Genomic DNA, 576,716 nt, shown 5'->3' on the forward strand with positions numbered 1-576,716 from the left:
TAGGTTGAACAGAAGGCTTTTAAACCATTATTTTCTTCAATCAAGAAGTTCTTTTGGACATGCCATTCACCCAGATGAGCTTTCTAATAAAACATCATTTCCTGTAACTTTTTTATACTTACTTCTGGCAATGCTAACCCTTATCCTCCTTATTTTGGGTAAAAAAAAAATGTCAATGAAAACATCTACACTATTCTTCAATTTGAACTTCATCATTTATTAAAATAGTGTGGTGTCAAAGCATATTTTTATAACTGCTGGTCAAGTGAGAAGCATAATATAATATCATAGGTTTCATAACACTCATTTTAAACATGTAGCAATGAATAAACTGAACATTTGCTTTTTTACCTATTTTTATTTATTTATTTTAACATATCTTTATTGATTTCAGAGAGGAAGGGAGAGGGAAAGAGAGATAGAAACATCAATGATGAGAGAGAATCATTGATTGGCTGCCTCCTGCACATCCCCCACTGGGGATAAAGCCTGCAACCCAGGCATGTGCCCTTGGCTGGAATCGAACCTGGGACCCTTCAGTCCGCAGGCTGATGCTCTATCCACTGAGCCAAACCAGCTAGGGCTTATTTTATTTATTTTTAAATATTATTTTTATTAATTTTTAGAGAGAGAGAGAGAGAGAGAGAGAGACAGAGAGAGAGAGAGAAACATTGATGTGAGAGTGAAACAATGATCAGCTGCCTCCTGCACATCCCCTACCAGGGATCAAGCCTGAAACTCAAGCATGTGCCCTGAGTGGGAATCAAACAGGCAACCTTTCAGTGAATGGGACGATGCCCAACCAACTGAGCCACACCAGCCAGGGCACATTTGCTATTATTTCACATGATGGTATTCCTACTTTCCAAAATCCTTGGCCTTTCCCTTCTCTGCACACCTCACCATCTATTTTATATGCATTCTCTCCAACTATGTTTTTCAGAAACAGGAAGAGATTAAGTCAAATCAAGAAAGAAAACACAGAGCTAATATTAAAAGAATAAACACACTGAGTTATTGGGCATTCAAAACTAGAAACCAATGTACCATTATATCTAACTGGGACCATGACAAGAAAGTTAAGGATTAAGATGACTCTCTTTTTCGCAGGTCATAGGGTTACCAAACATATATATCGAGTAACCTCTATGTGCCAGGCGCTGTCTAAGTGGCAGAAAAAAAAGAAAATGGCTCTGCCTTCTTGGCACTTAAAGTTTAGTGGGGACCACAGACATTAACCAATTATTTAAAATACTTTAAAAATAGTAAAATTTGCTTTTTTACCTTTTATTTTATTTATTTTTTATTTATTTTAGCAAAGTAGAAACATTAGATGCAGAATCCAACTGATTTTGAGAGACCAGTAAATGCTTCTTTAAAGTTGAGGTTGAAATCTTAAAAATAAACAGAAAGTAACCAGACAAGTAGTGCTATGAACTTTCAATTAGTACAATTATGTATTTAAACTTCTTCTTCAGCCTCACCTGTTTATGTTTTACATAGACCCAAACATAGATGACTTAAATCTGGAAATTACACAATCATTATGCTATTATGGGTAGATTATGGTCTCTGTTGTTAAAATGGAGAAGCTGATTGACTTAACCTGGTCAGTGGGAGGCTTCTGCTAATATTAGGTGCTGCCACTGGTTCATTCACCCTCTGGAGGTAGAGTGAAGCAGGGAGAGTCTTGAAGTAAATGGCTGTGGTTGTGGTCAGGAAGGATATGCAAGTAGGATGGCAGCAGGTGCAACAGGTGAATGACATGTTTAGAATACAGATGTGTCTGTGCACACACACGTATATGCAATGACTCATGGGCAGTACTCTATGCTGTTTATCACTGGTGGTGAACAGTTGTGCACACCCTAATCTAGCTCCCTGTGTGATTGCTGCATACCTTGTGGCAGGAGCTGAGGGGTGGCCAGAGGAACCAACAAGATTGTGACTTTGAAATAAGTCTGACTTCCTTGGGAAAGGTATTCATGACCTTGACTTGACTAGCTAAGGTCTCCACACCTGTATGAATTGCTATTGCTGCTTTGAAGAGAATTATGTTTAATGCTACATGATTTGAGTATTCATAATAAAATTACTCTATTAGTATGAATTTAGTAGTAAATTGTTGAGTTCTAGAGTCAGACAGATGCTAGTTGGTATCCAAATACTATAAAAGTTACTTAACATGGTTAAGCTGCAAGGTTCTTTATCCATGAAGTTGAGATAATAGCAATTATGTTGTGGGATAGCATAGAATAACAGCGGTTTAAACAAAATAACAGCGGTTTAAACACATATGGTTTAACTCTCTCATAAGAGAAGTACAGACAGAAGCGGTCCAAAGCTAGTGGGATGTCTCCAGGAGGTCATCAAAGACCCAGGACCCTTTTGTCTTTCTGCTCCCCCGTGCTCAGCACTGAGTGGCTTCCATCCTCAGCTACCACCGCCCATGTGGCTGCTAAGTCATTAGGCATCATGTCTGCATTCCATAGAGTAAGAAAGAGAAAGTGGGGTAGAAGGTGGGTTCAAACAAAAGCATCTATCAACAGCCTAAGTGCCACACAACAGTGCTATGCACATCTCACTGACCAGTGCTCAGTCACATGTCTGCATGAAACTACAAAGTAGGCTTGGAAATGGAGTCTTTAGCAGGCACTTTGTCACTTTAGATAAAATTTGGGTACAAAGGAGAAAAGAAAAATTAGGGTTGTAGGCAACTAGCAGTCTCTGCCACAATGTTCTTCACAGTATTATTGTGCAAATTAAGTGAGTGAATACATGTTAAACTCTTAGCACAGTGCCTGATGCATTGTCAGCCCTCAAAAGCTGCCATTATTACTGTCAGCCTACTGCCAGGGACATAACATTCTATTATTTAAAACTCATTATAAAGGAAATTATCTATAATTCAAGATGTAAAATCCTTTATCCTATTTGGTACTGATTACATTTTAAGGGAAATGATTTAATAAAGCCATAGACAAAATATGTAGGAAGAGCAGTTTAAGCCAGTAGTTAAAAATACACTTTAGAGAGTTTATAAATCAATGAAAATTTTAAATAAAAGATCCAAAGCTAGAAAACTACATATATTGGGGAGGAAAATGGTTTCCTTAACTTCTAGAATAATTCTCAACAAATAACTTAGAAGAGATGATAACAGATTTCCACAGTTCAGCGCAGTCCTTCGTGGGTGGAGAGCGAAGGGGAAGCAGCAGTGCTCCTGTCTAGAGTCTCTGCTTGCTGACTTTTCACTTTCTATTTCCTCCAGCATTTCCTTTTTTCTCTAAGTTTCCATCTTCTTTCTCCTTCCATTGCATTTTCCTCTGGGACTGTTCTGCCATGTTACTTTGCAATGTTTTTGAGGGTCGATGCAAATTATAATCAATGTCTTCTATTCTTTGTTAGAGTATACATTACCCTGAATCGCTGTTTTCAGGCAAGAGATGGTGCCAGGTACTTTTCATTCTAATTCTCGCTTTTAATGCTCTCTCAAAACTAACATGAAAATATACTGCTGGGAACATAGTAGCAGAATGTATTTCAGCATCACGCAGAACTAGTTATGTGCTACCTCAAAGGAAGTGAATTCATTATTTTCAGCCTCAGTTTGTCTTTCCCTCAAACTGGTATAATAATAACATATGTTACACAGGACTTTTATTAAAGATTAAACATGGTAATGAAGGTGATTTCAGAGCACAGTAAGAAAAATGGGGCAAGTAAATGTTAGCTCTGATAATAACGATGATAGTAATAAAATTTAATACAAAAAAAAATCCAAAGCCAAACTTTCAGTATCTATAAAATATTGTTGAGTAATTATTATTTTACTATGTTATTAGATCAATAAGAATTTTCCACATTGAACTAAATAAATAAACAAAAACTATGCTATGTTGGATTCATCTGTTCAGAAAATCCTATTATCTAGTAGGATACTACAAATTATCTGGTTTTTGTGACTATAGTCCAATAGCCAGCACACTTATGCATTATCCTATCTAATAAAAGGATAATATGCAAATTGACTGTATCTCTGCCACACCCACAAGCCACACCCACCAGCCAATCTGAAGTGAGTATGCAAATTAACCCAACCAAGATGGCTGTGGCCACGGAGTGAGCAGGAGGCTTGGGTTTCCCCGGCAATAGAGAAAACCAAGCTTCCTGCCCACTCTGGCCAGACCTGGCCTCCACAAAGTTTCAATTATAGAAGATAAATAAATCCCATATACCAGGGCCTCCACTTGGGTCGCCGGGTGGCGTGGCCAGCCTGCAAACCACCACAGGCCCCTTGCGCAGGCCACCCAATGCCCCAAGGGAATCCCCACCCTGATCCAGGACACCCTTCAGGGCAAACCAGCCGGCCTCTACCCGTGCACCAGGCCTCTATCCTATCTAACAAAAGAGTAATATGCAAATTGACCATCACTCCAACATACAAGATGGCTGCCCCATGTGATCAAAGTTGGCTGCCCCCATCTGGACAGAAGATGGCCACCACAAGATGGCCAGCAGGGGAGGGCAGTTGGGAGGGATCAGGTCTGCAAGGGAGGGCAGTTGTAGGTGATCAGGCCAGCAGGGGAGGGCAGTTTGGAGGGACCAGGTCTGCAAGGGAGGGCAGTTGGGGGTGATCAAGCCTGCAGGGGAGGGCAGTTAGGGGTGACCAGGTCGGCAGAGGAGGGAAGTTGGAGGCAACTGGGCCTGCAGGGAAGGGCAGTTGCGGGGGGGGACCCAGGCCTGCAGGGGAGAGCAGTTTGGGGGGACCAGGCCTGCAGGGGAGGGCAATTAGGGGTGACCAGGCCTGAAGGGGAGGGCAGTTAGGGGCAAACAGGCTGGCAGGGGAGTGGTTAGGGGGTGATCAGGCTGGCAGGCAGAAGCGGTTAGAGGCAATCAGGAAGGCAGGCAGGCGAGCAGTTGGGAGCTAGCACTCCTGGATTGTGAGAGGGATGTCCAACGGGCAGTCGGACATCCCTCGAGGGGTCCCAGATTGGAGAGGGTGCAGGCTGGGCTGAGGGACACCCCCCCACCCGTGCACAAATTTCGTGTACTGGGCCTCTAGTCTGTATGATAAAATATGATGCCTTATTCAGGCTTCCATCATTTGGTCAGAAATATATCAATTCTTGGTTTTTTTTCTTGTACCCTGGAATTATTTCCTCATTGTTAATCATTTTCCAGACTGAAAAGTTCAGACTTTCTCAAATAATTCATACCAAATCAGTCCTCACTGATATACCTTTAGTCAAATTAGTGTGGATATGTTTATCCCTTGCCTGGCCAAATGCTCCTACTCATTCACTTCCTTCCAAAACACATATGGTGCTTTTCTGTCTAATAATCCTTTTCCCACTGACATGTATTGACAGACTTTTGGTACCTCTATCAAAAACAAAGATTCTTAAAGTGTTTTTGAAAACCTGACAAAAAGGATAGGTACATTCTCTGGGGTGTGTGGTGGGGGAGAACATACATGTTGCTGTAGAGTGAATATTTGTGCCCTTCCAAAATTCATATGTTGAAATCTTAACTCCCAAGATGATGATGGCATTAGAAGGTAGGGAATTTGGGAAGTGATTAGTACCCTGATGAGACAGACCTCAGAAAGCCCCCAGCCCCTTCCACCATGTGAGGATTACAATCAGTCTGCAACTTGGAAGAGGGACTTCACTGACCAACCTGGCATCCTGATCTTGGACTTTAGCCTTCAGAACTATGAGAAATAAATGTTTGTTGCTTATAAGCAACCAGTTTATTATATTTTGTTATAGCATCCCAAACAGAAGCATCACTAAATCACCAAGTGCTGCTTTTCCCTTCCCCTTTTCCATTATTTTTCCTCCCCAAAATCATTGCTTTTCAAAATCTGCCCCTTCAAATTCCACATACTTTCAAACTCCTACTTATGATCCATGCTTTAATCTACCAGGCATACTTTTAGTATTTCCATACCTCCTAGGATGGCTTCGTCTAGGTTTGGATCAACTCTACTGCAATTCTAGGCTCCATCTTCTCTCTCCCATGATTCCAGCCCTCCTCTGATTACTGCAAGGCCTTGATGTAGGAGGTGTTGAACTGTAGTGTGAGAGACACCAGGCTGAATTTTGCTGTTTCTGCTGTTAATCTTATAACTAGAGGCCTGGTGCACAAAATTTGTGCATGGGTAGGGTTCCTAGGCTTGGTTGGCCTGGGGCCTGCAGGCTGGGGGCAGCTCCTGCATTGAGTGTCTGCCCCCTGGTAGTCAGTGAGTGTCATAGCGTCTGGTCGTTCCACTGGTTATTCTGCTGTTTGGTCAAATTGCATATTAGGCTTTTTTTATATAGGATTCATATAAAGTTTGGCAATCTCAGTCTCTAAATTATGCAGAATCCATTGTTTTGCTATAGTTTGTTTATTTTTCTTTCTTGTTTATCTCTATTGTTTTTGGAAGAAATGTTAGGAAATAGGGTCAAAGACAGCCACCATTGTCATGAACTATCTGGAATTCCTCAGAGATAATTCTTCGACCAGTGTGGAGGATACATTGGAAGAAATGCTAACAAATGGAAAGGTAAATAGAAGGCTATTTTAATAGTGTAAGTAAATATAATGAGGGCCATGCTTTATAGATGAAGAGGATATGGTGGGTTCAGATAATATTAAAAATTTGGTAAGTGTCAAAAAGCATAGGGAGGGGAGGGTAACACTTAGGTTTCTGGTTTAGCCATTGAATATCATTACCATAGAACCATTCTGACATAAAGAAAAGAGAATGAGGTCTGATTTGGACAGATGGGAAGTGTATGTAGAAGGAATTTAATGAATTCAATTTCAGAACCAAGAGTTTAGGATGCCTAAGAAATATCTAGGAGGATTTAGAAATAGCACAAAAAAATGTTGGAACTAAAATAGAAATCTGGGAGCCTACAGCATTAAGCTGAGAGGAGAAGCTGTGTTCATGTGTGAGGTTTTTCAAGAAAATGGGGTAGAAAAGAGAATAGAGGAAAGGATGTCAGGAAATAAACTCAGGAGACACTTTCATCAACGGTATAGGCAGCGGAAGAGGAGCCAGTGGAGAGACCTAGAAAAGAGAAAGACGCAGAGAGGCAGGGAGGAAAAGTAGCAGAAGCCCATCTTGGAAATTGAAGGTAAAATCAGTTTCTTGGTGGGAATGTTGATCCATCTTATAAGTATTGAACAGAAAATAAAGGAGGAAATTAAGGTATCGACATCAAATTGCTTAAAGACTGAAGATCTTTTGAATTTTTTAGCATTAGGAAGCCATTGGTGATGTTTGCCAAGAACATTTCTTATAGGATGGTGAGGGTGAAAGCAGATTACAGAGGGTCAAAGAATGGGTAAGAGGTGACGAAATATAGGCAGGAAATACAGACCTCTTATCTATAGTGCCTTACCCACTGTAGTCCTTAAAGAATGAAACAAGGACAGTAGTTAAAGTAATACACCTAATAATATTCTCAGAACATTGAAAACTCCTGTTCTGTGGCACTTTTGACTATATGTGTATACACCTTCTTTCCCATTTTATATGGAAAGTTCCTTTATGTAAGCATGTGCATCTAAATCATGCTTGAATCATGTAGTAGTGTGCACCTATGATGAATTTAAGAATTTGTTGGCCAAATGGATGAACCAATGAAAGTCTCAAAGAGCCAAGACCCAATTCTGTTCAAATTCCCTGTTTCCAGGTGCTACTGCCTGTGGTAATGTTTAGCCTCCGATCTGAAACACCGAAGAGATGCCGACTCTTAGCTTATTTTATGAGATGTGAATGATAGCCCCTGGCAGCCAGAGCAGGGGAGCTGTTAGGATGCACAGAAGATTCTGGTCACCAGCTGAGATATGTAAATGGCCACTCCGACAGCCCTTCTCCAAAAGGGGCTTTCAAACCATAATGTGCTTCACCCTTTCTCTGTCATTGCACCAGTAAAGAAACACTATTTCATGCGTTTCTATCCACAGGCACTTGTTTAGTTTATTACTGTACTTTGCAGTGCTGCCAGGAAAATATCCTTTGAGCCTATTTTGATTAATAACATGGTTTGCATTTATTGTTTAATTTCTAAGCTCATGTCAAAGCGAAAGTCCACTGTGGGCCTCCAGATCTTCTCCACATCAGCTCTGTTTTGAAAGGAATGCTTAGATTGCTATAGATTTCAGGGAATACACTGCTGAGCATGAATACAAAAGCAACAGCATGTACACAGAGCCACAGAAAGGAAGAGAAAACAACCCAGAGCAAATGTGCCAGAGCTTAGTTTCTAAGAGGAAAGAACCAAAGGATAAATGTGGACCAAAATATCTAATGTAAGATTTCATAATCTATTTCATTTTCACCCCAGGTCTGGCTTTCTATATAGGCCAATGGCTTTTTTGAAAGCCAAATAAAGAAGCACAATGGGGACTTTTCTGTTAGACTTGTAATCCAAATATCTAGCCGTGCTTAATTTCTCCAGATAACTGCTGGCCATATCCTCACATGGATATGGCTTGAATTCCTCAAATACTCTATGACGATTTAGGAAAAGATATGGTGGGCAAGTTCACGTTTCTCCATTCATTTCAGCTTCATTCTCAATCTCCATTCCAATTTGTGCTTCCTGTGTATGGGAGGAATCCTTTGTTCTACACTCCACTGCCCCACTGAGTCACACCCAAATATCTATTCTCCCAATTCCTCTAACCCAGGTAATATGTAATTCAGACTTAAGAATTTAGAGACAATAGAGGAAGAAGTAGGTTTACTTAGCTGCATAGCAGGACAAACAACTGGACATTGACAACGGACATCCATGGATTTAAAAGTCCTTGAACTTATCTAGGGAATTTATGGTGGCCTTTTTTTTTTTCTACTAGGATTTTAGCCTTGCACCATATTGCTTTCCACCCGTCCCTTCTTCTCAGACCAAACTCACTCACCCATAGCTCCCACCCAAGGTTTCAGATAATTTCTGCTGCAGAACAGTTTAGCTAGCCCTCTGTTTTATCGCAAACCATCTGCTCATGCCCAAAGGGTTTTATTCTCATATTTATGACCAAACATGACTCTTCTCACCCTAGGAGTTTTGTGCCAGCCCTTAAAGTAATACAATTTTACCTCCCTCTGCTACTTTAAAATAAAGCGTGTATGCTTGGGCTCTTTGTTATGCAAATTCTGTACTTCTAACATTCTCACAAAAATAAATGTATAAAAAGTTAAGAATTTATTTTACTTATTTTGCTTTTGCACCCAAAGGATTTATCCTAATCCCCTCTTCTTAAACTAATCTATCTTTCAGAAATCCCCCAAAAATGGCTTCAAAAGGAAAAGTGGAAACCTTTAGTTTTAAGTACCTTCCCTTGCCTCCAGTCCTCAACCCCCAACTTGGTTCACTATTTCCGGAGTGTTTATTATATCCTTGATGATTAATTTTATGTGTCAACTTGCCAAGGTCACAGGGTACCCAAACCTTATTCTGTGTGTGTCTGTGAGGGTATTTTTGAATGAGATTAACATTTGAGTCAGTGGATTGGGCAAAGCAGACTGCAGTAGTACATAGCATAGTTGTATCATATTAGTCAGATGTGTGACCTTATGTTGTCTTAAATAAGTATTGGTTGAGGAGATGTATATGGGCACCGATTTGAAAAGGGATGGACTTGTGATGACTAATTTTATATGTCAACATTTTTAAAGATGTTTACTAACATTTAATTTCATCCATTTTAATGTAAGCAAATTTTTTTATCAACCCAACATAAAAAATACTCAAGTGTATTTTTGCATTGGGTTTAAAAAAACACATTATTTCTTAAACAAAGGTTTTTCTGAAACTCCTTTTAAACCTACCATATGTTATACACCACATAAACTGGATTAAAATCTTTAGTATTTCTTAGTATTGGAAAAATCATGGTCTCTCCTCTCAATCCCCACAAAATCCACACTGTATATAATGCATAATTTAAAAATTTGCATTGCCCAGTGCATTCTGTTTTTGAGCATTTGACTTACAATGATCCGGAATGATTGAAAGGGGGAGTGGGATAGGCAGTCCACATGAGACCATTCAAATAGATGTCAGCAAAGTCTCGGAGCTCAGGCATCACATGGACAAGTTCAGGCAGTGTTTGATGGAACACTCATCCAGCATTGACAAGAACTGCTAATGAGGCTCCCCTGCACCAGGAACAAATTGAACTTGCTCAAGTGGCACCAATGGCCTGTAAGCCTTGGCTTGTCTCCCACGCTGCCTCCTGGAACAGGAGACTGAGCGTGTTCAGCAGTCTCCTGGTGCTGACTATTATTTCTGAGGTAGCCGGCCAATTTGGAAGTCAAAAACTGAACCTGTCTCTTTCTCTTTGCATTCCTGCCACAACAGTCTGATTCTCCAGGCAATATGCCTGCTTCTGACAGAGTGGGGAAATGATCACGTACAGGAAGTTCATGGTCAATGTTTTAATGTAATATCTCACCTCACAGAGCAGCTACATTCCTCATTGCATACATTCCCCAGTAAGCAGTGGACAAGGACATGATCAAACAAGTGAGAAGGAGCATATCTGAAGACTGGAGAGTTGCCCCTTAGGTCTGAATACTTAATGAGGTCTTTTAAAATTCAGAGAGGAGTAGAAAAATCTGAAACATTTTTTGGTTATTTCTGTCTCCTCTTCCCCAAACATGTTTTCTGCCCCTTTTCATACTCTTTGGAAGTATAGATAACTCCACAGATCATCTTAGATGACTTTTGCTACAGGGTCTAAATCTTTAGAAAAAAATTGTTAGGATCTCTAGTAAATATTCAAAACAACCCATGTGAGCAAATCCAAAACCACTTATCTTATTATTGATCTTAGTCTTATCCCCAAGTGTCCAACAGAGCTTTGGTCATCATCTAGCAGGGAGGGATGCATCTGTGGGGACAGATAGGATAGAACTGAATAAAAGTGAAAAGAATCATGTGTGGGGAGAATAGGGAGGCTTGGAAGTGGTTTGCTGGTCAACACAGACATCAACCATAACAAGAGCTAGCAATCTGCAGTCTGACCTAGCTCTTTTTTTTTTTTTTTTTTTTTTTTTTTTTTAATTTCTTTATTGATTAAGGTGTCACATATTTGTCCTCATCCCCCCATTCCCATCCCACCCCTCTCCCCACGCATGCCCCAATCCCCTGTTGAACTTAACCGTTGGATAGGCTTATATGCATGCATACAGGTCCTTTGGTTGAACTCTCCCCCTCCCCCCACCCTCCCCCTACCCTCCCCTATCCTCCCTCTGAGGCCCGATAGTCCGATCGATGCCTCCTTGCTTCTGGTTCTGTTCTTGTTCCTCAGTCTATGTTGTTCATCATTTCCCCTAGATGAGCGAGATCATATGTCACTAGATATATACTAATAAGAACTCAATGTGAGACGAGCAATAATAGTTATGCTGACAGGCAAATGAATCAATCTGTAGCGAGCTTCCCCCTGGACCAACAGTTCTTTTGAGACCCAATTTCAATGTCCAGTAGTTCCTTATGTGTACATGTCAGCACTGACCCCTCAGCTCTGGATGGTGGACAAATGGTGGTAATGGAGGTCCGACTCCCTCTGGTTTGGTCTCGGCCGAACCCAGGGGCACGGCGTCACCCAGACTAAGGGGCACGTGGCCTCACCCTTACCCAAGGGGCGCGTGGTCACATCCGGGCCTGGGACCCAGCCTCACCCGGATGGATCCAGGGGCGCACGGCCTCACCCGGACCCAGGATCTAGCTTCACCCGTACCCAGGGACGCTTGGCCTCTCCCAGACCCAGGGGCACGTGGCCTCACCCGGGCCTAGGTGCACGAGGCCTCATCAAGATCCAGGGACACATGGTCGCACCCGGACCCAGGGACGCTTGGCCTCTCCCAGACCCAGGGCCACTTGGGCTCACCCGGGCCTAGGTGTACGAGGCCTCACCCGGATCCAGGGACACATGGTCTCACCCGGACCCAGGGACGCTTGGCCTCTCCCAGACCCAGGGCCACTTGGGCTCACCCGGGCCTAGGTGCACGAGGCCTCATCTGGATCCAGGGACACATGGTCGCACCCGGACCCAGGGACGCTTGGCCTCTCCCAGACCCAGGGCCACTTGGGCTCACCCGGGCCTAGGTGCATGCGGCCTCACCCGGATCCAGGGACACATGGTCTCACCCGGACCCAGGGATGCTTGGCCTCTCCCAGACCCAGGGCCACTTGGGCTCACCCAGGCCTAGGTGCACGAGGCCTCACCCGGATCCAGGGACACATGGTCTCACCCGGACCCAGGGACGCTTGGCCTCTCCCAGACCCAGGGCCACTTGGGCTCACCCGGGCCTAGGTGCACGAGGCCTCATCCGGATCCAGGGACACATGGTCGCACCCGGACCCAGGGACGCTTGGCCTCTCCCAGACCCAGGGCCACTTGGGCTCACCCGGGCCTAGGTGCACGCGGCCTCACCCGGATCCAGGGACACATGGTCTCACCCGGACCCAGGGACGCTTGGCCTCTCCCAGACCCAGGGCCACTTGGGCTCACCCGGGCCTAGGTGCACGAGGCCTCACCCGGATCCAGGGACACATGGTCGCACCCGGACCCAGGGACGCTTGGCCTCTCCCAGACCCAGGGCCACTTGGGCTCACCCGGGCCTAGGTGCACGCGGCCTCACCCGGATCCAGGGACACATGGTCTCACCCGGACCCAGGGATGCTTGGCCTCTCCCAGACCCAGGGCCACTTGGGCTCACCCGGGCCTAGGTGCACGAGGCCTCACCCGGATCCAGGGACACATGGTCTCACCCGGACTGAGGGACGCTTGGCCTCTCCCAGACCCAGGGCCACTTGGGCTCACCCGGGCCTAGGTGCACGAGGCCTCATCCGGATCCAGGGACACATGGTCGCACCCGGACCCAGGGACGCTTGGCCTCTCCCAGACCCAGGGCCACTTGGGCTCACCCGGGCCTAGGTGCACGCGGCCTCACCCGGATCCAGGGACACATGGTCTCACCCGGACCCAGGGACGCTTGGCCTCTCCCAGACCCAGGGCCACTTGGGCTCACCCGGGCCTAGGTGCACGAGGCCTCACCCGGATCCAGGGACACATGGTCGCACCCGGACCCAGGGACGCTTGGCCTCTCCCAGACCCAGGGCCACTTGGGCTCACCCGGGCCTAGGTGCACGAGGCCTCATCCGGATCCAGGGACACATGGTCGCACCCGGACCCAGGGACGCTTGGCCTCTTGACCTAGCTCTTTGGTATCCTGAAGATTGGGTGTTTTGGAGTTTTAATGTGCACATGACTCATTCTGTATTAACTCAGCAACATCTCTCAGCAATTACTACAATGCCAGCCTCTGCTCTAGACATTGCAATACACATTCTAGTGTTTGTGCACACATACAACAATGACTCTACTATGCTAATACCTCTGTTCTATACTAACATGGAGCATGGCATCTTGTTGTATGAGGAAAATTGCTCTCTAGGACTCAGCAATCCTGGGTTTTATTTCATAAACTTCCCTTTAAGCAGGTCTGTAGTCTATTCAGTGCTAAAGTCTCAGTTTCTTTATGTAGTTATGTGGATACTAGAGGCCCGGTGCATGAAAATTCATGCACTGGAGGGGGGGTTCCTCAGCCCGGCCTTCCCTCTCTCACAGTCCGGGAGCCCTCAGGGGCAGAAGGCGACCCAGCGATCAGAGGAAGGCAATGCCCCCATCACACCTCTGCTGCTGCCACTGCCAGCAGTGCAAGCCTTGGCTGGCCCTGGTTACCTGAGCCTCAGGCAGCCCTGGGTGGCTGGGCAGCTGCCATCTGAGGCTTGCCTGCACCTCAGGCCAGCCCTGGGTGGCTGGGGGACTGAGGGAACTGGGGGACTTCGGAGGCAGGCCCATGGTGGGGGGGCCCAGCCTTGCCATGTACCTGCCACCTCGGCAGGGCTGAGGGGACTGGGCGCTGCCATCTTGTGGCTATGGGCACCACCATCTTTAAGGGTGTGGCAGTCAATTAGTATATTCCCTCCTTATTAGCTGTGGGTGCCACCATCTTTGAAGGCATGGCAGTCAATTAGCATATTCCCTCCTTATTGGTTGTGGGCACTGCCATCTTTGCGACAGAGTGAAGGTCAATTAGTATATTCCCTCTTTATTAGATAAGATTAGTTCAGTAGCCTTACACTTGTAAAGAGTAAACCACAATGCATTAAAATTCTAAAGGGAGAACAGACTCAAAAAAAAATTTAATAAAGCATCAAGTGCCCATCAATAGATGAATGAATAAAAAAGAAGTGGTACATTTATACAACATAATAGTCCTCAGCCATTTAAAAAAAGAATGAAATTTTGCCATTTGCAATAGCATGGATAGACCCAGAGGGAATTACGGTAAGTGAAATAAGTCAGACAGAAAAAGATAAATACCATATGATTTCACTTATATGTGGAATAAATAACTAAATAAATAAACAAACAAAACAGAAACAAACTCATAGATACAGAGAACATTTTGATAGTTGCTAGATGCATTGGGGTATGGGTGAAAAGGCAAAAGGGGTTAAGATTTACAAATTGCCAGTTATAAAATTAGTCACTGGGATATAAAGTACAGTATAGGAAATGTAGTCAATAATATTGTAAGTGTCAGATGGGTACAGAAGTAATCAGTTTATAAATTATATAAATGTCTAATCACTATGTTGTACACCTGAAAATAATAAATATTGTATGTCAACTGTAATTGAAAAATAAAAAATACTTTTAAAAGAAAGATTAATAAGGTACATTCCAGAAAGGCAGGAAAATAACTAAGAGAATAAATGTGACATAAAGAAAAAAATAAAAGAAGATCAAAAGAAAAGCAATGGAATGGAAAACAGGCAAAGACAAAATAACCGGCATATTATCATAAGTCACTGAAAAATAAAAACAAACAATGGAACAGAGTTAATATTTAAAATAATAACCTCATGGTAAGTATAGTAATTAATGTGATCATATCTCATTAAAAAAAACACCAAAAAAACACACAATACCACAGAAAACTTTAGAAATATATTTGAAAAAAAAGTCTACACATTGAAAGAACTCAAAAAATTAACTCACAGCAATCAATTCTGAGACATATCTTAGCTAAAATGATTAGATTTCAAAGATTAAGGTAAAATTTTCAAGACATACAGGTAAAATGCACAAATAATTTATAAAGTACCTGACTTTTCAAAACATAACCAGCAAGGCAATGATGGGATTTCATTTTTTAAAATTTCAATAAAAGAAAGTATGAATTAAGTATTTGGTATCCAGCCAAGTTGCCCTTCAAATAGCAAGAATGCAAAACAAAGCAAATAAACAGTTTTCAATATAAAAGAACTTAGAGAATTATGTACCCATCAACCCTTTTGAGAAATCTATCAGAACATTGTTCGGCAAGGGATGGCCAAGATCCTGTTTTAATGGGTATGCAGTCACACTCATTCCTTTATATAGTACCCATGGCTGCTTTCAAAGGCAAGTGGGGGAGGAGGCAGAGAAGAGATCAAGCAAAGAACTTATATGCATATATGCATAACCCATGCACACAGACAACAGTGGGGTGAAGGCCTGGGAAGGGGGATGTGGGGGAGGAGGGGGGATCAATGGGGAAAAAAGGGGGATGTCTGTAATAATTTAAACAATAAAGATGAAAAATAAAATAAAGTAGAATAGTTGTGACAGAAACAATATGTAGCCTCTTGATCTACAAAATCCAAAATATTTTCTACCTGGCCTTTTACAGAGCAAATTTGTTAACCTCTGCTGACTAGAGGATACGTTTTATGCAAACAAATAATGACGAGATAAACTTTAGCAAAAGGACTGAAGGTAAGCACTTTAAAATACAGAAATGTACACAGAAGACTAAAATAATGTTAGAGGTGAGAGTGGAAGACTAATGTGCAACTGTTGTATATTGGTATAAAGTAGAAACACTGCAATTGAAAATGAGAAGCTAAAAGCGGAAAACATAAAAAGCTCTTTGTTGTATAGAATATAGACAATATATGCTACAGCTTACCTGTAAAATAAAACAAAATTTGATTATCTAGGTGATAAAGAGTTAAATAAGGAACATTCAAAAGGGTTCATGGTTACCACTAGTCAAAAATACAGACCTTTCTACATACTCCCCTAATTTTTTAAAATAAAAGAGCAAACTATATGCAACTTATATCGAAAGACTCTCATAGAGCAACAGATGTAATGAGCAAAATATACACATCTCAGAAACTTGAGGCCAGGCATATGTCACAAAGAATATTGTGAATGAACTTAATTGACTGTATGAGTTTGTGAGGTCTGCCATAACAAAACTCCAAAGACTAGGTGACTTAACAAAAATGTACTTTCTTACAGTCTTGGAGGTGAGAAATTCAAGATCAATTAGCTCAGCTTCACAGGGCCAATACCTTTTGAATTATATAAGTCCAAATTCTCTAGAGAAGCAACACACCAATAGGATATACAGACAACATATGGGGTGTCCAAAAAAATGTATACACCCATGGTCGGCAAATTGCAGCTCGCGAGCCACATGTGGCTCTTTGGCCCCTTGAGTGTGGCTCTTCCACAAAATACCACAGCCTGGGAGAGACTATTTTGAAGAAGTGGCATTAGAAGAAGTTTAAGTTTAAAAAATTTGGCTCTCAAAAGAAATTTCAATCGTTGCACTGTTGATATTTGGCTCTGTTGACTAATGAGTTTGCCGACCACTGGTATACACAATTTAACAGCTGATAATGCACTTAATTTTCACTCCTTTTCAGGTTTCACTGATTTGAAATAATGGGTGAAGCCAAACTAAACTTTGAACAAAAAAAATTTATCCTAAAATGCCACTAGGCTATTTTATTTTTTTAATGAGGATACATAAAGATAAGGTTTACTGGCAACAATCAATGAATTGAGGGCACACAAATACTGAACTAAATGATTCTTGATATTTGCCATTCCATTGTTTCACATTATCAGCAGTGCCTGGGTCAGAATAGTCATTATCAAACTGACATTGGCAAAAAGAAAAGTATTCATTTCTGTAGATTCTTTTAAATTTTGAAAATGAACTGCATGTTAATAAATACTGACTTTATAATTACTCAAAGTATATATACATTTTTGAAGGGGACACTCTCTATATAAGGAGACATAAAAGAGTATTTGACTGAAACACAAAGTTCAAGGTGAAGATAATTATTGTAGGATGAATTTTGTTTAGTTAGCAGGAATCCTATCCTATATAACAAAAGCCTAATATGCTAAGTGTCTGGTCGTCCGGTAGTCTGGTCATCCGGTCAACCAATCAAAGTATAAAATGCTAATGATATGCTAAGGCCACTCAACTGCTCCTTATGATGTGCACTGACTACCAGGGGGCAGACAGTCAACTGGTAGGTTAGCTTGCGGCTGAGGTCTGGCCCATCGAGGCTGATTGAAACAGGCCAGACAGGCCCTGGAGCCCTCCCATGGTCCCTTCCACTGGCTGGCCAACTTCCTGCATCCCTCCCTAGCCCCAATCGTGCACCAGTGGGGTAGGGTTCCTTGGCCTGGCCTGCACCCTCTGGAAATCCTGGATACCTCAGAGGATGTCAGAGAGCCAGTTTTGGCCTGATCCCGCAGGCCAGGCTGAGGGATTCCACTGGTGCAAGAATTTGTGCACCGGGCCTCCAGTTAATTATAAAATGCCTTATCAGAACTTTAGGCTAAATAATGCGGAGATAGAAAGATTTTAAGATGGGACTGACAAGGTCTTATTTTCATTTGTAAATCATAAATGCAATTTAGATATTATGTCAGAGAGGGACTAGGAAGAGAAGTGTTTGTTTCTTAAATGATCTTGCCTATAGTAAAATAACACTCAGTGTTACTGTGTTTTCTTAAGGAGAGAGAGACAAAAGGCCGACAACATTATTAGAAGGGAATCCTACATTAAGAACAAACAAAAACCATTAGGAAAAAAGTGATGTGATTATAGATTTCTAAGTCTGTGTGGCATTGAAATAAAAAGTCATTTTGAAATAATAAACAAATATAATTGCAACTATGATTTGGGTACACATGGGAACTGAGGAACTAATTATTTTCACCCTCTAAAGCGCTTACTGCTATTTATCAAGTTTGCAAGATAAATGCTCTAATTCATTACATTTGCATAAATCCCCTTGCTGTACCTTCTTTATCAGTGCACTTACAAAATGAATTGATTTTCTAACACTTTCTAACTTTTTTCAATTAGCATACTTACATTTGCACTGTATTACTAGTAAATTTGGGTTTTCTTCAAATAATGTATCTTATCAAGTTATCATTAAAAATAGTGTGATTTTCAGAATCAATAAAAAATTTGAAAATTTAATTTCTTTCTTTATGAATATAGTCTACCTCTTTTCACCTTCTGCATAGTACCCACTGCTTTCATTAAATCAAAACTAATAACTTTGCCCTCAGTAGGTTTAACTGCCTTTAAAAAAACTAAAAATTATATCACATGTTAATACAAAAGCTGGGTATATCATGAATAAGACTGCTGAATATTTTTCCCCCAAAATAAAACTCACCAGGCATGAATTTTCCTTACTTTGAATTGTTCTCCTCTTCTCCAGAACACAGAACTGAGTAAGTTAATTTGTAATACTACAATACAATCAAGCAAAATTCCACCCTTTATGATCCTCACTAAATATATCAGAAACTTTAAGTACCTTCTAGAAGAAGATGAGGTAGCATTTGAGAGATGGTAGGAAGAAGTAGAGGATGTAATTATTACTTTAAGCACATTAACGAATAGATTAGATCTAAAGTGATCTATTATACAAATAGCTCTTAGGGATCCCCAGAGATTAGCTGAGACAAGAGAATGGCTGCCTCTTCCTCATTCTCTATCCTTGCACACAGAGTGAGTCATATTTGATTTATTGAGCTACTGTTTTTATCTATTTCTGAGTCTTCTTGGTGCCAAATTGACACCACCCACCTGAAGTTTGACTTCTCAGCCCAACTAAATTTTAGACAGGATTCTTCTTAACCACAGACTTCCAATATCCCTTTTCTGAAAGTATTTACTTTATTCTTTCTCTGACCCTTAAAGACTTAATCTTCTACACCCCAGGAATGTTTTTTCTCAGGGACCTATGAGTCATCCCTTTGAAGAGAAATCATTAAGAAAGATAGAGCCTCAATCTCCCATTCTCTGTGGGAGGGTAGGAGCCTAACTTTGTGACAAGCACCAATTAGGAAACTCAGATGGGCTAATTACATTGACCAACCCCATCCAATGTCCTCTAGTCCTTTTCCTTAGCTCAACCCTGCATTTTAAAACTCTCCAGCCCTTGGTTTCAGTTAAATTTCATTCAGTTTCTCCTCCTTATTACAACAGTCTTGACTCCTGTTGTAATAGTGTTGAATAAAGGCTTCTTTGCCTCTATAACTGCAAAAGGTACAAATTTTTTGACATATCTCAGGCTGATGTCCTCCACTGATAGAGACAGTCACAGACCTGTTTGAGCATAGTGTTAATGGTTAAGCCCAAAGAGTATCAGGAATACAAAGGTTTGAGTGTGTGTGTGGAGGTGGGGGGAGGGGGGGTGGGAGGGGTGGGGGAGGAGGCTGGGTATGTGAGCGAACATCCTTTTCTTGGTTTCACCTTCTCATCTATAGGAGCTCCAGGAGATACTTCCTTGTCCTGTTGTTAGCATGGGCAGCTAGTTAGTTATTAACAGAGAAAGGGAGCAAATGGACTCAGACATTAAGCCAGATTAACTAGGAAGGAGCAGCTTCACAGTCACTCCGTGCATTCGAGTGGGCAGGAAAGACCTGCTTTCCAATTTCTCCAGGGAATAGCCAGCCTGCTTCTTCAGATCACGAGGGGGAGGGATAAACAGTAAGGGAGAAGTTCCTTTGCTAGACACATGCACAATAGAAGCTAAGATGGCACAGGGGGAAGTCCTGCTGAGCGCATGTGCAGTAGAAGCAGATGATGAACTACAAGCATGTGCAGTAGAAGCCAAAATGGCAACCATAAAGAGGAGGAGTCTAGCTGGGAAAATCTTGGGAAAAGACCAGATAGGACAAGGGCAGGAAACCATGGAAGATCCAGGAAAGGGATTGGATAGGGGAGGTACCAGCATAGTCCTGGGAAGACCCAGGAAAGAGATTAGGTAGTTTGAAAGAAAGAGTACTCCTTCCCAAACCCAAGGAAATATAATCAAAGCTTAACAAAGGCCTGAGTCTGGCACTTTCTCTCTTCAGCAGCCGTGCATGGGCTAGATGCGTGAACAGAGGTGTGCTGGACTACGGCAGCCTTGAATGCTGGGCTAATGGCATGGCAGCTCTGGGTCGTGGCCCTCCTCCTGGGCTTGGTGGGGACAAGTGCAGGCCTGTGACCCCAGAGGCTGGACTCCTTCCCCAGTGAGATGGAGCTGAGCCAGCTGGTCATGGATGAGGTAGAGGCACGGTATATCTGGGGACAGTCCTTTGTTTCTGCTCCAATAAATCTTGCCACTATACCTCAAATCCTCCTGTAGATGTATCCCTGGAATGCATTTTCTGTGATACTGTGGAAGAATCCTATTTCCTCCAGCAACACCATCCCCTTCCTCTGGGGAAGAAGAGTTAATTGTTTACTTCATAGCCTTGGGAATAAGAGATCTGCTTGACGATGTAGTCAACTTTGCAGGGCAGCCTGAGAGCATAAGCACTATACAAGGGATTGTTAAATTAATCAACTGAAAAATAAATATGTTTTAAACTCAGGCAAGGAGCAGGTAGATCATTTTTGACATCTTCAAGTGCCAAGAGTTTGTCAGATTAATGCTTTAAAATTTTAAAGGTATCAAATTTATCAATTCTGTTTAATTAACTGGTTGCTCAAGGAATTGATTAAGAGAGTTTAATCATTAGACTTGAGCTAATCAAATGTTAATTGAAGAATAAGTAAAAAGAATAAAGGTGACTGTTCTTCCTCAAATAAAATTTATTAGATTTGTAAATGAATTGATAATTTTTTAAATGGCTTAAAGTCCTAAGGAAGAAGTAAAATTTGAATGTATAACTCTAAGTTGATTGTCAGCATAACTGCAAATTTAAAAGCATAGTTATTGCCAAAAGACATTCTAAAACCACATTAATTATTAAATAAATAAATACATACATACATTAATTATTAAAATACTTTACTGATATATCCAGTCTTTTAGAGATTATTTTGAAAAGCATGATCACAGATGTGAATGCCACTAAAAGATCAAGAAAGAACTTTAAACATTGACTAAGGGGAAATTATTTGTACACATTTTTTGGTCATTTTTTTAAACCAACAATCAAAAGATATATCCATTTAAAATAAATCTGTATTCTAAAATGTCAAGAAACATATTATTTGCTGTTTTTAATGGATGCTTGTTTTAGAAAGCATATTGTTAAAAACAAGACAACGGGCCCCAAAATGGAGCTGTTTTGCTACCCCCAGGTCACCAAACTGAGACCTAATTACAGTTTCACCCTCTTCCAGGAGTGAATCTTAAACCAGTCAAGCAGGAATTACTGGATAAGCACTGGTTAGGTAATCTGCCTGGTAGACCCCTGCCATGTCCTAAAAGAAGGTGACTGCAATAACCAATCCACTTTTTGCCCAATATAACTTCCTTGTTCCTGCTCCCTCCTGCCTCTAAAAGTCTTTCATTTTGTACAGCTCCTTGGAGCTCCTTTCTATCTGCTTGCCCTATTCATGAATCACTGAACAAAGCCAACCAGATCTTTAAAATGTACTCAGTTGAATTTTGTTTTTTAAAAAGTGAAATCTCAATAAGACCTTAGGTACCCAATGACACAATCCTACACATGGATAGGTTTTTCTTTTTTAACGTTGTAAAACCAAACCAAAATAAAGAGGTATTTATCAGGGACAAAATGCAGTTGACCAACTCAGGCAATCAAATAAAATTATATTTAACGTTACCTAACATAAGCTGCGGGAATTTACAGCTCTTCTCAGAAATTAGCAGAAGACAGCAGCCAAGTCTATTCATGCCACCTCTGGACTCCCTTGTTCCTGACTCTGCTACCTGGATCCAAAGAAGGAGGAAGACCACTAGGCAGCCAATCAGCTGGAAGAGCCAAATAACTCCGGATTTACCCCATAAAAATGCCTTAGTCTGTGAGCAACTCGGAACTCATTGTTCCCCTAGTCTTAAGGTTCCTAGCTTGCAGTTTGAAACATTTGCATTAAACTTTATTTTTACTTGGTTTTACTCATTGTTAAGAGTTTAGTTTTTGACAGCATTTTCAGGCATTTGAGATACTGTTGTACCAGAAACAAACATGGTACAATTGTGCCCATTTAGAGCATTTCCACCTAACTTTATTATTTTAAATTATAGAGGTAGGAGGCATTATGCTAAGTACCTTAACTTAATCCACTAAGTGTTTCTATTCTTATTGAGACACACCTACAAAATAATATTACATATATTTTTAAAAAACAAAAATGAGACAGCTAATATATAAAGCACAATAAGATTTCATTTCTTACTGGGGTCCCCAAAGAACCAGGTGTATTGGCCCTAACTCTTATGGAATTGGTAGGAACTTGAGGGTGGATGTGATGCAAAGGTATCCTATATAATAAAAGTGTAATATGCAAATAGACTGAACCGCGGAACAACCAGTCGCTATGACATGCACTGACCACCAGGGGGAAGATGCTCAACTCAGGAGCTGCCCTCGGTCGTCAGTGCACTCCCACAGGGGGAGCCCGCTCAGCCAGAAGCCCAGAAGCTGGGCTCACGGCTGGCAAGCACAGCTGTGGTGGCGGGAGCTTCTCCCGACTCTGCAGCAGTGCTAAAGATGTCCAACTGAGGGCTTAGGCCCGCTCCCCATGGGAGTGCATCCCCTGAGGGCTCCCAGACTGTGAGAGGGCACAGGCCAGGCTGAGGGACCCTCCCACATGCACGAATCTCGTGTACCAGGCCTCTAGTTACATATAACTAAACATCCATTGTCACATCTGTGACTTCCCCTGTCTTTAAATTGTTCCTATGGGAAATATGACACTTTCATGAAGACTTCATTCATCTTCAGGAAATAATTTAGTGAGAAAATGGTAACTTCCTCCTTTCAGGCATATGAAAGCAGGCCTGTTTCCTCTGTGTATAAATATGTGGCAAAGATAACATTACCATTTAAAGGGATGCAATCAATGGGAAGTCAGTAGCACTTAGTACAAAAGCTAATTGCAACACATTCAAGAGAAAAAACCTAGAGAGAAATTCTGAATGCTATGTGAAAAACAGTTGCAGGTTTACATGTAGTTAAGAAATAAACTAAGCAAGGTTGAAGAATGCAGGAATGTGGGGAGGTGACAAGACAGTGAAAGATGACAGTAGACTTTTGCAAATGGATTTGAGGGAGAAAAGGAGGAAAGGAGGCAGCAAAAGCCATGAACTTCAGATTGGCAGTTACTAAAGGCCCTTTGGTTGTTCCCATCAATAAACGGGAGAGGCATTTCTCGGGGCTACTCCCTGGCATAGGAAAAGAGGACCCCGGAGAAAACAGCATGTCCCGAGGCCCACCTGTTCCCCAGCAAAGGTTGACCTAGAGCTCTGCAAGCTGTTGGAAAGAATTGCCTGTGCACAGCTGAGGGAGAAATTCAGACCTTTCTATTTTTCATTCAGTTCAAATAAAAACCAGGACACAATCAACATAACAAAAGGTGTGCCGATTACTTAACATAATTCTACTGCATTCATCAAAAGCCTTTCTCTCTTCAGAAGCCTGTTCTCTGTGAGTAGTTAGGTGTCTCACAGAGCTAATGAAAAGCTTCATCAAAGAAACCCATGTACTCACCTGCATTAGCAAAAACGCAGGCAGGTCCCCCAACTGGACATGCTGTGAAGTATAAGGAGAGGTTCCCCATTTAAAAATACCTCCCTCCTGGACTTGCTACTGTGCAAAAATAGCCCCTCAGCAGGGTCCTCAGGTTTGAGGTTTTTTCTGGTTTTGTTTTGTTTTGTGTGTGTGTGTGTGTGTGTGTGTGTGTGTGTTTGAAGGCCCAGGTTTAAATGTAAGTCTTAACTATAAAGAAATCTGGAGTTCTTTTCTAGTCAATATCCTTATCTCTAATGGTTGATTACACTGCAGATGGATACTCTTCCCAGCTTTTCTTCTCTGTAAAGTACCCCAGTTAATATGAGTTGGCCAGAGAGAAGTGTCTTCCTAGTGTGAACCTGCTATCCTGATCACAGCCCACGGGGCAAGCAGGAACACATGATACAAACTGGGCCAGTTGGGATCCTCTGCTGAGGAATTTAAACTGAGAAACACAGAAATGAGGGACTGAAAACTGAGATGAACAGAATAGCTCAGACCTTTTTTCTCAAATCTGAATTATGTAGGCATCACTTTTAAAGGAGGAAAATATCCTGGAATTCTAGTGCAATCTTACTAATTTCATACAATGTCACTTGGTTAAGGATAAGCATAATGCTATAATTGCTTTTAAAATCACTATCCATTTATAAGATCAAAGACAATCCTATATAATAAAAGGCTAATATGCAAATTGTCCCCTTGGGAGTTTGACCACTTACTATGATGTGTGCTAACCACCAGGGAGCAGCGTGGAATGAAGGAAGATCCCGGCTGGCAGATGGCAACCAGGGAAATGGAGGCCCCGGACCAGCAGGTGGCAGCTGGGGGAAGGGAGGTCCCGGCTGGCAGCCGGAAGGCCCTGATCGGCCTTGATTGCCGGCCAAGCCTAGGAATCCTACCTGTGCATGAATTTCATGCACCGGGCCTCTAAAACCATATTGTATAATAAAATCATATTGTATAATAAAATCATATTGTATTATAAAATCATATTGTATAATAAAAAAATAGTCAAACCAAGAGCATAAACTTCATATTAAGAGAATGCTGTTTTGCATAAAGTAAACCACTGAATGCTTCATGTATTATGTTGATGAACCAATTTTCTCATGACTGAACTTCCACTCAGCATGTTTGACACCATGGGCTAATGTCACAGATGTTTTAAGAACCCACTGTTTATGCAATGACTTTGATGCTATTCTTTCATCAATACTTCTCAACATTTACAGTAGCACTGCCCGTTTGGCACTCCACTATCAACATCCAAATTCAAGGTTTTAAATCAAGCACAGAAGTTAATTAGCAATATTTGGTTTTAAAAGGGTTGTCCAAGTGACTCAGAATGTGTTTATTTAAAAAAATAATCATTATGCCAAACACCTCAAATAATTAAATCCAAATAAAATTCACAAAGTATATCCATGTTTCCCTAAGCTTCTGCAGTCACCAGTGTGAGCCTGATTGCTCTAGAGCAGTGGTCGGCAAACTGCGGCTCTGTTGACTAATGAGTTTGCCAACCACTGCTCTAGAGCAACATTGTCTAATGGACCTTTCTATGATAATGAAAATATTCTATATCTGCACAATCCCAAACAATAGACACTGGTCACATGTGGCTATAGAGTTACCTGAAGTGTAGCTAATGTGACTGGTAAATTGAATATTAAGTTTTATTCAATTTTAACCAATATAACTTTACATAGCAGCCACTGTAATGGCCAGCACAGCTGCATTTTATCTAAACTGCCATCAGATGCTGGTTTTCCAAAATACGACTAAAAAAACTTTATATATGACAAATTACCCACACAATTTTGTAGCTTCAAACAACAAGTGTTGATTTTCTCACACAGTTGTTATGGGTCAGGAATCTAGGAGCAACTAAGGTGAGTGGTTTCAGCTCAGGGTTTCTCATGAAGCTGAGCCAAGGTGTTTGCTGGGGCTGCTGTCACCTGGAGGCTGTCTGGGGCTGAGGGATGAGGGCTACAATGGCTCGCTCACATGGTTGTTGGCAGAAAGCCTTGGTTCTTTGCCAAGTGATCTCTCCAAGAGGCTGGATGTGTTCTCACAACATGGCAGCTGGCTCTCTTCAGAGTGTGCAATCCAAGAGAAGTTGAAATGCCTTTTATGATCTAAGTTCAAACACTGTTGCTTTCTCTTTAATCCATTTAATCTGTAAATCCCCATGTCCATCAGACACTCAACAGGAGGGAAATTGGGCTCCAACTCTCCAAGGGAAGAATATCTGGGCACATAATTTAAATCCACTCTAGACATGTTAACTTATCTAAAGCCATGGATATAATAAGTGGAAAAGCCTGCATTTGAACTTGTTTCAGTCTTAATCTGGACCCCATGTTTTTATCATGGCTCTCCACTGCCTAGAACAATTATACATTCAAACACATGATTTTAGAGAAGGATAAAGGAAGGGAGAAAGATAAAGAAAGAGAAATATCAATGTAAGAGAGATACATTGATTGGTTGCCTCTCGAAAGGCCCCCAAGTGGGGATGAAACCCTCAACCTAGGTATGTGCCCTGACTGGAAATCGAACCCCAAACCTTCTGATGTATGGGATAACGCTCTAATCAACTGGGCCCCACTGGCCAGGGCATCATTTCATCTTTTTAAAAATTTTCTCTTGCCTCAGTAATTGGATATATACTATGCTTAGGAGAAGGTTATGCAATCAGCAAGGTGTTTGGAACTCCAGGGTCCATTGCTATACTGGAAAACTAGCTAAACTCTTCCCTCCAGGAAGCCTCAGTACAACAGCCATGTGCAGTGTCCTCTGTGACAGTCCCGTATATAATCCTGTGGTTTGGCTCAGGGAAGTTTAATACTCAAAGAAGCACAGGTCAAATGATGTTTCTAGTCTTTGCCTGATTGCCCAAAGTGAAAAAAAAGAAAAAAAGAGGACCCACCCAAGTACACAGTAGACAAGAATTCTACCTAAAATCCCCAGCCTATTCTCCAACATCACAAAACACTATAAAGCCTCTCATTATTCTGACAGAAGAACTCTTTCCATCCTCTATGCCAATGGTCAGCAAACTCATTAGTCAACAGAGCCAAATATCAACAGTACAACGATTGAAATTTCTTTTGAGAGCCAAATGTTTTAAACTTAAACTTCTTCTAATGCCACTTCTACAAAATAGACTTGCCCAGGCCGTGGTATTTTGTGGAAGAGCCACACTCAAGGGACCAAAGAGCCGCATGTGGCTCGCGAGCCATGGTTTGCCGACCACTGCTCTATGCCATTCGATGCCCCACCTCCTTCCCTCCTCTCGCTCCACCTACAGCACGGCTTTCACATGAGCCTTTCTTTAGGCCAAGGACTCCCGATTCCATGAGCTCTTCCATCCTCACTGTTCTTATTGCAAAGTTTGGCAGTGAGGCTGCTGTCCCTTCTGCTTTTTCACTCAAAGACTTTTTCTTATCACAGCCCCAAGTACCAACGACCTTAAGACTAAAAAAAAACACAGCAAAATAATGGACTAATCCACAACTTACCTTCAAAGGCATGGAGTAGGGGAAACACACAGTCAAGCACCGCTTAACAGAGGGTTACATTCTGAGGAATGAGTTGTTAGGTGACTTCATCGTTATACGAACATCTCAGAGTTCAGTTACAGGTGTGGTAGGCAGTTAGACGTGAGCAGAGCAAGGACGATGGGCCAGGTGTGGAAGGTCAGGAGGGCGGAATGCCCTGGGTGCCGAACAATGGACAATGGTGGGGTAGGACTTGGACCCCGGATAACCTTTCCTCCCCTGGCATATCGCTGGTCATGTGGTTGGGACCTGTTGACCTTTCCTCCCTAAAAGTCATATCTAGGCCTCAGTTGTATTTCCGCTCCAGAAATGCAGCAAAGCCAGACAAGCAACCCCACGCCTGACCTCAGGACCAGCTGCTTTGACTAATGACCCCCGCCCTGGCGCCGACAAAACAGTCAGTAGAGAAATGATGCTGAAAAGACACACCTGGAAAACTGCTGAATAGTCCACTGAGATCCTCCCATGGGACCGCCCCTAAAATCACACTCTGAAAACGCTTAGGATAGAGGACCCCGCTCTCTCTCCCTCCCGGCTCTTCCTCCTGCTCTTCCTCCAGGAGCTCGCCTGCGCCTTTCCCTCCCCCTCCACTTCCCCTTCCTCACTTTAAGCTCCAAGGGCCCTTCCTTTGCCTCTATAACTTATTTCCTAAGCCCATTTCTTCTACAAATTACTTCCCTTACCTCTGTGATTTTCCAAATAAATGTTCTCTTATAGTTTGAGCTTTGGCTCTTAATTATTTCCTAGCCAGAACTCAAGAACCAAGGTTGCCGAACCCAGGTGCAGTCTGACTCCACCGGTCTAACACCTGGTGCTGTTCCTACCACCGACAACACAGGAACCTGGATGCCATGGCCTCCTGCACACCTAGGCTGTATAGTATACCTATGGTATACCACAGCTCCTAGGCCAGTGGTCGACAAACTGCGGCTCGCGAGCCACATGTGGCTCTTTGGCCCCTTGAGTTTTTAGCAAAGGCCAGCTTAGGAATACCCTAATTAAGTTAATAACAATGTACCTAACTATATAGTTTAAGTTTAAAAAATTTGGCTCTCAAAAGAAATTTCAATCGTTGTACTGTTGATATTTGGCTCTGTTGACTAATGAGTTTGCCGACCACTGTCCTAGGCTATTCGCCATGTTACTGTGCTGAATACTGTAGGCAATTGTTACACGCTTGTAATTGTGTATCTAAACAGCAAATATACAGTTAAAATACAGTAACTGCTGTCTGTAGGGTCCAAGTCCTGTGGTGGCTCAGTGGTTGAGCATCTACCTGTGAACCAAAAAGTCAGGGTTTGATTCCTGGTTGGGGCACATGCCAGGTTTGTGGGCTCCATCCTCAGTAGGGGGTATGCAAGAGGCAGCTGATCAAGGATTCTCTCACCATTGATGTTTTTCTCTCTCTCTCCCTCTCCCTTTCTCTATCAAATTCAATAAAAAAAAGACATATATTTTAAAAAAAGATAAATTATGTGTGTACATGCACATATACACTGGCGGGGGAAGGGGGCACCGTGGAGGGGGTTGGAGGGAGAGTAGTCTTCAGGAAGAGGGAGAGAGAAAGGGAAAGAGAAAAGGAAGAGAAGGGGAGAGTAGAGATCAAAAGAGACCTGAAGAGATAAAGCTTGAGAGGAGAAATGAGAAAGAGAGAAAGAGAGAGAGAGAGAGGAGAGAGAGAAGAAGAAGAAGAAGAAGAAGAAGAAGAAGAAGAAGAAGAAGAAGAAGAAGAAGAAGAAGAAGAAGAAAGGAACTGGGAAGGAAGAGAGATAAAGGAATGAAAAGTGCATTTGTGTGCATGAGTGTGTGTTTGTGTGCGGGTGTGCATGAGTGTGTGTGTGTGTGTGTGGGTGTGTGCGGGTGTGTGTGAAGGGGCAGGCATCAGTGCACATGGGTGGGCTCCCTTGCCAACTCCTGGCCCCCGCTGCAGGTGTGTAAGACAGCATGCTGAGCCTCCCTGTCGATTTACACCACCCAGAACTGGCAGTAACTTCAACAGGGTGGTCAGGTCTAGCCTCTTCTTTCAACATCACAACACACACTGTGGGACCACTGCTGTATACATGGCCCACCCTTGACCGAAATGTCGTTGGGCTCCAGCGTATGACAGAAGGGGCATTTCCTCTGCCCCCTGGGAGAGCTGACTGAGCCAGGAATTGATGTTTGACACAAAGGCAGCCATCTACAGGCCGGACAGGGGTCTGAGAAGCTATGGGCTTGGCAAAACTGCTCAGACAGGGAAATCCACACTTAAAACCACTCACATTCTTTCTTTCAGAAAATATAAATGTGTCGCACTGAGCAAGAAAATAAGTTTAAAGAAGAGAAGCAAAGAAATGAAGAGCTATAAGGCAGTAAGCCTTGCATAAACGTTAGACCTGAGACAGAAAATAGATTTAAAATAAAGCCTAATTAACTGAGACAACTCAAGGGTGCTTCTTGCTTGTAACCCAGAGGAATCTAATAGACCTGTTTAAAAGTTGTGTTTGCTACCTTTTCACAACTTTTATTTGGGGCTTATTGTTTACTTAAAAAAGAACACTCAATGTGAGCCCCCACACGGATTATTAATGATGCTGGCTGCCGTCTACCAGGTTGTCACTGTGGATAAGACCTTGCTGAAATGCTGTGAATTCACGTCTCCTTTGTTATCCCCATTTTACATGAAGATATCAAAACACAGAGGATCAAAATCATTTGCACCAAGTCATATAGCTAATAAGTGGCAGAGGTAGGATCTGAGCCCGGACAGCCTGACTCCACACACTGCTCCTAACTGCTGTCTCTCTTCTGCTGCTGCTCTAAATGAGACTGCCTGTTCACTACTGGATAATTTTAAAACGTGTTACCCTGCCATGTATGGCCTCCACTATCTAGCCTACAACAATCTTTATTTACCTCATTCCATCAACTCCAGTCACCCCTCCTACATCTCCCAAAGCCGGCAGCCTGCAGGCTTTGCGCCGCCTCTCTGCACCTTTATGCCTTCTGAAACTGGAAAACAGGAGGCAGTTAGACAGGCGTGAGCAGAGCAAGGCCAGTAGGCCAGTCAAGAAGGCCACCAGGGCGGGAAGCCCCACGTGCTTAACAATGGGCAAAGCAGGAAAAACAAGGGTCTCACCCCAGAGTAACCTTTCCTCCCCTGGCATATTGCAAGCTGGTCAAACAATTCAGACCCTCCCTTTACCTTTTCCTTCCTGGCGTGTTGGTGGTCATGCAAGTTAGATGCTCCCCACCCCCACTGCTCCCTTTAGAGGAGGAACGAACAAGGGGACCAAAGAGTAGCCCTCAAGCATTAAGGCCCCAGGACAATGAGGTTCTGACCTGCATCAAATACATCTAGGCCTCAGTTGTGTTTCAGCTCCAGGACCAGAAAAGCAGGAAACCCGAGCAAGCACCGCCATGGCTGCCTCAGGACCAGCTGCATTGACTAATGACCCCGCCCCGCCAACGGTGCTGACCAATCAGTGGAGACCAAGAACTTGCGAGAGCACACCTGGAAAGCTGATGAATTTTCTATTGGGATCCTCCCCTGGAACGCCCCTCAAATCTCCACGCTTAAAAGCCCTTAGCCTGGAGGACCCAGGTGCTCTCCCTCTTGCTCCCTCCCTCCCTGGAGCAGGCCTGCACCTTTCCCGCTCCCTCTCCCTCTTCCAGCCCCAGGCACGTTACCTTAACCACTCTCTCTCCTAAGCTCCAAGGGCCCCTCTTTTGCCTCTGTAACTTGTTTCCTGAGCCCATTCGTTCTACAGCTCACTTCTGCTACCTCTGTGACTTTCTAAGTAAACTTTCTCTTATACTTTGAGTCTTGATGCTGTATTCCTTCTTAGCCAGAATTCAAGTTCTATAACTAGATTGCTGAACTGTGGGCTGGTCTGACTCCATCTGTGTAACACCTGGTGCCATTTTCCCCGCGGCCAACAAGACCTAACTGAATAAGAGTGTGACCACAGAGAAAACCGGGGCATGAAAAGCAGAAGGCCTCCCAACTGCCAGAGTTCCATATATTCGAATTCTAAGGCTCTAGAATCCAAGTTTGATGAGCAATGTGATCTTTCAGACCGTGTTATACGTGTTTATTTATCCTCTCAATTGAAGAAAAAGGAAAATGAAATTTAGTGCCGAGCTGTGTGAACATGGTCTGACTCTTGGATAATTTATTTTTTGTGACAGATTCCATTTTCTGCTGCTGGCATGATTACACGGGAAAACATTTGTCCACTGAGAGTACGCTTGTGTCTTTTGCATGGGCTAACTCAGTGGTAGCATTTAATTTGTGTAATATTATTCACTTATCAGACCAAAAGACAGTACATGCTCAGAATTACTAAGTTTATTGAAATGTTATTACAAGAATCAGTCTTGAGAGGCAAAAAGAACACCAGTGCTTAGCTTGAGATTGTCTCATTATCTTCAAAGTGCAGATATCATTGGGATGATTAGTTCCCTGGATAAATTTAGGTTGGAAGAGCTGTGATTAGGTACTCTGTCAGAAATGCTGTGTTGCAGTATGGTTTATTATGTAACATAGTTGAGAACAGAACTACATGCAGAGTGAAACTGGACAGGTGTACATTCACAGGGACTGGTTAATTCCACTGGAGAATGCTCTGAAGGAGACTGTCTCTTATCAGGTCTAGCCAACTGTTGTAATGGTAGAATGTGGTCCTCGGTGTCTGGAAATTCCGATTTTAAGATGAATCAACTTCTGGATATCTACATGAAATACCCTGATGTTTAAATGTTGGTTAAGTGTGGTAGTTGGAATTATTAGAATGATTCCCAATGGCCTTCTTCTGTGTATAACCCTTTGCCTCCTCCCTCCATTTATTTTTGATTTATTTGAGAAACATTGATTCATTGTTCTATCTCTTTATGCATTTATTGGTTGTTTCTTGTATAACCCCTGACCTGGGATTGAGCCCCCAACCTTGATGTATGGGGACGATGCTCTAACCAACTGAGCTACCTGGTCAGGGCTCCTTGGTCTTTTGAATGTGAATGGAATCAATTAATATGATGAGACATCACACCCATGACTGTTATGTTCAGTAGCAAAAGGTTGATTATCTAAATGGGCCTAATCTAATTAAGTAGGATCAGAAGGGGAAAACATGAGAAGGATACCAGAGACCTTTGCCGGCTTTGAGGTGACAGAAGGCCATGCCCAAGGACCAAGCAGCCTGTAGGAGTTGAGTAGTCACAGGCTGACAGCCAGCAAGAAAATGGGGACTTCAGTCACACAATAACAAGGAACTGAATTCTTCCAACAAAGTAAATGGGCTTGGAAGTGAATTCTTCCTCAGAGCCCTCAAGTAAGAGCTCATCCTAGCCAACACTTTTGTTTTAGTCTTGAGAGAACCTGAGCAGAGATCCCATTTGAGCCAGTCTGACTTATGGCATATAGACGGTGAGATAATAAATGGGTGTTGTTTTATGCCGCTATGTAGTTATTTGTTACCCAGCAATAGAAAACTAATACAGTAAGCAATTAAAATTATTTTTACATTGTTAGTGGGCCAATTAGTACACATACGTTTGCAACCTCTGGTATAACTAAGGTGAAGTGAGCGACTTCAGATGAAGGGAGTCAGAGTTTCTTCATCTACTAAGAATCTAAGGTAACAAACTATACAATGTGCTTTGCATGGTCATCGCATGAAGGCACTCAAAAGAAATGAAATGCATAAGCGCATTAATAGAGACAATTAACTGGCTCAGTGGGTATTTGCTTTGGGCAATTTGAGGTCATTCAGGTAACTCAAGAAGAAGGCAATTCTCTTAACATTTTTTTTCCTAAGAATTAAGGATAAGTGGTTTCTTAAAACTATTGAATTGTCTGCTATCCCAAATCTACTTCCTTTATTCTTGATGGAGAATGTGTCTTTAAAATAGATGGCATGGATCAGACTGTCAGGCCTCGGGGGGAGGGTAGGGAAGGGTGGGGTAAAGGGGGAGATCAACCAAAGGACTTGTGTGCAGGCATATGAGCCTAACCGGCAGTTAAGGACAACAGGGGGGTGGGGGCATGTGTGGGGAGGGGTGTCGGATGGGAATGGGGTGACGAGGACAAATATGCGATACCTTAATCAATAAAGAAATTTAAAAAAAATTAAAAAAATCAATAAAATATATTTTAGAAAGAAAAAACAATAAAAAAATAAAACACAAAAAAATAAAAATAAAAATAAAAATAAAATAGATGGCAAATATTTGCATTTCCAAAGGTTCCCTCGCTTGAATAGCATGCAGTGAAAACAGGCAAGTTCAGACACTTCCAAAGAGGGAGTTTCCCTTTGGTAATCAAATGTTGGGAGTTCTCTTGCAGCCCTTACAAGGCTCTCTTTACCCAGCATCATTAATTGAACAGCTAGTATGTTTCAGATACTGTTACGAATAGAATAAAAATAAAGATGATGATTTAAAAAAAAACAATAGCTAGCTAGCTGCTAGTACCTTATTATCTTCTTTTTAAATCTCTCTGTTACAGTTAGACGTGAACATGTCTGGGTTTTATTAAAGATGCTACCAAGATTTCCTAGTTGCCCTCCCTCACACCACAATTTGAAGACAAAAGACAGTTCGATTCATTCCGTTGCACATGGCGAAGCTGGGAAATGACAGGCTCTGCAACATCCCCTCCCACTGCTTCCAGAGCCCCTGTCCAGGAATGCTTACTGCATAAGAATTGATAAACTGGGTCTGAATACAGAAAGATTTAAGAGAACACCCTGCCTCCTTAGGCAGGGAAATGTGACCTGCTGCATGTCTTACATTCACATAAGTCACTCCTGCTCTGGGCAGGTTCAAGTAAGGGGTAGAACTTTCAAGAGCAGGCAAGGCCCCTGGAAAAATCTGGAGGAAGACTGGCTAGTAATATTTACATGAGATTTTTTACAAATACAACATATTTGGGCTCTGGCTTAACTCCCTTGCCTCATGCCTCACCTCCCCTTTCCAGAGCACCAGAGAGTTAATTGTTTGTACAAGCCTTTCACCCACATGGTGGAGATGCAGAGAGGGCTCTTTCACAGCTCTTTCTGGGTGAACTTTCTATTCCCTCTAGCCCAAGGCCAAAATTCAGGGAGATGAGAAAACAGTTCCCTTTCATTGGCACTTACTATGACTTTAGAACCAGCCATTTGTTTCCTCAATGTCATAAAATAATGGATGTTCAATAAATAAAACAAATGTCTTATGTTTAGAAGCCAAGAGTATTCTTAACAGCTGTTTGGAAATTGCTAAAGCTTACATGAAAAATAACTATCACACTATCGCTGATGTTTCTTTTGGAATTTTCCAATTAGTGTCCCATACATATTCAACAAAACACTCATTTAACTAACTTGTTACCCTTTCAATGAAAAGCAGTGTTTACTCTAGGATTCCATTTTTTCCTGATTAGGTGCTATTTTCTATATGAAGAGTTATTTAATAGATACTTTTTCATACCTTCTAAAAATTGGTTGCACTATTTTGTAGATATATTTCTATGATATTAACACATCATAGCATGCTAGAAGTTATAATTATTTGGCCACACAACATTTTTTTTTCTTCAAATTAACATTTGGGATAACTTCCCAATGAAAGGTAATGATGCAAATTACTTGCAGCATTTTTGATATTTGTTCAAACCATTGGTATGTTCCATTTTTGCCTTTTTGATGTTGAGATCTGCAACTTGACCTTTGTTTGAAATTAATGGTCACACAGGAACTCTAAGTCAGATTCTAGCAGTTTCAATATTTGCTTGGCTGGAGAAATGTTTTCATCTGTTTGCACATGATCTATTTTCTAGTTCTCTGGAGGTCTTGTATATCTTTTGCAATTCATTCTGTGAGAAGGAAATTTCCAGAGCAAACTGCAAATCCATGGTGTCCTGCAGTAGTAATGCAGGATCACTCTCAGGTAGTTACCATACCAGATGGTCACCCCAAAACTTTCTTCTATTATTGTTCTATGATAATGGCATATGGAAATTTTATTTTCAAGTTGATATGATAACCTCTGTATCAATTATATTCTGTTTGATAGAATAATTAATTCATTTTACTTAAACCCTAATGGTGTTTCAGGTTTTATTAATTTCAAATTTGAGTGTGGCCCCAGTATATTACATCTTTTTCTCACGCTAGATAAGAAAACTCTTGACTGATGCTGAAAATAGCAAACAGCTAAAAGCTACACTATGGAAAACAAACAAACAAACAAACAAAAGGCTAATTATTGTCTTAAACTTGCCAGGTGACCACTTACAGTACTTACAGCATGTTCTCTGTAGTCGGCCCTGTGGTTTCTGCAGGTGAATTAAATTTCTAGTAGCAGACCTTAAAAAACACATATGTAGGCAAGGAAATATGATGTTTCAGGTCTTAGAAATAAATAGTCACTTAAATTTCAAATATAAGAAAAAGAAAAGAAAAGACATTTGAGAAACACCTTCACAAGTTTGGGGCTTCAGTGGTCGGCAAACTGCGGCTCGAGAGCCACATGCAGCTCGAGAGCCGCGGTTTGCCGCTCTGTTGACTAATGAGTTTGCCAACCACTGACCTAGACACTCGATTCCAATAATTACAGGCTGTTGTTGTTCCTTGTGATTAAGCCCCTATGCCAGTGGTCGGCAAACTCACTAGTCAACAGAGCGGCAAACCTCTGCTCAAGAGCCACATGTGAGCCGCAGTTTGCCGACCACTAGGTGATCAGATTAACAATTAGAATGTTTGGTGAACAGCAAACCTATAAGCAAAAGAGGTGGATAGCCCTGAGGGACCACATTTAATCAGATTAGTGTGCTTGTGGATATTTCTTTCTTACTCTACTATCTCCAATCTATTAAAACACTTTATATTTATATATGTTACTATTGTTGATGAGTTTGCAGTAAAGTTTTGATCTTGATCTGGAAGTCATTTTAAATCTAGAGAAGATAATAATTTCCAGTCAGGCAAAAAGACAATTTGAGTTGAGGCCATTATTTATCCAAATGTAGGGATTTGCCTTGGGATACAAGGTAAGAATCCATATATCATCTATCTATCTATCTATCTATCTATCTACCTATCTATCTATCATCTATCTATCTATCTATCTATCTATCTATCTATCTATCTACCTACCTACCTATTTACCTATCTATCATCTCATCTATAGATATACATACTTAGATACTAAGAATATAGATAGGGATAGATACGTCTATAAAGGGCTTTTCCAGACAAAGAGCAGACACATTTACTAGAGTCCATGATTTTCACTCAGTGGTTGACATTAAGGAAAAAAGTTTGAAAAGTTAGATTAAGGTAATCTTTATCAAAGTTTGAGATCAAAGAAGGATAACAGAGTCACTGAAATAGTTACAATGAATGATTGTAACCCAGTACTACCTGTGAAGGGAAGATGGTCTGGGTCTCTGAATCAAGGAGGTTTGAAAAGTTCCAAGTCAAAGCCCCAGGTTGGTGTTTGCACCTGGGAAGAAGGTCTATGTGTGAGCTGGTTGCCAAGTGAGGCTAGGGCTGTGCTGTCTGATTTGGTAAGCAGCCACTGTCAACCTGTGGCTACTCAGCACTTGATGGCTGCAATAATTTAGAAAATCAAGTTTTCATTTTAAAGGTAATTATGTAAAATTTAAATTTAAAACTAGTATTAAATTTATGTTAATTATGTTGAGGACAACTTGGTGAACCTGTTTTGTAACTCTAAGTTTTTGAATTCTGAATAATCAAGTTGTTCTGGTGAAAATTTAATATCTGAACTGAGAGGTGTTGCAAGTATAAAATACATGCTAGATTTCAAAGACTTAGTACAAAAATATAAAATATCTTATAAAAGTATTTTAGCTTAATTACATATTGAAATTATAATATTTTAATATTATAATAATATTATAATATTATTGATATGTTGGCCTAATAAAGTAGACCATTATAATTAATTTCACCTGTTTCTTACTTTTATTCATATGGCTACTGAAAAATTAAACTTTTCATTAAACTATGTAGCTCTCATATCTCCAGTGGAAGTGCTGAGATAGCCTAGAGTTCAGAGCTTCACCACGCGGTGGGCCAGCTGCATTTCCCTTCCCGGGTCAACTACTGATATTGGAGCGTCTCCTCTAGCTTCTGTGTGGTGGCCAACTGGGAGGATTTATCTCAAACCACCATCAGCATGACTCTGCCTGTTCCTTGTGCTTGCTTTAACCTCAGAGGTTCAACTAATACAAGATATCTGGGCAACATTGCCCAATCTTTGTGCCAGCTGAAGAGCTGGCCTAGTCTCTCCTATACTGTAGTCTAGTAACCCAGGGAAGGGCTGGACTAGGAAATGGACCAGAAAAACCATTTGCTTATGAATTAGGCAACACACCCTCAAATAGATGCTGATTTAGGCAAATAAACCACCACAACAAAAGGGTCAATAGAGACTTTGACCCAGCTTCTACATGTTGCACACTGTCTTCTAAAACCAGCTCATACTCAGTTGCCACTATTCAGCACACCAAGTTAGGACCAAACTGGACTAAGAGGAGGACTACAGAAGATACTCATAAGCATTCACGTGTCCTTGGATGGGCTTTGACTAGACTTCTAGACTTCCTACTATTCCCCAGAAGAATGGTTACCTGGGAACTGAGAGACACACATTATTTGTATCACACATGTTTAGAATCACTCCAGTTACATCAGGTACATTTTATTATCTGTCACCATCCTTATTTCTATGGTAAGGATTCCTGTTTTAATCCCTGCCCCCACCTCTCTTCTAGGCTCTAGCTAGCACTACATTTCTAACTGCTGTTGTATTTTATTTGTTCCCCCCAAAACTTACACATTTAAATTACATTATATATAACTAAGGCATCTTCAAAGGAATTGAAAAGTAGAAAGAAAAAGAAAAGTTGGTAGAAACATCTAAAGGGGGAAACAACCCAATTGTGAGGAAGTACATTGTACTTGACCCAAGTCCTCAGGTTATCCACCTCCTTTCTCTGGTCACTAAATCACACTCTGTTTACTCATCTGGCTTCCCAGAGAGCTCAACACCTGTAACAGTGATTCCTCTCAAGTTTAATGCTTTTGTTTAGCATAAGCTAAAGTTCAATTGCTGTGTCTATGGTCAGAATTATTTTTATTCAATATTTATTTATTGATTTTCCCTAGAAAGCAAATAACTCAGATTTTTTTTTTTTACTTAGGCTGAGGGAAAGTCTTGTCTAAGGTAATGCCATTTGAGAATGTGTAAGAGTCTCGGGGAAAAAAGAAGTAAATTACTATAAAAGAAATATTTGCTTCAAACCTGATCTGGGACAAACATTGCTGGATATAACTAGTAATCTTCTATTTTTGAATAAATTAAAACTCTGAAAAAATGTTTAACAATTTTCAGTAACTGGTTAATTATTTATGGGATTACTCTTTGTCTTGGAAAACCAATCACTTACCCAAGAGGCTGGGGATCTTTAAACACACACACACACACACACACACTTTTTTTGTGTGTAATCTAAATTTTCTATAAATGTGTTTAATAGAAAAGAAATCTTTACATTGATCTACATAGCAAGGTTATAATTACGCTTGGACACATGCTCATAGCTAAGTTGTCTGGAAAACTATTGTTACTGTTTCAGCAATTCCTTCAGTTAGCGTAGGTCCTACAGTTAGCATCATGTCATAGAGAGAAGAATTAAATGGGGGCAGTAGACATGGTAAACAAGGATGCCAAGGGATATAAGCAAGGTTCATATTGAGCAAGGAATTTTTGACCTTCAATATTTGAAACTTATTCATAAAAACAAAATAGAAAAAAGATGAGGGAGGTGATCACATTTACACTTTTTAAAACTCAATCTTTCCATAGCAGTGCTATCCAATAGTAAGAGAAATAACGAGTCACAAATATGAGCAACATATTTAGTTGTAAATATTCTAGTAGCCACATTAAAAAAGTGAAAAGAAACAGGTCATTTAATTTTAATACTATAGTTAATATAACCCACTATACTGAAAATATTTTCATTTTAATATGTAATCAATATAAAAATTATTTATTCTGTTGTTCATCAACTTCAACTCTACCATGTGAATCCAGAAATTAAGGTGATTAAAGAAAAGGTTTATTTATATATTTCTTGCAATTTTATGGAAAACAACTTGAAAAGTTTTATTTTCCTCTAATAAGATTCTGATTCAGAATGTGCTATGTTTAATTTCTATTAATACATTTTCTTACTTAGGAACTCCTGGGTAACTAAGAGATAATGTATACTTCCTGCGGAGAAGAGATTTCCTAATGATTACTTATCCAAATCATTTTCACTGAACAAAAAATACTTAATTCAATAACATAATATTTTACCTATTAGTTGATAATCCCCCCAAAAAGCAAAACACAATTGAACTTTCTTTTTAAACGTCCTGAGCAAAGCATAGAATTAGACATTATTTAAGGTTGCCTATTTCTTATAAAATTTGTTTATGTGTAAGTCCAAAAGAATGAAATAAAAGTATTTAAATTTCTCCAAATGCCAACACAATTCTCTGCGATTGTAGATTCAACCAGTGTCTGAAAATATATCCTGTAGCTACTCTTCAGTGGACTTCTCATTGGTCACCCTTATAATAGAGACTTAGATACCCAAGAAGAAGTGATGGACGGAGATGCAATAGCACTAACTATGTTCCCTGTGTCTCAATGCTTCTGATGTCTAAGAAAGCTGCCTGACACCTATTAGGTTTATAATAAATTTTTGTTGAAAATAATCATAGCCAATACTTATAGAGCACTTAAGATGTAACACTTGTCTGAGTGCTTTACATATTTTAAAACATTCCATCCTAAATACAATCTTATGAGTAGATACTATAAATATCCCATTTCACAGATGAGAAAATTGGATGAAAGATATACTTTTAATAAGATTCTAATATTATCTTGAATATGCAGTTGACCCTTGAACAGCATGGGTTTGCTCAGTGCAGTTCCATTTATGTGTAGATTTTTTTCAATAAAAATACAGTCCACCCTACATATCCCCAGGTTTCCCATGAGCAGACTCAACAAACAATATTTTCTAACCTTGGGTGAGCATCTGAGGATGTGGAGGGCCGACTGTATGCACTGTTCTATGCAATTTTATATAAAGGACTTGGGCAACAGCAGATTTCAGTACGGGGGTCCTGGAACCAATCCCCCACAGACACAAAGGAGGACTTAAGAACTTATATGCATATACGCATAGCCCATGAACACAGACATTAGTGTAGTGAAGGCCTGGGGTGGAGCAGGAGCCAGGTGGAGTGGGGAAAGGGGGAATAATTAGAAACATCTGTAATTCTCTCAACAATAAAAATAAATTTTAAAAAATTATATGCAGAATTACCACTGTGTGGGGTCAGTACCCATAACCTCCTAGATGTTTAAGGTCAACTGTATTTACAAACTGAATCCTGATAAAGGCTATGAGGTCCTTTCTATGAGGTATGCAAAATAAATTCACACACATCCCTCTTGATGGCATATTACTAGTGCACATGACATTCAAAGCTTGACATTTCTTGGTGCATAATTATTCAAATTTTCTCCGTATACAGACACCACACCTTGTTTTCAATAAATAATTCCACTTTAATGGTAAAGTAATAATTTAGACAGATACAGGGTGCACATTTGCAAAAAAATATATGCAAGCTGGTTTACAAGCTAAAGGAACAATAAACCAATAGAAAATACATCATCCAGTTAAGTCCATTGACACTAAGTACTTATTGTTGGGGCTTTACAAAGACTACAAAACTTTTCAGATGATTTATTTCACTGTTTCTGCCTATTTACATGATATGTTACATCAAAAATGTACAAAATATAAAATGTATACAGACAAATGCTTCACAAACTAGTTTAAGTTGTAAACTAGGTGGACCTACTGGGATGTATTGCAGGAATTTGTTTATGATCATGTTTGGACTGTGTTTCTCAAAATGGCAGGGAGAGATTAGCAATTTTCTCAGGTCACGTATGATACGAGGATAACTAGTCACTCATCCAGCTACATATATCGATGTTTCACAATGGATTTGATCCACGTTTGGGGCTTCAACATCAGGGTGACAACTCTCTGTGCATAATGCAGCTCCGATTTCCCTTAGGGCAATAGCACCGTGTGGAACCTACAGACTCAGTGACACTCTGAAAACTGCACAGACGGCTACTGTTGTTACTGTTCTAGAGCAACTGACCCACGGTGGTCGCAGAGAGTAGCACCAATTACACGTCCTGAAAGAAACACAGTTTCACACGCACAGAACAAGACTACACCATGGCCGAGCCCTTGGGTCTGATAGACTTAACACCTGTGCGCAGTGGTAACTTCTGCGATGACTCCAGTCCGCTTTCACGCACTCTCTTGAAAGCCTGCCATGACAGATGCACTGTGGGGCATGTTCACTTTTCCAAAAATGCACTGGCTTCATGTACAGTTTCGAAGCATGCTCACTCTAGCACTGACAGCTCCTGCATAGTCAGAACAACTGTAAATACAGGACAAACACACCAGGTAATAACAGCTTTGAGGGTTTGCATTCTGTTATTTGTTTGCAACGTACAGGAAATCTCAGGAAGTGAAACACCTCTTAACACCAACAGGATAAAATACAATTTTGTGTGTGTTCGTTTTGATTTGTGCAAGTTTTAAAAATTATTATTTACAATACCTACCCAGTAGACTGTGCAAATCTAACCTTTTACAGTATCCACGCCACCTCTTCCACAGTGGTGTCACTGCTCAGTGTTCTAGAATGCCGAATTTCTCATGTACACCAATAGCAATCGAAACAACATGCTGAGAAAACTAATCATAATAAAAAAATAAAGAACAGGGGGGAAGCCAAAGAGTTGTGCTCATGCTGTATCTAGTGCTTCCAGCTCTGCTGGGAAGGAATTCAAAATCTCCCGCCTCCGGAAACTCTCTCACCTGGAACCGGATGGAATTTAGCCACATGTCTTAGCTTTTAAGTGATGGTTGGAGAGGGTCTCTGGGTTACATGGATACTTGAGGATAGGCAAAGCAATCTAGTCACAAGGAAAAAATACTGATCTTTCTCCTATCCATTTCTTTAAAAAAACAAAAAGATCTCTAGAGATGAGGCTACTGTGTTAACTGCTGTTGCTTGGTTGCAAATGAAAGACAGTGGGAATTACCAATGGTTTAGGATTTAAACTGTTAACCTGTTGTAGAAATCTGTTTTAAGGCAGCGAGACAGCACCATAGGAAATGTTCCTTCTTTCACTGAAAAGGCTCAAACAAATAAAGCCCTAAGCAAGCCTTTTGTCAGTGTTGACTAATAATTGGTATAAAACTCTTGTGAAGGGGGTGGGCAGGTGGCTTGAAAAGACCCCAGTGGTAAAAACAACCTTAGAAAACCTGTGACTCAGATCCTGACAGTTGGTGGAGCACGTCACGAGGACATGAGCTCAGGAATTGGTTGGCACCTCTCCAGCTTGGCCACGGTAGTGCTTTTCTGGTGGTTGCACAATTCCGTTTGTGCTTGCAGAGGACTGGCCTCTCGGCCTGGTTTTGGAATGGGGCGAGCGCGCAACACACACACACACACACACACACACACACACTACTGGAGCCCTGTGACCAGCACCATGTGGCATGAAGGAGGTTGGATGGGTCAGAAGAATGAACCCTGCTTGGGGAGGACAGCTCGCCAGAGGCAACGAAATGAAGGGACAAAAAAAAGGTCTGTATTTGTAAACGTTTAAAGAGGAAAAACACAAAGTCCAGTTTGGCTATCCCGTGTGCAATCTATTCAGTTGCCCTATCATTAGGGTCCCTTCCAGTTGAGTAAGGGAGTCTTACATCACTCCACAGATATAAAAAGGCCTAGAAATAAAAGAAGGTTAAGCTTCCATTTCAATTTAGCTTCTTGGCGGTTCAGACTTAGTTCTGCTGCCTCCTTGGAGAGACCACGACTCTGGGGCAGGACCCTTGGTAGGTGCTTTCATACTGGCAGTGGTTTAGTGAAAATACCTTACTTTTAAAACATCTTTAAAAAGCATAGTCTTTCCCCCCAACTTTTTTCACTCTCTAGAGGGTAGATTCAAGAGACGAATCCAAATGGTCTTCGTGGTGGCTGGTGCTATCGCTGTCGCAGCTTTGTGTACTGGAGTAATTGGCTGCTTCTTGGAGTTTCATTAGCATATTCATCTGAAGAAAAGAAAGAAAGACATGGGACGCAGGCAATGATGCATCGATGAAACCAGCCCCATAAAATAGGAGGCCCCGAGCCATACAGAGGAACCGTCTCATCCCACCCAAGTGAAACGGGAAAACGGTTTTAGATTTACTCCTTGCCCCTGGCTCCTACACTATTTCTCCCAAATATGACTACAACACCAAACCATAAGGACAAAATAAAGCCTCGAGATCACTCTTTTATTTGGGGTTCTGAATGAATCCTGCTCCAGCAGGGAGGCTGGGAAGGAAACTGTATCACAGCTGGACATCTGGGCTCATGGCTGGAGAGTGTGCCAAGCTTCCCAGCTTTTTGGCTGGGAGAAGCAGAAAGCACTGAATGGCAACTGAAAGTCGTGAGTGCCCCTACACACACAGGCGCACAGGCAGGCAGGCTCACACACGCAGTCCCGAGAGAAGGAGGGGGTGGCGTGGAGTGGAGCCAGCTGCTGCGCACAGCACACCATCTGCTGTTTAGGACTGGCCTCCCGAGGAGGTGACTGAAGGAAGCAGACCATGAGTGTTTGAAGAGGGAGAAGGAAATAATCACTGTCAAGTTTCTGTTGTTGAATTTCTGGCTAAAATATGATTGATATATCACTGACAACAAAAACCACCTTCTGGAACAGTAGCGGCTGTCTCGAGTTTCCCGGCCATATAGGACAATGGCGATATTTGTTCCAGTAAAAGGGACACAAGCATGAAGGCACCCGGGGAGAAAGTCAGGTAGCATTTTCATGCATTACAAAATGAAAGGCAGCCACCTTGCTTGGCTTTCGATGGATCTTCAAATCCTTTGTTAGAGAGGGAAGTAAGAAGAAAGATTGTTTACAAGCGAATTGTAGAGAAGCAGTTCAACGAAGCAAAGAAAAATTGGCACATGTCTTCAGGAGATAGTGGACTTGTTTTCTTATCAAGGGTTTCTATAAATTATAATAATCTTTATATTATTTAATGCATACTAATTTTATTAACTTATAAAATCATCAAAGTTGTTATTTTTTTTTTAACATAGAGAAATAGGCAATCTGATCCCATAGAGAGGAGAAAGCTAAAAAGGAATTCTGTAGTCTTATGTTAGGCTATGATTGCTGTGTGCTCCATGTAAAATGTGTGTTCAGCAACAATGCCTTTCTGACCAAAAGGCAACAGTTATAGCATATTTGACGTTATTTTAATATTCTTCAGGAAAATAGTTTTCAATATAATTTTTGGTCTAACTCTGAACTTATTAAATAAGCTACATAAAAATATGAAATCAAAGTAGTTGGTGATAACCTCTTGAACTCAGGAAGCCAAAAAGCCAAAATGTCTTCATCAACACAGTTTTTCTCTTTCCCTCTCTCTCCGTCTCTTTCTCTGTCTCACACACATTCCCTGACCTTCCTGCACATCATATCCCCTCCCTCCTTTCCTTGGTCCATTCCTCCCCTGTTAGTAGATGGCTCGCTATGTGTTCAAGCACCCGGGGAAGATGATTTGTACAACAGATCTCTGTTTTTGAGCACCCTCCTAATTTACTAAGAATAGAAATGGTTAATGAGGTCTGTTTGAAGGGTTATAATGCTGTCTTAGTTACAAATGTATGAAATCACTCCAATGCTTTAATTCCTCCTGCCCGCTTTGTTCTAATACCACTGATCCTATATAATAAAAGCCTAATATACAAATTGTTTGACCTGGTGTTCGACCTGGAGTTTGACCACTTGCTATGATGTGCGCTGACCACCAGGGGTGGCATGAAACATGGTGGGCGTCGGCAATGCGAAACTGGAAGCGGGCGGCAGTGGAGGTGCTGCCGGCCCCAATGGGACCCGATGAGAGCGAGACCACGGTGGGATGGTGGAGCAGGTGAGTGGGTGGCGCCAGGCCATCGTGGGGTGCCAGACCAGGCTGCGGGGCTGGGAAGCTGGGGCACGAGCTGGGGCTGTGAGCCTGGGAGTTCAAGCTGGGCTCCGATCCCCAGGGCCCCCCTGAGGGACCCCACCCATGCACGAATTCATGCACCGGGCCTCTAGTTTGTATATAGTTTCCTAAACTCATTGTTTTTATTATACCGTTCCACAAGGTTTCACCTGCTGTATCCTTAATTTTGAATGTCCTCTGTCCAACCACATGATGAACTTCTATTCATCCCTGCAGACCTAGCTCAAGCATCTCCTCTTTGAAGCTTTCTCCTAGTAAAAACTTCCTCAATGAACTTACAACTTCATATAGCATGTACTTCTATCACTATTTTACTGTAATTTAGATAGATGGACTGTGAGCTTCCTGAGATAAAAAATGATAGCTTATTGATCCTCTGATCACCAAGGCTTAGCCTTGAGTACATACTTATCACATATTAACAATTGTAGAATGAATAAGCTTGTTGATAATTAATACACATTATATTTTAAAAATACAGTGAGCTATGCCAAAAAACTGCATCTTTCTTTGGATTTAAAAAAATACTTCTGACATTAAATAGTAGATTTCCCTCTAAAATTTGATTTAAATTGGACTGCAAATATATTTTTACCTTATATTAATAATTATAGAAATATAGAGAAATAAAAATATTTACTTTCCTACAAGAATGTACCTGATTCAAATAATTATTTTTAGATGATAAGTTCTTTGCCTTTTAACATGTCAAATGTCATAACCCCTTGTTTCTTCAGATACTTAGCAGATTAGGAATCAAGGTATTTTTTACCCCAATTTTCACTCAGAATGGGAGACCCTGGATCTCTTTTCCATAGAGAAGACAAGAGCATTGAGAGCCAGAGAAAAGAGTATCTAATGGAGTTAGTTGACCAAGACTGTGGAAATTGGGGAAGTCGAGGGTATCCCCTAAGGGTCCCATACTCTACAGAGTAACTCTGAAAATAAACTTTAAAAACACTTCTCCTTATCTTAAATAGACACAGTATATCAAAATGTAAGGGTTGAATGAAATTTAGAAAAATTCATGTCAAATAACCCATATTTGTACCCTAGGGCTTATATTTACTCTATTAAATTTTAACCATTCTGTCAGCAATTATTTAGTGTATGCTCAATTATGCTAGATTCAAACCAATTCCACCATTGTATACCTATGTATAAGCTAAAGTGTCAGGTCCCTTTTATATAAATGCGAGTCCAGGTCCTTATGTAGTATATAATTTAGGTCAAAAGTCCTAAATAGGAGATCCCTGAACTCCAATAAAGTCTAGTATATACTTCTGTGACATTATGGAATTCTTTGAAATTATATGCAAAATTTTGTGTGTGTATGCATCTTATTGGGAAAATGATCTTGAAAATTTACCAGATTGTTCATATGTAACACCCAAAACATTAATAATGATCAACTGAAATGATGATGATACATATGTATTGGGGTTGTTATTGTAAGTGTTCTCCATAAATATCAAGTCATTTTATATCTTCAGGTATATACTTATAGGTTATGATTTTAACAATTCCCTTTTTATTTGTTTTAAGTAATGTAATGATCTTTATTTCATTATGTTTTCTTTCTGTACTGGTATGCAAGTCCAATAATCTCTTTAGTCATAGAATAGTAAGCCAACAAACACATTAGATTTAATATCAATCTATTGAAAATCATCTAGAATAAAAAATAAATACATAAAAATAAAGTCTTTTTCTAATAATACCATGTACTTAATATCTTCAGAGTATTCATCCTTAGGAGTTTTACCAACTTTTGTTAAGCCATCCACAAATGTAAATTGAATAACACAGTGAGAATAACATTCCTTTGATTTCTAAGTTAGTTTATTCTTTACTGAAGGCAACAGAAAACTAATTTTAAATTTAGTCAGACTAGATGATATATGTAAAACTAGAGGCCCGGTGCATGAATTTGTGCATGGGTGGGATCCAGTCAGCCCTCCCCGATGGGGGCCCATCAGGACTGGACAATGGGAGGGGACATGGGCAGTTGGCTGGCCTGCCCCACCCCTGATTGGAACTGGGGGCCAATTGGGGGCTGGGCCAGCCGGAGGGGGGGGGGGGCTGTGGGAGGTTGGGGGGTGATTGGGGTCCCAATCGGGCCAGTGGGCAGTTGCAGTGCATATCATAGCAACCGGTCATTCTAGTCGTTTTGGTCATTCTGGCCGCTTGGCTTTTATATATATACTAGAGGCCCGATGCATGAAATTCATGCAGGGGGGGGGTGGGGAGGGGGACGTCCCTCAACCTGGCCTGCACCCTCTCTAATCTGGAACCCCTTGGGGGATGTCCGACTGCCACTTTAGGCCCAATCCCACAACTGCTTCTGCCTGCCAGACTGATTGATGTCTAACTGCTACCCTGCTGGCCTGATTGCCCCTAACTGCACTCCCCTGCTGGCCTGATTGCCCCCAACTGCTCTCCCTGCCGGTCTGATCTCACTCCCAACTGCCCTCCCCTGTTGGCCTGATTGCCCCTAACTGTCTCTGCCTCAGCCCTCACCACCATGGCTTTGTCTGGAAGGAAGTTAGACATCCGGAAGATGGCCAGTCGACCTGGTCTAATTAGCATATTATCCTTTTATTAGTATAGATAGATTATATAGGAATAGGATCGCTTAAATGTGGGGGGGGGGAAGCATTTTTCAGCAGGAGGAGATGCTCTTGGCAGACAAAATACATTTAATTCCAAACCGGTCATTAAAAAATTGAACAGCTTTCTTACACCTTACACCAAACAGCTATTGCCCTTAAAACCCCTCCTCAGCCTCCACCTTAGTTTCTGCCTTTGCAGTTCACCCAAATTAGGTTGATTGGTCGGTTTCTATGCCAGTCAGCGTCAAAAGCTCCGCCTTCTAGGCAGCCATTGGCTCCTCGCAGTTCACCCAGATTTGGTTCTGATTGGTCAGTTTCTATGCCAGTCAGCGTCAAAAGGTCCACCTCCTAGGCAGCCATCTTGTGAGGGTGTTAGGGTTAATTTGCATATTACCTCTGTATTATATAGGATAAGATGGGGAAACTATGACTAACATTTGCCTTTAAACTATTAATACTATACTAAATATATTTTATGGTAATTGAGTACGAGTGTTAGAGACATAAAATAGAAAGCTGTAACACCCCTAGTACAAAAAGTTACTGTTTCCCCAGAAACAACATTCTAGTCACACGATTGTTCCAGAAACCCTTCCTCCCAAAGAACAGTGTTCCACAGAGGTTGGTTTAAGGACAACCTGCATTAGAATTACTTGAAGGGCATGTTGCAAATGCAGATTTCTGGGTCTTACCCTAGATCTGGGGAATTAGAATAGTGAGGGTTAATGTCTAGGAATACACATTTTATCCTATTAAAGTTTCTGGACAGAGGCCTTAAACTACTATTTCCAAAACAGTTTTATGGAGGTATAATTAACATAATAAATGCACATACTTAAAGTATACAGTTTGATAAGTATATATATAAAAACCTCTGAAAGCATGATCACCAAGATAATGAACACATCACCCCATAAAGTTTCCTCGTGCTTTTTAAAAATATATATATTTTTATTGATTCAGAGAGAAAAGGAGAGGAAGAGAGAGACAGAAATATCAAAGATGAGAAAGAATCATTGATCGGCTGCCTCCTGCATACCCCCTACTGGGGAGTGAGCCTGCAACCCAGACATGTGCCCTGACCAGGAATCGAACTATGACCTCCTGGTTCATAGGTTGATGCTCTGAGCAACACTGGCCAAACTCGTGCTTCTTTTTTATTACCTTTCTCCTGCCCCTTCCTTACCTCCCACTGCTTTTCAGGTGATCACTGATTTTTCTGTCACTATAGATTAGTTTGAATTTTCTAGGATTCCATAAAGAGAATCATATAACATGTGCTGATATCATCATCCTGCTAACCCCATAGCCCTGCTAACCCCATCGCCCCACTAACCCCATAGCCCCACTAATCTCATCGCCCTGCTAAATCTCATCATCCTGCTAATCTCATCATGATTGCTAAAGCTCAAAACAATTGCAGGCCTTTGGTGTCCAAGGCTGTCACCAAGAGTCGGGGGCAGAATGGGACAGGGTAACTGAAACACCACACAGCTCGCCATTCACACTGAAATGCAGCCATTTCTCTTAAATAAATGCTGTCTGGAATGCTGTCTGCCTTTGTTTAATTCCCAGTGTTCTGAAAATACAGTTTCTTTTTCCGTGCTTTCATGTGGAGTTTTTGGAAAGGTGTATATATATATATTTTGCACTATTTTCACAAATGTCACTTGCTGTAGTCCTTTTAATAATTAAAAGTCGTCTTTGAGTGGGCTTCACCCTGTCACTTTTTTTTTTCAATATACTCTCATTACAGAAGGGATATTTTGTAGAATAATCCACAAGTGTCATCCATTGAATTTTAATATTTCCTCTAGGTAATGTTGCTAGGGTTAAAAAATGCGGGTTTCATATGGAAAATCTATTTCCTATCTGGTATACTGGCAATGTTGTTCTGCACTTGATAAGGAAAATTATCTATACTAATAAAAGGGTAATATGCTAATTAGACCAGACGTATTCCAGACGATCCTCTGGACATCCTTCCGGACAAAGCCGTGACTGCAAGAGCTAAGGCGAGCCGCCAAGGCTGGGAGGGCCCACTGCAGAGCCCCGGCCAGGTTGGCAGTGCCTCCCTCTGCCCAGCATTGATTACAAAGCCCTGGCAGGGTAGGCAGGGCCTCTCTCTGCTCTGCCATTGATCCCAGAGCCCCAGAAGGGTAGGCAGGGCCTCCCTGTTGGTGGGATAAATGAGGGAGCAGACTGAGGCCCTTCCACCCATCCTGGGCTCCGCCATTCATCCCTGCCCACGGGGAGGCCCTTCCCATCAGGCCTGGTTTCCGCCATTAATCCCCTTCTGGGGCTCTGGGATCAATGGCAGAGCAGAGAGAGGCCTTGCCCACCCAGCCGGGGCTGTGGATGGGCCCCATTACCGCCCACAGGGAGGCCCTGTCCGCCCTGCCCACCCTGCCAGGGCTTTGTGATCAATGCTGTGCAGAGGGAGGCCCTACCAACCTGGCTGGGGCTCTACTATGGGCCCTCCCAGCCTTGGTGGCTTGCCTCGGCTCTTGCAGCCACGGCTTTGTCCGGAAGGATGTCCAGAGGATCGTCCGGAATATGTCTGGTCTAATTAGCATATTGCCCTTTTATTAGTATAGATACTCTTCAGTTCTCCAAGTGTACATTATATTATTTCCTTTCTGTTTCTTCATTTAAGAACAAAATTCATTTTTCTCTTAAATACCAAGTGAATTTAATCATGCAATCTAAAAATTTTATTATCTTTTTGTAGAGTTTTACGCATAACAAGAGACAATTATGGTCATAAAGTTCATCCTGCTTTCAGTTTCTTGATCATTTTTAAGCATACACATTTGGTCTTTTGTTTGAAGAAATTCAGCCAATGAAAGTGGGCCAAAGGAAAAATAGTTAAAACTGAGTATAAATTTCAGAACAATTCCAAATATTAGCCAAGATAATTATTGTCTTTGATGTAAATGACTAAATAATAATGACCACACACTGTAATCAAGATTTTATAGGAAGAATCATACATCAGCTTCTTACCAGGGGATCCCCCTCTGTGTCAGTCTGTGGAATGTGCTTTGACGTTGTGGCTTCCTTAGTGGAGATGCAACCCTCATACCCAACATCTTCTGGTCGCAACTGAAGTAATGCTGGGCCCTCCTGAGGCAGAGATGCTGAGTTCCATGGGTAGGTATCAAGTACCCACTTTGAGGGATCTTCCCAAGGTGCCCGTTTCCCATACATCTAAAAGGAGATCACATACTTAGCACATATGAAATGAATCTCAGAGGGAAGGTGGGGGTGGGTGGGGAGAGATTAACCAAAGAACTTTTATGCATACATGCATAACCCATGGAACAGACAATAGTGTGGTAAAAGGCCTGGTGGGAGATAGGTACAAGGTGGAGGGAGGCAATAGGGAAAAAAAGGGGACATCTGTAATACATTCAACCATAAAGATAAATTTTAAAAACAGCAATGAAAAATAATAAATAAAATGCATTTCTACTTAGTAAAAAAGGTGACTACTAATTGAGTGATTGCTTTGCACACCGAGTTTTTATGGGCCTTTCAAGAGAATTACTGTGCACATACAATTTGTCATACTTTAAACATATAGCTGTCTACATAGCTCACTTTAAATTTGAAGGCTAGACAAAATTAAGCTAAATATAGGGGAGCAATGATCAGTATTTGGGGGAGAGGGTGAGGGAGGTTTATTTTAACATGTTGAAAGGACTACCCACATTTATCTTTTTAAAATATATGTTTTTATTGATTTCAGAGAGAAGGGAGAGGGAGAGGGAGAGAGAGAGATAGAAACATTGATGAGAGAGAAACATCAAGAAGCTGCTTCCTACATGCCCCCTACTGGGGATTGAGCCTGCAAACCAGACTGGGAATGGAATTGGTGACCTCTTGGTTCATGGGTCAATGCTCAACCACTGAGCCACACCAGCCAGGCATACCACATTTATCTTTATTAATAATTTTACAAACCAAAAAAAAAATCCCTCAAAGTTGAGAAAGAAAAGTTCCAGTTATGGAGAATTGAAAAAAGCTATGCTAGACACTAAGCAGAGCTCTCTATTAAAGTGTACTTTATAGAGCTCTCTACTAAAGTATACTACTTTGGAAAGATGATTAATAAAAGAAAAAAATACTTCTTTTTCCCTGTTTAACTCAAAGTTACTGAGAGAATAAGAATACTTTCTCTCTGCCTTAGCTGCTTTGGCTCAATGGATAGAGCGTTGCCCTCTGGACTGAAGGGTCCCAGGTTTGATTCTGAACAAGTGCACATGCCCAGGTTGTGGGTTTGATCCCCAATAGGAGGTGTGCAGGAGGCAGCCGATTGATAATTCTCTCTCATCATTGATGTTTCTATCTCTCTCTCTCTCCCTCTCCCTTCCTCTCTGAAATCAATAAAAATATTTAAAAAAGAATACTTTCTCTAATAACCATTTTCCTCAGATTAACTTCATCTAATAATCTCATTATTTCCTGTAAAAACTCTTTTTAGATGTTCACTTATGAGGTCACTAGTAAAAAAGGAAAACAAAATGGAAAACAAAAGCATCAGCTTTGTGAGGACATATATGGAGGGAAAAGTAAATAATAAAACGGTGATAAAACCTGGCTAAAGTACTGGCAGTGGAGTAGAAGAGAGAAGATGAATTGGAGATGTTAAAAACCCTATTGGGCAGGGCACACCGAAGAGACTGTAAAATATATATCAGGCCACATGGGGAGAGAAAGAAAAGTTGCAGTTAAGAGGGCAGTAATGTGGGTACACCAGTTCTCTAATTTCCTTCCAATCCCCTCCTGATGCGCTTTCTTGAGGCCAGGTGCATATTTAGTCCCACCTGGCATAATATGAGGTGTTCTTTGTGGCTTGTTGTGGTTCAATGAGACAAAAACAATATGGTAAACAATGAAACCTTGAAATTGTCTTTTGGGTTTCCCCTGGACAAGATGTGTGCAGTGTGGCAGCCTTGCCTTAAAAAAAAAAAAAAAGCCAAGGTCCTGGTATCTGTATATTTCCTTAGGATGTGATGGTGGAGGTAGCAATCATTAGATTTTTAAAAAATAGTTCTCTTGTTTTAGAGCAGAAATTCTTTTAGTTAAAAACTTACTGTATAGAGGATATAAAACATAGGTTGCTATATAACTTAAGCTAATTGAAGATAAATGGGTAATTCTTGGAAAGCAAATGTTATAAAAAGATTATGAAAGTCTAGAATCATTTAGGGCAGCAAAATAGGAGGTTTATCAATATAAAGGTAAACAAGCCTGATTCTATATTTTAGAATTTAACAGATTTAAAAATAATTGAAAAAAAAAGAGAAATTTAAATATTCAGAATGAAAAGAACTCATTGTTGACATTTCAAGAAACATGGAATCACCAGAATAAAAACCAGGATCTGCTGCATCACCGATGTTTTTCCAACTAGAACATCTGGCAGAGAGTACTCCCCATATGGTTCTTAACCAAAGCATCAGCCTTCATTTAAAAAGATATTTTTCTATTCCTCTCAACTCAGAGTTTCATCTTTGCAATCAGGCTTAGTTTTTCCACCTCTTGCTCAAGGTTCTTTGCTGCAGTACTGAGATCTAAGGAAAGGGTTCATGACATTCCTTTCCTTCCCGCTCCTCCAAAAGACATATATGGACCACTGAGGAGTATCATCTGCCTGTGGACTTCGGGCTTAGTACAGCCTTCAGCAGCAAAGAGAACTGTCTACCCACCACGGGGTTTTCCTTTTTAATCTTTCCCAGGTGCTGGACTTTTCCCTCAAACTCCTTTCATCACAGTTGATTCAGCATTCACACTGACCTACTGTTAAACATCCAGAACCACAGCAAGACACTTGAACATTTTTATCCCTTTTATAAAACTAATTTTGAAATATCTTTCAGTTTTAGTTGGGAAGCTGGTATTACTTTCCTCCAAATGGAAGCTTTATAGAATTATAATTCTCAGGATAGTGTTTTGTAAATAATATTGATTTAAATATATACAAAATACATGCACTTTAAAGAAATGAGATCTAAGAAAGCTAATTGTTTTAAGGTTTTTGAATTATTGAAAAGCTTCTTTTTCTCTCTATGTCTTAGCAAACACATGAAACAAGAAGCATTTCATATGTAAAAACTTGGATAATAGCTCATTAATACTCAGAGTATCCAGAGACCAAGCAACTCATTTAAATAGTAAGTTTTAAAATGATTACTTCTAGAATATTATAGGTAAATTTTCATAAAAATATTTTTGGGTATAAATGATGGAAAGTGAGTGACCCAACTTACATCTTAGGCAGCATTTTTTTAGAGGAATCCTGAGAAGTGATATTTTATATCCAAAGAATTAAAACTTTAGGTATAGTTTTTACTTTACGTTATTAGAACCACTTTCTGGTTTATATTAGCTCATTTCCTTAAAATTATGAAATTAGGTTATTTAAATCTGGAATAGAACCAATTGATAGCATTCTCTAGTATCTGAGGGGTCAGAACATCCCCATAATATTTGTCATGTACATCAGAACCATCATGATAGTTCTAAATACTGCCATGCCATGCTAGTTAGGTGAGGAGGACATGAAGATCAAAAGAAGTAAAAGGAAAGAAAACAGATAACCAACCCTTAGGATAGTAAAACAAAGACAATACAGTATTGCAGATGACAAAGTATGGAAAGCTATGTCTTAATTCTAGTAACTGTTATAATAATCAAAATAATCATGCCTAAGCAAAAACTGCCTAAACCGTGGCTGAGTTATTGAAAGGAAGACTGGATTCTTCTATAATGAGTTAGGCAATTATGTGACACAAAACTTAACATTTCAACCTTGAGTTTTATAATTCTACAGTTTCATGAAATTTCAACTCCAATTTAAGGAAATAGCAAGACTAACGGAAAAAAGGGATAATATGTTTTGTTGAAGAAAGAAGGTTTTCTTGTTAGTAATATGTTTTGACCTTTTAGTTAAGAGTAAATAGAAGGGCTGGCTGCAGGGCCTTCTGAGAGGAAGAGCAGAGATGGTGCTAAACCAACTTCTCATAGAACTGCCTTAGGATGTAGAGCGCTCTCTCAAAAACAGTACGGAATCTTGCAAGTGATGTTAATGGGCTTCAAACAATAAAGCATACTAAAAACAGGGGGAACTATAAACAAAGACTCCTTGTTGTAAACTATATGATAAGAGAATAAGTGATCAAGGTTCATGTAAACATGCCTGATTTATAAGATGTAGAGCTCTGCGATTATGGGCTATTTAATAAGAATAGTCTGAAAACACCCATGGCAATCAATTTGGCCTTAAGTGTGTAGTTATTGAAATAATCGTGCTTTCTCTTTCTCCTAAATATTTATTCTCAGAACAGGCAAAAGTTTTACATACTAGTTGCTCTTTAAAAGTTTATCACTATAGCCAAAACTGGTTTGGCTCAGTGGATAGAGCGTTGGCCTGCGGACTGAAAGGTCCCAGGTTCAATTCCAGGTCAAGGGCATGTACCTTGGTTGCGGGCACATCCCCAGTAGGGGGTGTGCAGGAGGCAGCTGATAGATGTTTCTCTCTCATCGATGTTTCTAGCTTTCTATCCCTCTCCCTTCCTCTCTGTAAAAAATCAATAAAATGTATTAAAAAAAAAGTTTGTCACTATATTTATATTGCTCATGTCTTTAGTTTTCTGCATCAATACCAGAGAAAGGAATGTTTTGCTTTTAAATTAATGATTTTTTTTTCCCCCGTAGTATTTCTTTGTAGGGATATACCACAAACTGTTTAACCACTTACCCATTAAAGGACACTTTCACTAAAGGACATTTGGGTTGTTGTCAGTTTTGGTGATAATGAATAATGCTGCTGCAAACATGTATAGATTTTTGTGTGAACAATACATTTTCATTTACCCAGGAAAAATACCCAGAAATAAGTTGTTGGGTCATATGACAAATGTATGCTTAACTTTAGAGAAAACTGTCATACTATTTTCCAGGGTGGCTGAACTATTTTGCATCCCTACCAGCCATATAAAATTTTTTCAGTTGCTCCACATTCTCCAAGTATTTAATATTGACATTAAAAAAACATTTAAAGCCATTTCAATGGGTTTGTAGTGGTGTCTCACTATGTTTTTTATTTTATTTGCATAATGACTACTGATGTTTAGTATCTTTTCCTGTGCTTAAATTAATGATGTTTTTAAAATGGTAAATAAATTTAAGTACCTGAAGACCTTCTCTTACTGCCTCCAGAACATAAGGTACCAAAGAATAGTTCCAGAGATCCATGAACCACACTCTAGAGCCTTCTACATCCATGGGGCAAGAAAGGAAAAGTCGGGGACCTGAAAAGAAACAAATTAACAAAATATTATTGAGAATAATTGTATTTAACAATCTAAACACATATTTAGACATGATATAGGGAGAAGTAATATATTTCTTGCAGGATTCTTAGAAAATTTTAATGTTGGCAAGCTTGATTACTATAAAGTATATTCTACTAAAGACCAAATCTCCTTTGGACTCCCTTTTCTTTTTACATTAAAATCTTAATAAAAAACATAATATATTAGAGTTAGGAGAAACCTTAAAGGTCATAATCTAGTCAACCTGCCCCATTTTACAAATAATGAAATGTGCTGAAAATGAATTTCCAAATATAAAATATGTCATTCATTTTTCTAATCTACACTGTCTTTTATGGAGTATGTCTTTATGATCCATAACAATGGGAAATGGACTTTTATACTGCAACTTAAGAAGAAATGTAAAAAAAAAAAACATTTACGCCAACTACAGAGAAATAATTCAAACATTCTTGTCTTCATGAAAAATATAAAATAGACGAATTACCTATAAAATACCTAAATTATCTCTAAAATCTTCTCTCACAACTATATTTGATATGAGCCATTAGCTAAAATTTGTTTTCAGCATAAAAGGTACTCTACACAGATATAATTTATTTCAATTGTTATCTGATTTTTAGAATATCTGTCTATATTAAACTTATTTGATCTCAGTAATATCTTAGTAAACCATAATTATCAGACAAATTGGAGATCCAAAACTTAGAGGAAGGCAAACTTTCAGAAGGGAAAGAAGGAAAACAAATCTTTGGAAGCTTGAAACACATAAGCTTCACTTGTTATTTTCTCCCATCCAATCTGGTCATCTTCATCACGTACTCTTAGTTCCTGGCAAATGGCATATTGCAATTTTGCAACTCACCAATGGTAACATCAGAAGAACTATGTGTTTCCAAAAAACTGTTGAGGTGATGCCATGTCTTAGGAATCCAATCTATGATTTTGACTAGGTCATTATTGCGGACGTTCCTTTCAATTTCTGTCTCTATTAGTTTCCTTCGAAGATACCTGCCTAAGAAGCCTTTCACTGGTTCCGTGTGGTTTGCACACAGTACCCACCTATAAAAAGAAAATAAGAGAACATCAGAAATCTTTACATAATTACATTTTAAGTCCATAATAATTCTCTTTCCAGTATAGAGTTCCTTTGTCAATTGGTGGCCACATGTTAATGATCCAAGGGGCTAAGAGGTCTATTAGCATTAGAGCTATTATGTAACTAACTCTTCTTTTTGAGATAATGAGAAGCTCCTGTGCCTCAGAAGTGAGTGGGAGTATCCTCACGGAGCACTCTTCTGCGGAGAATCACAGGTCCTAAAATAGGAACTCTCTTCACATTCCTCACACTCAGGAAAAGTGTGCCGCCTTAGCTAGTGACAAAGTGAGCAGGAAAAACATTTCTTTTCTTTTTTTAAAGAAACACTTCTGATTACAAGTTGAGGATCCTACAAAGTCTGCTTGAGAAAGAGTGTCATACAAAGTGAGAATTATTTTCACACCACAGGTCACCACAGGCAGGATCTGTCAATGCACAAATGGAAAAACAACCACAAAAACAAAGAGAGAAAGACAATGAAAAAACACACAAAAAAACCCCCAAAACCCTCCTAAAACCGAAAAACAAAGCATTCAATTTATCTTTACCTGAAATTGTGATGCAGCTCTAGATTTGGTGATGAAGAAACTCCCTGATTCATGGTTCCGATAATATATGGACTGGGGAGGAAAAAAAAAGAGTAGAATATGCAGATGTACTGAAGGTAAAATAGATTAATATATTAAATTGTCTTAGAAAACAATTTAGATAAATGTGATTATTCCATTTATAATTAGGCTTTAAAAGGGTAATTTTGTAATGTTGGGTTGCAAAATGACAAAGATTACTGAACTGGACATTAGGATTTGGTGTTGTAATTTCAGCTCTTAAATTCTGGGCAAATCATTTTCCCTCTGAAACAGGAAATTTGGACTGGAAGTGCGAGGTGTTCCCCTGGGCAGGATGGCTTCCTGAGAGCTCTTTGTCCATTGGAGTCGAAGAATGAAACCACGGATGGAGGATGGTATAGCAAAGGTGGGAATTTATTGAGAAACAAGCACAGACTCCCACGTGGGGAGGGGGAAAAAGTCCCACAGCACAGACTCCCACAGCACAGACTCCCATAGCACAGACTCCCACGTGGGGAGGGGGAAAGGGTCCCACAGCACAGATTCCCACAGCACAGACTCCCACGTGGGGAGGGGGAAAAAGTCCCACAGCACAGACTCCCACAGCACAGACTCCCATAGCACAGACTCCCACGTGGCGAGAGGGAAAGGGTCCCACTGAGTCCCTTTTTCCACAGTTTATAAAGGCTGCAGTTTTTGTGCCTGGATATCCCCTCTGATTGGTCACTATTCCCTTTGATTTGGTCACTATAGCAACTCCTGAGCTCAAGCCTCTAGGGAAGCACTTGAGAACGGTTCCCTCCTTCTTCTCCTTTATGGTTCTCCTATTCCCTCTGGGCTTTTCTTCCTCCCTCTTTGAATGAGGGGCTTCCTTCCCTTTATTCTGTAAATGTGTGCCTTTTTCAGCTCCCAACTTCCCTTATCTTTTGGAAATATACCTCCTGCCACTCCCAGCTCCCTTGTCTTATGGAAATGTACCCTTTTGCAGCTCTGTAGCCCTGTGCTTTTTTTCCATGGACCCCATAATTTTAAAATTTCCTAAACCTGCCTATTTCACCCCTAAAAACTCCTTTCACCTCTCTGAGCCTAAGTTTACACATCTGCAAAATAAAAAGATTAGACAGAAAAACCACACAGGTCTCATCCCACTCTAACATCTCATGATTCTCATGCTTATAATCAAATTCATTTATTTTCCTCTTTTATTATTTCACAGTTATTTTAAAGGTCCTTAATAGCATGATAGAATTTGTGTCTTTGTGTCAGTAATTATTAAGCAAATACTGACAGTATCTATATTAAAATACAGTATCTATATTAAACAATTAAAAAAACCTCTAGCAGAGATTAATTGGAATACTTGCACCATTAAAACTAATGCTTATGTTATTGCACTTCTATGTCTTTTTTTAGAGGCCATGCTAGTGAGTCTTAAGTGGGTTTTCAGATTTTTTAGACTCTATTTCAACCTTTCCTTTCACTTTAATAGTTAAAAATTACACTCATTAATGGAGAGAGGTATATCTGAATGTACTAAATTTATTTCTATAGAAAGGTTGAATTTAAACTTTGATATGGACTAAGAATGAAAGCAGAGCTCTAAAGACTCATTCTAGTTCTTCATTCTCCTGATTCAATCATTCTATCATTGACATAGTCTCCCAGACCTCCTATATATTTGTTGAAGCTAATATCATCAGGGAAATCATGTTCCCATAAACATGCCTGGGACATAGTTATTGAATGAATAAGTAGATTTTCTAAGAAATACATAGAGATTTTTTTTAAGAAATGTGTAATATTAATGAAGGCTTCTCAAATTAATGACACCTGTTATAGGTGTTAAGAGGTATAAAGACACAAGAAAGCACATTTGATCACATTTTTTTTTTATGTTTCATCATTCAAAATATTTCATAAGCATACCATTTGTTGTATTTGCAGTTGAGGAAACCATTGAAGATATCACTCAAAGAGCCCACATGATGGAGATTATCAAGAATTATTACAACTGGGAGCTCTACACCATTATTGTCAGCACTGCACTGTTCAGCCAGGCCAGCTAGATACTGCTGCAATTCCTTTATAAAAAAATAAAGAAAACAAACACGTCAATGGTATATTTTATACCACTGGCAAGAATTTCATATTTTATGAATAGCAGACTTTGTCTTCATCCTGAATCTTTGATTAACACTCATAGCTTGTTCTATTGATATAAAACCTTATTCTCCAAAGCCAGTACAGAACACCCAAAACAAATATATAACTGTAAACACCAGGGCATATTTCCCAGGTGTCTTCTCCCTTAATGAAAAGCAAAAAGAGAGTTCCTGATATGAGTTCTTAGGATAAACTACAAACATTGAGACTTTATCCCTGTTTTTGAAATGTCAATGATAAAAGTGTATTTTAGCAAACTTGATGATTACAAGTATAATTACAAAATGGCACCCTTAAATTTCCACATATACTCTAAATGTTTTAATTCCAATTCATTTCAGTGGGGTGCATCTGAAAGTGCTGCCCTGAGATTCAGATAAAAGTGTGGTTAATTATTTACTTATTTCTAATCTGCATGTGGCTGCTATAATTATAAATAAAGACAAAATTTATTATATTTCACCGGGTTGGTGTACATTAGCATTTGGCATTTCTTGAGTTTCTTGGTTCTTTTACAGGCATTATTTCTTTCTAATGGCTTTTAATCTAAGTAGGATAACCAGTTCACTGATTGAATGCTCTCACAGATGGGTAGGCCAGGAATATAATTAGGTTTCTTAGAATTATCCTAATCAGTAAGAACATTTCCATAATATTTGCATATTTACAATGACATTTTCAATTTGTAAGTCTTGCTCAGGGTTAAAAACAATTCCATGATCTCTATTTTTGGCAGCCAGGTAAATATGGGAACCGCTCACTCCAGAGGCAACTCACTCTGTCTGTAAGACCACTTTTAAAACTAAATGTAGAAAGGGGTAAAGGACAATAACCTGGGTTTTTGAGGCACTTAATAATATATTCAAGTTCAAATATAAAATTTATTAAAGAACTAGTATACTATTTATCTTATATTGAACCAATCACATAGATTATTGCCAAAATCGAGATTGCAGTAAAAGATGTTTAAACTGGTGAATATTCTGGAGAATTTCATTTGCCTTATTTATTTCAATAATCTAGCTATAGTGAGTCATTCATTTATTTATAAAATATGCATTGTCTACTCCATTTTGAGTTTACTTCTGTGTATGGTGTAAGTTGGTGGTCTAGTTTCATTTTATTTTTTGCATGTACCTGCCCAATTTTCCCAATGCCATTTATTGAAGAGACTGTCTTTACTCCAATGTATGCTCTTGCCTCCAGTGTCAAATACTAATTAAACATAATGGCTTGGGTTGATTTCTGGGTTCTCTGTTCTGTTCTGTCAAACTATATGCCTATTCTTGTGCCAGTACCAGGCTGTTTTGATTATAGTTGCTTTGTAGTATAACTTGATATCTGGTTTGTGATCCCTCCAACTTTGTTCTTCTTTCTAAAGATTGCTACAGCTGTTAGGGGTCTTTTTTGGTTACATATACATTTTTGGAGTATTTGTTCTAGATCTGTGAAATATACCATTGGTACTTTAATAGGGATTACATTGAATCTATACATTGCTTTGGGCAGTATGAACATTTTAATGATATTAATTCTTCCAATCCATGAACACGGTATATACTTCCACTTGTTTGTATCTTCTATCTCTTTTTTTCAAAGTCCTGTAGTTTTCTGAGTACAGGTCTTTTACCTCCTTGGTTCAGTTTATTGCTAGGTATTTTAATTTTTTTGTTACAATAGTATTTTTTTTTTTTTTTTAGTTTCTCTTTCTGAGAATTCATTATTGGAGTATAAAAAAAGCCATTGATTTTTTGAGTGTTGATTTTGTATCCTGCTACATTGCCAAATTCATTTATTAAATCTAGTAGGTTTTTTTTGTGGAGTCTTTAGGGTTTTCTATGTACAATATCATGTCATCTTCAAATAATGAGAGTTTTAATTCCTCCTTTCCAATTTGGATGCCTTTTATGTTCTCTTCTTATCTGATTGCTGTGGCTAGGACTTCCAGTACTATGTTGAATAAGAGTGGTAAAAGCAAATATCCCTGTTTTGCTCTTGTTCTTAGGGGAAATGGATTTAGGTTTTGCCCATTGAGTATGATGCTGGCTGTAGGTTTGTTATATGGCCTTTATTATATTGAGGGATGATCCTTCTATTCCCACTTGGCTGAGAGTTTTTATCTAAAATGGATCACTTGTAGCTGCTGGAAAAGACTTTTTGGTGGCAGGATTACTGTTATTAATTCTTTATTTGTAATATCGAGTAATGTTTTGATGTTTAAAAATAGAAGAATTTTCCAAATAGAAGGAGAAGAACAATCAAAGACAGAAACACAAAAATATGATACCCATGTAGGAAAGAACTAGTTGTAAATGTGTTGTATGTAAATACTGGTAAATAAATTAGAAAGGAGGAAGTACAATCTTGAATGATTAGTAGGGTTACTGGAATCTTCCTATTGGCAATGATAAGACATTGAATGTTTTGGACATCTGAGTAATGTGGTCAAAATTATAATTTCAAAATGTATTAAGTATACTGTAAAGGAGAAAAAGAAACCAGTCAAAAGAATACTGAATTACTGAATTTGTTAAAGCCAAAACATACTATGGGACTCAATATAGATAGAGAAGTGTGGCAAGATTTTTGATCTAGTGCAGAAAGTAATGAGAAAAAATTGCAGAATTTTAATGTGGTCAGATTTTAATTATGAAAAGATACTTTATTTTCCATGAGGTGAAAGGATAAAGATAGTGAGAGAGAGAAGGGAAAGTAAACTTAAGTTGTGAATAGGGCAGTGAGAAACAACTAGAATAGTCCAAGTGATAGAGGGTGTTAATTTGGGTGGGAGGGCAGTCGTAGTAGAGATGGATGGAAGAAGATGGATTTATGATATTTTTTTCAGAGTTGAGGTCGGCATTTCTAAATGTGTATATTTAGTATGCTAATATTAACATATTTGTAATCTAATAGAAAGAGTGTGGACATGGTTAAAAATGAAGTCAACACAAGTTGAAACCAATGGAGTCACCCAGATGAGGACAGATGTGAGAGAGAACAGTATATATGGGAATATTTTTACTTACCAGTAGGTGAAGGAAGAGTAGTCAGTGAAAGAGACAAAGAAGGAGCCTTCTAAGTAGGAAGGAAACAAGGAAAAAAGGAAAATCAGAGGAATTTCTAGAAAGGAGAGGTGAACTATAGCAATTTGCTATACATAAGGAAAGGAGAGAGAGAGAGGAGAGAGAGAGAGAGAGAGAGAGATAGAGATAGAGAGAGAGAGAGAGAGAGAGAGAGAGAGAGAAAAGAGAGAGAGAGAGAGAACAATGGGCATTGAATTTGGTAATTAAGAAATCACTGGGTGATTTTTGGAAAAGTACGGTCATTAAATTATATTAGGTTCGCTATCATCTTGAGAAGAGTAATAGATTAGAAGATCCTGCTGGGAATCTAAAAAAAAAAGCTATGGACCAGTGGCAAGTAGAAATTAGCATACACAAATAATTTTATCATATAAATTAAGAGCTTTTCAGATCTTTTGGAAATCACTTCATGATTTACACCATAGCTTAATTGGGGGCAAAGTCTTAGATTGAAGTACTGATGCATTAACATTAAAAGTCTCATGCCCAAGATCAAATCAGGCAGTATAAAACAGCTGTATCTACCAGATGGACATTGAGGATGAGATAAATCCCATACTTTGAAAATATACACAGAAAACAGCAGTTATATAAACCTGTTGATCATTGCTTTCTTTGGTTTTGATTCTAGGCATACTACTAGTAAAAATGAATCTGCCAAGTCCAGTTTTCTGATCTTTCCCTACCTAATACCCCAGGTGGCTTCAGATGGCCACATATTCTTTCCTAAGTCCATCTCTAGGTTTCTGGGCCCACTATATCAAATGTCACCAAGTATAATTGTTTATATGTACTGCTCTCAGTCAAAATATTCCAACTGGCAGCATGAAGGAAGGCTTGAAGAGTGAGAAGAGGGACAGAATGTAACATACAGATGTATCAAAGCACAAAAATATTTTTTTTTTCTTTTGATGGTTTATTGTTAGCTATTTTGGATTCGGTAAGTGCTTTTTGGCTTCATCTTTTCAGTGCTGTCTACGGTCCAGTATAAAGCACATCCACAATTACAAAGCTCCATTTTTCAGGGAAAGGATTTATTATTTTATGCCTCATTCACACTTCACTTAATAAATCGACACTGTTAGCAGCTATCCCTCACACAACCTCACTTTCTCATCCCTGGTCCTTTATTACTATTCTCATTTACCACTCCCACAAAAACAAAACAAAACAGAAAAAAAAAAAAAAAAAACTAAAAACACCAGTGTAGATTCTCTCACAATTTAGCATGAATTGATCAAATTCTCTGGCAACAGTTCTGTATCCAGCATTACTAATAGCTCATTCTCATCTTATAAAAATAAAGAAAAAAATATTTGTTAGTTTGTATTTTGTACTTTATTGGTGCTGAATACCACATGATTTGCCCATGTTTTTTTGTGTGTTCCCCCCTCCCCTTTTACTGTTTCTGAGCATCATTAGCTGTATTTGAACACTCTTGGCAATGCTTTATTTTTCATTATTTTGTAATAACAAAAGTTAAACTGACTTTATAATGGAATAAAATATTCTATTATGGAATAGTAGAAAATAAGAGTGTTGGGAATATTAGATAAAAAAAAATTTAAAGGACACATATAATGTTGATAAGAATAGCTCCAAGCACTAAACATTTTTTAAACTGAGATAAAAAGTACATATATATAACAGGGGATTTGGTGTTAAGGCAAATTTTATAATTAATATTTATTAACCTAATTTGTTCATAATAAAACTCATCCTAATGAAGCCCAAATAAACCTGATTTAAAACTTGATTTTAAGTGATACCCAACTTTATCAAAATTTGGTTTCCTGTAATAAATATAGTCTATTTTCTAACCATTTGTTTTCCCTTAAAGAAAGCAAGATTTAAAGAATTTTGTCAACTCAACATTGAGGGAAAAAGCACACTGAGGATGACTAAGAAATGTCAATCCTTTTATCATTTTGACTAAAAAGAAAAAAAATTCTGTTAAAAGGCTTTTAAGTAAAGATATGAGGAGACCTAACATTCACAGTTGGCATTGAACAAAGTTGGCTGGAACCAGCAAACAACTGTGTTCTTCTTGCTTCTTAGAGAAGGGTCCAATATTCTGGTTCCATGCCTCAGGTCCCATGTCTCTCTTTAGTTGTAATGAGTATGGGTGATTCAACCACAATTTGAACAGTGCTGAGCTCCAAGGAAATATTTGGAATACATGTATTATATTAATTTAACTTTAATAGATCCCATCCTGCTTTATGATATCTTTGTTCTCCTTGAAAAATAAATATAAGACAATTTTGAGCAAAGGTGTGCGTGTGTGTGTCTGTATGGGTCTGTGTGTATTTGTTTATAAAAACCTTCACTGGGAGGCAAGGGCTATATCCTATATAATAAAAGCATAATATGCAAATCAACCAAATGGCCAAAAAGCAGAATGGCTGAACAGCGTAAGGACCATCCAGACAATCATCTGGACGACCATCCGGGACCATGCTATGACACCCACTGGTGCCAGGCCAGCCAAGGCAGGTACGATGTGATTTGTTGGGGGCCCAGCCATCGTCCCATGATTGCCCCACAGAGGGAGGCCCAGGCCACCGACCAGCGGGCTGTAGCAGTTGGGCGGGGCCTCCCTTTGCAAGGGAAGCTCAGGTCCTGAGTGCCAGTGGCCAGAGGGAAGCTTGGGTGCTGGCAGCCAGGGGAAGGAAGGCCTACTCTTGCATGAATTTTGTGCATCGGGTCTCTAGTGTAATTAATAGCAGGCAACACTTACACTGCACTTGTTACTTGTACTGTTCTCTCTCTCACACAGTGTGTGTGTGTGTGTGTGTGTGGGGGGGTGCGGTGCACGAAATTCATGCAAGGGGATGGGGTGGTGTCAATCAGCCTAGCCTGCATCCTCTCACAATCTGGGACCCCTTGGGGAACGTCCGACTGTGGCATCAGGCCTAAATTGGCAGTCGGACATCCCTCTTGCAATCCGGGACCTCTGGCTCCTAACCACTCGCCTGCCCGCCTGACTGATTGCCCCTAATCGCTTGCCTGCCTGCTTGATCACCCCTAACCAGTTCTTTGCCTGCCTGCCTGATCACCCCTAACTGCTTGCCTGCCTGATTGCCCCTAACCCCTCTGCCTGCCTGGCTGATTGCCCCTAACCACTTGCCTGCCTGCCTGATTGCCCCTAACTGCTTGCCTGCCTGCCTGATCACCCTTAAACACTCTGCCTGCCTGCCTGATCGCCCCTAATCACTCACCTGCCTGCCTCATCACCCTTAACTGCTCACCTGCCTGCCTGATCACTCCTAACCACCTCTGCCTTGGCCCCGCCATGGTGGCTTCATCCGGAATGATGTCCGAAAGGTCGTTAGACTGTCCAGTCTAATTAACATATTATGCTTTTATTATTATAATGACTATCCAGCTATTTGAGCACCATTTATGGAAGAGGCTATCTTTAATCTATTGAATATTCTTGGCTCCCTTGTCATATTAGCTGACCATATCTGCTCGGGTCTATTTTGGGGCTCCCCATTCTGTTCTATTGCTCTATATGTCCTTTTTTTTATGCCAGTACTATAACTTTTGATGACTATCCTTATGTGGTATAGCTTGAAATCTGGAAGTATAATAATAATTCCTGTTTTATTATTCTTTTTCAGGATTTCTTTGGCTATTTGAGGTCTTTTGTGGTTCCATATAAATTTTAGGTGTATTTTTTTCTACTTCTGTAAAAAATACCATTGGAATCTTGATAGGGATTGCACCGATGGCTTTTGGTAATATTGATATTTTATCAATATAAAGTCTTCCAATCCATGAACACAGAATATCTTTCCAGTTATCTGTAACTTCTTTGATTTCTTTCATTATTGTCTTATAGTCTTCAGAATAGAAATCTTTCATCTTATCTTAATTTAAGTTTATTTCTAAGTATTTTAGTGTGTGTGTGTGTGTGTGTGTGTGTGTGTGTGTGTGTGTGTGTGTTCATTTATTTATTTTGGCTTAAAATGACAGAAATTTATTGGCTCATAGATCTGAAGGCTAGAAGTCCAAATCAAGGTGTTGGCAGGTCCATGCTCCCTCTGAAACCTGAAAGAAAGTCCTCCTTTGTCTCCTTCTAGCTTCTGGGGAAACTTCCTAGAATGTTGACAAGAATCTTTGATATTTCATGGTGTGCAGCTGGATAACTCCTGTCTCTGCCTTTGTCTTCACATGGCATTCCCTCTTTGTGTCTCTGTGTCTAATGGCTTCCTTCTTTTTTTTTAAGTTATGTTTTAACATTTTAAATGTTTAGTTTAAGCATAATTTTACATTGGTTTCAGGTGTATAGCATAGAGTATTTTATTGTTTTTGATGCTGTTATAAATCAAATTGATGTCTATTTTTTTTCAGAAAATTTCATTGTTAGTGTATAGAAATGCAACAGATTTTTGCATGTTAGCTTTGTAGCTTGAAAATTTACTAAATTCATTGATTAGATCTAATAATTTTTCAGCTGAGTCTTTAGGATTCTTTCTCTGTAAAATCTTGTCCTCTGCAAATAGAGAAAATTTTACTTCTTCTTTTACAATTTTGATAACTCTTATTTCTTTATCTTGCCTAATTGCTCTAGCTATGACTTCCAGTTCTTTGTTGAATAGTAGTGGTGAGAGTGGGCACCCTTGTCTTGTTCCTGATTTTAGAGAAAAAACCTCAACCTTTTATTCTGAGTATGATGTTAGCTGTGAACTTTATTTTGTTGAGATGTGTTCTTTAGATGCCTAATATACTAGTATTTAGAGTTTTTACCATGCTGAATTTTGTCAAATGCTTTTTCTACATCTTTTAAAATGACCATGTGATTCTTTTCTTTCATTTTGTTAATAAGTTGCATCACATGATTGATTTTCATATGTTGAGTTATTCTGGGATCCCAGGGATAAGCACCACTTAATCATGATGAATGATCCCATTAATGAGCTGCTGAATTAGGTTTAGTGTCCTATTCTGGTTTTGGTATCAGGATAATTAATGTTGGACTCATAAAATGAGTTTGGGAGTATTCTCTCCTCTTTGTTTGTTAAAAGAGTTTGAGAAGGATCGTTGTTAATTCATCTTTAAATGTGTGGTATAACTTACTAGCAAAGCCATCTGGTTCTGAGCTTTTCTTCATTTGAAGGTGTTTGATTACTGACCCAATCTTCTTATTAGTAGTCGATCTACTTGGATTTTATAATTCTTCCAGATTCATTCTTGGTAAGTTGTACATTTCTAAAAATGTTTCCATTTCTTCCAGTTTGTTAGCATGTAGTTGTCCATACCATTAGGAACTTTTTGTTCACTAAGCTACATGTATGGTTTATTTCAAGAATCCACTGAGTTTTGTATGCTTTGGGAATCATGTTTATTCCTGAAAATGTGCAGGCCTGAGGTTTCTGAGAGTTTGGGTCAGTTTAGATAATCTAACCAGGTTATCTGAAAAATAACATGGCCCCGTATCATGTGGATTCCCTCAGGGACTGGTCATAACAAATATAGTTTTCTAAGAGAACCTTAGGTTGAATTAACTGAGAATGTAATGAATATTATTATAGGCAAAGCCTAGAGTTAGGCATAAACTATTTCCTTTTTAGGATGTCTCATTTTACTCAGAATATGTGAAAGTACTAACTAGGCCTTATAGCCTCTTGTACCTATTAAAAGTTGAGAGTGTTCAAGCTGACTATTATGGTACATGAGCTTTCAGTTGATGCTAATAGGGAATACTGTTTAATTTCCTAAGTTTCCTAAGCAGAAATCCTATAGAAATATGATGTAAGCAATTGCTGCTCCTAGGATTTCTGCCTGGGATATTCTAATTATACCAAACCCCCATTACGACTATACTTCAGTTAATTCCTACTTACTTATTAAGACTCAGACCCAAGTATTGACTTTTTATAAAGCTCTGATTCCTCCAGGACTTGTTATTTTTACCCCTTGCATCTATACCACTTTGCATAGATCTCTTTCTACTCATACTTCCTCAGAGAAATCAGATAATAGAGAATCTGTCATTTCCTTCTGTATATTCCCAATGTTTGTGATAACTTAATGGTATTGAATAGCAGTTTTGTTCAAAGTCATGAAGCAGGGTTTAGTCAACTACTACATACTACTTTTAGTCAAAGAGATGGATACATTTCCATGTACAATATGGAACTTTTACGTAATCTTAATGCTTAATTGCTTAAGACACTGCTGGATAAATAGCAGCAGTTCTCGTAGGAAGTTGTGACTTACCTTACTTGACTTATGGTCCACATTAAAAGTGGCAATTGCATCCTCTGTCTTTTTCCTCCCAGATTTGGTTATTACATATTCAGCAAGTTTGTTTGCTAAATAGGTCTTTCCAGTACCACTAGGTCCTGAGAGTATAATTCTGTGATGCTCCATCAACAAGTTAAAGTACCTTTGGGTAATTGGTTTAGGAATTAGTGTATCAAAAACAAAACTGTCCAAACTGTTTTCTTCTACCCCTGAAGGAAGAAACAAAGGGAACAGCTTGCCTTATTGTTCTTACACAAGCTAGAATTTAAAATATAGTGTCAACTGCCAACAAAGCTTTGTTATTCATAGCAAAGCAGTCCTTGCAAAACACTTTCCTTGATACTTGTATCCCACGAACATATGCTGCCATTTTAAGACAGAAAACATCAGTAGTAAGGCAGAGTGAACATGCAAAAGCAAGCAAGCCCTTTCTTTTGTTCAGGCTTCCTTCCGCTGTCTACTTCATGCTTCCCGCTTAAGTTTCCAGAAAGAAATGGAAGCATTACTGTAAATTCTATTCTAAAACCTCCTTCCCTTTGAAGGTGGTAGTTTTGTTAAGAATAAATGTAAAGACTAAAATACAAAATACGTATTTGTGTATGTTCTTCCCTTTTTCTTCCTGTTTCTCCTCTATTTTCATTTAGCTCTCATTACACACCCGTGCTGTACAGCCACTTAAGCTTTTGGAAAACACAAATTGTGATATTTAGCAAGGAATTAAGAAGTAGAGAAACAGTATCTCCTTTTTACTTACTCAATTACCTTAATCATAAAATCAAATATTGACACATTCCTATTAATTCATAGTTTATATAGATGTACCCTGAGTTTTTAACATGTATGAAAAAGAAGTTACGGAGAAAAGCATAATTTAGATATTCTATTTGCCTATAATTAATCACATTATCCAAAGCAAAGAAAACAATTCCTCACTCTTGATTATTAACTTCCATTCTCTATCCCCAGTGGGTATTTATTGGGTACACATATTTTAAAATCAGAAATGTAGTGATGAATACATTACTTTGGAACATACATGTTTTGAATCTTCCCAATGTGAAAGATGGTAATGGAAAAAACCTAGAAATTTGAAATTCCCTAAATCACATTTCTTTTTTAGTAAGTCCTGGAGAATTTTAAAATTACAGTCCAAGTTTCACATTCTCAAATCCAAAGGATTTCATTTACATGGATTTTTAGTGTTTTAAGTAGGATTTCTGTGTTTAAAATGTAAATACAGTTCATTTCATACCAAAACTATCAAAGTAGTTAAGGTTTTCAATATGAAAATATGAAGGAAAACTGAAAAAAAAAAGTAATGTTGGTAAAAAAAATACAATGTGCTTTTCCTTTCCTTTTGATTTTTACCTTTCAGGTTCACAGTGATGATGTTATTATCTCCAACAAGGTATCCACAAGGCAGCAACTCAGGCACTTCTAGGCTATGGGATCGAATTAAATCCCCTATGCAGTAGCTAGCAATGCAGTCAGAGCTCAGACCAAGGCTAGCAGATGTATCAATTCGAAACACATATTCCTAAATGGTACACACAAAAAACAGGAAAGTCAAAACTGAGGTTCAACTCGTCTACAAAAAAAAAATAAAAATACAAAACTCATGGGGATATGAAACTGTCAAGAGTTTTAGAAATGGGTAATATAAAACTAGGTTAGATAGAAAGTTTTCCTTGATATTTGAAATGAAGGAGAGTAAAAGCAAATATGTCTATGCTATTAAAGCTAAGGGACATATCCAAAATGAAACACATCTGAAAATTAATATCAAGATATTTTGCACAACTTACCTTAAAGAGACGTCTAATTACACCATCTAAGACATCCCACTTGGTTTTTCCACTGACACCAATGGATCCTATCAAATACGCCTGAGACTTCTGGTCCTAAATAAGAACAAAATAAAACAAGATAAAAACCCAACGGTGTGTCTTGTCTTATTACTACATTTTCTACTAAATGTATTGATGTAGTGATGGTTAAGACTAATATATTTATTAAGCCTATGGGTTTTATAGTAACAGATACACACAGTGGATTATGTAAAATAAAATACACCCCGACAAACTAAGCAACCAACCAAAGAAAGAAAGAAACAGCAATAGCAACCAAAACAAATAAGAGATTAGATGAAACGATATGGTCAAGGAAAACGGATTCATGACCTGTTCAGTAGAAGGGAAAGGGCCAGGAGAGAATAGTCTTCCGTTTTAATGCAGAGGGTACATTCCTGGAGAGAAGCAGCTTGGTAGGAAGGAAATGGTGATAGAGATGGAATAGAACTATATCATATGAGTCCTAGAACTTCATCTTACTATTTTTGTGATTTTATCTTTGTTAAGCTTTTTTTAAAAGTTATTCACTTAGATTATCCTTAAAATGTAATCCAGCTTTAAAAATATTTTTCCATGGTAGTATTGCATTCATATACTTACAAAACAGATCCCATTTTTAATTTATCAGAATATTCATGATTTCAAAGGACTTGCAGGGGATGTATAGGACTCATTTTAGCAAGCAAAGAATCCCTTTACAATATAAACAATGGTCCCAAATTTATCATTTTTGTGGGATGGGATTTCGAGAAATTTCTACATATATTGGAAAAGTAAGCAATTTGAGGTTTATAGTCTAATTGGATCCTTTTTCATGACAAATGGTTATGTGAAATAGTGATCATGACACCAGTAGATAGAATTAAAGAGCATATAGATTACAATATTGGATCTAGTCACCAACTGCATACTCCCTAAGATGTGGTCAAATAATAACTGAGTCAGGTATTAAAAGACATGGATTCTACAACATACAACATCTACCACATAATTAATAAATATGACCACAGGTGAATCATTTAGTCAGTTCAGAGCTCCAATTTCTTCATCAGTAACATTTAACTCTATGAGGGTAAGTGATTATCACCATTATTTAGATATAAGCTGATTAAGAAGCCAATACCTTTAACATAAAAAGTGGAGAAATTCACAGCAAAATCACTGTGATTTTTTTTTTTTTACTACTATTATGGATTAAATGTTGGTGTTCTCCTCCACACAGCCCCAAAATTCATGTTAAAGCCATAACCCCCAATGTGATAGTATCTGGAGATGGAAACTTTAGGAGGTAATTAGAGCTAGATTAGGCCATTGAAGTGGGCCTTTCATGATGGAATTAATGGTCTTATAAATAGGGGAAGAGAGATCTCTCTCTCCTCTAATACACACACTGAGGAAGGGCCATGTGAAGACACGAGGAGTAGGTGGAGGTGTACAACTTGGGGAGTGAACCCTCATCAGGAATCAAATCAACCGGCACCTTGATTTTGGACTGCAAAACTGTGAGAAAGTAAATTCTGCTGTTGAAGTCACCCAATCTATGGTATTTTGTTACAGCAGTCCAAGAAGACTAAGACAACTACTTTCAATTTTCAAAGACACTGTCTTTTAGAATTCTTTTGAAAAAGAAAACTTGTTTTCCAGTGTTATTGTAACCCAGTCAAAATGGACACGGATACAATCCTATATAATAGAGAGTAAACATGCTAATTAGACCGGACGGTGGAAAGATCTTCCGGAACGACGACCAGTGAGTGGGGGCTGGAGGGGCAAGGCCAGCGAGCCTGCACCGCAGGGCGAGCCATGGCAGTCCCAGCGCCCTCCCCTTCCACAGAGGTGGCGGGAGAGGGGGCTGTGCCGTTCTGGTTCTTGCGTGGCGCCTTCCACAGAGGTGGCCACAGGGGAGCGGGCCTAAACCATAGCTGGATATCCCCTGAGGGCTCCTGGGCTGCCAGAGAGATGTCTGACTGCTAGCTTATGCCTGATACCTTGGGGAACAGGCCTAAGCTGGCAGATAGACATCCCTCGAGGGCTCCTGGGCTGCCAGAGGGATGTCTCACTGCCAGCTTAGGTCCGATCCCCTGGGGAGCAGGCCTAAGTTGGCAGGTGGACCTCCCCTGAGGGGTTCCGGACTGTGAGAGGGCACAGGCCAGGGTGAGGGACTCCCCTGAGTGCATAAATTTTCATGCACCAGGCCTCTAGTGCTTTTTAAGCAGCTACTTTTAACTTAGAGGTAGTTTAAAATTCACTGAGTTTATTATAGTCTTTCACTGTAAGACCCACTTCAGGAAATCAGGCCCATATCTGCAGCTAAAGCAGAAAGTTTATTCTTGGGATGTTTGATCAGTATAAAAATTCTCACTTTCTTTAAAAATTTAAATAGTTCCATTATTTAAAAATTCTGAAGCACTTTTTGTTTTACTGTTTGATCAAAAAGGATTAGATTCTTACAAATTTGTATCCTTGGCCACTCAAATACATTTTCAGCTTGAAATATTATTTTTAGTTTTAAGAACGGGCTAGAGTCAGAATGACATTGTCCATTTGAAGGCAATATTTGATTCCAGAAAAATTAAAATATTTGCCTTATCAGCTAAGGCCTTGCTTCAAAATGATACATACAAGTAGTACCAATAGAACTTATCATACTGAGCTCAGTAGAATATGTCTGTCCAGTGTCTAGGATATTTATATAGATTACTAGAGGCCCGGTGCATGGATTCGTGCACTGGTGGGGTCCCTCAGCCTGGCCTGTGCACTCTCACTAGCCAGACACCAGGCCAAAACCTGACATCCCCCAAGTAGTCTGACATCCCCCAAGAGATGTAGTAGTGCACGAAGTGGCAGGCGGCTGGGGAGGAGCCTGAGCCTGGGCTGGGTGCTGTGGCGCTCTCACTCATCCTGGCCCCACTGCTCCTGCTGCCACCGCCACTCGGTAAGCTCGCTGAGAGGCACTCCCGCTGTAGGAGCACACTGACCACCAGGGGGCAGCTACTGCATTAAGTGTCTGCCCCCTGGTGGTCAGTGCGCATAATAGCTACCGGTCAAACTGTTGACCAGTCGAATGGTCGACCAGTCACTTAGGATTTTATATATGTAGATAGATAGTCTCTTTGCAGAAAGGCCAATTTGATAGCAGTAGCAACATGTGACTGAACATCATAAAGATCACCTGTATTCTACAAGTGAAACCTGATGGATATTTTAGAATATTTCATTTTATATGAATGTTTATGACAAAGAGGGCAACTTTTTTTTATTTAAGTTCTAGAAATGAGGGTCGCTGACAATCAGTGAGGATTCAGTGAGCAGACATGACATACCGAGACACAGATTTACCTATATGATGGTGTCATTTCTTTCCAGTCCCTAATTTTTCTGCTTCTAGAACATATTAAGGTAATGCCAAGACAAACACTGCTAATAATATGTTAATCAGAACCAATATTCAAATTCAAAATACAGTTGATTCATGGTCATTCTCAGCCTTTAGAAATAAAGAATTTAAGATTAAAGAAATACCTTTGCATGACCGTAGCCCTTGCTTATGGAGACTATAATTTTCACACTGCGTCCATCTTTATGTCCGCTTGCATCACCAGCATCATCTAGCAAAATATCTACCAAATTAAAAACACACAGACACACATAAAGTAAAATAATGTTAGTTCAATTTGTCTGTTGTTTTCTCCCTCAGTTTTATAATTCAATGGGACTAGTTAGCTTTTCTGCTTCCCAAATTAGCCTGATTGGCTTAAAAATCTTAGCCCTTAAGAAGCTGAATTACTGTGGTTGGGTTAAAGTTTTCAATCTAAGATTTTATTTCAGCTTCCAAATATCTTCACCCAAGTGCTGGGTCATGGCCTTTAGATGAGGAAATGAGGTGTTTCCTTTTCCATTACACACTGGTCTGAGTAACCTGCATAATATTCAGTTACCATTATAACTGTGACAAACTGAAAAGCAATCTGATTTTTCAATCCAATCTAAAGTATCCAAGCTCAATATCCATACAATTTATGAATGCAAAGGTTCAGAGATTAACTGTCAGCTGAAATTATTTTCAAGCATTTGGCACGTATCCAGCTACATCACTGCTTACCTTACATCTATAATTATGATACTGTGATTGAATTTCAACTATGGCATTATACTTACCTTCAAAAACATATTAATTATCACTCCCCTGTACTCTTTATGCTTATAGTTTCAAAACCAGAATATTATTTTTAGTAATCAGCTAAGAGTTACAGAAGCATGATAAAACTAGCTAACCTTTAAAGCGCCAGTCCTTAAATATGATTAAAGATAATTTTCAAAATATATGAGATTAATGTCCAATTTGGAGAATTATTAAGGAAAACTAGCCCAAATATATGTTTTCCTTTGACAATGATGTTATTATAGAGCCATATTTAATATGAAGATAGTCTTCTGTGGATGAAGAAAACTCAGTTATGTGCTGAAGAGCACATGTGTCTGGTGACAGGAGGATTCAACTGCTCTGACTGTAATTTTATAGAAACAAGGGCTGCCATCATACCATCATAGAATCAATAATTTAATCAAATAGCTTCTGAAAATGGAATGGTTCCATTATCTTAATAACGAGGAGTATGCAACTTTGCAAAGGAAGGAGAAAAAAAAAAAAAAAAATCCCTTAAGACCATAATAAAAAAGTAGCATTCAGAATTTGAAGAATATGAAGATTTTTGCTAGAATATTTTATTTTTTTTAATTTTTATGAGAGAGAGAGAGAGAGAGAGAGAGAGAGAGAGAGAGAGAGAGAGAGAGTTGCTGTTCCACTTACTTATGCATTCATTGGTTGATTCTTGTATGTGCCTTGATGGGGGATTGAACTGGAAACCTTGGCATTTCGGCAGAATGCTCTAACCAACTGAGCTACCCGGACAGGGCTGAAAGTTTTTTAATCATCAAAGACTATCTCCCTTACTGGAATTTAATTATTTTATCAGATTACCATTCTCATAGTCTCTCACTTTTTCACCTATCCCACTAAAAAAATAAAACTCTTCCTTAAGTGTCATCTTAATTCTCTTGCTCCTTTTCTCAGAAGTTACAGTGGCTCACTAATACCTGTTCACACCTAAATTTCTCATAATTCATGACCAAATTAACCTTTTAGTACTTTGCTCAATTATTTATAAATGTTGATAAATATGCAAAAATATTGATTACACATAAAATATATCAGAAACTGTGCTGGGGACTGGAACTAAATACCAAGGTGAGAATGTGTACTACAAAAGTATGCAAGATAATTTCATAATGTGCTAAGTGTAAGAAATGAAAGGCATAGGGTAGTGAAATAGAGTAAGTGAAGGGAGCCTTCTCTAGACAGACAGGTAATCTTGGAAGGCTTCCTGGCAGAGGAGGTGTTTCAAGCTAAGATCAGGAGGCTGAGATGTGCTATGCAAATGAAGACCTAGGAAAAGAGGTCCCGTCAATATAAACAAATTCAAAAGTCTTGATGAATGAGCTAGGTGTGTTCAAGGAATGGATAAGTATTTGGGATGGCAGGAATGTAGAGACTAAGGAGTGGGGAATGCATGAAAGGATATAAGGGCCAGCTCATGTATGACCTAATAGTCCATAATAAGGAGTTTCATCTGATTTCTGATCTACTTGTCTGCTCCAGTTTGCCTTAGAGGATGTTATTCATTTTATATCATGCTTACTCTTAAAAAATAGACTTAAAATATAAAATGTCTCAGCAGTAGGGTAAATATTTGTCAACAAGTAAGTGACTAATTATTCTTGGCTCTCATATATGTGGCTATTTAAAACACAATGGTTAAAATCTCAGGCACTAGATTCATCCAAACTTGGGTTCAAATATTAGCTCTGACACTTACTAGGTGCGTGATCTTCAACAAATTATTATAGTCACTTTCCTAAGTCTTGATTTCCTTATCTGTACAATGGGGCTCAAATAGCATCTGTTTCATAGGTTTACTGAGAGCATAAGATATAATGCTTTTAAAGCCCTTTATTCTCAGTATTTAATAATTAAAAAAAAATTTATTTCAGAAAGAGGAAGAGAGAGGGAGAGATAGATAGAAAAAACAATGATGAGAATGAATCATCAATTAACTGCCTCCTATATGCCTCCTATTGGGGATTGAGCCCCAACCTGGGCATGTGCCCTGACCAGGAATCAAACTGTGACATCCTGATTCATAAGTCAATATTCAACCACTGAGCCACACCGGCCAGGGGCATAAATTTAGCTGTTCTATTATTACTCTTCTCCATGTGTTTTTTCTAACTATTTCAATTGATGCTAAGAGGAGCATATCATGATTCCTATTCCCAGTATATGTTAGGCTGACCACTTGAAGAAAGAACTCTGAGGAAAAACAAAACTCATCAAGGTTAAGGGTCCTCTATAGTTTATTTTTAAGGAAAATTAGTTATGGTCCTCTGTAAACATTTTGAGGGAAGAATAAAAAGATCTGTCATTCTGATTATAATAAAGTGAAATTTTGAAAAAATTTAAAAAAGGCTTTTGAAACCTGTCTTTACTGGATGTATGGAACCTGTGGTTATGTTTCAAGAACTGGGCATTTGTCAATAATCCTCTCTATACCTACTTCCTTCTTTAAAAAAAAAAATTAATCATGAACCTTAGAAAGTTTTCTGCTAAAATGTCCCAGCCTAGACACACTTCTGATGTCCAATGTTGAACTCACTAAGCAAGAGTGAAGGCAACATCAACGAACACAGAAATTCTAAATTTGACTTCTTTAATTTTATATTTACTCTTTATGAGTTCTAAACATTCCTGGATATGTATTTTAGTTTCATTTTTATATGGCTGTTCTTTCTAAATTACCTTTAATACTAACCTTGCCTTCTTCAAACCTGATCATATTTCCCTAGGAAAAAAACAAAACTATGTAGTAGGCGGTGAACTCCTGCCATTAAGCCACCCTGTAAGGAACCAGCCCCTGCCTTTCCTTGGGAGTCCAGCCCTGGACACACACAGGCACGGACCGCCATAGGTGTGGGTCCTGCTTCTCTTCCCTGTCAGGTTCATCACCAACAAGCCAACACAGGATATTCTCAGAATTCTCTGATTTTATATATTTGAAGCTCTTATTCTTTCTTTTTAAGCATCTTTCAAAGAGTGTGGATGAACCTCAGAGACAATTCATATGTTGAGGTTATTACCATAGTTCCATAGTTTTATTTTACCTGTTAATTTGCCAACTCATTTATTATGACTTCTCTCTGTTTTGTCTTGGCTACTAGGATTTGTTTTACATGATGCTTATTTTCAGAATTGTTTTCCTTTCCCCAGTCCCCGCCAAAGGTTATTATAAACATTGTTTTCCTGAATTTCAGGGAGTTTCTACATGCTTTTTATGAGAAGAAAGCAAGTATGCATTGAGACCATTCAGGGCAGATCTATTAGTAGAATTTTTTAAAAATTCTGATATTTTAAAAGGAAGAGATGCAGTTGATTTAAAATGTCATCAATATTAGCATGCGGTGTCTCTGGTTCTCTTCTTCATTTTTGTCATCATCTTCTTCTATATTTTAGTGTAATTTGGGGCAACTCCTGAAGTTTCTCAGTGCTATAAATCCAAAGTTACCCAGGAACATGTATATTATTGATTGTCAAGCGTCACCTGGTGGCTGTACTTTGCAATTACCACAGATACACACGTACATCTTTCCTGAACTAAACCTTATGTGCATAAAATAATTCAATGCCACAGGAGCAGTTATATTTTATAACTGACTAGATCATCAGCTATTAAGGCAACCTCGTGTCACATCATTCTATTTGCAACTGAATGAAACCATACCCTTGTTCCATCATTAGTACCACTGAATATAATAACAGAACATTTAATATAGCTGAAGATTAAGTGATTAGCATCACTATGTTCTCTCAGCAACGTCACGTAAAGTCTTCTAGTCAAATGTAGGAACAGGTCCTGATGCCCTTGTAAATGGGCTCTGTACATTCCAAGCACTATAAAATCGCATGGGGTGATTAGTGTCATATTCATGAGCACTAATGATCATCAAGTTCCTTTATCCTATTACAAATGAGAAAATGGAGAAAATACTTCTCAAAAAGTGATATATAAACCGTATCTCTAAGTCTCTCACTCTTTCCCAGGGAATGTACTTTTAAAACAGTAACAAAGTAGAATAGATTTACAAGAGAAAAATAGGACTACTTCTGAGAATGAGAGTGCTTACATTTTAAGAGGGTATGAGTGAGAGTAGTGGTGGGTAAGGTTCTCCAAATTCCAGTATCCGCCACCCCGCCACACCATCACCACCCTGCCCCGGTTGAGTCATAGGAACCCTTTGATTCAGGCAGGTGTGCACACAGTCACCTGAGGTAACAGACTCTGTGATGTTCAGATTGTTTAGAGAAAGTCCCAGCGACTGCCGTGAGGACGAGGAGGACGTGCTACTTGAGGATTCTGAGGATGGCCGAGCAGGCTTAGCTGTGTTACCAGTTTCTGCCTTTAGCCGGTCATTTTCAGCCTTCAGTATTTCAATTTCATTCTTTTGTGAAGATGGGAAACATGAAAAAAATTGAACAGGTTTGATTGAGAAAATGGTATCATCTGTTTTATCAGAGTTAATTAGATTGTTTACTAAATAAAGCATGTGGTCATATCCTATATAATAAAAGGCTAATATGCAAATCGACCAAACAGCTGAATGACGGGTCGCTATGACACGCACTAACCACCAGGGGGCAGACGCTCAATGCAACAGCTGCCCCCTGGTGGTCAGTGAGCTCCCACAGGGAGAGCACCACTCAGCCAGAAGCCGGGCTCAGGGCTGACGAGCACAGCAGCAGTGGCGGGAGCCTCTCTGGCCTCCGCAGCAGTGCTAAGGACCCCTCAGGGGATGTCTGACTGCGGGGAGCGAGCCTAAGCCATCAGTCAGACATCTCCTGAGGGCTCCTGGACTGTGAGAGGGTGTGGGCTCCCGATGGCACAGATTTCACGCACTGGGCCTCTAGTGTTAAATAAACAAATATAAATTATGAAAACAGGCTTTCTCCCAAAGAAGGAAAAGTAATATTTTCTTGTCTCTCACATTCATATATTCACAAATATAGACACACCAACCATTAGAATTTCAATAATTATGTTTTGAATACATCAAATGTTTTCAGGATATGGCCTCATTTGAGTTGAGAATACTATAACTGAAGACTTCATAACATTTCCCTTCTTTTATTTTTATCTCTTTTTTACATTTCTCATTTTAAAAGTACTGTTAAAATCTCATAGCAGATGACGTTTGTAACATTCTGAATTCACAGAGAGTTGAAAATCAGAGCAAAATAATGCAAATAAGGTGATTTCAAATTACTTCAGAATTCTAGCTAACATCTGAAAAAGTTTTTGTTCCTTCAAAATGGGGCATGAGGCTCTCTAAAACAACAAAAGCCTTTTGATGAATATACACAGCGGCAGATGAATCTGCTCAGCAATGAGCTTTTCTCCCTCAGTCATCTGCGGTAGCAAGTGATTACTGGTTCACAATAATAAAATGAAAACTTAGTCTGAGCACAGACTGAGTCTGAATTTAGCCCTCAGATGCTTAAAAAAAAACCCCACAAAAACACCTAAAAAACAAAAGCGTTGCTTTTACAGATGGCATCCGACATCACTTTTACTTTCAGATTTAAAAAGCTTGAGTTATATTTCTGTGGTTTTCTCATTACTTTTGTTTTTTAGTAGAAAACAGGTAAAGGTATTTGAAAATCAGATTTCAAAAGAGCAGAAAAAAATCCAACATAAAGGCCAATCATGGAAAAGTGAAGAAGCAAGGATTATAGCTGTCGCTAAAATCTTAGCTGCCAAGTGCATCCAATCACCTGTAAGTGTATTGGTCTGTGTGTGCAACTGACCAGTTTGGTTTCCCACTTCCAACATCCGAGATTTCTTCGTTTGGTATTAAGAAATAAATTACAAAGATTGAATAAACAGTACGTTTCCATGAAAAGGTGTGCAGTGAGATCTGTTTTTGTAAATAACTGAGAGAAGGAAGTAAGCTGTATTGTCCATCCCTCCAAGTGTTCCTCGCGTCAGCACCGACCTGCATCCGGTTCATGGCCTCCCGGATCTGATCGAGGTGATGAGCTGAGCTGAGGGCCTCCAGCCGAATGTCTGTTAATTTTAATTCCTTTTCTCTGAGCTCACTCTTCAGCTGCAGAATTATCTCTGCCTCAGCCTCAGTGCATTCACAGATGCTGAAAAAGGAAACAAACACAAATTGGTGGTTGGGGGAAGCCGGAGGATTAGGAAAAGCAATGCTTCTCTTGAAGACTGAACTGTAATATTAACCAGCAGGGACAGAAATTATTTGCTGCTGGCAAAACCTAGAGAAAAGGAGAAAGAGTTTTACACACAGTAATACAGTCACAGGTTCTCAATTGGAAATAGGAACTATCTTTTTCTTTAACCTTCTCTTCCTATTTTCTGAAGTATGAAAACAGTCTATTATTACTGTAAATAAAATGACCCTCAAAAGCCTCTTGTTGCTGAAATTTATGGGCTGCAGAGTTGTAGTGATATTACATTTCATTCTACCCTTTTCCAAGGGACTGAACTCTCTATTTGCAACATATGAAATATTCTTTTTTAAAGAGAAGTTATTATGTTCTTAAAATGTTGATTTCTTGTTTTATGAAATTGTGCAAAGAATAACCTTATTTGTCATAATACCATCTTCAAGTTACCATGAAAATTCAATATACATATTGTAGGAAATAAATCAGAGAGATTAGTTTTGAACATGGAAATAATGGATGAGTGTTATATAATCCTCCAGCTAGGCTCAGCTGACTCAGGGGATCACAGCTAATGAAGCTAAATCACAGATTTCAGCCCATAAAAGCAGGCTAGTCGAGGGCTGCTGAAAGGTCATATACATTACATCCTCATTGTTGTTCTGTTATTGTTTTGTGGACACCTTTGTAGAAAATACGTCAAAAGAATTTGTTTTGCAGCGGATACCATTGTTATTTAAAATGTGAGAACCAGGTCGCTGATCATAAAATCTTAGTGTGTTCTTCCTTCCTCTGTGAGTTATGAAATTTTTTAGGATGCACAAGTGTCTTACATGGTCCTTAGTGGCCCTGTTCTATATGACAGTTCTAGGCTAGTCATTGTCACGGGCATACAAGGAAATCTGATTTAAATGATATGTAAAACAAAGAGGCGCATCAGAGCACGTTTCTACAGTCTGCACTCCATCTTGTAAATTCAAGTGGCGGGCTATGATAAAAACGCTGCGCTGGATTATCTCATACAATTAAAGGAAATGGATTGCGGTTTGGCTTTAGGAAACGAAATTTTGCTTCAAAACCAGAAAGACAGAGGAGGTTTCGATTGTTGAAACGCATGCGAGTGGTTTTAGAAAAAGCAAAAGCAAACACCCTCTAGGTTAGAACCTGGCTCTTTGCAGTTTTCATGCATCACACTCCATTTTACCGGGATCTATGCTTGTAGATGACAGGGCCATTTCGACGTTTCTTTGGTGGCCAGACAAGGGGTGACCTGCATTTAACGCACAGTTAGACAGATCCATGGACAGGTGCAAGTGAAAAGAAGTGAGAATAATAACTTGGGAAAGTGGAGAATGAGATCAAGAAACACTCAAATTCTAATAGATGAAAGGATTGAAACAAACGCTGCCTGACATTCTAAGGAAGCTCTGAAAGAGGCTGGTAAGGAGATTCGGTAGCAGCACAACCTGATGACCTTTAGAACACAAGTATGGGCTAGGCCTGAGGTTGTTGGCAAAAAACGTTCAGCATTCTGCAGAGGGAGTGACTTACGCTGAGGCCGACTGCGAGGGCTTCATGGATGAAGACCCACTGTCACCAGTGTTATGGGGCAACTTGGGGGATGCTGGAAGTGATGAGTCCGTGAGCTCTTCAATGTCCGAATGTGACGAAGGAGGCTTGGTGGACTTTTTCTTCCCAAAGGCTTGTTTGAATGAGCTTCTCAGCTGAAAAAAGGACAGAAATTACCTTTCTTGTCTATTTGCACTTGGAGAATTTTGCTTTGGGGCGTTAGTTTGCAGGTGCCATCCTAGCCACTGCCTGGGGTCAGTATGTAAAAGCAGAGTATTAACAGTTGCAGCACAGTATCTCTAAAAAAAAAGATACCATGTTTTGTGTTTTTGTTTTATTCTTGTATTAATCCAGCGTAGCGCAAACATGGAAGGCTTTTAAATAGTGCAGGGTCAAGGGCATGGCTGTCAGAGCACTCATTTAAAACTAAGTACCTTGAAGGGATTTCATTCCCAATGCTTCTCTCTTCAAGGCAATTTGTTTTAAATGGCCACTTTAGCGCTACAATCAAGTCATGTCCTGCTGACAGTATAAACTTAAAAAGCAAAATTAAATCAAATTCACCTAACACTTCATTAACTGTGGTTTTCTATTCAAATTTTCAATTCCCATACTATTTAAAACCAGAATCGGTATCCCCTACAGCTCTATTCAGAAAATGGTTTTACTTCTTCTTTTTAAAATTTGAGATTAAAGTGAAAAGACACAAAGAAAAGACATACAAGGTAATCTGCTTTTAAAGGGTATAAAAGCCTACTGCCAAAATAAATAGCATTCATGCCAAGGTAGGGTGTTTTATATAGATGCATGCCAAATTGCCCACAGTTTATATTCACCTCACTTCCTCTAGAGTTCACCTTGCAGAAACATGAAAGAGTGTGTAATTACAAATCAAGGGAATGAAGGCTGATCAGTATTTTAAAATATTACCTGCATAAACATTTTTTAAAACAAAAAAAAAGATATTTCTCTCATTATTCATAGAAGGTACTCCAGGAAAATCTTCTGAGAGTTATATTTTAGATTCCATCAAGAGTTGTACTTATTTAAAATCTGCTTTGTTTCGTGGCATTAAGCAAAATCCTTTACTTCATTGTTTTAAACATTTTTGCAATGATAGCATCTTCCCCTCAGTTATTTTAAGAAATTGCTTAATATTATCATAAATAATATCTCTTGCAAACTAGTTCTGTTAAAGTGCATTTCCATATTCCTGCTATAGTTTCCTGCTAAAAAAAATAAAGCAGACATTAATGTAGTTGATTTCTTACACGGGGAAACTTTATTCAAATGAAAAACCCTATTGATGTGAGGAGTGAGAAGACTTTCATGGTCTCTTCTTTCCCTTTTATCAACTCCATTTCTTCTCTTTCTCCATCACCATCATCATCACTATCACCTTCATACGATCATCATCAATGTCATCACCATCACCATCATCATCACCACCACAATCGTCATCATTGCCATCACTACCACCATTACCATCATCACCATCATCATCATCATCATCATCATCACCACTATAATCATCATCATCTTTTTCTTCTCCATCTGCACAATAAATCCCTATAGTAAGTCATCTATTTACAAATGTTATTTTTCTTTACAACAACTTTACAAAGTCAGTATTACTCATCTTATTTTTACAGATGAGAATATTTAGGCCCCACAAAAGGTGAAGTAATCAGCCTGAGATAAAAAGAAAAAAAGAAAAAGTGGCAGAGCAGGAATTCAAACCCAAGTTTAGTCCCAAATCTAAAACATGCTCTTCAGCACCATGCCACCCTAACCTTGGTGACGAGTGCAGCATTTGAGGTGCCAGTCACTGAATGAGACTCTTTACAAACTGCTGCACATCGCTAAAGCCCCAAAGGATAAAAAGCCTGATCCACTGTGCAACAATGAGCCTCAGAGTTCCTTGAGTGAGGAGAGCTTACCCAGTTTTTCTTTTTCTTTTTCTTGGAGTCAGCATCATTACCGCTGCCAATGCTGGAATGACTGGTGGCACTGTTGATACTAGAAACGCTTTCAGAGGAATGCTGTCTTCTGATGCGGAGATCTAGCAACAGATAGAGAGGATCACATTTGCTCATAAAGAGTTAATAATTACGAACAAATTAGAATTTAGGTTTTCTGAGAGGCATTCTGCTAATAAAAGTCAACGTAGCTTTGTAAGATCATTTCAATGCAGTTTGGTTTTATAAGTTTAATAGAGTACAGCCATACTTGCTTTAATTAACTGGCTTATCTGCATTAAGATTCAATAGGCATCTCATACAAGCCTCCAGCACTGGTGGTTTAATGAGTGCTGAGTTTTGTCCAAAAATGAAATGCTATGCTAGTGATTCTACTCAATACCTGGATCAAACTGCACTTCCAAAACAATTTATTTCAAATGATTAGTTTCATGGAGTCAGTGGAAACTCATAATAGCATGGGAATTAATTTTGTCTTTTTAGTATGTGTGCTTTGAATAAAGTTACTGAAGTCAAATATATTAACTGTCCATTTCATAGAATCATACCATGTTAGAGCCAAAACAAATCTTGGCAGTCATCTAAGCACTTCATCTCACAGGTTCGGAACTGAAGTGCAAGGAAGTTAAGTGACTGGACAAAGTGGAAGGGACAATGAGAGGAAGGGCCCTAAGAGAGAGAGAATGTGTAGACTGCATTCATGAATTACACAGAAAACATTTCATCTTACCCCTAGCCCCTGCTGATGACTTGGAACAATAGTAACAGTAAAAATAACAACAGGTAATTATAAAGCCAGCTTTTATTCTGTACTTACTCTGCCCTGGGAACATCTAATTTTAATCTTTACGTAAACCGCTGAAGTGAATTGAGTCAGTTAATGTAATTTTCTCTTAGTCACTCAGCTGAAAACCAGAGAAGCCAACCAGAGACCTGGACTGATTCTAATGTCTGGTGTGCTAACTGCCATGTACTTCTAAAAAGCATGTGCTACTTCTCGAGTTACATATTTTAAGGAGGGTAGCATTTTATATTTAATCTCTTTTTGAAGATATTGACCTACTCCATACAATCAGCTTATAAAATTTATTTATAGTTATTAAAATTAAAAATTTATCTACTTACAGTGACTTGATATTAATTGTTAGTGGAGACATAAAGAGTTTAAAAATTATTTTTAAGGTCAAATCTGCTTTTAGGCTATTTCTATTACTTTATTTAATTGGCATCAATAAAGATTAATCAAGCATAAATCTCAATGGAACTTATAAGATATTACAAATTATTATATGGCTTTCAAAAAATTTCCATAGAAATAATAGTATAAAATCAAAGCTTTCCAGTTGACTGGTTTATCAGTAAAATGATCCATGCCAATGAAACTGTAACTGGTTACTTTAAAAAGATATAATAAATAAATATACATGTGGGTATATAATATATGTAAACATGTCTCCATCCTTACACTTATATACATCTATATCAATAAGCGCTATAATTTTTCCATTAATATAATAACATTCTGACAAATTTTATATGGGAGAAAAACTAGAGCAACTTTTCAGAATCCCTTGAGTTTGGTCTCTTAATTTCTAAAAATAATGATAACATTTACTGATTTTGCATGCCAAAAATATTATCAAAGCAAAAAGCTAAACCAAGCTATATAATTCTGTGCCATTTTGATTCAAAAATAAGAACATGATATCTCTGAACTAATATGAAGGTTAGATGAGTAATCAATAGAAAAATGTGTGTAGGTATTTATTTGTGATTGAAATGTCTTCTGTAGTTGTCTATAAGCTGTTCTGAACAAGATGTAGTTTTGCCCTAATAAATGACTTTCACAAAGATAGATGTATTAAGCATGAAAATATCCAGAGTTTTTATTATATCCAGATAATAAATTGTATTTGACTTTTATTAATCCCCAATTTTAAAAAGATAGGTAAATTCTTGTAATCATAGGTCAAAAGTAGTCCTTAGAGGTATTAGTTATGTTCAACTGTGACTGTATTTCCAATAAAGATTAACAAAGTCATACTTTCAATAATATCATAGAATGAAGGTAATGCATTTTACTTTTCTCTAACAATTCCTTTCCTGGGCTTATAAGTATTTGATTCAGTACATAGAACATCACAGAACTAGATAAAAAATGGTTGACCAAACAAATACAAGAATCTGAATGAATGGAGAAGCTTACTTTCAAAGTATATATTTTAGGTGTGTGTTTATTCCAATATTCATTTTCCACTTTCCACCCTTTGCACCACCACTGTCCCAGTTCAAATCAAAACCATCACTTACCTGCTTGACAGCAAGAATACCTGTCCAACTTATGCACCTTCAAGCCATTCTTTTTTTTTTTCTTTTTTGATTAAGGTATTACATATGTGTTCTTATCCCCCATTTGTCCCCCCACCCCCCGCATTCATGCCCTCACACCCCTGGTATCTGTGTCCATTGGTTAGGCTTATATGCATGCATATAAGACCTTTGGCTGATCTCTCCCCTTTACCCCCACCCTCCCCTAATTTCCCTCTGAGGTTTGACAGTCTGATGGATGCTTCTCTGTCTTTGGATCTGTTTTTGTTAATCAGTTTATGTTGTTCATTATATTCCACAAATTAGTGAGATCATATAATATTTATCTTTCTCTGACTGGCTTATTTCGCTTAGCATAATGCTCTCCAGTTCCATCCATGCTATTGCAAATGGTAAGAATTCCTTCTTTTTTACCGAAGCGTACCATTCTACAAACAGTAGCTGGGAAATCTTTTTAAAAGAAAAACTTCATCATCACTCCCTCACTTAAGACTTTTCAATAGATTCCCACTTTAATAGGAATAAAAGTAATTTAAATTCCTAAATATGGCCTAAAAGTCCCTCAGTAATCTGGTCAGTACTTATTCTCCAACCTGGCTCTATTTACCTTATACCTTTGCTCATTACCTTCCTTGTATTAATTTCATAAAGGCACTAAAATCTATTTTCTGTCTCAAGACCCTTCTTGAATATTCCTCTCTTATTTTAAAATATGACTTGGTACTTATTCCTTGGATCTCTCACTTGTTGCTAATTAGAGAGGCCTTTCCGGACTATGCCACCTGCAGGAGGTTTCCTGGTGCCCTCACTCTCTCTGACACCTGTCCTCATCTATTTTAGAACTTGTAACTACTTGGGCATGCACATTAGCTACACCAGTGATCACGACGATTGTTTACTTTCTGCCTCCTACAGATCAAACATTGATGGAGACAAAGGCTATGTCTATTTTGTTTACCATTTTATATTCAGGGCTTTGTACAGAGTGTATCGCATGTGATAGGCAATCAATAAGTACTCACTGAATAAATTTATTCTTATTAGTCATTCAACACAACTATGTTTGCCTGACATTTAATTATTTACTGTTGACTGCAATTTAATACATGTTTTGTCAAATTGTATTTGGTATATCTTAAGGATATACTATTCCATGTTTATGCACAGAGGTAGTGACTTAAAAAGCAACAGCAGGTTTTGAAAAATATAAATACAAATTTCCATTACCTTTACCTTTCAGCCTTATAGCAATTATTTAATTATCAAGTCATAATTGTTATATATAATATACATAAATTACCTTTTGTTAGAATGGATTGTGAGCCCTTGAGTACACTGGCTCTCTCTCTCTCTCTCTCTCTCTCTCTCTCTCTCTCTCTCTCTCTCTCTCTTTCTCTCTCTCTCTCTCTCTCTCTCTCTCTCTCTCTCTCTCTCTCTTTCTCTCTCTTTCTCTCTCTTTCTCTCTCTCTCTCTCTCTCTCTCTCTCTCTCTCTCTCTCTTTCTCTCTCTCTCTCTCTCTCTCTCTCTCTCTCTCTCTCTCTTTCTCTCTCTCTCTCTCCTTGCATCTTTGTATTTCAAGATCAAACAGAGTGCCTAATACACAGCAGATGCTCAGATAATGTTTGTGAGTAAATAAATAAATTTATTCTATTACAGACTGCTATTATTTATCAGGCTTCATTAATAAATGTGATGCACAAATACAGAGAAAGTATAAGGTTAACATAACTTTATAAATCACTATGTGATTTTACCATAGTTTGATCTGTCTGTAAAAGTGCTGCCTCACTCCAAATACATAACTTAAGATTACATGTTAAATTTTTTCCTGACATAAAGATTTTAAAGGTCTCAAAAACCTTTATTATTTAAGAAGACAGATGTATAGCCTATATAGTCACCTTAATAACTCAAGAAAATATACATAATAAGTCCAATTTACTGTGAAGTTTCTCCATATAGTAAGTCACAATTTGTGTTCATTGATTTTAATATTGAATTTTAATATCCTATATACCTATATTGAACCCTTTATAACTATTTGTGTAACTATTTCTTTTTGTCAGCTTTAAATCTTGTCAAATTATTTTTAAATCTTTTTTTGTATCACTTGTATTTACTTTAGGCACCCTTTCCCCATTTTTGAGCCAAGAAATTCCTATATTTTTAATTCTAGTAGGAACATTAAGCTACCTGTTGCCTAAAATAAAAGGAATCCTCCCAGAAAGTTTTACTTCAGTGACTTTACTGTGTTGAAGAAAGGATTAAGCTTTTTAAAATCCCTTCTGGACCTATTTAGGACACGAAGCTTTAGAACATAAGCTGCTTTGTTATAGCTCTAAGATAAGCTTTAAATATGCAGTAATTTTCCATGCAGCATGTAATCAACTCCCCCACATGCAAAGTTGCTAAATTCTTAACAGAAGTAGTCTCTAGAGAACTAGTATGTCTCACTTTATATAACTGTTTTCCTAAAATTTAAATTATGTTTAAAAATTATATTCTTTTCTATAAAATTTGAATAAGCACCTTTCATAGGCTAGGCATCATCACAGCCACTAGGATTAAGAAAACATACCACCCTACCATAGAGCAGGAGAGGCAGTAAATTAAGTAAATCAAGGCACCAAAGTATAATGCACATTTTGATGGGGGAAGGACAGCTATAGCCAGAAACCCATCACAACAGGACCTCATCCAGTTTAAGGGTCAAGGAGGCATACTTAGGCTAATTCTTGCAAGGTCTCAAAAAATTTTTATGCTGCACAAACAGGGTAGAAAGTTCCAAGCAGAATAAACAGAATATATAAAGAACTTTTGAAGAACTGGAAGATGTTCAGGCTAGGTGAAATATGAAATATGCAATATGACAAAAAAGCAAGGTATTAGAACAGTGTCTAGCACATGATTGGTAATCAATAAATATTTGTTGCCTAAATGTAGCTGAAAAAGAGAGATTGTGTCAAGCTAAGGAGTTTGTATTTCATCCTAAAGGCAATATGAGATACATGTATGGAGATACACGTTGTTGGACAACTGCTCTAGTTGCAGTGTGAAGAGTGAGGTAAAGTAGTGTAAGATGAAGAGCAGGAAGGCTTTAGGAGTTTCTGGCCATGGTTCAGGGAGGAGATGAGGGATGTTGATAGTAGGATCAGGGAAAGGGGAACAGATCCAAGAGATAGTCAAGGGGTGGAATCAATTTGGCAATTTCTTGAGTGAGGAGAGGAGAATTTATATGTGACATACAGATTTCTGGCTGTAAGAAAGGTGCCATTTACTGAGGCAAGGAACACTGATGGCAAAGCAGGTGTGAGAGAGAAGATGACAATTTCAAATTTGAAGATGTCGAGTTAAAGCTGACACACAGACATCCAAAGATAACCAAATGGAGTTCCCTCTTTGGCAGCTATATATACAGATCTGTGACTCAAGAGATGATCCTAGATTGAAGAGATAGATTTGACAGTTGGCAACACATAAATGACAAAGCTAGAGCACTAGATGATTTTGTATAAAATTTTAGGTAGGATGGAGAGAATCATAATGTAAAAAAATCATAATGGACTGGGTCCTAAGAAATACCAACTTTTAACAAATGGATACAAATGAGTTAACCTACAAAAGAAACTTTAAAAGAGATTTCAAAGAAGCAGAAGAAAAAACTAGAAATGTGGACATCATGAACATTAGAAAAAAAAATGAATGTTTCAAGTAGGAAGGAATAGGCATTAATATCAAATGCTGTTACCATGTCAAATGCAATAAGAATTTTAAGTGTTTTATTGAATTTAATGTCATATAAGTCATTATTGATCCTGAAGGGAACAGTTTTGGTGGAGTGGTGAGAAGAGAAGCAACATTCCAGTGGTCTAAGTGTGACTGGCTGCTGAAGACATTGAAAAATTCCATAAAAAATTCCTAGAATTAATCTGGAAATGGGAAGAGAGGTGACAGGCATTCAGAATTTAGGTAAAGAGGTGAGCATACTGAATGCTATTGAAAAGAGCTGAAATGTGCATTAGTGGAATTTATGTAAAAAAGAATAAGATATTAACATAGAGCATTTTTCTTCAGTATAGGCAACATAACCATCAGGAGTTCATCAGGGGTGGTGGCAGAGAAAATGATTGCATTATTGTTTAGAATTATTGACACATAGTAATAATGAAAAACAGACCAACTTTCAGTCATTGTCTTACTGTTTTTAAATTCTCTACAAAAACTGTACATTTTCACTGTCCTTACCTCCCAGATGAGTTGCTCTAAACCCACTACTTTGTACTTTGATTTTATTTTTTTTATATAGATCTAGATTTTCATACTCCTTACTGGGTTTATTTTGCTTGAGGTCAGATATAAATGCATTAACCAATCACACATCCTTACCTTCACCAAATCAAGTGAAGAGAAATGTGTATATAACTATAGAAGCCAATTCTTTAAGATCAGTTTAAAAATTATTTAACAATGAAAGCCACTCTTAAATTCTGAGATTCTGACTACATTAATACCACATACTCATAATAAAAAAAAAGTCACTGAGTAAAAGCAGCTTTTATCCAATTAGTAAATAAAATAAAGTACGAATGTATTGGATGCAAAATGGCAATCTTTCTAAATATACCTTTGGGAGGGTGATCTGGACCATTTAGTGCTCCCTGGATGGCAGCCTGAGCAGCAGAATTCTGGGCCTTCAGCATTTCAATTGTTTCTCTTAGTTCTATGAGTTCAGACTCCTGTGAAACAAACAGATTAGAAGCTTTAATCCCTAGAAAGAAAAGTAAACCGTTCCTGTTGTTCAAAATTCACCATCCAATGGGTTTGATTTATGTAGTGCTAATGCCCTGGGAGATATGGATATTTGGCTCACCTTGTCAAGTTGTATCTGACAACTTATTACTTACTTAAATGTAAAGGAGAAATAATTTTTTTTTTCTTAGTTGAGGCCCGGTGCATGAAATTCGTGCACGGGGGGGGGGGGTGGTCCATCAGCCCAGCCTGCACCCACTCTCATCCGAGACCCCTCCCTCTCACAATCCTGGACTGCTGGCTCCTTATCACTCACCTGCCTGCCTGCCTGCTCACCCCTAACTGCCCCCCCCCGCTGGCCCGATTGCCCCTCACTGCCTCTGCATGCCAGCCTGATCACCCTAACTGCCCACCCTGCCGGCCTGGTCACCCCTTACTCACCCCCCTGCAGCCTGGTCGCTCCCTACTGCCCCACTTTGCTGGCCTGGTCACCTCCTACTGCCCCACCTGCCAGCCTGGTCACCCCCAAATGCCCCCCCACTGGCCTAGTCGCCCCTCACTGCCCCCCCTGTCAGCCTAATCACCCCCAACTGCCCTCCCCTGCTGGTTGCTTCTTACTGCCCCCTCTGCTGGCCTGGTCGCCCCCAACTGCCCCCCTATGCTGACCTGGTCAACTCTAACTGCCCCCCCCTTCTGGCCTGATCAACCCTAACTGCCCCCCATGCTGGCCTGATCACCTCTTACTGCCCCCCCTGCCAGCCTGGTCACCCCCAACTGCCCCCCTCTGCCAGCCTGGTTGCCCCCAAGTGCCCACCCCTGCTGGCTTGGTCATCCCCAACTTCCCCCGCTGCCGACCTGGTGGCCCCATGCAGCCTGCTTGTTCAGTCATTTGGTCATCCCTCACTAACCCCCCTGCCAGCCTGGTCACCCCATGCAGCCTGGTGTTCAGTCATTTGGTTGTCCCTCACTAACGCCCCTGCCAGCCTGGTTGTAGGCAGCCATCTTGTGAGAGTGTGATGGTCAATTTGCATATTACCACTTTATTATATAGGATAAATATGATCTGAATAATCCTTATTCTTTTCAAAGGGTGGCACCCAGAGCTGAGCAGTACAACATGAAGCATGATATCACATTGCTTATTTTATACCAAACTTATTCATGCAATCTGTGGTCAAATTGCAAAGTTAACCTTTTGCACTCAGATGTCGAGATTAAAATTACTCTTTGAATGTATCAATAATTTGAAATATAAAAAAATCCAGATAAATAAGTTTGTATGAAAAGAAACTCCAGTTTTTTATTCTACTGCCACGCTTTGTAAAATCCGGGGTATTTAAAAAATTAAATCCCGAGTAGAATAAAGGAATCGAGAAAAAAGCGAGTGCAAGGGGTTAAATATCAGTATGTTCTGGTGACCATATTGAATTTACTATCAACTGGAAATTCCACGTTTTTGTCAAATAAGTGATTTTAGGTTTTTGCCTCCTATATTTAGCACTTGGGGGATGGATTCTTTATATTTAAGTATAAAACATGGAACTCATCCATAACTCATTCCTATTAAATGTAATCTTATTAAATTCTTCTGGCATATTCAAGGTCATTTTAAATTTTGATACTTTTCATCCAATAAAATTCCTAGTATGGAGACCAAATTGCACCAAGCCAAAAAACACAGGATTTTTAAAAAAGTGAATAAAATATATGTATTAGTCCTTAAAAATAGTTAAATTACAAAAAAGTTTAAAAATAAAAATTTAAGAAAAGATCTATCTTTTATTGAACTTAGGTAATTTTAAGGTATGTCCCAAGGAAAATTCCTGGATAAATTTAATCTTTCATATTTGTTTAAGTAAATTTATACCAGATTTGATACACCATGAGAAAGATAACAAAGAAAAAAAAAAAGAAAGAGTACTTTTTCAGCATAGACCATATTTCCATCAGGAGCTTAAAAACAAGAAGTATCCTTCTTGGTAGTGATGGCAATCCTAAAAATTAGAATTCCTGTCAGCCTCTTAGAGGGAGAATTCCTTGATGATATATTTGTTATTCATCATTTTCTCTAGCATCTCTGGCAGAATCAGGCTTGGGTTCTTCATCCCAAGGTAAATAGTTTATCCCTACTCAAGTCTTCCCAGAATATACAAAAAAAAAAGTAGGATTATGACAATTGCCTTTGAAGGAAACTGCTACATACATGGGAATGTCCAGTGATGATTCTATCCTTACACACTTACAAAAAACATAGACAATGCAAATTAAATGAGATCCAGGTTTGGAATAGACAACTGGTGCCTCCTATATCTATTTTCATTAGATATCTGACATATTCCTAACCAATGACAGATTTTTTTTTAAAGCAAACCCTTTTATAGACCTCTAATAGCTTAAAAGTCAAAGAATATCATAATGAAAATACAATACAACCTCCTGGATTTGTAGAGAGATTTTCAAACACTTGACTGTAATTTCATTTGTATTTGTTTATATAAAAGAAAAAGATCATGTTTGTGGAAAATTTCCAATGTCATACACAAAATTCAGATCCAATTTATCACATTTCTCAGTCTCTCCAAGTTCTGTCTATATTCTGTCCTTGCCCAACAAGTAACAGAATGTTTATCAAATTTAATTTACTTTTCTTTGAAATAAATCATCCAAGAAATAAAATGTTTACATAAAATTCATTCTGCATTCAGAAATTTATTCACAAAAAGATATATATGGTGCATATTTAATGAATCACATAACTCAAATAGTAATGTTATAAACATGCATTAAATATGAATAGAAATCAGATTTCATTCTTGAATTTAGAACCAGTAGTGCTTGTATTGTGAATTAAAAGTCTGCTAGAACATTGGTTTTAGGTTTAAATAGGAAAAATAGAAATGGGATCTTATGCAAAGGTCTAAAAACTTTTGCTTAATTTTATGAGTTAGCTGACTTATTTCAATGTCAGTGTTTTGAAAAGATTAGAAGTAGAATGTTCCGGAAATGTTGCTTTTTTAGAAAATTGTGTTTAATATGAGATAGAAGAATTGTCACTTTCTAATATTAAGTATCTTATTTTCTTGATTTTTAAAATATATACTTACTAGTGGCCCAGTGCATGAAATTCATGCACAGGGGTGGGGGGTGTTCTTCAGCCCAGCCTGCACCCTCTCCAATCTGGGACCCCTCGAAGGATGTCCTACTGCCGGTTTACAGGGATTAGGCCTAAACCAGCAGTCAGACATCCCTCTCACAATCCGGGACTACTGGCTCTAGCCGCTCACCTGCCTGCCTGCCTGCTGATTGCCCCTAACCACTCTGCCTGCCAGCCTGCTCGCCCCCAACTGCCCCCTGCTGCTGGCCTGCTCGCCCCCAAATGCCCCCCCGCCAGCCTGATCACCCCCAACTGCCCCCATGCCAGCCTGCTCACACCCAACTGACCCCCCTGTTGGCCTGCTCACCGCCACCTCCCCTCCCCACTAGCCTACTCACCTCCAACTGCCCCCCTGCTGGCCTGCTCACCTCCAACTGCCCCCCTGCTGGCCTGCTCACCTCCAACTGCCCCCCTGCTGGCCTGCTCACTCCAAACTGCCACCCCCCGCTGTCCTGATCACCTCCAACTGACCGCCACTGTCAGCCTGCTCACCCCCAACTGGCCCTCCTGCTGGTCTGCTTACCCCCAATGGCCCCTGCCGTCCCATCCTGGCCTGATCACCCCCTGGCAACCCAAGGTCCCAGCCCCTCCTTTTTTTCTTTTTCTTTTTATTTTTTTCAGCACCTCCTTGAGCAGAGGCCAGGGCTGGCTGAAAGCAAGTATCTAGGATTTATTTTATCTTCTATAATTGAAACTTTGTAGCCTTGAGCAAAGGCCAGGGCCAGCCAGGGTGGGTGGGAAGCTTGGCTTCCTCCATTGCCAGGGAGACCCAAGCCTCCTGCTTGCTCCAGCTCCGTGGCTGGCCGCCATCTTGGTTGGGTTGATTTGCATACTCACTCCTGATTGGCTGGTGGGCGTGGCTTGTGGGTGTAGCGGAGTGATGGTTAATTTGCATGTTTCTCTTTTATTAGTGTAGATGTTGAGAGTATTACAGGTGTCCACCCTTTCCTCCATTTCCCTCCTCCACCCCACCCCACCCTGCCCAAGGCCTTCACCACCCTATTGTCTGTGTCCATGGGTAATGTATATATGCATAGAAATTTTTTGGTTAATCTCTTCCTGCACTCTTCTTCCCTTCCTTCTGAGTTTTGTCAGTCTGTTCCATGTTCCATGCCTCTGCTTCTATATTATTCATCAGTTTATTTTGTTCATTAGGTTCCTTGTTTATTTTTAGATTCAATTGTTTATAGATATGTATTTATTGCCATTTTATTGTTAATATTTTTATCTTTTTATTGCCATTTTATTGTTCATATTTTTATCTTTTTTCCCCCTTCTTCTTCTTAAAGAACACCCTTTAACATTTCATGTAATGCTGATTTGGTGGTGATGAACACCGTTAGGTTTTTCTCATCTGTGAAGCTCTTTATCTGACCTTCTATTCTAAATGATAGCTTTGCTGGATAGAGTATCTTGTTTAAAATAACACATATTAGTAGACTAGTTGTTATGCAGTGTGACACAATAAAACGAAAGGAAGAATAACTAGGTAAGTAATATTCTTTATATAACTTGGAAAAATCACATCTATGAAAATATTAGTTTACCAAATTCATATTAGTAAATTTTTAGGATAGCGTTATAAGTATAAACAAGCACCTATTTCATCCTCTTTAATTAAAAACATAATGAAGTTCTACATTGAAAATCTTTTCTAGCCTGAACTAGTTATCTCTCCATATGTGCAAAAATTCCTTCCTTCTTTCTTATTTCAGTAGAGACCCATTTAGACTTCACTCCAACTAGAACCATATTTCTCTTTCCATATGATTTCCCGTCTTTGCTTTAAATATCCTTCCTTACTCTTAAAGGCCAAGAGGTATTTTAAAACCTGAGAATCAAAAAAAAATTTTCATTTATCTACAATGAGCCATTCAAGATAATGATGCCCCAAACACCCACTGACTATGTGAGACTCCAGTTTTGCATTAGGGTGTCTTGTGTAAAAGAAGCCAGATAGAGTCAGTGCCTCTTCTATTTTGTATGTATCTCTGAGGCTAAATTATGAAAGCCAGACTTGAAATGCTTCAAAAAAATGATCAAACATTATCCTATCTAATAAAGAGGGAATATGCAAATTGACTATCACATCATCACAAAGATGGCGGTGCCCACAGCCACAAGATGGTGGCACCCAGTCCCCTCAGCCCTGCCAGAGTCCCCAGTTCTTCCAGCCCCTCCGGGGGGCAGGGGGCAGCAAGTGCATGGTGTGGCCGGACCCGCCCTCAGTCCCCCAGCTGCCCAGGGCCGACCCAAGGTGCAGGCAAGCCTTGGATGGCAGCTGCCCAGCTGACGCCCAAGGCGCAGGCAAGCCTCAGATGGCGGCTGCCTAGCCGCCCAGGGCCACCCGAGGCTCAGGTAACAAGGGCCAGCTGAGGCTTGTGCTGCCAGCAGTGGCAGCAGCAGAGGTGTGATGGGGGCATTGCCTTCCCCTGATCACCGGGCTGCCTCCAGCCCCTGAGGGCTCCCGGACTGTGAGAGGGGGCAGGCTGGACTCTAGTGTTATAATACTAGCCTTGCTTAGTGTTCTTTCCCACCTAATGTCCTTACTTTACCTGACCTCTTTGTAAATCTCTCCTGGTCACAGGCCTTGTTGAGTATCCCACAAGCTTGGCAACAAATCTCATCAACCAACTTGACCTTCTAGGCTAGGCTCTTAAAAATTTCTACTAAACCTGTCTTTCGCTTTTTCACATTGACACTCAGTTATTATCACACTATCAAGCTGTAGTTCTTTTGAATATATCACACTCCCCCACCCCTTTATATGTGGCTTAAAATCATGAATTTTTCTACTGAAAGAACCTGGCCAGCCCTGGTTCTAACTAAATAAACAAAGTTCACCAAATCTCAATAAAGTAACTTGAATCAATAAATAGCTTATGGATTCAAATCATTCTATGTCATAAAGGGCTAGTGAATGTATTTTATGACCCTAGCAATAAAATTTTAAAAACACTTCAAGATAAAACATATATATATTTTAACCTGAACTTGAAGGAGTTAACATCAAGACCCATTTTTAGTGTCTACATGATCTATTTCCAAATACTTGGCTTTGGATTTTCTCATTTTTAAGGTTTAAGTTTCTATTTATCTAGTTGCCCTGAAAAAGTGGTTTCACAGAGATATAAGAACAATCCCTAGATGTTATAGTTAGCATAAGGATCAATATCTGAGCTCCATCACTCTGACCTTCAAACAAGACTAACATAGCCCACCTTAATATATGTTCTAGTTATTCCTGGCACTACAGCTATAGGAAACTGATTTGAAAGTCTTCTGATTATGAGGAGAGCTTTAGTAATTTTGCAAGGATTCAGCAGTAGTTATGTAAAAACATAGATTTGTATATCATGAAAATATAGACTCACAGAATTTGTGCCATTTTGTTGACTTATATTTTAGCCTTTCTCATCTGGCGTTCTATAAGAAAACAGAGCTCTAAATAATAATTTGACTGCCATTTTTCCAAATCTGACAAAAATGGTACATAGTTATACCCATCCAGATACAGAGAAAAGAAGTCATTCCATCTCATACAATAGACACCTCAGGGCATTCGGTCTCACTTCTCTAAGAGAATCTTAGAATTTGTAATCCAGGTAAAACTCTTGATCAAACTATGTCACTATCACGATTTGTTGAGCCTTACTTTTAGGGCAATTCCTAGAGATAATTTCACACTCCAGCTAGCATTATTGACAAATACCCTACTATTGGACTTGCAATTATATAACATGTGGTCTTCCAGTGGCTACAGGGAATGCTGTTACACTACTGGGAACTACTGCTAGGTTGATTTTCACTCACTTTTATCATGTTAGTCCACTGTCAAAAACCTTTGAATTGCTCCTTATTTCCAAAAGACCAGGATCTTATTTTCTTAGCCTCAGTTCCATATTTCCCTCCACATTCCTACTTTTTTCCTTAATGTCTCCAATAATTTTTCTCGTGGCTGCTCATGCTCATGGTGCTCCTTCCTCTATGACATCCAGTCCTCCATTTCCTCGAGTTATTTTTTTCCATCCTCCCAGAACCTGACAAGGCTGCTCTGCCACTTCGGCTCTCAAAGCCGCATGAAGGTGCAAAGGTCCCCCGTGAGAACGCTCAGGTTTCTGTGCTGTTGTATTCTAGCTCTCCCCAAACATCCTGCCTCCTGAATTATTCATGCATGTGCTTTTCTTTCTTACCAGGATGTAAGTCTCTAAAAGCAGTGTTCAGGCACATAACAGGAAAAGCAAGAAAATCAGTCTGATTTGGCTTTTGGAAACAAGGAATGATTTTATTGAAGGGAGTGATTTAGGCCCATACAGGGAACTAAAATTTTGATATAGTTTTCAGACTACTAATGACATCTGATTGTGAAAATCATATTTTAAAGCCATAATAAGCCAGAAGACTTGGCCTTGAGTCCTAGTTTAATCTCTCTATTAAGTATGGAACCAAGAGCATGTAACCACCTTGGCCTTTTGTTTTTAAATTGATTTGAGAGAGAGGGGGGGGAGAGAGAAGGAGAGAGAAAGAAACTTCAATTTGTTGTTCCACTTATTTATGCATTCATTGGTTGATTCGTGTATCTGTCCTGACTGAGGATAGAACCAGAAACCTTGGCATATTGGGCAACACTCTAACCAACTGAGCTACCTGGTCAGGACTGGCCTTTTTTCCTTTATATATTAGCATCCTATTAGCATCCTACCTTGTTTCCCAATGTACTCATTCTCACTTTTAAATTTTTCAGTGGTGCTTATCTTCACCTAAAATCCTATGTTTCATCTATAGTTTTATTTAGTGTGTTACCTACTAGAATAAAAATCTATTTACATTATAACCAGTGATAAAATGGGATGTAAACAATTTGTACACACACACACACACACACACACACACACACACACACACACACTGAATTCTTAGAAGCTAGAACAGTTCCTCATATAGAGTAGAAATTCAGTACAACTTGGGTAAATGACTAAATGGACATTGAACAAACTGTGGAACACCAGGAACTCTGCTCTGAATTCTCTAATCTTTTCCTCAGGATTGTTGGGTCACCAGAGAGCAATAGACCCTTTTATCTCAGCTCCCTGAAGAAATGGTTTTACTGAAATGTGATTAAATGTTACGCGCTCAGCTTTTAGAGAAATGCCTATTTGAACAGCGATTTTGTCTTTTGTTATTCCATGACCTCAATTTGAGAAACTTTACAATACATTTGTTCTTGAATTCAGTGCCACAAAGTTTATCTCCTTGATCTAAATTATGTTCTGCTCAGAGAATGAGAACTAAACATGCCTAGCAGTCTTGCTTTGTGCCTTAGTGTTCCTGACATTCATTTCAGTTCAGTGCTTGGGGCAGTAATTATACAGGCTCAGGCATCTTGTTAGATACATCCCTCCACTGAATTTCACTAGATTCTGTCACTGAGTTGTGCTACAGCATATTGCAATGAATTTTATAAGAATCTCAAAACCACTTGGAAACAGGCAAGTTATAGATCTCAGGTTACTAACATGGTTACTAACATGTGTGTGTACAGCTTTCAATTAGAGAAGAGCCATCAGTTAAAAAAATGGCAAGGGCAATTTCACACATTATTTTATCTTCTGAGAAAATTTAATAGATTTAGCAATACTAATTTAAGGATAATGGGTGCATAAATTAAACAATTCCTTATTTTGTGGAGATGTATTTTAAAATATTCAGGCATTAGTCATAGGGATTATAAATGAACAGACCAACATTATTTTTCCCAATTTCTATGAGATATTTATTTACAAATAAAAAAGAGTTTAAGGAAATATGGGGGCAAAAATATATTAATTTGAACTTCTTCAAGATTTCCAGCAATATGCCTGGCAAATGGCCAATGGTGAGTTTGTTTCTCTTACATTTTTAAAAGGAAAAAAAAAAGCAGAGAAATGTAAAAGAAGGTAACCTTTATTGATTATCCACTGCATGTGACATTATCATAGTATCTCACTTATTCCTCCTAACTCTTCATCAAAGTAGTTGTTTAAGCCCCAATTTAAAATGATGACTATGAGGGTCAGAAAAGGAAGATTCCACAGCTAATTTAACTGAAGAGATCCCCCTGAGATTCACACCCAAGCCTAGTGGGCTCTGAGGTTTCCATTCTTTCCCATTCAGCTGTCCTAAAAGGCCCTTGTAATTATGTTTGCCGACTTCTTAGGTTACACAGTGAAGAGGTAAATGGTAACCCTCATCCAAAAAAAGACTAAGATACGATTTATGTGTTCAAAAGGACTTTGTTATCTTCCCTTGCAGAACAGGTTTGCCAGGGATGGACAGTGTTCTCTTTCATGGACAGGAGAAAGCTATGAAATAGGAGAAAGGAAGATAAGGGCAAATAGAATACAGTTTGCTAATTATAGCAGGCAATTATAGGGCTATTTGATTTTCTCTTTTGGTTTAATTGGGCTCTTCATTCCATTTGTTTGTGTGGTGTGTTTTTTTTAAACTTGACTATAACACACTTTATAGGAATAAAGACAAAATAGAAGGCATTCCTGTAGATAGATATAGTGATTCTGGAAATATCCAAAACCTTTTAGATTATGAATCTCTTTGAGCATTAGATGAAAACTGTAGACATCTGCTTACATTATACACACATGCAGCTTTAAAAAACACTTTCATACCATTTGAGAAACGTCACGTGTCTCTGACACCCATCCAGACTCAGGCTAGGGCCACCACGCTAATGGCAGAGGTAAGTTATTGGTCATCGCATGGAGAGTGTCCATGCTGTTTCTAGGAAGCATGTCAATGTTCATCCTTCTGCTTTTGTGAACAAAATTCTGTGTTTCTTCCTTTTTGGCATTCCTTTTTCTAATCCATAAAATATTTCTTATTTATTTTTTTAAGTTTTTGGTATAATTTAATTTTAGTTAAAAGACAGCACCCCCAGGTGCCAACTAGTCCTTTTTACTAAAAAATTACACAGGATTGTCCCTTGTCCCATAGGAGCTGTAACTTAAATTCCTTACTTTGGAGAATCCTAACACCTGTTCCAGGCCTTCTTCGTGCGTATCTCAGCCCCAGGCCTTCTGATTGGCATTTGTGAAAATTCTTGTCAGAGTGCAATTTTATCAACTGTATAACAAATTGTGCCTAAAATAGTCTAACTTTCCTCCCCTACATTTATTTCTCTTTCTTAATAGCTGGTATTCTTTTAATAGTTACAGTCAGAGGTAAAACAGTAGATCACCTAGAAAGAACTGCATGTGTGTGCATATGTGTGTGTGTTCCAATATGGATTAATCTGAATCATAAATCTTTAAGTGAAAATATGAAAAGGCATTACCTTGTCATTGCTCCAATTTATCACAGGATGGATGTTCTGCAGTATTTTTTTTTAAGGAGCAGCATCTCAGGTAATAGGTTTAAACATCCTATGCAACTTGCCGTCTTATTTTAAGCCCCAGTGGCAATTCCGGGACATACCTTTTGTTCCGCTGTCATGGTGAGACTTTGCAGTCGGCCAGTCATATTCCCTAAACTCTTTTCAAAAGCTGCCACGAGGTGAGCCTGTGAACAAAATGGAAGGAACACATGTTCAATGTCAGAACCCTATGTGGATGGATGAAAATGCTTCACTCTACAACATGCTTAATTTCAGGCATTCTGACTCTTGAAGCACCACGGCCATCATAGTTAGCTTCCGATGGCGACTCTCCATTAACACAAATCTTCACCTATCATTTTAACATCTTCAGCTTAAAACCAGGGTTTCAGTCTCTTGACATTTCATGTGAGTTCACCTTCTTGAAGGCATTTTGCAAATAATGACATCTTCTAGCTCGCCCATCGTGGAGGATTTGACACGTAAAATACCAAATAAAGTTCTGAGTTGCCAAGGTTTTAGACTGAAAGCCCAGGCGGAGGTCAACGGACAAATGGCCTTCACTTTTGTACCTGAATGATGACCTTTGAAGATATTGTTAGCTCCTCGATTATAATGACACTCTCCTTCCGGTGTCAGGCATCTGCTGACAGCTATAACATTATCTTTCCTTTGCCTACTCCCAAAGAATTGAATCGAAAAGAGTTGTCTTGACTTTCCAAATTCTTTTCAATAAAAGGGCTTTTATTTCTACTTTATTCCTTTCAACTAAGGAAGAGTAGGTAGGCCAGCTAGAAATAACCATCAGCTCTATTTTATTTAACATTAACTTTTGGTGGCTTTGCGGTTTTATTTTAAATCTCAGAGAATTATACCTATTGCAGTAGATAACCAGAAGTCGTATGATTAAGTGTTTGACAATCTTATTATAGCTCTAAAATAGGCCAGTTTTTATTCACACGCCATTTTGCAATAGCTTGACCCACAAAATATTAAGCATGAGGAGGTGCTGCAATCTTACACTGCGGCGTGAGGGAGAACTCCAGGTATGTTATCTCAAACTGATCAATTTTATAGTGTGTCCACTTAAAGGGATACAACCTACATCTATAATAAACTATGTGTGCGAGGGCATTTGGCAATCCTTGCCTAAGATTAATTTTTTGAGGGAAGGAAGTGAGAGGACTCGTAACACATCACATCACCTTGTAACTCCAGCAGAGCTGAAAAGCTGAGGTACACGTAAAATACCGAATAAAGTTCTGAGTTGTCAAGGTTTTAGAATGAAAGCCCAGGCGGAGGTCAATGGACAAATGGCCTTCACTATTATCAAATAGATCCCGGGAGTTCCAAGAATTAGGGTACTACAAGTTTATTCCAGTATTAGTAAGAGCTAGACCTTTATTCCATTATTGGCACCAGCTAGAATGCACAAGTCCCTTCCAGTAGCATCATGATACAAAGGTATCTTTGTTCCGAGCTCTAAATTTAACCTGGGCAGCCTTGCTTTTCCTGATGCTGCAATATAGAGAGAGATAACTTGGGGAGGGCATGCCTATTCATCATCAAACCATCAGTACGATTCTTTATTCTTTTCTGATCCCCTCCTCCCATTTCCCCCCTTCCCCTTCTCTCAAACCCACACATCCCGAGAATTATACTAAAAGTTTGTTAGCAGATTTAATGGGGTAAATAACACTTTTTTTAAAAAAAATTGACTTCAGGCAGAGGAGGGGAAAGAGACAGAGGGAGAAAAACATCAATGTGAAAGAGAAACATCCACCGGTTGCCTCTCACATGCACCCCAACCATTATCAAACCGGACACTTTTTGGTGTATGGGACTATGTTCCAACCAGCTGAGCCACACAGGCCAGGGCAGGGTAAATAACACTTTTTTAAAAAGGAGTATTATCTTATAGTTTAAAATGTTTTCAATGACAAGGAACGTCATTACATCAGACTTAGAAATTAACATAAGGTCATGTCCCACTTTTTTTCTATACTTAACCTTTTTAAAATTGTGAAGATATGTATAAAAGTGAACAAAATGAAGATGTGAAGCTCACTGGTTTATCACATAGTAAACATTCATGCACTCACTAAGCCCAGTCAAGAGAGAGGACAGCTGAAGGCCCTAGACTTCCTCCCCTGCCCCTCCCGCACTCCCGTCCCTCTCCTTTCCCCAGAAATAACTGTTGTAACATTTGTAGTAATTATTTCTTGCTTCTCTTTATAGTGTTACTACACAAGCTTACATCCCTAAAACTGTGTTTTAGCTTTGCCTATTTTGAAAACACTTAAGTAGAATCAAATGGCAGGATTTTTGTGTGTGACTGGTTTCCTTAACATTGCGTTTTTCAGATTCATCCATGTGGTGTGTAGGCGTTAGATTATGCTGAAAGCATTGCTCTATGTCATTTATAATCCATTTTGTCCATGATAACCATTTGTGCTGATTTCAGCTTAGACTATTAGAAATAATCTATGACCCTGCAATGGGTTACTGCATCATAAAACTAATATTGCTTGTTTTATTTTAAAATATTGAAAATTCTGGCAGAATACCTTTGTTAACATTTACTAAAAGAAATGCAAGTTTCTACTTAATATTGCTAAGTTTTAATTCTCCCGAAGAATTGTAAGTTTGAATTGTTGGACTTGTGAGTCCTTACACATATAAACTTGAAGTAAATTCCTTTACTTTGTGCATATTTTGTCAGTTCAACAGGTGTTAAAAATATGACAAAGAAATCAAGACTATAAAGAATATGCTGTACAAATACATTGCTTATATTTTGGAGCTGTGAGTAAATAAATATAAAATATTCACCATGAGAATGTCAGTTTTCAGTCTTTGGAAAATTGCTCGTCATTAATTATTCACAAGAAAACTGGTTACAAAAGAACATTTTGAGTCACATTGTTCTCAATGAAAAATATGTTAAAAGTATGTTAGTGAAATATTGCTTTAAATTTATATTGTGTTGGCTTAGTGTATCAGGTCAATTTTGTTACTTTGAATGTATAAAAGATTACATTTCTCACCAATTGATTAATAAAAAGGGAGTACATGAAGTAAATAAGGGAAACCATTTCTATCAGGGATGATTTTTTTTTCACCTGAATGGAGAGAATATAGAAAATAAAACTGATTAAACTATAGGACAATATATTTTGTCTGAAAAACTTTATAAAATGATGACTTTTTAAAAAATTGTGGACTTTTAGGAGGGTTGTTAATCATAGTTTACTTGGTTCTGGCTTTTCTTTTAGCAGTTGCATAATTTTCAAGCCAGAGTAAAATTTTCTCAATATGATGATGAATGTGCCTCAACTCCTGTTTGGTGGAGTCTGTCAAAGTAATAAATTAGACAAGACTAAATATTAGTTAAGGGAAGGTATTAACACCTACTATCTTTAGTTTGGAAAACACATAACATAATCAGAATAGACATGTAAAGAGAATTATTGTGCTACCAAATAATGAGAAGAAATGTCATTATGAAAAATGTTTGCATTGCATTTGCTCATTTAGAATTCAGTGACAGTCTGTCAACCAAATAAAAGTACTTTATACACATATTAATATGAGGATGAATGGATAGATACATATGACTTTACATTTGAAAATCCATTGTTAGATGAGCTGAAAATGACTCTGAAACTATCATAACTAAGGTTTCACATTTCTTTTACTATATATAATTGGCCCTTCACTGTCTGTTATAGTGTATATGTGCAAACTAGTTTTCTCTTAAAGGAGATGTCGGAAAGCAAGAGTAACTGGCAGGATATACAAAAATATTAAATAGAGCGAAGACATAGGAGACAATTCCAAAACAAAATAATACCCAAGAGATTTCTGTGTAAAAGACTTACATGTTAAAAGGCAAAAGAAAGTACATTCAGTGATGTCTGTGAAAAATGGGAGTAATAACTAGCATTAGTGCTCACTTCCAAATTCTCTAAGGGCTGAGATGTGTAAAGACAAGATATTAAAACACAAACAGATGCATCCCACCTGACTTGGCTGCACGAAGGTGTGGGCGAGAGGCGAGAGGGCCCCTGGCTGACTGTCCGATGTGACCACACATCCGCAGTTGCCTTTGCTTCTGGGGCTCCTGTTTCCTTTCTGTTCCTTGGTGGGGTATTGATTCAGGGAAGGCCAGGCTATAGCGCTTGTCAACAAGCCCTCTCTGCCTTCTAAAGACATCCTTGTAGATTAGCTTTACAAAGAGTCTTGCCAGGGCTTTCTGCAGCTCTGTTCAGAGAACTTCTCAAGTGGGCGGGGAGGTCAGTGCACATTGTACTGAATGGAGGTTAGACTGCCCGTCAAAGGAGAGGTGAGCTCATAGGATACCTTTCTGCCTGGCCACCGCCCCTTTTAACAAAGGGGTAAAAAGCATTTCAGTGAAGGAGCCAAGTTTCAAGTAAAGGAGTAAGTTTCAAGTTTAAATGTTAAAACAGGGATTGTTATGTGGACTCCATATAAATGTAGTCATACCAGGTCCAAACAGGTGATACATCAATTATAAAACATACCCCAAAAATTAAGGAAAAAAAGTTTACTTGTAGTCTGAATAAACTAATAAATAAAAGGCTTATATCTACCTCCAAATAGGAACTTCACAAGATTAAAAAAAAAAAAAAGACTTGGACTTATGTTGAAGAAATTCTATACAGGAATATTTTATTCAGTTTATGATTAATTCCTGAGCATGTATATTAAAATATATGTATATATTATTTACATCAATGGGTATTAACTCAGGGGCAACAAAGTAAAACACTCTGAATGAAATACAAATGTAGTAGTTTTGCTTAGAACTGATAAAAACTATTAAGTATTAACTTAATCCTCTCATAATTCATTATGGACTATGGAATCTAAAATGACATCTTAATAAAGCAAACATTAAAGTTCAACATGGTTTGTAGTAAAAAGGTAACCTGTGAATAACTCAAATTTCTAAATGTATAAAGATTATATCCTTAAAAATACAAATTGACATAAATATGCAAACTCCATTCTTTTTCATTATAATGATCCATTAAAATGTTCACAATAGAATTGACATTATTTTATAAATATTTACATATGTATCCATTTATACAAGTTCTTGGCTACTAAAATATTTACCCTTAAAGTGATTTTTAATAAGCTTCTTGTAGAGTAGAAGATAATGAATATCTTCATTACCTTAATTTTTTCACTTTCATCTTTTGTCATTTCAGCAATAAAAGTACATGATGGTAAAAAGCTTTAACAATCCACATCACCACAGAATAAAGAAGCAGTAAATGGTGAAATAAGGTTGAAATACCTAAGAAATTAAAAACTAGACATCTCTTTCAAAAACTGTGATAGTTCCTTTGTGTTTTATTTTATTTTTAAATTTGGAATACTTATAGGTTCATGAGAAGTGCAAAGAGAGTATTGAGAAGACCCATGTACCCTTTACCCAGTTTCCCACAGTGGGTTACATCTTACATAATTATGGTGTGATATCAAAACCAGGAATTCAATATTGGTACAAATATGTAGGTTCACATAAGAAATGATTACCTCATTGAAATACTTTTACAGTTACAGCCACCCACCTCTCAGGGAGAAAGGTGACCACCATCCCTAATCCTTGACAACCATTAAGTTGCTGTTCATTCTGTAACTGTGCCTTTCTAGAATGTTATACAGATGGATTTACATATCATGTGACCTTTCGAAAGGGTGCCTTTCCACTCAGCTTAGAGTGAACTTGGAGATATCCACCCAAGTGTGAGTAGCAATGGTTCCTTTCTTTTTACTGCTGAGCAGTAGTCCATGGTATGGATACCTCAGTTTGTTTATCCATTGACCTATTAAGAGACATTTTGGTTGTTTCCATTTTTTTTTCACTATTAAAAAATAAAGCTTCTATGTACAGTTTTTTTGTTGTTTGTTTGTTTTAGTAGATCTGAGGTGATTTGAGAAGATTTCTAAAATGCATTATAAAGTTAAAGAAAAGATCATGCAAAGTAGGATATATTTTAAGCTCACATAAATGTGCAAAATGCACTACTGATGATAACATAGATATACATTAGGGAAGCTGGAAATATTTGCACTTTTTCTCTAAGACTAGATTTTTAAAACAAAATCATCTATTTGGCACCACTTCCTCTAATTCTGTTTATTACTTTTAAAAAAAATTATCACCTCCCAGGGAGAGACTACAGATATTATTTTCCCTTATTACTTCTTCCTCCATGCCAGTTAATGCCACAGGTACACTGGATACCTGCTTATACACCCTATGTATATCTGTGCTTTATACATGAAACGGTGAGTTTACTTTTCCACCACAGGAACCAATTTTTACCATTTGGTAATACCAACACCCAGCTGAGAATACATACTCCACAGTCATGAAAACATGGTGAAAATAGTGTGATATGCATGATTTGAGCAGAAGTGGCTGACATTGCTTTAAAATGTTTGCTCCCTTTCAGAACAATGGTGAAGATTTGATCCTCCAGGACCATCCCCCCATGTTAGAATTAGGTTCCGTGTGCGTGTGCGTGTGTGTGTGTGTAGTAAGCCTTTGCAAGAGGGTTTTGTATATTTATGTTGTGGGTATATCTATAATAATAAAAGTGTAATATGCTAATTAGACCAGATGGCATAACAGCAGAACGACTGTCCAGACCACCTTCTGGACGAAGCCGGGGCTGCGAGGGCCGAGCCCCTTGCACAAATCGTGTATTGGGCCTCTAGTAAAAAAATAATGTTGTAAGGAAACACAAGACAACAATAACCATGAACGGAATGAGAATCTCAGATGGAAAAATAAATAATGCCTTTTTATTTAAAAATTTTTAATTTTAGTTTTTTATGTGTTTTCTTTTGTTTTAAAGAATAATTTACTGACTTTTAGAGAGAGAGGAAGGTAGAGGGGAGAGATAGAAACATCGATGTGAGAGAACAACATTGATCAGCTGCCTCCTGCATGCCCCCCACCAGGAATGGAGCTGCCTGCAACCTGGGCAGGTGCCCTGACTGGGAGCCAAACCAGCAATCTCCTGGTGCACTGGAAGCTGCCCAACCAACTGAGCTACACCAGCCAGGGCTAGTTTTTCTTTTTAATAAAATAAGCATGTATTACTTTTTTAAAATATGTTTTTAATCCTTACCCAAGGATATACTTATTGATTTTAGAGAAAAGGGAAGAATGAGAGGGAGACACACACACACACACACACACACACAGAGCGAGAGCAAGAGTGAGAGCGAGAGCGAGAGCGAGAGAGAGAGAGAGAGAGAGAGAGAGAGAGAGAAGAGAGAGAGAAAGACACTGATGTGAAAAACATTGATTAGTTGTCTCCTGTAGGAGCCCTGACCAGGTATCAAACCCACAGCCTTTCCATGTACAGAACAGTGCTCCAATCTACTGAGCAACATGCCAGGGAAAGCATGTATTGATTTTTAAATGGAAATAGCTTAAAAATTACTGTGTAAAAGCCCAAATTCCACAATGTATAGCAGCTACTTATTATTGCAATATCTGAGTATATAAGTCTACATGAGAGAGATTTAAAAATAAGATAAAATCCTGAGTAATCATTCAAGACATCTGGAAGTGTCTTGGCTATCCAATGCACGGGGTCTATCATGAAGCCTTCCTTGTCGCAGATAAACAGAACTCGGAATATTTTGCCATTTTCATTGTAATATATCCTCTGGGTACAAATTCAGGTACCTAGTCAGGAGTGTTTTATACCACTATACAGATTATTGTATAAAATTTACAACCGCTATTGAGCTATTTAAGAGTTATACTTAGACACAAAATATAGGTTGAATAATACTGCTCTCTTCCAATGTTGCCTAAACAATTTTCTAAAACGTACTATCATTTTTATGAATCTCCTAACAACGTCCATAAAAAATAAATATAGTCAATCAATCCAAAATTTAGATTCCCCCAAAGATGAAAAGATAAAATCAATTCAAATACAATGCTAAAATGAATACATTGTGAGTGGAATGATTTATTTATATACTGTGAAAGTTTTATTACACCATAATTTTCCATCTTAAAAATCTCACTTATTCAAGTCATACCCAGGGGGCTATACCTGCTCAGTCTTGCTCTGTCAGGCTTTGCCTAGGAGGTAGAGAACTCAGTGGAGAGCACAGAGAAGTGAGGCAGGCAATGGGCCCAGAGCTCTACAGTGGAACTGAGCAGATTAATGTTGAGTGAAGGTGGCAGGACATATGGCAAAATAGCGGGAGCTTGCTTACCCCTCACTGTTGTTTCTAACACCATTGTTCCTTAGGACTAGGCACAAGGCCACAGGCTGTTTATTACTCTACATTGATGTTACATTGAAACATCATTACCGGCACATTGAAAGATCTTCAGTAAATGTTAATATAATTGATGGTCTTCACTGTCATCATTTTTGCTATCCTCTGCTGCTTAAATTATGAGAAGGCTGCCCAGGTTGTTGAGAGAAATATATCTCATTTACAATATAGCTAAGATACCCAAAATTAGACCTAAGTTAATTTTTTTAGAAAGAATGAATGCTTACCTAATTGTCTAATAAATTGCACTGAAGGAGGCAGGGCACATGCATTTTTTTTTTTTTATCTTCCAAAGTTAATCTCTGTCAATCCCTAATAATATTGTGGCTTGAGAAAGTCTTATGTATGGGGAGTGATAAAAATAAGAAACAAGAAAAGAAATAACCATTGCTGTTACTAATACTTCCAACCGTATAAGAAACAAAAAGCCATTTCAACCACAGTATGAATCCTTATCAATTTGGGTTTATATTTTATTACTCAGTGTACAGGAAAGTTTGACTTTATACGAATCCCACAGTTTAGTGACTTAAGTCTGTATAATTTTTGACATTTAAGTGTGTAAATCTGTTATTAAAATTATCCTATTTACTATCTAAAAATCTGTTTTAATGTATCACAAAATCAAAAGTGACTTACATTTGCTGAAAGCTGAGATGTGAGGGTAGCCACTTTTTCTTGAGATGCAACCAGCTCTCTCCGCAGTTTATGAATTTGCTGAATGTAATTAAAAAAATCAATTCAATATGCCAGCAGATTTTGACATAAAACTAAAATTCAATCCAAGCAAGCAAAGCAAATATTAGTTAGCTCCTTCTACCTCCACTGTATCACTAGCAATTTCTGAAAGTTAAAGAAATGTGAATACTGGCTGCACAGTAACAATCAAAAGCCAAAGATCAGAAGAGGGATAAGTGCCTATGTCAAAGCAGGGACTCAGATCTGCCAAGTAAGGCGTGCTTACTTGTTCCATTTGCCATCCCTGCCTGACTCAAGAATCAGTTTACTCTTTATTGATTCTTACAGAAATTTGCAGTAATAAAATTCAGGTAGTAAAATCTGTTCTTTTAAAAATTAAAGATACATATACATATTTTGGGGGTCTTTTGAGTGAAAAGCACTCCATGTTATTTTTCTATCAGTTTTTTTTCTTTGCATGTTTATTTTAACTTTATGTTTGGCAACTTCTCAGAGATATAGAAATCCTGCAGTCACTGAAAGCTGATTCTAATTCAACATTTAATGATCCCATATTTGAAGATAATTTTATTGGCTGGAGTTTTATGGCTAACACTCATCCCAAATCTTGATTGTAATGCCCTTTATTCAGTAAGTTACTAAAAAAAAGCTTTATAGATTATCCATAGTTTAAAAATAAGAGGAAAATCAGTAATACTGTACAAATTTTACATAATAAAAGGCTAATATGCAAATTGACCAAATGGTTGAATGACTGGTTGCTATTACACACACTGACCACCAGGGGGCAGACACTCAATGCAAGAGCTGCTCCATGAAACCGAGCTCATGGCTGGTGAAAGCAGTGGTGGTGGCGGTAGCCTCTCCCGCCTCTGCGGCAGTGCTAAGGATGTTCAACTGCTGGCTTAGGCCTTATCCCTGTGGGGAGCAGGCCTAAGCCATCAGTCGGACATCTCCTGAGTGCTCCTGGACTGCAAGAGGGCACAGGCCAGGCTGAGGCCCCTGTTCCCTGACCACAGTGCATGAATTTCATGCATTGGGCCTCTAGTAACTACATAAAACAACAAAATAAATATGCAAAAATGTTTTTCATTTCAGTTAAGTTCACCCTTGAATAAAACTGAACCAGAAAACTAGAAGAATATATGAAATTATATTTAAAATTTTAATTTAAGCACTTCCACAGTTTAACCTACATGTCTCATGTTGCCATGAAATATAAAGTGATTCATAAAAGTAAAGCATTTATAAGTAAACAAGTAAACTTCTGGTCTCAAGGGATTTTAGTTATTTAAATGCCAAATAGTCTGATGCTTCCCATTTTTACAAAACAAGTCTTCTTTGGTTGTATTTGGACTTTTGGAATATTGCCTCAGTTTGAAAGAGAATTCTTGACACAGTTCATTACTTGTCTTTTTCCTTTCTTCCCCCTTCACATTCTATTTTTATGGAGAAGAAACGGTGGTCAATATTGAGAGACTAAAAAAGAAGTGAGCTGGAAGCTGGAAGCAGAGATAGAGGACTTTTTATAATTTCGGAAAATGCAATTCCTTTCCACTCCTGTTTTTTTAAAAAGAGAAACATCCCATCCCCAATTAACTTTTGAGTTACATTCCTATGATGATGACCAAATAGTCTCAGAAATCAAAGAATCCATATTGTTCTTAAACCAAATTCAAAGAAGCTTTCTCAAATTAACAGTCTCTACTACACGATAAGTACTGTAAATTATTTTTTTAACAACCATGTCTCATTCTGGGACATGAATGATAAAAGGGGAGTTGGATAATTACTAATAAGGCAAGTATATGTGGCATTTTTATACTTCAGTAGCTATATTATGATCAATGTTAGAAGCCTTGCTATGTCCATACAATGCAATTAAAATGTCTTTTTTTTTTAAAAAAAAACACCATAATCACTTTTCTGGTCTAGCAATTACAAAGATCAAATTGGTATAATCAATATTTTTTCAGTATTTTGAAGCACATCACAGATTTTACATTAAAGGATAATAAAATATGACTTCAAAGGAAAGAGTTCCTTTGTAGAGACTGTTGTCAAGACATTTATTTTCTCTGTGGTCTGATTGCCTCAGTGTAAGGCAATCAAATAGTCATTACTGTACCTTGAATAAAGGCCTAATTAAAGTCCTTCTGCTCTTCTTGGCCAACACAACTCTTATACAAAGAGACAGAAAAAGAATATTCTCTCCAGGTTGAATTCTGATTTGTATGTGATTGCAAGGAAGTGTGACTTCTGAAATGCATGTGATTAGAACAATATACCACAGTAGATAGAAAGTGGTGACTACAGGCTGCAAAGTCCTGGCACCAACGAGACAGGCTGGGATGCTGGCAGCCTGCGTTGTGGAGGTCTGCAGCTCAAGATTCAATAGTTCCCTCAATCCTATGCAGTGAGTTTTATAGGCTGTGGGGGGAAAGAGACTAATAAAATAGAAAGACTGCACACTCATTCATCCATCAAAGATTTTATGAGTCCTTGCTACTAGACACAATTTATTAGCTAAGACTCCAATCTATAATGTGAGAGGCGAGTTTGCTTCTAAACACTGCCTTTCATTTTCTTTTATGAGGAAATATCCAAGACCTTTTTTCAACTACTTCAGTTATTTGTATCCATAACTGGAGGGGTATTCTATTGTAACAGAGCCCTCTAGTGGGAGAAAACCTCATTTCAGCATAAATATATACTATCATAGTAAAAAAAAATAAAAAATGCTACAAGCTTTTTACCTCTGAATGAGCCTTTTCTTCAGCCTGAAAAAGAGAAATGCAAAAAAAAAAAAAATTATTATAAATAATGTCGATTCATTTCACATGTAAGAGTAAAATAATTATATTTTGTATTTAAAATATTATGATGTAACAAGAATATAGTAAAATGCATAATATTAAAACAGTAAGAACAGGGACCTTTAGAATTATGAGTATTTCTTTATATATAAGCCATGTAGTATTTTAAAATATAGTTTATTTGACTTATGGATATATAATATGCCTTAAAAGCAAAGGATAAAATTGAGATAGTATTGCTCTGAGGTCCAGACCCAAAACAAAAAAGTTGTAAAATTATACTCTAAAAAAATAGGTTAAAAATGTTGGATTTTTAAAATTCAGATTATAGGATGCAGACTTCATGAAATTATAGGGATCTGCTGCCAAGTTTTAGGAGTTCTAATTTTATTCTGTGATTTACATTTCATAAAGAATGCCCAATAAAGCTGCAGGAAAAATATTGACCTCTACTGATAACCACAGAAATCAGGTCTTTAGTTTCTATTTTCTTTTAGTTTTCCTAATCACTATTAATTATGCGTATTTGGCTGCAAGTCAGAAAAACACTAAGATGTCCAGGGTTAAGGTGGTGATCAAAGTGGCTGAGGAACATCAGTTTATGCAGATGATGCAAAGGGGGATTGTGGTAGAAACTGGCGGTGTGTTTGGCTTTCGTTGCAGAAGACTCCCAGCTCTGCTTTTCTTCTTTGTGCTGGGCTGCAAAATGCCAGCATATGAATTGTGTGCACCGTTACATTTGGGAAGCTCTCTAATTCTGGAAAAAGCTGGAGAATGCATAATATCGCTGAACAGTACAAGTCTGCTTATTGCTTTGAGCAGATCCAAAGCAGAAAAACAATCTCTTATCTCTTTTTTGGGGTATTGCCTGATTAATTAATGCAGATAATACCTGAACCATTTTTTTAATATCTTCTTTTCTTCCAGAAAACATAAAGCACAACAAAGTATTTTAAACATTGAAATATTTTTATGTGTAAGCATCTTTTGAGTTTTGTCTTTCCTATATTGTCTCTACTCTTAAAAATAATGTATAGTTAGTAATATAGTGGTTAAATAAAAGAGTGGTTAAATAGTAGAATCTTAATAGCCTTTATAAAAATTATTTTAAAAATAAATGCTAACATAAAGCTTGAATATTTACATCTCAACTTTAAACTTTTAAGAAAAAAACATTTTTAAATTTAATAATGTCAAGGTTTCATATAAGTTTGGTTTCTCAATCATAACTAGGGAAGGAATTTTAAAATAAAAATTTCATAAAATCAAGAGAAAGCTGCAGGGTGTTTGCCATAAGATATATAACACAATTAACTATGGCTATTTGGTTTCCCTAGAACGTTGCATATTTATTGCCAGTTTATTCTGCCCAAATCCTGCTTCAAGGCTTGCAAAGACTATAGAAAACTGATATTCAATAAGTAACTTGTGTATTTGAAACTACCAATGTATTCTATATTTTATAAATAGTCAAGAAATGGTCACTTTTTTCATTAAACATGCCCAAGATAAGTTACATAAACTAGTTATAAGGGTAATTATTACATATTAATTCTTTATATACTGTATATAATGACTTTTCTCATTGCTGACTTTTCAGAATTATCTTTTGCTTTAATATTCACCTTCTTTCCTACACTTGGCTGTTAATACTGGTTAGGTGTTACTATAAAGTTGAAGCAATGAACCAGAATATTAATTTTTTTCAGTGGGTTAGGCATGACATGCTATTACTTTCCATTTTAAACAATGATTTTAAAGCAAGCCCAATGTACTGAAGGATGGCAAACATTATAAAATACCTTACCTAAAAAATATATGAGATTATTCATTATTCTGTAAGCCACTGTTTGGCCATTCATTCATCCGTTCAAATTTAAAAATTAAAAAAATATACATATTTACTTTAGTATTAGCTGTGTCTTAGTAAAAAATGCTAAAGGGATCTACAATAAACTAAACATGGCCCTTGCTCTTATTATACCAACACAAATTAGGACTCCAAGACCAAATCAGGTTCAATAAAGGTTTTAATATACAGTATAACCATTCAGAAAACAACTATTGCAAAAATAGAAAAGTGTAAATGCATTACAGGTTCAGGCATATGAAGAATAAAAAGGGTTCTGAGACCTAAAAATAAAATTGCATAGCTTCTTAGGCTATCTTTTATTTTCTCACTTTCCATAAGTACATGGATAATGAGGATTTTTCATTTCCTACGAGAAATCCATAGCACAATAATAACAGCCAAACTCAACTTCAGGAAGAAAAGAAGAGGAGGTGGGGACTGAGACTGAACTGAAAGCACATGCCAATCTCTAAAGGGGGTGAGGCCAGGGGACTGTAGCTCCGGAGGAATTTCATCTCAGTGTTTTTAGATATTTTGGTTATTTTTTAAAATAAATTTAATTTTTTTTTAATTTTTAAGTCAAAGCTCCGATTTCACAGTGTTGGTTTGGATTAAAAAACGAGCACATGAAGGTAATAACTTGGCAGATCGGACTGGGCCTGTTATTTGTAATGAGTTTGCAACCTCCCAGAATCTTTCGACTCAGGAATTCTAGAAGGTGGTTTACACACTTTATAACAAGATACATATGAAAAATTTTCCCAGCTATAATTGGTAGAGGTTTTAAGGAGCTACGTGTGAAGAAAGAATTCTTCCAATGGGATTTGTTAGATTGGTGATTTTACAGATAAAATTTCTTTCCAACAAGCCATGTTTGTTAGTGTGTTTTAATATTTTAAAGCAAAATATGTAATTCCATAAATTGCATAAATGAGAGCATTGCAGTAAACATGGTTTATACCCATGTTTAATAGAAGCAGTATTTTACCTAATAGAGATAGTGCCTAATGTTCTTGCAAAAAAGGAAACTTTTTCTTCCTGAACACTAATTCTCCCCCCCGCCCCCCGCCATTTATTGAATTTATTGGAATGACACTGGTGAACAAATTATATGCGTTTCAGGTGCACAATTCTACAACACATCATCTATATTAAACACTAATTATTTTACAAAGGAATACCATGTACAGTTGTGTTAGTTGTGCAGGGCATACTTCATAGACTATGATATAAATGGTGCTTTCTAGAACTACATAATTAACAACATTTTGTGATTTATGGTATACAATGTCCCTGGTCTTCTCTAATTATTTCAGAAAAACCATGGGTAGCTCTGTCTACTGTTTTCCAACTTTATTTTGTAGGTATAGTCCAAAGAAATTTTGCAACTTGCCTGATGTCACATAATAATTACTCATATAGACAGGCAAGAATGTAAATCAATAGAATCTTTACCCAGAGTCCTTAAGAAGGCATAGAAATAATGATAAATTGCCTTTTCATTTCCTATTTGAAAAGCACTTCCACAGATATTTTATCATTGTCAATTAAATCTCAATGCATGGTAAGGAGGGTAGAGATAAAATAACTTCTCATGATCTTTAATTTTTCTGTTTATTAATTCTCCAAATATGCTTTGTTTTATTACAGGTTACTTATTAATTCAAGTATACAATTTACATCATTTATAATACAACTATTTAAATTTACTAATTTCCTAATAATATCACCTTCTCATGTGGCTTGATCACCTAACAATGTGGCTTTTCACACTTACACCAGGACCCAATTCATTTCTAAATGTTGGCCAATAAATATGTGTATATAGTCTCTTTATGTTCATCTCTGTTCACATTTCATATTGCACTCTTAATACTTCTCATTTATGTTTACTAACTTAAATGAGAACCATTTTTAAATGTACTTCCTTTGTTCCCAATAAACCTGCAATATCCAATATAGTAGTTACTTGACATATATGCCTTTTTAAGTTTAATTAAATTTTAAAAATTGACTCTGCTGTCACATGAGACACACTTCAAATACCCAATAGTTATGTATGGCTACTCTATTAGATAGTGCAGTTATAGAACAGTTTATTACCACAGAAGATCTATTGGACTCTGGTATACTCTTACTAGCCATCTGTTTTCTTCTACCCATGCTCTTTTTATTTTTGAGTTTTTCTTATGTTTCATAAAGGTAGTTTTATCCAAATGTTGCTACAAAATATTTAAAATCTCTATATATTAAAGGCTAACAAGCAAAGTGTCCCCGCAGGAGTTCGGCCAGGAGACTGGGAGTTCTATCGCTCACTATGACACTCACTGACCACCAGGGGGCGGCGCAGAACAAAGAAAGGCCCTAGCTGGCAGCCGGAAGGCCCCAATCGGGCCTGATCACTGGCCAGGCCTAGGGACCCTACTCGTGCACAAATTTCATGCACCAGATCTCTAGTATGATTATAATGAAGCTGCATCTTTTCATGTTAGATAGAGACTTTAGTTGCAATAGCTTCAGTTAGAATACATCTCCCTGATAAATAGTGGCATTGGCTCAATAGGAGGGATACTAGCTCTAAACATACTCCTCTTAGGCATTTTTCCCAATACATTTTCACATTTCTCACTTCTTTATCTCGTTGCTTAACACAGTAGATTTATCTAAACACTAATAGTGATTTCTTCAGTTACAGAATCTATTGGCAATTTTAATCATTAAAAGGAGAAATGATAAGAAAAAATATTGTCTCTGCTGGTGATAGTCTAATTTTGAGTAACTATGTAAAGCAATAAATATGAAGATGAATTTACAAAAAGAGGGTTATAACATTTGAACCTAATAAAAATGAGTGAAAAAAAAGCAGTATTTCCCTTAATGTTTAATTGCTCAGTTAACAGCCAAGGCTGTGAACTTTTTACGAACCTTTCAATGCTAGATTAATAATTATTCATACTACTCAAGTCTCAGTGAAATTCAGTAAGCTAAATATACCCCACTCTTACCTAGGCATGAAAGAACCCTCCTATAAAAATAAAATCCTAAAGACTATTTTTTAAAAAAATATTAAATTATGTTAAGTAGACAGAAAACTCACCTTGGTAAAAATAAAATATAATTTCCCATATTGGGAAAATGAGTTGACAAATTGGCATTTCTCTCTTAAGAAATAAAGTTTTAAAAATTATATTCTATTTCAGAAGATTATAAAAAATATTTTAGCTTCTGAAGCCTTTACCCTTTGGTATAATATTTTCAAAAAGATAAACTTTAAAAATACTATAAAAAAAACAACCATAGAACAATGCAATGATCAGTCACAGCTCAGGGAACCAAACAAGGAAAACGATTCAATATTATAAGATTATGGTAGAGCATACTACATGATTTCAGGGACTCCAAGTTATACCCTAACAGGTTCTGTGAAATTCAGTTTTCCTTCCATAAATGGATTATAATGAGCACACAAAAGTCAAGTGGAAGCTCAGGGAAGTGGACCACAGAAGAGCTATTACAGTACTTGCCAGCTTATCGGGTATGCAGTAGCTTAGAGTATTTCACTTACAGCCCTTGTTTCACTGCGCAACTTCTGTGTAAATGTCAGTCTATTTAATCATGTGTATGCTGGCAAAGGCAGAAGCTCTTCCTTAACAGCCAATACTTACTGTAGAGTAAAGGGAGGAAGTGCTGGACACCAGTGATAACGAAGAGCCATGAACTGGGGGAAACAAAAGAGAACAAGAGGAAAATTGAAGAATCTGTTCCGGAACACCATGTCTTCACTAGAGTGAAGAACGGAGAAATAAAATCATAACTGCTAGACAAAAGAATCCGAGAATAAGTCTGCTGTCATGTTTTTGTACATAAAATGTTGAGACATGGAAAGAGTGCATACCTACCCCCTAAAGTACCTTATTTATCATGTTACAGAGGAAATGCTTTGCACATATTGAAAACTATAGTAAACGCCTACAGATTTAATAATCAGAAAAGAATAAAAACCTGAACTACAGTTGCCATAAACCTTAAAACTTTAAGTAGCTTTATGTATTTTATTTGATTTTTATACAACAAAAATATATTTTCAATATTTTTCTCCATGTACTTTCAAACAAGTAAGCATTTTATCCAGTTTGCTAGTTCATTATTTCTGATGATTTGATTATGATTTTTTTAAATGGAGAATTATTGTTTCTTTTGTAATTTTAGTGATAGAAAAATACTTCTTATTTCAAGGTGGTGTCTCACTGAAATTAAGAATGGGAATTGCATGTTGTTTCTTATCCAGGTATATCAAAACACTGTCTCAATTAACAGAGTGCTGTATATATCTGCACATCCAATATATTAAGCCCAAAATGTGGATAGAATTGTGCTTAATTATATTTGTAGAAAAGTCCTTCGCCTTTTCACTGTGGGATATTATCAAGTTATTTCTGCTTACAGATCCATTAAATAAACATTATTGAGTACACATAATATGACAGGCGCTTGCTAGATCCTGGGACTACAAAATGAATGATACTATCCTAGGAGCTTAAAAAGAAGTAGAAAGATATACAACTAAAAAGATGATTACAATAGAGTAATATAAATGTGATCGAGAGCAATGATTGGTACGACAAGAACACCTGGGAGGTGCTTACACCCAGGTCTGGAGAGGATGGGGAAAACTTCAAATACTACCATTCTGTGAGACCTGCAAAATGTTAGTCTTTTCTTTTCTTTTTTTTTTTTTTTAAAGCACATTCTTTCATCCTGGTATGAACTAGTGAGGTATACCAGAAAGAAGATGAACAGTGAATCTGGAGATCAATTTTCAGTTAATTTTCTGCTACTTTTGCAGTATTTCTGCCATTTACTGTAATGCTTTGGATCACTTAATACTTATAGGTCTATGATCTTGGAGCTTGTGGCTTAGTTTCCTCACCTTTCACTGTGAGCATTGGGCAGTGCATCATTAAACTCCCTTCTATCTCTCTAGCCCAATGATTCCTTGATTCTAGACCACACTTTAAGAATTATAATAATTCAGTATTCAATGCATCACCATCCAAAAGCCATCTTGCCCACTCAGGCTCTTATCCAGAAAGGCTGATTATTTAAAACTCATAAATGGAAGGCCAGAGTTTCCCAGCATATGAACAGCATCCTGTTTGTAAATGAGGCACTCTAGAAATCCATCAGCATGCTTCGCAATTTATTTCTGCAGTATTATAAGAGGCCTGCCTATGAAGAGGGTGAAAGAACCATTCCAGAAAAGCAGAGACAACACTGGAGATTATCTCTTTGTCTATCTGCACTGTGGTCATCAGGCGACTCTCGGGGTAGAATCCACTCTTTCCCACAGTGAGCAGTGGCATCTGTGGTGAACTGATTCAGTGCCAGCATCTTGAGCGCACAGTGGTGACCTGAAAACCATGAGCTAATTTTCACAGCTGCCTGAGCTTTCAATCAGAGATACTTTAAATAAGAAGGTAGGGAGGGGACAGAGAAAGGAACAAAACTATTCTTTATTTTAATTTCATCCTCATAACAAACCGGCGGAATTACAGGTGCAGAAATTAGGGGTAATAAAGTTAGGAACTTTGCTCATGTTCATTCCACAAATAAATGGGTTGCCAGAGGCTTAAGCCCTAGTAAGTTTCAAGACCTGAAGTCCTTCCTTTTATACATAATTATTAAGGAATAGGAGAGTACGGACAATTTAATGTTTGATTTTATTCTAATCAATTTGAACTTCTACATTTACTTTTATTTTACCTTTAACTGATATGCTTTATAATGCGAGTGCCACGTTTCCTTTATGAGTACTTAAAATCACTCATTAAATCCAAGAGGAAAATCTCCCAGGATTATTATCAACTTTGACATTTGAGGTTTTATAGTTTAGAAAATTATATACATTTGAAAATCAATTAAGCCTCCTGAATTTTTTATAAAGTGTTCATGTAGCACTTTACAACTACAAATAAATTTATTAGGACAGGTGAGAATTTCATTGCATTAAATAAGGAAATGTAACTTATAAAGCAAAAAGTTGATACAATATGAATTAAAAAGTGATATGATATAAAACTAACACAAGAGGGAGTTTCTGAGAACATGGTAGTTTCATAAGATAAGTTTTTCTGATTCCTATATTCTTATGGCCCTTTAACAGAGATGTCAAACAAAACATTCACTCTGACATTTGATACGTGAGGGCAAATAATCTCTAAAATTACATAAATTTTTGCATGAGAATTTATTCTGAACTATTCTATAGTCCAGTATTAATCGAAGCAATTTCTGGCATATTTCCAAATACATAAAGAAAGAAAAATAATGCAGACTGAAACTTCTTCAAGCTTCAGGGCTCATCAAATAAGAGCTCACAACCTCCTTTATTTACTCCTCAGGAATTCTTGTGATGTGATAGTTTTAATCTCAGAGTTAAATAAAGTAACCTCACCTTCATCTCCCTCCACACCTACCTTCTTCCATGCTGTCCCGAAAGGAGCCCGAATGACTGATGGCACGGGGCCTTTCCTCCAGAGACGTGGCACTCCCACAGAGCTGGGAGTCATCGTAGAGGTCGAAGGAAGAGTCTTGCGCTGGGATGCTATTTGAGCGCATCATGCTGGGCCCGGGAAGGTTAAATTGAGACAGGTTTGTTGGACTCACTGGAAAACAAAGCACACACACATAGCCTGTCATTACGGGGCTTGGGTGATAAAACTAGCGGGCTGACAGAAAGTGAAAACGTGATTCTGATTCTTATGGAAGCAGAAATCCATAGGGTGTCCCTATTTAAGATAAGCCGAGAGGCTGCCTCTGAACTGGTCACTAACAGGTGCAGGGGAGGCCCTCTTTCCTCCTAGCCCTTTCATGAGAGCAGTATGCCAATTACTAAAGCAATCTTAAACAAAACCAGCAAGTTACCTCCATTGTTCATGCTAGACATATAATAACATGACATGTTCTGTTAGCCTATGAAGAAAAGATTGTCTTCCTAGAGTCTGCAGGTTTCTTTTTAGAGAAGAATATACCACTTTAATGGGAAAAGAAAAATAAAAAAATAAAAGAAACTACAAGAAATCTAAATTTCCCAAGCTTCCAGTCTTTGCCTAGGTCTCTTCCAGCTAAGATTCTGCTTCCGTGAGTACAGAAGAAAGGGGTTAATTCTGAATAGCTTGAAGGGTGAGCAGAGGAAGTGGGGTAGAAGGTCATTCAAGGTGGAGGGACCCCTGGAAGCACAAACATAGATACAGAGCACCATAAAAGGGTGTTTAAACATCACTCTGCATGCAGAAGAGTCCACCAAATACATAGAAGTTGGCAGGTGCAGGTTGATAGTAAATCTTCTACACGGTAACCCTTGCACAAGGTGGAAAACCAATCTGAGCAACTGTCTCTTGGGAAGATGACAATGAGTCTTACTAGGTTTGAGATGCCTCACTGGGACTCTTATCAACCGTAAAGTTTTATCCAAAAATGTATTTTGGATGGAAAAAAAATTGGATCTATTAAATAATAACTGGCATGTTTAGACTTCTTACATCCTTCTGTTTATACCAATGATTTTATATTTTATACAATTGATGCTAAGCACAAAGTAATCCAATGGCTAAGCTAGTTAGTGATTTATTTATTTTTTATCATATTTATCCAAAAATTTTCACAGTGCATTCATTTAATAGAAAATTTCACATGCATTTGAGGGTTTTAACTTTAAAACAGTGAAAGAAATTATCTTGGAGTCATAAAGTCACATTTTAAAAAATAATTATTTCTATTTTTCTACAAATAAGATGATTAATTTTGTTATAAGGGCTTTTAAATCCATTTTAAAGAAAATACAAAGAGATGTCCTACTCCTTTTGAAGTGTAAAAACTCCCCTAGGCTTAGAGTCGGGTGTTTGGAACCAGTGATTGTCTCTGCTTCCTACTAGTGGTGGGGTTTCTTTTCAGGTCTGTTCCCTTGGGATCTTAGACTGTAAAATAACAACCTATGTCAAGTTGTTGGCATGAGCAACAAACTGCATAATATTTGGAAATCATTTCGTGAACAGTAAGCAATCACACAAATAAAAGTACTCTTAGGGTGCCTTTATCGCTTCTTTAAATAAATAATTTTTGGGAGAGATATAGGGGCTCCTTTGAGGGTGGGTGGCGAAAGGAATGAGGTGAAATTGTTGTTTTAGACTGTTTTACCCAGGTTTGAGAAGTGGTATTTTCCTGTTGCAGAAGCTGACATGGCAGAAGGGGAGACCAGAGGCGACTGGCTGCCGGTGTCCTGCAGCCCGCCGGTTGAATGGGAGCGCAACCACTCTTTGCCCTCTTCTTGGTTGGCCTGCCGAGATGATGGGGTGTATCTGCAAAACAGCACAGCTGAGACACTTAAGCACATCTAAAGGGGCAAGGCAATAGCAAGAGAGGAAAGCAAGTGAGAGGAGCTTATTGTTCAGACTAAACAGCATTCTCAAATAGATTGAATTGAATTATAAGTGCTTAGTTCTTCCAGATGATTTGACACCATCTGTTTGAATCTCACAGGGAAATGAAAAGAGAATTTTGAAAAAAAAAGTATGCTTTTGTGAGATATGTAGTTGAAAATTATAAACAATGAGCAGACAGCCGAGTTAATTGAGGAGGACTCAAAAGCACAGTGCTTAGGTGGGTTCGAAAGGATGAAACATAGACTGAAATGGTGGACAAGGGAATTGGAGTGATTGTCATAGAAAAGCAGAGGGAATGGAACATAAATTAACAGCTCTCTTTTTTTTAAGTAAAGGAAAATATTTATCTGGTTAAAATGCCACTTGACATCATATCTAGATTTTTGTTTTTAAAGAAGGAGGGAGAATGTTTTTACTTTATTAGAAAACTAGAGGCCCAGTGCATGAAATTTGTGCAAGGGGCTTGGCCCCCACAGCTGCGGCGGCTTACCTCGGCCCTCGCAGCCCTGGCTTTGTCCAGAAGGTCGTCCAGAAGGACGTCCAGTCTAATTAGACTATTACACTTTTATTATTATAGATACACTATAGAACAGAATCTTAAAATGGACCAATTGCAAGCTGTTTGCTATTGCTAAGGAACTGGAGATAAAAGGGATACTGTGGAAGACCTATTTGGCCAGTACTCACTTTCACCAGAATAAGTAAATTCTCAGCACCAACGAGCAATCAACTTTTTATGTTCATACGGTGTCATAGCTCCATTATAGTTCATTCTATATCTTCCCTCAGATAAAAGTGTGCAATAATGGATGGGCATGAATTATATTTTCTTTTTACTTTTTATGATGAACTGAAAAGTTATTTTGAGATTATGTAACACTAGAATAATTAATATTTAAATTAATCTGATAGATATAAGCACTCTTAAGAAAACACAGAAATTAAAACTCTTGAATTTTTACCAAAAGGATTCATTAAAAATTCATACCTAATTATAGTATTTGTCCTCTGATGATGAAAAAATATTTTTCTTGCTTCAAGTTAGAGCATCCTTTCAACATTATCTGACCACATCCGTACACTATATGGGATTTGAGGTTTTGCAAGCATATGCCCCCAAGATGCAAAAGTTAGGGAAGTTAATTTGAATTTCCAGAAGTGATTTCTGCATTCTACCAAAGTTGCTGCCCCCATAAATGGTATTTACATTAGATTTAATTTGGGTCTCGTCCTCTATGAGCTTCTCTACCTGCGGGCTAGCTCACCTACTCCTCAGACCTGAGAAAGGTTTAAAAGTGATATCATCCTCAATATCAGGTGCTTCACTGCAAACAAACAAAGGAAGAGGAAGAAAGACAGCACACAAAGTTTAAGTAACAACAGAGAAAGAAAGGCAGCAATTGTGCCAAGAGAATATATACCTTAGTCCCTTTTTGGGTAGTGTATTTCTGTCAAGTTGTATGCTGTTAAAACAAAGAAAATCCCTAAGGACATAATGTAAACAAAACTTCCAAGTTACACATCCAACAAAAATGGTTCTCTGTTTGAACTACACAAAATAAACTTTTTGAAACATATATTTAATGCTTAACTCTTTGGAAAAGAACTACCAAAGGTGACCAGATGTCTACTGTTGCAACACATGTGTGCTCCTTTCTAACCCGTTTCCAATCAATTACAATTTAGTGACAGGATTATTAGAACATAGGTTAAATCGTATGTTAGAATAATTCCTCTCAATATTCTATTTACCTAATAGTTTGTAGTTTTTCTCTCCCCATGCAACTGACTAGACTTCTGCTATGCAAGAGAAACACAGAGGTGGAATCGAGATAGACTTGCTCTATTAAGTTAAATTGACAAGTTCTAACAGGCAGAGAAGATACAAACATTATTTAGTATTTATTTTTGTATTCAAATTACTTTTAGTAAAAATAAAGGAATATTTATGCCTATTTTCATATAAAAGAACAAATAATATATAACAAACATCTGCTTGAAACAATGTGCCTGGCATCATTTATTTACATGTTTTAATGAAATTAAACTATGCCATTTTTTGGAAATTATAAATTAGGTATTTTAAAGGCTCTATGCTTTATCATTATCTATTTTAAAGAATCCTCAAAGGAATTCTCAATTGGTTGTAGAAAGAGATGAAAGAATGTGTCTGGAGAAATGAGAAGTGGCTTCTCTAAAAATAGAGGAAGAGGATTTCAACAATTAAGTGGGACAGGTCTTGAGATTTCTGTTGTAATCTCTGGCATGTGGATAACCAAGTAATACAATTAATTTGAATTTGCAGAATTATAGCTCTCTTTCATTAGAACCTCAAATGATCAAAATTAAATACACAGGATATATGCGTAATGGGATGACATAGCATGAATGAAATTTAATTCACATTGACTTGAATTTTAATCACTCAAAATCAAAGCTAAAATGTTTTCTTCTGTGTGTACTCCATTATTTGTCTCTGCAATATAAAGCATCCAAAGGCATTCTAAAACTTTAATTTTATTTTTTGGGGAGGGTCCTCATTAGGTAATTACCATATTATGGAGAGGCCAGTTCTAATATATATCTTGACTATAAAAGTTTTTTAGTAGTGTGGCTAAACAAACAAACAAAAAGGAATCACACTGAACAAATACAAGAAACCTCTAAATATGAACTACATTGTGTTAAAGCATTAATATGATTATAGGTCATTTTAAAGATTATCTTTTTCATGTGTGCAAATTTACTAAAGTTTAACATTGTAGAGGAAATTGAATATGGGCATTGTTTTGCCAATGTTATCAATGGTATAAAATTATGTTTATATCATGCAGAAAACTTAATGAAAGAAAAGTAATATATATATATATATTTAAATTTACCAATGTAAGTTAAAACTTTAGGTAGAAATATCTGTTTAAATATAAATATTATTGATTTTATAATGTAGACACTTTCCACAAACCCTGAAACATCACAAACTCATGCCTGCAAGGGCCAGGCAGGCCATGGAAATGAGTGGAGTGGGGATTTTAGTCAATAAACTGAAAAGGACAGTCACTGTTTGTCTAAAGCCAATAGACACCTGTGCAGGACAGTGAATGCCATGTTATTAGATCGGACATTTAAAGACAAGCCAGAACTTTCTAAAGTTGGTTACTACTTTAAATTATTTTCCAAATTTGGTTAAGTCACATAAAGCAAAACAAACAAAACAAATATGAACTGGTTATGGCCTAAGGGCTACCAATGACTAGAGTAGCTAAAGGGAAAATTATTAAAGAACTTATTGCTGGTTTATTTACTAGTTTATGATATTTTATCTTCTTTTAAAGGTAATAAATAGGATTTTAAACAAAAATTAAAATCTTTATGAAAAACTGAGTCAATGGTACTCGAATACGAATATCAATACAGTAGATATTGTAGATGAAAAGGTTAAGGCATGAGCTTCTGTTTACCTCTATTACCTGTCTCTGATTACGTGGTCTTAGGTATTTACATTGCAGTACACTTTCTTTCAGGTTTCCTTAGTGTTCTCAACATTCTACTGACTGCTTAATTGTAACAAAGCCAGCATCTCTGATAGGATCTAATTTTCTCTTCAATAGATCATACACTTTTTTGAATGTGCTTTGAAGAATTAGAAGAAATTACTTTCAATTTTGTTCCCAAGAAAGAAAAAGTACAACTTCTTATATCAAAAATTATTTCAAATCAGTAATTTACTGGGAGGAACTAATCAATACTTATATCATATACTATACCCATGAATGTATTTAATTTTCACAGTTTAATAGTCATCAATATATTTTATTAGAATCAATGGCAAACATTAACTTGTTCAAAATTAATTTAAAGTTTGCTTTAGAAAAATTGTTCATCTGGCTATTTCTAATATTAGAACACTCTCCTTTGTAAAACTGGTCTATTTCAAAGAATGAGCAACAGTTAAAGATTTGCTTAAAGAGAATAAGTAACTGCCTATTTGCCAGTGCATTTGTATGGTTAAAATGTATATTGACAATGAAAATATAGATCAAAGTAAAATATTAACATTGCATCTATGTTATATGTTTATAAAATTTCAACTTATCATCTGGTTTGATTTGAGGGCTAGTTACCTGGTTACAAATAGTTAGTTGATTATTATTTTGAATTTTTAATGTCTGAATGACAAAGAAATAGATCGATGGCTAAACGATCAATTTGCTGCAGTCATGTTTATGATTAAAAATTAATCAGTATTTTGGAGGGTCATTTTGATGAATAAAGAATAACTTATTTACAATGTACTTGATTTGGTTATAAAATTGTTATTTGGGTTCCTCACATATCAGTAAACTATCTAGGATATATTCATTAAAACTATAGGTTGTTAATATATTTTCAATATAATTTTATTTACTTGTTAGAATTTTTGAAAATGACATATGAGGATACCCATTTACCTGTAAAGTGCTGAAACTCAAATCTAGGATGCTGTAAGAAGCTAACTTTTTAGATAAAATATTAAATGCAATAGTACTTATACCAGTGTTTTTGTGTATGCTGCCCATAATGACAAACCCAGAGGGGAAATATCACCCAGCTGCTTATTCTATTTCTTCTGGCACAATTGTTTGTTTCTGAGGGAAAGTGTATTTTGTAATTAGCAGCCTACCACAAGAAGTATCAAGCATCAATGTTACATTAGCTTTAAAATCCTTTTCTTAAAGGGAAGTCTCATTTGCATGGCTGTCCATGTACCATTGTTAGGGGAGTGGGAAGCAAGTGGGTTGGAAGCAATGTTTTGCTCTGGGTTTTTATTTCAGGAAAGCAAGAGAAACAGGGAAGAGCAGTGGGAAATCTTACATTGATGGACAACTGGTATACCGTAGTGAGTGTTTAGACAAGGGCTTTAGTTGATGTCTTTAAAAAATGATTCTGGGAGTAAGGCTAGAAGTTTGGAAAAGAGGTGATATGCCAGCATCAAATCTAGACTGACAAAAGTTTAGGGCAGGGTGGGGAGGGGACCTTTTTTTTTTTTTTTTTCCCAAGGGCCATTTGCATATTTATAACATTATTCACAGACCATACAAAATTACCAACTTAAAAATTAGCCTGCTATATTTGGTCAAACATTTAATGAACTCACGCCTAATGCCTTGGCAGGACCAGACCAAATGATTTTGTGGGCCTTTAAGGCGCGGGCCGGACGTTCCCCACTCCTGATTTAGGGAAGGGTATCAGGCGATTTCAGTGACTAGCAGTGCTTTCACAAATAACAGGATTAAGGTAAGGGCCCAAGACCTTTTTTTTTTTTTCTTTGAAAGCTTTAGGTGTGCCAAGAAACAAATAGCAGTAAGTTCATTAGAAAAAAGTCGCAGTTTCAAAATATTTTCCTGGGGGAATGAGTCAATACCAAAATATCTGAGAAAGGAATTTTGTATGTAGGGAGAGAATCTAGCTCCACTTTAGTCATCAGTGATGCTTTCTAGTAAGTATATCAGGTAAGAAATGCCTCATTATGCTTTTCATTTTAATTTTTAAAAACCCATAACTCATTAAACCAATGAGAAATATTTTGTCATGAGATATATTTTCAAAGGGCCTAATAAAAATGTCACTGGTGTTATTATAATTTTCTCTAAGAATTCATATCTGACAATTGATTTTTCTTTTCTAATTCAACTAGGATTCCCCAGTGGTCCATTTGCTGTTTTTCCATAGAAGTGCTTATAAAGCAAATTTAACATATTGCTCAGAGCATAATTGTAGAATCGATTTAAATTTGGTCTTTAAAAATGCTTAAATTACCATAAGGAGCTGTGTTGTCCTGGAGCTTAAGCCAAATCATTAAAATGGCTTGAGAAGACATCATTTAAGACATAAATACATGCTTTGAATTTTATTCCAATTGCCTGTTGGGTATGTGTATGAATTCATATCAAGAAACTTAATTATCCCATTATCCTATCCTTAAAGATTTTTTTTTCTTGTGCAAATTTGGTAATAAGAGCAAATGAAAGGCCCATTCGCATCCATTTTATGTCCCTTTGCAAAGTGGTACTCCCACTGAAATCACAGGGATTTAACGGGGAAGGGGGTGGGCACCGTGCGGGGAGGTGGGGGGAGGGCTTCATCCATGCCTCCAGGAAAGCTCACCTTTCTGAGAGAGTAGATCTCACACTACCCGTTCTCATGAGCAGGCTCTGAACCTCGTGAGTGCCTGTGGTCAGTCCAGACAGGGAGCCATGATGGCTGAGGGGGAGGTCAATGGACTCAGAGCTCGTATGGAGGCTAGTCATGGACTGGTAACTCGGAGTGTCCTTGCTGCCTGCAGAGGAACTGCTCAGATTGGCAGCCCACACGAGACCACCTGACGTGAAAGAGTGAACCGATGCTGGGCTGGACGCCAACGAGTGACTTAAGCTTATAACATCTGTAGTTAAGTCTGAGGGTTTATTGAAGAGAGGGCTGCTGCTGCCACTGAGCCCACCAGCACTGCCCATGCTGCCCGTACCGGACGACGGTGATTCCAGACTGCCTTGGCGCGCTAATGTGGTACTAGGACTGGGCATTACTGAGGAGGATTTCACACCCTCAGTATTAGGTGCAGAGGCAGATTTGCCACCTGCCTTGGCACCAAACAACCTAAAAGAAAAACAAATAACAACTTCAGTTGTTCCGAGAAACTAATATCCACATTTAATATTAAGGGTTCAGTACATAGAGCCAAGGGTGCTTGGATGTGCCCAGCTGCCAAGCACTTCCTGTCTCTATGTTCATGAACTTTGTAAGCTTGAACTTTTTAATCTACTGCCTAAAATCTCTCAGATCACCATCAGGGTAAGGCCACCCTGGGATGCTACTACCCAGGGGCTGGGGGGAGTGGGCAAACCAAAATCAACCATGAACATCCCTGGCTCTCACAACGTAAGGGACCTTGAGAATCTTTCACGAAAATTAAGTAAGTTTGACTGCATTTGCTGTTACCTATTTATAGAACCATTATAATGAAACAACTTCTACGCATTCGGTACATAAGAAACATTTTTAACATTTTATTCGAGTCTAAAAGGAATGTGTCAGGCAAGGTCTGGGAGGTTATGTTGCACAGTTGCCGGCCTGAGTAACCATCAGGAAGTAGTTGGTTACAGATAATATTTGACACGACTGGCAACATGTCAGCTTTGTCTTTATTTTCCCCCAAGAAAGGCCAAAGGATTTTATGTCAGTTGCCAGTGCTATTCAAATTCGTATTTTTGTTAGTGATTTGAAACATAGTTGGTGCAAAGTTAGATGCTGGAGCTTAGTTGAGAAAACATTTTAGTTTTGTAAGTGAAGATGATATTATCAAATTTATGTAAATATGGAAATAAAGTGATATGAAGTAATGGCATAATGATTACTAATTAAGTTGCAATGAAATCCATATTTCCTATAGTGAAATATTTTATGACGAATATGAGAAATTGTTTCATAGGTAATGGGCCACTGGAGGGCACTCTTGGCTTTTACTGGAGCGACGGAAATATTTACTCTCACTACAAGCCATAGTTTATTCTTTCTGATGAGAATCAACATTTCAAAAAGCCAGTTCTTCAGGATTAATATTTCTACTGAGGAATACACCCTCTAGTTTTTCAAACAATCATGTATCTGAGATTGCTTGAAATGCAAATATTTTGAGACTCTTTTTCCCTCCCAGATATTAAGGTTTTTGGTTTAGGCACTATAATAAAAACAAACATTAAAACCCCTTAACATGTAATAGCATATAAATCATACTCTATCATTTCACAGTTGAGGAAACATACCCGCAGAGGTTTAACTATTTGTCCCAAGTCTTTAACTGTATGTCTCTTCCTGTCACTTAGAACAGACAAATATTTAAAGATAGTGATATTTCAGTGCAGAATTCTACATATTCAGTAACAAAGACAGTCCTAGTGCAGAAACCAAGCCATTCTTCTTACCACACTCATGTCAAAGAAAGCTGATGAAGAGTTAGAAAACCTAGCGCATTCCTTAGTTGTTATCCTATTCCCAACATCAGAATGCTTTAAAATTCTGTCAATCATATTGTACCTTTATTTTCAAAAAAGGTCAAGATACAGTAGTACATAAATGTGTCCAGCATACTCTGTTACAAGGAACACTTCCTCTACCTTCATGATCATCAACTCATTAAGAGCCAGAAGGATAATAAATATTGGAAATGAATAGTAATAGTCATAAGGATCTATTTTGTTTTACTTTATTTTTAATCATGAAAAAAGAGACGAAAAAATCTATGGAAATTTACAAGCTGTTACTTTATCTTTTCACTTTCCCTAGGTATGGCTATGTGCATTTAAGTCTCTTATAAATGCTGTTTGTGTTGCTAATCCTATATAATAAAAGGCTAATATGAAAATTGTCCCCTTGACCTGGAGTTCAACCAGGAGTTCGACCAGGGGGTGGCTCCTCCCCCTGGCCGCCCCCCCCCCCCCCCCCCCGCCGCCCCCCAACCTCTAGTATTACAATAATAATAAAACTGGAAAGTTTGAGCATTTCTCAAAATGAGCACCACTTTTGTGCTATTTATATGATCAGTTTCTTAAACCTCATTGTACTCAAAATGGAATAAAAGAATCTAAGATATATGCGTCTCAGAATATACTTGTATATATGTATATGTCGTTTTGCATTTTCCCAGCCTCATGTCATCATGTTACCCATTCTTACCTTCGGAATGTAGGTGAGGCAATGTCAGGGTACTTGGACCCTGGCTGCCTGAGCCCTTGTGTCCCACAGGCACTGGCAGAGGTGGGGCTGGATTTGGGGGAACCTGACAAAGAAACACTCTCTGAATCTGAGACGGCCACTTTCTCCTTTTCCTTGTCTGTCTGGTTGACCGTGACTGGACTGGAGCGCCCTGACCCAATCTTAGCGGGCTCTCTCAGTTTGGAGGTGGTGGCACCCGCTGACTTGCTGCTGACGTTGGAGTCGATGCTGCTGGTGCTGGACCTGTGGCCGCCTCGGCCCGGGATGCCGCTGGCGCTGGACTTGGAGGGGCGGGGCAGGCTGCGGTACTGGAGCGAGGCCTTGGAGCTGGCATGCAACACCACGTCGTCCTGATTCTGGGAGCCGTCCAAACTGGTTTTCCTCCCGGCATTTGACTTCCCACCAATGGCAGCGGATTTGGGGATTTTACCCAGCGTGGCCGATCCACTGGTGATGGTGGCTCCGCTGCTCGTGATCACGGGGGATGACCCTACTCCGCTGGGCTTCTTAAACCCGAAAGATCCCGTGGCAGTTGACCTTGCGATGCCCGAGGGGGGCTTTTTCCCCTCATCCCCGCTGCTCTTCCCTGCATCTGAAGGGGACCTCTGCAGCGAGGATCCTTTCAGGGGAGTCTTCCCTTTCTCAGAAGCTTTGGTATCATCGGTTTTCCCTAGTTAATGAGAAAGACACACACTTATTGGCCTGCACATTATGATTTCATAATGATATTTCTTTCAAGAATCTGTGAAAGGTGAATACAGCTTTATATGATTTCAGTTCCTATATATATGTATGTATATATATATGGTCTAAATAGGCATTCACTCTAATATATTGAGTAAAAAGCTGCAAAAATAGGGCTATTAGACAAATGTGGTGAGAGATCAGGGAAATAATTGAAAACACGTAATTATGCTATTTATTATTGCTGTATATCTTGCAGCTCTTCCTTTATAAGGATAGCACTTCATCCAATCAAGTTAAGTACAAGAAAAAGAGTTCATTTGAATATCCGTGAGATGATTACATTTGGAGTGCCCTGTTACATCAGTACTTCAGGTGGCACTATTTAAAATTAGGCACCATTTAAAAAGTAGGGAGAGAGTCTTAGGGGAAAAAAAAAGGATGCTTCAGTTTCAAAGAATTCTTTCATAAAGATGTTCCAAATCCCCAGCATTCTAACCCATTAGATTAAAGTGGTTGATCTTGTCTCTCAGAGTCGGCAGTGAAACTTTGAGGCATTGACATAACTATTCTGAACTTTCACAAGGCAGTCAGAATGAAAGCAATCTTCTTTTTTTAAAAAAAATAGCCTTATTTTACTACCACATGATGAGAAGTGGCTGTGGCAAAATAAAGATACTCAATAACTCGAAATTATGACAGTGATTTCTAGAGAATGCTTAGATTGTTATAGATATGTGGAAGAATGATTTAATAAAAAGAAAGCTATTATTAAAGAGGACAAAGATTAAATGGAAACAATCCATTGAAACACTTGTGCAGAGCAGCTGCCCATTGACAAGCCTACCAGGGGTCTTGAGAGCACTTGTTCCAGCTTTCTGCCTAGACGACGCCCCTCCCTGGGCAGACATGCCCCTTCTCCAGGAACCTGTCTGGGAAACAGCCAGGGCGGCTTTCTGCCCTGCCTTCTCAGGGTCTTCAGGGAGGCCCGAGGGAGCACCCTTCCACTTGCCACCGCCATCCGCAGGGCTGTCGAAGTCCTCTTCTGCTTTTTTCAGCTCCTCAGTGCCATCCCACGGCTCATCCGTGGTGGGACGTTTCTCCGAATCTGTCTTCAGCTATGAAGAAAATATGACAGAAAAACTTTGTGCAGAAAAATCTATAAAGTGTGAATCAGGCACTGAAATTTATATTCTGTTAACTGGTTAAAAAAAAAAGTACTGATTTATATTTCAAAAGAATTCCAAAACGTCCTCCATTTTTTTCTGTTTTCATTTACGTTTCACTAATTTTAGCCTCAGAATTCTCACTTGTACATATTAGAGAATGTCAGCATAAATATATGTGCAGAAAACCCTAATTAAACACTTTAGAGAAGAGGTAATTTTTTCTATGGCAAATCTAACAAGAAAAGGTAAGACAAGATCAAACTTAATTACCTAATATCCATTCTTGATTTACCATCCTCAAGAGATCCAGTAACTTATTTCAGAGATAAATATAATATTAATCAAGAACTACTCAAATTCAGAGTATTAAAATATTTTTTATATTTTAAACAATTATATCAATTCTAAGAGAGATATGGCATCATACATCTTCCTGGGTTAGATTTTAACCCATAGAAAATATATATACACACAAGCTGCTTCAGTTTATGCAATTATTTCAGATTAAGAGATTATGCTAAATTTAGTTCTAATATATATAATAATTTGGGGTAAAATCTGGCAGAAGCACTGGAAAAGGAAAGCAGGTGATTCTCACCTGAGTGTTCTTCCTGGAAGGGAGAGTGATGTTGGAATAAGAGCTGACCGAGGACGCGGTGTTCAAGTCATCGGTGCTGATGTTATCGAGGGTGTCGCTCAGACCACTGCTCACCGAACTGCTGTCATCCCAGCTAAAGGCAAGACATGCAGCAGCAGTGAACTCCACACGGGTTGCACAATGCTAGTCACCTCATTTCCATGTGACCCTAATTGTGCTTTCAGAAGACAATCCTTTCTTTTAATCTTATGATGAAAAATTATTCACTGTCCATTTTTAGAAAATAATATTAATAAGAATTGAATGCAGGCCTGAGAATAACCTTATCTGGTATTTGCAAAGAATCAGTGTCTAGAGCAGAGCCAGGTTCCGGGGGAATATATATAGACTGACTGGAAACCCTGATACAAACATTATATAATATCAGGAAAGAATAACATTACCCATGCATCCCCCTCCCTTTCCCTCTGGAAACAGTAATCAGGAGTCAAATAGCACCTAAGAATTCACACTTTATTCTAAATAAAAAGAAAACAAAACAAAACTGTGCTTAAGTCAGAAACCATTAAGTCATCCTTCATTCTTTGTCCTACCTTAGTAACTACTTCCAATCATTCACCAAATCTTGAACACTGAGATTCATTCTATCCTAGCACCCCCCTTGTCATACCTCACAGTATCTGGCCAGTACAGTCTGGCCTTCTTGACTTTGGTCTTTCTTTTTTTTTTTTTAATTTTTAAAAAAATATATTTTATTGATTTTTTACAGAGAGAAAGGGAGAGGGATAGAGAGCCAGAAACATCGATGAGAGAGAAATATCGATCAGCTGCCTCCTGCACACCCCCTACTGGGGATGTGCCCGCAACCAAGGTACATGCCCTTGACTGGAATCGAACCCGGGACCCTTGAGTCCGCAGGCCGACGCTCTATCCACTGAGCCAAACCGGCCAGGGCGACTTTGGTCTTTCTTAATACAACTTCACCAGCTGAAGTTGGGCCAATGGTCAAAAGTTCACATCTGGCCATGCCACTCTCCTCCCTAACACTCTTCAAAGAGTTCTCTTTCCCAAAGCGGTAGATTCTCAAGTGGAATGCACCGGCCCCGTGGGACACACGAGAAATCCACTGAGGTATAAAAAAACAAACAAAAACAAATCCTGAAATTCTGAATATATTTGGTTTTTATCCAAAGAAGAATGAGTAAAATGGGCTAACATGGGCACTGTCACCTAGTCAATGTGTCATATGATGCAGAAGTAAGGATTCAGCAGGGTCACCTGAAGGAGAATGGGGCTCCAGGGAGCAAAGGGGGAGAGCACAGTTCTATCGTTTATTGGTTGGTCCTTAGTCTGCTGTGATGCAGTGCTGCTGCTTACCTGTGCTCCATTAAATGAACGCATGCACACTGGATACAGATATCAGACAGAGGCAAAGCTAAGGTTCACAAAATGGAAAAGGGGCTTTTTAAAAGACCTCCTACAAATAATCCACACGTTGAAGAGAATATCTATATGTGTGCTTTAGGAGTCACATAAATTCAAAATAATAGTGATGCATTCATATAACATATGAAAACAACTAAAAATGGTATTGTCAAGAAGAGAATTTGAATTTATAGCAAATATTGTTAATGTGATCCCTCCCTAGGTGTGTATTTGGATTGAGATATTAGGTACTGATAGCATAAAGTATCATGATTACCAAAGTCATTTATAAATTAGATTATTATCAGTAACAACTGTATTTTTCCTGAGAGCAAAGAGGTATTTTGTATTATTGTCGTAAATATCTGTCATTTGTGGCTGTTCAAATCTTTTGAATACTCTCACTATACCTCATTTTGATAATTTCCCACATTATGAGTCTTACCTTCCCAAGGTAGGCTACAAAAACACTCACAATTCTATTTCGCCTGATAGACAGATATAGCATGTAACACAGGGCTTGTCTATCATATGTACCCACAGAGTCACAAATGTGAAAAACAATCTTCTGGGAAACATAGCAGCAGAGTTGCTCAATTCTCCATCAGCAGTGGCAGATATCTGGCCAAGTGTCAGCGGTACCCACTGGAGAAAATGGTGATGCCCTGTGGCTATGGTTGGTTAAGAGCCTGCAAAGAGCTTGGTTCTCCAATCATACCAAAAATCCAGAGAGCCTTGTAATATCCTCTGATTCCTTAAATTAGCCAAAGTAGATCCTGCAGTTTGCACATAAGAATCTCAATCAATACATTCATAATTCAAAATTTCTTCTTCTTCTTTACTATATCCTTTATATGTTTTACTAGAAGCCCGGTGAACAAATTCATACACAGGTGGGGTCCCTGGGCCTGGCCAATGGATTGAGGCCCATTGGGGTCATCTCACCCAGTACCTATAGGGACTATGGGGAGCAGCAGGCCGGGGAGGGACCACAGGAAGTTGGCTGGCCATGGGAGGTTGTCTGTGGGAGTGCACTGACCACCAGGGGGCAGCGTCTGCCCCCTGGTGGTCAGTGCACGTCATAGCAACCAGTTGACCGTTCCTTTGGTTGGTCAGTCACTTAGGCTTTTATATATATAGATACCTGTATATGTTATATATATACATAAACTATCTTATCACAGTAATGCATACATATAAGTTATACAAATATAAATATACACATTTTAATAATCACTAGTTTAAAGCACAATTCAGGCTCCTTAAAAAGATATCAAGGCTGTTCACTATATGGCTCTTGGCCACATCTTCAGTGTCAACATTTCACATGCCCTGCCTCACTTTCTGAACTTTGACTTAGAACCACATTCAGTTCCCATCACCATTATGTTATTTCCAACCTCTGCTATTGCTTGAGCTACCCCTTGCCTATCTGACCAAGTGATCCTTACCTTTATAAGACCTCTTCCAGGAAGCCTCTTTGCTCTCTGCTGTCAGGATGGATTAGTTAGCTCTCCTCTGCCCTGCTGTAATACCATGTACAGTCTTATAGGACTGGATTTGGCCCATTGTTTAATAAATCAATAAAACAGGTTTAAATGGACCATTAGCCTCTGATTTTTGTAAGCATAGAGAATGTGTAATTTTTCTTTGAATTTCTATTATTTAAGTCAATAACTAACACCTAAATGTTGAATAAAAGTCTTCTGTTTCATGGAGATTAAGAAAAAAGCAATTATGGAGGTAATATCTCACATTTATATGAAGTGAATTTTAAAGGAGTGCCTAGCACACAATATATCCTGCATTCAAATAATAAAATTAAACAAAAAGGTAAATTTTATAATGAGTATTTTTAAAGTGATTATTTCTCTGGTAAGGAGATAGACATCAATATTTCTTTAAAAAAATATATTTTATTGATTTTTCACAGAGAGGAAGGGAGAGAGATAGAGAGCTAGAAACATCGATGAGAGAGAGACATCGACCAGCTGCCTCCTGCACACCCCCCACCGGGGGATGTGCCCGCAACCATTGTACATGCCCTTGACCGAATCGAACCTGGGACCCTCCAGTCCGCAGACCGACGCTCTATCCACTGAGCCAAACCAGTTTCGGCTAGACATCAATATTTCTAACAATAGCTTCTATCAATTTAAGTCCTAGCATCAGTGGCTATAAAGTTAAATGTAACAATTCTTATTGGAATCACAACCACCACATATGTCCTACTTTAAAACCACTTATAGTTTCACGTGAACACAATACCTTTGTGGTTAAAATGATATAAATAGAGGTGCTTAGCTGGTATATTCACTTAAACTTGATATTCTGACTTTGTGTGGGAAGCAAATGTATCACTTACGTGGGCATTTTATAATACCTTACATTTTTCCATCTTCTCAATCTGCTATACCTCTAAGACTCAAATTCTACAATCTAATTTTTGGACCACCATCTCCTTTCTATACTCTGAGTACTCTAAAATCTACTCATTCCTAATTGTCATATATATTTATAGATACATTCTATTATCTATTGTTAAGTCTTCTTATGTATTTTACTCCACTGAGCTTTGTATCAAATGGTCCAGTACCCAAAGATACTGGAGGAAAAGGATCACAAAAATGATAGTCTAACTAGTAGCATATTCTAGTTCTTGCCACCATATACTCTTCCATATCTGTCCTGATTTTATATTAATTAAATATATGTTTTCTTCATTCTCATTGTGAAGAATAACAAGAAAGTCAACTAATTATAATGACTAATATAATAATATTTTATTATAATACTAGAGGCCCAGTGCATGAAAATTCATGCACTGGTTGGGGGGTCCCTCAGCCTGGCCTTCCCCCTCTCACAGTCCAGAAGCCCTCAGGGGCTGGAGGTGACCCAGCGATCAGGGGAAAGCAATGTCCCCATCACACCTCTGCTGCTGCCACTGCTGGCAGTGGAAGCCTTGGCTGGCCCTGGTTACCTGAGCCTCGGGTGGCCCTGGCCGGCTGGGCAGCCGCCATCCAAGGCTTGCCTGTGCCTCAAGCTGGCTCTGGGCTGCTGGGCAGCCATCATCCGAGGCTTACCTGCACCTTGGGCCAGCCCTGGGTGGCTAGGGGGCTGAGGGGACTGGGCGAATCTGGAGGCAGGCATGCGAAGCTGCCAGACCTGCCTGGGGGCAGGCCCGGCCTTGCCACATGCCTGCCACCCCGGTGGGGCTGAGGGGACTGGGCGCCACCATCTTGTGGCTGTGGGTGCTGCCATCTTTGAGGGCATGGCAGTCAATTAGCATATTCCCTCCTTATTGGCTGTGGGCACTGCCATCTTTGAGGGCGGGGCAGTCAATTAGCACATTGCCTCTTTATTAGATATTATATTATATTATATTATATTATATTATATTATATTATATTATATTATATTATTATATTATATTATAGGCCCGGTGCACGAAATTCGTGCACGGAGGGGGGTTGTCCCTCAGCCCAGCCTGTACCCTCTCCAATATGGGACCCCTCAAGGGATGTCCGACTGCCCGTTTAGGCCCGATCCGGGGCCTAAACGGGCAGTCGGACATCACTCTCACAATCCAGGACTGCTGGCTCCCAACTGCTTGCCTGCCTGCCTTCCTGATTGCCGCTAACCGCTTCTGCCTGCCAGCCTGATCACCCCCTAACAACTCTGCTGCCAGCCTGTTTGCCCCCAACTTCTCTCCTCTGCCGGCCTGGTTACCCCTAACTGCCCTCTCCTGCAGGGTTGATCACCTCCAACTTCCCTCCCTTGTAGGCCTGGTCCTTCTCAACTGCCCTCCCTTGCAGGCTGGGTGCCTCCCAACTGCCCTCTCCTGCTGGCCATCTTGTGGTGGCCATCTTGTGTCCACATGGGGGCAGGATCTTTGACCACATGGGGGCAGCTATATTGTGTGTTGAAGTGATGATCAATCTGCATAGTACTCTTTTATTAGATAGGATAGAGGCCTGGCTCAGGGGTGGGGGCCAGCTGGTTTGCCCTGAAGGGTGTCCCTGATCAGGGTGGGGTTCCCTTGGGGCATGGGGCGGCCTGAGCGAGGGGCCTGTGGTGGTTTGCAGGCGGGCCACGCCCCCCTGGCAACCAAAGTGGAGGCCCTGGTATCTGGAATTTATTTTCCTTCTACAATTGAAACTTTGTAGCCTGGAGCGGAGCCAAGCCTAGGGCTCCCTCCGAGGCCCGCAGCCATTTGTGTTGGGGTTATAATTGAAACTTTGTTGCCTTAAGCGGGTGGGCCCGGCCAGGGTGTGCGGAAAGCTTTGCTTCCCCTGTTGCCGGCGGCAACCCTGGCCTGCTCTCTCAAGCTCCATTCTGCCGCCATTTGTTTGAATTTGTTTACCTTCTATAATTGAAACTTTGTAGCTTGAGTGGAGACTTAGGCCTGCAATGGCTGGCAGAAAGCTTGGCTTCCTCTGTTATCTAGGAAACCTTGCTCTCTGTGGCTGTAGCCATCTTGGTTTGGGTTAATTTGCATACTCGCTCTGATTGGCTTGTGGGCGTGGCTTGTTGGTGTGGCTTGTGGGTGTGTCGGAGGTATGGTCAATTTGCATATTTGTCTATTATTAGATAGGATTATATTATTATATTACTATACTATAATAATATTTTTATATATTTTATTATATATAAAAACTAATTATAATGACTGAAGGCATATAGGTTTGAGTTATCTAACTTCAGGTGATTTCTCAGGGCTCCTTAGAAATTTTGTTTTATCCAAAAGTAATTTTTTTTTCCAAATTCCAAAGGCATTGTGTTATTTCTCTCTTTTCCTCTGGATTCCAAGACCTTTCTCCTAATACTTTACTGAAATTATTTTCACAATGGTCAATGACATCCATGAATTGAATGCTTATTATGTGTTCTACTCTTATAATATTATCTAATCCTCTAACAAATCTATGAGACAGTCATTAGAATAAAAGAGGTTCATTTAGGTTAAATGACATGCTCAAGATCCCATGATGGAGCTGAAATGTGAATCCAGGAATTATGTCTCAGAGCTTGCTTAGTACCGTGCTCTCCTGAATGCCAGATTCTCACCCCTTCTCTCTTAAAATATATCAATGCAGAGCCTAGAGGCTCCCTGCAAAGTTCCCTGGAGTCCTCAGTATCCTTTTTGTGGGGATTCCTATGAATTTCCCAATATTCAGAACTTAATCTTAATTCACTTTAGACATTCTTCCTTGGAAATTTCCTAGTCTTCCCCAACTTTGATATCACTTCCACGATCATGGCACTCATTCACATCTCTAAGCCAGACTTCTCTCCTGGCTACAGGATCAACATCCAAGTTTCTCAAGGATGTCCTGTCAACATCTCAAATTCACTCTGCCTCGATTATATAATTTGTCGTTAAAAATTATTTTCCCTCTCATTTACTTACATTTCTTGTTAACTCTTCTCCCAGGCAATATTAGTGTGAATACCTTCCTTCGCTTGCTTAGCTCCGTTCTTAATTTGTCCCTAACCCTTGAAAATCCATCTCAGCTATAGGTAACATAGCCATCTTGACTGCTCTTGCTTGTCTCTCCTTCCAAAAAAAGCTATTAGCAAGTATATTCTTTTATTCATTAAGTGATGAATAAATTATACCTCTTCTCCTTGAAGAACTCAGTGTTTACTGTGGAGCACAAAAATTTAAACAAATGATTATAATACTAGAGGCCCAGTGCGTGAAATTCATGCACTCGTGGGGCAGGGGTGGTCTCTCAGCCCAGCCTGCACCCTCTCGCAGTCCGGGAGCCCTTGGGGGATGTCCAACTGATGGCTATTGGGCATCCTTAGCGCTGCTGCAGAGGTAGGAGAGGCTCCCGCCACAGCTGCTGTGCTTGCCAGCCATGAGCCCAGCTTCTGGCTGAGCAGCGCTCCCCCTGTGGGAGCGCACTGACCACCAGGGGGCAGCTCCTGCATTGAGCATCTGACCCTGGTGGCCAGTGCACATCATAGCGACCAGTCATTCTGCTTTTTGGTCGATTTGCATATTAGCCTTTTATTATATAGGATAAAGGCACTGCAGTAGAGGTGAATGTTAAATGTATGGCAGGGCAGAGCTACCATAACTTATTTTATTTTATTTTTATTTTATTTTTTTTCATAACTTATTTTAAAGTTAAAGAATTTCTTCATGATAGGGACACTGTAGAGTGATCAGATAATCACTATATTGTAGCATAAACGTCTGTTATAACCATTTGTGTGTGTACTTTTCTATCTTTATTGGTCATATTTTGAATTACCTGAAGTCAGGGACCGTGTTTTATTTATCTTTACAATCCTAGCATATAACATGGTATCTACTATTGAATAGATGACTAGTAGATGTTTATTAAATGAATGAAAGTTTTAATTCTGAAAATGCTGCTTATAGCTAGTAATGTCTACAAATTGGATTGTATCCAATAAATGTAGATTTTGAGAAAAAAAATTGTTCAACATATTTCTTTGCTAAGTAATCCTAAAGGAGCTAATTTTAGTTGACGACAACATTATTCTCCTAATCTGAAAGTTTTGTGATTTTGACATTCATCTTTGATTTTTCAGATACCAGAATTCTTCCTAGCCAGGATGCAATTAATTAATTAATCTTATTTATTATGGCACATTTAATTAATTTGAAAAAACCTCATAGAACATAGGTTTTTACTGAAGAAAAAAAGAGAAAATTTACTCACATAATTAGCTCTGAGTAGTAGGTCTGATACATCATCAATATATTTTTCCATCTTTTCATTTTTAATTTTATTAAGATGTGCTAAGAATTCTTGACTATATGCCTTATAAAAGGGCTCTTTTTATCTCTTCCAAATTACAGATCTATAACTCTGATAAATTTTTCTCAACAATCTGGGACAATAAATTATAAGTCTGAGTATCTTGTATTTACTCTTTGGGTTGTTACCCACTTGAAATACTGTGAATAAATCCACTAAGAACATTCACATACATTCCATTTATGTGACATTTTAGAAAAGGCAAAACTATAAATACATAGGACAGATCAGTAATTGCTAGTGGTTAGGAGTGTTGAAGATTTGTGATGGCTGTTACTTGACTTGATATCTATGCCAAAATTCAGATCTGTGGAAAATTAAAAAAAAAAAAACTATGTAAATTTTTTTTTAAAAAAGTCAATTCACTTGTTGGCAAATTATAATTTGGGTTTACATTAGATGACTAATAATTCTAAGAAGAATAGTAAGAAAAGGCATACCTTTTACTATTTATATTCTTAATGTTCAATAATTCAATGGGGCCAGGGATCTGTTTTATTTATCTGGTAGGGCATTTTTAGCTTTGACCCTCATGCATACTTAGAAGAAGATCTGCCTGAAAATAAATGTCTTATATATTCAACTGCTTTCCTTCCTTCCTTCCTTCCTTCCTTCCTTCCTTCCTTCCTTCCTTCCTTCCTTCCTTCCTCCCTCCCTCCCTCCCTCTCTCCCTCCCTTCCCTTTTTTCTTTATGAAGAATTCAGAAATATTGACTAAATAATTGTTTAAATAAATTTGCATATTTAAAACTAATTTCAGAGGAAAATGCTAGTGCTGTTTGTAGGTACTTTTTAAACACATTCCTACATTTTGGTGTAGCAGCATTTCATATAGCAGGTATTAATCAACTTCTTTTTTAAAAAATATATTTTTTATTTTTAGAGAGTAAGAGTAAGGAACAGAGAGAGAGAGAGAGAGAGAGAGAGACATCTTTGTGAGAGTGAAACATGGATCGACTGCCTCCTGCATGCCCCCTACTAGGGAGCAAGCCTGCAACCCTGGCATGTGCCCTGACTGGGAATCGAACCAGCAATCTTGCAACCTTTCAGTGAACAGAGGACCCCCAACAAACTGAGCCACACCAGCCAGGGCTAATCAACCTCTTTTTTTTTTTTTTTTAAATGTATTTTATTGATTTTTTACAGAGAGGAAGTGAGAGGGATAGAGAGTTAGAAACATCGATGATAGAGAAACATCGATCACCTGCCTCCTGCACAACCCCCACTGAGGATTTGCCCACAACCAAGGTACATGCCCTTGACCGGAATCGAACCTGGGACCTTTCAGTCCACAGGCCGACGCTCTATCCACTGAGCCAAACCGGTTTCGGCTAATCAACCTCTTTGATAGTTCATATTGCCAGGTCAACTGTCCTACTTATACATGTACATGCAAAACACAGAGATTTTCTTTCAATAAATAACTAATTCCGATATTTCATACAGTATGTCTGATTTCTATGAAAACACCTTCTTAGTCCTACCTTTTAACAATATACTTTCTTGTTAGCTTGCTTTATTAAAAGCTGAAGTAAAAAAAAAGCCATATAAACAATGCTTGCATATCTTTTTGAATGCTTTGATTACATATTGTATGGTGATTTAAAAAACCATAACTATGGACATTGTAAGATTTGTCAGTATCTGAGTGTCCTTTGGCCAGTGCTGTTGGAACACTGTGGAACAAGTTCTTCGGGTATGCCAGCAGTGGTCCAGCAGCATGATGTTCCCCCTCCAGCATCTCATCCCTCATTCATTATGATCCTTGATATATACATGCAAGTCTTTTTATATATATATGAGAAGTCTATGCTATTTTTATTTCTTTGAAAAAAATAACAGCTTTTTTTAAAGATATAAATCACATATTTACATATTTACATATTTAAAGTAGAATCCAATAGTTTTTTTTTTTAAAATATATATATATATTTTAAATTTAATAAATCTTTATTTTTCAGATTATTACAATTGTTCCTCTTTTTTCCCCCATAGCTCCCCTTCACCAGGTTCCTACCCCACCCTCTGCCCTTACCTGCCCCCCACTGTCTTCATCCATAGGTGTACGCTTTTTGTCCAGTCTCTTCCCGCACCTCCCACTCCCCTTTTCCCCTGAGAATTGTCAGTCCACTCCCTTTCTATGCCCCTGATTCTATTATTTTCACCAGTTAATACTGTTCATTAGAATTTTTATTCCATTGGTTTTTAGATTCACTTGTTGATAGATATGTATTTGTTGTTCATAATTTTTATCTTTATCTTCTTCTTCTTCTTCCTCTTCTTAAATAATACCTTTCAGCATTTCATATGATACTGGTTTGGTGGTGATAAACTCCTTTAGCATTTTCTTATCTGTGAAGCTCTTTATCTGACCTTCAATTCTGAATGATAGCTTTGCTGGGTAGAGTAATCTTGGTTGTAGTTTCTTGCTATTCATCACTTTGAATATTTCTTGCCATTCCCGTCTGGCCTGCATAGTTTCTGTTGAGAAATCAGCTGATAGTCGTATGGGTGCTCCCTTGAGGGTAACTAACTGTTTTTCTCTTGCTGCTTTTAATATTCTCTCTTTGTCTTTTGCTCTCGGCATTTTAATTATGATGTGTCTTGGTGTGGTCCTCTTTGGATTCCTTTTGTTTGAGGTTCTGTGCACTTCCTGGACTTGTAAGTCTATTTCTTTCACCAGGTGGGGGAAGTTTTCTGTCACTATTTCTTCAAATAAATTTTCAGTATCTTGCTCTCTCTTCTGGGACCCCCATAATTCTGATGTTGGTACGCTTGAAGTTGTCCCAGAGGCTCCTTACACTATCTTCATATTTTTGGATTCTTTATTCTTTTTGCTTTTCCAGAGGAGTGTTTTTTGCTTCTTTGTATTACAAATCTTTGACTTGATTCTTGCGATCCTCTAGTCTGCTTTTAGGTCTCTGTATAATATTTTTTATTTCAGTCAGTGTATGCTTAATTTCTAGTTGATCCTTTTTCATATCCTCGAGGGTCTCACTAAATTTATCAGCCTTTTCTAGGAAATTCTTGAAAAACCTTATAACCGTGGTTTTGAACTCTATATCCAGTCGCTTGGTTTCCTCCATTTCCTTCATTTGTGACCTGCCTCTCTGTCTCCGCATTTTAGCTGCTTCCCTGAGTTGATGGAGTGGCTTTGTGTGCTAGGTGTCCTAGCAGGGCCCAGTGGCTCAGCCTCCCCAGTTACCTGAGGTGGACACTCTTGGTGTGCCCCTTTGTGGGCTGTGTGTGCAGTCTTGTTGTAGTTAAGCCTAGATTGTTGTTAGTATCATTGGGGGGAGTTGACCTCCAGGCCAATTGGCTGTGAGGATCAGCTGTGTCTCCGCTGGGAGAGCTTCAGTACTCAGCTTGGATGGGGTGGAGTCTCAGGGCGGAGCAGACAGCCTTGGTTTCCCGTCAGCCCCGCCTTAAGAGGCCCCTGTGTCTCAGTGTCCCACGGCAATGGCTGCACGCACCTCTGAGAGAAGGCTGCTCTCGAGTTTTGCCCGCTGCCAGACAGTCCAGATCTCCCTGAATAAGTCTGGGTACCCAAAGTCTCACCCAGAACTGAATTTCAGTGCAGTTGGGAGGTTTTGTTTCCCTCCTGAAAGAGAAAGCTAGCCGTGTGCTTGCTGCCCGCCCTCTCCAAGTGCTGCGAGTAAGCCAGCCACGTATTCAGCCGCCCGCCCTTTACGTGCGTGGGTCTCCGCACCTCTGTCCTCCACAGTTCCTCTGAGTCTCAGTGTCCTTTTCTCTTTCATTCTAGTTGTAGAATTTCCACTCAGCCAGCTTTCCGGTGGTTCTGGACGATGTCCGCTCTGTCTTCCAGTTGCAGTTTTGAAATTGTTGTGTGAGGCAGCAGTATAGGTGTTTACCTATGCCGCCATCTTGGTTTCTCCTCTATACATGCAATTCTTAATGCTGGCAGTAATCACCTAGCCAGACTCTATATCACCAACCATACTTTAGATTCCTGGATGCCACCCCTACCTATGCCTCAATCCTCTAGACATCACTTTGATTTATTGGACAGATTTTGAACCTAAACTCTTCCTCCATCACACCCTCACTCTGAATTCTAAATTAATGCTCAGTTATCCCTGGTTCCATATTTAAGAACTTCAAGAACACACACAAAAAAAATAAAAATGTTAAGAAAATTCAACATTTTAACTATATGATTTAAATGCAAATTCTGGAATGAAGTACACCATCCTATATAATAAAAGCCTAATATGAAAATTGTTCCCTCAGGCAGTTGTTCAACCAGGCATTTGACTGGGAGACCTGGAGTTCAACTGCTCACTATAATGTGCGCTGACCACCACGGGGAGGTGTGAAGATAGCGGATGCTGGAAGCGGGTGGCAGTGGAGGCACTGCCAGCCCCAGTGGGCCCCAATGAGCGCAGGACCGTAGCAGGATGGTGGAGCAGGTGATTGGGCGGCGCCAGGCCAAGGTTGTGCAATGGGGGCCCGATTGCCCCACTGATTGCCCCACAGATGGCGGCCAGTGGTTGTGGCTGGGGGCGGGGCTGCCACCCGGTTCCCAGGCACTGAGGGAACCAGGCGGGGGGCCCAGTCCTGATTGATCGCCCTGCAGACGGTGACCAGAGGTGACAGTGGGTGACGGGGCTGCTGCCCGGCTCCCAATTGCTGAGGGAACCGGGTGGGGTGTCCGGCCCTAACCAATCACCCCACAGGTGGGATGGTGGAGCAGGTGAGAGGGCGGTGCCAGGCCAAGGCAGGGTGCTAGGCAGGGCTACTGGGCTGTGAGGCTGGGGTTGTGAGCTGGGGTCTGATCCCCACAGGCCACCTGGAGGGACCCCACCTGTGCATGAATTCATGCACCTGTTCTAATTGATAAATAATGTAGATAATGGTAGATAATGTAACTTCTTGAGACCTATGGACATTCAACAAATATACAGAATATTATGCTAGATGCATTAAGGCACTGTCAGACACTTCAACCACTGGAGATTGACATTTATTCCACAAATATCTTTTATAATATGGGTATTTTTTTAAAAAGATATAGGTGAGGTAGCAGAAACAAAATATCTAGAGGCTGGAAGAAAAGTGGATATAAACTAAACTTTCACTGGCATGCTAATGTCAAAATTCTCATGAAATAGACATACCAAGGAAAACAATCTATTTTTTCCAACCTAAAAATTGACAAACATAATAATATATGATAAAGTATAAGTTCTAAGGATTTTACTAAATATTTTTAAGACTAATAGTAATTATTTTATAAAAAGAGAAACTAAATAACCTTAGCGATACCTGAGATCATTTTGTAAAAACTTCTGGATAAGCTCCTAGTTTCTAAGGGAAGATAATATTTGCCTAACAAAATGTAGGTACCACTTAAAAATCCTATCAATTCCAGAATAGCTTTACTTACCATTTCTATTGTTTAAAGGAATTTAAATAATAAACATAAGAATATATTGATATTTATTAAGGTATTATTTATACACAGTGAGTTTGCAATAATAAAAATAATACTGTGAATCAACTGTCTAGGATTTACACTTTGGTAACAATATTTTAAATCAATGATTTTTCTCCTCAATACTAAATAAGCACAAAACCATTCAGTACCCTTTGTTTTTGTTTGTTTGTTTTTATGAGCAAACAATACATTACTTGTCAAGTTTGAGCATTGCAGCCACTAAGTGTAAATTATGTATTACTTTCAGGGTCATTGATAAAAGCAATGTAGTATATTCCAACAAAAATTTATTCAGCATTTCCCTGGAAAAATATTTTATTACCAAGAAAAATAAAGGAAGCAGTAAGAGAGACTTTTAAATTGGAAGAACCTAAGTATATAAAATATCAATATGCTAAAAATAACATTATGCTAAAAATATTCCTTTCAACTTACAAAATATATGTGGTTTTTATTGCAGTTAAAAAAATAATTTCCTTCTACTGTCAAAGATATTTCATCCCACCATCATTATTTTCTTATATCAAGGGAAGATTAATGAGTTTATTGTATCACAGTTTAAGTGTATAACTCTTAATAAACTGTCAATTTATGCAAACATAAGGTTAAAGTCTTTACATATCATTATTTTTAGTATGCACAGAATGGTATATATTTATCCATGAAATATTTATAGAAACTACTATTAATATTCAGCAGGTTTGGGGTTAGAAGAATAATCAATAAACTCTATGAACTGGCCTTTTCATTCCCTTTTATTTCCTCTAGGAAACAAATAATAAAGATTTATAGTTATTCTATTGTGGCATCAGATAGGGTGAGATAAAAATAAAATAAAAAGCTCTTGTTCTTTATGAAAGAAAGCCTAGGTAGATTTGAGTAAGTGTGATAAATAATGCTAGCTTGAAATTAATTTAGGCAGATTTTTATGTTTTAATAATATTTGAGGCAGATAAGAAACATCTATTTTGGTTTTTATTTTATAGACAAAATCACAGGAGATAAAATTATCTTATTAAAATTATTTTTTGCTGGAACAGTGCTGAGTGGTTTGCTATTTTACTCCAATTTCATTTTAATGATGCTGCTATATGTTTGAAATATGTACAAGTTTATTTAGAAGTTTTCTATTAGTGATAAACTGAGAACATACTTATGACACATGAAAGTTAATTCAAAGATTCATTAAGGTCCACTTGGTATCCTTTCATATCTTATATTAATTTAAAAACTAATGCATGCTCATTGTTGAAAACGAGGCAGTTCAGAAACATATAAAAGAAACAAAGTCAACCATCTGTAATCACACCCAGAAGGAGCCACCATTAACATTGTGATGATTTCTGTCTAGTCATTTTCTGTATCTATTATACATACATATGCAAATTTACTTGGTTGAGATCTTGCTGATTAAAATATTTGTACATTATTCATTCTTTATATTACATTATAATGATTTATTGTGCTTAAAATTTCTTTAACATAAATATATCATATGAACTATTATATATTTATTCATTTCTGATTTAAGATATATGAAATATTTTACAATTATTTTACTATCTACATATATAAAAGGCTAAGTGACCGGCCAGTAGGCGTAATGCACACTGACCACCAGGGGGCAGACGCTCAATGCAGCAACTTTGCAGAGTGCCCTCTGAGACCCCTCAGGGGGATGTTGGAGAGCCAGTTTTGGCCCGATCCCCACAGACCAGGCTGAGGGACCCCACCTGCTGGAGGGACCCCGCTCACTCCGCAGACACCCCAGGTGTGGCCAGCCGGGGAGGGACCATGGGAGGTTGGCTCCAGCGTGTGTCCAGCCCGTCTCACCCAGTCCCACCCCACTGGCCACCTTTTAATTAATTTCCTTTCAATGTGCATGAATCCATGCACCAGGTCACTAGTTATAAATAATACTATAACTAATACTTTTGTATATAAATATTTAGGTTACATTTATGATTATTTTTTAGGATAAATTCCTAGAAAAGTAAGTAGTGATTCACAGGATATAAACATTTGAAAGACTGCAGATGCTGCATAACAATTAAGAAACACATCATTGTATACTGCCAGCCATAGGAGAGTGCCTATCATACAAAAACCCGATGCTTTCAGGTAATGTTTTCTTTCAGTACATAAAAATTTGAAATGTAAAACCATTGCTCATTGTAGTTTTCATTTACATTTATCAAATTATAAATAAGATTAGACTTACTATAGATTTATTAGCTATTTTTATATCTATACTAGAGGCCCATTGCATGAATTCATGCATGGGTGGGGTCCCAAGGGGGGTGGGGGGAGCAGGACACAATCGGCCCTTTGGGTGTGCTGTGGGATGTCCTTGCCGGCCCGGGATCCGGATCCATCCTGCTGATGTTCTCACTGGTTGCTGGGAGCCACCTGGCAGCTGCTTTTATATCCTTTCTTCCTTGCTGAGCATTTAGGGAGGGGAAGCGGCTGCAGTGCCCAAGGCCAACTTCCAGGAGGCTAGCAGTGCTGTCCGGATCCATCAGTGGCTGGCCCGTTCTCCAGAGATTAGACCTGCAGGACTACTGAGGGAGTGAGTGGCTGCCGTCCAGCTGGTGGGCCACTAGGACAGGTCAGTCAGCTGAGTGGCACTCCTGCTGTGTGAGTGCACTCCTGTGTTGAGTGCGTGCCCCCTGGTGGTCAGTGCATGTCATTGCAACTGGTTGTTTTGGTTGGTTGGTTGTAATGGTTGCTTAGGCTTTTATATAAATGGATAAATTGTCTCTGCCTTTTGAATATTTTACAAAAGAGCTTAAATAATTTATCTGTATTAGATATTTACATCAAAATTGTTTCAACTATTTTCCTAATCTATTTCTTGACTTTTACTCTTTATAGGGTTCAAAAATGTTTTAACCATTTCTATCAACCTTTGATCTTTGCCAGGAAATTTTAATATATAATTTGATTTCCCTTTTTTACATACCATTCTGTGTATATATTATTTAATATGTAATTTGATTTTTTCTTCTTTTAGAGTCCATTGTTAAAGTCAGAAACATTTTTTTTCAAAGAACTAGTTATTTCTTAGAGACTATTTACTGATAACATTTTTTTAAATTAATTATTATGGTTCACTTATCAAATCTTAATTTGTGATATATCCTAATTTTAGTATCACTTAATGATTAGTATTAGTGTTTTTTAAATGATTATCAAATTTGTTCCACTGACTATCTATATACTAGAGGCTCGATGCACGGATTCGTGCACCAGTGGGGTCCCCCTCAGCTTGGCCTGCACCCTCTCGCAATCCGGGACCCATGGAAGGATGTCAGATAGTTGGTTTCAGCATGATCCCCACAGGCCCGATCCAGACAGGAGGGAGCACGATCCCCACAGGCCCAATCCAGATAGGAGGGAGCACGATCCTGTGCATTGAGCATCTGTCCCCTGGTGGTCAGTGCGCATCATAGCGACCGGTAGACTGGTCATTCGGTTGCTTAGGTATTTATATAGAGAAAAATATAAAGGCCTAAGCGACCATTCAACCGGTAGCTATGAGACGCACTGACCACCAGGAGTTCGAGCACCAGTGGGGTCCCTTGGCCTGGCCTGGCTTGTGGGGATCAGGCCGAAACCAGCTCTCCGACATTCCCCAAGGTGTCCCGGATTGCAAGGGGGCGTAGGCCAGGCCGAGGGACCCCACCAGTGCACAGATCCGTGCATTGGGCCTCTAGTTTGTTAATATTTACAGAGATACCATGCTATTCTATTATAGTGATGTTTAGAGGGTTTTTTTTAAAGGAAGACTACAATTTAAAAATATGTATTTAACTAAGAATTCAAAACTTTTAAAAAAACTTCTCAAAATTATAGAAGTTATTGGCTTTACTCAATAATTAGTACATGAAACCTTTATTGAATGGTATCATTATAGCAGATACTGAGAATACAGAGATCAGTAAGATATAGAGATACAAATTTTCTACTTTAATGTAGAAAATGTGTAATTCTTACTTTGAGAATTCACAGATTATTTTGTTCATATCTGAGCATTTAATTATAGGCATTTTTACTTAATAAAAAGCAATCACAAGTATTACTTCTCAACTAAATTGTCTCTCTCTCAAAAAACCACCTTTATCACTTGAAATATTTTTGACATTAGCTATTTCTTTCAGAAGAATAAAAGTACCCAAATTACTATAATTTCAAGGTTCAGTGAAAAGAGAAACATTATATAGAAAAATAAAAGAGCTCAACACTTAGATAAACCTAACTGCAAATAAGGTTGAAATGAAATCTGTTCTGTGTTACCTTGCTTGAAATAGCATACATTAATGCAACAAGAATTGAATAAAATATTTTTTTACCTATATTTTTAATTGATTTCTGAGAGAGGAAGGGAGAGGAAGAGAGAGATAGAAACATCAATGATGAGAGAGAATCATTGATCCACTGCCTCTTGTACGCCCCCTACTGGGGATTGAGCCTGCAACCCAGGCATGTACCCTGACTGGGAATTGAACCATGGCATCCTGGTGCATGGGTCAATGGTCAACCACTGAACAACACTGAACAGGCAATACTTTTATTTTTATTTTTAAGAGAAAATATTATTAACAATGGAGAAATATTTTTGATCAGAGATATAGAAAATATGTTGTATGAAAAAACACCCTGGATTCTTTCATTTTAAAACATTTGGAAGATTGCCTTGGTAAAGAACATTTCTTTAAAAAGCCACTTCAGCAAGTGAGTATCTCTAGAAGGCGGTGAAAGTGCAGAATTAGAGAGATGCTTGCCAGGGAATTCACATCCCAACACTGAAGAACAGATGGCAGCAGTAACAATGAAAACTCGCAGCAGATCCTGTCTGGCACCCTTTCAAAATGATCATTTATATTCCCTACCACAAACAGCCAACTTCTCTCTCCTTGTATTGCATGCATGAGTATAGAAGAGAAGAAAACTATTCAAGAATGACTCTTGAATTACCTTAACAGGGAAAGGATTAACCTGAAAAGCAAGAATAAGGTGAGGACACGACCCTGGCCATGTCTTAGTTTCTTGAGATTTCCCAGGCAGTCTCATCGCTGTTTTGCCTAAACTATCTGCAGGTCTGAAATGTTGCCAACTGTTCCCAGGCTACTGTCTTGCTTCCCACACCCTTGTCTCTGTTTCTGAGCCCTGCTTAGCAACTGCTATTTTATTTGTTTCTTCCAGATGAAGAATTTAGTCCATAGATTTTTGTTGCTAATTCTGGACCATAACCTGATTTATCTTGTGTCTCACCCAGCATAAAGTGAGGATTCAGAAAATGTGACACTTAAAACATCAGCTAGCCCTAGCCGGTTTGGCTCAGTGGATAGAGAGTTGGCCCGTGGACTGAAGGGTCCCAGGTTCAGCTCCTGTCAAGGGCACTTACCTCAGTTGCAGGCTCTTCCCCAGCCCGGGCCCTGGTCAGGGTGCATGCAGGAGGCAACCAATCGATGTGTTTCACATCAATGTTTCTCTCTGTCTTTCCCTCTCCCTTCCACTCTCTCTAAAATAAAAAATAAATGGAAAAATAACCTCCAGTGAGGATTGAAAAAAATAATAATAATCACCTAGTGGTTAGTAAACAGGCAAAGTGGAGTCAGGGCATACCCAAAAAGAGAGTCATGGCAGAACCGAAGCAAGCAAGAGAGAGGTCATTGAGTCCTACCACTGTCCAGAATTAGAAGATTTGCAGGAGTTTAAAAGTCTCAGAACATAAACAGGGGAAAAGATGTGATATCCTCAAAAGACTGTGATGAATGGGGCAGTCTTTCATCTCAAACAGAGAGCATTTTACATCACTAGAGCAGAAATCGATTTCCCAGGATTTGCTGACGGCAAACAGAAGGGCCTGACAAAAGGAAGGATGTAAAGACGTGGAGAAAAACAACGCCTTTCTAGGCAGTTTGGGATGCAGGTTGTGATGTTATTCCTTTTTCCTGTCAGGAGAGAAGTGCTGGGTTTTATTCTGTAAGCCGGGGGAAGTCAGACAGAGCATATCCCATACGGTGCCAATTCATGGGATTCATCCTGAGAATCATATTTTTTCTCCTAATAGTGAACATAATACTATCTTGTCTTACTTTCCAGAATGAGATATATTGCCCGGGCAAGGCAGCTCGGTTGGTTAGAGCATCATCCCAATGTGCCACGGTTGCAGGTTTGATCCCAGGTCAGGGCACAGGTACAAGAAGCAACCGATGAATGCATTCGTAAGCGGAATAACAAAATGGATGTTTTTCCTCTCTCTCTCAAATCAATCAATAAATAAAAAGAATAAGATATATGGAATACTTTTATTGGGCTTATTTGAGTTAAAACATTAGAATCAGATAATAAATAGTACTATTAGGGTTTATACCAAATCTACTCCATTTTCTATATTCCATATGGGATACCTCTAGAGCTGTCCATAGCCTGTTCAGCAAGTGCCTTCATATAGCTCCATGCTCCCTGGGAGCATGGCTTGGAAAACAGAGTGTGGTCTGGATTTCAGCTACACAGTCATTCAGCTGTGTGTACTTGAACAGTATAGAACCTGTACAATCATAGGTGCCCATCCTGAGTACTCTCATGGAAACAACTGCTTAAGACAAAAACCTAGACTTCTCCATCTTGCATGACCTCAATCTGTATCAATTGGTCACCAAACTCCATCTGACCTATATTTCCTCCATTTGCACCTCTCTAGCCCCATTGCCAATGTCTTAACTAATCATCTCACTATTTCCAAATAGACTTTTGCTAGCTCCTAAATGATATTTCTGACTCTGGTCTGGGTTTTCAATGCATCCTTCAAAGAGCCAGAAAACATTATCAAAAACTTGTGTTTTAGACTAGTTTCACATTACTTCTCGATGTATAGTTATATTGAGCTCCTCTGCACTTCTTCAAGTGACTTCTCAGTTTCAAGAATTCATACATTCTTTAATGTATGTCACTAACATACATTCTTCCCACTTTTCCTCAGTTACATTGACTCCCTTCTCAAAAACTTTCTTCAAACATCGGAAGCCTCTGTAAGTATCCAGTTCAAATATTAGTCATCCTCATTAAAGCACTTCTCTCACCAAATCAGTATTGCTTTAGTTATTTCTCTATGCTTTTCATTAGAATATAACATGCTTCATTTAAGTGATGGACAGATTTAATACATTTTGGGAACATGTACAAAATTTGGAAACATTAGAAGAGGCATACAAAATTGATGGATTTAATACAGAAAGCTAAAATACAAACCTCTACTTCCTTCCTGCCTTTAAGCAAAATCTGTGAAAAAATAAAATGCAGCAATTTGGTATTTTTTTCCTCAATAAATGTTAAACGTAAGAAACTGGTTTGAGTCAAGTGAATTCAAGTGAAGCAAGGGATGCAAATTTTAACATTTTTAAGCGAGTCTCTCCACTCATCTTCCTTTCCTTGTTAATAATTACTCCCTAGGTGACCTCAATCAATCTCATCAAAACATGCCGCAGTTTCTGCAGTTCAGCCCTATACAAAGTAGCTAGGTTTTATTGAGGGATCAAAATATATGAAAGAAACATATTTCCAATACTAGAAAAATTGTTTGTCTCTCTCTGCCAGAGACAAGTGAAGAATAAGACTAAAAGAACCACAAATATAACTGTCTCATCTGTGCTCACTCTGGGACATGGGCTCATTGAGTAGAGTAGTGAAATAAACACCAGGAATGCATCAATTGTGTTTATAAACATATTCATTCATATTATTTCTCTCTCCTTTTCTCTCTCTTACCCTTTTTTCTTCCTTCAAGATTTGAGTTTGATTGGGGAAGTTTGTAGATGCTTATAGAAGTCAATTCCACCAACTGGAATACCTCTTATGGAGCCTATGTAACTTGCAAGGTTCTATGAAACGAGGTCTCATATACTATGTTTCAGTATTAATAAAGTAAATTTATAGTAGGAAACATCAATTAGGCTCTCTGTCTTATCAAGCAATATCTTTAATATCTTTGAAGTATAAGTCAATGTAACTAGGTGTTCTATCTTGATTTATAATATGGTAATTAAAAACAACTTTAGTTTTGCTTCAACCATCATATTCTTGAGGAATTTTTAAAGAAGAATTAAATAGTACACTGCTATACATGTATATTCACACTAGAGGCCTGGTGCACAAATTCGTGCACCAGTGGGGTCCCTTGGTCTGGCCTGCGGGATTGGGCTGATACTGGCTCTCCAACATCCTCCAAGGGGTCCCGAATTGCATGAGGGCACAGGCCAGGCTGAGGGACCCCACCAGTGCACGATCGGGGCTGGAGAGGGACGCGGGAGTTTGGCCAGCCTGGGAGGAACTGCAGGAAGACTCTAGGGCATGTCTGGTCTGTCTTGTTCAGTCCTGATAAGCCAGACCCCAGCAGCAAGCTAACCTACCAGTTGGAGCATCTGCCCCCTGGTGGTCAGTGCATGTCATAACAAGCGGTTGAGTGGCCTTAGCATATCATTAGCATATTACACTTTGATTGGTTGAATGGACGACCAGACACTTAGCATATTAGACTTTTATTATATAGGATAATATTATAATTATGACCTCAAGATTAAGTGTTTCAGGATGTTCATAAAGATATGAAGATAATATCATCTTCAAAGGTTAAATGTGCCATTTCCAATCATCTCAGTAATTGTACTTTATCAATTGCATTTTTTTGTTTGGAAAATTATTTTCTCTCTTTATATATATATATATATATATATATATATATATGTATATATGTATGTATGCATATATGTATATGTATGTACATATACATATATACATATACATATATACATATATACATATACATATATATATACATATATATACATACATATATATATATGTGTATATATATATGTATGTATATATTTCAGAAAGATATATATATATATCTCCCTGAAATATGTATATTTCAGGGAGAGAGGGACAGAAACATCAATGATGAAAGAGAATCATTGATTGGGTGCCTCCTGCACTCCCCCTACTAGGGATCAAGTCTGAAACCTGGGCATGTATCCTGACCAGGAATTAATCCTTCAAAAATAAAACTGAAATAAAATGAAATGATTGTTATTTTTAAGACTCGTCTCAGAAAACAACAGTCTTTTTGAATATGCTCTGTAATTAATATATCTTTTAATATAAAAGTAAAGATGATTTCAGATAGGAAAAATGGATGATAGTAAAAGGGTAAATAAAAATTATATTCTGTCCTCAGTAAAATGCAGAAAAAGGTAGATGGGTAAACATTGGTAACTGAGAACCTGAATTTTAGCTAATTTTCAGTCAAATAACAGAAAAATAAGAACACATTATGTGAAACCTATACCTGAATTTGCTTGTTCCAACAAAAGGCGTCACAGATATAGCCACAAAAACTTTAAAATGTTATTGAAAAAAATCATATTCATTATTTAATGTTAAATAATTTCTTTTCTTTTTTTCATTTATTCATTCATCTTCCAAGGATTTATGATTTTGGTGTTTACAAAATCCAGCCACCTAGAATATGCTCAAATGAAAATTATTGCAGTAAATAAAATATGGCTTGGCTAGTTTCTCTGGGGCAGTGGTCGGCAAACTTCGGCTCTCGAGCCGCGGTTTTCCGCTCTGTTGACTAATGAGTTTGTCAACCACTGGGATAGGGGCTTAATCACAAGGAACAACAGCCTGTAATTTTTGGAATCGAGAGTCTATGTCAGTGGTCGGCAAACTCATTAGTCAACAGAGCGGCAAACCGCAGCATGTGGCTCGCGAGCCGCAGTTTGCCGACCACTGCTCTGGGGTATTTGACCAACAATCTAGGTAATACATATTTAACCAATATATGAAAGCCAAATACATACCTTACTCTGTGCCATGTGACAGGGAGAAACAAAACACCTGCATCTCCTTAGAATGACATAGCCTTAGAATTTGGTTTAAGAAGGTCCAAGTGAATATGGATGAAATAGTTTGTAAAATAAGGAATACCTTCAAAGGGTGACATAGGTTTTTTTTCTGGCATTAGAAAAATATTGCCATACCAAGTACAAGGAGGTGTTTAACCCTTTGCACTCGCTTGCTTTTTTCTCTATTCCTTTATTCTAATGCTAACCGTGTCGAGTCACACTCGACATCCGAGTGCAAAAGGTTAAAGAGGAATTTATTTTATATTACAACTAGAGGCCCGGTGCACGAAATTCGTGCATGGAGGGGGGTTGTCCCTCAGCCCAGCCTGTACCCTCTCCAATCTGGGACCCCTCGAGGGATGTCCGACTGCCCTTTTAGGCCCGATCCCACTGGTCCTGTGGCAGCCATGGTGTCACTTGTCTGGTTTTGCTGCCTTTCTGGGCCTGGAGCTGAAATACACCTGAGGCCACTGGGATCGGCCCTAAACGGGCAGTCGGACATCCCTCTCACAATCCAGGACTGCTGGCTCCCAACTGCTTGCCTGCCTGCCTTCCTGATTGCCCTTAACCGCTTCTGCCTGCCAGCCTGATCACCCCCTAACGACTGCCATGCCAGCCTGATTGATGTCTGACTGCTCCCTTGCCAGCCTGTTTGCCCCCAACTTCCCTCCTCTGCCGGCCTGGTCACCCCTAACTGCCCTCCCCTGCAGGGTTGATTGCCCCCAACTGCCCTCCCTTGCAGGCCTGGTCCCTCCCAATTGCCCTTCCCTGCTGGCCTGATCACCCACAAGAATTGAATCCTGACCTCCTGGTTCATAGGTTGACACTCAACCACTGAGCGATGCTGGCTGGGCAACATGTTGGCATGTTTTTATTTTTATTTTGTTTTAAGTTTTTGGTAAATTGAACCTGCTGGGTAATAGGGATTCATCATAGGATCAGTGCCTGAATTACCAATTTTCAATAATTTAAAAATTGTCAACATTAATCAAAGAACAATGTATTTAACAAGAAAGGGCTAATAATGCACCTCCAAGGCACCTATCATAATCCTATTCTGAAGCCAAATTCAAGAATATAAAACTAAGGTTAAATGTTAAAACATCAGTAAGAATCAGTGAATGTTATCTCTATGATCTTGAGTCCTTCAAACACCTATCTTAAACCTAGTCTCCTTAGTTAGCCAGGTTAGTAAATCAGTTGTATTTAAAAAAAAAGGCTTTTCAAAATGGAAACAACACCATTTTTGATTATGCTATTTTCCATTATAACAGTTACTTGAGTTAAAACTAAATCTGTGTCTCCTGGATATGGTCACACACACACAGACACACAAGAAGAGCACAGAAACAGCTCTGACACTTTGCAAGATACCATTCATCTTTCACTTTTGTTGCTAGAATTTGGAAGTTAATGGATGAGTCCTATGAAAAGACTTATGGAATTTTCACATCTTTTTAACTTTTATCTCTGAAATCAATGAATTTTAGAACTTTGAAAGCAACTATTATATAATCTTTTTATCACTGTTAAGACAGGTCATAAAGGTAGATATATGATGTATCAACCATAGCTGTTTATTTTTTTAGATAAAATTTTAAAAAAATATATTTGGTGGTAATTTTAAGAAGAGCTACAAAGGAAACGCCCAGGGTTACTCTGTAATAAAGTTCACAATAACTGACAACAAAGCTCGATGTAATGTCAATGGCACCAGGATCCTGGGTAAAATATTCCAAGAGCTCACTCATAATATACTTTATGTCAATCTAACAGTTTGGAATCACATAGGTACAGTACCTATGGGGAGAACTAACAGGCATCTGTAGGCACTGTGGCTAATGTTGGCAGCAGAGGTTTTACATATAGACAAGCTTAAATTGGAAGCTTGGATAAATTTATTAATACCTGTGAATTTCCATTGCTTCGTATTATATCTCCACATTCATTTACAGTACTGGAACCAAAGGAGACTAGTTATAGGAACACTTGCAATGTAATTCAACTTTCAGAATGTGTTTTGGAGGAGCCTGTCTACAAAGCAGAGTAGCCATCATTTAGTGAAGATACAAGAGCAGGAGAAACCTAGATAGTGATTCCAATCTTGCAAAAAAGGTAATAGAGGTGAATCTATAATAATAAAAGTGTAATATGCCAATTAGACCGGACAGCCAAACGACCTTCCGGATGACCTTCCAGATGAAGCCAGGGCTGCGAGGGCCAAGGCAAGCCGCCGTGGCTGTGAGGGCCAAGCTCTTTGCACAAATTTCGTGCACTGGGCCTCTAGTTTATAAAATAAGCAAACAAAATCACAGAAGTCAATCAGTTCAGAGTAGAGGGAAGAGCTGACACCAGGGTTTGAGTAATGGGTAATTTTGAATAGATGTGGAAGGGAGAGAAAAGGCATAAGACTGAAGATACCAACTAAGCTGGATATCAAGTCATAAGCTAAAGAAGAATGGAGGATGATGTTGGATAGATACACTGGAACATTTGGGATCGGAAATTATCTTTTATTAGATGAGTTAAACGTAGTGGCTAAAGAAGTATTCTCAAGTAGGAGAGATGTTTACTGGTGATCACAGGTATCAATGTGCATATGGTGAGGAGGGGGAAGGAAACCAACTTCTCATAAAATACTGAATATCACATCATAACTTCAGACTCCTAACTTCTACTCCTGATCCTGTCATAAAACTGGTGCATTACATTGGATAAAAATTTCAAATATCATTCATAATGGTAAATCTAAAAGCCATCATCCAAGTTAATGAAATAACTGAAATAAAGTTTACTTCATCTTAAAATAAGAAACAAAACCAGAGAAAGGAAACTTTGAAAAACCAAATACAGTATATCTGTTAAAAGACTAAGTGTTCCATATATATATATATATATATATATAAATTCAGAAAGAACAGTGTGCCTATTTAACCAAGGCAAAGTACTTGGTTCTTTTAATATGTTAAAATGGAGTTTATTTAATATGGTGACATTTTCATCCGAATGTTTTATTAATAATTATGGCTTCACCACATGGGTTAGCATTTGCTTTCTCATGTGTTTCACTTCTATTAGCTTTATTTCTACTTGAATGAAAACATGAGAGGGGGAAAATCTGATCTAGTAAATGGATTGAATTCTATAAAAAATTTTTTTGGGGTGAAGTTGTAATGGGAGTAAAATGATAAGCTGGTTGATTAATTCACAAGTGTAAAATACCTGACCGCCCAACCAACGTGGCTTAGTGGTTGAGAGTCCACCTATGAACCAGGAGGTCACGATTTGATTCCCGGTCAGGGCACATGCCTGTGTTGCTGGCTTGATCCCCAGTGGGGGGTGTGCAGGAGGCAGCCCATCAATGATTCTCTCTCATCATTGATGTTTCTATCTCTCTCTCCCTCTCCCTCCTCTCTGAAATCAATAAAAATATATTTAAAAAAATAATAAAATACCTGACCTGCCATGTTTGCAAAGAGAGTGCAATGCACAAACATACCTACTGTGCTGACTTCAAAATGTATGGAGAATACAGTCCATTCAGAATCCCAAGTTCTAAGAGATCAATGAGCAGATACTAACAATGAACGACATAGTTTCTTATGAAAGGTCAAAAGCTGAAACTACTCATCCAAATTTCAGTAAGAAAAGAAGTTTGTGGGTTGTAATGTGCATAGATATTTTCTTTGTTCCCAACTTTGCTAGTACAGCATGTCTGTCTATGGTCCTGCTATGCAGCAATATGATCCAGCTCATGCTCTCAGATCTGGGTGAGCTGCCCACTTTTGGATTCTCTGGGGACCCCTTCTAAAATCAAATAGTTGCAACACAGGAGAAGCAAGACATAGAGAGTTCCACAGTCACAGAGCAGTACCATTTATGTATAGTTTTGAATAAGAGGACTTATTTTCGTGGCTTCCTGGGCTTCTCTCTTGAGAGGAAAATAAAAAGAGAAAAAAGTGGGATGAAGTTTGTTTAATATCTTCTCCTTTAGAGAGAATACTAATAGCAACACCTACAAGTAGATATGACAGTGCACTTCAACAAAGCACTGAAAGGTAAAAGGACAAGTTGCAAAACGAATTTGATCATTGGGTCTTCCCTCTTGGTCAATCTAGTTAAGATAATATTGTTTTCAGTGATAATCCATTCACACATTCTATAATAATAGTGTCTTATTTATTGCAAAGATGTTTGGAAAGAAAATTCAATGATTTCATGACTTTTTCATTTTAACCTGTAAAAATTTGTTTATAATATGCTATGTATTTATTTTTCTTCATTTGTATTTTAGAACCATAAACTAATTGATTATAAAGTATTTTATATAATACTAGAGGCCCGGGGGGTCCCCCAGCCCAGCCTGCCCTCTCTCACAGTCTGGGAGCCCTCAGAGGCGGGAGGTGACCCAGTGATCAGGGGAAGGAAACGCTCCATCACATCTCTGCTGCTGCCACTGCCTGCAGTGCAAGCCTCGGCCAGCCTTGGTTACCTGAGCCTCAGGAGGCTCTGGGCATCTGGGGGGCTGAGGAGACTTGGAACTCTGGAGGCAGGCACGCAGAGTGGCCGCCCCCACGGCCCGGCCTTGCCGCATGCCTGCTGCCCCAGGGGTCTGAGTGGACTGGGCACCACCATCTTGTGGCTGTGGGCGCCACCATCTTTGAGGCTGGGGCAGTCAATTGGCATATTCCCTCCTTATTGGCTGTGGGCGCCGCCATCTTTGAGGGCAGGGCAGTCAATTAGCATATTCCATCCTTATTGGCTGTGGGCACCGCCATCTTTGAGGGCAGGGAAGTCAATTAGCATATTCCCTCCATATTGGCTGTGGGCACCGCCATCTTTGTGAGGGTCAATTAGCATGAGGGTCAATTAGCATATCCCCTCTTTATTAGATAGGACTAGAGTCCCAGTGCATGAAATTTGTGCATGGCGGGTGTCCCTCAGCCCGGCCTGCACCCTCTCCAATCTGGGGCCCCTCGAAGGATGTCCTACTGCCAGTTTACAGGGATCGGGCTTAAACTGGCAGTCAGACATCCCTCTTGAAATCCAGGACTGCTGGCTCCTAACCGCTCACCTACCTGCCTGCCTACCTGATTGCCCCTAACCACTCTGCCTGCTGGCCTGCTCGCCCCCAACTTCCCCCCACCGCTGGCCTGCTCGCCCCCAATGCCCCCCCTGCCAGCCTGATAACCCTCAACTGCCTCCCGTGCCAGTGTGCTCGCCCTCAACTGCCTCCCCTGCCAGCCTGCTCACCCCCAACTGCCCCCCTGCTGGCCTGCTTGCCCCACTTCCCCTCCCCACTGGCCTGCTCGCCCCCAACTGCCCCCCTGCTGGCCTGCTCACTCCAAACTGTCCCCCCCCCACTGTCCTGATCACCTTCAACTGACCCCCACTTATGCGGTGAGGAACTGAGGGTTGTTTTCAGGTTGGCCACACCCCATTCAGGGTGGGGGTCCCCACTGGGGTGTCTGGCCAGCCTGGGTGAGGGGCTGATGGCTGTTTGCAGACTGTCCAAGCCCCCCAGTGGGGACCCTCACCCCATGGGAGTGTGGCCAACCTGGGTGAGGAGCTGAGGGCTGTTTCAGGCTGGCCACGCCCCCCAGCGATCCAGGCTCCCAGTCCCTCTTTTTCTTTCCTTTCTTTTTTTTCAGCACCTCCTTGAGCAAAGGCCAGAGCCTGCTGGAAGCAGGTATCTGGGATTTATTTATCTTCTACAATTGAAACTTTGTAGCCTTGAGCAGAGGCCAGGGCCAGCCAGGGCAGGTGGGAAGATTGGCTTCCTTCATTGCCAGGGGCAACCCAAGCCTCCTGCTCGCTCCAGCTCCATGGCCGCTGCCGTCTTGGTTGGGCTAATTTGCATACTTGCTCCTGATTGGCTGGTGGGTGTGGCTGGTAGGTGTAGCAGAGTGATGGTCAATTTGCATGTTTCTCTTTTATTAGTGTAGATGTGTTATATAGCTATAATAATAATAGTTTATTGCTATCATCATAAAAACCTTAATATGTTCAGTGAACAAGCAGTTCACTGAAAACTGAATGAATCTCAACTTAGATAAAAACACATATGTGTGTAAAGAAAGACTGGGAAAGAAAAGAAAAATGGTGACAAACTGCTTTGAGAGGTGAAGATTTTTTCTACTGAGCAAAAGCTTTCTATGATGTTATATAGCTTTTGCAACAAAAAATAATACTTCATATTAATCATGCTGATCTATAAATGGATATTCAAATTAATCTTCTTTTAGGAGTTCATCAGTTAAACTAGAGCAAATAAATATGTTCTTAATTAAATACCAAGCATCTATATAGGACTATAAACATAATTAACTGAATATTTTAATTCTAAAACATTCCTTGTATATTATACAGGGAACAAAAATTAAAAAGAGGACAATTCACTTTAGTGGCTGCATTTATAAAATATTATTTATAGGAACAGACATGAAAGTGAGGCCTTACACTTTATGATAAATCTACTTGCTGTCATCAAATTTTTTAAAATGTCAAACAACATAAAACTGTATGTTAAATTCGACCCAAGTCACCACGCTACCTCTAAGCATGAATTTTTTGGCTGTGCACTGCAATCTTGGGGAAGTTACACTGGGGTTCCTTAGGAATATATCAGATAACTTCCAAACTTATCTCTGCAGCACCTGACAGAGCACACATGTGGATGCCACTGTAACCTGAAATCCTCCCTGAGGCGTTGATTTGCAGCTAAAGGTTTGATTTCTAGAATTAGATCATACTTGTCAAGGTCTGTTCCAAAATCAGCTCTCACAGAAGATTTATGTATCTTGGCAGCTTAGCAAAGAAATCCTCAATTTCAGAGAGATCAACAGAACCATTTAGAAAATCACTGCCAGATCTGAAGCTAATTTCTTTTAATTCTACAACATCTGTAAGTCTCATATGGGAGTCTGCGTTTTAATCAGCCCTGCAGTCTAACAAATGTCTAGTGATGCTTATAGAAAATAAACACCAAAAACCATTTCACAAGAAAACCCCAAGATAGCATTAAAGAGTAATATGGGCTATAGGGTCTAGAATACATGCTGTTTCATTGACAACTGTTAAGTCTTCAAAGGAAATTAATTCAAAAATACAAATGAGTGTTGGAGGCATAAAGAGATTCTTCTTTACTAAAGATAACTTAACTTTTTTACCAGTATGAAAGATAGGCAGTGAGACCAATATAACTCCAACACACAAATCTATCTCAACGGAAATCATATGTCAATTGGAAAGAAGTGCCAGTAGAAAGCAAAATGCAAAGGGATTCAAGGCTGCAAGTGGACTGCAGATGCAGAAATACTGGCAGTGAACTAGACATATCTTTCCAAGTTTTTAATTCTAGCCAGTATTCAAAGGTCACCTTCATTTACACTTCAAGCTAAATGGAATTGTCCCTCAGCAGTGTTTAATCCCTTTAAAATTATCTCATTACCATATGATATCTCATTGAGCAAAACAAACTTAAGAGGTTGAAGATAAAAAATATCAACATTGTCCAAATAGCCTTTCCTACTTCCACTGTGATAAAACTATCCTATATAATAAAAGCCTAATATGCTAAGTGTCCGGTCATCTGGTCATCCAGTCAGCCAATCAAATCATAATATGCTAATGATATGTTAAGACCACTCAACCGCTCGCTATGACATCGACTGACCACCAGTGGGCAGACAGTTGACTGGTCGACCAGTTGCTATGATGTGCACTGACCACCAGGAGGCAGACGCTCTGATTGGTAGGTTAGCTTGCTCCTTGGGTCTGGCCGATCGGAACAGAGCAAGACTGGCTGGACATGCCCTGGAGCCTTCCCACGGTTCCTCCCTGGCTGGCCAACCTCGTGCACCGATTGGGTCCCTCAGCTGGCCTACACCCTCTCCCAATCCGGGACCCTCAGGGGATGTCAGAGAGCTGGTTTTGGCCCGATCCTGCAGGCCAGGCCGAGGGACCCCACTGGTGCACAAATTTGTGCACTGGGCCTCTAGTTAGTAGTAATAAATATGCATGAGGCACAGCCATACTCTTGCAAGGAACAAGCAGTAAGCATTTGGGCATAATGAATCCAGATAATACCTTATTACTCAAAGTGCTGCATAAAATTTAAAATTTAATCTTATTTGCATTTCACATAATTGGCTAATAATACACATCCCAGGCATTCTTGTTAAGTTGTCAACAGAATTTTTAACACTAGTAAATAAAGAACATATGCTTCAACAAAAGATTTTAAGTAAAGGAAAGGTAAGCAAAGCCAGAGTCGAACTGTTTTTTTTTTTTTGGTAATGCTTTTTAGCAATACTACTAATGCCAATCAGTATTTAAAACAAGCCAGAAGTTGTCTGAACACATTACAGACTTAATCTCATTTAGCCTCTTAACACTCCTATGAAGTGTGTGTTATTGCTACTATCTTGCAGAGAAGGAACCAGGTTTAGAGAAGAGAAGCAATTTGCCCAATCTGAAAGTTACAAAATGGCTGAGAGGGAAAGTAAACCCATATCTTGAATTCATGAGCTGGTGTGTGTGTGTGTGTGTGTGTGTGTGTGTGTGTGTTTTAATGTAAAAGAAATCTTTTAAATTGATTTTAGAGAGACAGGAAGGGAAAGGGAGAGAGAAAGATAGAATCATCCATGAGAGAAATATTGATTGGCTGCCTCCTGCACACCCCCTACTGGTGATCTAGCCTGCTATTTGGGCATGTGCCCTGACCAGGAATCTAACAGGCAACCTCCTGGTGCATGGGATAATGCTCAACCAACTGAGGTACACTGGTGGGGCCTGAGCTTGTGTTTCTAATTTGTATGCCGTATTGTCACTGATGAATTCACAGAACTCAGAACCTGCTGGTAAGTGTGAGCAACTTAATAGTGGATCACCAATTCATATATTTTTTAGAATATATTTTTATTGATTTCAGAAAGGAAGGGAGGGGGAGAGAGTGATAGAAATATCAATGATGGCAGAGAATCATTGACTGGCTGCCTCCTGCATGCCCCCCACTGGGGATCGAGCCCACAACTGGGCATGTGCCTTTGACCGGAATTGAACCCAGGGCCCTTTAGTTGGCAGGCCAATGCTCTATACACTGAGCCAAACCAGCTAGGGCCAAACAATTCGTATTTTTATCAGGATGCATTTTACTAAATATTTGAGCTTGGCTTTTTATAATTTGTGAGTTCTTTAATTCTGTTCCCTATGGCTGTATCCTTCATCCTCCTTCACTAGAATGTGGGTGTCCCCAAATGATCTGTTCTTGGCTCTATTAGAAACCTCCAGCCCTGACCTTTTCTTAAGTGCCAGTTTCCCATTTCGAACTGCCTGCCTGACATCTCCTCCTCTGTGTTCAGCCCACACACAATATGTTTCTCACTGAATTCATCTTCCTCCCCAAATCCATCCTTTCTACTAGATTTTCTATTTCTGCTCATTAGTTTTACAACCACTTAAAAGGATAGAAACGAGTCTGAACTGCCAGTATAGAAAATGGAATTATTGTTCAGAAATAGTTCATTCCCCTTCCATTTTGTGGCTTATACATACCTGTGCCATGACTTTGACTTTGGCCATATGATTGCTTTGGCCAGTGGAATGTAAGCAAATATGACATATATGACATATGCCACATCTATTAAGGAGCATTACAAGTTTCTGTCGGCTCTCTCCTTCTTCCTCTCTGCCTCAAGAAAAGATATTTCAAACAGGGCCTACCCCTTCAAGTCCGGGTCTAGGAATGGGAAAATACCAAGTAAAGTCAAGCCACAGCAGCCAACCCACAGTTGTGCATATATTGTAAATAAGAAGTAAATGTGTATTATTCTAAGCCACTGATACTAGCTAGGGGGTCCTTTTTATTGTACTGCAAATGCAGATTTTAATTTTAGTTTCACCTTAACATTAAACCCATTGCAAGTTGTGTTAGTTCTACATTTGTAAAGTATCTTCTATGCTCTACTTTCTTTACTTTTATACCAGCGCTACCCTAATTATTTTTATCATTGTCCATCCCTCTGATGACTGCAATTCCTTATGCCTGAGTCTTTCTCTAGTTTCTGGTCTATCAAGGTGACCCTTCCTCAAGTGAGCCTTGATTATATCACTGCCCTATTCAAACATCATAAATGATTCTCCAAGGGGCAGAGGTGGGGAAGGTCTCACACAAGACTAAGTAATCAATTTATCAAACAACATGTATTTGACATCAATGAAAATCATTGCTGACCTTAATTTTTTAAAAAGTCATTCATTACCTAAGTAAGATCAGATTTGGAAGAGTGGAGTGGATTCACAAAATAAAAGAGAGAAATTAGAGATATCAAGAGATTTTTTTAAAAAAAAATCTTTTCAAGGGTTTTGGTTAAAGCAGAGAAATATGAAATGTGTGGGGTGGCTTTGGCTTTATTTTGTCTTATTTTGTTTATCATGAGAGATAAATTTCACATGTTGGTGTACTGATGGGAATCAGCTAGGGAAGCAAACAAACAAACCAAAAAGATGATGCAGACAGGTTTGGACGGGCGGGGGGCAGTGGGTAAGAGGGGGGGAGGAAAAGGGGAGAGCAGGGTGCGACCCAGGGCCTATTTGAGTGTTTGGCCTTGTGTTGTGTAAGACAGTTCGTACAGAGTAACAGGAGGTAATACGTGAGTGAGTTGTAAGTAGGGAGGAAGGGAGAGTGATGACAATTATATTTCCACTGCTTCCATTTTATCAGTAAGCATGCTAACTGAGAATCAGAATGGGAAGAAGAGACTAGAAGTTTGAGGGGAAAAATAGGTGTAAATTATTTGGTAAGAGGTTGAAGAGTGAGTATACCAGGGAAATAGGGAATTTGTGGGCACAAGGAATCCACTTGAGATCACTAGTTATAAACTTACTATGAAATCAACCTACATGATTTTTGAATTTTTTTTATCACTTTCTGCTGGGTAGGTACAGAGTAGATGAAATGTTGGGTTTAACTAAAAGTTTTGCTATTTAAATAGGCAAAGGGTTCAGATATTTGGAAGGTATGGAAAATGAAGGATTTACAAAAGGAGGATTTACAGAACTGCACAGCTGTGGGGTTGCAGGTATGAAGGAAAACCTTTTACTTATTTATTTATTTTAATCCTTTATTTTTTTGTTAATCCTCACCGGAGGATATTTTCCCATTGGTTTTTAGGGAGAGTGGAAGAGAGAGGGAAAGACAGAGAGAAACACTGATGTGAGAGAAACACATCAATTGGTTGCCTCCCATAGGAGTCCAGACCAGGGCCTGAGTCGGGGAGGAGCCTGCAGCCAAGGTACCTGCCTATGATCGGAATGGAACCCGGGACCCTTTGGTTCTCAGGCCAACACTCTATCCACTGAGCCAAACCAGCTAGGACTAGAGAAAACCTTTTAATTATCACAATAAGTGTACGTCTTAAGCGTTTGACATATGTAACTCAGTTTGTAAATCAAGTATCCTCTGTTAAAATATTAATAGTAAACTGTTTTATTTTAATAATAGATGAACAGAAATCACACCCAGCATGTTTTAAACAAAACACCGAAGTATTCAACACACAGTGTGTTACCCTCAAGTTAAAACTCACCAGGAATAAAGTTAACTCATCTGAAAGAGCAGTGTTTTTTCTTAAAACCTATGCACTATATTTTCAAAACAAGTCATTGGTTTGACAAAACAATTAAGAGGAATAATTCAATCAGCCCACACATTCCTATTGGAAAATGTGCATATGCCAGTGCATGAGATAAATTACAGAGCCCTCAGGAAAACTGCTAATTCACATTTTACCCTTAGAAGTTTGGCATTTTTAAAATGAAAAGAATTTCTCTGGGGTGTGGTCAGGGGCAGAAATACAGGATTTATGTTACAAAGGAAAGACAGATGAATGAGGAGGCTCGGCACTGAGGATGCCTGACCCAGGGAGGCCGAATGATGAGGCCTTCCCGTGGGACACGGAGAAGTATTACACCACCTGGGGGAATAGCAGCGCTCCTCAGACAAGCCTCTCTCCCACTTCAAGATCCATCCCCATCAGATTTCCCACGTGTGTAAATAGGTTTTAAAAGAGAAAGCAGCAAAGAACAAGGAGAGTAATGATTGTTGACAGTGAGCAAGAGATTGTCAGCAAGACAGACAGCTGATGGAAAGAAGCTCAGAGGAACCTCTAGGACAGAGGACTCTTCTCGTATTAATCTGCCATTCACATTCCATAAAGGGTTGCAATCACCTCCTTGCAGCCCTCAAGCTGGCTGAGCACCCGATCTGCCTTGCAGCACTGAATTAACAGGCTTATCAGCTATACCTACCCATAGAGAATAATAAAAGGCATGGGAGTGTCTCCTGACTGACCAGTAGAGACTCTCTAAAAAAAAAACACCCAAAAAACCATTCCTGTGAGGCTGAAACATCAGTCTCACTTTCTCTTAATATTTTAGAATGATATATAGCTCATAACATATTAGGGATGGATTATAATAATCCTATATTATAATATAGGATATAAAAGCCTAATATGCGAAGTGTCCAGTAGTCTGGTCGTCTGTTTAACCAATCAAAGCATAATATGCTAATGATATGCTAAGGCCACTCAACCACTCACTATGACATGCACTGACCAACAGGGGGCAGATGCTCCAACCGGTAGGTTAGCTTGCTGCTGGGGTCTGGCTGATCAGGACTGAGCAAGACAGGCCGGACACACCTTGGAGCCCTCCCGCGGTCCCTCACTGGCTGGCCAACCTCCTTCGTCCCTCCCTTGCCCCAATCGTGTACCGGCGGGTCCCTTAGCTTGGCCTGCACCCTCTCACAATCCAGGACCCCTCAGGGGATATTGGAGAACCGGTTTCAGCCCGATCCCACAGGCCAGGCTGAGGGATACCACTGGTGCATGAATTTGTACACTGGGCCTCTAGTATATAGACAAATAACTGAGTGTTTCACATTCACATTAAAAAAAGACTCCACATATGTAATACCTTAATCAATAAAGAAATTAAAAAAAAACAAAAACAAAGACTCACATAAGCTTGATAGCTTTTTCTCCTAAAGAAAACAAAAATCAAAATCTGCTTCTCTATTTCTTGCCTTATTGTCTTCCCTCTTCATACCTGCTAGCGTGTCACGTGAACACAGTCTCTAAATGCACCAGACCCCATTTACAATGACTGCATTGCCTGCGGTTGACAGGAGCTGGAATTAGCCTATTTGTTATTATCGTGTGCATTTGCTCAGCTAAATAAAGTCTTAAGACAAACAAGTTTGAGATAATTAGATGGTGCTGATTGTACCTGTAGTATGCACTTGACTTTCATGATTAATTCTGCAGAGAAGACCACAGACACTATTGTATTCAGCAAAACAGAGCATTGCAGTAGGAAAAAAATAGTCCAGGTTCCCTAGTGACCTCCAGTGTCAAGTTGAACACTATTATGTTACCATGAATCCAGCATCTTGTAAAAGCTCCAAGGTGGCCTCCGATTGAGAGTTATGATCTATTTTTAGATAGAAATTATACTCTAATGAGAAAAAGTAAAATCTAAAAGTCATAATCAATATTGACACCCACTGAGTTAAGGAGTTGCTGTCATTAGTGTTAACAATGGAATCAGGTTAAGAAAAGCCTCTCTTTAAAGTGTGGTGATTAAGCCTTTAATCCAAAGAGAGCATTTATGCAGGTGAAAATTTATTTTAAATGCATGTTTCAAGATAGAAAACATTTAAAAGTTAATTTAAGGCTCACTCTATATATCACACAGACAGCTTAATTTTACACAAGGGTTGCTATTGATCTTTAGAAAAGGAGAAGAGATGGCCAGCTCTCCTCCTGCTGCCTCTAGGCCCAGGTCGGCAAACTGCGGCTCGCGAGCCACATGCGGCTCTTTGGCCCCTTGAGTGTGGCTCTTCCACAAAATACCACGGCCTGGGTGAGTCTATTTTGAAGAAGTGACGTTAGAAGAAGTTTAAGTTTAAAAAATTTGGCTCTCAAAAGAAATTTCAATCGTTGTACCATTGATATTTGGCTCTGTTGACTAATGAGTTTGCCGACCACTGCTCTAGGGAAGGAGACACTCCCCTTTCCACTTTCTCCTGGCCTTGGAACTTTTATTCCTCACCCCACTCCATGCGAACGCCTACCATGCAACAGAAACTTTAAAGCTAGAAAATCTTAATTGTACTCTATCCTTAACCAGTCTGAAATGTCAGTCAAGAAAGCCCATGTGGATACAGCTCGAGATTCTATTTCAATAAAATGGGGAGTGGCAGGTACACACTCACAAATATTAAAATACAAACAAAACACATTTAGTAACATTTAGGTAAAACATATTTAGGTACATATGCTCGCTCTCCATGCTTCAGTTACCTCCTTTGCAAAATGCAGAATACAATACCTTCGATTATGAATATAACGTGCTTGGTACAGCCTGTCTCATATAGTTAAACAAATGTAAGTCCCCTTCCCTTTCTTTACTGCCATATGTCACCTATCCTGTATGGAATTGACAGAAACCACACTTGGTGGACAGGCCTAATCACTTCTCCAGTGTTTACTTTGAAGATGGTTCCATTCTAGAGGTAAGGCCAGAGTATCTGGCCATTCTGTAACTAATTAAAGCCTCATGTTTGTTTTCTTATTTGTAAAGAAGTGAATGTTTTTAAAAATTTACTCAGCACTTTCTTCTATGTAGAGAAGGAAAAAGAGAATTGTCGTTGGCACTGTATAACATCATTTTTATATATTATCTTGTGTGTTGTTTGTTTGTTAATACTCATTCAAGGACATTTTTTTAATTGATTTTTAGAGAGTGTGGAAAGGAGGGAGTAGGAGTTGAGAGAGAGAGAGAGAGAGAGAGAGAGGGAGAGAAGAGAGAGAGAGAGAGAGAGAGAGAGAGAGAGAGAGAGAGAGAGAGAGAAACATCGATGTGAGAGAGAAACATTGATTGGTTGCCATCCACATGCTCTAACCAGGACCGAGATGAAATCTGCAACCCAGGTACGTACCCTTGACAGGAATTGAACCTGAGACTCTTTGGTCTAACCACTGAGTAATACTGGCTAGGGTGTTATCTTATGCATTCTTTACAATAGTTCCACTAAAGTAGATTTAGGATGATAAAGGAGATATCAAATGCCAAATATCAAGCAGCAAATACCAAATTATACTGCCTCCTTTTGCTGATAAAAATACCACCAGTCATGAAAATAATGCATGGATCAAGGGCAGGCTAATAAGGTTTCAAAGAGATAGAACAGCATGCTCTGTGTTTAAAGATGTCTATGGACAAAGTTTTCCAAGGACAGTTTCAGGCACATAAGCTACAATCTAAATTCAAATAGCTGGGATTTTTTAGAAAAAAATACATGGTTATAGACATACAATCAGATCAGAAAGATTCTGCTAATGACTGCTGATAAAATCAGAAATTTGATTAATTTCTTAAATGTAATGGTTGATTAAACAACTTCCTTACATGTAATTTATTCCATATGTTAGACTAGCATACAATCATTAAAATTCATAATTCAGAATAATATTCATACTGTGTGGTAGTGCTTGTTCATATGTAAATTAAGTGAAGAAAGCAGGGTAATATATTGTATAGATGGTGTAACCCAAACTGTGTAAATAGAGTGGGTAAGCAAGCCTGGCAGGAAAAACATCAGAACAATACTCTTGGTTGTTTTGGGGATGGGAGATTTATAGCTTATTTTTAGATTATTCTTTATACTTTTAATTTATTCTGTGAATTTTCTTCAATAATCATAGAAAAACTTTATAATAACAAGATAACTACTGAATTCAGAAAATAAGCACTCATTTGTAATGAATACACTTTCATTTACAACTTATCTGGAAAAAAACAAAACATATGAAAAGCCTGTTGCTTCTTTAAAAGTCCAGCTTATATAAATAATTTTAACCATTTCAAATACAAATTAAGTCAAACAATAAAAAATGAATATAAATGGACCACATATGACTCTGATAAATAAGTCTATGCCCTACTCTATATAGCTGGGGTGAAGAAGATGCAGAATGTATCAGCTGTCAGCTGGAAGCCCTCGACTTCATTATCCCAAGTTGAATGTCTCACCCCATTAGTTAGCTTATTCTATTACAAAAAGAATTCACCCTTAGTTCTTGCAGGGAAAAAAACAAGTGTTTCATGTATAGATGTAACTCCATAAATCAAATTAAACAATTAAATTAGCTGACACAATCTCTTCTGTTTTATTGCTCTTTGTGGCAAAACAATCATGCAACATAAAAGGCCCAAATTGCTTTTCCCTTCATATAAGTACTCTTTTAGTATTTTCTGTATATAAGCTGAATATATTTCTTCCCTTTCCATTTTTATGGAATTTTTTTGTGCTTGTTAGAAATAGATATCTCAACAGACAGATTTCCAGACTAATATATATACTGCTAAATTGCTTTACTGGTATGAACAACTTAACTAGCCTTTTAGAAAACTCTAATGCATGTGAAATTATTGTTTTCAATTGTGTTTTTAGATTTATTGACAATCTACAGTAGAACTAGATATGATTATATATTGAAGGAACATAATTATCAGCAGTTATGAAGTTGAATAAAAATATGTCTATTCATATTTTACAAGTATGTTTAGATCAAAGTGGAAAAATGAAATAATTTCAAATATCAGAAAATGTCTTCTAGCATTATAAAAACCACTATCTAAATTAATACTTTTATGAATAATAATAAGAGCACAAGAACTAAATTTAAACCTTTCCATTTATTAAAGAATGTATAGGCAAGTTATTTGCTCTGAGAACTCTTTGTCTTACAAAGTGGCAGTAATAAAACCCACTTCACAGGGCTGTTTAAAGATAAAACAAAATAATGTATTTAAATAATATGGCATGTTGGCTACACATCTAGATCCTCAATAGTGATAATGACTAGAGCGTTTTTATTATAACAGCCTTGACTTCATCATCATCATCATCGTCACCACCAGGATCATTTCCATCAGGTTCATTAGTAAGCTGTTGTGAAGAAGATAAGGTAGAAATGCTGCATAAATAAGAGTAGTGGGGACCACCTCCTCTGTTGAGAGATGACAGTAATTCTAAAATGGTAAAGTGTAGCTCTGGTCAAGTTTAATGTCAGGGGCAGTCTTTAAAAGCGGTGCTAGAGCCCTAGCCGGTTTGGCTCAGTGGATAAAGCATCAGCCTGCTGACGGAAGGGTCCCAGGTTCATTCTGATCAGGGGCACATGCCCGGGTTGCGGAATCAATCCCCAATTGGGGGTGTGCAGGAGGTAGCTGATCAATGAGTCTCTCTCATCATTGATGTTTCTATCTCTTTCTCCCTTCCTCTCTGAAATCAATAAAGATATCTATCTATCTATCTATCTATCTATCTATCTATCTATCTATAAAAGTCTAAGCGACCATCTGACAGTTGGACTGTTTGACAGGGAGTTCTGATGTGCACTAACCACCAGGGGGCAGATGCTCAAAGCAGGAGCTGCTGAGCTGCAGTGACTCAGCAGCTGCGGTTCTCGGGTCACACACCCGGAACCAGAGAGGAGGGAGCCCGATTCCAGGGTTCCTCACTGAGAACCACCCTCTCGCAATCTAGGACCCCTCAGAGGATGTCAGAGAGCTGGTTTTGGCCTGATCCCCGCAGGCCAGGCCAAGGGACCCCACCGGTGCACGAATCTGTGCACCGGGCCTCTAGTATAAAATAAAATAAAAATAAAATTAATTAAAATTAAATTAATAAAATTAAATTAAAATAATAAAATAAGAGGTGCTAGAGCTGAGAGCCACCTATATATATGTTTTGATATATGTTAAAAGGTATCCCAACCAAAAATATTTACAGCTTATGCTACTTGTACTATCCAGTATCCTTTGACTCTCAATTGTTTTTTAAACTTTAATAACTCTTATTCTAATGTCCTTCTAATTAAGACCTCTGAGTGCAGGGTCCATGGGATTGAGCACAGTGCCTGGCAAAGAGTAGGTTCTCAGTATATATTTACAGCAAGGGCCCACGGAATCATTTGGTCTGGCCCTGCCAAGGCATTAGGGGTGAGTTCATTAAATGTTTGACCAAATATAGCAGGCTACTTTTTAAGTTGATAATTTTGTACGGCCTGCAAATAATGCTATAAATATCCAAATGGCCCTTGGCAGAAAAATGGTTCCCCACTCCTGGGCTACAATGTGAATTAATTCCATGAGGGATATTACTTAAAAGTATTAGAAGTTAATGAGGCTATTTACAATGAGTTCAGTTAATTCTGAGAACTGGGACAAAGGTCAGCATCAGTGCACAAGCCTGTGTTGGTGAGCAGGGGCCAGGGAAGGTGAGAAGCCAAATCAAACATTTTCCCCAGTGTTTTGCCATTTGCGTCTCTCTACTTAAATGTGGGGGGGAAAATGCAGGCCATTTAATCATGAATTGAAATAATTATATTTACTTTATCTATTTCTATCTCAACCTATTAATCTTTTCTGTGTTTGCTTTTAATTACTATGGAAAAGTCAGTAAGCTAATGAAGGAAATACTTAAGATGTGGGACTATACTGATTCTGTGATTATGCTGGAACAAATCAGCACAGAATAAAATGAATTATTAGCATGTACACAGGCTAGTGGCACTTGTTTCATTGGGCGGGGAGAGAAAGTCTGAACCCTGGAGATATGTGCTTGGTGGCTTCAGAGAATCTCTGTTGCCTTCGCTCCTCCTATTTGGTGAAGTCGTGTAAATATCAAAGGCCTCCCTCCCTTAGAATTCACTCCCAACCCGATTTTATAAGAATTTGTCATGCCCAGCTGGAATGGCTCAGTTGGTGGAGCATCATCCTTTGCACCAAAAGGTTGCTGGTTTGATACCTGGTCAGGGCACATACCTGGTTTCCAGTTGGATACCCAGTGGGGGCATGTCTAGAAGGCAGCCAATCTCTCTCTCTCTCTCTCTCTCTCTCTCTCTCTCTCTCTCTCTCTCTCTCTCTCTCTCAAGAATGTCCTCTGGTGAGGAATAAAAAATAAATAAAGTTAAGCCCTGGCTTTTGTTGATAAGTGGTTAGAACGTCGGCCTATGCACTGAAGGGTCACAAGTTGGATTCCCAGTCAAGGGCAGGTACCTGGGTTTCGGGTTCACTCCCTGCTCCCAGTCAGGAGACAGCCACCAGCCACCAGCCTATGTATTTCTCTCACATCCATGTCTCTCTCTCTCTCTCTCTCTCTCTCTCTCTCTCTCTCTCTCTCTCTCACTCTCTGAAAAGCAATGGGGGAAAATATCCTCAGGTGAGGATTAACAACAACAACAAAATTAAAAACATTAAGCCAACCTTGGCAAATGTTTAATATGAGAATTTGTCTTACTCCTTTTGTGGATTTAGTGAAATTGTCTACCTGTTGATAACAACTGTAGATTTAGGGTGAAGGGATCCGAAATATACCACTGTGAAGAGTTGGGTCTTTTTTGCTTTTGTTTTCTGAACTCACATTATCTTCCTAAAAACAGAGCATCCCAAAAGAATCCTGTCATATATCCCCTCCTTCGAATTTTACACCCAGAGAAGATTGCCTGCTATCACCTGAGACAAGAAGTAGGCGTAAGAAATCACCTAAACACACATTGTCACAAAACTATCACATCTCCTATCTCTCCTTCTATGGGCCCACTTATCTCCAAAAAGTCCTTCATTTTTCCATGAGTGCCCCTCTCACACTCCCCTTCCCCTAATAAGATGCGAGCCAAATTCTAACCACCTCATCACATTTTCTGCGAACAACTACATACATACATGAATAAAAAAATCTCTTTTCTCCTGATAACCTTGCTTTTGTCAGTGTAATTTGCACACCCCCAACACTAAACCTAAGAAGATAGAGGAAAAGTTCCTCTCCCCGCCCAATGAAACACATGCTGCAGTATGAGTAGATGTTTAAACCTAGGCTGCCCCTAATATATTAAAAATTGTGATGACTGGTAACCTGAGAGGCATGTGAAACCATGACAATTCCTTAGGGCCCTTTGCAAACTCCTTCCTCAGCTGTGACTTCAGCATCTGGATTGTGGTATCACAAACCAATGTGTCAGTAATTACAATACAAAAATAATAATTTCTATTATGCATTATGCTTTTAAACATTCAAAGAGTCATAATTAAACATGCAAAACCAATTAAAATATGAATAGTAGTCCTGGCTGGTGTGCTTGGTGGCTAGAGCGTCAGCCCATGCACTGAAATGTCTCAGGTTCGATGCCCAGTCAAGGGCACACATGGGAGTTGCAGGTTCAGTCCCCAGCCCAGTCAAAGCACGTTCAGGAGCCTCCCTTACTCCTTCCCTTCCACTCTCTCTTAAAATCAATAGAAAAATATTCATTTTCATTCTGTATAGCAGGTTTCAGCACCAGTATCTCTGTGGGAAACTTTATGTGATCTAGGAAATGTACATGGCCATATATGAGAATGTTCATTGTCTCTTATGTTATATAGGCTCTCTGTGATTTCATAGACTGTTTGCCATTGAAGAAATTTATATGTTTAACTATCCATTGAGGTCATAGTTAAGACAGTTAACAATATTTTAAAACTAGAGGCCTGGTGCACAAAATTCTTGCACGGGTAGGGTCCCTAGGCCTGGCCAGCAATCAGGGCCAATTTGGACCTTCCGACTGCTGGCCAGGGCCTTCCTTCGTTCTGCGCCACCCCCTGATGGTCAGCGCACATCATAGCAAGTGATCGGTCTCCCAGTAGAACTCCCACGAGGACAATTTGCACATTAGGCTTTCTTATAGAGAGATTAGGAGATTTCAAACAAAAGCCCAGATTCTTGACTTCATTTGAAGAATCTAATGGTTTGGCAATTCTCCGCCCTCCTTTCCATGTTTGTGCATTTCTACAGGAAGCAACCTCTAGATCTCAGGGTGACTGCCCCCTTTGGAGTGGTCATGTTTACCATCTCTCTTCTGTTTCATTCATTTTGTGTGATCTTCCTGATTCCTGTAGGATTTGACCTTAAAATGTGCATACAACATATATTTTATTTTTTTAAATTTCATTTTATTGTTTAAAGTATTACAAATAGTAGTACATATGTCTCCTTTTTTCCCCATTGACCTTCCCCCGGCCTCCCCTGCTCCCCAGCACATGCCCTCACCCCCAACCCCCAGTGTCTTGTGTCCATTGGTTATGCTTATATGCATGCATACAAGTCCTTCAGTTGATCTCTTACCCCTCTCCCCCCCAAACCCTCTCCAGCCTTCCGGCTGTAGTTTGACAGTCTGTTTGATGCTTCTTTGCCCCTGTATCTATTTTTGTTCATCAGTTTATAATGTTCTTTATATTCCACAAATGAGTGAGATCATGTGGTATTTTTCTTTCACTGCCTGGCTTATTTCACTTAGCATAATGCTCATCCAGGGAGTATATGGTGACTGAACCTGTAGCTACAAGAATAGAACCACCTGAGAGTTACACAGTGTTATGGACTGAATTTTTTCCCCACCCCCCCAAAATCCATATGTTGAAGCCCTAACCTCTAATGTGTCTATTTTAGAGATAGAGCTGTTACTGAGGTAATTAAGGTTAAATGTGGTCATAGGGTAGGTCCCTATTTCAATACAACTGGTGTCCCTATAAGAAGAGAAATAGAAACTATTTCTCTCTTCCACCCTGAGAGAGTACAGAAGGAAAGTTACATGGGAACATAGTGAGAAGGTGGCTGCCTACAAGCCATAAAAGAGAGTCTTCACCAGAAATAAATTTCCCAACACTGTACTTATGGATTTGTAGCTTTCAGAATAGTGAGAAAATAAATATCTGTTGTTTAAGCCACCCAGTCTGTGGCATTTTGTTATGGCAGTCCAAGCAGAGAAATACACACAGACCAAACCCAGCCTCCTCTGGACATGGTCTCTCCACATCCACTCTTCAGTTAGGTGCTTATCTTCTTTCACCTAAACTTTTACAGTCACTTCCTAAGCAGTTTACCTGTCTTTGCATCATCCGTTTTCAATAGTTGCCATGGAAGAGTTCTTTTTAAAATATATATATATATATTTATATTTAAATTGATTTCAGAGAGGAAGGGAGAGAGAGAGATAGAAACATCAATGATGAGAGTATCCTTGATTGGCTGCCTCCTGCATGCCCTGCCCCTTCCCGCTACTGGGGATCAAGCACACAGCCCACAACCGGGTATGTGCCCTGATTGGGAATTGAACTGTGACCTCCTGGTTCCTAGGTTGACACTCAACCGCTGAGCCACTCTGCCTGAGCAAGTTCTTTTAAAAATGCAATGATTATAATATGTACTCTTGTTTTGAAATATAAACATACACATTAAAATTAATAAAATTAACACATTCAGGTCCATACACACTCTATAGTAGCCCTGAAGATCCTTTGTTTCTTATCATCCCTGCCCACATTCCTAGAGCACTAGGCCCCTTGCTGGGCCTCCATGCCCAGTTTTAGTAAGAATCCTGCTAGATCAGTTCAGAGAGAATCCCCTCTCTTGATATCTTATCATCCTCAATATCTGGTCAAATTTCTCATCTCTCATCCTCAGCAGTTGATCATCCTAGACAACCTTCAGCAAGATTCCTGTTGAGTAGGGTTATCATAAATCCCCCTACCTTGATATGTCCTCTTAGTAATTTTCCACCCACTGACCCCCGCATTCTGCTTGTTGGCTATAAATCCCCACTTTTTCTTGTATTCAGAATTAAGCTCAGTTTTATACTTTAGTCTTTTTTCTCCTATAAAATCTTTTTATTTGTTTAAGTACTGTCCCTATTGTCTTCTTTAACATCTCCTAAACCAAAATTTTTTACATGTCCCTGTTCTTTTACTCCTGCATTCCTTCTGATTTCTTCCAGGCTACACCAAAAAAGGCTCATGCTTTCTTTATGGGCCCATTTAAATCACACTGCTTGTTAAAGTCTTCAGGGTACAAATTATTATTTACTAGAGGCCCGGTGCACGAAATTCGTGCACTGGGGGGGTGGGGGAGTGTGCCCCTCAGCCCAATCTGCACCCTCTTCAATCTGGGACCCCTCAGGGGATGTCCAACTTCCAGCAGTAGGACATCCCTCTCACAATCCGGAACCGCTGGCTCCTAACCACTCATCTGCCTGCCTGCCTGATTGTCCCTAACCCCACTGTCTGCCTGCCTGCTCGCCCCTACCTTGATCTCCTGCCAGCCTGATTGCCCCTACCTTGCCCTCCCCTATCAGCCTGATCACCCCAAACTGCCTGTGCCTTGGCCCCCAGTCTGGCCTCCCTCTGGAGGCACCACCCCCATAACCCCAATGCTGCTGCCACTGCAGCTGGTTATGGCTGCCTGAGCCTTGGCCTTTGTAGCCACTGCGGCTTTGTCTGGAAAGATGTCCGGAAGACAACCACTCTAATTAGCATATTACCCTTTTATTAGTATAGATTTGGGGACCATTACAACCACGCAGAACTTGAAGAAAACACATGGCCCTGGTCAGTTTGGCTTAATGGAGAGAGCATCGGCCTGTGGACTGAAGAGTCCAGGTTTGATTCTGATCAGGGGCACTGGGTTTCGGGCTCAATCCCCAGTAGGGGGCCTGTGGGCGGCAGCTGATCAGTGATTCTTTTTTTTTTTTGATATATTTTATTGATTTTTCACAGAGAGGAAGGGAGAGGGATAGAGAGCTAGAAACATCGATGAGAGAGAAACATCGACCAGCTGCTTCCTGCACATCCCCCACCGGGATATGTGCCAGCAACCAATGTACATGCCCTTAACCGGAATCGAACCTGGGACCTTCCAGTCCGCAGACCGACGCTCTATCCACTGAGCCAAACCGGTTTCGGCTGATCAGTGATTCTTATCATTGATGTTTCTATCTCTCTCTCTCCTTCTCCCTTTCTGAAATTTTAAAAATATATATTTTTTAAAGAAAACACATGATCTTCACTTTGGGCTTTGTCATCTTACAATATCCTTTGTGCAGTGTTTTAACTTCCCTCAACTTTCCTTTACCCACCTTTAAAGTGCAATCTATTTTGGGGAAGATGATCAGGAAAGTGATTCCAATGGGTAGAAGTTTTTTTTGGAGGGGATGGGTCATGAAGATATTTAAAAATTGAGCATGGTGATGGTTGTACCACTCTGAATTTACTTTAAAAAACCAGTTCATTGTACACTTTAGGTGACATGTACAGTATATGGGTTATATCTCAACAAAGCTGTTCTTTTATTTCTTTTTAAATAAAGACCAGTCTTATAATCAATTGCAAATGTTTTCAGAGGCCCCTCAAGATTTGCTCACCATGTCCCAAATCACGGCTGTGATTCCCAGTTGCCTCCAGTCCTGGTGGATCTGGATGGTGTGGTTTGCAAAAGAGAAGGTGGCAAGAGGCTTATGGAATTTCGACAACCCCATTCCCCCGGTCTCCTCATAGGGCACCAGGGCCATTCCCACTGTGCCAGCTCTGCTCCCTTTAACCTGTTGGGCAAAAGAATCCTGCGTGCTCTGGCCAGAAAGTGCATTCTTTCTTAGGTGGCCCGGATGCTTTTTTTAAGGTCGTTTTATGGATTCAAAAGAATAAACAGAGATGTGGAAAGCTTTTGTCAAAATCCTTTTACATGGTTCTTCCAGTCTCATGGGAAATGAGATGTGGCTCTGAATTCATCCCAAAGTGTGTCTTTGGGCAAAAGCACCCAGAACGGCACAACTCCTGCAGAATGCCCCACACACTTTGCTGTCAGGACTCAGGGGGGCTTGAGGGTGAGCGAGGCGGCGGTGCCAGCACAGGACCTGGGAGAAGGTAGCGCTTTCTACACTGCCCAGGCCACGTGGACTACAGCAGTACCCGCCCAGGTGGGCAGGGTGTTTCTGCTGTTTTGTTTTTGGTCTGGCCTCCACCCCGTCAGCCACAGACCTGTGCCTGCACTGAGACTGAATGGTTTGATGGCCCTACTTTTTGGTGGACAGTGGATGCACTCCCAGAGACTGGCTGTTAGACTCTGGCGGCTTCTGAGTCCCTTGCGGGGAGAGCCCGGCCCTAGGTCAAGAACAGACTCAGGCGTCCTCGGCCAGGAGGCCTCCTTGGGCTAGGGGCCGCCACAGTTTGAAGGCTGGCCATGACCCCAATCCTGGTAGGGGTCTCCTCTGGGGTGCTGGCAGGCCTGGGCTAGGGCTGCGGGTGGTTTAGAGGCTGGTCACGCCCCTGATCCTGGTGGGGGTCTCCTCTGGGGTGCTGGCAGGCCTGGGCTAGGGCTGCGGGCGGTTTAGAGGCTGGTCAAGCCCCCGATCCTGGCGGGGGTCTCCTCTGGGGTGCTGGCAGGCCTGGGCTCTGGCGCCGCAAAGGGAGAGGTTCCTGAACCTGCTTCCCACACACCTAGGCTAGGATACATCTTGTAGGAGGCGGCTTCAATGCCGGGGGTCGGTGACCAGGTCCTCCAGAGCCTCGCTTTCTGGGCTGCAGTCCCACGTCTCCCAGTGCTCCAGCCTCGGATGCGCCCACGCAGTTGCTCCCACCACCAGCTACATCAGCGCAGGCCACAGCAGCTAAAGCCAGACCCTTGGAAGCCAGGCCACCACACCCACCACCGCTAGTAGCTCTCTGCTGCTCGCTCTCTGTGCCCTGTCCACTGGGGTGGGGGAGTGCTCCCAGCCCAGAGGCCCTCCCTCCCTCCGCAGCCTGGCTTGGGAAGCTGGCCTCATGCTGGGGCTACTATGCCAGCATGCCCACTCGGCTACTATGGGTGCGACACGGGCCCCACGGAGGCCAACCTGGAGAACGTGGACCCCAGCTCTGCATCCGGCTGCTGCAGATGGCCTCGGTGGTCAACTACCACCTGCTCCTTCCACTGGCCCCATTGATCCCTCTCAGCACCAGCCATTTAGGCCAGGGTGGCAATCGCCCGGGAACCCCGGCCCTGGAGCAGCTGGCTGTGCCCGGCCACGCCCCCCGGGTTCCTGATCTGGCCCGGGACCCCCGGGAGACTGCTGGCCGTGCCCGGCCACGCCCCCCCGTCGCGATCCTAGCCGGGGACCCCCGGGAGGCTGCTGGCCGTGCCCGGCCACGCCCCCCCGGTCGCGATCGCTCCCCAGGACCCCCCGGAGGCTGCTGGCCGTGCCCGGCCACGCCCCCCCGGGTCGCGATCGCTCCCCAGGACCCCCCGGAGGCTGCTGGCCGTGCCCGGCCACGCCCCCCCGGTCGCGATCGCTCCCCAGGACCCCCGGGAGGCTGCTGGCCGTGCCCGGCCACGCCCCCCCGGGTCGCGATCGCTCCCCAGGAACCCCGGGAGGCTGCTGGCCGTGCCCGGCCACGCCCCCCCGGGTCGCGATCCCGCCGGGGACCCCCAGGAGGCTGCTGGCTGTGCCCGGCCACGCCCCTCTAGGGTTGCCATCGCTCCCCAGGACCCCCGGAACTAAGAGGATTTGGCGCCGCCATCTTGGTTTTCTCAACGGCCAGATAGGCCACCCGGAGTCCCGCCCCCAGCCTCTCGCAGGCCCAATCATGGGCATAGCGGAGGTGCGGTCAATTTGCATGTTTCTCTATTATAAGGTAGGATTTCTTTTTGGTGCTTGTAAGGTACTTTGTATACACATCTATTGTTACTTGGTCAATTTTATTATCACTTTTTTTTTTTCTTTTACATTATCCTCTCTAACCATCAAACTCAGGGCCTTTCATCTTTATTATTTATTTTATTTTTACCCAAGATGCTATTCTGCTGTCAGGCACTTAGGAAGTAATTATATATTTATTAATCAAATATTTGTTAATGCTGGCATAGAAGTCAGTGTAAAGACAATAATAGGAGCAAATAAAGGCCAAAGCAACAACAATCCCCCTCCTTTCCCCTAAAATTACCTTTTAAATATGGCACAACCCAATTTTAAGTGTATATGAGTTACAATTAACCTCATTATAACCAGAGCCAAATGGATGAAGCCCACATATTTTAGCTGTTACAAATTTATTTTAAGTTTGTAAGAAGTTTCCAGAGCGTCTCCAATATGTCTATAAGGTATAGTCCCATTCTGTAATATTTTTTTTAGCTTAACAAGGAAATGTGGTTGTTGTTGGATAGATATGGAAAATAAAGGAATTACAATATTTTTGAGTAATAAAATACTTAAAAAACACTCCTGTTGGCTGTTGAAAGCCCTCCTATTGTCTTTGAGGCCATTTCAACCTGCTGGGAAGAAGAAATCAGCTGTTCTTTATTGGCCATCACACTTTAACCAGAGTTTGATCAAAGGGGAACTTACAACATCCACTAGAGCAGTGGTCGGCAAACCGCGGCTCGTGCCATGGTTTGCCGCTCTGTTGACTAATGAGTTTGCCCACCACTGGACTAGAGCAACACAAACAATCCAGGTCCATTGCTATTCCAGCCAGCTGGCTCCTTTGTCATTATGTCAGTGCATTTTCACTGATGCAGCTTTTGCATCTAAGAAATATTAAAAATTAATAAAGCACTGTTGTTTTTTCTTCTAAGCTTTCTTATCAATGAATCATCTATCATTTACCTTATCATTTACCAATTTACTAAAATAAACCAATTACTAATATGTTTCATATTATTTAAAAGACCATGACTAAGGTAGGTGGAAATTGGAAGTATAGGAAGTAAAAGACCCAAGTCTTTGTGCTATTATAATCTCCAAATGAGGAAGTTAGGCTAAAATTCATTTGATGGCTACAACAGCACAAAGACTTGGGTCTTTTACTTCCTATAATTCCAGCATTTCCTAAAATATTACAGGAACAGATGAAATATCATTATAGATAAAAACATGGGGGAATCTATAATGAAAAATGCTTAAGGAGCACTGCATTAAATAAAGTTAAGGAGGTTTTATTTTGAACTGCAGGACTTCTCAGTATCTTTTTTGAGTAAAACCAAAGAGGTATTAATTACCTTGTAGCCATCCTTGCCTATCCTATTTGGAATGGATATCAGAATTTTAAGAAAATTTTATGAAACAACATCCTGTATAAGGAGGTATTTTAAATTAACAGATGGACTTACATAATTATAATATTTAAGACTATACAATTTAAAAAGATATACACCCAGAATCATTGCCTGAATATAGGACTTTAAAAGAGCTTTAGAAATATCCTATACAATAAAAGCCCAGCGACTGAATGGCAGAATGACCAGAATGACCAGAATGACCAGTCGATCATTCACTATGACATGCACTGACCACCAGGGGGGCAGATGCTCAATGCAGGAGCTGCCCCCTGATGGTCAGTTTGCTACCACAGTGGGAGCACGGTTCAGCTGACTGGGATGAGCGGCTGCTCCCACTTCGAGCCCCGGGCCAGTGGGCAGGAACCTGGGCTGTGTTTGTCTCCTCCTCGCCCCAGGCTCCTCTTTCTTGCTCCCTGCCACCTCCTCTGGACAGCCTGTGGGCCGTGCAGCACCGCCGCCGGGCTCCCAGAGCTGACCCTAGAGTCTGGGAGGTGGGTTCGTGGCCGCAGTGGGACTAAGGCCTACTCCGCCTCCTCTCAGTGCTATTGTCCCTGGGCCTGGCCCCGATTGGGTCCCCTGGAGAGGCAAGTGCTCTGGCTCCAAGGAAGATGCGGGTCCACAGCCACTTGGCTGATCTGGATGAGCGGTGCTCCCACAGCAGGCTGATCCCCACAGGCCACGTCCCCCACCAGTGCACAAATCCCATGCACCAGGACTCTAGTCTAATAAAGGAGAGGGTCCTAGCTCTGCTAATGGTAGGATTTTTCACTATAATATTTTTGCTGTTTAATATACACAAGTGACTAAAGTGTATTTTTGTATTTCTTAAATTGTATAATTCTTTCAAAACACATACAATTGTCAAAAGCTGAATCTAACTCAAGACAATTATTTCAGGTGCAACACATCATTCGTTTATCTATTTTAAAGATTAGTGCCATTGTTATTTTGATATTCTCTTTCCCTTGACTGAACACAGCTAATAGAACAAATAAGAAACATTAAAATGTCTTTTTTTATATTAAGTGTTTATGTTTCCATAGGCCTGGCATCTATCTGTTAATTTTAAGATAGTGGTTTGAGAACTTTAGAGTACATAAGAATCACTGGGAGGGCCGGCTAAACTCAGAATGCTGGCCCACACACAGAGTTGTTGATTCAGTAGGTCTTGGATGGAGCTGCAACTCTGCATTCCTAACGAGTTCCTAAGTGATGCTGAAGCTGCTGGTCCAGGTAGCACGCTTGAAGAGCCACTGCTTTCATAGATTCCAATTGATTAGTGCACACCTGGGTCTTTCTGTGGGCTGAGGTTCCTCCTTTAGGCCCCAGTCTGGAGCCTTAAAGGAGCAAAGAGAGCTGGTTATCCCAACTGTCTCCAAAATAAGTCACCTCTCTGTGAATTCCTAGGTTCTGCCACAATAATCTCAGTTCCTAAAACCCAACCCATTTCCCCCCTCTTTAATGTTTCCCACTATCAGCTAATAAAGGGTAAGGTCATTAGATTCAAAATGTTGTCCACACTTTGGATTTCTTCCCCTCTAATCGCTGCCTTTTATTTTTCCACAAAACTCATTCCCTCTCTTACATTACATTTTTGTAGGGTCCTGGCTCTTTCCTGGCATCATTTGACTCTCTACCAGTGGCCGGTATTGCTAGCCTGCTTGAGTATGTACCTATATTCACTCCTGTGTTCATTCATTCCGCATACATTTGTTAAAGGCTCGACATATCACAAATATGACAAGAATTGTGCATTCATGGGCTTACATTGTCATAAGGGGGATATAAAATAAGTGTGAAAATAAGTATGGTATATGCAAGAAGTGATGTGTAAATTGAAGAAAATGGCATAAAGTAATGGCCAAGAAAGTGACTGGAAATGAAACGTCTTAGCTACTCTAGAAACACCTCCCTGAGAAGGTAACGTTAAGCTGCAGCGGAAATGCTGTGATGGAGGCAATAAAGCAGTGAATGTGGAGAAGGGCACTTCCGGCAGAGAAAGCATCAGTGCAAACGCAGAAAGAAGTCCAGGGCGGTTGAAGTTAGTGAAGGGTCAGCCAGGGAAATGGCTGGAGAGGAATTCTGGGGTAGGGGGTGGCAAAATTTTTCATAAGCCACTTATAACTACATGTCTCTCTCTCTCTCTCTCTCTCTCTCTCTCTCTCTCTCTCACACACACACACACACACACACACACACACGCACACACACATGGTATACAGATTAGAAGACTGGGATGAGTGTCAACACTTCCTCTGGCCAACAGGAGTGAAAAGATCAGCATCTGATAGAGGAGAAACTAAAGATTAACCTGAGCATTCACTGTCCAGCCTTTGCAGTTGGCTGCACTAAAAGCACAGGAATCATACACAGCTCTTATTTCTTTGGGACACATTTCTTTGTGATGATGGACTCACTAAACAGCACTGGGCAAAAAAAAAAAAAAAAAAAAGACCCCCACAATCTCGGCTGTGCAGCAGCCTGTTGCGGTCTCCTCTGCAAATGAGCTCTCCAGCCTCGCATCCCATTCCCGCCACCTGTGATCACGCCCCAGAGTCCCTGAGGGGTGGGCACCCAGGTTTCCCCCAGGCCACAAGCAAGAAGAGCACTGGCAGCCTTCCCCTCCAGCGGCTCGCTCGTGGCCACCCACGACTACTACCAGCGCCACCTGGTTCCACTCCCAGTGACAGCTGCTCTGCAAGTGCCAGGTGCCCTGGGGAAGCCACTCCCTACCCCTCGGGTCTCTCGAGAGCCACCCGGGTCACTGGTGGGTGAGCTTCTTTTTCAGGAAGTTCACTCTCTGGTTCATGGCCTCCATGTTGGAGTCCCCAGAGCACTTGGAATCTCCCCAGGCCTCCAGCGGCACCATCACCTGGGACCTGGCTCAGGAAACCACAAGGAAGCAGCCTGGTGGCCAGTCCTGCAAAGCCACTCCGGGGCCCCGTCCTGAGTGACCAGACTTCCAGAGGTGCTAGGCATTGTTGAGCCCTTTCCGCTCTCCCTCCGTTGCTCCTCCTCACCCCACCCACAGACGAGGCAGGCTGCAGCAAGCAGCAGTGAGGTCCTTCTTTATATCCAAACAGCAAAGCACCAACAAGGAAGCTGAGAGAGCAGCACTCTCTCCTACCCAAGCCACACGCCAGCCTACCTGACACCCAGGACTGTAACCGTGTGCCTTGCACCACGTGGAATACAAAGGACAAGCAGCCAGCTCTTATTTCAGAATATGGATACATGCAGTCTTCACCTCTTGTCCTTTTCACAATGCTGAGTTCAAGAACCACTCTACGTATTGATACATAGTAGTGCTGGAAATGGGTACTCCCTTCCTACCCAATAAAGTCAAAATTCTGAGTGTAGAGAGGGCAAAATTAGGTCAGAAGTATGTCTTACAACATTATTTTACACAGACAATATTCTCGAACAACAGTGATTCTGGTAAAATTGACAAAACAATTTCCAGCAAACACACTCACACACAACACACCTACCTTTAAGCAATATGAAACAATTATGAATCAGAAATTAGCCTAAAGCAAGAGTTGAATGCTTTCAACAAACCCCTCAAGAAAAGCATCAAGCTTACTGTATCTGATAATTTGAATTATGTTTTAATCTTTATATCGTTAGCCTCCAGGTACATCTGAGGGTATCCAAATCAACAGGAATTTATCAGTCAGGGTTCTTTTTAAGTAAAGAACGTAAGTCTATGTTTATAATTTTGCTTTAGATCTATTAAAATTTGCTGCCATGTAACCTGAAATTTGTTAAATATTCTCACCAGCAATGCAAATTTTTTCAGTATACAGAGTTTAAAAAGTCTTGAAGTCTTAAAGTCTTGAAGTGAAATCACCTTAGTTTTTTTTAAATGTTCCAAAATAATTATTATATCAAAATAAAAGTCCACTGGTTTATACTGTAAAACTCCTAGGATCTCATTTATGAAGTTGCTTTATACACTCCTCATTATCACATATGCTGATGGCATTACCTGTCTGCATCGACAGTCACATCGTGAACACCTCTCTGAATGGCATCCCTGGAAGTCACTGGGTCTGGAATTCGGTTCAGACTTCTAGTATACAGGTTGAGTCCTCCATCTGTCATGTATCTGAAAATAAATGTGTGATTAATCAACAGAAAATTAAATGACCTCATCTGTACAATTGCAGTTAATAAACAGTGTTCACATTTTTCAATAATTATGCAAATATTCTTGATTATAGTTTTTTTTCTACATAAACATTATACTCACCAGAAAGAATTAGAATATCTTTTCAAGTTTATTAGGAAATCAGTCTTCCTTACTACAACAAGTAACTAGCCAATTATAAAACCTTCTGTTTTCCCCCTTCTGCTATCTGCATTTTGAATAGGCTTGTAAATAATATAACTCTTAGCAAAATAAAAGCAACATCATTTCATTTTTGAAGCATTGATGGTCACAGGAGTAATGGAACATTACTAAACTTAAATTAATTTATTTGACAAGTGGAATATATGCTACAGTTGGCCACTATCATAAGCTAATAACCAAGATGTATTAAATGTTTAACATGTTGCCAGGAACTTTTCAAATAGTTCACATGTAATAACATTATTTATACCCGCATTAGAGATAAAGAAATGAGTAGGCACGAAAGGTTAGGTCTTACACAAGGTCACTCAAACAGTCATGGCAGAATTGAGAAATGACTCTACAAAGTTTGCTCCAGGAACCATGATCTTAACCACCAGGCATTGCTCTCTGAACTGAAGGACCACACGGTCTGCCCATGTCCTGTCTGGGATCTATTTCCCTATGATCACAGGGCCACCACCATTACTCAGGGCTGGTACAGCCGCAGTCGTGTTACTATTAGGTAATCTTGCTTGCTGGACCAAGGAGGATTAGAACAGGGTGTTTAATCTCACATTCCATGCTAGGCTAATTTTTTTTTTTTCCTTGAAAACTGGGATAAAGACATAGTTTTTCTATGTGGAGAGAGTGGATGATAATGGAGACCCAGGAGCTGTGGGTGTTTATCATCACTACAAGCAAAGAGCCACAGAGAAAGCTGGTCAGCAAAGTAAAAACAATGGCACAGGTGCACAGAGAGAAGCAGAGACACTTGGCCCCATGGCTTCAGCTTCACAACTTGCCCTTGGGTTCTGGGAGTCATCCCTGCTTCTTTATAATAGGTGACCATTGTGCTTAAGCAAATTCAAGTTGCTTTCTCTTTTTGGTATCAAAAAACGTAATCATGATCATCCTGAACATTCACCAAATTGCTGCACAAGGGTTGTGAAATCGGCTAATTACTTACAGGATTAGTAAATTCTGTCTTTACTAGTTGAAGGACCTTGAACAAGTCTTATAAACTGGCCTCAATTTCTTCCACCGAAAGTGGGAAGAATAAAATCTAGTGTATATAGGTTTTAAGACAATTAGAGAATATATAAAGCTCTTACTGTGAGAACCCTATAAATAATAGCTACTTGTTCACAAAGCCTCTCTCATATATTTTGAAAAGGAAATATATGAATTTTATATACAAAACAATAACACTAAGTCATAATGCATTGTATCCTCATAACATGGTTAATATTCTTGATAACCAAAGAATTTAGTTCCACAAAAATTAAAAGATGACTTTGGATCCAGAATGTGTAGAACACTGACATACTCTTTTACATTGGAAATACTGGAACAGTCTAACTATTTTGATAATGAGTTTATGATTGTGAGCATCATTGCCTGTACAAAATGGGACAATTAAAGAGTAAAGGGATGGTTGTCCTTCTAAATGTTATTGCCTTTTTTCTTAAGGTGGAATGTATGTATTTTTGGATAAAGTAAAATGGTTTAGTAGAAAATATTTTTCTCATTCACTCTCTTTTTAAATTGTGTTTTAAAAGGTTGAGGATGGTTGATATCTTTTCTCCAGACAAGTGAGATTCTTTTCTTCCTTTTTTTTTTAAATTTTAAATTTAAATTTTTTTTAAAGCTATCAACATGCTTAATCCTACACTTAACCTCTGGAGGAAGTTGTAGCAATGCTTACAGGGTATGTTTTACATCTTACTGGTCTGTCTTATTCATCTGTGTATCTCCAAAAGTGTTTAGCAAAGTGTTTTGTATATAGTTTGGGATCAACAAATATATTAAATGTTTGTTCAGTTGAATTTAAAAGGCTTCCATTTTGTAGGAAGAAACTATCAAAGCTGACCTCAGCAACATTACCCATAATAGTGACGCGTGTAAGAAGGAATAGATGAAAGAGCACTTCTATTAAAGACATAACATTCCAGTTTTTCAATGCTTAAAGTTAGTAAGTTCTATAGACAAGACTATTTTAAAACTAATTATCAAAATTAAAAAGCCCATATATTTAAAATTTCCATGCATTAGAAAGAAACTATTTTTTTCAGGAAGCATTTCAAAGCATATTAGTTTTTCTTTGGCCCTTCAATTTGCCAGGTAATATCAAATATGTTTATAAGAGCTATTAACTGAACCAAAAAAATCAGTGTATATATAATTCCTCTGTTTACAGATACTCTCTCATTTGAATGTTGGCAGGGCATTTTCATAATAGAACCATGAGTTTGTATTTGAAAAATTTAAACAGGCATCACACAAGTAAACAAATTTCTGATTAAATTTTTTCTTAGTAATTCTTTCTTCCTTTCATTCTTTCTAGAGGATTTAAATATATAAAAAAAAACCCATAAGTTTCATAGTCCCTCTAGAAAATTTATGCTACAATCTGGGAGCTATAAATGTTAGGAAATCTTTTTGAAAGAATAATGGAAAATTTAAAAAAAGTTTTCCTAATAATGTTATATCCAAACTTCAGATCTATCAGCCAAGATGAGTTTAAGAAGAAATAATAGTTACAAGGAAGATTGGTACAAACAAAAAATTTCAAAGGAAACTTGTGAAGGTTAAAGACAAAAGATAAATTCTCTCAAACTATAAAAAGCTTAGGATAATTTTAGCTATGTTCAAGTTCTTTAAGCTATAAAATGATTCCCATTAAGAAAACCCAATAGTCTCACAAAGCATTTCTAATTCCTCCTCCCTTCCACAGCCACCTCTCTTCTTTTTTTTTTTTTTAAAAATCTTTATTGTTGAAAGTATTACATAGATCCTCCTTTTTCCCCCATTAACCTTTTCCAGCTGGTTCCTGCCCCCCCTCCCAGGCCCTCACCATCCCATTGTCTGTGTCCACGGGTTATGCATATATGCATACAAGTTCATTGGTTCTGAGTAGACAAACCTTACACACTTATAGCATACTTCCTTTAGGTGTCTGTTTTCCAAGCTAATATTACCAGGTCCCATGGCTCACCCTGTTCTAGGATATTAAACTGTTTCCTATGCATAAATATGTGGATTTCCCATAATCATATCAGATATAGCATAAACTAAGCATGGATTATATTCACAACTAAAGCTCATGCTCCTTTTCCTACGTGCTAATATATTTCTGGGAAACACACCATCAACCCAATCAACAATCCAGAGATATTACTCTTTCTTCTTGTCACTCACCACCCCCAACTATTACAAGATGGTGTCAGTTCAAATATGTGAATCTGCATCACTATGCTCTAATTTTGTCTGAAATAAGAGAAAATTGTAAAAAACCTAATTTTCTTGTGTTGTTCAACCCTACTTTGTCAATCAACATAAATATATATAACGCTACCATCATAGCTACTCTGTGCTTTTTAAAGAAAGATTTATAGTGAAATATATTTATGCAAGTACATGAAGTGTAACAATACATTTAAATAAGAAAAATAATACCAACTTTCATGTGCTTATTACCTGGCATCAGAAATAGAACATTTCCAGTTTCTTCAATGTCCATATAGGCTCCTTCCAATCATATCTCCCTTCCAGAGATATCTACCATGTTGGATTTTGTGTGAAGCTTTCCTTCACTTTCCTTTATGGTTTTACCACATGAACATGCATCCCTAATTATGAATATTGTTTAGCATCACTTAAATTTGAACTTTAAATAAACTGAATCATACTGTATGTATTATTTTGTGACTACTTTCCTTCACTCAAAATGACATTTTTGCAAATCATCTATGGCAATGTACTACTCATTTTACAGACATGTAGCTCTGTTCTATCAGTGCACTGCAGTGTATTAATCTCTTTCAATACTATAGACATTGGAGTTGTCTCTGTCCTCTTGCTGTCGTGAACACCGGTGTGGTGTGCACACATTTCCTGTGCTGACAGGCGGGAGCTTATCTAAAGTCTATAGCTAGGAAGAGAATCACTGGGTCCTAAGAGAGACACAAAGGTGTCCGATCTTACTAGTCACAAACAGTTCTCAAAGTAGTTTCAGGTAAACTTTTACTTGCCCATGGATGAAAATTCTCCATTTGGTTTTAATTTACAAGTTCCATCCAGATGATGAAGCAGGTGAATCATATTTTCACTTACTTTGTTATAGGCCATTTTGGTTTTGTCTTTGAAATGTCTGTTTATGCCTTTTGCTCATTTTTATTATTACAGTCTGTTTTGTTGGTTTGTTTTTTTACTTCCCTCAATGTTACTAACCTGTTATTAGTTATACTAGAGGCATGGTGCACGAAATTCGTGCATGGGGTGGGGGGAGTGTGTCCCTCAGCTCAGCCTGCACCCTCTCCAATCTGGGACATCCCTCTCACAATCCAGGACTGCTGGCTCCCAAGCAGTCGCCTACCTGCCTGTCTGCCTGATTGCCCCTAACCGCTTCTGCCTGCTAGTCTGATCACCCCCTAACCACTCCCCTGCCAGTTTGATTGCCCCTAACTGCCCTCCCCTGCCAGCCCAGTCACCCCCAACTGCCCTCTCCTGCAGGCCTTGACCCTCCCAACTGCCCTCCCTTGCCAGCCTGATTGCCCACAACTGCCCTCCCCTGCTGGCCATCTTGTGGCAGCCATCTTGTGTCCACATGGGGGTGGTCATCTTTGACCACATGGGGGCAGCCATCTTGTGTGTTGGAGTGATGGTCAATTTGCATATTACCTCTTTATTATATAGGATGTGTTGCATATGAGGTTTCATCCAGACACTTTTCTCTTGATTGTTTTCATGTGAAATTAATTTTTCTACATATCAGAAATTTGATTTAAAACCTTTCTAGTTTTTTCACAGTTACTGGTTCTATTATTTCTGTGTAGTGCTTAAAAATGTGGTAATTAGCTTTTTGAGAATTTTGGACTCTGTTCCCATCTCCTCCTTTTAGCTGGACAACATTTTTACCTTTATTGCTACATCCTGTTCAGTTTGGGATCCTGTCCTGAAAGAGAGCTGTAACTAGACAGTTTAATAAATTCATAGGAGATTTCTCCATTCCCCTCAGACATGACCTCTGAACATTCCTCTCCTTGGCTGGTCAAGGAGATTTAAAGGTCACCCAGCTTCAGCGATCTTTAAATCTCCCCTGTGTTTTCTCCTCAGTTTCTCTGGGCTGTTCTTCTGTTTCCAATGTTATCAGATGCCCCACTGCTCCTCTCTGTTACATCTTACACACATGCTGAGGCCATGCTGGTCCTCTGGCTCGTGGCTGCTCATCCCTAATTGCTCATACTTTGGGTTTGAGATTATACCTGGTATCATCTTTTTTGGTGTGTGTAAAGAGTAATTACAATTTTTCGACTTTGCTGTCTTGTTGCTTTGTCTGTTTTTGTAGGAAATTTGGAAGATTCAAAACCTATACTTCAACCATAACTTCCTAGAATTCTATAATTTTATACTCAATATCTCATTTTAGCCTTGGTGTGTTATAATTAGTTATTTTTTATCCTCACCAAAGGAAATGTTTTTAATTGATTTTAGAGAGAAAGGAATGGAGGGGGGGAAGAGGGAGAGGGAGAGAGAGAGAGCGAGCGAGCGAGAGAGAGAGAGAGAGAGAGAGAGAGAAAGAGAGAGTTATTGATGTGACATAGAGAGTCATTGATGTGAGAGACAAACATCAATTGGTTGCCTCCCTTACACATTCAGACTAGGGACCAAACTTGCAATGTAGATATGTTCCCTGATTTGGATCAAACCCACAACCTTATGGTGTACAGAACTATGCTCCAACCAATGAGCCACCTGGCCAGGGCACAATTAGCTATTTTTTAATGACATGAATACACAGGGCTTCTCAAGTGTTTATTTCCCTTCAGTTCAGCATAATTTCTTCAATAAATACAGATAAAATTAAGAATTGTCTCCTAGATCAAATGTGCTAGCTAAGAAAACTACACTAATAATGAAAGATTGCTATAAAGCTCATTTATGTTTGTTTGTAAAAAATAAACAAAAAACAACAACAACTCCTAGGAGAGAAATGTGTACAAATAGACATGTAGACAATCTCACAGGATCAGTATGATGGCTAAGAGTTTACACTGGAGCCAGACTGCTTATGTTCAAGTCCACCATTGCTTGCTTCAAGAAATGTTGAATTCTCACAATGTAGATTAAGTAATTTTCTGAGTTCTGCCTAAAGTTACTTAAACTTTGCCGAAACCGGTTTGGCTCAGTGGATAGAGCGTTGGCCTGCGCACTCAAGGGTCCCAGGTTCGATTCCGGTCAAGGGCACGTACCTTGGTTGCGGGCACATCCCCAGTGGGGGGTGTGCAGGAGGCAGCTGATCGATGTTTCTCTCTCATTGATGTTTCTAACTCTCTATCACTCTCTCTTCCTCTCTGTAAAAAATCAATAAAAAATAAAATAAAATAAAATAAAAAGTTACTTAAACTTTAAATGCACAGAACTTTGCCTAGCATGTAGTAAGTGCTTTATAAGTGTTGATTGGATTTACCAGCTATTTTTCCACTAGAATTCTTACATTCACTAAAAATAACTCATATCTTAAATATAAAATTAGTAGAAGCATTAGAATTAGGAATCTGTTGTTTACCATGTAAATATTTTCTAATTTTATTATTTATTTATTTATTTATTTATTTATTTGATTTCAGAGAGGAAGGGAGAGGGAAAGATAGAAACATCAATGATGAGAGAGAACCATTGGTCAGCTACCTCCTGCATGCCCTCCCCACTGGGGATCAAGCCTGCAACCCAGGCATGTGCCCTGACTGGGAATCAGACTGTGACCTCCTGGCTCATAGGTTGACACTCAACCACTGAGCAACACCATGTAAGTCTTTTTAACCCAAGTCAGGTAACCTGCCCTTTCCAATGTTATTCATACTTCACTCATCACAAACTTTACCCAAGGAGAAGGAAGAGGGGGATCAAGGAAGAAGCAGGATTAGAATATACACCTCTCTTTAAAAAAAAACTTCATTCCACAGTATTAAAATGTCTTGGTGTTTGAGTAATGTGACTTAAAGTAGAATTTTAGGTTATAATCTTAGCCCGACTATTTATCACTGGGACACCTGCTGATAACTTCAATTTCCACTCAATTAAAATAAGTATCTCCTCCCCCCCGCCCCAATATTCCAGGTTGTGCCTGTTGTGCTTCATAAATAAAGACTTTTTCAAAGAGATTCATTTGAAGTAAGAGGCCTTCCTATGACTAATTCCTAATTACTGGCAGATTCACATCCCCAAGTGTTTAAAGTAATTTTCAAAAGAGAAGAAGAGATAAGCCTTTGCATGCTTCAAGGAATTTTGAACTCTCAGAATGCTGATTAATTTTCAGAGTTCTAAAGTACATGAAAAAATGAAGCTCCATTCCCATTTACTTCATGACATTCTTCATGGTTACACGAGAAAAAAATCCTAAATTAAACATTTTCATTTAGTACTGTCTTTTGTGTCCTTTGTCCTTTTAATCACTAAACCATACTTGCAAAAATTGGGAACAGAAAGTTAACTTTGTGACTCAATGTTTTTAAGAATTATAGCACAGACATCTCTGTGCCCGTTTTTTTCTTAAGGAAAACACCATTAAGTTAAAATTCCCCTAGAGTGTCTCTAGCCCTCTCTTCTTCACACCTTTCAATTATGGGCTGAGACTCCAGGGTACATCCTGTGGATGCCAACAATGGCACACTATGTAACCTGTTGAGCAATGATGTACAGCACGCCATGGGTGTCCCCCACACAATGCCCACTCGTCATACCTGAGATGAGACCAGCCTTAACACCTGCTGACCATGTCTAGTCAGTCACCTTCTGCCCAGGGAACAGAACTCTGAGTCATTCTTTAAATTTCAGCATCCTGTACGCTATCTACCATGGGAAACAGAAAATGTATAAGGCCAAGCAGGTAAAAACCACCAGAGGAAGTTTTCATATGGATTTGTATTATTTTGACTTAGTTTGTTTATAAGCTAAATATGAATGACTGCTGGTCAACATAAAACATGTGGACCACTGATGTTTATTTAAATGGACTCATTGTTGAACTCTCCAAGACTTCATTTGAAAGACTGATAAGGCACAACAATAGAGAACAGAAGTCTGAATTGGGTTTCTACTGAGGCATGAAATAAGTAGGGACGACAATGGGAATAACATTTTTTTTTTCCTTCTTAGTGAATTAAGCAGAAACTGGCCAGCTCTCATGAAAGCAATTTCCTCTTCCTCCTTGGCACACAACTGAACTATTTGTCTTGGCCTGGCTTATAGTTAGATGTGGCCACACAGCTGTTCTGGATAAAGGAATGTGGATAGAAGTCATATGCACCACTTGCAGGCTTGGTACATATGAAATATTCTAACACTGTGGTCCTTCCTTTCTTTGCCATCTGCCTTTTGAATATGAATGCCCAGCGACATTGGAAACATGGCTGGATAAAAGCAAAATTACCTACCAGCCACCTTAGTCTATTGTAGAGAGCGCCTGGGAAGGCACATGGGCATTTCTTTAAACTGTCAGCTGAGTCCAGGGCGGTCGGCAAAGCCACGCCCTGGAAACACATTCTGCCAAAAGGCAGAAGTGTTGTCAGCTGGACCTTCATTTCAGCCCAGGTGCCAGGGGTGGGTTTTATTATGTAAATCCAGCCAAGCACCAGGAACGAATAGGAAAACTTCCTGGTATTTGGGGGTATAAAATAAACACGCTGCATCGGCTCTGGGTCACTGTCTCTCCATCAGAAGAGGGCAGCGGTCCCACCCGGTCCCAGCTTTTTCCTTCTATCTCTGTGTCTGTCTCTTTCTTTCATTTTTCTCAATCCCCAGCCACCCCTACTCAGGAACTGGACCCGCTCTCTAGCCACACTGGATGCAGAAAAGAGAGAAATATTTACAGTCTATGAAAGACTATATAGTGCACATTCCCCAACTGAAGGTCAGAAACACCAGTGAGGGTTTTATATGAAGGAGAAATAAACTTCATGTGAAGTTACTGAGATTTTGAGATTTCTCTGTTACAGGAGTTAATGTTAGCTAACAGAGTCCTGTAAAATTCTTCTGAGTATAGGTATGCCTGTAATATACATTATTATATGCAGAGAGCAGTTGTTTAAGAAACTACTTATCTAAGAATGTATACACACATACACGTGTCTATACATTACTATTCATTTACTGAATAAATGAGCACATATAAAAACACTAGGGAAGGCCCTGTGTCTAATTATCAAGCACTGCACACACAAAGCCTAAAATGTTGCTTGATTCATAGGATGAACTCGAGAAAAAATTTCAATACATGTAGGGTATCCCAAAAAATGTATACACACACTTTGAATAATTATAAAGGCAGTGTTTATTAAAATGCATTTCATTTTCAAAATTGAACTATCAGCTGTTAAAGTGTATATATACTTTTTGGGACACCCTGTATATACATACATACACACATAAGCTCATTACCCCTCTTCTCTCCCTATTCTTTTCTGAGAAGTCCTCATGTCTCCCATAATTTCTACTATCTACTATATGAGATCACACCCTCCATTATATCTCTATCCTGGACACTAGTTTAAGTTACTTTTGCTTTATCCCCCTGTAACCATGCAGAAACCTTATTTTCTTTAATCTGGCTTTTTATTTTGATATTTTTTCCCCTTTAACTCAAACTGGCCTCACAGGTGAGGCCACTCACCCCTCTCCTGGCTCACCCACCTCCCTCTCTCTCCAGACAATGAGGTGCTGGTCAGCATCCAGTAGTCTTACAAGCAAGGTCTTGGGTCTACTGACTATTGGGACAGAGTTTTCAGTCAAACTAAACATAATATCTTGGCTTCAGTTGTGTTTTAGCTCCAGAACCAGCAAAGCAGAACAATCCCACAGAACAAACCCTTGTGAAGTTGGACAGAGCATCTCCATGGCTGACGTCAGGACCAAATGCAATCATCCATCACCCCTACCCTAGCACCAACCAGTCAGTAGACACCACCACCCTAACTCTGTTAGTCACCATGATTAATGATTTTCCCCATAATAACCCATTCCCCAGAAGCCATCAGGGAGCCAGGTCTTTGAGCATGAGCTACCTGTGACTCCCGGCATAGTGCCATCTCCTTAATAAGTCTTTTTTTTTTTTTTTTTCAGCTGCAAACTCCTGTTCATGTCTTATTGGGCTTTGATGTGCTCAAGCAAATGGACCCCTTCGGTCTGGTAACACCCTTGTTTCCCACTCTGCAATTTTAACTCTGTACTTATCATCTCTCTTTGCTTTCTCACCAGAATAAAAATATAACAAGTTCTATCTGTGCCTATTTTCTCTAATGGTATCATTTTCTACTTCTTGTGATTATAAAATGGGTATCTTATCTGAATTATCTTTCTCTCTTACTAGTATACCCTCATGAGCCGCCCATCATTGTGTCTGTAAAATTTTCCTTTGTGATACCTCCTGTATCAATCCCTCCCCCCTTTCATCCCATATTTCTGGCCTTATAACTTGGACCCAAGTTCTTGTAATAGTGCCTGAAATCTATCCCCATAGTTTCTTCCCTCAACCCATTTTGCAGATTTCCCTTAAACTGGTCTTTCAAAACCATCATCATCTTCATATTCTGCTATTAGTAGGTAATCTTCTCTAAGACACAGTGCTTTCCATTGTGTATAGTACGTACTTTAGACCTCTCAGGTTAATATTACTGAGGCCTGTCACAATAGTTCCCGTCTCTCAAATCTTATCTTTAAATATTCAGATTCTATGAATCTCAGTCAAGGGAAAAGTAATAGAATGTCATCTAATCCAATTGTCCCTCTGCTTTGAAAATTATAGTTTAGTCAAGGTGGCCAAATGACATATCTTCTGCAATACTTAGACTTTTTCTTACAATTTTTATATTAATATATGTCTCTCTTCTCTAGCTATTTGAATCTCTCTAGGAACAGAACTAAAGTGTTTCCTTTTCTTATTCATTCCGTTCTATTTCATGCCAGGATTTAGTGCTTTCTCTTTATTCTGAACTCTCAGCTCAAATTTTATCTGTATGAACCTTTTGAAATTACACATTGCACTGTGGATGTCCCTTGATGTCTGAGTTAAACTGCTCCCTTGATAAGCCTTCTCTCCCCAGAGAAGCATGTTCCCTGTGTGTAAATAAACACAGTCAATCCTCATTATCCACCAATTCCACATTTATGAATTTGGCTCCTCACTAAAATGTGTAGCCCCCAAATCAGTACTTGCAGCTCTTCCATGTCCCTCACGGACATGCTCAGAGCAGCGAGAAGTCTGAGCTTCCCGTGTGGACATTGCCGACGGAGGTCAAATAAGGTGACTTTCTGCCTTCTTGTTGCAGCTCTCCTACTGCAAAAATAGAAGCGTCCTTTTCACAGTCTAAATACAGCCACTTTTTTCACATTTTTGTGCCTCTATTGGAGATTTTGCTGTTTAAAATGGTCCCTTAAATGTAGCACCGAAAAGTTGTCTTGTGTGTAAGAAGGCTGTGATATGTCTTATGGAAAAATATGTCTTACTTAAGCTTCATTCAGGTATGAGTTACACTGCTGTTGGTGTGAGTTCAATGTTAATGAATCAACAAATATGTATTAAATAATAAATAAGGTTTCTTTCAACTGAAATACACATGAAACAAGATTATATATTGATACATTGATGGAAATGTTATGGCCAAAGGCTCAAAGGAAACTAAATTTGTATTTCCCCTAGGGGAGTGATTCAGCATTCACTAATTCAGTGTTTGTGAGGACTTTATAGAACATAACTACCACAAATAATGAAACTCACCACATATGTGTGTGAGTATGTAGATATATGTATATATACATGTGTGTGTGTATATATGTATATATATGAATTATATATGTGTATATTTATGTATACAATTAGATCTTCATCCAGTGGTGAATATAAAAAGTAGATACACATATGTGCCCCCATGTAAAGAAATAGAGAAAGGAAAGAGAGGAGGATGTGGGAGGGAGAGAAGAAAGAATGGAGAAGAGGGGACATACAGAGGAGAGAAAGTTCATGCCTTATCCTTATGTTGCCATCCTGTCCCTGAACTGGATATTCCCTTCTAGGTGATGTTAAATAGTCATTTATTATAATTATTAATGATTATAAATGTAATTCCAATGATGATAAACTTATTGATTACTTATGTTGTGACAAGGTTTGTGCTATGTACAATTTTGTGGGTTATTTCCTTCATTCCAAATAATTTTGTGGAGGTTCTGCAATGTTATCCTTTTTACAGGTGACAAAAATGAATTTGGATAAACTAATCTCCAAAGGAGTCCACAGAGAGAAAATTCTAGAAAGAGATTTAAATTAGGAACTCTGACTCCAGTGGCAACTCAATTACTTCCTACCTTAATTGACCATAATCTGTCTCCCTAATTATAAATCGTTAGAAACTCATGTCAGGAGGCTACCTGGAATGAACTGGTAGCTGTCAGGATATCAGAGCAGAGCTATGAATCTGATTTCACCTCTTTTGTACTTTTTAGGTCTTGTCACCCTTCAAACAAGCTTCCAGGAATGAAGTCAGGAAGGGTTAGTCATGTAGAAGAATGATTTCTGACACGGTCCTCTCAGATGTATAAGGACAAAGGAAAGGTCAAAACCCAGACTCACATGAAAAAATATAGTGAGGTTAATTGGGAAGCTTGTCCTTGCATTAACAGAGCCTGGGTTTTGAAGTCAGACACACCTGAGTTCTAATGCCAGTCTGGTCTTTCCTGAGCATAAACAATTGGGTCCGATTAGGATCAATTTCCCTATCTGTAAAACAAGCATGTACAAAAATACCTCCTAAGGGCTGGTGGTGGAAGGTTAAATGAATCAGTATCTTTAACAACAGTGTAATAGGTAACAGGCAGTATTCAAAAGGGCAATTACAATTGTTAATAAAAGTTCTATTAATAGAACTATCCTACTGCCTCCATTGAGGCTCATCGCAGATTGAACTAAATATTCCAAATTGCCAAAATACTTTAAGAGTTTTATAATCACAACATTTTTTGGGGAATCTAATAGGAAAGATGAGGAAAACAGGGATTACGAGAAAGAAGGAAATCTGATATCATCACAACAAATAGATGGAAACATTAAACTCTAAAATGCTTTTCCCTCAAATTAGATTGGAGTTGCAAAATTTAAGAGTGCTAGAAAATATTTGAACCTCAAGCAAAGGCAGCTTTGACAAGCCCCCGAAAATCAAGCAGCTCAACAAAAGTCCTGTCTCCTTCCCTTGTCCTTCTCTACGAAATCTCTTATTTAAGAAGCATGTGAAAGATCACTCTGAAAAACACCGGACACATGTTTCTCTGAACCAAGAATAGAAAAATTTAATGGCTTGTAATGAAAAGATTTTATAGAAATTTTAGATATTTTACTTTCCATGAATGAGCAGAAGAGAGGACCTGAATACCCCAACGCCTTAGATTTCTCACATTTTCTAATGACTTTGTGAACTAAATGATGTGCTCTTTTTATAACCAGTGCATCTGAGTGGACCACTTTTCCTTTCTCCATAGTTCTGTTAGAGAGCAGGACCCAGGGTCACTTACCCACTGTTGATGTCATCCGTCCTGAGACTTTTCCCAAGGATATCCCCATCACTCATATATCCACCCACATCGACTTCAGAGGACATGTCCAGGTCACTGCTTGCTTTCTCACTCATGTCAATTTGTGACATGTTTCCCAGCCGAGAGACAGCAGCTCGACGCAGAGGCGTCGTGTACATGAACCTGGAGGGGTCCGTGTGGATGAACCGACTGGTACCGCTGCGAGGATAGCCAGCGCCCAGGGAGGGAGCATCCCCAGCTTGAAGTCGGGGACACGCCTGGCCCAGCCTCCAGGTCATGGGGGTGGGACGGCTTGTCAAGTTGGGTATGGTCCTTCCATTCACTTCCGTTGTCACAGTGCTGTCAAATGTTGTCTCCAGGGTGCTGTCAAGTAAAATGGAGAAACAATGCTACTATGGTTCACATGGAGGCATTGACCATGAAGACACAAGACAGGAAAGGCCAGAATTCAGAGTCATTTCTCAGCAGAATGTTATTTTCAGGAAAGCCAAATTATACATTCATAATGCGATCCTAAACACCTCGTTAGATGTTAAATTGCGGGAAAGGGCATTCATTTGCAGTTTTTTGCATTTTTGCTTTCAAGAGAGAGATAATCATTAGATTTTAGATTAAAAACAAACAAACAAACAAACAAACATTGTTCCACATTCTCAACAAACCTTGAATTTACCCTATTCTGGAAATTATCTACAATGATATTTGAAAGTCTCTCTATCACTCTTTCTCAGATGCATTTCAACAGCAACTTCTGGAGGCATAAAAGTCTGATGGTGGTAGTTTCAGTAGTGAAATCAGTTTGAATGGGAAATTACACTGAAAAAAGGTGGATAGGAGAAAAAAAGTCCCCATGTATGTGCTGAGAAGTAACCCTTTGGTTGTCATGTAAAATTTGAGTGAGAAAATAGTAAAGGAAAACTAAAATTCCTTCTCTCTCTTTATAAGAAGTTAAATGCCTGATGGTAATTTTTGTTCTTTACTGGCCCCAAAATATGCAGAATTGAGAAAAAACCTGTGGCTTATCTGGGTCCCACGAAGACTGGACATAGTCTCTTCTAAATTCTGCCTCAAGTCTGCTATGTTTTTCACTGTTCTCATTCTTCTTGTTTCAGGGTCTTCACCTAGAGAAGTAACACAATAATTCACTTATTATTCTTGTCATTTACTGTCCTGAGAATAATTATACACATATATAAATAAAATAAAATCTTTTCCTTAAAAGTAAAATGATAGGTAGGAAATTCCAACTGATTATCACCTAAAAAAGTATAATTCTTCTTTCTACAAATAAAATGTGAATAGAAACAAATGTAATGTTACAAGTAATAATTCAAGGTGGAGATAATGCAATAATACTTTATAGGTCTATGACCTTAATCACTGCAAAATAAGAGAGTCATTTGGAAATGCAGTGTATACTACTCCATGTTACTGAGCTTAATTTAAAAATATGACCTTATTTAGACCCTAGTTATTTCTATAATTACCTGGTTCTAAGTGTACTCAGAATAGTTGAGACAAACTTGCCTATGAATCAAGTACATATGTAGAGTCTGAGATAAGATAATAGTATGGAAGCCTTTTCTAATAGGAACAATATCTTTTTTCACCTCCTTCATTTTAATTTTTTTTTCTTCAGATACAATGGCTTAGTGCTTTCTCTTAGTTCTTCCTCCCCTTGTTCAATGAAACCCTGCCTGGCAGTTCTGTCAGGGGAACATCCAAAGATTGCCACACTCCTTGCTTAAGGCAAAGGTAGTCATGGGCGCATCGGCGCTGCGCGGCACCTGGTTACAAGTACAGTCTTCCTGCTTCCGCTGCACTGAAAGAGGTCAGTGTAGGTGCCACCGGTGTTGGCCATCTCTTGCTCACAAAGTGCCCCCTGGGTCATGGCGATCCTCAATTCCCTCAGCTCACCACTGACCATTTCCTCTGCTGTCATCTTGGCAACGAGGCCGGCAGAGATGGCCCCACGAAGCATTGCCCGCTGCAGGGGGTTCCTGGGGTCCTTGAGGTTGCTGATTCAGCTGTGCACATGGTTCCAGTACTTCATGTCTCAGCTCTTGAGTTCCTGTTAGATATCATCTTTGATTTCTGATGCCATCTTGACAGTGACTCCATAGTCCTTGTCACCTGCCATCAAGGCCTCAGAGAGCATCTTCACACACTATCCAGGACAGAGTCCCCTGTGAGAGAGCAGGGTGCCAGGAGGCAGATGGAGGGAGCACAGGTGGAGCTCAAGGGGCTGCTGGGTGTTTGGGGGGGTGTCTCCACTTCCGATGTGCCATTTTATCCTTCCATCGATGGCTTCTGGGCCCTTCCCCTTGCTTTTTCCTTGGAAGAGAAAGGCCTGCCTCTGGCTTCCAATTGAAAGAGTCAAGCCCATTTTCTTTCTTCTTGGCTTCTTCTCTTTCCTTTCCTTTTTCTCCTTTGGGGGGTCCGGGGGAGTCCACTAGCCACTTCCAGTTTTTGATGAGGACTGTGGCCAAGGACGCCACTTGCTTATCTGAGCTGTGCTTAGCCCATTAATAGGGACACCAATCCTGGTTGTCTGAGTAACTGGTGCACATCTGGCAGCTGTTCCGCTTCTTCAGAAGGTGAAGGCTCCCTTCCATGTTCATCCTAGCTACCGTCTTCTCCAGCTTTGGGGCGATTGTCAGCAGCTCCTCTTCCTGGCCCATGTTGGCCCGGGGGCAGCAGTGGGGCCACTGGGAAGGAGGCACAGAGGCAGAGGACATGCAATCTGGCCAAGGCAATACCTGTTTAAGTCTTTTATTCTACTACTCATGGGCCAAGACTTACAGCACTGGATAGCTTTATTTTTCATTATGTCTCCACTTTCTACAGGGAACAAAACATACACCCACATGTGACACTAGAGTTCCAGTAACGTCATAGGCCGAACTGACAATGTGCGTAAAGCACATGGGACAAACAGCTCCGCCAGAGTGACAGATGCCGGCCTTTCACAACCACTACTGTCATTTGGGGCAGAGGTGCCACTGAACCATTAGTTTGTGGCCATGCAATACTTCCCAGGCCAGTGGCCGTTTGAAGCTAATGTGTCTGGATAATAATAACATGGCAAGAGAGTAGAGAAAACAGCTTTTATTCTGTTTAATTTAGGCTCAATGAGATGTCCAATGATGAGAAAATGTAATAAGAAAGAAGAAAAGAAGGAATTCGAATGAATGGATTAAGAGGGGGCAAAGTAAAGGGAAGGAAGGGGAGGAACAGAAAGCTGATGGAAGTAAAAGAAAAAGAGAAGGAAAAGTGAAGTTAAAAAATGGCATACATTAAATTCCACTATGGAAACTGTCATATAGAAACACAAGATGCATATCTATAATCTGTTTTAAGAGTATAGTTAGATATTCAACCTGTTAATTTTCTTCCACAGTATTCACGCTAAATGCACCGTCTAACACTTATAATTGTAGGGTGGGGATTTCAGAGACTCTCTCGCCTTATCCCTTAGCCAATGAATGAGCTCATTTATGTCTCACTATGGAGCCGGCCTGATGCCCCGGCCTGAAACCTCCAAGAGGTTTCTTCCTTCCCAGTAAAAGATTATCCTTCCAATAGCAGATCCATCTAAATGTAAAAACATCTCTAAGGACGGGAATAATTTGCCTCCCTTTAACTTCCACCTAGGGTCCCAGCGGCTCTGAAACCAAATGAACAATTTGACATGATCTTTTCCATGGCAGTCACTCACATATTGGAAGACAGCTCCTGCTAATTCTCCTATTTTCTTCTTCAGCCAAATATTACTACACTGTTCATTGTTCCTCATTCTGGATGGTTGCCAAGACAACCACCATTCTGCTGCCAGTCTATAAATCTCTTCCTTTCAATTTACAAATTAGTCAAATGATTAAAATATGCTTAAAAGCATTATGATTCCAAACTTAGGAAGTACTGAAAAATTTCCCTAGAGTAAATCTATTTTTAACCCTTTGCACTCACTTGCTTTTTTCTCGAGCTGCTATCGATGCTAACCGTGTCGAGTCACACTCGACATCCGAGTGCAAAAGGTTAAGAAATAGTAAAACACATGTTGTGCCCTCATGCACATGGCATAAACCTTTCCTGCACTGATTCAGGTCACACAATCTCTAACCTTATAGATTAACATTCGTTTAAATTAAATTAAATTAACATTCAGAACTCTAACCATATTCTCCCTGGAAATTCTTTCAACCCTTCTCTTCATAAAAATAACACAGCCTATTGGGGAGATGGCTGGAAAGAAGTCTACCTTTGACTTCTAAATAATCTGGCAGAACCCTGAAGAAAAAGGAGTGTTTTGTAAGGAAAATCTTGACCGGCAGAACAACAATATTATTATATCAAAGGAAAGGCAGAGGTAAAGAAGATATTTTATTCAAAGTGGACATAGAAACGGCGAGGAGGCAGATTTGAAGAAGCACTAAAGCCTATGCTCATAAGATGTCACACAGTGTGGAAGCCTCTGCTTCTCGGCGATGGTAAGAGACGAGAAGTCTTAAAGGAGGACAGTACTGAATTGATCCTATTTTGCAGGGAGAAGGGAGTACAAGCCGCTGACCTTACACAAGGTCCTGGCATACACCATTATATGTCCTCTATCGCCGATACCCTTCCCTCTGGGAGAACTTTTAAGTGAATCTCAACCGCTTGCCAATTGGCATAATATTAATTACACTGATATTTGAGAACTATGTTCAATATTTGTTTTGTATACACTTTAAGAATATTATATTGTCAGATATTCAATTTTACCAATTTTTTTTTCACATTTTCATCTTTAAAAAATTCCTCTTCCAATCCAACAGGCATCTAAGATCCTTGGAGTCTCCACTTGAATCCATTTCATTATTTGTTTGCATAGTTCCCCTCAGGTTTCAGAACCATAACCCCCCCCCCCTTTGGTTTGTCCCGGCATGATATCCACTCATGACACTGCACCACTGATAACAATCAGACCAATGGACCTTTTCCTCCCAGCACTTTATTGAGCAAAACATAACTGCTTCATTCATGTCATGAAAGATAGTAACCGAACTAAAATGTGTTCCAGTACATGTTCTCAATGACCTACAAATACAAGATATACTTAAATGCACTTACAAATCCCCTAAAGATTGCTCAGGTCTGAAATATCCTGTAAATTTGTATCCAAATAACGTCTAGAGGACTGAGGGTGGGGAGGAAATTACAATTTAAAAGGTCAAATGTAAAAAAGGCACACGAAAAAAAGAAACTCAACATTTAATTACAAAAGTTAGCAGAAAATTGCATAGGAAGAATTTACTTAGTCACAAAAATGTTGTCTCCCTCTCACTTCCATAATCTCAAAGCCAAATAGGATTCCTGAAGGAAGCCTCATAAGTATCAGACACAATAGTGAGGGCTTACACCCATTTTCCAGAACAGTATGTTCTGCAACTCACGTGGAGTTGTTAATGTGTGTGCAAACTGCTCTCTCATGCTTGTCAGGTCTCCTCTGTGAGCAGGGCACAGAATAACAGGCTCCATTTGGTGCTTCTGCAATTTCACTTACTGGCAGACAGACCGTTTAATCTGTGTGGCCCTGCTCTTATTTTCTAGGCTTTAATTACACACATTGTAATTAACACTGCCAGCACTGTCATGTTTTAATAGGAAATCAAATTACATCTGAAAGAACCTGATTCAGAGAATGATGTCCTCGACACCATCCATATTACAAATGTTATTAGTTAGAGAACAGCTCCCTGATTTATTTTGAAAAATAACCCTAATTTTGTGGAGGACCTCAACAGTGATTTGGACAGAAATTTTTTTATCTCATCAGTTACCTTATAAATATATTCTTATAAAGAGCTACGGTGCAGACCCTTGTCTGTCTGATTTATTAGGATATCCAAGAGTGAAGAGTTGAAACTCAAGGAACCCTGCCCAAAAATTAACTTGGAAGAGGCCATTTTGAGCCAGAAGCAAAACCTAGTCAGCCACATGGCAGAAATCCTGAAATTCCTGTGGGCTATGGGCTTGCAAATATCCACCAACTTAACATGCATCAATTATCTAGGGAATTGCATTGGGATGCTTCATTATCCTGCTATGATTATTCATATCAGAGCTATTTGAACAAAACTCTTCCTCCTACTTTCTCATTTGCATTTTTGAGTACTGGTATAAGTGGAAAAAATGGCTTAAAGGGAATAATCCCACAAAGTCAGTAGAAGCTCACTTTAAAAACCCTGGAATACACAGACTTCTATTGAGAGTCCCTCTGACAGTAATGCTCCAAGTTACTTATGCACAGAAAGGCATGTGTCATATATACACCCACCCACAGCATGCTATACCTTCACGGAGCAACCAACCAATACTGTCTGGGGAGGCTCTCTGTTCATCTTTGAAAACACTTACATAAGAAGTACTTAGAACATGACAAATGCTCCCATTTTAAAGGCAAGAGATGAATATCATCGGATTTTACAGTTCCCGAGGAGCAAAGAAAGGAAAAGATCCTTAAGGGTCAGGACTCCCTGCCTTGCCTTTGTACTGCACACGGGTCTGTTGGGCAGAGCAGTTCACGACAGAAATCACACAATGGTGCAGAAGCAAATCTTCAGCCTCTGAGCACCTGGTGTATTCAGATTCAGAAATCACCATTTCCGCAGCTGTGGACACATTACTCTTTTAAAACCAAACTAACATTAAAAATTGAGCAGTAATTGCCTCTGCTGTCTCTATAAGCTTTGTGCTTCTAAAGCTGGCTCACGAAGATTCCAGAAAAGCTCATACAATATCTCCTTACAGAAGGGCCTACAGAGAGAATAAAGGCAAACCTATATTTAGCATCAGTTGTATGAGTCAGAAACGAACAGATAACTGGTTGGGTTCAATTCTTTCCAATTTCAGGAGTCCTCTGTGAAGTATTTTGTGAAAACACACATTGACATAAAATATGAGTTTAATGGTTTAGTACTTGTGGATTTTTTAATAAGGGACTACCTATGATGTAAATACCCTTCGGTAAAGCACTGAATTCAGGTATAAAAATGTATCTAGTTTGGTTATTCAGGCAAGTGCCAAACTGGCAGTTAAAGTGTAATCACAAAACTAAAAAAATGACTTCAGACATCTTCATATCTAGTTAAAGATTATTTCAGAAGTTACTATTGAGAGCCCTGTAATCAAAAAGGCCTAGTTTGTAAAGTATAAAAGCAGTTCAATTATCTACATAGCAGTTTAAATGTACACACACTTAGGAGCATTTTTTTGCCAACCACCGGAAAAAAAAAAAAAAAAAAACCACACACAGAAAACCAACACCCCAAAATGTATGTGAGTAAAGCTGTCAAGAGAGGCCTCCGCATTTTTGAAAGTGTTACTAGATTCATGGTGCTTGTCACTGAGGTCTAGACAAGGGCCACGTGCCACTGAGGCAGTAGAGGGAACACCTGACTATACAGAAAATTTACTCCTGAGGCCCTTCCTTCTTCATTATACGCTGGGGTGAGGTTCGCTCGAGAGAAGTTGAAGGAAAAGTCCCCAATAATGACTAAGTAAAAAACATGTTTGGAGTCTTAAAATATTAACGCTTACTTATGGATGTCTAGAATGTACTGGATGCCAAGGCCAATAACGCCCAGGGCAGATTGGTGCTATTTACTTTCTCCAAATAAACTTCACCACTGGCTATCACAACTCAGCTTTACAAAGAAAACAATCTCAAGAAACAAGGAATTTAAAAAAAAAATGTTTTTTTGAGTAACTACAGTTTAAAAACAGCAGCCGGAAGCATGGAAGACATCTGGCTCATGCACATGTGCCGCTTCTTAAAATGCCATCCTCATGTTAAGAGCAGACCTGACTTACCCAACAAGTCCGTGTAAAGTGCCTGTTCCAGGTCGCCCAGCATGGTCAGGATCACGTCCTCGTCCAGGTGGGCTGTGCCTTCCCGCAGGCAGCTCTCTCCCTCCTCCTCCGCCCAGCTCCTGCTGATGCTGCTTGGCTTGGAGGACCCGTTTTCATCCTCAGACCGGCTATCTTCATCACTCTCACCTTCCAAGCCTTTCCGGGAAGACCAGTCCCCCAAGCTCTCGCTGCCTGACTGGCTGGCAGGCAGGAGGCTCCAGGCCCCCGAGCCGCTGGTGTGGTACAGAGACTGCACGGACCGCGAGAGGAACCTGGACAGCGAGGGCCTCTCCGCGTAGTGGGATTCCCTCTGGCTGGCTTTTGCAGCATTTCCAAACCAGTTGGAAATGCGCACAGTGGGTCTCCTCTCCCCCTCGCTGGTGAGGGAAAGATTGGTCAGCGACTTTTGTTTCTGAAGGCAAGCTCCCTTCCTCCTCACTTCTTTGCCTCGAAACACAGAGAGTTCAGCCGGCCGCTGCATGGTTCTTCTAGTGGTTTCTTCTTTTCAGTGGGACTTCACATCGTCTCTTTGCACTGAGATGGCATCTGGCCTTTTTGGTTTTAATTAACACATGCACTTCAATAAAAGCCCAGGCAGGCTCAAGCGTTCACATAAGATTCCAGAGCGATAGCACAATTAAGTAGCTGGCCACACTTGAGCTTGCTACATCAGTTCCTGAATCAGCAGTACTTACAGATATTTTGCTGGAACATCTGAAGCAGAAAAGAGTTCACCAAAGACGCTGCTCCAGCTGAAAAGTAGCACAGGAAGCCAACTACGTTTTCCCATCTTCCTCCAATCGCAGGTCTCAGCAGGGCGATGGGTCCGCATTTCCCTCTCTTGCTTCTCTGCTCCCAAACGCGAGCTAGTGAAGCACCAGCTATGTCTCTTGCTTTTTTTTTTTTTTTCCACCTCTCAGCAGCCCTTCACTGATTTAGGTCTGCAGCCCCTGACTCTCGATGAGCTGACAGAGCAGCATGTACAGCCTCTGCATCAGAGCCCCGTAAGAGCAGAAATTAAGCACTGATGCCCAGCCCTGCACGAGCGTCTCGCATGTTAGTATTCCACCTGCATTCCCAGATCTATGGCTCTTCCTTGCTGCTGCAGTGGATGCTGCTGGCTGCCATGGCAGCAAACATAGTGCTAAATTAAACCGGAGACACCGACGCGCCTGTCCAGCCTCAAATGCCACAGGTTTCAAAGCCACGGCTGAATGAGAGTCTGTGCTGTTAACCTCATGCACATTTAAATCACTCTTGGCCACCCGGTCTCAGAGGCGGACACACACACTCACAAGACTCACACACACAGCACTCACTCCCCGACACCGAGAATGACAGACTAATTCTCTTTAGCTCCAGGCAGCTGAAGCAGGCAGAGCTGCCTTCTGAATGTTGGGATTTGTGCTGTAAAAGCACAAATCAAATTCAAGAGTGTAAAGGACCTGAAAAACGGAGCATGACATTCCGGCTGGCAGATAATGCTTTAAAGGAAAAGACTTCACTTCATCTTGTACAAATTCAAGGGCTTTTCATTCTGAGCTATTTAGGAAAATCCTAATGTAACAACAACAAAAAAAATTATGACTTCTTTCTATTAAAAAATAGCAAACAAAACAAAACACATACACAAAAGGTTTCCCCCCCAATATTTTTACTCAAAGCATGAAATGGAAAGTTTATGGCCAAGTGTGTCAAACATAATGATGTGATAAAAAACATAATATGTACAATATATCTTTTGATATTGAGCATTTTTCCTAGTCTAGTCCATAAATCTACTGCCGCATAACCAAATTTTTAATATTTTGATAAAAACAGAAAATTAACTAAGATACATTTCTTGCATCTATCCTGTACTATACCACAATCCTGAAATTCTGATTTTAGGAAAACTTTTAAAATACTTACCAGGTATAGTAGAGACAATATTGAGAGCTAAGGGGAAAGTATTTAAAGAAAAACCTTTGAGGTTTTCTGTCCATAAGCATTCTTTGTTAAGAGGGGAAAAGTGAAAAAATATATAGAAATATTCACATGTCATGGAAATTGTTTATAAATCCCTATCATTGTCTGCACTAATATGATTAAATTAATTCTGATATTTCACCTCAGAAAAATCAACTCCTTGAAGTACCCAATCTCTTAATTACATAAATTAGCATGTTGTTGTATATTGCCTATACTGTTAAAGATTATGACAATCTACTTTGCAAGGTTAACTATTCCTTATGCTCAGGCTCAGGGCACACCATCCCTAGATCAATCTACACAGATGTACAAAAGGGAATCAGTGATTAGTTGTGATAAAAAAAAAATTTCAATTAAACACACAAAACTGTAAGTTACAAATACTGATTCTCAATGTTTGCTCTTTAAAAAAATAAATTATACTTATATAAAATGAGTTCAAATAAAATGAAGACACAAATGTCAAATTATATCAATGGATAATCACCCTTCTAAAAACATCATTTTCTAAATATTTTTTAAGGATCAAAATGCCACTTCTATTTGGATTTCTAATCAGAACTTTTTCTTTATTTTTAGTAATTGTGACTCAATGAATCGCCAGGCTATGAGATCATGGTAAATTTGGTGAAGTTCTAAAACTTCAATTTGTCTGAAAGGTACTACACTAGTATATTGTCACGTACTCTGAAGTTTTACAGATTCACAACCAGCGAATCCTTATGCTTTAAATGTCAATACAGTTAACTTTCTGTCCTTTTTTATACAAGGGTGCTTGTGTACCATTCATCTTAGGCCAGTGGTTCTTAAACTTTAATGTTCACAACCTCTTGGAGGGCTTATTAAAATGTAGCTTGCTGGGCCTCAGCCCCACCCCTCCTCACTCAGTGGGTCTGAAAGGAGCCTGAGACTTTGTTTGTCCTACATATTCCCAGGTGATACAGACATTGCTGGCTATGGGACCCCATTTTGAGAACTATTAAGCTATGACTAGAGTTTTTCAACTGGGGGTGATTTTTAACTGGCTCTCTCAGCAATATCAGGAGATATTTTTGGTTGTCATGTCTGGGATGTGTGATGCCCCTGACATCTAAATGGCAGAGGCCAATGATGCTGCTAAACACTAAACATCCTACAGTGACAGGACCCCGCCACACAATAAAGAATTATGCACACTACAATGTCGATAGGGCCAAGGTTGAGAAGGTCTGGTTTAGACTAAGTTATATTGAATTGACAAACTTAGAAATTTCAGTGGCTTACAAAAAAAAACACAACAACACAAAGATGCACATTCATGTCCATTCTATGTAGCCTGCCTATTTGATCCAGGTACCCTTTATGCTAAGATCCAGGCTAAAGGAGCAACTCCAATCAGAGACATGATCTCATGAGCGAGGGAAGACATGAGCAATCCAAGCAATGGCTTTGAAAGCTTCTGCTTGGGAATGGCCCATGTCATACTTCCACTCACATTTCATTGACCAAATCAAATCCCATGGTCCACCCTGATTCAATGGGGCAGAAAATACAATCTTCCTGCAGGGCCAACCCTGAAAGCGTTTGGCTAAGGCTAATGGAGCAAGTAAGGAGGGGCTGGTTATTTTAAAGAAATAACCCTAATGGAGAAAACATCAAAATAGCAATTTTTAAATTTTTTTTTATTTTTTGCTGAAAGATATTGTTGTCAATTTGTGCTAGGTGTACTGGTTAATAATGGCGGATTTTGTAATAAAAGAAAACACAATAATTTCAAGAGAATCATCAAAAGTGCTTTATTCAAAGTAATATCCATCACTAGCTACACATTTCCCCCATCTTCAGGTAATTTGTGGATACCGTCCCAATAGGACTTTTCTTGTTTTGAGGCAAACCATTCAGAGACCCAATTTTCCACTTCTTCGTATGTTTTTAAGTGCTGCTCAGAAAGTGCATTTGCCATCGATCAGAACAAGTGGTAATCTGAAGGAACAAGGTCTGATGAATATGGTGGGTGGGTTAATACTTCCCAGGCAAGATCTTTTAACGTGTCTTTAACTGGTTTTGAAGTGTGTGATGGTGCATCATCATGAAACAAAATCACTTTGCCGTGTCTTCTGGCCCATTCTGGCCGTTTCATGATCAAATAATGGTTTAAATTGATTATTTGTTGTTGATTGTGTTCAGTATTAATGGTTTCATCTGGATTTAGAAGCTCATAATACACCACACCTTCCTGATCCCACCAAACGCAGAGCATTGTCTTCTTTTCGAAGTGATTTGGCCTTGCAGTTAATGTTGATGGTTGACCTGGATCAACCCATGATTTTATGCATTTGGGATTCTCAGAATAAATCCATTTTTCATCACCAGTCACAATTCGATGCAAAAAAAGACTTTCTTTCATGCCATTGAAGCAACATTTTACTGAAGACTTTTCAGTTTTCCATTTGTCTTTCATTCAGTTGATGTGGCACCCATTTTCCTTCCTTTAAAATCTTTCCCATTGCTTGTAAATGATCGGAAATTGTTTGCTGAGCAATGTTTAATCTTTCTGCAAATTGTTTTTGAGTTTGACATGCATCTTCATCCAATAATGCTTCTAATTGTTGGTCTTCAAACTTTTTCGGTTGACCTGGACGTTCTTTGTCTTTCACATAGAAATCATCACTTTTAAAGCATTTAAATCAGTGTTCACAACTATATTGAGATGGAGCATGTTCACCATAAGTTTCCCAAAGTATACGTTAACTTTTTTATCAAAATAAAGTAATGAACGAAAACTTCCTGCAAATGCTTTTTTTGGCATGAAATTTGACATTTTTAATTGTAAAAGTATCTATGATGTTAACACCTTCAGCAAATTTGACATATGAAGTTTTGAGGCTTGCTGTCAATACAACAAAATAGCATACATATCAAATCGCATATATATTAACATATGTGTCACTCCATCTATTGAAAACATTTTGCATTATTAACTGGTACACCTAGTAATTACAGTAATATTTTCCCCTGAAAATACATCAGTTCATAAGTATATCCTGAACAATAGCAAAGAACCCACTTACTGCTTCTCTAAAGGCAGTTATTTCTGCTTACTTTGGGTGTATATTTATACATGACTGTTGTATTTATACTTCTTTGGATTCACACACATAAATGTATGTAGGTGAAAGAGGAAGCCTAAATGCATAGGAAAGAAATAAGACCAATCAATAGTAAAAAACAAATCACTCTAATTTTGTCATGACCTAAAATAAAGTAAAGTTTCTATTCTGTTCTGAAATCTTTCCAACTTTTTAGTAAACATGATTATAAAGTGACTAAGTAAAAGATCTAAACTGATTTAAATTACCCCAGCTCAATCTTCTTAATCTTTCTAAGCATTCAAGAAAAAGGTAACTTAAGTGACTAGATACAAAGGTCTTAAATAGCAGATATTTCTCATTATTCAATAAGAAGTCTGGTAGGTCAGAAATAATACATGCAACCATTAGCTTAACTCTCTATTTAAATGAAATTCTCACTTTTAAAATTATTTCCTGATTTCATCTAATTATTTTATTACTTTATTTTTATAAATGACAAGCCAACTTTGCTGATACTGAGTCAGTCTGGCATCTAGTCATGTTTTTCAGTTGAATATAAATTCTAGATAAAGGTTAAAAGTGCATTAAACAAATGTCACACATGTTGGTAGATGGTCTTATGCAAAAAAGGGCAAGTGTGAACCTATGTAGAAAAAAAAAAATCTAAAAACTTTCTTGAATGATTCTAGTGGAATGAAAAATAAGGCTCACTTTACATTTGGCAGAATCTCCTGGCACTGGATGAAAGAGATGGTCTCTGGTGCCAGATTCCTTTTGTCAATGAACGTGAGAATAAAACCCAAGCCAAAGCTGTTAAATCTGAACTGTCAATTCAGCCAGATTTGTAATATCAAGGTCATGGCATGAATCTTAAAAGGATAGGCTAGAAGCAAGAATCTCACTCACTACTTGCCACACATTACATAATACATTTCACTGTATGTTATAATTAGTGGATTGCACAATGGGAACTTCTCTGAATACTAGTGGGAATGGGGTTCTTGGAATACCTTGAGGAAAAGAATGTTCTACGACTTGCATGGAAGAATGAATGGCTTTTATTTGCATGAAATTATATTCCTCAGTTTTTAAAGTCCCATTTTCCTTAAACCAGTCCTGGAAAATGTGTAGCTGGGGCTTCAGTAGAGCTAGAAGCAAAGGCAGTGCCCAGAGTTTCCATTCCATGGTGGGGCTGGGTCCCCTGTAGCATCAGGCCAGTTACAGGCCGTTAGTCCATTGTGTGTGGGGTCTACAGGGACATGAGCCATGTGGGCAAATGCAGAGAGCGTGAGAGCCCTGCAAGCAGTGAGAGACGGGGGAGGGGGGGCTGCTCCTTTGTTAAGGAATTTAAATATCCAATTTTCCCATGCTTGCAGTGACCAGGCCTACTTTGGCCAATGCCCTGTTCCCAGGTATGGCTGACAGACAAGCACCTTCCCAGGTCACCTAGACCTTCCTGGGCATGCATCTAAATTGCAGCTTTCCTTTGCTTCTTTCCAGTTATTAATTAATAACCAGGCCATTACAATGATATTAGAACCATCACCTTCAGATCAGGTAAATATCACTAGTTTTCCTCCCTAAGAATATGACAAATAGTAAGAAATAGAATGGTATACATAAGGACTTTCGAGGAATGTAAGACTTGTGAAAGTTTTGAGTTTTCTCCAGTATGCCATTTTATTGTGTGTCCCTCATTTCTGATGCTTATCTTCACACCATAAGTTAACCACAATTTTAACTTCCACTATGTTTTTATAGCTTCACCTGAGTTACTGCTCAGTTGAAAATGTGAACAGCAAAGCTTCCCAGATACTTAGTGAATCCTTCTAACAAATCTGCCTTAATAGTATCACACATCATTCCATGTTATGTCTCCCAGGTTATGCAATAGGGATGCCATTTACATTTGTTTAAATACAGAAAGCATTTTCCCATAACAGATAATTGAAGAGAAGGTGGTAGGATAGTTTCAAATGGCTCGTTCAGGAGCTCAGTCAGATATTTTTCTACAATGACCTTGAGCTCACTGTTTCACTCTCTTCTGTCTCCTCTATGTTTGTTTCACTTGAATGAGAAGGTAACCACCAGAAGCTCCAAGCTTTATTTTTATTATCTTCAGGTCTAGTGAAAAAAATCAAGTGTCTCTTTCCTAATAGTCTCAGGAAAAGTTCTGAGATTGATTGGTTTTGAGTGAACTGAGTTGGGTCACATGTCCATTCCTGAAAGAGTGACTGCGGTGAAGGCAATTGGTTGTTCTGATTGGATCTGCTTGGGTCAATTCCATTTGGCCCATGTGAACACAGAATGATGAGGCCATGGCCCCCCTTCCCCTCAAAAAAATAAAGGTACTGCTATAAACAAATGGGGCAATGGATGCTAATCAGGCAAAACCACACCAGACTCAAGGTATGGCACTGTGAAGCCCATGGTGCTTAAGATATGGGGCTCCTAACTGTTTGAGTCCCTTTCCTAAACACTATATGTCATTTTGTATTTTTTATTTTTGTATTATTTTCAGACTCCCCCAAAATGTATGGACTTGAAAAATTTGCAAAACTTGAATCTTATCTTGTGAAGGCTAACTCAATCAGAGTTCTGTATTATTCAGGCTATTTCACTTGGGGAGCAGAACAGAATTACCCCCTATAAGGCCCCCACACTAACTATTAGCAATAAGAGTTCAACAACAATAGCATTGAAACTTTGGATTATAGAAAACCCATGAGCTACCAAGATCTCAATAAAGTTAGGGAAAATGCTGTTCTATGATAAGAAACTAATGAAAATCATAAGGCAAGTAGAATTTTTTTCCAAATTATTTTCACTGAAGTTATTTCTAACTGAAATATTATTCCCTGATTTCCTTGTCCACTAGAATTCCATAATATACACGTGTGACCTTCTTTTAAGTCCTATATAACTCTCTATAGTGAACTTAGTTGTTCCCATATGCCTAGCAATTTGATTATTTGATATTTTAAAGTGTATTTTTCTCTTACTCTTCTATAAGAGAACTCACGTCTTAGTTCCATTTGCTTTCCCAATGCTTTGCATGCCTGGCATGTATAAGATCTTGGCATGATAATTACAAAAAAGATGGATGGAAAAATAAAACCGTATCTCACAATAATCCTGTGAGTTTAATAAGCATCAGAATAGTCACATCACAACAAAAGGTACCAAGGAACAATTCAACCCACTAAATAATGGCAGTGCAGAGGCCAGAATTAATTTTTCTACTTTCTAGAACACTTCTCTTCCCGTATCTTGTATTGTATCAGAAAGAATATCCTGTGAGCCAGTCTAAAGTAGGGCATGGAAATACATTGAAGTGCTTATGTGGTCTCTGGTTTCTCTAGCAGCCAGAATGAAGAGGCAATCACAGAAATAAGAAAGAGAAGGGAAGCTGGAAAAGGGCTGAAGGAAAGTTGTTCTTTTAATTAAGATTGAAGAAATGGTAACATCCTGTGTGCTAAAGAGAATGATTTGGTGGAGATGGAGATATTAAAGAGGAATGAGAGAAAATAACCCAAGAAAAGGCAGAGAAAGTGGGTATACATGCTGTACATGGGTAGATGTGGTAGCAGGAGACTATGAATTCTGTTCTGTCTGATTAAATTTTTTTCAGTGAAGTCAACATCAAGGTCATTGGTTTAGAGGAATAATGGGAGACATGGTATGTAGGTTTGAAAAGAAAGTAAAAAGTGCAAAAAAGACTAAATGGATCAGAGAAATACAGAATGACTGCTGGGCAGCACTAAATATTCACTCAAGATCATAGTCATGAAGGTAAAGTTAGTTACATCAATATGTGATGTGTTTTCTCCAAGTCCATTCATTGCTGGTATGGACTAGGTGGAGAATTGAGTGCAACCAAGTCTGACTTCATCAAATGCATACATGAAGTGAGAAGTTAAGGGACTATGCAAGAGTAAAATTATATTCAATTACCACAGGAATTCAGCTGATTAAGTGGGGGGAAGAGGGTGGCAGAATTTGGGGAGGAAGTGAAATCAATGAATTGGAAATCCTAGTAGAACTAGTGGTGGAGTAAGGAAACAAAAAGAACACTGATAAGAGAGGAAGTTGTAATCAGCAAAAATGAGGTGCATGGAGGTCAGTTTACAGAGAAGTTGCAGAATCTGAAGGTGCCTGGATCTAGGGTATGACCATGAGAATAAGCATCTCAGGAGGGATTAGGAGACAAGCTCACTGAAGAGAAGGTCAGGATGTGCTAGTCAGCCTCTCAGCATTGGTCACTGCTATACCCTCATCCAGAGGTCTCAGATCATGGAACTCAATGTATAGCTTACTAACCATAAGCGGGTACCATCTCCCTTCAGCAAATTTCAAGTTTGCATTGAGAGAAATTTTCACTACAAATGATAGTAGAAATTACACAATCAGATGAGCCTCATTTCAGCACTTATTTTATGTTTTAAAAAATCTATTTTTCTTGATTTCTGAGAGGAATGGAGGGGGGAGATTGAAAGAACATCACTGATGAGAGAGAATCATTGAACAGCTGCCTGCTGCATACCCCACACTGAGGATCAAGCCTTGACCTCCTGGTTCATAAGTCGACGCTCAACCACTGTGACACACCAGCTGGGCAGTTTTCTTTCTTTTATTGTATTCCTAGCTAAATCACAAACTCAAATCCATGATTCTATATAAATTAATTGCTACAACAAAATAATATACACACCTTCTAATATTATTATATTATGTTAAAGTCTAGTTTATATTTCACTTTTAAGTAGTATCCCATTAAAAGATCAAAACATTAAATAAAAATATTAGCCTGAAATATGAAAAAAATAATCTAGAAGTAGAATAAGAAATGAGAGAAAAATCAAATAGGGATTATTTATTTAATCAGAAATACTCTTTGGTATATTAATTTCAGAAAAAAACAATGTTCCTTTGTAAAAATCACATATTAGTATTCAAACTGTACTAGATGCATTTTCCCTTACAGATTTAAACTCTAGTATTTTATAGGCATACTAGGAGCCCAGTGTGCAATTTGAAATCGTGCGGCACCGCCCACTCTTGAGTCACCGGGCCAGCCCTTGAAGCAGCCACAGCCGCTGCTGATCAGGCTCTCCCCCAGGGCAGGTGCGCAGAGGCCCCTGCCGCCCCATCTCTGACACTGCATGCTCAACCTCCTGTCTGGTCGATCCATTATGGTGTCCAGGTTAATTAGCCTATTTCTCTATTATATATATATATATATATATATATATATATATACACATATATATATATATATATGTGTGTGTGTGTGTATGTGTATATATATATGACATTCATGAAAAAATAAATTCATGAAGCGTATGTATCTTCATGCCACACTAGGTTTAAAAAATATCTAGTTTCAATGCGGATGTGCATTATCATTTTGCCCATGGAGCTATTGGAGCTATGGGAAAGGTAACACTTCCCCCAAGTATTTGGAAAATCTACAAATTCCATCCCCATAGCTATGCTTTGGCATCACCATTTCTACCTTTCCCCTGCCATGGCCCACGGTAATAGTCACAGGAAACCTCTGATGCCTAATGAAACCACTGGTGTTAATTCCAAAAGGAATCTTGGGATGCTGTGCTGTCATTGTTGTCAATATCCATTGGTGGGTATTGCAGTGATGGCTAGTGCTTGCCAAAGTATTTCAGGTCAGCCCACGTAGGAAGTTTCTTAACCCCCAAATTTGTGATATGGTTACTTTCATGAGCTTCAGAGCAATGCTCTGCATCCTTGGAATACTCTAGTAATATTTTAAATTAAGCAATTATTATAGGTTTTTTTCTTTGGGGTATTAAAGGGCTGAGTCAGAGATATTTTGGGATAACAGACATATCTCTACTCCCATGCATCCATATGCTTAGTAACAGATAAAAATGTTCTTAAACTCTCTTTCTCTAGTATATTTTGCTAAAAGCTTACTTAGTTACTCATGTACCAAATTATCTATAATAATAAAAGTGTAATATGTTAATTAGACCAGATGTCCTTCCGGACAAAGCCAGGACTGCAAGGGAAGCCTGGGTCCTGGGTGCCAGAGGGAAGCCAGGGCCAGCAGCCAGGGGAAGAAAGGCCTACTCCTGCACGAATTTCATGCATTAGGCCTCTAGTCCTATCTAATAAAGAGGGAATACACTAATTGACCCTCACACCCTCACAAAGATGGCAGATGCTAACTGACTGCCACACCCTCAAAGATGGTGGCATCCACAGCCACAAGATGGCAGCGCCCAATCCCCTCAGCCTCACTGGCATAGCAGGCACATGGCACGGCTGAGTCAACCCCCAGGTGGGTCCAGCCACTCCACACGCATGCCTCCGGAGTCCCCCAATCCATTCAGCTCCCCAGCTGCTTAGGGCCGGCCTGAAGCACAGGCAAGCCTCGGATGACGGCTGCCCAACTGCCTAGGGCAGGCCCAATGTGCAGGCAATCCTCATATGGTGGCTGCCCAGCCGCCCAGGGCCACCCGAGACTCAGGTAACCAGGGCCGGCCGAGGCTTGTGCTGCTGGCAGTGGCAGCAGCAGAGGTGTAATGGGGGCGTCGCCTTCTCCTGATTGCTGGGTCGCCTCCCACCCCTGAGGGCTCCCGGACTGTGAGAGGGAGTAGGCCAGGCTGAGGGAAACCCCCCGCTCCAGTGCATGAATTTTCATGCACCAGGCCTCTAGTATGTAATAAAATTACACCAAAGACCTTCCACATATGCTTAGGCTTATGGATCCTAGGAAAAGCATTAGACCAAAGTTGAGAATTCTGTTTTATACACTTAAGTATATGACAAACTGTGTCTAGGGTATGTATATGTATTTATTTTCTTACATTATTCATATATTTTTAAATATTTCCGTAATTAGATTTTTTTTTAATAACACACATTTGCAGTGTTCTCAACAGTACAGAACTAAAGATAGGGCAGGTTGTATTGGTCATGAAAAATGAACACTGACACATGATCCTCAATATTTTTAAAAAACTCTAACTATATTCAAGGGCTGCCTTATTAATAAGAGAACATTCTCTAGGTTTTCACTTATTATATTCAATTTGACCAAGGGCAACAATTACTCTGAAAGCACTACTGTTCTCTACAGAAACCTTAACAGAGAGATCACTCTCAACAGAACAACCAAATACCTAAGAATCTGTGAAGCATGAGATGTACACAATCCATTTACACTTAAGAGGAATAAGATAGCACAAATGTGATTTAATAAGAGACTTATGGAGAGATTACAAAAATTCTGAGGCTTGGCCCACCCATCAATCAGGTTACTTACCAGATATCTCCTCTAGGCACTGCTTAGCAGTCTTGCTGTATGATAAATCCATCTTCGTAGGACTGGTACAGGAGTCAGCAGATGATAAAGAAGTGCCTTCATTTTCTGAATGTGCTCTGGAATTAACCAAGAAGACAGGAACAAATAGCAACTGCTGTTACCCAGTGACTCATTCAAGTTCTTTATTATAAGAAGTCGACATAGAAAAGTTTCCTATCAAGGTAAGTAAGCATTTCTTTATGACTGGGGCATTCCAAAGCTGTCTGAACACAGGAGAATTTCCCTGCCCCTCCCTACTCACTTCTGAAGTCTACTGTATTCTATTCTACCTGGGCTTGTTTCTTATGGGCCTCTGTACCTTCCTCAGCCCGCTGTCCATAAAGGAAGGGGGAAACGTCCTCTGAAGTTTTCCAGGATTGTTATTACTCGCTGAGTAAGTTTAAAGGGAGAGTATGTAATGAGAGTAGAGACCCCCGGGAAAGCTTACTGGCCGCCTGCCAAGAAGCCTGGAGTCCTGGTGCCTGGTGCACTGGCTGTGAGCCAGGCTTGGCTTAGAGTCATGCAGGCTCCGGATTCGCAGACGGATCTCGCAGAAGCTGAGTCACATTAAGCAGTTCCCCGAGATGGCTGTCTAAGCCCAGTGCCAACAATTCTCATCAGAACAAGACCCACGGCTGTCACGGGAGCTTGAATGCTTGTGGCCACGTGGGTTATAAACATTCACAGTGTCTCCCTCTAGGAAAGTCTGCATGGAGCAAAAGAGTATTCAGGATGTACTTTGGGAGTTGAGCTTTTGCTTTGCTAAAAAAAAAAAAAATCCTAAAAAGTGTTCCTCAGGAGCTGACTGTGGCTATCTTCCTCTGTATATGAGACCTAGGACACAATTCCATTGGCTGAGCCCCAAGTCCCCTGCCTGAGATGCTCCTTTATGAAAAGGATTCATGCTTCTGACAGCTCGGTCATGTCTTAGAAGCCACTGTTTTATTTTATTTTTAATGTGGCAGTGCATAGTTCTGGCTGATTCACCCTTCAATGTGATTTCGGTTTAAGTCACAAGATATAACCTGATTTACCCTGTTTTTAAGTTCTTTAGTGTATTTTCCATGGTATTCCCTATATGAGTTACCAACATTAGTGGTGAAGAACATGGGAAAGGTAGACTTCAAATAATTACAAAAAGGACTTAGAAGTCATCTTTGATTTGTATACACATCTAAATGGGCCCTGATCTTGGCTCCACATATGTCACAAGCCAGCCATTTCACCAGGATTTCTACCTCATTATTTGGAATCAGGTTTTAACTCCCATATCTAGAGGGACACTCATTGCTAACTGGGATGTAAAATTTATACAGATGCTCAAAGAGGTTCAGTTAGTATTTGAACACTCCCAGCAAGTCCTCTGTTTGCGGGGGGGGGGGGGGGGGGATGCTTCATTCCAGTAAGACAAAAGGTTGGGGATTAATGAAACAATTTATGAAGACTTCAGAATCAATGATATCCTCTAATCATAAGGTGCATTTTGACAAATTGCAGTGGAATCATTCACTGTTCTCACATGGTAATTCCCTCATTATTTGCTAGAAAAGAAAAATGAGCATCATGATGGTACTTCAAAATATTCAGCAGACGCAAGCATGCATGCACTATCTTACTGCTCATTTACAAGATGGTCAGCATGTTATGAGTACCTATTGAAACCATGAGATGTAGCATTGTGACAATTACATTTAATTTCATTAAGAGTTCTAATAAGCCAGGCCCTTTGGGCTAGTGTCTGTTACTGAGTTGTAGTGGTTAAAAGTCTAGACTTCACCAATGATTAACACAAAAGCTGTTTCCTCTTTATGTGTATTTACTATGTGCCAAGTACTACGCCTAGTGTTTTACTTATGGCATGTCACTCAAACTTCACAACCATCCTGCTGCTATGGTTAAATTATCCCCCCCCCCAAAAAAAAATTCATATGCTGAGACCTACTCCCCAATGTAATGGTACTTGGAGGTGCAGCCTTTGGGGTGTGCTTAGGTCATGCGAGTGGAGCCCTGAGGAATGAAATTAGTTCCCTTATAAAACACGCAGAGAGCTCCCCTGTCCCTTCTGCCAGGTGAGAAGGACATCATGGTGAGCCAGGACGCAAGGCCTTCACCAGACACCAAATTTTCCAGCACTTGATCTTGGACTTCCCCAGCCTCCAGAAAGTGAGAAATAAATGTTTGTTGTTTAAGCCAATCAGGATATAGCATTTTTGTTATAGTAGCCAGAATGTATTAAGATACCCACAATGTGTGTGCCATGGATAAATTAAGGCCTCTAGAAGTTTAACGTTTTGCCCTACGTAAGAAGCTGGAAGATACATAAGTTATACTTAAACCTATAAATACTATTCTGTTAACCACTATCCTACAGTTGAACTTCATCCAAATGCCTCTGGACACTGAGTATTTTATTACATTTCAGGTTCCCTTAGCTGAGAGTTAGCTCAGTCACGAAGTTAATAACAGACAATATTTGAATGTAACAATATCCACTAGTCTATACTAAATTTTAGTCTTTATAACTTAAGTTTTACTGGTAAGAGAAAGAAGCTATTAATTAATGTGCCATTTAAAGGAACTCAGCAATAAATCCCAGATACGATCAATCTTCAAATTTTATATATATGGATTTATATATTGATTTATATTTTTAAAAAATCTCCCTGTGGATTCATCTTGATATGATTATAGTCATAAATGTTGGTACAATATAACTAGTTTGAGTCAATGATATTAATGAATGGGCTTATAGCTCCTGCTTCACAAACCTAACAAAATGGAATGAAAAGCAAATATCTTTCTAGAACCATCAATAGGCATGCTTTCTTCTATCCTTCCTGTGGAAGGCAGATAGATGACAGTCAGGGCCCAGGCCAGATATGATAATATTTATATACTAGAGGCCCAATGCACAAAATTCGTGCAAGGGGCTCAGCCCTCGCAGCCACAGCGGCTGCCTCGGCCCTCACAGCCCTGGCTTTGTCCGGAAGGTTGTCCAGAAGGTTGTTCAGCTGTCCAGAATAATTAGCATATTATGATTTTATTATTATAGACTAGAGGCCCGGTGCAAGAAATTCATGCATGGGTGGGGTGCGGTGTACCTCAGCCCAGCCTGAACCCTCTCCAATCTGGGACCCCTACCGGGATCGGGCCTAAACAGGAAGTCAGACATCCCTCTCACAATCTAGGACTGCTGGCTCCCAACCACTCACTTGCCTCTGACTGATTGCTGCCCCTAACTGCTTCTTCCTGCCAGCCTGATCACCCCCTAACCACTCCCCTGCCAGCCTGATCAATGCCTAACTGCTCCCTGGCCGGCCTGATTGCCCCTAACTGCCCTCCCCTGCTGGTCTGGTAACCCCTAACTGCCCTCCCCTGCCAGCCTGGTCGCCCTTAACTATCCTCCCCTACAGTCCTGGTACCCCCCAACTGTCCTCCCCTGCTGACCTGGACTCCCCCCAACTACCCTCCTCTGCTGGCCCGGTCACCCCTAACTGCCTTCCCTGCTTGCCTGATCACCCACAACTGCCCTCCCCTGCAGGACTGGTCCCCCCACCTGCCCTCCCCTTCAGGCTTGGTCCCCCCAACTGCCCTCCCCTGCAGTTCTGGGTCCCCCTCAACTGCCCTCCCTTGCTGGCCTTGTCATTCCTAACTGCCCACAACTTCCCTCCTCTGCAGGCCATCTTGTGGCGGCCATCTTGTATCCACATGGGGGCAGCCATCTTTGACCACATGGGGGCGGCCATCTTGTGTCTTGGAGTGACGTTCAATTTGCATGTTACTCTTTTATTAGCTAGGATAGTAATAGATAATGAGATAGATCCTATATAATAAAAGCCTAATATGCTAAGTGTCCGGTCGTTTGGTCAGCTGTTCAACTAATCAAAGTGCAATGATAGGCTAATTCCACTCAACCACTCGCTATGATGTGCACTGACCACCAGGGGGCAGACAGTCAACCAGTAGACCAGTCACTATGACGTGCACTGATCACCAGGGGGCAGATGCTCCAACAGGTAGGTTAGCTTGTTGCTGGGGTCTGGCCAATGGGGACTGAGTGAGACGGGCTGGACATGCCCTGGAATCCTCCCGTGGTCCCTCCTAGGCTGGCCAACCTCCCGCATCCCTCCCTGGCCCTGACTGTGCACCGGTGGTGTCCTTCAGCCTGGCCATCGCCCTCTCGTAATCTGGGACCCCTCAGTGGATGTCGGAGAGCCGGTTTTGGCCCAATCTCGCAGGCCAGGCTGAGGGACCCCACTGGTGCACGAATTTGTGCACCGGGCCTCTAGTAATTATTTAAAGAAGTGTGTGTGTATGTGTGTGTGACAACATATTATTTATCCATTTAGAAAAAGTGAGGAGCAGTGAGATCTTGTTTTCTGCACAAAAATCAGGGCCCCTTAGATAAAAGCTGAAGCCACAGCAGTGAGGGTATAAGATCAACTAAGAACACCTGCAGCCAGAAAAAAAAAAGGGGGGGGGGGCATTCTCAAAAAATAATGGGAAAGAAGTCAGCTTGAAGGGGCTTCCAGTGGCCAAATCGAGGAAAATTTAAGCATCAATACAAATAGTAATATCAGTAGACTATGTTCCATTAAATACAGAGTGGGGCAAATGGAAGTTTACAGTTGTGAGTGCATGAAACACAGAGTTTATTCTTGTGTTATTATTGATTAATTATTGTATTATTTTCCATATGAACAACTGTAAACCTATTTTTGCCCTACCCTTTTGCCCCAACATAGTAATCCATTAGTCCACACAATTTAAAGAGAGAGAGATGAAAAGAGAAATCTCTTTCTTAAAGTAGATGCCAGGGCCTAAATGTAAAAGAAATAATTTTATTAAAAATCATTTGTCATCCAATGGAGTAAATTATTAATTCAGGCAAGAAACCTCAGTGGATGCTAAAATTTAAAGGTAAAAGTAGATTAAGTAATAGAATTTTTACACGCAGTCTCAAAATACTTAGTAAATAAAAATGGGGCAAAATAACTCTAGAATAGAAAACCATGGCAGACATTCTCTTAATCAAGTGATCGATTTGATACCACCAAAATGGAAATATCAATACTGTATGAAACCTAATAGAAAAAACACTGAATTATTTCCGTGACAGTCCAGACAAATCAAATACATATATATAATACTAGTGGCCCGGTGCACAAAATTTGTGCATGGGAGGGAGGGTGTCCCTCAGCGCAGCCTGTACCTTCTCCAATCTGGGACCCCTCAGGGGATGTCCGACTGCCGGTTTAGGCCAGATCCCTAACCCTAACCCTATGGGATCTGGCCTAAACCGGCAGTTGGACATGCCTCTCGCAATCCGTGACTGCTGGCTCCTAACCACTCACCTGTCTGCCTGCCTGATCGCCCCTAACCACTCTGCCTGTGGGCCTGATTGCCCCCTAACCGCTCACCCTGCTGGCCCGATTGCCCCAACTGCCCCCCCCAGCCTGCTTGTCCCCAACTTCCCCCCCGCCGGCCTGCTCATCCCCAACTTACCCCCCCACAGGCCTAACTACCCCCACTGCCCCCCCTGCCATCCCACTCGCCCCCAACTGCCCCCCCACTGGCCTGCTCACACCTAACTACCCCCCTGCCAGCCTGCTCGCCCCCAACTGCCCCCCCTTCTGGCATGATCACCCCCACCTGCCCCCCCGGCCTGCTCACCTCTAACTGCCCCTCTGCCACCTGCTCGCCCCCAACTGTCCCCTCCGCCAGACTACTCGCCCCCAACTGCCGGCATGGTTGCCCCAAACTGCCCCTCCTGCCAGCCTGATCACCCCTAACCCCTCTGCCTCAGCCCCACCACCATGGCTTTGTCTGGAAGGATGTCTGGAAGGTCTCCCGGTCTAATTAGCATATTACTCTTTTATTAGTATAGATGGGTCTAATCATGAGGAACTATCAGATAAACCTAAATTAAGAAACCTTCTAGCAAATGCCTGCCCTCAGCATATCAATGTCATGAAAGTCAAGAAATTACTGAAGAAACATTCCAGAATGAGGGATATTAGGAAGACATGGCAACTGGTTGCAAGGAGTTAAGTGTATATGGGAGTTCTTTGTACTATTCTTGCAAAGTTCCTGTAAGTTAAAATTTTTTCCCCAAGAAAAAGCAAAATGCAGAAAGAAGAAACGGCAATGGCGTGATTAGGCAATCTGGCAGTGAACCTTGTAAGCCAAGTGCAGAAGGGTCCTTAATGAAGTTTCCCTGCTGAGAGACTGCCAACTCCCAGCAGTGCTACATAACAGGCTCTCTTCTAGACATGTCTCTGTTGTCCATCCTAAAAAATATTGCTGTGTGAAGGAGTTTAAACTGCTGTCTGATGCACAGATATATATCCAACCTAGCAAATTTAAGCTCCTAAGGCAAGCCTTCAATAAGCTTTTTGTGCTGATGACCAATTATGCCCAGTTCCCATAAAACCACAATTGCAGCATAATCTGCAACAGTAGCTGCAGGGCTTATAAAAGCTTTCTCTGCATGGTTATATGCTCTACATTTCAATCTCTGTAAACTCACAGATCCTCCTACTCAATCTAATGGTTCTACAAATAAGCCAAACTTAAAGCCACATGGGTATTTTTAAATATAATATTTTGCATTCTTTGCCTTTTACAAGAAAGTATAATTGTCAATTTCTCATTGTCACTTTCAGGCAAATCTGAAATCTCACAAAAACTTGTTACAACAAAAACCTCTTCTGAGAACCCATGAAGCTGTTATATAAGAAATGTCATATACACTGAGTGGCCAGATTATTATGATCTCTGAATGCATAATAATCTGGCCACTAATTGTATATCCTATATAATAAAAGGCTAATATGCAAACTGTCCCCTCGACCAGGAGTTCAACCAGCAGGCAGGCTGGCCAACCGCCCATGTCCCCTCCCCCTGACCAGGCTGGCTGACCCCACCCATGCACGAATTCATTCACCAGGCCTCTAACACACACACACACACACACACACACACACACACACACACACACTGAGTGGCCAGATTATTATGATCTCTGAACGCATAATAATCTGGCCACTAAGTGTATTTAAAAAAAAAACACCACACATATAAATTCAGACTTTCTTGATCTAAATTTACAAATCAAGTCTGTAGAAAAGGTCTCTGCTTATGTTTAATTAGTGCATTTTAAAAGCAAGATGATTTTCTTCTCTGTATAACATTGTCTTGCCTTATCTAAGGATTGGGTTTCTCTTTTCTTTTGCAAATTGCCCACACCCCTGATTCTGCTCCTTTTGACATTAGGCGTTTGCTTTATGTCCAATGCGTTGTTTTCTTGGCATTTACTACAAATGGTCAGAAAATAAAGACAAAGAATGTAGAGCTAAAAATAGTTGCGTTCTCAATCTTCATGACTATTTTGAAATTTTGTTAGGAGCTGCTAAAAAGACTGAGGATTAGGGAAAATGTACAGGTCTCTCTTTTCTCCTTAATTTAACTAATTCACTATGTTACTTCACATATCTTTGCAAGCACGAAGAATGTAGCTCTAAAGTAATGAACAAAAAGCAATGGAAGAAAAATGACTTGTGAAAATAAGGTAGGTTTTTGTGGAAGGTCTGAAGGAGGTAGGATAATTTTTGAACTGCAGGCAAGAAAAACAAGGTTGAAAAATCCTACCTAATAAAAGGGAAGTATACAAATAACCATCACTCCGCTACACCCACAATTGGGCCGGCGGCAGGCTGGGGGCGGGACTTGGGGTGGCCAATTGGGCTGACAGGATGAGCGTGGGGCAGGGACTCATGAGTCCCCGCCACCCATTCCTCCCACAGGCCCCAACGGCCGGCACTGCAGGAGGACCAATGGAGCCGGCAAAAGGTGCCGGTGGCGGAACTCGGGGTGGCCGATTGCGTGGCTGCTAGCACCAGTTTTCCGCCAGCAGCAGTTTTCCTCTGGCCACCCACCAATCGGAGTTCCTCTCAGGGTGGCCGATCGCGCTGGTGGGAGGCGCTCCGATCGGCGGGTGGCCAGAGGAAAACTGCTGCTGGCGGAAAACTGGTGCTGGCAGCCAGGTGAAGGAAGGTCTATTGCACGAAACTTCGTGCAACAGGCTTCTAGTACAATATAAAAGGTAGACACCAAGAAATAAGAAGAACAGTTAAAAGTAGGCTTTTTTCCCATTTTAACTATGTTCTTCTCCTTCCTCTTTATTTACTTCCTATAATTGGGACCTTTAATTCAACTCTTAAGAAAGAAACCTCCAAAAGTCAGTAACTTTCTCCTTCATCTAGCCATTCAGTGTGGTTTATACTACCTTGACCTCTCCCAGTAATAATCTATTTTACAGGTTGAAGACATAGTACTTTCCTCATCATGCTTCATACACATATTCACACACACAGAGACACATACATACGAAGAACGCCAGATTATGCAGTGCTTTGTAACACATTCGAGTTTCATATTTTATGAGTTATGGACGTCCAATAGATGGTCTCTATTGAAAATGACATCTACAAGTAATACTTTTAAGTATGAAGAATGACATTAGAAAGGTTTACAAGGGGAAGTTGGAAACTAGGTGAGCATTGGTAGTGGCAATCTTGGACCAGGAAAGGGAGGTGGAAAGACAAAGAAATGCTGATATAAGATACATTTTGAAGGAAGAATCAAAGGTGAGAATTTTAAGAAAGTAACTTTTAATTCAATGAAAATTCTCACCTTTGACCTTAGTTATATCTACTCATTAAATGGATAAAGATATACCAAATTCAAAACTACTTTTACCACATTTTAGTGATAAATGAGTTATAAAAACTTAATATAGAATATCCTTGCATTGCATAGGAAGTAGGACTAAAAAGATATCTATTAACTCCCAGAACCCAGCATTATATTTTTAGGATTCTGAACATTCAATTTGCAAGAATATATTATAAGGAGTATATTAGAGTCCCAGAAGGAATAATTAATGACCTAGTGTGACCTAGAAGTTGGCTGAGAAAAGGGAAAAAAATCTGCATCAGCCATCATACTTTTCATTTTATAAAGGTTATTTATTTTTAAAAATACATGCCTGGGAGGGGTGGGGGCTGGGTGGAGAAGGGCAAAGTGGGGGAAATGGGGGACATCTATAATACTGTCAATAATAAAATCTATATATGTCCTTATATATGCTTAAAAAAACATATACTACTTATGGGTGTTATGTATTTCCCATTATAAAGGAATTATGTTTGCTTTTTTCCCCTCTGTGTTTATTGATTAAGGTATTACATATAATTTTAAAAATCTACCATTGACATTTTCCCAGCCAAAATTTTCCCCATAACAATATTTTTATAATGCAGAAAGAACTGATAAGCAAAGGAGGGCATGCTGTAGACTCAGGCAGATTTGGGTTCAAAGGTAAACTCCTAGTAGCCCTGTGACTTTAAGAGATTATCACTAATCTGACTTGAAATCTGTTTCTTCACCTCTATAAAGTGGGAATATCATTCGTTCTCATGGTTTCTGATAAAGTCTAAATAAGAAAATGCTCATAAAATGCACAAAAATTTTGTAACAGAGACTTACATTAAGTAAGCACTCAGTGAGAATCTATACTAATAAAAGCCTAGGTGGCCCTCGTGCCCTTGTGCCCTCACATCATCACAAGATGGCCACCCCACATCATCACAAGATTGCCACCACAAGATGGCCACCACAAGATGGCCAGCAGGGGAGGGCAGTTGTGGGCAATCAGGCTGGCAGGGGAGGGCAGTTGGGGGGGACCAGGCCAGCAGGGGAGGGCAGTTAGGGGCAACCAGGCTGGCAGGAGAGGGCACTTGGGGGCGATCGGACTGGCAGGGGAGTAGTTAGGCATTAATCAGGCCGGCAGGGGAGCAGTTAGGGGGTGATCAGGCTGGCAGGAAGAAGCGGTGAGGGGCAATTAGGCAGGCAGAAATGCGAGTGGTTAGGAGCCAGCAGTCCCAGATTGTGAGAGGCATGTCCGACTGCCAGTTTAGGCCTGATCCCTGTGGGATTGAGCCTAAACCTGCAGTCTGACATCCCCCGAGGGCTCCCAGATTGGAGAGGGTGCAGGCTGGGCTGAGGGACAACCCCCCTCCCCCCGTGCATGAATTTCATGCACCAGGCCTCTAGTCTATATATAAAAGCCTAAGTGACCGAACGACTGTTTGACCATTCAACTGGTAGCTATGATGTGTCCTGACCACCAGGAGGCAGAGATTAACCATAGATCTTATATGCATACTAGATGCCCGGTGCACAGATTCGTGCACCAGTGGGGTCCCTCAGCCTGGCTTGCAGGGATCGGGTCAAAACCTGCAGTCCGACATCTCCCAAAGAGTCCCGGATTGCAAGAGGGCGAATCTGTGCACTGGGCCTCTAGTGCCATTATAAAACAGTAAATTATTATTATTTATCAAATGATTTTCAATTACAAAGTCTGTCAGGGAATTTGCAGGAAAGTATTTTAATGGGGTTGGAGCAGAGTTGAAAGAATATCAGGGGCTACATAATCCAAATGACATATTTTATTTTTAAGGGAAAATAAATCATTATACAGTGGAACCTCAGTTCTCCAACTTAATTCATTCTGGAAGGGTGTTTGAGAAGCAATTTGAAAACAGAATCATTTTTTTTTCCACTAGAAATAATGTAAATTGAATTAATCTGTTTCAGACTCCCAAATGATTATCTGTTTTAAACTTTCTTATATACAGTACATGTCTAATGTACTGTTTAACCTATAAATACATACTTATTTTCTTAAATTATTTGAGCAACCCCCTACTGGCCTTAAGGGAATTAGTTTCAGCACTTGTTCCAATGGTTTCTTTCAGGAAGTTAGTATGCAGCATCTTCGCTTGTTCATATATCACTGCCTCCGAAATGCAGTCACTGGCTAACTGCTTTTCCTTTATCCAAATCAACAACAGATTTTCTACCTCTTCAATTGCCTGGGATCATTGCTTCTTTCACACCCTTAGCAATATTAGCTCTCTGGATGGCCTCTTTATGTTTTAAAATTGTGCTAATTGTCCATTTCACCAGCAACAAAAGTATTTCTCCTTTGTTTGTTGCCCGAGAGATTTTTGGTTCAACAACCAACCGAAATATTTTTTCTGTGAACAACTTGGTGAAGAACAGAATGGTTCCAGATGGGAGATGTTCGAGAAATGAGGTTTGCCTGTAATTATTTACTTTACTTAAAAACCCATACATTTAATAAATTTAATAAACTGTAAACTTTATAACCATGACCCTGTCTTAATTGTAGCAGATGCTACTTCCTGTTCAGATAATTTCTTTCCTGCTACTGAACTGCCGACCTGATAAAAGGGCTGACATTATTCCTCTCAAGGCTCTTTCCTCTCTGAACGGACAGAGAATAAAAATAGAAACACGTCAGTGACTGACATATTTCTAATCGATTAAAACAAACCTCGGAGCAATAGGCAAATGTGTTATTTTTATAACTGTATAGTAGAACACATATTTTAAAATATAAATATGATATAAATTTAATACATACACAATAAAATAAATATTAATAATAATAAAATAAATGTAAATACACAAAAATATAGAATGCAAAACAAATTTAAAAGTAAAGTATAAGTATAATATAGGGTATCTCCAAAAATGTATATATACACTTTGAATCATTATAGAAGCAGTGTTTATTAAAATATATTTCATTTTCAAAATTGAGCTATCAGCTGTTAAAGTGTGTATATATTTTTGGGGGAATACCCTGAATATAGGCCATTATTCTTTGCCTAGAAAGTCATGCCTAAGTGTGGGAAATTAATATAAATTCTATGTTGGGAAAACAATGCCTTATAGAGAACATATACTGAACATTTACAATGTGCCAGGATATAAGGGAAACATTTTATATGCATTATCCCTGTTATTCTCCCCAACCCTATGAGGTAGATGCTATTGTTCCTACTTGACAGCTGAAGAAAAAGAGACAGATTTAAGTAACTGTCCAAAGTCATACAGCTGGTCAGTTGCAAAGGCTGGGCACTCGATCTATCTTTGTCTGATTCCAGAGCCTGCCCCTTTATGGCATACTCTCTCACAGTGAAAACAAAAATATCTGTAAACTCCATGAAACTTAGAACTGTTTTAAAAGACTAATAATAAAAATAAGCTGTAGTAATAGCAGTAATAGCAATAGAGAAAGTCGTGCACCTGGCCTCTAGTTTGCTTCTGACAACAAATTGGTTGAAGACCTCACGTTCTGGAGGAGAGGGGATGGCAGGGGAGCACTAGAGCACAGTGAAGGTTTTTTTCTTGAAAAATTAAATTCTGGGTCTCTATCTTCAGAATGAAACACTGTTCCAAAATGACTATGTAAGACATGGCTCCAATAACCTTTCTTATTACACTGAGTGCACAAACCTGCAAATGTTTGCAGCTGTGGTGCGTGGAGGCCAGCTTACCTGTAAATGAACGGAGCCACCGTGGCGGTGTTCGGGTGGCTGTGCTGCTGCTGCTGAGGGAGCTGGACGGCACCATTTCCCGTGGTCTGCCCGCTGCCCTGTGCCACTGACCCAACACAGGAGCCAGAGGGAGAAGCCTGGCCGGCCTCCCTTCCTTCCAGAGGAGCAGGGCAATGGGATGTGCTTGCTTTCTCGGTGATTACGGGCTTAGGTGAGGACTGGGAAGGGCTTCCCTTGGTAGTCCTGAATTTTTCAGGCTCTTTGTTGGCTGTGCTGCCTGGTGAAATGGTCTGTTTTGCTGTTGGCACCTTGGAGCCCGGTTTTGGAATCCCACTGGAGGATGGGATTAAGCTTTCCTTCTTGGCGGCTGTCGCCTTGCTGCCCTTTGGGATCAAACTTGCAATTTTAGAAGTCTTTTTCGGAGCCGTCTCCGTCACCTGATCCTTCTCCTCCTTGACTGTTTTTTCAGTGCAAACTTTATTTTTGTCCCTGTTCTTGTCCTCCTTTTCCTTTGGCTGTAGCAAAGACTTTTTATTGCTGAGATTTTTGCTGCCAGCTTTTGGAGGGGCTAATTTAGGGGACGCTTTGGGGCTGCTATTGGTTGAGCCACCGCTATTCAGACCACTGTGGAAACCTTCCATCTCACCAGATTCAGAAAAGACATCGTCATCCTTCCCACCATCACTGGGTCCTGAACTGGGAGGCTGCGGGGGACGTAAAGCAGTCCTGGCATTGACCAGCTTGAATTTTTCCAGCATGGATTTTTGTCCCGAGGGAGCTGTTTTGACCCCTTCAGAGCCAGGGGGCTTCAGTCTGTCTGTAGGTGGTGTGGGAGAGGTGGCTGGGCTCGACTGCTTTACCGTCAGCATGGTAGAGGTGGCACTGTGCTTGACATTCATGGACTTGCTGCGCCAGGGCTTGGCACTCGGAGAAGGGATGGCAGAGGCAGGGGCCTGCCCAGCAGTGGTGGGGGGCTGCATGTTCCCATTTATACCTGAAGATGGTTGAGGTCCTTTGGAGGAATCTGGACATCAAGAGAAGAAGTACAGAAAAGGCTGATTAGATTTGGCCACTGATACTGAGTAATCCTATCTGCAGACACATAGAAGTATTTCTTCTGTGAACTGAAGACAGAAATGCCCTGTGGTATCAGGCACTTTTGTGATGTGGTTGTTTTGCTTTATTTTGCCTTCTAAAACTACTCTGACCCAAATGAACTTTGCTAGGCAGAAATATCTAAAGATGAATAAAACACTATCCCTCCTCCTAAGCCAGTGGTCGGCAAATTGCGGCTCGTGAGCCACATGGGGCTTGTGAGCTGCGGTTTGCCGCTCTGTTGACTAATGAGTTTGCCGACCACTGTCCTAAGCAATTCCGCATGTTGTTGTTATTATGGATGTAGCTCATAGCAGTAAACTGATATTCCATTTAGTTTTATAAAAATATGCCATATAGTGAATATTGAGAAATTGCTTAAATCTATAGGTAGCCTACCTTCTTATTATCTGATTAAATATCCTTATGAATCATGATTTAGTTTTTTGTTAATATTGTTTATTTTTATTTGTATAAAAAGCCTTTAAGTGGGTCAGATAATCTTATATGGGTCAAATAATCTACTAAAACATATAAAAATATATATATCCTATATAATAAAAGCCTAATATGCTAATGATATGCTAAGGCTGCTCAACCACTCACTATGACATGCACTGACCACCAGGGGGAAGACAGTCGACTGGTCGACCAGTTGCTATGATGTGCACTGACCACCAGGGGGCAGATGCTCCAACTGTTAGGTTAGCTTGCTGCTGGGGTCCAGCTGATCAGGATTGAGTGAGACAGGCTGGACATGCCCTGGAGTTCTCTTGCGGTCCCTCCCCAACTGGTCAACCTCCCATGTCTCTCCCTGGCCCTGATCATGCACTGGTGCGGTCCCTTGGCCTGGACTGTGCCCTCTCACAATACAGAGCCCCTCAGGGGATGTCAGGGAGCCAGTTTCAGCCTGATCCCGCAGGCCAGGCCAAGGGACCCCACTGGTGCATGAATTCGTGCACTGGGCCTCTAGTCTATCAATAATAACCTTAATTATAAATGGATTAAATGCTCCAATCAAAAGACATAGGATAGCTAAATGGATATGAAAACATGACCCAAATATATGCTGTCTATAAGAAACCCACTCCAGAACAAAAGAATCACTCAGGATGCGAGTAAAGGCATAGAAAAACATTTTTCCATGCAAATGGAAACATAAAAAAGCTGGTATGGTAATATTCATATATGACAAAATGGACTTCAAAATGAAGGCCATCACAAGAGACAATAAAGGTCACTACATAATACTAAAGGGATTGATTCAACATGAGGATATAACCTTGGTAAACATATATGCACCCAATATATGTTTAGGAGCACCTAAATATTTTTTAAAATCTTCTGGAGGACTTTATAGAAGAGATCAACAACAATACAGTCATAGTAGGGGACTTTAATATCCCACTGATTTCACTGGATAGATCTTCCAGAGAAAAAAAATTAACACAGAAACAAAGACTAAATGACACACAGGATCAGATGTATTTATTTGACATTTATAGAACATTTCACGCCAAAGCAGCAGAATATACATTCTTCACAAGTGCACATGGGTCATTCTCAAAAATTGACCACATGTTAGGACACAAAACAAGTCTCTACAAGTTCAAGAAGATTTAAATTATATCAAGCATCTTCTCAGATCACAATGGAATGAAATTAGAAATCAACTACAGTAAAAACACCCCAAAATATTAAAATACATGGATGCTAAATAACATGTTATTAAACATTGAATGGGTTACTAAGATCAAGAAATAAATAAATAAAACTTTCTAGAAACAAATGAAAATGAACACTTTCAAGCATGGATTTGAAACATATGGGACACAGTGAAAGCAGTCCTTAGAGGGAAGTTCATAGCACTATGGATCTACTAAAAAAAAAAACAAGAAAAATTAATAATGAACTATATAACCCTACAACTTAAAGAATTAGAAAAAGAACAAGAAAAGCCTAGTGTAAATAGAAGAAAGGAAATAATACAAATTAGAGCAGAAATAAATGACATAGAGACTAAAAAAAAAAACCAATACAAAAGATCAAGGAAACTAAGGGCTGGTTCTTTAAAAAGATAAATAAGATTGATAAATAAGGCAGACTCACCAAGAAACAGAGAGAGGACCCACATATATAAAAGCAGAAACAAAAGTTTTAATTAACACCCTCTTATTTAAATAACACCCTCATAACACAAGAAAACTGAAGAACAAAGAGGTTGAACAACCTGGCCAAAGTTATACAATTTGTAAGAGATAAAACTGAGAACTGAACTTACCTTGGATTCCAAGTTAATTATATCAATGGCTATATTATGCTATTTCACAAATGTATATGGATAAATTTAATGGCTCATTAAATATAGTGTTATTCCTTAACTACAGAAACATAGAAAATAGTGATTATTAAAGTCATGCCTTTAGTTGAATTATATCAAGTGAACTTTCTTTCTCAATTGCCTTGATTCAACTGAAAACTAAGAACACCTCCAAATAGTGAATTTTCTTAAGTTCATTGAATTGTGTACATGTTCATGACCTCACTCTTTTGCTGAGTTTTGTCCAACATATGGCTTTATTTTTCTATTATTTCCAGCAATATTGATCAATGCTATTCAGTTCCTACAATCTATAGAATTTTAATCTATGCACACCATCTGTTAAAATTTACTGAGTGGCTAGTCTTTGCAAGACAGTCTAAGACGCCACATAATCTAGTCAGAGGAAAGAAAACAGACTTACACAGGATGAGAGGTATCTATTAAATATTAAATGAGAAGGAAGTGGGTAAGAAAATGGTAGGGATCAGAGTTGCACAATCTATACTAATAAAAGGGGTGTACAATCTACACTAATAAAAGAGAGACATGCAAATTGATCGTACCTCCGCTATACCCACAAGCCACGCCCACCATCCAATCAGGAGCGAGTATGCAAATTAACCCAACCAAGATGGCTGCGGCCACAGAGCAAGCAGGAGGCTTGGGTTTCCCTGGCAATGGAGGAAGCCAAACTTCCTGCCTGCTCTGGCCAGCTCTGGCCTTCACTCAAGGCTACAAAGTTTCAATTATAGAAGATAAATAAATCCCAGATACCAGGGCCTCTGCTTGGGTAGCCGGGGGGTGTGGCCAGCCTGAAACCACCACAGGCCCCTCTCCCAGGCCACCCCATGCCCCAAGGGAACCCCCACCCTGATCTGGGACACCCTTCAGGGCAAACCAGCCAGCCCCCACCCATGCACTAGGCCTCTATCCTATCTAATAAAAGCGTAATATGCAAATTGACCATCACTCCAACACACAAGATGGCTGCCCCCATGTGGTCAAAGATGGCTGTCCCCATGTGGACACAAGATGGCCACCACAAGATGGCCAGCAGGGGAGGGCAGTTGGGAGGGACCAGGCCTGCAAGGAAGGGCAGTTGGGGGTGATCAAGCCTGCAGAGGAATGGTTAGGGGGTGATCTGGCTGGCAGGCAGAAGCAGTTAGGGACAATCAGGAAGGCAGGCAGGTGAGCAGTTGGGAGCCAGCAGTCCTGGATTGTGAGAGGGATGTCCGACTGCCCGTTCAGGCCCGATCCCTATCGGGCCTGAACGGGCAGTCGGACATCCTCAAGGGGTCCCAGATTAGAGAGGGTGCAGGCTGGACTGAGGGACACACACCCGCATGCACAAATTTTGTGCACTGGGCCTCTAGTATTTAATAAAGTCAAGACAGATGAACTAAGGGTGATATGCAAACATTCAAAGCAGGTGGAACTTATATAGAACTAGAGGCCTGGTGCATGAAATTCATGCACGGGGGGGAGGGTGTCCCTCAGCCTGGCCTGCACCATCTCCAATCTGAGACCTTTTGGGGGATGTCCTACTGCCAGCAGTAAGACACCACTCTCACAATCCGGGACTGCTGGCTCCTAACCGCTCGCCTGCCTGCCTGCCTGATTGCCCCTAACTGCTTCAGCCTGCCAGCCTGATTGCCCCCTAACCACTCCCCTGCTGGCCTGATTGATGCCTAACTGCTCCTCTTCTGGCCTGATCTTTCCCCTAACTGTGCTCCCCTGCTGGCCTGATCTTTCCCCCAACTGCGCTACCCTGCAGGCCTGGTCACCCCCAACTGCCCTCCCCTGCAGGCCTGGTTGCCCACAACTACTCTCCCCTGCCGGCCATTTTGTGGTGGCCATCTTGTGACAGTGTGAGGGTGGCCATCTTGTGGCAGCCATCTTGTGATGATGTCGCATGTGACGCCACCTAGGCTTTTATTGTACAGGATTATTTTAGGGAACTATGTGAAAACTTTGTTCTATTTATATTTAAAAATATATACATACATATATTGGGACACAGAGTTGTAGAGAAACATTGCCCTCCACCCCCAATCAAAGCAAAGTACACTGTGAATATTGTTAAGGGGAAGATAATGGCATCATATTAATTCATCCTCACTTTCTTACATGGCCCTCAAAAGTTATTTGTAATATATTTTATTCTATAATGAAAATAATGTTAATAATTACTACAACTATAATAGTGCTGACTGGCATTTTATTGAAGGTTCTTTAACTGCATTATCTCATATTAGTGTTCCAACAATCTGATGAGGTGAGAAGAGCTCCTATTTCTAATTCATATTTGTGGAAACAAAGCTTTGAGAGCCTAAGGAACTCATTCCCCACTAGTGAGGAGTTTCTGGGGAGCTCGGATTTGATCCCACATTGTGTGTCTCTAAAGCCCGAGCTCTATTACTGTCACAGAGGGGTTAACATAGTGATTAACATAGGGGTTCTCAATCTATACTGTGCACATGAGTCACCAGAGACCTCACTAAACACCCACCACATGTGATTCTGCAGGTCTGCAGTGGCTCTGAGATGCTACATTGCTAAGGAGCTTCCAAATGACGCCAGTGCTCCTGGTCACAGACCCTGTTCTCAGTAGCAAAGGTTTAACAGCCTCAGGAATCCTGGCAATTGCTTATATTATCAGCTTCAAAGGCTTGTTTCTTATGGCAGTACCCAGACTGGCTAAATTTGCTAATTGTTCCATTGCTGTGTTGCATTAACTTTCTTCACTCTTTGAACATTTGAAACCTTTGCCAGTTCCACATCCACCTGGCTGTTTGCCAATTTATGGCGAGGGATCACAGAGAACAAAAAGCAGCCCATCAGGTTTCCCTAATGTCCTTTATTTCATCATTTTAGCCACATATTTAACATGTGTCATGCATGTTTATGCAACTGGATTAAGAAGTCAGGGGGACTCCGGCCCTGGCATATCTGGGAACTTTGGTGGCGGTGAGAGGAGAGGGTAGGAAAAATAGTCAAGGTGCTTTTGAAATGTGCTGACATTAGCTAGATAGACTGCGATCAGCGCTCAAGTACAGAAGAGGAATTTCAATATCACCACTGAAAACTGAGATGGGAGGGACTACAAATTAGAACATCCACCATCACGGTCACTGCAACAGCTTTAAATTTGTTCTCAGACGAATACCCACGTATAAGACACTTCTCGGCTCAACTGAAATCTGTCCCCAGCCTGTCTCTATATAGCAGCAACAAGGAGCTTCGAGTTTCATTAAGAAGGCAAACCATAAGCTGCTGTGCATCAGGAGGGCACTGGGATAACGAGTCTCTCCGGGCTCCTCCCAATGAAGGTTGCACAACAACCCCAGCTGAAATGACAGCGTCCACAGCTCCTACAGAGTGGGTGTCGCCACAAATTCTAGTCTCTGTGCCATTTATATATTCAAAATTGAGTCCCTGGTCAAACTGAGATATTTCTGAATGTTAATAACTCAGCTTTTGACTGTGAATGAGTTGTTATCTGGCTATGGGGAAAAGAACAGATGCCTAATGTACTTATGTAAAGGCATTCCTGCAATTGATTTTATCTTGCATTTTCAGGGCCTCTTAGTGCCTACAGCACTGTTTCTTGCCTCTGACCTTCAGGGAAAAAATTTCTTCCACTCTTTTCCTCTCCTTTCCTTCCCCTTCTTCTCCCATTTCCATCACCAACTCCACTACAGACAAATAATGTAATTCATCAACTGCCTGCTTTCTCCAAGTACTCTCACACATGGTATCAGATTTAAAGATCATCATACGTGGTATCTCATTGAAAGCCATAATAATCTGCATTATACTTATGATTTCTCTTGTGAGAAATAAGAAAACTGAAGCTTTGAAAGACAAACCAACTTGTTCCAATTCATACAGATAGCAAAATTTAGGGGGGAAAAAAAAGAGAAGAAAATTGGAACTCATCTGACTCCAACATTTGGAGGCTTTTGACTCTCTCTTCTTTCCATGTTTGTTGGATGTCCAGAAATTCTTCTGGGACAGGTCTCCAGAAGGCCACATGTTGGGCACAACCGTGAGGTTAACTGGGTAAGTTGTGGAATATAGTTTTCTTCCTCATTGAGCAGTGTATAAATGAGGAGAACATGATAAAGAGACTGTCTACTCAGTGAAATATATGTGGGTGGCCAACGTAGGTTACAGTTGTAATATAAATGAACAATACAATGATTAATAAATAATAACATAAGAATAAACTCTGTTTTGCTTACTCACATCTGTAAACCTACTTTTGCCCACACCTATATACTATATCCTTGGGCATCCTGCTTGTGCCATCCTTCAGAATTGATATAAGAATAGATTTTATTTTTATATGTTTTTATTGACTTGAGAGAGGGGTAGAAGGGAGAGGGGGAATGGAGAGAAACATCGATGAGAGAGAAACATTGAACATTTGCCTCCTGCATACCCCTACTGGGGATAAAGTCCGAAACCCAGGTATGTGCTCTCACAAGGAATCGAACTGGTGACCTCTTGTTCATATATCTACAATCAATCATTGAGCCACGCCAGCCGGCCAAGAATATACGTTAATTCACTCTTAGAAAACATCTAAATTCTAAAACGTTACATTTCTAAATTCTAAAAATCCCAGAGTTCATTTTTAATGATCTCATCTTGCAAAATAATAACATTGATGACCTGGGGAAAATGCCAATCTAGTTCTAAAATTAATACGTGGAGGTAAATGTGGTGGCCACAACAGGCATATGGGAAATTCATATATATATATATGAATTTATTATGCATATATATATATATATCTAATATATATATGTATTTTTTTATATAATATATATGTATTTTTTTGGTTGATAGTATTACAGATATCTCCCATTTTCCCTCCCTTTCCTCCTCATCTGGGAGATTTCTCTGTGGAACTTTAGTTTCCTCTAGAGCTTAGCTAGATGTGCCAACAGTGTTATTAGCCTCAGAAAGGATACAGAGAACATACTCAACATTATTTCCTCTTCCTCACTGAATAGTGTATTACTTAAATCAGTGATGGGCAACCTTTTGAGCTTGGTGTGTCAAACTTCGCCAAAAAACTGAGCATAACTCGGGTAGTGTGTCACTTGGAGGAAAACACATTATTTCGCAAATGTTTCATCCTCAGGAGCAGCAAATGTTTCATCCTCGGCATGCGGCCGCCTCAGCGGCCACGTGTCATCAGAAATGGCTATGCGTGTCAGTGCTGACACGCGTGTCATAGGTTTGCCATCACTGACTTAAATGGAAGCAAACTAGCTTTCAACCCAAATGGTAACAAAAAGTAACAACAACGTGGATGACAACAGCAGGATTCTTTTGAAAGGATTCACAGTGTAGCAGCATTGTACTCAGTGATATATATGTCTCCTGCTAAACTTAGGACAATTTAAGCATCACAGAACACTGTGAAAGGGAGAAAATGATTAATCAATGTGGCCATAGCAATTAGTTTGGCAAATAATAAATTTAGACTCTCATTTCATAATACACACCAAAATACTTTTGAACATTTTAAAATGTAAAAAAAAAAAGTAGCATTCAAATCCAAATATATATATACATACTGTAACCTGCTGGCCCCTTATTCACCTCACCGAACTCTCTTCCATAAATGATCGCTTGTGCAATGCCTCCATCACCAATTTTATGACTCAGAAAAACATGGATCCTAGAGGCCCTGAGCATTCGGCACATGCTCATTTTGTACCATTCCCAATGTTAGAGTGCCACTTGGTGGAGTATTGTAAAATTTAAGGAAGCTTCCATTCACCAGCCAGTTTTAAAAAAGTATGCAATTTCTGTATAGGCATGTATAATATGTATACACCTCAATATGAGAATTTATACAAGAGCAAACAACATACGCTCCCATGTCTATTTAACCATAGCACCTGATATATGTACCTAATTATGTTGCCTCATGAAAATCCCAAAGATTAAGTTGAAATTATCATGTAAACATTATTTTTCAGGCTAATATAAGTATTAAGAAAATAAAAGTCATGGTGAAATACATAATTAAATAATCAGTGAAGGAATATAAATAAAATATATCTGCATTGCCTTGAAAAGGAAATAAAACAGTTCATTGATCTCACAGTCATTACAGAGTAATTAAAAACAACAACAACCCACAAGTCAACAAACAACAAGTGTTGGTGAGGATGAGGAGACAAGGGAAGGCTCATGCATTGTATGTGGGAATGCAGACTGGTGTATATGGAAAAATAGTAAGGAATATCCACAAATAATAAAAAATGGAACTGCCTTATGACCCAGCTATTCCACTTCTGGGTATATACCTGAAGAAACCCAAAGCACTAATTCCAAAAAAAATATATGCACCCCTATGTTTATTGCAGCATTATTTACAATAGTCAAGTTATGGAAGCAACTCAAGTGCCCATCAATAGATGAGTAGATAACAAAACTGTGGTACATATATACAAAGGAATATTACTCAGCCATAGAAAAGAATGAAATCTTACCATTTACAACAGCGTGGATGAACCTAGAGGGTACTACGCTGAGTGAAATAAGTCATCAATCAGAAAAAGACAAATATCATATGATTTTGCTTATATGTGGAGTCTAAAGAACAAAATAAATGAACAAACAAAACAAAGAGATTCACAGATACAGAGAAAAGTCTAATGGTTGGAGAAATGGGTGAAAAATGTGAAGGGGCTAAAAAGTACAAATTGGTAGTTACAAAATAGTCATTGGGATGTAAAGTACAGAATAGGGAATAGGCAATATATTGTAATAGTTATATATGGTACCAGATAGGTACTGGAAATATCAGGGGGAAACACTTTATAACATATATGAATGTCTAACTACTATGCTGTACACCTGAAACTAAAACAAAATAATATGGAATATAAACTGTAATTTAAAAATAAAATTTAGCCCTGGCCAATTGGTTGAGTGTCATCCTGTTTTTAAATGCCAGTTCAATTTCCGGTCAGGTCACATGCCCAGGTTGGAGGCTTGATTCCCAGTAAGGATTGTGCAGGAGGCAGCCGATCAGTGAATCGCTCTCACAACAGTGTTTATCTCTCTCCCTCTCTCACTAAAAATCAATTAAAAATAAAATTTAAATTTAAAAAGTACTTCCTAAATTAGTTAATCTTGGGGGGAAGAGGGGTGTCAAAGGATTTACATTCCCCTAAAACAGTGGTCGGCAAACTCATTAGTCAACAGAGCCAAATATCAACAGTATAATGATTGAAATTTCTTTTGAGAGCCAAATTTTTTAAACTTAAACTATATAGGTAGGTACATTGTTATTAATTAGGGTACTCCTTCAATTGCACTGTACGTGCGTGCCCGCACGTGGTATTTTGTGGAAGAGCCACACTCAAGGGGCCAAAGAGCCGCATGTGGCTCGCGAACCGCGGTTTGCCAACAACTGCCCTAAAATGAAAATGGAGAAAATACTTAAGAACTAGATATCTATATTTATAGCAGTCAAAATTCCATGGCTAATGCAACATTCACATTCAACCTTATAGTTTTCAAAAGTTCAATTGCAAATGTTGCTAAATTCTTAGTATGAATCCTATTAGATGTGTGTTGTGTCAATGAAAGTAAACACCTCCACCCAAAAGATACTTCATTAAGACCCAGGAGAAGACGGGATGGGTCATCTTCAGTCGATGCACAGGTACAATGTACACATCACACGGGAGAAACAAGGAAAAGATGTCGACATGCCCTCCAGTTCTGGGGCATGTCTCCTAGCAACATGGAAAATCAACTCTCTGCTAACAAACTGTCAACTAATAAGTGTTTACAGATCATCATTTAGAAAGTGAATTCCAGATAGAGCTAGGAATATTAACATTCCCAATAATTCCAAGCTGTTTAACCTTTTTCATACTTATCCATATTTTATCAAAAAAGAATGATTTCTTATGATAATTCAGGGACATAAAGTGTATGTCCAAATGAATCAGGGCATCATTTTCTTAGGATCCCTGATTCCCAGTGAATAGATATTTGATGTTTCTTTAAAGCATATATCTGTCTAGAGTACTCTTGTCAGGTACATGAGCAAAGTGATAAATGCTGGTGTCAGGACATATTACTTATTCATTGTTAGTTTCTAAATGGCAGGTGACCAAGAGAATAAATTTGGACTCTCAAAAGAAATGATTTTTCTAGAAACAATGCTATCTTCATTTCACCACTTGTTTTGAGAGAAAAAATTATGTCCTATTTCAACAGAATGGTGGGATAACATTGCCTTCTATTATAGCATTTCTATTTCAGCCCTCTCTTCTAGCGATAATCTATGGCCATGTTCACTTATAACTAATTCATTTAGTGAAATGCTGAAATGAACATTATTATTAAAATAATCTGAGATGTATCTTTTGAAGTGCAGTTTATGATTCTCTATGATTTCTTTTCATTAGATGTCACACAATTTGCAAATAAGCTATTTTACAATCCCATATATGTGAAAAGCTACTGTGCTTTCAACAGTATTTTTAAAACAGGGAAATGAAATTGTTTTAATTGTGAATAAACCTTTACTACCCTATATAATAAAAGGCTAATATGCAAATTGACCGAACAGCAGACTGACTGGTCTCTATGACACGGTCTGACCACCAGGGCAGCATTAAGGATGTCTGACTGATGGCTTAGGCCCGCTCTAGGAGGGAGTGGGCCTAAGCCATCAGTCAGACATCCCTCGAGGGCTCCCGGACTGCGAGAGGGCGCAGGCTGGGCTGAGAGACCCCCCACCCCCCGAGTGCATGAATTTTGTCCCCGGGCCTCTAGTCTACTATAAATTCTAGAGATTCTTCAGTAGATTCATATCACTCATCAACTAAGACTTGTAAAAGAAGGAAGAAAGTATATTTATATTTACAAGCATTTAGGGAGCACATTAGACATTATTTGGTTAATCCTTTAGAAAAATATCCTAATTTATTCATTTTAAGAGTTATAATTTCTAAGAACTTAAAAGAATAGCAATTAGAATTAGAATATGAAAGCTAGTACTATCTGAATATTATATTGTCATTATAATACTGTAACCTTTGAAAATTCTTACTTAATTTTAATCTCATTTGGTTATGGCCAGGATATGTATGCAAACTAGCTTTGACAGAGATCAACATATAAACAGATGGAATCTTGCATTGTTATAAAAGTTATGCCACCACTACAAATCTTCATGTCAAAAGGTTAAATAAAATATTCATACCAAAAAAGATATACAACTGAAATAGTATAAAGAACAAATTATAAATAGTTTCATATGAAATGTTTATTATTATTTTGTTTGCTCTCATAATTTCTGTTTTTGAAATATAAAATACCATGACAAATATTAATTTAGAAACATTGATATTGGATATATTGACATAAATTTGTAACTCCTTATTTACAGAAAATGCCATGCAGCATATAAAATAAATTCCAGATAGATAAAACTCACCATGAAAACTTTTGTCTTTTGCTCTAGTTCTAGACCCAAGGATATCTGCTTTTCATGGTCAAGAACCTCATAATGTATGTCATCTGTCTCCACCTTGTGGTTACTGTAAATATTGCTGTTTTCTAATTTAGCACTACTTCCTAAATATACTTGAGAGACTGAAAGACTATGAAAATATATGAGTGCTTGCTTACCTTTGGATTTTTACTTTTAAACACCAGGTGTTTTTTAAAAAAATTATTTCACACAACAGGAAAATTCAGATACATTATGATATCAAAGTGTTAGGTCATCTAAAGCATTTCTAGGTCTCTTTGTCAATGTTATTAGTAATTGCTAGAAAAATATTATATAACTGTAGCTAAATATTATACACTGAGTGGCCAGATTGTTATGATCTCTGAACACATAATAATCTGGCCACTCAGTATATATCCTATATAATAAAAGGCTAATATGAAAATTGTCCCCTCGACTAGGAGTTCGACCAGCAGGCAGGCCAGCCAACCGCCCATGTCCCCTCCCCCTGGCCAGGCTGGCTGGACCCCACCCATGCACGAATTCATGCACTAGGCCTCTAATATATACATACTGAGTGGCCAGATTATTATGCATTCAGAGATCATGATAATCTGGCCACTCAGTGTATATCACATAGCTAAATTGGATACGTAAGCAGCCTGTTCAGGAAACTCCATATATGTTTGGTTTCCCTTACATACAGACCCTGTAAGACACTTTCTAGGAAAGTCTCAAAACAAGAGAAATGTTTTTCTGATAAGAAATTGTTCTCCTTTTTCTCCCCAGGAAAAATAGAAGTCTTAGGTAACACATCTTAGGTTCTTCAATCAATGGTTTATTCTATATCTTAAAGACAAACACCTAACTTCCAAAAACCCATTATTTTCTTATTTTTCCATTAGGTTAAAAAACTAGCGCTATTTCAGTATCAAAACACATTTCTTTGCCCTAGTTGGTTTGGCTCGGTGGATAGAGCATTGGCCTGTTACTGAAAGGTCCTAGGTTCGATTCCAGTCAAGGGCATATGCCCAGGTTGCGGGCTCGATCCCCAGAAGGGGGCGTTCAGGAGGCAGCCGATCAATGATTCTCTCTCATCATTGATGTTTCTTTCTCTCTTCTCCTTTCTGAAATCAATAAAAACAAACAAACAAACAAAGAAAAACACATTGCTTGGCTTTCAGAAATTTATGGACTGTTCAGTTTTGTATTAATGATGGAAAATTCTCACAAAAGTACTTAATTCATAGTCAATTTGTCTGAGTGAGAGAAAGCTGTCTAATCAAATCACCTAGGAAAAAACTTGAAATGTAATCTGAGCAAAAAAGTTCCTACCTGGTTAATTTCGTTAAACGAAATTTGCCAACTGTTATGTTAACTAAACATATTTGTCACTTTTGAGTTTCATGTCTTGTTGCATGTAGAGTTCTATATTGTGACAAGAAGTTTAAATTCTATTGATTTGAAAAAGCTACTTCAAGTTCCAGCTGAATGCTGTAGTCCCTCACATAGTCACATTGCTTACAATAGTATAGGATCTTGATTTTTCTCATGATTTAAGTGTAAACTGCATACTCACTTGCTTGTACCCATGCTCCACAGTGAGATGCATCAAGCCAGCACCTCTTTAAATGCACATTATGTACATTGCAGAAAACTGTGCATCGTACAGTTAATATATAACCTGACTTTAGCACAGACTTCCACTGTGTTCTTCCTTGCTGATAACTTTGAGTTTTGATAGTTCTATTATGCATTCTTTCAAGAAAATAAAATAAACATGAATAGTTTCTTTACAAGTTCCATTATAATTATCCCTCAAATGCTTATGCTCCAACCTTAATTGCCCAAAACACTATGGTACTTATTTATGTTAACTAAAGCTAAGGATTCAAATAATTTAATATAAATGTATGATTTCATGATAAATGTTCATAAAACATGAGAAGACAAAACAAAATGCTATTTATATGCCTCCGGGAGAAACTATTTGAGAAAGAGATCTTATTCTATGTACAATTAACCACTGAAACATTGACATTGTGGTTATCTTTAAAATGATCTTCAGATAAGAAAGCCCTGAAGAAAGCTGGATTTCAGGAGGGGCAGTTAGAAAACACAGGAAACTTCACTGGTAATGTTTCTATTCCAAAAGCTGTAACACTGCTCAAATATTACACTTAGTATGTAATTGATGATATACATATGTTCAACTGATGTCATCATGCTGTAACAGGCTGACACTTACCTTTTTCATTGCCATTTGCATATGTTGGAGGCTTGTTTTTGTCAATGCTGTTAAAGCTCTGACTTCTCCTATTTAAGTTAGAGGCTCCCTGGGCCTTGCTGCTGCTGCTGCCCGCAGCGGGCACCCTAGAGGGACCTGGAAGCCTGAAATAGTACAAGAAAAATTGCGTCATTATTGTACATTCTGAAAAGCTGTGGAGCGGGAGGTTCTGAGCAGGGAAGAGTTCATAGGAAAATCACAACACATGACGTTCTAAAATCTACGCAGCAGAAAATGTTGCTTTACATGACAAATAAATGCTAAGGTTTGAGAATCTTCAGAAAAAAAATATTGTTTCACTTTTCAGTAAATATAGCTCCAAAGTATATTAGTAATATAGAGCAATTAGAAATCAAGTCACCTTTAACTGAAAGAAACCATACTTACCATACCTTGATGAATAAAAATTTGACTTAAAAGTACAGTAACAATTAAATAAAAAGTGAGGGAAATAATAACACTTTATCATGTTCTCAGGGCATTAACCAGCTACCTGGAGTTGTTTAAGCTGTTCTTATCACTGTAGAGATATTTGTTTTTATCTCCAGTAGCTGTATCCTAAATCAACTTGTACATCAATGACAAGAAGAATGAAGTTACTGAACCAACTGCAAAGAGTAACTACTTATTGAATACTTAAGCTAGCTAGCTACTCTAAAACCTGGAATGCAGAGCAAGGTCACGAGTCCATTCATTTCTGACCAATCTCATTGTCATAAAAACTTTCATTCTGTTGCCTCACAAGTGTAGCCAACTGATCATAGAGTCAATATAAGAAAGACATGGGTCTCAGCAGAAGAAAATCTCTGTTCTCAGAAAGACAATTTAAAATACACCAACACTGACAGTAGCTTCCGCTATCCTTTGTCTATGAAGGACAGGGCATTATGAAATATGTGCAGAAAGTCTTAAATTAGGGGAAGTTTGGCAGGAAGTTATAATCTTCAGTTATTATATTTGGACTATAAATATCAGTTTGGATCATTTCTTTTACTGTTTAAATGGTTTCCATGTTAAAATTTCAAGTATCAAATTTTTTTCATGAATTGTGCTTAAAATGTGCAATTACTATATTTTATTTTATACTACTAACATATCTTATACATAAAATAACATCAATCCACATAAATTAAAAACTAGAAATTAAGAACTAATACTGGCATTCTGAGATATATTTAAATACATGACAGTAAAGGTTGCTAGCCACTTGGTAGTGTTTGCTGCCACCATGTGAATGCCGCTGTGTACTGCTGTGATAATTTCCATTTTAAAAGAAAAGAAAACCCACAAAAATAACCCAGAACTTATAAAACATCACTGAATTTTTTACTGGTATCTTTTATAAAATGCCTAAAATAAAAGAATGTTTATATCTGTCATATTGGTGCCTAATATATCACAATTTCACAACCAGTGTGACAATACTCACATTTTAAATCAATTTACAATATTACTTAACCTTTTGCACTCAGATGTCGAGTGTGACTCGACACGGTTAGCATCGGTAGCAGCTCGTATGTCGGATTGTATTGAATGTATCAATAATTTGAAATATAAAAAAATCCAAATAAATAAGTTTGTATGAAAAGAAACTCCAGTTTTTTATTCTACTGCCGCGTTTTGTAAAATCTGGGGTATTTAAACAATTAAATCCCGAGTAGAATAAAGGAATCGATAAAAAAGCAAGTGAGTGCAAAGGGTTAATACATTATTCCCATAGATGATTAGGAAATTGAATGCTTAAATAATGTAAATACTTTTTAAAACAGTAACGGATATTGCACAATGGAATGAACATAAGGAAAACACAAATAGGAGCTTAAAAACAGAAGTCTTGATTTCTTGGAATAGTTAATAGTTTCAAAATGTTGATTGTATTTTGGAGTTTAAATATGTGGCTAATAAAGATCTCATCAGCTATTTTGCTAATGAGAGGTTGTGTCATACACAAGATTAGAATTTTTTCCAAATGATTCCAGCAATTACATTTTTGCTCAAATTGAATAACGGACATTGTAAGTAAAAGCACAATAACCACAGACACAGGGATTCTGAGAGCCAGTGATTGCCCTCTGCACAAAGGTCTCAATAATTAATTTGGCCAAATGTCCCAATCATAATAAATTTAAAAACTATTCCTGTCGACCCAGTCATTGATTTTAAAAGTTCTTTCCAAACTCACATGTATAAACAAACTTTGCCACCAAACTTGCCCTGCTTGCAATAAAAGTTCATCTGTTTCCAGAAAGCAGTTAAAATGTATTTTAATCTTTACTGTGACCCATGAAGCCAAGTGATCTTTAGTTCTCAGTAAAACAAATTAAAAAATCCATTTGCTCTTCTCATTACCCTCATTTGACAGGCAGCCAGAGCTCCAGATCATTCATCAAAGTAATAAAAAGAGAAATGAGAATAAAGCTAAAAAAAGGAAGAAATCGAGATGTTCTATTAAATCAAAGTCCTTAAAATATATTTTATATGCATGTCTTGGAAGTGGTAATAAAAATGCTTATGTACGTGACAGCTCTCTGTTTGATTTATAACATCTCTGCTAATTTTCATTGAATACCCCTTTAATTTGTCTCTCCAGAATAATTGTAATTATTATGGAGATGAACATAACTTAGAAAACCGAGGTGAGGGGAAAAGCACATACCTCAAGTCAAGGTATCATAAGCAGTCCTTGTGGTCAAACACTGCACACCATGATTCATTATCACAGCAGTGACCAGTAAACCACCCCTGAGATACTTCCCCAGCGAATGAGAGGCATATATAATCACATAATAATCAGGGTACAAGACACATCTGCTGTGGCTTCGCTCAGCTGTTCCATGCTACCATCATGCCTTCAGCAACTTCACAATGAAAAGGGAACCAAACACTTTCAACACATTTTCATATACCAGTATTTTCGTATTTTCCAAACAGCACATAATGAAATGTCATTTATTATAACAGATTGTCTTTAAAATACATACATCATAAAGAAGCCAACATTAAATCTATGATAGATAAAAGAACAGGCCAGGCTGATCTGGTGCTAACTTCCCCACATAAGTCTGCCAGTGTTTCTTCATTCTGCTTCAAAATGTGCAATAATTAATGCATGCCCATCTCAGAAAGCAATTGTAATGTTCGTGCATAACTTCCAGATTCCATGACCTGAGTGGGTTCCTCCAAGCAATTTCTTCTTTGACTTTCTCTAATCCTGGAAGCTAGACTTCAGCCCAGTTATAGCACTATGTATGACAAACCTAAATTAGAAGCAGCCAAATCCCATTTTAATGATCTAACACCATCATGCTCATCCCTGAGACTGCATAAGAATAGCCTCTTAGAAGAATTCAGTCCTCTAAACTTTTCATCCAGAAGTATGTAATTTTTGAAAACAATTAGAATGATAGGACAAAGTATCATGGGGCATTTACTTTATTATCACTATTAAGCAATACATTAGAGATATTAACTGACCTAGTAGGCTTTTTTTGACTGGTTGCAATTCCACTGTGATTAGACTGAGTTGCATATCTGGCTGCCAGACTGTATGAGGAGAAACAGAGAAATTGAATTAAAGAGATTCTTTGAACATGGAAAGAAGGCACAAACTTACAAGAAAACTATGAGTTAATGAAATGCAATTGGAACATGTATACACATGTACAAAGAATAAATTAATTAGAGAATTATGATAATGCAACATATATAGCATGACATTTGATTATGAACACACTATGAAATAATGTGATGCACCCCCTGTAACAAAATGTCATCATTGACTTTAAAATTAAGCCTGTGATACTATTCACATTATTGTAATAGTAGTAGTTTACCTTTTAAAATATTTAATCTTTGTAAATGACTATGAAAACTTCAGGAAAGCTTAAGTTTTACTTATATAATAGAAAGATATCTTCCTCCAAAAGTTAACATAAAAATAAGAGTATGAAATGAGTCATTATTTTCTTTAATAAACTCTTATAATTTGCTGTTTTAACCTAACTGTTAGTTTCAAAACCACCTGATTAAAATATCTGGTTTCTAATAATTTATTGTTGCTCTTTCATCCTCAATAGAGTGTTTTAAGGAAGTAAAACAGATGTTTTTCTGGAGAAAGAGTTACAGAAAAATTGGGGTTAAATTGGAGTTAAATTCTTCAGAAACAAACTGAGCAATTATTAATGACAGCTTCTGGGCATTCTTTAATTATAATTCTTAATGGTTTTAAAATTTAAAAAAATCTTTAATCAAAACCACACAAGAACAGGTTATTTAAACTAAGTTTTGAAGAGCAGTGAATATGTTATAAACTAAACAAAAATGTGTACTCTGAGTTAAATTGATTTCCGAATTACCCCTGGGGTCTGAAATTGGTGTTCTGAAGGATGTGGTGAGACCTGAAACATGCTCACACACCCTGGGATGGTCATGGGTTGACTGATGTGTGGAGAATCACTTCTCAGGTGACTGGGATGACTCTGTGAACACAGTTGTTCCATGCATAGTTTCCCAGGCTTCCCAGGAAACAGGAACAACATGGGGGTGCTGGAATCAGCGGAGAAGGGTCAATTGAGCCCTGCTGCAGTAGATCCAGGTGCTTTGCTGCCATGCAGAGGGTATCTTAGTCAACGATGGGTTCTTAAGATGATGACATATTTCCCAAGTTAACTTTTACCCCGTTGAGCCAGTCTGTGGTGAGAACATGCAGGTCCTTAAAACTTCCTGGCTAGACAGGAATAAATCCTCATGTCTAGGAAGCTTTTCAGGTTCACAGAGCACTTGTTTCTTCACATTTGATTTGAGATTTGTTATTACTTGCATATAGTATTGCTTTCTATATTCTAAGTATACTGGACACTGAGTCAACTGGCCAAATGGCCTCAGTAGCAATAAAAACAGAGGATAATTTAAAATAAAAACCAAAGGGTGTCAGTGAAATAAGAAAATTAATTTAAAATTAAAAAATAAAAGTACTTAAAGTAAAGAAAAACTTTTGTGAATGTCTCAGCCTATTGTGTCAATCCAAGAGTAAGAACTATCTAAAGATTCACCACAGTGGGGTATCCTGTAACTCTCCACATTGAACACAAAATTAGCAGGAGAGATGGCAATAAAACAAGGGACTTGAAGCTACCTCATTGGTTTCTCTTCCATTTTAAGAAATATAATTTCTAGTATATAAGTGAAAAAACAACAACAAAATTTAAAGAGATCAACGAACATGGCCCAAACCAATTTGGTTTTATGGATCATATGTGTTTTCTAATGTAATACAAGAGAATCCTTGTTGCCTATATCTTTATACCAAGCCTTCATACTTCAGTCTTTTGAAACTTGGCTTCTGCTTTGCTTTCCTTGCACTTGTGAAACTGTTCACCAAAGAACACAGAGTTGTGTTCAGTTCTCACCATACTCTTAACATCTTTGCATTTGGCCTCATTATTCCCTCTGCCTTTTTAGTCTCCCTCTTTCAGAGACTGTCATACCAATAAGCTCAATGCATTTGCCCGCCACCATTGTTGTCCATTTTTTCTTTCCTTTAAAGGCCCTCTTTCTTTTAAAGAAATGATTTTTCTTATGTCCTCTTTCTTCAAATACTTACATGCATTCTTTCACTTAGCAATTTGTTTCTTACCTAAGATTTCAAGTAAAATATACTAGAAACTAGAATTAATGTCTGCAACCTACTCCCAGCCATCAATATCAACTGAGTAAAAGATGTCCATTCCCATGATCCTCAAAATCACTATATTAAACTTCCCAATTTTCTTCCTTTATTACCCAAGTCCTAATCAGATCCTTTAATTTGTTGATTTCTCTTCACAGCATCACCATTTTTTCCAGTCGTATGGTCTTGAAACCTTAATTGTTGATTCTGCCCTTTTTCCTTTTAATTCTTGCAGATGTTCAATCAAGACCATGTCATTTGCATCTACTTTCTCATTCAGTTTCCATGTTTATCACACAACTCAAGCTCCCAGCTCTTCCCACAACACCTCTAGCTCCTCTTATTTTTCTTAGTTTTTGTTTGTTTGTTTTTTGTTTGTTTAAATCTGGCTATGACTTCCTACACAGCAAAAAAGCATTCCCCCCCCCTCCAGAATGCTTATAATACCATTTCCCAATTTTCAAATTTATAAACAGACTATCAAAAAGCAGGTGAGTAGGTACAGCTAACATGATTTATTAGTAAAACAGACACAAGGAACATGTAGACACAGCTCTGAGGCAAGTGGGGTAAATAAATAAAGTCAGAACACCAGCGAACTATGGATTTTTCAGACATCTGGAATGAAGATTGCATATTTTTTTCCTGAAATGTTGTCAAATGTAGCTAATGAGTGGCAAAAATATCAGGAACAAAAACACAAAAGATAAAAATATTTTGAGATTCACTGAGTTCTACTAAAGGAAGTATCAGCTCATCTACTTGATAAAGTGGAATATCAAAAGAATAGTTTTATTTCCCCTAACATGGAAGGGAAAAGGAGATTAGAGACAGCCAATTAAAAAAAAAAAAGATGAAACTTTTAGTTAGTAAGATGAAACTCATCTGGTGTCCAATACACAGAAAGATTCAAACTGCCAGAACTTTCTAAACCAGCCTCAGTGCAAATTCCCAGGTGGGACTGTAATATCCATTTACTACAAGAAAAACTTCTCAAAGTAAACATCCTGAATTTCAATCACCAGAGCATCTCTACTCAAAGTGCTGTCCACAGACCAACAAAATAGGCACCACCTGGGGCTTGTCAGAAAGACCGAATCTAGGTCTCCTCCCAGAACTACTGAATCAGAATCTGCATGTTAACAGAATCCCCAGGTGCTTTGCAGGCATAATAAAATTGAAGGAGCTGTGTCTACAGAAGAACCACACACATACAACCTTGCAGGAAACAACAAACTTGTAGTTTCCTAATTCAAACTGCATTATCAGCATAATCGACATATCCCTGGCACGCCTCATTTAGTAACCAGCTGCTACTTCAGATACTGTTGACTCCTTTCTTTCTCTAGAAATGCCAATCTCATCTTTCTTAATGCAACAGCTATCTCTCCAGCCACTCCTCCTATTTCCCAAATAAAGGTCCACTCACTGTCCCCTCCCCTAAATTTTGTACTATGACCATGGATAGTTTCAAAATCATAATCCTAGGCATCAGCTAATTTTTCTCTCCATTCTTTTTATAGCAAATCTATATTTTATACTCAAAACTCAATCCTAAACTCAGAGTCTCCTTTCTAAATATTTCACTGATACTTTTTAGATATTCCACCTGGACCTATCACCTACATTTCTGCCAGGTATTCCAAAATCATTCAAAACCTAACTCATTTTCCTTCTTTCAAAACATCCTTTTCTCTCTTTGATTTTGCTATTTATATTTGGTGTCACCAACATTTTCTCCATTGAACATTATGGAGTTGTCCTGATAATTACCCACATTTTTTTTTACTCCCCTGCCATTTATTTCCTGGACTCTAATAATACCTCTTTGTTAGTCTCTTTGTTATCAGTCCATTTTTATTTTCAGGAAAATCAAATCATTCTCACAGCCAACAGAATTAACTTTCCCAAGAAAGAATGGATGGCAATCTCTTTCTTTGAAATTGTTGTTGACTCTACTTGTCTGTAGGATAAAATCCAAGCTCTGTGATTTGGTATAGATGCTTCAGCATGTCTCCCCTCCTCTTTTACAGCTTCATCTCCTCTGTACATCCTCCACCCCACGTTCTCCACTGTCACCACACCTCTTCCCGGAGGCCTTTTCCCTTCGTTCCATGGGCTTTCTCATGAGGTTTCCTTCATCTGAAACACTGTTCCTTCTCTTATCCACATTACAAAATCTTATTTCTATTTCAAAATCTTGCCCAGACATCAACTCAAGTTGAAGCATGTTTCAAGTCCAGAGTTAGTTTTTCTCTCCCACTGGTGCCTAGGTTTTTATTCTTCTCTATTTAGTTGACATGGAAATTTATCAGGTTAAATGTCTGTATGTCTGTTTCCTGAACTGATTGTTTTTGCTCACCAGGCCAGGCATTACATTATGTCATTATGTCCTTTTTTTTTTTTTTTTTTGCATTCTCAGTTCCTCCCATGGGGTTAGTATGTGTTCAATAACTAAATAATTTATTAATTTTTACTGGGGAGTAGTATCAAACAATGATACAACACATCATTTCAGCTAGGAAAATTGTTTCAAGAATGGAATGATCAAAAATATACTAAAGAAGAATATAGAAACATACTCATCTTCATTGTGTCCTTATTAAGTGACAGGCAGTTTATATTTTCTCATTTCTTTCTTTCTTTTTTCTTTCTTTCTTTCTTTCTTTTTTTTTTTTGCTGATTTTCAGGAATTCTTTATTTAATTGAATTTACTGGGGTGATACTGGTAATATTTGAACAATAAGTAATTTGTACAAGTTACACCTCTTGTAAGTAGCAGTGTTGAAATTTAAACTTTCGTTTGTTAGTTTCTATCACCTGTGCTCTATTGTGTCATAACATATCATCTTCTTGCAAACTGAACACAAATGGTAATATTTTAATGCTTCTTTTGCTATTAATTCATTGCCTTGTGGATCTGCAAATACCTCCAAGATATTATAACAGTAATTTCATACGTCATACAGAAAATCACTCTTCCAATATCAAATAAATCTACTTTCAACAGATACTTTTCAGCGTTCAGACAGATAACATTAAATAATTTCATTCAACAGGTCACATGTAGAAATCTAGAGTAGGCAGTAACAAATATTAAAGGGTAAGATACTTTTAGTATCAAAGCAGCTCTCCTCGAATATCTTCCAAGTAAATACTAGCTTTAAAAACTTTAAGCAGCATGTTAGTCAGGGAGAGAAAATACAGCATATTATTTATAACTTCCCATTCCCATGCCCACTGCACACATGGCCAATCAATCACAGAACTTTTTTTCTTCTGCTGCTGCGTTAGCCTCAAAGTCCTTGGCCAGGATTCAAGCAACACTTATTAATAAAAAATAGAATAAGAGTAAAAATTATTTTCATCTCTTCTTTAACATCCCATCAAAATATTGCTACAGTTGAAAGGTTCAGTACAGGATTTTTGTAGAAGATTCTATTTCTGTTGTAGCTATTCTAGTAGTGGACTTTTATGCAGAAGTAAAAACTATATAATCCTATTCCTTAGTTTTTATCCTCAAAAATAAAAATAAGCCCATACATAAAGTGCATGTACATCATTAAAAATCGCCAAAACATAATATATGAGCCTCACACAATCTATCATTCTTTATTTCCAGTAGCTGCTAACAAGTTTATTCCAAAATAAATCTTAGTTGGGACTGTTGATATTTGAATTGTCTTGATTTTTGTTAAAATTACAAATATTTTTAAATGTATTTTTTCTTATTCATTCATTCTGAAATATTCTTTTAACACCCAATGTTTGCCCAAGTAAGAACCTGAAGAACCACAGTACCTGGCCAAGGAACTGGGCCTTTCTCCTGCCTGCAGTGGGAATACCAAAGGTTTCAATAGAATAAATGATGAATTTTCAGATTAGAGAGATTCTTTCCTTAGATGTGTAAAGGTGGAATTAGAGGAGGAAGGGCCTAGAGACCAAATAGGCAATCACTGCTATAGTTCAGGCAAGACTTGATGAGGGTCTACATGAGGACAGAGGCGCAGGAAGTAAATGGTTAATCAAAGAAGTTATAATCATGGACAAAGAAAATGTAGAAAAGGGAGGAATCTCAGATGGCTCCAGGGCATCTTCTTGAATTGCACAGTAAAGTTTCAGAGGAGTAGAGTATAGTAGAACGAGATGGAATGTCCTTAGTATAGTGTATAAAGAGGAAAAAAATTAATTCTCCACTTCTAAGTTATGTCACTAGTCAAACTGTGAATGAAGTAGCAGGAGATACTACGAAGATGGATATTCGCAGGTGACTAAGTCCATTTTCATGGGACAGATAAAGTAAAGATCACTGTATGATCTTATTATAGTGGTTCTCTTATAAAGTGTGTGAATACTTTTGGATGTTGAATGAATAAATACATACATACAAATACATACATACATACATACATTCATACGAAATTGACTTCATACCCCTAAAGTTTTTACAGACGGACAAAGATACTGAGAAATTTTATTCAGTTTTGTGTTCCTTTTTTATATTCATTGATACAATAAACCAATTAATGAATCATGAAAAAGACTTGTTGATTGCCTACCTATATTGGCACTATGCTGAAAAGATTTAATTTGGAAAAATTAGTTTTAAACATACAGGGATTAGTTATTCACTCTGAGAAGTATAACCCTTAAACCATGTTTACTAACACAAACCCCTTCCTAAAACATGTCATTGGTTATATAATGGAAACTGAATTTACTTCAAGCTTGAAAGGAGAAGCACAAAAATATTAGGCAGGTGTGCAAAAAGTGATACATTTGAATATTTACTTTCTGTGAGTCATTAAACTGAAATGCCAGCACTAAAAATCTAGCACATTTGTCAATAGCACAGAATCTAGAATTAGACTGCACTACCTGAAGACCAGCTCATCTGTTCTCTGCCTGTATCCTCATCCATTAGTGAGCCCCTGAATGTACTAAGGCCCCATAGGAAGCTCTATAAATATTCAGGTGAATTTAGTACAACATAACTATATACTATATATATCTGAATCACCAGAAACTGTCCCAAAGGACATTGAAGAACCATCTTTCTCAAAGCAACACACACAGGGTAAGCCTTCCAGAACCTATAAGTCTAAGCACTGTACAGAATTCAAAAGCCTCTCAAATATAGAATTTAATAAATGTTTTGTTTTGTGATATGTGGTTATATGAAAATATAGTTCTGATATGCTTAGAAGATATAGCATATTTAATACTTCAACCAGAGTTTCATGTTAGATTTACACTCTAGATTTCACAACTAATTTTGAAAGACAAGAATAAATATCTCAGAAAATGAGGCATTCTTCAACAACAACAAAAAAACACCTCACAATTTGTCTTTAAGAAGGTAGCAAACAAGCTACCATAACTCTGAATATATTGCAAAAGGAACATTCTGTGGTTCGCTCTCTTTACCCATAAATGTAGTCACCAGAATTTTGTTCTGAGCCCTCCTCTCCTACTCCCCACCCCAGCTTTATACAATTTTCTTGAGTAATCTCTTCCATTGTTATGGTTTCAATCAATAAAACACAGTTAAGCTAATGTTCTCAGGTCTTTATCTCTGGCCCTGACTGTTCTCCTGGGACTACACTAGAAATGGTCCCACTGAAATCTCAAATCCATAAAAGCCAAAGCTGAACTTTTCCTCTCCACCTCCTACTCTTCATCTGCTTCCACTTTTACATTATTATTTTATTCTTTATTGAAATACATCACTATTCAATGAGACAACAAAAATAGAAACGTGATGATTTTCTTTCACCCTTATCTCCAAACAGTCCCCGAGATTGCTGTGCTGGAGACACCCTGCGTGGTCATTATCCCAGCTAAGCTGCCAGATCCATGAATAAAAAGTTACCTTAGAAGTGGATTCTCCAGTTTCAGATTATTAGCTTCCAAGCAGTGCCTTCTAGAGGTGAAACCTGTCTGATTTGTAGGCTCACAAAATCCATAAGAATAATAATGGCTATTGCTTTGTGCCACTGTACTTGTTTTTTGTTGTTGTTTATTTTTGTTGTTAATCCTCACCCAAGGATATTTTCCTGACTGAGGCCAGGGATCAAACCTACAACCCAGGTACGTGCCCTTGACCAGAAATTAAACCCATGACCCTTTGATGGGCGAGGCCAACACTCTAACCACTGAACCACACAGGTCAGGAGCTGGGTTTGTTTTTTTAAACAGTAATAGATACCTTTAACACAGTTCTAGCTGCACTTTTTCCTTGGCTGGATAGTGGCCATTTCTGAGGGTGAAATGACATTTCTCTCATCAGTGCCTTCCCATGGGCTCTTTCCTCGAACTGTGGTCACTGGTAACTATACTCTGTTAGACTAGTTAGCATACCTGTTGGATTATCTGGGTAAATAGGTCCTCTAATGGAGTGTGGGCAACTTGAAAGGTAAAGCATCACGGTTTCTCAGCCATATGTCTAGCATAATTCTTGGCATGTAGTGGGGGCTGAATCTTTATTTGTGGAAAGGTAACATTTGAACTTTCAACCACCAATGGAAAAAAAACACTGGGCTCTAACATAATATACACTGAATGGCCAGATTATTATGATCTCTGAAAGCATAATAATCTGGCCACTCAGTGTATATTCTGTATAATAAAAGGCTAATATTCAAATTGTCCCCTCGACCAGGAGTTCGACCAGCAGGCAGGCTGGCCAACCACCCATGTCCCCTACCCCTGGCCAGGCTGGCCGGACCATACCAATGCACGAATTCATGCACCGGGCCTCTAATATATATATATATACTGAGTATTATTATTATGTGTTCAGAGATCATAATAATCTGGCCACTCAGTGTTTAAAGAATCACTAGGAATAATATCATCTGTCATTAAAACATAATAATATCATCTATTATTAAAACATTTCATTTCCATATGGTATACATTAACTATGCCCAACTGTACAGTTATTGGTTAACACATAAAAATCAGGCACATTGTGAAGAACAGTATGGAGTTTCCTCAAAAAACTAAAAATAGTACTCCCATTTGACCCAGTGATCCCACTTCTAGGAATATATCCCAAGAAACTAGCAGCATCAATCAGAAAGGATATATGCACCTTTATGTTCATAGCAGCACAATTTACCATAGCTAAGATTTGGAAACAGCCTAAGTGCCCATCAGCAGATGAGTGGATTAAAAAACTGTGCTACATCTACACAATGGAATACTATACTGCGGTAAAAAAGTAAAATTCTTTTTTTTTTTAAACATATTTTATTGAATTTTTACAGAGAGGAAGGGAAAGGGACAGAGAGTTAGAAACATAGATGAGAGAGAAACATTGATCAGCTGCCTCCTGCGCACTCCCCACCAGGAATGTACCTGCAACCAAGGTACATGCCCTTGACAGGAATCGAACCTGGGACCCTTCAGTCCGCAGGCCGACGCTCTATCCACTGAGCCAAACTGGTCAGGGCAAAAAAAGTAGAAATTCTTACTATTTGCAACAGCATGGATGGACCTGGAGAGCATTATGCTAAGTGAAATAAGCTATTCAGAGAAAGATAAATATCACATGATCTCACTCATTTATGGAATATAATGAACAACATAAACTGATGAACAAAAACAGATACAGAGACAGAGAAGCATTGATCAGACCATCAAACCTCAGAGGGAAGGTAGGAGAGGGTGGGGGAAGGGGGAGAGATCAACCAAAGGACTTGTATGCATGCATATAAGCCTAACTAATGGACACAGGGGGGTGAGGGCATGAGTAGGAGGGGTGGGGGGCAATGGGACAATAAGTACACATATGTAATATATTAATCAATAAAGAAAAAGGAAAAAAATCAGGCACAGCTCGGCCAGTATTTGGTTAGCGGTTGAGCATCGACCCCAGAACCAAGAGGTTACCAGTCAGATTCCGGAGCAGGGCATATGCCAGGGTTGTGGGCTCCATCCCCAGTCCAGGGCATGCAGAGGCAGCTAATCGATGATGTTTCACTTTCATTGATGTTTCTATCTCTCTAGCCCTCTCCCTTTCTCTCTCTAAAAACCAATAACAGCATATATTTTTTTAAAATCAGACACAAAACAGTCATTCTTAAAATGTATGTACTTAATAAAAATCTAATTGGATAAACTATGCTTATCAGAGCAAGATAGACCATAAGGACATTTTTTTCATATTATGTAGATTTTTATAACTACCTGTATTAAGAAATTTTATAAAAAATTCTTTTAGAATCTCCCCTATTCCTCCCTTGTCTATCTACCCTCAGTCTTAATGTCACACAAACATATTATGAGTGGAAATCCCTATACAGAAACCCTATACAGTCAAACATTAGTACTCTTGATTCCCAAAGAGAGAGAAAAGTGTTCTTAATCATAATATCATTTGTCCTTTTAATAGCACTGTACCCAAGGCACCAAGGGAGAATAGAAAGAAAGAAATCACAGAATTTGATGTAAGAAATTTCTTGGGCATGGGGTTTAGTTAACAATTTTTACCTCCTAATGGTACTTTTCTTTTACAAGATGCTATGTTAAAAAGGTAGAAATTATTTCCTTCAAACTTCACTGAGAAGAAATTATGAATATGTTACCCAAGATATACTATAATTAAATGCATGGAAATAAAGTTTTAAACTGAGAATTTTTAGACAAAATAATCTTTGAAGACAGTGAAGCACATTCACTAAAATTTTAAAACTGAGATAGATGGAAATATATTTCCTTATACATCCTACTAGAGGCCTGGTGCACGAAATTCATGCATGGGGGGGGGTATCCCTCAGCCCAGCCTACACCCTCTCTAATCTGGGACATCCCTCTCACAATCCAGGACTGCTGGCTCCCAACTGCTTGCCTGCTTGCCTTCCTGATTTCCCCTAACCGCTTATGCCTGCCAGCCTGATCACCCCCTAACCACTCCAATGCCAGCCTGATTGATGTCTAACTGCTCCCCTGCCAGCCTGTTTGCCCCCAACTTCCCTCCTCTGCCGGCCTGGTCACCCCTAACTGGCCTCCCCTGCAGGCTTGATCGCCCCCAACTGCCCTCCCTTGCAGGCCTGATGCCTCCCAACTGCCCTCCCCTGCTGGCCATCTTGTGTTGGCCATCTTGTGTCCACATGGGGGCAGGATCTTTGACCACATGGGGGCAGCCATCTTGTGTGTTGGATTGATGGTCAATATGCATATTACTCTTTTATTAGATAGGATAGAGGCCTGGTGCATGGGTGGGGGCCAGCTGGTTTGCCCTGAAGGGTGTCCCGGATCAGAGTGGGGGTTCCTTTGGGGCATGGGGCAGCCTGAGCGAGGGGCCTGTGGTGGTTTTCAGGCCAGCCATGCCCCCTGGCAACCTAAGCAGAGGCCCTGGTATCTGGAATTTATTTGCCTTCTACAATTGAAACTTTGTAGCCTGGAGTGGAGCCAAGACTCCTGCTCGCTCCGTGGCCGGCAGCTATTTCTGTTGGGGTTTGTGTATATCTTCTATAATTGAAACTTTGTAGCCTTACACAGAGGCCTGTGCCGGTTAGGGTGTGCGGAAAGCAGGGGGCAACCCTAGCCTCCTGCTCTTTCCAGCTCCGTGGCTGCCGCCATTTCTGTTTGAATTTGTTCACCTTCTATAATTGAAACTTTGTAGCCTTGAGTGGAGGCTTAGGCCTGCAATGGCACGTGGAAAGCTTGGCTTTCTTTGTTACCAGGGAAACCCAAGCCTCCCTCCTGCTCTCTGGGGCTGTAGCCATTTTGGTTGGTTTTATTTGCATACTCACTCTGATTGGCTGGTGGGCGTGGCTGGTGGGCATGGCTTGTGCATGTAGCAGAGTGATTGTTAATTTGCATATTACTCTTTTATTAGGTAGGATGATTGCTAAGTATAGGAATAAAACCATATATTCAGAATTAAGATTTGAAGAATTCTTTTAACCAAATTCTTCTTTTAGTATAAAGGTTTTCTCTTTGTAGGATCCTTGTGCAATGTTATAAAATGGTAACTGACCAGCTAACAGCTCTAAGAAAGAGGGAGGTGTTCAACTACTTCTACAAAAATACTTTTATACCTCAAAACCATATATGTTCTTTTAAAAATATTTGATGTTTTGCAAAAACTATACTCACATCAGAGAGTGTAATAAACATGCTTTCTCCCTAAATTTAAATTTTGCTGAGACTTCACTAGAAACAGCTATTGCCTAATCCATATATAAGTCAGAAATTTAGCTTTCATTCACATGTGTTTCTCTTTAGTAGCTGGGTGGCTGAAATATCATCCCCATTGTATGTAAGACAGGTTACTGTGATAATTTATCCTATTAGTGAATTATGGTATGTAAATACGTTATAACCTCTGTCTTATCTTGAATTTCAACTGACAGTTAATAAGGCCACCGGCATGGTTTGCTTTTCTGGGATCTCAAAACATTAACTAAAGAGAGAGATGCCTGTGTAAGATATGCCTGCATCAAAGTCTCACATTCTTTTAGGAATGTAGAATTTCAAGATAAAGGAGAACTCAGGAAACCAGGGTTGTATTTCTTTTGCAGTGTTATCATAAATTAGATTTTCCACAGTGCTTTTACTTACACATAATGTAAGACATTATGCTGTTCTATAAAATTTTTCATTCACAATTTTCAGTATGTGATAAAATTATAGTGTAATGCATTACAGATTCCATTACAAAAGTTAACTGTAATGCAACCACCTTAAAAAACTTGATCCTGAATAACATTAAATTTTTTAGACAAAGCTATTTTGTTAAGCTGCAAATTTAAACAAATTTTGCCAAAGACTAGCCTGATTAGTGAAAAATATGGTTAAAACTTCTAAAGACTTAAAAAGGGTTGTAGGAACCCAAAATATGTTAAAATATTTCTTAGCGCATGAAAACGATCTTTATCATGTTTATAAAATTATTATAGAAATTGATGTCTTTAAAGTGTTTCAAAGACCAATTAGAAAGTCAATTTATAAGGCTCCTCTCAATGTACTGCAAAGTAAATGGAATCATCATTACAATCAGTCTCATCTTATTAAGGGACTAGAGGCCCAGTGCATGAAATTTGTGCACAGATAGGGTCTCTAGGCCTGGCCAGCAATCAGGGCTGATGGGGCCTCCAGCTGCCAGCCGGGGCCTTCCTTCATTCTGTGCCACCCCCTGGTGGTCAGCGCATGTCATAGCCAGCGATCAAACTCCCAAGGGGACACTTGCATATTAGCCTTTTATATATATAGACTAGTAGCCCGGTGCACGAAATTCATGCACATTGAAAGGGAATTAATTAGATGAAATATTTTAATATTGCTATTTGCCCTTTCTCTATAATAAAAGTGTGAGAGATAAAAGGAAATGAGTACAATGTATATGAAAATAATACATAATTTTATTAATAACTAAACAATAACAAAATGATATAACAATAACAAATTCATAATATAAAAACAACATTGATGCAAATAATGACTGATAAAGTGATTAAACTTATTCTAATATCTCCCTGTATACCACATTAAGAGTAAAAACACTTTTAGAGTGCTTGACTAATTTCCCTTGAGATAAAGTATTTACAACTTTAACTTTAACGTAACATGCTCTTTGAACTCAAGAGAAAGCAACAGCCATAACTGGTTTGGCTCAGTGGATAGAGTGTCGCCCTGTGGACTAAAAGGTCCCAGGTTCGATTCCGGTCAAGGGCATGTACCTTGGTTGTGGGCACATCCCCCATAGGAGGTGTGCAGGAGGCAGCTGATTGATGTTTCTCTCTCATTGATGTTTCTAACTCTCTATCCCTCTCCCTTCTTCTCTGTAAAAAAATCAATAAAATATTTTTTAAAAATACTTAAAAAAAAAAAAAAGAGAGAGAGAGAGAGAGAGAGAAAGCAACATATAACTGACCATGTCCAAAAACGGATTCAGGTAGGAATATTCCTACTCTGTCTAGAGTTTGTCCTTGTGATTTATTAATAGTCATCACAAATGTTGGCATAACGGGAAACTATCTTTGAATTAATTTAAATGGGTGGCCAGTGTCAGATGGGGACAAATCAATTCTTGGAATCAGAACAATTTCTCCCTCTGCAGATCCTGTTAATATTTCAGCTTTGATAATGTTAGGTCGCAATCTTTTGATAATAAACCTGGAACATTACAAAGACCCCATTTACTATTAAGATTTCTCAATAGCATGATGATTGCACCCACTTTCAATTTTAATTTATGACACGGCATTCCAGAAGGAGTAATACTGTTAAGAAATTCAATAGGAAAATTTTCCTTTTCAGCATCATCTGTTGAGTCAATGGAATCATCACTCAAATAGGTGTGAAAATCTCCATCAAGTATATCCAAAATTTCTTCATTTAATTTTTGAACGTGCTCATTTTTTGGACAAAGAATTGCACATTTAGATATATTTTTAATATTATCTATAGATATACTATTTCCAAAGGTGGCTTTAATAATAGATCCATTAAAAATCATTTCATGGGGAATTTCAATAATATCCATTCCTAAATAAAAACTGCTATCAAGTTTGCCATCTCCAAGTTTTACTAACCATTCACTATAAGCAGAATCCTCTGATCTCATATTTGTTTTAAGAGACAACTGTCTGAAACATCCCCAAACACTACAGTACTTTAAACTCGTTTGTACTATGGCCAATCGTAGAGCATGGCGACACAAAAATCCCCTCTGAAAAGAACTTTCCCACCAAATGCAACATTCAAATTAGCGCCAGTGAGAGCTTTATATGTATGGCATGTGTGCGAGTCAAAGTTTATTTTAAAATTTCCAGTGTGCGTCATATGTACCGGTTGGTCAGACAGATGGACAAATGTCGGTCACTTAGCCTTTTATCTATACAGATTATGAGTCATGATTTTACCTTTTTAAAAAATTATCCTTTAATACCTCCAAAGCACAATGAGTAAGAATCTGAAGGTTTATGTGGCTTCTATTTGGTTTCTAGGACAAAGTTCTTTCCTTTACCCACCACTCACTTCTCTCCTTTTACTCTTGAATGTTAATTCCAACATAATTTTTATAACACCTCTTGAAAAGGATCCCACCAAGTTTTTGATAGTCCACATGATAAAACTTACAGAAAAATACAGCATGAAACTTTCATTCTCTCACTAACTTCTTCATATAACTGTAATTCCTCGGCCTCTAAAGAATGAAAAAGGAAAATAAAAGTGCCTTCTCTCATTCCAAGGCCTTTCTCAGTCAGGCAACCACAAAAAGAAAGAATGAGCCTACAATTCATGCCATGTAATCTCTATCAGGCATAATTCAAATCAAATCCCATCAGGCAAAGTCTGGGATAATTAAAATGTATAAGAGAACAGTGGTGACCTGGGGAGAACTTATGAAACCTTGTCTCCTGCTTTTGCTGAATATTCTTTTTGTTATGCTAGACTCAAGCCCCAACTGGGGACATGGTCAGGCGGCTGCAGGCGCTAACCCATGCTGCCTGCCCAGGTCTGTGATCCGTGATGGCGGACCTGGGCAGGCGGCTGCGGGCGCTAACCCATGCCGCCTGCCCTGGTCTGTGATCCGTGATGGTGGACCTGGGCAGGCGGCTGTGGGCGCTAACCCACGCTGCCTGCCCTGGTCCGTGATCCGTGATGGTGGACCTGGGCAGGCGGCTGTGGGCGCTAACCCACGCTGCCTGCCCTGGTCCGTGATCCCTGACAGGGGATTCGCGTCAGCCGCCGCCAGTGGCGGCTGACTCAAAGCCCTTATCTGGGACCTGGTCAGGCGGCTGCTGGCGCTAACCCACGCCGCCTGCCCTGGTCCATGATCCGTGATGGCGGACCTGGTCAGCCGGCTGCCTGTGCTAACCACCTGCCCCAGTCCACCATCATGGCTTGGATCCCACCAGCAGCGGGCGCTGACCCCTCCCCCCCCATCTTTGTTGGTTTAATGTGTATATTTGCTCTTGATTGGCTGGTGGGTGTGTCTTATGGGTATAGCGAAGGTATGGTCAATTTGCATATTACTGTTTTATTAGGTAGGATGGCTGGGATCTCAAAACATCTGATGGTGAGCTTTAGTAAATGCTGCCCCCAGACTTTCAGAGAGAGAAGGCTGATTTTGTTTTACTTCTTATGAGATGAAGAGGTCACTCAAAGAGTAGGAGGCAGTAGGGGTGGTGAGAAGTGGAAGCATAGGAAATAGAATATCAAAAGGCAAATGTTGACAATGCGCTTTATACTAGAGAAGGACCCTTGACCAATGGCTAACGTCTCAGTTGCAGAAATGTGTATGTCCATTGAATCCAATTGTGTGCTCACCTGTCAACCCCTAACTATAACTTGGTTTTCCATGTAGGTCTAACTATAGGAAAATAATTCAGTGATCATACCGACATGATTATTATGGTTTTTGTGATGGTTGCATTTTCCATATGTCAATAAGTTGACATTTTGAAGTATAATATTTAGTGGAAAATATTAAAAAATTTCATACAGTATAACATTGCAGGTATCATCATCAAGTGTATATTACCAGTGCTCTATTTGAAAAGAGAGTGTCCCATAAGTACTAAAAATAAAATAGAACCAAATAATTTCTAGTGCTTGGCAGACAATGTTCATAAAATGTATAAACTGGATATCCAAATGTCCTATGGTAAAATGTTAAAGAAATAAAACACAAATCAATTATTCTGAATCACAACTTTATGATGATACACAAAATCACATTAAAAAAAAAAAAAGATTTGGTAGTTGTAAGACCAAATTATAAAAACTGGCTCATTGTTATTTTTATCTAGATATCTATGTCAAAAAGCACAAGTTTTAACTTAAATCCTCTAAATGAGGAGTTGGTGTCACACTTGAAAATTTGTATTATATTCTCAAAATTCCCTTGGAAAGATAGAATATAATTACGATGTTTTCATTTTCCACCAGGTGACACTATATTCAATTAATTGATTTTTATTTTGTTAAAGAAAAAAATTAAGTTATCAGAACTAATAATGATTCTGTCCATGCCTTTGAGACTCCAACTCAGGTAGTATTGCCTTCTCAGTAATGTGTTATTAGTAACATGTTAATAAAGGAATAATAAGCTTTTAAGTTCACATCAGGGATAACAGGATAGGGACAGGGGAAATAAATGGGCAAGAGACTTCAAGATATTTTGGAGAACTGAAATAAATGGAGCCATGTAATGAAAACACATTGTAAGGGAAGCTTTCTTCTAGTAACACCCAGTGGAGGATTAAATCTAGAAGAGGAAGGAGAGAAATGGACAAGCAAATTGCAGATAAAATGACAGGACTCTGAATAAGAGGGAGATTAAATCAAATGTTCATGTCAATAATTATCAGTGACCAGTTATGACCAGACATAAACAAACCAATTAATTAAACATCCAAACAAAGGAGAAGCAATTTTAACTATAAAAACTGAGTAACCCCAGAAAAAAGACACTGGCATAAAGGGTCCCTCAGTTTACCTGGACTGACCCCTTTAAAACAGGTGTCCTCAAACTACGGCCCGCGGGCCACATGCGGTTGTTTTTGCCGTTTTGTTTTTTTACTTCAAAATAAGATATGTGCAGTGTGCATAGGAATTTGTTCATAGATTTTTTTAAAACTATAGTCCGGCCCTCCAACGGTCTGAGGGACAGTGAACTGGCCCCCTGTTTAAAAAGTTTGAGGACCCCTGCTAAAGCATCATTCCATGAGCCCTGGCCCATTCTTAAAGTCATGCCTCAGTTTATGCTTACATTTTAATCCACTTTCAACAAATATTCATGGAAGGCTGTGAATAGTAAAGAAGCAGAGATTCTTCAGAACATATTTATAATTTCTATTATTTAAACACTCCACTGGTTTTCAAACTTTTGGAATCATCCGTTACTTGGAAAAATCATATGTATACAAAATAGAATGTAAATTTTATTAAAATTAATAAAATATTAAAGTGTAGATAAACTGAGGTTAGAATTTGTGAGTGGATGGGAGAGAACTGACCAGAAGTGCCAATATCCTGTTTTACAAAACACAATGTCAAAAAATATTCTACAGTTGATTGAGAAAGAATTAAAGGTGCTATTTCATTATATAAAATTCAAACCTAACTATTAAATGAACAAAAAGAGTGAATTTTAGCTATCGCAGCACTCCTAGAAAAATTGTCTATATTTACTATCTCCAATTCCTCCCTCCTGTTTTATTATTATTGTTGTTATTATTATTATTACTATTATTAAATACTAGAGGCCCAGTACATGAAAATTCATGCACTGGAGGGGGAGGTCCTTCAGCCTGGCCTGCCCCCTCTAACAGTCCGGGATCCTTAGGGGCGGGAGGCGATCCGGCGATCAGGGGAAGGCGACGCCCCATCACACCTCTGCTGCTGCCACTGCTGGCAGTGCAAGCTTTGGCTGGCCCTGGATACCTGAGCCTCGGACAAACCTGGGTGACTGGGCAGCCACCATCTGAGGCTTGCCTGTGCCTCGGGCTGGCCCTGGGCGGCTGGGGGGCTGAGGGGACTGGGGGACTCCGGAGGCCGCGCGCCTGCCGCTCCAGTGGGGCTGAGGGGACTGGGCGCCGCCATCCTGTGGCTGTAGGCACCACCATCTTTGAGGGCATGGCAGTCAATTAGCATATTTCCTCCTTATTGGCTGTGGGCACTGCCATCTTTGTGATGGCGCAAGGGTCAATTAGCATATTCCCTCTTTGTTAGATAGGATATTTTTATTGATTTCAGAGTAGAAGGGAGAGGTAGAGAGAGATAGAAACATCAATGATGAGAGAATCATTGATCAACTGCCTTCTGCACACCCAACACTGGAGATCGAGCCTGCAACCTGGGCATGTTCCCTGACCAGGAATCAAACTGTAACCTCCTGGTTCATAGGTTGATGCTTACCACTGAGTCAGGCCAGCTGGGGCCTCCTTCCTGTTTTATACTGAGCAGATTCCATTCAAGATATCACAGGCACTACCCCAGTGGAATAGTTCTTGTCCAAGTCTCCAGGGAAACCCATTTGTGGGTTAGTTCTCAGCACTCATCCTACTTATGTGCAGCATTTAAGGCAGTTGGGGTCATGCAGGTAGATAGGTCAGAAACATCAACTCTGTGGTGAGATAGTCTGGATTTAATTTATGAATTAATTATTGTGAAACCTCATGCAATTTAATTATCTTTCCATTTTCAGTTTCCTTATCTGAAAACTGGGATTAATAATAATGGCATAGTGTTGTGAGGACTAAAAGAATGAATATGTGCATAAGGTACTGAGAATGGTGACTAGAACACAGTAGGGGCTACATATGAACCATTACTGTGGATTTCTCCCTCCTCTTTGGAATACTTCCTTCACTTGCTTTCTAAGCAAACAAGTTTTGGTTTTCTTCCTACGTCATAGGCTGAAAAGTTTCCTCTATCAGGTGGGCTCCTGACCCCAGTCTTCAATCCTCTTCTCTTTATCCACACACATATTTTTGTGACTTTATCACGTCTAGTCTCATAACTTTTTATAATTCCTTTATGCTTACATTTCCAGAATTTTTGTCTGCAGCCTACACCTCTTCCTTATACTCCAGTCTTGCAATTCCAATTGTCTCCTTAAGATCTCCACTTAGATAAACTTAGCAGACATTGCAAAATTCACATGTCACAAGAGAATATTTGACCTTCTCCCTACTAAACCTGCTCGTCCACATTCTTTTCCATTTCAGTAAAAGAAAACATCTTCCTAACAGCTAATACTAACAAGGTTATGGTCTCCTCTCTGTTTCCCATCCTACTGCAGATCTGGCAGCTAATTCTACACTACTGAAAATATATTTGGAATGTATCCTCCTCTCTCCACTTCACCATGGGAGTCCAAGCTTTTCTCCAGTACTCCACGAATGCTTTCACCTTTTCTCACTGCAATCTATTCTCAACACAATAGCCAGAGTGACCTTTTGATTTGTCCACCTGTTTATGTCCCTCCTTATAGAAGCTTTCCATCACTCCTGGAGTAAGCATCCAAAGTCCTTACCATGACGACAAGGTCATACAAATGTCTGCCTGCTCTTTTGCTGAATTATATCTTACTCTTCTGCCTCCTTTCCTCTGATCCACCCCAATTGGAATATTTTTTTTTCTCTCTCTCAGAGAGAGGAAGGAAAAGGGAGAGTGAGGAAGAGAGAGAGAGAGGGAGAGAGAGAGAGAGAAACATCAATGTGAAAGAAAACATCTATTGGCTGCCTTCTGCATGCCACCCACCAGGGATTGAGCCTGCAACTTGGGCATGTGCCCAGACCAGGATTCGAACAGGCAACCTTTCTGATGCACAGGATGACACCCAACCAAATGAGCCACACTGGTCAGGGCTATTTTCTCCTTGAAATAAATCAGACAGGCTCCCAGACCAAACTCGTAGCTTGCTCTTCTATAGGTCTGAAACACTCTACACAAAACAACCACAGAGCTGCTTGTTCAACGTTGTCATCTGAGTGAGGACTCCCTCAGAACCTTATTTAAGTTTGCAAAAATATGACATCTACACCTCTTTTTTCTTATTCTCTACTTTTCTCCACTATCAGCTATCCAATTACTGTTATATATTTTAATTAACTGTTTATCATTGATCTACCATCGCTAGAATGTAAGCTTTAAGAGGCAAATACTCTTTAGTATATCTACTGCCTGGAAAAGTGCTAAATAAATATTTGTTAACTACAGTAAGGGGGTGTGGGATTGATGGGCATTGAATCAAAAGGCAATGACCAAATTAGTAAATAAAAATTAATAAAAGTATGTTTTTTAGTTATATGGTAATAACTAGTGAAGGAAATACCTAAAATAATTAAAGGAATTACCTCTGTGTAGCTAGACTGAGCTTGGAAAGGTCTGAGCATTAGGTTGTTATTTTTTTTTATTTATTTTTATTTTTTAAAAGGCAACTATTTATTTATTTATTTATTTATTTATTTTTAATTTCTTTATTGATTAAGGTGTCACATATTTGTCCTCATCCCCCCATTCCCATCCCACACCCCTCCCCACGGATGCCCCAACCCCCTGTTGAACTTAACCGTTGGATAGGCTCATATGCATGCACACAAGTCCTTTGGTTGATCTCTCCCCACTCCCTCCAACCTCCCCTATCCTCCCTCTGAGGCCCGCTAGTCAGATCGATGCCTCCTTGTTTCTGGTTCTGTTCTTGTTCATCAGTCTATGTTGTTCATCATTTCCCCTAGATGAGCGAGATCATGTGTCCCTAGAGATATACTTATAAGAACTGAATGTGAGACGAGCAATAATAGTTATGCTGACAGGCAAATGAATCAGTCTGTAGTGAGTTTATTATTTTTAATAATAAGGATGTTATTACTTTGAATAACCTTTACATGTTGAATTAAGTAAGTAAAATGGACAGAATTGATCAGAGAAAGTGAGAAAGGAGAGAACAGTGATGAGGTTGACAAGGTTTCTAATGTGGTCAATGTATTTTATGTAATACATGTGATAGGATCTAAAAGTAGAAGGGAATATGAATAGTTATCTGTGTCTATTATATGCTAAGTATTAGGCTAACGAGGCGCTTTATACACAGATAACCTCTTCTCAATATGCATGAGAGGAAGTTATTATCATTTCAATAGTAGAGGTAAGAACACTGGTATTTGAGGCTAAAATCACTTGCCCAACATCACGCCACCAGTAGTTGGCAGGCAGAATTCAAACCCTTGTTTGCCTGACTCTAAAATAACCAAAACTGTATTAATGCTGCTTCATCTATAATCACAGAAGTATGAGTGGTTGTCACGCTTTTTAAATAGGGAATAAAAACATAGAACATACGCAAAATGTGTGTGTGTACATACATTCTTTTAATATTATTACACTCTCTAAGTTTCCTAAATTGCTCAAATAAAAAACAAATTATTTCTCTTTAGGGATTACAATATCCTGCTTTTTAAGAAAAGATTCATAAATGTTCTTTTAGTTTTGTTGTGTTTAAAGTCTAGTTGATTCACTGACTTTTTGACGAGCATACCATAGGCCACACAGAGCTGAGTGAAGCAACTAATAGAAGCCAGGTTCCTGAGGGCTTAAATTACCAGTGCCTTCCTGTCATCTTAAATTAAACTTCCTCATATACTTTACAGGATTTATAACCCCAGGCTGACAAGCCGTCCCAGTTTCACAGTGAATCTCCAGAAGGACACCATCCTTCCTGGAAAAGTAAAGGGCAAATGCCCTCTACAGGGAGAGGGTTCCAAGAGCAACGTGGGTGGCAGGGGTCATGGCAGCCCTGGGAAGGGACTGAGAAGGGAATAGACAAGTCACTCAAAAAGCATGTTCCCAAAGATTTGCAATCTGCCCTGTGAGTTCTCTAGGAAAAGTTCATCTAAATTGCAAGTGGACTCATTCTTAGTTTTCTCCCACAAAATAAAAAGCAGAAGAGCAAATAATGATCTGTGGAGACCACAATCTCCCCTATTCCTAAATGGCTCTTGTTTTAGTTCAGAAAGACTTACATCATTACTGCCTTTAGCACTTCTATCATCTACCAATGTGATTTCTCACCTATCTCCGCTTTCACATTCAAGTTTTTTTTTTTTTTTACTAGTACATGCTTTCATTTTGCAAAATATATAAAGTACTTGCTCATGTGCTTCAAATTATTTAATGATGGGATGGAAAATCATTTAGTAATCTGGATCAAAATTAAACTGGAAGGCCCATATTTTAAGGAATATCACCTCCCTTTAAAAAAAATTAACAAATAAAAATTATCTTTTACATATGCTATCATCCTAACACCTTAGATGTGTAACCAGACCCTACATATAAAACATACTTTAATTTTATAATTTCTTTCACTATAATCCTTACCAGGCATTCTTAGGAAAGTTGTACATTCATAGCATGCATTCTGCTCATGGCTAGCTGCACTCAGGTGCCAGGCACTGTATGGTTTTGGTGAAATTCAACTTTCTGTTATCTTTAATGTCAGCTAGAACTCTAACTGTCCAAAGCAACAACAACAACAACCAAAACATGTGGAAAAGTATTATTAGCAGAAGTATTCTGAATACCTACAACATATTTATTGATAGAAATTAATTTTCTGATTTTGAAAATTATAGAATTCATTTCTACCTTGTTTTTCAGAATAAGAAATAGTATATCCCTGATCTCATAGTTAAAACCTATAAAAATAACTCTGATTTCAACTCATCACTTTATATGAAAATATTTCTCATATTTCCTAGTTGATTGGAGAAAGTATATTTAATCTACTCTTTTCAAAACAGAAAAACAGAACAAATTGGTTTTACTTTCTGTATTAAGTAAATGCAAATAGGATACTTAACATTATGTAATACAGCAAGATATTCAATATTTACCCATGTAACCTTCTTCCAGAGATCTCTGATATAGAGAAAACTAAGTTTTATGTTCAATATATTAAAAATATTAAGAATTGATGACTTAATTAATCAAGTCTTTACCACCCAAAGATAAGCAAATATTTCCCCATGTGAAGGATTTAAAAAATTTAAAATTTGAGTCCCACATTTATTTTAGCACAGATACAACAGTGTATAATTTAAGTCCAATGATAAAAGAGATTGGTGATCAAGGAACAAGATTGTCTTTACATATAATCAATTTAAATCACATATACAAGGCCATTTGGGGATTAATTCAGAAGCATGTGGCTTTCAATAGTTTATTCCCCTTGTAAGATTAAATTTTATTGACAAGATGAGGGCAAATTTTTATATTAATATTATTTATTAACCAAATGAATTAGTAATCTGGACATTTTAAAGACAATATTTTCATGTTGGACTAGTTGTATCATTGATATTTTTACCAGGCTATAATAAAATTTAAAAAAAGGCAGACTGTACTCTATCAGCTGAAAATTAGATACATCATTTCTGAATACTAGATCAGTTATCATATTTGGCTTGTCTAAGCAAGACAAGACAGAGAAGAAAGGAGTTATAAATATGAATGACTTTAAACTATCAGTGACCTTCCATAGCCCAAGCACTTTGCTCTATCACCTATTTACTTTTTTCAGTAGCAAAAATTTATCAGAATTTGTAATCTGCTTTCTCATCTCACAGAACTGAAATCACACATTAGTGAAGGAACAGTATTGCATAGAGGTAGCAACAGAGACAGCAGTGAATTAATGAATGACAGCAAAAAGCAAAGAAACCTAATAGCTATAATATATTTATTAAAAAACAAAGAAGGCAATAATTGGGGATCAATTAGGATAGAAGCAAGAAGTACCATGCATATGGGTAATTTCTGATGTATCCCTTTGAAAACTTAACTGTAGTTCAATATCATGACCACCCAAAAATCAATAAAATTTTCAATTGTTTATGTTATACTAGTTTATAAATATATGCAAGTTTAATTTAAAATGATAATTGTGCCGAAACCGGTTTGGCTCAGTGGATAGAGTGTCGGTCTGCGGACTGGAGGGTCCCGGGTTCGATTCCGGTCAAGGGCATGTACATTGGTTGTGGGCACATCCCCAGTAGGAGGTGTGCAGGAGGCAGCTGGTCCATGTCTCTCTCTCTCATCGATGTTTCTAACTCTCTGTCCCTCTCCCTTCCTCTCTGTGAAAAATCAATAAAATATATTAAAAAAAATAAAAATGATAATTGTAACTGTAAATCTTATAAAGAGTTCCTACTTAAATTGGAAGCAGTTATAGTACAGATTCTTACAGTAACACATTTAGAAATAATTACTAAATACTTAGTATATGGCCCTGGCCGGGTAGCTCAGTTGGTTAGATCATCATCCTGATAAGCCAAGGTTATGGGTTTAATCCCCAATCAGGGCACATACAAGAATCAACCAAAGAATGCATAAATAAGTAGAAAAACAAATCCATATTTTTTCTCTCTCTCTGCATTTCTCTCTTTCCCCCTTCCTCTCTCACTCAAATCACTAAATAATGGTAATAATAATAAGTTATTTTATTATTATGCTAGTTCTTGGACTACAACAAGTGACTAAAATATAAAAATGCAGTCCCCAGAGAACTTACATTCTAGAGAGGAGAAAGTGCTAATAATAAACAATCCTATATAATAAAAGGCTAATATGAAAATTGACCAAACCGCAGAACAATTGGTCACTATGATGCGCACTGACCACCAAAAGGCAGATGCTCAACACAGGAACTGCCTCCTGGTGGTCAGTGTGCTCCCACAGGGGGAGCGCCATTCAGCCATAAGCTGGGCTCACAGCTGGCGGAGCGCAGCGGTGTTAAGGATGTCCAACCGCCAGCTTAAGGATGACGGGGAGTGGGCCTAAGCCATCAGTTGGACATCCCCAGAGGGCTCCCGGACTGCAAGAGGGCACAGGCTGAGGGATGCCGCCCCCCCCCCACCCTGAGTGCATGAATTTATGAATTTTGTGCACCAGGCCTCTAGTGAATATAATAAACTAGAGGCCTGGTGCACAGATTCATGCACATTGAAAGTAAAATAATTAAATGGTGGCTGGCGGGGCAGGACTGGGTGAGACGGGCTGGACACACCCTGGAGCCAACCTCCCATGGTCCCTCCCCGGCCGGCCACACCTGGGGCTTGAAGGGCATCTGCGAGTGAGCAGGTTCAGGCCAAAACCAGCAGTCCAACATCCCCCAAGGGGTCCCGAGTGCAAGAGGGCACTCTGCAAAGTCTGGCCCCTGGTGGTCAGTGTGCGTCATAGCTACTGGCCAGCCAGCCGGTCGCTTAGGTTTTTATATATATAGATATATAAATAATTAAATCGTAAGTTAGAGGGTGATTAGAGCTACAGAAAAAAAAAAAAATGAAACATATCACAAAGTACTACAATGGGGAGTGAAGATGGGCAGCCTGTTAAAAGGTTAGTGAAGGTTAGCATCAGATAAAAAGTTGACCTGAAAAGGTGGAAGTTCAGCCAAGCAGCTATGAGGGAAGAACGTTCCAGGCATATGAATCAGCTAGCACACTTTTCCTAAGATGGAAGCAAGCCTGGGCTATCTGAAACCATTGCAAGGCTTTGAGTAGGGAAGTGAACTATGTCAGTTAGATTCAAAGTGTTTTATAAGTACTGACCCATTGAACCCCCCAAACAACCTCATGTGACCGGGGCTATTTTTCACTCCCTTTTAACAAATGAAAGCCTGAAGCACAGAGGAGTTGGGTAAGTTGCCCAAGGTCACACAGTTAGGAAGTGGTTATACTGGATGCAAGTGCAGGCAGTCTGATTCTAGGGCTGAGCTCTTAATAAGTAGAGCTCTAGTTGCTCCTTGAACAGGACACACACATGCATGCACACACCCACAAACACATGCCCTCAAGAGTGGAGAGGAAGCTGGGAGACTAAGGGGAGTTTGTTCCTTACATTCTATCTCTCTTGGTCTACATTTTATTTTCTTCCGTATTGTATTTCACTTGTTAATTTTTAGATCAAACTGTCTGTTTAAATGAAAGATACTCAAATTGATTGAAAACATATGGCATTATTTTCAAAACAACAAAACCAAATTAGCAATTCTTAATGTACAAAATAAAAATATTGTGGAAATATATACAGTTATACCTATTTATTTTAAATAAATAAGAGTACATATCAAAATGCTCATACTGAATTGAAACAATTTTTTAATTAATCTACAGAAAAAAACATTTTTTGGCTAAATATCCTGAGTAATATAGCAACTAATCCTTTATACTATTTACTTGAAAATAATTTTGGAATGAATAGAAAGACTTCATAAATCATGATTTATGACTCACATCTCAAGCAAATGAAAATAAATGTGTCAGTGGGATTCTTTTTCTGCATGAATTATCTTGGTTCTATTAGATAAACACAATATTCCTTTCCTATGTATATTATCATTAAGGGCTTTTGAGATATGTTGAACTACATTGATTGTTATATGTAAGTCCACATAAATTCTAATTCACAAACAATATCACTACAATAAATTTATAAAAGTGGAAATAATTATTAATGTCTAAAATATAATATTCTCCAAAACACATATACATTTATTAAATTAATTATCAATCCAAACAATAATTAAATCCAATTTAATAGAAGAAAATTATTTAAGAGTCTACCTCATTCTTAAAAGACACTGGTAAAAAGAATACTTTTCATAAACTTGCAATGAAAGAAATGACTGTTTCTCCCGAAAGGGTGTAAAATTACCATGCCTATTATATACAGCCCTTTATTTTAAAATATAACAGTTTCATAACAGCAATGCATATCCAACAAGAATAGAAAAAAAAAATCTCTCCCAAACAGTCGTAACCACTAAGAAGTTCTGGGCAATAAATTACACATGGCAGACACAGAAATGGAATGAGGGAAATCAGTGACAAATGATCTTCCACCTCACTTCCAGAGTCAACATGCTTTGTATAATGCCACTTCCTAGATTTTTCAGCTACTATTCTTGCTTCTCATCAATTCAAATAGCTTAAATCAAACTAGAAAATGTTATTTCTGGCAGTTTTCAAAATCTAGATCTTTCTCCCAACCATCACCCCAAAACATTAATTTAAAAAATTTCTTTTCTCCCTCTTTATTCTTAAGAAGTTCAAAGAACTTACACTGTAGATAATTTTTTTCACTTTGACTCCTGCATGATTTCACTTGACATCACAAGAGCCAATAAGAATGTAAACACAGGCACACCTGTATTAGTAAGTAATGAGAAATATCCTTTATCACTCCATGGACATTGTAGTACCTCTATATTTTTTCAGTGAAACTATGATTTTTCTTTATTGATATAATAATTAACTAATTAGCAAAATCTGCCAAAGGAAATGGAGTTTACGTGGTTATATATAGAAAAAACATATTGGTTACTATGAAGTGAGAGCTGATTGACAGGTGAAAGAGAAAGCAATTTCTAAACTGGAGAATATTTTCCAATAAGTGGGTGGTGATTTGTGAATGCATTTTGGAGTTTCCTTGTAACTTTTTGGGTCAATGCTAATTACCAAAAACCAACTCAAGACAAACTGATCATCATTAGGTTTCAAGCTTGGTTTCTCAGATGGAAAAAGTTCAATAATTATACATGTTTGATATGTGTATATATTTTTAAAGACAATGAAAGAGTATTTTCACATTGTACATTCTCCCTCCTAAAAAAGAGTAATCATAAATATTTATGCAATAGTGCTAATTATCTGATACCCTGGTCATTGATCAGGAACAAAGGTGCAGTTTGCATGAAACTTGTTAATTTCATTCTGTGATCATTTTCTGATGTGTCAACGTGGCTAGGTTCATGCAGTGCCACTTATCCAATCAAACACTAACCTAGCTGTTGCTGTGCAAGTCTTTTGTGGCTGTGGTTAAAGTCCACAGCAATTGGCTTTAAGTAAGGGAGATTCTCTATATTATCTGGGTGGATCTGACTGATTCCTGGAAAGGTCCCAACAAAGCAGGATTGAGGATTTCCTGAGAAATTCCACCTGTGTAGAGCAGTTTCACTTCATACTGAGAGTTTCAGCCTGTTCTTCCTGCTGGCCACTTTTAGGATTTCAGACTTGCCTAGCCAGACCCCATGAACATGTAAAATAACAAACATGTAAAATAAATCCTTCACAACCAATCTCTTAATATATACCTCTTACTGGTTCTGCTTCTCTGGTTGAATCCTGACTAACATAATTCCAAAATGGGGGGTGGGGGGGGTGGGAGAAGGAGGGGAAAGCAGTAATGCAAGAGGAAAGGAAGTTGCCATGATTTGCTAGCACCCAGCCCCAGGCTGTGTCTACATGCACCAATAGACTCCAGTCAGACAAACGTATACATGTGTGCATATAAACACACATACACACTCACTCACACACACAATCTCACATCAAAAACAGTATGTTTTCAAACACTCAAACTCCTGTTTTTTAGAACTGAAATTTTTGACCGATTCAATGACTCAACCCATCAAACGTGTCAACAAAAGATACCTATACAACTGGAGACTAGGATTCAACAGCACATTCTAAATGATACAGGAGTTTGCGGAAGGAAGGGACTGTGCTATATTACTTAACAAGAAAGACACCACACACTTTGATACAAACCATAATCATTTTTAGGAAACAAACACAGATATGTCACCTAAAAAGTGGTAAATGTTGCTCATCCCACCAAAGAAAAGTGGTTTTAACTTCTACATTAGTCAAATAATCCCATCACATTGATAGAACTACATAAATATATCTTTTTTTAAAATCACAAACAACAGTTTGTTAAAAACAAGCTGTAGCTACAAATTGATTTTAAACACATGCCCTGCTTCCCTGCCTTACCTGGACTGCATATCTTGCTGGGTTTTGGCCTGGCTGGCTTCTGCCTGAGGAGAGGCGTGAGGGACCCGCTGCTGAAGTTCCACCAAGGACTGGTAATACTGCTGTTGATGGTGCTGCTGCTGCTTGTAGCGAGACAAACTGAAAAAAAGCCCTAGAATGGCTTTTAAGTTTCCATTTCTTATTTCTGCATCAAAGGGAAAATATAAAAACAGTATCATACAAAATGAATGCGGTTTTATTTTTATATTTTTACAAATGAAATTCTAGATGCCATTCCCTTGGACTGTATCTACGAAGAGAGAAATGCAACTTGACTCTCTCGGTCACAGATTCAAACAAATCTGAATTTCTAACACGTGAACATTTCCAAAGACTTGGGATTTCGGGGAGAAAGGGAAGGGGTGGAGAGCACAGAGGACAAAGTTTCCTTGAGCGATGTTCTTTGCTGACTGAAGGACACTTTTTCTAGAGTCAGCTTCTTGGAAACGGACGGGCTCTCTGTCTTGTGCCAATCATTTGATTTAGCACTCTCCTTCCCTCACAAATACACACAGCTGTTACCAAAACCGTGGTGGCTATAAACCGGAGAAAGAAAGCCACTTAAATGTCATTGTCCCTGAATTGTAAGTAATGAGGGGTTGGGCGCATCTCATAATAGCAATTGAATTCATAGCAGTCAACATGCCTTCTAAATCACCCATCAAACAACTTATTAAAATACATTATTTATGCTCCAAAAGCTGAGTACATCATAGGTATCAGTTTTTAATGGTCCAATTCTTTTATTTTTAATCCATGGTACATATCAATAAATAATAAAGATCAATGTACTCATGGCTTTAGACAACATAATTGAATAAATGCAAATACAAATCCTAATTCTAACACATGAGTCTCCTGTGTAAATTTTCTAATATTGAATAAAAAATTAAATGCACAAAGTAAGCTACAATCTGAGACTAGATTTTTCTCTTGTAGTTACAATTTAAAAATTAGGAAAAGAGATGGAAGTAAAGCTTAAAATAAGGCTATTCAACCAGTAGTCATATTTTAAATAAAGTTTGCTATTGGCAATAAAACACATCCCCCTGTGAGATCAGAGTTTTATGTCTCCTTCATAGAGTTTAGGAACATTAATAAACTATTTTTAATTCTTGCTCTCTGATAGTGTATAGTGTCATACAAACCATGCAGTGGAATTATTCATATAAAATGAGGCTATGAGTTTTTCTTCTATTTGTCTCACCTAAACATTCCTCACAGTTGCCATAATACAGAATAGTTGGTTTGATCAATATAAGAAAGTATTTTCTCCTGTAAACCTGAATGATCTTAAAGAGTTTTAAAATTTGTCTTGTTTTATTATTATGCATGTTTAATTACTTTAGATACTTTTGAAAGTCGTTTTGAGCATTCGTGTATTTTAGAAGATAAATTAATATCAATAGGTTTATGTTCATAAAGGATGTTATGTGAGAAGATATATATATATATATATGATGGTAGCATTATTTAGCTTGCTTTTAACCACTCAGAAAGTAAAATATTATCTTGGAGAATTTTCTCAAATTTTATTCTAAGTAACAGAACTACCAGCGAGGTTTGAGCCTAAGTTCTTTGGCCATTAAATATGTAATTTAATATCAGACATAAAATATAAATATAATAAAAATTTAAAACAAAGAAAATTTAAATATAGAAGAAAAATTTAGAAAATTCAATAATTCTATTAAATGCTTGTTATGTTTGAGAAGCCACACAATTCCTCTTTTTCCAATATCAGCAAAATTTTAAAACGTAGAATTGTCTAATGTTTCTAGTACCTGCGGGGACAAAATCCTTTTCAGAGCAAACTGATCATAGTAGAAACATTAACCAATCTAAATGGTCCAAGTGTTTGACAACAGCTAGCAGAACTTTTTATGTAATGATTAATATTCTCATTAAAATGCTTGTTGTAGATGCAGGTCTCAAAGGACTTGTATTCATAACTTTAGCCATTGCTTTTTGTTAGCAGTTACTTGAAAAATTTTCCTAAGTATGTATGTGGAAGAAACAGACAGATTCAGGAAAAAAAAAATGACAGAACTAGTTCAGTCTTTTTCAACTATTCTATATTTAGTTTTCATGATGATCTTTTAAACCTTAATGACGTTAAAGCCTTTGGAGTTATTGAATACTGTTAGTGCTAATTTTCTTAGAGCTCATGGTGACTTATTTAAAATGATCAAATAGTTAAAGTACAATTATGAACTTGATCATATTAGAGAAATGTTATTGATAAAACACTGGAACATTAATTACACTATTATTACCTATATTTAGGTCCATATATTATCCAGCATCATCCATCCACCTATTCCTCTAGTTAAGACTCTAAAAATACTATACACTGGTAATATCATAAAGCTGTTTTGTTAATCTGCTCCCCTCCCATATAATGTAAAGTAATGTAAAGAGCAGTTAATTAAAGCATACATTAATAACCACTGCATTTATGTTCCTCTTAGTGTAGAAATTGTACTCATTTTCTTTATTGTATTGAGAAGCTATGAACTTTCAATTTACATTTCTTGCATTATGAAAAAATCTTTTACAAACGTGGGCATCATTTGCGACAATCAGGCCTTTTCTTACCTTCAGCAGATAGACCTTGGACATTTACTCCTCTGGCCGCCAGAAAACTAAGGCAGACGTCAACATTTTCAATCTGTAACACGAAAAGAAGTGGAAAAGCAATTTAGAGGATTGTTTTTAAATAAATAAATGAGCTAGAATGAAACCAGAGAGAAAGAATGAATACTTTACATTCATTTCATACTAGAGATCTTTACCAGAATTTCACTAGAATTATTTTGGCTAATTACAGAAGGAAAATAAAGCTTGCACTGTCCAGCTTACAAACAATTCATAAAGGCCTGGTCAAGAAGGGCATTCTTACAGACCAGCAACCCACCTACTTCACATAAAGCCTGATTTTTATGATCCACAAGTGAGATTGCTTCACAAAAGAGTCTCAACTAAGTTAAGTCATCCATAGAGTTGGAGACTGTGGCTTGTGTGAGTTTTGGAATGTGAGGATGTGGGTATTTGAGATTCAACAAGTGATATTTGGTAAGTACGCCTAAAGATACATAAAATGGACAAAAGGTTGATACAACCTGAGCAGAATGAAGCATGTTCTCATCCTAAACCACAGGAAATCTTCATTTTAAAAGCTGTATTTGTATTTCTACAGTTGACTAATTCTTGGATTAAATATAGGTATTGCCTTTGCAATTTAAGAGTGATACCATGGCTTTTAAATAGTTTCAATATGATAACCAGCTTGTAACAACAGAATTACAAGCTGATTATCATATTGAAACTATAGATTTAGATTAATTCACAGGTTGATCTCAATAGTGGCCATTGTGTTCGACAGCAAAGTTAAACATCTAAGTCTTTTTAAAAAGAGTGTAGGGAACTAGAAAATTTTAGTTCTTTATGAATCATCTCCCTGAGTTTTTTGGTATTCCATAAATCTTGAAATTCTAAAGTAAATAGGAGATTTAAAGTAAATATTTGCCCCCCCCCCCTTTTTTAAATTGGATTGTTTGTCTTCCTTTTGTTAAGTTGTATGAGTTCCTTATATATTTTGGAAATTAACCACTTATCAGGTGTATCATTGGCTCCCTTTTTCATTTTGCTGATGGTTTCTTTTGCTTTGTAGAAGCTTTTTATTTTGATGGAGTCCCATTTGTTTATTTTCTTCTTAGCTTCCCTGGCCCTAGGAGATGTATCTGTAAACATATTGCTACAAGAGATGTCTAAGATTTTGCTGTCTATAATTTCTTCTAATATTTTTATGGTTTCATGACTTACAGTTCAGTCTTCTATACATTTTGAGTTTATTCTTGTGTATGATGTAAGTTGGTAGTTCAGTTTTATTTTTTTGCATGTACCTGTCCAATTTTCCCAACACCATTTATTGAAGAGACTGTCTTTACTCCATTGTATGTTCTTGCCTCCTTTGTCAAAAAGACCTAAATAGACACTTCTCCAAAATGGACATACAGAAGGCCAAGAGACATATGTAAAAATTCTCAAAGTCACTAATCATCCAAGAGATACAAATTAAAACAATGATAAGCTATCACCTCACACCTGTTAGAATGGCTATCATCAACAAATCAACAAACGGCATGTGCTGGCCAGGATGTGGAGCAAAGGGAACCCTAGTACAGTGCTGGTGGGAATGCAGACTGATGCAGCCACTATGGACAACAGTGTGGAGTTTCCTAAAAAAAAGTAAAAATGGAACTTCCATTTGACCCAGTGATCCCACTTCTAGGAATATATCTTAAGGAATCTGAAACACCAATCAGAAAGACTATGTGTACCCCTGTATTCACAGCAGCACAATTTACAATAGCTGAGATCTGAAAACAGCCCAGGTACCCATCACTAGATGAGTGGATAAAAAAAACCTGTGGTACATTTACACCATGGAATACTATGCAGATGTAAAAAAGAAAAGGGATCTTTTTTGAGACAGCATGGAGGGACCTGGAGAATATGATGATAAGTGAAATAAGCACGTCAAAGGAAGATAAGTATCACATGATCTCATCATATGATCTTGATTTCTCTCTCCTCACTCTCTCTGGCTTATGGGGAAATAGAGATGTTTGTTGAGTTTTCACAGGCATGTTTATTTGTTTGTTCATATGTGTATATATATGTGTGTGTGCATGTGTGTGTGTATATAATCATATGTGTGTGTGTATATAATTAATTAAAAAACTATATCCTCGGGTGAGAATATATATTCTCACCCGAGGATATAGTTTTTTAATTGATTAGAGAGAGAGAGGAAGGGGGGAAAGAGAGAAAAAAAAACATTGATGTGAGAGAGAAACATGGATGAGTTGCCTGCCATATGTGCCCTGACCAATCTTTACTTTCTGCAATTATATTTACAGAGCTGAATTTAGCCTGCAATTGAAAAAACTCTGTTGCCTCTTAGATTCTCTAAAATTACTGCAATATAGAAAGTTAAGTGACTATAAACCTGTAAGCAGGCCTAACACTTCACAGACTGAGTTCCCTCTACAGACACAATGAATTCTGGTTAGGGCACGTCTCAAGTGCTAGGTACTGCTGTTGGGAGTTATACTTAGAGAATGTCTAGAAGAATATGAACCATTCTTAACTTTCTCCTATTTTTCATGATAAACTTGTACTGTTAGTGTCATTATATAAATCAATTAAATAAATGCAATGTCAACTAAAAATAAAATAGATAAGATGGCTCAGGTTGAGCAAACACCTACCCTGTCATAGAATTTAAATAGTTATATAGATTTTAGCCCACAATTTCAATCACATATAAAGTTGTCTGGTGAATTAAAATTATATATAATTTTGTATTAATTAAAATTGATTAAGAAGTTGATTTTCACTCACTTAATTATCAGTTCACTCCTCTCTTCCTTTCTCAAAGAATTCCGCCGGTGGACACTAGAGATCTTTTCTATTCACCTGGTACCTGCTATGCAGTATGTTCAGCTTTTTATTCATTCCCACATGAGCAGACCCACTACACTTCTTGCAGATAAACAGAGAAAATTACAATATGGAGGACTTATTATTCCTTCTTTTAGAGTAAGTTTGTGGCTGTACAAAGCCGGCTCATTTTGCAAAGAAAGAGAGAACTTCCTCTCCAGTTAATCCCACTATTTCAAGGATTTTATTCCAAAGGGATAATGAGACAAGCACTTCAATGTTCACAAAAGCACTCCAAGGTTCACCAAAGAAATTTTACTTATGAGATTGCTAATAATAACAAATTAGAAACAACCTAAATACCCACAAAACAGCCTAAATATTACAATTTAAATAAAGTATGGTGGAGAGCAATCCAGATGGTGGATTAGAAAAAACTTGCACTCACCTCTCACTACCACATCAAAATTATAACTAGGTTATAAAACAGGCCACCTCGGCAACCATCTGAAGACTAACTGAACAGAAGTCTTATAACTAAGGATTTGCAGAAGAAGAGGAGTGAAGGGTCTCAACCCCATGCAGGGCTCAACAGCCCAGAGCACCAGTGCCAGGGAGAAGAGCCCCATAGCATCGGGCAGTGAAATCCGGCGGGGATTCCATCCACCAGGGCGAGATGGGAGCCTGCTGGAAACTCAGGGGTCCTCTTCAAAGGGAAGTACACAAAATCTCGCTTGCAGGCACTCACCCTGGTTCTGGCGAGGGGATGGCAGCTCAGAGGATGCTGGAGTCACACAGGAAGAGAATGAGTTGTGTGGCTGCGGGGAGAAGGCTGGAAAACAGCTGCCAATGTCCCTGTGCTGAGTCTCTCTCACAGCCCACAGAGGCCATCTTTGCTGGCCCCAGCATTCCCCTCATGGCATTTGCCTTGGGAGCTACACTAACCCCACCCTGACAACTCCCTGAGGCCCTACCCTGCCAAGCTCCTAGCCTGCATTGCATTTCTTTCCTGAAAACCTCTAGAAGAATTCCAGGCAAGCTCGGGTGGGGGGAGGGGTATGTGCCAGAGACACACAGAAAGAAACTGAATTGTGTGGCTTTAGGGTAAAGCCCATTTTCCCCGTGACTCCAACCAGTGCCACCATTCCTGTGCTAGGACTGCTCCCCAGGCATTAGCCTAGAGCACTGCACTAGCTCCACCCTGATGACTCTCTGAGACCACGCCCCAACATAAAGGTCTGAAGGCCACAGGTGGGTGGTGGCTGGCCTCAATGTACCCTGAGACTTTGGCTGAGTGGCCTCAGACCCAGACCTGGAGCCGAGTTTGAATCAGTATTAACCTGGTGAACACCACTTGCCCCTACCTGGCCCTTCCCTGAGAACCTGCCTCATGAACTCATGTACTGCCCAGGCTCTTTCAGTGGCTGAGCCTAAAAGACTGCCAGCAGGCAATGGTGGGTCTTGGGGTGCCTTGGGCCTTTTGATGACCTGATTCAGGCCTGGAACTGTTGGTGGATGGCCTCCATATGCAGCTTGTCCCCTCACACATGCACTCAGACACACACAGATGAACAGGGATAGAAAAAGATTTTTCATGCAAATGGGGGAGGGGAGGAGCTGGGGTAACAATACTCACATCAGACAAAGTAGACTTTAAAACCAAGGCTATAGAAAGAGACAAAGAAGGAAATTACATAATGATAAAGGGAGCAATCACACAAGAGGATGTAACCCTTGTAAATCTTTATGCATCCAGCACAGGAGCACTTAAATATATAAAACAAATTTTGATGGACATAAAGGGAGAGACTGACAGTAATCCAGTCATAGCAGGGGACTTTAGCACCTTAATGACATCAATGGATAGATCTTCCAGTTAGAAAATCCACAAGAGGACAGTGGCCTTAAATGACACATTGGACCCGATGGATTCAATTGATATTTTTAGAGCATTTCATCCCAAAGCAGCAGAATATACTTTTTTTTTTCAAGTGCACATGGAACATTTTCCAGAACAGACCACATGTTAGGCCATAAAAACAAGTTTCAATAAATTTAAGAAGATTGAAAACATATCAAGCATCTTCTCCAATTACAATGGTATGAAACTATAAATCAATTACAAGAAAAAAAAATCTAAAAAACACACAAAAACATGGAGGCTAAATAACATGTTACTAAAACAATGAATAGGTTAACAATGAGGTCAAGGAAGAAATCAAAAGATACATTGAGACAAATAAAATTTCATAACCCCAAGTCCATGGGTCAGGCTTAAGAGGGAAATTCATAGCAATATAGGCTTACCTCAAGAAACAAAAAAAAAATGGCAAATAAACAATGTAAACTTATACCTAAATAAACCAGGAAAAGATCAACAAAGCCCAAAACGAGTAGAAGGAAAGACATAATAAAGATTAGAACAGACACAAATGAAATGGAGTCTAAAAGGCAACATAAAAGATGAATGAAACAAATAGATGGTTCTTTGAAAAGATAAACAAGATTGATAAACCTTTAATCAGACACATCAAGAAAAAAAAAGAACCAAATAAGTAATATCATAAATGGAAAAGAAGTAACAACTGACAGAAATACAAAGGATTATAAGAAACTACTATGAACAACTATATGCCAACAAATTGGACAGTCTGGAAGAAATGGATAAATTGTTAGAAATATACAATTTTCCAAGACTGAATCAGGACGCACCAAAAAAATCTGAATAGAGACCAATTACAACCAATGAAATCAAAGCAGAAATAATAATAATAAATTGACCCGAATGAAAAGAAGAAATGGTGGACCTTGAAAATGGCTTCACAGATGAATTTTGCCAAACATTCAAAGAAGAATTAACACCTATATTTACTGCTGTGTTGCTGTAAAGAGAAGTTGGGGTGCTTCACTGGGCTGGAAAAAGTTTAGCTAAATCAGAAAGCGGGTCTAATTAAGCAAGTTTATTCTATATCTATAAAAGGCTAAGTTGACTCGTGCATATATGACACATATAAAGCTCTCGCTGGTGCCAATTGCACGCATGTGTTTTGATCCGTCATTGTTGATAGTGAATTTGTTTGACACTTCTATTATAGAGAGGGGTGAATAGCGCTATTAAAATATTTCTTCTAATTAATTTCCTTTCAGTGTGCATGAATTCGTTCACTGGGCCACTAGTACAAAATAATATCACATGTAAATGTGAATAAAAAACAAAAATTTAAAAACATAAAGCATAAGTAAATAAATAAATCATAGTATAACTAGGAAAAACACAATTATTAGTTCATTAAAACATTGCCAGGCCCTTAAAATATATATAATTTTATAGGAGAGAGAGAATTCCAATGTAATGCAAAAATATTATGGTCAGAGAAACACAGACAACTGGAAAGAAGCAAGAAGCAGGCAGAAGGCTTTATTCCTGGTTAGAGATCAAGGGGCAAGAAATGGAGAAAGTTATTATTATCTGAGATTTAACACACTTATAAAGACATTTTCTTCTGAAATTTCCATTACTGTAGCATTTTAAAATGAGAAGCGTGTTATTAGAAAATTAAATTAGCATGCTATTTTACACAGACAGAATATGTCAAAACCAGAGCCTATCTCATGAACCCCCAGATTTTTCTGCTTAAAAGGAAGCCTGAGCTAGTCCCTGAAAGGTTAGGACGATTTCAGCAAATAAGAGGATGTGGTATGAAGTGGACTGGAAAAAGGACCACAATGTGAACTGGTCATGGCTGAGAAACCATGGAAGCAATTCAGAGTAGCCGGGAATATTGAAAGTTGAAACTCATTTAAATCTTTCTCCACAACTTCGTTGTTTACTGCTGTGGAAATAAACCACTCCAAAGGTTGGTGGCCTTCAATCAGTTTAAAGAACCTATGTAAGAGAGAGCAGGAGGAAGAAACTCTAGAAGCAAGAATCTTGAAATCTGGAGAACAGTAGTGGCAGGAGAAAAGGCCATAGAGATAAACGGGGCTAGACAAAGAGCATCCTCTATGCCCTGCTGAGGGTCTGCACCTGACCTTAAAGCACTGGGAGCTAACAGTGTGTTTCAAGCAAAAGAAAGAAATGATTGATGTTGCATTGAAAATATATCTTTTATATGACACATGCTACATACATAGATTTATTGATAGATAGTAAATGTTTCAGAAATCAATTTCTATCATCCTATCTAATAATAGACAAATATGCAAATTGACCATGCCTCAGACACACCAACAAGCCACGCCCACCTGCCACGCCCACCATCCAATCAGAGCGAGGATGCAAATTAACCCAAACCAAGATGGCTACAGCCACAGAGAGCAAGGTTTCCTAGGTAACAGAGGAAGCCAAGCTTTCTGCCAGCCGTTGCAGGCCTAAGCCTCCACTCAAGCTACAAAGTTTCAATTATAGAAGGTAAACAAATTCAAACAAATGACAGCAGAATGGTGCTTGAGAGAGCAGGCCAGGGTTGCCGCCGGCAACAGGGGAAGCAAAGCTTTCCACACACCCTGGCCAGGCCCACCCGCTTAAGGCAACAAAGTTTCAATTATAACCCCAACACAAATGGCTTTGGGCCTCGGAGGGAGCCCCAGGCTTGGCTCTGCTCCAGGCTACAAAGTTTCAATTGTAGAAGGAAAATAAATTCCAGATACCAGGGCCTCCGCTTGCATTGCCAGGGGGCGTGGCCCGCCTGCAAACCACCACAGGCCCCTCACTCAGGCCGCTCCATGCCCCAAGGGAACCCCACCCTGATCAGGGATACCCTTCAGGGCAAACCAGCTGGCCCCCACCCATGCACCAGGCCTCTATCCTATCTAATAAAAGAGTTACATACAGATTGACCATCACTCCAACACACAAGATGGCTGCCCCCATGTGGTCAAAGATCCTGCCCCCATGTGGATACAAGATGGCCACCACAAGATGGCCAACAGGAGAGGGCAGTTGGGAGGCACCCGGCCTGCAAGGGAGGGCAGTTGAGAAGGACCAGGCCTGCAAGGGAGGGCAGTTGGAGGTGATCAACCCTGCAGGAGAGGGCAGTTAGGGGTGACCAGGCCGGGAGAGGAGGGAAGTTGGGGCAAACAGGCTGGCAGCAGAGTGGTTAGGGTGTGATCATGCTGGCAGGCAGAAGCGGTTAGGGGCAATCAGGAAGACAGGCAGGCAAGCAGTTGGGAGCCAGCAGTCCTGGATTGTGAGAGGGATGTCCGACTGCCCGTTTAGGCCCAGGGATCGGGCCTAAACGGGCAGTCGGACATCCCTTCAGGGGTCCCAGATTGGAGAGGGTACAGGCTGGGCTGAGGGACAACCCCCCTCCGTGCACGAATTTCGTGCACCGGGCCTCTAGTACTATATATAATAATAAAAGCATAATATGCTAATTAGACCTACGGCCAAACAGTGGAATGGCCGTCTGGATGACCTTCCAGATGAAGCCGTGGCTGCAAGGGCCAAGGCAACCACAGCGGCTGCAAGGACTGAGGCAGCCGGGGCTGTGAGCGCCGAGCCCCTTGCACGAATTTCCTGCATCAGGCCTCTAGTCTACAATAAACTCTGATCTTTAAAAAATGCTTATTTTTAGTGTATTTCATTTACTGTGTTATGACTTCATAACACACTAGGTGAACAGCTGCAGTTGGAAAAACCCTACAAATATGTCAGGAATGGAAGCAGGAAAATGGTTTTGAAGCTACTTCTTCCTCCCCCACTCAACAACCTAGCACAGGAAGGAAATTCATAGAGTTTTAAGCATTTTTGTTAATTAATCCAAATACAAAAACACTCATTCATTTTCATCATAAACTCTGATAAATAGATATTATTTTTCCTATTCAATAGAGGCTTACAGAGATGACATACTTTTTTATAAGTTTGCACAATTAATAAATAGCAGGGTCAGAAATAAAACTCAACCGTCAGTCTCTGCCACATGTAATTTAGACATTCTGACTGAGCTATTTCCAGCCTCTGACGCAAGCTCTCTACATGACTGACAGGCAGCTAGGACATAGTGCCTGGCACAAAATAGGTGCTCAATAAATATCTGGTTGAAGGTAAGGATGAAATTGTGTCGTGTGAAGGTAGACAGAGGTAGTATGCAAAATGCACTTGTTTCATACATATCCTAAGTTTACAAGGTGTGAATATTTCCAAATTATTGCTCAAATATCCAATGCATTTTTATATCCTGATGGATTGATAGATAGAATGATTGACAGGGTCCCAAGCCAACGAATGTCTGCAGTCACCAGAAGCCAAAAGAGGCCAGGAATGGATTTTCCCTCTGGATTCTCGAGGAAACATGGGACTGCTGCACCTTGATTGTGGCCCTGCAACACCGATTTCAGACTTCTAGCCGCTAGAACTGAGAGAGAGTACATTTCTATTGTTTTAATCCCCCAAGTTTGTGATAATTTGTTACAGCAGCCATAGAAAACTGATATTATTATCTACTCAGTAGAGCAGTAGCTATTGTAACTACAGCGAGCTTAAGGGTGAGCTGCGTTCTGCGAATATGCAGATTTCCAGGACTTGCCCTCTGTGTTTTTGATTTGTTGAGCCTGTGAGAAGGGGAGGTGAAGGTATAGGTTAGTTAATTAATTAACTATATGGTTCACATCATTGCAATACTAGGCTGCATGTTTTCCTTTCCCACCTCAAGTCAGTGTTGTGGGAAATGAAGAGGGGTAGAGGATAATAATTTTATTTAGCTCTTCAGTTGGCTATTTGTTTTAATTGCTCTCTGGTTAGATAAAAGGAGTCAGCTTATTAATTAATCATTTTTGTATAGTAATTAAAAGTTTTCCAGTCAAATAAAACTGTGTGAGCATACTCGTTATGCAATTTACATATTATAAGAAATTGAGAAAGGTTTTACTTTTTGGAAGCCTCAACTTCCTTATCTGTGAAATGGGAATAAAAATAGTTCCCACATAATATATTGTGTGAGAACTGAAGGTGTTTATAAAGAGTTTAGTTTCATAGCTCCATATATATAAATGTATATATGTATATGTATATATAACCATACTAGGAATGCTTTATATAAACACATACATGCAATAACAGAATTCTGTGTGTATGGGCAAATAGATAAATGTATATATACAGATATGGAAAATTCATTAGGATTTTATCAGATAAAAATTTTTTTAAAATATATTTTATTGATTTTTTTACAGAGAGGAAGGGAGAGGGATAGAGAGCTAGAAACATCGATGAGAGAGAAACATCGACCAGCTGCCTCCTGCACACCCCCCACTGGGGATGTGCCCGCAACCAATGTACATGCCCTTGACCGGAATTGAACCTGGGACCCTTCAGTCCACAGACCGACGCTCTATCCACTGAGCCAAACCGGTTTCGGCAGATAAAATTTTTGTTGCTAAAAGTTCTACTACTCCACTTTAACTAACTTGATAATAAGAGGATAATGAACATCATTCAATTTCATTGTTCATTATAGATTATAATAAATCTTCATTATAAGCTATGATTGCCAATAGAAAGTATTATAAATATAACATTAAAATTACATTAGTATTCATTGACTTAAAGATATACTCTGTGAGTTTTTAATAAATTCCTGCTTTTCAGTTTGTTTTAGAAAACAAAACAAGGAATTTTACTTTTTTATTATGAAGCTATAAAACTGTTCTATACTTAAATAATCTTTACATATAGGGCCAATGTTAGATATAACAATTATTTGCCAAATGCATAATTTCACTACAACAATCTATAAATCATTATTTATTTCACATGCCCATAATCTCTCCCAATCTAACCAAAGTTTATATTCCTGCTGTAAATAGAAGAAACAAGTATAACAGTCAAGAAAAAATGCTTATTTATATTGAAAGTTTGGAGATAACGGGGGTCGGGGGGGAAGGGACCAAAACACTGAAGAAGAAGGAGAATTAGAATGAGGAGGAGGAGGAGGTGGAAGAGGAGGTAGGGGAGGGAGGAGGTGATGATTTTTATTTAAATATTTGTATCCTAGGCCTTATTTCAATAAATAGATTTGCTAATAAGTTTAAAAGCATAATGGCCTAGACATTAGACCAAATACTGATTTTTCAATTTACTAAACAGGAACATAGGTAGCCTCCATGGGACCCAGTTCCTTTGCAGGTTTACTGTCTTGACTAAATAAAAAAATGCAAGAAAAGCATCTAGCACAGCACCATATTGGCATATTGAATGTCAATATGATTGACATTATGCATTCAATCAACAGGTCAATAGGTAAGTGATTCTGACATTGCTGAACTCAGGGCCACTTCTAAAATTTAATGTTTCTATGCCATGATTTCACAATATTCTTTGTTTGAAACAGGCTAATACAAATCAAGTGGGCAATACAATTGTAAGTGTAACCAGGCACATCACAAATTTTTGTCTGTGTCTATCCACACATGTCAGTTTAAATTAACTAATATTCAAATCATCTATATTATAAAAAGCCAGTGGCCATAATGGCAGAACACAGCAATGACCAAACGACCGGTCACCAGGAGGTGCATTGATGGATCTTGTGGTGGCAGCAGGCGGGAATCTGGGTCCCACGGCTCAGGACTCTGGGTCTCGCACAATTTCGTGCACTGGGCCTCTAGTTTAAGTATAATGTCATAAAGCAACTAGCTTGGACATATCAACTAATTTTCAAATAATTTATCTCATCAAAGATAAACTCTTCAAATGACTGTACTGAGATCAAGTGAACAATATTCCCCCTATATCATTTCCTTTTCCTCTTCTTATACAAGTAACTTTTTATAACATTATTTAATCATCATAGTATCTTAAGCTAAGAATATCACAGTTCATATTCAAAATGCCTCATATCTTAGTATATTGTTTTCCAAAGTAGGGATTTACAAATTGTTCTACTATTATATACACTGAGTGGCCAGATTATTATTTATTATGATCTCTGAATGCATAATAATCTGGCCACTCAGTGTATGTATGTGTATATATATATTAGAGGCCCGGTGCATGAATTCGTGCATGGGTAGGGTCCGGCCAGCCTGGCCAGGGGTAGGGGACATGGGCGGTTGGCCGGCCTGCCTGCTGGTCAAAGTCCTGGTCGAGGGGACAATTTGCATATTAACCTTTTATTATATAGGATATACACTAAGTGGCCAGGTTATTATGCATTCAGAGATCATAATAATCTGGCCACTCTGTGTATATTAACTATAGAGTATTGTAAGTGGCAATTTTCTATTAAATTTTAAAAGGGAAGTTGAAAAATATGGAGCTGTAAATTCTTTTTAAAAAAACTATAATTATAAAAAGATTGCAACAGAATACATTTTCTAATACTAGGTTTGATTGTACTTTTTGTTTACTGGGATACTGGCCTATTGGTGGGAAACAATTTATAGCATTTTTAGTTAAATTATCAGGATAAAGAGCATGCTGAATGTTTAGGAAAGTGTTTGATATTCAAATATATAGTAGGTGCCTCTTTAGACTGATAGCTGTCAGAGGGGAAGGTGGTTGGGGGATGCATGAAAGAAGGTGAAGGGATTAAGCAAAAACAACAACAACTATATATATGTATTTATGACATTATAGACACAATTTAAACATTGTGGTGATAGCCAGAGGGAAAGGGGGATGGGTCTAGGCTAGGTGGAGGAGGGAAAACTGGGGGAAAATTGGGACTGAAAGAGACTATGCTTGGGGTGATGGGTGACCATGCATATGCTGATGATGTTTTGTTGAGTTGCACACTTGAAACCTGTATGGTTTTGTGCACCAATATCACCCAATAATTTCAATATAATATAATATAATATAATATAATATAATATAATATAATATAATATATATATATATATATATATATATATATATATTAAAAAAAAGAGGAAATATGCAAATTAGGCCAGGACGCCATAACGGGTCATGACCGGACAGGAGGAGGTTGCGCACCCAGGTGAGGCCCGAAGTGGAGACAGAGACAGAGACAGGGGGTCAGTGAGCCGCCGTGCCCCGGCTCGGGCCAGACCCCGAACCCGGAGTGGACACGGACAGGGACCGGGGGGGGGGGTGGGGGGGGGGGCCGGCCCACATCCTCCGAGGCTGAGCGCAGGCCCGGAGAGGAGACGGTGGGCCTGCCTCCCCTGGAAGCAGCGCGGCTCCCAGCGGCACGCTGCGGTACCCGCCAGCTCCCACAGAATCAGCGGGCGGCCTACTACACGTGATATTGTGCAATGGGCTACTAATAATAAACAAACAGTAGAAATATTAACAACATTTATCAATTGTTATTATATGTACATAAATAAAGGATATGAATTTCCCTCCAAAAAAGAAAAAAAATCTCCTCTCCAAAAAGAAAGAAAAATTCTACATAGAATTTGGAATTCAATAAAAAAATTAATTGCTTTACTTCAATTTATATTTGTCCTACTAATGATACAAACTCATTTAAATACAATATTCCTAAGAAGAACACTTAAACCATTTACTCTATAATACAACATTAATATAGAAAAGCATGCTTGTACTTCAATGTTTATTTAATATCTGAATGGCAGACCAGATAACTCCCATAAAAAATATAATTTCCAGCCCTGGCTGATGGCCCAGAGGTTGGAGTGTCGTCCTATCCCACACGCCAAAAAGGATGAGGTTTCCATTCTTGGTCAGGGCACACAGGGCACATACCTATATTGCGGGAGGCAACCAATTGATGTTTATTCTCTCTCTCTCTCTCTCTCTCTCTCTCTCTCTCTCTCCCATCCTCTCTCTAAACATATCCTTGGGTGAAGATAGAATAGATAAATATAATTTCCATGTTGCCATTGTTTTTCTTTATAAATTAGACTATATACAGGGTATTCCCCCCAAAATGTATTTAAAATGTGTGTATACATTTCTTGGGGATACCCTATATTTTAGGAAATATCGTTCTTACCTTACTATGAATATAGTTTTAAAAAGTTAAAAGATCCAAATATATCTTTTAGATAGAATGCTGAGCAGAACCATAGTCATTGGTGTTTTGTTAAATCACTCTAGCAATTCAGAGTTCCAATGGACTTAGAGTTCTCATTTCCTCATTGCAGAAATAGGCAGAGACTTTGAGTGTTTACTGAATTCTTTTTCCTGGGTCACAGAGTCAGAATTAGAATTCCAGTGACCATTGTCCTTTCAACATGGCACACTTCCATGTTATTTGAATTGCTTCATTTGAACTTCAAATTACCGGTATACAGAGCAACTTTGAGAGGCAAACTCAGTTTTAAAAATCACCAGGGTGATATTATAATAACTAAAATATAAATTTCTTAATACTGATAGTTTATGATTATTCTTCCAAAGTTTGAACCTTTATGAAAAGGAAATCATTAAAGAAAGTAGAGATTTTAATACGGTGTTTTGTTAGAGCTCAGACCTATATTGGTAATAAAGCATTTGTCTTCGTTAAGCTATCTTTTTCTAGTCATTCAAAGAGATAAACAGTTTCAAAAATGGCAGGGGATCATAGGAATGAACTATCTTAGTAATATTCCACTCCCCTGAGTCATAGTGCTAGAATCCCACAGTATGCCATTTATAAGGTTTTGTTAAACCTTTAAGAGCATTCCAATAGTTTATCTCTTCCCTATTTGGTTAGAAACCTCCTCATCTTACCTAAATAAGACTTTTAAAACAGCAGCAATTACAAGCGGTAGGAAGAATTAAAACTTTAAAGGGCAGAGTACTGATAAAAGTGCAGATATCAGGAATGGTCTCACTGTACAGATCACTGTACACAGCAGGAATGGAATGAAGACGCCTGTGAAATCCAATAGGTAATTATTCTGAAAGTCTCAACCCTGTGGTTCATGGAAGCAGAGAATTAAGGGGAGACTGAAACCTAATTTTCTATCTTTTAGGAATAAAAAAGGATATGAAGGAGAAGAATTCCAAAAATTCTCATATCATCAAGGTTTTATAATATGATAGTAAACAAGATTGAAGGTTATGGCTGAAAACAATTGAGCTACTAGGGTGAGGTAAAGAGAGGAAGTAGCAAAGAGGAAGGACAAGCTGTGACCACATTTGCCAGATCCTTAGCTAAAACGTATAATTGAATTATTGGTGTGCAACTATTTAACATAATCAAATTTCCTAATCCCTCCATGCACTTGTGAAGGTCCTTAAATATAATGGTCTATTTTAAAAATAAATTTTTGTTTTCAAAATAATGTTCCCCCTCCATGTCTTACATTTTTGTCTAAGAACCTTGCACTTGTGCCTGTGCATTTCAAATGAATGTTGGGCATTTTTTAATGCTATTTTTAATCTGCTGGGCATTCTGGACATTCCTGGTATTTATAGTTTACTAACTTATTTCCTCATGTAATCTTACCAAATCCTGATACCACCCACATAGAAATTACTTAACAGGTGCTGTCCATATTAGAAACTTCATCTTTGGATGCGGTTAAACATAGTGTTGAATAAGCTCCTACAAATTAAGTTCTGTTTTTCAGGATGAGTTTAGGCTTGAGCTTATTAAAGAAAGATAGCCATGGCTTTAAAACTGAATAAATATGAATCATAATCTCTCAATAGTGTTAATAAGTTGCTAAAAGGACAAGTTCATGCTTTTCTTAAACATGTACTCTTTGGTCCATGTTACTTGGAAGAATCATTTTTGCATTTTTTGTATCTATTATTAGATACTATAATTAAATTTTTTATATGATAACATGACCATTAAAGAATCACATAGAAAAGAGCACATTAGTGTTATCTAATACTTGAAGTTGCTATCATATTGATTTTAATTCCTTCAATTTTTCTGTAATCCACTGTAAAATACACACATCTTCATGCAATCATATCTCATTCTCCCATGGCACGAAGCGAAATGCATTCTTTTCTGACATTAAATCTTCTACACAAACTTCAAATTTCCTTCGTTGCCACTTGCTGCAGAATTTGGCATCATCACTTGTCTCCCATTTTCCCTGGATCCTCCCTCTCTGTCCCTACTGCTTCCTCCTCCTCTGCTTGCTTCCCCCCTTGCAAAAACTACCCTCATCCTGCCTTCCTCTAAAACTGTGTTTTTCATTTATTCTTCCATTCAACAGGAGATTTTTAGAAAGATTATTCAAGACTCAATGGATATCCACATCCCTTAGTTACTCCTCGACACACAAGGACTCTACAGCAGGCGGTGACTTTAGGCTATCAATCATGAAGGCATTAATGCCTGTCCAATGACCAGAACAAGCTTCCTCACTCCAGCACACCAGCTAGTTGGCAATGTAGCGTTTGGCAGCATCTGCTATATATGCTTACATTACTTTGCCCTGTCTCACTCAGTCCGAGTACTACAGCTTATGCTACCATAGTTACCTAAGGATTAACCATCTATATCTGTTGATCCCTCCCTCTCAATAATGGGCTCACTCTCTCACCACTCTTTCCCTTTTCTGACTTTACACAGACCTGTGAGATCTCATACTTGCTCACAGCTTCAACCATTACCTATGTACTTGGTATATTCTTACTTCTGTCCTTCAGAAATGCATGATTGATAGCCTAAAGTCACCGCCTGCTTGATATTCCAAAGGATGCATTAAACTCTACTCATCAAAATCTGAATTTGTTTTCCTCCTCTATATTAATCATCTTGTTTAATGGCAACCTCTTACCCACTCAAGCCTAGAAATCAGGGACCATTTTATACTCTCTACTAGAGGCCTGGTACACAAAATTTGTGCACTGGGGGGTGGGTCCCTCAGCCCGGCCTGCACCCTCTCACAGCCTGGGAGCTCTTGGGGGATGTCCGACTGCCAGCTTAGGAGGGCCTCAGCCATCAGTCGGACATCCTTAGCGCTGCCATGGAGGTAGGAGAGGCTCCCACCACCGCTGCTGCGTTCGCCACTGCCCTCGCCTGCCGTGAGCCAGCTTCTGGCTGAGCGGCACTCCCCCTGTGGGAGTGCACTGACCACTAGGGGGAAGCTTCTGCTTTGAGCGCCTGCCCCCTGGTGGCCAGTGAGTGTCATAGCGACCGGTCATTCTTCCCTTTGGTCAATTTGCATAGTAGCCTTTTATTATATAGGATACTCTTTATCTCTCACATACAATGTGAGGGCAACATGTATTCTATAGTTCCTGGGAAGCATCTACGGTGACCTCTTTAATATTCACATCAGATCATGTCATAGCCCAACGTTAAGTCTTTTAAAGGCTTCATAACTGACGAATAACATACCTCTCACTGTGCTCAAACCACAGTGGTCTTCTACCTGTCTCTGGAACACACCAGGTTCATTCCTTCATGGTCCTTTTGTTCTTGCCTATGCAACACTGTTGCTATTATTTGAGTATTTGCTCCTGTGATCCTCAAGTGTCCCTATACCTGGTACCTTGGGAGCTCAGTTAATATTAGCTCAATATGAGCTGTCTGGCTGTTACAGAAATCCATCCATATATTGTAGATTCATACCACCAGAGAACTTATCTTCTTGAAGGCTTAAAATAATCCAATAAAAGTTATCAAGCCTGCAATTTAAATAAAGACAACTTGTGACCAGGAATAGTAGCAGACCTGATTTTACCTTACTTGTGTTGTTAAACACAAACAGCGGACCAAGGCCATGGAGATAAGATATATGAAAAGATGTGGTCAAAGTAGTTCTGTGAGTAGGAACAGAATGCCCCTGTTCCTGACACAGTGCCTCTGGGCCATTCTATGATAAAGGAGAAACATCCTTTTTGGAATAGGTAAATGAAATTTGTAAGTTGAGCCATGCTGTCATAATTCCCTTTCTTGTTTCTGTTAAAGTCTGGATTTTTAATTCATTAATAGCATAGTGCCAATGCCAATTAAGAACAGAGGCAAAAATAATTTATACCAAAAACGTTACATTTAAATCATATGTATTCCTCTGAATCAACATATTGAGGGCATGCCAATTTTATTCAAAGTTCAACCACATCAGAAAAAATTAGAATCCAAGTCATTCTTACTCACAATCCAATGTGATTCTGACGAATACTTTTTGGCTGGAAAAGCTACCTTTTCATAGCATTTACATTTCTTAGGCTTTGATTTTTCTGTTTCTTTAAATTTGTTTTTAATCGGAAGCAGAAATTTCAATATGACATGCACACGAGATGTTACATGACATTTGGGGGCTAATAAGGAGCAGGAAGTAATAAAAAGTTACTGATACTCATGAGGGTATTTTTATAAGTCTGTAGACTCTTTGGTACAGATGTTTCAAGAATGCTATCTAAGGACTGCATCTCTATCCAGTCATAAGCTTTGGAGGCTTTTTCCTCCTGTCATAAAGTATTAGCTTGGTTGTTAATCAGGTTCTTAGAATCAAATTGGAATGATAGCAGAGAAGGTAAGTTTTAGTATCCAACACCCCCTTATGGTTAAAATGATGAAAGCAAAACCAACATCATTGGCCTTAAGAAATATAATATAATAGAGGCCCAGTGCATGAAATTCATTCATGGGGGGTGGGTCCCTCAGCCTGACCTGCACCCTCTCCAATCTGGGAGCCCTCAGGGGAGCACTTTCCAATCTGGGAGCCGTGATGGCTTAGGCCCACTACCAGTGATTCTCTGCTCTCTGCAGGGCCTGGACGCTCTGTACCCGCTGCCCAGAGGCTCTCCGCAGCCCAGAGGCCCTTTGCAGCCGGGGCGGGACACTTGCCATGTTGCTGTGGCGATGAAGCAAGCATTCTGCCAGGCCACTCACGCTGCCCGCTCTCAGCAGCTGCCCCCCCAGGACTGGGGGACTCCAAAGGGGCTGAGGGGACTGGGCGCTGACATCTTGTGGCTATGGGTGCCGCCATCTTTGTGATGGAGTGACAGTTAATTTGCATATTACCCTTTTATTAGATAGAATGATATTCTGGGACTATAGGGATTTATAATATGAAAGCCCTAAAAATCTTTTCACAGGTGGTAATTCAGAAATGTGCTCCTTAGAAAGTTGGTAGCAATACTATTCTTCATTTCCATATCAATTTAAGTAGTAAAAATGTTTAAAATTGTATGTCATTATCATATCCTAATTGGAGATTATTTTTATAGATGAGAAAGCTAAAGCTCAGAGAGGTTACATGTCTTTCTCAATAGCACACAGCTGTAATTGTAGCAGGGTACAAAGGGATTGCAAATGCTTTCAGCAAAACTTCAGAAAACAACTATAATTAATTTCCATAGAGTCATGTTTGTGCTCAGAGTAATTAAATTAGAAAATTTCCTTAAAATTTAAGTACTTTACAGTTTTTCTTAACAGTGATTTTTTTTCCACAGCAGCTACATAGAGTTTACAACATTGTAACAGGTCCTTAGAGTGCTCATTAAACACACACACACACACACACACACACACACACACACACACACAACTGATGTGCTAGTGAATCACTTTAAAAATAAATTCCTTTTATTATTTTGGATTTTAGTTTTCTCACATTAAGTAAAGCAGGTCAGCAGGTCAAAGAAGTTCAGTTGTTTTTTTTTTTTTTTTTCAGTCTCTGACAATTAAAAACTCATAAAGTTTATATAAAATGTCTCATCTATGCTAAAAAGAGTTTTGGAAGAAACCTCATGCTGTGGATTTTGGCTACCATTCTTGATTTTATCTCTGATGAAAGTTCAGGTAGGCATTTTGCATTTCGGGCTGTCCTATAACATTAAGTTGTGGCTATTTCATTAGGAAAGGGGTAAGTTTTTTTATTTCAGCAGTTTATTAACCTATTATTTTAGTATAAACCTTGAATTTTTACCAGTTGGTAAAGATAAGAGAAGACTGAGGGAACGGCAAACCTCCAGATTGATGACTTTCTGGAAAAGGCCATGAATCATATGTCCCAATTAGTCACTGCTCAGCACACTTCCAGAAGCGTGCCTTTCGAGCTATTTCCAAAAGTGCTGAAGAATCCATGTGTTTACATTGGACTTTGTTATGAACAAAGAAAATACTATTCATTTATTTTAAAAATGCACATGGCACGTTCTGTTCTTCAAGCCAGTTGTCCAGACAAAAGGGCTCCACTTCAAATTGGAAATGGGTTTTATTACCACCAAGACCAGCGTCAAATTATTCAGACATAAACAAAAGAGATGTCAGGATGTGTTAAAACATCTGGGGATATGCTACTCAGGAGTCATACACATTCAACTGTACTAATGCTGTCACTTGTTCATAAACAGCACCCCCCCCCCCGAAATACATATCATAGAATGTGATCAAATGGTTTCTTAAACAAGAAGGAAGACACGCAAAAGAATTTTCTAGTCCATTTACAAATGCAGTTAAATCTGGATGTGAAGATAAGCACTATTTTAGAATAAATATTATTCTTACCATCTGAGATTGACTCCTAGGACATCCATTGATATCTTCAACTTTTTCATTTGCTAAAATAAAGAAATAAAATAAAAGAGAGAAAAAAAGAATGATGCTTAAGCAATGAATTGAAACACAAAAGACTAAAACAAAACAAAACACTAAAACAAAAAACAAAAAAAAAACAAAATACCAAGCAAAATGCTGCTGCTACATTCACTCTATCTCCCAAGCAGAGTACAAGAGGACACACTTGTTAGCAGCCAACAATTCCATATGCACAAGGCAAAAAAAAAAAAAAGGGGGGGGGAGGGGGGTGAGAAGGAAGTTGCTGCTAATTCTTTAGTCCGTGCCAAATGACTGCTGACATGAAACCTTTCACAATTGTCCCCGCTGGGTCAGGATACAGTTTCAAGGAATCTCCGAGTGCGTAAGTTGCTCCAGCTAATGAAATGCACACATGGGAGACATATGGTTTAATGAAGCATTCATTTCTGACAATTCAGTGTATGTATGATACAGTTCTAACCATTTAAAAGTGTGGCCACACTGCCTTTTTCAAACATTGCCACAAAAACATTTCAGTTTAAATCATGGGAGAGCTACATTAATCTCAGACACATGGACCAAGTTTGTATGCATTTGACTTAACTTGTATTTTACCAAAAGGAGTGGGAGCAGAGCCAGTCAGGTTTTCTCACGGGGCAGGGCTTACCTATGATCTGGATGATCTCGGCGAGCAGCACCCCATCTGCAATGTCTTGTTGCAAATCCTTGATCAGCCGCTTGTGGCCCGATTTTGCCAGGTAGTGGTTGGCCCAGTCAGTGTAAATCTGTTGAACAGAGGGAGGGAAGAAGTGAGATGGGCTGAGGGAAAGGAGCTAATAAAAACTCTGAAGACAAATGCTGGATTCAAAGGGAAGCTATTCTGAATCACATTCCAGTTTACGAAGTCATGGCTCAAAAGGAAATAGTTGTAAAAAATTTTAAACAGCTCTTTCCTCCACTTATCTCTTGTTTCAAAGGGAGATGATTCACTCTTTCAAAACCAGGGGCTAGTCACTTGTGACACAGCAAAACTCCCTTCCCAGATGACTCCTGTTTGCAAATCAGTTTGGGATTTCACTCTCTTCCCCCGGGTTCTATCAGATGGTGAATAATCTGTCTAGCCTTGTAGAAGGACACCACCTGGATTGATTTCTACAGAAAACCTACTATAAAAATGTGTTTCTCTGAGAAGACTTCATTACATTTGTCACATGTGATACTATATTTTTGGCATCATTTTAGGAATTAATTGCAAATCCCTAAGATATTTTATTCAGACCGTTATCTCCCGTTTCAGCCTCTTGAAATGTGTTTATATAAGAGAAGAGAGGAAGCAAATGCAATTATTACATAGAAATTACAATATAGAATTGAGGACGCTGGCAATTTGACACAGTAAAAGTGACTCCAGTAACAGATTACGCTAGAAGAAAAAGTTGGAGCTGGCCAGAAGTTTCACAAAAATAAAATGTTACCAATGTTTCAAATGGAATGGGGCCCCTACTCATGTAATGTAACCTAACAGAAAGGATAAAAATGTTCAGACTTTTCAGTTTTAATTAAAACAGTATTCTGAAAATAGGACGTATTAGACTGGAAAGGTAAGTTGTAGCTTAAATCATAAGCACTGAATGCCAACCAGACTGTAAAAAAGCACTCTTTTATATCTAACAAACCAAATGTAGTTTTTACAAAAATAAAATGAATCAGAAGTGAAAGTCTCCCCACAACTTGCAACCCCACCCACTTTGGAATAATTTGGCATGAATAGTTCTAGAAGTTTTTTCTAGAACTTTACACTTTACTATATAACACCACGTCACACACACACACACACACACACACACACACACACACACACTAGGATTTTAAGCTAAAGCTGGCTCAAATTTTATATACCATTTTAATAAAACTTCTAAACCCATATCCCATATATTTTCCCATACATTTATCTCATTATCTTTGATTTTCTATTATACATATCAATCCCCCTGTTGAAGGATGTTTAGTTTGTTTAAATATGTTTTCATTGCAACTAAAGTTGTAAGACAACCTTATATACCTATCTTTGCACACTCATATGCTTGTGTTTTTACCGAAAAGTAGAGCTGGTAAGGTTTTGTGTGTGTGTTTTTTTTTAATGAATATATAAATATTCAAAAATACATAGAGTATTTCTTTATTTTACAAAATATAAAGTTGCATCTTAATGCATAAGTACTAGTGATTAAGTTTTCTGAAAGATATAAATAATTGGAAGCAGCCATTTGCATAGGAAAAAATATGACAGCAAAATAACATCTCCTTTCTCATGTTCATGATCTTTGATGAAAATATTAAAGTGTGAGAAAAGTAAGTCGTATAATTGTCTTCAGAATTAGAAAACAAGCACATGATCATCTTCCTCAATTAAAAAAAAAAGTATTCTTCTGGTATTATTGTAAGATTTTATTTTTATAAGGATTTATACTATTTAGGATCTAAAACATTGGCATGCTCCCCTCATCTATACATCAAACAAAATATAGCATTAATTGTTTGGCCTTCTAGTAGAAATTTCAGCTTGACCCAATATTTTTAAAATAGTTTTTTTATTGAATCTATTGGGTGACATTGGTTAATACAATTATATAGGTTTCAGGTGTACAATTCTAGAATATATCCATCTGTATAATGTATTGCGTGTTCACCACCCCAAGTCAAGTCTCCTTCCATCACCATTTATTCCCCCTAAACCCTCTCCTACCTCCTCCACCCGCCTCTCTCTCTGGTAATCACCATGCTGTTACGGGTTGACCCAGTCTTGATTTGTGCCTATGCCATAGCAGTGAGTTATAAGAACCAGGTGAGTGACTTTAAAGATAAAGAACATGAGTTCTGGAGTCAGGCAGGCCTGGCTTTGAGGTAAGCAGATTCCTCATTTGCAAAATAAAAATAACACTACTTACATTATAGGATTGTGTCAGAACTAAGATAGCACTTATAAGGTACATGTCACAGCGTCAGCCCTGAAGAAATGTCTATTATCATCATTATTATGGCATCTGGTGTTTGCTATGATAGCTTTCCAACAATGTTAAAGGTATCATTTGGCAGAGGGTTAAAAATTAGAGAGTATTGGTAAAAAAAGATGAAAGAAATTGTACTGCTCACTCCTGACATTACTCACACCTCTGACTCTTCCTGACTTCTGATGCACTGGGCCCACAGATCTGTCCACCCTCCAACCCAGAGGAACATATCTGATTGTAAGCTGTCATGTTCTCATGCAGACCTGCAATGCCTCCATCGGAACATCACTCCATAAAACTCCATATTTCATGGATTTTCTTTTATGAAGGCATTACATTATGGAAAATTTTTATCTAAATAGATACAGAATGAAATATATTAAAAATGAAAACAAGAAGCCCGGCCGGTGTTGCTCAGTGGTTGAGCATCAATCTATGAACCAGGAGATCATAGTTTGATTCCCTGTCAGGGCACATGCCCAAGTTGCCACCTCCATCCCCAGTCAGGGGCATGCAGGAGGCAACCGACCAATGATTGTCTCTCATCACTGATGTTTCTATCCCTCTCTCCTGCTCTCCCTTCCTCTCTCTGAAATCAATAAAAACATTTTTAAAAAGTGAAAACAAGAATATTTGCATTTGTCAAATGCATGCCAACAGTACCTGAGCCTCTATCTAAATCCCTCCCAGGACTGAGGTGAGAAAACCAATGGTAAGCCAGCGGCTGAGCGTCAAGACCTGATTGGGAAAGGCTATAATTTGGCTCATGAAACAATTTTTACATGGGCCAGGAATCCCAAGCTTAAGAGCTTTGACTTGTAGAAGGAAGCCACCTGATTTCCACAGAAACCCTACTATAAAAATATGTTTCTCTGAGAAGACTTTAACATGTGAAACTTTGCTCAGACAGTAGCTCTGACTTTAGCTGCAAAAAAAAAAAAAAATCAATTCAGACTACATAAATAAATTTAAAAGAAATCTCTATTAAAAACTAAGTCTTATACACATTATTTTACTTATTCTTTCTAATAAACATATGTAAAAGATACCTAAGACCCTTCAAGTATATCAGTGCCTTTCAAAAAGATGTTATAATCTAGGTAAGGAACTCTCTTATATACAAGGCCTGTGGCTGTCACACCATAATGCCGCCATGACCAAAAGAGTAGCAGCTCTCGCAGTGGGTGGGGTGGGGCACGAGCTACTAGCAGCGGAGAGCTATGAGTGGTGGAAGGCGGAGCAGCGAGCTACTAGCGGAGAGCTACCAGCAGCAGAGAGCTATGAGCAGCAGAGAGCTATGAGCGGCGGAGAGCTATGAGCAGCAGAGAGCTATGAGCAGCGGAGAGCTATGAGCAGCGGAGAGCTATGAGCGGCGGAGAGCTATGAGCGGCAATGGGCAGGGCAGCCATCAGGCAAGCAGAAGCGAGCTATTTGCACACGATTTCATGTGCGCTGGACCTCTAGTATAAAACAATAAAAAACTTATAACATGTATATGTAAAATATTATATAAATATTTTTCTATCTTTTAAAAATAAAAAAAGTGGAGATATAAGGTGTGTCTTTAATGAGGCAGTCTTCAAGCAAAGGACGTATAGACTATCAATGTATTTAAAACTCATAGGTAAACTTATTGTAATATTCTGATGAGAGCAGATGCAAACCACCTAGTCAACTGTCATTCGAATCTGTTCAAATAAATACAACAGAATGATGAAATCATGTCTGGATTTCGGATCTGAACTCCTAAGTTGTCCATGGTTCATTTCCACAAAAAATATTAGCATATCTTTCAGTGTATAAGACACCCCACACTTTTCCAACCCAAAATTAAGAAACCAATATCTACACTAATAAAAGAGAAAGATGCAAATTGACTGTGCCTTTGTGACACCCACCAACCAATCAGGAGTGAGTATTCAAATTAACCCAACAAAGAGGGAAGGTTAATTTGCATACACAGGCACTGAGCGGCCAGAATGGGAGGCTTGCATCATATGGCAACGACACAGGCATTCTGAACTGCCTCAGCCGCTTCGGGCCTCTGGGCAGCATGGGAAGGCTGAAAGGCAGCTCCGGGCCAGAGCGAAGGTGGAAAGGCGGCTTCAGGCCGGAGCAAAGGTGGTGCCAGCAGCCAGGGGAAGGAAGACCCATTCTTGCACAAATCTTTGTACATCGGGCCTCTAGTCTAAAAGGCTAATATGCTAAGTGTCCTTCCCACTGTCCAACCGGTTGCTATGAGGTGCACTACCCACCAGGGGGCAGATGTTCAATGCAGGAGCTGCTGTGATGCACACAGAGAAACAGCACCACGGACCTGGTGCCCACAAAGCAACACTCGGCTTCCCCCAAGTGGGACACAGGCCCTGCCACCACCCCAGACTGACAGCCCACCAAATCGCAGCCTACGCTGCAATGGCACAAAATGCAGCCCACAGCCCAGCCCCGCCCAGAAAGGGTGGCTGTGGGCACTGGGTAATGACATCATGTTTTTGTTGACATTCTGAAGCTGAAATTGTTGACAGAATACATCTGAAGACCAACTATTGCCATAACATACCTCTGAAGCCAAAAGAAAGTGATGTGGTCAACAGAATATGTCTGAAGAACAGTCATCAACAAGTACTACCAATATTGGTAGGAAATACCTTCATAACGAAAATGAGGTAAATGAGGATGCAGCTATCTGAACACAGTTGTGGTGGAATGACTATTACATGTCAATTTTTCCTATCCCTAAATTTCTTGGGTGAAAAACCATCTGATGAAAAATTTACTCGATGTTATAGCAAAGGCAAAGTTTGTCCAAATGATATAAATTTTCCAGAATATCTGGCATATTTAAAAAATTAATGATAAATGAAGATTATGACAGTAAAAATTTAATGGAAAATATTCATTGTTATATCATGTTGTTATTGTTTATTAATTAATCAATTTATATATTATTTTCATGTACATTTTACTAATTTTTTTTCATTTCTGTCACTTCTATTATAGAGAAAGGGCAAATAGCAATATTAGACTATTTCTTCTAATTAATTTTCTTTCAATGTGCACAAATTTATGGACCGGCCACTAGTTTTAAACATTAAACAGAACACATTTTTATTTAGTAATCACTGCAGGTAATGTTTACATACCAATACTACGATATTATGCAGCATGTCACTTTATTCAGCCTCTGGTGCATCACTGCTCTCTTCTTCATCACTATTAGTTCCAGACATATCAATTTCTTTAACTTCTATTGTATCACTGCTGTCTTCTGAGTCACTGTCTATATATGTGAGATCATCCTCAAAAATTGGTGGCATTTTCTGAGCTAACTTTGTTCGTGTTCTCATGGCCAACCCTTCTCTCCTCATGAAATTGAAGCACCATTTTGCCTTTCCTGTAAAATCAACAATGTTCATTTTGCTTTCAAACATTCTTGTCTGACATTGAATAAGCTTGGTTGACACACATAAGCCACTCTGGCGCTGCTCCATAATCCAAGTTTGCCCATTTTGCTGGTTTTCCTCTTAGGGCCTTCTTCTTTTTTGGCATCTTAAGGAATTGTTCTTCCTGTTTTCTCCACTGTCTGATCATACACTCAGTGGGAAGAGGTCCAAATTGTCTCTCTGCAGCTCTATTTCCATGCTCTTTTGCACAGCTGATTACATTCAGTTTGAATTTTGCAGAATAAGACAATCGCATACTGGTATTTATCTTTTTATTTTTTTACATCTTTATGGGCTCAGAAGGCTCCACTCCACTCCCTGTTGCATCTGCGCACTCACCACCTCCACCTTCAATTACAGAACGTCAGTAACAATAAGGCTCATGATTGGAGGAAGCCTGTTTGACAAGGTATGGGCAGCTAAGCACCTGCGCGGCTCCCCGGCTGACTTCCATGTATAAGACGTCCCTCAATTTTCTGTCTAATGATTTTAGAAAAAAATAGTTTCTTATACACAGAAAAATATGGTAATCATAGTATTTAACTTGTGAGCTTCAGTTAAATAAGCTGCAGAATGTCAGCTAATGTACTTTGCAGGATGTGGTAAGAACTATAGGTTTTTTAATGAAGAAATTGAAATAATTGGGAACAGCATCAAATTAATCATAAATCAATGTTTGGTATTTTCTGTACCAGTGTCAATAAGTATTTTTGTCTTCAAGGTTCTGGTCAAAGCTTTAATCAGATTTACCTCTATACAGCTGAAGCCAGTTTTCCTCAACTGTTTCAACTGCAATATTAGGAACATAAATGCCATCTCATTAATCATTTCAGTTAATTCAGAAGAATTAATAACACTACATTGATCAAAGTGCTTCTTATAAATTCTAGCATAATTATATACATAACACTTACTTTACGTAATTAAAATAATAATAAGAGGTACAATGGCATATTTTATATTTCATTATTTATCAGCATGAATTTAGAAACTATTAGGCAATAGCATATACTCTTTAAGGTTCTTTCTATATTGTTGAAATTTCTGCTCTGCCACTTAATATCCATTGATTGAACATTTATTTTCCTTCACTGCCAGAGTTTTCTTGGAACATAAGAATTAGCTTGGAACATGTTGACATCTGTTTTCATATTGGGGACATGTTTCTATCTCTTTCTCCCTCTCCCTTCCATGAAATCAATAAAGAATATCCTTAGGTGAAAATGAAATATATAGTAAAGAACCATCTATCCTGCTTTCAATGCACAATGGTTTTTAACAATCCTTTCTTCTGCAGAGAATATTGCAGTTTGTAAATTTTTAAGAAAGGATTTGGATATTATAATCATACTAGAGGCCCAGTGCACAAAATTCGTGCAAGGGGCTCGGCCCTCACAGCCACAGTGGCTGCCTTGGCCCTCACGGCCCAGGCTTCGTCCGGAAGGTCGTTTGGCTGTCCGGTCTAAGTAGCATATTACGCTTTTATTATTATAGATAGCAAAACTTTGGTTCTAGTCTAAATCTTATTTCACTTAGCTTCAATTGTATTTCCACTGGTACCAGCAGCATGAACAACAACAACTATATAGCATTCTTTCTCCAAGAGGCACTGTCCACTAACAACTGTTTGAAAGTGAGCCACTATTTAAACACTTTAAATGGTAAAATTCACTCAAACCTCAAAGCTCCCTTAGAGGAGGAAACTACTATTCCATTTCAGAGATGAGAATCTTGAAATAGAGAGGTGAAGTATTTTCCCCAGGTCACAACAGCTGCATGGAACCCAGATGTTCTGGCTCAGAATCTGCACTCTTAGCCCCCACAAAAGGAAATGTTTCATTTATGAGCCTTCCATAATTCCAGCCTCCTGCAGTTATTTTCATGCCTCTCACATGCATGTCAAACTTGGGGGGGGGCAGGAGGGAATCCTTTATTTGACTGCTATAACATCTGGTGTCTACAGAGTGCTCTATGGGGAATCCATCCTAAAGGCTTGCAAAATTCTAATAATGCAGGTGACAACATGAACTAAAATGTGCATGCTAAACTGTACCAAAAGGGTATTTTAGGAAAACAGTCAAGAGAACTCTCTGTTCTTAAAATTTTCTAAAGGTAAAAACAAACAAACAAATAAACAAACAGAACACACACACAAACAGCATACTTGATATTCTTTTACCTTCTTTTTATCTCAGTCTGACAATTGATGTTAATAGATAGAGCAAATAAATTTAAGGTAAATATTAGCAACCATTCTTCAAAATCCAAATAATATGGCAGAAAGTATGTGTAAGAAAATAATGTTAACAAAACACAAATTGGGGAGGAGGGTGAAGGGGATGGGAATGGATTAACCAAAGGACATATATGCATGACCCATAGACACAGACAACAGTGTGGGGAAAGTCTGGGGTGAGGTGGGGGCTGGGTGGAGCAGGGCAGAGGGTAGGGAAATGGGGGACATCTGCAATACTAACAACAATTAAAAAAAGAGAGAGAATAAACATGTATAAATCTTAGCATTTCCGTTTCTAAGTTTCTCACCTGGTTTTTCATTCACATACCAATAATTAGCAGTGAAGAATGACTGATAGAAACTTTAGTGTAAACCAGTGGTTCTCAAAGTCTGATCCCAGGACCAACAGTGTCTGAGCCATCTGGGAACTTTTTAGAAATGCAAATTATCAGTCCTCACCCCAGATCTACTGACTCAGCAACTCTGGACATGGAGCCAGGAATCTGAGCTTTAACAAGCCCTCCCTCCAGGTGAGTCTGGTGCATCTAATGTGTAAAAACTAAGGGGATAGACCAGTGGTCGGCAAACCGTGGCTCGCGAGCCACATGCGACTCTTTGGCCCCTTGAGTGTTCTAACGCCACTTCTTCAAAATAGACTCGCCCAGGCCGAAAACCAACTTCTGCGCACCCACACATGGTATTTTGTGGAAGAGCCACACTCAAGGGGCCAAAGAGCCGCATGTGGCTCGCGAGCCGTGGTTTGCCGACCACTGGCATAGATCAATACTGTTCACAAATAAAAATGATTGTATTTCTAACACTTTAAACTGTATTTCAATGTAAAGAGAATGATATCTCAGTGTAAGGGAAAGATAACAAAAGAATGTTGGCTTATATAGAATTTAACTTAACCTACTAAATTTATCTTTCTGCCAAGAAAAACCCACTGAGACCACAGTATACTAATTGTAAATGCTATTTGCAAACCATTTGTTCCACTGTTGTTGTCTGAGAGAGACAGAGAGATGTAGAGAGAGAAACATCATTTTGTTGTTCCACTAATTTATGCATTCATTGGTTGACTCTTATGTGTTCCCTGATGGGGGATCAAATCCTCAACCTTGACATATGAAGACAACATTCTAACCAATTGAGCTACCTGGCCAGGGCCCTATTCTGATGTTTTTAACCTATTAAATTATTAATGATTTAATAAATCATGAAAGTAAGGCATTTATTTTAAAGTGTTTTTTTTCAAGACAGAAAATCCTTCATTTATTTAGAAAGTGATGAGCAAGGGGTGATTTACATTTACTTAGACTAAAAGCATAGAACCTGGAAGCTGAAGGGAACATACTTCCTGCTGTGCTAAAAAGCAGCAGTGAAAAGTAATGGAAATAAAGTGTAGCACCCAGGGCTACTCAGACATCCATCTAGCCAGTGACAAGCAGCAGGAGTAAAGTTTCTGCGTGGGGAGAAGACTTTTCAAAATGTTTGTTTTCTTGCCATATTTCTTTCCTTTTTATTACATGAATTCTAAGCAAACACAGCACTACCTAGAAGATTTTGTTGATCTCCACTAAAGCACATCCCATTTTCACAAATATTTGGCATTTTTGAAGCTATCAAAAGTTATAATACAACACACACACCACCCACCTATGCATATACATGTCACATGGCAAGATTGCTAAGGACACTTTGTTGATCCAATGTATGTTCCAATCAGACAATTATTTATCGGCTTCCTGCAGGTGGTTTCTCTCCAGTGACATGCTATAGCTCCAAACGACCACGGGTAGGGGCTAGAGCCACATAACTCCAAGATCATCAGACAATTCTGGCTGCTTCTGTGTAGCTTTGTTACATGGCAAGGTAAAACTGCTCACGTAAGTCTCTTGACTGCTCAAAGAACGCCAAGAATTCAGAAGTCACCATAGTAACAGCCACCTCACAAATCCCCAAATCTTTCCTGAAATCCTTACATTTTCAATGTACCCCAATTGCTAGATTGCTAAGGATTCCATTTGAATCCCTTATAAATTATTGCACATTAAGTAAAATAGAAAATAACAATGGAAAAATGCAGACTGCTCACTGTAGGATTTTATATTTTATTTATTTATTTATTTTTATTTATTTATATGTTTTTATTGTTTTTTGTGTGTTTTTTTTTTGTTTGTTTGTTTTAGAGAGAGAGGAAAGGAGAAGGGAGAGATAGAAACATCGATTGGCTGCTCCTGCACATCCCTTACTGGAGATCGAGCTCACAAACCCCTGCATATGCCCTGACTGGGAATCAAACCAGTGACCTCTTGGTGCCTGGGTCCATGCTCAACCACTGAGCAACACTGGCTGGGCTCATATTGTATTTATATACAAATGCAAGGTGGCAGATAAAAATCTAAATTGGCCAATATTTCAAATTCAAGCCTCGAAACCAAATTTTACAGTCTGTTTCCTTATAAACCTATCCCTGTGATTGAAGTTCCTCGAGAGGTATGTGAAACATGGTCTAAAACGTCCATCGAACATAGAACACTCAGGAAATAAAACTTTTCACTGGGCAGAGAAGTTGATCTCAGTTGATGTAGTTGTTCTCCAATTCCCAAACCCCCTGAGGAAAAACATAGTTAAATTTTTGAAGGTTTTCAGAAGTAGAGACTGAAGTCAGAAAATCAGGGCTCCTTTCCCAGTCCCACCACTTACTACTAGATTTGAGTTTCCTTCTTAATGCAGGGATTGTAGCCTTATCTACCATGCCTATCTCACATGATTATTGTGAGGCTTAACTGTAATAAAAAACATTTGCAAAAGCAAGATGTTCTATACAGAATAAGGCATCATTATTAAAATCAATGAAACATGCTACCTATGAATTACATTAACATATTTGCCCCAAACAAACATGCAATAACTATTGCACATGCATAATGAGATCAACCACTTTTTGCTTTTTAATTTCATTAATGAGACATAGAAACGAATTTGTTTCCATAAAATATCCTTATTTTGAATCCTATTCTCTATGGTTTTTATGCTCAGGGCAGCTGGAAGTACATGTCCAGGTGGAGCATGGAAGCCACATAATGAAAACGGCAGACCTTTCATCAGTATGAGTTCTTGAGTGACTGTCTAAACCAGAGGATCCCAACTCACCATCCAATACCAGGAAATGCCTTGGGCTGTGTGTGAGAGAAATAAACAAATACTGTGCTGAGCCCCTGAAACCTGGGTTCTTTTATAAGCTGGCATTGATTTGAGTTACAGAGACACTCTCCTTGAGCCAAAGACTCTTTGCAGAACAACTTCTCAATGTCCATGAATTCAATTACAAGTCCAAAGGAGGACTAGGCATTCTCTATATTCCTGTTTCTCTTCCAGAGACCACTGCTGTGTACGTACAATCCTTATCAAGGACTTTCTCTTCATTCCTGATCATTTTTTTCATTAAGTCATTGAATATAGATTTTAAAATATACACTAATAAAAAATAAATATGCAAATTGACTGTACCTCCATGACGCCCACCAGCCAATCAGGAGTGAGTATGCAAATTAACACAACAAACATGGCGGGTTAATTTGCATATGCAGGCAGGGAGCAGCTGGGCGGGGCAGGACACCTGCTATGAGGGGGAAGGTAGGGGTGGAGGAAGCTACAGGAGCGGCACTCTGGCCAGAACAAAGAAGACTGAAGTCTCCATCTGGAGCAAAGATGGAAGGCGGTGGCCAAAGTGAAGGTCTGGGTCCTAAGTGCCAGAGGAAAACCGGTGCTGGCAGCCAGGGGAAGGAAGGCCTATTGCACGAATCTTCCTGCAATGGGCGTCTAGTACTTATTATAAGCTCTTCATCATTAATAATTCTCTTCCTTCTGAACCTCTGAGCTTGGACTACCAGTGGTTCCATTTAATCTGTTACTACTGGTCCTAGGGTTGGGGTGTAGGCATAGGGTTGGTCAAATTTCCATAGCTGGGATCCTTGGAGCTTGGTATATTATTTTCAGATTTTTTTCAATAAAAATGATAAAACAGGACTAAATATGAAATATATTGAGTATCCTAATTTTGCTTTACAATTTACAAATGGGTCACCTCATTTGTTCCCTTTCATTTGAATAGAGTAGGTTTTATAATCAAGGTCCTACTTTATGATGTATAAAAGAGATAATAATGGGTTTAGGTATACTGTTCAAGAAAATGACCACTTATGACATGGTTTCTATGGCAATTTCAGTACAATACATTCTTAAATTTTTAGAAGATGATCAATTTTTGAATCCATCAAGTGCATCTTTTCTAGTGTAACTGTGACATTTATGTGTGTGTGTGTATGAAATTAAATTTTATGGCTGCCAAAGTATGTAGAAACATAAGCAATGGTTTTTAAAATTCATAATTCTTCACTATCATAATCTAGTTGGTAGAATTTTTGAATAATAAAAAATTTAATTATTATTTATCAAAATGGCTTTAGGCTTGCCATATACCCTTATGATATTTCTTACTCATTTTGCATACCAAGAAATTGTCATTTATAATGTTAACTATAATATTTAAAGAAAATAAACATCAGAAATAATATAACGAACCAACAGGGAACTCATTATTAAATATAGTTTATTCATCCTATGAACTATTAAGTCATCATGAAAAATAGAAATTATTATACTTATATAGCAAAATGAAAAAGTATAATGGAAAAAGGAAAATATAAAACAATATTGAGATGTGCATATAAAAAATACTAGAAACAAAGTCAGGGTATAATAGTATATGTAATGAGAGTGACTTGATTTATAGGTATTTTTCTCTATAAATATTTTTGTAATATCTTTTTATATAATTAAATTTTATTTCTAAGCATTATATTACAGGTATTTTAAGAAAATTATAAGGAACATTTAAAAACACTTTTTGGTCTAGGTTAAAAAGGGCGCTGTGAGACAGATGAGGAATTTTCCCGGAAGCAGAATGATGGAAGTAGGTGAGCAACTAAAAGATTAAGAGATCAGAAAAGAACCAGGATGTTCACAGGAGCCCAGTGACCAGAAAAGCAATTAGGAGAAGGAATGCAAAGCACTAGTTTACAGCTCAGAGATTTTAAAACACAGAGGCAGGGAACTGTCCCACGGCAGCTATTCTGGCATTGTAATGGGGAACTAATAGCTGAATTAAGAAGGTCTTCAGGGCTGGCACAGGTAGTAGCTTCCTTTAAGCCAACCATTTTCAACTGGTGTGCCACGGCACATTGGTATGCCACAGAATTTTGTAAAACATGCAATACTTGACTATTTAGTCAGGAGCCCTGACCTCTTTTTCTTTAGATTGTTAAAAAAAAAAAAAAAAAAAAGACAACAGCCAATACAACAATAGCTATCTGGTTGAATAAATCAAAATCATAACTCTTTTTTTGTCAGATCAACAAAAATATATTTTTTGGTGTGCTGCAGAATTTAGTAATTGGTTTATGTGTACCATGAAATGAAAAAGGTTGAAAATTGCCGCTTTAAGCAAATAACCAGAAGTTCTTGCATTCCACATTCACTGACAGGAAGATTCAGAGGTGGGGCTTTGATCCAATTACCATGTTCCCAGAAACATATTTCCTACCATGTGCTGGGCACTTCATAGGTGTTTTTTCATTTATCCTCCAAAGGGCCCTAAGAATGGGTGGGTATTGTGATGTTCACTTTACATAGAAGACAACTGAGGATCAGATCAGTTTACCAATTTGTTCAAAGTCAATAAATAGCAAGATACAGAGCCAGGTCTGCAATTGCTTCTCTCTCTTCAATTCTTACACATGTTCAAGGTTGCCATACTGTCTTCTCTCTCTTGGTATCCTATATAATAAAAGGCTAATATGCAAATAAACTGAACGGCAGAACAACCAAACAACCGAACAACTGGTCACTATGACATGCGCTGACCACCAGGGGGCGTGTGTGGAACATGGCAGGCGTTGGCCATGGTGGGATGGTAGAGCAGGTGAGAGGGGGTGCCAAAACAATGTGGGGCACCGGTCACTGTCATCAGGGTAAGCCTCTGGTAATTACTGAAAATTCTTTGCTCCTGCGCGCCGCGATCCCGCCTGGCACTTGCACCTGCTGCCGGCACTGGCCCTGCTCACACCTGCTGCTGGCGCTGGCCTTGCTTGCACCCATAACCGGCACTGGAGCCGCCACTCACACCTACTGCTGGTGCCCAGAGCCAGTCCTGATCACTCGGCACCATCAGCGGGTGCAAGCAGCAGCTGCTGGCCCTGATTGCCCCCTGAGAGCTTCTCCACCTCCCCCTGCTCCTGCTTGCACCTGCTGACGGTGCTGGCCCTGCTTGCACCCACTGCAGGCACCAGCTCCCATCACTCCACACCGTCAGCAGGTGCAAGTGGGGCTAGTGCCATCAGCGCATGGGAGCAGCGGCGGCGGGAAGGGAGCTGCCGACCTAAGGGGACCGGGGGCCATGGCAGGAGGGGCTGGGTGAGTGAAGATGGGCCGAGTCTTGCCCCTGTGCCTACCGCAGCCTCACGGGCCACAGTTCCTTTTAAGGTGCACGAATTTGTGCACTGGGTCCCTAGTCTATATATATATAAAAGCCCAGTGACCAGAATGGCGGAATGACCAGAATGACCGGAATGACCAGTGGCTATTGTTAGGGCACTTGTGGCAGCCAACCAGCCTGATCCAGGCCCCGATCAGCCCACCCCCCTAGCCAGTCTAGCCCCCAATTGGCCCCCAACACCCCAATCGGGGCTGCGACTGACCAGCCAACTGCCTGTGGTCCCTCCCCCTCCCACTGGCCTGGCCCAATGGGCCCCCATCAGGGTGGGCCTGCCAGACCCCACTCATGCATGAATTTGTGCACCAGGCATCTAGTTTAACAATAAGAAGACTAACATCAAAATTTTCAAGCCATTTATGCATATATTGTCTTTATATATATATATATCTATCATCTATCTATCTATCTATCTATCTATCTATCTATGCTTTCCTTAAGAACATGTCACTTTAACCCTATGCATTCCAATAGATTTTTCTCTTTTTTTTTTTTCATATTAGAAGACTCATGTTAATGCCAAGGTAAAGGGATTTACTAGTAGCTATGAGAAAAAAAAAAAAAATTTTAGACAATCTTTCCCAGGTCAGTTTCAAGCTGCAGCTCTTAACCACATTGTTTTGTGGCTCTAATATATTTGGGTTAATAATAATCACAATTTATTGGTTATTCCAGGGAGTATAATTGCCACTGAGAAGAGCGCATATATTACGGCTCATTCTGTGGTACAGGACTATAAAGAACATTGCTGCCACATGGCTACAATTCTCCAACAGTCCTAAAGACAATTAAAATAAAATATTGATCTTCATTTCTATGTCTCCATTAACTATTTTTCAATTGGTATGGAATTAGCAGAAGAACATTTATTACCCTCTAAAATTCCAAATTAAAATTTGAATGAAAATTAACATTTATAGAACTCCCTGACAATGGGTCCTTTCCGTGTTCTTATAATGAAATAATTAGAAACCCACTATTCTAACCAATATTTTCTATTCAGCAATATCTATAGCCCTATCATTCTTTTTTGACAAGGATGCAGGCAGATAATTCCTAAGAACCTGAATGTTTATCTTTTTTTTAAAATATATTTTATTAATTTTTTACAGAGAGGAAGAGAGAGGGACAGAGAGTCAGAAACATCGATGAGAGAGAAACATCGATCAGCTGCCTCCTGCACACCCCCGACTGGGGGTGTGCCCCCAACCAAGGTACATGCCCTTGACCGGAACCGAACCTGGGACCCCTGAGTCTGCAGGCTGACGCTCCATCCACTGAGCCAAACCGGTTTCGGCTGAATTTTTATCTTTTAAGTCCATTCACAAGCAAACAGTAATTGATGTCACTTTATTCTCTGATAATCTTCTCTTTTCCAAAGCAAGAAGCATCTCAAGTATAATTTTAAAAATCTATACCTTACTTTTTCTGACAAATAATGCTGGTTAACTGTAGAGGGCCGCCTGGGAGGCACCTGGGCATTTCCTTAATTGTCGTCAGCTGAACTCAGGGCTTAGGCCGAGTCACAGCCCTGGGAACATGCTTCCCCAATGAGGCCGGACATGTTAATCAGTTCTGACTTCATAGCAGCCCAGGTGTCAGCAGGGGCGGGTCTAGATATGTAAATCCAGTAATGCTGGGGCCTAGTTAAGAATGCAAATAAGCTCCTTTGATCCTAAGTTTTGGTGTTACTTCCTGGATTTGGGGGATATAAGATAAACCTGCTGCGTGGCTCAGGGTCATCGTCATGCTGCCTCTCCATCAGAGAGGAAAGATGGCGTCCCACCCAGCCCCAGCTTCATGAATCTATTTCTGCGTCTTGTTTTCTTTATTTCTATTATTTCTCAATCCCTGGCCGCCTCCATTTAGAACCGGTTCGTTCACCTCTCTTTCCGCGCGGGATGCGGAAAAGGGAGATCCCCGCCATGTCTGGCCCCCGCCGCACCAGGCCCCCGCAGTTAACATTTGGATTTATGCTTACAAATCAAGAGGAAAGAAATGGCAAATATTTGGCTACATGAGCTACAAGGTATTTGAGTACTGGTGCATAAAAGTAAGTACAAATAGTTGTACTTGTCTTTCAGGTAATTCTAAGTTTCACCATATATATTTCTCTAAAACTCTAATTTTCCACAATTCCAAATTAATTGTGTTTCCAGAAAAACACAATGAAGTACTTCTTTGTTCTATGAAATTAAAAGTAAAAAGGTCTGTTAGGGCTCAATTCCTTTTATAGTTTTGGGGTTTTTCATCATATGCTTCTTAAATCTATTTTTCCCATTTTCAGGTCCAATATTAGACCAACCTTAAACCAACTCATTTTTTTCAGACAAATATGATAAAGTTAGATAAAGTTGAGTTGGATAAAGTAACTGAGAAAATTAGGTACAATATGTAGCATGGTATTCTTTTTTGTTGTTGTTAATCCTCACCCAAGGATATTTTTTCACTGATTTTTAGGGAGAGTGGACTAGAGAGGGAAAGACAGAGAGAAAGAAGCATCAATGTGAGAGAAACACATAGATTAGTTGCCTTCTGCATGAGCCCCAACCAAGGTATGTGTCCTTGACTGGATTCAAACCCAGGGCCCTTTGGTCCATAGCCCGACGTTCTATCTGTTGAGCCAAACTAGCTAGGGCAGAGTATGGTATTCTTTATTCAAATATTAATTGTGAGTTTTAGAGTGTTAATTATATATACTTGAGTCATAGTACTAATAACAACAAAATACACTGAGTTCTCACCATGTGCTAGTCACTGTGCTATGTTCTACAAGGGTACAATAATGTAATTCTCAAAACAACAACATTAAAGAAAGTGTTATTATTATTATTCTTTCTTTACATTAAGGAAACTAAGATTTAGAGACATGAAGGAAGTTACCAAAGGTCACACAGGTAGTAAAGTGGCTAAGCCTGGACTATTAACTATGCTTAACACACTGAGCTCTAATACTATGCTCAATGGTAAATGCATATGATGAGTAGTGCTTAAAATTGCGGTAAATTCTAAACCTGCCATAGTTATAGTGTCCTTTGCAATATGAATGACTATTCAGTACTCTATAAAAATCATGGGTTGTTCCCTTCAAATTCAGATCACAAACCTCCAACAATGACAAAAGGCCACAGAATATCCAGGTCACTTAAGTTTGCATAAAGTTGAATAAACAGTGGCCCTTTGAGAGGCAGAATTCTGTTGACCTGATGAATATAAAGCAAAGGGAGTATAATTGCCAATGAGAAGAGTGTACATACAGATTTTCTCCATGAAAACATGCCTATTATTGTAAGAAAACAGATGTTTTCTAAATTAATACGATTTATTTTGCCTTGAAAGAGATGTCCTTCAGTAGTTGCTAGGTAACACATTTAAATTTAAGAACCAACTTAATTACTGACTTGGACTATTTTTCTTAATTATATATTTTGGTAAAACAGGGGGTTCAGAAGTAAGGCACAAAGCAATGACTTAATTTGACATGATATACTCCTGCAATTCCCATTTCCACTAACACAGAGTTGCAATAGTGCTGCATGAGCATTTTCAGAAGTTAAGCTGGACCCCAACAGTTGAAGTCTTATTTAATAACACTCATGTGGGACTTCTAATAAGTTAGTTCTAAACATACTAATCCAGGTATGTTTACTTTATTTGATATGACCAATGTTTCAATTCATGTGGATGCCTGGTCAAGATTTAGCTTGATGCTAAAAAGTTCTCTGACCATACTTTGACCCTCTCTCAGATTAATCCAAGATTCATCGCCTACTCTCCACATACCCTTTTCTTTTTGCCCATTGACACGTAATATTTGTTCTGTTTGTTGTCCTTCTGTGATATGCATACTCACTTCAAACCTAAGTGTCTCTCCCTTCTTCAATCACTACAGATTCCAGTTCCTCCTCTATCTTGTCTTTGAAAATATTCTCTTACAGTTCCTTCAAACCAGCTCTCTGGTTCTCTCTTTATGCTTCCTGGAATGTATCACCTGGTCAGTTGCATATATTTTTTGTGGTGGTTGTGATAATGGTCACAACTGTCCACTCGTCCTATCACAATATGGAATCTGTTTGTCTGACTTTCCTTTGTGACCTGGAAAAGCACTTGCACTGTGTCTCTTGCCTGCATGCTTCTCTTGGAACTCCAAGCTTCCATGGGAACAAGCCTGATTAGTCTGTTAGGTGGGGCAAGGCCATGTGGTGAGAAGCCCAATCATCCCAGCTATATCAAATGAGGTCATCATACACCAGATTGCTGAGAGCCATGCAACCCTCAGGAACACTCAGAGCTGACTAGCTGCTACCACAAACATGGGTGGGCCCATAAAGCAGAGATGAACTGCCCTGATGAGCCAACCCACAGAGTCGTGAACCAAAGAAATGGTTGTTGTTTTACAATATGGAGTTTTGGGTTGTTTTTGTAGCATATGCTACTAGATACATTTTTAAATAACTTAAAATAGGTTGGGATGTGCTAACAAAATCATAGCTAACAGCTCTGGACTAGCTGGCATCAAAGGTACTCAGTACAGAATGTAACCATACTCAGCCAAATGGTTTCTTTTTGTGGATCCCTGGCTACCAGAATAGAGATGGAATAAGCAAGCTAATACAGTTCCTAAAAGAAAGTAGCCTTGACCATGAAAACTTGCCCAAAGGAAAGATCACAAAGTGGTATTGCATGTATTTCAAGGTGAAAGAGCTCTAATAATGCCATCAGCAGAATCCCTAGGATCCAAAGAAAGAAGAGAGAACTATCACAATTGTCCTTCCCATACAGAAGGACAGATGGCAGAATACTGATCTTTGGGTATAAATGTAAGTGCTAAGGCTTGATTTTGATTAGTTCAATGTGGACTTTCTATAGTTTGCTAATCCTCCTATTAGAAAACAATGCTGCTGATTCTGTGCAGGCGAAAGTTTTCTTAAATGTCATTACATTTCCTAAATGCTATTTCCCCTTTAAGAATATAAACTGTCAACCCAAAGGATCTCCTGGGCCACTGCCTTTGGATGTAAAAAGTCTCTATATCAGGAAAACAGGACACATTCCAGGTGTCTGACATTTGAAAAAGTGTTTATTTTCGACCATTGATTTAAATGATGGAACAACCACGAAAGCAAACAGGAAAGTTTAACCCAGATTTTAGCAAGAGCATAAAGCCAGCACTGTCGCCTCTGTGGCAGGAAGGAAAGGGGGTGTGATATGGCTGAGTTCTCGAAGCTGGTCTGGAGAGATGGGAGCTACTAGTTGTACCGGTTAATAATGCGGGGTTTTTTCAATATATGGAGTTTCATGTATGTTGATATATATGCAATTTGATATGTATGCTATTTTGTTTTATTGACAAAAAGCTTCAAAACTTCATATGTCAAATTTTCTGAATGTGTTAACATCATAGATATTTTTATGCTTAAAAATGTTGCATTTCGTGCCCCCCAAAAAAGAGCATTTGCGGGAAGTTTTAATTCATTACTTCATTTTGAAGAAAAGTGGGGCTGAATACCTCAGGAAGCTTATGGTGAACATGCTCCATCTCAAGATAGTTGTAAGCACTGGTTTAAATGCTTTAAAAGTGATGATTTTGATGTGAAAGACAAAGAACATCCAGGTCAACTGAAAAAGTTTGAAGAGGAACAATTACAAACATTATTGGATGAAGATGCATGTCAACCTCAAAAACAACTTGCAGAAAGATTAAACATTGTTCAGCAAACAATTTCCAATCATTTACAAGCAATGGGAAAGATTTTAAAGGAAGGAAAATGGGTACCACATCAACTTCGAATGAAAGACAAATGGAAAACTGAAAAGTCATCAGTAAAATGTTGCTTCAACGGCATGAAAGTCTTTTTTGCATCGAATTGTGACTGGTGATGAAAAATGGATTTATTTTGAAAATCCCAAATGCACAAAATCATGGGTTGATCCAAGTCAACCATCAACATTGACTGCAAGGCCAAATGGCTTCGGAAAGAAGACAATGCTCTGCGTTTGGTGGGATCAGGAAGGTGTGGTGTATGATGAGCTTCTAAAACCAGGTGAAACCATTAATACTGATGGCTGCTGACAACAAATAATCAATTTGAACCACGCTTTGATCGTGAAACAACCAGAATGTTCCAGAAGACACGGCAAAGTAATATTGCTTCATGATGACGCACCATCACCCACTTGAAAAACAGTTAAAGACAGGTTAAAAGATCTTGCCTGGGAAGTATTAACCCACCTGCCTTATTCACCAGACCTTGCTCTTTCAGATTACCACTTGTTCCGATCGATGGCACACGCAATTTCTGAGCAGCACTTACAAACATACGAAGAAGTGGAAAATTGGGTCTCTGAATGGTTTGCCTCAAAGCAATAAAAGTTCTATTGGGACAGTATCCACAAATTACCTGAAAGATGGGGGAAATGTGTAGCTAGCAACGGGCATTACTTTGAATAAAGCACTTTTGATATTTCTCTTGAAATCATCGTGCTTTCTTTGGATTACAAAATCCACATTATTAACCGATTAACATTTAATCCGTATCATTAACCAGTTAATAGTCAATCCACACTATTAACTGGTTAATAATAATTAAACCAAAGTTTTAACCAGTTAATAGTTAATCTGCACTATTAACCAGTTAATAATAATTAATCTGCATTATTAACTGGTTAACAATTAATCCACATTATTAGCTGGTTAATTGTTAGTCCATATTATTAACCGGTTAATAATTGATCTGTATTATTAACCATAATGCAGATTTTGTAATCAAAGAAAACACGATAATTTCAAGAGAAATATCAAAAGTGCTTTATTCAAAGTAATTTCCATCACTAGCTACACATTTTCCCCATCTTTCAGCAATTTGTGGATACTGTCCCAATAGAACTTTTCTTGTTTTGAGGCAGACCATTCAGAGACCCAATTTTCCACTTCTTCGTATGTTTTGAAGTGCTGCTCAGAAAGTGCGTGTGCCATCAATCGGAACAAGTGGTAATCTGAAGGAGCAATAAAACAAAATAGCATACATATCAAATCGCATATATATCAACATATGTGTAACTCCATCTATTGAAAAAAATCTGCATTATTAACCGGTACACCTAGTAGAACTGCCAGCATCTGAGAACACAGAGGGATCTGCACCCACTGCATAAAATGCTAACCCATGCCCCCAAAGCATTGACACATTAAAATACCTTTTAATACAACAGAAAAAAAAAATATCAGGTAGATTTTGTACTTAAGAATTTTGTTACATGTAGAAACTTTTGAAAAACCTGCCTTTCCCCTATTTCAACTAATGCCCAATAGCCTTGACTCTGTTTCTAATATACTCTCTCCACCACCTGTTCTTCTGTTAGTAGGATTATTCATTCCTTCTTTGCTTCTGTACCTTTTAGTTGAAAGAGCTGGACTCCCACAAGATGCAACCAGAAAGGGGCTTTGGTCTCTGGATTTATTTTTTCCTCTTCCCTTAATGAAATATTGAACCAGATGTACACATTTTCTTATGGTTTTCAAACAACAAATAGTCCTTTAATTCCAGCATTAAAACAAAGGTTATAATCTACATCTCATGTAACTCCAGTCCAGCTTCAGGGCATGGCATTCACTGTTCCCTTTGCTTATAATCTTCTTCCATCGCTAATTCCTTCACTTAGCCATTCATTCATTCAATTAGCCATTCCATTCATTTCTCTGCTCAAACATCACCATCTCAGAGAGGCGTTCCTTAATTTCTTGATAAGATACTCTCTCCTCATTGTAATTCTATCACTGTCTAAAGCCATATGTTGCTTTATTTTCTTCGAGTGCTTATCTACACCTGACACACTTCAGATTCCTCTCCCAGTTACCTCCACCGCCTCATTAGCATGGAAGCTTCATGCCATTCAGCACTCTGTCTTGTTCATTGCTATATCTCCAGTGGCTTAGACAAGGTCTAGCCCATACAAAATGCTCAATAAATATTGATGGGATAAAATGAATGAATGAGGAATGAATGAGTGCACATAGCCAATTTAAAACTTCCTTGTCTTTACACCTCTATGAAAGAAGATACTATTGCAGTCAATTTGATTCTTTTTCTGAGATAAAATGCTTACCTTCAGAGATCACAGAAAATTCACCCTCCTGATCCTGTGAACATTGTGCAGATATAAAATAGCAAAGATTACATAAAGAGATGCAAAGAATACACTATCCAATTGTATTACTGGATTCTGGCTGGAAGACCTTTTTGTTCTTTTAACGTGAAGAGACCCAGTGGGAAATCCCTGGCTTGCATTTCTGTTTTTGTCAAACATTCAACAGTAACTGATAATCTCTGCATCTGTTATTTATTTGACAAATCTCCAGAGGGCCGTTCGAGGGGAAATTTCAGAGAAGCCCTAAACAAACTGCACAGCCAGGAAGAGTGTTTCACCACTGCATAAATGGTAGGTTTGATTTCATCATTCACACAAATGGCTACTATTGATGCATCCTCTGCATAGCATATATGTGATGTGATGATGTAGGGTGGGTCCACAATTGTATTTGAAAAAATTGATTACATGTTGAAATTAGGCCACTTGACTCTGGGAGGAGGCACAAGTCAAGGAAAATGTGCAGCTGGTCAGGAAGTAAATCCAGGGTGGAGAAGTTTTTGCAGAGCTCAGGAAGAGTGGGGGGTTGGAAGACATGAAGGAAGACATTGAGATTTTGCTAGGGAGTTTCTGAGATTCAGACAGCTGGAATAAAAAAGATGGAATATATCTCCCGCTGAAACATACTTTACATAACTAAACTGTATGATCTTCAGAAACCAATGAGCTGTGTATTTGGCTTGGATTTTTAAAAGCAAGTTAAATGATCATTTTGTAAATAATATGCATGCTGCAACCCAGGCATTAGGCATACAATGAAAATACCATAAGATCCAAAAGATCATAAAACTAAGAAAGAAGATCATAAAACTAAGAAAATATCAAAAGATCATAAAACTAAGAAAAAAGCACCTATGTATTTTTTTAACCCAGTAACAAGTTTTCATTTATTATTTTGAGTTTAAGATGTTTGTGTTCTAAAGGATAACCTATCTGAAAATTGCTTTTTACAAGCTATTCAACATTCACTGCAACTGACTAGGCATTACCCATGGATTGTCACTCCATATTCATGCAAGAGAAAAAAGCAAGACATATGGTTTATCCCACAGGGCACTAGCAAACCCTTTAAGAGAATTTAATCCATGCCTGTGTCCATAATTTATTTTAATGGAATCCCCAAAACAAGAGGTTGCCCTTCAAGTATGATATTTAGATGAAATCATAATCATTTATCTTACAATTTCATGACACACAAACATCTGCAGGAAAACACGAGAGAGCACCCTTCTCTATGATATCAAAGTAACTGCTAGACTCAGAGGCCAGCTGAAGTACAAGTGGTATAAATCGTCTGCGTATTCCACCGATATCTTACATCTTCCCAAGCAATTGATGGATTGACTGCTCGATGGGTGAATAGATGACTGAAGCTCCTGATAGGGAGGCAAAAGCATGATCTCTTTACATGCCAATACCGCTAATAAGTATTAGTCTGCAGAAGAGATTAGATGGTTCTCTCTTGAAGCAGTTTAAAAAGTTGGCATAGATACAAAATGTAAAAATTATGGGAAGCATTAACCAGCTAAACATCTGCTGAAATTTTCATTCAATTAAAAGCAGAGCATCATAAAACCTCAAACTGGCTTCCTTAAAATGTCATGGCTCAGAGGTGAAGGGGGATCCTGCTCTGGTTATGATTAAGACCCCCACAGAGGTTTTTTTTTTTTTAAGTGAACATTCAATGAATCTATATTATACACTAAATGCAGTATGAAAAAAAAAAGCCTCATGAGAAATTCAAGATCCACATCAGGCTGAAAGGGATATGTTCAATAGACAGAAAGAAGAGAAGGCACATAACTAAAAAAATCCTCTGTAAAAAGTATGAAGCACAACATAAGCTAAGAATTGTGTAAACATTAAACATTCTAAATATAGAACTTAAAATAAGTGAAAAGGGGTAAAAACATTCAAGCCCTGTTTTGCATCCAGCCTCTTTAAAAATACATGTTTTTATTGATTTTAGAGAGAGGGGGAGAGAGAGGGAAGGAGAGATAAATATTGATGTGAGAGAGAAACATCAAATTGGATCTCTGACCGGGGACTGAACCCAGGGAATCGAACCAGAGACCCTTTGGTGCTTGGGACGATGCTTAACTAACTGAGCCATACTGGCCAGGGTGCTCTCAGCCTCTTAGCTGAGAATACATGGCATTGTAGTCATTCACACATATATTCCCTGAACTCAGAGTCCAGTCTTCCAAACTACAACCTCTCTAAGTGAAACCATCCTAACTAAAGAAATCAATTAAATAAAATAACCTTAATTCTTATTGTTAAGACATATTCGTTTTATAGTGGCTTATTAAATGAAGTAAATGCTACCTGAACTGTTTAGAATGTTCTATCCATACCCCAGTCAGCATTGTGAGTTGACTACTATTGAATATATGCATTTGGACTTTCCTTTTGATTCTTTCTTTAGTCTAGCTAAGTGGTCCTCCTCTGGGCATAAGAATTGCTGTGTCCATGACATAGTAATTAAAAGTATATACTCTATATGACACATAACCATAAATAACATGTTTTGCAGTCAGTTAAGCTATTTCAGTTTTTCCCCCCTCTATTTTTTCATGTCATAAATTGACTTTAGAAGTTACTTTAACAACAGAGTGATTCAGATATAACAGTAACCTAGAAATGGAAAACATTAACGATCCTGAAATAGCTGAAGATAAGAGAATACAGTAAAAGTTATCTAGGCACTTTAAACATAATTAAAATCTTCAAGTATATATTACATATTTACCAATGTTCTGGAAAAAATGTACGTTTTGAGAACTACAGAAATAATCATAGAAGAAGAATAATTATACATGTTTAAGAAATAGAGATTAATCTATTTTTCCAAATTGGAGGAAATGTGTATTTGCAAATCACAAGTTTGATGCTGATTTATGGGAAAATTCTAGTGTGAGTTACTTAACAATTGATTTGTGAACATTTACAAATTAAAAGATGTTTCTATCCATCAGGTTTTGTTTACTAGGAACAAGTCAATTTATTATTTTTATTTTTAAAAAATATGTTTTATTGACTTCAGAGAGAGGAAGGGAAAGGGAGAGAGGGAGAGAAATATCAATGATGAGCGAGAATCACTGATTAGCTGCCTCCTGCACACCCCCCACTGGGGATCAAGCACTAAACCTGGGCATGATCTCTGACCTGGTTCATGGGCCGATGCTCAACCACTGAGCCACACTGGCTGGGCAGAAACAAGACAATATAAATCAACATGATAACGCTGTAATGGAGTTATTAGGCATTGCTTGGCTTGTAGACTCATCACTCCATTCTCTGCCTCCATGGCCACATGTTGTTTTCCCTGTGTATCTGGATACAAATTCCCCCCTTCTCAAAAGGGTACCAGTCATTAGATTAAAGCCCACCCCAATCCCGTATAGACTCATTTTAACTCAATTCCATAGACAAAAGCCCTACTTCAAATAAGGTCACCTTCACAGGTACACTAGGTGAGGACTTCAACATATCTTTTGGGGGTATACAATACAATCCCTGATGATACTACATTCCAGGCAATTTTCATTACATTGCTTCAATGAATGGATGCCATACACTCAATGAAGTAGCATTCCCTTTTAACTGATAAAAAAACAAGTCTTGCTAAGGTTAAGTTACTTTTACAGAATAAGACAGCAAGTAAGAGACAGAGTCTCAATTTAAACCTGGAACTTCCTGATTTCAAAGCCTGCATTTCTGAAACGGAGGTATGAACACCCCTGAGTTACCAAAGGTGTGATCAGTCCCATAAGACACTTTTTGAATAAGATGTTCCATCTTCTATGGAAATCAACTTTAATGACAAGTGACTTAAAACATTATTTTTATATTAAAATCAATACATTTTGCAATGGAAACAGAGAGTATTATAAATAATTTTGATTTCAGATACATTTTTTAAATCTTGAAGACTGATTTTTGGCCAACTCTGATGAGTAAATATTTGCTCTTTTATATCAGTCTATAGATAATTTTTATGTAAAAAAAATAGAAAATAATTGCTAGAATGATAGGTGTTTTTGTACATAGAATGGATAATCATTTGCCAGGCTATTGTGGAAAAAACCCAGGACAGGATGCAATTCTTTAAATCTAAATTGATAATAAACCAAAGTATCCTATAATCTGTCCTTATTAGTTGACCTGTTAACAGAAACACAGACACAAGAATGAGAGTAAAAATCTGTAACAATTCTGGCACGATGGAGCAAGTTTTATAAATTATGTCAGTGGCAGTTTCATGCTCTCACTAGTCAACAAATCCAGATCCATTTTATAAAAATGCCAGATTCCAATTCCATTTTCTCAAGGGAATTCTAGAACACATAACCTGTTTCTGGTGTTCTTTTTTTCTACCATGACATCTTGAGGCACCTGATCACTTTTCCCATCCAGATGGCTCTTTGCTTTCTCCCCAGACGCATTCCTACTTAGTTCTTCTACGGCTAATGTTTAGTTGAAATGACAGCACTGCCTTATGGGTACTCATTCTTTCATTAAGTCAGAACCATTTTACTGCACCCAAACTACCTGCTAAGTATTATATGACAGGCTGGTAAGAGTATAAAAATATGGGCCTTCACTTCTGTCTCAAATACAGAAGGTTTTGGGGTTTCCCAACTCTGCTCTTCTGTTGGAGTCTCTACTGATTAGCATCTAAACGACCACAGTATCTAGCCCTCTCATTCTCTCTGCCTTATTGTTTCCTTCCCTGCCTCAGCTTTCAAGCAAAATGTTTTTGGAGACACAGCATGAGCTTCTTGGGGTGCACACTTTCTCTCTGAGCTCTAGGGGAACCTCCTGGACATAGATGACAAGGCACAGACTGAGTGCTTTCAGCACAAACTACTCCTACAGGCGTCATTGGCATGGGGTGCCAGGACTTTCTACACCACCCACTTCAGGTGCAGAGGGCGTTGCTGGTAGGGTGGGTTCCCAGATCTGAGGACTAAATGCTTCCTGTGGCCAGCCACTCACAGATTGCTGAAGTTCAGGGCAAACATAAACTTAGACACAGGCAAGAAAGAGTTTTTAGATTATGGTAATTTTAGCAATCTGTTAAACATAATACCCCAAATTTCCTCCTAACTGAACTCCCTGCGGGACATAGTTTAAAAATGCATTGACAGTAAAATAGTGCTATTCTGAAAAGAAATTTAAAATAAAAATAGTAGGAACATTGTAAAGATATCCCAAGAATGACAGCAGCAAGACATCTAAATGATTGCTTAAATATTTTGATATATCTTAGTCCCTAAAGATATCTATCCCACCAAGAGAAATGTACAATAAATTTATTTTTATACATTTTTGTGAGTTTAAAGTAAACTGTGATGACTTTCAATATGTACACTGTAACTGCCGACTCTGAAGCTAGTCCAATCATTTCAATAGAATTTGTGATAGTCATAAAGATGAAAGAGATTATTCCACAGTAAATAAAGCATTCATGAAAAATTATTTGTGCAAGAAAGCTGTAAAATAAATTCCCCATTTCCACTGACTCATATTCCAGGATGGGTGATGCATTCAAAAGGCAACAAACTTCATGTCAGAAGCTGATTTCAAAAGGCAAAAGTGTGATGTATCCGCTCATGTCCCAGTAAAGAACAAATTCTACTTAAAAGAGAGCTAATGCCTTTTCTCCAGGCCTCCGAGCACCAGCATGTGGTGCCACAATCTCCTTACAGCATTCTTTCTCTTTTACAGACTCAGAGCTGTCTGTCATCTCTTGTGCTCCTTCCTCCTGTCAACATCCACTGTGATCACCTTTGGCCAGGATGGAATGGAGCCATTATCTGGACAGAAGCAGGACTCTCTAAATTGAACTGATGTTTTAGCAAGATCAGGGAAGAAAAATGTCCCTGATAAATTATCAGCTACTTTTGTTCAGATTCATTTACTGATTTAAAAAAATATGTTTTTATTTGTTTCAGAGAGAGGAAGGGAAGTGGAGAGAGAGATAGAAACATCAGTCAGCTGCCGTCTGCACCCCGCCCCCCTCTACTGGGGATCAAGCACTCAATCCAGGCAAGTATCCTGACAGGGAATCGAGCCAGTGACCTCCAGGAACATGGGACAACACTCAACCAACTGAGCCACACCAGCCAGGCCATTTACTGATTTTTATTTCCGGTTTTAAAATGTATGTCATCTTTAATGGTCAAATTGCTTTTAAAATTCTCTAACTACAAATATAAATCTAATTATAGCAGTAGCCACATTTTAAGCACTGGCTACATGCTAGGCCTATATTATCTAGTATGTGATTTATCCTCACAAAAAGGCAAATATTATTAACCTCATTTTATAGATTTTTTTTAAAAACAACAACAACCTGTGGCTTTGAGAAATTAAGGAACTTGAGCAGGGTCAAAAAATAAATGGAAGGGTCATGATTTGAAACCAGTCTACCTATTTCCATATCTATGTTCTTTTCACTGAACTATAGAATTTATAGTTTGTTTTTACTTTCAAGTTCTTTAAACTATTCAATCTATTTTCATAGGCAAGGACAAAGCACCACTATTATACAGAAGAGGTAATCTGATCTATAAATTATGCAAAGGAGAAAAAACTTTTAGAATGATATGTTGAACATTCCTCTGAAATACTGTGATTAGTAAAGCCGTGGAAAAACCCATCCATTAATCAATGTCTTATAACTATATCTAAACCAGTTATCAAAGAAAAGCATGCATTTTTATGATAGATATTATTTTCAGAAAAAATAGTGAAAAAGCCAAAGGATATAAAATGAAAGTTATATGATCACCAAAAGCTGTTTAGATACTGGAAGCTAGAGAGTAACAAGGGTATATTACTTTTAAAGTGCATTTCTCCCTCTTAAAAATACTGGCATCATTGTTTCTTTTTCTTCTAATGGACACATTTATGTACATTTTGGTCTATAATGCCAATTAGGAAACCATTTGTATTTCTAAATAAATAAATAACTTCCAAGCTTTTCAGTGAAGCACAATATATTTAGCCCATACGAAGTCATAAACAATATGTCAGCTGCAATACTGTCTAGAGGCATATGTTGTTGGTTTTATATTATATTTACAATAGTGACTTTAATATTTATGTATATTTTCCAATATGTAACCAGTAGTCTGTGTGAAAACAAGCAATTCTGAATATAAGTTGTTTTGTAACATTCTGCTGAAAAATAAACATGTAATTTGTGATTGCTACTTACATATAAGACTTCAGTAAGTTTTAAAATAAGAATAAAATATAAGGAAATATGCTAAAACCAATGTTAACCACAACATTATAGTTTCTACATGGGGGTGGTTTATTTCTGGCTTCCCAGAACTATATGGAAGGAAATGATGTGGCAGTATATAAGCCACTAACATTATGCAGCCACTCACACTGGGAAAGAAAAGTTCATATGCACCTATACCTGCTTGCGAATCTGTGACCCTCTTGAAAGATTCAGATAAGAAATAGTACACTCAGTTAGTGTTACTGAACTTATTCATGGGCCCAGTATCATGCATGTGTCCAACGTATAGTATATATTAGCTATCTATTAGATGCTTAGAGAGATGGTGCTGAGCCTTAGCTTTCTTAACTGAAATGAGGTCTAATAATAGTACCTATTATATAGTAGTAGAGGCCCAGTGCACGAAATTAGTGTACTTGGTGGGGAGGGGTCCCCCAGCCTGGTCTGTGCCCTCTCACAGTGCGGGAGTCCCATGATTGATCGCCCCAAAGAGGTAGGCCCCGCCCTCCCATCCAGGGCTCCTCGATAGATTGCTCCAAAGAGGTAGGCCGGGGCTGGGGGTCCCGCCTCCGCACCGGGTGGAGCCGCAGGACCCCCAGGGCTTGCCGCGCGGAGCTGTGGGACCCGCCTCCATGCCGCACATGCAGCATCAAGCCCCCGTCCACCCATGTGCACACGCAGCCCCGCCCACCTGCGCAAGCCCGCTGTGCATGCAGCCTCCTGGTGATCGCTCGTTGCGGCATGAGGGTGTCACGGTGTGAGGGCGTGATGACCACATAGGCTTTTATTAATATAGACTAGAGGCCCGGTGCACGAAATTCGTGCACAGGTATAGTCCTTAGGTCTGGCTGGCTATTGAATTGTGAGTGTATGGCATGGAAGGGCAGGTCCCAGCTGACCTCTGGGCCCTGGGCAGTACTGGGCCCCTGCACCCCCACGTGTCTGCCTCTGCCTGAGTCACGGTGCCCAAGTCCCTACGCTGAGATGTGGTAAGTGTGGCTAGACACCGTGGGCTGGGGTGCAGCGTGGGTCTCTAGGTTGCCCAGCTGCACTGCACGGAAGCCAGGCGGGCAGCACGCTCTCTCCCAGCCAGCCTTGGCAGACCAGCTCCTGTGAGAACCCATGGTGAGCCCAACCAGCCCCTGTGGTCTCAGAAGCCCATTGGGGCCAGCAGCACCTCCACTGCCATCCGCTGCCAGTGCCTCATCGCTGACACCCACCATGTTCTGTGCCACCCCCTGGTGGTCAGTGCACGTCATAGCAAGTGGTCGAACTCCTGGTCGAGGGGACAATATGCATATTAATCTTTTATTATATAGGATATCTTCCATTGATTTCAGAGAGGAAAGGAGAGGGAGAGAGAGAGAAACATCAATGATGAGAGAGAATCATGGATTGGCTGCCTCCTGCACCCCCCACAATGGGGATCAAGACAATAACCTGGGCATGTGCCCTGACAGGGAGTCAAACCTTGACCTCCTGAGTCATAGGTCTATTTTCAACCACTTAGCCATGCCCGCTGGGCTCTTGTTCTTATTTTAAAGGAGAGAGAATTAACACTCCAGAGGTTGACTTGCCCAAAACAGCCAAGTTTTACAGTGACAGAGTCGGAGGGAGGGAGGGGGACCGGTTCTAAACACGCACTCATGAGACACTGTCTCTGGCTCTTTAAGCATCACTTCTTTGAGGCACTCAGATTTCTGGCATGATCCCCCACCCTCCCTACCTCCCATCAGAGCTGAAGAGGGTGGGGGATGGGAAGGGCCATCTGTGGTTCACCTGGGAGGGGCGTGGGAGGGGAGGGAGGGGCAAAGCTGGGAGCACCACAGACCCCAGGTGGGAGTTAGAGGCAGTGATCTGGATGCTAATTGCCCTGTCCTAGCGTCTCAGGAGTGGTTTTTTTTTTTCTATGGAAGCACTGCAAGCATTGCCTTAGGCCGCGGGACTTGGGGCTGGTCTCCGCATTCTGTTCTGTGGTGCAGGATCCTCTCTGTCCTGGAAACTGGAGTCGGGGATTGGAGTCAGACCACCTGGGGAAGCCCTTTGCATTGGACCCTGAGACCTTTTGTGTCACCCATGACCCGGTTCTGGGCACAGCTGATCTGCGTGTCCAAAAGGGAGCTTCATTTTCCTAGTTTTCAACATTTGCTTTCCATAATACTGTACATTCTGTTTTGTTTGTTTGTTTGTTTTTGTACCAAAACTAAAACCATTTGCTTGTTTCCAATAAGTACTTGTCATCACTGAAGAGAGCTTGGGGGGTGGGGGTGGGGTCGGAGAGGAGGGATTAGGGCAGCCAGCTGGGAATGACCCGCCTCCTGGACCTCAGGGTGGGAGGCTGGTCCTGAACATTCCATATCCCTCGTGTGGAGCTCAAACTAAGGTCTGGGTTTTACAGTCAGACCCTCAAAACAGACAGCCCCCTGCCAGCAGCTGCCGGAGACCCTGTCTTCCCAGGGGCCCAGCGGAGCATGAGGCCTCCTCACCCCCCACCCCCCCCAAGTCATTCCTCACACTCTGGCTTCCCTCCAGTGCACCCCAAAGCCGCCACCTCGGCTGCCACAGCTTCCACTGTCTCCGCATCGCCCTTGGGGAGGGTGCTGTCGCCTCCTGCTGTCTCCCTGCTTCCTCTTCCCCCTCAGTCTGCTCCTGACACAGAAGCCAGCGGGTCCTCACCTAGAGCCCCGGTGCCTCCCCCTGCACTCAGGGGATGCCAGGTTCTCACGGGCCCTCGATCCCTGCAGGATGTTTCCCCTGACCCAGCCTTGACCCCCTTCCATTTGGCCTCTTGCTCGTCCTGCTGCCCCTCCATAGAATGTCCCCTCTGCCCCTCCATAGGCTGTGCCCTCTGACCGATGCCCTTCTGCAGGCGTTCGCCTGGCTCTCCTCCATCCATCCACTTTCCCTCAGCGAGCCTCCCTGTGTTTGACAGCAGTTCTGGAGATGGAGCAGGTCAGGATGGCTTTGTGATTCCTAAATCCCTCCTCCCAGGTCCCTTTTCTAACGGGAGTTAGGTTGCCCAGATGTGACACCCATTCGGTTTAGGAGTCACCCATAAGGACATGACATATTTGCATGGAACAGCTTTTGTGTGGAGGATACCTGTGAGAAGAGGAATCAGCAGTGAAAGGAACCAATGGCAGATTTGGAACCCCCAGACAGGGAACCTCGCTCACACCCTGCATGTCTCCCTCAGCGGCCGGCCTGGCATGCAGGAGGCTTGGCTTCCTTCGTCGCCCAGTGATGAAGGAAGCCAAGCCTCCCGCCTGCTCTGCGGGCTTCGTGGCTCCGGTGGATGCTTCATCTTTGTGGCTATGGGCGCTGCCATTTTGTTGCGGAGTGACGGTTAATTTGCATATTACCCTTTTATTAGATAGGATTGTTGTGAGGGCTAATATACAGCAAACAGATGAATAAACATAGTTGAAGACCATATAAAAGTGTATGATAGGGTAACTAGTGACTTGTGTTACTAGTTATCCCAGTGGAAGAACCAGGAGGTCTGGAATATGTGAAAAGAGTTTCATAGAAGAGATGGGATTGAGTTAGATCTTGAGATACCAGAGAGGGCTACCAGTTCTACCCCAAGGCTCAGCTTCTAGAAAGTCAAGAAGGAAATGCTTTCACAGAGATGAATACAATTCTCAAAGATTCAGACTGGGAGTAAGCTCAGTTCCCTGAATGAACTCTCATCTGTCCTGACTCCAGGCCTTTGGACACGCTTCTGACGTGAATGCCCTTTTCCACTTTTGTTCAGCTGGCAAGTTTCCATTCATTCTTCAAGTCATATCTTATCGGGGAAGGATTTTCATGTCTACCGAGTCTACCTCTCCCCTGCCCCCCCCCCCCCCCCAAGTTAGGTATCCTGTTCCTAAGATTCCTTTCATAGTGGTTACACAGATGCCAAAAACTGTAGTGCCCATGCTTCCTCCATTGCTCTAGAGCCCCATGATACGAGAAATTGTACTTTACTTTTGCTTTTCTAGTAGTTATCCTAAGTCTGTTACATGAGAAACTCAAAATACGGTTCCTAAAGCCAGAGATGAAAGACATGTGCCTAGGACAGGAATGAGGTGGCTTCAAGGGGACAGAGAAGAGGGTGACTGGAAATCAGATTCAAGAGACCCAGGAAGCTGGGCAGAGAGCTGCAGATCTGAATCCAGATTTGACATCTTTGGGTGAATGAGTGACCATGAAGATAACTTTTTACAGAGTGGAGATGATGGAGTTTGGAAGCCTGCTTGAAGGTGGTGGCCAGGACAGTGGTGAAGTGTAGAAGGATGTAACTACTAAGTAATGATAGATGTCAAACTCTACGGAATATGCATTTCCTTTAAAGTTATATAGCGTTAGCTATTTTTCTCCCAGCAAATAAAAATAATAGTTTAATAGCTGACACATGTAGACTTCCTATGTGCCAAGCATTCATCTGAATCCTTATATGAATTAAAACATTGTCTTCCCAAGCACCATGGGAGGGTGGCACTATTTTTATCTCACTTTACTCAGAAAGAAAGGCCACAGAATTGGTCTATATATACAGCGGGTGTGTGGTGGGGCTGGGATTTCAACCCAGACTGTGTGGCTCTGAGTCACACTCGGCTACACTGCCTGAGGATTCTTTTTCAGTCCTTTAAACACTGTCCCTTTTCTTGAGTAATCTCCCCTTCCTGGCAGTATTAACTATTGTGTCATTCAAATTTAAAAAACCATCTCTTTATGTGGATTGCAACAAATGTAAATGTATACAAAGAAGATTTAGATGAAAAAGAGAGTTTATTATGAAGATTCAGAGGTTTGTCTGTCCTAAGGGGAGTTGGCTGGGTCTGAAGAACCCATAAGCAGGTAATTAAAATTAACTGGAAACTCTTGGGAATAACAGCTCATTTGTGTTTTCTCCCCTCCCCGCTTCCCTCCCCCTCCTCCTCCCTTCCTCTGTCTCTAATGTCTCTCATGCCTGCTTTTTTCCACTTCATTTTTCTCTTATGGGGGTGAATTGGCTTTCTCTGCTCTGCAGGTCCATGGCAAATCCAGGTCTGATATTTCTGAACTAATATATCCAGTGTCTACAGCTAACTACTTACATTCATGGTCCACAACTTCCAGGGAGAAGAAACAGAATTGACATAGCATGGATCAAAACCCGCCCTTCATTTAATCAGAAGTGACCAGCCGGATCAAGGTCCCTGGCGTGCTGCCTCCTCAGTGGATTGCGGGAGCACAATCAGAGATGTGAAGGGAGAGAGCTGGCACTCATGACATGTCTAGAGCAGGACTTAACAGCAATCCAAATTTTCTCATTAGCTCAAAAAGTTTCTGTTGTGATCAACACACAAAAGAAACTTATTGTAGTAATATCTGTGCTAATAGTTCTATGGGTCTGGTCAGCCACAGATAATATAATTTTTATTAAACAATAAACTAATTATGATTGTTATAAAAGAAACATTATTTCTAGATTCCAGGTTGCAGTATGATTAATTCAAAAAGTGTCTAAGAGTGAGAAATGCACTAAATGTGGAGATAAAATCCAGTGGATATAAATATGTAACTGAATATGTAAACTGAAAATATGAGCTGAATATATTTTAAACTGAAAAAAAAAAAAAATAGAAGCAGTTATGGAACCAAACTCCCATGACTTGACAGATCACTCAAGTTTTCTAGCTTTCACCATGCTATAATTTGACATATGTATTTTGAAGGTCTCTCTACTTTTAAAATTATATGGCACTTTTTACCTCTATAAGTGTAGTATTTGAGGTAATGATTTAAAATTTAAAGAGAATTACTTTCAAAAAAATGATTCAGTGATTATATAAAGAAATGCATGAAATAAAAATAAAAATAAAAACATTTCCCTACTTGTATACTATCACTAACAAATATAAATTGAGATGATATACTTTGGTTTTATTCCCCACAGTAACTTTTATAGCTTGTAATACATCTATTCATCTTGAAGCTGGAATTTTGAGGTTCAAGTTGGTATTAAAAAAGCACCAAGTCCCTGAAGACACAGATAACAGAGGGTGGGGTTAACAAAATAGTTTCAGATATATGATCTCTGAGCACGATGAGAACAACTTTTCATTCTTGGATTTGTGCATTGACTACACACTGATTTCAGGTTCCTTAGTATTTTTAAAAATAAGATACTTGCTCAAATTAATGCAACCATATGACATGAACAGCAAGAAAATAAACACCAGCTCTTGTGCAGATAAGGTGTGGAAGGAAAATTAGAGTAGACAGAAGTATAATCAAATAGCATGAAAACAACTTTTGGTTCTAAGCCCAAAGTAAGTTAGGAGAGAATTAAGAGAATCTGGCAATAGTTCTAAAGCATCCTATAAAATAAAGTGGTAATATGCAAATTCACCCTACACCCTCACACAAGATGGCTGTCCCCATGTGGTCAAAGATGGCCACCACAAGATGGCCAGCAGGGGAGGGTAGTTGTGGGTGATAAGGCCAGCAGGGGCGGGCAGTTGGGGGCAACTGGGCCTGCAGGGGAGGGAGGGAGGGCAGTTGGGGGTGGGACCAGGCCTGCAGGGGACGGCAGTTAGGGGCAACCAGGCCAGCAGGGGAGGGAGGGCAGTTGGGGGTGACCAGGCCAGCAGGGGAGGGCAGCTGGGGGCAACCAGGCCTGCAGGGGAGCAGTTAGGTGTTGAACAGGCTGGTAGGGGAGTGGTTAGGGGCAATCAGGCAGGCAGGCAGGCGAGCGGTTATGAGCCAGCAGTCCTGGATTGTGAGAGGGATGTCCGACTGCCAGTTTAGGCCCGATCCCTATGTGGGATCGGGCCTAAACGGGCAGTCGGACATCCCCCGAGGGGTCCCAGATTGGAGACGGTGCAGGCTGGGCTGAGGGACCCACCCCACAGTGCACGAATTTCGTGCACCGGGCCTGTAGTCTATAATAATAAAAGTGTAATATGCTAATTAGAACGGACAGCAGGACGTGCTTCTAGACGACCTTCCTGATGAAGCCAGGACTGCAAGGGCCAAGCCCCTTGCATGAATTTTGTGCATTGGGCCTCTAGTCTATATATATAAAAGCCTAAGTGACCAGCCAACCGGCCGACCAGCCAACTGGCTGACCAGCGGTAGGTATGATGCACACTGACCACCAGAGGGCATATGCTCAATGCAGGAGCTGCCAAGGCACAGACTTTGCAGAGTTCCCTCTGGCACTCTGGGACCCCTCAGGGAATGTTGGAATGCCAGTTTTGGCCCAATCTCTGCAGGCCAGGTCAAGGGACCCCACCTGTCGGAGGAACACCACTCACTCCTCATACTCCCTTTGAGCCCCAGTGCCGGCCCAGGTGCAGCTGGCCAGGGAGGGTCCATGGGAGGATGGCTCAGGGCATGTCAGGCCCATCTCGCCCAGTCCCACCCCGCCAGCCACCTTCTAATTAACTTCCTTTCAATGTGCACGAATCTGTGCACCAGGCCTCTAGTATGTAAAACGAACTACTGTGCTTTTCTAGTCCCTGTGGGCTTAGTTTTCATGACCACCTACCTTCTGGGATAATCTTTATTGCATTTTTCATAGGCCCAGTTTCAAAGGGGATGTTCACACAACATAAAAACAATAAAAAGTTCATTTAATAAAATGGCTGATCAGCCAAAATATTAGTTTAGTGTAACTGACCAATTCACAGAGTGAGCATACTAAGTCTTGAAACCAATTTCAGGTATAGCAGCATCCTAATTAGAGGTGATTAAGAAAGAAATTTCAGAGACAGTCCACCATGCAGTCAGTCTCAGGAAAGAATTTCTTAAAACAACGTATTAACAACTAAAATATAATACTAAAAAATTCAAGAATATAAATCTTATTTCAGAGATAAGAATAAAGGTAAAAAGACAATTATGATAAAATCACTTACTTTAAACAGCCCCATCTCTTCCCCCCCCCCCCAATAATTACACACACACACACACACACACACACACACACACACACACACACTGTATGGTGGAAGACTATTGCTAAATCCAGAGGGCACGTCTGAAAGACATTACTGGGGAACTTCAGAGTTGCATTTTCAGACTCAGGTGGACTTCTTAACAGCTAACATTTCCTATGTTAAATTTTCTTCATATTCAATGAGTGCAACTGGCAGAAGAAACGTTAGAAGGAGAGGAGAACGTGAGCCTTCTCTTGCCCTCTGGGTGACCAGGCTGTGAGAGCAGAGTTTAGGATGGCATACTGAGAAGGATCAAACAAATACAACTGCCAGGTTCTCCTTCCATAAATGAGTGGAGAGGCAGGTGCCAGGCCCAACCTACAGGAAAGAAATGTGTTGAGGAAAAAGAATAGTCTCTTCCACTGAGGACTCTTTTAGCAGATTTGGAAGTGAAAGGAATAAAAAGACAGTCAATATTTCAAGAGAGTAGCCAACGGAAAGAAGCACAATTAGTACATAGCAGAGGAAACATTAGAACAAACAGAAGAAAAAAGAACATTAGGAACAGAAACTAATTTGACTAAATTGTGAGTTTCTGGTAACCGGTGCATCAACAGTTGACTTTGAAATAGCCATAGAAACTTTTAAATTTTGAACACATAAAATATGACTCACTGGACGATTCCAATATTATTAAAATTTTTAGATTCCACACCCTTCCCTGCTCCAAAATTCACATTAAACCTTCAGGAGTAATCAGTTCAAATCTGACTCCTCAGGAAGGCTTGGAAAGGTCACCCTGCCTCCTCAGAATCTAATCTTCATAAAACTCTCTCCAATGCCGTTTATGACCCCATCTCCCCTCCCTCCCTCCACACTGTCTTTGTCAAGATCAATAATTACTTCCAAGTGTTAAATTCACTGGCCAAGTTTTAGTTTCCATCCACTTGACTTGTCAGCAGCATTTGATGTAGCTGATCATTCTCTCCTCCTTGAATCTCTTCTTCACTTGACTTCCGGGATAACACAGTCTCTAGGTTTTGCTCCTGCCTCCCTGGCTGCTCCTTCTTAGTCGCCACGATGCTTTTTCTTCATCCCCTGACTTCTGAACATTGACATTCCTCCAGTATCTGTGGTCAACCTCTTCTTTTCTCAATGTACACTCTCTCCCTTGGAGATTTCATCAAGGTTCATGGTTTTACATCCTACTCATACATTACTACTCTAAAATTAGACTATAGTTTTCATTACCCTTAAATTCCAAATGCATATTTCCAACTGTGAACCCAATATCTCTATTTGAATATCCAAAAAGCATCTCTGTGATGGTTAATTTTATGTCAACTCATCGGGGCCACAAGATGCCCAGATATCTAGTTAAACATTATTTATAAGTGTGTCTATGAGGGATTTTCCTGAAAATAATTTTGAATGCATGGCTCTCCCCAGGGTGGCAGTCCTAATCCAATCCTTTGAGGATTTGAACAGAATAAAAGGGTGAGAAAGGTTGAATTCACTCTATGGCTGACTCAGCTAGGACACTAATGTTCTCCTGACCTTGGCACTCCTGGTCTCAGGCCTACAGACTCAGACTGGAAGTTATACCCTTGGCTGTCTTCGAAATACGCCACTGGCTTTGGTGGGTCGGCGGCTTCAGATGGCAGATTGTGGGTCTTGTCAGCCTCCATATCATCGTGAGCCAAGGCCTGATAACAAATCTCCACAACATAATTTTTTGGTGAGTTTCTCTGGAGAACTCTGACGCTAGACATCTCAAACTCAACATTTCTAAAACTGAGCTGCTGACCCCTACCTCACCCAAACTGGCTCATCTTGCATTCTTTCCTGTCTCACTTCACATCAATTGTATCCCTCCAATTGATCAAGCTGAAACCTCAATATCATCCCTGATTCCCTTCTCACTTTTATGGTCTATGTACAAATTGTCAGAAAATTCTGACAACTTTATGCTTTAACTTATATTTAACCTGGTTTTTTAACAGGATGAAAAATTATATTCAATTGGCTTGACTAATTTGATGAGAGTTGGAAAGATATGCAAATGCATTATATGGAGCTTTCTAGATGACACTTGTGAGAGAATCAGTGATATATCAGGATTTCAAAAAATACCAAAGGCCAGAAATCCAGTGTTGGTTCAAGTGTGTGTGGCCTTAGTCTACTTAGACAAGGTCCACAACCATCATATTTTCTCATATGAAATGGGAATACAGACACCTAGGCTATAAGGATTGTTCTAAGAAATGGAATATTAATTCCAAACACAATGAAATGCCAAATAAAATAGGTACTTATAATAAAAATTACTGGTGAGTTATAGCACTCCAGTATTAGATCAGCTGAGATGTGGACCACTTGGAAAAAGAGCTATGAAGAAACAAAGAGGTATGAGACCAGAAGTTGAATTCAACCAGAATAGAATCCATAGGAAATGCATAGATTTCTTCTCTTGAGACCTCATTAGAATTGTACAATACCACAATGCTTTGAATAACATGAATTCCAATGAACACAGACATATTATACATATACTGCCCTCCCTCCCCACCCCACCCCCCACCCCGCCAGATACACACACAATCTGCCCATGTAAAAACAGAAAAGGACAAAACAAAAGCCCAGGGTTGTCTGATGGAGACTGTAGGTACAGTTCATGGAGGAAAGAAGAAGAAGAATCCACTGAAGCCAGATGAGTCCTAAAGCCAGGACAGCCTCCAGGCTTGCAATTCAAGTTGCTGAGACAAAGTAACTTGAAACTGAAGTCAACAGAGGTCTAACCATGCCTACCTTGGAAAAGGCCACTTAGTTCTTAAGTGAAAAAAACCCGAGAGAATGGAGATTAGTTAACATGACAAGAAAGGGCAGTAGAAAATGAAGCCAGAGCTCCAGGGTTATGGAGAGAATGCCAGTAAATAGTCAAACCTCCTATCAAGTGAAAGGAGTGAGATGATGTGATAGTATGCATGAGTCAAGCGTCAAAACACCCTGTAATGGATTCACAAGGTTTACTTGCATGAGAGTTTAGATGAGTTGCTGTCTAGGACAGTTCAAGTATCAATGACAGTCGACAGTGGGCATGGGAAAAGCATGAAAAGAAGAAAAAAGAAAGGGCCAAGAATTCAAAGTCAACGCCTTTATAGAAAAATCAATTTGTTCTTTCGGATGCCCTCCAAGACTGTCGAATATGTATGAGCCTACAAGCCACCTGGCGGCTTGTGGAAGCAGATGCTGTGTCCATAGGTTTAGGAAGAGCCTGAAATCGGTCTTCTGTAGCTGCTCATTGGTCACCTACAGCTCTGCTCTGTTGGGTCCACAAAATTTAAACTTGACATTAAAAAATAAAAAATAAAAACACAGGAAATTTCACATAAAGCTTGAGTGTCCTGGTTCTCTTAAAATATCAGGAAGTCTGGCATCACTGAGTCTGAAGTTTTCCAGGCCAACCATCAGCTGGAGCCGAGTTAAAGTTACCCCCCTTAGAGGAAACAGGTTCCTTGCAGCCCCTGCAGCCCCCTTCGCTACCCAGCACATCTCTGACGGAGGCAGAGGTCATTTGCTATTCTTCATGCAGCTGTTCTGTTGATTTTGTTTAGTAGAGAAATATTTTTTTCCAAACTCATGTCTCTGCCAAAACTGAGAAAACTTTAATGTAGACCAAGTTGTATCATGTTATATACCCTTTCCATGTCAATCATTTATATTATTTGCCAATCCTCTTGAAAATTTTGACTCAGCAACTCCTTGTCTTATTCAACTATCTATTTCCAATCCCTAAGACAGAGTCTGGCAAACAGTACTGTGAACTGAATTTCTAACTGGAAACAAAGATTCAGAATCAAGGGCTTTCTGGAATCCTTCAGCAGTACCCTACTTTGTTACATTAATATTTCTACCATTAAGCCGGTTTTAATGTGCAGTCAGATCCATGAACTAAATTTATATTTATCTACAGTGAATCCATAGGTTTACAGTCAATCTCTCAGATGAATTTGGTGCCTGACGTAGTAGAGAATGGGGTTATAGATCAGCCTCTTGAATAAAAGTTTGGTGACTGGTCTTAAAAATTATGATGGAATTAAAATTAAAAGTGCAACCTTCCTGTATATTGCTTACTTCATTAACTTTCGAACATTATCACTTTCTAAATTTTGTGACAGATTTCCATTGGCCTAAAAATAGCATAAAAGAAGTTGTGTTCTTCTTTCTTTTTTTTTGCCATAAATTAAGATTAAAAGGCAAACCAAATGGCCACAAAAGGCCAGGATGAAATTAAATCCTACTTTCAGTGGTTATAAATCATAATTTATACTTTCATATGCACAGGAGTAGGAAACAGGACTCCTCTTATCAGATCTGTGTGTTTTGTTTAAAAGAAACACTTGGGTAAATGTTTCCAGACATCATGCATTTTTTTGTAAAAAAGGGTGTATATAGAAGTATAGGGTGGAGTGGCATGGGAAGAGGATAGATCTGAGACAGAATTGTGATGCTACTTAAAGTTAACACTTCTAAATATTAAAGAAAATGTAAAACTGTTAATATGTTTTATACAAAACCCAGGAGTAAAATTTTGCATTGAGACTAGAACTGCTAAGAACCTTAACCACATACAATCAAAACCAACACAATAGAAAGGCGGGTTCTAATCAAAATACTTATCTTGTATTTGAAGCGTAGGTTCTAAGTTTTATATCATGTGGCATGCCCAAGACTCACTCAAAAAAATGTTCCCTTTATCGTTTACCACGAAATGACTGACCAGCAAGTTTTGAAAAAGTTACCGTCCACAATCTATTATCCCTTCCCCTCCTCCTTCCCACAAAATAAATACACACCCACACACATACCACCAGCCCTCTTGTGCTTACAGTCTGTTTTAAAGTTGGGGCAGCCTCACACAAACCAGCAAATCTCTACTGACCTTTCACCTGTCTTGTTCCTACTGCTTTGTGTTCATATTTGATATCCCCCTTCCTGTCACTGTATCCTGTCACTTGGGTCCTAGGCATCCTAGGCACGCAAGGCCTCTGTGAAAACATATTTTTCAGGAAACGTTGCCGTCTTTTTCTTATCTCTTTCTTCTATCAGAACTCATCATCTCATATTTATTTCAAATATGCCCTAACTTGCTAATATTTCAATGAGTTACTCCTCTACAGGTGGAGCGTTTGGTGTCCAGAAAATAGGACTGTGTGAGAAATGCCTGCTGGAACAGAGGTACTAACCTGGACCGAGCTCCCCAAAGATGCGTTGGCAAGCACGGTGTTTGAAAAGGATTTTTGCTAGCTTAAAAAACAGAATATTTCACATAAAAACTTCAAATTTCTGGCTTCTTTTGAGAAATGGGAAGATCTGGCAACACTAGGTCCACATTCTTGCATTTCAATGGTGAGCTGGAGCTGTCCATTTAACTTAGAGTCTGTACTCTCCCTTCAACCATCAATGAAGTCTCCTCACCAGAGGCTGTTAATTGTTACACTCTACTCTCTCCTCACGCACTTGCTCTTCTTGCCTGGCCTCTGTAAACATTTCTTTGCATTGCCAATTCCTGTGCTAGACAATGGCTAGTTCTCTGTGCTAGCTGCATTTGGTAGTGTTGGTTAAAATAATGAAACCCCAAGGATTTTTCTTTTCTAACAATCAAGCCTGCTTTACAATCAGTAGATAGTTTTCCACACCCAACTTGCTGACATTTTCATACGAACATGAAATAACAGAGCCAGCTTTAAAGAGATATAACAGATGTATATTTTTTCTAACTTTTACCTTGGCTTATATTTTGAGTCTTATTTTAGGGGGAGAGAACTTTCTAGGCTTTGTTCATAATTGTCATGCCGGGAGGCTGGTAGTAACAACACCATCTTGTTAGTCCATTGGAAAAATATCTGGGAAAGTGCTGGGCAAAGTTCCAAAGTCAACAGACCAAGGTGAAGCTGCTGCAGTTTCTGGAAGCCAGGAGGGAGGAGGGAAGCTGGAGTTCTGGGGTCCCGGGGATCAAGGAATTAGAAAGGGGAAGCCAGGTGTCAAGGAGTTAGAGGCAGGCAGCAGCACTGATGGGCAAAAATACATTGTCCTATGGAATCCTGGATATTTGCTACAGAAAATGGTCAGCTCTTGGTCTGCTTTTTGGACTATGTGAGTGTAACAAGACAGAGGAAAGCAATATTGTGATTATAATTGGAGTTTTCATCCTAATAGCAACAATTAAAAGGAGGTTCTTGAAGCACCTTGATGATGCTTCTCCAGCTCTGAAAAGCTCACTTGGCTTTTAATACCTCTGCAGACACTCTGAGTGAAGTTACTGAAGTCACTGCTCTAACCCCTTATTGGAGCAGGCCATCGTTCTTGCCACCCAAGTCCATGATCTGAACGCTTGCTTTTATCTTTGAGCAAACCTCATCCTTAGGAAAGTGAGATTAAGCTTTCCCACACAATTTCATGTCACCATTTTACTTAGATTGGTTATCTGTCATTTTTAAAATATTAATAGACTTTATTTTTATTAGTTCACTTTTAATAAGATGCTCTATTAATACACGCATATGACAATAGTAATGTAAGCACTCTGTGAAGTTCAACTCATATAAATATATTAGTATCAGGAACTTCAACGGAGTCCTTTCTTTTTTCTTCCTTTTTAACAATCTTACTCTCCTAAGTTTCATGCTTGAGGAAAAACTCCATATTGAACAGCAGAAAAAGTCTGACTTAAAGTCCTAAAGAAATGTTTAATTTGATAGAGTGGGCCCTCCATAAACTTTGGGATTAGAAATGTATGGCATGATGTTAATTGTACTTGGTTATTTAGCTCATTCATGAGGCTTTTAAAGATACCAACTTTCTTTTCTTAGTCTTTTCCTGTTCCTTTGAATTGTATTTTATATTTTTAAAGAGCTTTTTCATATCATGTAAGGAAAACTGCTATAATGACAGAGGATGCTTTTATATTTGTATTTCTAAGCACTGTTCTTTAGAAAACTAATATCCAGAGAAGTATTAATACTTGTCACTTGACTAAAATGAATGATTATCATGGAACTCATCACTATGGACCTTCTTACTTCACTTACTTCACAATAATGGCTACCTCTCTCTCCTTTTCTTTTCACTAGCTAACATGTATTTATTACTTTTTAAATCAAATACTACACTAAGCACTTTATATCTATTTTCTATTATTATCCCAAATGTCAGATTAAGAAATGAGGCTTAACAGAGTTAAATAATTTTCTCAAATCATGCAGTTAATAAATGGCAAAGTTGAAATTAAAACCAGAATGTCTGATTCTAGAGTCTGCCTCCTCAATGAACTGAGGGAAAAGTCTGGTGCATTTGATGCAAATAATTTTCCATCAGCAAGAAGACATAGGCATATTTATCAACTCACCATCACACTGAATGCGTCTATTCAGTGATTATAGGCCATGTCATGGGCTTGCAACGTCAACATCTTTATTGATTACTAGAGGCCCGGTGCACGAAATTCGGGCACGGCGGGGAGGAGGGCAGACGGGGTGTTGTCCCTCAGCCCAGCCTGCAGTCTCTCCAATCTTGGACCCCTCAAGGGACCTTCATTTTTTCCTTCAAGAGTGTGGTGGAAAAACCCCTAGATCACCTTCTTGGATTCTTATAACCCAAATTACCAAGAATACTGCAAGTGGTGGCCTACAGGGAGCTTAGCCAATGAGTTGTCAGAAAAGGTATTTACTCTCAAACTGGTTTGGCTCAGTGGATAGACTGTGGGCCTGCAGACTGAAGGGTCCCAGGTTTGATTCCTGTTAAGGACATGTACATTGGTTGGAGGCAAATCCCCAGTGGGAAGTGTGCAGGAGGCAGCTAATGGATGTTTCTCTCTCATTGATATTTCCGACTGTCTATCCCTCTCCCCTCTTCTCTGTAAAAAAAAAATCAATAAAATTTTTTTTAAAAAAGGTGTATCCTCTGCAGCTCATGCAGCCCCTGGGTTGTGTCCACTGGGCTAGGGGCGTGTCCCTGCCACCCAGTGGTGGCTGCCGGGGTCTCCACACACCTCAGAGGCCAGCAGCCATCCCCCTGTGGAGGGCGCTAGGCTGGGAACGTGGACACAAACCGCCACTTGGTGCTGGAGCTTGGAAAGCCTCTGGGGCAGGGCGGGAACATCCCCGTCTCCAAACGCCCCAAGGCCAGCAGCCAGCCCCACCATGGGCCCCAGGCTCGAGGCTTGCAGGGACCCTGGGCAGCACGCAGCAGTGGCCACCAGGGTCTCAGCATACCCCAGAGGCCAGCAGCCAGCCCCCCGGTTCTGGGCGCCTGGCTGGGGGCGTGGCCCCAAACCGCTGCTTTGTGCAGGAGCCTTTGCAAGCGGCTGGGGGAGGCCAGCAGCCAGCCTGACCAGGTTGCTTGGCGCCTACACCCATAGGCTTCGAGTGGCCAGGGGGCGTTCTGGGACCCCTGCTGCTCAGGACCTAAGCACGGGCCTACAGGCTAGGAGCGGCCTGGGTCCGGAGGATGTTTCCTGGACCCAGGCTGCTCAGCGCCAGCATATGCAAATTAACCGCCATCTTGTTCGCTCTGATTGGCTGTGGGCATAGTGAAGGTGCGGTCAATTTGCATGTTTCTCTTTTATAAGGTAGGATTAAACAGAAGTCACATTTTGATGCTTTATTAAGCAATTAATTAATGAGATCATTTTTTGCCTTCTATTTTAATGTTACCTATCACCTGTGGGCATCTTGCCAGTATAATAACCTGATTCAAAATTATCACTATAAAAGTGTCCCATGGTCAATAATTTTGAGCCACTTTTGTGTAGGTCAATTCTTTTAACTGCGTAACACTGACCGAGTGGATGCCTTGCTTTCTCAGCGGCTTCTCCTGACCTAGACCATTAGATGAGGAATGACACTTGCAAGACTGCAGGTCACAGAGCAGCAAAGAGGAGAGAATGAAGGGTTTGCTGACACCCTTAATATGAAGGAAAATAAATGGACAGGGGAATACCAGCACTTAGGATGAATGAATGCTTCGCCTCCGAAGGCAGCCCAGTTTTAACAGAAGTGCATTAGACTGGAAAGAAAAAGCTCCAATGCCAACTCTACAGATGTTCGCTTTTGGGGGATTTTACAGAGATCCTTCAACTCAATTTGTTTCAGTGAAAACATGTTGAATTGCTAGCTCTGTTTGTGATTTACATGATATAGTATAGCATATTTAATCACTTTAACTTAGGTTGTTACTATTTCAACAAATGTAAAAAGCCACCAAAAAAAAAAAAAAAAAAAAGAAAAATAGGACTAGAAGTTTGTTAAAGTCCTCAAAAAGTATCTAGATTTGAGAGTAAGAGGAGCAAGATGGCCACCTCAAGAATATCTACAAGAAAATGCGAGAGAAGGCACTTTATGAAATATACTGAGTACAATATAATCTTACCTTATAATAGACAAATATGCAAATTGACCGCACCTTCGCTACGCCCAAGCCACGCCCACCAACCAAGCCACGCCCATCAACCACGCCCACCAGGAAACCGTTACAGGGACGCTGGGGCCGGTGGCTTTCCGGGCGCCTGCTCCCATCGCAGGGACCGGCTGGGGTGCGGTGCGGCGGAGCCCAAGGACCGGAAAGCCGCCCGGGGCTTTCCGGGCCTTGGTCGCCAGCCGGGTGCGTGCTCCGATCGGAGCAGGGACCCGGCTGGGGTGCGGTGCGGCCGAGCCCATGGACCGGAAAGCCGCCCGGGGCTTTCCGGGCCTGGGGCGCCAGCCGGGTGCGTGCTCCGATCGGAGCAGGGACCCGCCTGGGGTGCGGTGCGGCGGAGCCCAAGGACCGGAAAGCCGCCCGGGGCTTTCCGGGCCTTGGTCGCCAGCCGGGTGCCTGCTCCGATCGGAGCAGGGACCCGGCTGGGGTGCGGTGCGGCGGAGCCCAAGGACCGGAAAGCCGCCCGGGGCTTTCCGGGCCTTGGGCGCCAGCCGGGTGCCTGCTACGATGGCAGGAGCGAGCCGACCTGGGGGTCTGCTCCTGCAATCGGGTCGCAGGGACGCTGGGTGCAGCTGAGCCCAAGGCCACCGCCCAGGGCCAAGCCCGGACCCTGAAAGAAGGTAGAGGGCAGTGGCCACAGCCAAGGCCTGGGTCCCCGGTGCCGGCAGAAAACTGGTGCAGGCAGCCAGGTGAATGAAGGTCTATTGCACGAATCTTCGTGCAAACGGGCTACTAGTATGAAAATAATACTCACTACAGAAACATTTACTGAGCTAATATCAAATTTACTTTTTGGTAGTAAATTCACACTGAATCATAGCACAGATACAGAAGACCCTCTCTGAATCACTAAGGAGACATATTTGACTAAGTTATTTTGATATTTCAGTTTGTTTCACTTGCCAATTTTTGTCAGCAGTACCCAGGAAAAGTTCTAATATTTCATCATGAAAACTAAATTCACAGGGAGTTCTGCTTATGAGATGGGATCCCCTTGCAAAAGAGAAGAAAGGGTGGAAAATATTTGACTAACTGCCGGCTGCTGTGGAGAACTCTCTTGTGTCTAAATTATTAACTCATTTATCACATTAGAATATTGGGCAGGATTCCTTCCCTTTGAACTGGTTTGTGAAATGTTATAGGCATTTCAGATGTTGATGTGACTTGAAGCTACTTTCAGAACTTGAAGCTTCCCTACAGTTTACAGAAAGTGGTTGAAGACACATGGGACATACTCTATGAACACCTATAGTGGAGTACCTACTCTGTGCAAAAAGTCACCTACATACTTTAAGTTCTAAAGTTAATATGGTAAGATTTAGGGTTATTTTTCTAAGTCAAACTAAAGAAGATTACTTGCCCAATGAGGTATTGCATAATTATCAAAGAAAAACATGTTCTCTAAATTCAAAAGAGATTTACATGTTTTTCTAATTCCAACCATGGATATCCAGATATAAAGTAGATATGAGCTGGGGAAAAATTATATTTCATAATCTTCACAATTAAAGAAATTACAACAGGCTGCAAAAACTAAAGTTCTCATCAGTTCATTCATTTAAAAAAACTGAAGCAAAATCTAAGACTTAATTAATTTATAATTATAATTTGTTTGAACAAGAATTTATAAAACAAAGCCTTATGAGATTAACATAAATATTATTCAATTATTCTGTTCTCATTCTTAGGTTTTTCTCTTATTTTCCCTCCCATTGGTTTCACTTTTGAATAGCTACCCAAGCCATAAATCAGACAGCTACAGGATAAGAGTGGTAACTACTGCATGTATTTGCACAGAGCCCACATTTATAATACATCATACATAATGTATAACATAGTATACAGCTCCAACCTGAGAACTGCAGAAATAAAGATATAACCAGAGCCACCATTTATCGAAACTTGGAGCTGCTTCTAGGTACCTTGCTACAGGGCAGCCACTTATCAAATGAACCAACTGGCCAAAGAAGCCAGCTCTGCTTCCTTTACTTGAATGGGCTACAATAAACAATTCTCAAAGCTACAGTCGATACTGGGCCTCCCAGAGAAGTTACTTTGGACTTCATTCGAAATTAGTACAAGATCCCATAAAAAATATTTCAGGTGGCCAAATATAACTTGTTTTGTGCCTTTTATAAAACAATGGCAGGGAAGTATAATCAATCTTAACTAGCCAAGATTTTCAGCTATATCAGTGATTTCTGATTTCTCCGTGGTAAACTGAAAGTTAAGAGAAACAAACAAAAAAGCAGCTGAGTAACTAAAGGTCATAGCCAAAACCCAATACAACAGAGACCATCTTTGAGAAAAAGAAAAGGGGCAGTAACTCTCTTTAATGAGAAATATGCAGGTCGGTGAACATGCTCTCACTTGCTTAGTAAACATGCTAGAAGAAAACAGCTCTTTTTTAAAAAAATTATCTTTATAGTTCTTTAACCAAATATAATTTCAAATAATTTTGTTGAGCAGTGGGAAAGCTGTGAAAGATTGACTGTTATTTTTGATGAACACTGATGGATGAATACTAGTAAATATGATCCTCTTGCCCTAGCTGGTTTGGCTCAGTGGATAGAGAGTTGGCCCATGGACTGAAGGGTCCTGGGTTTGATTCCAGTCAAGGGCATATACCTTGATTGTAGGCTCGATCCCTGGCCCTGATTGGGGTGCATACGGGAAGCAACCAATCAATATGTCTTTCTCACATTGATGTTTCTCTGTCTTTGTCTCTATCTCTCCCTTCCACTCTCCCTGGAAATCAATGGGAAAATATCCTCAGGTGAGGATTAACAAAAACAAACAAACAAACAAACAAACAAACAAAAAATATATATATAAAAGCCTAAGTGACAGAATGACTGAACAACAGGTCAACCAGTTGCTATGGTGCACACTGACCACCAGGAGGCAGACGCTCAATGCAGGAGCTGCTTTCTGGTGGTCAGTGTGCTTCCACAGTGGGAGTACCACTCAGTTGACTGACGTGTTCTGGCAGCCCACCAGTCTGGTGGCAGCCACTCCCTGCCTCAGTAGTCCTACAGGTCCAATCTCCGGAGAACAGGCCAGACACCAACAGACCTGCACCGCCAGCACGATCCCGACAGCACTGCCAGCCTCCTGGAAGTCAGCCTTGGGCACCACAGCCGCTTCCCCCCCTAGACTCTCTGCAAGGAAGAAACGATATAAAAGCGGCCACCAGATGTTTCCTGACAACTGGCGGGAACATCAGTGGGATATATCCGGATCCCGGGCTGGCAAGGGCATCCCACTGCCCACCCAGAGGGTTGATCCCATCCTGACCTCCCCTACCCCCTCGGGACGGGTGCCAGACACATGGCTCATGGTCGGTGAACACCGCTACGGTGGTGCGAGCTTCTCCCAATTGACTGACTGGGCACGAGCCCGTGGCAGGCGCAGCAGGGCTGGGATGAGTGGGAGTGGCAGGGAGGAGCAGCAGGTGGCATTGTACTGCCCATTTCAGCCTGATCCCTGCAGGCCACCCCAAGGGTCACCACCAGTTCATGAATTTGTGCACTGGGCCTCTAGTATATATATATGATCCTGACACACACTGCATGGAAGAGTCCAGCTGAGCCACTAAGCATCTGCTAACACTAGTGACTTGAAATTTCACCTGGGAATACAGTGAAGTCAAGGGTTGGAGTGGGGTAAGGAAAGAGACCAGTCTCAAAGTCAGCTCCTGAGGTCAAAATCATTATAAAAAAATATCCTTTTTAAATGTTATATCCATATGACCTAGCCAGTGTGGCTCAGTTGATTGGGTGCTGTCCCATGTACCTAAGGGCACGTGTCTGGGTTGTGCGCTAGATCTCCAGTAGAGGGGGTATAAAAGGCAGCCAATCGATGATTCTCTCTCATCATTAATGTTTCTCTTTCTCTCTCTTTCTCTCTCTTTTCTCTCTCTCCTCTCTTTCTCCCTCTCTCTAAAAAGGAATAAAGATATTTTTTAAATGTTGTACCCATAAAAAACTCATATAAATACACACTTCTATTTGAGATCCTGAAGGCAAAATGAAAGCACAAGTATCTAGGAATCCTACCTTAAAGATAATTATAAAATACCTGGTCAATAGTTGGCAGGGTAGGTGGAGACAGCTTCAGTACATTGAACAACTCCAGAGGGCACTATTCTCATGCTGTCTACATAGATGGTACCTCCTGAAGTTGTCCAGAGATCAGTCTGAGCATGCTCCATAGAAGCTCTGGATATAGCATTTTAAAGGATTCACACTTGTTTGCAGGGTTATCCCCCTTCCACTTAATATCAAATCTTCATAAAGAATTGTACATTTTCCTGACAATTAGGGGGAATCATGTTTTATGTGATGCAACTCCACTAGGAGACATAAACTATTTGCCACAGAAAGGCTTCCTCCCTCAAATTTCTTGATGTCTTCCCAGAATGACAAATACAATTAAGAGGATCAGAATTATGTCACTTACTACGTCTGTATTACTTTGAAATGGTGGTTCAGACACATTTTTATGAGGTGTCATAGGGAAGTTGTGAAGGCTTGGGACTCCTATTCACTCTTATCTATTGTAAAAGGAATAGTAAAAGGAAAGCTCATATTAATAACTACTACCATTTATTAGGCACATTTTTACAAATATGATCACATTTATAATCTATAATAATAAAAGCATAATATGGTAATTAGACTGGACAGCTGAACGACCTTCTGGACATCATTCTGGATGTCCTTCCAGAGGAAGCTGCCGCAGCAGGGGCCGAGGCAGTTAGGGGCAATCAGGCAGGCAGGTGAGCAGTTAGGGGCGATGAGGCAGGCAGGCAAGTGGTTAGGCAGGCAGGCTAGCGGTTAGGAGCCAGTGGTCCCAGATTGTGAGATTTATGTCCGAGTGCTGGTTTAGGCCCGATCCCACAGGCCTAAACCAGCAGTCGGACATCCCCTGAGGGGTCCCAGATCACAAGAGGGTGCAGGCTGGGATGAGGGATGCCCCCCCTCCATGCACGAATTTCATGCACCAGGCCTCTAGTATCTCCATAAGGCAGAGATTATCACCCTTATGTATCAGCAAGGACAATGAGAACAGATAACTTGTCATTTATCTGAAGTCCAGGCTAGTAAGCAGGAGGGCCAGCATTTGAACCCACATCTATGAGACTTCATTATCACCTGCTTTGTGCAACAAAATTATGGGAAAGATGACTTTGGTTTAACATGAGAAAGTGCTTTCTAAAATGTTATAGCTAATTCACTGAAACAAACTGGCTGTTGAGGCCATAAACACTGATAATTACACATGATAATTATGCACATCCATATGCAGAGCACTTTATAGTTGTAAAATAATTTTCACATATATGATCTCATTCAGTCTATATAACCCTGTGGGTCAAATATTACTTTAATTCCCATTTAATATGAATTCTGTGAATCTGAATCTTGCATTTTGCAGATAATTGATTTAGATATCTACTAAAACAAGTTGCTATTGTAAAACCCTATAGTGTGGAGGAGATATTTTTGAGCCTGGGGATTTTCCAGGGTTACTTGCTTAACATGAACTGGACTGGAACCCTCCCTTATTAACTCACAAATAGTTCCTTTGGCATCAGTGGTATTTGGTGGCATAAAGCTACAGACCTCTCAGCACTGTCACATTCTTCATGCAGAGAGCTCCGTCCCCCTAGAAGAGTCAGTAAAATCCAAGAAAGGAGTGTCTGGGACATGTGTAGGCACAGAAATAAATATGCTCTAAAAATGAAAATCTCCAAATTCAGGTCTCTCTCCTATAAGCATCTTATCTAACAGCATGAGGTTGATATAAAGGTTAATTTTTCTCAGCCATTCTCAGAAAATAATGCAGATGGCTAAAAGCTGTTTCTAGAGAAAAAAGTAGATACAATGGGAGCCATAAAAAGTATTATACAGCCCAGCCGGAATGGCTCAGTTGGTTGGAGCGTCCATCCCAACCAAGCAAGCACTGGAAGGTTGCTGGTTCAATTCCTGGGCAGAGCACATGCCTGGGTTGCCAATTTGTTCTATTTCATACACACACACACTCACACACACACACACACACACACACACACACACACACACACATACTAGAGGCCCGGTGCACAAAATTCGTAAATTCATGCACTGGGGGAGGGGAGCTTCAGCCCAACCTGCGACCTCCCGCAGTCTGGGAACCCTTGGAGGATGTCCGACTGATGGTTTAGGCCTGCTCCCCTGCAAGGTGGGAGAGGATCCTGCCACCGCCACTGTGCTCGCCAGCCATGAGCCCGGTTCTGGCTGAGTGGTGCTCCCCCTGTGGCAGCATACTGACCATTAGGGGGCAGCTCCTGAATTGAACTTCTGCCCCCTGGTGGTCAGTGCGTGTCACAGTGACCAATCCTTCTGCTGTTCAGTCGATTTGCATATTAGTATTTTATTATATAGGACTAGAGGCCCGATGCACAAAATTTGTGCACAGGGAGGGGGTCCCTCAGCCCAGCCTGCACCCTCTCCAATCTGGGACCCCTCAAGGGATGTCCGACTGCCCGTTTAGGTCTGATCCCAGTGGGATCGGGCCAAAACGGGCAGTCAGACATCCCTCTCACAATCCAGCACTGCTGGCTCCCAACTGCTCGCCTGCATGCCTTCCTGATTGCCCCTAACCACTTCTGCCTGCCAGCCTGATCACCCCCTAACCACTCCCCTGCCAGCTGATTGATGCCTAACTGCTCCCCTGCCAGACTGTTTGCCTCTAACTGCCCTCCCCTGTAGGCCTGGTCACCCCTAACAGCCTTCCCCTGCAGGCCTGGACCCCCCAACTGCTCTCCCCTGCATGCCTGCCCCCCCCCCCCAACTGCCCTTCCCTGCAGGCCCGGACACCCCCAACTTCCCTCCTCTGCCAGCCTGGTCACCCCTAACTGCCCTCCCCTGCAGGCTTGATTGCCCCCAACTGCCCTCCCTTGCAGGCCTGGTCCCTCCCAACTGCCCTCCCCTGCTGGCCATCTTGCAGTGGCCATCTTGTGTTCACATAGGGGCAGGATCTTTGACCACATGGGGGCAGCCATCTTGTGTGTTGGAGTGATGGTCAATCTGTATATTACTCTTTTATTAGATAGGATAGAGGCCTGGTGCATGGGTGGGGGCCAGCTGGTTTGCCCTGAAGGGTGTCTCAGATCAGGGTAGGGGTTCCCTTGGGGTGTGGGGTGGCCTGGGTGAGGGGCTTGTGGTGGTTTGCAGGCTGGCCATGCCTCCCAGTGACCCAAGCAGAGGCCCTGGTGTCTGGGATTTATTTGTCTTCTACAATTGAAACTTTGTAGCCTTGAGCAGAGCCAAGCCTTCTGCTCGCTCCGTGGTGGCAGCCATTTCTGTTGGGATTTATTTATATTCTATAACTGAAACTTTGTAGCCTTAAGCAGAGGCCAAGGCAGGCCAGCACTGTGGAAACTTGGCTTCCTCCATCTCCGGGGGCAACCCTAGCCTCCTGCTCTCTCCAGCTCTGTGGCTGCCGCCATTTTTGTAGGGATTTATTTATCTTCTATCACTGAAACTTTGTAGCATTGAGTGGAGGCCTGGGCCAGCAAGGGCAGGCGGAAAGCTTGGCTTCCTCCATTGCTGGGGAAACCCAAGCCTCCCTCCTGCTCTCTGTGGCCACAGCCATCTTGGTTGGGTTTATTTGCATATTCGCTCCTGATTGGCTGGTGAGCATAGTGGAGGTATGGTCAATTTGCATATTACTCTTTTATTAGATAGGATATCTTGAACTTTTGTATTTTGGCATTTCTTGTGAAACTCAAAATATAACAAATCAAGATTTCATAATAAGTAAAGGTAAAATAATACCTAAAAATTCTCAGCAAATGTCACATATACTTTTGAGAAAGGATTGTAGATGTTCATGAAGTCTACTAAATATTATGTGGGATGCTTCTTAAATTTGAAATTAAGATAATACTTAAACAAATACTGTCATTAAGAATATAAAAGCATCCATTCTTTTATCTTAAATAATATATACTAAGAGTTCCTATTCATGGAGAACTGATGTAGGAAAGATGACTTTTCATTAGAAACACATAAAGCAGAAAATAATTAAGTAGCCTATAAATCTTAATGTTATGAGAGCCTAACCAATGAATTAACCATGTTAACTTTTACACTAAATTGAAAGTGTCAAATGGTTTATAAATCATCAATATTTCTTATATTTTATAATAGGAAATATAGTTAAAACATATTTGCTTTTAACTATGATTTTTCTATTATTTTTATAGTGTCTTTTAATTGGAAAATCACCTTTCCTCTTTAAGGTTAAATGATGTGACAAATACATTATCCATCATACTTAATGACAAAAGATATTCCAACTGATTAAGTCCAAGTGTGTGTGCATTATTGAAAACCATAAAATTTCTTATTTTGAATCAGTTTAAGAAACAAGAAAATATAAAGAACTCACTCATCAATAATAGGCTACTCATCTCTTTGATAAATTAAGATCTAAAATTATCATCCTGTTTATTCCACTATACCATCTTCCTACATTCAATGACATGAGTTCTATAAACACAATTAAAGGTTAGAGCTACACAGATTATTTTTTTTCACATTAGCTTTCTCTCATGCCATTATTTTTGAAGAAGTTCAAGGGCGATGACCAGTTTTTATAACCGCAAAATACAGTATAAATGTCCAGCAGCGGGGGCTAAGGCAGAGGCGGTTAGGGGCGATCAGGCAGGCAGGCAGAGTGGTTAGGGGAAATCAGGCAGGCAGGTAGGTGAGTGGTTAGGAGCCAGTGGTCCCGGATTGTGAGAGGGATGTCCGACTGCCAGTTTAGGCCCGATACTACTGCGGGCAGTCGGACATCCCCCGAGGGGTCCCGGATTGCGAGAGGGTGCAGGCCAGGCTGAGGGACCCCCTCCTCATGCACAATTTTGTGCACCGGGCCCCTAGGAATGACATAATACACAAAACCAGGGCTAAAAAAATGATAGATATATAAATCAATTACATTTCCACATTTATTTTCATATCTAGATTATTTTTATTAGAGTTCTGATGGAAATAAGAAAAACAGATCACAGTGCCATTGTCACTCTATCCTATGCCTGGGAAAAGACTAAGAATCTGAAATGTTAAGTGTTTCTTCATTATGTCATACTTTTATCAAAAGACTACAAGGACAAGTAGGAAGTCATTATGGATCTAAGTGTCTCCTATTAATAAACACACAACTGGAAACATACAATGAACATTATAGACTCCTCATTATTAACGTATTTGGACAGGAACATGAATGAAGACAAAAGCACAAAACAGACAACACATTAATAATGTTTTTGAAATATATAATCTAGCATGTCATTTACATAGGGCCTAAATACTTCAGGTCAATAAAATATATAACTCACAATGGGCAGGGATAAAATCAAAGTACTGTCTATTTAGATAATCAAATGTTAACCTGATTAATACTAGATTAGATATGTCCATTCATTCATAAATCCATTCATTCAATAAATATATACTGTGCATGTTTCAAAGGAAATGAGAACAGAACAATAGATGAAAGTCATTGTTCTTATAGAGCTAGCATTCTATTTAGAAAATTAATAATTATAATTTATTGGTAACAGCTATGAATAACAATTAAAGCAGGGTCATGAAATGAGTGACAAGGTGTTCTTTTGAGAAACAGCCAGAGAAGATTTTTTTGAAGAGATGTCATTTGAGCAGAAAGCTGTATAAAATGAAGGAATGAGCCTTGAGAATAGCTAAGGGTAAGACATTTTAGGTAGAGAAACATAAGTACAAGGATCCTGAGGCAACCCTGTATGGAGTGTTAAAAATAGCAATTTAAATGTTTATAGTATGTCGACAGTTTGAAGGTAAAGGCTTTCAAAATATTTTTGGAGAAAATAAATTTTTAATGTTTTTATTTATATAAAATCAAACAAATAAATAACCATACAGCCTCACTTTCACCTCTGTTGGTGGCAGCTAAAGTCTTACCTTGTAAAACTTTACTTTTTCCAAGTGGCTAGTATTTATAAAGTTAAAATAAAAGCATTTTTCCTGTAATAAAATATAACTTTGTTTTGCCACTTTCATTAATTTATTCTAATGTATATTTCTCATGAAAGCTATTATCTTCAGAGTAACAAGATTTGTAGAGAGTAGGACAATGAAATAATCATTTATATATATTAAAATATATTTTTATTGATTTCAGAGAGGAAGGGAAAGGGAGAGAGAGGTAAAAACATCAATGATGAGAGAGAATCATTGATTGACTGCCTCCTGCACTCTCCCTACTGGGGATTGAGCCTGCAAACTGGGCATGTGCCCTTGACTGGAATTTAACCTGGAACCCTTCAGTCCTTAGGCCAACGCTCTATCCACTGAGCCAAACTGGTTGGGGTGAAATAATCATTTATTAATTGAGTTGCTACTGCATGCACAATTCATGTACTCATTATAATAGCAAATATGGTAGGTATCATTAACCTCTTTTACAGATCAAAAATGTGAAGCACCACAGATTTGCATAACTTGTTACAGAGGAGCTCCCGATGGTAATTATAGTAGAGGGGGTATTCCAAAAAATGTGTACACCCACTTTGAATCATTATAAAGGCAATGTTTATTAAAATGAATTTCATTTTCACAACTGAGCTATCAGCTATTAAAGTGTACACACAGTTTTGGGGGACACCCTGTACAAACCCATTCTGAGAGATTCCAAAGCTTATAACTTATCCACATGCAAGTATTCACTAGTAATTAAAATAATGTAAGTAGGTTTGTAGGTCAAGATGGCAACATAGGAAGATCCTGAACTCACCTCCTCCTGGGAATATGTGGAATTTACACCACAGACAGAGCATTTTCCCTTGAAGAAAAACTGAGAGGGCTGGCTGAACAGCTTCTGAGCAGCAGACGAGAGAAAGAGAGAGAGAGAGAGAGAGAGAGAGAGAGAGAGAGAGAGAGAGAGAGAGAGAACACAGAAGCTCCCTGCAGCCTACTCAAGTTCCAGGTTCCAGCCATGGGACTTTTCCACAGGACTCCCCTCAGCTCACACCAGCCCTAGCTCAGCTCCTGCCCAGGTGTGGCTGTACCAGAAATTTCCTGCAGTCCACACCCACTTCAACAACAGCCAGTGACTTACCTCCAGGAATCCCTAGAGCTCCTACCTGCTTTAGCTCCTGCTTTAGCCCAGGTCCTGGTGGGGCTTGCTCCCAGGACTACCCTAGTCCTGAGCCTACTCCAGCTACAACTCCAATGAGTCTGCCAAGCAGTCCCAGCCCTTGGGACTTCCCCTGGCCTGTGTCCACACCAGCAATAGCTGAAGGCCTGGGTAAGGCTTGCCACTACCTGTGGCCCTCACATAGTTTTGCCTAACTCATAAAAAACAAACACAGAGTGATATATCCAACACAAAAGACAGAGAAATATACCCCCAAAAAAGACCAGGAAAAAAACCTCAGAAAACAAACCACACAAAACTACATGAAACAGAGATAAGCAATCTATCAGATAAAGATTTCAGTGCACTAGTTATAAGGATACTCAATGAACTCAAGAGAAGCATATATAGATGAACTCAATGAGAGCTTCAACAATGAGGTAGAAAACATAAAAAAGGAAATAAAAAATAACCAGTCAGTAATACAGAATATAGTAACTGAAATGAAGAATACATTAGATGGAATCAACATCAGATTAGATGAAGCAGAGGATTGAATCAGTGATCTGGGAGACAAGGTAGTGGAAAACACCCAATTGGAAGAGAAAAAGAAAAAAGATTATTAAAAATGAGGATAGTTTGAGGAACCTCTGGGACAACACCAAACATACTAACATTTGAATCATAGGCTTAACTTATTTCATGTTCTATTAGAGAAATATCAATCTGTACCCACGGGTTAAGAAAAAACTACAGCAATAAATGGCAAGCTAATATAGTATTAAAAAATCATGTGTGCTATTCATCAATTGAAGAAAATTTCAAAGGCAATTTAAACTAAAGTTTATTTTCTACTTATATGCTGATTTATAAAAGTTATTTCTCATATAAGAGTCTGTCTACTTAGATCAGTATCAAATGTATTTCATGTCTTTAAATTGACTACAAATTACTAAGGAGTAAAGTTGGGCATATGCATTTTTTATACCCTTGTAAATACTTAGATTCAAGAGCAAACACTAATATAAATGGACCTCCTATCATGGCCCAGTGTCTTTCACGTGTTTGATTATTTCATCCTTCCCACATTTGTGTGGGGCATTCACCTTGCTTTGAAGTTAAAAATGACAAATATCCTTGACTTTCATGAAAAATGACTGGTGCTTTTCTGAGTTCAGTTTAAACCCACTCCACTCACTCTCTCAATTTAGGAGGTCTCATGCATTAGCTTTTTTCTTGCCAGGCCTCCCACTGTCTTTCTTCCTCTTTCTGATTTTCCTTAACACTGGTTATTTCTTTCCACTCCACTCATTTCCTCTCCTTTCCCCAGTGTGGTAAATTCCTGGTCCACACATTCTCCAGCATCTGTAACAGAAGCACCATCACAAACTGACTCACTGGCTGGTTAAGATCTCATTTTCAGCCCAAATATTTCTCCCCAATTCTGATTCCTAAATGTCTCACTAATTTTTAAAAAATTCCATTTTCTAGGCTTTATTCTGACTTATTTGATCACCTAAAATATATCAATTTGATCCATATAAATTCTTGCCTAAAGTTTTAGAGATGTGATTATTACTAGAAATTTTTATACATACTATTTCTATATAAAATTGTGCAGTAACATATTCAGATTTTTCTTGGTAAACTGTATCATAGACACACATTTTGAATTGGGTAACAACTAAAGACTATATATGCATTTGCTTATTACTACCCAATATAAAAATAGTGTTCAAGACAGAATTGTGCACACACATCATACATTAATTCATTCCTTCATCACATAGTATGCCTAGTATGTGTTAAACACTAGAGAAATATTGGAAGGCAAAAAAAAATTACAGGTTTTGTCCCCATAAAACATGTGGCCTAGTGAGAAAAACAATGATAGTCAACAAATAATTATAATAGATCTATTATCAAAACTGAGATAAGGCTCTGAATGATGAATATAAGGAACATAATATCAAAAATGAGCATAAAGCAAAGGAAACTAATCTAGGTATGGAGGGTGGAGGCAGATAATCATGGAAGTTGGCCTCAAGGAAATAAGGTTTGAACAAAATGTGAGAATAAGGAAAAGTTAAGCAGGTTAAGAGCAAGGGAAGAAAGCTCCAAATAGAAATGGTACTTCCAAGTATCATGAGGAGGGAAGGGCATGCCATGTTAGAACTGACTGACATAACCAGGAGCACCTCCATTAAGATGAATTTTCATTACTTAATAAATGATTAGAGGCATTATATGTCTTTGTGTCAGATGATCAAATAAAAACCATAGGTACCATAACATATATTTCAATACAGAATTGTTTATACTTGACATTTACTGACTCAAATAGTGCATTTGCTTACTCCATGTCAAGAACTTTATGTCATTATTTAATTGAATTCTATAACTACTGGGGAAGTGATGCTTAGAGAGGTTAGGCAGTTTGCCCAAGGTCACAGGGCTGAGAAAGGGCGAGCCTCAGGACTGAATCAGCCATGCCCAGAGCGCAGCTTCTTTCCACTTTGACTTCATTCCCACCACATTAGTTAGGACTTGCATTCTCAGCTAGCACAGGCGAGCCTTCTCCCTCTTCTTAAACGGTCATTTTAAATGGCTTGGACTGATCTGCAATGGGGGTTTACACATCGTGATGTTTTAGGCACTCATACAATTATTTAATTCAATCAGGCTTCATGCAAGAGTTGAGGTTTTTTTTAGGAGAAACTGTTTTTCAGTTCGTGGAAACATATCCCCTGGCTCTCTTTCTCTTCATATTATTACCCAGTGATCCCGGCAACTGTTTATTTTCGTGAAGTTCTTCCTACTTTTAATAGTTCTCTAAGTTGAAGCCATATGCAGAAATCTGAAGACTGGAAGAAAATGACACATCCTTGTTCACAACAGAGCCAGCTGATTCACAGCGCAGAGCCTGTGCTGAGATCAAGGCCATCATCTGGTGTGAGCCGCTGCCACTCTCTACTCTTCCCTAGACACACCCACACCCGATGGCCTGGGCACCCTGAAATCCAATAGGTCAGTGCAGACCAGAACTGCAGGCTGCCTCCTTGTTACACAGTTTGGGGCCTGAGAGGTGGGCCACAACCACCCTACGGTCTACTCTATTATTCTGAAAGGAGTTACCTGTTATACTAGTTGCTCACATTAATCACATTATCGTTTTAGTTTTAGTTTTTAATTATAGCTTTGTGTCTCCTCAAGGGTTTAGTGTCATAGTTCTGGGAAGAACCTGCCTATTATGCTTGGAAATGTTCACATTTTATTCTTATACTCTCTAGAACATTCTACATGTCTGATTCTGTTTAAAAGTGTATCACCTGTTCCACTCATTTCCTCACACCATCTATTCATTATTTTTCAAGGGCCATTCAACACATCGTCTTGTAACCAGCAAGCTCAGCTGTAGGCTAATTTTACTTACTTTAAGCCACAACCCTTAGGGTTTTATATGTAAGTTATATTTTAATAACAACCCCTACATGTTTTTAAAATGTGCTTGATCCCTGTACATGTATTTCACATTAGAAAAGGCCCAACTCCCTTTTAGAGAAAAGATTACTGGAAATCAACATGTAGTGAGAAATACAATGGTTAAAAGGAACAAAGAATAATTATGTATCTTGGGACTTGACTTCCACATATACTGATCATTTCTAAATGTTAGCTACCTTTCAAAATGCTAAATGTATTGTTGCTGTTGTTTTTACCGTCATCTTACTAAGTTTAATTCTCATGAAGTTATCTGATGTTCTAAAAAACAAATGTATTTATTCCTAGTTTTATTTGTTTGCATTGATGAGGAGGCTAAGTATAGGTGAGAGGTTTTCAAGAATGTTCATCATAGGAAATGGATGTGTGTGTTTTTTGTTATTGGAGGGGAGAATTTGGCTAGAGACCAACAGTTTGATTGGGTAGTAAGAGGATTTCTTTCTATTTAAAATGATTAAATGTGTTATTTACTGGGTTATTAAAGAAGAATATAGAGCAGAGATATATTGTTTATACCTCACACTTATGAGATTTTAAAATTTTAATCAAACAGCAAGCGCACTTCTTATAACTAACCACGTAGTAAGTTGGTCTAAAGTACCTTCTAAAAAATTTTATGTGACTATAATGAAACTGTAAAATCCTAGTAACTGGTCTTGACATGGGACAGAAGAAAACGTCTGGCTCAGTGTCCAATGGTTGCTGGATCATCTGCCTTCTCTGATTCAACTCAAAGTGCCTGTGGCTGCAAGACCAAGAAGACTGGAATTTTCATGAGCCAGTAGCTAGTAAGCTAACTTGTCTTTTATTTTATTATTATTATTATTATTAAATATTTGTATTGCTTTCAAAGAGGACGGAAGAGGGAGAGAGAGATAGAGAGAAACATCAATGATGAGAGAGAATCATTGGTTGGCTGCCTCTTGCACACCCCACTCTGGGGACCGAACCCACAACCCAGGCATGCGCCCTGACCAGGAATCGAACCACGATTGCCTGGTTCATAGAGCAATGCTCAACCACCGAGGCATGCCGGCCAGGCCTAACTTGTCTTTTAAAACACTTCTTTTTTGTATCCAGCATCATTCTATGAACCTTCAAAACATGTAATCAATCTCAATTCTTCAAGAGTTGTAGGAAGACAATATTCTCACATCCACATAATGGCTCTACCACTATTCAAATTTCATCTAAGTTGATCACTCATTTAATAGCAATATAACTGTATTCAATAATTATTTTTTCTTGAGGTTTGGATTTCTGCGTTATGTAAAGATAAATATTTTCTGTTTTCAAACCATATACTTACAATTTTATAAAATTTTCTTCATAAAATGTATGTATTTGACTCACAAATAATGAAAAAATGTTATCACATATTGTTTTAGTGGCAGGCTGACAAACTCTCATAATGTGAGGTCAATGGGCAACATTCCTAAGAATAGAAGGATGTCTTTTCATGCATTTAAAAAATATATAGTGATTACCTACTATGCATAAAGTAAGGAATCTCAAAATTTAGGGAAATGGGAAAGTTTTTTTCACAGTAGTCACTAAGCAAACAGATTAGAATGACCACACATATGTATATATAAGAAGAGAATCAGTTGTTTTATGTTGTAGCAATTTAGTTCATTCCTTTGCTGTTAAATACATTATCTTACAATTTACAAACATCCCTAAATATTACTCTTAACAACATTACCTTAAATTATAATACACAGAAAACTTAAACAGAACACTATGTATGTTACTACTAACAATAGAAGTAAGCAAGTAGATTTCAAGGGCTCAAACATTAACTAATAAACACATTTCCTATATATCAGAGACAGTTGTAGCTCCAAAAAGTCTCAAATTCTCCTTGGGAAAATATATTTGTAAAGCAAAATATTGAATAACAAAATAAGTTCCATTATATTTGTTGGAAAAGGGCTTGAAATATTCAGTGACCTTATAGACATTATGAGAATAAAAGGAAATATCAATTATTTATTGTTAAATAGAAAGTTTAACATCATTTTTTCTCTCTTCAAAGTAAAATAAAATAAAAATAGAATAACATACAGACTCATCTATAGGAACTAAAAAGAGTTTTGAACTGTAAAGGGAATAAATTTTAGTTTAATCATTGCAAAAGAAGCTATATAAATAAACATCCTATATAATAAAAGCCAGTATGCAAATCGACCACCGGTCGCTATGATGCACACTGACCACCAGGAGGCCGATGCTTAACGCAGGAGCTGCCCCCAGCCCACAGGCCCCAGGCCAGCCAAGGCAGGTGTGACCAGGGGTCCCTCCATCGCCCCGCTGGTTGCCCCACAGAGGGAGGCAACTGGTGGCGGGAGGTGAGGCCGGTGAGTGGGCAGCACTAGGCCAGCCAAGGCAGGTGCCAGCGGGGGCCCCCCAATTGCCCCACCAGTTGCCCCACAGATTGGCTCTGATCGCTGGCCAGGCCTAGGGACCTTACCTGTGCATGAATTTCATGCACTAGGCCTCTAGTATTTTATATTCTCTCACCCACTATTCACAGTTAATTTAAATTCATCATTTACTGACAATACAAATGCCTTCTCATATATCTTATGAACTTTTGTGGGGTTACTCGTGGATTAGTTCATCCATCCATTCATTCATTCATTATTTGAATAGATATTTATCGAGAACAAACTCTGTGAAATAGAGAGGTTCCGAGGTGAAAATGAATGATGCAGGTAAGGCCTCTCCCCTCATGATACATACATTCTAAAGAACAAACAAACAAACCAAAACAAACCAAACCAATGAGTAAGAGAATGACAGATTGAGATACATACTATGAAGGAAATGAAAATGGGTAATGTGATACATAGTGGATGGGCAGTGGGAAAGGGAGTGTTTAAGAGGTAAGCAGAGACTCCACTGGAAAATAGTTCTGAGGGAAGTCTATTCAGATTAGCCTCAAGAATGTATATAATTTTAGTTCTCCCAGCCATCTCAGAAAGTATAATTCACTGCATCCAAGCTCTATAAATGCTTACTATATAGAGTGGCATTTCCACAGCAAGGGACATTCTTACAGTGGACATACAATAGTGTGTACATGTGATACTTTCAAAAGTAGTTAAAATAGCAATTATTTTATGTGAAAAGCTCCCACAGCTTCATATCAAGATATGTTTAAACAAATTTCACTATTTCACTTATATACATTTGCAAATGGTCAGGTCCTCTTTCTTAGAAGATAAAGAACTGATAAGGTTAAGGGACGCATAACTTGGCAGAACCCAGTAAAGGACTGAAAATGGGGAAAAAGATATTAATAAGGGGTACATAAAGAAGCTATAGAATGATGGAAGTACAAAATGAAATTAGAGATTCCTTAATCATAGTATTTAAGTAAATCTTCATGTTAAAGGTACTTTCTGAGATGTACCAAAGATGTGCACCACTCCTGTCCTAGTTATATTATAATCTCTGCCATAAAAGGCATACTTTTAAAGTGACACATAAATTAAAATATAGTAGCCCTCCCTTATCCATAAGGAATACTTCCAAGAACCCGCATAGGTGCCTGAAATCATGGATAGTATATACTGCCTGTTTTTTCTTATCCATACAAACCTTTGATGAAGTTTTATTTATAAATTAGGCACATTCAGAGATAACAATAACTAATAATAAAATAGAACAATTATAACAATATACTATAATGAAAGCTATATACATGTGGTTTCACTCTCAAGTATCTTGGTCTCTTTCTCTCTCAAACTAGCATGAATTTCTTTTTCTTTCTTCACAATTGCACAGACAAAAGATTTGTTCTTACCATAAATCTTAGCATTGTCAGCATACTATTTTTCTTTCCTTAAGTTTAGAATTTGTACCTTTTCACTTAACAGATGCACTTTACAGCTTCTCTTGGACATACCCCAATTGCCAGCATCACTACTCTTGCACTGTGGAGTAATTCTTAAATCAAATACAGTAAAGCCTCTATTTTGCAGGCCTTGATTTAAAGCACTAAGGATTTAACAGAAAAAAAGTTTTCAGTCTGTATGGCATATGGGAAAATTAACACCCTGTTAATTTTAAAATGCTTTTAACCAAGATTTGCTTAAAATTAAATTAACAGGTTAGTTTTTGTTATTAATTCGCTGTTCTTTTTAACAAATTTTAATGAATAGGCCACATATTGGAAAAAACACTGTAGTAATTTTGCTGACATAAATATTACATATCTACAACTATAGTCTACATATTTAAATCCAAGAGTCACTGCTTATAAACAATGTTCCAAAAATGATTAACAACTGATCACACAGCCTCTAGAGAGGTAATTGGTTCTATTGTCTGTGGCATGACTTTCTGCAGCAGTTTTAACCCATGCAGGCTGATGTTCCCACGTGTGCTAAGCCATGCCTGAGCCATGTGCATGTGTTTACTTGTGGTGACTGGTGAATGCACGCATTTATTCAGTATAAATTTAAAATTACTATAATACATGTAGAAAACTTTCCTGTGGAATTAAACTTTTCATACGTACCTAATTTTAATTATGCAAATGTGTCTACATAAGTAAAAACAGGTCAACTATTTTGTCAATTTTTTAACACATACACCATTCAGAAAACCTACTTTATTATATACTAGAAGCCCAGTGCATGAAATTCGTGCATGGGTAGGGTCTCTAGGCCTGGCTGGTGATCAGGGCCAATCAGGGCCTTCCGGCTGCCGGCTGGGGCCTTCCTTCATTCCCCTGGTGGTCAGCACATGTTATAGCGAGCAATTGATCTCCCTGTCGAACTCTGCAGGGACAATTTGCATATTAGGCTTTTATATATATAGATAGACTTTTGGTTTTGAGGGATACCTCCTCGCCCAAATTAGCCCATTATATAGAGGTTTTACTGTACTGGTTACTGGAACCCCAGCAATGTGATACCAGGGCAACCGATCTGATAACCCAGGCTGCTGCTGTGTGACAAATGGGCAGAAGCATACACAGCATGGGGACACTGGACAAAAGGATGATGATTCACACACTCAGTGGGACTGAGTAGGACTAGAGAGGTTTCATAATGCTACTCAGAAAGACCTGTGATTGAAAATGTAGGAATTACTTAGCTCTGGAATTTTTTATTTAATATTTTTGGACCTCAGATGACCATGGGTAACTGAAACCACAGAAAGTGAATTGGGATAAAGGGAAACTACTGAACACATGTTTGAGAACTTGGAGATCTATTACTATTAACTTGATCACCCTACATGACTCCCTTAAATGATTTTGTTTCCTGTTCTTGGCTTCTAATCTAATAGACCTGTTATTAAAAAATATAATTTAATAAAATAATTCTGAGAAAACTGTCTTTAACTATTTTTAGCTTTAGATCTAAATTTCCCTATTGTAAGGATACGCTGTGTACAGTCAATTCAAGCCTTTTCATCTGAAAGGATAATTTAAGACTACAGGAGTATTGCTAACTAGATGAATCCCATACACATTTATGTCAGTGGGAAATGAAAGGGATCATAGTAAAATGAAAACTGAAGAGCTAGACATATCACAACTCAAACCAATAGATTTTTATTTATTTTATTTTATTTATTTATTTTTTATTTTTTTATTATTTTTTAATATATTTTATTGAATTTTTACAGAGAGGAAGGGAGAGAGATAGTTAGAAACATCGATGAGAGAAAAACATCCATCAGCTGCCTCCTGCCCACCCCCCACTGGGGATGTGCCCACAACCAAGGTACGTGCCCTGGACCGGAATCGAACCTGGGACCTTTCAGTCCGCAGGCCGGTGCTCTATCCTCTGAGCCAAACCGGTTTCGGCCAAACCAATAGATTTTTAAAATATCTTGTAATCATTTTCAGGAGGATACATTATGCTATTATTTATTTTACCAAAACATAGGAAAGATGATTATGAAGACTTCAAAAATGTGTCCACCAGCCTTGGCCAGGTAGCTTGTTGGTTGGAGCACCGTCCTGTATGCCAAAAGGTTACGGTTCAATTCCGAGTCGGGATACTGAGGCTGCGGGTCCCATCCCCAGTTGCGGCACGTATGGGAGACAACCAACTGATGTTTCTCTCTCAGATCAATGTTTCTCTCTCTCTCCTCTAAAATCAATAAAAAGTCATTCTCAGGTGAGAATTTAAAAATAAAAATAAAAAGTCCACCTAATAGCCCAATGGCGACTATAAAGAATGAAATACAAAGTGATAAGAAATATACCTGGGTGACTTGTAAAAATTTAACCAGTAGTTAGAGTGTCTTCCCAACATATATCTTGACATCTGCTAAAGAGAACTGATTTCACCTAAGATGATTCATTTTAACCATCCTTAGATACATTAAGTTAAAAGTTAACCTGTCAAACAAGTATGCATTCTGACCTACCTATCTATCAGAATTGTTATTTTTTACACTTTGTATTTTCATTTCTCTATTATTTGGACAGTTGGCGCTCCCAGCCCTTCCATTTTGTTTTATTTTATTTTTTAAATAGAACCTGTTGTATTTGGTATGAGCAGCTGCAAATAATTTAACAAAGATTTTCAAGATGTCCATTCCTTAAGTATAATGCATCCAGTTAATCATGTCACTGGCAAATGTTTTCATTAACAGAAAAGAAAGGGAATTCAGAATGGCAACACACAGTGTTCAATATGATAGGTATAAAGAAATTAAATACTTTAGTCCTTTTTTTTAAGATGAGAGAAAAAAGGTGAAGGTTCCATGACCTTCTAAAATAGAGTGTGACAGTATCCTCCCTCATCCTGTCCCCATTGAAGTCTTAAAATAAATAGTTGCTTCATCCAAGAAACTTCTGCCTGGTTAATATGGAAACATTAGATAAGCTATTTTTAATCGAATTAATGTTTAAAAAAAGGTCACATATCACACCAGTGAAACAATACATTCCCTTTGGGCTTTCATCTATTTGATGAATTCAAACAGAAAGAGAATAACGATGCTGTCTTTTGTATATAATTTTTTGTTATCCTATGCTTGGTATACTCATTGGACCTTGCTAGGAAGGGATACAGGAAGGATTATTAATTTAATCAATGTTTTCTCTTTTGTTTCCATCTCAAAACAGAACATTAAGCCAAAGTAAATACTTTCAAATTATTCAACAGATTCCACAGCTGGCCACAGTGGATTCAGCATCAGTGTTAGAGGACCTTCCAACGTTCTCCTCACCTCCCTGAAAGAACTTCGGTATGACAAAACTCGAAGCAAATCCATCTTGTTGACAAGCAGAACAGATTCAAAGAAGGCAAGATACCTCATTATCTCTGTCATTAAACTTTAGATAATTAAAATGTCACACCACATTTCCCTTTGGATAAAAGGCTCTTCGGGGACAACTGGTGAACTGCTTTCTTCTATACACTTAACTTAAACACATTTAAAAACCATTTTCGTGATATGAAAAAAAAAAGAAAATTAATAGACTGTTACTTTATTCAGCATTCTTTCAAAGACCCAGGAACAGAAACATAATTCATTTTAATGTGCATCCCACATCTGGTGAAACCTCAGAAGAGCTGTGTTGGCCTGTTAATTAAAATAATAATCATCACAATATTATCCATTTGAAAAATTAGAAAACATGTCAGAAATGAAAAAGGAGAAAAGTCTCATTTTGTGTGTGAAATTTCTTCTTGACCTTTGATTGTATATTTTAAGGGTACTTAAAATAAACACAATTTATATAAATCAATAAAAATGATTAAAAGTCAACCCAATGTTTATTCACATTGATATTAGCCTGGGAAGGGAGGGACTATTTTTCTAATGGCTCAAATACATGAATTTCATTTTTTAAATACTAGAGTTCAAACACAGTATTATAGAATATATAACAGTAAGCAAGCTTCAGGAAAATTAAGATCTCAGGAAGTTTCTTGCATAGCATTCTCCAAGATTTCTGTTGTGTGTGTTTTTCCATAACATACCCTCTCCCCAATACCAATTTAAACCAAATTGGCTTCCATGATATCTGGCCATAAACTAATAGCAAACTCTAAGTTATACATCATGTTGTTTATCTAGCAGGTTGCCACAGTATAGGGAACAGAGCAGGCCATACTTAATCTGTTATTTAACTTTTGCTTTATTTTTTTATGATATAATATCAAACTGTACTTGCAATGCTAAAGTATTTCTTAATATGCTCTTATGAGACATATACAAGCTGGCTTCATGGGAACATCACTCCAGATTTCTTAGCATTTGAACCAAATGTAAATTAAATTAGCTCATTCCATAGTGTCCTTCTAATTATGACCAACACTATATGATAATAGAAAGACTGAATAAAATGTTGCAAAACCTCTGGTCAGGCTTAAGTAAAAGAGTTTCATATATATATATATATATATATATATATATATATATATATATATATATATAATTATTTGTATAAAATAGAAGAAAAGAAGGAGGATGTTGTATATGTCCTCTTTTTAAGGTGTGAAATATTTTCATTAATGTCCCTGTAAATACCACAAGAATATAGGATTCTGTAATCAATTGCTAATTTTATCTCTTCTACATAGGAGACAACTCTCTGCTGAAGGACATAGCTCAGCACAGATGTCTTCATTAAGAAAGGAACTGAGATTTTCTAATGCTGTGCTGTTCCATGGTTCTTTGTCATTTCCTCACAATCATACATCAAATGAACATTGTACAATACAAATAATTCAGACTAAAATGATCAAGTTTGACCACTCTGTGATGAAAAGTTTTGATGTTCAAGCCATTTATTTCCCTTTTATAGGCCAATTAAAACAGCTTGACTAAGAATTACTGACATGCTAAATTCATTGCCATTCATAATTATTTGACACTGCCAGCGACCCTTCCCAATCGGTTTTAAACGCATATAGAGCTCTCTTTAAAATTATAATCTTAACTTTAGGCATTCACATCTGCATCTAATATTTTGACATTGAAAGCTAACTTCATTCTATTTAAACATCAAATACAGACTTAGATATTGTATTTTATTAAACTAAAATAGATAATTTATTCTAACAACAAAGTAATAATGCATTATTAATTCATTGCAATCTGTGCTCTAAGCCTAGGAAACATTTAACAAAAGAGAAATAATGTTTAGCAATTAAAATATAAATAAATATACATTTTTGTGCTTTTTTGTTTGGACACTCATGAGTGCTTTGGTGTAGCACTGCTTTGAGAAGTGTCTATTTCTAATTTAAATATGAATATAGCAACATTTAAACCTCAGTAACATTTTAGCAGAGATTCTTTAGTTTTTAAATAATGTACATAGTAAAAATTTAAATAATACAAAGTGTATATGTGTATGTGTATATGTATATGCTTATATATATATGTATACTTTACTTTTAGATATGTAATGTGTATGTATATATACTTCTTTATAAAGTACAAGTATAACTGTACAGAAATGTACATATGTGTGTTTATATTTTACTTTTATATAGCTACATCCTATATAATAAAAGTATAATATGCAAATTGACCAAACAGCAGAACAACTGGTTGGCAGGGGGCAGGGCTGGCGAGCAGACAGCACCAGGCCAGCCAAGGTGCATCCCAGTGGGCAGAGGGAAGGGATGGTGATGGGGGGGTGGTGGTGGCAACCAGCTGCGGCAGAGGGGAGATGGGAGGGCGGTTCTGGCTGCTCGCTGGCTGGCACTGTCCCCTGATTGGCCCACCCGGTCACCTCACGCAGAGGTGGGACATCCCCTGAGGACTCTTGGACTGCAAGAGGGCACAGGCTGGGCTGAGGGACACGCCCCCCCCACCGAGTGCATGAATTTTTGTGCACCAGACCTCTAGTCTATAATAATAAAAGCATAATATGCACATTGACCGAATGGCCGAACAGCAGAACAACCATCCGGACGACCTTCCGGACAAAGCCAGGGCTGAGAGGGCGGAGGCAGCCAGGGCTGTGAAGGTCTACTCTTGCAGAATTTCGTGCATCGGGCCTCTAATAGATACATAAAAGTAAAGCAATCCTACCTCTACTCTTGATCCCTAAGCTTCTCAGTTTCTCCCTTCACTGTTAAGCTTCTCAAACAATTACTGTTACCATTTTCTATGTATTTCTCTGACCTGGTTTATGCATAAATGCATATGTATACATACAAACAAATATATACTCTGTGTGTTTGCTTACAAAAATGGAATCATATTATCCACCATGTTCCACACTCCAGTTTTTCCACTTAACAAACTGTAAGTCTAATTCATTATCAGTACATGTAGATCTACTGCTTTCTTTTTAATGAACAGGAAAATGATTCAAATGTGCTTTTTACTTATTGGCAGAAGTTGATCCAACTTATGATGAAAAACAAATTAAGTACAAAAAGTAATGAAATCTGGACAGTGTGAACAAAAGAAGAAAAATAAATCAATAATTATGAGGTATGTCAGGGTTCAAATTCAGGGCAAAGTTATCATTTTATATATTTTCTTGAAAAGCAGAAAGATACACCCAGGACAATTGTTCTTCCAAGAGAGCCACATCTGATTTTCCTTAAGCCTGAAAAATTACTCACTGTGCCATAAAACTTTTGCCCTGGGGTCCAAAAGTCAAATCTCAAGGGACTACCTATTTCTCTTAGACAAAACTGAATAATTTTAAGACTGGCTTTATATATTAGATTGTTTCTGAGACATATTTGCAACAATAGTTTCTGGGTCTTTACAATATAGTTTCTAAGATGAAAACTAGGGAATATAAATGAATCCCAAGGAAAGTTTGAGTCTGACAAAATATGCTAATAGTTTCATGATTTAAAGAAACTGAAATTTTATTCGTTTCCATCTAAAAGATTGAAGAGAGATCTCAATCTGTTGTGAAACTGACTTCTTCTCTTTCATTGATGGGGTGACTGAAACAATTGTATTGTGAATGACACACCCTTACTTATGTAAAAATAAAGGGTCTACACTTTCAATAATTGTAATGAAATAAACCAGAAGAAATACCAGTCAGCTTGAAATGCCAGTCAGTCAACACACAAGGTTCATGATCTTAGGTTTGGGGTAAGGAGCGTGCATCTCTCTCAGTAGGACACCATAACAGAATTATCCAGGGCACCATCTCCTCTGCTAAGCACTGCACATGTAGATGAATACTTAAGGAGATGTTGTTAAGATTTATTTGGATTGGTTTTGGTTTTTGTAAAGCAGCTATTGTTATGTGAATAAGCGTGCTTATGCAGTGGGATTGGCCTTTTAAAATATTTTCCTGGGGTTTTACAAGAGCAAACTTTTGATTTGTTAGCTTCTGCTTTCCCCGAAGAAGAGTGGTCAGACTCCCCTGAAAGTGAAGGGGCTCCCCTAGCTCTGGAAGCTGAGTTCCCACAGTGAGGAAACCACAACGAGATAGATGGCAGTAATAAACTGTGGCTGCGAGGTCCCCATCGTCTTCCACGGGGCTGCTTTCTCACCAATTCTTCTGGTAAATCTCTATTAAAAAACTATGTGTGTAAACAGCTGGAGTCTTAAATATTAACTTTAACAGGGTGGCCATACGCATTATACTTCCTGAGAACCTTTGGAAATCTTCATTAACAACACAGTCCTCACAAAATGTTTCCCGGCACATATGTATTTTGAGTCAAAATCTTCATCCGCACATGGAATCCAATCCCCCCTAAACCCCTGTCTCCCATGTTCATTTTCTTTTCATGTTTTCCACCTCCCATGAATAGTGAATTTTTCAAGCCATACTCCAGAGCTTAAAGTACTGCTATGTACTTTGCAATGTGGATGATGGATAACTTTTTGAAATATTATAAGGTATTGTGTTTTATTTCAGAAGCCACTGCCAAAAGTAAAAAATCATAGGCCAGATTCCTAACTCCCTTGGAACTCTCCTATAGAAGTGACCCCTTGAAATTCCTCAGCCCATGAAATAAATATGGATTGTATTTTGTCTCAAATGCAAACTGTTTTCATTCTTGGCAAATTGCATGGATAGCATTTGGTACCTTATGTGAATTTTCTCTTTGCTCATGTAATTGCTGTCCTTACAAAGATACTAAAAACAAATAAGCAAATAAAATAAAATAAAACTCATCAATTTTGTGTCACAAAAAGATAACCAGCTCCATGGCATTGTAAATATGAGTTAGAGGGTGGGGAGGCCATTTCCTTCTACATAATACAGATTTTTATTATTCCAAGTTTTAAGACATGGTTTTATATCTGAATATTTAATTAAACTCTTTGTAAGAACATTCAAATCTGATTAATTCCTTTGAGGAAAAGGTTACCCAGGGTAGACTTTTCCCCCAAAACCTTGCTTCTTTCTTATCCTTGAAGAAATGTCATATATAACTATGGAAATGGTTTAAAATTTAGACAAAGGGAACTGTTAGGAACAAAAATAATGGTATTTTAAAATTCATCATTACAAATAGTGCTGAATATTTAAAAGTAACAGAAGTGATTACATTTCTATTTCAGTTGCTGAATTAGAACTTAATATTTTCATTAGGATTAGTGGTAGAATTAGGTTAAACCTTTAATCTTTTTGAAATGTTTTGTTTCAGCATGCCTATTTTCTGTAACCATCACCACTAAAAATAAAACAAATAAAGCCCCCAAATTTTTACATGATTTCAAAGAAAATGGAAACCAAATTCTTAAAGTATATGACAACAGTTATTATTTATTGAAGGTCCACTATATTCCAGGCACTGTGAAAAGATATCTAACAAAATTAAATAGATATGTATAAAAACTCTAGTAAGGTCATACTATAATCTCCATTCTAGAAACAACATGGAGCTCAGAGAAGTTAAGTAATATATTCGAGGTTACTCCTTCAATAAATGGCAGAGCTGGAGGTTGTCCATAAATCTGTCTGGTTCCAACATTTGGACTTGAATTCCTCCCCAAATATATCAGCAACCTGTAGGTTTGCATTTCCCTCAATTGATATCTCATTTTTCAGATTACCACAATAAATACATTTGTGTTTATAAAGCTAAAATTTATTCAGTGTGAACTCAGAAAAAAATAGTTTTTTAAGTATTTGACAACATTAAATGTCTAAATAATTAGAATTTAATTATTCATATTCTTTCTTTGTCCAAAGTAAGTTTAATAATTTAGAACCACTCAAAATCTGTAGATTATTTTTATGGAATATCACTTCTTATTGTCAATGTAAACCATATGAATTTTAAAGTGTATAATTCCACAATGTTTGGGGAAACATTTTTTTAAATGCCATTTCCCAATATTCAAATATTTCATGTTGTTTAGAAAAATGATGAATATAATTAAGTATTTTTTTCTCTTCTCAACATCTTAATGTTATGTAGCCCCAAACACTATAAACTAATTTAATAGTAACATTTTTGTTAGTGTTTTACTTTTTATTACATTAGTTCAAAATTCTGTGATATTCTTTCCACCAGAAAATATTCCAAGAGGATTTTTAAAAATTATTTTTGGAATGAAAAACTTTAACGATTGAGTTAAGCCAAATACACTCTTAAATCAAATAAATCTAGATTTCCATTATGTATCTTTACACTTGAACAAAGGCAACAAATCTTGGATGGATCTTCTGTGTGAGAAAATAGCCCTCAGGACTCAGAGGATGCCACCAGCCAGCACTCAGGATTTATGAGACATTTATCAGTATTTCTTCCTAATTTTCATTCTGTCATTATTACTTGATCAAGTGGTATTGATACTCAGCCTTAAACAGCTACACGTTAAAGGAACAAATAATAAGAATGAGCTAGTGAATTGAATAAGAGTGAATTTTTGAGCAATTATAAGAGTATGTTTGTCCTTATTCATTTCTATTTCTTAGTTGATCTATGGATCTTCCACCCATTAAAACAATGGCATTTATTATTTCAAGACAGAATTCAGCCTATAACAAAACAAAACAAAAAAACACTAATTGTTCTACTTGATTACAAATATATTTTAAGTCTGCAGTGACAAAATATTCTTGAAAGTCAGGATTCATTGAATAAGAAAGTGTTTTCCAGATTGCAAAGGCTTCCCTTTACCTATCAAAGGAAAACTCTTGAAAACCAGAATTGTACTATAAAACGTGATGCAGAGGATGTAGGAGATGAGTTCAGAGAAGCTAACTGTGATGGTGAGAATAAGCAAAAATTCAAATATCAGGAAAGAAACAAGAAGATTCAGAAGGCATGTGTCTACACTAAGACACCATTAGAATCCACAATGAAATCTGGTGCCTCCATACCCTGGGAGTAGGCCCAGGGATGACAGCTGGATAAGAAAAATTCTCAGACAGATTGAAGGTCAGGGTGAAAGCTAAAAGGCCTTGTGCCCCACTTCCCATCTGCTAGCTGGGAGGACCACAACACAGGGTGCCCATTGCCAACAATGAAGAGCCACAGTAGAGGGAAATGGAAACAGGACATGGTTCAGCAGATAGTGCCTGAGATAGCACTCCTGATATACATGAATGGAAGTTTCTGTGTGTCCCAGTGCAAGTGTGAAAACTGTGGAGAGGACTAGTGTGCCCAAGGGAGCTGGCATTTGGACAGGCAGATGCAGAACTTGGGCAATGTTATCTGCAGTGTTATGCCGAGTGTCCACACGGCATCCGGAGCCCAAGTCTCAGCAGAGAAGCACCGCATGCCCAGGGACCCAGCTGTACTGGGCTTTGCAGTACCAGCACACAACAGCAAGGATCCAGATGGTAGCAAGCAAACCAGAGACCCTTTCTCACTCCATCCCATATTACCCTGAGGACACAAAACTTCTCCAAACAAACTGTATCTACTCATTTGGAAATGCCATTCTATAAATGAGGATAGAAGAGACAAACCTCATGCTGAAAGGAAAACAGCACTGACAAAAAACAGCACTTCAAATGCTATTCGATCTAATGAGTATTTCTTCAATCAGAAAAAAAAAAATCAAATTTAGGTTTCTCCCATCCTCACCAATCTTCTTTCTATCACTATCAGCAGCAATAGAGGTTTGGGAGCAAAAAGAACTATGTTATAGAAATACTGAGTTATATTTTCTTATCTGTGAAGTAGGGTGTCTTAAAGCCCTTTAAGTAAAAACATAAATTACAATGCACTTGGCTGAGTTTACTACACTACAATGGACTTGCGATTACTTAGAGGAAGATCCAGGTCATATGTCACCCTAGACTAGAAAAACTCTGTTAACATCCATAAACCTACCTTGGCAATAGATCATGGACATAGTTACCGAATAGAATGATTTCACCAGTTGTGTTCTAATTGACAAGCAAATCAAAGAATGCCAAAACACTTTCAGATATTGGACTATGACTCAAACCTATTGCATCTCCTTACTGATTATCTAGCCCAAAGCTATGGCAGCTTTCTATGAGACTATGAGTCTTGGATTTGATGTTAAAGTCATATTCATTTTCCTAAGTAATAGTCATCAACCAATGGGGCACTCAGGTCATAACTTTTATATTTATATTTAAGGTGATATGGTTTTAAGATGGTCCATTTCAATTTGCTTAGTCTTCATCTTACCAATGTACATAAAAGATATACATGTATTAGAAGATCCTCCTCTTCCCCTCCCACTGTTAATATTCTACATTTGATGAGACAGATTCAGAGACATATAAGACCACCACTGGACTGGGGCAGGTTTGCTCAAGACAGACGAGTAGACTCCAGGCATGTGCCAATTAATGATGTTTCAGTCAATGAGGAACTGCATATATATATATAACAGTTGTCCCACGAGATTTTAATGGGCTGGAAAACGCCCATCACCTAGTGATGTCACAGCCATCAAAACATCACAGTGTAACACATTACTAAGGTGTTTGTGATGACACTAACTGCGCTGACAGTCATATCAAAGTATAGCACACACAATCACAGCAGGAGGCTCTACCATCTAGGTTTCTGTATATACACTGATTTTCACACAACAAAATCAGCTAGCAACACATCTCAGAATGTAGTCCTGTCATTAAGTGTTATATGACTGTAGGTTAAGCAAGGCCAAAATAATGAATACGATTTGACCTTGAATCACTTAAATAATAGAAATGTGCCAAAAGGGCAGAGCAGCCAACATTTATATGCAAGCAGTCATGAACAGAGTCTAGGATAGCTCTTGTTTAAACAGAAACACCAGGTAAGAGGCAAAGGAATAAAAGTACAAAATTCATTATTAATTTTTTAATTCAACAAATACGTTTAAATTCCTACTGTATCCAAGACATTGTGTTACAGATCTCGGGGGGCGCGGGGTGGGGGGGAGATAAACATGAATCAAGTAGGCCTCTCCTTAAAGGAAGAATTTAAATGAGAAAATCTATTTCACTCAGATTAGGAAGAGCCTTGAATGATGGCCAATAGTACAGCCATGGTACAGAAGACTAATTTGTCAAGTGTCTAGGAAGGACTAGTACCACTTTTATAGACACAAAAATCAAAGAAAACACTACTATAATACATTCACCCCTGAGAGAGTCAAAACCTATGATCTATAAACCTCAGCTAACTGGCAAGCATAGTACAATCACTCTTTTGGAGTATATATTAAATTGAATGGAATCATGCTGAGGTGACTGATGTTTTTGGCCTTTATTAAAGAGACTTCTCTGTATGTACCTGGGTTCTGCCCTCTAAAATAAAGAGCAGCAATGAAATTTAAATCATCTAGTGTTCCAGAACATATGGGGAATGAATGCAGCACACATTTTGTTCAGTAGACAATAAGGTAGGTGCCTCTTTATCCTTTATGCCATTGCCAGGATAAATTGCTCCAAGTGTTTAGTAAATTATGTGCCCTATTAAAAATGGTATGAGCTCATTATTCATTATTTGTAGTGGAGGACAAGTTCCTGTGTGTCTCCAACTTGACTATTTCCAGCAGAGAAGAGGTTTTGATTTATTTGGACTAGCATACTTGAAGTACAATGGAAGAAGGATAAGAACTTCTCACTGATTTTCCCCATTATGCATTCTTGGGCAAACCTCAGGAATTACTCCACAGTATGGATCTTATATAGTGGCCTGGCTTTGCAGCTAGTAGCAAAACTCATTGGCTTAAACTGAGCAGTCTTGTTATTTTAACATGGCTGTTTCTATTTATAAAGTTACACAATCCAGTTAGTTCCTTCTTCCTCCCTGTCTGAAACACAGTTTACAAAAAGAAACCACAGCCATTACATAATTGCATTGCCAGGAAATCCAAGTGTTGTTTTCTGGTGGAGAGTAAACGACCGACACCTTGACTTCTGTCTTACTCATCCTAAATCGCAGCTGCTCTTTGGGGGCACTTTCTCCTCGCTCAGGAATGTGCTCTGAAGTTTTACTACGTTCAGGAGAAGGCTGTTTCTGCTCTTCTGGCTATTCATGTTGTGGGGTGACAGATGTCCTACAAATGAAAGCCTGCTGCACAACAGGAAGCACCTACTGCCAAGTCCCTGGAGAGCAGCTACACATCCAGAAGGCGATCCAGGTGCGAAGACATTTGAAGACAAGTTTACACAACTGCACTGGAGAAGAAGACAGCAAAAGACCAGGCAGACACTGGACTTACTCTCCTTTCAACTGAAGGGCAGCTGCACCGGCTACATATGTCCATGTAGGTCAACATCGTCATAGGGGAGCATATATGGGAACCTTCCTCTGGAAGGTGAAACAAGATACAAATCCAACAGAATGCACACAGGGATAAGATGCCAAATATTTTCTTATAACTCATTGTAATAGTAAATGTAATTCAATTTGAAATTATGGTTTAACCAAGGCACAGAAGAGAAAGGGACAGATCAGTGCTTGTGATACCCATACTTTGTGTAGTAAATTTTCTCAGATTTCATGGGGAATGAATTGTAGACCAAGTCAGCACCTGGGCTACTCTGCCTACAAGGACTTCTTGCTGAATCCCTTTATTATTACCTCTCAGTTGGACTTTATCTCTTTAGCCTTTTTAATTCCCTCCGCTTGATTCACAGAGACCATAGGTACGGGCTAAACAAAATGTGTGCAGTGCCTGAGGGAACTTTCTGCCTGGGATAACTAGACAAAATGGGATGCGTTTCCTCCTCTGAACTTAGAATGTTTTGTTATCTTGAAGGCAGCTTTCCTCATCCAATAAAAACAGAGAAGGAAAGCAGGCGACCTTAAGAAACATATTTCCGAAACCTAAGATTCTCACACACACAACCGCCTCTGATAATTCTGAGTGCAGACAGATGCTCTCTTCCTCTTTGCGCTTCCCAAACATTCATTCTGTCAATGCCTATTGTTCACGTGTGCACTTTCTCCCACACCACATCCTGCCTGTCTCCTGAGGAGAAGCTGGCTGCTGAGTGAGACAAAAGTCCTGATCCTGTGCATACTCTCTGACGGTGTAGAAAGGACAAATGAAGGCCATATTCCAAGATATCACTACACTCAACTCAAGGCCCACAGAACTTCTGTTAGAAATTACCTCATGAACTCGGGGAACTAAGCTATGTTTGATTTATTGACAACTCTAAGTTTTTCTCACAAAAGGAAACAGGAAGGCATCCATTATTGCCAAAACTTGTTAAAACGGTATGGATAAGGAAGGAGCAAATGTAAATATTTGAAACTCATAAAAAATAATTATTCTTTGGTTAGCTAAAAGCTTCACAGAAAAGTCCTTATGACTTTGATTAAATTTAGTTTTAATTATGGGCTCTACAAATCTCCCTAATACACACACACACACACACACACACACACACACACACACTGAGTGGCCAGATTATTATGACCTCTGAACGCATAATAATAATAATCTGGCCACTCAGTGTATATCCTATATAATAAAAGGCTAATATGCAAATTGTCCCCTCGACCAGGAGTTCGACCAGCAGGCAGCCCATGTCCCCTCCCCCTGGCCAGGCTGGCTGGACCCCACTCATGCACGAATTCATGCACTGGGCCTCTAATACACACACACACACACACACACACACACACACACACACACACTGAGTGGCCAGATTATTATGCGTTCAGTGATCATAATAATCTGGCCATCAGTGTGTGTGTGTGTGTGTGTGTGTGTGTGTGTATATATATATTTTCCTCAGAGACCTAGCCTTTCCCCTCAGTGATGGCGAACCCAGGACACACGTGTCAGCACTGACACGCGTAGCCATTTCTGATGACACATGGCCGCTGAGGCGGCCGCGTGCCGAGGATGAAACATTTGTGAAATAATGTTTTTTCCTCAAAGTGACACACTACCCGAGTTATGCTCAGTTTTTTGGCGAAGTTTGACACACCAAGCTCAAAAGGTTGCCCATCACTGCCTAGATCAACAAGCAGACTAAAGATAACATCTGGACCTAAGTTATATTTCAGCTCCTGAGCCCTAAAGTGGAATGACCCCTGGTTATTTTCCCATGAGACCAGACAGAGGGACAGCAGAAAAGACCTCAGAGCTGTCCTCAAGACCTGAAGACATGACCCATTACCCTTACTCACCTCCGACCAATCAGCTCCCAGCAAGACCCCAGACCTCTACCTCAGGGTATCTTGTGATTTCCCCCTATATAATCTGTAACCTACACACCATAGAGGAATTGGAGCTTTTGAGTTGTATCTTCTCATTCTCCTGGATGGCGCCATTCATCAATAAAATAACCAGTGTTTTCCCACTGCAATTCTCCGTGTCCAGTGTTTATCTCTGCTAGTGCTGAGTGGATGAACTCTGTCTGTTTCATAACAGAAACTACTTCTAATTGGAATAATTGCTGTTAAAGAAAGGACATGTCCTGTCAAATCTGAATAGAGAACTGATAGTTTCTGACAATAAATCCTTAAATAAGGCAAAATAGTTAAATTGATAAGTATATATTTGCAACTACTACAAAATTAGAATGCATAACTAGACAATTATTTAAAAACAGAATAAAATTAAAGAGAGAAACAAGAAATTTGATTCAGAGTTAGGGTAACCAACCCTACCAGTGCTCTGAACTGAAAGATGCCAACAATAATCCTGCAGTGCTAAAATCAGGATGCCCTGGGATTTCCTATGTGGATTTAATTAAAATTTTTATTTTAATGGTTTCATATAGAAGGTAGCGGTATGGGGAGAAAACAATAACTAAAATATGGAACAAAAATGTTATTCAGGAAATTATTACTTAAATTACACAGTATCCTATATAATAAAAGCATAGTATGCAAATTGTCCCCTTGACCAGAAGTTCGTCTGGGAGTTGGATCAGAGGGTGGGGCCAGCCTGGGGAAGGGAGGAAGTACCCAGCGGGCAGCGGGCAGCGGGCAGCGGCTAGGGACCCTACCAGTGCAAGAAAATCGTGTACTGGGCCTCTAGTGTCTCTATAATGCCTCCAGGAAATATTTCTTACACATCAAGAAACAAAGATAAGAATCTCCTGAGCAAATATTAGTGCCTGCTTTGGCCACTGATTACTAGGAAAATATCACTAGCTTAAACCTGTATGTATCAGCAGTTCGCAGGCTCAGATCCAAATGTGCAGTGACTTATAACACCTATACATCACAGTACACATTTTACACACCAGCCTGACCACTAGCCTTATCCTCTTCCTTTGTTTTCTTCTTGTAATCCCATTTTATTTGTATATATTTTAAAATCTTATAGGCTGTATATGTTTTCTAATTCTACTAAGTCCTGTTTTCAAACAAGGCAGGATCTAAATCAGTGGTTCTAAACTGAAGGCAGATTTCCCGCAGGGGGCAGGCAACATCCGGAGACATTTTTATTGTCTCAACTGGAGGGAGTAAACCTAAATAAAAGAAACACAGCCCAAATGTATAATAAAAGTTATGATTATTAAAAATCTGAATTTTAATTGTTTCTGATATTTCTAGGTGATATTAAGTAGGAATTTAATGTTGCTACAAAAGAATAAATATAAATTTCTAAAAAGGGGCTCAGCTTTTGCAAGTATATTTCTCATACTGCCTATCATGTTAAAATAAGCTAGTTTACATGCATAAATATGTACATAATTTGCTTTATACATGGTAAGTATGCAATAAATACTTGATGACGGACTAATTGACTGGAAGGATGATTTATAAAGATAAGTCACCTAGGATCCATGATGTAGACCTAGTAGTGGCGACTGGAAGAATTTACTCTGTGAAATAGCAGCCTTGTTTTAGAATACAATAGGTCATTCCTGAATCAGAGGAAAAGAGAAGAGAGAACATATTGTTGGAGATGATAAACCTGTGTTCATTGGAAGAAGGCAACACACAAGTGTGGATATCAAAAGGGCAGCCAAAGGAAGGAAGAAACAGCTATAAAAAGCAGATGGTTCTAAGACAAAGGAAATGTGAAACAGGATCCAAAAAAATATATGGGTCAAAATAATAACATAAAAGGTTCTGGCAAAAAATATTATTCTGTAGAAATTCAATAAATTGTCCAAAAACAAAACAAGAAGACACTGCAAGGTTATATTAAACATAAAAGTCTTCAGGGGCAATAAAGATAAGTATATAACCTATCTATCTATCTATCTATATATATATTTTTTACAGTCCAAAAAGTGAGCAACTTAAATTGACCCAAGCTAAAGTTAAATAGTAAATACTGTCAAAGAGAAGTAGAAGCCTGAGTAGAGAGAATTCCAGATGCAGGACTCAATCTAAAGACCAATTAATTAAGTCACTCAGAAATTTGCCTTGCATTGGAAAAGAGATTGCTCTATGCACCTTTCTTCCTATTTGGTTACCAGAGTCTGAAAGGATTGTGATATGAGTTGCTTCTGGTCAGTACTGGTGGCGGGTTTGTCAACGACCCATCCATGCATTCCCAGAAGTTTTCTTTGGAACCAACTTGCAATGAGCTGACAGAAGCTGCGTGGTATCTCCAGGCCCGGGGAGCAGATAACTCCCTCACACAGCTATGCTGCCACCCAAGTGACAACATCTAGAAGCCAGCAAACGCCTGCTTCTGGCTGTGATGCCTGACTTTACCCTGATTCTTTAAACTTCACTTCTAGAATTCAGATCTTATCCTGCCGTGGCCTTTCTGGTTCCAGGCCTGATGGAAAATGTCCAGGTCCAGCATGAGAAGAATCTAAAAACTGAGCAGTCAAGCAAGTAGAAACAAGGGCATAGGACAAAGAGAGAGTTGCTTCAGGATGCGAGTTTGGATCATGACATTTTTAAATGATACTTTTGTGTAGATGGGCATGGTCTATTTTTTTTAAAAGCTGGCTTAACTGCAATCTGTTTTCTTTCTGTACATTTAGTAACTTGAGTGTAAATATGGCCCTCCAATTATTCAATGTTTTGCTTTTAAAGACACATCCATATAACTCAGGACAACTTCTTGACAATCTAAAAAACACTTCTGGACACCTTAGAATATTTTTAACATGGTCAAATTTTGCTTAATCTTCCATATCTGACTAATTGGCTAATCCAGTGGTCGTCAAACTCATTAGTCAACAGAGCCAAATATCAACAGTACAACGATTGAAATTTCTTTTGAGAGCCAAATTTTTTAAACTTAAACTTCTTCTAACGCCACTTCTTCAAAATAGACTCGCCCAGGCCGTGGTATTTTGTGGAAGAGCCACACTCAAGGGGCCAAAGAGCTGCATGTGGCTTGTGAGCCGCAGTTTGCTGACCACGGGGCTAACCTAATGCTCGCTAATAGTTCACCAAACCATTTCCGTCAACTTCTGGGTACATAGCTAGACTATGTATCCTAGTCCATCTTGCAATGAGGCATCATGATAGGACTGAGTTCTGACCAATAGAACTGAATAGACATAATATATGAAATTTCTAAGCCTTTTAGATGATAGAACCACAAGTGGGAAGGAACATGGTTTCCTGAGTTACGATACACATGTATCATCCAACTTCTTCTATAAAGGGCCAGAGAGTAAATACTTTATTCTTTGCAGGCCATATAGTCTCTATTGTAACTTCTCAACACTGCTGCCCTAGCACAAAAGCAGCCATAGACAACACACAAGCCAACATCAAGGCTGTGTTCTAATAAAACTTGGTAAAATTGGGCACCAACTTAGACTTGACCTATGGGACATCGTTTGTCAACCCTTGACTATATGGAACAACTAAGAGATGAAAAAAAAACAAACTCCTAGTGTATTAAACCACTGAAATCTTGAGTTTGTCTGTCATAGAAGTTAGTATTACCTTTCCCACATCAGAATACATAAAAAAAGAGATGGCCTGCTGTTTTTGCTAGTTTGGCTTGGATTATTTTCTTTTACGGAGACTGCATCATGTTATTTTATTGGGAATCGGGTAAAATTTTGCCACTGCCCTCTCATTTGGTGATTTTATCTCCAGGCAGAATTGCAACACTTGTTAACAAATCATTCCATTTTCTGGAAACAACCGGGAAATCCTGCCATGTATCCAATTAATGAACTCTCCCACAAATACTGAATTCCTCTATGGGCCCCAGTGACTAGGAATCCAAAGGAAAGCATTTCTTACAGCAAGAATTGAGCAACTATGGGGACTGGGGGAGAGGAAGAGTTCAAAGAAATTTGTCAAAGATTAATTCAGTACTCCTGGCAGGGATCTGTGGGTTTCTTTGTTTTCCCATTATGTGACTCAGTATCCACAAAGAGAGACAAGAATAACATTGATTTTGACTGTGGTTAATAAATTCTGTGAGAAAGAGCCAGAGAGGGAGATGAACAGTAAGGATATAGCAGTCAAATAGACCTAGGCTGAAATTCCTGCTCTACCCTAGCACCCATCGGAGCTATTTCTACATATGTTTAATTATAATAATAATAAATTGGGTATAGCATTTATCATGTGGTAGGTACTCAAGAAGTTTTAGTAATTACCATTACTTTTAATGGCTACTTGCTGCCAAGTTCACATATTATCATTTCCAAGTAAATTGTACGTTTTTGTTTTGAAGAAAAATGTCTTTATCCATCAATACTGAGAATTTTGTGGATTGTTGATATTAAATAAGTGAATGTGAACATCTACAGTTTCTTTTACTAAACTTGTCCCTCTTCCATTGCTTGAGCTTTGTATTTTAGCCAAAATTTTGCTCCATTACACCTCCTTTTCCATATTTTTGAACTTTTCTCCCATTACTGAATCTTTCCATATTCCATTCCATCACCATCTTTCTAAAATATTGACTTAATCAGGTCACTTTGACATCCTCCCTTTATCTCTATAGAGTAAATCTGAACTCCTTACTGGACATTTAATTCCCATCTTCCCACTGCTTCAATTCAACTTCATCTGTCTCATTCATTTACATCCTACATCCTAGGATTGGTAAATAATCTGTAGTTCTCTAAACACAGCACAGTATTAAACATATTAGTAAATGCTATTCTATCTAAGATATTCTTTTTTTCCCAAATTTATTTGACTAAATCAAATTCATTCTTCAAAACATGGTTGAAATGTTAATTTCCTCATATACAGAGAATTAATCCCGGATGCCTCTGCTCTACTTCCAATTCTTAACATTATTAATGTTTGTATTAAACCATTAGCTAGTTTTATAGTATTGCAGTAGATAACAAATGTTGACTATTAACTATATACTAGGCAATATGTTGGTATACAGTTTATAGTTTATATGCAATATCTCATTTACTCTTCACAAGAATTTTATGGGTTAGTTTATATTACTGTCCTCATTTTATAGATAAATAAACAGATACTTAAGTATTAATTGACTTGCCAAGGTCCCTTTGGTAGTAAGTATTGGCGCATCTAAGAAGAGAATTGTAGTAAGCGGATCTCAGATATTGCAAACAGGATGAAAGCAAAGGTAAAATGTTAACCAAGAAGAGATGTCTTTTCAGAATTTATTGGTAACCTCTAGGAAAACAGAATAGAAGTTAAGGATCAAGAAAAGCAAGGGGGGAAAAAAAGAAAAGTAAGACAAATGCAAAACTTGGAATAGTGACAATGAATACAAACTACACTTTCAAGAAATGCATCTGGAAAGTTGGAAAGATGGAGTGATCATCTGAAGCAGGATGACGAATATTATTAATTGTTATTATTATTAAATAATAAAGACCTGAGCATTTTTGGAAGTTTATTAAATCAGTATTTCTCAACTGGGTTAGATTTTTTTTCTTCCACCCAGATACATTTCACAATGTCTGGGGACATTTTTGGTTGTCACAACTATAGGATGCTACTGGCATGTAGTAGGCAATGGCAAGGATGCTGCTAAATATGCTATAATAATAATAATAATAATAATAATAATAATAATACTGCCCCCATAATACAGAATTATCAAGTGCAAAATGTCACTTGTGCCAAGGTTTGAAAAATGTTCCAAAGGATCCATTGGCAATGAAGAGGCTGAAAAATAAGAAATATGTGATAATTGATAGGACAAAATTGGGAAGAGAAAGGGAGTAGATAATAAAAAATGTTACCCTTAGAAAAGGTTTATAAAAAACTATTACCCTAATTTTATTTTATTTTTTACAGATACGGAAGTTGAAATTCAGAGAGCTTAAAAATGACTTATTTTCAAGATCTAGCAGAAGTTTAATTCAAATCTCTGAGCTCCTAACTTGAGGTATTTTTTTTTTAAATCTGCGGCACCTAATATTTTAAATTCAAGGTTGACTGAGGGTAATTATTAGAGAAGTGATAGCATAAATTCCAGCCATGGTGCAATTATTCTGCTTAAAAATTCAGGATATACCAATTGATTTCATGTTCCCATAAACAATATATTTAATGCCTTCCTTGTTATTAAAGGAAAGAAAGATTTCCATATATTGGGAAGGAAGGAACTATGAAGAATGTGTTTGGCAAATTGTCATCAAATATACACATAATATTGACACTTGAAGAACAATAAAAATTGTATGAGATTTTCAGTAACATTTAATCACATATAATTTACAGCATAATTTTTGGTAATTTAATAGTTTAAAGCGTGAGCTATAATTCTTTAAACACTTTGAAAAGCACAAGCTAAAATAATAGATACTAGCATTAGAATGCCACATTCCCACAAATTGTAACTCAAGGGAAATACATGAATGACACTGAAAAGCTTAGCCTTCTGCCTGTAGAGACAATGTAAATTTCAAGAATCAGTCTTCACACCATTGCTACCACAAAGGCAAAAACAATGACGATGACCATTAACAGCTAAGCCATGAAACCTGAAGCATAAGCTATAACTGGCAAAAGAAATAATCATGTTTCTTTAAATGCAAATAACTAAATGTGCAAACACAGCAGAAACAGGAAAAGCAGGCGAATCATCTAGAGACGTGAGGGCTGACCTATGCAGCAGTTGGCCTGGCCAGCACTGGAAGTGCTACCATGAGAGCAAGCCAACAGGACTGTCAACAGTCTTCAGCAATTAGGCATCTTCTCCAAGAAGGAAACAGCTGGAGGCCAGAGCCAGTCATCCACTCTATTGACTTCTGCTTCTATATTTCTGTCCTGAGGTTTCTCTTATTTATTTCTGTTATTCAAACAATCCAATAGAGACCATGTGTCAACTTAATTGTCTTCTCCTGATAATTCTAGACACTTGGGTGTACCAATGATTTATTTGTAATTCACTAGCAATGTTAACTCAATACTGAAAACAAAACTTACTGGTAAATATAGAAACCAAGTCACTCAACAGCCCTTCTTCTCTTCCCCTGACACCAGCCGAAGTCTTCCTTGTTGCAGTATTACTGGTTGGGTAAAACATGAAAACTAATGTTTTGTCATTGAGCAGGATGCTGAATGTGTTGGAAGGAGGTGGTGGAGAGCCAAAGGAGAAGAGGACACCAGTTTGGAATTACTGCAATAATTGACAGAAAACTTACCAAGGGCCAAAGCAGGAGGATGTGCATAAGGGGACAAATCCAAGTTATAAAATAAAACAAAATCTCCAATTTCTAGAAACTATGGGTATGAGATAGTGAAATATATCACCAGGTATTGAACTAGGAATTCAAAATTAGATGACTGGAATGATGGCATTTACACTAATCACTAACAAAGACAGGAGAAGGCTTGCTGGATTGAAGATACATTTCTGACACATGCTTGTCTGACACATATATAGGTTCGTTCTCTTTAACCAGACTGTGAGGCTGTTTGGTGCAAGGACTAGCAGAGAAGTCTACATAAATGTTTTTTAATGACCATCATCTATTGTGGGTACTATCCATGGTTTCTTTTTTCTTAGAAAAAGAACCCATCACTTTTAGCTGGGCACATAGCTTCCTAGTATAAAAACTACATTTTCCAGTTTCTATTGCCCAGCTAGATAAGGCCTTGGAACTATATGCAAGCCAAGGGGTTGTGGAAGAAGCCTTAATGAAATAGGATATGCCTTTTTTAATTGAATGGAACTCAACTATTTTTTAATTTCTTTTTTGATTAAGGTATTACATATGTGTCCTTATCCCCCCATGACCCCCCCATCCCCCCCCACTCATGCCCTCACCCCCCTGTTGTCTGTGTCCATTGGTTGGGCTTATATACATGCATACAAGTCCTTTGGTTGATCTCTCCTCCTTACCCCCACCCTCCCCTACTTTCTCTCTGAAGTTTGACAGTCTGATCGATGTTTCTCTGTCTCTAGATCTGTTTTTGTTCATCAGTTTATGTTGTTCATTATATTCCATAAATGAGTGAGATTATGTGATATTTATCTTTCTCTGCCTGGCTTATTTCACTTAGCATAATGCTCTCCAGTATCCACTCAAGACTGAGATAGTTGCCATAACTGATGGTGGTGGACAAAACAGTACGGCAACTGGTTCCCTGACAACTTCATGCAGTCATCCTACCAGCCACAGACTGCTTACTCTCACATTATCCTTTACATGAAAAATAAACTCCTATCTTATGTATGATATTGTTAGATTGAGTTTTCTACTATTTGCAGCCAAATCTAAGTATCTCTACTATAGCTACCTTGATCATTTTGTTATTTTCTTCAGTTCTAGTTTTTCAAAAGTTTATAAATATCTGTAAATATACTTTTTTCATATTTAGAAATATTTTGAAGTGCTGACCAGGCATGCTTTGCATTTGTTTGAAAAACTCTTTAATATGATAAGTGGCATTACTTACCACAGAGTCTTATTGGAATATCAGATGTTTGATTGATATGTTTGCTAACCAGAGATCAACCAAAATTCTATTGCAAACAGTACTTATAGTGGTCAAGTCTTAGGCCAAAGCCATTTATCAAAGTGAAAGTTTGACTAAACCTGCAGAGATAATAGCATGGTCAGCAGAGAAAAAAAGGTCTATCTATTCTTTCCATCCAATCCAGACAAGTCATTGTGGGTTCACAGAGCAGAGTTATATGGCATTCACATTTAATTATTTGCATACAGTTAAATATTTGTAGTCTTCTAATGATACTTTACACTTCCCTACTTTTACCCTGAATTACTTTCATTGAACTGAGAACTATAAACCTATAATTAATTATTTTCTGACTTTTTTGCATTGAAAATACTTTCTTAAAACACCAAAGAAATAACATAATTTTAGAGCTAAAAGTACTTTTAAAATCATTCATTCCAAACCCTATGTTTTATAAATTAAATGATCCAATGAGACTAAAGAATTTAACTAAGTCTTTCTCAGAACAATTTTAGTTCGTTCATTCATTCACTTATTCATGTATTAGTCCAGGAAATTACTATTTAATTTTCATGCATAAAGCATTGGAGAGAAGGAGCTGGTGAAGAGAAAATGGTCCTGCTATCTTTATTTTCAAGTTAGTGGGATGAGAAATAAATTATCCAATAAATTATCTAGGTAATAAAATACAATATAGGTAAATGTGCTGTATTACTACAGACAATGAATCACCAGAGAGGAAAGGAAGAAAGGGTGATGAGCTAAGACTTCATGAAGAAAGTTGCATTTGGGGCTGCACCTTAGAGGACTTGAACAGGTGAAAATAAAATGGACATTTTAGAAAAAGGGTGGTTTCTTTTTAGTATGTAGAGTTGATTTCTATATGAAGTGTCTTTCTTGAGTTATTTTTAAGTTACATTCGGTGGGACAGTAAAATCAAACCATTCCCTAAGAAGCCAGATGTAAGAATGGAAAGCTTGACATCATAGTTAAAGCTACATGAAAAAGTGATGTTTATCAAGTACAAATGAATCCCCCTAAAGTTCATCAGCTGAATGACCAGGCTACCCCACAGCAGCTGGAGAAAATGACTATAGCATGCTTAAAAACCAGGAGTATGAGCTACTGCTCACAAAATGTATAAATTAAATGACTGAAAAAGATGTTAGTAATAAGTAAAACAGTAGGGTTTCAATTTACAAGTGAAAATCCAGACAAGTGTACAGTATCAAGAAAAATAATATTTCATTTTCCTTCATATTGCAATGAATTAAGTAGTCTAGGATACACAGATTCAAATAGCAAGTGTTTAAGATGCAAATGACTTTTAGAGAAAAGTGATGCTTTCTCTATGAACTCTTACAAATAAATTTCTTTAATATTATAATATGTATGAAAAATAGGTCCCCTTTTTTCTCATATTTGTGATTTGTTACTGTTCTTAGTAATAGAGCAATATTTAAGACTAGGCATTCATCCATGAACATACCAGGTGATAACAACTTACGCATATTCAGAGAATTTTGTACACAACTTTTACAAGTGTGATCTCTAAGTACAGGTTTACGTGGGCTAAACACTGAGCTTTTCAGCTATACCAACTACTCACTTTCTTAGACCAGTGCTCCTCTACTAGACACCATTTCACAACATGCTTTCCATTCCACCCAAAAGGAAATTTGCATTTTAGCTGCATAAGTCTGCAGGTAACCTTCAGCCACTGACCTTGCTGTCTTCTGTCTCCTTAGCTCTCCCCTGGAGGGGATTCTTCTCTCCACATTCACAGGTCGATTTTAACGTGAGCTGACAAGAAAGCATTGAGCTCTCTGTTTCAGTAAGTTCCAAAGGTCCTGAAGAATAGTGCTGTGACCCAGTGGTGCCAAGACTTGGTATCGGAAGAGCAGTATGAACAGGCTTTGACCCAACAGCTGGCTGTCTCAGTTTTGAGGCTACCCCAAGTACAGGCATGGCTTCTATAAAAGCATCTTCCTGCTGCCAAAGAAAATGCTTCTAACCTCAGTCTGGTAGACTCCAACTTTAGTATTTCCAGAACAAATAATTTAAACAAAACTAGCAGTCATCATGATTTAAAAAAAAAGAAAAAGAAAAACTAATAATATAACTTTTAGGATGAGGCAACAAAACTTCCCTTCATCTTTAGTTGAGTATCTTTCTTTCTTGCTGGCTCAAATTCTCATATTCATTCTCTCTCTCTCTCTCTCTCTCTCTCTCTCTCTCTCTCTCTCTCTCTCTCTCTCTCTCTTTCTCTCTCCCCCCCCTCCCTGCCCCAGTGAGTCAGTATCTATGTAATATTAAATACTCCGTTGGGGAGTAAACTTTTCTTAAAGGTAACTGCTACAAACCTCCTTCTTTAGGATTAAAGAGCTCCTAGCTTTACTTTTCTTCCCCCTACAGCAGTCTGAGTCTAAGCATTGAGACTGAAAAAGAGGGGAAAAAAAACAAAAGGAAAAGTCCTCAGTCCAATTGTCAAAGCAGCCAAAAGACCACAATAGTGGAAGGACAGGCGTTCTTCCTGACTTCAGAAATAACCAGCCTAGTTCTCTTTTTAAAGAAAATCGTATTTCCCCTAGCTTAAAAAAAAAAGGCACGATTAATGGCCAAAACAAACAGCTGTTGGAAGAACTTTTAGCCCGGAAACAATCTCAGCAATGAAGCTGTTTGTCTGATTTCCAGCTATTTTTCACTACTGACAGCCATGAAGCACGGTGTTCATTCTGTTTTATCCCATGAAATCAGGTTAAACTCGTGCAATAGTGTAACTTGCTAAAGCTGCTAAATCATTCAGCAGACCATGCCTGCCTAGGTTATGAAAATACAGAGTAATCATTGTGTCTAACTCTAGTAATGATAACAACAATAAAGGGTGTCCTCCCAAAACATATGCACACTTTAACAGCTGATAGCTTAATTTTGAAAATGAAATGTATTTTAATAAATAATGCCTTTATAATTATTCAAACAGTGTGTTTACATTTTTGGGGCATCCTATATTTAGAGCTAATACATTCTGCATAGCAGTTACTGGGCAACAACTTTGTGCATTATCACATTTAATTAATGGATGACTCAAGAATAGGCACATTTATTTTCTCCACTGTATAGAAAAGGTAACTGTGATTCATTTGAACAATTTGACCAAAATCATGTAGTTAGAAAGTGGAAGAGCCTATATAATCTACAGAATAACTTTAAAAACCATCTTAGAAATAATTTATAACATTATTACTCAAGCTTATTAAATACAACTTAAAAATCTAAACTTCTAAAGAGTGTCCTAATGTATACTCAATGAATATGAAAATGCAGCTTCTATCCATAAAATTATTTTATTATAACCAGACTAGAGGCCCAGTGCACAAAATTCGTGCACGGGGGCAGGGGCGGGAGGTGTGTTCCTTCAGCCCAGCCTGCACCCACTCCAATCTGGGACCCCTTGAGGGATGTCTGACTGCCCGTTTAAGCCCAATACTACCGGGATCGGACCTAAATGGGCAGTTGGACATCCCTCTCACAATCCAGGACTGCTGGCTCCCAACTGCTCACCTGCCTGCCTTCCTGATTGCCCCTAACACCTCTGCTGCCAGCCTGATCACCCCTAACCACTCCCCTGCCAGCCTGATTGGTGCCTAACTGCTCCCCTGCCAGCCCTATTGCCCCTAACTGCCTTCCCATGCAGGCCTGGTCTTCCCCAACTGCCCTTCCCTGCAGACCCGGTCGCCCCCAACTTCCCTCCTTTGCCGGCCTGGTCTCTCCCAACTGCCCTCTCCTGCTGACCTGATCGCCCACAACTTCCCTCCCTTGCAGACCTGGTCCCTCCCCTGCTGGCCATCTTGGGGTGGCCATCTTGTGTCCACATGGGGGCAGCCATCTTGTGTGTTGGAGTGATGGTCAATTTGCATATTACTCTTTTGTTAGATAGGATAGAGGCCTGGTGCACCGGTGGGGGCTGGCTGGTTTGCCCTGAAGGGTATCCCGGATCAGGGTGGGGTTCCCTTGGGGTGTGGGGTGGCCTGGGCGAGGGGCCTGTGGTGGTTTGCAGGCCGGCCACGCACCCTGGTGACCCAAGCGGAGTCCCTGGAATCTGGGATTTATTTATCTTCTATAATTGAAACTTTGTAGCCTTGAGTGGAGTCCATGGCCAGCCAGGGTGTGCGGGAAGCTTGGCTTCCTCCATTGCCAGGGAAACCCAAGCCTCCTGCTCGCTCCTTGGCTGCAGCTTTGTTGGGATGTATTTATCTTCTATAATTGAAACTTTGTAGCCTTGAGCGGAGACTAGGGCAGGCCAGGGCAGGCAGAAAGCTTGGCTTCCTCCATCGCCATGGAAACCCAAGTCTCCTGCTCTTTCCAGCTCTGTGGCTGCCACCATTTTTTGGGGATTTATTTATCTTCTATAATTGAAACTTTGTAGCCTTGAGTGGAGTCAATGGCTGGCCAGGGTGTGCGGGAAGCTTGGCTTCCTCAATTGCCAGGGAAACCCAAGCCTCCTGCTTGCTCCTTGGCTGCAGCCATCTTGGTTTGGTTAATTTGCATACTCGCTCCTGATTGGCTGGTGGGCGTGGCTTGTAGGTGTAGCGGAGGTATGGTCAATTTGCATATTATTCTTTTTTTGGCGTTTTTATTTATTTATTTATTTTTATTAAGGTATTATAAGTGTACATATCTCACCATTGCCACCCCCCCCCCCACTCCCATATATGCCCTCACCCCCCAGAGTTTTGCCTCCATTGGTTATGCTTATATGCATGCATACAAGTCCTTTGATTGATCTCTTATCTCCCCCACCTCTCCCTAACTTTCCCCCTGTAATTTGACAGTCTGTTTGATGCTTTACTGTCTCTGTATCTGTCTTTTTGTTCAAGTTTATAATGTTCTTTATTATCCATAAATGAGTGAGATCATGTGGTATTTTTCTTTCATTGACTGGCTTATTTCACTTAACATAATGTTCTCCAATTCCATCCAGGTTGCTGCAAATGATGAGAATTCCTTCTTTTTTATGGCAGCATAGTATTCCATTGTGCAGATGTACCACAGTTTTCTGATCCAGTCATCTGCTGACGGGCACCTAGGTTGTTTCCAAATCTTAGCTATGGTGAATTGTATGGTCAATTTGCATATTATTCTTTTATTAGGTAGGATAATGTTCCATTTCTTTTTTTAAATATATTTTATTGATTTTTTACAGAGAGGAAGAGAGAGGGATAGAGAGCTAGAAACACCGGCGAGAGAGAAACATTGATCAGCTGCCTCCTGCACACCCTCTACTGGGGATGTGCCCACAACCAAGGTACATGCCCTTGACTGGAATTGAACCTGGGACCCTTCAGTCCGCAGGATGATGCTCTATCCACTAAGCCAAACCGGTCAGGGCTAATGTTCTATTTCTGGTAAAAGTATATCAGGGTTTGCAATAAAAGCAAAGGGTATGTTTTGAAGAAAACATCTGACAGATATATTATTGTCTTCAGAGTAGGTACACTTAGATAATGCGTACACAGAGAAATGGCCCCATTGTTCAGTAAATATAATAGTATGTGACAGTGTTGAGATTTCATTAGCAATCTATACTAATAATAGACAAATATGTAAATTGACCGTACCTCCATGATGCCCACAGCCAATCAGGAGTGAGTATGCACATTAACTGACAAACTTGGCGGGCCTGTGGGCAGCGCGCATGTGTGCAGGTGCTGAGCAGCCAGGGGCAGGTTGGGATGCCCACCTTCCCACCTGCCGCATTGCCCGGGCAATGCGGCAGGCTTCCTCAGGACCCCACCCACTCCAAACCTGTGACCAGCACACGCACAAATCAGTGCCGAGCGGCCAGAGTCCCAGGGACGCCACTAGAGTGTCTGGTCCTGTCAGCCTGGCCTGGGGGCGGCTGGAGTTTCAAGTCCTTTTGGTTTCTGCAGCCCCTGGACTGAAAGCAGAAACCAAGAGCGCGAGGAGCACCAGGAATACTGGGAATAGTTCTGGTGGCAGCCCCTGGACAGGAAGCAGAAGCCCAGAGCACGGTGAGCACCAGGAATGCTGGGAATCATAGTTCTGGTGGCAGACACATTGAGGGATCTCTTAGACACTAGAGCAAAGTGAGCCAGGAGCAAGTTACTATTGCGGGTGGGGGATGGAGGGAAAGCAAAGGTGAGAGACATAAGGAAAGCCAGATTGTCGAGAAAAAATTAAAAGGAAGATATCCTGCAACTTCTAGGAAATCTCCACCAATGGAGCAAAGAAAAAATCAAAACGACCTCTATTATTCTGTGAGCACCAAACCAAACTGGGTTGGGGTCTCAGACAATTCGCTCATATGATTGCAAAGACAGACACAAACTTCCGGATTGGAGAGGGCTCCCCTGAGGGCTCCCAGATTGGAAAGGGTGCAGGTTGGGCTGAGGGACCCACCCCCATGCACGAATTTCATGCATCGGGCTCCTAGTCTTATATATAAATGCCTAAGTGACTGAATGACTGGAATGACTGGAATGACCAGTTGCTATGATGTGCACTGACCACCAGGGGCAAACGCTCAATGCAGGAGCTGCCCCCTGGTGGTCAGTGCGCTCCCACAGAGGGAGCACCACTCAGCTGACCGACCCGTCCCAGTGGCCCACCAGCCTGGCAGCAGCCACTCCCTCCCTCAGTAGTCCTACAGGTCCAATCTCCAGAGAACGGGCCAGGCACCAACAGACTGACACTGCCGGCACAATCCTGACAGCACTGCTGGCCTCCTGGAAGTCGGCCTCAGGCACCGTGGCCACTTCCCCTCCCTAGATGCTCTGCAAGGAAGAAACTATATAAAAGCGGCCACCAGGTGGCTCCTGACAACCGACACAAACATCAGCAGGACAGATCTGGATCCCAAGCCAACAAGGACATCCCACTGCCGGCCCAGAGGCCTGATCACATCCCGCCCCTTCCCACCCCCCTCGGGATGGGCGCCAGATGCAGGGCTCATGGCTGGTGAGCACCGCTGTGACTGTATGAGCCTCTCCCGATCGGGCTGACTGAACATGAGACCAGGGCAGGCGCAGCGGAGCCAGGATGAGCGGGAGCAGCAGGCAGGAGTGGCAGGCGACATTGGACTGTGGGTTTTGGCCTGATCCCCACAGGCCACCCTGAGGGTCCCCACACGTGCATGAATTTGTGCTCCGGGCCTCTAGTTTTCTAATAACAGCAATTTATTTGATTTTGTATTCCTCATGTTTTTGTTTAAGAATTCTGTAAGACACAGTCAAATTTACCCCTTCTTTTCTTTTTAAAATCTTTATGGTTGAAAGTATTACCTATAATCCCTTTTTCCTCCCCACCCCCCCATTAACCTCTTCTAGCTTGCCCCCAACCCCGCCCTAGGCCTTCACCACCCTATTGTCTGTGTCCATGGGTTATGCATATATGCATACAAGTTCTTTGGTTGATCTCTTCCCACTCCCCACCCCACCTTCCCTCTGAAGTTCAATAGTCTGCTCCATGCTTCTGTCTCTGGAACTATTTTGTTCATCAGTTTATTTTATTATTAGATTCCACATATGAGTGAGATCATATGATACTTATCTTTCTGAAAATCTAGGCTATCTATATCAAATATTTTAAGAACTAATATTGCAAGTGAAGTTCCTAGAAAAATGAGTGGACATTTAGTATGTATTCAATAAATAGTAGCAATTATGAGAACCATAAACCATTATTGTGGAAAATATCTCTCTAAAGTTAAAGAAATGGCTTTTTTATCTACTACTAGAGGCCCGGTGCACAAATTCGTATACTGGTGGGGTCTAGCTGGCCCACCCCATGGGGACCCGCTTGGGGGCGTAGCTGGCCAGGGAGAGGGGCCCCAGGTGGTTTGACTGCCAGATCTGCCCCCGATCCATGTGGGGGAGCCTGCTGGGGGGGTGGAGCTGGCCAGGGCGAGGGGCTGTAGTCTTTCCGGATATTCTGCCATTAGGTCACTGGGCATTTATTATATAGGATTTTCAGCTTCAAAATTATGTACTTTTTAATAAGAAGGAGTAATTTACAGGTAAAAGAGCCAATAACTAACGTCAAATTTATATGTTCTTTTGAGACAAGTATAGGAGAAACTCAAATACAAGTAAGAAATCTTAACAACTTTTAAAAAAAGTAACCGAAGTGGGTTTACCCAATGGGATAATAAGAAATAAATACAACACTGGTGGTAATAAAAAAAAAAATGACATGATCACTCTGACAAAGGAAGTTACTTTATAATTTACAAACCATTGAACACACTATTTCTTCATAGACTATACGATATTGCAAATCTAGAGATGTTCAAGTTCCTAAAATAGATTTAAACTATATGAGAAGATATATGCGTTCTGTAATCCTCACATTGCAAACAAAATGGAGTACCTAAAATAATGGGACTTGTGGGGGAAATTGGTTCTGGGAAGACCATTCTAAACATATGCAACTTTGTGAACAAATCACTAGCAAAAATAATCTTACTACATCAGAAAATAATTTGGACCATCCAAAGCAAAAAGTTTAGTTCATCGTTTTTAAAAAATTGAATAGAAATGCTGGCAACACGTAAATTAGAATTGGTGGGGAAAGTCCAGTTGGAAGGCCAACTCTGAGCCAATTGGCTTGCCAATAGATTGCACAGAGGGCTGGGCAATCTGCAAATATCTAAGGGCCTCACAAGACAAGGGCTATGCCCCTTTGGCGAGGAAGGTCCAGATATGAGCACTCATTTTTAAATTGTTCTTAAAACACAGCCAAAGGGGTACCTGCTGGCTACATGGTATCAAAGCTGAAGGCTTCTTTTCCACCCAAGGTAATAGTTCCACTCTGACTATTCTGCCTCCCTTGGCCTAGAATAAAGCACATATAAAGCCACACAACTTCTACATTTCACCAACATAATTCTATTTACCAATTATAAATGAGCTCATTGGTATTTTCCAAAACACATGCTGGAGCAGAACACACTGTGATTCCTGATATAATCAAATTGAAAAGTGTTCACATTCAATAAGATGTCTTTTCACTTTGAAATGTTCTTTGCTTATTAGAAATATCATTTCACCATGACTGAAATATAGTGTCCAAAATAGTTGTCACTGTTGACAAATTCTATGAAATAACATCTACCGCCAAGAGCAAACAAACAAACAAACAAACAACAAAAAAACAAGTTAACTTATTATCGGGGATTGACTGTCTGCCAGGAGCTGTCAACTATTTCATCCTACCAGAACATCACCTTTGAATAGGAGACAACGGCCCTGAAAAGTTAAATAATTAACTTAATGTCACAGAAAATGGAGTTTCTCAAACGGGATTCAAGATACCACCACTTGGAACACTTGCTAAAAATACAGATTACTGGATTCTTCCCAAACCTACCAAATAAGAATTGTGAGGGAGAAGGAGCAGGCTGAGAACTGAATTTAAATAAATTGATTCTTCTATAAACTAAATTTTAAGATCTATATTTTAGTGGATTTGCAGTTTGACAGTTCAGGGAATGGACTCTAAAGCTGGACTGTCTATAGTCAAACCTCTGCTTCCTCACTTATTAATTAGCCTTATGATTTTAGCAGCTGCTGTGCCTCAGTTTCATCAGCTGTAAAAAGGGGGAGGGTGGAGGAGGAGTCATCGTACACCTTCACAAGGTAGCTGTGGGAATTAAAGGAAATCAATGTATGAAGTCATTAGAACAGAGTCTGCCACCTAGTAAGAAATAAACGTGAGCTATTAATGCTGTAAGAAATAGAATAGCCTTGAGAATTATTGAGGAAAGGTCAAGAAGCATAATTGAAGAGTTTGGTCAGGATCATAAGAGCTAAAAGGAAAAGAATCTGTAAATAAAAATGAAATAAATGACTTGTCATTTTCCCCCACCAAATCTAATATGAAAAGCAGCAAAGCCTCCTGAAACACACTGCCTTCCCGAGCTATAGTTTCAGGCAATGTGAGAATTCTAACCTGGCTAACCTTTTTTTTTTTTTTTTAATATATTTTATTGATTTTTTACAGAGAGAAAGAGAGAGGGATAGAGAGTTAGAAACATCGATGAGAGAGAAACATCGATCAGCTGCCTCCTGCACACCCCCCACTGGGGATGTGCCCGCAACAAAGGTACATGCCCTTGACCGGAATCGAACCTGGGACCTTTCAGTTGGCAGGCCGACGCTCTATCCACTGAGCCAAACCGGTTTCGGCTAACCTGGCTAACCTTTAATATCAGTGATTTTTAAAAAGAAAATAACAAAACATCATAAAATGACAATTTTCTAACATTTATTTATGAGAAAGAGAGAGAAAGAAAATAACCAACAAAAATACAATTGGGCCTAACAGGGGTGGCTTGATGGTTGAGCTTTGGCCTATGAACCAGGAGGTCATGATTCAATTCCTGGTCAGGGCACATGCCTGGGTAGAGGGCTCGATCTCCAGTGGGGGGCATGCAGGAGGCAGCGGATCAATAATTCTCTCTCATCACTGATGTTTCTATCTCTCTCTCCCTCTCCCTTCATCTCTGAAATCAATAAAAATATATTTTAAAAAAATACAATTGGTTAGTCAACTGTGCTGATTGCTAAAATAAAGAGTCATATTCCTATTTTTAGCAACTTGATTGAAATAAACTTTACACAATAAAATCCAATAATTCTAAAGAAATAATTCAACATGATCAGCACCACAATCAAAATACGGAAGATTTCCTTTACCCTAACAACTTCTTTCAGGCCCCTCTGCAGTCAACGGCCTGCTCCCAACTCCGGCAACTGATGAAGTGTTTGTTCTCTGACACTGGTTTTGCCTTTTGAGTACACATTAAATGAAGTCGTACAGTACCTTTTGTGTCTGACCTTTTCACTTAGATTTTGAGATGTATCCACAAGTTACTAATGTGGCATATTCTTTAAATCTTTTTACTCTCTGTTCTTTATTTTGCATTCAATTAACCTGCATTCCTATGTTTTCCAGTTCACCAATCTTTACTTCTATACTATTTAATTTATTGTTAATCCTATCTAGCATATTTTAATTTCAGATAATGCATTTTTCATCTCTAAAAGTTCTACTCAGTATGTTTTATGCCTTCCATTTCTTTTCATCACATTTACGTTCTCTTCTAGCTTCCTGAACAAATAGGACGTATTATAATAATTGCTTCATACTCTTATCCACAAATTTTATCATCTCTATCATTTGGGGGCATGTTTCTATTAATGAATATTTTATTCTCCTAGTCAGGTTATACTATGTTTTACAATAGTCATAATTGTTTTACTAACTGGTATACATTTTGGTTTATACATTTTTGTGTGCAGGATTCCAAGTAGTGTTTGACTTTGCAATGGCACACAATTAAGCTACTTTTGAGAATTTATTATAAGCTTAAAGAAGGTATAGAGCAGCTTTTGGTCTAGTTTTAATTTAACAACACTCATAAAATAAATATACTTTTAAAAACTCTAACAAATATCTCATGTATTAAGTGGTCTCTCCACTCTAGCTGGGGGAATACCAAGTATTCCCAGTCTTGTGTCAGTTCTAGGAATCATTTAATCATACTCTTTTCTACCGCTTCTTTTCTTGGCTTTTGTTTGTTTCCTCTCTTATATGTACCAACACTGGAGGGAACATCCCTGAAAATTTCCAGTATGCATTCTTATTTTCTCTCTTCTCTCTCTCTCTCTCTCTCTCTCTCTCTCTCTCTCTCTCTCTCTCTCTCTCTCTCTCTCTCTCTCCCCTCTCTCCCTCCTCCTCTTCCTCCTTCCCCACTTTATCTTTTTCTCTCTCTCCACCCTCCCACTCCATTACTCATTTTTAAAACTCTCTGGTCCTTTTTGGTACTCTATTGAAAAATTTTAAAGCTCTAGGCTTTCCTTAACATTGATTTCAGTCTCTTAAGCTTAGCAAAACAGCTGGACTCTAGTTGGGTTCTCCATCCCTAATCCATGATCTGGATACTACCTCCAGGAAGTAAGCTGGTGCAATAATAGGACTCCCTTTTATTGTCCTTCTCCCTGGGATTATAGATCTGTGCTGATTTTTGTCCAGTGGGTGAACAATGTTGCTTTATATACTTTTTTCCAATTCTAATTGTTTAAGATAGAAGAATAAATTAGATCCCTGTTAATCTATAATGATAAGAAGCATAAGTAAAGAATCCGATTCTCCATTCTTTTTCTTTCCAATGCATCCTGAAAACACACTGAATATTATCAATTTTTCACATTAGACCTCAAGAACTTTCATTGGTATATTAGTCTCCTAGTCATCCAGCTGAGAAATCCCCTTAAACCTTAACAAAGAAATAATTTGTCCTGACAGCTTGCAAAATGTTTGGTTGTTTGGGTTAGATTGTCTTCCAGATCTAATCAAGAACTTTAAATAACAAAAAATAACCTAAGATATAATGAGCATGGAGTTAAAACTATTCTCCAGTTGACTTCAAACACTTAAAACACTGAGGTCTGTTTTAAGATTTCTCTTGCCAGAATCCCCAATGGCATCATTATTTTTTTTAGATATCAGGGAAAAAATTGATGCATAGAGAAGTATTAGCCATGCAGTATATTTGAGGGGGCAATAAGCCAAGATAAGTCTTTATTGTGGTATTGAGCAGAGGAAAATAAGGTAAACCAGCTGGATAAAACATAAAGTCAGCTGATGAGTACAAAGGATCCAATAATAAAAGAGTTGATGGGCTTTTGAAAGTGCACACAATGCCCACTAAAAAGGGAACAACTCCAGAAAGGTGAAAGCTCGTTACATTTGCTCTATGGCATACATTTATTATTTACAGGCTTCCTTACAATATGCTACTGATGTAGTTAATTAAGCAAATAAAATCCATCAAATTCAGAAGGCCTCTTAACCATAAAATATAATGAAAAGCAAATGTAGAGAGCTTTGAAAAAGCATTGCATGTCAATACTCTCCCTTTCAGAATATCAGCCCCTAAAGTTAAAAATATACACATCTGGAGAAGAACAGCTACAGTATTTTATTAAAACAGAATCATCTCAACAGTCTCGCCAGATCAATTTCAGTGCTCCAAGACAGTGGACCTTACAACTCTAAATAAATACTCAAAAAGAACATTAATAACTTTAAAAAGAGTTATACTTAAAAGAATGATTCCTGTTGGCATAACACACCATTTTAAAGGTAAAGAAAGCACCTTAAACTAAATCATGACAATTTGTTCCTGATAAATTCAGCCAAATAATTTTAGGCATAACAATAATTAAAACACTATTTTTATAAAAATATTGTTCTTACTAATCACTGTTCTTTTGCCACTTTTGTTATTTTTCAGCTATTTTTTAATATTACATATAAACTAGTAGCCTGGTGCATGGAATTCATGCACGGGGGGGGGGGGGTTCCCTCAGCCCAGCCTGAACCCTATCCAATCAAGGACCCCTTGGGGGATGTCTGACCACAATCTGGGACCACTGGCTCCTAACCGCTCACCTGCCTGCCTGCCTGATCGCCCCTAACTGCTCTCCCCTGCTGGCCTGATCTCACCCCCAACTGCCCTCCCCTGCCGGCCTGATCTCTCCCCCAACTGCCCTCCCATGCCAGCCTAATTGCCCCTAATGGCCCCTGCCTTGGCCCCTACCATCATGGCTTTGTCCGGAAGGATGTCAGATGTCCAGAAGATGGCCAGTCGACCCGGTCTAATTAGCATATTACCATTTTAGTAGTATAGATAGATTATATAGGATAGGATTGCTTAAATGAGGGGGAAAAGCCATTTTCATAAGGAGGAGATGCTCTTGGCAGACAAAAATACATAATTCCTATATCTGGACTGATAGCCAGCCATATGCACCATACTGTCAAACCAGTCATTAAAAAATTGAACTGCTTTTTTCACCTTACACCAAACAGCTATTGCCCTTAAAACCCCTCCTCAGTCCCACCATAGGTTCTGCCTTCTCAGTTCACCCAGGTTAGGTTCTGATTGGTCGGTTTCTATGCCAGTCAGCGTCAAAAGCTCTACCCCCTAGGCAGCCATTGGCTCCTCGCACTTCACCCAGTTTTGGTTCTGATTGGTTGGTTCCTATGCCAGTCAGCATCAAAAGCTCCACCTCCTAGGCAGCCATTGGCTCCTCACACTTCACTCAGATTTCGTTCTGATTGGTCGGTTTCTATGCCAGTCAGAGTCTCTGGTCCTATCAACAGGTCTGATCAGAGAGGCGGAGCTGATCAGCAGCCCCAGCGGAGGCCGGAGAGAAAGAGAAGTGCGGCTGCAGGCCAAGCCCCGAGAGAAAGAGAGAGGCAAGGGCTGATCAACAGCTGCCACGGAGGCTACAGATCAGACCCTGCTTCTCTCTCCAGGCCTCTCTTTGGGCCTGATCCGCAGCCCCCTCAGCAGTCAGTGCTGGGTTGCGGCGCCTTCAGTGGCGGACAGCCATTGCTGTGTTGCCACGGCAACCCAGCAGTCAGTTGAGCCTTCAGTCATTTTGGATGTTACAGACCCTGGGTTTTTATATATTAGGATAAGAACTGGTTAAAATAAATAGGGTGATACACCAAAGCAACTTTTTAAAAGGTATCAATAAAAATGTGGCTTGTAAAGGTTGTGTCTTGAAGTTGTAAGAAATTTGTAGGAATGCCACTTGGAATATTATATATTCTCACATGCCAAGCATCCTATGTCATGGAATATAACCATTGCTCTCACTCTTTCAGAGTAAGATTATTAACTATCCTGTGCTTTTTTTTCAGATATACTGAGGATGCATCAAGTTTCTTTCAGGAAGTGAAAAGAAATTATTTCCAAAGTTCTTTTTAAAAACTATTTATTTTTTAACACAGCGTAGCAAAATAATCACCTTAGATTTTAACCCCCCAAAAAAGCAAGTTAAATTAACTGCTGCCTATGACCAAGAGATACTTCCCTTTGTTCCAACAAAGGTTCTAATTTTCAGATAAAATGAACTTTCTTTCATATCCAGTCTAGGAGACCACCCACAAAAGCCACCCAAATCAATAGCTCACAAAGGTAGTCTTTATCAGATCATGTAACATTTTACTAGGAATTCTGTGTGTGTGTGTGTGTGTGTGTGTGGTGGGGGAAGGGGAATAATATTGGGAAGTTCAGCAAGATCACCTATTCAACTTACCTGAAGACATGAAGATAAGAATTGGGAATTAGGGAAGTGTGAGAATGAAAGCATGGGACCCTATTCTGAATGTTTTGTTCAGCTACCTGGTCAGCAATATAAAATTACATAAACATTTTGAACATCCCTTTATTCGACTGAACAAGAATAGGGATCCAAGGCCACCACTAGTAGCTGTAGTGCCTTTCATGTCTGGAGTGGTGCGGTGTATAGTCCTCCCAAGTGTATGCAATGGCTACTATCAACAGCCCGGACATAAAATGAGACCAATGACTGGCAAAGCATGTGTCTCTCTCAGAGACATCTCACCCATTAGATTCAGAAACATATAGAAAACATACCATAAAAGGTGCAAGCTTCAAATGCCTTCTTCAAAATTCCGAGGGAGCACTTCAAGGTTTCCTTTCTTTTATGGCTGCTCTTCACCAGAAAGCTTCCATTATGTATTTCCCTTTACTGAAATTAAACCCTTCCTGACCTTGCCATCCGTTTTCTTACTAAAATGCTGGTGTCCAGCCACATACTTCCTTTACTTCCATAGTATCCGACTCCCAAGGCTTTCTTTTCTTGAAATTTCACAATGACAAAAGGATGTGCAACAGCAATAGAAGCTGTTGCCTCACTCTTTCCCACATACTTTTTGGTTTTATAAACCACACATATGTTGTCCTAAAATATCTCCCTATTTTATGTTTTTAATGCTCAAAGAATGAAAATAGCTGAATATAAAAGCATAATGTTAAAAAAATACATAGATTTCTGTAAAGATGACTTTTAACTCAGGACATTTTTTATTATTATCAACATAAGATATATATGAGGAGCTTCTACTTTTGAACAAAGTTGAAAATTTAGGCTATGGCTAAGATTTTTTTGCTTTCTTCATTTCTTTCCCTATACCCATATTCTCTTGCCAAATATTTTTACAAAAGCTTTCTGTTTCTCATCCCCCACAATGCTTCCACAGAATATTTATAATCATTATAGGGTAGGAAAGAATGAGAACAGAAACAAAAAAGGATAACTAAGTTTGGTATCTAAAATTATAGTCTATTTTTCTTTATTCAATAGCTATATTTTAATGAATTAAAGAGATTCCACAAACTTAAAGGAAATGAGAAGAAAAATCCTGTTGTACTTTCAGGATGAGTAGCACATCACTACCATAGTTATGTTAGTATTCAGTTCAGACGTAAGGGAAATGAGGATGAGGTGAGGGGAACGACCAAACATATTTATAGGGTTCCCACTGGTCTCATAAAGAGTTTCCACAAACATCTATTGCTGCCATGAGTCCTTTCTTTGCCAAGTTCTATGATAGCAATAAGAAGCTTTGAAATCAATCAATTCTACCATCACTGACAGGTACCTCCTTAGTCACTGGAAATGCCTGCAATGGATTTTAAGAATATTGAAGAAATTTGCACAGCTAAAATAAAATGGAATAAAATACCCATAGATTTGCTAAAAATGGAATGGGCTAAGAAATCTATCAACATCTGGTGTGATATATATTACATGTATACATATAGCATCAGGGAAATGAGCAATTGGCTAACTTTTCAAATAATGTGAGTTTTCATTAATTAAACAGGGCTTATTAATACATTTATTTTCATATTTTATCATAAGTAAAATGAAATCTCTCATATACTTCTGGTACTGATAGAACTAAAGTTTCTTCTCTCAAATACAGATAGGTTAAAAAAGCAAATGTTAAAGATGAAAAGTAATGTTTTGTTTGCCTCCTCTACTCTAAACACTTGCTGATGGAGTAGATTATAATATGGAATCTTGCAAATGTACTGATTTACTCCAAACATTCTGAACAGAACTTTTACATGAGGTCACTGAAAACAAAGGATGTTAGCATTCACACACTCTTAGTTCTGGGGGCAACTCTGCTAACTTTCCAACCTTCTACACTTTCTGATAAAAAAAAAAAAAGCAAACAAAACACTGTGAACAGAAATAAATGGAAAGTTTCATAATTCTAATTAGATGAGATAGATTCTTCTCCCATAAAGTCAATATCCCTGTTTCATATTAAACATTAAAATCGCTCATTAGAAATATGTCATTGTCATAGAATAGCTTTAAAAACCATGCCAGAAGCATGTGCATTCTCGAAATTTTATGTCTGCAATTCTTTTAGCACTAATATCATATTTGAATTTTGTACTGTACATATCCCAGATTCTCATGAAACAAGATATTTCAGATTTCTCTAAGAATGACATTAAGAAACATAAATTCAATTCAATTGTATGGCTTACTAAAAGTTATTTAAATCAATAAACTCGCATTTTCTTTGTAATTGTTTTTGTTTCTATTCACCAGGAAGAATTTCTACATTTCCCGCACCCCCATACCCCAACACACACAAAAGCCTAGTTCCTACATATATTTATTTCACCAGACCTCAGCTTCTAAATCTTTTGCTTATGGTATCTTATCTAAGAAGTACTATATCAATAGCTCAAAGCTATTAAGTGATAAAATCAGGTTCAACTTCTGTGGATCTCTGCCTTCATGCTGTTGAAGAACAACACAAAAGTATTGCCTGATAGTTGAAAGATGCTTGGAAACACATTTGCCGAGATGAATTTACCTTTCGGGTAAACATAAGATAAATGGGAGACCAGCGGTGATTTTTTCCCTCACCAGCTTGCATCTCTCAGCTGGGTTTTAGGAGCTACCTTACATAACAAGCATATGGAGACCATAACTGCTGCAGTGTACATAAACAAGGAAAATAATGAAAAAAAACAGGCCACGAAAACTGTAATAAAGGTGTAGTGACCATTAAATTGCACATCTGGCGTTACTAAGAGCTGAGAAGGAGAAAGTGCTTAGTGAGAGAAACCTCAGGAGAGGTTAACATTTGCCTCGGCAGTAAAAAAGTAGAGTGTGGTCTTAACAGAATCACTAGAACAACTTTGTAAAGCTTTTTAATCCATAAGCAATACCGTCAGGGAAAAACTGAAAGAAAAGAAAAAGAAAAACCTTTTTAAATTAAGTAAACTCAGCAGCTTTTCCTCTTGAGTTTTTCTCCAGGGTATTAGATTTAAACAAAGCATTTCTGGCAAACACACACACACACACACACACACACACACACACACACACACCACCGGGGCTTATTATTTCTTCACAAAATATTCAATAGAAGTGTTAAATGACTAGTGAATCTTAGAGAGGCTGTTACAATTCCAGGCAATCCTACAACAGTGAGTTCTATAGGATGAGCTTGGAAGCTTGCTGGCTCTCTTTCTCAGCCATTTCCATGTTATTGGTGCCCCTCATTCCTCAGCACGTGAGCCCCTGTGAGGATCCTTCTATAAACTGATGACCAACGTTACAGTACGTTAAAATTAAGGGTCAATAAATAGCCACCCAGAAGATGCAAAGAGTATAAAGATTGGAAAGGAGAATAGAAAAAAAAGTTGAAATTAAAAGGAGCAACCATAGTTTGCTAGAAGCAGGTAAAATGTCAGCTGTTCAGGCACTCCTTCACCCAGTTCAGTCTCAGTTTTTCAATTAGCAATAATTCATATATATATATATATATATATATATATATATATATATGTATATATATATAATATATAATGTATATATATATACATATATATAATATAATACATATATATATATATAATACATATATATAATGTACATATATATATATAATATATATGGCAATTTACTAATCTTGCGGAATTTTTTAAGCTTTAAATGTCCAGTGGAAAAAAGTGAACATTCTCTCCATAGTTTAGAGATCATAAAGATGTTTAGAATTGAGCTGAAACATAAAGTCCTAAACTGACATTATTTATTTCAATTGAGCTGAAACATAAAGTCCTAAACTGACATTATTTATTTCAAATAACTTTTTCCATATTTGTCTATTGATACAAAATGTATTTTTTCTCCAATTCTGGCTTAGGGAAGGGGGTAGTGAATGGCATATAATGCAACGGAATAAACATAGAGTTAAATGGGACAAGATATTGTGTCTGTTAGTGACGTTCAAAGCCTACTGGGTGCAGAGGTGCAGGGAAGAAGACAGCTGAGCGCCCCAGCACAGCACTAGGCAAGTCTGGCAGACAACAGTGCATGTCAGAGGCTACCGGCGCCTTCACCTTATTATCTTTCTAGTCACGTGTGCTTGCATTGGGTAAATAACTTCTGAACAGCCTGAATGATAAACTCATAGACAGCAAAGGGAAATAAATATTTTCATCTCAGAGCTTATTTGATAATACTGACCTAGTACCAACCAATTTTATCCAGAAAGTGAGCAATTTTCAATTGCATCACTTTGCAGGAGGCCCTGAATTCCTTCTCTCTCCAAAAATGTAACTTTCCTAACTAAGATAAAATGCTTATTTAAATGTTAATAAATGTGGTGTGTGTGTGTGTGTGTGTGTGTGTGTGTGTGTGTGTATGTGTGTGTGTTTGATCATATTACAGGGTAGTCAACAAGTCTGCAAACAGAGATGAATATCTTAAGTGATATGCTGATATTACAGTACAATACATCATAAAATAAGTCTTTTTCCAGAATTTCTGCTTATAGTATTTTTTAATATTTTATTGATTTTTCACAGAGAGGAAGTGAGAGAGATAGAGAGTTAGAAACATCGATGAGAGAGAAACATCGATCAACCGCCTCCTGCACGCCCCTTACTGGGGATGTAACCACAACCAAGGTACGTGCCCTTGACCGGAATCGAACCTGGGACCTTTCAGTCCACAGGCTGACGCTCCATCCACTGAGCAAAACCGGTTTCAGCAACTTTTAGTATTTTTAACAGTCTTAGTTCTTAACTCCGTCGAATGAATACCATGTTTGTTTCCCCTTAACATGCCTTCCAATTATCCATAAATTTCCACTAATTCATTCTTAATTATTCTCTGATCAAGCTTCTTACTGCCTTTGAAATTCTATCTTATATTCCCCAATACTTCTGCTGTTACTCCTTGTCCTCTAAAATCATTTGATATATGAAACCAGCTTGATATACAACATAATGCATTTCAATTTCTTATGTCCCCAGTGCAAACTCATATATTAAGGGATTCCAAAATGCAATAAAATATTAATAAAAATTATCCAGTTTTACTTAGACATCAGAATACTATTTTATTGCAATATCTAAAAATTTCCAAGTACCATGCCTAAGTTCTAGTTTTGATAGATCACACTTGGCAATATAAATATAAAAATTATAGTGTATAGTTCAGAAAGGATGTGGAGATGAGATCTAAGAAGAAAAAGATTTGATGAATTATGACATCTCAGGAAGCCATGACCACACTTTATATAAGAACTAAGATGTTCTATTAAAAAGTGATAATTATATCAGAATACAATGATTTCAAAAACTGTATCTTATTAGAGATGATATACATGACAATTTAGAAAGGCATTCATCAGGAGATATATCAGAATTTTTAATGCAATATATTTAAACTATCTAAACATAGTAGCAAACCTTAGCCTACCCAAATATTTAGAAGGAAAGGTCAATATTTTACTATGGTCTCCTAAAAATATATATATATGCTGTCATTCTAGTAATGAGAAAATAGTAGCATAATAACAGCGGTATCTTCATAGGACAAGATATTCAAGTTTCACCATTTGGATTTGGGAATTGCTCACTGCCCACGCTAGTAGCCTCCCGACCAAGGCAGATCTGCATGTGCTTTGTATAAACAATGTAAGTAACTATAATCCCATAAATAAAGACTGCACTGAACTAAATAGCCAGTTGTGACTAAGGTTCTGTCTGCAAATTATTCGCTTTTTGCATTATTTACTTATTCAGTCTAACATTTTACTTTGAAATAATGAAGAACATCTGATGGAAAGTGAATAGAGCCAGAGCTAAAATTCAAGTAACTTGTAACTCCTCTACCATCAGGGCTCACACCCTTGTCTGTTATGCTGTAATACTCCAATGTTCAGGACAGGCCCCTTCCCCTGACCACTTTCAAGGACCCCTCAATTAACAAAGCCAACTGAAATGACAGCAAAGTCAGTGCATCCTGCTGCAATTTATCTCTTCCTCTCCCCCAAATTATGGATTCACACTCACCGATTAACAGCAGCAGCAACAGAATTCTAATCAATACTTTAAAACCATGAACAAGCTTAGACACAGTCTTAACTTACTGTAAAGCTTACACATTCAGTATTTTACTGCTGTTTGCTGTTGGCTTTTAACCACTAGGTGAGTCCCACTAATGATTAAAGCAATTCCAGTCCAATTAAGGAGGAAAGTAGGCCTGCACTACTGTGCACTGTCTTTCCCAGTTTACAAACTGCTTCTCCACGGTTTTTTAGACCTTTCCACGGGATCCCGGTTTCCCCTCCTTCTGTAACGGCCTCTGCTTACCGCAGAACAGTTGTTTTTATTGGCTCTACCCCAGTCATTCCCTTTGAATTCAACTTCCTCTCCCTGTTGTTGTTTGCTTGGTATAACATTTCAAATAAAGATCTCCACTGCTTCGGTGTTGCTTTATTTGGTTCTCTTTTAATTTGCATGGTGTAGAGTTTGGTGGATGTAGAGTTCAAAGCCAGATCATGGCAGAGAAAGCAGAATGTCTGATTTAGACAACGTCTTCCCAAAGGATTCTTGAGAAATTTGTCATAAAACAGGAAATGTTAGGAGAGGTTGGGATGTTCTCCCAAAATCAGAAGTTTTTTCCTCAACATATGAAGGGCCATAAGTCTTCATAGGCATTGAGACATTACTTCCTCTGAGAGATCATTTGTGAGTATCCATCAACCTCTGACATGATATTAAATCCAGTTCTTTCTGCTGATCTGGGCACCTTACTCTGTGGACCACTGTTTTGTAGGGTGTGATAAAGAGAAGATCAAGAAAGAGGATTTACCTGTGAGAACAACTTAGATGTATCTACTTTAGAGCATTTCTTTCAGTGTTTCAGAAAAAAAAAATACTGAAAGAAATGAGGACATTGGAAGTTTTAGAGTTGGTACTCTTCTCTAAAATGTTTTGGATTAGTATCAGACTCTAGTCATTTGAGTGCATCCTATTAGTCATGTGAAATGATTTAGTACCCACCATGTGGTTGCTGACCAGTCTATCCTTCCTACTTCCTTACGAGCCATCTCTTAGGTATGCATTTATTCTGTTTTCCTAACGTGCTTTTATTTTGACAGGTTCTCTTTTTTTCTAGGCTGTTTGGTATGTGATAGCTTTATAATTTTAGATAGCTTCTCCACCCTGGAATATAACTATTGAAAGAAGATGCAGAGATGCTATACTGAAGGAAAGCTCAATCAGTCAGGTCTGGGTGGTAGGAGCTAATGGGCACTTTCTTCAGGGCTAAGATTAATTCCAGATTTGTTTGCTACTCTACCCAAGGATCACATTCCTGGGAAAGAAATTTGCTTCCTATAAATGTGGATCACATCCATATCCCTCAGCCAGGAAAAGTAGAGTACCTTGATATATCTATCATTTCACAAAGACAATATCTAATTGTGATGGCTGGTAACCTAAAGTGAAATGAGTATGCTATCAGTAAAACAATAAGCAATGATTGTTGGGCAGGTCAAAACAAAAGGTGTCCACTACATACAGGCCCCGTGCTTGTATGTAAACTGCCTATTCACTGATGGCTGAGAGAATCCCATTCCCCATAAGAGTTTGGTAAGAAGGTCCATGTTAATCCCTGAGTTTTGCTTAATGATCAAGTGTGATATTCATTACACTAGAAATAAAATCCATCAATACTTCATTGGGACTATATCTCTGACCTCTAAAATTATCATGAAAGTTGGGGTAGGAAGAAATAAGAAATTATTTAAGTTACTTAGCTTCATGTTTCACTAATTGGTGGACTTTGCATCAGAGAAGGATTTACAGATATCTAGTCAAAGGAGGGTATAAAACAAGTTGAAGGAATAGAACTAAAAGTTGAAATTTGTTCCAGTTAAAGAATTTGAATGCCATGGAGTTTAGCAAAAGGATATGGGATTGTTATTTAAGGCTATGGCAGTAAAATAACACAATGGAAAACACATCTCACTGAATGAAGGAATCCAAAAACAATGGAATAAAATTTTCTATGCTTATCAATTTACAGAATATTTAATGAAAAAATGTCAAGGTTGCAGGCAAATAAAAATATAGTGATGGAATCAGTTGTGGTCACTGACTTAATTAGCATCTCCAAAGTCTAGAATCACTTTAATAGATGATTAATTTATGATAGAAGATAAAAAGCCTAAGGGCTAAAACAAAGCAAGAAGTAAACTTCCATTTTAAACTTATATACAGAAGAAAATAAATATAATGGGATATGTTTGTGAATGAAATGATGATAAAGTTAAAAATTTCTATTAATGCAAAAATTTTACAAATGGAATAGTTGTGTTTTGTTTGTTTTGCTTTGTTTGTTAATCCTCACTCAAGGATATTTTCCCATTGATTTTTAAAGAGAGTGGAAGAGAGATGGAGAAACACAAAGAGAGAAACACTGATATGAGATTGGTTGCCTCTTGCACAATACCCTTGACCGGAATCAAATGGAAACCCAGGACCCTTCAGTCTATGCGCTGATACTCTATCCACTGAGCCAAACTGGCTAGGGCTAGAATAGTTTTAATATTCATGAAATGATCTCTTCTTAGGAAAACAAATAAATATTAGGTCGTAATTGCTCTAAATCACTATAATATCATCAAAATATGATCCAGGAACTCCACTCTTGGATATATACCTATAAGATTTAAACACACACACTAAACTATTACATGTGCAGCACTATTCATAATAGTCAAAAAGTGGAAATAGAGCAAAGGTTCATCAATGGATAAATGAATAAACAAATCGTGGTATATACATACAATGCAAAGTAGAGCAAAAAAGGAATGAAGTTCATGAGCCCACAATGTTCATAAGCCTTGAAAATGCTGTGCTACATGAAAGAAGCTTGACACAAAGGTTATATCATTCAATTCCTGAAGGCAGGGACTTTTATAGGCCAGAAAACAAGGCAGGATACTATGCAAATTATCCTGCTCTTAAGTGCTGCTCAGAGAATGGGAGAATAGATGAATAATGTGTAGATATTCATGGACAATAGGAACAGATGGTGAAGGGATGGAGGTGAAGAAATTTGCCTCAGTACCTAGTAACTACATTACATATTAACACATTATTATTTTAAAAATTCATCTGCTATGCATGTTTACATGTAATTTTTGAGAGACACTTTTTGAACTAAAAAGTTTAAATTTTTTTCATTTAAGAAAAAGAATTTTCTTGAATATTTGTTACCAGTAGTCATATCTGAGGAATCTGACTATAAAGCTATTTGTTTTATTTTTATCACCCTTTGCATGTTCTTAAATAGCAAGTATTTTTAAATTAACATACAAAAACTTAATAAAGTGGATAGATTTGACATTAAAAAATCTTTTTAAGTGGTAATTTAAGAAACAAATTAACTTGAATAATGGCCTATTTTTATATATAGAGCCTAGGCAGAAATATTTGTTAAAGAATAAGTAGAATTAAAATATTATTAAGTATATTTACTGATGTTGTATCTGTAATTTCTTAGTTCCATTTTAATTAATATTTCAAAACAGTATTTAATCCTCCTGAAAAGGGAAATCTATTCAACTCTTCTGGATCTGCAAGATTGCCCTAAAGTTTAAATATTTTCTGATTCTAAAAATTATCAATGTATTAATGAAGTCATATAGTACCACTATACACCACCCAATTATTCACTAAGTAATAATATAATTATAGGCATAAAATATAAAATATGTATTATATAAAAATTATGTAAAATAATTAAGAATTTTAGAAAACTGACCAATAGAATTAAACTGAAAGAAAGGCAAAACCAGAATCAATCTTGAAGAGAGCAGTTCAAATAGTCAGGCATTTAAGAATCTGGTTTTAATAGATCCGTGATTTAATATTTTTACAACAGCAAAGGTGACAAGCCAATATAAATATTTGACAGTCCAATTTTTGCTGCACTGGAGCAACCAGGAACCCAACCAAAGACAGATCTGATATACAAACCAAGTGCATATCTGCCAAACACTAAAGCCAAGCTCATTTGTAATTCACCGTGGAAAAAGCCACACAACAGTGGTTTTGCTATGAAATGGAAATTAGCAATTTAACCCAATTTCAAGGACAGAGTTCAAATATGCAAAATAAATAACTAGCATCAACAAAGTATTTTTATGCTGAATTTTTTCACAACTAAAGAAACATAAAGATAGTTACTCATGCTTCAGGTTCATTGGCTAAAACATAAAACAATACGATAAGAAAGAATGTGAGAAGTTATAACATAATAATATAGAATGAACCCTTTAAATTATCTTAAATTTTCAAAGTACCAGGGGCACAAGAAAAATGTTGTTTTTACAGTTTTGGGGGCTTCATTAATATAGTTTACTTGAAACACATTAATATTACTCTAGTATCTATTTCTAGAAAATAATTATTTGAGTTTCTTAGGAAATGGTCCTGTTTTCCTCTTGAGTACCTGAAAATAATAACATTTTTTTTTCTTTTTTCATCTTTTCTTCCTAAAAAATCACAGATAAACTTGATTGGGCACTAAATGTAAACCACACAATTAATTTAACATGAAATTCATGATACACCTAACTTCTCAAATCCCTTGTTTGGTTTTCTTAGAGTCAATTCTTGTAAGAGAATTAATTGTATTTGATATAGAAAGCTTATGGATGTATTTTTAGCTAATTCCTGCCCAGTGACTCCTGAACATCTAGGCCAATTTGGCAAAAGAGAGAATAGCAGAAAAAGATATAGGTAGCATTGAAAGACAGGGTGGGGCAAAAGTAGGTGTACAGCTGTTCATATGCAAAATAATACAACCTTTACTAAATAATAATACAAGAATAAATTCTCTGTTTTGCGTACTCACAACTGTACACCTACTTTTGCCCCACACAGTGTACACCAAGCTCACTGTGCTAGAATCGTTTCTCATGTTCCTGTATTTACACACAAAAAAATATTTTAAAGCCCAAAGCTTCTTTTTAAAAGATAGTTTACGCATAGGTTAGCCCACTTTTATATCTGGATGTACAATTCAAGGATATTCAAAATGGGGGCCTGAGAAACTAAACTAAATGACCCTGTTTATCAAATATAGTCAGCAACAACTATGAGCCGAAGTGCTGTAAAGAGTACAAAGAGCTCTAGCCGGTTTGGCTCAGTGGATAGAGCGTCAGCCTTTGGACTGAAAGGTTCCGGGTTTGGTTTAGGTCAAGGGCATATGCCCAGGTTGCAGGGCTTGATCCCCAGTAGGGGGTGTGCAGGAGGCAGCTGATCAACGATTCTCTCTCATTATTGATGTTTCTATCTCTCTCTCCCTCTCACTTCCTCTCTGAAATAAAAACAAAATATATATGTGTGTGTTTTTTTTTTTTTTTTAAAAAAGAGTACAAAGATGTAAGACAGGGTGATTCTCACTCAGCAGCTGCCTAACGGAAAAGGAAGCTAAGATAGGGGCCTTCTCATTTAGAAGCCATTAAAGAGTAAAGGTAAATGCCTCTGCGGAGCTGAGGGAGTTACACGCAGAAGTCTGGGGAATGGGGAAGCAGGGACCTCCTGGGCAGCTCTTAAGTTTTCCAGGCAATAGACTGACATGTTAGGGAGCAAGTCGCAGCAAGCATTCCAGGTTGTTGGATTAGTAAGAACAAAACCCAGTGGGGGAAAAATGAGTTTTATATCCTAAGTTTTCCAGTTTGGATGGAGCACACTACTTTTCTTAGAGCTTTAGTGTAGTAAAATATCCCACGTTCTTTTTTTATTCATCAAAGAAAGAAAGAATGAAAAAAGCATCTCAATTCTTTCTATGTCACTGGATATCAATCCTGTTAGTACACACTGTCAAAACAGGAATTTTCACATTTTGAAAATGATAGTAAGGTTGTAAATTTTAAAAATAAAAAAGGACATTAACATTCATGTTAAAATTATTTTTAAAAGTTCATTACTCATCTAAAACCACATTCAGTTCAAGTGTTGTACTGTTCACAAAGACAGTATATTTAGTGTATGTTCTACACTGTACTACATATATTTATGCAAACAGTACTCATGTAAATGTGGGAATAGAACTAATGCCTACTGAGCAATGCCTTTGTGCCAGCCACTGTGCCAGGTTGCTGACATATGCAGGGTGTGCCAAAAAATACATATGCGCTTTGAATGATTATAAAGTCATTGTTTATTAACATACAGTTCATTTTCAAAACTTAAAAGTATCTACAAAAAGGAATTTTTTTTTTTTTGTCAATGCCTATTTTCAAACTGATGACCGTTCTGGTCCAGGCACTGCTGATAATGCAAAGCAATGGAGTCACAAACATGAAGAACAATTTCATTTGGTATTTGTGTGCCCTCAATTTGTCAACTGTTGCTGCTTTTGTACCATAAACTTTATCTTTCATGTATCCACATAAAAAAAAGTCTAGTGGATACATTTTCTTTGTTCAAAGCTTAGGCTGGCTTCACGCATTATTTCAAAACAGTTAAAACCTGAAAAGGAGTGAAAATTGAGTTATCAGCTGTTAAAGTGTGTCCCCCCAAAAATGTATATACACTTTGAATAATTATAAAGCTAGTGTTTGTACTTCAATTGCATTTTCAAACATCCAGTAGCATTTTAGGATGAATTTCCTTTGTTCAAAGCTTAGTCTGGCTGGAAGGAAAGAAACATTAATTGAGCTATCAGCTGTTAAAGTGTGTATACATGTTTTTGGGGCACCTTATATTTATCTCATTGAATCCTCACTATCACATCTTGAGTCAGGTTATCATGTCAGTGTTTTATTGTGGAAACTAAAACTGTGAGATTAAGTTTTGTATCTAACTAAGGTCAATCTGGATTAGAATCTAGATTTTTATTTTTATTTTTTTTAGATTCTAATGTTCAGGTAAGCAAAGCAAAGAAATATACCAGTTTTGGTGAGAAAAGATGGCTGTCATGTTTTACCTTAGATACATCTTTAATAAAATCATAGAATCTACTCTGAATAATTTTTATGTTCTAAAAAGTGGTGGTGAACTTCATAGATAAATAAAAGAACTTGAGAGTAAAGGAAAATCTATTAACTGCTAGCTTCTGCCTTTCACAAAAAACATATTTGAGGACTCTTCTATTCATGCGTTGCATGTCACAAATCCATATCTACTAAAAAGCCAATCTTCAAAATAACTCCCCTGTTAATTCTTCATAACTCATTCTGGTATAAACAGATACATAAGCCAATTTACAGATGCCAAAGTCTGTTGTTACTTCAAATCTTAAAAGTATAGTTACATAATCATTTCTAGGAAAATTATAAATTGTTTATAGCCAGAGTAGCTTTTTTTGTGTGCTTAAACATAAAAAAAGTCTATTTTCTTTGTTAGTAAATATTAGAAAACTAAGGCCAATATCAAGCCAATGACTTTTGTGAGGAAAAACTTGTAGTCATTTTATAAATGTTGAGTAACCATTAAAAACATCACATTTCCTAATGAAGAATATGAACCATTGTACACTCACTAGGACCCATTTACTTCAAAGGAGAAAACCCTTTCCTATAACAAGAGCCAAAGTGAAGTTGGTGTGATTTGTAGATTTAAATACTTCTCTTTGTTAGCTTTGGGAGTTGAGTTCCATGTTCCATTTCTGCTTTGGGAACAGTTTCATTTCTAAAACCCACCCATAAATACAGCCAGTCCCTTCTTACGGCTCTACCCTTCTTCCCTTTGGCCTTTATCTATGCTTAGCAAGCCAAATTGAATCTTCACAGTGGCTGCCAAGTTGGCCTCAAAAGCCAATTCATGACACTACTGTTAATAGTCCACAAGAGAACAAGTCTATTATTATAAAAACTATTATTCACCTATAGTTTGACATGTTTTAATTAAGTTATGCCTTTCAGAAAGCAAGTGGAAGTGATGGTGAGATGCCTTTTAGCACATTAATCAAATTGTCATTAATATTTTGTGACACCGACTCCCTGTATTCACTGAGCTTACTGTGGAAATTCTGGGAGAATCAAATAATACAACAGCATTATAATTAATAAGTACAGATAATATAAAACATTATAATTACATATAAAACGTAAGACACATATATACGATACACGCACACATAGAATATTTGTGATGCTGTATAGGACAGTAAGTCTATATTCGGAAATCAGACCAACAAATGTGAAAGATCACCTCCACCACTTGCCAGTGTATGACTCTTAGCACTGTACTTTCCTCTGTGATTTTTTAAAAATTAAAAAGGATAGACTTCGGTAAAGATAAAATAAGTAAGTATATGAAAAGAACTTGGCACAGTTTGTGGCACATGTTAAGAGTTCATTTAATGTTAGGCGCTGTCACTATCATTGGTATCAGTATAATCAAGGGAAGAACAAACCTTCTTAGTATTTGTTACCAGTCAGGGCTCCTAATGTTTGGCTCAGTAATACTCTGACAAAAAAAACTAGAATTAGACAATAATTTTTAAAATATTTTTAATTGATTTTAGAAAGGAAGGGACATGGAGAGAGAGATATATCTATGAGAGAGACATTGATCAGCTGCCTCCTGCATGCCCCCATCTGGGGATCAAGCCTGAAATCTGGAGATGTGCCCTGACCAGCAATCGAACTGCGACCTCCTGGTTTACAGGTCCATGCTTAACCACTGAGCAATACCGGCCAGGCTAGACACTAGTTTTAATAAGGGATTGTGTTGATTAAGATTTTTTAAAATTGGGCTCAATGGTATATTCACTTTATTTCATGAACAGGAAAATTAAAGCATTTATCAATAATATTTGTCAAATCAAAAATTCAATAAAGCAAAGGAGGTACAAAAGTCTTCTTTTTAGTAGATTATTACAATAAAGAGCTCCAATGAAGCATATCTCCTGGTATCCAAATTCTCCTGTTATCTCCTCTTCTACTGACTCCTTCCACACTTGTTTGGCCCATGGAAAATTAGCAAATACTACACAAACAGTGGCCTTAATGGCACTTGCACTTTGGGGTATGCCTTCTCTCTTGCTGCTCAAAGCTAGCCTGGTATAGACATGTGGCTCATCTGAGAGCCAGGACCAATGGCCAAAGATTTAAATGAGGTCATCATGGACCAGCTAGCCAACTGCAAATGCATAAATGCAGACAAAGCACATGCAGCAGAGAAAAGCTGAGCCATGGAATGTGTTGCTAATAAATGGTGGTTTGTTATGCAGCAGAAGCTAACTGATACAGTATTTCTCCCTAATGAAGTAATGTCTAAAGTATTTGTTTGGATGAAAGAGTAGTTCCACTTTATTAACTCATTAATCAATACATATTTATGACACACCAATATTGATAACCATAATGCAAAAACAAAGTCTAATCATATGTGCATCTTAACTTCAAGATTCCAGGGCAATATGAGGTCAAAAGAAAGCAGACATATGTCATAATAATATCTTTACCAATACAACTCCTAGGAAATGGAAACTAAGGAGAAAATAAACAAATGGGACTACATCAAAATAAAAAGCTTCTGCACAGCAAAAGAAACCATCAACAAAATAACAAGAAAGCCCACTGCATGGGAGAACATATTTGACAATATTATCTCTGATAAGGCTTTAATCTCAAAAATTTACAGGGAACTCATACTACTTAACCAAAGGAAAATAAACAATCCAATCAAAAATGGGCAAAGGACCTAAATAGACACTTTTTGAAAGAGGACATAAAGAAGGCCAAGAAACATACGAAAACATGATCAAAGCCACTAATAATCCGAGAGATGTAAATCAAAACAACAATGAGGTACCATCTCACACCTGTCAGAATGGCTATCATCAACAATTCAACAAATGACAAGTGCTGGCAAGGATGCAGAAAAAAGAAACCCTCTGGTGGGAATGCAGACTGGTTCAGCCACTGTGGAAAATAGTATGGCATTTCCCCAAAATATGAAAAATGGAACTCCCATTTGACTCAATAATCCCACTTATAGGAATATATCCCAAGAAATCAGTAACACCAATCAAAAAGGATATATGCACCCCTATGTTTATAGCAACACAATTTACAATAGCTAAGATTTGGAATCAGCCTAAGTGTCCATCAGCAGATGAGTGGATTAGAAAACTGTGGTACATCTACACAATGGAATACTATGCTGCTATAAAAAAGAAGGAACTCTTACCATTTGCAACAGCATGGATGGACCTGGAGACCATAATGCTAAGCGAAATAAGCCAGTCGGAGAAAGATAAATATCATATGATCTCACTCATTTGTGGAATATAATGAACAACATAAACTGATGAACAAAAATAGAGCCAGAGGAAAAAATATTTTAGAATATAATAGAAGTAATCATGTTATTTGCAGATTTTTAATATTTCCTACAACTTTTGCAATATCAAACTATGTTAGTACAGTTTTGGTAATATTATACTTAAAATCCTTTTTTTGAAATATTAATGTTTATTGCATGTAATATTATTATATATAAGATCATTTTTCTTCAATAATTGGTGTTTATTGCATGTAACATTATTAAAAATTGTTTTTATTGAGATATTAATGTTTATTGCATGTAACATTATATTTAAGATAGTTTCTCTTGAAATTAAAAAAAAACGGAAAAAAGAAAGGATGTCCCTTCCAACAGTAATTGTAGCAATTATTATTCTATCTAATAAAAGAGTAATATGCAAATTGACCATCACTCCAACACACAAGATGGCTGCCCCCATGTGGTCAAAGATGGCTGCCCCCATGTGGACACAAGATGGCCGCCACGAGATGGCCAGCAGGGGAGGGCAGTTGTGGGTGATCAGGCCAGCAGGGGAGGGCAGTTGTGGGTGATCAGGCCAACAGGGGAGGGCAGTTGGGAGGGACCAAGCCTGCAAGGGAGGGCAGTTGGGGGCGATCAAGCCTGCAGGGGAGGGTAGTTAGGGGTGACCAGGCCAGCAGAGGAGGGAAGTTGGGGGTTACTGGGCCTGCAGAGAAGGGCAGTTAGGGGTGACCAGGCCTTCAGGGGAGGGCAGTTAGGGGTGATCAGGCCTTCAGGGGAAGGCAGTTAGGGGAATCAAGCTGGCAGGGGAGCAGTTAGGCATCAATCAGGCTGGCAGGGAAGTGGTTAAGGGGTGATCAGGCTGGCAGGCAGAAGTGGTTAGGGGCAATCAGGAAGGCAGGGAAGTGAGCAGTTGGGAGCCAGCAGTCCTGGATTGTGAGGATCGGGCCTAAACGGGCAGTCAGACATCCCTCAAGGGGTCCCAGATTGGAGAGGGTGCAGGCTGGGCTGAGGGACACCCCCCCACCCCCGTGCACGAATTTCATGCACTGGGCCTCTAGTATTTCAAATAAAACTAATGATAAAATAAAACTAATATTGCATATATAGGCAAACTTCATCTTACTTAATCTTCATAATCCCTGTAAAAGAGCTTTTATCCTTATTTTTCAGATGAGAAAAGTAAGGCTCAAGAGATTAAATAATTTGTTACACAGGTATTAAATGCAAATATTGTCCACAATTTCTACATCCAGTTTTACATTCATATACTTATATGAGAGTAAAGTATTACACTATGATTATAATTTTAAGACAGGATTAAGACTAAATCCATTTATATATCACAATAACAATGAGTTTCAAGAGGAAAAATCAATAGAAATACTTAATTTCAACTTGCTTTTACTAAATTTATTAAGTATGCAGCTTTTGTTAACTACTCTGACCCTGGTTTCTTTCTCAGTTACCAAATGAAGGTATTTGAATAAGTGATCTTTAAATTACTTCTTACTTTTAAATTGGTACAAAAATTAAATCAGTAAACTAATGTGTTTTCTGATTGACTTACTAAAAATATATAGTAAAATTAGTCAAATGATCATTTTTAAAATAGCTTAACATATACATACATGGATATATTGAGAACTGATAAATGTTGCTTTTTTAGAATACCACATGTGAAAAGGGATAATAGAGCCCTGGCCTGTGTGCTCAGTTGGTTGGGCATTGCCCCATGCACTGAAAGTTTCCTGGCTGGATTCTGTTCAGGGCACAAGCCTGGGTTGCAGGCTCAATCCCGATAGGGTGTGTTCAGGAGGCAGCCGATCAGTGTTTCACTCTCAAATGGATGTTTCTCTCATTCCTCCTCTCCCTCTCTCTCTAAAAAAAACAAAGCAGAGTCCCTATGACCTTCATTAGTATGTTTTTAGCTCTGCTACTTGCTAGCTGGGCAAGTTGAGCTATCTGTGCTTTCGTTTTCTAATTTGAAAGTAGTGCATATTCCATGAAGACTTCATAAACAAAATAAAAACCAATGAGAGACTTTCTATTCCGTATATAGTTCACGTATGCTAGGCATTGTGCATATATAATCACCATGCTCACTGCATGTGAAAGGGCTATTTTATATTATAGTAAAAAACAAAGTTGAAAAATTTACCAAGGTCATACATCTTAGATGCAAACAAGTCACTACTCAAATCTAAATATCTTTGACCTTGCAGCATTGTGCTCTGAAAAATATAAAGGTCGATGCTAAAATAACATGGTTTTAGATAGATAGCAGGCAAAATCAATATTCCAGATCAATAGCTATGTGGTAGATTGATCTTGACCTGAGGCCTGTTAGAGTGAAAAGGTTCTTAAAAACTACCTAGTTTAAGTACAATAAGAAAATGGAGGATGCCCCCCCCCCCAAAAAAAAGAAAAAAAAAGAAAAAGAAAATGGTGACCTAAAGAAGCTTATTTATTTGCCCAAGATTTTACTGATATTTATAAAAGTAGACTTGGCTATAAACAGCGCTGTTCCTCTTAATATAATAAGTAGGAAACCACAACTTAGCTATTCCTTAAATAGGAGAACTAAGAAATTATTATTACACCTCTTTCAAAATTTAGGCAAAACTCCACCTTCTCCATGCAACCTTCCTGATTTCAATGTAGGATTCCTGCCATGCTTAGTCATTGGCTGCCAGCTGCCCCTGGGGAGCTTGTGTAAATGTGCTGATGGCTTTCAGAGCCCAACAGCAGGGGCCTAGGTCAGGATGCTTCCCACAGCTTATGGTCTGAGAGGTGTATTCTCATGGTCACCACAACCCACATCCCTCTTATGATATGCTAGTACCATGGTAGGTGGGTGTGTGAGAAGGCTCTGAAAAAAACAGATGATTTTTTTTTTTTTTTTGGCTAGCCTTACAGGTTGATTAAAATAGACATTAAATTAAATTATGAAACAAGGATTGTTTTATTATTTGCCACCTGAGTTTGTGAACTGAGCTTTATACATGCCATGTGAGGGGAAATAAAGAATTCTAAACAGAGGGAAAAGCAAATGGTCCAGAGATGGGGAAAAAATACAATTTGCATAAATTTAAAAAAACTGTCTGGATATAGCAAAGTGAGAGTCAGAATAATATTAGATGCTATTGATGAAAGACGAAAGATGTATTGAGCAGGCTTGTATGGTAGCACCTCCTAAAGATGCAAGTTCTTTTTAATCACTGTGAGCTCAGCCCTTCTTCTTTACAATAGGATGATAGCAGCACCTATGCCATAGAAGAGTTATGAAGACTAAATGAGACATATGTTTAAGCACCCATAGGAAGTTTCTAAGAGCTAAGCCTGCTCAATCTTATCATAGAAACTGCAAGAAAAATACTCTATTCTACCATTAGGTCATATCCATAAGGATGAGTCAAGAAATAAGAAATGGCCCTAGCTGGTTTGGCCCAGTGGATAGAGCGTTAGCCTGTGGACTGAAGGGTCCTGGGTTTGATTCCAGTCAAGGGCACGTACCTCGTACCCTGTTGCAGGCTCCCAGCCCCTGTGTGGGAGGCAACCAATTGATGAGTCTCTCTCACATTGGTGTTTCTCTCTGTCTCTCTCTCTCTCCCTTCCACTCTCTAAAAAATCAATAGGGGGAAAAATCCTCAGGTGACGATGTAAAAAAAAAAAAAAAAGAAGAAGAAATGGCAAATAAAAGGAAAACTTTCTTATTGTCCTGCAGGAACCTAGAAAGCACGAGTTGAGATCTAGGTCCTTGCCTTTTTCTCTCCCTTCCTTTTCCGTCTCCTTTGAGGAAGGCCTGGAAAGGGTATATGTGGGGAAGGGTTATGGGGGAGACATAAGTGGAGAAAAGAATAGAGATAATGTGGAACTCAGTCCGGAGTGGAGTGGTCAGGCAGAGAGAGGCTCTAGTTTGCAATCCTATATGTTCTTATATTGCTGAGACAGAGTCTATGGGGCTGCTGAAGGGCCCCCTTAGTGGTGACTCCCATAGGATGGGATAAATGTCCAGGATCTCAGAAGCTCAGAGAGGATGTTGTAGAATGTGAATATCCAGCAAGCCTCTTAAACAAGCAAGGGCTGGTCAACCAAGGTACAAAGGTCAGCCCTGCCCAAGCCACCAAGTCAGGTTGTAAAATACACGAGTTGCTGCCCTCACCTACAATGCCCTGCAACCAGATGGGCAAGAGTGATCATTCCTGGGACCAGAGGGGACAGAGGCGTCAGTACCCAAGAACTCTGACTCTTCACCTACAAGATTATTCAAGTCACTCACTCCTCACACCTCACATCCAGACCAATCTAGGAAAGAAGCCTAAACTGGAGGCAGATGCCTGAGAAAACCAAGACTGCACGTTTTCTCCCAGGGCTGTTGAGAATCACCTAAAGAGCCAGTGTTAAATATCTTATCTATTTTTTTCTGGGGAGTCAGAAGATGTGGGCCTTTGTGAAGGAGACCAGCTCAGTTAAAAAAAAAAAAAAAAGCATGTGTCTACTGTAGTGTGAGTCAATTTGCTATCATTTTTTATTGTTATTTATATTACAAATGGCAGTAATGAAACCAAAGAGAGTCTTGCTACTGGTCGTGTGAGCTGGTGTGGTAGTAAGAGAAGCTTCACAGAGGTGGAATATGCAAGCTGGAGATCTCCTGAATCTAAAAAGGGGCATGGGTCCTCACCTGAGAGATACAGTGCAGGTGAGGGAAAGAAACGTATTCTAGACAACGGGAACAGGAGGATAAAGCTAGGCAGTGAGAGCCAGAAAAAAACGTAGTAGGGGAAAGGAAGTAGTTCAGTAATAGCTAGAGTTTAGAGGTTTAGGGAGAAAGGGGACTAATAAACCAAAGGACAATATAGGCAGGAAGCAGTCTATGAAGAGCTGATAAAAACTTGGGGGACAATTATTAGGGAAGGGATATTAGGGGCAATCCCACTCTGGCAGAGAAGTGGAGAATTTATTGGAGATTTTGAGAACAGAATAAGGAAAATAGGTTAGTTGGAATAATCTAAGAAAGAAATGATCAGAGCCTGAACTAAGGCAAGGCAATGGCAATGGGAATGGAAAGGAAAAGAGAAACTATTAGATACCTTCTTAGGTGAATTGAATAGTCCGGATTTTATTACTGAATTATCATGGATGGAGTAGCAGGTAAGAGAGCCGATTCTATCATGGCTCCCAGAACTCTGCTGGGGCAGATGGAGTAGAAAGGGATACCATTCATGAGGTGAGGGAAAGCAGGAAAAGGATTAAATTTGGGGAGTTAGGGAATGGGGAAGATAATGAGTTCAGTTAGGAGGCAAAATTAAGTTTATTTTTCATTTTCTTATTGTTTTAAGCTACTGTAAGAATTTAATCTCTTGCAATCTCAATTACTGCAACTTAGAGATGGAAATCCTATTATTTAAACATCCTGAAAGCAGTCGTCATTCCTGGAATCTCTACAAATCTGACATAATAGAAGGAAGGAGAAGGAAGGGGGAGGAGGAGGAGGAGGAGAAGAAGAAAGAGGTGATGGAGTAGGAGGAGGAGGAAACACCTGAAAAAGTCTTTGTTTAAAAAATAAGCTAACTGCTTTCAAGAGTATTCCATGTGAAAAACTCATTAAGTCAAAGTATATTGAAAGATGCACAGACTTGCAGAGCTGAAAGACACTCTGAGATCATGTAATCCACGTTAGCATTTTTGTAGATGAGGCAACAGGGTATAAGGGGTTAAGAAACTTGGCCAGCATTGCACAAGGGAGCCATCACAGAGCTGTTCTTCCTGGCATGCTCTGTTGCTGTCTCTGTTGACCACACTCCCTATTGACTTAGGCAATAGCTCCCACAGACCAGCAGCCCATTTTCACCTGTTGCGTTTCTTTCTAACATTCAAGATTCCTGACTTTACTAGAAACACCTCACCAACATTCTGCATATTTGCCGATAGCAAAAAGAAAGACACATACATAAAGGCAATATACTTCCATAAAATATACGGTAAAGACATTATGGAGGTCTACTGGTAATCATACAATTCCATGGGGACTACCCATGATTCACAGATGAAGACACCAAGGCACAGAGATGTTAAATGTGTTATCCAGGGTCACAGAGGTAATAACTTGTGGAGTTAAAACTTGAACACTGGTAATCAAGCCCCAGAATCTGTATTCTTGAGCCCTATGCTGAGGCTATACCCCTTCATTACTTTCAATCACTTTTTGGGGGGTTCCAATATAATAAAACACTGTAATAACACTGAAAATGTTTTCAAACATATTGCTATTAAATCTAGACCTAAGCATTATCAAGATATACTTTTTAGAATTTGTATATCTATACAATTATCAAATGGTACATTCCATGTTAATTTTTTGATGCTCTACTAAACAAGGCTGGTGAATTATATTTCCATAAAGTGAATATTTTCCAGAAAATGATAAGTAGTAAAGAAGATTATTTTTTAAAACTACTTAAGTCAAGAAATATCTACTAGGTGGAGGCTTATGAATTCAGATCCATTAGACAAAGAATGGAAGGAAGGAAGCCAAGGCAATAAAATATGTTGGTCACATTCGTGTTTGTGCCTAACTGACCTCCAGGCATCTAAGCAGGTGCTGCTGGACTGAAAGGACAGGTGGAACAGGTGAGCCAAACGGATAAGAACTTCTCTGTTTCTCCCCAGTTGTGACTAGTGCTCATCAGCTGCTCAACCGCAGGATGTCATTGTTCAAGCAGTTGGGAGGATAAAGGGAGTAGTTCTCAACCAAATTAAAGTAATACATAGTTCTTAAACATCAAACCTCTTCTTTTGGATATTTTGAAATAATGAGGAGCAATAGGTGGAGTGTGAGCAGAGGAATGGCATGACAGAACTGGGGATAATGTGCACTGAGCAGCCAAAGGCCAAGACATCCTTTAGAAGAATAATGTGATACTCTAAAACAAGCATGTCAAACTCAAAGCCTAACAAAGGCCAAATAAACAAGGTTTAAGTTTATGTGGGCCGCAAAAAAAACAAAAGCTTCAATTTTCATAGAAAAGTAGGTTTATTTCGATAAAGACATGCTGAATACAAAGGGCTGAAATAAATGAGCAATCTATACTAATAATAGCCTAGGTGGTCATCACGCCCTCATGCCGTCACGCTGTCACAATCCATCACCAGGGTGTGCGGGGCTTGATGCTGCGTGCGTGGCATGGGGGTGAGTCCCGGTGGCTGCTCCGCGTGGCTTTCGCAGGGGTTCCTGCAGCCCTGTGCACCGCAGAGGCGGGACCCCCGGCTCCAGCCTACTTCTTTGGGGCAATCCATCAAGGAGTCCCGGATGAGTGGGCAGGGCCTACCTCTTTGGGGTGATCGATTGTGGGGCTCCTGCACAGTGAGAGGGCACAGGCCAAGCTGGGGGACCCCCCTCCCGAATGCACGAATTTTGTGCACTGGGCCACTAGTCATTAACATAAAATAGAACATTTTAATAAAAATTAATATTTTTCTTGAACATTAACTTACCAGACACTGAATAACTGCACAAATTAATAAGGCTTAACACAAATAAACCTATTTTTCTTTTTCTCTGAAAGCAAAATATTTCCTGTTGGGCACACCAAACAAGTCAGTCCAAGATTAATGAAGTGGCCATCAGCTGCTAAAATATCTGCTGCTAGTATTAGTGGAGAGAAATTGTACACCTGCGGGTAAGGCGCGTGAGGGAAATGAATGCAACACGATTATAGTGATCAGTAATTAGCTAATGTTGTAGTTCGTTATTAATAATTATGTATAACAGGATATTGTAAAAATTAAGTTACAAAATTTTTACTAAAACATTTCTTACATACCGTTATATTGGCTGTGTTGCAAAAATATTCGTTGTGGACCATGTGTTTGACATGCTTGCTCTATAACCTTAATCCATTGTTGGTAAGATTCCGTAAAATAGACCCCGAACATCAGAACTGATAAAAGCTGACAATGAGGGGATAGGAAAAAGGCGAGAGTTTAAATTTAGGGATTTCTGCCTGGCCGGCATGGCTCAGTGGTTGAGCACTGACCTAGGAACCAGGAGATCAATGGTGGATTCCTGGTCAGGGCACATGCCTGAGTTGCTGGCTCAATCCCCAGTGGGGGGCGTGCAGGAGGCAGCCAATCAATGATTCTCTTTCATCACTGATATTCTATCTCTCTCCCCCTCTTCCTCTCGCTTCCTCTCTGAAATCAATAAAAATATATTTTTAAAATTTTTGGGATTTCTTTCATATAATACTTCCATCTATAGTCCCAACTCTCAACAACAGTTTAATAGGAACTTCTTCAAGGCTCCTCCTTGTATGTTGCCCCCATCTGAACTGCTTCACAATGTTAACAGAAATTACGCTTACTGTTTGAACAACATGACTGTTGATGTGCTGCCCAAATGTACAAAAATATTTTATTTGGCCCACTTTAGAACAAAATAGAATGATGTTTCAAAAACATTCTCTTTAAATTATTCCAGTGTTACAATGACAAAAAGTCACTTCAGTTTTAACATATGAACAACGTTAAAATGACATATGAATAATATTAAAATACATGTATAATAGTCACCATTTGGAAATGATAGCAGGCAAAGGGGTGCAGGATGAACAAGCCAAAAACATAAAGCTTTAACTCGAAAAAAACACAAATAAAATAATATCAGTGTTCTCTGATTTCACTATAATCAGAATTATCTTATTCTCTACCACACTTCTCAAAAAGAAATAAATAGTACCACATAGCAGTTCGGAGCACAACAAAACAGACATTTTCAATTATTTTTGAGAAATGACTTAAATAGGGATTTCTTTGAAGAGGCACAATTTGGCCAGAATCTCTACTGCAATGATTTTTACTGGAAAGATTTCATGGGCTCCCACAGCGTAGGTGAGAGAATTTGATCCCAAAGACCAAGCCAAAAATCTTACAAAGTTATACTCATCAAATAAGACCCTCAGCTCCAACTAAGCCTTTACTTGTTTAAGGTTTAATATGACAAACATCTCATCTCAGCACACACAGGCTCCGTTACTAAGGGATTTATGCCAGGAGTAAAATGGGAGGAGGAATGCCCACAGGTTTCGTGGGTTTCCAAAGTATGTCCTCTGCAAACTGCCCCTGATGAAAGGCATAGATAGCAGCCCACCATATTCCTTTCTCAGAAAGGCCAAGGACTTAGCAGCCCACACATACCCAGCACTCCAGGAATATTAACACGCTTACAAACAAGGTAGGAATTACCATGAGACTTTGCGCTTCTACTTATACTTGTCCTACTCTCTGAAATGTCCTCTGGCTTGTTTCTCCATCGACCCTTCAGAAATAAGCTCAGTTCCTACCTTCCCCTCAAGTCTGTTCCAATACAGCCATGTGTTATTTAGTATTCTAATTTGTCTCCCAGAAAGTCACCTTCTTTCTTTGTCCCGTTACCCTCTTTTGTTCCCTACACCCTCCTCCTACTTTATTTCAGTGCCTCCTGGGAAAACATCTGTCTACAACCAACCCCTTTTCTACTCAGCATCCCAATCTCTGTTTAGATTTCCTCCCATTGAACTTTTTTTGGGGGAAATGGTGACTACCTCTCACCAATAAAGCCATGGGGGTAATGCCTTTAGTATCAAATCAGATAGACAGACATGGGCAGAGGTCAATCTGAGGATTTCTGAGGTTTTTAAATGTTGAGCAAGTGATACCAGGATTACTCTGGGGACAACTGGAGGTCAGAGTGGAGGAATGAAAACCACATGAGTTTCACTGTGGCTCCTGCCCTCTGCCTGCTTGGGGCTCCCATCCATTTTTCAGGTCTACAACTGCAACTTCCCACTGACTCACTGAAACTGAATTATCCTCATTAATTCCTGAGATCTTTGACTGCTACATCTCCCAATGTCAACTGCACCCACATGTATCCTTCCAACTTATTGCTTCTCCAGCCAGATAAGAATCATAGAAAACACAAGGTAGTAACTCAAAGAACTGCTCCATGACCAAACTGACTGACTACTGGCATGGGCTAAGTTCTACTGCTGACACTATCAGTACCTCTAACCTTGAGATGCCCTTAGCAGGTAACTTCCTGCATTCGATAATAGGATATTAGTTTTATTGTCCTTGTTTTAGGCATATTGTCCTGGTTTTATAGAAGAAATAAAGAACCATAATTTCCCCCTGTCCAGGCCAGTCAAGTGCCTAAATACACTCCTTCCTGACCAACACAGAGCTACAGGCTCCTAAAAATTCTCTCCCAGCCTTATCATCTCTAGGCTCAATTTCATAGGCTTTCTCTCTTCTTCAGTTTCTCTTTTGCTTTTTGTCTTCTCTCTCGATTCTTCCTCTCTTCCCTGGTAATTCTGTTGCACATTCTATATAACTTTGTTTTGAGTTTCACTCCATGAGATCATTGGACACCGAGTTGTGTTCTAATTCATTTCGTAATAAACTAGGTCCAGTGGGATCCGTTTCTTATATGGCTGGAGAAGCAATAGGAGGGAATGTTCCATCTACATCCACAGTGAGGAGAGCAGTTGTGTTGAGGTTATGGACGTTGCCATACTTCTCTTTAGCACGATTACTGCTACTGCTCAGAGTCTTGCTACTGAGTGCAGGTACTCCTCTAAGTCCTTTAGGTACAGAATCTTATTTGATCCTCAGAATTTTCCTCTTAAATTGACATTATTGCTCCTTATTTATTGATGAGAAAACTGCAGGTGTGAGACATCATTTATTATACGGGTTCACATAGCTAGTAGATGGCAAAGTCAGGAGGGAAACACAAGTTACTCTGACTCTAAAATCTATTCTTTTAATCACTACAATACAACTCCAATCTGCCCCCTACCTTATACACACACACAGGAAAAAGGCAACAACTTTCAACCTGTTCATTGAGCTCCCATTATTTACCTTTACTTGCCTTTCCAGAGTCATCTTTCCCTTTGTCTCTACCCCTCTTGGCCACATGGAATCTGTACTCCAGATAAATTAAAATGCATGTATCAACAAATAAGCCATACACTTATCATTGTGGTTTCCTCTAATAATCTCACCTTTATAAACTCCATTTTCAGTCCTAATCTTCCCAAATGACCCAGATCAGATGTACACTATTCCACGAAGCCCATCCCACTCCCTCACTTGGAAATAATTGGCCCCTTATTTTAATTCCTATATCATTTTATTTATTCTACACTAGAGGCCTGGTGCATGAAATCATGCACAGGTGAGGTCCCTCCTGGCTGATCGGGGCCGGCTGGCTGCGGGGAGGGACCTCAGGAGGTTGGCTATGGGAGCTCACTGACCACCAGGGGACAATTCCTGCATTGAGCATATGCCCTCTGGTGGTCAGTGAGCATCATAGTTACCGGACTGTCATCTGGTCATCACAGTTGCTTAGGCTTTTATATATATAGGTAATCCACACCCCTCCAACCCAAATGCATGGATCTTTTTTGTGGTAGATTTGATTGCTAGATTCACTTAAGCATACTTCTGTTGATCATATTCCTGGCCCATCCAGAGAGGAATATGGTTGTCAGATGCTGGCAATGAGAGGCAACCAAAACTGCCCTTGCTTCTCTTCCTTCACAATTGCAGGCTCAATATACTCCATCTGGGGAGGTTCTCCTACCAGGCCTTGGAAGGTCATGTGCTTACACTTTACAAGTACAAAGGAGAGGATTGGTTCCAACAGTCCTCGTAAGCAGCACATTAAACATCAGCTGGAATCTATAGCCAAATCTGAAGTTAATACGACACCTTCTAAAATGGTATCCTTACGATTATAAATTGAAAAAGAAATAAAAAATCATATATAGATAGAGTCAATAGCACAAATAAATATAAAAAACATGTTCCCAGGGCATCGTGTGGTGGGCTGCCTAACAACATAATGAGAAAAGCAATTGCTGAGGAACTGCTTCTTGCCTCGCTCCCTCCCTGCTCCATCTCACCTCCAGTGAGTCTGGAAACACAGCCTAGGGCATTGTGTCAGCATATGTTCCATTTTCACACTAAGATGGAAAAGATAACTTAGCAAATAAAAAGAGGGGGGAAATTGAACTATGTTCTCAAATGTGGAAAGCTTAACTAAGTAATAAATATTTTAGAATGAGAGCAACATGTGACTTGGTCCTTTTTCATCTGGATATCACTTTAAACTCCACTAAGATTTTCTTAGCCTTTCCTAAGTGAGATGATCCCTTTGGAGAAGGTATAGCTGTGAAAGACCCAAGGCTATGCAGAGAAGAAAAAGTTTGATTGAATCACGGTCCATGTGCCTCTGTGTAAGGGGAAAAAAAAAATAATGGAGAAGAACCAATACCACAAAAATATATCTAAAACAGAGGCAAGAATTAAACCCTCCTCTTATTGTTAAAATTCTCTACCTCTACGCTGCCTCCAAGAAAAATGAATGTGACTAAGATGGCCTTAAAGATTCCCAGGGCTTGACTGAAGTCAGACAGGTTTCTTCTTGACTACTAGCCTGTGATCTCTATTCCTTACAGAAGTTACTTAAGAAAATTTGTGATTGTAAATTCTTTCTCTGCCCCTTTTAGATATAAATCTTTCCCCAGCCTCTGGCCCATGTTACTAGTTAAGAATGTCTTTCTCATGGATCTGGGAGTCATGCCTTTGAAACGCAGTCATCAAGAAAGACTGAACTTCATACAACATAAACTGATGAACAAAAACAGACCTGGAGACAGGGAAGCATCTATCAGACTGTCAAACCTCAGAGGGAAGGTAGGGGAGGGTGGGGGAAAGGGGAAGAGATCAACCAAAGGACTTGTATGCATGCATATAAACCTAACCAGTAGTCACGGACAAGAGGGGGGTAGGAATGGGGGATGAGGACAATTATGTGATACCATAATCAATAAAGAAATTTAAAAAATATATTAAAATTTTTTAAAAAAGGAATTCCAAACCAAAAAAAAAAAAAAAAGACTGAATTTCAATCTCACAGTCTCTGTGGGAGGGTAGAAGCCTAATTTAGATAAAATGCCATTTAGCAAACACATTGACCAATGTCTCACAAGCTCATGCCAGCACATAAGCATTCTACTGCCTTTTGCTTCAGCAAAATTAAAACAACCTCTGTCTTCTACTGTATAGTTGAACCTTATCCTAGTAGTTGTGAATGAAATCTTCCTTGTCTGTTTAACTCCATCCAATATTTGCCCAGTTCCAGGAGGTAATATTTATACTTTATTCACATAGAATTCCATAAAGTTGTGCTACATGGAGGCTCAGCTGTAGATATTAGTTCTTACCACTGAGCTGTTTAAAATAGTCGAAAGTTCTTGTCTTCAGAAATCCAGGATAATCTGAATACTTAGAACTATTTAGAACTCAATTTAGGAATATCTCCATTTTATTGGGATAGTTGGTTTTATACCCCTTGAGATGTTATTTTAGTGTTGGTTTCACCCAACTCATGGGTAGAAGTCAAAAACTTAATTCATATCCTCTGGGTGAGATTTGTCAGTGTTGTGACAAAATTTCAATCCAAAACCACAAATCTCAGTGGTTTCATGACATTATTCAAAACCGAAACTTATAGTGAAAATAAGTAATGTGACCAACTGCCACAAAAGTGTCACTACAAAACTAAATTTAAGTATAGACTCCAATAATTTATTCTCACACTTATAGAGTGGCACGAGGCTTGTACCTAGGGAATGCTTAAATTTACATTTCGAAGCCTATAAATGTTTTATTACTGATATGAGAAAATTATTATAAAAATTAATAAATGAAAACCATATTTAAAGTGAAGTAGGAAGGCCAGAAAGGGGAAGTTCTCACATCTTAATATAAATGTAGAAGCACAACAGGGGAAACTGTTACTAGCCCTTTCCAACTTCCTTTCCCCCTCTGTAAAAGATCTTCCTCTTTGTTTTGGTGGACTTGCACATGACCCACCATGGTTTCATGTTCCAGACTGCAATTCTTTATTGTTCCCAAGTAAACCCATTTTGCTGGGAAAATACCTGGCTGATTTTTATTTATGGTCATAATTATAAATTCCAACAAACACATTATATATCACAAATTATTATTGTGTCATTTGAGACAATCAACCTCAATATGAAACCAAGGGTCCTTATGAGTTGGGTTAGATTTAGTTTTAAATCCTAGCTCTAGAAAACATAACCCTCTCTCTATATATACACCCTCAGAGACCTAGCCTTTCCCCAGATAATCAGAAACCCCTGAGAGGTTACTGAAGACAATAGCCTGGATCTGACTAATAGTCACAAGGTCATGGACTTCTGGCAGGCTAAATATAACATCTTGACTTAAGTTTCAGTTCCTGAGTTCGAAGGTGGAACAACCCCTTAGTTACTTCCCATGAGACCAGAGAGAGGGACACCAGAAAAGACCTCAGAACTGTCCTTAAGACCTGAAGAAATGAGTCATGATGACCCTTACTCACCTCCTATCAATCAGCTCCCAGCATGACCCTGAACCCCTAACTCACAATGTCTTGTGATTTTGCCCTATCTAACCTGTAACCTACATGCTGAAGCAGAAATTTTAGGGAGCTATAGGCAGTTTTAGGGAATTTTTAGAATTGGGGTTCATGGAAAAAAACATAGGGCTACAGATTGGGAGAAGGTACATATCCATAACACAAGGAAGCCAGGTACAGTTACATTTCCATAAGACAAGGGAGCTGGAAGTAGCCAAAAAAGTCTATATTTACAAAATAAAGAAGAAGGAAGAAAGCCCAGAAAGAAAAGAACAATGAGGGAGGAGGGCATCACGTGTTCCATGTGGTGTTTGATCTTTGAGTTCAGGAGTTGCTATAGTGGCCAATCAGAGGGGATATCTGGACACAGGGACTTGCAGCCTTTATAAACTTTGGAAGAAAGACCGGAATGGGACCCTTTCCCTCTCTCCACATGGGAGTCCATTCTGTGGGACTCTTTCACTCTCCCCATGTGGGAGTCTGTAACTGTTCTTCAATAAATATGCACCTTTGCTATACTACTCTGTCTCTGGATTCATTCTTCAACTTCGGCAGACAAAGAATCCAGGTTCCAGTCCAAAAATTCCCTTTCAATGCCATCAGGGAGTCAGGTTTTTAAGAGTATAAGCTTTCTATATCTGAAATTGGCCAATTCAATATTAAACTATTTTTTTCTTTCTATACTGAAAACTCCTGTTCATGCATGTGCGGGCAGGAAGGTGAACTCAGGAAAAACACTGGGGTTCTGGTAACAAATAATCACTAAGCAAATTGATTGTCTCTCTTTGTCCCAAAGAAAATAGTTGATGTGATATAATTATATACACTTTTATTAGTGAGGTGTGAGAATTCTTTTGCTTAAAAAAAATAACAATTTTTCATTTGACTATATACAGCTTCCTTTCTCCAGTAAACTACTTGCTACATTTTAAAAATAAATGTTTCCCTTATTTTCAATATAAAATAGTACATGTTTATTATAACAACCTGGAGAATACAATAGTGCAAAAAGAAAAAGAAAGAGGAGGAGGAGGTAGAAGAGAAGAATAAGGAGAAGAAAGAGAAAAGAAAAAGAAAGGAATGATCTATAGTTTTATCAAAGAGAATTACTAATATTTTATGTGTATCTAGTCATTTTTATGCATGTATTTTTAAGAAATAAAAACATACATTGCAATCATACTGATTACTCTTAATGTAGTCTGCTTTATTCAACAGTATAACCCAGCCTGTTTTTCTACATGATTACTAGTTCTTTTCCAACATCATTTTAAATACTATACAGTATTACACTGAATAAATGTATAATACTTTACTTAACACTTGCTTTCTTATTAAGCATACTAGAGGCCCGGTGCATGAAATTCGTGCACTGGTGGGAGGGGGGGGTAGGGGGGGTGTGCCCCTCAGCCCAATCTGCACCCTCTTCAATCTGGAACCCCTCAGGGGATGTCCAATTTCCAGCAGTCGGACATCCCTCTCACAATCTGGAACCGCTGGCTCCTAACCACTCACCTGCCTGCCTGCCTGATTGTCCCTAACCCCACTGCCTGCCTGCCTGCTCGCCCCTACCTTGATCTCCTGCCAGCCTGATTGCCCCTACCTTGCCCTCCCCTATCAGCCTGATCACCCCAAACTGCCTGTGCCTTGGCCCCCCGTCTGGCCTCCCTCTGGAGGCACCACCCCCATAACCCCAATGCTGCTGCCACTGCAGCTGGTTATGGCTGCCTGAGCCTTGGCCTCTGTAGCCACTGCGGCTTTGTCTGGAAAGATGTCCAGAAGACAACCACTCTAATTAGCATATTACCCTTTTATTAGTATAGATTTGGGGACCATTACAACCACGCAGAACTTGAAGAAAACACATGGCCCTGGTCAGTTTGGCTTAATGGAGAGAGCATCGGCCTGTGGACTGAAGAGTCCAGGTTTGATTCTGATCAGGGGCACACATGCCTGGGTTTCGGGCTCAATCCCCAGTAAGGGGCCTGTGGGCGGCAGCTGATCAGTGATTCTTTTTTTTTTTTTTAAATATATTTTATTGATTTTTCACAGAGAGGAAGGGAGAGGGATAGAGAGCTAGAAACATCGATGAGAGAGAAACATCTACCAGCTGCTTCCTGCACACCCCCCACCGGGGTATGTGCCCTCAACCAATGTACATGCCCTTAAACGGAATCGAACCTGGGACCTTCCAGTCCACAGACCGACGCTTTATCCACTGAGCCAAACCAGTTTCGGCTGATCAGTGATTCTTATCATTGATGTTTCTATCTCTCTCTCCCTCTCCCTTTCTGAAATTTTAAAAATATATATATATTTTAAAGAAAACACATGATCTTCACTTTGGGCTTTGTCATCTTACAATATCCTTTGTGCAGTGTTTTAACTTCCCTCAACTTTCCTTTACCCACCTTTAAAGTGCAATCTATTTTGGGGAAGATGATCAGGAAAGTGATTCCAGTGGGTAGAAGTTTTTTTTGGAGGGGATGGGTCACGAAGATATTTAAAAATTGAGCATGGTGATGGTTGTACCACTCTGAATTTACTTTAAAAAAACAGTTCATTGTACACTTTAGGTGACATGTACAGTATATGGGTATTTCTCAACAAAGCTGTTCTTTTATTTCTTTTTAAATAAAGACCAGTCTTATAATCAGTTGCAGGTGTTTTCAGAGGCCCCTCAAGATTTGCTTACCATGTCCCAAATCACGGCTGTGATTCCCAGTTGCCTCCAGTCCTGGTGGATCTGGATGGTGTGGTTTGCAAAGGAGAAGGTGGCAAGAGGCTTAGGGAATTTCGGCAACCCCATTCCCCCGGTCTCCTCATAGGGCACCAGGGCCATTCCCACTGTGCCAGCTCTGCTCCCTTTAACCTGTTGGGCAAAAGAATCCTGCGTGCTCTGGCCAGAAAGTGCATTCTTTCTTAGCTGGTCCCCATGCTTTTTTAAAGGTAGTTTTATGGATTCAAAAGAATAAACAGAGATGTGGAAAGCTTTTGTCAAGGCAGACACCCAGGGAGCGCCGGGCTCAGCCGGACACGCCCCCCGGGTGGCGATCGCCATGCTGACACCCGGGGAGCGCCGGGCTCGACCCGGACAGCCCCCCGGGTGGCGATCGCCATGCTGACACCCGGGGAGCGCCGGGCTCGGCCCGGACACGCCCCCCGGGTGGCGATCGCCATGCGGACACCCGGGGAGCGCCGGGCTCAGCCGGACACGCCCCCCGGGTGGCGATCGCCCCCGGGACACCCACGGAGCGCCGGGCTGGGCCCGGACAGCCCCCCGCGTGGCGATCGCCATGCGGACACCCGGGGAGCACCAGGCTCGGCCCGGACACGCTCCCCGGGTGGCGATCGCCATGCGGACACCCGGGGAGCGCCGGGCTCGGCCCGGACCCGCCCCCGGGGTGGCAATCGCCCCCGGGACACCCGGGGAGCGCCAGGCTCGGCCCTGACACGCCCCCCGGGTGGCGATCGCCATGCTGACACCCGGGGAGCGCCGGGCTCGGCCCGGACAGCCCCCCGGGTGGCGATCGCCATGCTGACACTCGGGGAGCGCTGGGCTCGACCCGGACAGCCCCCCGGGTGGCGATCGCCATGCTGACACTCGGGGAGCGCCGGGCTCGGCCCGGACACGCCCCCCGGGTGGCGATCGCCCCCGGGACACCCACGGAGCGCCGGGCTCGGCCCGGACAGCCCCCCGGGTGGCGATCGCCATGCTGACACCCGGGGAGCTCCGGGCTCGGCCCGGACACGCCCCCGGGACACCCACGGAGCGCCGGGCTCGGCCCGGACACGCCCCCCGGGTGGCGATCGCCATGCTGACACCCGGGGAGCGCCGGGCTCGGCCCGGACACGCCCCCCGGGTGGCGATCGCCCCCGGGACACCCACGGAGCGCCGGGCTCGGCCCGGACAGCCCCCCGGGTGGCGATCGCCATGCTGACACCCGGGGAGCTCCGGGCTCGGCCCGGACACGCCCCCGGGACACCCACGGAGCGCCGGGCTCGGCCCGGACACGCCCCCCGGGTGGCGATCGCCATGCGGACACCCGGGGAGCGCCGGGCTCGGCCGGACACGCCCCCCGGGTGGCGATCGCCCCCGGGACACCCACGGAGCGCCGGGCTCGGCCCGGACAGCCCCCCGGGTGGCGATCGCCATGCGGACACCCGGGGAGCGCCGGGCTCGGCCGGACACGCCCCCCGGGTGGCGATCGCCATGCTGACACCCGGGGAGCGCCGGGCTCGGCCCGGACACGCCCCCGGGACACCCACGGAGCGCCCGGCTCGGCCCGGACACGCCCCCGGGGTGGCGATCGCCATGCTGACACCCGGGGAGCGCCGGGCTCGGCCGGACACGCCCCCCGGGTGGCGATCGCCATGCGGACACCCGGGGAGCGCCGGGCTCAGCCGGACACGCCCCCCGGGTGGCGATCGCCATGCGGACACCCGGGGAGCGCCGGGCTCGGCCCGACACGCCCCCCCCTGTGGCGATCGCCATGCGGATCCCCGGAACTTACAGGATTGGGCGCAGCCATCTTGGTCTTCCCAACGGCCGGATGGGCCACCCGGAGTCCCGCCCCCAGCCTCTGGCAGGCCCAATCATGGGCATAGCGGAGGTGCGGTCAATTTGCATGTTTCTCTATTATAAGGTAAGATTAGAGGCCCAGTGCATGAAATTCATGCACTGGTAGGGTACCTAGTGGCTGCCAGCCGGGGCCTCTCTTCCTTCCCCTAGCTGGCTGGCCCCCTGGTCGAACACCCAGAAAAACTCTGGATGAGGGAACAATTTGCATACTACGCTTTTATTATATAGGATGCTTAAGCATCAGAATATGCTAAGTAGGATCTGAACTACTGAGCTGAATGGATGAGGGAAAGAATCTTCACCTTCAGTCCTATTAATCACAGTTTTAATATTGTAATATTTTCTGCTCTTATAATTATTCAGAAGCCATATCTATCAGTACTACAAGCACAGATCATGGGTTTAGTAAGTGTAAGGCTTGGTGATTTTGAAGCACAGGGTCAGAGTGGTACAGTACTTTCATAAGGTCATCATCACCCTTCTACAGAACAAATAGTTAAATGGATGAATGAATGACTTGTCCATAATCAATAGCTTGAGTCTGTTTCCTAATATCTAGTAATTTGAAGAAATTCAATAAAAAATATTTATATACTTATGCCTTTGTGGATTTTCCTAGCAGGGGTGGGGAATGCCTGACCTGCAGGCCATTTAAGGCCCACAAAATCATTTGGTCTGGCCCTGTCAAGGCATTAGGGGTGAGTTAACTAAATGTGTGACCACATATAGCAGGCTGATTGTGAAGCTGATAATTTTGTATGGTCTGAGAATAATTTTATAAATATCCAAATGGCCCTTGGCAGATAAAAGGTTCCCACCCCTGCGAGGGCCCATAGCTTTCATCAGATTCTCAAGAGGACTGTGACCTACCAAAAAGTATTTAGTCATTAAATCAGGAAAGTTCAATACACATAAAAAAGGCAATATTTTGTTATATGATACATGTCTATCCTCTTATGTTATCTTCCTTTTCTGTAAGATTAGAGCTGCTCAATTTTAGTTACATGTTTCTAAAATATCACCAACCTAGAATTTACCCCATCAGTTCTCAATCTTGTTTTCTTTGGAGAGACACATGAGGCAGATGAAATTCACATGTAACACACTAGCAGGGCTTCCCTGAATGATCCAGCAGTTCTGCCTTCCCCAATAATTCATGGCCTGAAAGAAATGGCATCTATAATCCTTGCCAGGCTCAGAGGACAAAGGCTCGAGTCCTGACATTGAGCTGCATCCTCTGGAAGGACAGAATATATTTTTAATTCATGCAAAGGCACCATGTGGGTCAGAGGCAGTCATGTATACACACAAAGGACACCTTTATGTTTACATGCTACTTCCAGCATTAGGTGTTAACTGACCTCTTTCTTATCACATTTAAAAACATGAACAATGGTTTTATTTAAAATGTCATTATAAGGACTATCTAGGTATTTTAATTCATGTCAAAATGAAACACTTTGATATTTATTATTATAATCCTATCTAATAAGAGTAATATGCAAATTAACCATCACTCTGCAACAAAAATGGTGGTGCTCATAGCCACAAGATGGCAGTGCCCAGTCCTCTCAGCCCTGCGGGAGTTCCCCAGCCTCAGGGAGGGCTACCGCTGAGAGCCAGCAGAGTAAGCGGCCTGGCAGAATACTGCCCAGAGGCCCTCCTGACCCTTTATAAAAAACAAAAACAAATTCACTCCCCATGGCGCAATCCCCTCCCAGTGGTGGCAGCCTGGGGTCTCAGCCTGGGAGGGGCGCGCACCCCTGTGGCGCGATACCCCTCCCAGCGGCGGCCGCCTGGGCTGGGGTCTCAGCCTGGGAGGGGCGCACACCCCCAGCACACGATCCCTCTCCCAGAGGCAGCAGCCTGGTATCTCAACCACTGAGTCACACCAGCCAGGCAGATATGGAGGAATCTTAAATGGTTTTTTTTTTTTTTAAATATATTTTATTGATTTTTTACAGAGAGGAAGGGAAAATGATAGAGAGCTAGAAACATCTATGAGAGAGAAACATCAATCAGCTGCCTCCTATACACTTCCCACTGGGTATGTGCCCCCAACTAAGGTACATGCCCTTGACTGGAATCGAACCTGGGACCCTTGAGTCTGCAGGCTTATGCTCCATCCACTGAGCCAAACAAATTAGGGCTGTCCAATATGTTAAAGAAAAAAACCCTATCTAATAAAGAGGGAATATGCAGGGGAGAGCATTTGTGGTGACTGGGTTGTCAGGGGAGGGCAGTTGGGGACGATTGGGCTGGCAGGGGAGCAGTTAGACATCGATCAGGCTTGCAGGGGTGTGTTTAGGGGGTGATCAGGCTGGCAGGCAGAAGCAGTTAGGGGCAATCAGGCAGGCAGGCGAGCAGTTGGGAGCCAGCAGTCCCAGATTGTGAAAGGGATGTCTGACTGCCTGTTTAGGCCCGATCCTAAACAGGCAGTCGAACATCCCCCGAGGGGTCCCAGATTGGAGAGGGTGCAGGTTGGGCTGAGGGACCCCCCCACCCAAGTGCACGAATTTCATGCACCAGGCCTCTAGTTTAATTATGTTTGGTAACAAAAATATTGCCATTTGTGACCTACATCATAGCCAGTGAGAAATACTATTGAGAAAAAAATTGAACAATATAGATTTTGAAAGTTGTTTATTCATTTATTTTTAATTTTGCCTGTTCCAAAATGTTGTAAGGTAGTCTATATAGTTATATACAATAAAACAAGGTATCACTTTAAAAATAAGTAGGTGGAGAAATGGTCAGAGGAAAAATGAGAATAAGAAAAGTGAGATAAAGTCAGAGTGTTAATAGACAAGTATATGCTGCAAAATGAGATACATTGGCTAGAGCTTCGTCATGAATTTAAATTAATTTTTGCAAGTGACAGCTCAAAGAGACAAATGGAAAGCCCTTTTAAATGAGATATCCACCGGGTAAGGGGGAGAGATCAACCAAAGGACTTGTATGCATGCATATAAGCCTAACCAATGGAAACAGACAACAGGGGGGTGAGGGCATGAGGGGGGGTAGGGGGGTTATGAGGGAATAAGGACACATATGTAACACTGTAATCAATAAAGAAATTTAATAAAAGAGCTTTCTGTATTATAAAATTGATAGTTGCTTAAATTATCTTAGGTTAATGCTATCATCATCCAATACTCTGTCTTTAAAAACTTCAATAAAAGTATTATAGAATAAGAAAAGGACTATAATTAATGTTATGTGTAAGCCTCACTCACAGTAGTATTATACAATCAATCAATCAATAAATAAATACATACATACATACAAACAAACATACATACATACATAAATGAGATATCCATGTCTAAAGCCACCAGCTCCTGGCATAGATAGGTAGCATACAAATCTGCTTATTTTATTCATGAGCTAACATCAGCCAGTTGTTCACAGAAGAAGCACAACTAATCCTGTTACTAAGACCAGACAGAATTTCTTCCTGGAGTCCTCAAAGGAGGACTCTGTGATACGTAAACAGAGTAAATAGAACCACATGCTTCACAGATCTTTATCATTTAACTTTTTCAGTGTAGACTGTTTGATTCACAAGACATTACATTTCAAAAAGTTTTATTTTTACAGAGATGAAAATAATATGTGCTGGGTGTACAGTCTTTTGCCAGCCTGTCATAATCAAGTAGATTATGTCTACTTGAATGCAGGGTTTCAAAGTGCTCATCAGCTTGCAGGAATCAACCTGCAGGAGTGTTCTGTGCAGGAATAACTGTCCCTTAAATGGCATGTGACATCCAGCATGACACAGGTCACATATTTGCCTTCATCTAATTTTGTTGTTTTTTGGCCTCTCTAGTTCTTTGAGTTTTTATTCCAAGTCTAGAGGGGTGGATGACCTGCAACTACTTCAAGAAATCCTCCATATTCTTTCCCTCACTCCAGGTTTTGGTAAGCATTGTGGAATGACATCAAAATAGTATCTCCTGAGAAATGTCTGGAATAGGCTGGGATATGTTGCTGATTGAGCAGTGATTACACAGAAAAGCAGGTAAGAATATGGCCAGCATAACTTATGAAGGCTCATAAAGCCTACCTACCTCTTCATGGAAGTGGATTGATCACAGGAGGGCAATGACCTGAACACAGAAGCACTTCCTGTCAGGCCTTGACCCGTGTGTGAGAGTGTACCATCTGAGTGCCTGAGTAGAAGACATGCCATAGCTGGGCAACCATGCATGCTATTCACCTGAGCATGACAAGCACAACTAGAAATTACTACTCAAACCTCAAGAAAACTATTTCACTCACATTAATTCAGTAATATAAATGCTAAAATGCTGTGTAAATGCAAGCACTTTTCACCCAGGACCAATTTCTGATCATGAATTTAACAGACAAATTAAGCACAATCAAAACATCACAGAGTTTAGCAAAAAAAAAGCATAATAGTGATTAATAGTAGAATAATCATATCTAATGCCCACCAGCTAGTGAGATAGAATAGGCACAGGGGAATCTACCAAATCCTACAGCTTTTCTTTTCATTAACATGATAGAGGGGATTAGTTGACATAAATTTAAAAATAGAATATAGTATCCTATATAATAAAGAGGTAATATGCAAATTGACCCTCACACTGTAACACTGTCTCAAGATGGCAGCACACACAGTGGGAGTGGGGCAGCGGGGGCGGGGCTGGCAGCTGCTCCATGTGGCCCGGAGGCAGGGCATCTGGGCAGTACTCCAGAACTTGGGGCAGTCCCATGGCACAGGGTGAGGGGGGGAGAGGGTCCTGGGTCTCGCACAATTTCGCGTGACGGGTCACTAGTAATTACATAATTAAGTATATGAATATATTGAAGCTATATATTATCTACAGTGGAAAAAATAATATAAAGTTGACAAAACACATATTTGAGAATTAATCTTTGAGAATTATTCTATTAAAACTATACCTCCCCATACATCACAACTGCATTCTCTATTTGCCTTCTTTGCCTTATATATCTCCATAGCTCTTATCAACATCTAACATATTAACTAATCTACTTACTTATATTATACTAGATTTTAAACTCAATAGGACAAGAATTATTTTTCCACATCACTGAGCCAGGGATTGTATCTCTCTAGTGGATATAAATTTTCCTACCACTTAGTGAGTACTCAATAAATATCACTGAATGAATAAACAGAATGTTCTTTAAAATGTGTAAGTGACCTTGCAAAGATCAAAGAGAAATTAAATAGCATTTTACCAATGGAACACGTTATTGTATATACTAGTGGCCCGGTACACAGATTCGTGCACATTGAAAGGAAATCAGGAGCCTGTGCCCATGTGCCAAGGAAGTTTCCACGTGCCCGTGAGCCACCGAGAAGTTGCATGGGGAGTCTGTCCTTCTCCCCGCAGCTTCCTGAAAAAATATTTCCAAATGTCCCTTCTGCGGCCAGGATCATTCCTTGCTGGCCAGAGGTCCCCAGTGGACACCTTGGGCCATGCAGGATGCTTTCCACTGCTCAGAGCCAGATAAGAGATGCTTCGAGATGAACAATACCAAGTTGGGGATCTTGGATGGTGGGGGTACTCTCTCACCCATGTCCCCACCCTTCAGATCCATTTCTCTGACTTTTACCCCGATTGTCAGTTGCCACCTTGTGGCCACTTTTATATTGCTGCCTTCCTCTGTAGCTCCGGGGCAATTGGTAAGGTTTGAGATTTGATCTTGATGCCCAAGGCAGAGTTCCAGGAGCCCAGCATAGATATCAAGCTCGTCCCAGTTACTCCGCGTGTCCACACTTCATCCATTCCCTGGAGGTTGTACCTATAGGCTTATGGGGTATGTGCCTCATGGCAACTTCTGGCTGAGTTGTGGGCATCCTCGGGGCTGGGTACTAGCACCACTGGGGGTTTGTCTGCAGGAGCTGCAGAGATCCGCAGGGACCATGGGAGCCTGGATGCCGGCCAGGCCCAGGAAGGGTGCAATGGGCTCGGCCGTGGACACACGTCGGAGACCTGCTCGACGGATTGGGATTTTTTCACTTTTCCCGAGAGTCTCTCTAGAGGTGGGGACCGGTCTGGCTTGGAAGTGGCAGCTGGGGGTGGTAGGAAGGAAGGAGGGAGAGGCCGATCGCAGTCCCAGGTAAGGCGCGTTCTTAGTATTTCAGTTCTGCATCCGAAGGAACACATCAATAGCTAAGGGGTGGAATGTGGCCCTGATGCCCTAGAGGGAGTTCCAGGGGGCTACATTGGTATCAAGGTCATCCCGGTCACAAACAAACGTTCCATGCTGCACTTGTTCTCAGTAGATTGCACCTGCAGGGTATAGAGGGTGATTTTTCCATGCAACACCCGGCCCAAGTGTGGGGCTGCCTGAACCGAACAGGTCAGGCCAGCACCTGCTGGTGCCCCTCTGCCCACCAAAGCTGACCAGCACTCTGCAGGGATCCAGGAGTGGGTATTCGGTGCCAGGACACTGACCTTTCCGGGAGATGGGGCCGGGGCCAGATGGTAGGTGGAAGTTGTGAAGGGCTCGCCCTTGGACACGCGTGGGTATCAGTCATTGGGCTGGACTTCACCGGCACTCGCTCTTGAAATGGGGGCCGGCCCAGGCAATATGTGTGTGAAGTACTTCTGTGGGTATTTCCCAAGCCCACATCTGGAGACCCAGAGAGCAATAGGTAAGGGGTGTGGTGCAGCTGCAGGGTCTGAAGGGAGAGTTCCAGGGGCTGGCAGTGGCTGATCTGTAGTCATTCTGGCTACACCCCCACTATCCAGGCATCGGGACTGCAGTCTGTTTGCTGGAGATTGCACCTGCCGGAGGCTAGAGAGGCTTGCATGCTGCAGCTGCGCTCGCCAGCCATGAGCCAGGCTTCTAGCTGAGCGGTGCTCCCACTGTGGGAGATAACTAACCACCAGGGGGCAACTCCTGCATTGAGTGTCTGCCCCCAGTGGTCAGTGCATCACAGCGACCAGTCGTTCTGGTCATTCTGGCTGTTCTGCCATAATGGTCACTGGGCTTTTATATATATAGACTAGAGGCCCAGTGCATGAATTTGTGCATAGGTAGGGTCCCTAGGCATGGCTGGCGATCAGGGCCAATCTGACGGGGGTACCAGCGGGATGATCAGGGGGCCCCGCTTGCACCTGCCTTGGCCTGGCACCACCCACTTGCCGTCCATTCCTCCCCAGGCCCTCCCCCTCCCCACCACCACGGCTGGTCGGGGCCTGCAGGCTGGGGGCAGCTCCTGCATTGAGCATCTGCCCCCTGGTGGTCAGTGCGCATCATAGCAATCTGTCGTTCCACTGGTCATTCTGCCGTTGGGTTGATTTGCATATTAGGGTTTTATATAGATAGATTGCTTTTCTTTTGAAATCTTGGTAATAACAAACAGCATTTTACTTTTGTCTACAATAATTTCAATACCTTCTTATCTATGAGGATTATCACTAGAGAAAACAAAGAAAAACTGATGGCTTTGGCAAAGGGGGTTCTGATAAGATGATTTAGTAAATAATCAACACTTTGATGGAAAAAGTATCCTCTGATGGCTTATTACTGAAGGGCATGCCAACCAGATATATATCACATAATGATGTCATCATATCTATGTCACCGGATACCTTTGTAGCCAAGAGAAGCACTCATCTGCTTCTGCTATTTAGGATGATTAAAATATTGGGATAACAGAGTCCAGAAACTAGCCTATTTTTTCACTATTATAATTTCTTCATATAATGTATATGCTATTGAAATGTCCGGATTTATCTGTTGTTCATGAAGAGTCATAATGCAAACAACCAAAGGAGACAGGAACAGCTGGTAGGAACGCCTTGTAATCTGTTTAGTACATTAAGTCAGGTCTAAGAGCTATCATGTAACATGTGTGTCCCACAGGCACATTTTGGCCATCAACAGTCCTCCTAAACCTCAGTAAGAATTCAACACAGACTCCAACTGCTTGAACCATCAAGGATTTTCCTTTTAAAACAGCTTCTCATGTGACTGTGAGTTTATCCATTGAAACAGAACCTCTCAAATCGAGAAGAATTGAAACTCAAGATAAAAGGATAGCCAAACAAAAAAACTTAGTTCAGCTTTCAAACAACATGAATATCTTTACATACTAGCATCTCCTTACTGTTTTTGTTCAGTGAAGTCAATGTCAGTGTTAACACCATTGTTAGCCTTAGAAAGGATTTGGTTCTGATGTTTCCTTATAAAAAGACAAATATTCATAAAAGGAGTGACACGTAGAGTTGAAGTCAGATTTATGAATAAAAATATGTAGTTTGATGTTAAGTCATTGTTTTTTCCTAATTAAAGAAAACATTTCAAATTAAATCAATCTCCCCTTATTTTTCTTTTGAAATCATCTTTATGTTTTATCATCTATTGCTCAGAAAGTACAGACTATACAAAGCTTTTGAAAAACCTTCACAGAATCAGTTTAACTTAGAGATCAGGGAGACCTACGTTTGCATACTGGCCTTGCCCCTCTTTAGCACTTGGAGCAAGTAATACAATCTCTCTCAGTCCTCACATCCTCGGTGAATGGAGCTAATGATGTTATCAAAGTCAGGATTGATATACCATCTAAATGAGATCATCAGGCAAAGCCCTTGTAGTGTTCATCATAAAAGAACGATAAATATTAGCTAGTATTATATACCAATGTTGGATATATGGTATTAATTTTTCATATTTGATCATATTCTTGGATAATCTAAATCCAAATGGTAGAGTCTTAGACTTCAGATAAAAGCCAGGAATGAATGGACAGGCTCCAAAAGCTGGGGTGTAGGTGTGATTGCTAAGCCTATCATTAACTACTCAGATCTGTAATTCTTGGCAACTGCTGAGGCCAGCTGCCTCTAAGTCAAATTCAACTTTCTGAATCTATTTCTCAGAAGCTGAATCTAGAAGGTTCAGGCAAAGTCCCTACTATATAACACTCTCCTGGTTACTTGGGAGGACAACTTATGGATTGATATGGTTCCTTGACATGCTCAACTCAGTGACCTCCATCTCAAGGCTATTTCAGCAGCAAACCCCCGGAGGTCTCTCACGGAGACTTTTCTCCATTGAGAAGTGGTCCACCTCTAAGACTGCAAACTGGAAATCTACTCTCCTTCCACAGACATTTCAGTGTCCTCGTTTCTGATTTCTTCACTCTGATGAATGTTCTCTGTACCACTATTCTTTCTCATAAACTAGAGAATGCGACCCCTATCTCCAGTTTCTTAATACCTCCAATGCAATAATAATATAAATAAATAAATAAAATATAAAACTGTAGCCCCAACAACTCTCTCATGTGGTATGTTTTCATATGCCTATTGGCATCTCAAATACAATCTAATCAAATACAAAACCATCATTTTCTCTATATAGACTATTTCTCGTTCTTATTTATTTCCTTAACTTATTTTTTTAAGTAACCCAAATATCCTAGTTACTGCCCAAACATTCATTTCACTAGACATAATCATGATAAGTACTATCTCAAAATAGGAACTATTTTTAATTAAAAATATTCACTGAGACATTATCCAAAAAAATCAACATAGGGTATGCTCAATTAGCATCTATAGTAATAAAAGCCTAATATGATAATTAGGCCTGAGGGCTGAACAGCGGAACCACTGTCCGGATGACCTTCCAGACGAATTTCCGGACTAAGCCAGGGCTGTGAGGGCTGAGCCCCTTGCACGAATTTCGTGCATCGGGCCTCTAGTCTAATAATAATGATTGTCACTATTTTGAAGATCATTTCCTTGTTGAGGCAGCTGATTTTCTATGATGGCAGTATATTTCAAACAATGGTATAAAAGATTTTAATTACAAAAGGAACAATTTTAGTTGTGACTATTATATTAATTAGTTTTACTTTATTAATTTATAAGAATGTAATAACCTGTGTTTATTAACCCATGAACAGAATTTCTCTTCAAACATCCCTGTGATTTTTCTTTGATAGAGTGACACTTTCAGGGCAAGGAAATGTACAGAAAAAAAGTTTCAGATATCAAAGTCATTATCTGGCTAACTGTACAAAACAGATCAACATTCCTCTTTTCAAATACAGTAACTACTGCACTGTTCGAAAATGCTTCTGACAGATGGCATGACCACTCTGGGAGCTGGCTCTTCTGTTAGTTATTACTGACAAACTGGGCATTTTACATTTGTCTAAAGTTATACCAGAAATTATATTTGAATGTTTGGAAGCCATATATAACTGAGCTATATATCAAATGTAATTTATATCAAACAGATTTGATTAAGTGCTGTGTCATAAATATAGAGCAGTTAAAAACACAAGCTCTGGAACTGACCTGCCTGGATTTAAATTTGGGTTTAGTTCTTTTTCTTTACATGTAAGTAACCTTGAGCTTGTCACTTAACTTCTATACCTATTTCCTCAACTGAAAATGACAATGAAAATAATACCTACCTCAAAGGGTTTTTAATGAGGATTAGCTATATTAATTCATGTCAATGAATTAAAACAATGTGTGGTTCATAGTAAATTCCATTCAATGTCTGTTATTAGTATTTTCTTGAGGAAAGGCACTATCAATGAGCTAAATGAATTTAAGGAAGAAGAGAATAACATATGTTGATTCGGCACCCATCAGGAGCCATGTTTGTTCGCTCACTATTTTACATGGATCATCTCATGCTGTTCTCACCACAGTCCTATAGAAAATTATAAACCTACCCATCTTGGAGAGAAGAATTGAGACTTAGTGTGTTTAAGTAACATAGGGAAGGGCACAAAACTGCCATGCAAGCAGACAAGTTTACCACCTACCTCTCTGACTCCCTGACTTCCCACCACATCCTATCTAATAAAAGAGTAATATGCAAATTGACTGTTACTCCAACATACAAGATGGCTGCCCCCATGTGGTCAAAGATCCTGCCCTCATGTGGACACAAGATGGCTACCACAAGATGGACAGAAGGGGAGGGCAGTTGGGAGGGATCAGGCCAGCAGGGGAGGGCAGTTGTGGGCAATCAGGCCAGCAGGGGAGGGCAGTTGGGAGGGACAAGGCCTGCAAGGGCGGGCAGTTGGGGGCGATCAAGCCTGCAGGGGAGGGCAGTTAGGGGTGACCAGGCCAGCAGAGGAGGGAAATTGGGGGTGACTGGGCCTGCAGGGAAGGGCAGTTGTAGGGGGACCCAGGCCTGCAGGGAAGAGCAGTTGGGGGTGACCAGGACTGCAGGGGAGGGCAGTTAAGGGCAAACAGGCTGGCAGGGGAGTGGTTAGGGGTGATCAGGCTGGCAGGAAGAAGTGGTTAGGAGCAATCAGGAAGGCAGGCAGGTGAGCAGTTGGGAGCCAGCAGGCTGGGCTGAGGGAAACCCCCCCCTCCCCCACCCCCCAGTGCATGAATTTTGTGCACTGGGCCTCTAGTTTTCTAATAATCTTCTTCCCTTTGAATAAAATTCTTAATTTCCTACTTTTAGAATCCTTCAATGTTTAAGTTAAAAATCTGTCTTAGATATAATCTAGTGAAATAATGCTTTTTTTAAATGGAAGGAGGCACAGATATTACTCCTTTCACAAAAAATTAAGTCAAAATGGATCTCAGACATAAATGTAAACAAAAAAACTATAAAGTACCTAGAAGATAACATAGAAGAAAGTTTAGACCCTGGGTATGGTTATGCCTTTTTAGATACAATACCAAAGACATAGTCATGAAAGAAATCACTGGTAAGTTGCCTTAATTAAAACGAAAAACTTCTGTTCTGCCAAAGACAATAACAAGAGAATAAAAACAAACAAACAAAAAACAAAAAAACAAGCTACCATCTAGGAGAAAAATTTTCAAAAAAACAAACACATCTATATATATAAAATTTTTCTCCTAGATGGTAGCTTGTTTTTTTGTTTTATATATATATCCCTAATATGCAAATAGACTGAATGGCAGAAAAACCAAACAACCAAACAACCGGTCGCTATGATGTGCATTGACCACTAGGGGGCACACACAGAACATGGCAGGCGTCAGCAGCAGGCAGCAGAGTACAGAACATTGCGGGTGTCAGCTGTGGTGGGATGGTGGAGCAGGTGAGCGGGGGCTCCAGACCAAGGTGGGGCACCAGTCGATGTCATCGGGGCAAGGCTCTGGTGGTTACTGAAAATTTTTTGCTCCTGCACACAGTGGTCCCGCCTGGTGCTCGCACCTGCTGCTGGTGCTGCCCCACTCGCACCCGCTGCCAGCACCAGAGCCGCTGCTCACACACGCTGCTGGCGCCTGGCGCCAGACCTGATCACTCAGCACCATCAGCGGGCTAGCAGCGGCCATCGGCCCTGAATGCCCCTCAGGGCTTCTCCACCTCCCCCTGCCCCTGAAGGGTGATCAGGGCAGCAGCCGCTGCTCCCACCCGCTGACAGCGCTGGCCCTGCTCACACCCACTGCTGGCACAGGCCCCAATCACTCTGCGCCATCAGCGGGTGCGAGAGGGGCAGGCACTGTCAGAGTGTGGGAGCGGCGGAAGCAGGAGCAGGGCTCAATTAAAACATGGGCTAAAGACCTTAACAGACACCGCACCGAAGAAGATACACAGATGGCAAATTATCTCATGCTGCTGGTGGGAATGCAAAATGGTATTGCTACTTTGGAAGACAGTTTGATGGCTCCTTACAAAACTAATCATACTCTGACCATATTCCTATCTAGTAATTGTTGGCCTTGGTATTAATACAAATGAGTTGAAAACTTATGTCCATGCAAACACCTACATGCAGATGTTTATAGCAGCCTTATTTCATAAATGCCAAAACTTGGAAGCAATCAAGATATCCTTTAATATGTGAATGGATCAATGAATTATGGTTCATCCAGACAATAGAATATTATTCAGCACTAAAAAAAAAAAAAAAAAGATCTCTCAAGACATAAAGGAAACTTAAATGCATATTACTAGGTGGAACAAGCCAGTCTGAGAGAACTACATATTGTATGATTCCAATTATATGACATTCTGGGAAAGGGAAACCATGGATACAATAAAAAGAGCAGTGGTTTCCAGGGGTTGGAGGTCGGAGAGATAAATAGACAAAGCCCAGAGGATTTTACGGCAATAAAAATACTCTGTATGATATTATAATGATGGATATATGTCATTCATTTACCCAAACCCATTGAGTATATATCACTAAGAGGGGACCCTTGGGTAAACTATTGACTTTGGGTGATTATAATGTGTCAGTGTGGGTTTATCCTTGGTAAAAATTTTCCAATCTGGTGAAATGATGTTGATAATGAGGAAGGCTATGGGTATGGGGTAAGGGGTATGTGGGAAATCTTTGTATCTTCCTCAATTTTATTGTAAATCTGAAACTGTCCTAAAAAATAATAAGAGTAGGAGGAGACTGAAGTTCAGAGTGTTTAAGTGACTTATCTTAATACCTTGCAGCCATCCTATTTTTTTCCCTTTCTTTAGCAATCAATATGTTTTTATACTAAAATCATCCTCTTTGAATGTTAAAGGATTCTCTTGGCAATTATTCATAGTAGGCAGCAACTTGATGCATATGTATTAGGCCATGATAACTATGGAATGAAATAGCTCACCACTAAGGAAAGGGTGAGCCAGGTTCTGAGATTGAGATCAAATGAAGAGCTTTGCTGGTGAATTACAGTTGTGCCTTATGGGGACTTAAGTTTCACTTGAAAAGGAAATGAAGAGAGAGAAAAAGGTGGTGTTGATGTGTGAAAGGAACTGAGAGATTTTCCACACCTTCTTTGAAAGTATTTATAATCTCTTCTATTTCCTGTATCCCCACCATCTTCCTTTCCTTTAGCTCCTTTTCCCATGTGGTATAAATGGGATCTAAGTTCTTCTATCTGGGAGGAAGAACAAGAAAAAAAGAAAAAAGCCTACCTGGATAAGTCTTCAGTTGCTACTTCCTCCCTTTTCTCCTTTAAGTAATTTGACTACTCATCATGTCCTCCTTGTCAAATCCAAATTTCTCAACCAAGTTTCTCTCTCCTAACCAGTTGCTGAAATAGATCTTGCTCTGAAATTAAATAATCATTTCACATTTCTCATTTGGTTTCAGAAACCTCCTTCAAATTTCACCGTTGACGCCTTGCTCCTTCATCACATTTTTTTCTTCTTGTTTCTGTGTTATTATTTCTCTTGGTTCTCCCTCGTCTCACATCCTTTGGCCTTGGAACCTCTTCCTATCTGGTCAGGTTCCTCATGGTCTCATCATCTGCCTCTCAGTCTGCATGCCTGACTTGAGTTTCCTTTACTTCAAATGTACCTTCTCTACCCTTTCAGCCTCAGCTCCAGCCATGCTGTTCCTCCAATGCCTGGGGTTCCTTCAGAAATGCATGCCTTTGTTCCCGCTCTTCCTTTTATTTGGATGGCCCATTTCTTCTTGGGCTTCCTGGTGATTTCCTGGTAAAAACCCTCTTAACTGAAAGTCTGAAACAGTCGGCTGCTGCTGCTCCTGTGTTCTCATGAGTCTCTGCAGCACCTACCATGTTCTTTCGTAGTTGGACTTCTCCAATAGATTGTACTCTCTGAAGGCACCTCCTTGAAATACATCATTTATCTTCATAGCTTAGTACTGTCATCATAGCTAGAATTCAGTAGACCCTCCTATAATTAGTTTTTTATTTATTTATTTTATTTTAGAGAGAGAGAGAGAGAGAGAGAGAGAAGAGAGAGAGAGAGAGAGAAACATTGACATGAAAGAGGAACATCAACTGGTTGCCTCCCCCACAGACCCTAACTGGGGATTGAACCTGCAACCTTTTGGTGAATGGGATGACACTCCAACCAACTGAGCCACACCACCCAGGGCCCACAATTAGTTTTGATAGTTTGATCAGTGAACAAGTTCGGAGATATGGGGCAAGCAGCTGACACTGATACTTAGAGAGGTGATAGGACACAGAGCTGAGGCCACAGTGGCTGGAACACGGATCTGTGACGGAGGGTCTAGGAGAGGTCAGAGAGCTTTGGGGTCTGAGGAATTCAGGTTTGGAAGCAAGACTATTGTCAGAAGTCTTCCTTCAGCCCAGGGTAGGAAAATACTATGCTCTTACAACAAGATTTGAATAAAGAAGTATGTTTAAATGGTTAGGATTTCTGGGGATTTCCACTTTCCAAACACCATTTTTTAAATTTAATAGCCTTCATAATGTTTTATGTTCATGAAAACTTTTAAGCAGGTTTCTTAACCTAGTATTACTGACAACACATCATTAAGAGATTTTATGAGAGGGCATAAGGAGGACGGGCGTGCTGACGCATACCCAGATACTTCCTGGATGAGGTATATTTTACATGAACTGGGATGGCTTCCAACACAATGACCCAGACTTGCTTCCACAATGTCACCTGTACACTGACATGAATACACAGAAATTCATGTACCTAGTCATTCCATTATAAATGTGAGACCCTGTAGCTAATTCAGGAACACAGACTTCCTGTAAAAAATTAAAATAGTTAAAGAAGATAAAGTGCAATAATACTAACAAAAATGACATCGTTTATTGAGCATAAACCCATGTAAAACCAAAAGTCTCTCTCTTTTATATCTGTGAAGTAATAAATACATTTCATGATTAAATCAATGAATTATCAACTTAAGTGATGTTAGATTCTATTTTGGAACTTGATTTAAAAGACCTTGAAATGTTTCATGATTGAATGTGTATCTTTCGTTCAAAATCACCAACAACTGGCCCTAACTGAAAAATGGCCAGGTTCCTATGTGTGGGCCTTAAAATATGCACCAAAATGACGATGACTGCGTGGCAATATTTGCATTTGACAAGTGACAATTGGGGTGATTTTATTGACTCTGAACAGATCCTATTACTGAGGATATGATTGCCAAACAAACACATAAACAACAGATGATGCCGTGTACAACGTAGTTAGAAAAGGCAGTGCCTGTGCACAGATGGTCACACACAGAGAAGAATAGCGTCTAAATGTCCTGGCACTTCAGAAGGCATGCATCCACCGTGTGAACAGTAAAAAGAATCCAGGAGGAAAGGTTTAGAAAGGGAAAGACAACTTAGAATAGAGAAGAAAACCATTTTTATAGAAATAAACAGCTATAATGGGCAGCTTTGTCCTGGGCCCCAGCCATCAGTGCCTCCCACATTTCAAGTGCCTTCCTTGAAACTTTGCTTTTAAAAATAGGTTTATTGAGGCATGATTGACATATGAAAACTACACATGTTTAATGCGTACAATTCAATGACTATGGGCATATGCACAAACCCATGAAGCCACCATCACAGAATAATAGAAATATCCTTCACTCCAAAAGTCCCCTTCTTTTTTTTTCTTTTTCCTGTGTGTGTGTGTGTGTGTGTGTGTGTGTGTTAAAAACACAACATAAGATCTATCCTCTTGGCCAAACTTTAAGTGGGAAACAGTATTATTAATTATATGTGCTATGTTGCACAGCAGATTCCTAGAACTTATTCATCTTAACTGAAACTTTATACCACCTCACTGAAATTTTCTAATTCCCTCTCTGGTGCCTGGAACCTACCATGGTCTGCAGTTCTATCTGGGTGTGGTACCCCAAACTCAGACCAGATGGCAAGGGACCCATTCCTGTTCCTTCTGTTTGAGGTCTTCTCCAAAGCTTTATCCTCAGCATCAACCAGATGTTGAGGAGCTTAGGGACTCACACCCATCTCAGGGCTGAGTGACCTTGTCCTCGTTCCAGGAGAACATTCTGGCAAGGGCTCTCTCCCACTAGTCAGTGCAGTATTTCTTTCAGAGGATTGTACAAGATTAGGTCACAAAAAATGGTTCAGACTTAACTGATTTTGAGTGATGTTTATTCATGTTGGACAAAGGGTAAGTTCAGAATTCTAGGCTACCACTGGTCCAGGCTTAGAGCTTTACATTCATGAGACCATGCAACAGCCTACGCGTGCTCAACCACAGTGATGCTGCTGGCCTGCAGCACTTCAGGGTAGCAGGGGTGGCCGTGGGCATTCTTTGCCATTCTTTAACCTGTGGGCTCCTTGCCTGTCGGGGAGTCTTCTGCTGGTGGCCATGTTTATCTTCTCCTCAGAGGTCTTTCAAGACCATATTCCCTTAATGCTAAAGGACGCTTCCGATCAAGTCCTCCCTTGCTTCCCATAGGTGTGATGGTGTCATGTTTCTCCAGACCAGTCCTAACTGTATGGCCAAGGGACAAATTTTCCTTACATGAGGGGCCCCTCACTTCATCCCAACTGGTGGCATGTGTAGAAAGCAGTGGCATAGTCTACATTTAAAAAGGTCACATTCCAGGAATGCAGTGATTATGACCTAAAGAGTTCAAGGAAAGATATGGTTAGAAGATATGTGATTCTATGTTCACACTCTAAAATTCTGAATATCAAAATTAACATGACTAGATAACAGATCACGGTTCACATTTCCCCCATACACTGAACAAGACACCCATCAGTGGCTATGATTGTGCACAGGCACAACCTCTGAGGGAGCCACCAGTAGCCAGTAATCGTGGGAAGAACAATGGATGATAAAGAGCCATGAATAATGATCTAATCAGCATTAAATAGATGGCACCATGGAACTACAGAGGCAAGGCGTAAATTTTTTCAATGCTAATAGGTTCTAAAGAATGTTGGCATTGAAAAGAATAATAGCATTGCTACTCTGTACTACTGATTGCGAAATAATCAATTAGCCAGAAATTGTGCATTTAACAATAAAGAACAGGAGATGGGTGAAATTTTGAGGAAGAACTCTGTTGACTAAAAAGAAATTTATAACATGATTCTTGTTCATACATTAGTCATCACTTGAACATTTTCCAGGGTAAGAGAGTTGAGGCAACACTGATCCAATGTCATGAATGGTGGGAGATGATAGCTGCATCCTGTAGCAGATTAAAACAGATGATCTGTAAGGTGGTGCTGAATTATTATGGTTTTAGACTGCTCCCCTTTTGGTGAAAATCTTGTAAGATTGTTTTTCTTCCATTACTCTGTTAGGCTGACTAAACCACATGGCTTTGTGTAATGTGTATGAGTGGTTCTACTGCAGTAACAAGGGAACACTGCAGGGCAGTCTCTAAAATCCTTGGTTTTTATTTACTTCACTCTTCTCCCCTCAGAACTATCCAATTCCATCACCACCTTCAAGTAATGACACCACTTTACAGGTATAAGAATAAGTATCCTGGACAATCCTACTACTATTTATATATATAAAAGGCTAATATGGTAAGTATCACTCTGACCATCTGACTGGTCACTATGATGTTCACTGACCACTAGGGGGAAGATGCTCAATGTAGGAGCTGCTGTGACATGTACTGGTCATTTACATAGAAATGGCACCGCGGACCTGGAGCCCACAGAACAACACTCGGCTTCTCCCAAGTGGGACACAGGCCCCACCACCACCCCGGAGCGACACCCCACCAAATCATAGCCAACGCTGTCAAGACCCCATGGAGCAAAATGCAGCCCACAGCCCAGCCCAGCCTGGAAACGGTTGCTGTGGGTGCCAGGTAATGATGTCACATAGCAACGCCCGGCTTCCTCTCCCTGGAGACTAGCCTCCTTGGAGTTTCTTTAGCCTAGGAACACAACTTGTTTTATAGCCAGGTGCAAACATATTCCACTTTAACCAAATGACTGTGAAGTGTTTTCCCGTGCCTCATCTCATTTGATCCTCACAAAAGTCCTGGAGTAGGTAGACAGGAGACTCAGTAGAATCCTATTTTCGTTTCATTAGCTGAAAAATGGAGATTTAGAAAGTTTAGAAATTTAAACTGACTGAAAAGAAATAAGAAATGGTGGACCTTCAAAATGACTTCAGGTTTTCTCACTGTGCAGAATATAGTCAAACACTGCTGCAGTTAAATATTTTACCCTTTGTTCTCCCTGCATGATCTACAATAATAATCTGCTTCGTGTTGATATTTACTGCTGTGTTGCTGACAATTACCTGAAAGAGAAGTTGGGGTGCTTCACTGGGCTGGAAAAAGTTTAGCTAAATCAGAAAGCAGGTCTAATTAAGCAAGTTTATTCTCTATATATAAAAGGCTAAGTTGACTTGCACATGCACGATACATATAAAGCACTCGCTGGCGCCAATCGCACACATGTGTTTCAATCTGTCATTGTCGATTGTGAATTTGGTTGACACTTCCTTTATAGAGAAAGGGCGAATAGTGATATTGAAATATTTATTCTAATTAATTTCCTTTCAATGTGCACAAATCTGTGCACTGAGCCACTAGTTAATAATAAACCTAAGATATTCACCAAAAATTCATTTTTTTTATTATTTGTTTAACTCTTAAGGGAATTTAAGTTCAAGTAGCATTATTAAGCATGCCACTACGTATTTTCCCCCTAACATGAAACAACCTAGCAGAAACCAGTATAGTAAAAGAAGAGAAGGTTGTCAGTCACTGTAGTAAATAATCTTGGACCAGCTCTTTTAAAGTAGTAAGTTGTTTTTCTTCTTCATGATGTCTTTAGGAGCTACCTTGGGGAGTGAGCTACAGATATGCTCACTATCTCCCTAATGGTCTAGTACAGAGCCAATATATACTTTACTAGCTTTCCCGTTGCAGGAAAAAATCCTGCAATAGGATTTCCTGCTGCACTCTACCCTGCCTCCGTTCCTCCCTTGTTCGCCCGCCTCGCCTTCTCCTCCAGTCCGCCCGCGTTTCCCTTCTCCCCCGCCCCGCCTCCGCCCCGCCCTTGTCCCCCTCGCCTTCTCCTCCAGCCCGCCCGCGTTTCCCTTCGCCCCTGGCCCCGCCTCCACTCCACCTTTATCACCCGCCTCGCCTTCTCCTCCAGCCCTCCCGCCCGCGTTTCCCTTCGCCCCCGGCCCCACCTCCGCTCCGCCCGCCCCGCCTTCTCTTCCAGCCCTCCCTTGTTTCCCTTCACCCCCGGCCCCGCCTCTGCCCCGCCCTTCTCCTTCCCCCGGCCCCGCCTCCACCCCGCCCTTCTCCCCCGGCCCCGCCTCCGCCCCGCCCCGCCCCTCCCCCCCCCCCCCCCGCTTGCTTGCTTCTTCGAAGCTTTACTCCCTTCTGCAGCTGTTGGCTTCTTTGGACGCTGTCTTGATATGCAAATTAGCCGCCATCTTTGTTGGGGCAATTTGCATACTCATCCTGATTGGTTGGTGGGCGTGGCTTGGCTGGTGGGCGTGGCTTGGGTGTAGCGAAGGTGCGGTCAATTTGCATATTTGTCTATTATTAGATTAGATGTTCACAGTAACCAATCACAATAGTGTTCACTGCTAACTTGACTTGCAGGTTCTGTGCCTCGTCAATCTTAGCTCAGATTATCAGCACCTCAGCAGTCCTTTCCTACAGTCCCATAGTCCACTTCTGGGATAGGTGCACCTCATAACACACAAGTCCTAAAATGTCCATTACTATCTTTCATCACCCAATATCCACGCACTGGGAAATATTCTACTTGGTCTTCCCTATTGCAGTTTGTTAAAAGAACTGGGGTACTACCTTATGTCCTCTCAATGTCCCCTGACTCATTACCATGCCTAAGATTTCAGGTCCTCCTGGGACAAGGATCCTACTTTGAAAGGCATCCAGTGATGGGCACCCAAAAACCCCTCTACTTTGTGGGAAGCACTATCTATGCGATAGCATTTTCTTCTAACGTGCCCCCCACCATAAACACCCTATGCTGGTAAATACCTGCCACCTGCTGGATTCTGGTATTTCCTGCTGATGTGCTCAATCAAAAAAAAAGTGGGCCCCTCGAAGAGATGTGACTATCAATTTTGGCTTCCTGGTGAAGCCCACAGAATCATTGGGGAGGATGTGGCATCTTCTTGGCTTGAAGTCACTCATTTCTTCCTCCTCTGCTGGTGCCAAGAAGCCTGACCCGAAGCCTGGGGTGAGCTTCAGACTTCATTCAAAGAGACAGCAATAGTAGGGTAGGTTTTATTTTGCTTTTAAAGTGGTCAGGCCTTAACATTACTTAACTACATTTCATAAAAATCCTGTACCCTGGGAAAGCCCTGTCGATCAGAACTAATTATTGTTCTATCTCCTAGTTGCTTGCATCACACTTGAGCTTGGTGTAACCTTTGGCACCGCGGTGACCCAGCGCTATAATCACCTACCTTCCTCCCTCTCTTTGTATGCTCCAGGCTGTCCACGCTGTCATACAGATGCCTGCCCTGTAAGTCAGCAATGGGAAAAGTTACATAATGCACCCTATATGATTGATAATGTTTCTTTTCTTTTTCCAAGGATTTTTTTTTTTTTATGAAGTGGAGTTCATTTACAATACAACTTCTTAATCATGATGGCTTTGAAGTTCTACTTACTGACAGCCTGTGCAATATGAAAAACAAGGCTACAGACGCTCCAACTGCTGCTAGTACAACTGACACTAAACAACAGCCAACATCAACAGGGAAGGCTTAGAGATGCTAATGCAGGTGAACATTTTACTTTGAAATTTACATGTATGGCAAGAAACCCTGTCTCCAAAATAAACTTGCATGCTGCTCTGTGGTTCCCCAGAAATACACTCCTACTCCATTTTGGACAGTAGGACCAAGGCCAAGATTATTTCCTTAGCATAAAAAGGATCTCCATCTGAATGTGTAACTAAAATCCACACCAAAGGAAACTTATTTTTGAGCAAGATTCAAAAGATATTTACATGGCTATTCAGTGACTTAAAAGGCACTGCTTTCCTCATGCACATGAGTACTTCCTGCCATATCTGGATTTAATATTGGTTCTAATCGAGATTCAAAACACTTAAACATATTCTGCATTGCAGACCTTCTGATGTTCACAATGTTCAAAAGTCTAGGATATTAAGTCCCCATTAAACAGGTCCCAACTCCCTTGGATTTAGAACTGATCCTGGGAAAGAAGTACGTATATATTAATGTATACAAACAAAGAGGACACTTTCAGTTCACTCTTTGGGTATCTGCCACATTCAGAAACCCAGTGCATACTGAGGCCCAACCTGAAGGTTTAGGTAAGTGACAGAGCTTCCAAATCCATGAAACCAGTAGGACCAGCAGACCAACAACTTTACTAATAAAAAGTTGTTCATTCCTATGGAATGAAGCTGGGATATAATCCAGAAATATTTTAAAAATCAGGCTGTCTTCATCAATAAGCAACCTTATTCATACTTGCACCTTTGTTAGTGGAGTGTGTGGAATACCCACAGCATGGTTTATCAATATTTGCTCACTTGAACAAACACACCAGATAACAAAAATAATGAAACTTACTCCATTTAGAGCGCATATCTAAGGTTAATTTTACCTACAAGGAATACAGAAATGGGTTCTCTTGACAAGTTATAGAAGAGTCAGAGGATGATATTTAGAGCTTCGAATTTATTTCAATTAACTTAATAATTCAGTTTATAGCTCCTGGGAATCCCAAGATCACTGACCTTCCACAAATTTGTCAGTCAAAAAAAAAAACAAGAAATCTGAGCTTAAATCCCAGCCCTGCCATCGTAAGTTGTGTGAACTTAGGCAATGCTATAACCCTTTTGAGCCCCAGTTTCTTTTTAACACCTTTTTTTCAGAGTTAGATAACATTCATAAAGCAATAACTACTTTCCTAGCACATAGGTGGCTCTCATCACTATTAGTTATGATAAATCTTCTTACTATTAAAAATAAAAATTAGAAATAATGAAACATTGTTTTTGTCCTTTAAACTTGAAAAATAACAAGATAGCAGTGGCTTAAAGGTGACATGAAAAAGCATCTGATATACTGGTATGGCAGGTTAGACTGAAAATGTGATATCCAACATGGTTCCTACTAGCCACAATGGCACCTGGCGACTTGAAATGTGGTCAATCCCAATTGAGATATATGGTAACTATAAATATTCAGCAGATTTCAAAGAAACAGTAGTAAAAATATAACTAATCTTCAAAGTTTTATATTGAATCCTGAAATAAAACTGGCTTAATGAAAAATCTTAGCTTCTTAAATACCTTAGATTCTTAACCTTTTGAAATATTGTTAAAATTAACTTCAGTATTATTAAATTTATATTTAAATTTATTGCTCTGAATTCAAAGGCACTGCTTGATTTCTCCCCTCTTATCTATTTTTCCAAGGAAGGGAGCAATTTTACTCCTATCCTTAGCCCATATGCTTAAGTGTACTTTACATTTAAAATAAATTAATTTCTACCTATAAGAAAAAAACATGTAAAAGAAATTCTTTTAGAAAGTATTACAATCATGTATATTTTACAGTTCCTTATATTGTCAGCAATTTCTAACTATTCAAACTGCATTCAATTGGTTAGTGACTTGAACACAAATATATACATTCAATAATAATGTATCACTTTTTCTATGCCAGATTTTATGTATAAAATGATTAAACAGAAGATAGGAGATCCTGTCTGGTTTTTGCTGGTCAATTTTACTATTTATTATTTTGAGTGATGCATGATAAGATACAATTATTTACTCATCATTAATTAAGCTCTTGCTATGGACCAAGCAAGTACCGTAATAGGTGCTATCGAGTACAATAAACAAAATAGCCTCTGTTCATATGGAGTTTAAATTCTAGAGGGGAAATCAGACACCAGTAACCAACAAATATATATCAAGTGATGAGAAATCAAAATAGAAAATATATGTCAAGGTAAGAGGATAGAAAATGATGGAAGGGTTGAATCTTAAATGGAGTGGTCAGAGGCCTCTCTGATGAGATGACATTGAAGCAGAACAAAATGATGATGTAAGCCTCCTAGATATTTAAATAAAGAACATTCTATTGGAAACAGCAGTGTCAAAGGCACCAAGCCTGGAGTGCACTTTGGGTGTTTGAATTATCAAGAAGCCCAAGATACCGGGAACAAAGTAAGCAAGGGAGAGAGCAATGGGGCCAGGTCACTTTGGAGTGTGTAGAAAAGGACTTCTGTTGTAATTCTGAGTGAAATGAGAAATCTTGGAGGATTTTGATGTTAAGCGAGAAAGGATGCGACTTCCATGAGGATTTATAATGCATCAAGAATTGTCCCAAGTGATTCACATTTTTTAATGCAATTTAATCCCAGAGGGTCTAATATCTCCACTTTACTATTAAGGAAACTGAAGAGCAAAGAGAGTAAATAATGTGAACAACATCACATAGCTGATGAATCACAAAGGTAGAATTCTAGTCCTATCTCTTATTTAAAAACTAGAGGCCTGATGCACGAAGATTCATGCAAGAATAGGCCTTCCTTCCCCTGGCTGCCGGCACAGGCTTCACTCTGGCCGGAGCCGCCTTTTCCCTCCGGCCTGGAGCCGCCTTTCCGCTCTGGCCCAGAGCTGCCTTTCTGCCTTTCCACACTGCCCAGAGGCCCAGAGCAGCTGGGGTGGTGCAGAACACCTGCATTGTTGCTATGGCGACAATGCAGGCGTCCCTCCCCACCCCCGGCTGCTTGGCACCTGTGTATGCAAATTAAACCACCATCTTTGTTGGGTTAATTTGCATTCTCACTCCTGATTGGTTGGTGGGCATTATGAAGGTACGGTCAATTAGCATGTTACTTTTTTATTAGTGTAGATTATAAGTCATCTGAAGTTTGACATCATAAAAATTAATGAGAAAAAATATTCAAAGAAAACATTTTGAAAATTATTCAGTATGTATAGAAATAACAGGAGGATAGGGGATAAGAATGTCAATAGACTTTTCTTTCAGTTTATGATTCTTTTTTTTTTTTTTAATCCTCACTGAGGATATTTTTCAATTGCTTTTTAGAGAGAGTGGGAGAGTGGAAGAGAGAGAGAAAGACAGAAAGAAATATCAATGTGAGATAAACACAGCGATTGGTTGCCTCCTGCATGCGCTCCGACCAGGGTCTGGGTCAGGGAGGAGCCTGCAACCGAGGTACATACCTTTGCCAGAATTGAACCCGGGACCCTTCAGTCCACAGGCCAACACTCTATTCACTGAGCCAAACCGGCTAAGACTGATTCTTGATATTAAAGTATGTGCAATTACTGACTATGGAGAACAGATAATAGCCACTGCTCAATATATGTTTAAGAAATTAACTCATGATAATTTAAAACTAGGGAGAGGAAAATATATTGGAACACATAAAGGCAACAATATTAAGGCAGTGTGGTAGATTGTAATTTTGTTCCAACATTCTAGCTTCCTCCCTACTCTCCCACCAGGCCCATTGCTTCAGAGAGATCACACTTTCTATCACATTATCTTCAGGCTTGGCTATATGACTTACTTTGGCTAATAAAATGTAAGTGGAAGAGATATGAGCCATGTGCCTCCTGTGAGCAGAAGCTGTAAGGGCTGGCATCCCTTCTCACAATCTCTCTTTTTGCATCTTCAGTGATCTTGGCATGGCCCAAAGAGGGAAGCTCCTCAGTTTGAGTCCCAGGATGAAGAGGATGTGAGCAAAGCCTCAGATAACATTTAGCATGAGCAAGAAATAAAGCTTCTATTTCAGGGAGTTTTTTGTTTGTTTGTTTGTTTGTTGTTACAACCAGATAAACTCATAAAATCCACCTAATAAGAGTTAAAGGATGAAAGTCGAGAAAGTTGGAAACTGGGAGGCCTTCATCTTATGGAAGTGGTAACTAAAATCTTATTCTAAGACTGAAATTAGGAGTTTCTAGCAAGTTGAATGACTAAGAATAATATTTTCAGGAATGAGATAAATGTAATATATACTGTATTTTCCGGCATATAAGACGACTGGGCGTATAAGATTTTCCTGGGTTAAAAAGTCGTCTTATGCCGGAAAATACGGTATGTGTGTGTGTGTGTGTGTGTGTGTGTGTGTGTGTGTGTTTAAATGGCAGAAACTGTTAAGTAAATAGTCCAGTTAAAATTTATCAACTAAATATATATGGGGAGATATTGTGTCTCTCAAAGACTTCTGAAGTATATCTATATTTTTATTATTAGGAACTCTTTGCTTTCAAATAAGAAAATAAAAATAACATAAAATATAGTAAGAATAATTAGGATATCAAATTTAAACCATTACTGACTCAATCTGAAAAGAAAGCCAACCAAGAATCTTTATATAACCTTTAACTCTACCATAAAATGTAGTTATGGATGTTTCTTTTTATCTGATATTCCAGACTCATAAACCACACAGCTCCTGAAGAAACTTGTCTTACTGACATCACTGAATGTAACAAGAGAATGGGCAAGATAATCTTTATATTTCCAAGAACTCCATTATTCCCATGTCCAGAATACTGAGTAGGAATACATACTGGGTGGAAAAATAAAGATGCATGCTTCCTGGAGGTAGGAGAGGAAATTAAAATTTTAAAAATAAATTTGATAGTTCAATAAGCATAATATGCATAAACTTCAAAAGCCATCTGAGCCAACATTCTGAAAGATTATTCTACCCTATGATTTACAAATTTTTGTAACTCTAATTTTCATAATCTCGTTTTTCATAACATTAATAATAATAGTAAAAGGTACAATTGGGTGGTAGTCATTGTGCATAATGTCACATAATCCTCTCACACCTCTAGGAGGATGATACTTCTATTACCTCTATTTTCTAGAGAGAACAAAATCAGAACACAAAAAGGTAAGTGCAATCTGTGCCTCTTAAGTAGCAGTGACATGGTGTGAAAGATGATACATTATTCCAAAGCCCATTCTAAGTTAATGTTTTAGACTTTTTCCTGTGCTTCTCTGTAGCATATTATGATCTTTAAATTATTTATCTTTAAATATTTCTTAAAAGGATTTCTAACTTGATTTATCATTTTAACATATTAACTATCATCGAATAGTTCCTCAAAAAGGAAATTGTAACCCCACCTAATGTAAGCAGAAGGCTTTGTGCCCCTCAAATGCCCAGCACATAGTTGGTGCATGGTAGGTATGAATGATCAAAGAGATCAAAATATCAGTATACTATATTAGATTAAAGTTATGTATTTCATTCATATCTTAAACACAAAGCCTTACTAGGAAAACATAAACTGAAAATTTATTAATACAATATAAAGGATCTGTACCAATTTCAGAAATAGTCTATGAGGAAAAAATACTCTGAATATAACAGATTTCAGGAAAAAAAGGGGAGACTTAGAAATATAAAGGTGGTCAGGTTCCTAGCTATATTATGAAAAAGTCTACATATAGGCTTAGGTTTGAGCTCAGAAACAAGGCAAAAATTAAACTTTTAAGTTTTTGTTTTTTATTCACTTATTTTTAAATCTGCTGATAGATTTTAAAAGTTCTCATCATAAGGAAAAAATTATAACTATGTGAGGTGATGGATGTTAACTTATTGTGGTAATCATTTTAGGGGTTGTTTTTTTGTGTGTTGTTGTTGTTGTTTTAGATTTTGTTTTTTAATTCAGGCAGAAACTTTCCCTGATGTTGGTGAAAATCATTTAGAATGTCATATTTAAATCTCTTGATAAAAGGTTCATTACTTATGCCAATAATTATAAGCTTATTTTCTTCTTTCACCATATTATCCGCCTATCTCTTTGGGTTTAGTACAAAACCAGGAGCAAAAATAACAGTATTCTAAGAAGCATGACTCTGGCAACAATGCTCTCCAAGGCAAAGGGAAAAGCCTCAGAGAATCATTGGTTTCATGAGCAACTCAGGCAAAGTTTCACATAAATAGCTAATTCATTGGAAGCAAAGCCAAAGAAACATTAACATTTTCCTAGGATCTTCATAAAGTTTCATTAGTACTAGTCAACACGGCTGCCTTCCTGCCTGTGTTAGTAGCAGCAAGAAACCAAAATTGTGATTAAAGAACTTGTTTTCTGCAGCTGCCCAAGATTTGTGGGCAAGAATTACCTCAGTCTAGGATATACAGAAAGAGAGAGCTACATGTCTGTTCTACACATGGAGACCATGAAAGGGAAAGACTAGGTAAAGTAGTTCTTTAGGAGCAATGGAGGTTCCAATAACAATAATGATGATGATGGTGATGATGATGATGATGATGATGACAATGACGATGTGGGAAAGTGGTAATAGCCATTGCTTGTATTGGAGAATAGCTTTAAAATATTTTACATAAATGGGGAATTAGGCCAATAAATAACTCAATCAACTTCATTGATACTGGTTCCACGTGGCCGACGGCTTTCATATTCCTAATCCTATGTCAATATCAACTTGAGGGGAGTGAACGACCTGGTCAAAATAGGAGCTCTAAATGGACGAAGCTGACAGAGAGAGATGGTGACATTTAATGATGAGATGTATGTGAGACAAGATGCCTTTGGAGAAACTCATTTAGAAATATTTATAAGATAATTTCACTGGTAAACCTAAAATTATTAATAATTCTGAAGCAAACTCAAATGTGCCTAGCCTAATTTTTCCATATGTCATGACTCAAAAATCACAGTTAATTATGTGAAATTTAATGGCACTAAAGTGGCCATCTGACTAATGCAAAGAAATTTGGATCCTTGTTAGTGAACCATGAGTGTAATGACAAAACAGCCTTCATTTCATTCGTCTTGGAATATAATTCAATGCACCATTACCTCAATTAGCACTCATTATCTTCACCTATAAAACAATTCCACTTTAGACAAGAATCTTTTACATAATGTGTACAACTCTTTTGCCATTTCTTAAAAAAGCAAAGAGTTCAGTGTTGTAGAACAATAGTGATGGATCACTCCTATTTTCTTTCCCTTTCCTACTGAATTGTGGCAAAGGATAAAAATATATATATAACACTTCATTTATAATGCTATCATCATTCTCAATATGATCTAACCAGTAAAAACTGCAAAATCAGCAGTGGATCCAGACCTAGGGATTGTCTCTAACAAGAGAGAAAAGAAACACTCATGAGTTGCATCCAAGAAGCTGTCATTAGACTTAGGGATGAAGTTTGCTTTTGGCTCCTGCTAAGCTCAGCAATTGCTACTGCTCTACTTCTGACTGGTTATCTACTTTAAAAAGAAGAGGCTTAGAAAATACTTTAAAGGGAACCTTACTTTGAAAAGCTTGGTAATAAAATTCAATTGAAAAAGTTTTATTAGGTGCCTACAATGTGCAAGGCAGGGAGCTCATGAAAATGATAAGTAGTTTTCTCCACTGCCTTGATTCTAGACACTCAATGAATCTAAATAAATGGATTGATTTGACAGGTAAAGGTTGGTAAGGTTTTTTTGTTTTGTTTTGTTTTTTTACTATTTCTATGTTTTTTTCAATTTCTAGCCTTACATAGCTCTTACAGAAGATAGTTTGAAAATTGTCCAAAACATAGGTGAACTAAAGCTTACAAGACCTAAATGATTCATAAAATATGAAAGTTTGACATCTTAAATGTGTCTTAGCACCTTCAGGTCATTCAAACATTCAGTTTGTAATATAAGAAGTAGGAGACCATGTCATTGACTTAGCAAGTTAAAGCAGGGTGGTTATGAGGCCAGTATGTACAGAGCTAACACTTTAAAAATCCCATCTATATCCCCCAACCTTGACAAAAAGGAATGGAACTCATACACTCAATTTTTAGACATGAGAAAGAGGAGGAGGATACTGTGCCAATCACTGTACTAAGTCACTTTACCTATTTTATCCTCATAAGAGCTCTTCCAAGTCAAAACTTTTGAGATCTCATTTTACAGTTGAGAAAACAAAGACTCAGGGAAGTTAAATAACTTGCCAAGACACATAAGAGGTAGAGTCAGACTCAAACTCAGAATGGACCTAACCCCTGTGCGGTACTGAGGCAGCCTGTGGGACTGCAGCAGGGGAAAGCCGCTGGGTTTGAGAGTAGTGTCTGTCCTCGATCGCCATGCACTCCATTAAGAGAGACCTTTTGATGTGTCTTTACCTGCTTTTACCTATTAAATAATAATAATAATAAAAATAAAAGGATTCTTGGCTAGATTTCTTTTTAAGTAGCAGTGACAAGCCTGCACTTATGCGTCTGGCATATTCAGGTAGCAGTTCTGTCCCTATAAAGAGTAAAACAAACATCCTGGCTCTCTATTCCTTTAGAGAATGTCAAGCGAGTAGTTTCCTCCCCAGATTCCATGTCAAAATGGAGTTTGTTTCATGTTTTACACCAAAGAGAGGCTCTGTGCCAAGTTTAAATTAAGAACAAAAGTCAAAGTAATGGTGCATCAGTTGTGGGTTTGGCAATGGCAAGGAAAAATAGCCTCAAAGAAAACTCATACCTTTTATGGAAACCAAATATTGACCACAATTGGCACACAGAAAACTGCATGGACAAACAAAACTGCAGGATAAACAAATCAAAATTACATAGGAAGCTGACACCCATTCTTTACAGTGGAAAACCAAAGATAAAAATGAGTCACAAATTTTATATTCTTGGAAAGGATAAATGCTCACCCATCTGGTAATATGTTTTAAAAAATTCCCTGAAGATGTCTAATATTTCCAATATTTTCTCTAATAACAAACTAAGAATAACTGCCATGTGTTAATGGTACAGAACAACTAACTATAAACTCAGTTTTGAAAGAAAAAAAAAGAACAATGCAATTTAATAATATAAAATGTATTCTCAGATTTATATAACATTTCTAGATTTTGAAAAAAAGAATGTGTGTGTGTGTGTGTGTGTGTGTGTGTGTAAGGGTGAATATTGGATTTGGGGGGGTGAGAGTTCTTTCAAAGATAACACTATAGAAAGATATCTCTATACAAATTTTTGAAGTAGAAATGCTTTAAAAGTGTATAATACTAGTCATCCTTTTATGTCTCTTTTGTTATCCAGTGTCCTTATATTTTTTATTGCCCTGACCCACACTAAATTAAACTTTCATATGCTTAACAGATTCTAAAGAAATAATGGGATCAATTTATTCAAATTAAGATCTATATATCTTTGTGAAACTCTAACGAACATAACCCTTTAGCCCATCTCCCCTAAAATAAATGAAAAGGTGAAAAAGAAAATTCTTACAATTAATTGGGCGACTACAAGAATCACTAAGCAAATTAATAGGGCAGTCATATAGCTAGAGGGAGCTTTGTTTTCAATTCTAAGTGGATTATAGTAAAAAACAAACAAACAAACAAAAAAAAAAACAACAACAAATAACAACTGTAACCCTGTTAGTTCATTTAAAAAAAAGTAGATATACTATCATTTCCTGTGTTTTGTGTTCTGCCTTTTTTATTTTTTTTTGTCTAATTTGAGATAAAATCTATGTGAAACTATTTCTGAATTTCCCTTTCTCATGCTAACCATATACCTTGTGAATTTGCTATTTTACCACTTATCACCCTATTTTTTAAGTCCAGTTTTTAAACGGAGACCTGAGGTCTACACAATATGCTCTAGCAGGCCCAGGAGCTAATCAAGAAGGTGAGTTCCAGTCATGTCGCATCTCAGTACCTACCCAAACGGGAATGTCTTTCTTTCTGCCTTCTCAAAATTTTTCATTTATATTAAAATAATCATGCATCTTTGACTTTCAAAAGAAAAAACGAACTTACTCCATTTAATTTTTACTAAACTGAAGAATCCCCTTTACACTTTCTCTCCCGCAGCTGCTGCCCACAACTTCCCAGGAGAAACAAGTCTGCTTCTTGAAGGTTTTACTTGAAAGAAAATAATTCTAGCATCTGTTCCATTGGCAATTCAAATGTCTGAAGGAACCTGGTCAGCCCTGTTTGGTCCCACAAAGATATATCATCTACTGTCTTAAAACATGGCCCATATACCCTCTGGGTGCAGCCTAAACATCAGAGAGAGTAAGTGTTCATGACTTCTTCTGATCTTGACTACATTTCTATAGTGCCTAAGGTTTTATTTTTAGCAGCTGCTTCATACTTCTGGCTTATATTAACCTTTTAATCATATTTTTTAAACCTCAGTTTAACCTTTTTAAAAAGCAGTATTTGCTGTCAAACTGTGTTTCCATTACCTTAAAATTGTCCAAATTGATTTTTAAATAAATATTCACATTTAAATTTAATCCCATAATTTGATGCAATCCATCAACTCAAGCTATTAACTTAGGGCACTGATTTCTCATCCATCACATTAATGCTACCTCCCATATTTCTATCATCTGCAAAAATAGATTATATATCTTTTATAACTTCATCTAAGTTTTAATACTTAAATTTTTTTTTAATGTTTAACCCCATCTCAGGGCTGAACCCTTTAGAGTCTGATCCTCAGATATCCCTCAACATAATAGAATTGTTAGAAATGGGACAACCCTTTTCTGTTAACAATTATGTTCCTTTTTTTTTTTTTTTCTGTTCATCTGATGTCTACCAGCACGACCTGGTCATAATCACTTTCTAGAAATGCAGCTCCTATTGAGTTTTCCTTCATCATGCCTGTCATCATTAAAAAATAACATCTCTTTTCAACAGTTCTGAGTAAGACTGGTGGGAGAATCTTTCCCACTTTACTCTGTGACACAGAGAGCTCAGTGTCAACAATGTGGGATGGTTTCTAGCATAGGTTTAACATCTCAGCTATCTTTTTTTTAAAAAAATATATTTTATTGATTTTTTACAGAGAGGAAGAGAGAGGGATAGAGAGTTAGAAACATCGATGAGAGAGAAACATCGATCAGCTGCCTCTTGCACACCCCCTACTGGGGATGTGCCCGCAACCAAGGTACATGCCCTTGACCGGAATCGAACCTGGGACCCTTGAGTCCGCAGGCCGACACTCTATCCACTGAGCCAAACCGGTTTCGGCAACATCTCAGCTATCTTAACTCGGAGGCCAACGTGTATCTTACCCATGGTCTTGAAAGCTTGGTATACAAAAAGTTTTTCGCCCTATATGATGACAGAAATCTTGGATTTGACGACAAGTAAAGCAAAACTAAAATGGAATGTGCACACTGACTGTGGCAACCAAATTGCTCAGATAGCTTTCTAATGACACCACCATGCCACTGAAAGATTGATGCTCTAGCTTCCCATCTAAAATCACAGATTATGTTTTGTTGTAAAATCACAAGTAGGAAGTTATTGCATTGGGATCTTCCAAGACACTGTTCTATGAGATCAAAATTAAGTTTTTCTACATGCTACTTTTAAAATATGGTTTGACTGTTTAAAATTATTGTTTTAACCTGACAAACACTAAATAGAACCTACCCACCATATTTTTCTTAGGCAAAACTTTGCAAAAAATTAACCAACAATTTATTGCCACATATAAACATTTTATAATTCAATGAAATGCTTATTTAAAAATAATTTTAAAAGAGTCTATATCAAATACAGTAAGACACTACTTTTAAGAAATCAAGTATTTTGAGAGACTATTCCCATGCCTATCAAGGTGTGATTAAGTATGAAGAGTGTCCACTTCATTTTTAGTTTTCTATGACATTTAGCAGAACTAAGTGGTAGGAATAATAATCTGGAAAAATGAATCCTTATTTTATCTTTCCAAAAATGTGAGAGTAACTGAAATGCTATATGTGAGAAAAGAGTTCCCAATTGGCTACTGCCTAAAATCTCAAGTCCAAAGGCAGAGAAATCCTCCTGCTTGGTATATAGTCACTTTGCATTCAAAGTCATAAAGTGACTTATTTTTTCAGCAGTAATGCACAGTTCAATTATATCATATTTTATAAATATTTCCATTCCCCCAATTTTCCTTTCCCCCATCTCCTCCAAATAGATTGGTATTTCTTAGAAGAGAGGTTATTTCTTCAATTTCTATATATTTCTTATAGGGCATAAAACAGCATTAGATATGAAATATAAAATACACATATACATATATACATGTGTATACACACACACACACACACACACTCACACACATATGCTCTTTAACATCACATAGGCTAGGAAGTCTATTTTTATAAGTTCTCATCACTGTTTACACTGAGACTTATTTGTCTTGACTTCTAAAAGGGATTTCACACTAGTGCTTCTGGGCTATCACCAGTAGTAAATGACTTTGCATATTGTCTAAGGTTGCTTTCATGCTTTGATAGTAGACTTAAGTAGTTGTCACAGAGAATATTGCCCACAAAGTAAAAAATATCTACACTAATAAAAGAGAAACATGCAAATTGACCGTCCCTCTGCTACGCCCACCAGCCAATCAGAGTGAGTATGCAAATTAACCCAACAAAGATGGCAGTTAATTTGCATACGCAGACGCAGAAGACTGAAGACTGAAGCATAGAAGGAAGTCAAGCGCTGCAGAAGGGAGCGAAGCTGCGGAGACGGCAGGGGAGCGAGGCAACAGAGATGGGGGGGGGGCCTCCCTTCTCTGCTTCGCTCCAGCCGCAGGAAGCCCTATTCTTGCAGGAATCTTCCTGCAATGGGCCTCTAGTATAGTATATAACCCTGTAAGGAAATGTTTGTTAACCCCTGATGTAGGTAACATATAACAGCAGAGTAGCCCTCAACTAACAGTAGTGGAAGAAGCTATGCTAGTGTAATAAACCCATTGACCACTATTTACTACTGTTATTAGCTTGCTGAGTGAGCATCAGGCTACCACTCTTTGGTAATGGATCCTAGGATATGTCCCTATATTTTGACCTTAAGTCTTTAGCTAATCTTGTGGGTCTGTGTGGATTTCTAGCTTCAGTTTTATAGTCAGGCCTCTTGACCCTTTTCCATTTTCCCTTATAAATCCCTGGTCTCCTCTCCACTTGAATGTTCACTGTTGTCAAATTTATTTTGGCAAGGACTCCAAAAAAGGTTACAAATCCATCTTGATTGATTCAGAAAACATAAGTCACCCCACTGAGACCTCACTATTGCTCAGCTAGCCTTTGATTCGGTCCTAATCGATTACTTATTGCATTCTCTTCTACAGCTGATCCTAAACTTCCCTAATATCATCAAAACTTTTCAGTCTTTCTTTTATCCCTCGGTGATTTCAACTCATTCAAGCAGCATTTACTGAACAGATGACCCTACTTCTTAATTTACAGAGAACGCGACACCTTAACATATCCTTCCTCTCCACTGGCTTCAACTACACTCATTCTTTCACTCAGCTCCACTGTCCAAGGCAGTCCATTTTATCTATGCCCTGGGCTTATCTTCAGTCTTCTAGGCCAGTGGTAGGCAAACTCATTAGTCAACAGAGCGGCAAACCGCGGCTCGCGAGCCGCATGTTTTTGCCGACCACTGCTAGGCAAATTGTTCTATCAATTGCTCTTTGCTCTTTTATCATTGTCTATCATACCAGCTTTCACATCAATGACTGCCACCTGGCTGAGTGATCTAAGGTCCATCTAGGATAATAAGAGATCAGAGATAGCTTCAGTTTCATGCATAATGAATGCTGAAATGGCAGCATTCATCCTGTATAGTACTTATCACTAATGAAGTGTTGGTTTCAATTACTAACTCATCTGACACAGCCAAATGATATTAAAATTGGCAAAAAATACTGAAACACTAGTTTTTAACCGGAGACAATGCCTTAGTCCTAGATTTTTTAAAAAAAATAAAATAAGATTAGCCCTAGCTGGATTGGATCAGTAGATAGAGCTTTGGCCTTGGGACTGAATGGTCCGGGTTTCGATTCCAGTCAACCTCGGTTGCAGGCTCGATCCCGGCCCTGGTTGGGGAGCATGTGGGAGGCAACAAATCAATGTGTCTCTCACATCAATGTTTCTCTCTCTCTCTCTGTCTCTCCCCCTCCCTTTCACTCTCTCTAAAAATCAATGAAAAAATATCCTCAGGTGAGGATTAACAAACAAAACAAAACAAAATAAAATAAGGTTATATTAGAGAGTTGTTCATCACTGTCCAAAATGATGTACAGAGATATGGTTATTGTTTACACCTTGAAAAGCAACTCTTACATAGAAAGGAGTCTACACAGCATCAAAGGACATTTTTTAATCTTATAAATGGTATATAGTTTATATAGATATTCTAATAAATCTAATTGGAATGTGACATCTCTGTTCAATAATTATTCTATCATATTTCACTACTATCAATAATTTTCCCATGTTATTTATCATCTTATTTACAAAGACTTTGACGATATTGGTTCTTATCTCCTTATACATCTCATGGATGTCACTAGCTGGATGATTTCAATGACCTCCCTGCCATTTCCATATATTCTTGTTTTTCCATATCACCCTACACGTCATGACCAGAACAACATGCAGAAATCACATTTTCATCCTACTATTGCTCTACTCAAATATATCCCACTGAAAACCACACCCCTGCCCATGGACATATAGAATTCACCCCGAGCTACAGCCATCTCTGTCTACTCAAACAAGTCATACATAAATTCTTGGAATATACTTTCTGCCTCATTCAGTAGGCTATCTATCTTCAAAACATGCAGTTAAATAGGTCAAAGAACATTCTTATGACCTATTTAGAACCACTGATCTCTTTTCAGTTCATATCTTTTTAAAAAATCAATTGTGATTTCTGATTTTAAATTAAATATTTAAATATTTTAAATATTATTCATTTTTTGACACAACTCCCCCCAACCTTTCTTTTATTATTATTAACATACCACTAAAAACACTGGGGGGGGGGGACCACAAATCTACCACAATAAAAAATTAAGCATGGCAAAGAGCCCATCTAGACTCTTAGGAAATTCCACACTCTACAAACTTCCAGAAATTAAGGGAAACAATGCCCTATATATGCTTCCACTTATAAACACAGAAGACCTTTCTCTGAAAGTTCACAATACACGAGGTCTCAGACTTACTCCTATAGCCCCTTGCTAGGAAACCAGAAGTAGAAAGACATTTCTGTATTAGGTGTATAAGTGTAACAATTTCCCTTACTATCTACTCTTTAACCCAGGCTTTCATATTCTATTTGGGTATACAGTCCAAACAGGAAAGGGGATGGAAAAGAGGGAAAGAAAGGGGTTTTGCAGCTTTATTTTAAAAATAAAATAAGCTTTACAACTGTTAGAAACCATTTGTTGAAAAGTATGTCCTTATCCTATTGAACTGCCTTGGCATGTTTGTCAAAAATCAATTCACCATACGTGCGTAGGTCTATTCCTAGATTCTCTATTCTCTTCCATTGATTTATATATCTAGCCTCTCATATCACACACTATTTTAGTAACTACAGCTTTATAGTAAGTCTCAAAATCAAATAGTGTAAATAAATAGTTTATGCATCTTTTTAAAAATACTTTGTCTTCTCTAAGTGGTTTACATTCCCAAATAATCATTGACTATTTCTACCAACAAACTAACAAAACCTAGCTAGAGTTTTTATTGAAATTGTTTTGGACCTGCAGAGCAGTTTGGTTAAAATTGACATCTTAATACTACTAAGTCTGACAATCTATAACCATGTGTCATTAAATAATGTTATTCTTTTATCCCAGATGATCTCTCCTTACATTTTCTGCCTCCAAATCTCATATTACACTGATGATCCTAGTAAAAAATGTTTTCAAAATACATTTCTAGATTCCACAGTAAAATGGTTTACAAAAATATGGTCATTACCTTACTTTTCAACATGATGCTCCTTTTTCTGGGTTCTATAATTTTTACTACACCCATGTTTATTTTGTCTTATAAGATTTGATAGCTTATTAATAACTTTGCTACAAAAGAGTCCTACAGTATGTGCTCTTTTGTGTCTCACTTCTTTCATTCAGCATACTATTTCTCAGATCCATTTATGTTGTGCATATCAATAGTTTGTTTATTTTTATTGCTGAGGAGAAGTCTTTGTTAGGGAGATATCACAGTGTTCATCCATTCACTTGCTGATACACATTTAGGCTCATTCCAATCTCTGAAAATTCAGAACAAAGTATGAATATTTGAGTATAAATTTTGGTGTAGACATAAGTTTCATTTCTCTTGGGTAAATACATAGGAGTGAATTGCTATGTCATATAGGAGGTATGGGCTTAATGTTTTAACAATGTTGTAACATTTATGTTGCCACTAGGAAAAGCTATAAGCAGAGATAAATTAGTTCAATGAGGAACGGCTGCAAGGACACTATAATTATATTAGAGACCTGGTTCACAAAATTCCTGCAGAGGGAAGGGGGTCCCTCAGCCTGGCCTGCACCCTCTCACAATCCAGGACCCCTCGGGGGATGTCTGACTGCCAGTCGGACATCCCTCTCACAATCTGGGACCGCTGGCTCCTAACCACTATCCTGCCTGCCTGCCTGATTGCCCCTAAGCACCCTACCTGCCTGCCTGCCTGATCATCCCTAACCACTCTGCCTGCCTGCCTGATTGCCCTAACCCCTCTGCCTGCCTGCATGATCACCCCTAACCACTCTGACTGCCTGCCTGATCGCCCCTAAGCACCCTGCCTGCCTGCCTGATCATCTCTAACCACTCTGCCTGCCTGCCTGATTGCCCCTAACCCCTCTGCCTGCCTGCATGATCACCCCTAACCACTCTGACTGCCTGCCTGATTGCTTGTAAGCCTGCCTCCCTGATTGCCCCAAACCAATCGCTGGGGGGCAGCCGGCCTAGGTGAGGGGCCGTGGTTGTTCTGGCCTCTTGTCGTTCTGATTGTTCTGCTGTTTCGGTGCTGGGCTTTTATTATATAGGATTGTAGAAAACAAACAAAATAAACAAAAAGCAACACAAAAAATTAAAAGTATATATGCATAGAATGTACATATACAGTGTAATAACCTTAGCCCAAACCTCAGGTTATTTTATATATTATTTAACAATAGAAAGTAATAAGTAAGTTGACGCAGGTAAGTAAAGAAAAAAAGGTGCTAAGTGTATCATGCTTTATAAGAATTCATGTTGATTTTTGTCTCTACTTTTTTTCTTTCTATATTTGTTGACTGAATTTTTTTATTTCTAAAATCAACAAATATTAGTTTCAACTCTTTAAACATGGTGAGAAATGAAATTTCAAGAAATATGTTTCCTATAAAATATCTTTTTACTGATACTGGACTCTATTAATCTGATAACATACAATCTACACAGCACATTTCTATGCACTTCTTATGGGGAAGGTTAAGGGCGGGAAACTTGCTCAAGAGTCCTTCAGTGCTTTCCTCCCAACCAGAAATCCTTGGTCCTCACTTCCATGACATGGGTCACCACATTTCTGCTGACATATTCAGTGTCCGGGAATTCACTTCTTTGCAGACCATCCTACACCACTGTTGAAAAACTCTAATATGAGATGATGTTTCTCTTCTAGGAGCCATAATTCACCACCAGGCATTATTCTCCCATTTGTTTTACTTTGCCTTCTGTAGCCTACTGGCAAGCCTTCTCTTTTTCAGGGTAATCACAGCAGCTTATTCTCACTGGAAATCATTAAAGTCTCTTACCATCTCACTTATCTTCTTTGGAAATAGCCCCAGGAAATGGAGTCAATACTTTAGTCTAGATGTAATCTTACCCAGGAATAGCTTTTATCAGTATAGCACCATGGGTAAAATACTTTCTTTACCTGGAAATATAAATTTCCTTATTAATAAATGAGGAGTTCTAATTCCATTGTTATTCTTTTTTAAACTGAGCTGTTTAACATAGTTTCAAAATTAATTTGTGGTGGAATAACTCCCTGCACCATACACATCTCCCTAAGGACATTTTGTCAAAATCAAGTTTCCTCCAAATAGTAATGTGTATTTTTTATTTCACTAATGGCCTTTATTCTAAAAGATATTACTTATCACTTTCTACATGGCTATTTTCATAGTCTTTAAAGTATTATTGATATTCTGCACCAGTTTTCTATATATTAGAAATGTCACATTAAAGAAGAAAATGTCTACCCCTTCAATGTATCATATGTAAGCTTTAAATTACATGCTATATTTTTAGTTTTCTCATGTCTACATAGGAATGATAATTACATTGCAAAATTTTTAGTAAAAGAAGAGATATAAAATCTACCAAGTCTAGGAACTGAAAAATAATTTGTAGGCAATAAGTGATAATTATCAGTTCCCAAAACAAGAACCAAAAATAAATTTGTATCTTTATTGTATAACTGAAAAAAAAGACAATGTTATTATTGATAATATGGTATCATCAACTTAATTGAAAAAAATATATTGCATGTACATTTCTTTCCAGGCATTGATGACATTGATTGTTAAAACCAGAGTTTATACATTGTATTAAAATTTTATTTAAACAATTTAAATTTATAATAAAAATGTCACGGTGAATCACTGTAAAACACTAGGACATTTGTCTTTTAGTTTTAAATGCTTAAAACTCCAGAGCCATAGCCACTCTCTATTATAAGAGACAATTATCCATGTGGATTTGAATTTTCCATCATCTGACAGTATTCCAATTTATTATTACTGTAATTTTCTGGGATCTGAAGAGGTTGTGTAGAATAGTTGAGGTTAAAATAAAATCTGTTTACTTTTCACAAACTTATATTTCAATCATTTTAAAATTTGCTGTTAAAGGAATAGTTAGGCTTTGGTTAGATTTGGTTTAAATCAGTAAGATTCAATTTTCACTACTAATTAGGAATATAAAATTTAATCAGTTCTTTCAATAAAATGTGTCTTCTTTCAATATGGTATGACTTTAATTGTCAATATCTCATAAAGTCAATAAATGTTAATTTTGCTATTATTAAATGTAGCATCATGCTAAATGGTGGACGTACATAGAGGAAACAAAAAAGTATAAAACATATTCTCTGCATGAATAAAGATACAACTTAAGTAAAGATATGTAATATACGCAGAAAAGGATGCATATCTTAGAGATATGTGGTCTCTTTATTTTTAAAAAATATATTTTAAAAAATAGCTATCATTTACAAGCTATTTCAGGTATGTCCAGCACTATTTTAAATTACTTCCTTAATCCTCACACTAATCCTATGAGGGAGGTACTTTTATCCAGAACTAACTAATGAGGAACCTGAGATACAGAGGCCAATTACTTGCCTCAAATCACATAGCTAGTTAGTGCTGGAGCCAGGATTTGAACCCAAATCCGGTTACAGAACCCACAATCTTAACCACTGTGCTATTCTGCTTCTAATTATACTTTTTCCCCAAGTAATTTATTGAGGTATGATTTCCATCTAGAAAATGCATAAATCTTAAGTACAGAGAGCTCTATAAACTTTGGCAAATGTATATGTCTGTGTAGCCACCACCCAAAGCAAGACATGTGTATGTGTGCTTGTGCATTTTGGGGTCTAGCTTCTAATAATTATACTTTGGTGAATGTATTTAGAAAAGCCAATAAACTTTAGAAAATAAGGAGGTATCATTAGGAAGCAATGATAACAGCTAATATTTACTGAGCATTCGCTAAGTGGAAATCAGTCTACTTAAACGCTTTACCAATGCCTTCTATAACCCTCCTAACTACCCCATGAGGACGATGTTGCATTGTCTCCTTTTTAAGTACAGAAGGGTTAAGGAGGAAGCATTGTGATTCGGCATTTTCACTCCACTAACCAATCAATTTAAAAGGTAAAGAGTTAAAACAGATGGCAAGATAGATGGAAGTTAGGAAAGATTTTAAAAGCCCAAGAAAGAATTCCATAATAACTAGTTTTAATGTGATTTGACTTCCAGAATCTAGTTAGAACTGGACTGGCCTGCATATCAAGAGAGATTCACCACAGAATGAACAGAAAGGAGCTAAAGCAAACATCAAGCGGTCTGAGGAGGCACAGTGAGTTGAAGACAGAACATATTCTTGAAGGATGCCCAAGTTAAGAAGAATGGGGTAGTAGGTCAAGGGAGAAGAGAGAAGAGCTGGCAACAGAAAAGCTGTGGAATGGAGGTGAGGTAGAGAAATTGACGGTTACCAAAAAGGCAACTAGAAAAACACAAGAAAGCATCCTTGAATCTTCCTAGAATACAGTCAGATTCAGTCACCAAATCAATGTGAAATATGGGAAACACTTATACCCCGTGAAAAACAGTGGCTATTAAATTCTTAAGGATAGAAGGTATACTAGTGGTTGAAGAGCCCAATGAATGGCTATGAGTCCTTCCCGGAAATGACATATATAAAGCTTATCCTTTCATTTGTGATAGTTGCTAATACTCTAGAGCTGTACCTGCCATCTGTAGATAACATGAACAGGTCTGGCCCGTCTCCTTTGACTTTTGTTTTCCTACATGGAATGCCCAGGCTTTTCACCTTCTTGCTCTTCTTTGTGGTTCTTAATCCTGGATATAACACATTAGAGTCTCCTGAATAGAGCTTTTTTAATTTTTAAAGCTTTTTATTGATTTTTTTTTTTTTGAGGGAGAAGGAGAGAGTTAGAATATCCATTGGCTGCTTCCTACACATCCCCTACTGGGGATGGAGTCTGAAACCCAGGCCCGTGCCCTGACCGTAGTCTAACCTACAACCTCTTGATGCAGGGAAGGATCAATCAACTGATCCACACCAGCAGAGCTCCTGGAGAACTTTTAAAACAGTATCTATGCACACATACCCTGGGAGGGGAAGGCATGTAAAAGAAGCACCTGGGAGTTTTTTCAAAGTATACATGTTTCTATCTCCACCCCAGTGATGTTGGAGGGCAGGGCAGAGCATTAGAATGTAGAGTTTGAAAAATATCCCTAGTGAATTCTGATATACTTTCCTCCTCTTTAAGAAACACTGTTCTGCCCTAGCTGGTTTTGTTCAGTGGATAGAGAGTGGGCATGCAGACTGCAGGGTCTCCTGTTCAACTGCAGTCAAGTGCACATGCCTGGGTTGTGGGCTTGATCCCAAGTAGGGGGCGTGCAGGAGCAGCCGATCAAAGATTCTCTCTCATCATTGATGTTTCTATCTCTCTCTCCCTCTCCCTTCCTCTCTGAAATCAATAAAAATATATTTTAAAGAAAGAAAAAGAAACACTGTTCTATGTACTTTGGGTGAGCTCAATCTCTCCAAAGGTCTCAAATACCAATTGTATGCTAATGACTCCTAAGTCTTCATCTCCATTATTTCTAGTCTAGATCTTTATTGTTCCAAAAACCTTGTGTTCAATACTTACTTTTACCTGTTCATTCAAAGAAACATCAAAGTCAATGGATTAAAACAAAATATTCCCTCTGCCTCTCCCAACTGAGTGAATGTTATTATAATACACAGAATCATATTAAGTTTCTCTTTTCCCCCATATCTTTATTACTTTACTCTCTCCCAGAGTTAAAAGGAGGCCAAAGGATATTTTAAGAGAAAAAAAAGCGCTTAAATTTAGGCTCAAATCACTTCTGACCTCAATCACTACACTACTTTTGAATTAGCCTTGTTGACTCTAGTCTGTTCTCCTGAAGCCTATCCTTCACAGTGCTGCCCCAGAGAACTATGCACTGCATAGTGACTTTAGTTTCTTAGAACAGCATGACATTGGTGGCCTCCAATGAACACTGGTTCCAGTATTCATACCTCTGTTTAGTCCTCTCCCCATAAATCTGTTTCACTTTAACTATAACCAGTTCCACGCCTAAGTCCTTGCACTCTTGGGAGCCCTGAACTGACCTGTAGGGAGTATATTTATCCCCTCCAGAGGGACCACATGAAGAGAAGCAGTCTTGATATTGCACAGAAAGGAGAAATGTTATGCTATCTATGGAACCAGTGGGTCCTAGCCCAAGTCCATCTGTCAACTGGATGCGTCCACATTAATTACTACCAGCAAGACCAACAGAAGAACCACTCAGCTGAGCCCAGCCTCAAAGAATAATTTTTAAAGAAAGCAAGTTTGGTGGTATTTACTATGTAGCAATAGAGAACTCAAACTGTTTCCTTCTGGCTCTGGAAAGTCTTCATATCTATTGTTCATATAGATGTTTACATTTGTTAACCTTCACTTAGATAAAACAATTTAGCAACATTTGACTGAATTTTATATTTTAAAAAATAAATAGTTTATGATCCATTTGACATGAAAGATGTTTACTTGGATATATTATAGAGGGAGTGTAATAATGTCAACAATTTCATATTTTTTCTGAGTGTCTTTACAAAATGTAATGAAGACACTCTACAGGAAGACATAAATTAGATGAATTGCTAACAAGGTTGTTAAGTGTGCATTAGAATTTTTCTTTGGGTATCAGATGGAAGTGCAGACATGGGAAGAATGCAGGCATAACAAACTAAAACAATAAATGGTGGTATTAAAAATGTTCTGTTGTGATTTTGATAATTCTTTTTAAATAGTTTATTTTATTTTTAAGCTTAAGTAGTGGCATGCACTCATTTATTGCATATAGCCACTCATTAATTTCATAAAAGGTTATTTGGAGTTAAAACTATGGATTCAAATGATGGGTATTTCATGCTCCATGACATAGCAATCGTTAAAATAAAACCCCATGTAAGAAAGTATGTTTTGATAATCTGTATTTCAAAAAATCAAAAATATATATTTTTATATTATAATGATACAATAATATCTAATAATGCGGAAAATTTAAAGAAATATTGAAAAAATTAAAGAATCAAATTATCACCTTAAATATTAAGAAGGTCTTTAACTAAGCTAAGGAAAAGAATGGACTCCTGCCAGGAGGAATCTGCTGTTTACAGGAGAGTTTAACATGTTTTCTCTCTTATCTTGGTATCATTCAACTTCAGCTAACCATTGTTGAGCTGTTACTATGAACAGTAACCTGTATACCCCTCATGATAATTCATATATTAGTAATATTCTTCACACATACTCACTTGTATTGAAATTCAAATCCTATTCAAGAATAAACTAAGCATTTATATTCAAAGATTAAATACAATTTTCTAGCACTCTTACTGAAATATTATGAACAAATGTTCAGTGAGCTCATTTTTGAGGTGTCTTATAATTACAAAACTTTAACAGACCTGTCAAACTTTGCATAATTTCCCATTTTTGCTTTAAAATACCTTCATCCTGTTGTGTTTAAATAATTGTAATTATGTGAACAATATCATGTTCTTGATATCTACAGAGAAAGTCTTACAATACAATTCAAGTGCACACACACAATGTACGCACTGGCATTTGTATATCAATGTACATATTATTAGCTTTCTCAGAGAAAAAAAATTGATTCAATTTCATCTTGTCCTTGGAAAAATGAATTATAGCTGACTCTTCTTGTAAAACATCAAAGCTATCAAGAAAAAAAAGAAACACCACCAGATTTTCAAAGGCAAATAAAAAGAAAGTAGCCTTGCTACTACCCTTCAGCGGTAATTCTGTTGTTTTGATTGTTAATGTTTCTTTTTACTTAAAGGAACTGGTCAAGGTTGACACATCAGGCAGCCCTGCCTAGCAGAGAATATTTTAATAGTAATTTCCTGGAGGCAATGGCTTTGGGTTGTGCAGTGTCCCTAGAACTGGCAGCTTGAAATCCCAGATAGGCTGACTCATCCCTTCCATTTGGAGGTTTAAAAGAAATAATAAGGCACATCTTACAATTTACTGCATGCAGATCTTTGAGGGCAGGTTGTAGATCATCTGCTCAGGCTGCAAGACTATATCCAAATACGTAAATCAAAAACCTCAAGCTCAGTTGCTGTGACTCTAACTCCTATAAGGTTATCAGCCGATGCTTAAAAATCCAGGTTCATTCTACACCAGGTATTTCTCATGTGCAAAACTAGATATCAGCACAATTTTTTTTCCTTAAAGACTATCATGTGGCGACCATACACATGGACTCTGGGAAATTCAAAGGACAAAGGGATACAGCCTGTGAGTTCAAGTTCACAGTTGTCATGAAGGTTAAAAAAAAAAAAAAAGAAAGAAAGGACACAGGTTAAAAAAATAGCATAGTTACAACAGGAATTCAGAGCAAGAAAACATGACTGATGATGGAAGATAGGATATATGAAGGCAGAGTCCATCAAGTTGACAGATTGCTAGATTTTCTGCACCAAGTTCTTACTTTCACCCTTTCAGCATTAGTGAACAGAGATACCGGAACTGTTATCCAAGTCAAAAGGCCCCTTTTGTACTTGAGATACTATCTTTTCCCATTGAAATGTTTATCCACAATTCCTTTTTCCCTTGGTGTTTTTACATTCAACTATTTTATTATTCTTTCCCTTGAGCCTCTCAAATGTTTTTGTTTTATTTTGTTTTTGTTAACCCTCACCCAAGGATATTTTTCCATTGATTTTTAGAAAGAGTAGAAAGGAAGGGAAGAGACACAGAGAGAGAAACAGGGAGAGAAAAACATCTATGTGAGAGAGACACATCGATTACTTGCCTCCAGCACTCATCCCAACCAGGGCCAGGAGATCAAGCCTGCAACCAAGGTACATGCAGGCCAATGCTTTATCCCCTGAGCAAACTGGCTAACGCTCTGTGTTAATTTTTTTTCAATCCCTTGATTCTATTTTCTTCTCCCTTTATCTCCTAGCTTCTGAAATGTCTAATATGCATCAATTGGATTTACTTATAAACTAAAAAGAAGCTCTTAATTCAACTTCTTCAAAGAATCTAGTCTAAACCAGTCAACAATGGTTTGCTAATAGCCAAAGGGTTTAGTGGCCTTTCAGTAAAATTTGATCACTCTCTCCATGAAAATCTACTCACACTATTCTTAGTTTTCATGTTAACTATTATTTGTTGGTTTCCCTCAGAATTCAGCCCCTCTTCAATCTCCTCTGTGGTCTTTGTCTGTAGCTAGCATTTAAATGTGACTCTCCCCTCCACCCCTCCCCACCAAATTATAACCACATTCCTCTTCACCATTTAGCTTAGATTTGTCAAGTGATCACAGATGATGTTCTGGAACTTTGTCATATGTCCTTAGGAAGCTTACAATCATGTCCAATTTACACAGGTAATTTATCCAGATGAAACCCAGACCAAACTATGTAGGTCACTCATGTAATTCATTCATTCATTCATTCATTCATTCATATTTCTCTCTTTCCTTCTCTCTCTCTCTCTCTCTCACTGACTTTAAAACAATTAACCACTGCACATTTCCATCTAGAAGTTTCCCAAATTATACAGTTGATATTTCTCAAGCTGACCTTACTCCCTGCATCTCCCAAATGCTCTCCTGCCTGGCATTCTTATACAGGTGAATGGCGCTTCAACAACTTAGTCACCTAAACAGGAAATGAACAAATCAGACCCTTCTTCCTCTCTTCCAATCTTTCACTACATCTGATTAAATATAGTTTCTTAATGTCTCTCATATTGGTTCCCTCCTCTCTGTGTCTACTGGCACTTTTTGTCTCAATCAATGTCAGTTTTGTAAATGTTCTCATTGCTACATCTCCTCTTGAGACATTTCCAACCATCTTCTATAATGTCAGCGGGCCCTTTCTGAAACACAGAAGATCACATTATTTTCTCACTTAAAATCCTTCAATGGCTCCTTCTAGCTGTCGGGCCAAAGCCTAAAGGTCTTCCATCTGACAGCAAGGCTCTGCAGGAACTAGTTTCAGTGACGACTGCAGACGTTTTCCACCAGTTACCCACATGCTATGGGTATCTACATCATACATGCTATGCCTCAGCCCTACTTAATTACTTCTAATTCCCACACACGTGCAGTTCTTTCGACCATGATGCCCAGTGAAACTGCCATTCCTCTGTCTACAACGTTGCTATAGGTGACATAACACAGTGACGACCACACAGGTTCTGGCGTCAGGCTACTTAGATTCAAATATCAGCTCCTCCACTCACCAGCTTGTTGACTTTTTGCCAATTAAACTCTGAGCCTCATTCTTCTCATTTGAAAATGGTAATGAAAACAGCTTTTACCTCATACGGCTGTGGTGAGGATTAGATGAGATAATCCATATGAAGCAATGAAAATAGGGTCAGCAATAACCTCTCAATAAACGTGAGTAATAATTACCAAATTTACATGAAATAAATGGCCACAGGAAGTACTGATTTCTATCTAGTTTGGGAACTATTTCACAAAACTAATCAAGCAATGTTGAGAGTCCATAGGTCTAATGGAGGTACTTTAGAAGAAGTGGGAAGAGCCTCTCTTCAAATCTATGTATAGGAAAATTCCTATGTCAAGTTCTTCTCAAGTTCAGTTAATGTCTCACTTCCTTCCTCAATCCCTCCTCATCTGTTCTTCATTCTATCTCAGAAACCCAGCACCATACCTTTCTCTGGAAAGTCTCATCAGCGGATAGAGCCCTACTTCATCACTCTTCCACGTGGGATGCAGAGTAGGCTATTGAATGTGGGGAAGGGTGGGGCACTAGGACTCCCTGATGAGGGAGAAGAACAGAAATTTGCAGGGACCTCAATCCTTTTTAAGAGTCCCAATGCACACTTTACTCTTTTTAGAACTTTATTTGTGAGTTATTTTTTGCCTTGTTTTCAAACACTTCTCTGCTGGTTCATTCTCTGAATCCCATAAATCAATCCAAACCTCTCCCATACTAAAACCCTCCTTCCCCTCAATGCTAAATGCACCAAAAGTTCTTCACTTCTCTTTCTCCTGCCACTCATAGTTTCATCTAGCTACAACTGTGCTGCATTCACAGTCTCCACTTCCTCCGCATCCATTCACTAATGTTTAATTCATGTAATAGAAATATAACATTATATTCAAAACATTGCATGTAAACAATTTTAAGTTAAATAATACTGGAAAGATTTTAATAAAAGCAGTTCTCTGTATCAACACTAACTATTTTACCATGTTTAGCTAATTCTTGTAGAATTGATCTCAAATGTACAAACAATATCTATGCTATTTCCTATTACTTCAAATTTAAACAATCCTTTGAATTCTTATATGGAAGATGAGGATTCCTCTCTCTCCTAGTCCCAATTTTACCCCTAATGAGCTTTCTCCAATCATAGCATGAATAAATATCAATATCCAGTGTTCACATTATAGTAACTAAGTATATTTGTTTACTGCATTATATCATGAGAGCATTTACTTTTTTTTCAATTACAGTTTTGACAGTGAACATTATATTAATTTCAGGTGTGCAGCATAATAGCTAGATATTTATATAACATATGACGTGATCCCCCCCAATAACTCTAATACCCATCTGGCACCACACATAGTTATCATAATAATGTTGACTCTATTCCCTATGCTATACCTTAGGTACCGTGACTATTTTGTCACCCCTTCACCTTTTTCACCCAGACCCCACCCCCCACCCACCCATATGGCAACATTCTTAAACTAACTTTTTGGTTCTAATTAAAATTGTCTCTCTTTAAAAAATTTTTTTTCACAATTTTCTATGTTCCTTTCACTAATTCTTCTATAAATAAAGATGGTAGATTACATAAGATCAGCCATCATTTTAACTTCTCTTTCCTCTGAATGACCTTTCTCTGGAGCCCTCCTTCCCACTCGCACAATCAGGACTGGTTGCTCTGTAAGCCTGGCATACAACATCCTTGTCTAAAATTTCATTTTCTGAGTATTCCCTTTGCCTCTCTTCTGTGTTAGATCTCCTCATTCCTGAACCCCATGTTACCTTCATTATTGATTTATTCCCAACGTGATGGACCTCGGTTGATGTGAAGTCTTGCATGACCTGGACTCAGCTCCCTCTCCACCCTTACCTTAGGCTGTTCTCTCCAGTCACCTGCCAGTTCGTCTGGCTTCTTCGGATTCCTCCAATGTGCCAAGCAGCTTCAGGATCTGCTGTCTTTACTCCTGCTCTTATTCCTTCATCCCCTCCTCCTCACTTCCTAAAATGTATCAACCCACCCATCCTTCCAGACCCAGCTTAAATGTCACTTTATGAGGGAAACCATGCCCGAATCCACCCACTAGGAATGTTCTTGCAACTTTTTATGGCACCCTATTCTTCATTTTCATGCCCAAGTCAGAATTTTAATTAATTCTTTGATTAATCCCTTACTTTTCTTTCTCCTCCATTTTCCCACAAGTTCCCCAAACACAGAGACTTTTTTCTTATTTATGCTTAAACCCCCTTTTATTTACAGAACAACTCTCACGTAATTGGTACACAATAAATATCTTTTAAATAAGTGAAATGGCCACTTAGGTGAGTAGGGAGTAGTATTCTGTGACCATGTAAAGGTATACACTTAAAAGTGTTGACATGAGAAAAAATACAAATCACAACTCCAAGTGAAAAATGCTACATACAAATTACATACATAGGTGTGTCAGGCAGAAAAATGATCCCCGCCCCAAAGATGTCCACTCTAACCACTGGAGCCTGTGAATATGTTATATTTAGAGAGGAAAGGGGGATTCAGGTTCAGGTTGCGGCTAATCAGCTGACCTGAAAATGAGGAAATTATTCTGGATTCTTTACTTCGGCCCAATGTAATCACTAGAGCCTCTTAAATATGGAAGATGAAGCAGAAGAGTCAGAGTGAGAGTGAAGCAGGATGGGAGAGACTCCATCAGCATTGTCAGGGTTTTGGAGACAGAACAAAAGCACAAGCAGGAACATGAATGGGCAACCTCTAGAAGTAGAAGAGGCAGGGAAATGAATCCTCCCAGAGCTTCCAGAGAGGTTGCAGCCTTGTGTTCTCAATTTCATGCCAGGGGGACCCACTTTGGATTTCTGACCTCCAGAACAGCAAGACAAAGGATTTCTGGGTTTTAAGCCTTTGTGATAACTTGTTACGGCAGCAATAGGAAACTAATACAATAGAATACATTAGTACAGGAGAGTTTACATGTTTGTTTGTTTGTTTGTTTTTCTAAGTTTATGCATTTTTGCAGGCAAGTTCTCTACAACTCCCACTTTCTGTGCCTTTAGCCCCGTATTACCAGTATAGTTTGCAACACTGCTTAAGAGTTGCATATTTCTTTTAAACTCATGAAATTAAAATAAAAAAAATTGGAGAAACTATCTGGCTCACAAATGCAAGCTTTTTTCCCCCACAAAGACATATTAAATGAAAATATAGGTGGAAAATATCCAGAGAAAAGGCCTATGAAATTTCATAATTTATCTTCCTAAAATGATGAATGAATAAATTTTCATCAATTATATTAATATTACAAAATTACTTCAGAAAATGTCTACATAGCTCGTTGACTTTTAGCACTGAAAGACAGAAATAGTTCCCAGGATAATATGATTATCCTTTGGTTATTTTATCCTCCTCTGGCACCCTTACAGCAGTCATAAAAATAAGCCCAGCTTTTGGAAAGTGGGAACATGTTGTAGTTCCTGAATGGGAAAGAAAAGGGAAATCCTCAAGAGAATTTTTTTGTAATGCCAGCATCTCCTAGATGCTAAACTATCTTGAAATAAACTATTTAAATAAAATACACATGGGCACCTGATAATCTTTTATATTTATGCAAGTTGGAGGACACCACCATCTTTAAAGTTAGTGAATTTACTTACAAAATTAGAAAATGTTACCTGGGATTACGAATTCAACAACATCATTCTCAATTCTATCATATTTTGAAAGGAATTAATTTGGCCTTTGAAAGACCTAACTTTTAAATAAACATAGAACATTTGCTTTCTTTATAAAATTGACTGAAAAAAAAATTTAAGCATAAGCATAAAATATTTTATCTTCAATTACATGAGTGATATGTTCTCAAATAATTCATATGATTTTTTTCCCCAAAGCCTTTTCTAGTCACTTTCTGGTAAAGAAACAGATTAAAATCTATGTTTGTTTTTACACATGACCAAATCCCTGACACTTGACAGATATTATGGAAAACGTGTCAGTCAACAGAGTAAATTATTGAGAGACAGAGGGAGGGAGGGAAGGAGGGATGGAGGGAGGAAGGGAGGCAGGGAGGGAGGCAGCGAGGGAGGGAGGGAGAGAGAGAGAGGGAGAGAGAGAGAGAGGGAGAGAGAGAGAGAGATTGAGATTATACCCAGAGCAAATGGGAAAACTAGTCCAAGGCATTAGTATAGGGAGCGGGTTTCATTTTCCTCTAGCACCTTCTGGTGGCAAACCCAGTGTATTGCTGAGTCCCACAGCACTGGCAGGAAGAAGTTAGTGCAAACATTTTTTCAGTGTCTTGATTTCCCTCAAAGCAGTGTCAATACATTTATTTTTTTCTGTAGTTCTAGTTATGCATTCATAATATAAGCACATCAGAAAAGATAATTTTTAATTTTACTTCCGGAATTGAATGTCTTTAACTTAATTTATTGGCAGGCACTGTGAGTGTTTTCAACCACTGCTCTCAAAAGAAAAAATGAGCCCTAACCAGTTTGGCTCAGTAGACAGAGCATCGGCCTGCGGATTGAAGGGTCCCAGGTATGATTCTAGTCAAGGGCATGTACCAGGCAGCTGATCGATGTTTCTCTCTCATCGATGTTTCTAACTCTCTATCCCTCTCCCTTCCTCTCTGTAAAAAATCAATAAAATATATTTAAAAATGAAAAAGATCATACAACACGACTGTGGACAAATACATAAGTACCCACATGTGTAGTCTCAGCCTGGATTATATAAGATAGAAGCAATTTTAAGACAAACGTACCACCCTTTTCCTCATTAGATTGAGAATGTGGTCAGTAATATCTAATGTCTTGAGATCTTACATGACTACTTGGAATAATGTTAAAATGTATTATATACAGGATCTCATTTGGTTACACAATACTGATAATGAGATTGGTTTATTTTCCCTATTTAACTGACAGAAAAAAGTAATAATTTACTTAGCATATCCTATATAATAAAAGGCTAATATGCAAATGACCGAATGGTGGAATGACCGGTTACTATGATGCACACTGACCACCAGGGGGCAGACACTCAATGCAGGAGCTGCTCCCTGGTGGTCAGTGTGCTCCCACAGGGGGAGTGCCGCTCAGCCAGAAGCAGGGCTCATGGCTGGTGAGCACAGCGGCAGTGGTGGGAGCCTCTCCTGCCTCCGTGGCAATGCTAAGGATGTCTGACTGATGGCTTAGTGGGCCTAAGCCGTCAGTCAGACATCCCCCCAGGGCTCCTAGACTGCAAGAGGGCGCAGGCCAGACTGAGGGACCACCCCCCCTCAAGTGCACGAACTTTGTGCACCGGGCCTCTAGTTTTAAAATAATGAACAAAAAGAAGAGGCAAAGACTCAAATGTATTTTCATATTCAAAGTACAAGTAAATGAATGGATGGATTCATTACATAAAACCATGTACTGCCTTAACTGGTTTGGCTCAGTGGATAGAGTGTCGGCCTGCGGACTCAAGGGTCCCAGGTTCAATTCCAGTCAAGGGCATGTACCTTGGTGGCGGGCACATACCCAGTAGGGAGTGTGCAGGAGGCAGCTGATCGATGTTTCTCTCTCATCGGTGTTTCTAACTCTCTATCCCTCTCCCTTCCTCTCTGTAAAAAATCAATAAAATATACTAAAAAAAAACATGTACTAGTATATTTCTAGGATCAAACATTAATAATTTAACATGAAAAAGGCTCATCACTATATTGAAAGTGCTCACTGTATGAATATCAGAAGGCAGATATGAAATAATGTCAGGGGAACTGTTATAACAGAGATATATGTACAAAAGTCAGGATTGCCAAGAAGACAAACCCCTAAATATGAATGAAGACACAGAAAGGGTATCAGCTGGCTAGTGATCAGATCTATCCATTAATCCTCTATTCTACGATCATTAAGCAACCAAAGAATCATAATTTGGCTTTGCACTTGGATTTCCTGCAGGGAGATGTATAATCCAGAAGATTCAAACCCTTCATAGCATCTGTCATGATTTGAAATTTACTTACATTAAGTGGACAAGATCATCTCTATTTTCTTTATCATTGATTCTCCAACAGCCAACATGAGGTAGTAAATACCTGCTCAATGCCTCCATGTGGGCTAAGCAGCCAGCCGGCCATCTTAAGGAACATGTCCTAGCATACCCCTCAGCACAACACTACCCTTTACAACCAAACATTTTCAGGAGCATTGTGTGTAACAGTTAGGTAGCACAATTATGCCAAAGTGGGAAGTTAAGACATAGCATGCTGTATGCCTCAGTTTCCTTTATTGATAGCATGACAGTAAAAGGCAGGGCTAGGTGAAAAAAGGTCACCAAGAGGACATGTTTTGGTCTATCTCACAATCGACCAAGAAAACAGATCACACCACTGTCATTTCTGCATCCCGATACTCTGCCCAGTCTTTGGTACATAGGAGACAGACAATCAAATATTTGTTGAAGAATGTACAACATGCTATATAGGAAACAGTGACTATATTTTACAGATAATTAATTGCAAATGATAAAAAATTGAGTACGAATCTGAAATACAACAAAACTTGCAAGTACTCACTATAGTGATCACATAAAAGCTACAGCTATACCCCAGCATGCAGTCATATTCAGAAAGGAACTGCATATGCATCTGGAGCTAGCCTCATGGAGGCCTACGCCAAGCACACGTGGCAAGAGAAAAAGAGCAATCAATTTTAAAGTTAAAGAGCTGAACTTCATGAGTAAGGTTTTGGCTAGAAAATTGCTATCTCCATAAACACTGCATGATTTCCAAGGAACATGACAACATTTCTATCAATAATTCCATAAGATAAATATTTGGCTTAATTCAGGAATAGTTCAGATCATTCTTTTACTTAAACTATTTCCCCATATAAACAAAGCATGAAAACAGCCTGCACGCCCTTCAAAAGACTCTAAAAAAGTCAATGACCTGTATAATAACATTATTTAACAAAAATTCTTTCAGATAATAGCAGAATATTTTTCATTTGTTCTAGTACTGCCATTTATGTGTAATATGAATACCGTCCTTAAAAAAAAAAAAAAGGTTTCCTAGCCCTTTAGTAATCAACTTACTGCTAAATAGCATTACCAGCATAATGCTTTATAGAATCAAAGGTTTAAACATCCAAAAGCTGAAAGCTATCACATACCATAATCAACAACATTGTTGTACTACCTGGTGCTTTAACATATAAATACACAGCATGTACTTTTCTTGAAAAGCTGCATGTATATTACTACAGAAAGTCTTGCATCTCCCTTTTTTTCTGAACAAAGGGTGTTTATAATTCCCATCAACTGAAGTATGTCAGTCACAGCCCAGTACACAGTGTAGAAAAATACGACCAAACACGACTGAAAGCATTTTCCTGTCTTTCCTTGTCTACAGAAACCCCACTCTTACAATAAAGCAAGGGGATGAACAAAAACGTGCATCACGTTGAAAGGTCTGTTTGTGGGATTCATCATTGCTTTTTCCAATGCAAACACGAGTCCAACAGAAAATTGAGTTGGATTTCAGTTCCATTTAAAGACACAGAGCACATGGTTTACGGCATTGTTGGCACAGTATAAACTCACAGCTCTTCCAGGTGTGCTATTCTTAAAATTCTGGCCCAGAAAACCTGCGCAGTGCAGTGGTTCCCAGGCCTAGTTAGTGGCCTCCCCTGATTCAGAAAAGCCTGTGAAAAGACTTTTTCCTTTAGTTAATGACTTTGGGATTTTACATAAGGAAAATGTATTTTCCCTCCCACGAATCAGATAATGGTCACAAGCTGCTTTACATTCATTGAGAAATGTGCTATGTAAATTGCTATATTTCTATACAATACTTTCCAAAAATAACTGTATGGCTTTTAGCACTTCAGATCTTGAATGTAATGTCTTGATTATTTCAATATAAAAGATAAATAATAAGAATTATTAGTTTAGAAAATAAAAATGAATAAAAGCTATTCTCTTTATTTTTTATTCTATGCTTCATGTTTTTATACCCATGTGTAAAAACTTACTCATAACTAGCATTAATTTAAGTGTAAACTGTCTACTTAAGTTATTGAATTCTAGAATTTTAGCATATCTGGAGTGGTTATGAATACATCATATATGTGAAGGAATTAAGCTAAATATAAAGTGGCGATACAACAACATTTTAATTCCTCAGAATTGGCAGTGGACTTGAATTTCTTTGCTGTGCTTATTATACTTAGGAAAAATTAGCAACTGTCAAAATGAGCCAGCTGTATGAATTGGATTAGAAAAAACCAACATCCACATCTTCAGAATATTCCCTGTAGTCATTACACAAAATAAGTAGCACTACTTTAGTGTTTAATGGCCTTACAATGCACTTACAAAGGTACTCATGAACATTTAACTATCATCCAAATTTTACAAATGAGAGAATAGTTTCAGAGATTTTAAAAGACTGCCTAGCTCAGCAGTTTAGAGTGGATCCACTAGGCCAGTGGTCGGCAAACTGCGGCTCGCGAGCCACATGCGGCTCTTTGGCCCCTTGAGTTTTTAGCAAAGGCCAGCTTAGGAGTACCCTAATTAAGTTAATAACAATGTACCTACCTATAGAGTTTAAGTTTAAAAAACTTGGCTCTCAAAAGAAATTTCAATCATTGTACTGTTGATATTTGGATCTGTTGACTAATGAGCTTGCCAACCACTGCACTAGGCTGCATGTGGACCATGATCCTCTTACTCTATTATCAAACAAACCAAAACAAAGCAAGCCCTACCTCCAATTCTGACACAAACCACACTGCTCAGCTTATGTCTATAGCCCTGAAAGAATAAAGAATTGATGTGCAAGCTATTCCTGCTCATTAACATCTTAAGAAATAGAGAGGGGAGGAGTATCCTGATACGTGAGAGAGAAATAGGAAGCTTCAGACCTTTCTTCCCTACCCAGAGATACTAACTGAACAACAATACACAGACCAATTCCCTTGTGAGATACTCAGAAACCAGGTAGGAGGCTCCTGCTCCCCAGGGAAGAGTGAGAGTGAAGCAGCAGAACATTTCATGGGACTCACTGCCATCGTCCCTTTCCCAGGCTTAGTGTGGAACAAGCAAAAGGGCTTGTTCACCTGAAACTGGGTAGAGGAATTGTAGGAGTTTGAGTCCAGCATTCTGGCTTTTCAGGGGCCGGCCTGTCTGCCCAAGGAATTGGTTTCTGTCTTGTGCTTTGTACCAGTGATGGGACCCAGTGTATTCCACATGTTTGGGGAGCACTGAGAACAAAGGAGAGTTAGGCAGCCTGTGGCAACTCCAGAGCATATGCAGTACTGAGGACAGACACCAGAGGGAGGAAGAGATCACAGGTTCTGAAAAAAGAAAATTGGCAAATTCCTCTAATTTACATGTACACAAGAGAAGTTGTATCACACACACACACACAAAGCCCAGAATCTCTAGCTGGGCTGGTTGGGAAATGTCTTTTCCTATACAAAGTTTGTCCATAAGGACCTGGAGAGGTAGCTGTTTTTTCAAATGTGTGGATCCCAACACAAACTTTATACAAGACACATGAAGAAACAAAGAAACTTGACCCAAGCAAAGAAACAAAATAAATCTCAGAAACTGACCCTAAAAAATTTCTCACAAGTAATTAAACATAACCATCACAAAGATGCTTAAAGAACTCGGGAAAATTATACATGAATAAAATGAGTATATCAACAAAGAGACAGAAACTAGAAATGCAAAAGACCCCAAGTAGCTAAAACAATCTTGAGACAGAACAACAAAGCTGGAGGCCTCATACCTTCTGACTTCAAAGCTATATGGCAAAGCTGCAGTAATTAAGAGTGTGGCACTGGCATAAAGACAGACATATAAACAAATGCAGCAGAATAGAGAGCCCAGAAATACAGCAATACACATTTGGTCAAATGATATTCGACAAAGGTGCCAAGAATACAAAATGGAGAAAAGATAATCTCTTCAACAAATGATAGGAAAAATGAATATTCAATTGTAAGAGAATAAAATTGGACCCATATCTTACACCATACACAAAAATCAACTAAAATGGATTAACAACTTAAAATGTAAGACCTGAAAATATAAAATTCCAAGAAGAAAATATAGAGGAAAAGCTTCAAAACATTGGTCTGAACATAACATTGCAATGATATCTTGGAAAAGACACTTAAAGCAACTAAGGCAAAAATAGACAAGTTTCCACTTGTCTACATCAAACTCAGGACAACAAAGAAAACAGTTAATAGAGTGAGAAAGCAATGCATGGAATGGCAGAAAATATTTGCAAACCATATTTTACTAAGGGCACGAATACCCAAAATTTATAAGAAATACCTGCAACTCAATAGTAAATAAATAATTACCCTATTAAAAATGCTAAAGAGGCATGAATAGATATTTCTTCAAAGAAGACTTACCAATGGCCAACATGTACATAAAAAGACTCTTGCCCTGGCCAAGTAGCTCAGTTGGTTAAAAGTGTCGTTCTGATACACCAAGGTTGTGGGTTCCACCCCAGGTCAGAGCACATATGAGAATCAACAAACAGCCCTGGCCTGTGTACTCAGTGGTTAGAGCACCAGTTCAGCACACTGAAGGTCTCAGGTTCAATTCCTGGTCAAAGGCATGTATCTGGGTTGCAGGTTCCACTCCTGTCCCCATAGGGATTCGTGTGGGAGATAACCCATCAATGTGTCTCTCTCACATTTCTCTCTCTCCCCCTTTCTCTTCCCCTCCCTCCTTCCCTTCCTCTCTCCCTAAAAATCAATGGAACAATATCCTCCGGTGAGGTTTTTTTAAAAAAATTAACAAATAAATGCTAAGTAGAACAACAAATCACTGTTTCTCTCTCAAAAAATAAATCTTTTTTTTTTTTTTTTTTTAAAGAATATGCTTGCCTGGCTGGTGTGGGTCAGTGGTTTAGTGTCAATATAGCAGGACATGGTTTGATTCCCAGTCAGGGCACATGCCTGGGTTACCAGCTCAATCCCTGGTGAGGGGTGTGCAGAAGGCAGCTGATCAATGATTCTCTATCATCATTGATGTTTTTATCTTTCTCTCTCCCTCTTGTTTCCTCTCTAATATATATATATATATATATATATATATATATATATATATTCTTAAAGAAAGATGCTCAAAATCAGTAATCCTGGGGGAACTACAAATTTAAAGTACTACTATGAAATATCACTTATTACCTGTTGGGGTGATCATTATTAATAAACAAAACAAAACAAAAAAAACACAGAAAATAATGAATGTTAAAATGGAGGGGTGGGGGTTCCAACTGCTGTTCAGTCATATCCACATATAACTTTTGACTCCTGCAAAACTTAACTAGCATCATCCCTCAGTATCCATAGGAATTGGTTGCAGGACCCTTGCAGATACCAAAATCCATGTAGACAGTCAGCCCCCCGCATCCGCAGATTCCCAACCATGGATTGGAAATACTGCTTTGACCTGCACTTGGTTGAATGTGCGGCTGTGAAACCCAGGGATACCGAGGGCCAACTGTATGTTTATTGAAAAAATCCACATATAAGTGGACCTGCACAGTTCAAATCTGTGTTGTTCAAGAGTTAACTGTAGTTATACATGGATTTTTTACTACACTAGTCTGTGCTCCTAATCCCCGAGTTGTCCAAGGGTCAACTTTACTTTATATTGAAATAAGATATGTCAAACTCTAAAGTCTAGTACAAAATCGAAGAGAAGATATTGAAAATTTAGATTTATTCATTGGTAAACTAGGTTTGTTACTATGCGACCCTGGGCAAAAAATAAATTTTCATTTTCAACTCTATATTTCTAGCTCATAAAATGTGAGTAATATATATAATTATTTATATGATAACTAGAGGCCCAGTGCATGATTAAATCATGCATGTGTAGGGTCCCCTAGGCCTAACCTGCCATCCAGGCCATATCCACTGCCCCGCAAAGCCTAGCACGCTCCGTGGACACTGCTAGCAGCCTGCTCCCCGCTTTTGATGGCAGGGGGTCCGCTGGTGCTGGAGTGGACATACAGCTCCCCACTTTCAATCGTGGGGGAGCTGGCTGGCTGTCCGCTGGTGCACCAGGCCTTTCGAAAGCCTCCAGCGTGGCGGAGGCTTTCGAAAGGCCTGGTGCTGGAGCGGACAGACAGCCAGCTCCCCCGCTTTCGCTCCCCCCTTTTGATGGTCCGCAGCAGGACGTGGGCTCACTGCCCCAGAGGCCCCTTCTGTGCCGCAGCACAGCCATGGCGCAGATGCTGAGCTCGCGCCGCCGGCCCAATCAGCCACCCCGAGTCCCGCCCCCTGCGCCTCCTGCTGGCCCAATCGTGGGTGTAGCGGAGTGATGGTAATTTACGTATTACCCTTTTATTATGTAGGATAAGAATACAAAGAAATAAAATATTATTAAAACTAATTGATCCTTTGTAAAAATTATAAAAACATAATGAATAAGTGATTATTATTTTTGTACAATATACTCTGTGCAATCTTATTCCACTTATATCACTTGTTAATAATTTCTCACTTATTATACCACTAGAGGCCCGGTGCATGAAATTTGTGCATGGGTAGGGTCTCTAGGCCTGGCTGGTGATCAGGGCACCCCTGCTGGCATCTGCCTTGGAGGCGACCAGTGGGGCATCATAGCGACCAGTCATTCTGCCGTTCTATTTGCATATTAGGTTTTTATTATATAGAAAGTCCATTGAGAACAAAGAACATTTCTAATACATTATCTTTCTCTCTAGCACAAGTACACATAATTTTGTTTTAATATACAGTATATAAACTAGAGACCTGTGCATAAAATTAATGCACTGATGGGGTGTCCCTCAGCCCAGCCTGCACCCTCTCCAATCTGGGACCCCCTCGGGCAATGTCTGATTGTCGGTTTAAACTGATAGTCGGACATCCCTCTCACAATCCGGGACTACTGGCTCCTAATCACTCACCTGCCTGGCTGCCTGATTGCCCCAACCACTCCACCTGCCAGCCTGATAGCCCCCTAACCACTCCCCTGGCAACCTGATTGACAGCTAACCACTCCCCTGCCGGCATGATTGACACCTAACTGCTCCCCTGCCGGCCCAATCATCCCCAACTGCCCTCTCCTGCAGGCTTGGTCTCCCCCAACTGCCCTCTCCTGCAGGCTTGGTCTCCCCCAACTGCCCTCCCCTGCAGGCCTGGTCCCCCCCAACTGCCCTCCCCTGCAGGCCTGGTCGCCCCCAACTGCCTTCCCCTGCCAGCCATCTTGTGATGACATGGGGGCGACCATCTTGTGATGCGAGGGCATGAGGGTCAATTTGCACATTACCTCTTAATTATATAGGACTAGAGGTCCAGTGCACGAAACTAGTGCACTCGCGGGGGGGGGGGTGTCCCTTAGGCCAGCCTGTGCCCTCTCGCAGTCTGGGAGCCCTCAGAGGACCTAAGCCAGCAGTCGGACATCCTTAGCACTGCTGCAGAGGCAGGAGAGGCTCCAAAACTGCCTCTGCGCTCACCGGGTATGAGCCCGGCTCAGGGCTTCTAACTGAGCGGTGCTCGCCCTGTGGGAGCACACTGACCACCAGGGGGCAGCTCCTGCATTGAGCGTCTGCCCCCTGGTGGTCAGTGCACGTCATAGCAACTGGTTGTTCCACCATTCAGTCAATTTGCTTATTAGCCTTTCATTATATAGTATAAACATTTTATGTAATGTACACATTTCTACAATTTACTGACTAAATTAAAACCCCCTGTCATATGATACAGAAAGTAACTTATTAATTTTCTAATGATACCTAGTTTATATGACTTTGTCATTTTTTATCTCTGGCAACTTATATGAGAAATTATTTCAGTTGCTTAGATAAGCTGATCATAAGTTTCTATGTCATAACTAAAAAGTTTGCAGGAAAACTAAAGGTCATGATAATTTCTGCTATTCCTCTAAATCAATGAATACATTCTAGATTGGACAAATACAATTGCCAAATGTATAAATGAAAGAAAATGTCATTATTCCTCTCGGGAAAATACAATGATATTTCTTGAAGTTCAAAACTTATTTTGAAAAACCACTTTGCTATTCCAATATTTAATTTAGAATTAAAGGTATTCTTATTTAGAACAAAATACCAATGACCTCGATATGCACAAAGCTTAGAAAGAACCTTGAAAAAAGGCTGTTTGAATTCCATTTTAAGATTTTGATAAATCAAAGTGGTTCAAAGTTACAGTTATAGGTTTTGCACGTTACAACTACATCCTGGAGACACACTGTGCTTGGGAGTGCAATGACTTTCCTTTGACTCTAAGTCTTGATAATGGGCTCCGCTCTCCATAGCTCTGAAAATCTGCACTGTAAGTATGAAGTAGCACCTGCAATGTACCTGAGGTGTAATTTGATAAAGACCTCATGCTCTCATGATGTAAATAAAGGGCATTCTACAATGATCAAAGGCTATCATAACTTTTTCTTCACTGAGCAAAGTGGCACACTATGCAGAGAAAATACACAATATGAAGTAAAAATTGTCTGAGTAGGCAAAGCTTTTCCTCTCAGCCCATATGTGCCTATTTAGTTAATGAGACACCTGCAGTATAATAACAAAATACATTGAAAAAAGAACTTTATCGCAAAAATCATCAATAGTTTAGCAATGGTTTAATCTGAAATAGTGTCCTCAGTAATGGTATATTTCATTCACTTATATTTTATCAGCTACAAAGTTTGAAAGTGATCATTTTAATAATCTATTATATTTGCAAATTGTATAGGTTGTTTTGGACATTTAAAAATATTAAATATTCATATTAAAAAATAATACAAACAGGATGTAGCTACAATACAAAATGGACATAAAAATCAAAGTTTCAAAGTTAATACCTCACGTGTACATTTTTACTTAATATTTGATTCCACTGTCTACCAACTATATATTAAGGATAATTAACTGAGCTGAAAATACTGTTTTCGATGGCATAATGAAGACAGGGTACATTAGTATATTGTACATTAGTACTATGTTTTATAGATCTTGCTGTTACAATTTCAACCACTATTAAGTGTGACCTGTCATTTATTTCCACTTAAGTAACGTAATAACCTAGCACATGATATAAATGAAATTCTTGTGGGTTAAACAGATCATGAAAAGTAAATATATTTTAAGTAAATATACTTTGTGAATCTGAAAATCTGTTTTACATATATATATGTACATATATACATACATATATATGTAACTCTTTATGCCAAATGTAACCTTTAATAACTTTTATACAAACTTAGTTTCTGCAGTTTATTTAAAATGGCAAAGATTCCCAAATTGTATCGGATACTTTACTAGTATAAAAGGAGCAAATTAAATGTCTTTGCAAATTTCATTCTTAATAACACATAATAAGATTTGAAAGCAAATTCTTTAAATCCCAAGTAAAACATTGAATTAATAGATGTTTAGACATTTTATTATAAATTAGAGGTCTGGCGCATGAAATTCGTGCGCTGGTACGGTCCCTAGGCCTGGCCTGCAATCAGGGCCATCTTCACTGGCTGCCCGCAGCTGGCCCCACTCTCTGCCACCACCCACCCCCCATTCCCCATTCGCCATCAGGTGGTCAGTGCCTGACGGCCCAGGGAAGGGACCCAGAGATTGGCTATTCCTGCCTGCTCATTGGCCCCACCCCGGGGGCCTTGGTTTGGCACCACCCACATCCCCCACCACCCACCCCTGGTTCCCCATTTGCCATTAGGCGATCGGAGCCTGCCAGCCTGGGAAAGGGACCAAGAGGTGGTCAGTGCACCTCATAGTGACTCGTTGAGTGGTCATTCTGGTCGTTCCTCCTTTAGGGTCAATTTGCATATTAGTCTTTTATTATATAGGATAGAGGCCTGGTGCATGGGTGGGGGCTGGCTTGCCTGCCCTGATGGGGGCCCCGGATCGGGGTGGGGGGGTCCCTGCTGGGGGGCGGGGCTGGCCTGGGTGAGGGGCCATGCCCCGGATCTGGGTGGGGGTTCCCACCAGGGGGTGGGGCTGGCCTGGGCGAGGTGCCACAGTGTTATGGTCTCTGGTTGTTCTGGTCATTCCACCATTTCAGTCACTGGGCTTTTAATATCCTATCTAATAATAGACAAATATGCAAATTGACCATACCTCTGACACACCCACAAGCCACACCCACAAGCCACGCCCACCATCCAATCAGAGCGAGTATGCAAATTAACCCAAACCAAGATGGCTACAGCCACAGAGAGCAAGGTTTCCTAGGTAACAGAGGAAGCCAAGCTTTCTGCCAGCCGTTGCAGGCCTAAGCCTCCACTCAAGCTACAAAGTTTCAATAATAGAAGGTAAACAAATTCAAACAAATGGCGGCAGAATGGAGCTTGAGAGAACAGGCCAGGGTTGCCGCCGGCAACAGGGGAAGCAAAGCTTTCCACACACCCTGGCCGGGCCCACCCGCTTAAGGCAACAAAGTTTCAATTATAACCCCAAAAGAAATGGCTGCCAGCCTCGGAGGGAGCCCCAGGCTTGGCTCTGCTCCAGGCTACAAAGTTTCAATTGTAGAAGGAAAATAAATTCCAGATACCAGGGCCTCCGCTTGCATTGCCAGGGGGTGTGGCCTGCCTGCAAACCACCACAGGCCCCTCGCTCAGGCTGTCCCACGCCCCAAGGGAACCCCACCCTGATCAGGGACACCCTTCAGGGCAAACCAGCTGGCCCCTACCCCTGTACCAGGCCTCTATCCTATCTAATAAAAGAGTACTATGCAGATTGATCATCACTTCAACACACAATATAACTGCCCCCATGTGGTCAAAGATCCTTCCCCCATGTGGACACAAGATGGCCACCACAAGATGGCCAGCAGGAGAGGGCAGTTGTGAGGGACCAGGCCTGCAAGGGAGGGCAGTTGAGAGGTTCCAAGCCTGCAAGGGAGGGCAGTTGGAGGTGATCAACCCTGCAGGAGAGGGCAGTTAGGGGTGGCCAGGCCGGCAGAGGAGGGAAGTTGGGGGCAAACAGGCTGGCAGCAGAGTGGTTAGGGGGTGATCAGGCTGGCAGGCAGAAGCAGTTAGGGGCAATCAGGAAAGCAGGCAGACAAGCAGTTGGGAACCAGCAGTCCTGGATTGTGAGAGGGATGTCCGACTGCCCGTTTAGGGATCCGACTGCCCACTGGGATCGGGCCTAAACGAGCAGTCGGATATCCCTCGAGGGATCCCATATTGGAGAGGGTACAGGCTGGGCTGAGGGACAACCCCCCTCCGTGCACGAATTTCGTGCACTGGGCCTCTAGTATAGGATAAAACCATAGATAAATGATACTGAATATACTATAATTTAACAATTTTTCAATATCAAATGGGCAGATGTCATTTGCTTGTTCCTATTAGAGAAGTCATTAAAGAAAGGAATGTTCTAAGGTAGCTATAGGCCTTATTCAAATACTTAATGGAGGAATAAAATAATAATGGAATCTAACCCACAAGTGGGTTGTACCTTCAATTCCACAAAGATTTGACAGGCTGTAGGACATCAAGTTGAATAAGGTCACACAGATCAGGAACTAGATCTATCAGCCTGAGATTCTGCAAAGGGCTCAGCACAGGTAAGTATGTACTAGTAGCTAGCAAGCTAACAATAACAAATGACAAAATGATAGCCGCTGCTGGTAAATTTCCTAGGTAAATTTCAGTAAAAGGTCAAATTGTATTAGACCATCCTCTTTACCCAGTCATGTGATAATACTTTAGATATTCTTCATAGGTTCATTTCTCAATTTTTATAAGTTATCAAGATTTGGCATCCCTATGCCTCATATCCTCAATCTCTGAGCAAGATTTTGCAAATCAGAGTCTGTGGCGTCATTCTTTGGAATTTCTCCAAATGCCAGTCACAAGACATGCATTATACAAATAATAAACTATATTTCCAGAAGAAAACTGAGAAAATAGTATAATATTTTCTACCACACAGAAAAAGAAAAAGCATTTCCTCAATGTAGCAATGCTATTTTATCATAATATAATAACATATAGTAATGAAAGATAGCCATTATAGCAACTAATGCTAATTGGTCACTTAATTTTTCTAGGAAATTTTATCCTCCCAATTTTAGAAAAGATGAAAATGAATCTAAATGATTAGTTAACTAGCCTGCAATACCCACTGAACTGGTAAATGTTAGAGCTGAGATTCAGATACTGACTATGAAACCCATGCCCTTAGCCACCACATTATATACACTTGTTTTATTTCTTTTTCTGGCTTGCACATTTCCATAATTAATCTTAGATTGGAGAGAGATAAAAAGCAAAGATTCAACAGCAGGAATAAATTCATCAAAAGGTCACATAGAAAAGATCTAAGGAAGATCATAAAAGGAAACTTTAAACAATAAAACAGAATAAGCTGGAGTGCTTATGTCCAACATTTCACAAGCTTTCACATACCCTCTGTAGTTCACTAAACACCATTGCTATTTCTGGGTTCAATGACTTTCACTTAAATGTAGAATTAAAAATAGAAATATTATTAAAATCAAGTTTTGGAATAATATTTCATGATGGGAAATCTGTTTACTCTGTTAGTTGGAACAGTATATAAAACTGAATATACGTTGTACACCCAGATTTTAAAGCTCTATCTGTAATGGAATAAGTGCAGATAGATAATTTCTGCACACACTATAATTTTTGTCAATGAAGATATGTTATGTTTGTAATTGGATAGAAAAAATGCTTAAAAAGTCAGAAACCAATGCATACACACATCAACCTCCCTCTTTAATATAATCAACTGATTGTGTTGTAACATCTAAATGAATGTACAGACACACAGAGCAGGCATGCATAGGTATGCCACGTAAGTCAAGTGCAACCAACTCAAAAGGTGGTTTCTTGGTCCCAGTGCTGTCTCACTAGGGAGGAGCTGTGTTAGCTGCAGAGCACTGGGTGTGAGCTGGTGCCCATGGTGATGCTGACCCCATAGGCCAGGAGGTCCATCAACATCGGAACTAAAGGCAACTGGAGCCAAAACACAGGTGGCTGGGAGCTCTGGAACCAACAAAGGTATAAACCCCAATTGAAAATAAATATCAATGGTTGGGGACTTACTACAACTATCACTTAATAAAGACTCAACAAGCAAAACCAAGGTTGCAAGCACCTTTGAGTTACTATAAACATATTCTGGCTAGGACATCAGGATAATACTTATCTTTTTTTTTTTAAGTCAATATCCAGACACTTTATAGTATTTTTAAAAATATATTTTTTATTGATTTCAGAGAGGAAGGAAGAGGGAGAGATAGAAACATCAATGATGAGAGAGAATCATTGATCCGCTGCCTCCTGCACGCCCCTCACTGGGGATCAAGCCCACAACCCAGGCATGTGCCCTTGACCAGAATAGAACCTGGGAACCTTCAGTCCGCAGGCCGACGCTCTATCCACCGAGCCAAACAGGCCAGGGCAGGATAATACTTATCTTACTGGAGTCTCAGTTCTAATTGGAAGTGGCCTGACATTAGGAACACTTTTTGGACCTCAAAATATGTTGGTCCTGAACTCATGAGTGACTAGCATCTTCCTGTTTCCCAAGCTGTGATGTAAGGATGAGGCTTTCAATGTATTTCATTTGGGAGTGAGTTTGGTGTATTGAAACTCGTGCTTTCTGGAAACAATGAATATTCTTACAAGTGGAATAAATTCATGAGGGGAAATAATATATGATATAGAATAAGCCCCTTCTTAATCTGCAATATCTTTCACTGGCCCAGATAATTTATTTTTTTCCCTCTCTCTTGGCTTCCATTTAGTTTCTACTGCCTTTTACACACACACACACACACACACACACACACACACACACACACACACACCTCTCTTTCTGAAAAAGAGATTGTGGCTTAAGGGGTGGACCAAAGGTAGACATGATAAAAAGCAATAATAAAAAATAATACAGGACAGGTAAAACCAGTGTTTGCTTTTAACATGCTCAAGTTACAGATGGTTTAAATGACTTTCGGGTTGAAGGACAGATGCAGACAGACAATTCAAAAGAACTAAAAGCTTTTTAATGGAGTTGTGGGTTCTAAAAAAAAAAAAAAAAACAAGAAGAAAGAAGGCAGAATGAGCTCATTAGAAGTAGAGCGCTATAGAAACAGCCCACCAGAGAAATGATAAAGCCAAATACAGGAGGCAATAAATAGGAAACAGGAAGATCAAGTCAAAGGAGAAAGAACCTCAGCTCTACGGGTTGGCATACAGCCTAAGTAGAAGACTAATCAGAAAATTTCCTGAGAGCAGATTTAGAGGCTACTTAGGGGCTAATGGAAGAGCAGCTTTTATCTCATGCTAAAACGGGACAGATAACTAAGTCTGAAAATGAAGACCTCTCTTCACAACACTAGGAGCTTGCAAAGGATTTGTCCAAAGCCAATACTCAAGCTGTGGGCCGAGAACTGATAAAAAAAAAAAAAAAAAAGGAACTACAGCAACACCCCCAAACAGACTGTTAAACATGCCATGCCTGATTCTAAGTATACACAAGCAACTACATATGATTTACCACAAGCCAATAGAGTCCACTCTGAAATGTCCTCCCACCTGTAATAAAAACAGCCCAAGGACTTAAAGAACAGCATGGGACCCCTAGGAGGGAAAGACAGAAAGAAGCATCAGACAGGTATCAAAAGCTTGGAATGAGAACTACCTTCTTTTGGCTCCCAGGGGATGAGAATAAAATATTATCACTAGGTTCACAGCAATGAGGATGCAGCCAAAAGCTTCCAGTCTGTGGACACCCCCCTCCCTCAGAGATTCCCTGCCCATTGCCATCCTGGCTACTCTCCTTCAGGCAGCTGAAGAAATAAGACTGACGGGCCGTCAGGAGGGCCTGCTCTGCGGCGGCTCCAGACACCACGCTCCACGCCAACGGCCAGAGAATGATTAGATCCTATTTGAAATTTCCTCCAATGTTTAAGCTATAATTTCAAGATCAGTTCAAAGTTCTTGCCCTTTCTCCCAGATTTTGAAAGTAAAGAGATGAGAAAAGAAAATTAGCACAATACTCTTCTAGCTCTGACCCATTCCCCTGAAGGTAAGAAAAGAAAATCATAACACGAATAGCAAAGACTGGGAATTCCTTTGAGACCAGGATGCAGGGCAGACTGTGAAAGCCAGGGCAGAGGCCATAAGCAAAAATACATACATGCAGGCATACATACATACATACATACATACATACATACATACATACATACATACTGAATAATTAGATCCCTCTGCTTCAATCTAAAAGCCTGGGATTCAGCCACATTGAGGAGAGTGAAGGCCACAGGAGTCTCAGGCTCACACTAGGAATTCTAATGCAAAGTCCCAAAGGACTGCAGATGACTGGGAGATTCTAAGTGTGTTTGATGTTTCACAAAATGCAAAGCACTCAAATAATTTTGTTGTGTACTGAGTTGGTTCAATCAGCAATTATTTCCAAAATACACAATTTCCAATTACTTCATTTCTTTGTAAGGTACAAAATAACATAGTATTTGAAGTGTGTTTTAATTCAGTTTGCTGTTTTATAAGATCATTGGTTTGGGACAGAATCAAGAAATATCATAGTACAAAAGTTCTGACCAACAAAAAATGAGTAACTTAAAATTCCTAGAAACAATTTTTAAAAACTATGTTTAAAAGTAGCTGCCAAAAAAAGAAAACCTGACTCAATGAAATTTTGCCAAGCATATTAGATTAGTTCATTTAATCCCCTGCCAAGAGCTAGAATAACGAAAGCACTGAAATTGTTTCTAGAAATACAAGTAACGTGAAGCTCTGTTTTTCTAATATGTCTGTGGAATTCTATGAAGATTCAAGAGACTAGAAACAAAGATTTCGAGTCCTTACCTATGTGCATGTCAGAGATACTTTCCCAGGACTTTGGACTCTAAGAGTTACAGAGTAAGATCTCCATAAGTTTCTTCTTTAAATTACAATTGTGCAATATACCATATTTCTAAGTGCTTTTAACTAATTTCTACTGATAGCTATGGGCGGGGGGGGGGGGGGGGGGCGCGGGTGACATAAGCACATTTACATCCATCTCTTGAATGAAAATATTGGTACAAAGAGGACAAGTGGGTTTCAACAACACACAAAACATTGCCATAATCAAACTTGAACTCAGTTTCCCACTTGTTGTGCTTTTACTTATTTAGTTATTTTGGTTGATTTCTTAGATAGAGAGCAAGAGAGAGGGGGAGAGAAAGAAACAAACATCAATGAAAGAGATGTTTAATCAACCGAGTTGGTAAACTACTGGGCATCAAAAACATTACTTATTTGACCAGAGCTCCAAATAGGCTGCAATTGCCCAGAATCAAGTCAAGAAAACTCAACAGTTTTAGATACACAAGCTCAGTCAATGTTCAGCTTTTAATTTTGCTTCATAATCAAGAATCTTCACAACAGTTATTTCCTTCCTGAAATTATTTTAAGTGTTCTAGGTAGTCTTGAATCTTTAATGATTAAAGTATGTTATGTTTGAAGTACATTAGGGTATTTAAAAGAAAAGGTACATACCCTGATAAGATCATAGGCTGATTTTTTATTAGGATATATCAATATCTATTGGCTTTCTAAATACAGCTTTCTAAGACATGTACTACTATAAAAAGGAATTACTTTTGAAAGCAACACAAGCTTATATTTGTCTCTGCTGATGCTCATTCATATAAGGTCCATATTAGAAGAGTCTAAGATTTCATATAGTTCAGCTAATTGCTAAAAATACAAAATTGTTATTGGGAATGTTGAGATTTAGTGGGAGAGTTGTGCAAAAGCAGTAGAAATAGTGCTGTATTCAGAAGTTCTTTGCCAGACTATGATCATGGGCATGTTACCTAAGTTCTCAATAGCCTCAGAGTTTTTAAATTGTCAAATGGGGATAGACTAACCTCACCATTTTTTAATTAAGCAGAAATTTCATATTTAAAGTACTTTCAATACTTTAAAACACAATGGTATGATTCCTTACTATACCAAGCAAATGTATTTGTGGCACCTAACATACTTTATTGCATTTAAATACATACTGTTCCCCTTCCACACTACTGCTGCATGTCTCTTAAAGGTATAGGATGTTTATAAACTCGATGTCTTTAATAGTAAACCCATAATAAGCACCCAGTCATTGTAAATGAAAATGCTTTGAAACACAGAGGGGAAAAAATAAAACTACTTGGTAGTTAAAGAAAAAGGGGAAAATTCAAGCAGGGCCCTGAAAGAGGGAATAGAAGATTAGTAGGTAAATGAAAGAAAGAAAAGCACACAGACAGATAAACATACAAAGGCCTGCTTATTATCAGTATCAAGAGAGAGCACACTGACGCTGGGTGACTTTTAGCATTTTTTTCATGTCCCTTGGCCATTTGTATATCCTCTTTGTAGAAGTGTCTATTCATGTCCTCTCCCCATTTATTAATTGGATTGTTTGTCTTTTTTTGTTGTTGTTGTTGAGTTTATGAGTATTTTATATATTTTGAAGATTAACCCCTTAAGAGAGGTATCACTGGAAAATGTTCTCCCATACAGTGGATTCCCTTTTCATTTTGATGGTGGTTTCTTTTGCTGTACAGAAGCTTTTTATTTTGATGCAGTCCCATTTTTTTTATTTTTCCTTAGTTTCTCTTGACCTAGGAGTTTTATTGGCAAAAAATTCTGCTCCATGAGATGTCTGAGATTTTACTGCCTATGTTTACTTCTAGGATTTTTATGGTTTCATGTCTTACATTTAAGTTTTTTATCCATTTTGAGTTTATTCTTCTGTATGGTGTTAAGTTGGATATCTACTTTCATCTTTTTGCATGTGTCTGCCCAGTTTTCCCAACACCATTTGTTGAAGAAACTGTCTTTACTCTATAGTATGCTCTTGCCTCCTTTGTCAAATATTAATTGACTGTAATTGTGTGGGTTAATTTATGGGGTCTCTATTCTGTTCCATTGGTCTATATGCTTGTTCTTGTACCAGTAGTGTTTTGACTATAATAGCTTTGTAATATAGTTTGATAAAGAAGCTTTGTTCTTCTTTCTTAAGATTGCTGCAGCTATTCAGGGTCTTTTATTGTTCCATATAAATTTTGGAGTGTTCGTTCTAGTTCTGTGAAGTATGCCATTGGTATTTTGATAGGGATTGTATTGAATCTATAGATTGCTTTTGATATTATGGACATTTTAATGATGTTAATTCTTCCAATCCATAAACATGGTATATGCTTCCATTTGTTTTATCTTCCTCTATTTCTTTTTTCAATGTCCTATAGTTTTCCAAGTATAGGTCTTTTACCTCCTTGGTTAAGTTTATTCCTGGGTATATTATATTTTTTTGTTGCAATGGTAAATGGGATTTTTTTTAGTTTCTCTTTCTGAGAGTTCATTGTGGTGTATAAAAATGCCATCAATTTCTGGATATCTATTTTGTACCACACTACCTTGCTGAATTTGTTTATTAAGTCTAGTAGTTTCCTGGTGGAGCCTTTAGGGTTTTTTATGTACAATATCAGAGAAATGCACATTAAAACCACAATGAAATATCACCTCACACCTGTCAGAATGGCTATCATCAGTAAATCAATAAACAACAAGTGCTGCCAAGGATGTGGAGAAAAGGTAACACGAGTTTACTGCTGGTGGGAGTGCAGACTGGTGCATCCACTGTGGAAAACAGTACAGTTTCCTCAAAAAATTAAAAATGGAACTTTCATTTGACACAGTGATCCCAATTCTGGGAATATATCCTAAAAACCTAAAACTCCAATTAGAAAGAATTTACATACCCCTATGTTCATAGCAGCCTTATTTACAAGAGATAAGATTTGGTCCATCAGTAGATGAATTAATAAAAAAGCTGTGGGACATTTACACTATGGAATGTTATGCAGCTGTAAAAAAAGGATCTATTACCTTTGGGACAGCATGGATGGACCTGGAAAATATTATGCTAAGTTAAATAAGCCAATCTGAGAAAGACAAATATAACATCATCTCACTTATTTGTGGAATCAAATGAACAAAATAAATTGGCCAACAAAATAAGACTGGAAGCATGGAGTCATGGAACAGACTGATATACCTTGATGTGGGCATGGCGGGGAGGGTGAGAAGAGATAAACCAAAGAACTTATATGCATAGCCCATGGATATGGGCAATAGAGTAGTGAAGACCTGGGGGTGTGAGTAGGGTCTGGGCAGAGGGGGATAAAGAGAGGGAAAATGGGAGACATCTATAGTACTGTCAATAATAAAAATATAATTACAAGAATAAATAAAAAGAACACACTCCCTGCCCCCACCCCATCCACACTGGGTCTGTTCTATCTTTTGATTTCTAGTATGGGCAGACTGATCAAGAAATTCATGATAGTTCACCACTTGATATTAGAATATGCACTTTATAAGTAGAGCTTCAAAGTAGGTCTCAAAAATGGATTAAAAATATAGATCAACATATTGAGTTGGCCCCTAATTGGAAGAAAGTCTTTTTATATGGAAAATATCCAAATTTTGAGCAACTATTGGAAAGTTTGATTTACTCATTAAAATTGCCCTGGCCGGTGTGGCACAGCTGATTGGTGTGTCGCTGGTGTACAGAAAAGTGGTGGGTGCAATTACTGGTCAGGATACATACCCAGGTTGCAGGTTCAATCCTGGTTGGATAGCATGCAGGGAGGTGGGGAGGTGGGCAGCTGATTGATGTTTATCTCTCTCTTCCTCTCTCTAATATCAATAATAATAAAAAAAAAAACTATGGTTTCTTTAAAAAAAATTACAGTATTATTTTTTCAGCATTCATAATGAAGGTCTGTTAATGTTAGTTTAGTTCCCCAAAATGATTAACTAGGCTCTCTGGAGTAGTTTACACAATGATAAATCTACCTGAAATTTCATTAACTTTTTATTAATTCATATCTCTTAGCTACACAACAGGATAATCTTTTTTGATTTAAAGTATGAATCATACAAGCCAGAGGTTGTTTAATAATAACTTTATAAAAGAATTGTATCATTTCAGTTACAAATATCATGGACTGTGAGAACATCCTCTATGATAATAGCATGAGAGGAGAAAGCATAATCACAATGGATAAACACATCAAAGACCTCTTCTAACTGAAAAAAAACAACAAACACATGTGAAAAAATATGCAACATACAATTAGAAATAAGATGGATATTGTGGAACACCTGAAAACTCATAAAAGACTCAGAAATTATATCAACTGTAATCCAGTTATAAAAAAATTTCCATTATGAATAACCAAGGGCTTTATATCCCCAATCTGTGGCTAGGACATAAGCTCCATGATAGCATAAACTTGGACTCAAATGATACATTTGATTTTAGAGGGGCTGAATCTATCTCTGATTCAAGGGAAGGCAAATGACTCAAGTGAAATCAACTAAGGTATCCCATCTGGCTGCAGCTACTGACAGCCATATGTATCTCCTTTTTTTTTTTCTTCAAAAAAACTGTGCCCAAGAATGGAACCACACAGAGAAAAGTAATGCTAAGAAATGAGAGACAGTATCCTAAAAATATAATTTGTGGACTGGATCTAAAGCCATTTTATAATCTTGTATTTTTCAAGTTTTGTTAGCTGATAAATTCCCTTTTAATTTCAAGCTAATTGAGCTAGTTTCTGTCATTTTTTTCTTACTACAATGGAAGAGTGTTAATTAATCAGTACCCAAATATGACAAAAATACATTCACCTTTAGGCTAATCTAAAATAGGTTTAGTGTAATATCAGGATAATAAGATTCCTTCACTCAGTTTATAGCTGTTTCTTGCACCTTAAAAAAGACTTACTACTTATTGTTAAGTTCCTAGAATATTATCATTAAATCTTGTATTTCACAAATGTTAATTAGATTTAAAATTAAAATATCCTAGAGAGCAGTAATGCTGTACAGAAACTCACCGTTGAGTGGGAAATTACTAGATATGCTGAGGGCCTTTGCTCTGAAAGGACAGGGCAGAGAGAAGAAATGAATGCATGTTTGAAATGTGGGAAATGAAAATTTCTTATACAACTTCTTTAGATCATTTAGATTTTTTGTAATATAGTTTTTAACCAGTCTAGTTTACTAATGTTCAGTTTGTTAAAGTAGTGGCCAGTTCACTCCAGTTTAGCAAATGTTGAGGGTTGCCTTTTTATTATTATTATTGCCCTTAGCAATGAATGACAATGGGAAATTATGCAGACTCATTCATTAACAGGGACAATTTCCCCTGAAAGAAGGATATGTTTATTTTTCTATAAGGTAATTTTTATGGAACGGCTCCATGCCCCAGCCCAGCCCCTCCTGCCACAGCCCCTGATCCCCTGTCTACCGGCAGCCCTGCTCCTGCCCCCTCCAATCCCACCCGCTGATGGCGCAGAGCGAGCAGGGCCAGCACTGTCAGTGGGTGTGAGCAGCAGCTGCTGCCCCAATTGCCCCTCAGGAGCAGGGGGAGGTGGAGAAGCCCTCAGGGGTGATTAGGGCCGGCAGCCGCTGCTCACACACACTGACGGTGCCATGTGAGCGGGGCCAGTGCCGGGCGGGACTATGGCGCGTGGGAGCAAAGAATTTTCAGTAACCACCAGAGGCTTGCCCCAATGACAGCGACTGGCAACCCGCCTTAGTCTGGCGCTCCTGCTCACCTGCTCCACCATCCCACCATGGTCGACGCCCACCATGTTCTACACTCTGTCGCCTGCTGCTGACACCGGCCATGTTTCTGCGCACACGCCTTCTCCCCGGTGGTCAGCGCACGTCATAGCAACCGGTAGTTCGGTTGTTCAGTTGTTTGGTTGTTCCACTGTTCAGTCTATTTGCATATTAGGGTTTTATATAAATAGATATTGCACATATTTTTACATTACAAAATGTAAAATTTGCATACAATTTGTATGAAATTCTACATGGCAGTTTTTTTCAGAATAGTAAAAACCAGGAGGTAGGGAAGGAGAAGGGAACTGACTTGAAATATGCCTGAGAAAACTCTTTGGGATTAAAGAATGGTCCCATAGAATAGATGGCTGTGGTGGATATATATGTATGAATAATATGTCATTAAAAAATTGAAAAAGTGAAGGAGAAATAAAAACTTTTTCAGATGAACAAAACTGAAAGAAACTAGTCACCAGCAGTCTATTCCATTATGAGAAATGTTAAAGTTCTTCAGGCTGAAATGATACCAGGAAATGATACCAGGTAGAAAATCAGACAGATGAAAATTTATATATTTGAATGCTTATATTAGAATAAGTTATTGGTTTCGAGCTTAAGTTTCTAACTTAAGAAGCTAGAAAAATTAGCAAGGTAAAGCAAATTCTGTTTTTTCTAATGACTGTCACCTCTACCACTTACTTATGTACTTAAAAATTTCTACTTATTTTTCAAGGTCCACTTCAACTGTCACCCCTGTGGGAAGCCCTTAATTCCTAGGTAATTGTTCCCATCACTTTCTTCTCAGACTCTTGGCATATATCTTATTTCTTCATTTATGGCAACATGTATAATTTTATTCCTGTCATTCTAGTCTGTAAGTACTTTGAGGACAAAAATAACATCGCATTATTCTTTTTATCCTTGGAGTTTGTCACGGAGCTGCCATATGTAGGCACTTACTAACAATGTATTTAATGCAAGAGTGATTAAGGGAAAGAGTCAGAGTGAAACATACAATTCTGAAACAAAAATACAAAAATAAAAGGATATTTCTGCCAGTTCAATGTGAGAAATGGGAACTTAGGGCCAAAAAAAAAAAAAAGAATCATCATCTTAATTTTACAGATGAAAACACTGAAAGATTAAGCAACCTGTTCATGGTTAGAACGTACAAGGAATCAGGATTCACATCTGGGGCAATCTGACTCCAATGTCCCTGATTTCTTAGTCAGGTAGTTGAAGCTATTGTTATTGCCCAGCACTGTTGGAAGATGCCCCAAGACAAGCCCAAGGGCAGTTGTGGGGAGAAAGAAGAGGAGGTGGATGTTGACACAGTGGTGGTGCATCTGGAAACACACAGCCGGGCCTGGGAGAACCAAGGGCTCCAGGCGGCCTGAGGAGAGAAGTGAATGGAAGGGAAGGAGGCTGTGGGAGTTAATTACACATCCCAGGCTGCTCCAGGCCAGGAGAGTGACACAGGTACCTAGACATGCTGACTCCTCTGGGAGAAGGAAACTGGGACAGCAGAGAAATGCAGTTCCATTATAAGGTTCAGGGCCCAGGAACCAGAAGGAGAATCCCAGCCAGAGGTTTTCAACCATATCACCAAACATGAAGCTAATGAGCTAAATATATGCTGATTTTGAACTGGTAGTGGTTGAAAATAATTAGGGAATATACATGAGCCAAAATCTATAACCAAGCAGAAATTTGTGATAAAGCACAATCACTTCCAGCATGTTTGTATTCAAGCAGCATTGAATCATAAACAGGTGAACAGGCAAGTGTAGGATGCCTGTGCCCACATCACTCAAAGAGGTTATTTACTCACTCAGCAAATCCATTTACCCTATCATGTGCAGGCACAGGAGAGTCACCAGGGATACTGGGATGAAGTCGTGCCACATGTCAGAAAGGAGAATGAAAAATAAGAGGGTCATATCATGTGCACCCTAGAGAGCCAGACAGTTCTTAATCAGTAACAACAGAAAAAAGATGAAGTAGATACAATTCTGAAACAATGAAAATTGATTTTTTCTTTAAATCTTCAGGACTAGGGCTCGCCAGCAATCTCTTCTTATAATGGAGCCGGTGCCACTGTTAGGAAGCTAGATAAAGTTTCTAAAATCAGTTTCTAAGACCCAGTGAAGGGACTTACTGTGTTGGTCACTGTTTCCACAGGAAATTCTGAGATCACGGATGGCCCTCAAGCCCTTGATTACTCCAGTACACTTTGAGCTCTTTAATGGAAGTTGTCAGGTCTCATTCCCAAGAGCAGTCATGAAGCCATCTAAAATTCTCCTTAGTGTTCTCATTCTGTGAAAGGTACAGCAGCTCCATGAGTACCTCCTACTCTCCATCATACACCTGCAGTTCCAAACCTAGGACACGGCTATAAGAAGCTGAATGCCTCGAACAGAATTCACTCCAGGAATGAGGAGGCTGTCCCAGCACATGTTAATGGGAGCGTATCAGCCATGGAGAACAGTACCTGAGACAGAAATACAGGGGGAAGATGAGAGAGTTGGTATAGACAACTTTGTTCTACTTCTCTAAACTCCCAATTTTGCCAAGGGCTAGACTGATACATTATCGGTTGCTGCTGAAAGAATGGCAAGCTTAGTGGGTCAAAATAACACAAGTTTAAACAAAAACAAACAAATTCATAGACACAGGCAACAGAATGGTGGTTACCAGATGGGAGAGGATGCAGGGGAAGACACAGTGGGTAAAGGTGGGCAAATATATCGTGATGGAAGGAGATTAGACTTTGAGTGGTGAACACACAGCCAAGTATACAGATATTGTATTTCAAAGTTGTAGAGCTAAAATGTATATAATGTTATTTAAAATGTTAGCCCAATAAATCTTCTACACTAAAAAATTAGAAAGATGCAAATTGACTGTACCTTCGTGACGCCAACCAGCCAATCAGGAGTGAGTATGCAAATTAACCCAACAAAGATAGCAGGTTAATTTGCATACACAGGCTTCCAGAAGTTGGGGGCAGGATGCAGGCATTTCGCAACGCCCCAGCTCCGGGCCTCTGGGCAGCATGGGAAGGCAGAAAGGCGGCTCCGGGCCAAAGCAAAGGCTGTGCCGGCACCCAGGGTAAGGAAGGCCCATTCTGCACGAATCTTCGTGCATCAGGCATCTAGTTTAATATAAATATAGTCAAACTTCCGTTGCCCATCTGGAACAATTCAGTTCTCAGCCAAGTTGTTCACAGAAAAAGTGTGTAGGTTGTGGAACAAAACTTCAGTTCTTGATCTGATAAGCCTTTCCTGCTGATACATCAGCATGACAACAAGCACCTATCAGGCCATAAACACAGGAGAGAATGTACCAATCTGAGTCAGTTTACAACTAACCCTCACCTTGTTAACATCTCAAGAAATTGTGCTGTGAATTAATTTGTGTGTGTGGATGGTTAGCACAATTTTAAAACATAAAGAGGCCATCAAGAGTGCTAATGTTGCCCTAACTGGTTTGGCTCAGTGGATAGAGCTTAGGCCTGTGGACTGAAGGGTCCCAGGTTCAATTCCAGTTAAGGGCATGTGCCTTGGTTGTGGGCACATCCCCAGTAGGAGGTGTGCAAGGAGGCAGCTGATCGATGTTTCTCTCCCATCGATGTTTCTAGCTCTCTATCCCTCTCCCTTCCTCTCTGTAAAAAAATCAATGGAATATATCTTTTAAAAAAATAAGAGTGCTAATGTTGCTAAGGGTGTGAAAGAAACAGTGATCACAGACAATTGCAAAGGCAGAAAACCAGTTGCTGATTTGGATAAATGACAAGCAGTGAGCTGTGAGAGCATTTCTGAGGCAGTGATATGTGAAAAAGCTCAGATGTTGCGCCTGTGGACCAAGTGCTGAAAGCAATTCCATTAGGGCTAGTAGGGGGTGGTTCAATAAATTTAAGAAAATAAGTGTTTGTTTATAGATTAAAGAGTACATTAGAACACTGGCCTGTTTGGCTTAGTGGTTAGAAGGTAGGCCAGCAAACGATAGGGCCCCAGATTTGATTCCGTGTCAAGGGCATGTACCTCGGTTATAGGTTTTGATTTCCGGCCCCAGCCAAGGCATGTGCGGGAGGCGACCATTCAATGTGTCTCTCTCACATGCAACCAAGGTACATGCCCTTGACACAGGTTATGTGAAGTTGTAGCAGAACTAACATCCATAATTTTTTCCCCCTTTAATTTCTACAATGATGAGATGTGAGCGTGTGATTTTTACAATCATTCATTTTACAAATATTTTTATTTTTATTTTAAGTTTAGGAAATACATTGGCATCAAAATAGATAAAGCCTTGTCTTTAAAACGCTTACACTAAAGTAGGAGGAGAGCTTATATGATTATTTAAATAAAAGGTGATATTGTATGCTTACTGTGGGCCAGTCATTGGGCTTAGTGCTTTAAATGCATTTTATCTTTGAATATCTCTTATACTACCTACATTATATAATTAAACACCCGTGACATAAGATACTCTTTTATGCCCCGTTTATACTAGTAGTACCTGCCCATGGTGGCACAGGAAGTAGTGGATGTGTGTTTTGATCCCTGGCCTTTTTTTATTTCTATATCTCTAACTTGAATGGAACTATACATCACACTTCTTTCGAGAACCACCTGTTTGGGAAAGAAGCTATAAAACCAGGCAAAAGACCACCATATTAGATATTGACAAAGACTCTCTCCTTGATTAAAATTATTTTTAATGTTTTTATTGATTTTTAGAGAGACAGGAAGGGAGAAGGATAGAGAGATAGAAACATCCATGAGATAGGAACATCATTGATTGGCTGCCTCCTGGACGCTCCCACTGGGGTCAAGCCTGCAACTCGGGCATGGGCCCTCACTGGGAATTGAACCATGACCTCCTGGTTCCTGGGTTGATGCTCAACCACTGAGCCACACCAGCTGAGTTTGATGAACTTTTGACAGGCTCCTCAGCCCTTTTCAGCTAAAACTTGTCCTTAGTCTGCCTAGTCCAGCTGTAGTAAGAACCTTACGAAGTCACTTTAGTGAGAATATGCACATCGTTAATATCTGACCAACCTGGCCTGACTTCAACAAGAATCCTGTTAAGTCAGTTTAGAGAGAATTTCTCAATGCTTGATGTCTCTTCTTTGTCTTTTTCTGCCACTGACCCCCTCATCTTGCTCCTTGGCTATAAATCCTCACTTCTCTCTGTTGTATTCAAAGTTGGCCTTATCTCTTTCCTTTATTGCATTAGTTTTGACACCTATATTAAAAGTCCTGAAATAAAATCTTCCTTGCCACTTTAACAAGTGTCTGAATACTTTTATATTTAAAAATATTAAATATCCAGGAAGAGTAGGCAAACTCGAAATAGTTCAAGGAGAAACCATTCCTGCTAACCTAGTCTAGTAGTCACCTGTCAGCATATGGCCAGGACACTGAAATGGATTGTAAAGATTGGTGTGCATGACAGATTATAGCTTCGAAGAACTAATGTACCACATTTATAACCATCTCTGTGTTAGAAAGAATTGGCCACGGTGACATTCAATCACAAAATTCTATTGTAGGTACTAGGATTATAGAAGAGAAACAAAGATACGTGGGAATAGAGATCATAGGTACCATAAAGCTTGATTATAAGGATGAAGTAGGGAGGGGGACTGTATTGCTATACCAAGACCTCAGGGATTTAAAAGTATCCTAATTATTCTGCTGATAAGAGACATCACACTCTAAATATTTCTAATATATCCTATTAGAACATGATGTCAGTTGGGATTAAAGATTGTAAGCATATTCAGATGCCCTTTTATTTGAAGGATATTAAAAAGGGCAGACAGAAAAAGACAATGACTTGTGTAAACCAGAAAGTGATAGGGCATGATGGCTTTTGAGAGAAGAGTGAAACTCCATAGCAGGAAATAAAGTAGATAATTTGGGGGAGCATTACTACTAGTACAAAAAGGCTATGAATTGTGTCCCCAAGGCTAGTCAGTTATTCCAGATAATAACAGGTTTGCCCCATGTCAGAAGAATGGGTAGTATAATTTGTTCAGCTCCAAGATTACACCCAAATAGTATGAAGTATTAACTTGAATAGGAGTCCCCAGAGTCCTCAGCAAATAACTAGATGCCATAATAAGTTGTCAGTTATTTCATGCTCCTTGGTGTGAGCATCTTCACAAGCGGTCATTCAACTGATGGTAGATCATGATGTTGGTCCAAGTGATTTCTAGATTACGGACTGGATTACAAGATACAGAAGTTTGTAGATGAAAGAGATGACAAGATTTTATCATGGTCTGATATTTGGAATACTGGGTTGAGACACTGATATTGTGGTGCTTGCTCATAAGATATTGGTAGGGATCTAGAAGTCACACTTCAGGATTCCACATAATTTGACCCCCGATGACATCTCCTTACTCACTCCCTCCTTCTTTGTGCTCTGGACACTCTGGCTTTCTTTATATCCTTTGAACATGCACCTTCCCAATCAAGAATTCTTCTTTTTCTCCTACCATATCTGCTTGGTTAACTCCTATTCGTCAGATTCTAATTCAGACCTAACTTGCTCAGGAAAGCTTTCACTGACCTTCTAGATTGTGTAAGGTCTCTGTTTTCATGGTCTTAAAATTATGTGCTTCTCCTTTACAGCCTATAATAATTATAAAATAATTTATATGATTCCTTGTTTAACAAATATTTCTCCCAATAGACTATTAAGATCCATAAAGGCAGAAAATTATTATCTTTTTAAAATTTATATTTATTTTTGCCCATTATTATCTCTTGTACCATAATAGTATTCAAAAACAACAAGAATGAATGGCTGAGTGATCTAAGAAAATACAATGACTACTAGAGGCCCGGTGCACGAAATTTGTGCAGGGGTGGGGGCGGTCCCCTCAGACCAGCCTGCACCCTCTCCAATCTGGGACCCCGTTGGGGGATGTCCAACTGCCGGTTTAGGCCCGATCCCAGGGATTGGGCCTAAACCGGCAGTCAGACATCCCTCTCACAATCAACTACTGGCTCCTAATTGCTCACCTGCCTGCCTGCCTGGTCACCCCTAACTGTCCCCCCTTACTGGCCTGATCACACCTCACTGCCTCTGCATGCCAGCCTGATCACCCCCAACAGCCCCCCTCTGCCAGCCTGGTCACCCCCAACTGCCCCCTCCCTGCCGGCCTGGTTGCCACTAATTTCCCCTCCTGCCAGCCTAATCACCCCCAACTGTCCCCCCTGCCATCCTGGTTGCCCCCAACTGCACCCCCCCCCTGCCAGCATGGTCACCCCTAACTGCCCCCCCCACCAGCCTGGTCACCTTTTACTGCCCCCTGCTGGCCTGGTCACCCCTAACTGCCCCCTCCTGCTGGCCTGGTTGTCCCCAAATGCCCCCATGCTGGCCTGGTCACCCCTCATGGCCCCCCTGCTGGCCTGGTCACCCTACGCAGCCTGCTTGTTCAGTTGTTTGGTCATCCCTCACTAACCCCCCTGCCGGCTTGGTTGCCCCATGCAGCCTGCTTGTTCAGTCATTTGGTCATCCCTCATTAACCCCCCTGCCAGCCTGGTCACCCCACGCAGCCTGCTTGTTCAGTCGTTTGGTCATCCCTCACTACCCCCCCTGCCAGCCTGGTTATAGGCAGCCATCTTGTGAGGGGTGACGGTCAATTTGCATATTATCTCTTTATTATATAGGATACCTTTATATAAGTAGCTAAACATGCTTTTTGGTTCTAGGCATCAAGTGTAGTTCAGAACTCCCACTAAGAAATGGTGCTGGGTGGTGATGGGAAGGAGCTTCTAGGCCCACTACATGTAGTCTCAGATTCAAAGTGTATAGACACCATTTCCAATAAGTTCATTTGATCCTTACCACAATCCTATAATTGATTGGTAATGTCACTTCTTTATTACAAATTTGGCCTACTAAGGGTTAGAAAGGAAATTATTTACTTAATGCCATAAGCTTTTGAATGGTGGAGCAGTGCTTTTGACCAAAGTTGTTTGAGTCCTTTCCCATTCAAAATAGGAATATTTACAAAGTAAGTCCTTATCTAATAAGAAGGTAAATGTAAAATATTTCATTGTAGATTCTTCATGCACCATTACAATATAATCATTGCATTCCAATATAAAATACTGTACTCATTGTATAAACAGATATATTTCTTGCTTGGTACTCAGTACTCCTGTTCTTGTCTTTCTGTGTACAATGTTTACTGAGACAGCCTTAGGCATAGGAACTTCCCAAGTTGGCTGTACACTAGAATCACTGAAGGGAGTAGCATACAAAAATGGAGTAAATTTGGCATCCATGGATAAGCATTTGTTATCATTGTTGAAGATGATACCATGATGTGAAAGGTGAAGTCCCTATCTTTAAATGTGTTTAGAGTATAGTATGTTTAATACATATGTATTATGTTTACACACACATACACATACATGTATGTAGCATTTCCCAAAAAATGTATACACACTTTAACAGTACATAGCTCAATTTTGAAACTGATGTATTTTAATAAACACTGCCTTTATAATTATTCAAAGTATGTATATTCATTTTTGGGACACCCTACACATATATACACACACACACACACACATATATTCCTTATTAAATTTTGACATAGGGAAATAATGTGTGCAAGAGCCTAAGTGCTTTGAATTCTGACAGATCTGAGTTCGATCACAGATCTTCCATTTACTAGCTGCATGGCATGGGGCAAGTTACTTTCTAATCTCAATGATCTCATTTATTAAGGGTTATATAATGATGCCAGCCTCACAGTATGTAAGTGGTATGAAGTGATCACTCCAAAAATAAAAACAATAAAAGATACACCTTAATAAAGGCACAGCATTATGTACATGAAAATTCAAAGAAGAAAAATTATCCTATAAAATAAAAGCCTAATATGCAAATTGACCGAATGGCAGAATGACTGGTCCCTATGATGTGCACTGACCACCAGGGGGCAGACGGTTAACACTGGAGCTTCCCTGAGCCAACAGGCTTCAGGCCAGCCAAAATGGGTGCCAGTGCCTCCCCCCCCAAATCGTCCCCCTCCAGTTGCCCCACAGAGGGAGACGACCAGCAGTGGTGGCGGGAGGCAGGGCTGGTGAGTGGGTGGTGCCAGGCTGGCCAAGGCAGGTGCCATCAGGGGGCCCTCAATCGCCCCACCAGTCGCTCCATAGATTGGCCCTGATCGCTGGCCAGGCCTACGGACCCTACCTATGCACGAATTTCGTGCACCGGGCCTCTAGTATTTGTCATAAAATATCATTGTCATTAATGTCTTGTCAGTCATATAAAGTTGTATTACAAGTTTTTTTAAAAATTAAAAAGGAAACCATCATAAAATTTTTGACTAATATTATGAGACAGAACTATTTATTTTTTAAAGGATCACTTTCAGTTTCATGAGAATATCCTAAATATTCCATTTTACATGCTTTATATGGACTCCCTCTCAGGAAACAGCTCTATTCAACCTTCTGTGGATGTAATACCAGGTTCTGCCATCTGAGTTGCCACTGTGATACCTAAACCATTAAAGAGGCAGGTTCAAGTAAACCAAGCAGATATAAAAGATTCCATTTGCAAGGGAATGCCATACTCTGATTAAATTCTAAAGCCATAACTCATGACAATAATTGCATTGTTAATGGCTCTAAAAGAACTTGCTCTTAGAGTGGCCATGTCCCTTCTGACCAGATTTGCCACCTGCTGCCCTATCTTAGGATTTCCAATCATTTGATTTCATCTGCTATGATTTTAGTTTTATCTCAAAATTGTAATTTTGTACTTGTCAGTGCTATTTTAAATGTTCTTAACTTTTTAAAAAGATGTGATAGGAAAGATGTTCACTCACATAATCCTTATCAGGATAATATTATTTCCTATCTTTTAGCACATGTATGACAGAAACCAACTTTCTATTCTATTAAATAGAGTTTTCCACTTCATCTGATTTCACTTTTCATTTACCAAGGTTTGATTGACTATTCATTCCAACTATGCACCAAGCAACATTGTAGGTGTGATAGGAAAATATTGGTTCTAACTGAGCTCTCTGAAATTTTGTTTATTTCTTGTCTTGTCTATAATACAACTATGAGTCAATAATATTTTTCTGACATTAATTCATCCAGAATGTTTATTTCTTTTGATAATTTTATTATCTATATATATCCTACCTAATAAAATAGTACTGTGCAAATTGACTGCACCTTCGCTACACCCAAGCCATGCCCACAAGCCAAAGCCACGCCCACAAGCCAATCAGGGTGAGTATGCAAATTACCCAACAAAGATGGCGGTTAATTTGCATACGCTGATGGAGGGAGGAGTGAAGACTGAAGACAACTTAGAAGGAAAAGGGAGGAAAAGCAGGAAGCAAGGTTGCTGCTAGAGGGAAAGCCCCAGTGGGGCGGAACGGGGTGGGGCGGGGCGGAGCAGGGCGGAGCAGGGCGGAGCAGGGCGGGTGGCAGCGGCGCATGGATGCAGGCGCGGCGGCCTCAACTGCGGCATCAGCGGCAGCGCACACGGCCGCAGCGACCGCTTGCAGGATTCTTCCTGCAAATGGGCTACTAGTATATATATAAAACCCTAAGCAACCTATCGACCATTTGACTGGGTGACCAGTTGCTGTGATGTGCACTGACCACCAGGGGGCAGATGGTCAATGCAGGAGCTGAGGGAGTTCCACTCAGTTGACTGACAGGCACCTGACACAGGACTCATGGCTGGCTGCTGCAGCCCGGAGACTGCAGCGGAATGGCAGTGAGCCTACCGAGCGGCGGTGGCAGCAGGCGCAGCAGGACCAGGATGAGCAGGAGCGGCAGGCAGGAGTAGCAGACGGTATTGGACTGCTGGTTTCGGCCTGACCCCCACAGGCCATGCCAAGGGACCCCACAGTGCATGAATCCGTGCACTAGACCTCTTATAAGTATATAAATAATGTTATATAGTTTGGCTTAGAATTGGAAGATTAATGGAAAGAAAATAGTCAATATAATAGGAAAATGTACGTAAGAAAACAAATTGAGAACACAATTTATTGTTAATGTTTAGGTGTGGTTGAAGACCTTGGTTTTAATTTTAGCAATCAGAACTACTGAATCATAAACTCAGAATATTGTTTACACTGAATAAGTAGTCCTTTTTAATATGTGGAAGGGAGGAAAAAGGCAATTTTTAAGTAAATATTATTCTACAAAACCCACATATATTTCATTGTTTATTATTCACAACCATCCAGAGTTGTAGCTAAGATAATTGCCACGTCAACAAAGGACAAAACTGAGGCTCTAAAAAGTGAAATAACTTGGCTACTATCCTTCTATTATAGGCAGAGTTGAGAATGGAGTGCATAGCTGTCTGGCTACATAATCCAAATTCTTTCCATTCCACCATATCGACCCATATAGCAGAGATGAGATAAGAATGTCTGACAATAGAAAGAAATAAATATGTAAGCTTTAGGAATGTTATATTTATATTAGATGATGTTTACAAAGTATAAAACATTTTCAATGTTTATTGCATTTTAATTACCCTGTTAGTAATGACAACCAAACATTCTCTTTTCTAAAAAATGGATTTCCTAGAAATTTTAGTAGTGTTTTCATGTCCCAAGCCTCATGCAGTTAGCATTAAATTTATCTGCCTCCTTTGGAGTCTCTCATTTGTCAAAGTGACCCAAGTCTTCCCTGGGGCATCAAGCTCAGAGAGTTTGATTCTCAAGGGTAATCAAGGAACCATCACATCAGAATAAAGTTGTGTAACAGAAAAGGACCCAACCCCATTGAATTAAAATATTTGAGAAAGGCACCTGGAAATTTGTATTTTATCAAGCACCATACATTATTCTGATACAGATGGCCCCAGAAGAACCTGCTAAAGCCGAATGTCAATTTATCCTAAGTTTCAAGACCACTTATCTATGAGAGGAGGAAAAAAAAACAGCTCAGTTTTGGTAATTCTTTAAGTTCATTTCAGAATGGCAAACAAAAATAACTATTATTATCCTACTAGAGGCCCAGTGCACGGATTCGTGCACCGATGGGGTCCCCTGGGCTGGCTTGCGAAGATCGGGCCAAAACCAGCTCTCCAACATCCCCCAAGGGATCCTGGATTGTGAGAGGGCACAGGCTAGGCTGAGGGACCCCACCAGTGCACGATTCCATGCACCAGGCCTCTAGTATGCATATAAGATCTTTGATAATCTCTTCCCTCCCTCCTACCTCCTCACTTCCCTCTGAGATTCATCATTCTGTTCCATGTTTCCATGCCTGTGGCTTCCGCTCCTGCATTGAGCATCTGCCCCTGGTGGTCAGTGTGTGTCATAGCTACCGGTAAGAAGGCCAAACAATTGGCCGGTTGCTTAGGCTTTTATATATATAGATATGTTTTTGATATGATCATCACTCTTGAAGACAAGAGACTACAACTAATACTTAACATTTACAAATCTAATTTTTGACTGGGTGAAATTAGTCCTACTCTGTGTTTCTTAAAATGTTAAAATATTCAATTTTGCCATAAAATTCTAATAGTGCAAAAATAGATGCATTATTTAAAATGTTGACTCCCTCCAGCTGGCATGGCTCAGTGGTTGAGCATCAACCTATGAACCAGGAGGTCATGGTTCCATTCCTGGTCAGGGCACATGCCCAGGTTGCAGGCTCAATCCCCAGTGTGGAATGTGCAGGAGGCAGCCAATCAATGACTCTCTCTCATCATTGATATTTCTTCCTCCCTTCTTCCCTCCCTCCCTCCCTCCTCCTCCCTTCTCTCCCTCCTCCCTCTCTCTCCCTCTCTCTCTCTCCCTCTCTCCCTCCCTCCCCTTCTCCTTTCCTCTCTGAAACCAATAAAAATATGTTTTTAAAAATGTTGACTCCCTATTTTAATTATTACCATAAACAAAAATAGCTAAAAATGAAACTCTAGCAATAGTGATTTGGAAATATTATCTTTATGATAGAACCTGTTTAGGTACCTACTAAGTTTTCCTTTTTACTACATCTGAACATCTGAACACCAGAATAATAAGTGTTTGTACAATGAGCTCTCAGAGAAAACTGTGCACTGCTACAGTTGCTAAGGTAACCACCATCTGCTAGTCCATTAAAAGTTCCTAGTTAACAGACATCTTAACCCACCTTCTTGAACCACGCACCAGGAAAGTCACTGCCTAGAGAAATACGCCTCTCATGTATTGGTTATACATCTCATACTAGGTAGAGTACAACATCAAAAGAGATTGATATTTTTAGTTTATAATTTCCATTTCACTCCACCCTTGGTAGAAAACTAGACAGGTTCTAAAATGGGATCTTGGATGAGCTCATCCTGATTTACTCAGTGATTTTAGCTCTACTTTGACTTGAACACTGGTATATAACATTGAGCTTTCTGAGATTTTGCTTTTAGTAGCAGATGTTCAAGACATGAGAATAACATATTTTGCTTGGAAAAGAGGCAGCAGTTTCAGCAAGAAATGTTATCTTAATTAGACTTGTTAATACTTGAAAATATTCTGCTGAATGTGTTGAGATCTCCCATATTCAATACTAATGATGAGGTCTTTAACAATGGGGTCTCAACCCCATCACCTCCTTAACCCTTCTGCTATTCCAGTTTCAAATCCTGGATTACTCCATTACCCACCTCCTATTATCCTAGTTTCATCTTATCCCTTTCAGAGAAAGTCAGGGAAGTATGTAGATTTGGCCCACTGACAATTCAAATTTTCCATTTTCAGTTGACCTATCCTTACTTAGAAATCCTTTCATTCACCCCGTTAATTATGTAGCACACTGGTCAGAGCAGTTAACTATATCCTCTTCCCTTCCGCGCCCACATATCCCAATTTCCTTGAATTTCTCTCTTCTTTTACTACCTCTCTGTCTTCATACCCTTCAGTCTTTCATCTGTCTTCATACCCATCAGTCTTTAGTATCCTCTACAGTCGTGGTCGGCAAACTGCGGCTCGCGAGCCACATGCGGCTCTTTGGCCCCTTGAGTGTGGCTCTTCCACAAAATACCACGGCCTGGGCGAGTCTATTTTGAAGAAGTGGCATTAGAAGAAGTTTAAGTTTAAAAAATTTGGCTCTCAAAAGAAATTTCAATCGTTGTATTGTTGATATTTGGCTCTGTTGACTAATGAGTTTGCCGACCACTGCTCTACAGTATAACTTCCATTAATTCCAGTCTACTGAAATTTCATTCTCCAAAATCACAATTGACATGTCCATTATCAAATGCAATTGCAATAATTTTTTTATTTTAATGACAGCTTTATTTGACCACCAGTTTTTTGTAATACTTCACTCTCCTGGCCATGTTTCTGTCAGCTCTTAGCTCTGGGTCCTTCGCTTACTGATCCCTCAACAAAAGTCAATTGAGCAAACATTTATTGCACATCTACCATTCTCCTATCCCAAGACTAGTCCTTGGAAATGAAACAATGAGCAAGATAACAAGGTCCTTATCCCCACAGTGCCTACAATCTAGTGAGGGAAGTAGACACTGTAAAAGTAATCACACTGTTAAGTAATCACAGTCTTAAGAAAGAAGTAGCACAAGGTACAATGAACATACAGAGTAAGCATGTCTAACCTAATCTAGGGGGTCACATGAAGTCTTCGTGAGGAAATGTCTGAATTTTTCTTCATTAAACACCATTTGCACCATCTCTTAGCCTCATTGAGAGATGTGTTTCAATTAAACCTTTAGCAATAACATAAATACTATATGTTGTTTTGAACTATTATGAACTGATAATAATTGTTTGGGAGAAGTAGAATGGAATAAAATTTTCAAGAAGAAAACATAATTTAAAATGTCCATCTTTTTATTTTTTAAATATATTTTTATTGATTTCAGAGAGTAAGGGAGAGGGGAGAGAGAGATAGAAACATCAATGATGAGAGAGAATCATTGATCGGCTGCCTCCTGCACACCCCCTACTGGGGATTGAGCCTGGGACTCTTCAGTTCGCAGGCCGACGCTGTATCCACTGAGCCAAACCAGCTAGGGCAATGTCCATCTTTTAAAATTGAGCTTGTATATATACTATTTAAATGGATATCAGTGGGTTTCAATTTGCTGTAATATTTATATCCCATCAGATATAATTAAGACTGCAATATAACAGTTATATGTAACATCAATACTTATGATATGCCAAAATTTTATCCTAATGAAGATACAATGAAAAATTAAGATGTGGATTCGAATAAATTGTTTATAAAAATATTTTAAGGGAATACTCAGTCAAAAAGGTTGAAAATCCTATATGATAACTGATTTTTTAAAGTTGTTATTATACAAGGTGATGTACAAGATTATCTTGATTCTCAGGTACCTCACAATCGAGAAAAGCGTTACCATCTCTTTGGCAGAGAGCTTGTGGAACCTACCTAATTCATTCCACTGTTCAGTGGGAGGGCCTATGAACCCAGTTTTTCTCATAATTTTTTCTATTTTTATTATGCTCGAATGCTTCCATATGCTGTTCTTCTTTTGCTCAAATTTGGCCTGTTATTGAGCAACTGAACAGTCCATTTAAAACATTGGCAGATATAAGCTTGATTAATTAAATCTCTTTCATTAATCTCTAGGCATTTCCTGGGTCCATTTCCAAACTCTGAATTGTCTACAGATTCAGACATTTGAGACATTTTAGATCTTGGATTCTCAGAAATGAGTTTGGGATACACCCAGATGTGGAAGGATAAAGTTCGTACTTAAGGACTTACGGATAAATATGGTCTCTGACACAGCCTTCTCCTACATGTCCACACACACACACATACACACATGCATTCTCACATATGAAAACATAGTGTACACAAATAATCAGAACACCTCCACAAAAAAATCTAATGCCAGACCTAAGGTCATAAAATGCACCAGGACACTACTTTCTGGTTTTTTGCAATTCAGTATCTGTCACAGGAAAAGAGGACATTCCCATCAGCTCCTCACATTCTCCCAGCCTGAAGGTATGAAAGTAGAAAACTGGATTGACATCAGAACATGTTAGTAAGAAAAGCCAAAGTGTGTAACACAGCGTTGTGCAAAAGTAGGTTTACAGTTGTTCATATGGAAAATAATCCAATAATTAATAAAAAATAATGCAAGAACAAACTCTGTTTTGCCTTCTCACAACTATAAACCTAGGTTTGTCCCACCCTCTATATCACATCATTATGTTGTATACTTTAACTTCCTCAACGATACTTATCAATTGTATCTCAGTAAAAACTAGAAAGAAGAAGACTAGTAAAACTTTATAAATAGACTGAAATGCGCATATGCTAACACTCGCAGGAAGTTATTGATTTAGGTAACGTAAGATACTTGATGCCTAATAGGAGAGTGAAAATACAAAGACTGTTATGGAGAACAGGCCCCGCTAAGAGGCAGCATTGTGTTTTGGACATGTGCACACAATTAGATTTTTAAAATTGTACTACAACTCTATATTTGTATATTACAATATAAATCTTAATTAGAAAAAAAAAAACTGAAATTTGAAAACTTCATCAGAGCTTTTTGAACTGAAAGATGTGATCAGAGAGTGAATCTATGAAATAGAGGTACAGGCAGTAATACGCATTAAGAGCTTGTTATAAAATCAGATGGACCTTATTAAACTACTGGCTTCACTTCACTATGTACTTATGATCTAGATAAGTTACTTCATCCATCTAAGCAGTGTCATTATCTATAAAGGAAATAAAATTTAAATTAAATAATATAAGCAAAATACTTTGCACGCAGGGATGCTGTGTATGGACAGCATTGATTCCAAGGCTAAAATGGCTTTAAAAATCATAGTCTGATAATTCAAATGTTATCTATATGAAAAGGTGTGAAACAACTTTGTTAAGAGCCTAACTACAAAACTAACTTTAAAACAAAGTCTCTGATTTTAATGCAAAAGAAATCCATAATAATTACTATGGCTAAGCATAATCCCTGTGGTAGGCTCTGGATACTCATTTATCAAGACTCCTAAAGTCAGGAAAGATGAAGGAAGAATTCCACATCTAGATAGCTAAATCAATCACTCTCTCTCTAATTAAATATTGACTTTCAGAAACTAGACATGTGTGTTTAGTTTGCAATGCTAAAATTAAACTCTACTGTACCGGTTAGTAAGAGCTCCACATCTATAGTAAACATTTTCAAAGTTTTCTCAAATTGTTTAAGTACTCTCAATGTCAAAAGAATATGGAAACAAAATATATTCAATGTGTTTAAATTTTTCTACTTATAAACTATTATGTACAAAACCAATTTTGAAAGTTATTAATGGATCCTACTCCCCATTTGGCGTACGGACTACCTAGAGTAGTTTTAAAAACACCGAAACTAATGATATTTAATTTTGTTTGAAACACGTTGGCGATGACTTATCAAGAAACCATCCTCAGAGGTTTCTGAGGCTTGCTCTGTGGAGTTCCAAACCTTTGGGGCCATTCATTCCCAAAAGCTCTTGGGCTGAGAAAAAAATGTCAAACTTGCTAAATGGGTAAGAAGGATAAAGGTGGGGAGGAAACAAACAAATAAATATGACCTAGAAACAATGGTGTGTGTGTTTGTGTGAGTGTTATAAATATGTGAAAAGACTGGGCTGGAGAATATGTCACTGAAGACATTGAGGGAACAAAGAGAGGCAAGGAGTTCTTCACAAGCTGCAGTTGGAAACACTGACCAGCAGATGGCACACGTGTCAGGAAACCTGTTTCACCGCACAAAAGAATTGCTCTGAGACCCTTGACAAATTTCATAGCATGTCGCACATAGATTCTAGGAAGCCTGGTGAAAAGATGCATATTTACATATTTGATATCTTCAATAGCCCATTCACAAAAATTGTCATTGTGTAATTAGGGCACACAAAGAATAGTAGGCTCTACATCAGTAGCAATAATTGTAATCACAGATTCTAGCTTCAGAATCTTAAAAAGGAATAATTAAATGAGAGGAATAACATTACCTGATTTCAAGACTTACTATAAAGATGAATAATCATGCAGCTTGGTACTACATAAGGACAAATAGGTCAATGGGAGTAGAGAGTCCAAAATGACACAATGACTTTGACAAAGGTGTCAATGGAATTCATTGTGGTAAATGAAAACATTTCCAACATACTTTACTAGACTAAGTATATATCTATATGGGAAAAAAAAAGCCATATATCGATATGGGGAAAAAAAACCAACCATATGGCTTGATTCATATCTCAAGCCATATGAAAAAATTATCTTATTTAATTAGGTTTGGATACAACCTAAATGTAAAAGCCAAACTATAAAGTTCATTTAAGAACACATAGGGCCGAGACCGGTTTGGCTCAGTGGATAGAGCGTCGGCCTGTGGACTGAAAGGTCCCGGGTTCAATTCCGGTCAAGGGCATGTACCTTGGTTGCGGGCACATCCCCAGTGGGGGTTGTGCAGGAGGCAGCTGATCGATGTTTCTCTATCATCGATGTTTCTAACTCTCTGTCCCTCTCTCTTCCCCTCTGTGAAAAATCAATAAAATATATTTAAAAAAAAAAAAGAACACATAGGAAATATTTTTGTGACCAGTTAGGAAAAAAATGTTTAGATGGAACAGAATAAAACTAACCATAAAAAATTGTAATAAATCTGACTTCATCAAACTTAAAACTTCTGTTCAAAAAAAGACATCATCAAAAAATGAAAAGGCAAACCACAAAATGAGAAAATATTTACAATCCATAAATTAAATACTCCCCTACAAATTATCTAAATAATACCTACAAATAAACCATGATGATGATGATAATCAAACAAGCCAGTTAAAAGGGGGCAAAAGATTTGACAGAAGCTACAGAAAAAAAGTGTATGATAATGCCAATAAACACAGGAAACATGTGCCAATTAAAACTGTAACAGATATCACTTCTCACTCCATAGAATGGCTAAAATTAAAAACAGTAAAGGCATCTAAGGTGGGAGAGAATCCAGAGCAATGGGAACGCTCAGATATTACAGGGAGAGGCATAAAACTATTTAACATCTCAGAAAATCATATACTAGTAAGCAGTTTCTCTTAAAAGTATACCTTATGATCAATTAATTCCACTCCTATGTATTACCCAAAATAAATAAAAACATGTTGTTAAACAGACATGAGCAGAGCCAGGACTATGGGCCAGGTATAGAAACTCACCAGGGCAGAAAGCCCTGGATGCCTAGCAAGAGGCAAAACCGGGAAACCCAGGACCTCGCCCCCAGGGTGACCTTATCTCCCCTAGCATATCGCTGGTCATGTGGTTTGGACCCCTCATCTTTCATATTGCTGGTCAGGTGGTTCAGAACCCTTGACCTTTTCCTCCCTAAAGATAACATCTAGGCCTCAGCTGTATTTCAGCTCCTTGCCCAGAAAAGCAGCCAAACCAGACAAGTGCTGCCCTGGCTGCCTCAGGACCAGCCACACTGACTAATGACCCCCTGCCTGGCACGAACAATCAGTGGAGTCCATGACCCTGAAAGAGCACACGTGGAAAGCTGGTAGGTATTCTGAGACCTTCCCCTGAGTCATCCCCTAAGATTTCTACCTGCAAGAGAGAGATACATATGCTCAGGACATAGGACCCAGTGTATGTTCTCCCTCTAAGGAGCATGCCAGAGACATTCCATTCCCCCACAGGCACGTACCCCCTAACCTCTAAGGGACCCCATGCAACCAGGAGCTCGTCCCGGACTAACCCCCTGAACCTATCTCCACGGCCCCCTTTCCTCTGATTCTCAGTGAGCCTAGGCCTTCCTGTTGTTTCCTCTATGCCCTTCCTTGTTTTGTTGTCCTATTCATTTTTGCTGCCATCATCGACCCAGTAACCCCTTGACTCGGTGCTGTGCAGTCCTTCCCTTTGGATATCCCATTTCCCAGCCCCTTTCCTTAAATAAATGCAATCCTTTAACCACCATCTGAGATGGCTATTTAGCCTGCCCACATACCACTGCATTAACCTTTCACACGTCCCCCAAAACATTATACACAAATGTCCACAGTAATCTAATTCATAATAACTTAAAACCAGAAACAGCCCAGACATCCATCATCAGGGGAAGGGATACACAATAGGAACATATTCATGAAATGGAAAAGTATTTAGCAATAAAAAGAACAAGCTTCTGATGTACAGTAAGTGAATAACTCTCAACAACCTCATGCTTAGGAGAATCCACACACAGAAGCATACCTACTGCATGTGCCACTGCTGAGATGAGGAAGAGCAAACAAAACCGTTCCACAGGGGAGAAATCAGAGGAATCCTTGCCTGGGGGAGAGTGGGATACAATGGAAAGAGGGCACTGCTCTGTATCCTAGCTGGAATGCTGGTAACAGGGGCGTATACACTTATGAAAACTCATCAAACCACATGCCAGATCTCTGATCTCAGGGTTCAAAATTATACCACCAAACAGGGGGGCGTGTCCAGTGCCACAGGACACCTTGCATCAGAAACCTACTTGAGAAAAATAAATTGAATTTAGCACGATACACTGTTCTTACATCTCACATCTTCTCTACTGCAAATGCAGTTCATGAGCAGGTGTTTCAACCCAGATGAGAGTCTCTTTTTCAATTAAAACATTTTTAAAAATTCTATAATAAAATAAACCGTCACCTTACTGAAAATACACACTGGCTGAGGTCCTGAGGCTTTGGTGATCTTTTTCCATGCACTCACTGGACACAAAACGAATGACGAAGACTCCCTGGGCCCAAACTGCTATTCACAGAAGGTTTGGTATATTTGGCATCACCAACATAAATAACTGTTACCCGCCGGCCTTTCACCAAACAGGCATCCGCAGTATGTAAACTGAATTTAATGTTACTCCTAACTAGGCTTTCCAAATTTCATTGCTCTCAAGGGAGATGAAGTAAGTTGGGGAACTACTGTTTTAGACTGAAATCTTTGCAAAAGAAAAAGATCTTTAGGGTAAAGAGCTTGTCAGAAACGTGATCAAGGCATCTTAGAGCTAATAACAATAAAGACAGAAATACTAGGTATCTGTAGATATGTAACAAGTTCTGAAAAGGTTCAAGATAAGATAGATAAGATAGCAGATCCAGAACTCTAACAAGGGATGTGACTGAAAACACTAAAACTCACCTCTTAATCTTAGTCAGACATGAAGAACAGAAGGGAAAACCCTTTTCATAACCCCTGTCTCCCTGGATGGAAAATGGCAGTCGGCGCTCTTTCTAGGTTGCCCACATTTGACTCTTCAGGTTCCACTCTGTTCTGACCCTTCTCCTAGCATGTGGTTTTGTCTCCTACATGAAGCCAAAGCTCAAACGTATGGAGGTGTTTTGTCTTCTATTGTCAACACTTCCCACTTACCTTAGAAGAGAAGTTTGCTGAAAATTAACATGGAGCACGAAGAAGAAGAGTGTTCCTTTCCTGTTTGAACTCTGAGCCAATTGGGAAATATCACAAAAAGTCCATAAAATCCAAAAATATCACCATTCCTATTGTTGAAGCTAACATCATTGCAGACTTTGGCCTAATGTATGAGAGTTTAATAAAGCTCTTAATATTGAAAACCAAAACTAACCCAGTCACAACAGTAACAGAGAAATGGAGAATCTATATTGGGGCGGGGGGGCGGGGGAGAGAAAAGAGAGGCTATGAATACCCAGTTTTTCAAATTCACTAATTAAGTGAATTATGTCTCTCTCTTCTCCTAGAGGAGTAGTTGGTGAAAGATGGAAAGAAGCAGTTATCCTAATAACTATTCCTTCCTCATGAAATATCAACACAGGCCCGCTGTTTCATCTCATCCCTGTTGCATCCCTCCCACTGATGTAAAGGTTGCTGTCCTGAACTCTCATCTGGAGCTAATCCAGACCCTGGAGATCTAGAACCTGCTATTTTCTCTCTCCTCCACCAGTTCATCCCCTTTCCTCTGGCTCCCTTCCTCCGGCTGTGCACTAGTACACAATCTCTATGGCTGATAAACGTTCCCTTCGCCCAGGCATCCGCCTGTGCCTATCAGCCCTCTCCTTGAGTTCTCAGCCCAGCTTCTAACTGGTGAACACACGTGTTTGCCCCCACACTGCCCATTGCTTCTCCATCCCCTGTAACCTGGCCCCACCGATCCCCTGCCAACACTGTCGCTAAAGTCAGCAACTGCCTCTGAGTAACCAAAGCGTATGGGCGTATATTATTTACCCCTTAGCCTATGTGACTTTGCCCTTTCAGTTGACACTGCTGACCATTCTTTCCTTCTCTTGGTGGTGTTTTCCAACCCCGTCTTCTCTGCTCCCCGACTCGCCTCCCAGGGTGGTGTTTCTGTGCTTCCCCGGCAGCTCCTCCTCTTCAGCCGCTGGTTGGTGTTCCTCTGAGCTCCCTCTCTGGCCTTCTCTCCTTACACTGCACACCATTACTGAGTAGTCCCTTTCACTACCCTGGAGTGAGCCATTACTTAAAAATAGGTAATTCTTGGATTTTTAAACTGTCCTTTGGGTCCCTCTCCTATGCTCCAGACTCATACATTCCCCTCCTGCAAGTGCAGCAAACTCAACATGAACAGAAGGCACTCAGCATGCTGTGCACACAGGGTACGCCTTCTGTCTTAAAGAACGGCATCGAACTCTGCTCCTGTGTTTGTAAGTTCTCCCAAGGATTCAACTCTCATTCACCCTGCCACATCTAATCAACGACAAGTCTTATCAGTCTCCTCCTATTATCATTCTACCTTCATAGTTCCCCCGGAACCTATTAGTGCCCTACCATTAATAGAGACCTTCATATCTCTTCCTTAGACTACTGTAACATTCAAGCATATCACCTCAATCAGACTGCAAATAACCAGAGCTAAATATAAAATCCTGAATTGGGGTTAAGACAAATGAAAAGATCCAGAGCTAGTGACCTGCAAATTCAAGTGAGTTATCATTGAATAGTTAACTGCTCAGAAGCCTAATACAGACACAATCGTATTTAAGAAGCTTTTTTGTTCACAAGTAAAAAAAAAGAAAGAAAGAAAAATTCAAACTATATTTTTCAAAGTTTTGGAATTACTTAAAAGATAATGAGATACTTAAAAATCTCAAAGGAAGCAGGACCTCACAAGGCAATAGAAGCAGAAGCCAGAAAGCCTTCAGGAAACTGGGCATGCTCTCTGCTCTTCTCATCTCTGACCTTCTGCTGACTTCTCATCTCTCTCTCTGGGTCTAGATTTCTCTACTTCTAAGGGAATCCATCTGGTATAAGATGGCTGAGGTACCCCTCCTGAGTTTTCACATATCTCTTCATTCTAACCACATAAAGGATTGACCAGAACCAGATATATTAAAAAATCCCCAGAAAGGGGGAAGCCATAGAAACATAAATTAAAGGTTCATTAGAAAACAGAGGTTGTGCCAACAAATAAGTACCAGCTAGCACTCTGTAGAGTCTTGGGGAGATTCCTTTAAAGAATTAAAGGATTCTATGCCCCTTTAAAAGTCTTCAAAGAGCAAACACTGTTAAGGCATACTATTAATAGTGATGACTTTGAGTGATTAATAAAAGATACACAATATGTAGTACATTCTATTTTCTAAATCAGCTGTCAACATTTCCATCGAAATAATAATTTTCCATTAAAATATTTTCGAGCAAACATTACAAGTGTAAGTGCTTAAGTTTCAGTTATGAGAAAAGTTTATTTATCCATTCCCCTGGTTTGCCAAATGGATGAGGTATTCTGCTTCTAATCCTTTTTCAAATAAGGTTGGTTATATACTTTTTAAATATGTATAATATCCCTGTATTATGTCTACTGCCTCCTCCCAGTCTATCACTCCCATTTTTCCATCAGTTCCGTATTAATTCCTTAAAACACAACCTAAATTGTCAAGTTCTTGACAGCAAACCAATGCTAATGAAGCATAATAATAGAGCCTTACCACTTCTCCTTCAGGAAATCCTGCTATTTAGCAATCTTAAAGTGGTAAGAACAAAATATTCCAAATTTAAATTTGTGTGTGTGGTGGGGGCGGGGCGGGGGGATCCCATCTACTTGCTGTGAGAAAAGTAACCAGTGACTAGTAAAATAAAGAGGTTGGCAATATTAGGGGAGTATCTTGAAAATTTAAAAAAAAACTACTTTCTATTGTTTCTTCTTTGGGACAGTACATTTATTTGCTACTTAGTAGGTTGCTCAGACCTGAAAAATAGTTTGGCTACGAAGCACATTCATTTATGCATTAGTAACAGCAGTTAGCAGCTGCTGTTTACTGCATGCTTGCGAATTGCTAAGCAATGCACTAATACCTCCATTACCATACCTCATTAATCTGATGTAGGCACTGGTATATCCCCATTTTACAGATGAAGCAATAGGGTTTAGATTAGTTAAGTAACTTGCTTATGTGTTAGTAAATGGAGTCAGGATTAGAAGGTAAATCCCTCTGCTCATGACCGGCTACACAATTTGCTGGGCCCAGCACAAGATAAGATTCTGATGACCCTTATTCACAAATTATTAAGATGATGAAGCAGAAGATAAACCAAGCCTGGGCCCTTGTGAGCACTTCCAGGGAGTCAGCTCCGCCTCTGCTCCATCACATAAAGAAGTGGATGAAATTCTATTTTATCATCTACCTAAATTACATTCTTCACAGACTAAATCTTTGTAATGGCTGAATAGTCAATTATAAAGAAAGACTCAGATTTCATATTACAGATACACTCAGTAAATATTTGTGGAATAAATGAATTGACTTCTTGGCCTCAAACTGAACCCCTGCCTTCAATAACTCATGCTGATGCAACTCTGGTTAAATATGGGGGGATGGGCTAGAAAAGATAAATGGATCATTAGGAATCCATCCATACTGCTGGTATACACACTTCGTGTTCCGTTTGTGCTGGTTTAGGAAGTTTTATGAATGTGAAAACCATGTTAAATCTAATTATCATTTCTATTTGACTTGACTTGAGTTTATACTCTGGGGCTCCAAGCAAAACTTAAAGAAGGCACTCCTCACTTCCCCCTGCTCCAGGCCATAAATGCACCCCCTTACTCATCCCTATGCCCTTAAGTTTCCCTAAGAAACAGTTTACCAGGAAAAGAAAAAGTCCTTTCTCTTCAATCCATGCCTGGTGAAGGACAACATGATCGACATTAAAGTGTGCCTTTCAAAAGACATTTCAGGTAAGGCTTATAGGCCACACAAGAGGAGTTCTGCAAAAAGAAAAGATAGTCTACTCCTTTCTAACTCGGGGATTGTGGAAAGAAAAAGAAAAAAAGAAAAAACAACATAAGACATGCTTGTTGGCTCTGCTGGGGGAGTAATGAGGACAGAGTGTCATCTGCCTAAAAGAGGCCACGGGAAGACGTCACCCGCTCTGGAGCTGGGGAGCAGGGACATCGAGGTGATGCAGGTCCTGCCATCATTTGGAAGCTGCTCCCCATGCAAAGCGGGTGATTCAAGAATTACTGGGTTTGCCCTAGATGGTTTGGCTCAGTGGATAGAGTGTTGGCCTGAGGACTGAAGGATCCCTGGTTTGATTCTGGTCAAGGACAAATGCCCAGGTTGCGAGCTCGATCCTCAGTAGGGAGCATGCAGAAGGTAGCCAATCAATTATTCTCTCTGATCATTGATGTTTCTCTCTCTCTCTCTCCCTCTCACTTCCTCTCTGAAATCAATAAAAATGCAGTAAAAAAAAAAAAAGAATTACTGGGTTTACCACTGAACATCCCTGGTGAGTGAGAAAATATGAGAACTCCCAAGCCAGGGGCCAAAATGGGGGGTAAAAGAGAGGCCTTGAGGCCTATACTACCAGCCAAAGGGGAGGATCCAGAAACATTGGCAAGGATCACCATACAAGATAGAGGAGCATGCCATCAACCAGGTAGATCAGGGAAAGGAACCTGGAGGCCATAACACAAGCTAGTGTACACACACACACACACACACACACACACACACACACACGGACCATCATAACAGGGGGCCTTACACCGCACCTGTGACTCCAGATCTCATAAGGCACAACCTCCCGAGAACACTCAGCCCTGGACACCCGGATGCCACCATAGAGACAGGAGTAGTTTGAGAAAGAGGAAGTGTGAGCAGCGCGTTTTTATCTAAATGAGAGGCTCAGGTTAACCAAAAAGGACTGTTGAAATGTTAAAACTAGAAAAATGTAAATTGTATTGGTGTGCTGGTTAGCTTTATGTGTCTCTGTGTCAGCTTGGCTAGACTAGACCCCCACCCCCTCCCCGCAATTATTTAAGCACTAACCTAGGTGTTGCTGTGAAGGTATATTGTGGATATGATTAAAATCCATAATCAGTAGACTTTACGTAAGGGGATTAGCCTAGTTATCCTGGGTGGACCTTTCATTTGAGGTCTTAAAAGCAGAGCTGAGGGAAAGTCTGCGTTTGGACAGCAGCTTTGGCTCTTGGCGTGAGTTCCAGCCTGCCCTTTGTCACAGTGCCCGATGGATTTGCCCATGGCCTTACTTAGCCTGTCCCCATGTTTGTCTCAACCAATTCCAATAAATCTCTCTTTTTTTATTATATACATTTGTTTCTTTATTAAAAAAAAATTTAACGCCAGGACCGGTTTGGCTCAGTGGATAGAGCGTCGGCCTGTGGACTGAAAGGTCCCGGGTTCGATTCCGGTCAGGGTCATGTACCTTGGTTGTGGAGACAGCTGATCGATGATTCTCTCTCATCGATGTTTCTAACTCTCTATTCCTCTCTGTAAAAAAATCAATAAAATATATTTTTAAAAAAAAGTTAATGTTGATATTATTGCAAGAGTCCCCCACCCTTTGCCCACACCCCCGCCCCCCTTTGGCCTTCCCCACACTATTGTACATGTCCATGGGGTATGCATACATGTTATTTAACATTCAATCTTTTAATACCTATCTTCTACTATTTACTTCTCTGGCTGAGCTCTGACCATTACAATCAGATATTCATGAAGAAACCCAAAATAATGATGAGATATGTAAAACGTGCATTTTTCTTCACATCTGGTTTGTAGCATGAATAATTTAGTATGTATAAATAAGCCCTGCATACCTCAACGATTTCAAGCCTTCTCCCTCTTTGCCTGAAATGCACTTACCCCAGTCTCTATCCTTCCAGTCCCAATCTACTAGTAAAGATCTACGTCTGCGGGAATGCTATCTTTGAGCACCCATCCCAATCCAGGTCCTGCTGTGAGATACGCTCTCGACACCTGTTCTTCTCTTGCAGCACGTATTACACTTGACATGAATGTTTAGTTAGTTGACACTCATCTGTCTTCCCCTCTAGAGTTTAAGCTCTATGAAGAGAAAGGCCAGTTCTGATTGGTCAACAATACATCCTCATTATCTAGCATGCTGCCTAGGAAAAGTGTGGGTGCTCAACATGTACTAAATGAATGGATGCATGGATATAAATGTAGAAATTTTAAAATACCTTGAATTCTAAATTTGAATGTACTAGTAATTTGAAACTATCTGCTTTGGGTTGCTTACCTTTAGCTATATCTTCCAAAGAACATTTGTGTGGTATTCAAAATGTAGAAATTAGAGGTACAAAATACAGGTGTCATTTACTTTGCCTGTGTGGGCAGTGCAATGACTGTCACTGTTAGTCCATTTGGGCTGCTATAACAAAATACCACAAACTGGGTAGTTTGTCAGCCACAGGAATTTACTTCTCACAGTCCCAGAGCCTGGAATTTTGAAATCTGCGTGCCAGCAAGGTCAAGTGATTATTCTTTCTGGTTTACAGACTCCACCTTGTATTCTCACATGGTGGGAAGGGCAAAAATCAACCTAGGGCATTTTTTTTAAAATATATTTTATTGATTTTTTTTACAGAGAGGAAGAGAGAGGGATAGAGAGTTAGAAACATCGATGAGAGAGAAACATCGATCAGCTGCCTCCCGCACACCCCCTACTGGGGATGTGCCCGCAACCAAGGTACATGCCCTTGACCGGAATCGAACCTAGGACCCTTGAGTCCGCAGGCCGACGCTCTATCCACTGAGCCAAACCGGTTTCGGCAAACCTAGGGCATTTTTAATAAGATTATTCACCTCATCCATGAGGGCTCCACCCTCATGACCTAATTGCCTCCCAAAGGCCCCGCTCCTAATATCTTGGGTGTTAGGTTTCAACATATGAATTTTGGAGGGATACATTCAGACCAGAGCAAGCATGAGCTCATTTTTAGTTAACAGGACCCAAATCACAAGAATTAAGGATGGCACTAAGACAATGCTGCATTAAGGCAACCTCATAAATCTGTTTGCCAATTTTACATTTATATAGAAATATAGATTTTTATGGTTCTCTGTGGCAGCTGAATAGCACAACACTTTACAACATTCTTAATATTTTAAGATCCCTTTGAAAATAATAATTCATCTCAAAACTTGGGCTACATAGCAGCACAATTTGCAATAGCTAAGATTTGGAAACAGCCTAAGTGCCCATCAGCAGATGAGTGGATTAAAAGGCTGTGGTACATCTACACAATGGAATACTATGCTGCTATAAAAAATAAGGAACTTTTACCACTTGCAACAGCATGGATGGACCTGGAGGGCATTATGCTAAGCGAAATATGCCAGTCAGAGGAAGATAAATATCACATGATCACACTCATTTGTGGGATATAATTAACAACATAAATTGATGAACAAACACAGATCCAGAGACAGAAACACCAAACAGACTGTCAAACCTCAAAGGGAAGGCAGGGGAGGGAGGGGGTGTAAGAGATCAATCAAAGAACTTGTATGCATGAATATTAGCATAACCAATGGACAGGGACACTGGGGCTGTGGGGGCTTGTCCTGGGGGGTGGGAGTGGCTAGGGAGGGGCCGATGGGGGAAAAAGGAGACATAATGTAATACTTTAAACAACAACAAAAACAAATAAAAACAAGATAAAAAAAGTTAAAAGCAGGTATTGAGAATACAGGGAATTGTAAATATTTTTAATAAAAACCTATATCCACACCCTAAATGCTAACAATTCTTGTTATTTTGGCACAATAACATTGAGTTAAAACATCAATTACCACTTTAAAAAGCTCAATTATATTAGGCATTGATCATAAGAAAAATAGATATGATATATAATCTCTAATAATTCTATATATTTCACAGTTTCAGAAATTGAATCTTCCCTGTTAAAAATCTTTCCCAGGAGAAAAGAATTTTTAATTGCCTCTTCATTTATTTCTTTCTGAAGCAGGTAAGTATTATAAAAAGTTGAAATCAAATACACCATACAAAAATTCAGGAATAAATATTTACTTTCAAATGAATTTGATGTCACTTGTAAATCAAATTATTTGGATGGGTGTTCAACAAATGATTATATAGTTCATATTAACTAAGAAAAAATTCGTGCTTATAAGTGGACACCGGAACTTGAAATGCATGATATACTTTGGGTAATAAAAGAATATCTTTAACAGTTATCATTAATGTTTAGTAGTACTACCCTTTTAATGAATTAGAAAAAATTGCTATAATAGCTATTATACTATTGAATAATTCATACAACACACTGAGTATGAGGCTCTTGCAGTATATTATGATTATAAAAGAGTAAAATTTAAGTTCAATATATGTATGAACAGTGAAACCAAAATTCACTATCAATGGAGTTTTGTAATCAAACAGAAATATTCAACTAAAAGGATGATTAAAAAAACTGATACTCCCTTAATATTAATTCAATCAATAGATGTGAAATTTTTTAAAAAATAGAAATTATATAGCAAAGCGTACTTGATTACTACTAATTATGAGCAAACACTGATAAAAATTACTAATTTCTACAAAGCTACGAATCATTAATGTGTAAATGCATATCAAGTTTCAAAAAGTGAGAAAAACAATAGGAGGAACAAAAAGCAAGTGTATTTTATTTTTATTTTTCCCATCACTATTTATCCCCAATACCCTTTTCCACCTCCATCCACCCCTCTCCCCCACCCCTACATTACCGCATGGTTGTACATGTCCACAAGTTCTTTTTTATCTTCTCTTTCGCTTGATCACTCCACCCCCTCAACACACCCCTCCAACCAGAGCTGTCTGCCTGCTCTCTATCTATGAGTCTGTCTCTATTTTGTTTGTTATTTCAGTTTGTTAATTAAATTCCACATATGAGTAAAACCATGTGTACTTGTATGTCTCTCACTGGCTTACTTCACTTAGCATACTGTTCTCCAGGTCCATTCATGCTGTTGCAAAGGGTAAAATTGTCTTCCCTTTTACAGCTGAGTAGTATTACATTGTGTAAATGTACCACAGCTGTTTTACCCATTCTTCTACTGAAGGAAACTTGGGCTGCTTCCAAATCTTAGCTATTGTAAATAATGCTGCAATGAACATAGGGGTGCATATATTCTTTTGAATCAATGCTTCGGGTTTCTCTGGATAAATTCCCAGAAGTGAAATTGCTGGGTCATATAGCAGTTTCATTTTTTATTTTGTGAGATTAAAAAATCAAACCAACATTGCACAAGGGTTCCCTTTTCTTCACATCCTTGCCAACACTTGTTTATTTATAGATGATAGCCATTCTGACAGGTGTAAGGTATAATATCATTGTGGTTTTAATTTGCATTTTTCTGATTATTAGTGACATTGAGCGTCTTTGATATGTCTATTGGCCATCTGTAGGTCCTCTTTGGAGAAGTGTCTATTCAGGTCCTTTGACCTTTTTAATTGGATCATTTGTTTTTGGGGGTTGAGTTTAATAACTTCTTTACATATTGGATATGAACCCCTTATTAGATATATTGACAAATATGTTCTCCCATTCAGTGGACTGTCTTTTCACTTTGTTGATGGTTTCCTTTAAAGCAAGCATATTTTATTTAGAAACCCTTAGTCATTTTTTTTCTTCTCTTTTTATCTTTCAAAATAGTCATAACATTTTTAAATCCATTTTCACACTGACTAAAAGTGGTAGCTACTTTCCCACAAAATTCCTTGCATCCCCACTTTAGGGTCTCCATAATAGGAATGTAATTTTAGGACGTGGACATGGAACTGATGAATTTTAAAAATACAGCCAAAAAACCTCTTTGCATTCTGAAAATGAATCTTTAAGTATTTCTGAGTAATTCAGTACTCAATACCCAAAAGCTTCATTTTATTTCATATATCGTATTTTCCGGCGTATAAGACGAGTGGGCGTATAAGATTTTCCTGGGTTAAAAAGTCGTCTTATAATGCCGGAAAATACGGGAGTCTAATATATCTAATCCATTATATCTAATCCCATCAATATAGTCCAACATACCATATTTTCCGGTGTATAAAATGACTTTTTAACCCAGGAAAATCTTATACACCCAGTCGTCTTATACGCCAGAAAGTACGGTAATTTGTGCTTAGTAAACTCTTCATTTATAGAATATCCTTATTTTAAGGTAACCATTAAATTTTTGGCTGCTTTCAGACATTAAATATGAAACATCCAGAAAACAATCTACTTCCAAAAGAATTCCACTGTTATCAAACATGATAAGCAACATATAGAAAATGTTCAATAGTATATCTATTCAAATCAACTATTCAAGAATTTATTTCAAATTATCTATTTTTCTGATGTGAATATCAAAGCAGAATTCAAAATGACATTAGAATACTTAATCCAGATAGAATAAACTTCAAAGAAGCACAATACATAATTTTAAAAGAGAAAATTTAATTCATAATTCAATGTAATGCATTTAGAAGAATATTTAGTGTTAGCCAAGCCAATTGCTCTGCAACCTTTGAATTCATTCTCATTTTGAAACTCTCATTTTCCTTAGAGTATTTTTTTTCCTAATAGACAATATTGAGGACATTGCTTCTTATTTTACACACATCAATTAAACTACTCTATCTCTTTATTTAATTCTGATATGTTTTTGTAGGTATTATAAATTCATGAATTCGCTCATTCATTCTGCAAGTATTTGTCTGCTATTTACAAGGCAAGTCATATTTCATAAGGAAGGCGGGGGTGTGGGGGATGTGAGAAGAGATCACCAAAGAACTTATATAGCCCTGTGCATGAATCCATATGCCAGTAGCTCTCTGCCGCCCGCCTATAGCTCTCTGCCCACTGCCCCGCACTCCTGTAGCTCCTCCCGCCCCCCCATAGCTTGCTGCCCTGCCCCTTCCTATAGCTTTTAGCTGCCCACTTATAGTTCGCTGCTCCACCCTTCTGCAGATCCGTGATGTGGTTGTTATGTGGTTAGTTGTTATGCCTTCAAGGCATAACGGATAATTAGCATATTCCTCTCTTATTATATAGAATATGCATAACCCATGGACAAGACATTAGGGTGGTGGAGGCCTGAGGTGGGGGCTGGAGATGGGCTATAGAGGGTCAATGGGAAAAAAAAGGTGACAACAGTAATACTTTCAACAATAAAGATTTTTTTAAAAAGATACAAGGCATTTGCCTTAATAGGAGTTGTTATTGAAATCACAAACCAAGGGCCACTGTTCTGCAGTAATTTGAAAATAAATTGTTAATGGTGATTTGAAAGCCTCAATAGAGAAACATTCTAATATATAAAAAGCTAGAGGCTGTCACGACCTAAACGACTGGATGGATGATTGAACAGCAGGCTGGAGGTGGGAGGGGGCTGTGGGTTCACATCCAAAACAACCAAACAAATGGTCACCAGAAGGTGCATGGAGGTGGGGCACCTCACGTACGGTGGGAGGCGGGAGGAGGGAGGAGGAAGGTGGGGTGTCCGGCAGGGCGGGAGTCAGTCTGTGGAAACTTTCTCAGACTTGCTTTGTGCTGGGACTGGATGCATCCCAGCTCACAGCAGGCTCCGCGGAGGTTCCTGGTAGCTGAGGGTGCAGAGCCGGAGTGCAGGCGTGTGGGTGTGTGCATAAGCGTGGACCTGAGCGACACACACTCACATGCCCGCACCCACATAGGGCCCTGGGCCACACCACCCGCGCCTTCCTCAACTTCACCCTCCAGACTGGATCCTCCTGGTCCCATGCCTGGTGGCCTGTTCCCACCTAAGTTTTCTCAGTAACACAGTGTGTGGGATTCGGGAGTCAGGACTGGGAGCAACGGCGCGGTCTCCCCACCACCCGCTGCCCCCACCTGCCCGCCCAGGGAAGGGGACAGGGAATGGCCCCAGGGGCTCTTACCACTCAGGGTTGGCAGGGACACAGCCAGAGGGGGACATGGCTGAGCTGCCCCGCCCCACCCCGCGGCCTGCCCAGGGCTGGCCCCACCCCGTGTGCCCTGCCCCAGCCCCGGAGCGCAGGGGGTGTCTGGGCGCGCCCCTCCCCCGGCTTGGAGGGTCCCCACTGCACTTCCACCTTCTTGGGAAACTTTGCTTTTCCAGCTCTGTCCCTGTGGGAGAGCCGTAGGGGCACCGGATCCCTTTCCTTCCTTCAAAAGTGCCCTGAAAAGCACACCTACAGCTATGCCGGGAAGGGGTCACTCAAGTTCAGCAAGAGTTTGCGATTTGTCAAAGGTGCGTTGAACAGTTTTCTCTTATCCCATTTGTGGGAGTGTAATCTGATTTAAAACCAATGGACTAAACAAACAGAAGCACTTTCTAGAAAGTCAATTTGGAAATGGGGATCAAAATTCAAGTGAATTAGCTTTGGGCCAGGAGTTCCATGTATGTGAATGTGTCCTAAGTAAATAGTCAAATAAACAATTATGTTTGCTGCAGTTGTTGATGCCAGGGGAGACTGGAAACAACCTGCCCCACAATAAAGGGTTAGTGAAGTAAACCATAGCAATGTCAAACAGTCAGGGATAACACTGTAGCCATTAAAAATAATGTCTATACATCCAATTCGTTGACATGAAAAGTAGGCCATAGCCAAATATTAAGTGGAGGGAAGGGGAAACTCAGAAGTGGGCATGTATACTTATATGTATGTATATTTTATATGTCAGAGAAATAATAGTTTTAAAAACAGTGATTCTTCCTGAGCTCTGCAATTGTGAGTGTTAGCAAATTGTGTTTCAGGTGTGACAGGTGTCCTTTGGTGTCCCATACACACAGACATCCTTGCCTGTGGGACAGCCTGAACCTTTGCCGCACCTGCCCCTCTCTGCTGCGGCAACAGCCCAATCAGACATTCCCTTTTATAGGGCTGGTTTCCTTTTCTCCTTTGCACAAACCACACCTTTCCAACAAAAGAATATTAACCAAGCAATCCTAACAAGAAGTTTTGTTGTCGACTGCTAATTATGCCCTTTTACACAATGTTGTTGCTTTCAAGCCTACCAGGTTATATTTCAAAACTTTTATTTTTCTGCAACCTGACCAGTTTTTATTCACTTAAAATATTCTGGAGTATTTTAAAAACATATAGAAAAGTATAGAATAATATGACAAATACTTATCTATATTAATAAAAGGGTAATATTCTAATTAGAACAGCAGACCTTCTGAGAGACCTTCCGGACAAAGCCATGGTGGCGGGGCTGAGGCAGAGGCAGTTAGGGGCGATCAGGCCAGGTGGGGAAGGCAGTTGGGGGTGATCAGGCTGGCAGTGGGGTCAGTTGGGGGTGACCAGGCCAGCCAGGGAGGGCAGTTAGGGGCAACCTGGTTGGCCAGGGAGGACAGTTAGGGGCAAGCAGGCCAGCAGGGGAAGGAAGTTAGGGGCAAGCAGGCCGGCCGGGGAGGGCAGTTGGGGGCGATCAGGCCCATAGGGGCGGGCAGTTGGGGGCAACCAGGCCAGCTGGGGAGGGCAGTTAGGGGTGACCAGGTTGGCAGGGAAGGCAGTTAGTGGTGACCAGGCAGGCAGATAGGTGAGCGGTTAGGAGTCAGCGGTCCTAGATTATGAGAGGGATGTCCGACTGCTGGTTAAGGCCTGATCCCAGCAGGATGGGGCCTAAACCAGCAGTCAGACATCCCCTGAGGGGTCCTAGAATGGAAAGGGTGCAGGCTGGGCTGAGGGATTTTCGTGCACTGGGCCTCTAGTCTATATTTATAAAAGCCTAAGCGACTGCTCGACAGTTCGGCCATTCAACTGGTAGCTATGATGTGCACTGACCACCAGGGGGAAGACACTCAACGCTCAGGCATGTAAACGTGGGTCAGACTGATGAATCTCAGAGGGAAGGGAGGAGGGCGGGAAGAGATTAACCAAAGATCTTATATGCATTCTAGAGGCCCAGTGAATGGATTTGTGCACTGGTAGGGTCCCTTGGCCTGGCCTTCGGGGATTGGGCCAAAACTGGCAGTCTGACATCCCCTGAGGGGTCCCGGATTGCCAGAGTGTGCAGGCCAGGCCGAGGGACCCCACCAGTGCATGAATCTCTGTACTGGGCCTCTAGTTACTAAATAACAGACTAAACATGCAGTTGATTGGAATTACCAGGGCTGGGTATGTAGACATGAGTGTATCTGAAAGAGTTTAGTATGGAATTTAAAAATAGAGGAAATCATTAGAAAAAAATTGTACATATAAGTTTTGATGCATGGACAATAAACATAAAGATTCCTTAAGTTTTCCCATCTATCAAGTAAGAACAGTTAATCCTAGGTACTAGATAATATTTGCTGAATAAATTAATTAAAATAAAATCTATAAAGATTTTTTTAAATGTGTAATGATTTTGAGATGTCATATAATGTGTATTTATTTTCTAATTTGAAAAATTATCAAAGTAACATTTCTCTGGTAATTCTAGGCAAACTATTTTAACTTGCAGTGGATGGTTACAATCAGAGGCTGAAAAGTCAGATAAACTGACAGGGATTTCCCCCCCTCCCCATTCTGTCCTCTGAGTAACTGAGTAATTACTAAGTGATATTTGGAAAGTTTCTTCAACTCTCTCAGCCTCGATTCTTCAACTGTAGAATAAGAATATATACCTGTTACAGAATTAATATTTGTGCTCCCTTCTCCAATTAATATGTTGAAACCTAATCCTCAATGTGATGGTATTAGGAGGTGGGAACTCAGAGAGATGATTAGGTCATAAGAGAGGAGCCTGCATGACTGGCTCTTATAAAAGAGACCCCCGAGAACAGCTTGTCCCTTCTGCCATGTGAGGACACAGACAGAGATGGCTGTGTATGAACCGGAAACTGGTCTTTACCAGACGCTGAAATGTCAGGGCCTTGATCTTGGACCCCAGCCTCCAGAACTGTGAGAAATCAATGTTTGCTGTTTAAGCCACCTAGCCTGTGACATTTGTGTTTTAGCAACCCAAACAAAGACAGTACCTTTTAGGGTTTCTATGAGGAAGAATGAAGTTATATCAATAATGGGCCAAGTATATCGTTGCAGGCTCCTCCCTGGCCCAGGCCCTGGTCAGGACACGTGCAGGAGGCAACCAATCGATGTGTTTCTCTCACAACCACGTTTCTCTCTGTCTTTCCCTCTCTCTTCCACTCTCCCTAAAAATCAATGGAAAAATATCCTAGGGTGAGGATTAACAAAAAATAATAATAATAATAATGGACCAAGTATAAAAGCCTAGTATGCAGATGCTCAATAGTTAATATTTTATAACTTAATTTCAGAATATAGAAGATTTTCAAGATATGTGAACTCTTTACTCTCCCAATATACTGGGATATTTGATAAATATTAAAGACTTCCTGACAGAAAAGAATAAATATTATCATCTTTAGGTGAGGAAAGCATGATTCAGAAAGACTGCTCTTTTTTTCCAGAATGATACGTAAGTTTTTAAAATTCATTAATCCTCACACAGAAACTGTAATATGAAATAATGCCACAAAGCCCATCATGATTTGATCCATAACACTAACAGTGTAAAACAGAAAAGCAATAAGAATTTTGAGCTATTAATAATTGTCTCAGATTTACACAGAAATATTAGAGTTGGATTTCTTAAAGCAGCAAGAATTATACCACGCAGTGTGTGTCCTTGACTGAATTTTAGGGGATCCAGTGACATAGAGAAATTACACAAGTTCCCCTTATCTTCTGGACATATGTTCCAAGAACCCACGTGGGTGCCTGAAACCATGGATAGTACCAAACCCTATATAGAATATGTGTTTTGTTTTCCTATACATTCTTATCTTTTTCACTTAAAGAAAGCACTTTATGGCTGCTTTTTGGCATGTCCAAATTGCCAACATTACCACTCTTTGGGGTCATTATTAAGTAAAATAATGGTTATTTTAACACAAGCACTGCGATACCATGAATTTCCACAGTTGATATGATAAACACGATGGCTACTAAGTGACTAACAGGTGGGGAGTGGGCCCAGTGTGGATATGCTGGACAAAGGGATGATTCACATCCTGAGTGGGATAGAGCGGGATAGTGCGAGATCTCATCAAGCTACTCAGAATGGCATACAAAAATATTCTAATTGTTTATTTCTGAAAGTTTCCATTTAATATTTTCAGACAGTGGTTGACTATAGATGCGTAAAACCATGGATATGCGGGGACTACAGAATATACAACATTCTATTTGTATATAAGCCTACAAGCTTTCTTTCAGGGAAAAAGGGCCAGGGCTTTCACAAATCCTTTCAGGGATTCTCAAAAGGGTCCATAAACCAACTGCAAAAGGTCAAGTATCCCTACTCCCCAAATGCTGACATAAATCATGGCTCTTCAGTATAGCCGAGCACTGCAGAGTTGTCTCCAGGATCTGTCACTCACATTTACTCTCAGTGTACTAAGATAATGAGTGAGCAGAGAAGAAACCACACAGGTTAACAAGATTGTAGGGTGCTTTTTGGCTTTTACATTTTAACCTAAACAAATATAAGTAAATGGAGAGGCAGTTAAGATATGTGAACCTGGGTAATACAGTTTAGAGCCCTGGCACTTAGCCAAGCTTACAGCTGCCTCTGGGAGTAGGGAAAACAAATAGATATGGCAGGTGGTGAGGAGGGATGGATTGTCTGGGAAGTAATAGTGACATGAGGGGATACCTATTTGGAAAAAGCTCCAGTTAATGGTGAGTATGCATTTTGTGTTGAATATTAAAACATACATGTGAATGAGTGCAGTTATAGGTATACTAGAGGCCTGATGCACGAAATCCATGCAAGGGTAGGCCTTCCATCCCCCGGCTGCCAGCACCAGCTTCCCTCTGGCCGCCTGCAGGCACCCAAGATCCGGGTTTCACTTGCAGCCCTGGCTTTGTCCGGAAGGTCCTCCAGAAAGAATTCTGGTGTAATTAGCATGTTATGCTTTTAGTATTATAGATACCCATACATTCACGGTGTAGGGTCACCCCCACACATTTGAAAGAAATGTTTTATGCATAGGATAATCCTTACTGGTAGTTGTAAAAGTTAGCTTTGCAGGTTGCATCTTTTTGTGTGTGTGTTGTTTTCACTTTTTCTTTGTGTCCTTAATTTCCAAACTGGTACAGTTTCAGAACTGACAAAATGGAAAACCCCACAGACCTACCTTTGGCTTGAAAAGAGAGGTATGTTTTGACACACATCACATAGTAGTCAGATTATGATGCATGTTTAGCATTACACCAGTTAATACTGTGGGGAACACAGGTGTTTGTGTTTTATGTAGACAAAATCTTCATTCAAAATTATTAGGAAAAAAATTCCTCCTTGTCAAGTGTGAGATGTTTAAAATGACTCAGATTGTTGGTTTAAAAAAAAAAAAACACACTTAAGTGAATAACTAAGATTTGTACTTAATGTATTCTTAAAGAGTGTAATTTACAACATTTAAGTAAAAATTAAATAGTTGTATTGTTGCTGCAAATTGCAAACTATACAATAAGCATAATAAAACATAAGCAGTTTTCCTTAATGAAATCAAAGATTGACTGTAAGGAATGCATACTTAATGCATTTAGTATTTATCATATATTCACTTAAAATGCTCATCCTTTTGAAGGAAAAAAATGCTAATTGTATCACCAAAATGCTACTGGATGAAACAAATGGATTTTACTGCCAATTTGTGCTGTTGTTGTTTTTTTACCTCCTACATTGTCTGTATAGTCTAAAGCATTTCACATTGCAATTTAATAGTAATGAAATGAAAATATATAATTATCAAGCCTATGTATAAAGTTTCACTTACTGAATTACCTATTAATTATAGTGTGTAAAAGCATAATGTTTTGGATAAATATATGTGAAAATCCATTCCATCACTCAACAAGCATGTATTAAACATTCATTCACTTATGTGCTATTCATGGGTATCTACTCCCAAGTAGTGAATTAGAGTATTTCTGGGAGAAATTAATAATGAGATATCTTTCTAAAAATCTTAAAGGTACTATAAAAACATCTAACAGGACCAATACATAAATGGAGCAAGATTATAAGATACAAGATCTATATAAACCTCAACTGTATTTACATACAATGAATAATCTAAGATAAGCCAAAGAACATATATGCATAGCCCATGGACACAGACAACAGTGTGGTGATGACCAGATGGAGGGGGGTGAGTGTTGGGTGGAGGTGGTTAAAGGTGGGGAAAACTGAGGGGCATCTGCAATAGTGTCAACAATAAATAAAAAATAAAAGAAAAATTTCACAATAGCATGAAAAAATAAAATATTAGGAATGAATTTAACAGAAGTGCAAGACCTATAAACTGAAAACTATAAAGCATTGCTGAGAAATTCTAAAAAGACCTAAAAACAGTGATATGCCATGTTTATGGATCAGAAGACTCAATATGGCAATTCTCCAAACTAATCTACAAATTCAACAAAATATCAAAATCCCTACAATCATTATTGTAGAAATTGACAAGCTAATCCTAAATTTTATATGAAAAGGCAAAGAACTTTAAATAGCTAAAATAATTACTAAAAAGAATGCCAAGCCCTAGCATTGGCTTGGCTCAGTATATAGAGCATTGGCCTGAGGACCAAAGGGTCCTGGGTTAAATTCCAGTCAAGGGCACATACCTTGGTTGCAGGCTCCTCCCTAGCCATGGTCCTGATTGGGGCACATGCAGGAGGCAACCAATAGATGTGTTTCTCTCAAATCTATGTTTCAATGTTTCTGTCTTTCCCTCTTTCTTCCCTCCCTAAAAATTAATGGAAAAATAAATATCCTCAGATTAACTAAAATAAATAAATAAATAAATAAATAAAAATGGAACTCTCATACATACATTGCTGGTAGGAATGTATAATAATATGCCCACTTTGGAAAACAGTTTGCCAAGATGAGGAGAGGGAGTGATGAAAAATGAGTATAGAGGAACTTTTAGTGATGGTAGACATGCCCTCAAATTGGACTGAGGCAATGGTTGCACAATTTATGTATTTCCTCAATAGTATCAAACTATACATATATTCATACAATGGTGAATTTATGGTATGTAAATTGCATTTCAATAAAACTATCTATAATAATAAAAGCATAGTATGCTAATTAGACCAGATGCCCTTCCGGACAACCTTCTGGACGAAGCCAGGGCTGCTAGGGAAGCCTGGGTCCTGGATGCCTGCCGGCAGCCAGAGGGAAGCCCAGGTCCCGAGTGCCTGCCAGTGGCCAGAGGGGAGCCCGGGTCCCGGGTGCCAGAGAGAAGCTGGTGCCAGCAGCCGGGGAAAGGAAGACCTACTCTTGCATGAATTTCAAGCACAGGGCCTCTAGTTAAAAATAAAAGGGATACCTTTAGACATTCATATAGAAACCTTATAGTATAAAAATGAGGAAATTTCTAATCCATTTTAAGGCATTCAATTGGTCATAGAAGTGAATCTCTCTGATTTTTTTCCCAGTTTCCCAGCTCCAATAATTTAGTTTATGGCATCACTATATTTGACTTAATATCTGAAATAAGACAAATTACATTAAAATTGTAAAAATGGTTATATCTACTTACTAATTTTTTTTTATTCCATTCAACAAACCAATCTTTACACTGATGGTGGTAGTTGAATTAAAGAATTTCAATTAGACTTTGCTCCACCATTCTAAGTGATTTCTGATGCATTAATTATATATATATAATCACTATAAAATAAGATGGCTACCTGGTATTCCTCACTTCAGGGGATATTTGTATGCTTTTTCATGATTCAGAAAGCCAGAATTTTTTCCATTACCTTTCCTATATACATGCATGCATGTGTTTATACACATAAAAATAGAAATGTATGGATTCATGTACATAAAGTTATAATGCATTTATGTTTTATATATATACCAGAGTACCAGTGCACAAAATTTTGTGCACTGGGGTGGGGGGGTATCTCTCAGCCCAGCCTGCACCCTCTCACAGTCTGGGACCCTTTGGGGCCCGCCTGCAGCAGAGGCGGGAGAGGCTCCCGCCACCGTCACTGTGCTCGCCAGCCCTGAGCCATGCTTCTGGCTGAGCAGTGCTCCTACTGTGGGAGCACACTGACCAACGCTCCTGCATTGAGCATCTGCCCCCGTGGTGGTCAGTGCACATCATAGCGAACAGTCGTTCTGCCATTCGGTCAATTTGCATATTAAGGTTTTATTATATAGAATATACACACACATGCACACACACACACTTTGTATTCAAACTAAGTTACTACACTATTCTTTGGCAATAGTACCTTCTGGATGCTCCTCACAGTAATATCATATGTCAAGAAGAAGCTTATGAAAAATGATTCTATACTTTTATTTTGCACATTATCAATAAGGGTGTATGACTATAAAAGTTTGTCCTGAAAATATTTCTATCACATGATCACTCAAGAAGTTATTAATTTTCAGTTTATATAAGTTTTATTATGAAATCCAATTAAAATAGGGACTTCCCTTTCTCAGATAAAAAAGAAAACAGTTAAAAAAGCAATAATAATTTTTAATCAATTTTGAGTCAGTCATATATATATATATATATTGATTTCAAAGAGGAAGGGGGATAGAGAGATAGAAACATCAATGATGAGAGAGTATCATTGATTGTCTGCCTCCTGCATGCCCCCTACTGGGGGGATCGAGCCCACAACCCGGGCATGTGTCTTTGACCAGAATCGAGTCTCCTCTTTTTAAATACGTTAGATCATATCCTCAAGATATATAATAGTCTATCATTTTATTTAGGATTCTACTCAATATTTAATCATTTCTTCATTCAGTCTACAAATACCCAGACTACCCTGTGTGTATCAGGCACGATGGTAGGCCCAGTGATTGGAAAGGAAGCAGGGGCAGCCTTTGCCCTAAAAGAGCTGAAGAGTCCAAAGTAGATTCCACAAATGAGTGAGATCATGTGATACTTGTCTTTCTCTGACTGGCTTATTTCACTTAGCAACTTAGCATAACGCTCTCCAGGGCCCTCCATGCTGTCTCAAAGGGTAAAGAAACCTGTTTCACCTTTTATATTTCTGAATTCTTAAATTAACTATGTAATTTTTTTCAGCCATTAGTATTATGAACATCCACTTGAATGCACGTTGTAAAACACTAATACACTTGATATTCCCTTTATAAGATCTATAACTCTTATAAAAGAAAAACCGACTTATTTACCACTGCTTCCACTTCTCAGACGCATGCTGATTATAGTATTTATGAATTGACAAACACTGATTGCTTGATAATAAGCTCTATTATTGTAGCAGCTATTACAGGAGTATGGGAGCTACATTGAACAGCCTATAATTTCACAAACCACATTTATTATAAAAAAATGGACGTAAGATTTACTTTTCCCTAGCCCTTCCTTTGGTTGATATCCTTCATCCTTTCTAAAACTAATGATGATGATATTGTTGACTCAGGTATTGGCTAAATCTTTTATTGCAAGGCACCAGGACTACGGATTTGGGTGCACTTTGACAGGTGTGTGTGTTTCCCTTAGTATTCCACACTTACATCCTTTTGCAGTTATGGCTTGGCTTTAAATTGCCCAGCCAACCAATTACATATTTACTGCTTCTGAGAAGAGAGAAGAAAACAAGTGCTGAACTTTGGGAACTGTGGCCTGAAGACATTCATGCATTCAATACTTACTTACTCAGTGTCCTCATAAAGTGATAAACAAACTAGGTCATTGCATTTATCCTCACCAAACCTATTGGTTTGGCTCTATCACCTACAAGCTATGTAATTCTGAGGAAATATCAAAAATAGTAGGTTAAGTATGCTTAGCCATAAAATGAAGACGATTTTAGAATGTACCTCACATTTGGATGATCATATTAGGATGTTGGAAGGTCTAGAATATTGTCTGGGATTTCCGAAGCATATAAACATACCAATTTGTTTTAGAAGTTCCATATTTTCACTGTATGTATTCTTTTTGCATTGACATATTTGTGAAGTTATTTATTTTTTAAAATATATTTTTATTGATTTCAGAGAGGAAGTGAGAAGGAGAGAGAGAGAGAGAGAAGAAACATCAGTGATGAGAGAGAATCATTGATCGGCTGCCTCCGGCACACCCCACACTGGGGAATGAGCCAGAAACCCTGGCATATGCCCTGACAAGGACTTGAACCATGACCTCCTGGTCCATAGGTTGGTGCTCAACCACTGAGCCACACTGGCTGGGCTAATGGTATTTACATTGTTCTTGTTCAGGGTGGGGGAAGATGTCTGCTGTACTTTCCTACCATCTGAGATGCAGTCAAATTTGGTCAGAGGAGCAAGGCTCCAGAATCAGACAGAACTGAGTTCAAAGCTCAGCTGCTGCCCTTACTTGCTTTGCAAACATGGACACAACAGTTAACTGATCTGAGCTGTATTTTCAACATCTGAAAAAATGGGGATCAGATTACCACCCTCCGAGAGGGACTGAAAGATTAAAACATGTTATTTAGGAAAAAGTGTTAATATTTAAGATTGTAAGGAGTCAAGGCGCAGAATTCAAACTTTTCTTTAAAATGATGGGTGTTAGGCATGGGGAAGTTAGAAGTTCTACAATGGAGAGCCAGTTGAACTTAGGGGAGCAGGCTCTGTGGACCCCTCAGCACTGCCCGCTGTGTTTCAGAGTGAATGCTCTGTAATGAGACAGCATTTGAGTCTGCTTGCAATGCCAGCTCATCCACTCCTTAGTGTGGCCTTGGGCAGGTTATTTAAACGTCTCCAACCCATAATTTCTCACTTGTAAACAGAGATAATAATGACACTGCGTGCTTACTGTTCTAAGTGCTTCTGGTTTCACAACTATTATCAACCTATGAGATACTATGTAGTAGTAGTATTCCCATTTTATAGAAAAGGACATTGCAGAGAGGTTAAATCCCAAAAGCAGAGCAGAGAGCTACTGTTTTTGTTTTCCCTGTCCCATTCCACTTTCTTCTGCTCATCACACACTCACTACTACGTTGAAAGCAGCTCTTTCCACACTAGTGCCCTGGCCATTCCCGAGCCACACCTGGAGAACTCACCGCATTCTCCCTGAATTGGCTTCCCGAGCTCGGGGCATGAGCTGTTGCTGCAGAGCCCAGAGCACCCGTAAGCAGCACCTCCTTTTTCAAAGCCTGGGACTTCAGCTGCTTTTGCTACTACCTTAGCCACCACACATCCTTTTAGCAAATTCAACTTTTGTTTAAATGGCCACATGCAGTTGTAAGTAACTGAAGTCATCTACAAAGTAAACACTAGCCTTAAAATGTGGACAGACCCCTGGCCATCTAGTGAAATGGTCATCTGGTCCTACATCCGGATGCGCCATCTGTGGTTACAGCTTCAGGACGTTAAGGGCAAGGACAAAACCTGCTGCACCAGTGATGGACCAGGCTTCAGAGGGGTTCTGTTTGTTTGTTGTTTTTGTTTAGTAAAGGTATTTTAAAATCCTTGTGGCTGTTATAGAATCTCCTCCCATCACCATTCATATAAGTAGCAAGAACTATTGAAGAAAAGACATGGGGAAATATTTATTGGTGATTCAGTGGGAGTAAGACACTGAATCACCAATAAAGTGGAGAAAACACAAGAATGGATCAGTCAGCATTAGTGTGAAAGGATTAAGGGCACACAGAGGAAAAGCAGTTGACATTTTACTTCAATATTTTTAAATAAATATATATACTATATATATAATATATATATATATATACACACTAGAGCCCTGGTACATGAAAATTCATGCACTGAAGGGGGGTCCCTCAGCCCAGCCTGCCCCCTCTCACAGTCTGGGAGCCCTCAGGGGTGGGAGGCAATCGGCGATCAGGGGAAGGTGATGCCCCCATCACACCTCTGCTGCTACCACTGCTGGCAGTGCAAGCCTCAACCGGCCCTGGTTACCTGAGCCTTGGGCGTTGGCTGGGCAGTCACCATCTGAGGCTTGCCTGTGCCTCAGGCTGGCCCTGGGCGGCTGGGGGGCTGAGGGGATTGGGGGATTCTGGAGGCAGTCACGTGGAGCAGCGGGCATGCCTGGGGGCGGGCCCAGCCTTGTTGCGTACCTGCCGCCCCAGCGGGGCTAAGGGGACTGGGCACTGCCATCTTGTGGCTGTGGCAGTCGACGAGCTTATTCCCTCCTTATTGGCTGTGGGAGCCACCATCTTTGAGGGCGGGGCAGTCAATTAGCATATTCCCTCCTAATTGGCTGCGGGTGCTACCATCTTTGCGATGGTGCGAGGGTCAATTAGCATATTGCCTCTTTATTAGATAGTGTGTGTGTGTGTATGTATGTATATATATACTGCACGCCCCTTACTAGGGATCAAGCCTGCAACCCAGGCATGTGCCCTTGACTGGAATCAAACCTGGGACCCTTCAGTCTGCAGGCTGATGCTCTATGCTCTATCCACTGAGCCAAATTGGCTAGGGCTACTTCAATAATTTTTAAAGTCAATATAAATAGGAGGGAGATTCCCTTGATTTTAATGGTCAAAATTTTCTAAGGAACTGATGAAGTTATGTTTGCCAACGGGTAATTATGCAAACAGCTGGGCTGAAAACTACAAAAGTTTTACAGTTAATTTGACTGGAAGAGATTGTGCCATCTCAGGCATTCTTCATTAAAATGTATCAGCAATGTAGACTACATTTGTATTTCAATGAGTCTAAAATGCTGACCAGCTAGTTTTAATAAGAGTCTGAGTTGTCTGGTTGAATTGCATCCAGATTTAAAATAGCTGCTAAGAATTTATGAGAAATGGGGTTTTTGATCCTCAGGGCTCGTTCAATGAGATCAAATCACTTAAAAACAGTTGGAAAGTTTTGAAGCTGTTCCTCTCATTATCAGTATCTTTATTTTGATTCTTAATCATATTGCTACTGACCTATAAACAGATATTATAAAGACCATCTCTATGATCTTAATTAGCCTATTAATAAACAATACTATAAATGGAAATTTACTAACTTTAATGTTTACCTACAACTTATGTTAGGCTCCAAGAATATTTGCAGGTTTATTACCCGCAAAACAAACATCCTTAAACACAAAAGTGAATTGCAACTTATATAATTTTGAATTGAAGTAATACACCACACTAAATAACTCCTGTCAAGGTCATAAAGAAATACTGTAATGGTTCATAATATATGATGAAATGCTCCATCAGATTCTTGCAGTTAAAACAAATCTTTTCTCTTCGAATGGTGACAGATTCATTCAGCATACCTGACGGCAAGGCGCCAGCTGCACCTCCTTGAAACTCAGCATCAAGTGAAATATCTCCTGACAGCTGAGAGGTGGCAACTAGAGAATCTTCTCATCAGGTTCGCTGTGTTCTCTCCAACTAACAAATACTCAAGCTTCAGTTTAAATGTTGATCTTCAAGGAAGACCTTCTGGATCCACTCCTCCTCCACAGCCTAGCAGAAGTTAAGTTCACCAAGTGCACCTTTCAATATTCCTCATACTTCTCTTTTCAAGATATTAAAAACAGGAAATCAAATTACTGTGTGGTTATTTAAGGAAAAAATTTTTTTTATCATATCCACGAGATGTGATTAACTGCTTCATCCTGCATCCCCAGAAGCCAGCACAGAGCCTGGCACTTAGGAAACATCAAAAAAGATGGGGAAGAGATTGAATTTTAATTTGTGAATAAAAAATAATCCAAGAACTCAGCTGCATAATCTAATGCAAACAACATGATGTGCTAAATTATACCTTTTAATTAAAGAAGATAAACAACTTGCAATAAATACCAATGAAATAAAAAATAATAATTGCATATGCTGCATTATTATACAGGGTTCACATTTAATTTACATGAAATTATCTCTATCTCTTATTACTAATTAGTGGTCCAGTGCATGAAATTCGTGCACGGGTGGGGTGTCCCTCAGCCTGGCCTCCACTCTCTCCAATCTGGGACCCCTCGGGGGAAGTAGTACATCCCTCTTGCAATCTGGGACTACTGGCTCCTAACCACTCACCTGCCTGCCTGGCTGATGGCCCCTAACGACTCTGCCTGCCAGTCTGATCACCCCCAACTACCCCCACTGCTGGCCTGATTGCCCCCAACTGCCCCCTCTACTGGCCTGCTCGCCCCCAACTGCTGCCCCTGCTGGCCTGATTGTCACCAACTGCCACCCCCCACCGGCCTTCTCACCCCCAATTGTCCCCTGCTGCTGGCCTGCTCACCCCCAACTGCCCTCCCCTACTGGCCTGAACATCCCTAATCACCTTTGCCTCGGCCCCGCCACCACGTCTTTGTCCAGAAGGACATCTGGAAGGTCTCTCGGAAGGTCTCCCAGTCTAATTAGCATATTACCCTTTTATTAGTATAGATACTCAATATAGAAATCAAAATACACAAATACCATCAGACTTTGAACTCTCTAGGTTTAGTAACAATTTCTGTTTTATTCACGAAATTATTCTCAGTGCCTAGTAGAATGCCTCCCATATAGGAGTTATGCAATAAATATCTGTTGATTGATTGGATGTATGAATGAATGAATCTCTCATTTCCATCTGGGTCCATCTCCATCTGTGCGGCAGTGGCCACTGGCTCCATCCTCCCAGCAGGGCCACTGGCTTCAAAAGGTCTAATCCAGACCATATCCTGAAATTTATTTAGGAAACTGAGTAAAGAACAGCATTTAGAAAACCCAGATATTAGAGGGAATTTATAATTACAGGAGATAATCTGCACTTGATTCTATCTGGACTGCCTCCCTGCGACCTTCCTAGTTCCAAATTGCTTACTCTATGACTTCTGGGAAGAATTAATGACATCAGAAACAGTATGTGGTATAGTCAGAGGATTTCTAATCAACTCTGAGAGCAAAAACATATTTTCTTGATAGAGATCCTGACCAATCAAATTTGCCAGCAAAAGTAGAAAGTTCAGGATGCTAGTAGAAAGCAGAGTTGAAGGAAACTAGCAGACCTCATCAGGCCCACCCTTCATGCATGAGGCAAAAATGAGAGAATTATTGAAAGCAAATAAAATAAAGTCACTAAAACTTTTACAATGACATGTATTAGGAACCCTTTGGTTGTATATTTCTTCACAGTCTCTCCATAACTGGATGAACAATAATGAGCTCCGAATATCTCTTCCACTGAGTGCCAAGCTCATAATCAAGAAGCAGAAACACTTGAATAACCAGGTTGGCCCTGATTCAACTATTACCATTTAATAACCAGTCAGTAATATATTCTAAGACTGTAATTTGTGAGAGTTAAATACTGCTATTAAGTTGCTTGTCTGCAATATTCACCACCTTTGATGTTTTTAACTTAAAACACCATACATGACTTACAGTCCCCAAACAAGAGCCCAATTACTTAGTAAAATTAGGGGTGTCGGTATCTGTGTGTCTGTGTGTGTGCACCCTCACACACAAGCATGCATATTTTTGAAAAGATAATAAAGTTCAGGTCTCTGACTATCGTGCACTAGAGTGTAATTTGGGATCAGACCCTATCTGAATATATCCCAGCAACCTCTGGGCTTTTATACTCCTCCAAAGAAATTCCTTTGAAACCAGGATTTACTTTGACTGGACAAAGCTAAAATACTCAATTTTATTTTGTGTGCCTTTCCAAATAGGCATGATGTTTCAAATAGAATTGAATCTCTGTTTGGCCAATGACTTAGGGTCCCACATCAGGGAAAAATCAGTATCTGTTTTCTTCGCTTTGTTGTGTCATTATTTCTGAACAGCTGCCAGGTTTCTTCTTGGATTCAGGGCCCAAAATGGAATATTGCATTTCCCCATCTGCTTTAGGAGAAGTCAGATGTACACTGTAAATTAAGGTACAGATAACCACAATTTTCTTTTACATGGCTTAGGAATGGTAGAGCTGTGCTTTTAAATCAAGCAATTTCCTGACTGGCAGGCTTTATTTTGGGGGCACCAGTAAAAGACAATACAGTAGTAACATCCGTACAAAGAGTGGTACATCTGTATTACTCCGTGCCATTCCTCAGAGTTGACATAGTGTAACAATAGTACTGGCTTTGAAGGGTTAGTAAGTCACTTCATTTTCTGTCAAATGGAATAGGATCAGAACTAGCACTAAGCAAGCAGTGACTTGATTCTGATCACATGCAACGTGTTTCTGGAAATATGGAAGGACTGTAAAATGAAGAGAATATCTCATGTCCCAAACTTTCTCAAATTTCTGAGATTTATTAAAAAAAAGGCTCTTCAGTTTCAGCAAAGAAAAACGTGCTGCAAGTAGACAGCTGGTTGAGGCACAGAGCAGTTTCAGAAGACTAATGATTTTAGCTTATTGTGGTTTTAGCTGATGCAGAAACAGAATAAAATGTAATTTACTAGAGACCAGCCGTTCTCCCTTTACCAAAAAAAATGTCACTCCCCTAATTTTTTTTCTTTTACTGTAAAGAGGTTAAATGTTTAGCTTTGTAACTCTTTTCATTGTATGAATATGGCATACTGTATCCATTCTCTCCTTGATGACATTTAGATTATCTCCAATGTTTTGCTACTACAATTGTATTTCTTGCACACATGGACAAATTTCTCTAAGATATATCTCTCTATAGATAGAGATACCTATATATAGATATAAAACCATATGAAACTGCTATTTTTGTAGGTCAAACACAGCCACGTATCAGCAATTTCAGATGGTTCAACCTAATAAGAGTGGAGTGCTGGGTCACTTCAGGATTACTGGGTTTTGCAAAATTGCTCTCCAAAAGGGTTTTGAAATTTCTATTTTACTAGAGGCCCAGTGCACAAAATTCATGCACGGGTAGGGTCCCTAGTGGCTGCCGGCTGCTGGCTAGGGCCTCCCTCCCCCGGCTGCCGCTGCCAGCCAGGGCCTTCCTTCATCCCACGCCACCCCCTGGTGGTCAGCACACGACATAGTGAGCACTCGAACTCAGGTCGGTCAAACTCCAGAGGGGACACTTTGCATATTAGGCTTTTATATATATAGATTAGGAGTATGTTTTTTAAAGGTTTACTTCAGAGTTCTCTGCAAAATGATTACTCACCCCCCACCGAGGACCTGCTTCTTCCTGTATGTTGCATCTCTGTAATCAGCTCTCTTCTTCCTACAGCACCCTGGGCAATTATAATCTTCTACTTCTCTGGAACATTTTAATACCATAAAACTTAGTTAAAGGAAACAAACAGAAACGTATCTGTGTAATTG

General features: G+C 39.3%; 1 protein-coding gene and 2 pseudogenes across 2 annotated transcripts; 1 reads left to right on the top strand and 2 right to left on the bottom strand.

Annotated features, from left to right (window-relative positions):
* Positions 1-43,127: 43,127 nt before the first annotated feature.
* NAV3 (neuron navigator 3) lies at positions 43,128-402,414 on the bottom strand. Of its 2 annotated transcripts, XM_054718826.1 has the most exons (40): positions 402,172-402,414; positions 310,278-310,395; positions 309,581-309,633; positions 289,386-289,458; positions 286,749-286,932; positions 257,253-257,321; positions 253,740-253,882; positions 238,572-239,595; positions 226,102-226,217; positions 206,873-206,981; positions 205,840-206,223; positions 191,932-192,051; positions 136,381-136,513; positions 135,461-135,731; positions 133,891-134,599; positions 131,326-131,814; positions 126,600-126,641; positions 124,934-125,094; positions 123,214-123,402; positions 120,403-120,455; positions 114,826-114,849; positions 112,010-112,087; positions 103,123-103,206; positions 92,374-92,485; positions 85,383-85,504; positions 84,279-84,299; positions 83,425-83,597; positions 83,078-83,143; positions 81,681-81,834; positions 79,955-80,129; positions 75,099-75,196; positions 71,532-71,627; positions 71,095-71,263; positions 69,700-69,935; positions 60,152-60,306; positions 58,205-58,276; positions 57,423-57,619; positions 56,415-56,533; positions 51,222-51,425; positions 43,128-43,650 (listed from the first exon to the last, which is right to left on the bottom strand). In XM_054718826.1, the coding sequence occupies exons 1-40, from the start codon at positions 402,412-402,414 to the stop codon at positions 43,531-43,533; spliced, it is 7,158 nt and encodes a 2,385-aa protein (XP_054574801.1). In that variant the 3' UTR covers positions 43,128-43,530. The 2 variants fall into 2 exon arrangements, with proteins under 2 accessions (XP_054574801.1, XP_054574802.1); XM_054718827.1 differs by lacking the exon at positions 83,078-83,143.
* Positions 187,554-190,894, top strand: LOC114232304 (pancreatic progenitor cell differentiation and proliferation factor-like; annotated as a pseudogene).
* LOC103288105 (transcription elongation factor A protein 3-like) lies at positions 207,570-208,541 on the bottom strand (annotated as a pseudogene).
* Positions 402,415-576,716: the final 174,302 nt, after the last annotated feature.

Source organism: Eptesicus fuscus, chromosome 7 (genome assembly GCF_027574615.1).
Source record: "Eptesicus fuscus isolate TK198812 chromosome 7, DD_ASM_mEF_20220401, whole genome shotgun sequence".
NCBI classification, from domain to species: Eukaryota; Metazoa; Chordata; class Mammalia; order Chiroptera; family Vespertilionidae; genus Eptesicus; species Eptesicus fuscus.

Coding starts and splice junctions, on each gene's coding strand:
- NAV3 (XM_054718826.1), bottom strand. CDS start 402,414: ATGCCTGTACTTGGGGTAGCCTCAAAACTGAGACAGCCAGCTGTTGGG. Junction 309,634..310,277: donor CGAGATCATCCAGATCATAG/GTAAGCCCTGCC, acceptor TCTTTATTTTAG/CAAATGAAAAAGTTGAAGAT. Junction 120,456..123,213: donor TCGGGACAGCATGGAAGAAG/GTAGGTGTGGAG, acceptor TGTTTCCCCCAG/TTCATGGCTCTTCGTTATCA.